General features: G+C 43.4%; 6 protein-coding genes and 2 long non-coding RNA genes across 22 annotated transcripts; 4 read left to right on the forward strand and 4 right to left on the reverse strand.

The window, feature by feature from the left end:
• The first annotated feature begins 1,135 nt into the window (after window positions 1–1,135).
• Window positions 1,136–15,947, forward strand: LOC116939508 (annexin A2-like). Of its 2 annotated transcripts, none has more exons than XM_032947967.2 (13): window positions 1,136–1,255; window positions 3,488–3,516; window positions 5,668–5,782; window positions 7,563–7,657; window positions 8,843–8,956; window positions 10,259–10,349; window positions 11,953–12,032; window positions 12,217–12,273; window positions 12,584–12,677; window positions 13,697–13,792; window positions 14,327–14,385; window positions 15,093–15,215; window positions 15,493–15,947. In XM_032947967.2, exons 2-13 carry the CDS (start codon window positions 3,505–3,507, stop codon window positions 15,553–15,555), a joined length of 999 nt encoding a protein of 332 aa, XP_032803858.1. In that variant the 5' UTR covers window positions 1,136–1,255; window positions 3,488–3,504; the 3' UTR covers window positions 15,556–15,947. The 2 variants fall into 2 exon arrangements, with proteins under 2 accessions (XP_032803858.1, XP_032803869.1); XM_032947978.2 differs by having other exon boundaries at window positions 1,155–1,259.
• Window positions 15,948–77,887: 61,940 nt separating this feature from the next.
• On the forward strand, window positions 77,888–266,466 carry LOC116939517 (nuclear receptor ROR-beta-like). 3 transcript variants are annotated; one of them, XM_032947999.2, is made up of 11 exons: window positions 77,888–79,010; window positions 248,540–248,625; window positions 250,902–251,043; window positions 251,223–251,357; window positions 251,933–252,205; window positions 252,842–252,963; window positions 253,330–253,462; window positions 253,875–253,982; window positions 255,126–255,236; window positions 256,152–256,264; window positions 256,953–266,466. In XM_032947999.2, the coding sequence occupies exons 1-11, from the start codon at window positions 78,788–78,790 to the stop codon at window positions 257,127–257,129; spliced, it is 1,623 nt and encodes a 540-aa protein (XP_032803890.1). In that variant the 5' UTR covers window positions 77,888–78,787; the 3' UTR covers window positions 257,130–266,466. The 3 variants fall into 3 exon arrangements, with proteins under 3 accessions (XP_032803890.1, XP_032803880.1, XP_032803900.1); XM_032947989.2 differs by having other exon boundaries at window positions 77,890–79,010; window positions 251,933–252,412; XM_032948009.2 differs by lacking the exon at window positions 77,888–79,010 and adding an exon at window positions 231,197–231,371 and having other exon boundaries at window positions 251,933–252,412.
• Window positions 134,444–203,029, reverse strand: LOC142924374 (uncharacterized). The gene is made up of 3 exons (XR_012941603.1): window positions 202,485–203,029; window positions 199,770–199,831; window positions 134,444–136,471 (listed from the first exon to the last, which is right to left on the reverse strand). It is a non-coding gene; the product is annotated as an uncharacterized LOC142924374 (long non-coding RNA).
• A 23,871-nt stretch (window positions 266,467–290,337) lies between the features above and the next one.
• Window positions 290,338–413,033, reverse strand: LOC116939525 (A disintegrin and metalloproteinase with thrombospondin motifs 17). Of its 2 annotated transcripts, none has more exons than XM_076066707.1 (26): window positions 410,377–413,033; window positions 374,284–374,403; window positions 372,591–373,318; window positions 368,698–368,835; window positions 366,338–366,446; window positions 360,293–360,468; window positions 357,347–357,430; window positions 349,883–350,010; window positions 345,282–345,325; window positions 340,533–340,638; window positions 339,771–339,932; window positions 333,146–333,230; window positions 328,296–328,499; window positions 327,270–327,472; window positions 324,942–325,114; window positions 320,828–320,955; window positions 312,708–312,828; window positions 310,869–310,940; window positions 309,713–309,793; window positions 307,364–307,521; window positions 305,132–305,282; window positions 302,618–302,753; window positions 299,944–300,148; window positions 298,929–299,081; window positions 297,397–297,574; window positions 290,338–295,507 (listed from the first exon to the last, which is right to left on the reverse strand). In XM_076066707.1, exons 2-26 carry the CDS (start codon window positions 374,387–374,389, stop codon window positions 295,308–295,310), a joined length of 4,029 nt encoding a protein of 1,342 aa, XP_075922822.1. In that variant the 5' UTR covers window positions 374,390–374,403; window positions 410,377–413,033; the 3' UTR covers window positions 290,338–295,307. The 2 variants fall into 2 exon arrangements, with proteins under 2 accessions (XP_075922822.1, XP_032803917.2); XM_032948026.2 differs by lacking the exon at window positions 410,377–413,033 and adding an exon at window positions 375,925–378,373.
• A 13,921-nt stretch (window positions 413,034–426,954) lies between these two features.
• On the forward strand, window positions 426,955–451,104 carry LOC116939529 (uncharacterized). The gene is made up of 4 exons (XM_032948045.2): window positions 426,955–429,152; window positions 432,962–433,444; window positions 435,229–435,486; window positions 449,616–451,104. The coding sequence occupies exons 1-4, from the start codon at window positions 427,209–427,211 to the stop codon at window positions 449,811–449,813; spliced, it is 2,883 nt and encodes a 960-aa protein (XP_032803936.2). The 5' UTR covers window positions 426,955–427,208; the 3' UTR covers window positions 449,814–451,104.
• Window positions 451,105–507,036: 55,932 nt separating this feature from the next.
• SETDB1 (SET domain bifurcated histone lysine methyltransferase 1) lies at window positions 507,037–531,194 on the reverse strand. 6 transcript variants are annotated; one of them, XM_032948076.2, is made up of 27 exons: window positions 531,093–531,194; window positions 529,246–529,761; window positions 528,513–528,700; window positions 528,149–528,210; window positions 527,663–527,792; window positions 526,261–526,503; window positions 525,924–526,125; window positions 525,061–525,134; window positions 524,674–524,864; window positions 523,900–524,014; window positions 523,393–523,768; window positions 523,097–523,243; window positions 522,385–522,526; window positions 521,119–521,310; window positions 520,577–520,929; window positions 518,711–518,827; window positions 518,348–518,517; window positions 517,909–518,014; window positions 516,755–516,885; window positions 512,556–512,770; window positions 511,484–511,591; window positions 511,240–511,271; window positions 510,054–510,081; window positions 509,512–509,707; window positions 508,532–508,827; window positions 508,318–508,406; window positions 507,037–508,159 (listed from the first exon to the last, which is right to left on the reverse strand). In XM_032948076.2, exons 2-27 carry the CDS (start codon window positions 529,740–529,742, stop codon window positions 508,042–508,044), a joined length of 4,518 nt encoding a protein of 1,505 aa, XP_032803967.1. In that variant the 5' UTR covers window positions 529,743–529,761; window positions 531,093–531,194; the 3' UTR covers window positions 507,037–508,041. The 6 variants fall into 6 exon arrangements, with proteins under 6 accessions (XP_032803967.1, XP_032803994.1, XP_032803986.1 ...); XM_032948103.2 differs by having other exon boundaries at window positions 531,083–531,164; XM_032948095.2 differs by having other exon boundaries at window positions 530,872–531,159.
• Window positions 531,195–542,194: 11,000 nt separating this feature from the next.
• On the forward strand, window positions 542,195–554,798 carry LOC116939567 (uncharacterized). Of its 3 annotated transcripts, none has more exons than XR_004402431.2 (6): window positions 542,195–542,392; window positions 544,415–544,487; window positions 547,943–548,003; window positions 548,121–548,196; window positions 549,866–550,021; window positions 551,547–554,798. It is a non-coding gene; the product is annotated as an uncharacterized LOC116939567 (long non-coding RNA). The 3 variants fall into 3 exon arrangements; XR_004402432.2 differs by lacking the exon at window positions 542,195–542,392 and adding an exon at window positions 543,907–543,924; XR_012941610.1 differs by lacking the exon at window positions 542,195–542,392 and having other exon boundaries at window positions 543,998–544,487.
• Window positions 554,799–558,397: 3,599 nt separating this feature from the next.
• LOC116939582 (interferon-stimulated gene 20 kDa protein-like) lies at window positions 558,398–574,507 on the reverse strand. 4 transcript variants are annotated; one of them, XM_032948168.2, is made up of 5 exons: window positions 573,930–574,507; window positions 569,243–569,296; window positions 567,871–568,154; window positions 563,053–563,253; window positions 558,398–561,469 (listed from the first exon to the last, which is right to left on the reverse strand). In XM_032948168.2, the coding sequence occupies exons 3-5, from the start codon at window positions 568,099–568,101 to the stop codon at window positions 561,254–561,256; spliced, it is 648 nt and encodes a 215-aa protein (XP_032804059.2). In that variant the 5' UTR covers window positions 568,102–568,154; window positions 569,243–569,296; window positions 573,930–574,507; the 3' UTR covers window positions 558,398–561,253. The 4 variants fall into 4 exon arrangements, with proteins under 4 accessions (XP_032804059.2, XP_032804066.2, XP_032804076.2 ...); XM_032948175.2 differs by having other exon boundaries at window positions 569,243–569,422; XM_032948185.2 differs by lacking the exons at window positions 569,243–569,296; window positions 573,930–574,507 and adding an exon at window positions 568,463–568,979.
• Window positions 574,508–576,716: the final 2,209 nt, after the last annotated feature.

The following is a 576,716-nucleotide window of genomic DNA, read 5'->3' on the forward strand; positions in this document are numbered from 1 at the left end:
CAGGCGAGGTAGTAAACATCTCGTCACTGTGGCGGCCTGGCAGTGCTGGTCAGTGCGGGGGATGAAGAAGGCGTGGCCCAGGACTGGTCCAGGTACCACTCTCCACTGGTGTTCGCCACGGCTGAGAATTGAACTCAGGTTTCCGGGTTCATAGCACAGTTTGCTCACCACTGCGACAGTGCATGTGCACATATCTTAAGTTTATAAGACCGTTTATCCATTCACAAATGTGTTAATACTTTATACATTCGTCCGTGCCTGCCCAATTAAGTTGGAAGCAAATAGTATCACACTGCGTTACTCACCTAGAGTTTAATAATGTATGCTCAATGAGAGAGTAACTTTTGTAGTAATGTATATGTTATTAATATTAAAACCCTTGTTGTATACTTAAACCAGGATAAGTGTATGCGTTTGCATGGATAGTGTAATAAATATAAATGCCAAAATTATCAACTGCTAAGAAAGTTTCATTTGTATGCTTCATCCAAATGGTTCCTAGTCCTCTGGACTGGTTTCTTTGTCTCTTGTATTATTGTGTCACTATGTAGCCCTATATTTTACCCACATGTTAGCTTGCATTTTCCAGTTTGTCTACTATTTCGTACGTGGTTTTACTTGGCTTAACAGATACAGTATATATACACACAATAGTTTTCCACATGTACTGTAAGTTTTAATGTTTTTTCAGATGTATTTAATACATATAGAAAATGTTGGGTTAAGCTAAATACCATTGCATAGAACCATGTAATTTAACATTGCAGCATGCACATTTTAAATATATTACAGTTACATAAAATTAGTATGACATAGTTGTGATAATCAGTTTAACACTTGAGACTTTCGCGACCAATATCTATTATATTTACGCGATCTAATAAAAAAACCCTGTATTATAGTTGTAATAAATGTGTGTGGTTTTTTCTGTTCTTTTTTTCTCCCCAGGAAAGGTATATTTATGATGACGTGAGACCATTTTGTTTAAAAAAAAAAATCTTGTCTGCAAGGCCACACCTAGAAAAAAATTGCAACATAGCAGTCGAGAAAAGAAAGTTGACAGGTGAGTCAAATGTGGACACCTTGCAGCTTTCCATTGGCTGTCACCATGGCAGCCCCCTGATCAGCTGATGTTCAGGCATGCCGCAGGCTCCACATGACCTGATACCAAATAAAAACAGGGCTTACGTGGCTGCATCTGTCAGTCGAACGAACCCTCAACTTGTCCGTCCACTCTTCGGCTGAGCTAACCTCGGTGAGTAAGTACAAAGCTTTGGACTTTTGTGGGTGCAACAAATTGGCGCCCGGATCTCTGTTACACATAAACACATTTCCATGGCAGATGTTTTGCTAAATTCTTCAAGATATTTGCGTATACCTTAAAGCAACGCCTCAACCAGTGTTTATGTGCTTCATTGTTAAGTGAAGTAGACATTTTACATAAAGCTGTAAAAATGCAATGTTTAACAAAAATAAACTGTGTACAGGAAGATACGACATGCTTAATTTTTTTACCCTAAAATTAAAAAAATATAAGTATATTTTTTTAAATAACAGGATATATTTTTAAAACTCTGAATGTGTCCTTATGCAGAAACATTACTATTTGTAAATGTGTATCGTTTCATCTAGATGTTACATTTTTGTTTTACTTCATACAGTTTCACCCCTCACACACATTAGAAAATTGTGAGATGCATGCTTATTCAAAATGTGTTAAAGTTTAGCAACTAATTCGATGAGTGTATAAATGCATTACATTTTTGCTGTGGTAACTTTTACAAATTGTCACAAGTGATGTAAGCTGGAGTTAGAATGCACATGCTGACATGATAATTAATGCGTTTCTCCATATGCCAATCAGATTCTTTTAATGTCGAAACGTGATTTGGCATATGGAACATTAAGATGAAATGTTGCCTCTTGAGTTTGTATTAAAAAAAACTGCATTAGCACATTAGTGATTGTTAAGAATGTTCAAAAGACCAACAATGAAATTGTAAGAAACTATTGGTATCACTCCACAAGCCCTGCAAATCTGAAAGTGATATAACATTTCCAGACATCTCACAGTACCAGTACAAAGGCACGCCATGCACTTAGATGCATTCAAATCCACATACGTATTTGTGAATGTTTGATTGATAGGAGGGTCTGTGTGCGGAGAAATTAAAAAAAACACTGGTGCAGACCAGTCTTGTTGGAATGATCCATTCGTTCGCACTACAGTGCATTGGTAAAGGTGGGGCTTCTTAAATCTCAACTGCTGAGCAAAATGTGATTCATCTCCAACCCACGCAAAGGGCTCTGGTTAGTTTTCACCAAACCAGTAATGATAAGGCATCGGCTAACACAACACGGTGACAGCCAATCACCTGACGAGGCTGCGCCGCACCCATTGGGCCCCACCCGAATGAATAGAGACTCTTGCCGTTTTTAAAATAAATTTATGCAAACCAACACACCTGATGATGACCGTTTGAGTTATGGTCGAAACGTCGTGAGAATGTTTTATATATATTTTGTTATTTTGTTGTTTCTCTTCAACGTGACTTTACCGAAAAAACTAAGAGTATAACATCGGGGCTGTTGATCTTCTCAATGATTGGGCTGCAGCTCTTTCGACTGTTGGAATCATGAACGATTACATGTGAATACAATGCGCGGGGAGATATCAGGGAAGAGACTGTGAAAATAGTCAGAAAGTAGGTGGAATATGCGAGTACAGCTATGGATGATTGAATCTATCTGTGCAGAACTTTGAGTCATATTCGTTCACGTGAATCGGATTTCTATGGGTGTTCCCATCTACTGCAATGTGCCACACACTCTTTAATAAATAAAAAAAATCAGCCAAATATTGCAATGCAGGAACCTCCTGAATAAATATCTTAAGACTTAGTGAGGCTTTCCTGAGTAAAAGGCATGGTAAAATAAATAATAATACAGGTTTAATTTAATTTGTAAAAAAAATGAAAATCTGCTAAATAATATTTAAGCCTTATGCTCAGTTGAACTTCAGGTGCCATGGCATAGTTTTCAGATAGCTCCCCATCTTGTATACATTTGTTTTTTTGTTGTTGCTCTGAGTAATGAGTCTGTTAACCTGTGGGTGGGTGTGAATGGATTACGAGACATTGTGGTGAAAGTGATTTCATTTTTGTTTTGAAAGTAATGGGAGCTCAAGTGGCAGCTACTCGTCATTAATTTAAGGAATGCGTTGTTCATGCATTCACCACAGCCCAACCCTGTGGGCATCCGTAATGAGCTACATTAAACATTTAAAAACAGTTGCAACCGGTATAAGTATCCAGTCCCACCTTAAACTATTAATGGTTGGTAATTGAAAAAAAAAAGAACCTTGTTAAAAATTGTTCGAACACCAGACAATAAAAGAGCAATCATTGAAATAATGGACAGGTAAAACATTATTTGTTTGTGTAATTTATGTAACATGATCTCAACGCCGTTTTCTCCTCCCTCTCAGATTACTCAACAGTCAAGATGAGTCAGCAGGCAAGTTTCACAATGAGTCAATGGAATGGAGACATGTACATAATTGGATGGTGTGAGTTGGTGGTGGCAGTCGGTGTGCGTGGTACGATGGAAGTAGAGAGGATGGTGTGGAGGACTGCGGAGAGGGGTTGGTGCGGTAGGAGTCGGAGAGGGTGGGGTGTGAGTGGAGGTTTTAGCGGTGGCAGTGGAGGGTGAGGAGCACTACATTTGTGTGGGTGCGGTTGAGGGAGCAAGGTATTGGGGTCGAGATGGGCAGTCATAAATGCGGCACCTGCTCCTCCCTGAGCAACAAATGAGTTGAGCCTGGAGGGGTTTTTTTGAGCTACTAAAACTATAAACAGTTTTAAAGCTGTCGCCTTTAACCTCTCCTTTCTATAGAACTGGTTTATATTGGCTCCCAAAGTTGAAGAGTAAGGCGACACCGTGCATATGGTTCAAACGATATTGACGGATTATTGGGTACATCAAGACCCACCCAAAATTACTGCGATAAGCTTAAAAATTATAATAGATTAATACTGATTCTTAAGCTAGCTATTAATGAATGCATCTACTCGCGTATGTGAAAACCGATTTCACGTGCGTGAACCCTGCAGCCACTAGTGGCCGCGAAATTTCCCAACCTGCACGAGGCAGCATGAAATTCGGTCACACAACAAACACGCCCCGTAACTGACATGGCAAGGAGAGGCTGTCACATGGCAATGGAATGACAATGGTCTGATTAAATTTTTTTTTTACTTACGAGCAGCTCAAATGTATTGGGCCAAATTATGAATTCCGTAAGTGTTTAGTATATGCACCTTGGTATATACATACATAGCTTGCAGAAGTGTGAACCAGAGCTCACTTTGAAATCAGGCAGTCATGCACCAGTAAGCATTACCAAACCAAAACTATTTCCAATATATACGTTGTTCAGTGATTGTGCACAAATAGTATTCCCATTGGAAAAACTTAAATGTGCAATTGGTCCACGTGATCCCTGCAGCCACTAGAGGCACTGCATTCGTCACAATGTTCCCCTCCTTTGCAAAGCCAAATTCACGTCAATTACTAGACTGGCAAAGTGCCCGAAGCTGCATTATGCAGACTGAAACTAGGTGCTCTAGTGCCCTCTCGTGTCTGGATGTATAAACCCAGTAATCATGCAAACCTTGGACCAACGTTAATCCAACAGCGTTGCATGTTTACTGGAAGAACACACAACAACAAAAACAAATACACCCACATGCAATACTAAACTTCATTCCTGCTCACACAGTATTTTATGACGTATTCAACACATTATTTGGTTCTTTGGGTAAAGTTACATAGATAGAAAAAAATATTAATAAAAATCAAGTGAATAAATATAAAAAATAATAACTTTCTATCTACGTGACTTTACCGAAAGAACCAAAGAATATGAATTCCTGCAGTCACGAAAGTTTTAAGTCGTATTCAACACCTTTAAAGGTAACGTGAAAATTGTACTTACTAATTACTCGTTTGCTAAAGATTTAGATTTCATTACCGATGGTAGCAACAGTACGAATGTAATCCAATCTAGTATCAGTGCTTGATTATCCCAGTAGCGTAAGTAGCTACACATGCTACGGGCCCCGCGCTTTCAAGTGCCCCGCGCTAATCAATTCCGGTTCAGTGATTCTGCACTTGCTCTATTACCATAGTACTATACTGCCTTCAATGTTTATGAACGACTGGGTGTTTAAGGTTAGCGATTTGGCGTGTTATCTGGCTGTATAGCAAATTAAAAAATACAATTACTTTTCTATGCAAGTAAAAAAATTGTGTTTTAATATTTATGTTTTTTTATTTATTTAGGGCTCCTTCATAACATATGCTACAGGCCCTGCACTAGCTTAATCCGGCACTGTCTAGTATACAGCCTAATAACTCATTTATCATCATCTGCCATTATGTGTATCCACTACTGGATGATGGCCTGCCAACGCTGTTGCCATTCCTCACAATCCTGTGATGCCACAATCCACAATTTATATAAACAAAGTACATCACTATATTACAGTATGCTATTTATATTACGATGTATATGGCGGCACTGTATTCGCTTCACTCCAATGGGATGTTTGTGTATATGTACTCCAATCTTTGGGTGTTTTAACGCTGATTGTGTCCCCAATGCAGCAGTGCTCTGGATCCTGTTACCTGCCCTATGTATATGGGCCAACGGTGAAGCCCTACCCCAACTTCAATGCCAACAATGATGCAGCTGCTCTGCAAAAAGCCATCACCACCAAAGGTGACTCCTCTCTTTAGATCTGTAGAGGCTCCACGTGTTGTCTATGTCAGGGGTGCTCTCAACCGCGGGTACGCAAGACCCCTGGGGGGGGGGGGGGGGGTACGTGGCATTGTGAAGTGATTTTTTTTTAAATATATGTATGAAATGATATAAAACGCGAGAGTCGTCTGGTGAATAATCACGTATGAATCTGCCAACATAAAATGACTACGATAACATTCAAAGCCACACGGTAACCTGGAATGATGTCAAGGACCTTTTCTAAACTCACTGATCGTCAACAATGTTGGGTTTCCAAGAGTAACCAAACGAGTGCGAACAAATGACGTCACGCATGCAAGAGCGCCCGTTGATTTTTTTGTATTCGCTTACAATTACTAGCGAGTTAGGATACCTCACAAAATGGACAATTGGTTAAAATATTTATATTCTTGGTTCTTTCGGAAAAAGTCACGTAGAAGGGAAACAATAAAATAATAAAAATATAAAACAATAAAATTCTCACGATGATTGCTTGTGTTGCAGTCGAAACGTCGTGAGAATTTTATTGTTTTATATTTTTATTATTTTATTGTTTCCCTTCTACGTGACTTTACCGAAAGAACCAAGAATATGAATCCCTGCAGTCACGACAGCTTTAAATCAAAATTCGAAATATTGATGTTAACTTTTCATACATTTATTTCTCAGAACCATGTTGTTGTCAGGCAAGTGGGTACTCGGTTGAAACAAAATTCAACGGTGCCAAGTCGCCCAAAAAGATTGAAAACCACTGGTCTGTGTCATTATCATCATCATCAGTGATGATCTATATCAGAATCAGAATATTTACTTATACTGGAGAAATCCGATGAGCTATAAATATTTTTTTTTACAGATGTCCAGTCAGGGAGGGTAAGGACGTTACAACAACAAACAGTACAAAAACACGATAGTAGTGCAAAGTACAAGAAAGGTCAACAAATCACCCACACAAACAAATACAACACGAAACCATCCACATCCTACCAGGCAAAGCCCACTGAGGTATACATTTATTTTTCAGAAGCAACCTGGCCACAAATGATGGCTCAACAAAGTCGCCCAACACTTGGACATTTATAGTACCTTAATACTGTAAATAATCTCAATGCATGTTGATTTTAAATGTGGGGGGGGGGGGGGACTGGAGGACTCAGAGAAAAAAATCACGCGACCACGGGGAGAGAGAGAGACGTAAGCTTTAAATATACTGGCGTCAGGGTCGGGATTGACCCCCCCGACCTCCTGCATACCAGGCGAGGAAGATAACATCTCGCCACCGTGGTGCCCCTTTAATAAATACATATATCACCCAGTAAACGTGGAACGCCGGGGGTCAACGTTAAGCCCAACGGTTCCAACCCTACACGTGAACGCTGCGCATTTACTGGGCGCCAAGTTAAAGGTCTCCCCATACCATCGCCACCCGTCCCTCATTATCCTGTGAGACCACAAACCATCTCACTCCTGCACATGGGCTTGATGTCATTGGTTCATCCCCACAATGGTCATCCCCTCGGGGCATATACCTCTCCCTTGGCTGCGGTTCTATCGCACCAATCTCCTGCCCAAGCCCATTTTCGCTCCGTTGCCGTCAATAATACGTTGCATTACATTCACCGATGCTCTTGCATATAAAACATTGTCATTATTAAAATGAATCCTACATAACTGTGACTGGAATTAAAACAACACATTTGTACGTAATTTATTATTCCGATTGGCTGTGGTGATGTAAAGTGATGTTATGGTGTTGCAGGTGTGGATGAAAAGACCATTATCAGCATCCTGACCAACCGCACAAATACCCAGCGCCAAGAAATCATCAAGTCTTACAAGAACGCCACCTCCAAGGTGCTGAAAAGGTTTAGCAGTGCTTAATTTCAGACAGAGTTGTCTGGGGCTGAGCTCTGAAAAAAAAAATCCCCTATCCCCTTATGTGAGGGGGGGGGGGGTGGTGAGTGGGGTCCCAGGAGTTGTGGGTTGAGTGGCCCCCAGAAAATATTCCATAAGAAATTAAGCCCTGGGGTTTACCGTTATAGTAAAGACAAGGCTTGGGAATATAACATTTGAGGGTTTACATCTGCATTTGCATTGTAATATATTCTTGCCATACTACTGCGTATACAGTACGTCGTCGGCATTTTTAAAGGTGGGACTTTTTGTTATCAATCGTCGTAATAATGAACAACAAATCGACAACATAACATTTAATTATAAGGACAATGGCAGTGAACGAGTGGTAAGACACCAGAGGGGATCTCATTTATTTGATTGCAGAACATTTTTTCTTCCAATGTTTGGCAACACAATAGTAAATCACCAATATTGCTTTTGCCAATTTGGAGATTGTATGTTGAAAATCTGTAATATTCCTCTTTTGAAAATTAATCGAATTATGTCCATTGTACTTGACATTTTTTTTGCATGACAATTTTGTCATATTATAAATGAGAAGAACATGCAACCACACTTTAGTTTGTTGAAGTAGCGACCATGGTGTAATGGTTAGCAGATTTTTACCTGCAATCCAGAGGTCACCAGTTTGATTTGACCTCCTGGCACGGCACTCGAAACAATGGTGCAAGTTTCTTAAACCCCCCCCCCCACCACCTCATCTCTGTCAAGCCAGCAGTATAAATGGGTGCACACCGGTTGGTCGATCAGCAGGTCGCGTGCGGTGAAGTGTGGTTACTCCCACCTCTTCCAAGACGCCTCGCCAGTGTCGAAGAGTAGGCCACATACCATGTTGAGTACTTTAGCGGACGTCCTTCTGCCTACAATGGCGCGAGCAAGCAATTGCAGGGCTGCACTTTTACCTTTACCCACCGTATAAACCCATTCCACTAACTTTGCGAGACATTCATTTAAGCAAATGGCAGCGCACAGACATGACCATTAACTTATATAACAGCTAACCCTAAGTGTGCAGTCTTCACGTCTACATAGGATTGCAGACCTTTCACTTTTACATTCACCTTTCACGCTGACATAGAGCGGGGCCCCCGACTGCCACTTCATTCCATTGTTTTCCTGCAGGACCTTGCGACAGACCTGAAGGGTGCCCTCTCCGGACACCTGGAGACAGTCATCCTTGGACTGCTCATGACTCCAGCCATCTATGATGCACACATCATCCGGCAGACCCTGCAGGTGGAGACCGAGGGCCCCACTCACTGCACATGCACACATGCTGCAATGGCTTCTGGTTGCCGAACGAATTCATCTTTAAGGTCGCACTCATTACACACAAACCGCTTGCCACAAATGAACCACAACACCTTGCTGATCTTGTCAAGGAGGTTAAACCATCACGCAAACCCCGGTCATCCTCGCAGTGGCTTTTGGCTAACCATCGAACAAAGACGGTCACTGCATCGCGCATTTTCAGATGCAATTATGCGGCCATCTGGAACACTCTTCTGATATTAGGAAGCCACTACAGCTATACAATTTTAAATCTGGATTGAAAACTCATTCTTTAGAACTGCTTTTTGTGTTTAGTGTGTTGTCCTTCCCCCACACCTTCGATTAGCACAGATGGCTATGTACGGTGCGAAAGAAGTTCAACATACATACATATCGGCCCCACTTGTTCTGCAGAGCGATCACCAACACTTCAAAATGAACTAATAATGTCATCCGAGTGCGGGTGAATACAAATTTATTTTAAAAAGGCCACTCAGTTCGTTCAAACTCGTTACGCCATGTGTCAAAAGCTGGAAAGATGTGGTTCTCATTACCCATTGCACTTGTGAATGAGCCTTAAACTAATGTTTGAATAATTTGCATTTCAAGTAGACCCTCAATTTACTATCACTTCGCGTAGCCCTAATAACGAGTCTTGTTGAATATATAAAATGAAAGGATGCTGTTATACTAATATCGGCCATTTGAAACATCTTAGATGCTATATGAAGATGTAAATATTGCATTGTGTCTTGGCACCTAGTTATTTATACAAAAAAATTGCTCAAAACAACAGAGCCAGACACTGGCATATAGAGACCAAAAATTGCTTGTGTTTAGAAATAATTGTTCTGTAAACGTATAAATAACAATAACCTACGGCCTCATATATGAAATCAAGCGCAACTCTGGAAGACAATGATTTTTAATGATTGCTATACCGTAGTTTTTTTTACATAAGCATTTATTAAAATACCTTTTATTGTTGTGTTTGTGGCACTGCCGCTGTGCAGTCCTGGCCACACAAGTTGCCCTCTTGCAAAGGGGTGGCCAAAACAGGTGCTTGCTAACAGCACTTGCCCCAATAGTCTGTGCACGCCGTGCGAGGCTCTTTGTCTTTGTGTAATTTCCAGAAAGTGAAGAGTATTTAAAAAAAAAACACAATCATAAATCACATTACCGCGATTTGAAATCCTTATCGTCATTAGGAACGTTGGTCATACGCCAAAAGAGTGAGTGATGGCTTGATATTGTTGAACGTTGCAGGGGCTGGGAACGGACGAAGAATGTCTGATCGAGATGCTCGTCACCCGCGATAACCTCCGGCTGAGAAGCATGGCGGTTGCCTACAAGTCCGGTGAGTGAAGTGAGCGGTGCGGAACCTATTAAATATGTACGGACGTCGCTCATCCCGCAGTACCTTGGACATTGTCAGAGGCGAATTAAACATTGAAGCTTAGCCGATTATATATATAAAAATGTATAATAATATATTTATTTAGAACTTCATAGAAACTTATAAAGGACATGGACATAAAACTACTTCATTTTTTTGGTTGATTAGACCGATGCATATGAATACTGTGCTGTGTTTAGCAATACATTGTGTGTTTAGCAATACATTATGTTGCTGCTTCGGTGAGATTTATAACACGTACAGTATATTCAAGAGAAAATCGTACATGTTACTTGGTAGTGTTTCTGAAAAGGTAATAGCCAGTCTGGAGCATGGGAGACCCAGGTGCATTTTTCGCTCTCGTGGTGGCTCATCAGCAATCCATAGTTTCCGCTATGCACTCCCATGAGGGCGACCGGTACACAGGTAGACTGTGGGTTTTCTGAACAAGGCCGAGCAATATTTATTCACATGCACAGCCCTTTTTGTAAGCCCACTTCTGGATTTGGGTCTCCCCCCTCCTCCCCCTGCGATGAAGATTTGCAGGGTGTTATTTGACTATACTCCACCACACCGGTCAGTGCATGCTAGGGAAGATGGGGAACTATGCTGTGGAGGCATATAATCACAGAATAACAATGAATTGCCTTGCCCTCTGTGCAGCAACATACACAATAAAAATGGTATGGAATTCACCCCCTTAACTCCCAACTCCCACCCCCTCGGGTGTTTTGATGAATTGTCATGATTCAGGATCTCGATCGATTCAATTCGAGGATCAAATCCATGACGATGTGGTGAAAGTCACGCCTCTAGTGGCTGCAGGCTTCACGTGCATCCGTTACATCCAACATGCACTCGTCGAAACACGTTGATTCTTAACAAGCGCGATTTCATTGATTGTATCTTGAGATTAACAATTAATATTGCGCATCGTTCGACTGTTTGTAAACAATTGTATTCATTCAGTGGCCTCCTGAAGGTTTCTCCAAACAGTTTTTGTTGCTTCACCAATTAAAATCGGGCATTTGTTTGAGAGGTCAGTACAGCACGACGGTGAGGAGATGGTACGCTATCTTCCAAAAAAAAATCATCTAAGACTCTTCGTCTCAACATAAAGCTCCCCTGACGTTATATTTGGGAACAGAACCAGCCCAGTGCATCTGCGTTTGCTGCTGCTGCTGCTGCTCAAAGTCAGTGGTAAACATGCCGTAATGCTCCTCGCTGGAGTTGGGATAATGTGTGCTGAGGTAAGTGGGCAAATTAATCAAGGGCATTAAGTGATATAGTCAGAGGGGGTGCTCCCACGCACAACAAACCATTTATGAGGACCACAGTGCACCAGGGCAATAAACAAACATGGGTCGAGGGTGGAGAGGGGGAATAATGTTGCCTGTGTTTACTATGATGTGGATGTGCATCGTTTTCCACCAGCAAGATGACTGCAGCCTGTGCCAGGCATTCGTCACAAATTCAAATGTGTGCATTGGAAAGCAAATAAGCAGATATGTTTTGCAAGTACTTTTTTAGGGTTATTTCACGGTCTGTTTTATGTTTCCTGCAGAGTTTAAATCGGACATGATGCAAGACATCGCTAAGGACACTTCCGGGGATTTCCAAAAACTTGTACTGGCCCTGGCGAAAGTGAGTTAGCTTGTTAATCAATCAATGGAAGAGTTGAATGTCCTCAATGCTTTATTGTACCGTGTTACACATTCTACTTTCACTCTAGAAGTGTGTAATTCAACGAAATCAAACCAAAGATGCTGATTTGCAATGTAAAAGCATGACTAAATGTGGAATTGGTTCTCCATTACCTCTGCTGCAGGGTGCCAGGATTGAAGACTCAACAAAGGACCATGACTTGGTTGACGAGGATGCCAGGGTAAAGTGTCAATGCCTGTTGAAGCAGCGTTGTGTATTTCCCCATTGCAGTCTTCTCGTTATGCAGCACTCTAATGTGTTTTTTCTCGTGCGTGGACAAATTAAAAACGTTTCCGTATACACGGCGAGACAGTGGGCGCTAACATCTCCGGGTCTGCTTGATCTTCGGATCTCATCCTAGTACTTTTGAAAATTACACAGAGCGGTAAACGAGAGAATTGATGCAAGGGACGCGCGAGTATTTAATCAAGACGACGGAGACGCACGCACGCGCACGCTGTTTACATGTTGACATCTGAATGTGTGTGCAGGAGCTGTTTGAAGCGGGCGTTAAAAGAAAGGGAACGGATGTGGGAAAATTCATCACCATCATGTCCCAACGGAGCTTCTCTCATCTGAAGAAAGGTGCTTTCATTGGACACAATGTTAATTAAATGAATGCTTAGGGCTTCGTCAGTAGCGGGCTTGTGTATTGAGACCTAGTCAGCACAGGGTAGGCTGGGGTTGGTGGATCACGCTGAAATCATCGTTTGTGCAGGTGTATGCGGTTGTGTAGCAGTTAGCGCGCTGCACTATGAACCCGGCGCCCCGAGTTCGATTCCCACTCACGGCCAACACCAGTGACAATTATCTGAACCAGTAGTGGGCCTCCCCTAGGTCGACTTGGCCTCAAATGAGTACCTGGTGCGGTGTGTAAACATTGCCACGAGGGAGACAAAGGTGGTCGGGCGTGGTGCTGGCCCCCCACCCGCTCGTGTGCCGTGCTGGCCTTCATAGGTGCTCGCTAACAGCACTTGCCCCAACAGTCTGTTAGAGGCTATCTGGGGGATCTTTGTCCTTGTATGACATCCAACACACACAGTTGCTAGGTGACCACTCGATGATAGAAGGGCAAGTGGGATGTCAATCTATCGGTATTGATTTTCAAGTGTTGTCACCTACGCGTGTAACAATTTGCCCCCCCTCCGCACCACATCGCCACATGGCCCCCCGTGATTTAATGTGATTCTTTTAGTTTCCTTTTTACTGTCACTCACCTGCCTCTTATATTTTCAGTTATTCTGGCTCATTCATCCTATCAACCTATAGGCACGTTAACAATACAAATAGGCATATAATTTCATAAATAATCAATTTTATTTGCACAAGTTAATGATGGTATTTTGGGCTCAAGAATGTTGATCAACTAATTGGCTAAGCATCTCAAAGTATGACCCCTCCTGCTCAGGAAATCTCGAGACTCAGTTGTGGCTTTCAAGGGAAAAGTAAAGTATATAAAGAATAAAGATAAAATAAAATGTCCGTTCGTAAAATGTGATAATTCATTAATATTTTTAGAATGCAGCACACGCGAAAGCAACCAGGGGATTTGAAGTTGCAAACGTAGCATGTTGCCATTGTCATGTTTTCCCACCTCGTTTCAGTGTTTGAGGCTTACAAGTCATACTACCCTGCCGGCATTGTGGACAGCTTCGAAAAGGAGGTGGGAGGTGACCTGCGCAACGCCTTTGTGTCCCTTGGTAAGGATCTCTCTCTGTAACGTCTGTAAATGAAGATGTTGGAACCAATAGAGCCAGAGCGGTGTTTATTTGCTCTGCTGCGATGTTCTGAAAAGTTCCGTAGGTAGAATGAATGGGATGCTGCCGTGGTAAATTATTTATCAAACAGGACTTTGAATCCAAGAGGTCGCTCATTGCATCTCCTGGCGCAGCGGTTAAAACGAGGGGCGAGTTCCTTGAGTACCCACACCTCTGTCCACCCAGCACTGTTAATGGGAACACCACAGTTAGTCGATAAGGAAGTCGTGTTTGGTGGGGTAAAGTGTGGGTGCTCCAAACGCTCCGAAACATCTGCCCAGTGTGGATGAGAAGGCCAAATACACACCCTGGACTCTAGAGATTGTAGTATCGAGAGGAGTGCCTCCTAGAGGTACATCTAGTGGAGGCTCTTCCGCCAGCAGTGGCGTTAGCAGGAAATTGCAACGTTGCCCCTTTAGTATTAACCATGCCATGCATGTCAAGAAAACATGTGATATTTTCCTTTCTGTTTTATAGCCAAAGCCATCAATTACACGCCTGGGTTCTTTGCTGAAAAACTGCATGATTCCATGAAGGTAAAACACTGCACTTGTATGAAATATACAGATTATTCACGTGTACACATTTCCAATAAGTTGTGTTTACTGGCATTCGTGTTTACATGTTGACATCCACCGTGTAACAAATGCATAGTATGGTGTTGAAATATCAAGGTAAGTTGGCCACTCATTGTTGAATTGTTCAATGCCACTCGTAATTTTAAATTCGTTGCATTCCATCGTTATTCGTGATATGTTGACAGCTCCTAATATGCTTGTAGAATATTAGATTATTGTAATTAGTTTAAACTAAATTATGAAGTGAATATTGATCTCATCTGCCATTTTTAAGCGATGGACACAAGATAAGAAACGTTATCCTTAAACGATGAGAAAAAATAGTATTTATTGTTGATTCTAGCATTCTCATCAATATTTTCTAAAAGGCCATTATTTATATTTTATGCATACACACATTAACATGCGCACAAAATAAATAAATAAAACCCATAACATTGTGTACATAAAATGGTACCAAGCGTACTCTCTCGAATCTATTCCACATTTAACACATGACCTGCAACACAAAAAAAAAGAAATTGTTCTATCCACAGCAACGTGCAACTCTCAACGCACAAAGACTTGCTCTCATAGCGAGCCTGGTGTAGCTCGTCCAAGTGAGCGTGCTTGCGTGCGCGTTCACCTTCGCAGAGTTTATATGCTTTTGCCCTCTTACTCATCAGGGTCTGGGGACCAAGGACCACATGCTGATTCACATTATGGTGTCTCGCTGTGAGCTTGACCTGCTGCACATTCGCACCGAGTTCAAGAAGAAATACAAGAAGTCTCTCTACTCCGCCATTGCGGTGAGCTGTCTGCGCCTCGCGTGCCTGTCGGAATGCCCAGCCGCGCATACTTTATTTTAATTAAAAGCTCATTTTAGTAATGTGTCAGTATTGATTTCCATTTTGAGTTGTCAGTCGTGACCTTTTTGTGGCCAGACTGTATTGTTTTGCATCAGTGATTGCAGTGTATGGCCTATGGCTGTATTTACTGTGGTGGATTCATGTAAGATAGCATTTTAAAAGCATAAAATTTGTTTTTTTTTGTGGTGTATTAATTGTGGGTTTTTTTTCGTTGCAGAGTGACACCAACGGGGACTACGAGGTTGCCCTGTGTAACCTGTGTGGTCAGGATGACGTGTAATCATTTTATTGGACACCGTAAATGATTCCTCCTCGCCATTTGTGTAAAATCAGCTCGCATTGCTGTTTGAATTCCCATTTGAATGGGCGGAAACCCCAACGAAATGACAGAATGAACATTACATTAGGTTTCGGCTTTCTCATTTACAATCTGCTTCATTGTAGTGTTGGAATTTAATGATATCTTAGAGTGTAGTTTTAGTGGCCTAATCGCAGTTCAAGCAAAAGACTTTGTTGCCTCGGTGTAGCTTGCAAATTTTATCTATAGGCGCAGCGTGTTTTGGGTTTAGTGGAACGAGGTGTATTTTTTGCCGCTGTTTTTAGGCATCTTCAATGCATATTATTTGGGTCTTTCGGTTAAAGTCACGTAGATAGGTTAACAAAAATAACTACGACGTTTCGATCGTCACACAAGCGGTCGTCATCCTGATGACCTATCTACGTGATTTTACCGAAAGGCCCAAAGAGTATGAATTCCTGCAGTCACGAAAGCTTTAAGTCAAGATCTGCAATGCATTTACGCAGACTACTTTTAGAATGTTAATTTAGTTACAGGGTTTTATCTGAAAAGTCGTTGTAGAATAATGACAATTCTCTGCGCATTAGAAACGGTTAATGCAGGTGTTGAGGGGGGGTCACATTAGGACATACGTGGGTGAGGACGTTTCGTGCCAATATAATTTTTACTTTACCATTTATACCTTAAAAAAGTGTGTTGGTTTTCATTTTCTTTCAAGGCTGAAAATAAAACACAGTTGCAAATGAAACATTGGATTCCACTTGTTTACATTCTTGTATAATTATTAGGAATTTGTTCAAGAATATATTTTTTAATGTTGTTGGGGGGGGGGGCGATGGCGTGGTGAATCACGCGCAACGCTACGAACCGGCTCTCTTGAATTTGTTTCGAGTGCGATCTGAGCCACTCCTGTCCCCCTGCCCCCAAACAAAGCCGCACTGCCCAGCTGTGGTGAAGTATGGTCAAACAACCTCAACGACTGACACGGTGTGGGAACGCCCTTCATTCACCAGTGGATTGGCAAATGATTTTTATATTTACACGCTTTTATTTATCACGAGGTCCCATCATTCGTAAATGATATAAATGATCAGCAGAGGGAGCCACTGCACACTTGGCAGACAGCGAAGCTGTGTTTCTTAGCGTAACTTTCCTTTTCACCTTGAAGCTAAAGAATGTTGATGACTTTCAAGCGTTTAGTTTTTTTTGGCAAAGCAAACACAGCAACACGTTCACACACACTGCCATTTTTTCCTGGGGTATTTTTCTGCCAGTGTCCAGCAACAACTGTGGGAGGATTTTATCTGCAACTCCACAGAATCGTCATTCATAACAGAGGTTTTTTTGGGTTAGATCACGTAAACATATAAATGTGTCGTTAAAACCCGCCACCACCCGACACAGCCAACTAGTAAGGGTTGTCACGTACACAGAACATGCCAATTCGTCATTTGCACAACATCGCACAGAACACGCATCACATGAGCTGCTGCAGGAAGAGGTGTTATACTCGTTTTGACAGTCAATTTCTTGAAGCATACATTTTTACAGGACCAGTGCTCTTTTCCTATAACAATTGTACATATTCTAAGTAGAAATAACCGATGGGGTGGTGACACAATTAACAAGCGACATAAGAGGCTGGTGCCAGAAAGATATGGCACTACTTGAGCATATTAGTACAAGACAGAGGAAAGTGGAAACAAATAACAAAATGTGTAGGTGGACACCTAAGGGATATTTGCCAATGGATCATGATCACGTGTCCCTCCACATAAAAATTGAAAGTATTTGTGTATCCTTTCCGTCAACCACATGGCCTCCAGGGAGTGCATAATTTCAGCAGTAATGGTTCAAAACAAGCAACCTCTGAACTGGTTTCAACATACAGCGCCTCATCAAGAGAGTCAGGATTGCGTTAATAAATTCTGGTGAACTGCCGGACGGTATAGGCAAGGACCCTATGTTTAAGATGTGGGTCCAACTTTAACGTTTGGGTCCCATGGGGTGGTGTTGTTTTCTGCGGTTTTCTCTTTGTGACCTTTAGCCCAGCGGTAAATATTCAGTATTTCTGTGGCAGTAACGTATAAAAAGAAACATTGTAATTTAATAACGGTTGTAGCATTTGGATGCAGTGGTTAGCGAACTTCACTATGAACCTGGCGAACCGAGTTATGTTCCTCGCTAGGGCGGACGTCAGTGACCACTTGCGTCAGAGTCGGTTTTGTGTCCACCTCTCCCCGCTTCACCAACTTGCATTGACCGGCCCCGTGACTGCAATGGCATGGAGAAGCCTACATCCAGCAGTGGATTGACAAAGGGCAATTACAACAATATACATTAACTTTTTTATAATTTAATTCGGCAAGGAACATTTTGGGAGGTATACAACACATTTTGCTCCACCCGCCGCCCCCCCCCCCCAGGTCCAGGTTCTGTTCGGCTTGACCTGAAAAAAACATCGTGGAGGTGTCCTGAAGGCTGATTGGTGGTTTCAAAGGCTCCCAGCATAAACATATCCTTTCGGAGCCCCCTGCCTGTGCGCCTGACAGTTACAAATTACTTTCCGTTGCCTTGTTTGTTCCCCTACCTGTGAGGTGACAAAGAAGCTCGGTGAGGGTGGGGGTGGTAGGGGGGAATGGATGGTCTTGAACACGGCGCGGTTGATTAATTATGCAGCAGCCTTAACCCACCATGCCCGGGAGACTATGAAAACAAGACATTAGTGAGCCTTCCTTCAAACTCCCAAAGTGACAAATAAAGTGCGAACTGAACTTTCCCTCCTCGGTTCACATTGCTGTTTTATTCAAAGCTCAATTGGAAGGCATTTTAGGTGCTTATAATTCTAGTAAAAAAATATTGCTGTTCCGGTTGTGTTTGTAAATGTATCTATTTTGGAGTGGTTATTTTTTTCTCCATCTTTGTGTGACTCAATTAACTCCATCCGCAGTGGAGTGCAGTCGTTAAAAAAAAAGATCTGGATGAGGGCGGAGTGGATCATGGGAAATATTGGACCGTACTTCACGATGATGATGATGTGTTGCGGAACGTGGGCACCGCAGACGTGGAAGCACAGAATCACAGTGACGACAATGGATGGTGCTGCACTGTCCTCTGGCTGCCCAACATTTAGCACCGTTGCACCTCTTTCGCACCGTACGTAGCCAACCTTGCATTGGCAAAGTGGCGTGCATGCTGGCCCACGCACTATCCAGGCTCAAACACCGCTTAGCTTCCGAGATCTAACAATAGCGGGCACATTCGTGGTGATTTTGCCGTAGGAATGTTGTGGATATATATACACACACGTAGACCTTTTGTTACATTTGCATTGACTGTGAGAGACTGCTGACGCTGTCCTTTTTATAACTTTGACATTGATGTCAATATCGGGAACCAACTGTGCAGCACAATACGTGGCATATAAAGCAGCAGATATAAAAAAATATATAACGTATGACACGTGGAAATTGATCATTTAGACTGACAGATACCATTATAATAAATCATTCATGCTTAATGCAATCACAATTAATAACACCAATAAAAAATATTTACAGTCCTTCGTCCATTCACTGTTTGGCGAAGACCTGCCCATACCATGGGTGTTTTTTTACCATTATGCGAGTCGTTTGGTCATACTTCACCATACTCCTTGGTTCTTTCGGCAAAGTCACGTAGGTAGAAAAATCAAACAAAATAAAAATATAATATATTTCTTCTACCTTTACCGAAAGAACCAAAGAGCATGGATTCCTGCAGTCACGAAAGCTTCAAATCAAGATCATACTTGACTACTTTGGCGAGGGCGGGTTGGCGAATACGAAGCAGTTGCCCAGGAACGGTTCCTGGGCAACAATTAGCACTGATGTTAGCCGTGGTTAGGCTAGGAATCAGCCTTAGGTTGCAGGGCTCATACCACAGTGCGATAACCACTGCACCACCACTCCACCCAGATACCACAATGATATGTGTAACTATAAACCTTTTTTATTTCTCATGATCCCTTCATTAATCCACTCACTGCTGGATGAAGGCCTCCCTTATGCCCTGTCGTTCATCGGACTGTTTGGTCCGAAACTTCACCAGGCCCGCGAGCGTGGTTTGCCAGATCCTCTTTTAGATTTCCTGATTTTTTTTTCCTCGTGGCAAAGCGCAGACATATTCTGTCAAACGGCATCCACTTTGCATCACACAGAAAGGTTATTTCGTCCTCAGTGGCATCCCAAGGGGTTCTCTGACCACCGTCCCCAACACCCCCCCCCAATCCCAATTAGGGTGTGCAGGTGGCTCCAGCATTCCATAACTCATCCTGGCAGGCTACCGTAGGGTTCTTTTTTTCCATGTCGCCAAAGAGAAAGTTTGAAATCGCGTCACCACCACTAAATCGTAGTGATTAATGACGACGCACCGGAGTTAAAGTCAAAAGTTTTTTTGGGGGGGGGGTGGGGGGGGTGGGAGTGGGGAGAGAAAAGTTTTCTTTTTTCTTCTGTTGTTGTTTGTTGTTTTACCTGAAAGAGAAAGTGTCATCCGCAGAGTTACAATTAAGTTTATTTTATATAATTTTTGCCACCCCCCCACCCCCCCACCCCCTGCTGACTATCTGGCTGACGAAGAGGCAATTCATTAAGCAAATGCACTCGCAGGGTGCCTGGCACAGAGCGAGAGGCTGGGGAGTGTGGCCAGATGGCGATAATTCATTTTGCACCTCTTCGCGGTGGCAATTACGTACGGCGGCGGCGGCGGCGACTCCACACACACACACGGTCGCTGTGCCACACTGCTGGGCAAGGCGGGGGTTGACCAACAAACACAGACCTTGTTTGTTTTGTTTAAATGACGTAACCTCGGAAATAATTTTGGCGAAACAACACGTCTTTAATCGGTGGCACAAATCGCTTTTGTCTCATTCCGATTGGCCACCTCCATTATCGATAAACGCACGCGCCCGATCGAACGTCCAATCGCGGGTCTAGCACGTGCTTTTTGGCACGGGGGCTACGCGGCGCCGCGGTCCTTTTGCGAAGATCGAGGCGCGCGATGTATTTGTTGCGCGTCGGGAGCGAAGCCAAGCAAGCCGCGACGCCTCGTCTGCGGCTGCGACGTAGCAAAGTTGACAGAGCGCTTGCGTTTTAGCATCCTCGGCGGAGCAGCCGTCCGCAACAGTGTGGCGTCACGTCTCGCCGAGGGGGGGGGGGGTGCTGGGTAGGAGACAGCGCCATCCATCACTGTCGACGGCAGCCGGAACGTCACGGTAAGCAGGCTTCGCGACTCTCCCAAACGCACGCCGCGTCGCGGTGGTGTGTGTTGGCGCACGATTTGTGTTCGTTTTATCGACCTCACCAACTGCCCCCCCCCCGCCCGCCCCCCCGCCCCGGTTTGTGTTGTTGTTGATGTGGTGGTGATTTTTGTATTCGCTTTTGGGGGGGGGGGGGGTTGCAGCAGCTGTGCAACGTGGCGGTGGGCACGTGGCGGTTGGGCACGTGGGACGTTCGCTGTTGTAAATACGCAGATGTGATATAAAAAAACACACACAATGACTTGATGTGTCGGTTTTATGAGAAAATAAATGAATTCAACGCACCCCTGAGTTGTACAACGCAATATTAGTTCGTGTGAGATGCTGTCAAGAGTATGCCGGTTGAGAAATGTACTCTCTACATCTTGATTGGAAGCTTTCGTGACCCACCTGAAGACGGTTGCTTGTGTGGCGATCGAAACGTCGTGATCTATTATTTTTTCTACCTACCACGTGACTTTACCGAACGAACCAAATAATACTCTCTAAATGCCTGAAAATGTCAGAATCTGGTTATGAGCTGAGAGCAACCGTTCATATTCTATATTAGTGGTATAGCAAAGGATAGTTATTTTTTAACGTTTGTAAACATTTATCATCATCAGCATCATCATCAATGATCAATCCACTGCTGTGAAGCCCTCCCCGTTCCATCACCATCTCCCCTGGACACGAAATACGTACCGTAATCCATCTCACTCGCGCGCTAGAAGCTAATCTCATCACTCCATCTACGTCGTGAACGCCCTCTTGGGTGAGTTCCCTCTATTGGCTGCTATTCCATAACCCATATTGGCCATCGCACCATCTCGCCGTGACGAGGCGTGCCCCAGCTCACTTCACCGTAAATACGTCTTCTTGATTTGCATTTGTTCGCGTACCTCCTCTTTCACTCGGTGCAATTCCGAGCAAGAATCACTGGACGCTTCTTCGTACGCAATTCATATTTGTTCCGTTAATTTACGCCATTGTCCACGTTTCTGGTCCAGGTAATATGCACTGATTCAAGAATTTCGCATCGTGCACACCGGTGTGTTGCAGTTCATGGTCTCATTCAACTTTCCTAAAGTGCCCCATCCAGTTCTTGCACACCTGTTTATTTCATCACTCCAATCCCAGTGCACCTTCAATAATTGCGCTTGATGTAATAATAATTCCAATTATAAAGCGCCTTACAGGACGAGGCAGCAGCAGCAGACAGCATGAAAATAATTATATTATAAATACATTTTAAGAATCCATTTACTAAATTGACTAAAAGTGTATAAGCGGGAGCATATACATCGGTTTTAACACGCCGTCTCTGTTGCGTTTTTCAGGATAGTCTCCAACAATTGTTTTGTGTTCATCAAAATTGTTGTATACGTTTTAAAATCGTTTTTCTGTAGTGCATTGGTTTTTATGATTGTCATTGGCAAATCTGAGATGATGTTTACCATTTTAATTCTTCATATTTAGGTAATGTGTTCTTATTTTCTCCAAGCTGTCAGCAAGCAATGTCTACATGAACATCAATTCCATTTCTCAATATTCCATTCTTGAAAATGGCTATATTTTCAGGAGCTGTAAGCCAATGTTGAGGTCTGCTAGCCACAAGAGGGCTTCAGGAGAGGACTTGTGTCGTTTTGCTTATCTGTTGAAGGAACGCAGACTGCAGTGGTTTACTATATTGTTTATACTTTAGGTTGTCTGCCCACAATCGCACAGGGGTTTGTCTTTAATTTCCCACTCATGAAGGAGATGTTCGCATTGGCCTGTTGATGTTCTAATGCGGTTGATGGTCACGCCAGTGTCTTCGATGAATGTCAAAGCCAGCTGGTCCGATCTTTGGGTCTCGAATTTGTCGGTGTGTATTCTGGACATTCACGCTGTTCCCACCCTGTTTGCCAACGTTCTTCCAGAATTGGGCGAGATAATAGGATGGTCACAGCGCAATCCCGGAAGGGGGATCGGGATTTAAGTGAACGGTGAGGTACATTGTTGAAGTCTTGGTTGATGGGTAAGTTGTCGTTGGCAAAAAAACCGTGTAAACTCCTTTGCAGTTTGCGTATCTCTGTCGATATTCGGCCGTAGATTGTTCACCAGAATAGGAAACTAGGAGACTGGCGTCAGTTTCAGTGGTCAGGGTATGCTGTGCGTCACGTTATTCAATTGTGCATCTAGCAGTTTTGTGTACACGCTCACAGACCAGGCTGGAGTGCAGTACACTGAGTAGATATAGTGGCAGTTTGCAAAAGATCGTCCGAGGTTCGCAAAGACGTTCCTGTAAGTTTTGTAATGTTCTGTAGCAGGCCGATTCTTGATTTGGTATTTTCGTAGATATGTTTTATGTGGGGCTTGAAGGTCATGCTTCTATCTTTGATAACGCCTACATATCTTGAAGTAGTGTCATAGTGCACTCGGCTACCGACATCGGAACACATCGAGGTGGCATCTGCTGCATGATTGTTCAGGTGAAAAGCACTTGCGGTGGACTTGGAGGGATTTGGTTGGAGTCTCCGGCGATGGAAATATCAAACCGCTACACGGAGACTTCATGTAGAATGTAAGGAAATGCAAGTTAGAAGAGGAGCCTGGGAAGGTGATGCTCACGCCAAGGTTATTCACAAAAACAACGGATGACATTTTCTGAAACACTCTTCAGAGGGGATAAAAGCGTAAATGTGAAAACCGAGACATGTATTCACCATTTCATATTTAGAAACATTGTCGATATGTATTTTTACATTTCGATCTCACCAAATTACAATACGTACTTTAGAATTGCAATATAATGAATGTGCATTTCTTCAAATTGTCAAAAAATATATATTCTGATCTTCAATTAATTTCGGCAGCACGTCAGAGCACAAAACAAAAAAGTTTTTTAATGCATTAGCTTCCGTGTCACCCATCCACTAATGAAGAAGCGCCTCGAGATATCTGTCTGTTATTGTCTCGCTCTCTCTCACACCCACAGAGAGAGAGAGAGGCACAGACAAAGATCACCCGTATAGCCTTAACAGACCGTAGGGGCAAGTGCCGTTAGCGAGCAGCCACCTAATAAGGCCGCCACGGCACACGAGGTGGGTGGTGTGCCAGTACCACGCCCGGCCGCCTTTGTCTCCCCGGTGGCGATTTTTTTTTTTTACACCGCACCAGGTACTCATTTCAGGCTGAGTCGACCTCGGGTAGGAGGCCAAGGACCGGTTCAGATAACCGTCATTGGTTCTGGCCGTGAGCGGGAATCGAACCCGGGTCGCTAGGTTCGTGGCGCAGCGCGCTAACCGCTACACTACCGCTCCCCGCTGCTGTTACAACACACGAACGTGGACACACACACACAAACGTAGACGCGCACCTACAAAGTCCGTTCTTTTTCTCGCCCACAACGCACCCTTTCAAACTCCCGCGGAGAGGGCACGGAGAGGTAAGGGTGGTTGCTTTGCGGTGGTGGTGGTGGTGGTAGTGGTGGTGTGGGTTGGGGGTGGGGCAGCGCTGTGCCGTGATTGATTCGGGCGCCCACTTAGTCGCGGTGATGATGGAGCTGGATATACAGCCGTGTTTCCTCATTAAGGGCCCATCGGCAGCAAGATAAATGAGCACGGCATTCGCCGGGCGCTCCGTCGGGATTCTCAGGCAGAGCTTTCCGGGCTCCCTTGGCGGAGCCGAGGCCGCGAGGCCAGCGCCCAGCCCCGGAGCAAAGCGCAGCGCGCACGCGCGCACGGCCACTTTGACTTTCACAAAGTTCTTCACCAGAGCACAAACTTACGACGACTACTACTACTTCTGTCTCGCAACGAAAAAAATAAATCGTTCGTGAACTTGCTGTCCTTCCTCTCTCTCTCTCTCTGCTGCAGCTGCTGCTTTCCTCTGTTTTTATTACCGACTCTATCCCAGCTATATTTCCTTTCCATGTGTCGTGATTCTTTTTGCAGATTTTTTTTCTGTATTTCTCTCCACCACCCCCCCCCACCCCATTTCATTTTAATAGTTCCAGCCAAGTGTGCCCTAGTGTTGTTTAACTGAACGAATTATTGTTTTGTTCTTTCCTCCTGTTAGGGGTATTTCAGTTTTAAAATATGTTTTGTGAATTAGCATAGTCCAAATGGACGGAAACGTCAAACGGCCAGAAAACCAAAGCTTAGAATTACGCCATTAAAAAAAGAACAGGTCGCTCACAGCACACTGCTACTCTCTGAAATCCTGCCCATTACTCTTTCCATTTCAGTTAAAAGCGGTCTGCAATGAGTCACTCGCTGAAAAGACTCCGCCAGTTATCCCTCAAAAAAGGAGCAACCACTCACTGACACGGGGTTTCAGAGAAGCCCCAGAAAACCCCCTCTTATAACTGCTCTGGGAATTGTTGCGCCGAGGTTAGGTTGTTACTGTTTGCACAGTAACGAACGGTACTCCGTGTGGGAGCAATCCCCAAGCAATCCATCCTCACTGCGGCGGGAAGATAGAGGCTTTCCAATTTCCTCGTGGCTAACGCCTTTTAAAATTGCAGGCATCTCTGTATCACCCCCTACAAATAAACTCAACACCCAGAAGTGATTAACACGGGGGGAATAATGCGCATGATATATGCATGCAAAGAAAACACAGCCAAGGTCTAACAACAAAACTATTCCAAACAGTTGTCGAGTGCTGTCAAATGTGACGCTTTAATGGGCAAATATAATATTACATTATTTAACTGTTGCTGTTACAACCTTTCCATGCTCTGTATCTGCCTGTTTCTGTATATCCAAGGTCAGGAGTGAGTGGTATTGTTACGAGTAATATTTGCTTTTTTGAAAAATCTGTTTCTGAGTAGACAATAGACGTTTAAAAACAGCCACATTCTGGTTCCTCAGGAGTATAACGAGCAGCTCACAATCGGAGGTTGCGAGTTTAAATCCCGGTTGGGTTGTTCACTCAGCCCATCATCCTTCCGGGATAAATAAAGCACGAACCAATTTTTCTTGAAGGCAACCGTGATTGCCGTATAGATGGACTCACAACCCCACGATAGAAACATTGAATTTCCAAACAGGCTCAGGGCTGTAAGCAGGAGATTAGCAAGTAGCGTCCCAACGCTCACCGAGGAGGACATCGCTTTGACTTTTTTCTTTTTTTTTCTGTCAGGAAATGTTTCTTTTTTTTTTGTGGCTACAGATTAATTTGGTGGTTATGATAGAACACAACGTGCTGCTTACCCTTGCAAGTGTCTCCTGCAGAAACACGCAGAGCATGAAGCTGAATGTCTCATTCAGATAATAGCGAGTGTGTCTTTTGACCGCCTTCCAAATGACACAAAATACAACTAACACTGGATTATATGAACGAGACTAGTTTGAAGTCAAGCAAGAATAAAACCCCCGATAGGTATCAGCTAGATATAAGCACTCCCTATAGGATTTGAACGAAGCTAAAAAAAAATGTGTTACCAGGTAAGGCCCACTGATCTACACAGCTCTTATCAGTAGCGACCTGATAACAAATGATACCTCCACGAAGTGGCTCGTCACGTGAAAATTTATAACGGCCAAATACTCTAAACGCACGTTGATTATAAATGTGGATGTAAAACCCGGAGCATCCGGAGTAAAATCCACTCAACCACGATCAGAACAAGCACAATCCAAATACACAGGAGTCAGGGTCCGGATCGGACCGACGACCTCTTGTATACCAGGCAAGGTAGTTAATATCTTGCCACCATGGCGCCCCTTCTTATATATATGCACAGTTTTCATATAAACAAACATCCTTGCATTACACTGGCAATGGGGAAGGCAGAGGGCAACTTCTCATACAGATGTAGTGACATCGCGGATGTCACTGTAATGCCGGCCCGTGAGAGGCACGGCGTGCGACGTATTGCCATGGCGGGCACCACTCACACGTGGGTGCAGTACTGGCCCTAGAGGGGCTCGGTGAGCACTGACAGCGTTGGATGGTATGACGCTCTGTGTGCAGTGACGATCCCTACAGGATGGGGTGTCAGGGTGCCGGCCATGGAAATGGGGTTCCCAAGGGCCATGGCACTCTGGTTGACCTTAGAGGACGTGTGACCGGTAAAGTCTACACAGGGGCTCCAGGTGGGGGCTAGGGGTGGTCACGTGTCAGGGTCGAGATCCCGCGAGAGGATTCTAGAAGGTGGTCGTGGCCAAGGGCGGAGCCAGCACCGCCACAGAGAATATAAGCCGGGTCCCCGAGAGGGACCGGCTGCTGTTGTTCATTTTGAAAAATCTATGTTCCCCGTTCTACGTCCTACAAGAGTCACCAACACATGGACCTAGACCCATGCTGGGGTCCGGTCCATCGTAGCTAGTTCCAGTGTAATTAGTGTAGTTAGCCTGGTGGTCCACCACCAGAGGTTGTTATCTTGTTAAGGGGTAGTACCCCGTGTGTTGGTTTTAATTAATGTGTTGCCTTCAAAAAGTGCGTCTGCGACTCAGTTGAACTCACTACAACTGGTGTCAGAAGTGGGGTACTGTCTCCGGCCGAACAACGGTACTGTGTCACACGCTGGGAACTGTTAGCTATGGTGTTCTTCGTGCAACAGCATCGCCCCTATTTGTATGGTGGACGCTTTGAAGTACGCTCTGACCTTGCAGCGCTAAAGTACGCGTTGCGTATTGAACAGCCCTCTCGCCAACTTTCACGTTGGTTGGAAGTCCTCCAGGACTATTCCTTTCATGTTACTTATCGCAAAGGCTCCAGACACACACGAACGCGGATGCCCTGTCGCGATTACCAACAGGCGACGGGTGCGCGTGTTTTTCGGGCTCTGGGCGCTGTAAGCCGCCCGCCGAGCACTCGCCCCCTCCCCTTGCGGCGTCGGCCGAGGTTGGCACCTCTGAGGTGGCCGAGGGTCCGGTGGCGAGCGACGCCGCCATTGGGCTGGGCCACGCAGAATGGGGGCGCCTCCAGGTTGAGGACGCTTCCCTGATTAAATTGCGACGCCGTGTCAGGGAGGCTGATGGGGGTGGGGATCGACGGGGTGTTGCCTCCGTCATTCTCAGAGGCGGCTTACTTATGCATTGGGACGGAGGTTTGCGCCGTTATATCCTTTCTTGTGCCCACTGCCCTGCGGGGTAAGGTAATTTGGGCGGTACACGAGCGACTGATGAACCTGGGGGTGCATAAGACGTTGGCCACACTTAAATTGCGCTTCTTCTGGCCTGGCATGGCAGAAGATGTCGCTAACTTGTTGAAAGGGTGTGTACAGTGCGCGTGATGGAAGCCACCGCAGAAACCCTGTTGTCCACCATTGCAATCGATTCAGGTCTCCCGCATAAATGAATTGGTTGCTCTGGACATCCTTGGTCCATTTCCCACTACCCCTCGTGGGAAAGAGTATTTGCTAGTGGGAGTCGAGTATTTCTCACGATGGCCGGTGGCCTGGCTGCTCCCAAATCAGTCGGCGCGATGATCACTGAGGCATTCCTCAATGGCTATGTGATTGACAAGGGTGCTCCTGAACGTCTTTTGACCGATCCGGGTAAAAAATGTCTTCGAAATTGTAGCACGAAGTCTGCGATTAGTTGGGAACAAAGAAAGTATGTACGTCACCATACAAACCACAGACGGATGGCATGGTCGAGTGGCTGCACAGGACTCTGACCTCCATGTTGAGCCATCAGGTCAGCGAGTCCCAACTTGACTGGGATTTGCATATTGCCGGAGTCCTGGCTGCATATAGAATGGCTCCTCACACATCAACCGGCTACTCACCCTTTTTTATGTACGGGAGAGAACACGACCCCCCGATTAATGTCCAGTTACAAGCCATGCCAAACAAGGTTAAATCGAAAATTTCTGACTCCATGCGCTTTACCTTTCAGAACCTTTCCGAAGCACGGGAGGCTTCCATGGAAAATTCCAATTCGCGCTAATTGGCAAATGAGCGACTGAGCGGTTCGTGTACTTCCTCACATGAGTGGGTGCCCGGGGACAGAGCCTGGTTGCTCTGTCCACAGGTACCGGGGCGAACCTCACCCAAATTGTTTAAACCCTGGAAGGGGCCGGTTGATGTGATTTGGGTCGTTCGACCACAGTGTGTTCAGATTAGCTTGGGTCGGCGGAGTTGGTATGTACATCCCTCACGCCTCAAGCATTTCATCGCTCTGCGTGAGTCCGTTCCATCTCCACACTGCAGGGGCCGAGTGTCAGATGTGTCCAGCGAGCTGAGGTGCTTACCTGCTGAAGTTGGTCCTCAGCGGAGTCATGTGATCCCGTCCTCAGGTGCCGCGCGTCTAACGTCCCCGGAGCCGCCGCCTGTGCCATCTCCACTGGATTCGGGAGCGGAGAGCCCGTCCACCCGGCCTACTGCTCTTCTTGAGGAGCCTGGTTCGACGGGACATTTGCATATTCCCCCTGGGACCTCCAGGGAGAGCGAGCCCACCTCCCCTGGGAGGCCGGCGACACGGACTCGATCAAAGACTCTCGGTTTTCGTGATCCCCATACACACACGCTCCCACACCGTTAGTTGGTTATCGCACTCGGCAAGCCGTATCGGTTATTGGCTGAACCTAGCCTTTATGGTGCTTGTGGGTGTTGTTACACGGTGAGGGTGGGAGACGTTGGTGATGGCGGGGGTTCCGAGCATCGCGTTTTATTGCATTTTGGTTTTCCCTCTCATGGTTGTTGTTCTGTACTTTCACTCGTTTCCCCGTCCGTTACTGTACAATTGTAGATAGTGTATCCACTGGTGAAGCCAGTGGGGGGGGGGGTGGGGGGGTGGGGTGGTATGTGCCCCCCCCAATGATCCGATCGAAATCCCTGATTTTGATCGGATCATTGGGGTTTATTAGTCATAAATCGGCATTTTGCGACCGCCACTGTCACTGTGTAGCATATTATTAAGTGCCAGGGACTCTATGAGATGATAGGACAATAGTCTGGGTCCATAATTGGCAATAAATAACGGAAAAGCAGTTATTAGTGACTCACAGAATTGTGCGCAGTTGCGTATATAGTACACGACTTCCCTGAAGGCATTCACCTTCAGCGAACGCGATGCCGATCATCGCCGCACACGCTTCGAATAAAAAGCAAGGGACATTTTTCATTGCTGGAGCGGTTGGCCCCCCCACCTGAAAATCCTGGCTCCGCCATTGAGTGTATATATTGTGTTGGTGGGCTGGGGTATTTAATTGTGAATTGTTATTGTTGAGGCACACATTGGGGTTTTTATTCACTTTATTGATGTTGTTCGTTTTAAAATGGGAGTTGACAACCGGCACGGCTGAGTGCTACGAAGGTTGGGGGGGGGGGTGATGTAGTGACATCGCGGATGTCGCTGTGTAATGCCGGCCCGTGAGAGGCACGGCGTGCGACGTATTGATATCGCGGGCACCACTCACACGTGGGTGCCGTACCGGCCCTAGAGGGGCTCGGTGAGCGCTGACAGCGCTGGATGGCACCACGCTCTGCGTGCAGTGCCGACCCCTACAGGATGGGGTGTCAGGCTGCCGGCCACGGGAATGGGGTTCCCAAGGGCCATGGCGCTCTGGTTGACCCTAGAGGACGCGTGTCCGGTAAAGTCTACACAGGGCCCCCAGGTGGGGGCTAGGGGTGGTCACGTGTCAGGGTCGAGATCCTGTTCGTGGGTTCTCGAAGGTGGTCGTGGCTAAGGGCGGAGCCAGCCACACTACAGAGAATATAAGCCGGGTCCCCGAGAGGGACCGGCTGCTGTTGTCATCCTGAAGAATTCTACGTCCTACGTCCTACAGAGTCTCCAACACGTGGACCTGGACCCAAGTTGGGGCTCCGGTCCATCGTAGCTAGTTCCAGTGTAATTAGTGTAGTTAGCCTGGTGGTCCACCACCAGAAGTTGTTATCTTGTTAAGGGGTAGTAAGTACCCCGTGTGTTGGTTTTAATAAATGTGTTGCCTCCAAGAAGTGTCTGCGACTCAGTTGAACTCACGACACAAGCATGTGACTGTGGATATGAGCACAGCTCGCCTTGTTCCAAAGGGGGTGTGCTTATACCCAGCATCTACTGTAATACAAAATAACTTTAATCAGAAATGTATAACGCTCATTTAGGAAAATATATATAATTTATAGCTCTTTGTCAATCCACTGATGGATGGCCTCCCTCTGCCACGTCGGTCATGGGAGATGTTTGACCATCCTGGTTAGTGTGTGTCGGTGAAGGGGCGGGAGCGGGGACGGGGTTGTGGGGGGTGCTGGACTGGTTCACGTACACGCCTCTGAATTCGTCCATGGCAGGAAATTAAACGCAGGTCGTTGGGTTCATAAACGCAGTGCGTTTATTTTTTGTATACACACGTAATGCTCTGGCTCGTGCGACCGGGGAAGATGAGTTCTGACAAAGATGAGTACTTGTTTGGGCACGGAGGCACCCTGACTTTTCACTTTGCAGGTTTAAGGGAAAGATATGGTAAAGGTGCAGCCCTGAAATTGCTCGCTCACGCCACTGCTGGCGGAAAGGCCTCCACTAGAGGGAACTCTAAAGAGCCCTTCTGGAGGATATTTGGCCTACTCTTCCACGCTGGCTAGACATGTTTTATCCCACCACACCTGACCTGCCGATTGACTAATGTTGTGGTGTACCCGTTTATACTGCTGAGTATGTGTGTGTGTTGAACTTCTTTCACACTGTACGTAGCCAACCGTGCTAATCGTAGGTGCAGGGGAAGGACGTACATCCAAACACCAAAAGCAGTGATACAGAAATGGGTTTTCAATCTAGATGATTTCAAAGTGCATGGCTCCAGTGTATTCCTAATATCAGAAGGAAGAGCGCTCCAGAGAGCCACAGAAGATGACGTTGGGGGGGGATTGAAGAATTGAAGCCATTGTTTCAACTACAGTGCCGGGAGATTGAAGCAACGACCTCTGGATTGCAAAGTCCGTGTGCTAATCGTCACGCGACGGAGGCTTCCCTGAAGTTTAGGTATAAATAAAAATGAAATGCTGCCCCCTGAGCAAAAACACAAAAAAATTGAGCAAAGCAAAGAAAATCACATTGACATTGTGCGAGCTCATTTGGGAATGCCTCCACAACGATTCGATGTCGCCCCATTAGTTTAAAAGTTTTGGTTTGTGCCAAAATCACCGCATCGCGCTAAATATAGCTCCCATCAATGTCTGACAAAACTCTCCCTTAAGTTCTCCCAATAAACCTCACAACCACCGCTCTCTCTCTCCCTCCCTCCCAGACCCCTCCATCGCCCGCCGTCCACCCCTCCACAGGTCTTTCCTCTCGTTCTTTCTCCTTTCACTATTTCGCTCCCTCTCAAGGTCACAATAAACTTCAAGGGAGGATTCTTGCACAAATTGGCCGAGTAATTTGTCCGCAGGCTGCAGAATTTGCCCAAGAGTTGCACTCACCACGGTATAAAAATAGAAGGGGGATTTGAATGTTCAAAATAACTGTCATCATTTGGATTTCACATGAACGCTCCGTGTAGTAAAGTTTGCATGATGCCTTGGGGCGGATGGCTGGCCCACAAACCTGGTCACCAGTGACAAAATATCGATGATCTGAGGTGAAAGTGTCAAGAAACAAGAGGGTTCCTGTGGAAATTGAACTTCAATTGTAGGGGATTTTAGGTTGAGTATCCAATTCTGCCTAATCTAAATCCATATGTAGCTGGAATTGCACATTCATTAACATTTGCACCCCATTTGTCCGTTTAGAGGAGAAATGTGTGTTGTTAACGTAGGTATTAACATTTTGGAAATGTCAGAAACAGGGGAGATGTTTCAGTGGCTGTGGCAATCTTGTTTAGTTTGTGTAACCTTTACGTTTGGCGAGGCAAGTCGTTATTCTCAGTGGGAACATGAAAATAACGAGCCTGTATTATCATGTCTGACCGTCTGCTCCGCGGTTTGCATAACAACCGTTTTCGTTGCCGCCAGCCCGCGAAAGAACGAACAGGTTAATTTAAACCGGATGGAGCGGCCCTTGCTGTTGTTGTTTTTATGGATTCCAGAAATTCAGCTGTAGCAGCTCATTATCAGCGACGCACTCCCAGGCTGCGCGTGTTGTCCAAAATTGGCGCTCGCTCGGACGGCCCCCTCCGAGTGGTGTGCGACAAAGGGGTTAATGCGGAGCACCGGGACGCCTGCAGGTAAAATGTACGGGGTCCGTAAATGGCACTCCTATTACGGCGTGATAAATGACTTCCAAAGTGAGCACCCCCCGCTATCTTTAGCTGCGGAGAGAGTGTGTTGGGACAACCCTCTGGGAAAGGCACCTGCCAGGGAGCACGTGTGCACGTGCCCTTTTTGCGCTGCCAGCGAGTGCTTGCGCGAGCTCGCCAGCGCCCGCCCATGTGGCCGCCGACCACGCCGGGAACTTGAATTTTGCAAACTTTTTTTCTTTAAAGTCGCCGTGAAGTTCACGCTGTCCACTCGCTTTGCGTTGCTCGGGGGGCGCTGTCGCTGATGCCGTCGGAGTGGGATTTTTGCGTTGAAAACAAAGCGAAATGTGAGCCACTTGCCCGTGTCCGGAAAACAATACAAGGAAAGCTAAAACTGAAACACTTGCAAGCGACTATGCAATTTATATTCGTGGTTATTTACGTGTTCGGTAACAAAAAAAGATGCGGTTAGATGCGGTGGACATTAGAAGAAGAGCCACATTCCGGATTTGATCTCTGCCAAGGGGTGCCGGTAATGCAGTTAACAGCACCAGCGTGGTTCGGTGTGCAAGGTTGGACAATTGGTGCAATCGGAGAAGCTGGAGTAAACTCAATATAATCGATACCACTGAAAGAAATTGCATTGCAGTGTGACAGGTGCACGGTGCAGTCAATTTGCCTGCCATTGGGGGTGGAGCACGTCGCGTCTTTCACTGGGATATTGTGGTTTAAGGCACGATTTCACCTCCAAATGACCCCATGTGGAATTTTCGCACCGACCACCCTGCGAGATCGAGATGTGCAGTTAACAGGACTACCGGTGATTCTACCGTGTCCAGTATTTACGGTAATTGACAAAATCCCAACCATGCCACTTCACCCGTCTGCAGGCAAGCCAGCGCAGGTTGCACACAAGCAGTAATAACACGGGAGTGGTAAGTCTTACCTGGGGTATGGACTACAAAACGGCATCATCACTGTAATCATAAGCCCTCTTATACGAAATTACAGTGGAATGACATCACACAGAACACCTCTGTCTCCGCATCTCAGGCTAACGGAACTTTTCCGGCGTGTCAAGTGCCGCAAAATGGGTGGAGTTTCCTATTAAACTGCAATTTTCGGCACAGCGTGGTTAGTCGTGACATTTTAAACAGGTATACTTTACAACCACAAGTGCATTACCATATTATGTGGGACATTGCTGAAGATGCATGGTTTTAACACATCCACCGAAAAAAAGCGGGGGAGCTCGTCGCAGCTGCGATTGAGTAAGAAATGTCCTACATTTGGTAATCGTGACTTTTAAGAGCGCCTGCTAGCGTTTTGGATCCTCTTTGAGACATACATATAAACCACATGCAGAATTAAGATATTTTGGACGTGTGCTTTTAGTAGTCTCCAAAAAATTGATGCGCTTAAGACAAAAAAGGTTTGTTTCGCGTGCATAAATAAAATAACGCAACTCTGAAGGAAGAAGGAAATGAGTGTGTAGATTATGTTTTCTCCCCGTGGTTAATTGGTGCTTTGTTGATAAATGGTGCTCATTAACAGATTTGTGTTTTGTTGAGATGGAAGCATTGCCGATGGAGCAACCCATACATTCATGGAGACAATGCCTAATTACTTCAGGAGCATTTCTGTTTTCATAATTTTATTTTGCTTGAGCTCTTTTATCTGGAACAGCTATAACACCCATGCTCTGCCAAATAACTCACTGATGTAAAACAGGCTATTCATTGTACTAAATGTACGGCGCAGATATCTCAGTTGAACCGTGAGCTCATAATGGCAAGGGCATGAGTTCGACGTTGACTCATATCATGATTGATTTAATTTACTGCCCTTAATCAAGCCAAGCAGGTTGGTCGTGGGAGCAGATTTAAACATACTTCACCACACTGGTCAGTAATCTTTACGAGGGGGTCACATTCACATATTGGTGCCGCACAATATTAATGGGTGAATGCGACATGGTGGGAAGTCACCAGTGGCAGTCCCGTGAAGAACTCTTCCTTGCCATATAAGTAATACCTACCACAGATCTAGGACATTGAATAGGGATAATAATATACCATTAGTTACTCTATCAAGTACAGAATATATCTGCCATTTTTTTAACTGCCTGGTTGCTTGTTTGTTTAATTATGAATATCGGAAGCCTTTCAGGATATTTTCTGACATAATTGATGATTGATGGCTACTCATATACTCGTGAAATGGAACACACATCCTAAAGGACATCCATCGAGGAGATGGAGCAGTTTGTGTGCAGGTGCTGTGTGCATTACTACACCGTAGAATTGGCAGTGGAAGCTTGGTGGGAATGCCTTCATCCAGCAGTTGATTAACATGGTTGACGGTGGTGATGATGATGATGATGATCTACTCATTGACGTGTGAATTCCTTAAGTCAAATATTTTTTTCTGAGTAGTGAAGCGTGGAAGTTAAATGTTTGCATCTGATGGAGCCCTTTGGGTATAATAGAGATAATATGATAATCTAATTTGTAAACTTTTTTCTTCTTTTAATGTGTTAATAGCTTGTATGTTTACCTTTTACGGAGGCTTTCAAGTCGCCATTGCTTAAATCATTTTTGTTTCACGACGAAACAACATTACTTTATTACACACTGTATCGATGGTAGTTTAAAAAAAATGTAATTAAATTAGTGTAAGTAATTATGTTTCAGCACACCTAATTATTTCATCATAAACTTCTACAAAGTCGTTGCTTTTTGTTATAATGTTTATCAGTATCTCCAGTCAACTGTAATTGGCTACTATGCTGCTGCTGACGCTGCTCCTGCTGCTGATGATCCTTTTGGCCTGGTGTATTTGAAAACAAGTCTCCATTATATGTACCCTATAATTGGATTGAAATGCATTAGAAGGGCACCGGGGTTTTTTTAATCGTACAAATTCCAGCTGAGAAGTCAATAACGAACTGGTGTTAATGTTGTTGAAGTGCAGTTCAGAGAACGATAAAGCACCTTTCATTCGCTGTGGCGAACCATCCCTGATATCGGCCGTGGCATTTCCTTCATGCGTGATGTTCATTGCACTTTTGATTGCCCTAAAAATGAGTTGGACCGTACCATCTCCATGTAATTAGGGGTGTAACGATTTCATCGATTTATTGATTCATATCAGTCCCTAAGCGTACACTACCTACATAGTGTTGTCACCTATTCTGGTTTCCCAGGATCATCCGTCTATTTTGAGGTAACCATCCTGGGAAATCCATAAGCCTTCTCGGGGACATTAAACGACCCAATCTTTGTCAGTTGTATAATAACAATGCACCACTGAAGACAATGCAATTACGCGATGTTCTCCCCTCGTCCAGTATTGTGAGATATTTTGTATTCCCATGATGTGCCCTGGTTTCTATTGTATACCAATGGTTTGCCATTCTATACATACACCGAAAAATTGATTTATATATTCGTGCATGCTGTTCACGTGACCACTGCAGTCACGTGGGCAGAGCGTACATTTGCTTGAAAGTGTTACGACTTACTGCAATGTAAAAATAAAAAGTCAATTCTCGAATCTAATTGCCACCCTGAATCTCGACAATGCATTGCATTGTCACACTTTATAATATCTCTGGGCTCTGACCGTTTATTTTTTATTCATAACAATCCCACAAAGTTTCATACTCTTCTTGCAAGAAGGATATAATTTTAGCTGTAGCAAAAAGGAAATGTAGTTGCCAAATTAAACACTGGCAAAACTCCCCGAAGTGAGACCTGTTATTTTGGCTATAGTGCTACAATTTGTATATTTTCTTACCAAATACACGGCAGGGAAATGCTTGCGAGTGCAAGCATTAGCGGACTGGAAGTGTAATAAAAAAAAGAGTTGGTGCCAGTGCTGTGTCCATCACACTCTCCTCTCACTGTTAAACCAGGTACAGTGTTGGGCACATGTTTAATTGGTTTAATCGTCATCAGTGGCCTCAATACATTTTTTTTAGAAATTATCTAAACCATTTATTGAGATGGAACAGCTGTGCTGAGATTGCATGAAGGTTACAAAGTACAAATCGAAAGAGAAGTCATACAGAGAGCTACCCTCGTACCAATGCTATTCAAAACAACTTTAAAAGATGGTTTCCAAAAAATTGGATTTCAGAAAGATGTACGGTATAATATGAACGGAGACAGGATTGTTAGCCATCACAATTTCGCTGATGACATTGTTCTAAAAAACCTATGGGCATTTAATGGAAGAAAGCGTGGGTGCCGTAAAGTTGGGCTTAAGATAAATATATGTACAAAACAAGTCAGGTACTGTAAGTTCACCCAACAAAAGGAAGTTATTGTTTGAGGGACTCAATTGGAAAGCACAGAAGGATATGTATACAGAGACCCATCAGAGAAGGTGGATCAACATCAATATGATGAAATGAAGAGGTGAATAAGAGTAGGTTGCAGTGTGTTTAAAACTGCCGTTTAGAATGGAAAGCAACACACCGATGTGCAGAAGAATAAAATGGTTCAATCAATGCCCATCACTCACTGCGCCATATGGATCGGAATCGCAAAACGCTGACAGAGAAAAGGAACAAAAACTGAAAATGATGCAAAAGAAACATTAAACGATAGATGAGACTGGTGACGGAAGAGCATCTAAAGCAGGGAACGCGGTCTGAGAGACCGATTACAACGGAGATGGAGCAATGAGATCGGCTGCCCGGCAGGAGTTCGATTCATTGTGCCTTCATGGATTCCTGTGGGATGGTGCCTGCCTGCATAGGGAGGTCTGCATCCAGCAGTGGATTCAACACGGTTGACGATTAATCATCAGCAATGACCAAAATAAGTCGATGCATCTATTTTCCTCTCGGCTCAATTTGTTTTCTGCCAGAAGCAGAGAACACGCCTTAGCTGTGGAGCAATGAATTCGGTTAATATGTATTGTCCCATCGTAGGATCATGTGACATGACGGCGGCTTGGGGAGGGCCTTCACCGAGAAGTGGATTGACCACGGCTGATGATGATGATGGTAATCATCAGAATCACTATTACTTTTCACAATTTGCCTCACAATTGTCTTTATATTTTTTTCCCAGCCCTTATCACCACACTCGAGAAAGGCATATTCGTTTCGCGTACTACATACGGCAGGTGCCGGAACGGTGCAGGGACATTTTACTTGGTACTCGTGACGGTTTTATTTGGGATCTTCACTGACCGGAGGAGCACACGTGGCAATTCCATGGAACCTTTAATACACGTTGCCATTTATATTAACATCAGACGTGAATAAACATGAGAGTAAAATGATATCGACTTAACGCTAGGTGGCACTATCAAGCAGCTCTGACAATTATGCTCACGCATTGTTGAGCTCTTGTTCTGGAAAAAAAAACCTAGTACATAACATAACGTACTATAATATTTCACAAACATACCCAGCATATAACATTAGTTGATGGTGGCACAAATGGCAAGCAACCTAATTATAGTCACCAAAAATAAAAGAAACTGCAATCATTCCAATGTTAGATAAAAAAATATATATATACCCCAGCTCATAGAGTTGTCAGTTGACTTTTGGCCAAATTCGCACCACTTTTGAACAATGACACACTTTACGTGGCTTTTTGTGTGGGTAATACTCAAAAATGTGCCACGATGGAAGGGCCTCGTGCAACCATTGCTTGTGGAAGCTCAGCGGGAGCTGTGGGGACTCTTTTTGGAAGAGAAACAAATGTAACTCATTAGTGGCTGCAGCGAGCTGACCAAACATCATCATAATAGATAATCCATCAAGCGGAATGGTGGGGTTGGGTAATGGCGCTAGAGCATTTTTGGCCCCAAACACAAACAATGTTATTTATTATGTCATTAATTAGGATGACTTTATGTTTTTGTTCAGGATTAAACATAGGCTTGGTGTGTACGCGTGAGTATACTTACGTGTGTGAACTTTCAGCGTAATTACCAGTTACATGTATAATTTAGCGTTTACTGTACATAATGGAATTATGTGCTGATTCTTCAGTGACTGTACGTGGGGTAATTTTTAATATTCTCATCCGAAATCAATTTTCTCCTGCGTGTGAAATTATAAAATTAAAATGTTGTTCACAGGCTTTTAGATAATTCTTTTCGTTTTTTTCTGGTAACACAGACAGTATATGTGTGAAATACATTTTCAAAGAATGAATAATTATTTCATAATAATAATTTTGTGGCCATACTTATACGATAAGTAGCATAATCGTGACCTAAGTTTTTAATACTAACCAAACCTGTTTAAAATCGCAATGCCAGTATCAAAATTTGCAAGCCACCTTTTTAACAATGGAAAAAAAAACTGACAAAGTTCGGAATAAGTGGCAATATTTCAATCATCACTCAAATTACACAACGGTTAAAACTGCCCTCTATTAGCAATACCTTTAAATTATTTCTAAGCTTCGTTCCTTTTGAAAGCTCAGAAATTTGACTGCACGTGGGCAGAGAGTCTGCACTCGCTTGGAAAGAAACTACGCCGTAAATTGTGAGGCCCCATTTGCAAAGCGCGGCTGTAGTCACCACGGCAAGCGGTGGCGGCGGGGGGGGTAAATCAGAGAATTAAAGCTCCTTTTGTTCTGTCTATTTTAAGCATCGTTGATGACTGTCTGCGCTGAAAGCGGACTTAGCAGCTTTCCCCTCGACCGTTTTGCATTTCGCTGGATTTTGCTCCATCTGTGCTGCCTCCAGTGAATGTGTGGGTATATTTGTTGGTTTTCTTGTTGTCCACCTCCGAAAGCATTCATCCCCCCAGCCCTGCTGTCTATCTTCGCCCTGTCTCTTCCCCCAAGTTGTCTCCTTTCTTTCCGCGTGACTGGCTGGCTGATGATTCCATGCACCGACTGGGTCAGCATCCTTGGCCCTGGCTGTCAATAATGGCTCATCACACACGCACACACCACTCGCTCGCTCTCTCTCCCCTCTCTCTCTCTCTCTGTGTGCTCAATAACACTCGCTCTGCACATTTAAGAGCCCTGCGTTTACCATAGTATTTGTGTTCTTTTGTGATTCTTCATGAATCCACTTCTACCCAACAGGAGCTAACAGATACATTTTTCTCCGTCAAATCTAGCGGGCGCACGTGCAGCAATTGACGACGCAGTTCAGATTTGTGAATATTTATGCGTGCTATGTCGCCGTTTGTGTATTTTAACACATTTATCGCATATAGTTCGCAGGGCAGGCAATTAAGCGGGCGCAAAACGACGTGCTTTATATACTGTACAGTGTTGCGGATTTGACAGTGGCAGGATTATCATTTTGAGTGTACACGTGTACAATTCTTCATGCTCTGTTCTGCCATCCGTCTCACTTAAAGACGGCAACGGGAGACGAGGAAAGGCGATGCTCTTTTAGGACCGAGTAAAGCTGATGGACAGTGTTAGAGCACTGCTGCTGGTGGTGGTGGTACCTCGAATGCTGCTGGGCACACCAATCCGCAGGCAGTGGAGGGGGCAGAGTCTTGTGTGGCCACGTTTTTTGTCCATTATAAAATGGAAGTGCAGACTCCCCGTTCGCCGTGAAGATGACGCCAGAGTAGATTGTTGAAGCTCTGGCAGCAGGGGGGGAGGAGGAGGAGGAGGAAGAAACAGTGTTCAAAAAAAAAAGAGCCAGCAGCAAGTGCTGACTAAATCTGTGCTCAGCCACCCCGCTTCTCGCGCATGCTGTCAGGTTCAATCCGACATAATGTACGTCTGCGACGATGCAAGGCTTCACCCGGGATGTCCAACGAGTCATTAATTTGCTCACCAGCGGTGCGCATCCCCAGGCATGAAAATTTACGGGATTAATAAGCTTCCGGTGCAACAAAAAAAATATCGTAATCTCTTGCTCACACGAGCATAAAATTGTGCCACAGCCGAGCCCCATTGGTTTTCTAAATCCCAGCAGGTGGTCTTTGATGTGTACAGTGCAACATGATTACTGCCTCCAGAGCAGTGCATACGTAATGTACGTCGCTGCTTAATTGAATGCATTCGGGGGTCGGCAAATGAAGGGGAATTAAGGCAGCGCGTGCGTAAGTCGGATCATGGCAGTTTCTCCGAGCGGAATGTACGTCTGTTGCTGAGAATTGTGCACGTGATTATAAGCACAAAACAGGGCAAAAGTTTGCAGTGGATGTGCCTGTGGTCTGATTGCCCGTAAATTGTTTTTTTGTTGTTGTTGTTGTCGCCAATGGGTACTCGCTTGCTTGCTTGCTGGGTTCAAAGGGCTGGCGCTGTTTCTTTTTATGTTCTGATGCCACTTTGTTGCCGCCTTTGTGACGAAGCCACTGATGGTGACGTCGACGGCGTTGGGGAGTGACCCACAAGTTGACAGCACCGTGCAATAATACCATTGTTTTTTTATTGCATGATTATGTCAACGTGAGTGGATTTAATTATTGAAATTTCGACCATGGTACATATAAGGGGCCGTCCATAAATGGCGTCACGCGGTTTTGGACGATTTTTGACTCCCCCCCCCCTCCCCCCCCCCATCGTCACACGGCGTCACAAAAAGTCAGACCCCCTCAAATATGACGTCACAAAGCTCTGCCCCGCCCCCTCCCCCCCAAAAAACTAAAACATGCTTAAAATCGCTTTAAACTATTGTCATTGTAGTGCGTATTTAAGGTGCCGCTGCACTCTGATGTTGTAGGAGAAAACATTTATTAAAAAGTCTATTTATTGAAGTAGAACGTGTTGTCTATATTTGAATAATTTGGCGGGACCTCGGGGTCCCGCAAAAATCAGGCCAATAATTATTATTATTCTTCTTTAGTCCGCCCACTCGTGACCACGACAGCAACGCGCCGCCCGCCCAGACTCGCGCCAACAAGCGCCAGCAGTAGCAGCAGGCGGCGATCGACACGATGGGCGCCACCCCACCGGGCAATCGCAAGCCCCGGGGGGCGTCCGCCGCAGTCGCGTGCGGTGACGCCGCCCTCCGGTCAGCCGTCGACCCTCAGCTTCTTTGCCAAGGCGAGCCCCACTGCCGCCCCCCAGGGTAGTGAATTTAACGTGTTTATATAATTTTTCAACTTTTTACGAAACTTAGTGCCCCGAGTAGCTCTCGACGAGGCCAATCGATTGACCACTAGTTGTGTTGTTGTCGGTAAGGCGAGACTCATGTCGTTACGCGGTTTTGCCCACCCCGGGGCAGTGATGGGACCCCGGGGTCCCGCCAATTGCTTCATTTATTTAAAGTTGCGCATTTTGATGTGACGTCACATTTCTCACCCCCCCCCTCGTCACACATCATCGCAAATGTCTAACCCCCCCCCCCGTGCATGACGTCATTTATGGACGGCCCCTAAGTGTTAGAATTTGCCAATTACAAATCCATCACGAACTTTATTTCTTCAAGCATTGATTCTTAACCTGGGGTGCGAGATGCCCTTTCTGGGAGACCGAGACATTCCACATTTGTTTAGAGGGTAAATAATCGAAAAACAAATTGAGCACGTGCACGTGAGTACAACACTTTCTCTCATCAAACCCCTCTGTGCATTTATCAACACAACGTTTTTAATGATTGACAACCAAAAGGGGTGCAATGCTGCAGTCAATGTGAAGCACCACTGGCTTGAAGGGTGCTGTTAACCACAAGGACAGAACACACCTGCGCATGCGATGGCAGTTCATCTTGAAATGAACATTGGCGAGTTTTGTTTTGAATAGGTAATTAGGTGCAAAGGTGTGGAGCCATGCTATTGCTTGCTCACACCACTGCTGGTGGAAGGGCCTCGAAGAGAGCATTTATTTAGCCTCTTCTTGGCTTACTCTTTCACACTGATCAGACGCCTTGGGGTAGGTGGGAAAACCCACACTTTATACCACCACATACAACATGCCGATCACATAATTGTGGTCTATCCATTTTGACTTCTGGATGGACAGAGGCTGGAGGAGGGGGTGGGAGGGGGGGTAAGAAACGTGCCAATTGTTTTATGGAGATCGAATCGAAACAGTGACCTCCGGATTGCAAGTCCAGCGCCCAAACTGTCGCAGCGTCCTCAGTATTTACACGACCGCAATAATGCCCGTGAGGGCACGGACACCTTTTTGAGAACCATTTTGTTCGTAGAATGTTACGTGGGAAATGTGATCACGAGAACGCTTCATCTGGTGCCTTGCTACGTGGGAGGGCGCTGCGGTGGCGAGATGTTAACGACTTCGCCTGCGGGAGGTCGTGGGTTCGATCCCGACCGTGACCCCTGCTGTATATTTGGAGTTTGTATGTTCTCCCCGTGGTCGCGTGGGATTTTTTCCCCCGGGTCCTCCGGTGTTCCCCTCCACATTTAGAATCAACATGCTTTTAGAGTATTTGGATGCTGCAAATGTCCATGTGATACGTCACTTCGTTGAGCTATCATTTGTGGCCAGGTCGCTTCTGAAAAAGAGCTACATAGCTCAGTGGGCCTTACCTGGTAAAATACAATATTTTTTTAAATAACATGTGTTTATTTTCTCATGAAAATGTATAACTCGGGGGGAGGCGGTAAGGTTCAGGCTTTATTTTTGTTGTTATCTGCCAACCAAATATACTGGTATATCCATAAAACACAACGTAAGCTTTAATCATCCACTCTCTGACACTGTACTTGTTTTACATGTAAATGTCTCTAATAAAACATTTCCTGGCTCATTTGATCCGGTTTACAGGTTTTATTATTGTCCAATTAGCTTACAATTTAACAAGACATGCTGGAGGTGTAAATAATGGAGTCGCGCCGCATACGCCGTATATCTTACAAAAGAGACTTGTGATCGATTGGGGTCTCACTTGGTTATAAAGGTCAAGTAAGTGTATATAATCCTTGTAGTGTAATTATTATAATGATTACTATTGTTATATAAATCACCTCTTGTGTATATTTGCATTGATTTGAAGGTTTCGTGACTGCAGGAAACCATACTCTTTGGTTCTTTAGGTAAAGTCATGAAGGAACCAAAGAGTATACTGTACTTGCTTTGATTGAAACATTGCACTCGCTTAAACCACATGAATTCTTGTACATATTGTATAAAAACAAAAGATCAAACGCGTAAATTCTTTATTCATGACACTGTACGGTGACATGGCCGAGCAGTAGCGTATTTCCTGCTTGTCGCAGAGGTTCGTGGTTCGAATCTCGCGGTCGCCCTGATTAATACTTTGTGGCATATGAAAATGGGCACTGCATCATGGTAGAGTTGGCCACGTGTGCCGGCGTCACGGTTCAAAGTAACGCAATGTTTTTTTAAATGACAGATTATTAAACTTGTTTAAACTACATGAAAACATTGCCTCCCCCCCCCGCTTACCAGCAATCTGTACTCGTCAGTGTAAGGTAGCCTCTTCATTGATAGCCTTTGTGCTTTAAGAACGGCACAGACGGGAAAATTACAAAACTATTGTTAGAGTATTAATTTGAGCAAAAATAGGATTAGTTGTATGAAATTAATGTAATTTGCATCGCGCTTCTGCGGCCGTCTGGAACACTCTTCCTTCCAATATTAGGAAGCCACTGGAGCGATGCACTTTTAAATCTAGATTGAAAACTAATTTCTTTTTACAGTGAGGGAAAAAAGTATTTGATCCCCTGATGATTTTGTACGTTTGCCCACTGACAAAGAAATGATCAGTCTATAATTTTAATGGTAGGTTTATTTGAACAGTGAGAGACAGAATAACAACAAAAACATCCAGAAAAACGCATGTCAAAAATGTTATAAATTGATTTGCATTTTAATGAGGGAAATAAGTATTTGACCCCTCTGGAAAACATTACTTAGTACTTGGTGGCAAAACCCTTGTTGGCAATCACAGAGGTCAGACGTTTCTTGTAGTTGACCACCAGGTTTGCATACATCTCAGGAGGGATTTTGTCCCACTCCTCTTTGCAAATCTTCTCCAAGTCATTAAGGTTTCGAGGCTGACGTTTGGCAACTCGAACCTCCCTCCACAGATTTTCTATGGGATTAAGGTCTGGAGACTGGCTAGGCCACTCCAGGACCTTAATGTGCTTCTTCTTGAGCCACTCCTTTGTTGCCTTGGCCGTGTGTTTTGGGTCATTGTCATGCTGGAATACCCATCCACGACCCATTTTCAATGCCCTGGCTGAGGGAAGGAGGTTCTCACCCAAGATTTGACGGTACATGGCCCCGTCCATCGTCCCTTTGATGCGGTAAAGTTGTCCTGTCCCCTTAGCAGAAAAACACCCACAAAGCATAATGTTTCCACCTCCATGTTTGACGGTGGGGATGGTGTTCTTGGGGTCAAAGGCAGCATTCCTCCTCCTCCAAACACGGTGAGTTGAGTTGATGCCAAAGAGCTCCATTTTGGTCTCATCTGACCACAACACTTTCACCCAGTTGTCCTCTGGATCATTCAGATGTTCACTGGCAAACTTCAGACGGGCGTGTATATGTAATTTCTTGAGCAGGGGGACCTTGCGGGCGCTGCAGGATTTCAGTCCTTCACGGCGTAGTGTGTTACCAATTGTTTTCTTGGTGACTATGGTCCCAGCTGCCTTGAGATCATTGACAAGATCCTCCCGTGTAGTTCTGGGCTGATTTCTCACCGTTCTCATGATCATTGCAACTCCACGAGGTGAGATCTTGCATAGAGCCCCAGGCCGAGGGAGATTGACAGTTCTTTTGTGTTTCTTCCATTTGCGAATAATCGCACCAACTGTTGTCACCTTCTCACCAAGCTGCTTGGCAATGGTCTTGTAGCCCATTCCAGCCTTGTGTAGGTCTACAATCTTGTCCCTGACATCCTTGGAGAGCTCTTTGGTCTTGGCCATGGTGGAGAGTTTGGAATCTGATTGATTCATTGCTTCCGTGGACAGGTGTCTTTTATACAGGTAACAAGCTGAGATTAGGAGCACTCCCTTTAAGAGTGTGCTCCTAATCGCAGCTCGTTACCTGTATAAAAGACACCTGGGAGCCATAAATCTTTCTGATTGAGAGGGGGTCAAATACTTATTTCCCTCATTAAATGCAAATCAATTTATAACATTTTTGACGTGCGTTTTTCTGGATGTTGTTGTTGTTATTCTGTATCTCACTGTTCAAATAAACCTACCATTAAAATTATAGACTGATCATTTCTTTGTCAGTGGGCAAACGTACAAAATTAGCAGGGGATCAATGCTTTTTTCCCTCACTGTAACTGCTTTTTTGTTTATTTTGTTTGCCTTCCCCCGCACCTCTGACTTCTGATTAGCACGGTTGGCTATGTATAGTGTGAAATAAATTATCCTTACATATGTAGTTTTGAAGATCAAATTGAAAACCATGAACACTTACCCGTAAGTTGTGCTTCTCAGGGCACAACGATGAAGTTGCACGGTGGCTTTGATGCTGTTCTCATCAGTGTCACGACATTTGCTTTGTCACTCACGCGACCCAAAGCACATGCTCGTCATGTTTAGCTCGACGTAAGATGGCTCACGAGGAGACAACCCATTCTACTAATTTCCTAGCTGTTCCGAGTGTTTTCAAATTGTACAGCGTGTTCTTTGGCATGATGTCGAGCAACCGGCTATATACTTTTCTGAAGAAAGTTTCCCGGCCTGTGGAGTGAGAACGTCAGACATCATGATGAACATGTGGTGCAACCCAAAAATCACATCACGGAGAGCTGTGCAACAGAACCGTGAATACATACCCTGCAGTAGTAAAATTTTTGCCTTTATTTTTAAGTAACAATAATACGTTTGGGGCCTTTGTTATATCGCTGCTGCATGAAGACCTCTTTGTGTCATGCTTGTTAGAGGGACATGTTTGACCATACACCACCATACTGTTCAGTGCAGGTTGATGTTGAATGAGGAGCCCAGGACTGGTTCAGATATCAATCACCACTATCGTTGCTGGCCGTGGCCGGTAATCAAACTCAAGATTGCTGGTTGCATAGCACCCAGATATCTGAGCGAAAGGAAGAGCAATAGATGGGCTCGAGAACACAACACAAATCAAGCAAAATCTAATTGACTGTTAAGAAAGGTAATTGGGCTTGGGCAGGACTCATCACGGGGGGGAATGATGCCCGTGGTTGAAACTAACGATGAAGCGGCAGCCAAGGAGGGCATTTACCTGAAAGGGACATCAACTGAGGAGATGGAAGCCATGAGATAAGATTATGTGCAGGATGGATTGTTGTGAGAGATGGCGATGGTTTTGGGGAGGCCTTCATCCAGCTGTGGATTAGATCATGGCTGATGATGGTGAATGTACATTTTTAGGACTGTAGATAATTGTATCCCCCATAAAGAATCTTTTACAACGGAAGCGTTGCCTTCTTGTGCACATTTACTTTTTGTTTGGTTCGAGGGGGGGGGGGGGAGGGTAATGTCTATAAAAGAAAACGCTTCCTCTCAACAAGGAATGTTTTATATAAAATCAAGGATCTCTCTGTTATGCCCCTGCCCTCAATCCATTTGGAGGTTGTGTGAGTTGACGTCTCTGTGGCCGTGACATCATCATGGCAGTTGTAGTTACATAAAGAGTATCTACAGTCGCATTACACACCGTTTGGCCTGCATTCATACTGTGAAAAAATGGTAAGCAGAAAAAAATTCAACGGCCAGTAAACGTAATAAGAAATAGTTGTTCATTGTTATGAAATGTTATAAATTTGGCGGCACATTTTTTTTGTACACCGCTCACAAAGAAAACCACACACGTTGGACAGAACGTTCGTCTTCCTGCTCAATCTTGTACTATACATGACCACCGTATGCTGCTCTGGGGAAAAAAAACGGGGTATGAAATTCTATCTGAATGATAGAAGCTCGATCTCCCTTCAGGTCGGCGCAAAATAAAACTTTCCATGTTTTTTTTTTTAAAGCTCAGCCTTAATTCTCTGAACCTCATTTTAATAGTGTGTTGTCAGCATTATAAGGTAATTTGCGTTCGTCGTTATACACGTGTTTTCACTGAAAAATTTGAGCATACAACAATTTTGATGAATACAGGAGTACATTAAACACTGAACTCATTAAAATCAAAAGATTATGTTCATAGCTGTCTTTTCTTTAATTATTATTTCTTTCTTTTATTTTTTTTCCCTTTACAAAAATAGAATGTTGACTCATTTTACAATGTATTTTTTGTATCCAATTTTAATTGTCGCAAGTGCTATGCTGCCAAGCACCATACTGAGCAGATATTCTCAATTGGAAAAAATCATCTCTCGCAAGGTGCAATGTCACCACATTAGTCAGGTGACAAAATCCAGCATCCGCCTGAGCAATGGTCGAAAAATCAAACTTAGGTGCAGCTCTTAGATTTAAGTAAAAACTAAACTATTTTTTTCGTATGTATGCGTTGGCAGTGGTGACACAATCACACACCTTATTATATTTTTCTTTCGAATTGCATTTGAAAGGCAACAGTATGCTTCGATAAAGGAGGTTTTTGGGTTATCTCGTGCACATATGATTGTGTCGTTAAACCCGCCACCACCCGACACAGCCAATTAGTAAGGTTTGTCACGAAGTATGCTTCGTTTGGCAATCTATTCGACAGCATCAGGAGTTGCCTCACGTATAGCGTCCGTACCTCCTGTTTAAAGCGATCCGGTTCACGTGATTAACAGATTTCGCGTCTCACCTCATTCACAATAGGGCGACTCTTGAATGTTTCCACTTTGTGAAAGGAAATAGCCCCGGGAACCTGCCGTGTGTTGTTTAAAGGCGACTATTAACCCGAGCCCATCGTCCTCGACGCGGGGCTTGGAGTCGGGGCCACTCCTGCGTCGGATGGTCCCTTGTTCCGGACGTTGCAGACCGTCCGTCCGTCCAGCTTTTATCGCGCGGCTGATCGTTGACGACCTTCCTGGCCATCGGGGAGTGCGCGCCCAAGCACAAGCGACAAAAACGCTAAACCCGACACATGCGCCAACAACGCTGTGGCGCTCAAGGGTGGGGTGCGGGGGTGACAATAGGCAACGTTTTGAGAGATCATTTCTGCGTTGACTTCAAGCTTTCATGACTGCAGGAATTCATATTCTTTGCGTCTTTCGGTAAAGTATTTCGGTAAAGTCACGCAGATAGGTTCAAAGAAAATAACACAAATAGCAAAAAACTGCGACGTTTCGAGAAGGGGGAAAGCTGCTTTCCCCATTTTTTTACTCCTGATGACGATCGCTTGTGTGGTGATCGAAACGTCGTAGTTTTTTTGCTATTTTCTTTGAACCTATCTACGTGACTTTACCGAAAACCCCAAAGAATATAATTTCTGTGCCCTTATTTTTGGAGTTAACTCAGTTCCAGCATGAGGTTCATCATCATGAAAATCATTTATTGTTCATATTGCGGCGCCTTCCATGCAGTACACATCAAGATGCCAGAACACAGGGTGTACTTGAGTGCAAGGGAGTGATTTCGGCCTGAATGCAATGTTTTAAGAGAGCATCGACGATTAACTGTGTGCACTGCCCCAGATTGCAGTATATTTTTTAAACAAATGTCTGCATATGTATTCTGCAGCAACAGCTTAGGGTCATAATTAGCAATGATTGGCCAGCTTGCACGGCCGGATGAAGGCCCTCCCGAAGTCGTGTCACCATCCCTCCACGATCTCGCGATGTTAATAATCCACCCCACGTGTAAAGGGACTAACATCAGGGGGGGGGGGGGAAATGCACAACTTTGCAAGGTGCTCCTTTTTGCAGGTTCATTGACAAGCCTGTAGCTTTGAACAGTCACACAGCCGTTGTTGTTGTTGTGGCGTTGGGCCACCCTGGGCTGGTGTGGTTGGCCGAGGTTGTCACGCGTTTATCTGTGCTGGGCAGGTGCATGCGTTGGGAATAGGATGGCGGCATGACTGTTGGGTTTTTTTTTCCTTTTCCCATTGCTCGGGGGCAAATTTTGTCCATGAAAATATGCATTACCCCCAGGTAATGTAACAAAAAAAACAAGCCAAAGTAAAACAACAGCACTATGCAGAAAATGTGTTTGGCAGTCTGTCTCTTTCCCTCTCGTTAATACGTAGAGGACGTGATTTTATTAATTTATTATCATGTCGAGAGCGGGTTTATTTTATTCAGTGTATTTACTTGTGAGATTACTTCAGTTTCTCGTGAAAATAATGCTCACGTTATTGATATCAGAATATTTTTTTATACTACAGGAGAAATCCGATAAGCTATGAAGCTCTATTTCACGGATGTCCATGAAGGGGCACGGAGTCAGAAAGTTAACAACATGACAGGAGTGCAAAGTATGGGAAAGGTAAACAAATCACCAAAAAAATATACATTTTTTTTTACCAGGCATAGCCCACTGAGCTATTAGTTTATTTTTCAGAGGCGACCTGGTCATAAATGATAGCTTAACGATGCAGTTTAATTGATGTAGACGATGCACATTATTTTTACTATATGCTTTAAATAGATATAATAGTCATAAAAGTGTACAGATCTGTGTCAACCATTGTACAATGAAGGACTTTCCATGGGATGGGGGTTGTTTTGCCATACTTCACCACACTGGTCAGTGTGGGTTAGTGAAAGTTCAGATATCACTCGCCACTGATATTGGTCATGGCTGGGAATCTAACTCAGGTCTGTTGGTTTAATTGCATGGTGCGATAATCAGAATCAGAATCAGAAAGGGTTTTATTCGCCATGAAAGTTCGCACAGACAAGGAATTTACTTTGGCAGGAAGGTGCATACATTCAACATATAGGAATCTTAAATAAGTGGTATACAAGTCTAATTATACTAAAGGTACAAAGTCTAACTAACACTAAGGGGCTAAAGCATGTAAACTTTTGAATAAATATCTAATATAAAGTAGCTTTAAGATACAATCTAAAAATACAAAAATACAAATAGGGTAACATAGTGTAAATATGGCAAGGTGTCATTTTGTAGATAAAATGTTAAAGTCAGTGTAAGCCCTTGGCCTTGTTGAAGAGGCCAGCAGCGGATGGGAAGAAACTGTTTTTGTGGCGTGAGGTTTTGGTCCTGAAGGACCGCAGCCTTCTGCCGGAGGGGAGTAGCTGGAACAGAGAGTGTCCAGGGTGGGAGGAATCGGCCACAATCTTCCTCGCTCGCCTCATGGTCCTCGAGGTGTGCAGGTCCTCGAGGGTTGGTAGATTGCAGGCAATCACCTTCTCAGCAGTGTGGATGATGCGCTGCAGTCTGCTCTTGTCCTTGGCAGTGGCACCAGCGCACCAGACGGTTATAGAGGTGAGGATGGATTCAATGATTGCTGTATAGAAGTGCACCATCATTGTCTTTGGCAGGTTGAATTTCTTCAGCTGCCGTAGGAAGTACATCCTCTGTTGAGCTCTCTTGGTGAGGGAACTGATGTTCAGTTCCCACTTGAGGTCCCGGGAGAGAATAGTACCCAGGAAGCGGAAGGACTCCACAGTTTTGACTGGGGAGTCGCACAGGGTGATGGGGTGAGTGGGGCTGTATTCTTCCTGAAATCCACAACCATCTCAACTGTCTTTAGAGTATTTAGCTCTAAGTTGTTCTGGCTACACCAGGTCACCAGGTTGTCAGCTTCCCACCTATAGTCAGACTCATCCCCACCAGAGATCAGCCCAATGAGGGTGGTGTCGTCCGCAAACTTCAAGAGTTTGACGGACAGATGATTGGAGGTGCAGTTGTTGGTGTACAGGGAGAAGAGCAGAGGGGAAAGGACGCAGCCCTGAGGAGTTCCGGTGCTGATGGACCTGGAGTCAGAGACTTGTGTTCCCAGCTTAACGCACTGCTTCCTGTCAAACAGGAAGTCTGTGATCCACCTACAGGTGGAGTCGGGCATGTTCAGCTGGAAGAGCTTGTCCTGAAGCAGGGCAGGAATTATGGTGTTGAAGGCAGAGCTGAAGTCCACAAACAGGATCCTGGCGTAGGATGCTGGGGAGTCCAGATGCTGTAGGGTGAAGTGGAGGGCCATGTTAACTGCGTCGTCCACAGACCTGTTGGCTCTGTAGGCAAACTGAAGGGGGTCCAGGAGAGGGTCTGTGATAGCTTTGGGGTGTGCCCGGACTAGGCGCTCAAAAGACTTCATTACCACAGAGGTAAGGGCGACCGGTCTATAATCATTTAGTTCTGTTGGCCTTGGGATGATGGTGGAGGACTTGAGACAGGCTGGTACATGGCATGTCTCCAGGGAGGTGTTAAAGATGTTGGTGAACACCGGAGACAGCTGGTCAGCGCAGTGCCTGAGGGTGGCTGGAGAGACAGAGTCCGGCCCAGCTGCTTTGCGTGGGTTCTGTCTCTTGAAAAGTCTATTAACTTCTCCCTTCTGAAAGGAGAAAGTTGTCTCTGTAGTAGGGGTGGGGGATGGGGCCTCTTGGATGGGAGGGGGTACTTCAGAGCAGTCCAATTGTCTTTCAAATCTGCAGTAGAACTCGTTCAGGTCGTTGGCCAGGCGGGAGTCGTTAGTGGTGTGGGGGGCTCTAGGCTTGTAGTTGGTGATCTGCCTGAGCCCTCTACAGGCAGAAGCAGAGTCGTTAGTAAAGAACTGGTGTTTTATCCTCCACAGCATCACTGGTCCACTGTTTAGATGTCCTCACAGCAGGTTTACAGAGCTTTAGTTTCTGCCTGTATGCAGGAATCAGGTGGACCATGGCATGGTCAGAGTGTCCCAGTGCTGCTCGGGGGATGGCGTGGTAGGCTCTACTGACTGTAGTGTAGCAGTGATCCAGAGTGTTCCCTTCTCTGGTAGGGCATTTAATGAATTGTATGTATTTGGGGAGTTCGTGGCTGAGATTACGTTTGTTAAGTCACCAAGTACGATAACCAGCAAATCTGGATTTGCTCGCTCCACGCTCAGAATCTGGTCGGCGAGCATGTGTTGGGCCTCTTTAACCTGAGAACCCGGCAGCAAGTAAACTCCGACCAAAATGAGCGACGCGAACTCGCGAGGTGAGTAGAACGGTTTACAGTTTTATAAAAAATGATTCAAGGAGCGGAGAACAATGTTGCAGAATCACTGTGACATCTACACACCAGCCACTGTTAATGTAAAAACAAATACCACCGCCTTTCGTCTTGCCGGAGAGTGCTATGTCACGATCCGATCTTACAAGATGGAATCCTGCCAGTTGTAGCGCAGTGTCCGGAATCAAATCACACAGCCATGTCTCCGTGAAGCACAAAACAGAAGATGAAAGAAAGTCTCTGTTTTTCACCATCAGTAGCTGAAATTCGTCCATTTTGTTGCACAGTGAACGTACGTTGGAGAGGAAAAAGCTCGGAAGCACTGTTCGGATCCCGCGTCTGCGTAGCCGTACTAGAGCCCCCGACCGTTTACCCCTTGGGCGGCGTTTCGCTGCTTGAGCAAAGCCTAGCGCGGCTTTGACTATAATGCCCACTAATTCTGCCATTGGAAGCAGAAAAGTGGGAAATAAATCCACAGGAGTTGTTTCCCTGATGTTGTTAGGGAACTCCGAAAATCTTGGCAAAACACTGAATTAACAGACAAAATAAGACAAAACAGGGCGCACCGACTGGCTGAGGCTACCATCATCGGCGCCATCTTCTCACCAGCACGGGTGTGCTGAACAGCAGGCCTCTCTCACCAGCACGGGTGTGCTGAACAGCAGGCCCCTCTCACAGGCACAGGTGTGCTGAACAGCAGGCCTCTCTCACCAGCACTGGTGTGATGGACAGTAGGGCCCTCTCACCAGCACAGGTGTGCTGAACAGCAGGCCCCTCTCACCAACACGGGTGTGCTGAACAGCAGGCCCCTCTCACCAACACGTTTGTGCTGAACAGCAGGCCCCTCTCACCAGCACGGGTGTGCTGAACAGCAGTCCCCTCTCACCAGCACGGGTGTGCTGAACAGCAGGCCTCTCTCACCAGCACGGGTGATCAAGCAAAACAAGACAACACCGGACAAAACAGGGCGCACCAACCGGCCGAGGCTGCCATCATCGGCGCCCGTGCCATCTCTCGACCCTTGTAGAGAATAAGCTTTTCCATTTGAAGAACTCCTGCTATTACCTGCCCTCGCTTGACACCTACTCGTGGAAGGCCCACGCTCACTCGAGCCTAGAGGACGAGTGACTCAGCTTCGATTTTTTTTTATGGTGGCAAATAGCAAAAGGTACTAATAGTGGATGCATTTATATTGAGGTGCACCCATTGCGTTAGATAACAATTCTATTCATGCAAGGTCTCTGAGGTGCGTCGGTTCATGGGGAGGTTGTTGAACCAAACTACAGCCAAAGAACAGAATGCATCTGGAACGCGTGGAGAGGACGACGAGACGGAGTGATTAAATCAGCTCATTGTGGAGGTGCTAGGTGGGTGTTTGCATCGCAGGATCGTGAAAGTTAGAGACAGTTTGGAGAGGCCTTCATCCAGCAGTGGATTGACCATAGATGATGATGATGATGGTAATGGTCTTTTTAGATGTTAGACTAATAGGTATGGTCTCGACCTAACATAAACTGGCACATATAAATGGCATGAAATTTAATTAGTTGCTTATATTCTTGGTTTTGCTTGGACCCAAACGCCTCCTTGCTGTAAAAACTGAAATTCTCCTTGTCCAATCCGGGGAAAGTAAGACACGGGGGCAGAACACTCGCAGTCGGTCATTGTAAAAACCCATGGGAGTGTCAATGCCACCTTTAACGGATGCCCACATTTCATATGAATTGTGGGCAGATGAGATGCTGTGGAACAGCAGCGAGCGAAATATGACTTGTGCATTTGTGTAGGTTTATCTAAAACATTTCAGATACGTATCTCAAGGAAAATGTTTGTATCCATGTGAACACGAATGTGAGCATTTTGGGGGAGAATGCATGTGACGTGGCCGTGAAATTTCGTCAAAAAAGGTAATTCATTTTCCCAAAGCATCAATAAGCAACATATTTCACTAAAACCTACATAAAATGTGAAAGGGTGGAAAAGCATCGTGCTTTATTCTTTGGTGAGTTATAAAAGAAAAAAAAATGCACCTTTGCATTTGCTGACAATGCTGAATATCATCAATTCTCTCCTGACAGTGCTTTGTAAATTGTTTAGCAGATAACACATTCGCCGAGTTCATGCCACTTTCTTACATCGGTTATAATGACAAAATTAGAATCCGCACGTGGGACTGTGAAGACCATTGTGATGTTACATCCTTGTGCCTAGAACTTAACTTCATAACCGCACTGCATCATGAAGTTGACAGACTTGAGGAGTGGCTCTTGTTGAATAAATGTTGTATACACATATATATTTTTAAATGCTCTACGTAAACTTATGTGAGGACATCTGTTTTCATCATCAGCCATGATCAATCCACTGCTAGATGAAGGCCTCGCCGAGCCACCAACGCCCCTCGCAAGATCATGCAGAATCTAAATAATGATTTATCCTGAAGAAATCCGATGAGCTATGAACCTCTTTTTCACAGATGTCCAGCAGGGGTGGGTCAGAAAGTTACAACAACAAACAATACGAAAACGATCCGGAGTGCAGAGTATAGGAAAGGTAAACAAATCACGAAAATAAACGTAACATATATAAAGTATATAAGTACAAATTGCGCAATCCACCTCGCACATCCACACACAAATTGATCGCATCGCTTCCATCTCCTCGGCACACGTCCTCTCAAATGCATGAGGACGTCCATTGAGGTGGAGTGATGATGCGTCTTTATTTTACAACATTCATGCACGCAATATTTAATGCACAATGTACAGCCATTTGTTCCGCCACTACTACTGGTTGAAGGCCTCTCTATGCCACGTCCGCCATGGGGGGTTGTTTGACCATACTTCACCACGCTGGTCAGTGTGGGTTGGTGGAAGGTGACGAGGCAGAGGGCTAGGAAGAGTTCAAACTCCACGGAGTACATCCACGGCCCGGAACGGAACCGAGCTGAGCAGGTTCATGGCGCTGTGCCCTCACCACCGCCACGCCGCTCCACCCCCCCCCCCTCACGTCCCCCACAAATTAAATAAATAAATGCATAGATATATAAATAAATTCATCAACTACTCTATATTCAAAACCCAATTAGCAAAAAATGGTCGCATCATTAATAAATCACACCCATGTTAGAATTCGAGTGCATTTGCACTCAACTATTGCCTTGCCCGAAATAATGACGCAACTTAAAGGGATATTGAAATGGCAACTATTTTGGGTGATATCTTCCTGCCACCCTTTTTTTCTTCAATTCATTTCTCCTCTTTCCGTCTTTTCTCCTTCTCCGCCTTTTTTTTTGTTTTTAGACTCTTCTGCCTTATTTTGTCTGCTTCCTAGAAGTGCCGCTCGGGATCACCGCGGTCGTGCGCGCGCCCGTCAGTCGTTTGGAGGATATGCCCTTTGAATTGTTGCTGAAAAATACGTTTTCAAATACAAACAAAAAATAAGTAGTAGAAAAATGGAACAATTGCGAAAATAACGCTGTGGGGTTGTGACACGGTGCCGCGTGTCGACTATGAGCAGGGACGTCCATGTTTTTCGAGGCACGGATACATATTGTTACCCACCGAGAGTGTTTTGTCACCTGCCACGGACAATTAAATTAAAATTGATTCCAACTCGATTCTCCCGTTCATGTTTGGAATGACGGGCAAATCACAAATCGGACTTTTTAAAACATTTGAAATACACCGCTCGGTAGAAATGACAGTAAATTTTCAAAGACCAACTGACGATTGCCTTTAGCATATGGATAAAGGAGTAAAAGCTCTGAATGAAAAGACAAAGTAACGTTCTAGAATCTGTAAAAAAAAACGGAAGTCACCCGTTCAAGAGCAAATACTCGCTATCACTTATTTTGCAGTCGAATCATTCACAGCCCGTAGTGCGTTATGCTTTATCTTCTGGCTTTTGTTTAAGATGCAACTCCTGAGGGTGCCAAAGCCGACAGTGGGGACCGGGATGTGTCACTTGCACATTGTCCACCCGGTGGCTTTTTCATGCGCATTGTGGTCCGTGCACTGTGGGATTCACAATAATAGCCAACAGCAGTCGCTGATTATAAACCATGGTGCAAAAACCCGCGTGATAGTGATAACATTAAGTTTCGTGCAGACACGAGACGGGGCATTGATTATTTTTTTTTGGCGTGTGAAAATAAAAATAAAAGCCAAGACTCGCAGGGACAGTTGTGTGAATGGATTATCGTAATGTTCTCTGCGACTGCTCAATATAACTGTGACTGCTCACTATAAATACGGTATAACAAATCTCGGCAAGCTGGATTCTCTTATGATTTTCATGCTTTGTTTTAGCAATGTTTTATTTTAGTTAGGAGACTATTTTCATGAATGTATGGAGAGGTTGTATACGTTTTTATATTTCTATGAACGAATTTTTTTTTTATTTTAAGATGCGCAAATCTTTTCTAATTATATATTTCTGTTGGCATGCCATCCTAGGTTACCGCACGTGAAAATATGCGTTTTTACCAAATTCATATTTACAAATGAGATATTGCATCTGAGATCTGCATCCTCGGGAATCAATATTCAAAGCGGAACAAATTGATGCAGAAAAAGAGATGATGAAATACAAAATAATAGACTTAACCCTTTCTGCCAATAACCACACGTGGTTAATGCAGACTTGATGCCTTGAAATAGGTGTATTTTTAGTGTTTGAACATCTTAACGCCTGTGTTATTGCCAGGAAGGGTAAAGCCGATTTGTATAACTTCATCATTTTGCTACTGGTAAAAAGACCTCATAGATACATATATTGATGCATACTGATTCTGAATATATAGGAGTGCATGCAAGCGAAAATCTGAAAGAGAAAGAATTAGACATTTCACAAGGTAGTTTTTGCAGCAGTCACATTTGTGCCAAAATAGAATTGGAATGAATCCCCACACTCGGCAACACAGCAATACCGTATGCTACTGTGGTCAATCGCTTTTATTCCCCAATAAAGCATACGCTATGTCATTCACGTTTTCGAGACGTTTCATGGTTTGGAAAAAATTTGGGGTTTTATTTTTTGTAGTGTTGTGAATCTGTATAAAATGTAGGTCCCTAGTAGGACCTTCCTTAAAACTAGTCGAAAAACTGTTAGGTATTCCTTGAAAATACCAAATATATCTCAACATTCATAGCATCCCTGTTTTACTCAATGGACACCTCTTGTTTATTTCAAATTTTAAATAAAAATAATCCTTTAATTCAGAATGACAAAAATAAGCTTATAAATCAGGACAAGCTTTTTTTTTTTACCCGTTCATAAAAGGCCTTTCCTGCAGCTGTAACGCTACTCGCTAACTTGAAGTCAAACTCCTAGAGTTTTTCAAATTGATATTCACATTTTTTTTTAAAATAAACTAATGCAACGTAAAAATCAGTCAACGACAGCACATTTATTGGCAAAGCAAAAGGCTGCAGGCAATTTTACCGCTTCCCCATGTTTTGCTTCACCACGTGTTTTATGAAAATACTTTACATCATCTCAAACAAATTTCTCTTGAAAAAGAATTCAGGGTTGGCATTGAAAAATCATATACTATGGAAAACATTTTAAAATGAAAACATTAATTCTAATTTCTTGTTAGAGTAATCGAGCATGAAATTTGAGCACTTTTGTGTGTAATTACTTGATGTGACTTAGAACTTTTAAGCCATTATAACTCTTAAAGAAAATACCAATCTGGATGTGCTGGCAATGAAAAAGGAAAGTAAAAACTGTCATAAAATGTGTTCGAATTGTGGAATTACACGCTTGGACCTAGTACAATTGAATATCACGATTTACTTATCTTTTTTGTATGTTTATTAACTTGAATAAAGAATGACAATTTCTACCCCTTCACTGCAAAAAAAAAGATTGGAAGGTGCCCATCGTAAATGCTCAAGTGAATATTAATTAATCTAAAGCGTTGTGGAATGCTATTAGCACGAATGACGCTAAATACAATGAAAGTAGTATTATTATTGTAATATATGGTGTAAGGACACGATAACCAACAAGGAGGTTCATTAACAGACAATATCAGTAACTAACTTAATCGGTCATCAAGAAAGTTGTTTGAACTCGGCTGGGCCACCTGAACCGCACGGTATCAGAGAGAAGACCTTGTATCTGGGGTGGGGGGGGGGGGGTCGTAGGAAATGGTCAAACGAAGATGAGGTCGACCACTTCTTTGAGCCGGAACCAAACAATCCAGAAGGATGTCACATTTACAGGTACCACGTGGGAAGAGCTCCGAGTGATGACGCGAGACTGTGACAAGTGAGGGCACTTGGGTTTCCCGATATGTCAGTGACACGAGCCGGAATGAATCTGAATTCTGAGGTGGGGGCTCTGACATAACCACAACCAGGCCTGATAATAATGCGGTCCAATAATATTATTATAATAACAATTGATCCCAAAATGCCTGGTTGTATGTAAATTATATTTTCAGGAGGATATTGTTTGGGATGTTTAGTCAATATCTTTGTTGAGAATTTTGATGCAAGACCAGCAGATTAGGTAAAAGTCCATGAGTAAAATGGGATGATACTGAGAAATCCATGCAAATAGGTTAATAATCCTTTGTGAATTTTGATTTAAAGCTTTCGTGACTGCAGGGATTCACATTCTTGGTTCTTTCGGTAAAGTCACGTAGAAGGGAGACAATAAAATAATAAAAAAAATATTGTTGTGGTTTTCACACCTGATGATGATTGCTTGTGTTGCAGTCGAAACGTCGTGATAATTTTATTGTTTTATATTTTTATTATTTTGTTGTTTCCCTTCTACGTGACTTTACCGAAAGAACCAAGAATATAAATATTTTTTTACTTAAAACTTTCGTGACTGCAGGAATCCATATTCCTTGTTTTTTTCGGTAAAATCACGTAGATAGCAAAATAATAATAAAAATAAGCATTATAAAAAATAAAAATAATACTGTAGCCTCGTTCTTGATCGGAGTGAGTGTACTGGCAGTCTATAATGTAGACTGTAGCAATGGTTATTAAGCTGGGTGAGTGTACTGGCAGTCTATAATGTAGACAAGCTCGGTGAGCGTACTAGCAGTCTATAATGTAGACTGTAGCCTGGCTCTTAACCTCGGTGTGTGTACTGGCAGTCTATAATGTAGACTGTAGAGTGAAAAAACTAAACAAAAATAAAACAAACAAAAAGCCACTACGTTTCGATCGCAACACAAGTGGTCGTCATCAGGAAAAGGGGGGTTAGCCTCTAAAGGCAAACTGTTTATAAAGGTGTGGAGATGGGTGCCGCCCAAGTGTGTCAGCAGCACCAGCAGCATGGGCGGGACAGCTAATGGCAATGGAGGAGAAAACAATGACATCGACAGTGGGTCTACACCAATCACAGGGCCGCCAGGCAATCACTGCACCCCACTCCAAACACCACACTGCTGACGGTAGAGGTTGATTGACAAGAAAACACAAGTCATGACCCAAAGTGGTTAATGACATCTTTCCAATGATTGCTGAGTTTATAACCATCCTTTCGGTTGAAATTGTGTCTGTATATATGGATGGCTTAATGAACGAATCTTTGTTGATGGCTAGTTGGCTTGCAAAGTACCATCGTCTTAGAGAAATCAATGTCGCGTGAGCCAGCCGGATTAAAATAATGATCAGCCACGGCAGAAGTATTGGTCCTACCATGTTTCACATCTGTCTTATGCTCTCGAACATGGTCTGAGACATGTTGCTTAGTTTCCCCAATGTAACTGCTGCCGCAGATACAGCTTAGTTTGTAGATAACAGGATATTGCATGTCAGGAATCTTGTCCTTCACAGATGGGATCAGATCACGGATTTTGAGCTCTGAACCAATTCCTCAACCACATCAATTCCATTCACCCCGCCATTAAATTCACCATGGAGGTAGAAAAGGATGGCGTGCTACCCTTTTTGGATGTCCTAATCAAAAAGAGACCAGATTGCTCAATGAGCCATTCTGTCTACAGGAAAGTAACCCATACTGACGCCTACCTAAAACCTGATTCCCACCACCATCCATCCCAGAAGAATTCCCTCATCAAAACGCTACACCATAGAACTAAATGTATCTCCGACCATGAACACCTAACCAGTGAACTCAAACACGTACACTAAGCTCTCAAGGCGAATGGATATTCTGACTACACAATCCGCAAAGCCATCACCCCAACCGTGAGGAAGAAGCCATCTGATGATCCAATCAAAACCATCACCTTTCCATACATAGCAGGGGTAACCAAAAAGATTTCCAAAATCATGAACAAACACAAGATCCAGGTCCGATTTAACACAGTGCATAAAATTCGTGATCTGATCCCATCTGTGAAGGACAAGATTCTTGACATACAATATCCCGTCATCTACAAACTAAGCTGTATCTGTGGCAGTAGTTACATTGGGGAAGTTAAGCAACATGTCTCGAACCGTGTTCGTGAGCATAAGGCAGATTTGAAACATGGTAGGACCAATAACTCGGCCGTGGCTGATCATTATTTTAATCGTGCTGGCTCACACGACATTGATTTCTCTAAGACGATGATACTTTGCAAGCCTACTGGCTATAAACAAATATTCGTTCATGAAGCCATCCATATATACAGACACAATTTCAACCGAGAGGATGTTTATAAACTCAGCAATCATTGGAGAGATGTCATTAACCACTTTGGGTCATGACTTGTGTTTTCTTGTCAATCAACCTCTACCATCAGCAGTGTGGTGTTTGGAGTGGGGTGCAGTGATTGCCTGGCGGCCCTGTGATTGGTGTAGGCCCACTGCCGGTGTCGTTGCTCTCTCCCACATTAACATTAGCTGCCCCGCCCATGCTGCTGACACACTTGGGCTACGCCCATCTCTAAACTTTTATAAACAGTTTGCCTTTAGAGGCTAACCCCCCTTTTCCTGACGACGACCACTCGTGTTGCGATCGAAACGTCGTGGGTTTTTTTTATTTTTCAGGCTACAATCTACATTATAGACTGCCAGTACACACACCGAGGTTAGTAACCAGGCTACAGTCTACATTATAGACTGCTAGTACACTCACTCCGATTAATAACAAGGCTACAGTATTATTTTTTTATATTTTTATTCACTTTCTTTTATTATTATTTTTCTTCTGTCTACGTGACTTTACCGAAAGAACCAAAGAATAATAATAGGGGTTTTCCCCTTTTTTCTGGCAAAAAAACTGAAACCCTTTTACAAGGATTCATGTCTGCATTAACCACAACACCTGCAGGCAAAATGCAAAAAAAAACATACTATGATAATATATGCATTGTCCTTGAAACTGATTGGTCCACACCAATATTATCATAGTATGTTTTTTGTTTGCATTTTGACTGCAGGTTTTGTGGTTAATGCAGACATGAATCCTTGTAAAAAGGTTTCAGTTTTGTTGCCAGAAAAAAGGGGAAAAACCCTATTATTACATTTTGGTACTGGCAAAGGAGGTCTAATGATGTAGAGAACCAAAGAATAGGTTAATAATTTTTTTGGTTTGCTGCCATCTGCTGGCCACTCTTTACCCTGTGATTACAAAGTATAAAATGTGGACATTCTATGCACACGATGGATGCGTCTGATTTCCCAACCCCACCTGCAACGCACACCGGCTTGAAGGCATCCACCACTACGCCTCACTTAAGAACCTGGCTTGATCATAATTAGTGTTGGCTCACTGCTCTTAACTGCATACCACCTCTTAACTGGGAATTTTTTTTACGTGTTTATTTACAACAGAGTAATTCAAGCGTTATGTTGTTTCTGTAATCAAATGCTCTGTCTCACCAACACAGGCGCAAAAAAAATCATCTCCTCAATCACGCGCGCAGATGCTGTGGAATGGCACGTTCAAATCCGTGCTCGATTAAAATTCAAATATGGCAGTGCGTTGCGTTGATGCGTCAATCTACCACTCTCATGCAAAACCGCATCGCCGTACTTCTAATTGGAATGGGGGGGGGGAAATGGCACAACACAGCCTTCTGTTGCCTGTAAACAGCGGTGTTTTATACAAAGCGCACAAGCTGCATAGTCTGCGTGTGCCAGGAATATTTTGTTGTTGTTGTTCCTGTTCCATTTGTGATGCATCTGTTGGGAAAAAAACTAGGCGTGCTGTAAATTGTTTTATTAAATTAAAGGGCGGGGGGGGGATTACGTTCTTCGCAAAAAAATGCAAACAAATCATTCGTACATCTTTCCAATTAATGAGTTTCCCCACTCCATCGGTAATAAGTGTTTTTTTTGTGTCCATTTTTGACATGTTCTAATGTATAAATAATGCCAGATTGTCATCCCCCCCCTCCCCTATTTACAATAACAGTTTCACATTGTTTTTTTTTGTAAAATTGAGATTTAGATTGTATATATATTTAAGTTTCTCAACTAACCACAGTCTTTTTAATTTCAGTTGGGATGTGTTGGTTTTAAGCTCAGAGGCTTATGAATTTCAATGTAATCCCTAGACTCTTAGGCCATGGGCAGGCACAGCCTAAAACCAACACTGGGTACAGCTTGATTTAGTCGAGATTTCTTTTCCACATTTGCCATGCATGAGTGCCATGTGTTGTTCAATAACCTATGCGGTAAAAAAAATGCAGAGCCGTCTTTCAGTCATCATACACTGACTTGCCATACACACGTGGAGTATTTGCACATGCAGTTGACACGTAACATTCTGTCCCAAATGTATACGCGTAATGTTGATTGTCCAGTCACAATCCTAACATATACACGAATGTGTACCCAGGTGCACGCACAAACATTAAATTGACAGAAAGAAAACTGATCTAAGAAGCATTATGTCCATTCGAGAGTACAAAGGGTTGAATACATAGCTATTCATGCCGTAGAACATCATTGTTAAAATTAAACAAAAGAATGTGTTTTTTTTGCGCACCTTGAATAAGCTTTTACAATTTAAAAGGCTGAAACAGATGAAAAACAGAACCTTGTTCCACTATTTTACTGTGTGTGTTACGGTATATCTATAGTCTGTCCTAACCTTGAGATTCCAAGCTTGCAAGCGGCAGTGAGCTGCAAAAGCAAGCTATAATTAATTAACCTATGATATATCCTATGTAAAAAGACAGCAGTCGAATAAGCATGGTGGGTTGCAATGCAGCAGAATGTCGTTTTGGAATAGCTGTTACCAAAAGGGGAATTTTTTTCTCTCAAAAATAAGAAAATAAACAATCCATAGGTAAACAACATACCTTCTGCACAACCGTATTAATCCATATCTGATGGATGTCTGCGGATATCTCTATCGGTTAATGAAAATGGCAAATCCTGGGAGGCAAACGTTACCCCGTCACGCACGAATTTAGCATTGTTTAGCGTTTTAGTAACGTTCAACTTTTGTTGTTGTCTGTGACTAATTAGTTAGAGCATTCAATAAAGACTCCACAGCGGTGAGGTTCGGTATATTTGCTGCACTGTCCGCTAAATTGCATGTAGACCGTTCTTGGCAGAAAGACGGATGGATGAGCGGTACCATACGGCCGCCAAAGCCACAATTTGAAAGCCGTCTTATAAGCACTTTCGTGACAAGTCTCGCCAACAGATTACCCGCCAGAGCTGACAACCGAGAGGAAGTCAGCGCGAAAGCACGAGTCTCAACAAGTCATGTGTATATCACACGGAGGAGAATGTCTTTCTTTTTTGCAGCGCAACTTCATACAACAAAAGCGCGTAAGGAGCGCCACAGCCACGTGCGCATTATGCAAACCACCATCAGCAGCAGCAGCAGCTCCTGGACAAGTGCATTGTGGTCCTTCCGTCTTAGGTCACCGTCAAAAATAAAATTGACCAAATGTGACTTGACCTGACAGGCACCAGCGCACCTGATATTCGACTTCTTTATGTCGCACATTTGTACAGCTAAACAATTTGCAGTGTTTATGTGGATCGATGTGGAGATTGCTATGCAGATTAATAATAAATACAGGCGCGTCTTGCTTAGCGAGCGTGATACGTGCCGCGAAAATTTGCTTGTTCAGCGGATATTCGTAAAGCGATCGTCCCTTTTCTCATTGACTCCCACCTTACGTTTCAGCACCCAAAATGTTCCACTCTTACTTGATTTGGAGCTTTGAAACTTAATTTGGAGCTTTCGTGACTGCAGGAATTACTCTTTGGTTCTTTCGTTGTTCAAGAGTGTTCCACTCAAGTGTGTTCCACTCTTGAACAATTTTTTTTTTTACCGTGAGAATTACAAATTACTATTTTAAAATCAAGTAATAAAACATGAAACGTTACACTCGCCACACACGAAGAACCGCAGTGCTTGTGGGTGCCTGTCCTCGGCGTCTGCAATTAATTAGCTTCGCTTCCCCACCCCACAAATCCCAGCCTTCCCAACGCGCACCCACCGCTACCCCACCAACCCATTCCAGTGCCACCCCGATACGGCGAATCACGTGCGCGCGCGTGCGCGCGCGCGCGCACGCACGCGGCACAGCACCGCTGATGAACGAACAGTTACGGGCCTTTGGTGTGGCTCCCATCAACCCCCACCGGAACGCATTGCCATCGATCAGGTCCTCCGCTCGCGAACATTTTGCTCGTTTTGCGAACAAATTGGTCTAAATTCAAATTGCTCGTCGAGAGCGCATTCTCGTAGAAAGAAGGCTCGTTAAAGCGTAGACACGCCTGTACAGTTTCAGTTGTTTTTTTCTTCTTCCAGTTTCAGTCACGCTACTTACAGCCACGTGTAAAGCCACTGCTGTATCAATGCCTTTCCGTGCCATGTCGATCTTGTGCATACTTCACCAAGCTGGTCGCTGTGAGTTGATGAATTGGGGGATTGGCTGCCCAGGGCCACTTCACATATCACTCACCACCGAGTTAAGCCGTGGCAAGGATTAAAACTCTTATTTCCAGGTTCATATCACAGTGCTTTAACCACTGTGCCACTGCTCCACCCAACGATACGTTAAATATGTGTATAAACTATATATTTTATTAATCTAATATCAAACAATGTTTAACTTGAAGAGGGAGGATTTCCAGGGGTCACACTTGAAGAAGTAAACACTGCTCTTCACGTTATGAAAAATGGATATCTCCCTGGACCAGATGGAATACCTGTGGATATCATCAAAGAAACGGAACCAAACGTTGGAACAAAATGAGTGGACCTCTTTACTAAATGTTTATACAGAAATTAAATATCTTAATCATGAGCATTTTCCCTCTGCCATTCATCTCTAACAATTGAGCAATACAACTAACTTGAAGAATTACAGACCCTGTAGGCTCACATCACATGTAAATTGTTTACGAACATCATCAGGAACAGAATATTTAGAAATATACCATCCACACGAGCAAGCCGAGTTTCCAGAAGTTTTCTCGACAATCAACCACATGCATGCTATTGGTCAGATTGTGGAAAGCACTAATGACGAGCTATCAAATACCATTATTCCTAGCCTTAGTAGACTGAAAAGGCTATTGATTGAGCCATCTAAGCTCTCAAAAACCAAGGTCGAAATAAAACATTTGGAATAAAACCCAATTACAAAAATGGAATAGCTACTCTAAGATCAGAGGTGGTGCTGTCGTGTAATTGTTAGCGCACGGGACTTGCAATCCAGAGGTTGCCGGTTCGATCTCCAGGGGTGACAGTCGAGTCATGGAAATGTTTTCCTGCCCCTTTCAAGACGTCTGGCCGGCATGGAAGAGGAGGTCAAAATATGTTCCAGAGAGGTACTTCTGTCATCAGTGGCATGAGAAAGTAACTGCAGGGTTGCAACTTAACTATAATTGTTCACTCTAAGATTGCATGAAGGAAATAATTGAGATACAGAGTGAAATTTTGTTTCAAAGTATGTGGGCTTACGCTGCATTTTCCTACTTTATAATAAAACATACTTTTACCTGAAATGACAAGAAATTACAAGAAATGGAAAATACAGCACAAAAATAACAAAATAAAGCATGCAGATTGTAAATAAACTACAATATGCACAACTCATAAAAATGAAGAGGGCCTCAAGGTTCAGGCAACGGCGCTGTTCTTGGACAAACATTTTAATACACTGCATATTTGTATGTAAAAAAATAACAGGATCATGCTTACCATCTGTCAATACTTTAACACCGAAGATACGTCACAGTTCGATATATTTTCATGTGTTTACATTTATCTAAGACGGAATAAATATATTAGGAGCAAAACAAACCAGTTCACACAGTCCTGTCCTAGCCGATCGTGGTGAAGCTACTGGCTCCATCAGCTGCATGACCATGCTGGTACCAAGGTGGCATATACACGTTGGAGTGCTCAGTATAAATAACTATCAGAAGTTTGAAAATTACATGAATTTGAAATGCACGCTGTTATGAAATGCTTTATATTTTTTATTGGTAACGCTATTTGTCTAGTAGTAATCTGCTGGGGATTTTTTTATTTTTACAAAATATGTTTTATTCAGAAAATTATGTTACTGTGATGACGATATAATGAGGTTTCGATCAATCAATCGAACTTTATTTAATATATCGCCCTTCACAACAGAATTGTCATGGAGCGCTTCACCAGTGAACATAACATTACATCAATGCAGTCTAAGTTTACGTGAAACGCATTCGTTTCAAATATATAAAAAGAGATTTTCTTAAAATACATCTTCAGCCTGATTTAAAAAAGAAAACTGCAGCACCTCCCTTTTGCAGATGGCATTCATGGTGCGATCCACGTAGAAAGGCACGCTGCGCCTTAAACCATCGTACAGGCTGCGCCTTAAACCATCGTACACACTGCACCTTAAACCATCGTACACGCTGCACCTTAAACCATCGTACAGGCTGCGCCTTAAACCATCATACACGCTGCGGCTTAAACCATCGTACAGGCTGCGCCTTAAACCATCGTACACGCTGCACCTTAAACCATCGTACAGGCTGCGCCTTAAACCATCGTACAGGCTGCGCCTTAAACCATCGTACACGCTGCACCTTAAACCATCGTACAGGCTGCGCCTTAAACCATCATACACGCTGCGGCTTAAACCATCGTACAGGCTGCGCCTTAAACCATCGTACACGCTGCACCTTAAACCATCGTACACCCTGCACCTTAAACCATCGTACAGGCTGTGCCTTAAACCATCGTACACGCTGCACCTTAAACCATCGTACACGCTGCACCTTAAACCATCGTACACGCTGCGCATTAAACCATCGTACACGCTGCGACTTAAACCATCGTACACGCTGCACATTAAACCATCGTACACGCTGCACCTTAAACCATCGTACACGCTGCGCATTAAACCATCGTACACGCTGCGACTTAAACCATCGTACACGCTGCACATTAAACCATCGTACACGCTGCACCTTAAACCATCGTACATGCTGCGCCTTAAACCATCGTACACGCTGCACATTAAACCATCGTACACGCTGCACCTTAAACCATCGTACACGCTGCACCTTAAACCATCGTACACGCTGCACATTAAACCATCGTACACGCTGCAACTTAAACCATCGTATACACTGAGCCTTAAACCATCGTACACACTGCGGTTTAAACCATCGTACACGCTGCACCTTAAACCATCGTACACGCTGAGCCTTAAACCATCATACACGCTGCACCTTAAACCATCGTACACGCTGCACATTAAACCATCGTACACGCAGAAACGGAGCCAGACAAGACGAGACGTTTTGTCAAAGTTTTTAAAATTTTATTTTACCAGCTAAGGCCTATTGAGCCTATAGATAGCTCTTATTCAAAAGCGACCTGGCCACAAATGATAGCTCAACGAAGTGGCTTATCATCGCGTATAAATGTATAGCAGCCAAATACGCTAAACGCATGTTGATTATAAATGTGGAGGGAAAAGCCGAAGGACCCAGATAAAAATCCACACGACCACGGGGAGAGGGACATGCAAACTCCAAATATACAGGCGTCAGGGTCGGGGTCGAGCCCACGACCTCCTGCATACCAGGCGAGAGAGTTAACATCTCCTAGCCACCCGCCGCCGCTCTTTAGTTATTCACAGCAACATCAGAAGATGGTTTGAGGAAATTAAGGCACAAGTATAAACGGCAAGAAATATTAACCATTGCAGCTCTGATAAAGGCGCTATTTATTCGACCAATGGAAAGGAACGCAATAAAATCATAGATAGAGCTTAAATAAAGAAGGTTGCGAAATGAGGCTCATGTTACATTTGAGAAAAATAACAGCCATGAAACTGGTTTACTAAATAACCGAAGACAGCTGTTGGTGGGACACAACTGTAAAACACAACAGTGTGTGTGCCAAGGGCAGTTATTGTAGGCAAACTGGGATATGATTGATGGAATAAAGAGGTGGATGAGGAATCCTTTTGCCAAACTGAACTTGATAATGAAAACTAACATCCCAATGCCCTAAAGAAGAACATTTCTCATCAGTGTATGTCACCTAATGTGATCCGTGTTTTTTGTCTTCACAGTTATCATTTTAGAAACATTTGCTATTTAACATTGGCAGCAAGTCTTTACGATTGAATGTACGGTGCGAACGTGCCAACTTCTCCTGGGCAAAAAACACTCACGGAACTCCACCACCAGAAAATAAGGACGTTTCTAACGCTGATTTAAAGCTTTCGTGACTGCAGGGATTCATATGCTTGGTTCTTTCGGTAAAGTCACCACGTAGAAGGGAAACAATAAAATAATGAAAATATAAAACAATCTTTTTTTCAAATTTTCTTGCTGCGGTTTTCACACCTGATGATGGTCGCTTGTGTTGCAGTCGAAACGTCGTGAGAATTGTATTGTTTCATATATATATTTTATTGTTTCCCTTCTACGTGACTTCACCGAAAGAACCAAGAATATGTTTCTAACGCTGTTTCGTGGAAGCAACTGCAATGAGCGATGTGAATGAAACGCGTTTAAACAAGAAGGCGAATGCACCCGACAGGAACAATAGTTGCCACGTCCTGAGTCATAATTCTTCCAGCAAACCCGGTAAAGCCCTGAAGCTCTGTGACGCTGTGGGATCACGGTAACAATTCTCTGAACACTAAGTAATTAAATGTGAATGCTCAGGTGTTGTGTTTGTGTTGTCACTTGCCTTTTCGCATGTTACGAGCAAAATTAAGCAGGTTGCAGTTATTATTATTGATATTACTTAATTAAATCTATTTTTTTCCATTCTTTCAGATGCAGTATTACGATATTTCCGACTTGGAAACGCACAAAGACACGCGTATGGGGTGATTTGAAAATGGGACAAAACTCAAATAAAAAGGTCGTGCCAAAATATCAACCTTACTCTAAACGCCAACTTCATTTGTAATAATTACATCTACTAGATTCGCCTGGCCATACAGGGATGTGATAATGTTAATGCTTGAAATATATATTTAACTGTGTTTGTTTTCTCAATTGAAAGGATGGTTGATGGGAACAGACTGGTGACAGAATGACAGCCAAGGGAAATAATACAGATCACGACCATCACAGAGATGGAGCAATGAGATGAGTTCATGTGCAGAACTGAAATGGATCGTGGAATTGCATGACTATGAGGGATGGCGATGGTATGGGGACGCTTTATCCAGCCGTGGATAGACCATGGCATATGCTGATGACATGACAGTAACCCAGGTTGCTATTTTAAAAGCAATAGATGGGTCTATTGTACATTTCTACTTGAGAGGCAATATCTGGACATTCCAATAATTAATTTTCTTTTGCTAGTTTGGCCATTTTTATACAAAGAATCGACAGAAAAGTGTATTTTGCCAATGTAGATATCCTACACACTGTTTCTGAATAGACTCTCACACAGTTAAAACAAGAACATTGACGTATTGATTGATATGTACAACCTCATGTATATCCACTTTTAGTTGTTCAACTGTTGTATTGATTGATTTTACATTTGCTTTATTTACAACATTGTATTTACTCTGACTTGTATTACTGAACTGTATTGTGTTCCAGCATCATCTCCAAACTAACTTTGGCCTTGTCTGTATGATTCAGATGACTAGCACGGTTGGCTACGTACGATGCGAAAGAAGTTCAACATTCAATACGTGCATGCATGGCAGGGTTTATTTGTTGGCTGGTAGTTTGTTTGTTTTGTCGATAAAGGAGGCACCATAGAGACAAGTTTGAAACTAGTGCGATAGTCGTCAGAATATACAGTGGATTAAACATTTGTTTAAGAAAAAACATTTAAAGCGTGCATATATATACCTCCTGTGTTCCATTGCATGAAAAGAAGGCGGCGCTGTCGTGGAGTAATGGTCAGTACGCTGGACTCGCACTTCCGGGGGTCACCACGGGGTCAGTCTCCCGGTGCGACAGTTGAAACAAATAATGGGGCAATTTGTTTTTAATCGCCTTGCCCCCGCCTGCCTCTGACCACCAAACAGTATGAACGGGCACACCGCGGTGAGTTGATTGTCAGAACGCGTATGGTGGGTTAGTGTGGGTGTCCCCCACCTCGTCCAAGATGGCATGGCCAAATACCCTCCTCCTGAGAGGCTCTCCAGAGCTCCGTCGACAGGAGGCATCTTTTTTTGCCAGCGGGGGGGGGGGGATGAACGAGATATTGCAGGGCTGTACCTTTACAATGTTATCGTGGGCCGAGGTGAATAAAGGACTGTATTCCCAATCTCCCTGCCTCTCTGTGCAGCCAGCTGTCACCATATTAGCTCGTTATCAACGGTGGATGTACACCGCCCGCTATCCACCCTCTAACAACGCTTCTCAGCTACTTGAACGTGTGCGTGTGTGTGTGAATGAGCAAACAGCATTTGGGTGACCTTAAATTCATCCCGTTCATCTTGATTCTAGCGTGGTGCAGTGACGCGATTGTTGTGGGGAAAAAATACAATCGAACGGGAATATCACCACGTTTTATTACTTTAGTCTCATACGCTGCTTTCGCACAAGACGCAAATGAAGTTAATAGAGGATATAAAACCATACCCAAATGGATATTTCATTAAAATGCACCTTGACAAGCTTGGTACTCATCTCGGCATAAAAAAATATATATAATTGGACACAACTGCTCGCTTGCCTAATTTTTTGGTATTATACAAAGAAATATAATTTTACTCTGGCAAGGCCATTTAATTTTGCACAAAAAAAACAAACTTGCAAGCGTTTTCCCTAAACTCCACTTAGCGATAATAAAACATGTTTGAGCTGATGAAACTTCAATGATAATTCAAGAGCAGGTATTATTTTGAGCGGACGCGTTAATTTTGGCGCTGCCAGATGTTGGTGTTGAGGAGTGCGTGTTGAGGTTTAGAGAGATGGGAATTGGCTGCGCTTTGTGCAAGTCTGCTATGGGAGAGAGAATAATAGTGCGGTGGGTGGGAGGGGGAGACTATTCAGAGATTGTACAAATTCCCTACAGTGTATAGATCCCAAGCATCTTCCCAATTTCACTGTTCGAAGAAGCATATGCCTCGCCTTTTTGTTAAGTTGAATCAATGCGATTTTGCCTCACGGTATGGAAATGCCGCTTTATTTTCTCGTTTCGCCTCCTCAAAGGCGCTGCGTGATGATGACACAGATGCCCTCCCGTACAACCTTAACAGACTGTTGGGGCAAGTGCTGTTAGGGAGCACCTTTGAAGGCCAGCAAGGCACAAGAGGGGGTGGGTGGCCAGCACCACGCCCGGCCGCCTTTCTCTCCACAGTGGCCATGTTTACACGTCGCACCAGGTACTCATTTAAGGCTGAGTCGACCTAGGGGAGGCCCAGGACAGTTTCAGATAATCGTCACTGGTGTTGGCCCTGAGCGGGAATCGAACTCGGCTCACCGGGTTCGTAGCGCAGCGTAGCGCTAAACGCTACTCCATCGCTCCCCACTGTTAGAGGCACACACACACACCCCCACACACACACAAAAACCACCCCTTTAACCTAATCAATCATAAGCTCCCCAAGAAAATGCTGAGCTGTAAGTAGATGGCACTCTCGCACACCCCCATTAGTCCTGCGTTTAATTGAGAGGGCTCGGTCCTAGCAAGGCATGTTGGGGCGGTCGGGGGTGTTTGGGGGGGGGGGGGGGTGGTGGGGGGCAGAATCATTCGCGAGTTGTGAACTTGTATTATGGTAAATTCGGTAGGCACGCTGCAGCCCATGTGCAGGGTGGAGAGGAGGAGGAGGAGGGAATAGCGGGCGAGCTGTCACGTGTCGAGCGGTGTGCTGTCCCGCACTTATGTAAGCTGCCCTGAGCCGAGTTTACCGTTCCCACTGGCTGGGACCGCAGACCGGAGGGGAGAGAGAGCGAGCGAGCGATCGAGCGCACGTTTTCTGGCAAGGGTTGAGGATGACAGGCCACGCAAGGGAACAACGAACGCGTCTATTAACTATCCGTCTCCGTCGCTTAAATTATTCAATCTCTTTATTCACTTACACGTTTGAGCATCGGTGTTAAATTGCATTTTTAGGGGGTGGTGGTGGTTGGGGGGGGGGGGATTGACAACTTTATTTATAATGAACTGAGATATACGCTGGTGGGTTTTTTTCTTTGCTTCTGTTTAATTGTTTCAGCCGTGTATTTATTTACTGAAACGCGCCGAATGAAATGGAAAATCGATAGGTTTCTCTGAAGCTAAATCAATTTCATTTTTTTAATGTATTGGGTATGTCGATGTAATTAGCTTGAGGTGGGTGGAGGGGTGAAAAAGTCCACTAGTCTCATATCGCAAGCACAGTGTTCTTCATTTGCAAGGCCCGCGGGCCACTGAAAACACCCCCCCCCCCCCCCCCCCATCATCGTGATGTCAAACCGCAATGGTTTCAAATGTGTGGCGGCCCTCAACACGCCGATGTCTTGTCGGCGAAAGTGGCCCCTCTCCGAAAATGAGTGAAGAACGCTGCTCAAGCACATCAGCTGCCGCGCACAATTACACCGGCGCCGATGGCAAGCGAAGGCAAAGTGCGGAGAGGCACGCGCACGAGATGAGCTCCCCCGTGCGTGTGTGACACTTGGCGCAGGTGGTGGGCACATTCACGCGTCCAGGCCGCTGACGATAACAATGTTTATCGCAAAGCGTACGTCGTGAGACGTTGTATCTCGGGCAATGTTGTGGACAGAATGTATGGCACGCTTTTTTTTTTCCTTCCTTCCTTTTTATTTCTTTTACAAATGTCGGTACAATCATTGAAATCCACTATCCACCACTTTTACCATCATCATCAGCCATAATCTGATGATGATGATGATGATGGATGAAAACCTCCCCAAGCAAGCCGTGATAATCATCTGTCACGTTCTCGCGATGCAACAATCCGTTTAGCTTCCGCATCTGAGTTGATCGCATCGCTCAATTTCCATGGTTTTTAGGTGTTTCAGTCAGTGTCCGAGTTGCGTCCAGGTTGCTTCTTTAATTATTTTTGAACGTTGTGAATCCACATTTTGCATTCTTCACTTTTTTGAGCCATCACATTATTTTATTGTTGTTAAAGACAAAAAAACGAACACTTGAGTGACATAATAGAACGAGTAAACACTTTCTCTGGTAAGATATGACAATGCAATAGTGCTCGGTGTGCCATGTGCTTTTTTTTTGTTTGGAAAAACCTAATAGAATGATTTGCAACATTTCAGGAGATACAATTAATCCACACTCGAAGCCACAAAATGTGCAAGGGCAAGACACGCTGCTAATAAAATGTAGTTAGCTGCTGATGCTCCGCAGATTGCATTTGACTGTTAATATCTGCAACTCCCTTGACTTTCATCTTTTGTGCTCCACATCCAGGAGCAAGGACACCCCTAAATAGCTTTTGCAATTTGTAATATTTCATCAAGTGGATCATCCACGTGCATATTGCTCACAACGCAACGTGAGCGCCGTGCAGAATTATTTGCACGGCTACTTCGGCAATGCTGATCAGATCGGTTAGAAGCGTTTGAGTACCCACAATTTATCCCACCATACGTTATCTGCTACTTCACTTACTGCCATGCATACACTGACTAAGAACGTTCTCAGTCAGTGTATATTCCCTGCTGTGACACGTGGATTAGAAACACAGACAGTGTAAAAAAGGGAATGAAACAGAGCTGACAAGTAAACAAAGAATCGTTGGAGAGGTGCATGCTTGGAATTGCACCGAGAGGAAGCAGAGTACACGGATGAGAGAAGACGCACAAGGTAAATACGTAATTTTGAGATTGGGGAGGAGTACACGTCACGAGAGACGGGATTATGGCTGGTGGTCGAGACTAATGATGGAGTGGCGCCAAAGGAGAAAAACCGAGAGCACGTTTAAAGGTCGCGCTCATTACACGCAAATTGCTTGCCACAAAGTGCTTGCCATAAATGAACTACACTACCTCGCTGATCTCGTCAATGAGCATAGACCATGACGCGAACCCCGGTCATCCTCGCAGCGGATTTTGGCTCGCCATCGAGCAAAGACGGCCACCGCATAGCGCGCTTTCAGATGCGCTTCTGCGGCCGTCTGGAACGCTCTCCCTTTCCGATATTAGGAAGCCACTGGAGCTGCGCACTTTTAAATATACATTGAAAACTAATTTCTTTAGAACTGTTTTTTTGTGTTTAGCTTGTTGTCATTCCCCCGCACATCCGATTAGCACGGTTGATTATGTAAGGTGCGAAAGAAGTTCAACATACATTCATATATATGTCCACCATGGAAATAGAATTAATTATGAAATCAACTCAGGTGCAGAAGCTTACTGGATTGTTGCATCGTGGGGAGACTTTCATCCAGCAGTGGATTTACTATATCTGATGACAAGGATGATAGCAAGACAGGTGAGGAATTAGCTTTAAAATGATGACAGGGAAGTTCTGGGTACTTGGGTTTGATTGCAAAGTATGGGGGAAAAACTGCAGTGTGGCAATTAAAATTTAAATCCATTTTGATGACATTCAGACGATAAGGACAGCAGTGGAAAATGAGCAATCCTCCATCAAGCAAAGGCTGATGCACAGGTCGAAGGGAGAAATATTTTCTGCAGTAGGCCGTGTACGGGAATGGGTAATAAAGAGGTCAGAGAGGTAGGAAGAGGAGAGGCCTAGGGGGATCTTTCAAAAAACAACAGCCATCGTGTAGACTGTAGAGTATCTATGGGTATCTTGGGAAGCAGCAGTGGAGGGTTCTGGGAATTGAGATGACGTGGTCTTCAGTGCGAGCTGTGAATGATGAAAAGGAAGAAATCGCAGCCGTAGAGCCAGATGGTTATGAATGAATGAATGAGGGCTGCTGTAGCTAGAGGATCCAGAGAATTCATAAATGTAGAATGTGTTCCTTAGATGAAGGTAGGAGGTCTTACAGAGTTTAGAAAACACGAAGGTCTCCCTGGGGTTGAGGATAGCGGTCTAAAGATTAAAGGAGATCAAAAGTTAGGTGCCGTCAGCATAAAGATGCTGATCAATGTTGGAGCCAAACATACTTTTGCAAGAGGCAAGAGAGGAGAGAGATAAAGAACAAATATCCAGCCTTGAGGGATATCGAGCCAAGGGAGTCAGTGGACGATTGACCTTGCCGAGAAACAGGAGCAAATGGGTGAGTGGAACCAGGATGAGGGTGTGCTAAGAGACTCGGATTCGGCGTTGGACAATACGGAGGATAACTGTTGATCGATGGTGTCAAAGGTAAAAACCGACAATAAGTAGAATAAGTGGAGAGATGGAATCATGGTGAGAAAATAAGGAGAGGTCACTGACCGCTCGCAGCAGGGAAGTATACTCTGAGTACCTGGCATGCGATGGCTGCATAGACTAAGTGGTCAGTATGTTGGTCATTGTGCCAATTTGCATGAATGTTATTATTATTATTGTTTCTTCCCAGTGCTTTATAATCACCATGTGAAAGAATCACAAATTATTCACTCTGGCATAATTTATCTTCTAACAAATTCATAATATGCAGTCCTTTGTCCAGCCACTGCTGGATGGAAGGCTTCTTCTATGCCATGACACTCGAGGCGGAATTGTTTGACGCTGCTTCCCCTTGCTGGTAAGTGCTTGTTGATGAAGGCTGAGAGAGGATATAATTCGCCGATGATGTTAGCCGTAGCCGGGAATTTTATTCAGGGTGGCGGGTTAATGACTCCTTGGTACGCTCACCGCTTTGCGAACGCTACTTCTTCTTAAATGCTCCATCTGTGAAGAAAACACAATAATCTTGTGCAATTACCTTTACTCGGCATCCCTTGCAAATGACAATTAAACATCAGCGGGCTCGCGCACTTAGTTAATTACGTATTTGTATATCAAAACTGGAAACCGTGAACTTGGATTGTGAAGGGCAAAAAGGTCTTATAAAAAGCAGTATACTGATACGCCTGACAAAAGCTACGATGCATCTTAACGGGCTCTCGCCTGCTGTAAAAAAAACTCATATTAGTTTTGTGAATTTTGAGACTGAAGGACTTATAAAATACCCACACACACACACTAGTTCTCCCGCACAAAGCTGAAAATGAATCCCAGCGAACTGCTTGCTCCTCAAATGACACCGCATTATACTGTAGTCTATTACATATTTTTTTGTGTGCCCAAGAGCGCTTGAAACACACTTGAATTTTAAAACTTAGCAGATCAAGGTGGAGGGACGGACATAGAAGGAGGGGACGGAAGGTGTGGAGAGGTGGGGTGGATGTGAGGTTGAGTTCGACTCGCGAGAGGAAGAGAGAGAGGAGAGAGCGGTGGGAGGGGGAGGGGAGAGAGAACCAGCTCGTGCATAGTGGGAGAGAGAGGAGGAGGAGGAGAGTGGAGTGGGAGGGAGGGATTGTGAGAGCGAGTGCTACCCCTCTGTGTGAGCCGGGCACACCGCATGTGACGCACGGATTCGGGCTCCCGTGAAGCTGCCGAGCCGCAGTTCGCACGGCGCACACCGGGACCGGTCTCCTGCGCGCCAGCCCACTTCAGAGACGGCGGTGCGCGCATCCTCCTCCTACATTGTGTGTGTGTGGTGTACACGCGCGTGCGCGTGTGTGTGTGTGGTGTACACGCGCGTGCGCGTGTGTGTGTGTGTGTGGTGTACACGCGCGTGCGCGTGTGTGTGTGGTGTACACGCGCGTGCGTGCCTGTGTTTGTGTGTGTTTGTGCCGTGTGTCTACGATATCGCGCGCGTGTGTGTATATATAAACGGATACAAGAGACACTTCGCGCGCTTTGCGTAATTCGGTTAAAGGTCTCGCGTAGCCTTTTGCCGAACAAAAGAGAACAAACGAGTCAAACGACGCACAAATTGACTGCAAACGCGCACGGCGAAAAAAAAAACTAATTTGGATTTACGCAACGTGCTACAGTCGAATACAACGCTTGTACTCTATTCTCAATAACCACTCAACGATTACCGTTAGAGCAGATGTACAATAGAGCGAGAGCAGAGAGAGAGAGAGAGAAAAGTATCAGGCAATAAAATAAGTAACCGGTTAAATAAACCCCCCGCATCGACAGCGGAGCGTGGAAGTTGAACGCGCGCGCGTCGGGAAGAGGGGGGTGGGGGGGGGTCTGCGCTTTGCATTCGTCCGCTGCGCTCTCGGGGGATCGAATGCACGAGCGCCTCTGTGCGTCGTTGTATTCATAGACAGCGGCGACGGCGAGGAGCGCACACGACGCTCGAAACACACAACAGACACACAGACGCACACTGAAACACACACACACGCGCACGCGCGCGCTCTCGCTATCTACACACGCGCAACGCACGCGCGCGCGCGCGCCGCCTTCACGATCGGCGCGCTACCAGCCACGTCTCGCCCCGGCGAGCGCAAAAAAGGAACTTCCATCTTTATCGTTTGAGAAAACAACAACAACAACAAAACACCGGCGGTGGTGAAAGCAAACAAGCAGCATCAGCAGCAGCTGCTTTACCGCAACCACCTCGATCAGAAGCAGCAGTATCAATACCAGCAGCAGCAGCACCATCTATCATCATCATGATGGAGAGCGCGCATCAATCGCTCCTGCTGTCCACGGCCAACGCCAACCACACCACGGCGCCGCAGGCTCCAGCGCCGTCCCCGCTGCCCTCTCTACCACCGCAGATGCCCGCGCACCCTCCCGTCGCAGCCGCGGCTGCCCCGGCGGTCGAGAGCGGCGAGCGACCTCCTCTGCCCTCGCAGCCAGCCCGCCGACCCAGGTGCCCAAGCAGCAGTCGAGGTACAAGCCCAGGGATGGTTGGGGGGGGGGGGGAGAGCAGGCTGCTTGCCTGGCTTGGCTGGGATGGTATTCGTGTTGGGGTTCGATTTGTGGACGTCGTCGTGGGTTGAGGAAGAGGAGGGGACCATGGGGTTGGTGGGGCAGCCCGCCCGCCGGTCGGTCGGCACTCCCAGGTGTCCAGGTAGCAGTGGAGATAGATCCCGGGACGTTGTGGTGGTGGTGATGGAGCACTGTGGGGGAGGCTGGCAGGGTATGAATGTTGGAGTTAGGGTAAGGGACGGGGTGGGGGTTGGAGGTGGAGGAAGGACGCCATGAGGTTGGTCGTACAATAGGGTAGTTAAGGTCAGCAGAACGATGGTTAGTTAGGTCGTATGGCATGTAGAAGTCGAGGAGATGGAATGATTCCCTTCATGTTTGCGGACGGCCTCCTGTGGAGTTGCGCGTGTGTGTGAATGGCTGGAGTTGTTGTTGAGCCCATATTAATTATGATGGCTCAAATTTTTGTATTTTTTAAAATTATGTAACGGCGATGCCCAACTTAGCGAAAATCTCTTCTAAACTCTGCGCATCTGTGTATTTGAGACATCGCTCGGGGTAATACGTGAAATCAAGAATGTGTGCCTGTTGTAATTAAACTGTTACATTTAAAAGAAAAGCAGCTCAAATGAGCTTGGCAATTTGCTCATACAGTGAGCGTATGTTTAAGTGCCTTATACAGTATAATTTGTGTACGCATTAATATGTATTCGTGCTTTAATATTTAAGAATACATGTTGTAAATATGTGTTTATATGCACTTAGAAAAAGTGTGTGTTTAATGGCCGCAGACTTAAATCTACACGTGTGTCCTGTACATACACGCTAATAAGCACGTGGAAGAGTGTATGCCCGTGTACACGACATATACTATATACATTATGCTCTTTGGTTCTTTTGGTAAAGTCACAATTCTTGCATTTCCCTTTGCTATTTGCTTCCAGATCTATCTTGGTTTAAACGAGTCATCTTAATGTTTCTGTCGGCTACTTATAGTGAGAAAATAGACTTTACCGAGCAGTGTATGTGTGTGTCTACGAATGTGTGCCACTGTGCATTACCATCACCATAGGATACAGTGCACAGCTTCAATCAGTCGGGGTGGACACGCCAGGATGTATAAGGTCCATCATTAGGGTCGTCTCATCTCAGCTGTGATAATCTCCACGGTCTCTGCAAACCACATTTGTGTCGTGCACAATGTAATGTGACTGCACTATCCACTCTGTTCGATGAAGACATCTCCAATCTCTCTCGGTCGTGAGTGTTGCTGGACCACACTTCGCCACGCTGGTCAGTGTGATGTCAAAACAACAGACGGAAATATGTAAAAAAGAATACAGCCTCTGTGCATATGCAACCAAAGAAAAAGCCATAATTTCCTAAAGACGTGCACTGTGATTCTCTTAGCTTAGATCAGCATTGAAATACACTTGAGCAAACGTGACCGGCTGACAATGGCAGTGATGGACAAATGTGGACCGGTTTAATCTTCATTTGGGACTCATTATCACAGCAGAGTCACCAAAGCTCACGGCTGCAAAGCCTGCCTCTGGGAGCTATGGACTGTATATAGAGTTTTCAACATCCACACTACGGGACCGATTAGCTTGGATAATGCCAACAATAATCACATCTGTAAATGAAGATAAAACGGCGTTAATTGTGCAGGCTGGAAATTTACAAGTTTCAAACACCGTACAGAAATGTGTAAATGGGCACATTTTGACGATGTTCGAAGACAACAGCACCACATTTCACTTCTTCAGGAAATGATGATTGTTTTTGCAACAACAATTGCACAGAAGCTGTGCACTATATATTTTTTTAGCTTTACACATTCTAGTGTGCTCCTTGAAACCGATGATTTTCCAGCCTGCACTATTCTGTAACTGATGGGTTTTCTCTCGTCGTGAACAGATTTGATTGTCAGCGTGGGTTGGTGAAAAGTCTGGGGAGATGGGGGGGGGGTGTGACGAGGGGGGAGGAGGGGGGTTTGGCGATAGAGGCCAGGTACAGATATCACTCCGCCACTGATGTTAAGCCACCCGTCGGGAATCGAACTCAGTCTCAGAGCGCAGGGTGTGCACGTGCAAATCGAGCAGGCCACGCACATCAAAGACTCAACATTGGCTGTAAAGCATACGACCGGCAATAACCCCCCAAAGAGCAGCGCAACAGAAGCAGCAGCAGCAGCAACAGCAAGGAAAAGAGCGATGCTTTTGCAAGCTGCACCCCACAGGCCAACGGTGACTGCAAATCCCAGCCTTTCCAAAATAACTCAACTGTATATGTTACATAACATTACTGTCCTGTTTGGGGAATAGCGCTTTGGTCCACATGCATGGAAACTGAACTTCCTGCAGTCTCTGTTAAGGCAGACACACCCCGACTTGATGGCTGCATAACCCCCCCCCCTTGCCTCTATGTGTCTGTGGCTATGCTGTTTGTGTGTGTCTGTACAAAGCGTGTGAGTGCGAGTGTATTTTTATGGGGAGCGTGGTGTAACGGTTAGCGCGCTGCGCTACAAACCCAGGTGACCCGAGGTTCCATTCCCGCTCACAGCCAACACCAGTGACAATGATCTGAAACCGGTCCTGGGCCTCCCCTCAAATGAGTAGCTAGCGAGATATGTTTAAAAAAACGTTGCCACTAGGGAGACAAAGGCGGTCGGGCGTAGTGCTGGCGTACCCACCCCCTCGAGTACCGTGCCGGCCTTCATAGGTGCTCGCTAACAGCACTTTCCCCAACGGTCTGTTAAGGCTGTGTGTATGTGTTAAAGCGCTCTCTGCAAACACATATCCGTCCAGAATTACCCAAAGTGCTGCTTTGAACACAAGCAGAGAAACTGAATATCAACTACACACATGAGATCCTTGCCGATAGTTAGGGGTTCGTGTTGGGGGACTTAAAGCAACTAATGGATAGGGATATATGCACCCCGACTGCTATACATGTCGTCTTAGATAGACTGTGCATGTACCTGGCTCTAAGGCTTTGATACTTCACACGGTGCATTCAAAGAGGTGTATGCACATTTAACGCACGAATCCTGAATACTTTAAAAAAAACCCATTCTACGTTCAGCCAGCACGCCACCAAACCTTCCAAATCTCTTCTCGGAGGCAAGTACATGCAAGAATTCTCAGATAATGTGGAAATCCGCAGACTGAATATAGCGTATTCATTACAGTGACGTCACCGTCATTATTATGTAAAGGAGAGGGCGATGCAAGTTGGAGCTGGTGTGAGTGTTATCATCCTGCGTGTGAGTAGGGCGCCCCGTAGCGAGGTGCCTCTGGTTTGCCAGATGAAGCCCAATACAAAGGTTTGGTTGGGGGCAGTGGTGGGGGGAGGGGGATGGTAGCGCTATATAAATAATACAAAGATTTAACCGGCCATATAAGCAACATGCAGTGTAACAATAATAATAATAATAATTTCCATAAACAGATGCGCGGCTGCCAACGGGTGCTGTAATCACTGCTCAGCACGGAATTTGGTGCCACAGTTCGAATGGGCCGAGCCAAACGGCCCCTGCGCTAAAGAAATAATTATCAGGTCGGTGCCAAGGCTTGCTTTAAAAAAAAAAAATTCTTATTTAATTTATGAAATACCGAGCGAGCGAGCGAGAGCGTTGCACCGCTCTCTCTCTCCGCGGCAATTGGCCGGGATGCGCTCTGGCCGGCCCGTGTGCCCAGAGCTGTTCTGCCTGCTTAAGTTTCAAATCACATTTCAGGGGCTGAGTTGACAGTTACATAGGAGCAGAGGCTGAGAAGGCTGTCCTTCTTTTGTAAATAATATCACCGGTTTATAAAACGAGAGAGGGAGAAGAAGAGAAAATAAGTATATATATATATCTCCGGCAATACACGATCCTTCTTCGGAGACGAGAAACAGGCCGGGATGCCTCCTTATTCGAGATATTTGTGCACATATGAAACCAGCTGTCGAGGGGCAGATTTAATTTAACCGCTGCTGCATTTTCAAGTTTTTGCCATTCTTGTGCTGGCTCTGTCTCTTCCGATGTCAATGTGCCCAGATGGTAGCGCAACATGGGTAGAACATGACCTACTGATCCATAAGCAGTCCATCATTCCTGTTTAGCCTGAGCCATGATGGACCCAGAGCCCGCTTTGTAGAGGCTTGCCATTCACCCATGACGTCCTTTGCTGTGACATGCGGTTATTATTGGTACGTTTCCAAATATGAAATCATTGTCCCTGAAGACATGCTTGCAAAAGCTAAAACTCGTGGTGCAGAGTAAAAAATAAATAAAAAAATCACGAGACCGTTGATACTAATGTTTGTACGTTTACATAGACTCTAAAATTGCATTATTGCCATGCATAGATCAAACTAACGGAAGAAAAAAATACTGTCACACGCGTGATTTTTTCATCTTCTTCAATTTGTATGATTTAATCAGGAAAGTCTTGTGGAATATCATGATTTTTTTTCGGTAGGACCCCTGCTCAAGACGTTTCGCAATTCCCCTCTCGGGAATGTTTTTTTGCGCGTGTGGGAGGAAACCAGAGTGCCTGGAGAAAACCACGATGTTTGACTCGGACGAGCGAGCCGAGTTGGAAAGCACACACAATCCTTTCCCACGCACACGCACATTGATCGTGTTGCAAGGGATGGAGACGCCGTCAAAGGGAGAAAATGAGCAGAGCCCTTGCTTTGCAGTACAACCTCCAGCGAAACTTTTTTTTTTTTACGAGCAACGGCGAAGCGGTGCGCATGTGTGCAATACTCCAGTTGTTTTTCATGTTTGTATCCACACACACAGATAGAGTGTAGTAATATCGTGAACAAGCTCACTGTGCGCCTGCAGTATATCAGTTATTGCAGGAGTGCAACAGCCAGTCTGGCACATTTGCCCAAAGTAGTGCTCATTCCTTAGACTCATTATCTAAGTAAATGCATTATTAAACACACAATTACATGGACACAATTGATTAATTTACCATCTTGACCTGCTATCACACTTTTGATAGAATTCTCTGCCGTTTTTTTGATTCTGTGTTTTGCAAGCAGTGTAACTTTGCATGGTGGAACTTGGCTTATTCAAAATCTTCAGTTGTCATTTTATAAACAACTTTATCCCATTATTATATAACGAGCAGGAACCCGCGGAATTTCCGCGAGGAATTTAGCAGTCCCCAATTTACGAAGGGGGTCTGTTCCGAAGACATACACACATACACACACACTGACTTTCACACGGGCACACAAAGATTGCCCGTATAGCCTTAACAGACTGTTGGGGCAAGTGCTGTTAGCGAGCACCTATGAAGGCCGGTACAGCACACAAGTGGGTGGGTGGCCAGCACCACGCCCGACCGCCTTTGTCTCCCCAGTGGCGATGCTTACACACCGCACCAGGTACTCATTTTGAGGCTCAATCGAGCTAGAGGAGGCCCGGCACCGGTTCAGAAAATCGTCACTGGTGTTGGCCGTGAGCGGGAATCTAACTCCGGGTGCCAGGTTCGTAGTGCAGCGTAGCGCTAACTGCTACACCACCACTCCCCACACACGCAAAACATACACGCGCGTGCGCACACACACAAACTCTAAACAAACACACTCAATAATATCAACACGCACACACTCTCAAGACACACACAATCTCAACACACACACACTCTCTCTACACACAATCAACACACACAATCTCAACACACACTCTCTCAACACACACACAATCTAAACACACACTCTTTCAACACACACACTCAACACACACACAATCTAAACACACACACTCAACACACACACACAGTCTCAACACGCACAATCTAAACACACACAGTCTCAACACACACACAGTCTCAACACACACACACAATCTCAATACACACACTCTCTCAACACACACACAATCTCAACACACACACAATCTCAATACACACACTTAACACAAAAAGTCTCAACACACACAATCTCAACAATCTCAACACACACAGTCACAAAACACACACAGTCCCAACACACACACAATCTCAACACGAACACAATCTCAATACAAACACTGTCTCAAAACACACACGATCTCAACACACACACTCAAGACACACACAATCTCAACACACACACTCTCTCAACATACACAATCTCAACACACACACTCAACACACACAATTTCAACACACACACTCTCTCAACACACACACTCTCAACACACACACTCAACACACACACAATCTCAACACACACACTCTCAACACACACAATCTCAACACACAGTCTCAACACACACACATAATCTCAACACACACTCTCTCAACACACACACACACAATCTCAACACAAAAACACACACACTCTCTACACACAGTCAACACACACAATCTCAACACACACACACTCTCTCAACACACAAACAATCTAAGCACACACTCTCTCAACACATACATAATCTCAACACACAAACACACACACTCTCACCACACAGTCAACACACACAATCTCAACACACACACTCAACATACACACACACACAGTCTCAACACGCACAATCTCAACACACTCTCTCAACACACACACTCAACACACAATCTCAACACACACAATCTCAACACACACTCTCAACACACACTCAATCTCAACACCCACACACACAATCTCAACACACACACTCTCTCAACACACACACAATCTCAACACAAACACAATCTCAATACACACACTCTCTCAAAACACACACGATCTCAACACACACACTCAACACACACACAATCTCAACACACACACACTCAACACACACAATCTCAACACAAACACTCAACACACACACAATCTCAACACACACACTCTCTCAACACACACACTCTCAACACACACAATCTCAATACAAAGTCTCAACACACACACAGTCTCAACACACACACAATCTCAACACATTCTCTCAACACACACACAATCTCAATACAAACACTCTCAACACACACAATCTCCACACAAACACTCAACACACACAATCTCAACACACACACAGTCTCAACACACACAATCTCAACACACACAATCTCAACACACAAACACACACACTCTCAACACACAAGCACACTCTCAACACACACACACAATCTCAACACACGCACTCTCTCAACACACAGACAATCTCAATACACACACTATCAACACACACACTCAACACACAATCTCAACCCACACAGTCTCAACACACACACAGTCTCAACACACACTCAATCTCAATACCCACACACACAATCTCAACACACACTCTCTCAACACACACACAATCTCAACATAAACACAATCTCAGTACACACTCTCTCAAAACACACACGATCTCAACACACACACTCAACACACACACAATCTCAACACACACACACACTCTCAACACACACAATCTCAACACACACACTCAACACACATACAATCTCAACAAACGCACTCTCTCAACACACAAACTCTAAACACACACAATCTCAACACACAGTCTCAACACACACACAGTCTCAACACACACACAATCTCAACACACACTCTCTCAACACACACACACAATCTAAACACACAAATACAAACAATCTCAACACATAGACTCTCTCAACACACACACAATCTCAACACACAAACACACAATCTCAACACACACTCTCTCAACACACACACGATCTCAATACACACTCTCAAAACACACACTCAACACAGAAAGTCTCAACACACAATCTCCACACAAACACTCAACACACACACACAGTCTTAACGCGCACAATCTCAACACACACAGTCTCAACAAACACACAGTCTCAACACACACACAATCTCAATACACACACTCTCTCAACACACACACAATCTCAACACACACACAATCTCAATACACACACTCAACACAAAAAGTCTCAACAGACACAACCTCAACACACACACTCAACACACACTCTTTCAACACACACACTCAACACACACAGTCAAGACACACATTTTCTCAACACACACACACAGTCTCAACACACACAATCTCAACACACACACTCAACACACACACATTCTCAACACACACACTCAACACAAACACACAGTCTCAACATACACACTCAACACACACACAGTCTCAACACACACACTCTCAACACACACACAATCTCAATACATACACACTCTCAACACACACAATCTCAACACAAACACTCAACACACAAACACACAATCTCAACACACACTCTCTCAACACACACACTCTCAACAGACACAATCTCAACACACACACTCAACACACATACAGTCTCAACAAACTCACTCTCAACACACACACAATCTCAACACACACACAGTCTTAACACACACACTCAACACAGACACAATCTCAACACACACACAATCTCAACACACACACTCAACACACACACAATCTCAATCTCAACACACGCAATCTCAACACACACACACACTCAACACACACACTCAACACACACACTCAACATACACGCACAATCTCAACACACACAATCGCAACACACAAACACTCAAAACACACACAGTCTCAACACACACAGTCTCACAACACACACACAATCTCAACACAAACACAATCTTAAAACACACACACAGTCTCAACACACACAGTCTCACAACACACACACAATCTCAACACAAACACAATCTTAAAACACACACAATCTCAACACACACAATGTCATCACACACACAATCTCAACACACACACAAACTCAACACACACAATCTCAACACACACACACAATCTCAACAGACAAAGTCTTAACACACACACTCAACACACACATTTTCTCAACACACACACACAGTCTCAACACACACAATCTCAACACACACTCAACACAAACACAGTCTCAACACACACACACACTCAACACAAACACACAGTCTCAACACACACACACTCAACACACACACAGTCTCAACACACACACACTCAACACAAACGCACTCAACACACACATTATCAACACACACACACTTAACACACACAGTCTCAACACACACACACTCTACACACACACACAATCTAAACACACACACTTAAAACACAAACATACATTCTCAACACACACTCAACACACGCACACTTTCAACACACACACACACACTTTCAACACACACACAATCTAACACACGCACACAATCTCAATATCAACAAACACAATCTCAACACACACACAATCTCAACACAAACAATTTCAACACACACACAATCTGAACACACACACTCTTAACACACACACTCAACACACACACTCTCTCAAGACACAAACGTAGTCTCAACACACACACTCAACACACACACATTCTCAACACACACACACTCAACACAAAAACAGTCTCAACATACACACACTAAACAAACACACACACACAGTCTCAACACACACACCCTCAACACAAACACACTCAACACACACTCAACACACACATAACACACACACAATCTAAACACATACACACTTAACACACTCACAATCTCAACACACACTCTCTCAACACACACACTCTCAAGACACACAATCTCAACACACACACTAAACACACATACAGTCTCAAAAAAATCACTCTCAACACACACACAATCTCAACACACACACAGTCTTTACACACACACTCAACACACACACAATCTCAACACACACACACAATCTCAACACACACACTCAACACACACAATCTCAACACACACACAATCTCAATCTCATCATACACAATCTCAACACACACACTCAACACACACACTCAACATACACGCACAATCTCAACACACACAATCTCAACACACAAACACTCAACACACACACAGTCTCAACACACACAGTCTCACCACACACACACAATCTCAACACACACACAATCTTAAAACACACACACTCTCAACACACACGCACACTCTCAACACACACACAATCTCAACACACACAATCTCATCACACACACAATCTCAACACACACACAAACTCAACACACACAATCTCAACACACACACAATCTCAACAGACACAGTCTTAACACACACACTCAACACACACAATCTCAACACACACTCAACACAAACACAGTCTCAACACACACACACACTCAACACAAACACACAGTCTCAACACACACACACACTCAACACACACACACAGTCTCAACACACACACACACTCAACACAAACGCACTCAACACACACATTATCAATACACACACACACTTATCACACACAGTCTCAACACACACACTCTACACACACACAATCTAAACACACACACTTAAAACACACACACTCTCAACACACACACACACAATTTCAACACACACACAATCTATCACACGCACACAATCTCAATCTCAACACACACAATCTCAACACACACACAATCTCAACACAAATAATTTCAACACACACACAATCTGAACACACACACTCTTAACACACACACTCAACACACACACTCTCTCAAGACACAAACGTAATCTCAACACACACACTCAACACACACACAGTCTCAACACACACACACTCAACACAAAAACACAGTCTCAACATACACACACTAAATAAAAACACACACACAGTCTCAACACACACACCCTCAACACAAACACACTCAACACACACTCAACACACACATAACACACACACAATCTAAACACATACACACTTAACACACTCACAGTCTCAACACACACACACACACTCAACACACATGCACACTCAACACACACAATCTAAACACACACACACACTTAACACACACACACACAGTCTCAACACAAACAATCTCAACACACGCACAATCTCAACAAACACACACTCTCAACACACACACAATCTCAACACACACACACACAATCTCAACACACGCACAATCTCATTCTCAACACACACAATCTCAACACACACGCAATCTCAACACACACAATCTCAACACACACAAGCTCAACACACACACAGTCTAAACACACACACTCAACACACACACTCTCTCAAGACACACACACAGTCTCAACACAAACACAATCTCAACACACACTCAACACACACACAGTCTCAACACACACACACACACTCAACACAAACACACAGTCTCAACATACACACAATCTCAACACACACTCAACACACACACACACACACAATCTCAACACACAAACACACACACACTCAACACACAAGCACACTCTCAACACAAACACAATCTCAACACACAAACACACAATCTCAACACACACTCTCTCTCAACGCACATACAATCTCAATACACACACTCTCAACATACACACTCAACACACAATCTCAACCCACACAGTCTCAACACACACACATAGTCTCAACACACACTCAATCTCAACACCAACACACACAATCTCAACACACACACTCTCTCAACACACACACAATCTCAACACAAACACAATCTCAATACACACACTCTCTCAAAACACACACGATCTCAACACACACACTCAACACATACACAATCTCAACACACACACACTCTCAACACACACAATCTCAACACACACACACTCAACACACACACAATCTCAACACACACACTCTCTCAACACACACACTCTCAACACACAATCTCAACACACAGTCTCAACACACACACAGTCTCAACACACACACACAATCTCAACACACACTCTCTCAAGACACACACACAATAGCAACATACAAATACAAAAAATCTCAACACATTCACTCTCTCAACACACACACAATGTTAACACATACACAATCTCAATACACACTCTCAAAATACACACTCAACACAGAAAGTCTTAACACACACAATCTCAACACAAACACTCAACACACACAATCTCAACACACACACAGTCTCAACACACACACAATCTGAACACACACTCTCTCAACACACACACACACAATCTCAACTCACAAACACACACACACATTCAACACACAAGCACACTCTCAAAACACACACAATTTCAACACACACAATCTCAACACACACACTCTTAACACACACACTCAACACACACACTCTCTCAAGACACAAACGTAGTCTCAACACACACACTCAACACACACACAGTCTCAACACACACACACTCAACACAAAAACACAGTATCAACATACACACACTAAATAAACACACACACAGTCTCAACACACACACCCTCAACACAAACACACTCAACACACACTCAACACACACATAACACACACACACACAATCTAAACACATACACACTTAACACACTCACAGTCTCAACACACACACACACACACACTCAACACACACGCACACTCAACACACACACAATCTAAACACACACACTTAACACACACACACACACAGTCTCAACACACACAATCTCAACACACGCACAATCTCAACAAACACACACTCTCAGCATCCACACACAATCTCAACACACACACACACAATCTCAACACACGCACAATCTCATTCTCAACACACACAATCTCAACACACACGCAATCTCAACACACACAATCTCAACACACACAAGCTCAACACACACACAGTCTAAACACACACACTCAACACACACGCTCTCTCAAGACACACACACAGTCTCAACACAAACACAATCTCAACACACACTCAACACACACACAGTCTCAACACACACACACACACTCAACACAAACACACAGTCTCAACATACACACAATCTCAACACACACTCAACACACACACACAATCTCAACATGCAAACACACACACACTCAACACACAAGCACACTCTCAACACAAACACAATCTCAACACACAAACACACAATCTCAACACACACTCTCTCTCAACGCACATACAATCTCAATACACACACTCTCAACACACACACTCAACAAACAATCTCAACCCACACAGTCTCAACACACACACATAGTCTCAACACACACTCAATCTCAACACCAACACACACAATCTCAACACACACACTCTCTCAACACACACACAATCTCAACACAAACACAATCTCAATACACACACTCTCTCAAAACACACACGATCTCAACACACACACTCAACACACACACAATCTCAACACACACACACTCTCAACACACACAATCTCAACACACACACACTCAACACACACACACAATCTCAACACACACACTCTCTCAACACACACACTCTCAACACACAATCTCAACACACAGTCTCAACACACACACAGTCTCAACACACACACAATCTGAACACACACTCTCTCAACACACACACACACAATCTCAACTCACAAACACACACACACACTCAACACACAAGCACACTCTCAAAACACACACAATTTCAACACACACAATCTCAACACACACACAATCTCAATACACACACTCTCAACGCACACACTTAACACAGACAGTCTCAACACACACACACACTCGAAACACACACTCTCTCAACACACACACTCAACACACACACACTCTCAACACACACACACACAATCTCAACACACACACTCTCAACACACAATATCTCAACACACACACTCTCTCAACACACACACACACAATCTCAATACACACACACTCTCAACGCACACACTGAACACAAACACAATCTCAACACACACACTCTTTCAACACACACACTCTCAAAACACACAATCTCAACACACACACAGTCTCAACACACTCTCTCTCAACACATACACAGTCTCAACACACACACTCAACACATACACAATCTCAACACACACACATTCTCAACACACACACACACTCTAACCACACACACACACTCAACACACACAAACACACACAATCTCAACACAATGTCAACATACACACAGCCTCAACACACACACGCTCTCAACACACACATTCTCAACACACACACACGATCTCAACACACACACAATCTCCTTCTCAACACACACAATCTCAACACACACGCAATCTCAACACACACCAGCTCAACACACACAGTCTAAACACACACACTCAACACACACACAGTCTCAACACACACACTCAACACAAACACACAGTCTCAACATACACACAATCTCAACACACACTCAACACACACACACACAATCTCAACACGCAAACACACACACTCAACACACAAGCACACTCTCAACAAACACACAATCTCAACACCAACACACACAATCTCAACACACACACACACACACTCTCTCAACACACACACAATTTCAATACAAACACAATCTCAATACACACACTCTCTCAAAACACACACGATCTCAACACACACACTCAACACACACACAATCTCAACACACACACTCTCAACACACACAATCTTAACACACACACTCAACACACACACACTCTCAACACACAATCTCAACACACAGTCTCAACACACACACAGTCTCAACACAGACACAATCTCAACACACACTCTCTCAAAACACACACACAATATCAACATACAAATAGAAAAAATCTCAACACATACACTTTCTCAACACACACACAATCTCAACACATACACAATCTCAATACACCCTCTCAAAATACACACTCAACACACAGACAATCTCAACACACACACACTCTCAACACACACAATCTCAACACACACACTCAACACACACACAATCTCAACACACACACTCTCTCAACACACACAATCTCAACACACACACAGTCTCAACACACACACAATCTCAACACACACTCTCTCAACACACACACACACACAATCTCAACACGCAAACACACACACTCAACACACAAGCACACTCTCAACAAACACACAATCTCAACACACAAACACACACAATCTCAACACACACTCTCTCTCAACACACACACAATCTCAAAACACACACTCTCAACACACACACATAGTCTCAACACACACTCAATCTCAACACCAACACACACAATCTCAACACACACACACACACTCTCTCAACACACACACAATCTCAATACAAACACAATCTCAATACACACACTCTCTCAAAACACACACGATCTCAACACACACACTCAACACACACACAATCTCAACACACACACTCTCAACACACACAATCTTAACACACACACACAACACACACACACTCTCAACACACATTCTCAACACACAGTCTCAACACACACACAGTCTCAACACAGACACAATCTCAACACACACTCTCTCAAAACACACACACAATATCAACATACAAATAGAAAAAATCTCAACACATACACTTTCTCAACACACACACAATCTCAACACATACACAATCTCAATACACACTCTCAAAATACACACTCAACACACACACAATCTCAACACACACACACTCTCAACACACACAATCTCAACACACACACTCAACACACACACAATCTCAACACACACACTCTCTCAACACACACAATCTCAACACACACACAGTCTCAACACACACACAATCTCAACACACACTCTCTCAACACACACACACACACACAATCTCAACTCACAAACACACACACTCTCAACACACAAGCACACTCTCAAAAAACACACACAATTTCAACACACACAATCTCAACACACACACAATCTCAACACACACACTCTTTCAACACACACGCTCTCAAAACACACAATCTCAACACACACACAGTCTCAACACACTCTCTCTCAACACACGCACAGTCTCAACACACACACTCAACACATACACAACCTCAACACACACACAGTCTCAACACACACACACATTCTAACCACACACACACACTCAACACACACACAATCTCAACACACACTATCTCAACACACACACTCTCTCAACACACACACAATCTCAATACACACACACTCTCAACGCACACACTGAACACAAACACAATCTCAACACACACACTCTTTCAACACACACACTCTCTCAACACACACACAATCTCAATACACACACACTCTCAACGCAAACACTGAACACAAACACAATCTCAACACACACACTCTTTCAACACACACACTCTCAAAACACACAATCTCAACACACACACAGTCTCAACACACACAATCTCAAGACACACACAATCTCAACACACACACACACAATCTCAACACACACAATCTCAACACACACAATCTCAACACACACTCAATCTCAACACACACACAATCTCAACACACACACACTCTCAACACACACAATCTCAACACAAACACTCAACACACACACAATCTCAACACACACACTCTCAACACACACAATCTCAACACACACACACTCAACACACACACAGTCTCAACACACTCTCTCAACACACACACAATCTCAACACACACACTCAACACACACACAGTCTCAACACACACACTCAACAGAAACACACAGTCTCAACATACACACAATCAACACACACACACACAGTCTCAACACACGCACACTCAACACACACACAGTCTCAACACACACACACTCAACACAAACACACTCAACACACACACACTCAACACAAACACACTCAACACACACACACTCAACACACACACACACACTTAACACACACAAACACACACAGTCTCAACACACACAGTCTCAACACACACAATCTCAACACACACACTCTCAACACACACACAATCTCAATACACACACACTCTCAACAACCACAATCTCAACACAAACAATCAATACACACACACAATCTCAACACACACACACAGTCTTAACACACACACTCAACACACACACTCTCTCAACACACACACAATCTCAACACACACACAATCTCAGCAATCACAGTCAACACACACACAATCTCAACACACACACAATCTCAACACACACAATCTCAACACACACAATCTCAACAAACACACAATCTCAACACACACACTCAACACACACACACACACTCAACACACACACACAGTCAACACACACACTTTCTCAACACACACACACAGGCTCAACACACAATCTCAACACACACTCAACACACACACAGTCTCAACACACACACAGTCTTAACACACACACTCAACACACACACACTCTCAAGACACACACACAATCTTAACACACACACTCAACACACACACACACTCAACACACAATCTCAACACACAGTCTCAACACACACACAGTCTCAACACAGACACAATCTCAACACACACTCTCTCAAAACACACACACAATATCAACATACAAATAGAAAAAAATCTCAACACACACACTCTCTCAACACACACACACAATCTCAACACACACACAATCTCAACACACACTCAACACACAAACAATCTCAACACACACAATCTCAACACACACAATCTCAACAAACACACAATCCCAACACACACACACAATCTCAACACACACTCAACACACACACTCAACAAACACACAAACTCAACCCACACACTCAACACACGCACACTCAACAAACACACACATTAAACATATACGCACAATCTCAACACACACAATCTTAACACACACACACAGTCTCAACACACACGGTCTCAACACACACAATCTCAACACACACACAATCTCAACACACACACACTCAACACACACACACTCAACACACACACACACACTTAACACACACAAACACACACAGTCTCAACACACACAGTCTCAACACACACAATCTCAACACACACACACTCTCAACACACACACAATCTCAATACACACACACTCTCAACAACCACAATCTCAACACAAACAATCAATACACACACACAATCTCAACACACACACACAGTCTTAACACACACACTCAACACACACACTCTCTCAACACACACACAATCTCAACACACACACAATCTCAGCAATCACAGTCAACACACACACAATCTCAACACACACACAATCTCAACACACACAATCTCAACACACACAATCTCAACAAACACACAATCTCAACACACACACACAATCTCAACACACACACACTCAACACACACACTCAACACACACACACACACTCAACACACACACACAGTCAACACACACACTTTCTCAACACACACACACAGTCTCAACACACAATCTCAACACACACTCAACACACACACAGTCTCAACACACACACAGTCTTAACACACACACTCAACACACACACACTCTCAAGACACACACACAATCTTAACACACACACTCAACACACACACACACTCAACACACAATCTCAACACACAGTCTCAACACACACACAGTCTCAACACAGACACAATCTCAACACACACTCTCTCAAAACACACACACAATATCAACATACAAATAGAAAAAAATCTCAACACACACACTCTCTCAACACACACACACAATCTCAACACACACACAATCTCAACACACACTCAACACACAAACAATGTCAACACACACAATCTCAACACACACAATCTCAACAAACACACAATCCCAACACACACACACAATCTCAACACACACTCAACACACACACTCAACAAACACACAAACTCAACCCACACACTCAACACACGCACACTCAACAAACACACACATTAAACATATACGCACAATCTCAACACACACAATCTTAACACACACACACAGTCTCAACACACACGGTCTCAACACACACAATCTCAACACACACACAATCTCAACACACACACTCTCAACACACACAATCTCAACACACACACAATCTCAACACACACAATCTCAATCTCAACACACACAATCTCAACACACACAATCTCAACACACACAATCTCAACACACACACAATCTCAACACACACACTCTCAACACACACAATCTCAACACACACAATCTCAACACACACAATCTCAATCTCAACACACACAATCTCAACACACACAATCTCAACACACACAATCTCAACACCCCCACAATCTCAACACACACACACTATTTCAACACACACAATCTCAAGACACACACAATCTCAACACACACACACACAATCTCAACACACACAATCTCAACACACACAATCTCAACACACACTCAATCTCAACACACACACAATCTCAACACACACACACTCTCAACACACACAATCTCAACACAAACACTCAACACACACACAATCTCAACACACACACTCTCAACACACACAATCTCTACACACACACACTCAACACACACACAGTCTCAACACACTCTCTCAACACACACACAATCTCAACACACACACTCAACACACACACAGTCTCAACACACACACTCAACAGAAACACAAAGTCTCAACATACACACACTCAACACACACACACAGTCTCAACACACGCACACTCAACACACACACAGTCTCAACACACACACACACTCAACACAAACACACTCAACACACACACACTCAACACAAACACACTCAACACACACACACTCAACACACACACACTTAACACACACAAACACACACAGTCTCAACACACACAGTCTCAACACACACAATCTCAACACACACACTCTCAACACACACACAATCTCAATACACACACACTCTCAACAACCACAATCTCAACACAAACAATCAATACACACACACAATCTCAACACACAAACACAGTCTTAACACACACACTCAATACACACACTCTCTCAACACACACACAATCTCAACACACACACAATCTCAGCAATCACAGTCAACACACACACAATCTCAACACACACACAATCTCAACACACACAATCTCAACACACACAATCTCAACAAACACACAATCTCAACACACACACACAATCTCAACACACACTCACACTCAACACACACACTCAACACATACACACAGTCAACACACACACTTTCTCCACACACACACACAGTCTCAACACACAATCTCAACACACACTCAACACACACACAGTCTCAACACACGCAACACAAACACACAGTCTCAACACACACACACACTCAACACACACACAGTCTCAACACACACACTCTCAACACACACACAATCTCAACACAAACACTCAACACACACACACAATCTCAACACACACACTCTCAACACATACAATCCAAACACACACACTCAACACACACACAGTCTCAACACACTCTCTCAACACACACACAGTCTTAACACACACACAGTCTTAACACACACACTCAACACACACACACTCTCAAGACACACACACAATCTTAACACACACACTCAACACACACACACTCTCAACACACAATCTCAACACACAGTCTCAACACACACAGTCTCAACACAGACACAATCTCAACACACACTCTCTCAAAACACTCACACAATATCAACATACAAATAGAAAAAATCTCAACACATACACTCTCTCAACACACACACAATCTCAACACATACACAATCTCAATACACACTCTCAAAATACACACTCAACACACACACAATCTCAACACACACACACTCTCAACACACACAATCTCAACACACACACTCAACACACACACAATCTCAACACACACACTCTCTCAACACACACAATCTCAACACACACACAGTCTCAACACACACACAATCTCAACACACACTCTCTCAACACACACACACACACTCAATCTCAACTCACAAACACACACTCTCAACACACAAGCACACTCTCAAAACACACACAATTTCAACACACACAATCTCAACACACACACAATCTCAACACACACACTCTTTCAACACACACACTCTCAAAACACACAATTTCAACACACACACAGTCTCAACACACTCTCTCTCAACACACGCACAGTCTCAACACACACACTCAACACATACACAACCTCAACACACACACAGTCTCAACACACACACACACATTCTAACCACACACACACACTCAACACACACACAATCTCAACACACACTATCTCAACACACACACTCTCTCAACACACACACAATCTCAATACACACACACTCTCAACGCACACACTGAACACAAACACAATCTCAACACACACACTCTTTCAACACACACACTCTCTCAACACACACACAATCTCAATACACACACACTCTCAACGCACACACTGAATACAAACACAATCTCAACACACACACTCTTTCAACACACACACTCTCAAAACACACAATCTCAACACACACACAGTCTCAACACACACAATCTCAAGACACACACAATCTCAACACACACACACACAATCTCAACACACACAATCTCAACACACACAATCTCAACACACACTCAATCTCAACACACACACAATCTCAACACACACACACTCTCAACACACACAATCTCAACACAAACACTCAACACACACACAATCTCAACACACACACTCTCAACACACACAATCTCAACACACACACACTCAACACACACACAGTCTCAACACACTCTCTCAACACACACACAATCTCAACACACACACTCAACACACACACAGTCTCAACACACACACTCAACAGAAACACACAGTCTCAACATACACACACTCAACACACACACACACAGTCTCAACACACGCACACTCAACACACACACAGTCTCAACACACACACACTCAACACAAACACACTCAACACACACACACTCAACACAAACACACTCAACACACACACACTCAACACACACACACACACTTAACACACACAAACACACACAGTCTCAACACACACAGTCTCAACACACACAATCTCAACAAACACACTCTCAACACACACACAATCTCAATACACACACACTCTCAACAACCACAATCTCAACACAAACAATCAATACACACACAGTCTTAACACACACACTCAACACACACACTCTCTCAACACACACACAATCTCAACACACACACAATCTCAGCAATCACAGTCAACACACACACAATCTCAACACACACACAATCTCAACACACACAATCTCAACACACACAATCTCAACAAACACACAATCTCAACACACACACACAATCTCAACACACACACACTCAACACACACACTCAACACACACACACACACTCAACACACACACACAGTCAACACACACACTTTCTCAACACACACACACAGTCTCAACACACAATCTCAACACACACTCAACACACACACAGTCTCAACACACACACGCAACACAAACACACAGTCTCAACACACACTCAACACACACACAGTCTCAACACACACACTCTCAACACACACAATCTCAACACACACACACTCAACACACACACAGTCTCAACACACACACAGTCTCAACACACGCAACACAAACACACAGTCTCAACACACACACTCAACAGAAACACACAGTCTCAACATACACACACTCAACACACACACACACAGTCTCAACACACGCACACTCAACACACACACAGTCTCAACACACACACACTCAATACAAACACACTCAACACACACACACTCAACACAAACACACTCAACAAACACACACTCAACACACACACACACTTAACACACACAAACACACACAGTCTCAACACACACAGTCTCAACACACACAATCTCAACACAAACACTCTCAACACACACACAATCTCAATACACACACACTCTCAACAACCACAATCTCAACACAAACAATCAATACACACACAGTCTTAACACACACACTCAACACACACACTCTCTCAACACACACACAATCTCAACACACACACAATCTCAGCAATCACAGTCAACACACACACAATCTCAACACACACACAATCTCAACACACACAATCTCAACACACACAATCTCAACAAACACACAATCTCAACACACACACACAATCTCAACACACACACACTCAACACACACACTCAACACACACACTCAACACACACACACAGTCAACACACACACTTTCTCAACACACACACACAGTCTCAACACACAATCTCAACACACACTCAACACACACACAGTCTCAACACACACACGCAACACAAACACACAGTCTCAACACACACTCAACACACACACAGTCTCAACACACACACTCTCAACACACACAATCTCAACACACACACACTCAACACACACACAGTCTCAACACACTCTCTCAACACACACACAATCTCAACACACACACTCAACACACACACAGTCTCAACACACACACTCAACAGAAACACACAGTCTCAACATACACACACTCAACACACACACACGCAGTCTCAACACACGCACACTCAACACACACACAGTCTCAACACACACACACTCAACACAAACACACTCAACACACACACACTCAACACAAACACACTCAACACACACACACTCAACACACACACACACTTAACACACACAAACACACACAGTCTCAACACACACAGTCTCAACACACACAATCTCAACACACACACACTCTCAACACACACACAATCTCAATACACACACAGTCTCAACAACCACAATCTCAACACAAACAATCAATACACACACAGTCTTAACACACACACTCAACACACACACTCTCTCAACACACACACAATCTCAACACACACACAATCTCAGCAATCACAGTCAACACACACACAATCTCAACACACACACAATCTCAACACACACAATCTCAACACACACAATCTCAACAAACACACAATCTCAACACACACACACAATCTCAACACACACACACTCAACACACACACTCAACACACACACACACACTCAACACACACACACAGTCAACACACACACTTTCTCAACACACACACACAGTCTCAACACACAATCTCAACACACACTCAACACACACAGTCTCAACACACACACGCAACACAAACACACAGTCTCAACACACACTCAACACACACACAGTCTCAACACACACACTCTCAACACACACAATCTCAACACACACACACTCAACACACACACAGTCTCAACACACTCTCTCAACACACACACAATCTCAACACACACACTCAACACACACACAGTCTCAACACACACACTCAACAGAAACACACAGTCTCAACATACACACACTCAACACACACACACACAGTCTCAACACACGCACACTCAACACACACACAGTCTCAACACACACACACTCAACACAAACACACTCAACACACACACACTCAACACAAACACACTCAACACACACACACTCAACACACACACACACTTAACACACACAAACACACACAGTCTCAACACACACAGTCTCAACACACAAACAATCTCAACACACACACTCAACACACACACAATCTCAACACACACAATCTCAACACACACAATCTCAACAAACACACAATCCCAACACACACACACAATCTCAACACACACTCAACACACACACTCAACAAACACACAAACTCAACCCACACACTCAACACACGCACACTCAACAAACACACACATTAAACATATATGCACAATCTCAACACACGCAATCTTAACACACACACACAGTCTCAACACACACGGTCTCAACACACACAATCTCAACACAGACACAATCTCAACACACACACTCTCAACACACAATCTCAACACACACACAATCTCAACACACACAATCTCAATCTCAACACACACAATCTCAACACACACAATCTCAACACACACAATCTCAACACACACACAATCTCAACACACACACTCTCAACACACACAATCTCAACACACACAATCTCAACACACACACAATCTCAATCTCAACACACACAATCTCAACACACACAATCTCAACACACACAATCTCAACACCCCCACAATCTCAACACACACACACTATTTCAACACACACAATCTCAAGACACACACAATCTCAACACACACACACACAATCTCAACACACACAATCTCAACACACACAATCTCAACACACACTCAATCTCAACACACACACAATCTCAACACACACACACTCTCAACACACACAATCTCAACACAAACACTCAACACACACACAATCTCAACACACACACTCTCAACACACACAATCTCAACACACACACACTCAACACACACACAGTCTCAACACACTCTCTCAACACACACACAATCTCAACACACACACTCAACACACACACAGTCTCAACACACACACTCAACAGAAACACACAGTCTCAACATACACACACACACACACTCAACACAAACACACTCAACACACACACACTCAACACAAACACACTCAACACACACACACTCAACACACACACACTTAACACACACAAACACACACAGTCTCAACACACACAGTCTCAACACACACAATCTCAACATACACACTCTCAACACACACACAATCTCAATACACACACACTCTCAACAACCACAATCTCAACACAAACAATCAATACACACACACACAATCTCAACACACAAACACAGTCTTAACACACACACTCAACACACACACACTCTCTCAACACACACACAATCTCAACACACACACAATCTCAGCAATCACAGTCAACACACACACAATCTCAACACACACACAATCTCAACACACACAATCTCAACACACACAATCTCAACAAACACACAATCTCAACACACACACACAATCTCAACACACACACACACACTCAACACACACACTCAACACACACACACACACTCAACACACACAGTCAACACACACACTTTCTCAACACACACACACAGTCTCAACACACAATCTCAACACACACTCAACACACACACAGTCTCAACACACGCAACACAAACACACAGTCTCAACACACACTCAACACACACACAGTCTCAACACACACACTCTCAACACACACACAATCTCAACACAAACACTCAACACACACACACAATCTCAACACACACACTCTCAACACATACAATCCAAACACACACACTCAACACACACACAGTCTCAACACACTCTCTCAACACACACACAGTCTTAACACACACACAGTCTTAACACACACACTCAACACACACACACTCTCAAGACACACACACAATCTTAACACACACACTCAACACACACACACTCTCAACACACAATCTCAACAAACAGTCTCAACACACACACAGTCTCAACACAGACACAATCTCAACACACACTCTCTCAAAACACACACACAATATCAACATACAAATAGAAAAAATCTCAACACATACACTCTCTCAACACACACACAATCTCAACACATACACAATCTCAATACACACTCTCAAAATACACACTCAACACACACACAATCTCAACACACACACACTCTCAACACACACAATCTCAACACACACACTCAACACACACACAATCTCAACACACACACTCTCTCAACACACACAATCTCAACACACACAGTCTCAACACACACACAATCTCAACACACACTCTCTCAACACACACACACACACACAATCTCAACTCACAAACACACACACTCTCAACACACAAGCACACTCTCAAAACACACACAATTTCAACACACACAATCTCAACACACACACAATCTCAACACACACACTCTTTCAACACACACACTCTCAAAACACACAACCTCAACACACACACAGTCTCAACACACACACACACACACATTCTAACCACACACACACACTCAACACACACACAATCTCAACACACACTATCTCAACACAAACACTCTCTCAACACACACACAATCTCAATACACACACACTCTCAACGCACACACTGAACACAAACACAATCTCAACACACACACTCTTTCAACACACACACTCTCTCAACACACACACAATCTCAATACACACACGCTCTCAACGCACACACTGAACACAAACACAATCTCAACACACACACTCTTTCAACACACACACTCTCAAAACACACAATCTCAACACACACACAGTCTCAACACACTCTCTCTCAACACACGCACAGGCTCAACACACACACTCAACACATACACAACCTCAACACACACACAGTCTCAACACACACACAGACACTCTAACCACACACACACACTCAACACACACACAATCTCAACACACACTATCTCAACACACACACTCTCTCAACACACACACAATCTCAATACACACACACTCTCAACGCACATACTGAACACAAACACAATCTCAACACACACACTCTTTCAACACACACACTCTCTCAACACACACACAATCTCAATACACACACACTCTCAACGCACACACTGAACACAAACACAATCTCAACACACGCACTCTTTCAACACACACTCTCAAAACACACAATCTCAACACACACACAGTCTCAACACACTCTCTCTCAACACACACACAGTCTCAACACACACACTCAACACATACACAATCTCAACACACACACAGTCTCAACAAACACACACACTCACTCTAACCAGACACACACACTCAACACACACAAACCCACAATCTCAACACAATCTCAACATACACACAGTCTCAACACACACACGCTCTCAACACACACATTCTCAACACACACACAATCTCAACACACACACAATCTCAACAAACACACACTCTCAACACACACACTCTCAACACACACACATTCTCAACACACACACTCTCAACACACTCTCAACACACACACATTCTCAACACACACACAATCTCAACAAACACACACTCTCAACACACACACTCTCAACACACACACACACAAATTCAAGACACACACTCTCTCAACACACACACACACTCTCATCACACACACTCTCAACACACACACACCCTCTCAAAACGCACAAACTCTCAACACGCACACTCTCAACACACACTCAAAACACACACAATCTCAATACTGACTCTCTCTCAACACACACTCTTAACACATACGCAATATCCACTAACACACACTGTCAAAACACACACTCTCAATACACACACGATCTCAAAACACACACTCTCAACGCACTCACACACTTTCTCAACACACACACACACTCTCAACACAGACGCAATCTCAAACCACACACAATCTCAACACACACACAATCTCCACACACACACATGCTCAACACACACACTCTCAACAAACACGCAATCTCAATACAAACACAATCTCAACACACCCACTCTCTCAACACACACACACAATCTCAACACACACACACTCTTCACACACACACAATCTCAATTCACACACAGTCTCAACACACACAATCTCAACACAAACACTCAACACACACAAAATCTAACAACACACACTCTCTCAACACACACACTCTCAACACACACAATCTCAACACACACAAACTCAACACACACACAGTCTTAACACACACACTCAACACACATACTCTCTCAACACACACACGATGTCAACACACACACAATCTCAACACACACACTCAACACACACAATCTCAAGACACACACAATCTCAATGTCAACACACACAATCGCAACACACACAATCTCAACAAACACACAACCTCAACACACACAATCTCAACACACACACACTCAACACACACACCCAACACACACACACTCAATACACACACACACTCAACATACGCGCACAATCTCAAGACACACAATCTCAACACACACACTCAACACACACACACAGTCTCACCACACACACACAATCTCAACAAACACACTCTCAACACACACGCACACTCTCAACACACACACAATCTCAACACACACAGACTCAACACACACTCACAATCAACACACACACAATCTCAACACACACAATCTCAACACACACACACAATCTCAACACACACACAATCTCAACACACACATAATCTCAACACACACGAACAATCTCAACACACACACAATCTCAACACAGACACAATCTCACCACACACACACAATCTCAACACACCCACAATCTCAACACGCACACACAATCTCAACACACACAATCTCAACACACACATTCTCAACACAAACACAATCTCAACACACACACAATCTCAACACACACAATCTCAACACGCACACACAATCTCAACACAAACACAATCTCAATTTCAACACATAAAATCTCAACACACACACAATCTCAACACAAACACAATCTCAACAAACACACAATCTCAACACACACACAAACTCAACACAAACACAGTCTTAACACACACACTCAACAAACACACTCTCTTAACACACACACAGTCTCAACACACACACAATCTCAAGACACACACTCAACACACACAAAGTCTCAACACACACACAATCTCAACATACACACTCAACACACACACAGTCTCAACACACACACACTCAACACAAACACACAGTCACAACACACAGACACTCAACACACACACACACACTCAACACACACACACTTAATGCACACACAGTCTCAACACACACACACACTTAACACGCACACAGTCTCAACACACACAATCTCAACAAACACAAAATCTCAACAAACACACACATGCTCAACACACACTCTCAATACACACGCAATCTCAACACAGGCACAATCTCAACACACACACACTCTCAACATACACACAATCTCAATACACACTCTCAACACACACAATCTCAACACAAACACTCAACACACACACACAATCTCAACACACACACTCTCTCAACACACACACTCTCAACACACACAATCTCAACACACACACTCAACACACACACAGTCTCAACACACTAACTCAAAACACACACACAATCTCAACACACACACAGTCTTAACACACACACTCAACACACACACTCTCTAAACACACACACACAATCTCAACACACACACAATCTCAACACACACAATCTCAACACACACACAATCTCAACACGCACACACAATCTCAACACAAACACAATCTCAATTTCAACACATAAAATCTCAACACACACACAATCTCAACACAAACACAATCTCAACAAACACACAATCTCAACACACACACAAACTCAACACACACACAGTCTTAACACACACACACTCAACAAACACACTCTCTTAACACACACACAGTCTCAACACACACACACACAATCTCAACACACACACTCAACACACACACAGTCTCAACACACACACAATCTCAACATACACACTCAACACACACACAGTCTCAACACACACACACACTCAACACAAACACACAGTCTCAACACACAGACACTCAACACACACACACTCAACACACACACACACACTTAACACACACACAGTCTCAACACACACACACTTAACACACACACAGTCTCAACACACACAATCTCAATACACACTCTACCTCAACACACACACACTTTCAACACGTACGTAATATCAACTAACACACACTCTCAACACACACCCTCAATACACACACACACAATCTGAAAACACACACTCTCAACGCACACACACACTCTCTCTCGCAACGCACACACACACACACTCTCAACACACACGCAATCTCAACCCACACACAATCTCAACACACACAAAATCTCAACAAACACACACATGCTCAACACACACTCTCAACACACACGCAATCTCAACACACGCACAATCTCAACACACACACACTCTCAACATACACACAATCTCAATACACACTCTCAACACACACAATCTCAACACAAACACTCAACACACACACACAATCTCAACACACACACTCTCTCAACACACACACTCTCAACACACACAATCTCAACACACACACTCAACACACACACAGTCTCAACACACTAACTCAAAACACACACATAATCTCAACACACACACACAGTCTTAACAGATACACTCAACACACACACTCTCTCAACACACACACACAATCTCAACACACACACAATCTCAACACACACACTCAACACACAAACAATCTCAACACACACAAAATCTCAACACACACACTCAACACACACACAATCTCAACACACACACACTCTCAACATACACACAATCTCAATACACAGTCTCAACACACACACAATCTCAACATACACACTCAACACACACACAGAATCAACACACACACACTCAACACAAACACACAGTCTCAACACACAGACACTCAACACACACACTCAACACACACACTTAACACACACACAGTCTCAACACACACACACTTAACACACACAGTCTCAACACACACAATCTCAACACACACACAATCTCAACACACACACTCTCAGCACACACTCAAAACACACACAATCTCAATACACACTCTCCCTCAACACACACACACTCTCAACACGTTCGTAATATCAACTAACACACACTCTCAACACACACCCTCAATACACACACACACACAATCTGAAAACACATACTCTCAACGCACACACACACTCTCTCTCTCAACGCACACACACACACACTCTCAACATACACACAATCTCAATACACACTCTCAACACACACAATCTCAACACAAGCACTCAACACACACACACAATCTCAACACACACACTCTCTCAACACAAACACTCTCAACACACACAATCTCAACACACACACTGTCTCAACACACTAACTCAAAAAAACACACACACAATCTCAACACACACACAGTCTTAACACACACACTCAACACACACACTCTCTCAACACACACACAATCTCAACACACACACAATCTCAACACACACACTCAACACACAAACAATCTCAACACACACACTCAACACACACACAATCTCAACACACACAATCTCAACACACACAATCTCAACAAACACACAATCCCAACACACACACACAATCTCAACACACACTCAACACACACACTCAACAAACACACACATTAAACATATACGCACAATCTCAACACACGCAATCTTAACACACACACACACTCTCAACACACACAATCTCAACACAAGCACTCAACACACACACACAATCTCAACACACACACTCTCTCAACACAAACACTCTCAACACACACAATCTCAACACACACACTCAACACACACACAGTCTCAACACACTAACTCAAAAAACACACACACAATCTCAACACACACACAGTCTTAACACACACACTCAACACACAAACAATCTCAACACACACACTCAACACACACACAATCTCAACACACACAATCTCAACACACACAATCTCAACAAACACACAATCCCAACACACACACACAATCTCAACACACACTCAACACACACACTCAACAAACACACAAACTCAACCCACACACTCAACACACGCACACTCAACAAACACACACATTAAACATATACGCACAATCTCAACACACGCAATCTTAACACACACACACAGTCTCAACACACACGGTCTCAACACACACAATCTCAACACACACACAATCTCAACACACACACTCTCAACACACACAATCTCAACACACACACAATCTCAACACACACAATCTCAATCTCAACACACACAATCTCAACACACACAATCTCAACACACACAATCTCAACACACACACAATCTCAACACACACACTCTCAACACACACAATCTCAACACACACACAATCTCAACACACACAATCTCAATCTCAACACACACAATCTCAACACACACAATCTCAACACACACAATCTCAACACCCCCACAATCTCAACACACACACACTATTTCAACACACACAATCTCAAGACACACACAATCTCAACACACACACACAATCTCAACACACACAATCTCAACACACACAATCTCAACACACACTCAATCTCAACACACACACAATCTCAACACACACACACACTCTCAACACACACAATCTCAACACAAACACTCAACACACACACAATCTCAACACACACACTCTGAACACACACAATCTCAACACACATACACTCAACACACACACAGTCTCAACACACTCTCTCAACACACACACAATCTCAACACACACACACTCAACACACACACAGTCTCAACACACACACTCAACAGAAACACACAGTCTCAACATACACACACTCAACACACACACACACACAGTCTCAACACACGCACACTCAACACACACACAGTCTCAACACACACACACTCAACACAAACACACTCAACACACACACACACTCAACACAAACACACTCAACACACACACTCAACACACACACACACTTACCACACACAAACACACACAGTCTCAACACACACAGTCTCAACACACATAATCTCAACACACACACTCTCAACACACACAATCTCAATACACACACACTCTCAACAACCACAATCTCAACACAAACAATCAATACACACACACACAATCTCAACACACACACACAGTCTTAACACACACACTCAACACACACACTCTCTCAACACACACACACAATCTCAACACACACACAATCTCAACACACACACTCAACACACAAACAATCTCAACACACACAAAATCTCAACACACACACTCAACACACACACAATCTCAACACACACACACTCTCAACATACACACAATCTCAATACACAGTCTCAACACACACACAATCTCAACATACACACTCAACACACACACAGAATCAACACACACACACTCAACACAAACACACAGTCTCAACACACAGACACTCAACACACACACTCAACACACACACTTAACACACACACAGTCTCAACACACACACACTTAACACACACAGTCTCAACACACACAATCTCAACACACACACAATCTCAACACACACACTCTCAGCACACACTCAAAACACACACAATCTCAATACACACTCTCCCTCAACACACACACACTCTCAACACGTTCGTAATATCAACTAACACACACTCTCAACACACACCCTCAATACACACACACACACAATCTGAAAACACATACTCTCAACGCACACACACACTCTCTCTCTCAACGCACACACACACACACTCTCAACATACACACAATCTCAATACACACTCTCAACACACACAATCTCAACACAAGCACTCAACACACACACACAATCTCAACACACACACTCTCTCAACACAAACACTCTCAACACACACAATCTCAACACACACACTGTCTCAACACACTAACTCAAAAAAACACACACACAATCTCAACACACACACAGTCTTAACACACACACTCAACACACACACTCTCTCAACACACACACAATCTCAACACACACACAATCTCAACACACACACAATCTCAACACACACAATCTCAACAAACACACAATCCCAACACACACACACAATCTCAACACACACTCAACACACACACTCAACAAACACACAAACTCAACCCACACACTCAACACACGCACACTCAACAAACACACACATTAAACATATACGCACAATCTCAACACACGCAATCTTAACACACACACACACTCTCAACACACACAATCTCAACACAAGCACTCAACACACACACACAATCTCAACACACACACTCTCTCAACACAAACACTCTCAACACACACAATCTCAACACACACACTCAACACACACACAGTCTCAACACACTAACTCAAAAAACACACACACAATCTCAACACACACACAGTCTTAACACACACACTCAACACACAAACAATCTCAACACACACACTCAACACACACACAATCTCAACACACACAATCTCAACACACACAATCTCAACAAACACACAATCCCAACACACACACACAATCTCAACACACACTCAACACACACACTCAACAAACACACAAACTCAACCCACACACTCAACACACGCACACTCAACAAACACACACATTAAACATATACGCACAATCTCAACACACGCAATCTTAACACACACACACAGTCTCAACACACACGGTCTCAACACACACAATCTCAACACACACACAATCTCAACACACACACTCTCAACACACACAATCTCAACACACACACAATCTCAACACACACAATCTCAATCTCAACACACACAATCTCAACACACACAATTTCAACACACACAATCTCAACACACACACAATCTCAACACACACACTCTCAACACACACAATCTCAACACACACACAATCTCAACACACACAATCTCAATCTCAACACACACAATCTCAACACACACAATCTCAACACACACAATCTCAACACCCCCACAATCTCAACACACACACACTATTTCAACACACACAATCTCAAGACACACACAATCTCAACACACACACACAATCTCAACACACACAATCTCAACACACACAATCTCAACACACACTCAATCTCAACACACACACAATCTCAACACACACACACACTCTCAACACACACAATCTCAACACAAACACTCAACACACACACAATCTCAACACACACACTCTGAACACACACAATCTCAACACACATACACTCAACACACACACAGTCTCAACACACTCTCTCAACACACACACAATCTCAACACACACACACTCAACACACACACAGTCTCAACACACACACTCAACAGAAACACACAGTCTCAACATACACACACTCAACACACACACACACAGTCTCAACACACGCACACTCAACACACACACAGTCTCAACACACACACACTCAACACAAACACACTCAACACACACACACTCAACACAAACACACTCAACACACACACTCAACACACACACACACTTACCACACACAAACACACACAGTCTCAACACACACAGTCTCAACACACATAATCTCAACACACACACTCTCAACACACACAATCTCAATACACACACACTCTCAACAACCACAATCTCAACACAAACAATCAATACACACACACACAATCTCAACACACACACACAGTCTTAACACACACACTCAACACACACACTCTCTCAACACACACACAATCTCAACACACACACAATCTCAGCAATCACACTCAACACACACACAATCTCAACACACACACAATCTCAACACACACAATCTCAACACACACAATCTCAACAAACACACAATCTCAACACACACACACACAATCTCAACACACACACACACACATTCAACACACACACTCAACACACACACACACACTCAACACACACACACAGTCAACACACAATCTCAACACACACTCAACACACACACAGTCTCAACACACACACGCAACACAAACACACAGTCTCAACACACACACACACTCAACACACACACAGTCTCAACACACACACTCTCAACACACACACAATCTCAAAACAAACACTCAACACACACACACAATCTCAACACACACACTCTCAACACATACAATCTCAACACACACACTCAACACACACACAGTCTCAACACACTCTCTCAACACACACACACAGTCTTAACACACACACAGTCTTAACACACACACTCAACACACACACACTCTCAAGACACACACACAGTCTCAACACACACACAATCTCAACACACACACTCAACACACACACATTCTCAACACACACACTCAACACAAACACACAGTCTCAACATACACACTCAACACACACACAGTCTCAACACACACACTCAACACACACACAGTCTCAACACACACACACTCTCAACACACACACAATCTCAATACACACACACTCTCAACACACACAATCTCAACACAAACACTCAACACACACACACAATCTCAACACACACTCTCTCAACACACACACTCTCAACACACACAATCTCAACACACACACTCAACACACACACAGTCTCAACACACTCTCTCAACACACACACAATCTCAACACACACACAGTCTTAACACACACACTCAACACACACAATCTCAACACACACACAATCTCAACACACACAATCTCATCACATACACAATCTCAACACACACACAAACTCAACACACACAATCTCAACACACACACACAATCTCAACAGACACAGTCTTAACACACACACTCAACACACACATTTTCTCAACACACACACACAGTCTCAACACACACAATCTCAACACACACTTAACACACACACAGTCTCAACACAGACACACACACTCAACACAAACACACAGTCTCAACACACACACACACTCAACACACACACACAGTCTCAACACACACACTCAACACAAACGCACTCAACAGGCACATTATCAACACAAACACACTTAACACACACACACATTCTCAACACACACACACTCTACACACACACAATCTAAACACACACACTTAAAACACACACAGTCTCAACACACACAATTTCAACAGACACACAGTCTCAATACACACACACTCAACACACACACACATAACACACACACAATCTCAACACACACTCAACACACACGCACAATCTCAACACACACACAATCTAACACACACAATCTCAATCTCAAAACACACAATCTCAACACACAAACAATCTCAACACACACAAAATCTCAACACACACACACTCTTAACACACATACTCAACACACACACTCTCTCAAGACACAAACGCAGTCTCAACACACACACTCAACACACACAGAGTCTCAACACACACACACTCAACACAAAAACACAGTCTCAACATACACACACTAAACAAACACACACAGTCTCAACACACACACCCTCAACACAAACACACTCAACACACACTCAACACACACACACACACATAATACACACACAATCTAAACACATACACACTTAACACACTCACAGTCTCAACACACACACACACTCAACACACACGCACACTCAACACACACACAATTTAAACACACACACACACTTAACACACACACAGTCTCAACACACACAATCTCAACACACGCACAATCTCAACACACACACACTTTCAACACACACACACAATCTCAACACACACACAATCTCAACACACGCACAATCTCAATCTCAACACACACAATCTCAACACACACACAGTCTAAACACACACAATCTCAACACACACTCTCTCAAGACACACACACAGTCTCAACACAAACACAATCTCAACACACACTCAACACACATACAGTCTCAACACACACACACTCAACACAAATACACAGTCTCAACATACACACACTCAACACACACACAGTCCCAACACACACACCCTCAACACAAACACACTAAACACACACTCAACAGACACACACTCAACACACACACACACACCCAACACACACACTCATTCAACACACAAACAATCTAAACACATACACACTTAACACACTCACAGTCTCAACACACACACACTCAACACACACGCACAATCGACACACACACAATCTAAACACACACACACTTAACACACACACAGTCTCAACACACATAGTCTCAACACACACACAATCTCAACACACACAATCTCAAGACACACACACAATCTCAACACACAATCTCAACACACGCAATCTCAACACACACACAATCTCAACACACACACAGTCTTAACACACACACTCAACACACACACTCTCTCAAGACACACACACAGTCTCAACACAAACACAATCTCAACACATACTCAACACACACACAGTCTCAACAGACGCACACTCAACACAAACACACAGTCTCAACATACACACACTTAACACACACACACAGTCTCAACACACACCCTCAACACAAACACACTCAACACACACTCAACACACACACACCCAACACACACACACACACTCAACACACACAAATGTAACACACGCACAGTCTCAACACACACAGTCTCAACACACACAATGTCAACATACACAGTCTCAACACACGCACATTCTCAACACACACACACTCTCAACACACTTTATAAAATCTCAACACACAAACACAAAATCTCAGCACACACACAATCGCAACACACACACATAATCTCAAAACACACTCAATCTCAACACACAGACACAATCTCTACACACACACAGTCTCAACACACACACAAAATCTCAACACACACACAATCTAAACACACACACACACACTTAACACACACACGCACAGTCTCAACGCACACAGTCTCAACACACACAATCTCAACACACATACAATCTCAACACACACACATTCTCAACACACACACTCAACACACACACACACTTAACATACACACACAGTCTCAACACAAACAATCAACACACATACAATCTAAACACACACACTTAACAAACACACACAGTCTCAACACACACAATCTCAACACACACAATCTCAACATACACACAGTCTCAACACACACAGACTCAACACACACCTAACACACACACAGTCTCAACACACACACTCAACACACACGCACACTCAACACACACACAATCTAAACACACACACACTTAACACACACAAAGTCTCAACACACACAGTCTCAACACACACAATCTCAATACTCACACAATCTCAACACACACACACTTTCAACACACACACAATCTCAATACACACAATCTCAACACACACACAATCTCAACACACACAATCTCAACACACACAATCTCAACACACACAATCTCAACACACACACAATCTAAACACACACACAGTCTTAACACACAGACTCAACACACACACTCTCTCAAGACACACAAACAGTCTGAACACACACACAATCTCAACACACACACTCAACACACACACAGTCTCAACACACACACACACACTCAACAACATAAACACACAGTCTAAACATACACATACTCAACACACAAACAGTCTCAACACACACACCCTCAAAACAAACACACTCAACACACACTCAACACACACACACTCAATACAACACACACTCAACACACACACAACACACACACACTCAACACACACACACAATCTAAACACACACACACTTAACACACTCACAGTCTCAACACACACACAATCTCAAACACACACTCAACACACACACAGTCTCAACACACACACTCAACACAAACACACAGTCTCAACATACACACACTCAACACACGCACACAGTCTCAACACACACACCTCAACACAAACACACTCAACACACACTCAACACACACACACACTCAGCACACACACAACACACACACAGACACTCAACACACACACTTAACACACTCACAGTCTCAACACACACAGTCTCAACACACACAATCTCAACACACACAGTCTCAACACACACACACCTCAACACAAACACACTCAACACACTCTCAACACACACACACTCTCAACACACACACAAAATCTCAACACATACACAAAATCTCAACACACACACAATCTCAACACACACACAATCTCAACACACACACAATCTCAACACACCCACTCAACGCACACACAGTCTCAACACACACATAGTTTCAACACACACACTCTCAAAACACACACAGTCTCAAGACACACACTCTCAACACACACACAATCTCAACACACACACATAATCTCAACACACACGCTCAACACACACAATCTCAACATACACACACAATGTCAACACACACAATCTCAACACACACACACTCTCAACACACACAATGTCAACACACACACAATCTCAACACACACTCAACACACACACAGTCTGAACACACGCACTCAACACACACACACAATCTCAACACACACAATCTCAACACACACATAATCTCAATACACACACAATCTCAACACACACACACACTCAACACACACACAGTCTCAACACACGCACTCAATACACACACACAATCTCAACACACACAATCAACACACACACACAGTCTCAACACACGCACTCAACACACACACACGCACTCAACACACACACACAATCTCAACACACACACAATCTCAACACAAACACAATCTCAACACACACAGTCTCAACACACACACAGTCTCAACACACACAGTCTCAACACAGACACACAGTCTCAACACACACAATCTCAACACACACACAATCTCAACACACACACTCTCAACACACACACACATTCTCAACACACGCTCAGCACACACACACAATCTCAACACACACGCAATCTCAACACACACACACACAATCTCAACACACACACACTCTCCACACACACACATAGTCTCAACACACACACACTCTCAACACACACACAGTCTCAACACACACACTCTCAACACACAGACACTCTCAACACACACACTCAATACACACACACACTTTCAACACACACAGACAGTCTCAACACACACACACTCTCAACACACACACTCTCAACACAGACACACTCTCAACACACACAGTCTCAACACACACACACACACTCTCAACACACACACACAATCTCAACACACACACTCTCAACACACACACACTCTCAGCACACACACACAATCTCAACACACACACAATCTCAACACACACACACAATCTCAACACACACACACTCTCAACACACACACACTCTCAACACACACACAGTCTCAACACACACACACTCTCAACACACACACACAGTCTCAACACACACACACTCTCAACACACAGACAGTCTCAACACACACACACACTCAACACACACACACACACACACTTTCAACACACACACACACAGTCTCAACACACACACACTCTCAACACACACACCCTCAACACACACACACACACTCTCAACACACACACACAATCTCAACACACACACTCTCAACACACACACTCTCAACACACACACATTCTCAACACACACACTCTCAACACACACACACAATCTCAACACACACAATCTCAACACACACACACCATCTCAACACACACACACTCTCAACACACACACTCTCAACACACACAGTCTCAACACACACACAATCTCAACACACACACAATCTCAACACACACACAATCTCAACACACACACTCTCAACACACACACAATATCCACACACACACAATCTCAACACACACAATCTTAACACACACACACACTCTCCACACACACACAGACAGTCTCAACACACACACCCAATCTCAACACAGACACAATCTCAACACACACACTCTCAACACACACAATCTCAACACACACACAGTCTCAACACACACACAGTCTCAACACACACACACAATCTCAACACACACACAATCTCAACACACACACAATCTCAACACACACACACACACTCTCAACACACACACAATCTCAACACACACAATCGCAACACACACACAATCTCAACACACACACACACTCTCTCTCAACACACACATACAGTCTCAACACACACACAATCTCAACACATACACAATCTCAACACACACACACTCAACACACACACACACAATCTCAACACACACACAATCTCAACACACACACTCTCAACACACACACATTCTCAACACACACACTCTCAACACACACACAATCTCAACACACACAATCTCAACACACACACACCATCTCAACACACACACACTCTCAACACACACACTCTCAACACACACAGTCTCAACACACACACAATCTCAACACACACACAATCTCAACACACACACTCTCAACACACACACTCTCAACACACACACAATATCCACACACACACAATCTCAACACACACAATCTTAACACACACACACACTCTCCACACACACACAGACAGTCTCAACACACACACCCAATCTCAACACAGACACAATCTCAACACACACACTCTCAACACACACACACAATCTCAACACACACACAGTCTCAACACACACACAGTCTCAACACACACACACAATCTCAACACACACACACAATCTCAACACACACACAATCTCAACACACACACACACACACACTCTTAACACACACACAATCTCAACACACACAATCGCAACACACACACAATCTCAACACACACACACTCTCTCTCAACACACACATACAGTCTCAACACACACACAATCTCAACACATACACAATCTCAACACACACACTCAACACACACACACAATCTCAACACACACACAATCTCAACACACACAATATCAACACACACACAATCTCAACACACACAGTCTCAACACACACAGTCTCAACACACACACTCTCAACACACACACACAGTCTCAACACACACACAGTCTCAACACACACACAGTCTCAACACACACCCACACTCAACACATACACACTCAACACACAAACACACACAATCTCAACACACACACTCTCAACACACACACAATCTCAAAACACGCAATCTCAACACACACATACACAATCTCAACACACACACACACACAATCTCAACACACACACTCTCATCACACACACAATCTCAACACACACACAATCTCAACACACACTCACACACTCTCAACACAGACACAGTCTCAACACACACACAGTTTGTTTCAACACACACACACACAATCTCAACACACACACACACAATCTCAACACACCCACACAATCTCAACACACACACAGTCTCAACACACACACACTCTCAACACACACACAGTCTCAACACACACACTCTCAACACACAGACACTCTCAACACACACACACTCAATACACACACACACTTTCAACACACACAGACAGTCTCAACACACACACACTCTCAACACACACACTCTCAACACAGACACACTCTCAACACACACAGTCTCAACACACACACACACACACACTCTCAACACACACACACAATCTCAACACACACACTCTCAACACACACACACTCTCAGCACACACACACAATCTCAACACACACACAATCTCAACACACACACACACAATCTCAACACACACACACTCTCAACACACACACACTCTCAACACACACACAGTCTCAACACACACACACTCTCAACACACACACACAGTCTCAACACACACACACTCTCAACACACAGACAGTCTCAACACACACACACACTCAACACACACACACACACACACTTTCAACACACACACACACAGTCTCAACACACACACACTCTCAACACACACACCCTCAACACACACACACACACTCTCAACACACACACACAATCTCAACACACACACTCTCAACACACACACTCTCAACACACACACATTCTCAACACACACACTCTCAACACACACACACAATCTCAACACACACAATCTCAACACACACACACCATCTCAACACACACACACTCTCAACACACACACTCTCAACACACACAGTCTCAACACACACACAATCTCAACACACACACAATCTCAACACACACACAATCTCAACACACACAATCGCAACACACACACAATCTCAACACACACACACACTCTCTCTCAACACACACATACAGTCTCAACACACACACAATCTCAACACATACACAATCTCAACACACACACTCAACACACACACACACAATCTCAACACACACACAATCTCAACACACACACTCTCAACACACACACATTCTCAACACACACACTCTCAACACACACACAATCTCAACACACACAATCTCAACACACACACACCATCTCAACACACACACACTCTCAACACACACACTCTCAACACACACAGTCTCAACACACACACAATCTCAACACACACACAATCTCAACACACACACTCTCAACACACACACTCTCAACACACACACAATATCCACACACACACAATCTCAACACACACAATCTTAACACACACACACACTCTCCACACACACACAGACAGTCTCAACACACACACCCAATCTCAACACAGACACAATCTCAACACACACACTCTCAACACACACACACAATCTCAACACACACACAGTCTCAACACACACACAGTCTCAACACACACACACAATCTCAACACACACACACAATCTCAACACACACACAATCTCAACACACACAAACACACACACTCTCAACACACACACAATCTCAACACACACAATCGCAACACACACACAATCTCAACACACACACACTCTCTCTCAACACACACATACAGTCTCAACACACACACAATCTCAACACATACACAATCTCAACACACACACTCAACACACACACACAATCTCAACACACACACAATCTCAACACACACAATATCAACACACACACAATCTCAACACACACAGTCTCAACACACACAGTCTCAACACACACACTCTCAACACACACACACAGTCTCAACACACACACAGTCTCAACACACACACAGTCTCAACACACACCCACACTCAACACATACACACTCAACACACAAACACACACAATTTCAACACACACACTCTCAACACACACACAATCTCAAAACACGCAATCTCAACACACACATACACAATCTCAACACACACACACACACAATCTCAACACACACACTCTCATCACACACACAATCTCAACACACACACAATCTCAACACACACTCACACACTCTCAACACAGACACAGTCTCAACACACACACAGTTTGTTTCAACACACACACACAATCTCAACACACACACACACAATCTCAACACACCCACACAATCTCAACACACACACAGTCTCAACACACACACACTCTCAACACACACACAGTCTCAACACACACACTCTCAACACACAGACACTCTCAACACACACACACTCAATACACACACACACTTTCAACACACACAGACAGTCTCAACACACACACACTCTCAACACACACACTCTCAACACAGACACACTCTCAACACACACAGTCTCAACACACACACACACACTCTCAACACACACACACAATCTCAACACACACACTCTCAACACACACACACTCTCAGCACACACACACAATCTCAACACACACACAATCTCAACACACACACACAATCTCAACACACACACTCTCAACACACACACACTCTCAACACACACACAGTCTCAACACACACACACTCTCAACACACACACACAGTCTCAACACACACACACACTCTCAACACACAGACAGTCTCAACACACACACACACTCAACACACACACACACACACTTTCAACACACACACACACAGTCTCAACACACACACACTCTCAACACACACACCCTCAACACACACACACACACTCTCAACACACACACACAATCTCAACACACACACTCTCAACACACACACTCTCAACACACACACACATTCTCAACACACACACTCTCAACACACACACACAATCTCAACACACACAATCTCAACACACACACACCATCTCAACACACACACACTCTCAACACACACACTCTCAACACACACAGTCTCAACACACACACAATCTCAACACACACACAATCTCAACACACACACAATCTCAACACACACACTCTCAACACACACACAATATCCACACACACACAATCTCAACACACACAATCTTAACACACACACACACTCTCCACACACACACAGACAGTCTCAACACACACACCCAATCTCAACACAGACACAATCTCAACACACACACTCTCAACACACACACACAATCTCAACACACACACAGTCTCAACACACACACAGTCTCAACACACACACACAATCTCAACACACACACAATCTCAACACACACACAATCTCAACACACACACACACACACTCTCAACACACACACAATCTCAACACACACAATCGCAACACACACACAATCTCAACACACACACACACTCTCTCTCAACACACACATACAGTCTCAACACACACACAATCTCAACACATACACAATCTCAACACACACACACTCAACACACACACACACAATCTCAACACACACACAATCTCAACACACACACTCTCAACACACACACATTCTCAACACACACACTCTCAACACACACACAATCTCAACACACACAATCTCAACACACACACACCATCTCAACACACACACACTCTCAACACACACACTCTCAACACACACAGTCTCAACACACACACAATCTCAACACACACACAATCTCAACACACACACTCTCAACACACACACTCTCAACACACACACAATATCCACACACACACAATCTCAACACACACAATCTTAACACACACACACACTCTCCACACACACACAGACAGTCTCAACACACACACCCAATCTCAACACAGACACAATCTCAACACACACACTCTCAACACACACACACAATCTCAACACACACACAGTCTCAACACACACACAGTCTCAACACACACACACAATCTCAACACACACACACAATCTCAACACACACACAATCTCAACACACACACACACACACACTCTCAACACACACACAATCTCAACACACACAATCGCAACACACACACAATCTCAACACACACACACTCTCTCTCAACACACACATACAGTCTCAACACACACACAATCTCAACACATACACAATCTCAACACACACACTCAACACACACACACAATCTCAACACACACACAATCTCAACACACACAATATCAACACACACACAATCTCAACACACACAGTCTCAACACACACAGTCTCAACACACACACTCTCAACACACACACACAGTCTCAACACACACACAGTCTCAACACACACACAGTCTCAACACACACCCACACTCAACACATACACACTCAACACACAAACACACACAATCTCAACACACACACTCTCAACACACACACAATCTCAAAACACGCAATCTCAACACACACATACACAATCTCAACACACACACACACACAATCTCAACACACACACTCTCATCACACACACAATCTCAACACACACACAATCTCAACACACACTCACACACTCTCAACACAGACACAGTCTCAACACACACACAGTTTGTTTCAACACACACACACACAATCTCAACACACACACACACAATCTCAACACACCCACACAATCTCAACACACACACAGTCTCAACACACACACAGTCTCAACACACACACACACAATCTCAACACACACACACTCTCAACACACACAATCTCAACACACACACACTCTCAACACACACACACTCTCAACACACACACAGTCTCAACACACTCACTCAATACACACACAATCTCAATACACACACAATCAACACACACACACAGTCTCAACACACGCACTCAACACACACACACGCACTCAACACACACACACAATCTCAACACACACACAATCTCAACACAAACACAATCTCAACACACACAGTCTCAACACACACAGTCTCAACACACACAGTCTCAACACAGACACACAGTCTCAACACACACAATCTCAACACACACACAATCTCAACACACACACTCTCAACACACACACACATTCTCAACACACACACGCTCAGCACACACACACAATCTCAACACACACACAATCTCAACACACACACACACACAATCTCAACACACACACACTCTCAACACACACACACTCTCAACACACACACACACAGTCTCAACACACACACACTCTCAACACACACACAGTCTCAACACACACACTCTCAACACACAGACACTCTCAACACACACACACTCAACACACACTTTCAACACACACAGACAGTCTCAACACACACACACACTCTCAACACACACACTCTCAACACAGACACAGTCTCAACACACACACAGTCTCAACACACACACACACACTCTCAACACACTCACACTCTCAACACACACACACACAATCTCAACACACACACTCTCAACACACACACACTCTCAGCACACACACACAATCTCAACACACACACAATCTCAACAAACACACACAATCTCAACACACACACACTCTCAACACACACACACTCTCAACACACACACAGTCTCAACACACACACACTCTCAACACACACACAGTCTCAACACACACACACTCTCAACACACAGACAGTCTCAACACACACACACACACTCAACACACACACACACTTTCAACACACACACAGTGTCAACACACACACACTCTCAACACACACACACCCTCAAGACACACACTCTCAACACACACACACAATCTCAACACACACACTCTCAACACACACACTCTCAACACACACATTCTCAACACACACACTCTCAACACACACACACAATCTCAACACACACAATCTCAACACACACACCATCTCAACACACACACACTCTCAACACACACACTCTCAACACACAGTCTCAACACACACACAATCTCAACACACACACAATCTCAACACACACACAATCTCAACACACACACTCTCAACACACACACAATATCAACACACACACAATCTCAACACACACAATCTTAACACACACACACACTCTCAACACACACACAGACAGTCTCAACACACACACCCAATCTCAACACAGACACAATCTCAACACACACACTCTCAACACTCACACACACAATCTCAACACACACACAGTCTCAACACACACACAGTCTCAACACACACACACAATCTCAACACACACACAATCTCAACACACACACAATCTCAACACACACACACACACTCTCAACACACACACAATCTCAACACACACAATCGCAACACACACACAATCTCAACACACACACACTCTCTCTCAACACACACATACAGTCTCAACACACACACAATCTCAACACATACACAATCTCAACACACACACACTCAACACACACACACACACTCTCAACACTCACACACACAATCTCAACACACACACACACACAGTCTCAACACACACACAATCTCAACACACACACAATCTCAACACACACACAATCTCAACACACACACACACACACTCTCAACACACACACAATCTCAACACACACAATCGCAACACACACACAATCTCAACACACACACACTCTCTCTCAACACACACATACAGTCTCAACACACACACAATCTCAACACATACACAATCTCAACACACACACACTCAACACACACACACACAATCTCAACACACACACAATCTCAACACACACAATCTCAACACACACACAATCTCAACACACACAGTCTCAACACACACACAGTCTCAACACACACACTCTCAACACACACACACAGTCTCAACACACACACAGTCTCAACACACACACACAGTCTCAACACACACCCACACTCAACACATACACACTCAACACACAAACACACACAATCTCAACACACACACTCTCAACACACACACAATCTCAACACACGCAATCTCAACACACACACACACACAATCTCAACACACACACACAATCTCAACACACACACTCTCATCACACACACAATCTCAACACACACACAATCTCAACACACACTCACACACTCTCAACACAGACACAGTCTCAACACACACACAGTTTCAACACACACACACAATCTCATCACACACACAATCTCAACACACACACACAATCTCAACACACACACAGTCTCAACACACACACAGTCTCAACACACACACACAATCTCAACACACACACACTCTCAACACACACACACAATCTCAACACACACACACTCTCAACACACACACAGTCTCAACACACACACACTCTCAACACACACACAGTCTCAACACACACACACACACACTCAACACACACACACTCTCAACACACACACACACAGTCTCAACACACACACACACACACACACTCTCAACACACACACACTCAACACACACACTCTCAACACAAACACACACACAGTCTCAACACACACACAGTCTCAACACACACACAGTCTCAACACACACAATCTAAACACACACACAATCTCAATACACACACTCTCTCAACACACACACTCAACACAAACACAATCTCAACACACACACTCTTTCAACACACACACACTCTCAACACACACAGTCTCAACACACTCTCTCTCAACACACACACAGTCTTAACACACACACACTCAACACACACACAATCTCAACACACACACAGTCTCAACACACACACACAATCTCAACACACACACACAATCTCAACACACACACACAATCTCAACACACACACAGTCTCAACACACACACACAATCTCAACACACACACAATCTCAACACACACACAGTCTCAACATACACACACACAGTCTCAACACACACACACAGTCTCAACACACACACACAATCTTAACACACACACAGTCTCAACACACACACACAGTCTCAACACACACAATCTCAACACACACAGTCTCAACACACACACACAGTCTCAACACACACAATCTCAACACACATACACACAATCTCAACACACACACAGTCTCAACATACACACACACAGTCTCAACACACACACACAGTCTCAACACACACAATCTCAACACACACACACAATCTTAACACACACACAGTCTCAACACACACACAGTCTCAACACACACAATCTCAACACACACAGTCTCAACACACACACACAGTCTCAACACACACAATCTCAACACACACACACACAGTCTCAACACACACAGTCTCAACACACACACACAGTCTCAACACACACACACACAATCTCAACACACACACAGTCTCAACACACACACACACACAATCTCAACACACACGCACTCTCAACACACACACACACACTCTCAACACAGACGCCCTCCCAGCGGTGATCCGAGGACTCATTTACAGCTGGCGGAGGACCGCTCGCTCCGCCCAAGCAAATCGTTGCGTGCTTCGTTTAGCCAGTACGAGTCGGCGTTTGCAAGAAGCACTTTGTGTTAATGTTTTATTTCTTATTATTTCCCTTCTACGTGACTTCACCGAAACAACCAAGAAGAAGACGCAGTTTGTTTGCACGGAATTGTTCACCTCCGTGTTTTCGCAACGAGTGTCTTCGACTTACGATCACTTTGCCCCAATGAACGGGCCTCGAAAAGAGAACCCGTTCGTAAGGCGGCGCGGTGAGTTGCAAATAACGTTGCATTTTGCAGCACAGGACGATTAATGATTGCACGGATAGGGCGACTCGCCTTTATTTTAACATCGGAAGTTTTTTTGTTGTTGCTGTTGTTCTGCCATCGCGTTGACGGAACGTGTGTAGCAAGCAGCCAGCCACGCCGCGAGACGCATAAATTATGTTAAATTATGTTAATGATGGTCCCGTCGCGCACGCCGATTGGTTGCAGTGCGTGACGTCACCGCGACCGAGCAGCCAACCAGAGGAGGCACAATGTTACGGGTGTTGGGGAAGGGGAGTCTAAGCGTATTCTGTATATGTAGGAAGATCAGATTTGAGTTGCAACAAAGTTCACAAATATGTCGAATGTAACCTTCCAACCATTTTACTGCAAGCATTATATTAATACGTAAAGGTACCTGATTTAATATATATATTTGCGTTTATATTATTGCTTAAATTATTTACATTTTTCCCACAATGAAGAAAATCCAGATGAAACAACAATCTGAGAATGTTTAAAGAGTAAAACAATGAGCGTGCTATTGTCTACGGTGTAACAGAGCATCTATTAAACAATACATCTCAATTGCCAGGGCTCACAATGCATGCATGGCATCGCGTATATAGGTACTGATGTTTTTTTTAAATTTAAAGCTTTCGTGACTGCAGTGATTCATATTCTTGGTTCTTTCGGTAAAGTCACGTTGAAGGGAAACAATAAAATAATAAAATATATATAAAACAATAAAATTCTCACGACGTTTCGACTGCAACACAAGCAGTCATCATCAGGTGTGAAAACCAACGGAAAGAGCCGTTGGTTTTCATGGCAAGGGCCGTTGGTTTTCACACCTGATGATGACTGAGAATTTTATTGTTTTATATATATTTTATTATTTTATTGTTTCCCTTCAACGTGACTTTACCGAAAGAACCAAGAATATAGGTACTTATGCGTTTAAATTCATACAAATTCGTAATGGGAATCATTGCGACAGAGTTGGTCACTCGCTCTCGAAGAGAGACAACGTCTCCCCCAAGCTCTGCGGTCCTCTATATGAAGGTGTTATCGGTCAATTAATTAGTTCACACGTGGGAGGAAAGTGAAGCAACACGCAACACTCTATACAGTACCGGATTAAGTTAGTGGGGGGCCTGTAGCAAATGTTATAAAGGGTCCCTAAATAAATAAAAACGTAAGTATTCAAACACATTTTTTACTTGCATAGTAAAGTAATTGTATTTTTTCATTTCCCATACAGCCAAATAATACGACAAATCGCTAACCTTAAACACCCAGTCGTTCATAAAAGTCGAAGGCGGTATAGTACTATAGTGATAGAGCAAGTGCAGGATCACTGAACCGGAATTGATTAGCGCGGGGCACTTGAAAGTGCGGGTCCCGTAGCATGTGTAGCTACTTTTGCTGCGAGCACAATCCGGCACTGGCTATATCCCATACAAACACGGGAAGGGACAGATTCTACTTCGTCCACGCTTTATCTGGAGCACATTCTCCAGGAGGGAAAGTGGGCCCAACGTTTGTGTGAGCCACCAACCCCCTCTGCCTTCACGGGTGCTGCTGGACCACAGGTTTCCGGCATCGCGATGCAAAAACGATCGGCTCGTAATGTCACCATTTACGCGATACGGGATGAACAGAACTGCGCAACAACTACTAAAACTGATGACATTTTTTTAACCGAAACACTGCAAGCGAGATGGTCAAAAGGATAATGCAAATATTCAATTCCTGAATTAAATAGTGGCCCCGAATCATAATTTGTTTTTGAACTCAAATAACCCATGGGGGGTATGGCTGGTGAGTTAAGCCGTCGTGCACCGTTCTAAATCATGGGTATAGAAAACTGTAATTTTTTTTCTCTTCGCTGATGCTGAAGTAACTTGTGCGTCCCCCCCCCCCGCCAAGTTACAAAATGGCCTTTCAAACGTGCATATTTGCAATGTAAAAATATCAGAAAGCCATCAAAGGTATTTAAAATAGCCCCTATTGTTGACTGTAAAGGATCTTGAAAGACTCATTTCGTGAGACAGCGCTAGGTGAGTGGCAAAGTCCGGTGGTTTGAAAAATGATTTCCTCAGAAACCCTTTGCACAGCAGGACGAATCAAATATTCACTGCATCATTAAGGAAGTAGGAGAAAGTTGCTTGACAGTTCCTGCACATTTTGCAGATATGTTGCACGTTTCTCTGACCCATTATAGAATGCCTGATTTGCAAGTAAAATTATCCAATGTTTTATCATGGTTATATGTGTGTGTGTGTGTACGCTTATATGAACACTTTATTCAAACAAATCAAGTTTTCACTGGCATACTTTACCCGAGGCACCTACGATCGTAAATTGTTACGTGTCGTTTCATGTCTCCAGTGCAGCCAATTAAGTTGAAGCATTTAACTTAATCCTAATTTTGGTTATTTATGCGGGCACATCCTTGTAATACCAGCAGCTTAGCAACAGCACATCACGCTATTGAGAAACCCACCTGCAGAGATATGAATTCCCCGGAGTAAACATTTAGGTAAACGGATTTCTGACCTCGCTCTCCCACGTGTTTTCGAGTTGCATCGCGTGACTGTTCGGCAACGATGTCCAACGGTTTCACTCTGCCTGCTGGGAGCTTCTTCGGGAGCTGAACTGAGCGGCTAACTTTCTCTGAAGAAGCTCCCAGCACGTGGAGCAAAACGTCGGACGTTGTGCTGAGCAACACGCGGCACAATCTGGCTCTCCATCCGAGCAATCCCAGTCTAACCGTATACACAATAATATCCATTAAGGAAATTGACTGAACCTCGCAGGTGCAAGTCAGGTCCTAGGTTGGCTTTTGGGACTCAGTGAGACTTTACTGAGTAAATATATACATCAATTGGGCTTTTAAAATATGGGTTATGGACGCGTATTTAAATATGCCCCGTGATCTGTAGCATGCATAGTGTAGTATATATGCGAGACATAAATTTGACATGAATTCAATCTTGTGCAGTACCGCTATACATTTTATGTAGCATGCGCAGATGTTAATTACGACATATATCCACTGCAGTCTTACCATAATTACTGTGTTCTATAACATTATGCGTGCATAATTGCATAATGTAACAATTTGCATGGACCACTTACGAAGATAAATACAAGTTCGTGATTTATTGCTCAAATGACCATCAAGGCAGTGCTCGCCTCTTGTTTACAGCCCTGAGCTAGTGGTAGTAGTCCACATACCTTTGGCGGGGTCTATCTATTGGACAACCGCTGCTAACATCACCATGAGGCGATACTCATTTTATTAACCCCCATTCACCCCGGAATGATGATGGGCTTAGTCAACAACCCAACCAGGTTCTTTGGTTCTTTCGGTAAGGTCACGTAGAATGAGAATAAAATAATAAAATAAAATTATTTTATTCTCATTCTACGTGACCTTACCGAAAGACGATGAATCCTTGCAGTCACGAACGCTTTAAATCGAAACCCAACCAGGATTTGAACTTGAAATCTTCCGTTTGCGAGCCACTCGCTCACTCTTCCTGCTGCGCCACTTGGTTCGTTTCAGCATGTATGTATTTTTTTGTGGTGACACGTGCGCTGTGTAGAGAGCACGGCCGCGTTTTGAACGCCAAGTGTTGTTCCGGAAAAATCGCTGGCTACCACTCGAAAATATTTATTTCATTCATAATGAACAATGGAAATCATCCCAATGACATTGCACCCATTAAAGGTGCTATCGCTGTGCCCTTGGATTGGCGTGCTACTCTCATAGCGGCGATTTTTACTTCATGCAAGATAACTCATTGCTTTTTCGACAATCATCGCTGTGTCAAAAAAAAAAACACACGCACACACAACTCACGCTCCTAGTTTTATTCGTTAGTGTTCTTTTGCCCTTGAAAGGGAACGATGCCATTGTGACTCTTCACCAACTTCACATTGAAACCCACGACAAATATCCCCTTACAGATTTGGATTCTTATCAGTTTGCGTAATTTTTTTGGTTTGTTTGTTCCCTCCACGAAGGTGATCGTTTTTTTTTTTATCCCTCCCGAGCTGCGCATTTGTTGAGAACCGTGCGGTCGGGGCGTCGTCATGCAAACGGGGGGGGGGGGAGTGTTTTTAGTGAGTGGACTCGAAGTGCACGTGGTTTAGACCGAGTGTTTCAGCTCATTCCCTAATGGCGTATTTGATTACAATCCCATCCACAGCAACGTGCCGCTGTGCGCCCGATGCAACGTTAACTTAACGGCACAATTGCACTCCAGAGGGTAATTCTCAGCTCATATATGCAAACGGCGGTGCTTATGGTATCCTGCATGTGTCGCTTTGATAATGAGTGACAATTTAAATTCTGACGATTTTTTTGAATGTGTTTTTTTTTGTTGAAGCAAGCAGTCATTCATGTGCTTGCTGTAGTTTTGGCTGAAAGCAATTCCCAGCAACTCATTACAAGGACATCTGGACCCAACAAGCATTTAATGACTGGCAAAGTAATTGTATACATTGTGTGTATATAACACACACGGCATTTATCATATATAGTGTCCCAAGTTCGACAATCCATTCGTAATACATTGCACAGAATGAAATAAAGATTGTGTTGCTGTTATGAGTTTGGAAATATGCTAGTCTATAATAATTTACAGACATTTGTAAATTCACTACTGGATGGACCTTTTAGTTATGCGGGTTGTTTGACCATACTTCACCACGCTGGTCAGTGTGGATTGGTGACAGGGGGCTTAGGAACATTATAAAAATACACCTTTACGCAGTATATATAATATATAGTATGACGCAATTTTATATTGCGTAATACATTGGGTAGGCTTGTTTTGCTCTCATACGCCTACACATTGGAAAATTACGGTAATACAAATGGGTGATGTCGAGGCCATAGATTAATAATCTGATCCTAATTGTGCCTCAGTTATGTAGTGTGAGATCTGGTCAAATAATATATTCACGTAAAAATCAATTGAACCCAAGCATTAAACACTCCCTTACACGAAATTAATCTAAATGTAAATTGTAGCCTTCGTTAATATCCCTGGGGACAATTTAGCTGTTGTAAAACGTTGACCTGTGATCATTTTGTTTACTGCTGTCATGATAAAAAAATGTCTCTAAATGTATATTTGTATGCTAGTGTGTGTGTGCGTGGAACAGTGGCGCAGTGGTTAGCACACTGGGCTATTAACTCGGCTAGCTGAGTTCCAATTCAGAGCCGACGGATTTACAAACCCACACTCACCAACGTGGCGTAGTATAATTAAACAACCCCCACAACTGACACTGTAGGGAAGCCTTCAGCCAACAGATTGACTCAGGGCTGAACAGTATTATAACATTTTATTATTGTACATGTGTGATAAAATCACATTTTTTTTAAAAAATTGCCTCCACCAATCAATCCTTGCTTACAAATATCGCTGTATTTTTTTTTACAGTGTACTTATGATCAAGGATTGTGACAAGCTCGTTATATTAAAATAAGTTCTAAATTGTGTGGTGGCCGGGTGCCTCAGTGCTGAGCTGGCACTGCTGAGAACCTGTGATCAAACCAGCCTCTCTAGGTGCGAGAATTAATGGTCTCAGGCCAATCACCAGGGACTGAAAAGCAAAATTGTGTTCAAATTGCTTCCCCACTGAACGTGGCTAAATTCCAGCTGTCATTTGGGTAATATTTCTCCTCTCTGCAAGATGATGGGTGGTGAAGTGATGCCCGCTACTGTGGACTGAGTCACTTGACGAGATCTTGACGAGGTAACCCAGTGTTATCCGCTTCCACGGGCTGTTCTCCGACACGAAGAAAGGGCTGCACCGCTCTGCGAGAGGCCCCGACAGATTCTTCGTCTCGCGTTGACGTGACACCGACAGCCCCGCTGAGATGAGACTGGGTGGAAATGACAAAACATTCTTTTTGCGAAAAAGATCCGTGATGCACAGCAGAAACATGTTGTGTTCAACTTAATTTTACATTTCCAACATCCAATTTTACAAGTTGCCTACCATAGTGCAATGTACTATTGCCAACGGAGCTGTTTGGGAACTAAAAGAGCGCTCCTTTATTTAAATGTAATTTATATTCACACATTAAATATTTGTACATATAATGTTTCAGTGTATAGTCAAGTAGAATGAAGCGAATTTTTCATTCTGCGCTGCTGTAAACATAGCATTTAAACATACACACAATATAAAAGCAGCAACAGCTTTAAAAATAGATTTGCAGTATAGAATCTCCTTAATCCTACATTTCGAATTTTAGAAATGTCTTTGCATTTGTTGGCAATGTAAATTGACATTTTAGGGGGCGTTTTTTATCATTTTAAACTTTATCCAACAGTAAAACAGTCTGCCTCAGCAGCAGGCCATGCTTTCCCACCTGATGTTGGACGCTTGTGTTGCGCCCGAAACGTCGTGATTTATTTTATTTTATACCTACGTGACTTTACCGAAAGTACCAAAGAGTAAGTAAAAAGGAAGTTGGTGAGACAGCGGCGTAATAATCTGATGAACACATAGGCTTTCGCGAAACATCAGATTATTATTTATTGTGAATAATAATATTTATACGTAATTATCTGATGTTCAGAACGTCAGGATGGCATTGAGGAAGGGGTGAGGCATACTCTGTTAGGCTGCCTGAGAGCGTTGGTGAGTCAGCGACTCATTTGACTCAAGAATACCATACATTGGGCCGCATTCACATTGTTGACCAAACGACCAAGATGCCTCACGTTGACAATTTTCCCACCTTGTTGGGGATGGAGACATTGACACCTTTTGGACATAAATCCAATGAAAAGGAATTTTCGCCAACACATGAATTCGGCCCTAATGTTGTTTTTGCCAGCGACAGTCGTGTGTAGGTCCAACAACAAAACATTAATTGTAGTGTTGCTGTAAATGCAACGCATCGACGACTTCATTATTTGCCTTTGTGGCGACCACAGGATCACAGCGATAAGCATTGCTAACAGGACATGGTGTTGTCAGGGAGACGTCAATGTAGCTAGTCTTGAGCGTAGTAACAAGGTCCTGTCCTTGGTAGTCTTGGCAGAGCGAAGCCTGCTGGGGGTGCCCAAGAAACTTTTGTCCTGACAGTTGATGCCAAGCCACTGACCCTTGACCTCCACGGAATTGAGACTATGTCTGCGGCCATGCTGGCAGGGCACACGTTTATTTAATTCCCATGTGTCTCGACCTGATTGCATAAGCCCAGCTGTTATCCTGGTATTCTCCCTGTCAAGTGTCTTAATTATTCCACTATGCGTTTAAACGAGATAATGCGTGTATGGCGATTATGTGCTTTTAGAGTAGGCCTTAGAGAGTAGAATGGAACAGTGTTGCACGATAGAGAAACATTTATAAACATAAAGCAGGGGATTTAACGCGGATATCTATAGCAGCAGCAGCAACAACCAGAAGCCCACCACATACCCCAGCAAGAGAAGCATTCACATGAAGAGGACGAGGCTCCAAGACGTTACACCTGAAGCGGTAATCCCTCACCTCCACATTTTTTTTTTAAAGAGGATAAGCTCCAGGACCAGATGGAATAACGGTGGACATCGTCAAATACGGAGGACCAGCTGCTGAAATAAAATAAGTAAACATTTGCGAAGTACAATATTTACAAAATGTTTACGCTTATAATGTAAACGCCACAACAGTGGAGCAATGCCCTAACCGTTCATATGTACATCGCTTGAAGGGATGATGGCTGATGGCAGCAAAGGAGGGATCATGCCTGGAGATTGAGTCAGGGGATCAGCTCATCTATAGGAGTGAGTGATGTGGATTGAAGCATCGCAAGACGGATGATGATGATGACAATATGGACTTATGCTCGTAGAAATTTCCCCGTGGAACTGACCGCTTGATGAGCGAATGTACACTATTAGGATTCCATCCACGGAGCTAAAAGCACAGAACCACGGAGAGAAAGGTGAAGGAGCAGCAGGACTCTAATGAGAAGTACACATTTAAACGTGTCAGTTTTCCTGTAGAATTGTCTATAACGGGTTATTTGACATTGGGGATTTTCGGTCTGACTCAGGGGAAGGCATGTGAGATTGAAGGTCATGTGTCCTGAGCACCGCAACTGCACCGGGCCATCTTCCGCAAGCTCCAACAAGATCTCGGGAGTGGGAAAGCTGCTGTCGCGTGAAACCTCCACGCGAAATTGACGTAACCGAGGAATGGGCACATGAAAATGTGGGAGAACGGTTGTCAATCTGCTTTTAGTCCCACACAGTGGCCCTTCACTCTCCTCCATTGGCCTTGGCGACGCAGGACATTTTCAAATCTTGTCGCGCATCATGGTGCGGCTCGTTTCTGCGTTCAGGTTACACAATCGCTGCTACTGCCCGTCCCATCTGTTCGCTTGCAGACATAAAATATCACGCCACGCTCCACCCGAGTAGACCACCGCGCGCCAAAAGAGTCTCGATCAGCTGCTGCTTTATATGTCCTCGTGCAGTGTGCTTATCAACGTCCTTCCCTCCTGCATTACTCTGGCTTCTTGTATAAGTATACCATCACTTTCACAAATACGATGAGTGAGCTCTAATAAGATATACATTGTGAAAAAGTTAGTGGGGGGAGGGGGGGGGGAATAGCGGCACAGTGTGGTAGTTTATTGCACTAAGAACACGATGACCAATTTTTTTCGATTTCCAGCTACGGCCAACATCAGCAGCATGCGATATCTGAACCGGCCCTGGGCTGCCATGACATGAGGAGGCCTTCATCCCACAGTGGATTTACAGAGGGCTGTAAATTATTTACATAAAGGTTTTTTAATCTGTTGTTGTGTGAAAACTCTCAGGCTTTTGTTTAGTCACCTTTTCTGCCACTTCGAATACTCTACGGTAAAATAGTGGTAGTGCTTCTCTTGAGGCCGACGTATAAAATTTTATTATAAGTAATTTCAGTTACAGAGTAGATGTACAATGCAAGTCTACACATTAGAACGTGTTTAATTATTCCGCGTAATGATATACTGTCACGTAAATAAGTCAGGCGTAAATAGGAGGTCTGGTTTAAAGTACTGTAATATAAACTGCAAACAGGTTAGCTGCGTTTTGATGATGTAATTTAGAAGTTCCAGTATATTTGCCCAGTTGCGTAGTGCTTGTATATGGGAATGTATAAAGTAATGTGTACATGTAGATGACATCTAAAAAAAATAATTCAGTGACAAATACAATGTTTACAGTTTATTTCCTTACCGTCATCAGCAGCAGCAGCTATAATAACACGTAAGCTTTGGCGATTAATATTATTTTCATTATAAAGATTTGTGAAGGACTTTATGTGAAGGAATGACACAAATGCACATGTTTTCTCATTGAAAATAGGTACATTTCAAAATATCACTGTCCTGGTCACTAAAGCAAAGTTTGTGGGAATAATAGCCATTTTCTGTACTTTTGAGGTATAAGCAATTAGAAAATAACACTACCCATCTCCCCCCTCCTCTTTTCAAAATATAGATGGACTAGTCCTGGGTAAACTGCCAAATCGCTGCGCGTGACGCTAACGTCTTTTTATATATATAAATAAATAAATGCGCCGTTTAAAAATAAATTTATGCAAACCAACACACCTGAAGATGACCGTTTGAGTTATGGTCGAAACGTCGTGAGAATTTTTTTTATTGTTTTATATATATTTTATTATTTTGTTGTTTCTCTTCAACGTGACTTTACCGAAAAAACTAAGAATATAAATTGTTCCACAGTTATTTATTTTTTGCGGTTTTATATAACATGCTCGGTTCACTTAAAAAAAATCTGCCTTCCACTTTCAGCACACCGTTACATCGCTAGTTATTTAATTATATAACGTGATGACGTCTATTGAATCATTGTCATTCTCTCAGGAATGAAAACAGTTACCGCACTTATGATTCGTCAAAAATTATCCTCCATCGCGACCTGTGTTTGATATTAGCCGTCACGTGTTTGTGTGTAATGAACGTTGTCCTCTCTTTGTGTAACTCTTACCAGCCTCTGATTCGCTACGGGCAGAGACATATCTAACAATTTCCAGTTTTTTTTTTATTTAAAGCTTTCGTGACTGCAATAATTCATATTCTTAGCTCTTTCGGTAAAGTCACGTTGAAGGGAAACAATAAAATAATAATAAAATATATATAAAACAATAAAAATTCTCACGACGTTTCGACCATAACGACGACCGTTTGTGTTATGGTCGAAACGTCGTGAGAATTTTTATTGTTATATATATTTTATTATTTTATTGTTTCCCTTCAACGTGACTTTACCAAAAGAGCTAAGAATATAACTTCCAGTTTTATTTATTAAGAATTTCTCCATGTGGGCTCCTCTGTGTCCATAGCTACAAATATAAGGTCATTGAAACTACAGAAGTGCAATGTAGACCACAAGTGTTGCACAGCTCAGTGTCCTCAAGTAAGCGTTCAAATATTTCCAGCTTCCCTGGAGAAAAGGCCTGCAAGTTATCTGTGTGCAGCTGTAAAGCGCCGCACGTCACAGATATACAGTGAGGGATAAAAAAGTATTTGATCCCCCGCTGATTTTGTACGTTTGCCCACTGACAAAGAAATGATCGGTATATAATTTTAATGGTAGGTTTATTTGAACAGTGAGAGACAGAATAACAACAACAAAATCCAGAAAAACGCATATCAAAAATGTTATGAATTGATTTGCATTTTAATGAGGGAAATAAGTATTTGACCCCTCTGCAAAACATGACTTAGTACTTGGTGGCAAAACCCTCGTTGGCAATCACAGAGGTCAGACGTTTCTTGTAGTTGGCCACCAGGTTTGCACACATCTCAGGAGGGATTTTGTCCCACTCCTCTTTGCAGATCTTCTCCAAGTCATTAAGGTTTCGAGGCTGACGTTTGGCAACTCGAACCTTCAGCTCCCTCCACAGATTTTCTATGGAATTAAGGTCTGGAGACTGGCTAGGCCACTCCAGGACCTTAATGTGCTTCTTCTTGAGCCACTCCTTTGTTGCCTTGGCCGTGTGTTTTGGGTCGTTGTCATGCTGGAATACCCATCCACGACCCATTTTCAATGCCCTGGCTGGGGGAAGGAGGTTCTCATCCAATATTTGACGGTACATGGCCCCGTCCATCGTCCCTTTGATGCGGTGAATTTGTCCTGTTCCCTTAGCAGAAAACACCCCCAAAGCATAATGTTTCCACCTCCATGTTTGATGGTGGGATGGTGATCTTGGGGTCATAGGCAGCATTAATCCTCCAAAAACGGCGAGTTGAGTTGATGCCAAAGAGCTCCACGTTGGTATCATCTGACCACAACATTCACCCAGTTGTCCTCTGAATCATTCAGATGTTCATTGGCAAACTTCAGACGGGCATGTATATGCGCTTTCTTTAGCAGGGGGACCTTGCGGGTGCTGCAGGATTTCAGTCCTTCACGGCATAGTGTGTTACCAATTGTTTTCTTGGTGACTATGGTTCCAGCTGCCTTGAGATCACTGACAAGATCCTCCCGTGTAGTTCTGGGCTGATTCCTCACCGTTCTCATGATCATTGCAACTCCACGAGGTGAGATCTTGCATTGAGCCCCAGGCCGAGGGAGATTGACAGTTCTTTTGTGTTTCTTCCATTTGCGAATAATCGCACCAACTGTTGTCACCTTTTCACCAAGCTGCTTGGCAATGGTCTTGTAGCCCATTCCAGCCTTGTGTAGGTCTACAATCTTGTCCCTGACATCCTTGGAGAGCTCTTTGGTCTTGGCCATGGTGGAGAGTTTGGAATCTGATTGATTGCTTCTGTGGACAGGTGTCTTTTATACAGGTAACAAGCTGAGATTAGGAGCACTCCCTTTAACAGTGTGCTCCTAATCTCAGCTTGTTACCTGTATAAAAGACACCTGGGAGCCAGAAATCTTTCTGATTGAGAGGGGGTCAAATACTTATTTCCCTCATTAAAATGCAAATCAATTTATAACATTTTTGACATGCGTTTTTCTGGATTTTGTTGTTGTTATTCTGTCTCTCACTGTTCAAATAAACCTACCATTAAAATTATAGACTGATCATTTCTTCGTCAGTGGGCAAACGTACAAAATCAGCAGGGGATCAAATACTTTTTTCCCTCACTGTATTTGTTGTCGCTGTAGGTGCGGGATGTTTCCAACGCGATTGATTTCATGCTGTGCAATGTAATTCCACCTTCTCAAACGCGTACAAGCAATACTTCAAGTTGTGCTGCGTAGCTCTCCGATGTATTTTCAGGTTGTACCGCGTGTGATAATGGTATGATGTCCGTTTGTTCGCTTCGCGTGCTGGGAGCTTCGTTAATTCGCAAACTGCCGAGCAAACACGTGGTACAGTCCGAAAACATCACAAATCTCGACAAGCAATGGCTCATGATAACGTGACTGCAGTGGAATTGTTGTGCTTTTTCTTCTGTCCCATGCTTTGGATTGGAGCAGTTTTAGTGCAGCGCACATATTTACGCAATAGCTGGTGTTAAACGGGTGTTTTACAATTTCATTGAGGAATGAAAAAATAATGGAGAGGGCTGTGACAGCTTTGTCATAGCCGTTCTTAAACCCACACCGGTGGCCTTCTTCTAAAACTGTGTTTTACTTGCGTGTAGTTTTTATTTTTTGCCTATAACACTCTTCTGAAAATTCAGTCACCTGTGTGTCTTTTATCTTGGCATATTATAGTATTATTCTTTTTCACTGGTGGATTATTTTCTAAATTGCTTTCAGATGTGTTATGTGTTCCCCCACGTGTTTCTGTGTTAAAATTGTTTTCTCATTAGCAATGTCTTGGTGTGTGTTTTTAAAATGCAAGATTTCATTACATAATGACGAATGTGTGGGTTAGTTAGGCTCGTAGATTAGCTTGTTTCCCCCCCAGCTATCTTGTTCGGTGGCCAGTCATTGGTGTGGATCTGTATTGTATTTTATTTGCACGCTCCTAAAAGGAAATATGTGAATTTTGACTTAAAACTTTCGTGACTGCAGGAATTCATATTCTTCGTTCTTTCGGTAAAGTCACGTAGATATAAAATAAAAATAAAATAAAAAAATACATTAAAAAATAGAAGCAAAAACCCCACGACGTTTCAATCGCAACACAAGCGGTCTTCATCAGGCGTGAGGACCGCTTGTGTTGCAATCGAAACGTCGCGGGGTTTTCGCTTTTATTTATTTATTTGTAATTTTGATTTATTTTTTTATTTTCTATCTACGTGACTTTACCGAAAGAACCAAGAATATGAATAAGAAATCTGTGTCAAAATAAACCAATTATTCTTATAACAAACGCAGCCCTTAACAATACAACTGTAGAAAACATTGTGTTCTAGGATCATTATAAAGGAGGTTTAAGGTGCAAAAAAATGAAAGCAGAATGAAAAAAGGTGCATGCAAGGAAAACACTACATAATGGGTCTTTTGCAAGCACTTTAATTGGCAAAACGGCAGCTACAGATGAGAGTCTTTTAAGCCTAAGTAACGAAGAAGAAGCACCAATTATGAATGACCTGTATCCATTTATACGAACTGTTGTTCCTGAATGGGGGGGTTTTAATGCAAGATATTCTTTAATGGAAAGGAAAATTCTCGTGCAGGCTCAAAGCTTTGCACATCATATGTGCGTGTATGCTCAGAGATTTTGTGCTATGTAGTGTTAAAATTATTTGAAGCTTTCGTGACTGCAGGAATGCATACTCTTTGGTTCTTTTGTGTTGCGCCCGAAACGTCGTGATTTATTTTATTTTATACCTACTTGACTTTACCGAAAGAACCAAAGAGTATAGTGTTAAAATGCAATTGTGTTTCTACATCATGGGACCTCCTTTGCCAGTACCAAAATATGAGAATAGGTTTTCCCCTTTTTTCTGGCAACAAAACAGGTGTTAAGATTTTGATTTAAAGCTTTCGTGACTGCAGGGATTCATATTCTTGGTTATTTTCGGTAAAGTCACATCGAAGGGAAACACTAAAATAATAAAAATATAAAAATAAAATTCTCACGACGTTTCGACTGCAACACAAGCAATCATCATCAGGTGTGAAAACCACAGCAAGAAAATTTGAAAAAAATGGCGTTTTTTTTTAAACCGAGAAGATGGATTCTGGCTTAGCAATCATTGGAAGGATTTGATAAACCATTTCGGGTCTTAATTGATTGTTCACGCTTACGGTGGCTTTCAGACCGCATCCATTATTTTCGTCTCCTCCCTCCCGCCAAATCGCTCTCCGTGGTGCAAACGTTAAAAAAACCAGCCACTTTTTTCAAATTTTCTTGCTGTGGTTTTCACACCTAATGATGATTGCTTGTGTTGCAGTCGAAACGTCGTGAGAATTTGATTGTTTTATATTTTTATTATTTTATTGTTTCCTTTCTACGTGACTTTACCGAAAGAACCAAGAAAACAGGTGTTAAGATGTTTAAACACCAAACTGAAACTTTTTACAAGGAATCATGTCTGCATCAACCACAATGTGGTCAGATTGCAAACAAAAAACATACTCTGATATTATATGCATTGTCTTTGAAACTGATTGGTCCACACAGGAGGCAGCTTTCTTTTGAGCCTCGTCTCAAAACGGTGTTAGGCCAGAGGGCACCAACAATAAAATAATAAAATTGTATTGTTTCCCTTCAACGTGACTTTATCGAAAGAACCAAGAATATGAATTTACCGCAAGAACCAAGAATATGAATCACTGCAGTCACGAAAGCTTTAAATCAAAATATTAACACCTGTTTTGTTGCTAGAAAAAAGGGGAAAACTTAATCTCATGTATTTCTACACTCTGTTGGGTCACAATTTTGTATATTTATATTCAATTTGTAATTATGTTAAACACATGTATGAGATTGTACGTGTCTTTAAATGCGTCAAAAACAATGGTCCCCCGTGTGCGTTTGGGGAGCATGTGGGGAATCCATGCGCTGCCAACTTAGTAAGCTGGGTTCAATTCCTGACCACGGCTAACGTCAGTTGCTCAGTGATATCTGAACTGGTATTGAGCTTCCCATAGGTCGAGTCAGTGTTAAATGAGTACCTAGTGGTCTGGTGTAGTGCTGGCCAATAAAACCCCCTCGTCCACCGTGCCACCCTGCATAGGGCCTGCATGAGTGCAGCAGGTTTTAAGTCAATTGAGGTGCTGAGTAAAAATGCACTCATGATGACCGTGATTGCATTGAAAAAAGGGCAAAGCCTAAAATAAATATTTTGAGTTAGTTATACAGCTGTGATATCTCGGCAAAATGAGTCATGTTTTAGACAAAATAACATATTAATCTCTTGCGGCACAGAGGTCGTCTGATTGAAATACAGAGAAATAACATTAATTGGAAAGACAGTGATTTTGCACTGGGTGTATTTATTATCTTCCAAGTGACAAAATATCGTGGGTGGCAGAAGCTGTGAACATTGGGAATTAACCATTCTTACAATAGATGTGTAGATGAGTTTCATGGTGGTATTACAAAGTGACAAAACATCTTGTGCTTTGTTTAAAAATGTCCCGCTTTGAAATGCCATTATTTTTCATTAACTGGTATTAGATTTTTTTTTTGTCTAAGTCACATACCCAATTCTCTAATCCTCTTTGACCTTTTCCACACAACAAATATCCCACAACATACATTTACATGTTCTAAATGTAACATCTAGATGACATTAGAGTCTTTAGTTTAAAAACGTATAATACTACCCAGTTTAATAAGAAAAAAAAACAAATACACGTTATTAAACAAAGATTGGAAACCGTACTGTATTTATCATCGCTTTTCCGTATGTAAACATTGTGCAATGAGGGTGAATACTTGTATGTAATGTTAGTAAACAGCTTTAACTGTATGGAGCTGTTTCAAAACTTTACAGGAGCGGTCCATTCCAAACATTACTCGCTTGGTAAGTGCACAACCAAGATTATAACAAAACGTAATTATAATTTCCATTTCCTCAAGAAAGATAGTCCATCAATTGGTGCCTCCATATTATTTCTCTCATTCCGCCCACCATTGTCAGACGTTGGCTTTCCTCAATAGGCGAGACACATTCGGTGCCTCATTGTACGCATTAATACGTGTACATTACTTTCAATACGTCCCCCCCCCCCCCAAATCACTGGAGGCGAGCAATAAAGTAGGGGCCATCACTTCAAACTTTATTCTACGAAGAGTTGTCTTACTTTAATTAAAAACATCTTTCCGATTTTTTTTTGGGGGGGGGGGGGGGTGGGGTGGTGGCTGGGTTTTCAGCGCTTCGTTTTGTGTATCGAGTCATTCGTGAGCAAAACAAACCAAAACATGTCGGAAACCAGTCGTATGATTGGATTTGAATTTCATGGGACGCCTAAATTCACACATCTTTGCTGTGTATTCATTTCCCAGCTTTTTCCGCCTTGGAGGTATGACCTCACAGGCTGGTCTCTGCTTGCTACCAGTCTCTAAACACTGTAATTGTCATCTCGCTGGATGTACGTTCCAGGCCGTGTCCATGCTTGTGCCGGTGAAAACTACCAACGCCGCCTAAGAGCCTTTGATGACACCTCCCATGCCACGCTTTTGTGCTCCAGCATGTTTTTTGTTTGTTTGCTGCTGTGCGGTATTGTGTTTTAAAACAAACGGTGTGTGTAACATTATTGAAGGACCTGTGAAGCAGAGTTGCACTTGAGATGAGTGGTTTTTAACCTATTGGGGCCATCCATTTAGTACGTACGCAGGTTGGGGGGGGGGGGGTGTAAAAAGTCCGCGTGCGTACAGGGAGGGGGGGAGGGGTCAAGTTTTGACAGATTTTTGCGTACGTACTAAATGTATGGCCCCGTATTATTTCGAGGTAATGATATTACATAAGATACGTCTATCCCTGTTGTTCGCTCTAGTCAACTCTGTATGATGGCTATTGAAAAAGAAAGATCCCATTCTTGCACATTTGTATAAGGATTAGATTGGTTATTGAAATACATATACACATATGAATAATGAGTGTTTTATTTGGATTACTCCATACGATGTCAATCTGAAAAGAATAATTACTGTAGTTACTTTATATAGACGACTTAAAAAAATGATCATGACAGTAAGCCAATCCACATGCATGGAACCATAATATACCTCCAAGATTACTTGAGCCGGCATTGGATGACACACCAAAGAGGTTTGCTCAAATCGCCTGCACAAAATAAAATGTCCCATCGTTTGCCAACAACAATGACATAACCACTGACTGCTGAATTTATTATGCCTGTCGAAATGCCCTAGACTTAAAAAAAATATATCATTAAAAAAAGGCTTCATTTGGGAATCATGCTTTCTTGTCAAAACAAGCTTTATTTTATTTAATTCATTCATTCAAGGGCCTGCAATGATATGCAAAGTTACATATTAAAAAACATGTATGAGATTATTTCTAATAGTAACCGCCATTGGATAATAATTACGTAATATTATTCTTCACATATGTATTTATGTATCTCTGCCATACAATGAGTTATGTTACACGTGCTGGGGCTAAAGGGGAGGGGTCACCTGGGCCAGCAGAAGCCAGTTGGAGGCAAAGATGAGGAACAGGGGAAACATTCGACGGCATGGAGTACCTCGATGGAAAAAAGTGACTTCCCAATTCACAAAGCAAATAATCGACCACTGAACTGAAACGCACTTTGCAGGCCAATGCTGAGTTACCTTCTGCCACACAGACATGGCTGCCACTGTGGGTCCCTTTTTGAATGGTTTAGATTAGCAGTGATGTAAGACACTTTTGAAATGCAGAGGCAATTAAATGCCCTATAAATACAAACATTATTATTAGTAGTAAGCTTCAGGTGATGGAATCTTGCATCACCTCGGTCTAATCACACGGGGTGCGTAAGGTTTCCTGCCTGTTCATCCACCTCCCCCACACTGCTCAGCAGGGTCCCTGCCTTAGGACGTTCCACCACTCTCTCAGCTTAAGATTGGTAGCAGGATGGCGCAGCGCTAGCACACACACACACACAAGTGTAATAAAAGGAAACGTTTCGCAAGGAATCCTGTCTGCATTAACCACACCGTACTGGTGGTGAACATGCAAACAAAAAGCATGCTCTGATGATATGTGCATTGTCTTTGAAACGAATTAGTCCACACCAGAGACAGCTTTCTTTAGAGCCTAGCCTCAAAGTGTTAGACCAGCGGACGCCAAAAGGCGAACAGCACAAAGACAATGCCACTATCTGGGCATTTATATCTCGGGGTGAGCAGCTACAATATGGGACTTTTCTTGCCAGTAGAGTAGGGAAAAACGGATTCTTATATTTTGATGCTGGCCAAAAAGGTCCCAAAAGGTCACCTGTTATATAGGTGGAATGCCTCGGTCAATAAAGATAATAAAGATGTAAGGATCGATAAAGGTATGGCATGGTGTGATAGGCGTCGATGTCTGAATCGGTGTGAATTAGCTAGGGCGTCAGATCCCATTAGTATTAAAATTAGGGCCACCCTGACACAGGGGCCTGTAAACTTCAGAAACCTGTAGCACGACTTCGACTCTCCAAGACCCATGAAACCAATACTAGGTGGATACAAAAGTCTGTCAACTCATTACCTTGATCCAAGAGCTCTATGAGGACACGACAAATTAAGACTCAAACAGAAATCCAAGAAACCATTCGAGAAACATGGGAACTTAATACTTAGATGGCAGAAACTAAAACGGGACTCGAAAATTGAGTCTGAAATCCAAGAAGCCGAGGGAAGCTAACCCCAACAACTTTCAGCTCGTGTCAATGTAGCCACGGTAGTATAAATGCCTCACCCGGAGTGAGCACCATAATGCACCACAGTGAGTCAAACGCACTTTTAGGATCTGGCATATCCGACAGAACAGGACCTCTGGGTGTCCTGGCAGCAAACACAATTAAAAATGCGACCCTTGCGCTCCTCTCCAGTGAAACTGAAGAGAGAAAAAAAAAACCCCTTCAGAATATGAGCATTTGTTTGAATTCCCCATTGTAGGCTACACCCTCCATATATGCCCCTGGAGGATATAGAAAATTGTAGTCACTTGACATAGAAGATGGCGACGTGACAACGCAGTGTTTTTTTATATGATGTTGCCCCATTTAATGGTGCACCGGCATCGAACACAGGAAATAGCAGGGCACGCTGGGAAAGCATAAAGGGAGGGGCAATAAAACCCCTGCCAAGTCACAATAATTTCCACCTTGTATTGAGAGACTTGTTAAAAAGTACAGGTGGCACATTTCGCGGCACTGACCAATTATCCAGGGGTAGGGGCATGCCAATGTGTGTGTGTGCATCGTTGTGTGCACGTGTGCTTCGCCATTGCAGCTTGGTATTTCAGTCTTCTCCACCCCACCGGCTTGTTCCCTTATTCTAGCTTCAGTCCACCTCTGCTGACCTTGGCACGGGCATGGGTAATGGTCCCAGGCTTTCGGGTCAGTTTGATTGTCTCTGTTGATGTCAGGGGCGAAAGACCTGGGAGCCGTGGCACTACATTGCCCCTGCACGTGTGAGTCTCATGTCTGAGTGATGTTTCACACTTTTAATATTGATGTGTATAGATGCGTCACACTTTGGTTAGGTTGAATAGCTGAGCGATCCAACTTAACCAGATTGAGGCTCGGCATTCTCCCACTGGTGGAGTGTTGTCAGGGATCTTGGTGTGATTCTGGGTTGCATCCTGGGTCATCCTTCCTTGAATCGCCTGCTCAAGGTGGCTGTCATGGCCACTGCCATAATCTCACATCCTCCCGCTCCAGACCTCTCCTCATGTACATGAGTGGTTGCGGTGGTGGGATTTCGAATAACAAGTCAGCTGAGAAGCGAGATTTGTTGGCATGAATTACTATGGATAGCACATGCTGGATTGAGGCATCCACTGTGGTCCTATAAGAGAAGAAGTTGACGAACAATCCCAATTCCACTTATTGGCTTGCAGAACATGGGTCGCTTGGTTGTGATGATCTGTTTGGAGCACTCCATTGAAGCACTCCATCAACCTGTTGCTCACATACTATACACAGTCACCCAATGCCTTATGTAGGCCATCTCCAATTGGCTCAGGAAGCATTTTTTGGCGTTCAACCTGAGGCTTTAGCTTAAGGTAGGCAGCATGCAAATATTCAAATGTAGTACATAACCGGATCAGATGCTTGGGCAGAGTGTTTATAAATAAATTATGACATCAAATTCAATTAAAAACTGTCCCCAGCTCCATCGGTTTGTGAAGCATCATGGGGGAGTTGGTTCTGTCAAAGGGTTTAACGTGAAACTTAGAAGAGGCCCTAAGGTGTTGCAAAAGATAGGAGTCCCTCGTGCTTGACCAGGGCCCACTTCGACCTGCCAGTAGCCAGGTGTCAGGTCTGGAGTAGAGACATTGAGTCCCTATGAGGCCATCGATAGTCATATTAAGAAGAGGGAAAATGAATTAATTACCAGATGTGATGGAGGTAATCAACACAGAACCGCGTGGACATATCCTTCAAGTTGATGGGCACTGACCATTGGCTCAAGGAAGGGGCAATGATGCCATCCATCAGCGTCTTGTCCAGGCCACCGATATAGCAGGCCTACATTTTCTAGCCCTCAATGATCCATGCTGGTGCTGCCCCAGTGTCAATAGTTTGCTTTACCAGGTTGGTGCAGCCCAGATCAGCGTTGTGACAGAAAAATGTATTGTGGAAGTCTGTAAGGAGTCTCGTCTCGTCTCATTATAAGAGAAGCTTCCGGGGCTGTGGCATTCCTTACCGCACCTCCGATTAGCACGGTTGGCTACGTACGATGCGAAAGAAGTTCAGCATACAAACATATTATTGAAATAATGGCAAGCATGTGTGCTTGTTTGCCTGGTAGTACAAAAATGCAGTCGCTCGCTATACCCAGGGCTTAATTTCTCAATCGATAACCCGGTTTTGAAGTAAAGGATTATCGGCATAAGGCACTACCACTATAGCACATGGTATGGCTCTCCACTATAATCCTGTATCATTGTACCCTATATTCCATTATTTTTATTATTACAATGCAACTCACTACAACTAGGCCTCAATGTCCGAGGAAGGGAGACTTACAGATTTCCCAGGAGAGTTATCCCTAAAAGAGGATGATGCTTTCAGACCAGGGCAGGTAGCAACCCTACAGGGTGAAGCTTAATATCTCATGAAATATATTTTGAGGGTCTCTCAACTCCCAACACTCGGACCCCCCCCCTCCCCACCCCTCATTGGGGGGTAGGGGCATGGAAATATTTTCTTTAGCTCAGTCCCAGACAGCTCCAGCTGAAATGGCTGAATGTAAGTTGAGATATGATTTAAGTTAAGATCATTTTTTAAAAATTTTGATTTAAAGCTTTCGTGACTGCAGTAATTCATATTCTTAGTTCTTTCGGTAAAGTCACGTTGAAGGGAAACAACAAAATAAAAAAATATATATATAAAACAATAACAATTCTCACGACGTTTCGACCATAACACAAACGGTCGTCTTCAGGTGTGTCGGTTTGCATAAATGTATTTATTTTTAAACGGTGTATTTATTTATTTATAAAAAAAAACGTCTCGGACCGCATTCGTGAACACAAAGCAGACCTTAAACACGGTAGGACCAACACCTCGGCCGTGGCAGATCATTGTTATAATTCAGTAGGCTCACATGACATTGACTTTTCCAAGACAGAGGTTCTTTGTAAGCCATTTGGCTACCATGAGAGATTCGTTCATGCGGCTATCCACATATACAAGCACAGAGACAATTTCAACCGAGAAGATGGATTCTGGCTTAGCAATCATTGGAAAGATTTGATAAACCATTTCAGGTCTTAATTGATTGTTCACGCTTACAGTGGCTTTCAGACAGCATACATTAAAAAAAAAAATTTGTCTCCCCCCTCCTCTTTTCAGAACATAGATGGACTAGTCCGTCTAAATAAACTGCCAAATCGCTGCGCGTGGCGCTGACGTTTTTCTCATTTTTTTTTACATTCCTTTGCGTGGAACATAAACAGATTATTGTGGTTGGAAGGGTAATGTGAACCCGTTACAAACGGCAAATACAAATTGAAAACTACTTATTGTTTTTTTCGGTAAAGTCACGTATGTAGAAATACAATAAAATTATATTAAAACAAAAAACAATCACGACGTTTTGATCACAACGCAAGCGATCTTTATCAGGTGTCAAGAACAAATCACGGAGGTAAATACAACAAAAAGATGAGAGACGAGAATTCAACAAACCTGAAAAAACATTATGTGAAGCACATCCAGTCAGGCCAACAACACAGTTAGACACTTCCTGGCGGACCACGAATTTCAGAAGAGTGTTAAATTTCGTGTTCAACCTTTGGATTGCACATACCAGCATAGATAGAATGAAAAATACGAGGTACACGGTCAGTAGAAATACATATACAAGTCCACCAAGAGGTAAGGAGGGAGGAAAGACAGACAGGGAGGCAGAGAGAGGGGGGGATGAACAGAAGCTTAAATAGGAAATACAGTTGGAGGGGGGGAGGGGCCAGAGCGAGAGCGGCAGCTCAAACACGCACATCTTACACATACAAAACGGCAGCTCAAAAAAGGACCACCTCTTGTAAATACAAAACGGCAGCTCAAAAATGACCACCTCTTGTAAATACAAAACGGCAGCTCAAAAAAGGACACATCTTACCCATAATTACAACGGTAACTTCCCCGTAGAAGTGTGATGATAAAATACTAAAGCTTTCGTGACTGCATAAAATTACTCATTGGTTTTTTCGGTAAAGTCACGTATGCGTTGTGATCGAAACGTCGTGATTGTTTTTTGTTTTAATATAATTTTATTGTATTTCTACATACGTGACTTTACCGAAAAAAACAATGAGTAATTTTATGCAGTCACGAAAGCTTTAATACTTTATTACAAATTGAAAACATTGATTAGTAAACACCTGATTACAATGCTTGCATTGTAAGCTAAGAAAAAAATCTATATTAAATCATGAATTGATATACTGTACCTCTACACCACTAATTTACACGCTAATTAAGAAGACGTGAAAGACGATTGAGCTACTTTTTGTAAAAGTATCTCTCAGTCTGCAAGAAAGTATCACATAAACAAGATGAGTGTTTTTTGTTACAAATGATTAATACAGTTTATAGAATATGTATCATGTTGATTTTCTATGCAAAATGTAAATATATTGTACAGTGTGACAGTGAAGAAAAATGCGTGTTTAAAAAAATACTTTTGCAGTACAGTAAGCTAAAAACAAAACGATGTATATATGTTTAGCAGGTAAGGCCCACTCTGCTATATAGCTCTTTTGCGGAAGCGACCTGGCCACAAATTATAGCTCAACGAAGTGGCTTATCACGTGGAAATTTATAGCAGCGAAATACTCTAAATGAACGTTGATTCTGAATGTGGACGGAAAGCCCCCAGGGACCCAGAGAAAAATCCACATTAGCACGGGGAGAGACACTTGAACTCCAAATATACAGCAGCAGTCGTCAGGGTTGGGGTCAAACCCACGACCTCCTGTACACCAGGCGAGGTGGTTAACATTTATCCACTGTGGCGAGACGTTATTTGCACCAACCCATAAACAACACAATGTAAAGTTAAACAATACGGACACAGATTACTGCGTTTTCATCATTTTAGTTCAATTTAAATTCCCGCGTGAGATTGCGATTGAGTAAATGGGCTTGTTCATGAATGTTATTGGCATTGCCGAGTACTTTTGAGAATGCAAACTGCATGAGTGATTTGGGCAACCGTTATTCAATTCTGCAACAAAGTTGTTGAGGGGTAAATTGCTGGCAGTTGAAACAGAGATATGGATGAAGGGAGCCTGGTTGTATAAATTTTTAAGTTGACTGGTTCAGAAATGGTATCCTGAAATAATAGAAAATACTATGGGACAATCAACTGCCTTATGTTATTTTTATGTACAGTACTCAGTTTAATTTTCCCTTAAGTAACAGCAACTCCATTCACACATTATATGTTTTACATGGTCCCTATATTCTATCTGATTGCCAGACAGGGCTAGCATCGTTGGTTTCAGCGACCTGCAATGACCAGCATTGTGAATTATGGTTGACTCCAATGATCAACATTGCACGTTACTTGACAAAAAGGGCTCATAATTCTCTCAAAAAATTACATCTATTTGGTAACAATATTTTTTCCTCCTCCTGTCACTCCCTGCCACATGTATTTCATCAGGCTTAATTTTCATCGAATACTCACTATTAATAAACGATCGTGAATTGTTCAGTGGAAAGAGTTCACGGAAATATATTGCCCAGACACCATGATGAATAAAATCAATATTATTTGGTGATACTGCATTGGCAGTGGTGCACAAGCACAAATAGCTCAATAAAAGCTGATGACCTTAAAAAGTATAAAATGGCCCTTATTCACAGTTAAATATCGAGGACAGATGGCCACCTCTCTAGCCTTTCTCTGTGCTGTACAGAAGGGCCATTCCCCAAAACTTTGCCTACGATGCACTTTTTTTAAGGTAGTGTTATGGACGAATGTGCCGAGTTTTTTTCAATTTTTTTTTAACTATTCAGTGATTGATTGAGAAGCTGCATGCCTCTTCGTAATACCTTGAACTAATTCTAAACGCTTCATTTCAGTACACCGTGTGTGACTTAACAGTGTAGTGCCACGAGGCGTGATTGCCGAGTCTGTGCATGACACAGCATGCCTTGATAAAATTAAAATTGTAAAGCCTATAATGAAAGCACATTGTTACATATTGGTCTTGGTCTGTTGCTTTGAAAACAGTGATACTTGTATACGCGGTGTAAGTGATTTTCATTTCCCAATGCTTCTCGACTAATAGAGCACTGTTTATTGTGTAATTAAATAAGATGGCCATTGATTAATTGCTTATTAGCATGTAATCAGTTTAAGTATTTACTTAAGCAATTGTATGCAATTAAGATAATTATTTGGCTTTTACCACAGCACACCAGGATGTCTTAAAAGTACCGTATTTATCGTGATAAAGGGACAAATGCAATATCAGGTCTTTTTTTATTTAGAAAGCTAATGGCATTAACTCAGCAGAGTGATATTTGGGATGCGTTATCATGCGCAAAAGGGCGGAGCAGTGGTGGCGTAAATGTGCACACTGCTTTATGAAGCTAAGTTTGATTCCCAGCCATTGTTACAAACATCAGTGGCCTTCATCTAAAGTCTAAACCGATGCCAGGTCCTACCAGCTTACACTGACCAGCGTGGTGAAGTATGGTCAAACAACCCCCACAACTGGCAATGGCATGGTGACCTTCATTGAATAATGAATTTACAAAGGGCCGCGAATTTGTATGATTTAAATTATGATTTAATTATTATCATAAATTTTGCATGGCTCTTTTAAAGAGCACATTATCTCATTTAAAATTGTCATCTGGAGTACACATTTTTCACGACCCTTACCCCCTATGCCCTTCATTATGCATCAGTTTAACCCACCTCTGTCAGCTGTACCATAATTAGGCACAAACCCAATATTTAAAGTGTCACTGGTCAAAATAAACTTTTGATCTGATGAAAGATTTTAATCCATTATTATTTAATACCTATAGCTTATTCATTTATTAAAATATTCGTGTTTACAGCATATGCATGTCCACAGTGCAGTGCGGGGAACAGTGAGGTAGCGGTTGGCGCACTGCGCTACAAACCCGGTGACCTGAGTTCGATTTCCCAGCCGTGGTTCATATCAGTGATGAGTGATATCAGAATTGGTGCTGTGCCTCCCCTTAAATGAGTAACCTGGGGCAGTGTCTAAGCACCGTCACTGGAGAGACTATAGCAACCGGGTGTGTTGCTGCAGGCTAAATCACCCCCCTATCATGCACTGGGCAGTCCCTGATAGGTGCTCACTGGCAGCACTTTCTCCACCAGGATACATGGCTATCTTTGCATGATACAGTGCTCTGTACCTGTGTACTGTGCATCGTATCATGCACAGATAATCAATGCTGCTGCTGAGCATTGTCAGAAGGTAGATGTATCTCTGTCAGACATTAAAACATCCGCATGTATTAATAACAGCACTGTAGAGGAGGAAACTGGTGTATATTTAATGTTGGCGCCAGGCTATAAGGCACCCACATCCCCATCATTATTAACACCACCTTAAAACAGAAACATACATGGTAAACTCATTTTTTCCCAGCAGTGGTTCTTCCTCTGAGTCTTTCATCTGAAGTGCATTGCCCAAAAAATGTTGCCTGTTATGCGTTTTTTATCTGTCTTAAGACAGTATTAATGATGCTCACCTTTGACCCAATCACCTTGGAATGCTCCCCATCTCACCAGATTTTGGAAGCTAAGCGGGGTTGAGCCCGAATGGTCAAATAACCTGCTCGGTGTGAGTGAGGAGGCCTTCATCCAGCAGTGGACTGTCAAAGGGCCATTACATTTATCATTGTATTATAAAAAATTTTTAAATATACGATGGGGTCAATCTGAACGTTGACACAAGTTTGTTTAACTGCTGAAATGTCCAAGCAACCACACTATCATAGTATCACGTGAGCATTATACAATAACGCTGTATGTAACAAGTAGGATTTCACGACCAATATTATGCAGAAGTTTTTGTGGTTAGATCGCGTAAATATAAATGTGTCGTTAAAGACGCCACCACCCGACAGCCAATTAGTAAGCTTTGTCACGTAAAACAATGTCAGTTCGTTCCTAGTGCAGCACACCAGTGTGTTGGAAATACACCAGGGTGCTGTACTAGTGTAGTGTCGTACGTCTCTCCGTCCTTCTTGCTCGAGGCTCGTGTGTGCGTGTGCGGGTGGCGTGCGTCGCACACACACTCAGTCGAAGACGAGGTCGTCGCAGGAGGCGCCGTCCTCCCCTTTTATTGTTGCCGAGTTCACGCCACCAACTCGGGCCGCCCTCTCTCTCACGACCACGCTGCCGCACGACCCGTTCCAGACGCGACCCTGTCCGCGTTGCACCGACGGCGTCGACCGGGACAGCCAACCGCCGTCCGGCCACGCAATGATCGGACGAAGGCGGCGATGACGACAGCGACGACGGGACGAGTCCACTCCCAGAACGGCAATCCGGAGCTTTCGCTCTCCGCTGCTTATATTTCCCTTGGTTGCGGCTTGGCTCCGCCCTAGCCGCGCCTCCCTTCTGGAACCCACCAGAGGGTTCCAGCGGCTTCCCCACGAGGTCTGCCGTGACCCTTGCCCCAGTTCCTCCGCCCTGCCGGCATACACACACACACACCGTGCATGTGCTCAACGGCGTGTGCGCTGAGTGCCCACCTGCAGTTGCAGCTGCTGTACAACAATCAGCACTATGTCACTACACTAGTAAACCCACAACATTTACTCGAATTGTAAATGTTGCGGGTTTTTCCCTCCAACACACCGGTGTGCTGTACTAGTAACAAATTGGCATGTTTGTTTATGTAGCAAACCTTACTAATCAGCTGTGTCGGGTGGTGGCGGGATTTAACGGAATATATTTACGCGATGTAACCCAAAAACCTCTGTTATGGATGGCGCTGTATTTGTTCGCCTGATAATATCACACTTGACCTCAGGACCATTTTGAAACAGTCCGTCTCAGAATATGATTGCGTGGGGTTTTTTTTGCGCGTTTGTGCTCTACAGTACTGTTGTAAGGATATCATCCTTGGACATGATTAGATCTCGGGATCAGGGAGAGAAAGATGGGAGTCTATCAACATCAGAGGGTGGGTCCCCAACCCCGGGGAGGTGCCAGAGGAAATACTGAGCTAGGATTGGTCAGCTTGGTTCAAAAGCAAAAGAGCGGGAAAGTGGAATAGCGGGAGAAGACAGCGGGGAGTCGGTTGAGGGGCGGAGAGATGGGATTGGTGGGGAAAGAGGGGGTGGGGGCGAGAGGGAGGGGGTGGGGATAAAAGGAGAGGGTCGAGAAGGGGGCGAGAGATGGCTGGGAGGAATGGTGGCTGGAGGCTTGTGATTAGGAGTGCTACAATAAAGGTCCTCATATCCGACGTCAGTGTCCTGAGTCCTTCTACACTGCTATAGCTCTGCAATGTGTTTTTGGGTTGTACCGAATGCTGTTCTGTTTTATGTCCCAAGTCTGTATGTATGTTGAACATCTTTTGGACCGTATGTTGCCAACCGTGCTATTCAGAGGTGCGGGAAAATGACATACTAAACACAAAAAGCAGTTCTAAAGAAGTTAGTCTTCAATCTGGATATAAAAGTGCATAGTTCCAGTGGCTTCTTAATATCGGAAGGAAGGGCTTTCCAGACGGCCCCAGAAGCGCATCTGAAAGCGAGCGATGCGATGACCGTTTTTTTTCGATGGCCAGCCAGAAGCTGCTGCGAGGGATGACCGGAGTTTGCGCGATAGTGTATGCTCCTTGACGAGATCAGCAAGGCATTGTGGTTCATTTGTGACTAGCACTTTTTTTTGTGTGATAAGTGCGACCTCGTAATAATGTATTCCGTTCGTCAAGCAGAAGCAAAGCTCCCAAAGGAGCTCCCAGCTCGTTGAGCAAAACGACGGACCACGCGGTGCCACCCGAGGACACAACGGAGAGTTTGGAACGTTTGGTCATTTTGTTGTGGAGTATATTTGTCAGTGGGATGATGAAACTGAGTGCGTAGAGAACATCCAGACAAAGGAGGGAAGAACATTGGCAGTCCGCATAGACATTGGCTTAGGGGATTGATCATCACAGCATGGGGTCGGTAGGGTTGCCACCTTCGAGGTAAACATAAATAAATTGGGACATAATGGGAAACAGAATATTCCAATGCTGGAAGAGGGGAGCACTACATGTAGAATATCAACCAAAATGTTGATAATAAAGGTTTTTGGGTGAGATCGCGTCAATATATAAATGTGTCGTTAAAACCCGTCACCACCCGACACAGCCAACTAGTAAGGGTTGTCACGTAAACAGAACGTGGCCAATTCGTCACTAGTACAGCCACACCGGTGTGTTGGAGAGCCAAGCCACAACATTTATGATCTGAGTACGACGTTTCGCCAGTAATTACAGCTAGCTTCATCAGGCGACAGCCAGATTAGTGGAGAAGTCTACCTGTTTCGTTCCTTATATAGAGCCGTAGATGTGTTGACCACACTTATGCACTCTTGCACAAAGTGGGGGGGGGGGGGGGGGGAGGATTACTGAGGCAACGTACATCATGCATGTGCATTATGCGAACCCTTTGAACTTGTCCTTCCTGTCTGTTGTGTTGATTAAACTAGCCCTACCAACGGTAATCCCTATTGAAATACGCTGCCCTTTGTAGGCACGTATTTAAATAATGTATTATTTGATGATTCGCTTCGACGCAGCACTAAGGTGGTAGCTATCCGAACGGTAAAAGTTATTTTGATTTCTTTCCATTTCGATATAGTCTCTAATTAGTCTTTACCAGTAGTCGCTAGTTTTGCACAAAACTTCAACATTATCAAAATTAAATGAGTGTCTTTGTTGGCACGCGTGTTCTGCTACTGCTGACAGTAAGACTTCTCCACAAATCTGGCTGTCGCCTGATGAAGCTAGTTGTAATTACTGGCAAAACGTCGTACTCAGATTGTAAATGTTGTTGGCTTGGCTCTCCAACACACCGGTGTGGCTGTACTAGTGACGAATTTGGCCACGCTCTGTTTACGTGACAAACCTTACTAGTTGGCTGTGTCGGGTGGTGGAGGGGTTTTAACGACATATTGATATATTTACGCGATCTAACCCAAAAACCTCTATTATGGATGATATTAGTCGCGAAAGCCTACGTGTTAAACTAAACAAAAATGTACCTGTTTTGGCCAAAACATCCCTAATGATTGGAAAATACCTATAAATTACTCATTTGGGATTACATACGTCAGCAACATCGATCCCTACTTTGGACACTCGCTACGACCCTCCTAAAAAAAAACAGTCCTGAAACTGAGTGAGGCTTTAAATAAATGCATTATCTTGAGTGGTGTATTATTACGCAACTGAGGAAACTTTCGAAACCGCAGGAACACTTACAGGTTTTCCAGGATAGCTACCCCCAACAAAAGAGATGGCACCCTGGAAACAAAAAACAGGATAGGTAGCAACTCTGGGAGTAGGTACCACTGGGTGCTTTGTAACCACACAAAATAATTGATTACATTTTTTAAAAAAACTAAATTTGGTCTATCCAAGCATTGAAGAGCTTGCTGAACATATTGGCACAAAGAGAACCACTCACTTTATCCATCTCTGCACAAGCTGAAAAGCACAGCCGATGCTAGGTGTAAAGGCAGTAACTATTGAATGACGCGAGTGTTATAAAGGCTTGTCGGACACTTGGCTTATTCCCTCATGTGTGACACTGTGGCTCTGTTGTCGCCAAAAATTCCAGAAAGGGAAAACGCTTTGCCCCGTGCCATTGGGTGGTAATTAGTGATAAAAAATATATATAATAATGTAAAAATAAATATATAAAACTTTAACGTGTTGCCAGGAAAACACTTCATGCCACTACTTGCCTTTACGGAAGAAACGCGGACTGCTACTGTGCTTGCACCGCACTGCGTGCGTGCGTTTAAAAGGTTTGAGGGCGATCAACGGTAATCATAGCTTAATTTAAGAGTCCATGTTTACCAGTCTGATGCAATAATGCACACTTAGAGATAATGTGTGGTCATCGTAATCAGCCACGTTCTATCCACTGCTAAACGAGGCCTCCTCACGCCATTCCCTCCCCTCCACATGGTCCCGTTATGCCACAGGCCATCTCGCCCTTGCACGCGAGCTCGTATAGTTTCTGCATCTTCAGGGTGCTCCTCCCACTTGGTTGCGTTTTCCCCTCTAGGTTTCCACCCCGTCATCAGCCTAATCCATCGGCCATCATTCCTTCTAACCAATGTGTCATGCCCGAGCCCATCCACTTTAAGTAACAATCACAATGTTTATTTCTTCAGAATTGTGTTTGTCCTCTTATCCATGTATTTATCGTTCTGTCTTTCAATGTAATTCCCAGAATGCATCTCTGCGCATGCTTCTTTGTGTGCTGTCACCTTTTGTTACATTTTTCTTTGTCGGTTGTTCATAATTCTGAACCATGTCATAGCAGGCAATATACATTGATTGAAAACATTCTGTTGCTTTTCATCATCCAATGAAACATTTCCAAAAAGCACCACAGCTGCTCTTGCTCACCTCCTTATTTAATCGTTTGTATTCCAGTCTATAAGTAACGATTACCCCCGTGCTGTGTTGTATAAATCACTCTGTTGTGTTTTCCAGTTGTGACGCTCCTCAACGTAATTTGGTTTGCTCAAAAAATGTTTTGTAAATTTTTTTTTTATTCTGTGTGTGATTATCTCCAGCCGAACTTTGCAGCATTCTCTGCTAAGTTTCTCAGTGATCGATCATCATTGTCAAAATTGGCTGTCATAAACAAATCTCAAATGGTAAATTTAACACGTAGGCCTTCGCGACCAATATGTATCAAATAAGAGGGTTTATTGGGTGAGATCGTGTAAATATCTATGCGATCTAACCCAAAAAACCCCTCTATCATGCATAAAATTGTCAAACATTGTCTCTTCATTTAAGTTCATGCCTTAATTGTTGTAATCCCTTTTTTGATATCTTCTAATTATGTTGACAATAGCCTTGGTGAGAGCATACATATCTTATTTTCTTGATTAACCCTTCTGATTTATTTTAGTTACTCTTTTTATGCAGTATCAGTGGAGCCGTTCCATCGTTATAAATGGATTCTGTAATTATTATATATTTGTTAATAAGGCCTCGGTTTGTGGGGGCTTGGATGGCTGCAACAGTTTCCACTGAATCAAATGCATTTTTTTATAGTCTACAGAGCCAGGCATAGTGGCATTGGATATTTCAAAATATTTGTACTTTTTTCAACATCACTATTATCTTTTGTATAAAACTATGATATGAAACTAAATCACTGCCATAATCCCTAAGTCTGTGCATAATGTTAATAGTCTTCTCAAATTCATATGAAAACGATTGCACGCAACAATGACTGCTTTTAGAATGACTGTAAAATGTTGGAGAAAATGGGTTATTTTTGGCATACATATGTTTGCACTTATTTGTGAATGTTTTCCACGATTAATTGCCAGAGCACTCTCTTGGCAATGCATGTCAGCCTTTTAGAATTTTAGCTTAAACTATGTTAATTCTATATAATAAACGTAAGTCTGCAGTGAGCTATGCATTTCACAGAAACGCACACACACTCACAAAGCTTTCCCAAAATCACATCAAAAGCTCGATTATAAGAAACTTATTCAAAGGCTTTTCTTTTGACTCCAGTTGCATAACATATTTGAGCTGATCACACCCAAAGTCACATTTTCTATGATCAACCCTAAAGAAAAAAAGATGATTTCTTCAAGAAAATGGAACGCGTACCATTAATATTTCCAAATATCAGCATGGCCCTGCGCAGAAGTTGAGAAAATAACGGATGGAAAAAGCACAACACGCACAGGAAATGGCCAGCATAGCTTCAGCAAGGGTTTGCAAATGTTGGCCTTTTGGGGGGGGGGGGGGGGGGTTCTCCAGTTTTTTTCATTTGCCAGAAGTTTAAACAGCAGCCTCCGCTCTCCCGCACCACGTGAGCGTAGGGTAAATGGCCTCGTCAGAGTTTCCGTTTGTCACTGCAAAGCAGAATGCAGTGATTTCTGTGGTGCAAAATACAACTCCATCCTGCGGGTGTGGCATACGTAATACATTGTCGAGTTTTATTTTTTCCAATAGAATTTAAAACAAATCCTTTTTTTTCTCCCTCCTTTTCTTGCATCGATGTAACTCAAAATGTTGCAGAAAAATGTGTGCACGAATTGCCGTCTCTCGGCGAGGCTTTGCAAGCGGACCATACTGCTTGTGTGGGAGAGCGTGAGCTCCGCGCATTGACAAAATCAATTAACAACTTGTTTTTATTAGGCGAGGCTGTTTTCAAAGTGACACAACTCCTCATTAAAGAGAACACAACAAAGGCTACATAAAACATCTAGGAGCGGTTATCAATTCACGCTGCAGTGTAAAAAAAAATGCAGCTCATGCAACCAAGTGGGTTTCAAGGGTAGCTTTAGATGGTTTTCAATGAGCGTATTAGTCGGCGTCGCTTTCATTACCCTCCTACTCAGAAAGTAGCTGTGTTAAATGGCCATTTTTCTGTCCCGCTTTTATAGCAATAAACGACCTCTAGACAGTTTAATAATGCGTTACAATGGGGGGGGGGAGGGAGAATTGTATATTGTTATACGGTTCAATTTACAATTACGAGCCCATTTATATTAGTCATGATTTAGTCTCATGCCTTGTAAACTTTTCTAAATGTTGTTTTGCGAGTTGTAAATGTCACATTGGGTCCATTGTAAAAGTGGTTTAAAGGGTGGTGTAATACAAAAGCAATGTGCACGCATTTTGTTCGCCTAATCATCCCATTATATATTATTCATGGCAGGTGAAAATCTGCTCTTTTAGAATTATATTTTAAGTTTATCTTACAATTTGTCTACCGTCCAGAATGCAGTGTGACACTCTTGAGCATTTTGATTTAAAGCTTTCATGACTGCAGTGATTCATATTCTTGGTTCTTCGACGTTCAATGTCAAGTAAACATGCTCAAGAGTATTCTTGGTTCTTTCGGTAAAGTCACGTGACTTTAGTCACTTTAGTCACGTGACTTTACCGAAAGAACCAAGAATACTCTTGGGCATGTTTACTTGACATTGAGTGAACGTCGAAGAGACGTGAGAGAGATGGTGACAGATTCGGGAGGACTTCATCTACAAGTGGATTGATTCTAGATTTGAAGCTTTCGTGACTGCAAGGATCCATACTCTTGGGTTCTATTCGGTAAAGTCACGTAGGTAAAAATAAAATAACAAAAAATCACGACGTTTCGGCCACAACACAAGCGGCCTTCATCAGGTGAAGGGACTGGCCTGTCCAGAGGACAGCGTTGGGGTGAAGACAGCAGGCCCAGGTCGCGTCCTTTAAGCAGCTTAAATAAAGGACGCGACCTGGGCTTGCTGTCTTCACTCCAACGCTGTCCTCTGGACAGTCCAGTCCCTTCACCTGATGAAGGCCACTTGTGTTGTGGCCGAAACGTCGTGATTTTTTGTTATTTTATTTTTACCTACGTGACTTTACCGAATAGAACCAAAGAGTAAGTGGATAGATCTAGGCTGATGATCATGATGACGTGACATTGAAAACCCCCCTCACTATGCCGTGATGTAGACAGGGTGTATGTGAATACATGTGCATTCAAAAGCACCCTGTGTGACCTGGGATTATTTTTGGGTCAAGCAGTTATCAACGTCCTATAGCATTGATTCTAGCACACGTCAGCATTGCTTCATTCCTCCCCCTCTGCTAGATCCTGAAGTTGTATCAGGTCGACACTCGGACCTTAAGAATTTGCTCTTACAGTATCTACCAACTGGCTTTAGTTCTTCCTCTTGATAACTGAACTTTGGATGCCACTCCAGTTTCTGTCTGGGCAACCTGCCTTCCTCCATCCTGCACACATACCCCAACCCATCACAACCATATTTTTCTCATTTCATCTTTAAACAGTTTCTTGCCATGTTCTATTCCAAACTCCCAAGTCGCTTGCCCCATCTTTCTATAATCCTCTGCATACACACCTATATTCAAAGGCTAATATCTTATTTTCTATTTGCTTTGTTAAAATCCAGATCCGTGACCCACAATGTAATGCAGAGATTAATGCTTCTTCCTGAACACAACTTTTAACGCAAATGTTGACAGCTGTAGTCTTAATAGTTGCTGTAATCCATTAAAAAAACCTGCCCTGCTAACCTGGTACCTCTCTAAATCCCCTTCTCACAACCCCCTGTATTTACGCAAATTCACCACCTAAATATGCAAAGTCCTCTATTCATCTTCACATTCTCATTTCCTACTGCTAACACCTGTGACAATCGGGCACAGGACGTGCATCTCTAACCACTGACATCAACTTCACTTCACTCTGGTACCACGGTGGCTAGATGTTAACTAGTTTGACTGGTATGCAGGAGGTCGTGGGTTCGATCCCGATCCTGACCCTGACGCCTGTATATTGGAGACTGTATGTCATCTCTCCCTGTCGTTCCGTGGCTTGTTCTCCAAGTCCTCCGGTTTTCCCCTCCACATTTGGAAACATGTTTTAGAGTATTTGGCCACGAGAAATGTCCACGTGATAAAAACCACTTCGCTGAGCTATCATTTGTAGCCAGGTCGCCTCTAAAAATAATAGCTATATACCACAGTGAGTCTTACCTAGTAAAGTAAAACATAGCTGAATAGTTTTAGTTGTGTCAAGACACCAATGTTCAGCCTCAGAACCTACGCCTGTCAAAAAGCTACAATGCCCCCAGGAAAGGTCTGAGCTAACAAACCTCCATCGTTCTTATATTTCAAGTTGCCGAATGACCCAATGTGATCCCTGGGTGTGTGTATGTCTCTACCCTATCCATGGTTTTAGTGAACACACATAGTCAAGCAGAGAAATGAGCAAAGTGAGTGTCAATGTAGCTTGTGCCAAAACAAAATCTGCCCTCAACTCAAACCGCTTTGATGTAACTGTTTCTTATTGCACAAAAACCTGTGTTCCATCGCACAAGTTATTAAAGCAGTCAGATTATATTCTTGGGTCTTTCGGTAAAATCACGTAGATAGGATCAAAGAAAATAACCCAAAACAACGACGTTTCGATCACAACACAAGCAATCGTCATCAAGAGAATAAGTAACTCTGACGATGGCTTGTCAGAGTTCGCCGTAGTTTTTTGTTATTTTGCTATTTTCTTTGAACCTATCGACGTGACTTTACCAAAAGAACCAATAATATGAATTCCTGCCGTTACGAAAGCTTTAAATCAAGAGTCAGATTATAATTATCGTACCTGGAATACCAAAGGAAGCGTTGTCATATCCCTTCTATTCAAAGTCCCCCTTGTAGACCTGTGCAGATTCTTCCCTATATGTGTACTGATAACTTCAAATGCCATTGTATTGTTTTAATCGCTTTGTAAATCTTTTGTTGTCTCAATGGGTTCCCACCTGGTTAAATACTTACGGAAATATATTCTACACTTCGTGTGTAGCATTCCTCTTTCATAGCCCAGATAATAATGTACGGCCCTTTGTCAAACCACTGATGAATGAAGGCCTCCCCATGTCATTCAGTCATCGTTGTTGTTGACTCTACTTTGCCACGCTGGGCAGTACAGGTGCGGTCAGGGGGCCTCAGTACCGGTTCAGATATCACTCACCACTGATGTTAGCCATGGCCAGAAATCGACCTCGGGTCGTTGGGTTAATCGTGCAGGGCACTAACCACTGCGCCCCACTCCATATCGTTTATATCTGAGTTTTTTGTTAATGTATTTTAATATTCTTTATATTTCATGTTGATTTGTTTGCTATCATTATCATGAAACTAGGAAGTTGAGCCTGAGGACACACGCGCACATGTGCGCACACATGACAATTTGAGTAAGTTTCATCGGCTATGGGGGTACATTTTGAAAGTACATATTGTGTATGCTGCGTAGTTCTAACAAGTGCAGCTCCTGAGTGCAGTTACGAGAATAAGGGACCATGTGAAATGAGGACTGAGTGCAAGAGTGCTTGCTAGCTCTTGGGCAGAGTGATATTTCTGGGCCAAATACGTCAAAAAGATCACATTGAGATGCCGCCACATCCTTGTTCACGCACGTGCTATTTTTTTTTGCAATGGAGACCAATGCAAAATTGAAATATTCCTGTCCATTATTGAGGATTTTAGAAAAATATCTCAACCTTTTAGTCCACTTGCAGACTAAACAAAAACTCACTGCCATGGAGATACATTTCATTTTGCATGCAGAACTTTTGATTTCCCATGCCTGTTTGTAATCGTCCTTAAACCAGATTAAACAAAGTAATTGAGACGTATGACACGTTTTCTCTTTTGCAATGGGAACTTTAATCACGTGAAACTAAAACAGTTTCATTTGGGGGGGGCTGTTTACACTTAAAAAAAGCCACATACTTTAACATTAATGATTTGCATATTATAATTTACTTTCTAAAATTAGAATTGTTTTATTATCTTTATTGACTTTATTTTATTTTTAGCTCCATTTCAAGTCACAGTGTTGATTAACCATCCTATGGAGTGAATCTTCCCACTGGGTCTTGCCGTTATCGTTGCGCTGTAGTCAAGCTCTCGCCACAAGCAGAATGGGGAACATTTCCAATGCCCGAATCGCTTCCTTTGGGGGAATTCTTTAATGATTTCAGAATGTTTTTTTAATTCTATTAACTGAGTGAATTCAGTCTTCCGGGAACGCCGTTTGCGCCTGTGATATTCAGAATTTGAGGAAACACAAGACTCATTTCACTTTGAAATACGGTACTGGAAAGGGAGCCGAATACCTGCTGCCCGGATGTGGTCTTTTACCTGCAACGGTTTCATTCCAGTGATTCCCTGTTAATTTATCGTTCACGTTATCTCGCGCGCGATTTGCCATAAATCGTACGTTGAAGACGTAACTGATAAAAAAAAATATTGGTATACTTTTGTGCAAGCGACTTCACCCAAATGCCACTTATTGAATGTTTTAATTAAATGCTTATTGTTTCTGCATCCATACACAAACTCTCTCCGTCTCCGTCTCGATGCACAGTGCAACTTCTCGCAAGATAAATTATGAATCCCGTTGGGCTCCTTTCTCGTGAAATAATGTTAACGATCGATGGTCTATTCATATGTAGTTTAAGTATTTTTTGTTGAAACGCAACGAACATAATATGCTGCACCTCCGGCATAACTGCCATCATCAATATGCCTATTTTAAGCATCATTTTTTTGTGTGAACAGTGCACAAAGCTCAAAATTGCGCCTCGAAAAAACTCTAAAGCAATTGCCATTGTAAGACTACGGTGGTTTTCTGGATGTAGGGAATTTGCATGACACATATGCACCTGGTTGGTGGTTGTGCACAAGCTGGGCATGAAAAGGCAGCTGATCATGTATGGTCTTTGGAGAACCAATTTGGCTCGAAATATGGCGGTGCATGGCTGCAACATAAAAGCCTTCTGCGTCACGCCTAGAGGGATTGAAGGTTTCAGACATTTCGAAGAGCGCTTAGAAATTGATTAGATGTGGAGACTTTTTTTCCCGATGCTTTTTTTTTCTCCTCTTTTATGTTGCGTAGGAGATTTATGCAATATAGTTTTTCCTGTTGTTTTGGCATCTTCAAAGTAATCCCACGCAATTATTTCCTTCATCTAAGGTTTAGTCAGATAAGCTTATTTGATGCCCCAAGGAGAAACCCAAGGAGCAAAAACCTGCCTTGGTAGTTTTGACTTTTTCAATTGATATGGTTTGTAACAAAAATAGCATCACTGATAACATGTTTGGGCGGTGATATGTGCAACATTTCCTCGGTGCATCTTTAAACTTTTTCGGATCTTGAAATTCTGCTGTATCCTGTGGTACTTTGAATTTTTTTTAGCCGTAAGGCAAAGATGCAGCAAATTAAGGTGAGGCACACGAAGGGAAATGGTCTTGATGTATATGAGATTATATTTTTGCTTCGAGTTTAACCAGAAATCTCACATGTCTCTCCAAGGATTTAAACTTCAAATTACCGGTAACATTGCCTTATTTCTACTGCCCTTAGGAGAAGGCCGTCTGGCGCGTCACAATCATAGGCAGCGGGACATGGGAATGATATTAGCACATTGCGTACCTACAGCCATTTCTGATCGTCCGGCTACGTTTGGTAACTTTCTCCAATGTCAGCATCAGCAGCGTCACCGCAGATTCAAGGGCAAGCGGCGGCGGGGAGTCATAATGATGCTGGGTGCATCACAGCGCTGCCGTTTGAAATGCGCAAGATTAGAAGGGTATAACAAAAAAACTCCCAGAAACGAGTCCTGGTGGGATATGCACCGTAGCTCCACCGACTTCAAACGCTCGCAGTAAGGGGTTCGATTTTAACTCTTACGATGAATGCCGATTGCAACGTGACAGTCAGAGATTTATGCTTACAGATGCATTCCCCCAAAATGGGAGAATAGAGATTACCAGCCAAGGATGCTTTGTGTTTCTGAGGTCGGGGAACTTTCTATTTTTGCATCATGAGGGGTTAATGCATACTGTTAAAAGTAGAAGCAACAGTAAACTGCCATGATATATGAATATTTAAACAGCTCTCGAACGTTTGCTCAAGAGATTTAAACAGAATCAGAATATGTACTTATACTGGAGAAATCTGATAAGCTACAAAGCTCTTTTCCACAGATTTCCAGTAGGGGCGGGTCAGAATGTTACAACAACAAACAATACAAAAACACGATATGAGTACAAAGTATAGGAAAGGTAAACAAATCACTTAAAAATATATACACACAAAACAAAACTATTTTTTTCTTTTACCAGGTGAAGGCCACTGTGGTATTAACATATCTTTCATAAGCAGCCTGGCCACAAATGACAGCTCAACAAAGTGGCTCATCATGTGGAAATGTATAGCAGCAAAATTATCTAAATAATCTAAATGCATGTTTCTGCATTCGAAATTAACGAAGTGTACTCATATTCTTGGTTCTTTCGGTAAAGTCACGTAGAAGGGAAACAATAAAATATTAATAAAAATATATATACAACAATAAAATTATCACGACGTTTCGACTGCAACACAAGCAATCATCATCAGGTGTGAAAGCCACAGCAAGAACGTGGGGGGGGGGGGTCAATATGAATCCCTGCAGTCATGAAAACTTTAAATCAGAAGTGTACTCAATTCATGGAGGGCATTTATCTCCCCTCCCCCGCCCCCCCCCCCCCCCATATGTGTCACGTATTGATTTTGAAATTGTTGTTTCATACTACAGTACAGGCAGTCCCCGGGTTACGGAAGGGTTAGGTTCCCGATAACGGTCCGTAACCCGAATTTTCCGTATGTCGGAAACTAAACGATTTTCCATCAAAATCATGATAAAATCCTATAGAGTCGGAAATCACTGTGCCTCCTCTACCGTTTTCTCTCAGTACTGTATCGCTACCTGTATCGTATCGCTCTACAAACGCTCTGCACTTCCTACGATTCTTTCATTTCATCGAATATCTACCCTAACATTACCCATGAATAAATTAATGGAACATATACTGTATCCAATTATTTATAAATACCACGAAACATGTTTATGTAATTGTTAACAGAAAGCAGTCACTTCCGAATGTTCGTACGTTTACCGTGCATTAGGCTATGCCTAGACTTCACAAAGACACATACACACATACACGTAAAGTGTCGAAGGCCACGTGAAGTGTCGAAGGCTCGCTGATAGGTCTCGGGACAGACCATGGTGCCATGGGTAGGCTGACTGAGGTGACTGGTAGATGCACCAGCTGTACCCCCGACTGTGCTAACTTGCTGAATTTTAGCCATCTGGCACTCCGTTAGTTGTTGTGAGCGTCGCTCCTCTGCCCTCTATTGTTGATGGAGGGCGACTGCCTCCAATTGCCCAGTAGCGTCCTTCACGAGCCTCCTCCACAGAGGCCGATCTTGACACCGCTGGTACCGGTCTTCGGCAAGTCCACTCAGCTCCACATCCTCCCGTACTGCAGCAGTCCATCTCTTCTCCAGCCCATGTCGTGCCTGTTTAGCCCCCTCTATGCGGCCAAATAGACGCTGCTTGGGCATGCGATGGCTGGGCATGCGGGCTACATGATCCAGCCAACGCAGCCTTGCCTGCCGGAGGAGCTCACTGATGGGAATGTGTCCAGATCTTTCAAGGATTTGTGAGTTCCTCACACAATCCAGCCTGGTTAAACCCAGGATGCATCATAGGCATGCCAGCCTGAATGTTTCTAACCGGCGCAGATGTTCCATTAGAGGGTTCCACGTTTCACAAGCATAGAGAAGGGAGCGCATGACCGTGGCCGAGAAGACCCGAAGCTTCGTGTGGAGCGATAGACCAGGTGGCTTCCACACAGCATTACGCAGCCAATGAAAAGATAATGCCGCCCGACTGAATAGGAGTGAGACCTCTGCTGTCAAACTGGAGCTGGTCATAAACACACTGCCCAGGTATGGGAAACTCCTCTCTCTCCACAACTGCTCCATCACCAATGGGGAGCTGAGGGGGTGGAGTGTTTAGTGGCACAAAATACCCAGGCAAGTGCTTAGTTTTGGTGGGGCTGATTGTAAGACCCCACCTCTTAGTGGCACACTCCAGGTTCAGCAACAGCGCCTCGATCACCTCCTCTGAGTGAACAGCAATCAGCAGATTATCAGCATACATAACATAGTTGACCAAAATAGGGAGCTTTCTCTCGCCCACACCCGGGCATCGATCAGCCTCCCATTATATCTGTGTCGTCTACACACAAAGACAAAGATCCCCCATATAGCCTGAGCAGACTCTTGGGACAAGTGCTGTTACACAAGCACACACACAGTACATACAGTAAATAACTGATTAAATAAACTTTAAATTAAGTAAACTAGCAATAGAAACATGGGGGTAAAATATAGTTCTAAGCATATAAAACAAAGACTTACGTAATGCTACAAAAGGGAAATAATTACGTAATGCTACAAAAATCCATACACCTTAATCCTAGGGAAGCTTGGGCTCATTTTACGCCTCGCGGTATCCATCCACAACCTCACCGCGCTAAACTATTCCGCGCTTACATAACTAACGCAAACATTTCCGCATACTGACGTTTTTTTAAAACATGATTTATGGGAGAATATCCGTAAGTCGGGTCTTCCGTAACCCGAGGACTGCCGGTATGTTGGAAAAAAGTTTTGCTGCCTGGCTACCTGGCTGGCTAGCACGCTGGCGGGCAAGTGAATGGTGGGGACGTCACCGACAAAATCATCGTTGAATACTGTTTAAAAATAGTTTGTGAGGAATACTTTCACTTCGTTAAGTTGTTTTGCCCCTGTTAGAATTATGGGCCATTAAATCCTGGAAAAACAAGAGACAAGGACATGAGAGGTGCCACATCGCTTGTGTAATATTAATAACACTATGTAACAAAAACGTGTTTTTCCTGGGTAGTAAGTGTCATTTCCAAATTGCTTATGCCTCAAAAGTATAGAAAATGCCAATTATTCCCCACAAGCTTTGCTTTTGTAACCATTTTCAATGAGAAAACGTGGTGTGCATTTGTGTAATTCCTTCACATAAAGTCCTGGTCACAAAAGCAACGTTCGTGGGGAATGATAGCCATGTCCTGTACTTTTGAGGCATAAGCAATTAGAAAATAACACTTACTACCCAGGAACAAAAATCGTGTTACATAGTGTAACGTATAGGTTGTCCGTATGTACGAAGAGAGTTTGGCTGTCACATTTAACAGTGGCATGTCATTATCCTGTTCTTTTCAGAATATCATCTCGGGCCGCAAGGGGTGGTAATTACTAAACTTTCCATCATAATTGGTGTTTATGCTGTGAATTATGCGTTCCCATCCTCAAGTACATTAACATATGAACATTATGATTCCCATTACAGCACAGTTTGCAATCACATTTCATAAATTGCGATGAGTTATCTAATAAACAGCACAAATATTTTTAAAAATACAAATTCTAAAGGTCGATGTTTTGTCCAATAAATAAATACTCCGCCAAATTAGAATAAACTTTTGTTCGCGTAATTCCAACTAAATTGCTTGTCATTCTGCACAGTTTTAGAAAATGACTTTCATGATTAGCGGATCCAGATTTCAATCTATATTAAAATGTGAATAATTATGTGCGGATACATTTAACAGTTTGTGTTTCGTTTGTGAGGGAAAACAGTGAAACAGTGAAGAGAAACGCACTTTTGAAACCCGCCGCAATTGGATAGTCTCGAGAAAGGCTCCCCCCCCCCCCACACTTAAAAAAAACAACTTCAAAGAGAGCTAATGATCATTGTCCGTTTGCCAAGTTTATTTTAATATCGCCATCTGATGCAGCATCCAACAAGCACACCGCAGGCTTCGGTGCAACTTCCTTGAAGAAATGGCAAAAGTCGAGGGAGACCGTCAAAGTAAAAAAAACAAATCTGTGAGAAGGGCGGGCGGGGAGGAGGGTTGGTTGGTGCTTGGTTTAGTTGGTTATGGTTGGTTTAGTTGGTTGGTGGTTGGTTTAGTTGGTTGGTGGTTGGTTTAGGTGGTTGTGGTTGGTTTAGTTGGTTGGTGGTTGGTTTAGTTGGTTGGTGGTTGGTTTAGTTGGTTGGTGGTTGGTTTAGTTGGTTGTGGTAGATATTTAATTTTTAAATACATTTTTTGAGTGGAGAAGACCGTCTCCAAAAATTGCTGCTTGCAGTTTTGCCGCATGGAGACATTTCGGTGGTAAAGGGGGGGGGGGTGGTGGAGGTGCGCATTTTTTTTAAAGGTGGCAGCAGCAGCAGCAGCCGCGGCAGGAGGAGGAGGAAGCAGTTGTTGCTTCCTCCTCCTCCTGCTGCTGCTGCTGCGGTGAGAAGAGAAGAAGAAGGGTTCGCGGGGTGGGAAGGGCGGTTATGTAAGCTTTGTTGGCGGCCTAGACTTGGATCGGATGTTAGACATTCCAGCGAGGTTCCGTCAACGCTCTCCACACGACAGCTGCTCGCTGCTCGCGAGAGATCCCTCAGGGTCCTCACCGAAAATTGAAATAAGACGAATAAGGGACGGGCGGATGGGTAGGTAGTGTTAAGAGTACAGTGCCTCGGCAATGTTTCCCTGGAAGAACACAAACGCCGACAAATATGTCACTGGTCCCACCACACACTCTTCCGTTTTTTGTGTGTGTGCGTGTGCATAAGTTGGCTCGGTGCAAAGTCTGCAGGCGAACGCATAAACACCAGTCGATGTCTATTTTCATGGCTTTGCAATTGACATTATCGGTGGGGCAACAACAAGAGGGTTTTTTTGGGGGGGGGGGGGGATGGGGTAAAGATTTAAAGTTCATTGCACAGTGCTTATTTGCATTGCAAAATATATATTTATCAATCGTAAAGTAACGTGTTTCAGACAACCCTTGCTCATACAGTAGATACATTATGCATGACGACAGTTTGATTTTAGTTGCAATGCGTTTTCTGAGTCCATCCCGAGGCTCCGTGAAATATGTTCATTTTCATCAGCATACATTGCAGATTTATGGGGAGGGGGGGGGGAATTGCACGAACACAGGATAGTTTCCATGAGATTGTCCGTAAATATTTAACACTGCGTGAGATTTGATGGCTCTCAGGGTACTACTGTGTGTGTGTGTGTGCCAAATCTGTCTTTGTTTATCATTGGCATAATTATCCATAATCCTTGCCTTATGGAAACGGGCAAGGTCCACTTTACGGCAATGGACAGACAGAGTGGTCATTGTGTATGTTTACTGCATCAGCTATCTTATGTTAACCCTTTCATTCCTGCTAATCCTAACACTTAGCCTAAGCTTAAATCTAATTCCAATCGTAAATCCTAAATGTAACCTTCAATGTCCGTATGAGAAATCAATTTTTCAATGTTATCATTTTATAATGCAGAATTTTATTTCATGCTGTTGTGGCACGATTTAAGATTGCAACCGTTTTAATATGCATCGAAAGACGAGAATATGAACTAAACGTAATGTAAGAATATGCATTTCGCGTTCGCATTGTGGCATTTGCATTTGACAATCATGGGATCAGCGCCAGTGCTCGACGCATACAATCTGCCCCATCAAATGCAGTATTTTATTTTGATTTCATTGTGACACAATGTAAAGTGTCCCTTTTTCAAGTGCCTAAGACGACGACGCATCAGGAATTCCATACAAACACGCAGTGTTGAGTTAAATGAAACGTGGTGGATTGCATTTTTTTCTTCTTCCCAAACGAATATAACAAACAAAAATCCCTTTTCAAAAATAAACAAAAAGCAAAGCACGTTCTGCTGCTAACGCAACAACGTACGTCCTCATGCTCAGTGGCAAGCAACGTATAATTGTTATGGTCAAGTCACACCAAATCAGCAAAAAGCAAATCAGACTGAAAAATAAATTCAGCTTTTGTGTAATATCGACCTTTTTTAAAAAAAAACCCGAAGCTCGCACACTCGCAGGAAGAGAGAGAGAGAGGGGGGAGAGGACCGCATCTGTGCTTTCTGGCATGCACGCACGTAGTGCGCATACGGGTACAGACGACTGCATCCGACCACTCCCGTCCCGTGCGCACGCGTGAGAGAGCATTGGCGCGTAGCGCTACAGCTGCGCCTGTCGGAATGGATTAAGGTGACGGCTTAAAAGCCTCCTAACCCAGCGACCGACTGAGTGGCGTACATACAGTGCAGCTTTTCTGCCGAAGGGCCATGCCTGACCTACTGTATGTGTTGGATGTAGTCACGGTGGCGAGTGCGGCAAACGCCGGAACATCGAAATGTTTTGTTTGAAAAAGCCAACCCAAAATAAAGCTTCGTTTTCCCAGAAAAATACATGTTTTTAATTGTTAGTTGCATTTTTAATCAGTGTTTTTTTTGTGGCTTCTGAAATGTGTTTTAATAATTATCATCATCTATACTTATGCCACTCTAATATTAACACCAGCAAACTTACATCGGAAAAAAAAACAACATCCACTGCACTTCAATATGGCCGAAGATGTATTGTTCATATGCTCAATGCAATGTTATTATATGTAACGAAACATTGCAGGTTCGATTAATAAATCACCTTCCCACTATTCAACAGTCAATACAAGCACCAAACGGGTTACATCCAACTCGCTGTGTTTCTCTGTGCCTAGATCATGCTGTTGTTAATTCATGTTTTTTTTTACAGTTAGAAACACATTTCCCATGTTGAAGATTTTAAAGTCATTTATTTTGTAAGTATGGAGTGATTCGCCCCTCATTATGGTTCGTTTGTTAAGATTTGGAAGGGGAGGGGGGTCGCAATTTAAATTGTGAGTCGATTAATTGTATTTTTATATCATTGTGGTTCATGTGCCAACATCTAACAGCTGCAGGGGTCAATTACATACAACGTATGTGAGTTAAAATAAATTGTCCTTACACTCTTTGCTCCAAGTACTTTGACCCTAAGAATATATTTTAGTCGATGCATCGATACACACCCAAACATATGATGTGGCAGTAACACATTAATTAAATGTATACATAATTTTGCTTGTGAGAAATTTACATTAACTCATTTAGAAAAAAAAAAATTCGACATCAGTGGAATATACATATGCAGGTTACGAACAACGGGATTGCATTGAGAGACAGAAAGGGGAACACGTGGCTTATAGAAAATATGGGCCGTAATAAGCATTGTCCAAACTGTTCAGAAAAGTAAGTGGGCTTGGGCAGGATATGCCGCAAAAAGGGATGGTTGACGATGAGTCAAGAATATAATAACGGAGTGGCAGCCAAGGAATGGAACGCGTCAGAGAGGAGGCCCCACCTCGGAGATGGAAGGTGCTGGACGGACTATAGGATATTGGGAGGCGACGGTGGCTTGGGGAGATTTTCATCCAACAGTGATTTCATCATGGCTGATGATAATGGTCTAGACTCTAGAGCATGTGAGAAAAAAAAACTGCCAAGCATGGTTGTTCTTAAGTGTCCCACCAATAACAGGAACTTGTGATGTCAAAACTGAAAATTTTCCTTCTGCAATTGCGCAAAAGTCTGAATAATTTTCAACCGCAGCTTTGCAGTTGCGGGTTGGGAAAAAAAACCGTTCAAGTTCCAAAATTTCAACGTTAAACATTTATTCGCACCTCATAAACATATGCATGCGCAGATACTTGTAAGAAGCATGCTCAACTGGAAAAAGCCAGTGATAAGCCTTCATCATGCGACAATAATGAAGAAAGAGTACAATAACATTTAGTTTCAAAACAATTGCGCAATATGTAAGTTCTATTTTATAGTCGTGTAAAAAAAGAGCTAAACTAAAAATGGTGGAGTGATGATTGAATAACCCTTTACAATGTACAGAGAAATGTGACTGTAGAACTGTATTATTCCTCAATAGAAATTCAGTGAACAACACCATCCAATCTTTGTACAGTGAGGGAAAAAAGTATTTGATCCCCTGCTGATTTTGTACGTTTGCCTACTGACAAAGAAATGATCAGTCTATAATTTTAATGGTAGGTTTATTTGAACAGTGAGAGACAGAACAAAAAAATAAAAAAACGCATGTCAAAAATGTTATAAATTGATTTGCATTTTAATGAGGGAAATAAGTATTTGACCCCCTCTCAATCAGAAAGATTTCTGGCTCCCAGGTGTCTTTTATATAGGTAACGAGCTGAGATTAGGAGCACACTCTTAAAGGGAGTGCCCCTAATCTCAGCTTGTTACCTGTATAAAAGACACCTGTCCACATAAGCAATCAATCAGATTCCAAACTCTCCACCATGACCAAGAACAAAGAGCTCTCCAAGGATGTCAGGGACAAGATTGGAGACCTACACAAGGCTGGAATGGGCTACAAGACCATTGCCAAGCAGCTTGGTGAGAAGGTGACAACAGTTGGTGCGATTATTCGCAAATGGAAGAAACACAAAAGAACTGTCAATCTCCCTCGGCCTGGGGCTCCATGCAAGATCTCACCTCGCGGAGTTGCAATGATCATGAGAACGGTGAGGAATCAGCCCAGAACTACACGGGAGGATCTTGTCAATAATCTCAAGGCAGCTGGGACCATAGTCACCAAGAAAACAATTGGTAACACACTACGCCGTGAAGGACTGAAATCCTGCAGCGCCCGCAAGGTCCCCCTGCTCAAAAAAGCACATATACATGCCCGTCTGAAGTTTGCCAATGAACATCTGAATTAGTCAGAGGACAACTGGGTGAAAGTGTTGTGGTCAGATGAGACCAAAATGGAGCTCTTTGGCATCAACTCAACTCGCCGTGTTTGGAGGAGGAGGAATGCTGCCTATGACCCCAAGAACACCATCCCCACCGTCAAACATGGAGGTGGAAACATTATGCTTTGGGGGTGTTTTTCTGCTAAGGGGACAGGACAACTCACTGCATCAAAGGGACGATGGACGGGGCCATGTACCGTCAAATCTTGGGTGAGAACCTCCTTCCTTCAGCCAGGGCATTGAAAATGGGTCGTGGATGGGTATTCCAGCATGACAATGACCCAAAACACACGGCCAAGGCAACAAAGGAGTGGCTCAAGAAGAAGCACATTAAGGTCCTGGAGTGGCCTAGCCAGGCTCCACACCTTAATCCCATAGAAAATCTGCGGAGGGAGCTGAAGGTTCGAGTTGCCAAACGTCAGCCTCGAAACCTTAATGGCTTGGAGAAGATCTGCAAAGAGGAGTGGGACAAAATCCCTCCTGAGATGTGTGCAAACCTGGTGGCCAACTACAAGAAACGTCTGACCTCTGTGATTGCCAACAAGGGTTTTGCCACCAAGTACTAAGTCATGTTTTGCAGAGGGGTCAAATACTTATTTCCCTCATTAAAATGCAAATCAATTTATAACATTTTTGACAAGCGTTTTTCTGGATTTTTTTTGTTGTTATTCTGTCTCTCACTGTTCAAATAAACCTACCATTAAAATTATAGACTGATCATTTATTTGTCAGTGGGCAAACGTACAAAATCAGCAGGGGATCAAATACTTTTTTCCCTCACTGTATTGGCAGTGTTAAGGTGCAACATTTTAATTGAGGAGTCTTTTTTTTTATCCAAACCTTCTCTCAAACGTGTATTACAGCCTGCATATATGTTTACATCTGCCAATCAGCATGTTGTTACCATTAGACACGTGTTTGGCTGACCAATTAAAATAAAATAAAAACTTCTACTTGTGGCTATTTAGCAGGTGTTCTTACCACCACACACATTTACCAAATCGACAGCAGGGCTTGATGTACATTGATTTTGTGTATCGTGGGCGATGTGCATGGTGTTCATTACGTTGCTGATATATGTTTGTGGGCAGAGTAGCTAGATCCCACGAAAGTGTCCCCAAAGTCCCGTTGCTTCATGCTTCACTTGGCCGCAATGGCCACCGGCGAGCTCAGGGTTTCAACGGCATCGCACAAACGTATTGGCAGACGATCCTGCAACAACAAAACAATGCGAAACCCGATGGTGGCGTCTCTGGTTTATCACGTCAAGCATCCCACAATGGCCTTTTACTTAGAGGTATGTTGCAACGCATAAAAGATGTGTTTGCAAGGGGGGCGTACTGTGCCACGCTTTGTAAGGGGATGGCGGATCCCGTGGATTCACTGCTGACCCGTAGCTTGGGGCCCAATTTACCAATGTTCACATCAGGTTGGTGACTTGCCATCAGCTGTCAGGGACATATTTCTCCGCTATAACGTTCATCAGAAAGGATGTTGCCCCTCTCTGCATACGCAAAGTGTACTGTAATGTGATGGCCCCATTTGGCAAAGGCGTCTGCAGTCATGGCCACAAACCTCAATTCGAGCTACCTCCCCCATCATTCTCTACAGTAACGCAGAGTATGTTGCTGTACATTATTGCTTTTTGTGCTGAACAGAGCCCCCCCCCGCCCCCCCCCCCATATGTAGCGCTCTTACTCATAACATCTGTTAATCCAGCAGTATTTGTTTACCAAGCCTGGCTCTGTTGATAAGACCCAGAAGATTGAAACTGGCCCAGCGTTTTATTGCTTCAACAAATGTTGCCGGACAAAATTGTTCCGGTGAGACAAAAGGCTGAGGGACTATATATAATTTTACCTCTTCTACAAGTCAAGTTAGGACCATAGCCTAGATTGTGAGCCTACATCTAGCATATGATAATTTATTAAACTATTTTAAAAGAGTGAAATATATTTCTAACACATGTACTAAGAATTAACAATGTAAAACAATGGAAAATGCCAAGTTGTTTTGCACAATAATGAAAAATAATGTCAAAATGCAATCCTGAGACTAAAAGTTTCAGTGTAAATGTACAAGTATTGAAACAGGGGATTTCAATAATAGAGGGGCAAATGAAATAGTAAAAAAAGTGCAAAAGCATAATACTTTTAATGAAGTGGAATTTAATAGTAAGTTGAATTTGGGTTAAATAAGAGAAGATACCGTGGTCTTAAAGGGACAATATGGTCGAAAAAAATCCCCAATAACGGTGCCAATTTAATTTGGAAACTAGTGTATTCTTTCATTTTATATCAAAAATTACTTGTGATTTCTATTCTACAAAATTGTGACGATAATTGACTTGTTACATCTTTACTGGAGAGTCATTTTCTGGAACAAACACATTATTGCTGCTGAATTGAAATTTGCTATTTCGGCCGCAGACATTTCACTGGTTTGGCTAATTTATTTTTTACTTTCAAAAAACATGTCATCTACCTATTATAGCAAGTAACCTATTGATGATTAAGCATTTACATAAGTCCTTGGTATGAACAAAAATAAATAATGTGTTTTTTTATCACAAAAAACACTATAGAATGCTTGATGATTATCAGGGGAAAATTGGAAACATATAACTTGCATCCAATTTGTTATTGTGCTGGAGTGAAAAATTATGGGAAAATAACTGGTTGTGTTCAATTGTAAAAAATACCTATTATATGTTGGGACCGGTAATTTGTGTTTTTTTATTCTTCCAAATAATACAATAAATGAGAGCTGCCTATAGAAAATTAGCAAGCTCCAAGCACTTTACCTTCCAAATAACACCTAGATTAGAAAACGAAGTACAATACATTTAATAACATACACACACATATGCATACACACACCCACGCACGCAAGCACACGCACACATACTCTACACGTATGCCTAAAACAGAATACGACGCTCGTTTTGGGCAAATAAATGCATGGGATTGGTAAATATTCCGTTAATGCAACAATACGGGTGTGTTTCACGGGCAGCATGAGTCTTTGAAACAACGTGAGTTGGTGCACTGATATTCTGAAGGAATGACCTCCAATGTGACCGGATTGCAACGCTGTGATTAAAACATCACGGTTGTTATCATTGAGCGTGCCTTCCAATCCATCACCATGTTCATCTTTAAAAGTTCCCAAGACATAAAAATGTACAAGCGTCCCGTCTGTGAAGATAAGGAAACAGGAGAGCCTGCTGCTGCTGCCGCTACTACTGCTTGCACGTGCGTTCAGTAAATAAGGAGCGTCTCACCAAAGACGAGGAGTGTCGTGTGTCCTACGTGCAGCGTGTTTTCGTATAATCTCGACATTTTACTGGGAACTATCCGACCGCACGATTGGATAAATACCCACTCTCAATCTATATTTTGCATGTTTGATGGTGATGATGTCGATGATGATGATCATGACCTCCAAGAGGTCAATACGGTAGTGACATTTTTTTATTTAACAAAATGAAATAATTTGGTACGACTTGCGAGCGCCTCCCGTTCATTTTATCTCATGTATATTTTGTTATCTCTCGAGCTCTTCCTCTCTTATTTTTTTTATCTTCTTCATGCATTTCATTGTATCTTTTCTCACGCTTTTTTTCATTAACGGTATCTTTTTATCCCCTTTTCACTCTGTCGTTCGGTATCTCAGACTCCGTCTGTCTGTCTTTTTCCCTTGATGGCACCCTTTCTGTCCACCACACTCCTCTCATCTAATGCTTTCCCATCCCACACCCCAAGCCTCTCCTCTCCTATCCGCACTTCCCCTCTTCTCTCCAACCCACTCCTTGCCTCAATTTTTTTTTAAATTTCCTTGCCACAAAAAAACGCATTGCCTTGTCAGTGCGCTGAAAAGACGAGTGGAAATGTAGAGGCAGATACTTCCCATCAAGGCCACGCTGACATTATTATTGCAGAAAGGTATTCTGCCATATTTTTTACAAATAAAATTAGTTGGTAATTCTCAAATATATATTAGATGAACGAACCCTTTTAATTTTTTAATTTTACTTTAAAGTATCATTCATTTTAATAATGGAACAAATAAGTCATGAGCCAACATTCATCGCTCCATTAACTCACCAATCCCTGTATAACATACATGAAAAGGAATACAATATTATGATTTAGACCCAAAAGGGGTTGCTATGGTGATAGTGTAAAGGTATACATATCAGGAAGGATGTTGTGAAATAGTAAGCAATGTTTTTCATTTAAATTGCCATCTTTGTTTCCCTCCCATTCGTGAGCACTATGATGAAATGCTAACTTTTATTTGTGATTTGGCCATTTTTTTACCCAATCTTTTTTACTGCTTTCCAAAAAGAGTTTCAAAGCATTGATACGCGAGCTCTGTCCGTTCGTTTGCTTGTCTGAAGCGATGGATCACAATAATTCCCATGAAAAATGGATCAGTCAAAATGTAATTTAATTGTCGAGTTCTGTTGCTAAGTTGACCGAAGGGTTGCCCAAAAACTCTGATAAAAGAAACCAGCCCTGAATAGACAATACTTTTCTGACGTCACTTCGTTCGCTGCGTGTGATGACATTTCGTTGTGCCACTCGGAACGTAAAGTTATTCATCGTCGTCATCAGCCATGATCTAGCCGCTGCTGGATGAAGGCCTCATCATGCCACCGCCATCTCCCGCGGTCCTGCGATGTAACACGCCACCCAGTACCTGCACGAGAGTTGATTTCATTTCTCCATATTATGCTTTGGTTGACCTCTCAGAATTGGTCTCTCCTTTCAGCTGCCAACTTCATCTGCAATTTTGACCCTCACCCTTGGTGCCTTCTACCGGTGTATCCTGCCTAAGCCCACTTTTCTTCACGGTCAAGATGATGTTTCTTACTTGCTTATGGTCTGATTCATGTACTTCTTTCTCAGTGTAACTCCAAACATGCACCTGTCCACAATTATGCGCGCACTTTTAAACTTTTTGTTCCATTTTCTTCGTCAATGTGCGTGTTTCTGGTTCACGTCCTACCTAGAAGTTCGCATCTACGAGTAGCACGATTGGCTACATACGGTGCGAAAGAAGTTCAACATTCAAACAATTCAACTCTACGCATGATTTATTTTTCCCTTGTGTAGTTGAGCACTTGGGCTGCACATAAACTAAGCTTTCTAATTGTGTATTTTGTTAAAGAAAGTCAATTAAAAAACACTAGTAGAAAGCGAAAGGTACCCTTTACATGTATCTCCCAACAGACCTCTACAATAATTTACTCGTTCATATTGAAAAAGGTGCGTACCATTTGCTTATGCAAGATTACAGACTTGCTAGCTATTGCAGTCGCATGCTCTTTGTGTGGCTCTTACACATATTGCTCATACTGTTACGTTAACTCAAAAGGCAAAACACTCTGTTCTGCCCGACGCTGATGTGCTGGCTACTGTCACTTCAAATGTGGATGGGAGGAAAGAAAGCATCACTAACGGTTTCCAAATGCTCTCCCCCCTCCACCCCCCCCCCCCCCCCCCCCCGAATAATCTCTCAGAGGGAATCTGCGGCTAATACTGATGCCAGTGTGTATCTCTCACACTGAGCATGAGACTTCCTCGTGCTTTTAGCGTAGTCCCAGGTTATCAACCTCCTGCTACTTACAGGACTGGCAACGCTCATGGATGTGTGCATTTACCCTCGGGAACTGCGGCGAGACCCGTGCAGTAGCAAGATTTACATTTCAGTCAATTTGAAATTAACTTGTTGTTTTTTTATTGGCGAAATATGTTGTGTAAAAATGTATTAATATATAAAACTGCGTGCAATAATAATGTGGCAATGTTGAAAAGTCTACATGTGATTACATTTGTAGTCGTACCAAATGTTTCGTCAATTTCATGTCAGAAGGTTTTGTGCAATGTTAGACACATAATCTATTGGTTTGATTGAGCACACAAAACGTAATATGAAAATGACAATTATAAGTCCATAATCACGATTCATTTTAATGGCATGCCTTAATAGCAATACTAATTACGTAGAAAATGTCTATTAAATGCATTATTCAAATTAGCATAATTGCGTAATGTATTACGTAATTTAAAAAAAATAGTGAAATGTTCTACTTTAAAAAACGAATTAACATTAATTACAAAGGAAGCCCACAGAGCTTTCTACGAATAATAATAACAATCCTAACATTTGAATTGTGTTGCATATGCATGAACACAAACACAGCATTAGGCCATGTGAACAAACTCCTTGGTCGTACTGGTTCCATTATTACCATTATCATCAGCCATGATCTATCTACTGCTGGATGAAGGCCTCCCCAAGCCGTTGCCAACTTTCGCGGGCCTTCAAAGCAAATGCAACTCGCACCTGCATACACTCAGCGTATTTAATCGCCATAAAAAGCCACACATTTACGGACACGTTACAGTGGAATGCTAGCATTTTGTGATTGGAATAGTCTACATGTTGCTGTTTTTTGTCCCAACAGGGAATAAACGACTCAGTGTTTCTTAATACCTTTGCAATGTTGCTCCATTCTGGGAGGCAATTCCTGATTTCCATTAACATATTTGTAATCCTGCGCGGATTATTCCCCGGATATCGGCTTAGCCCCACCGGAGCGAGGGAATTAGGGGTAAATTCCACGTCAGAGCTTGTCATGTGCCTCATATTGCTTAATTTGTACTGCAAGATTATACACACGGGAAAATTACTTTATTATAAAGAATTTTAAATGCACACATTGCTCCTTGGATTTAAAACACGCTAATGCACGATGGTCTTTTAACATTCAGGTTAGCAGTACGTTACACGATGAAACTGTGTACTCACAAAAGCGTGTTTATTCAGAGAACTATCTTTACCCTGCTGTGTCCAATTTAGCGATTGTGCTTTTTCGGGTGTTACCGCTCGTTGTGCGGCACGGTGTCCGACGTTTCGCACCGTGTGCAGGGAGCTTCTTCAGGAACTGCTCCCAGCATGTGTAGGGAGCCGTTGGACATCATGCCGAACAACACGTGGTGCAGCCCGAAAACACATCGGGGAGCTTTATCTTAAAATAGATGTTGCAAAGTACTGTACCAAATGAACGGGATACTTTCGTTGCCCGAGTGAAGAAGAGCTTACTAATGGGAGATATCCAACCCTCCCATGGTCCCTCTTACTGACACTGTGGCTCTTTGTTCCCGCGCGTACCTCTGTGCCTGTCTTCCACAACCTGTGTCTCTCCGGTCTCTCTTGTAACCTTATTAATGCCCGCTCAGGGGATTTGCTGTAACTTTAAATGCAACGTAGCAAACTCTCCTACACGTCGGTGCCAAAGGTTTTCAGCAGCTCACTGCAACCAGAACAAAGTTATGTAACCAAATAATGGGCTAGGTGGCTGGATCTTGGTTTCATAATTGCAAAACCTCTTCGCTGTGTAGATGTCCTTTGTGTAATGCTTTGAACGGTGGCAGGTTTTTTTTTCTTCTATGTCATTCCCATTGGCCAGATTGAGGAGCAAACGGGAGGGAGATAGAGGAGCAGTGATGATGGAGATAGAGAGTTTGCTATTTTAACATTAAATGAATTGGCCCACCCTGCACGCTCCTCTTGTGTATATCAAGTGCGCGGTGTGCATATGCATTGGCATGTGATCACTGTTATGGCTGGATGAAGGAAGTAGCATACGATTCGAAGGCTGCACGGTCAGTGGAGCCCATCAATCTTCCCAGGGTTGATAAAATAGATACCATTTTGTGGGAGGTCAGCAGTGGTCAGCCTTTAGATGGACCGGTTCTCAGCATGGGATTGTGGAATTTCCAACTCTTGATCAGGATTACACATGGGGATGAGATGAGCGCCGTCCAATGTTCATTTGGCATGCGAAGGTACTTAACATGGAATAAAATAAGTGATTTATTTATAGATCTGCCACTAAAGTAATCAGAAGTTATAGTAAAAATAACATTTACTTCAAAGTCTTAACATGTATCCGGCCAATTTTAATGCACTGATTCAATCTTTTAATACCGTACTCTCCTCTCTAATATATTGGTCCATCGCTTGCACGATAGTCTTATCACCTGTTGAGAAGAAAGTAAGAGGGACATTATAAAAAAAAGTGGGCACCTATAAAAGGATCAAGCTGTACATATCCATTTTTTCAGCGGGGGTTTTTTTTTCTACTGATATTTCTGCGAAATACAACTTTCTTTACAATAGCTGCCACACAGGATGACAAGCGTTTGGCTGAGACACAAACATCCCACGATGGCGGGACTGTAATTGCAAACTTTGCCAGAATTGCGGTTTTACATCGCACTGGCCAGCGATTACGTAATGAGGTCAGCTAGTGCCAGCGCTGGATGATGAGTGGCAACGTTGTCCCTCGGCAGTGTTTTCGCTCAGTTTTCCCATGGCGCTCACGCAGTGCAGGGGCGGGCAACCCAAAGTGTGGTTGTCATAAAGCTGTAATGTTTGGTTAAAACACGTGCCGTAACCAAACTCGTGTTTCTTCCGTTTGCTAGTTAAACAATAGGTAGTTGCCACACAGCGGCATTGCACTATCGCAGGTCAGTGGGCTAATGTGGTCACTTTCCGTATTCTAAATATGCCCACATCGCATCGGCCACTTCTTTTGCCAATCAATTGAACTGCGTCTTTGCTCCTCTTGTCCTGCCGTCAGAAATTTTTCTACATTCACTGACTGTTTGGAACTTGAAATTTAAACAACCAGGAACCCAGGATAGCCACTGCCCTGTGAGTGAATATTCACATCACTACTGTATAGGTTTTCACGTTTGCGCTGATGCGTTTTCGGCTTGTACCTTGTATTGTATGTATGTTGAACTTCTTTCGCACCGTACATATCCAACCGTGCTAATCGGAGGTGTGGGGGAAGGACAACAAACTAAAAACAAGAAACACATCATGTCCGATGTGCTGGGGGCACGTGTAGCGAAACGTCGGACATCGTGTCGAACAACCAGAAAACACATCCGCGTGCGAATGCCCACATCATTCGGGTAGAACAGTGACCACTGTGGATGAGGTTTGTGTGATGCCCATAGTTTTCACAAGGTTAGCCGATTCCCTGTGTGGACCACAATCGTGGTGTCTTACTACATTAAGCCGGAGCACCAATCTGCTTTCAGATGTGAAGGTCCTAGAGCACTGTGTGGTGAGACCCTCTTCCAGGTCCTTGTTCACATCAAGGTTATCTGGCTGCTAAGCAAGAAGCTTTTCAAATTTAAATTGGTACTTATTCGAGAAAACATCGTACAAGCATGGCCCTTGAATTGCAGCTTTTCAAGGGTTTCATATAATTTTGGTTGCATTGCAAATGCATTTTTTTTACTCAAATGAACCCTGAGTCCAATCTTTGCATAGTGCACTGACACACAGCATCATTTTTATCACATATGATAACCAAAAGGTGGGCTGTTTAATGTTGTATCAATTAATATGTAAAATATGCAATTTCCTAGCATTCTAACGAGAGTAGGCCCATTGAGTGTACATGCATAAAATATTTTATATCTATACCATAATGGTGCATTTTAAGCAAGAGCTACTGTGGTCAATTTATTGCATTATGCACACCACTCAGGTTAATGTTTTATAGGCACAATTTGTGAGATTATTTTTCATAATGCATCAGTGTTTGTTATCAAATATCATAGTGTCTGGATAAAGTTCACAAGCTGAATGCTAAAATCTTCTGAGCGATTCCATTGATGATCCTGCTCTAATGTTACTCGCTTGTGATGGCACAATACCACGTATGATTTTATCGGAGTTTAGCAGCTATTAATGATAATTACAAACTCTTCCAATAATATCAACAAAATGCTATAATTTTGAGCCCTTTGTTGAGCCACTACTGATGTCACCACACACTTATTGGTAAAGGGGTGGATCAGATATCACTTGCCACTGATGTGACCAGTGGCCCGGAACTAAACTCAGGGTGGCCAGGTTCATCGTGCAGAGTGCTACCCACTGCACCACTGCTTTACCCCTCAGATATTTATACAGTAGTATTATTGTTGGCATACTACACAATATAAATGGATCACCTACAATTTCAGATATGCTCTTTGTTTTATTTTAATAGTGAGCTAAAAGTGACTAAAACAGTTATTTGTCATTTCACTCTCTGCTCTACTTCAGTCATGGGGGTAGTCTAGTTATATTTTAGCATCCTGCTCAGTACGAGCTGGACTGGTGCAGATATCAGCTCATATTTGCCAAATTCATAGCGATGTGTGCTAATCACTGTGCCACCTCTGCCACCCCCAACTGAAAGTGTAAGCAAACTTTCATACACAAATGGAAACTTAGTAACATGGTCCAACCCATCATTCAAGGCTTGGATTTATTTTGGTTAAAATTTTGGCCGACATGCAAATCTTTTGGTTTCGGAGTATGAGCCTTTTGTAAAGAAAGTGTATTGGATAATCCGAAAGTGAGCACAAAATAATTGTTATAATCAGTGATGTGGTTTGGATTTCTGTGGATTAGTAGCAGACTTCTGGATATCTGATGCGAGTTTATACCCATGTGTAATACCCTATTATAGAATGGCTTTGCCAAAACTGTGAAACTACAAAGGTGGGGCAATCCTCTTCAAGACATAATTATTAGTAGTCACGCGTTTATCATCCACTTTATTGGGTCACTGGCACATGTTTTTACGTCTGAAGTGTGACACAGTGCCAGAGAGGGATACCAATTGTAAAATGACTGTAATTTAAAAAAAACACAAGAATTAGATTTACGATTTTAGCACAATTTGTGTTTTTAATTAAACTGTGTTGATATATATGCTTATATTTCACCCAACCAATGTACACTTGTATGCAGCACCATATTTTCATTCGCGTTGACAAAGCTTTTAGCTGCAAGATATTGCTCACATGTGTCTTGTATAGAGAGCTTTGATCTCCTAGAAAGTAAGTGGGGAAAAGATGAGGTGGGAATTAAGGTGGTTAAAGTGAACACTTCCCGACTTTAAAAAGTAGATACAATGTATGAAGTTATATTAAATAGATGGCGTGTTCAAAATAGTCTCGGCAAGGATGTGATTTGTAGTGAATAATATGGCCACTGGATTGAAAACTCATTTTTAAGAATTTAAATTTGCAAATCAGAGTTTGACCCTTGGTGTCAAAATTGTCCAATGTCTCTCCATGTTTTGCCTAATCAAGATGTGAAAGAAAAATGACACTTATGTGGTCTGTATCATGTATCCTGGCATTTTGTGTTTTAAACCATATGGTCATCATGGTCTTCAAAGCAATGAAGATGCCATAATAGACTTAAACTGCCCAATTTTAAGTTAAGAAAATTGCTTCTCAGAAGTATTTCTGAACTTCAGAACTATAATAAAAAAAATTGTAAGCATTTTAAACAACAACAAATATAAAATATGGCAATCATGGCAAAGTTCCAAGATGAAAGGCTTACTCAATTTGAGCATTGCCATCCATGTTTCACAAACTGAACTAAAAATGACACATTAAGGACATAAATGCTGGAAATATTTCGGGAGTTCGCGTTCACAAATATTTCCCCTCTGCAAGTTCCTGAGTTGCACACTTGCATTTGATGCAGACTAATGTTTGTTTCCTCTGGGACAATTATAGAGGGAAGTGAGGAAATGATGTATTGAGCACCCTGGGGTTCACTGAAATCTCTCTTCCAGGTGATGCATTAGTGTGGGAAGTCTGTGGTTGTCTAATGAGCTGCTGCAGTCATTTTTCTTTATTGCTCTATCTGCTGGGAAAACAGACTCCAGAGAAAGAAGAACTAAACTTTTGAACATGAAAGATGACTTGTTAACTACTCATCACTGCACTAATGAAGAGACTTTTTTTTTATTCCTGAAAGAAATGTGTTTCTAAATCTTTTTTTTCACTTCTATTCTTCCGGTATTGATAGTTTTCCAAAAATATGTTCTGGATTTAACCATAATTTGAAAAAAGTAACAAGACAGAGCAAATACACACAAACTGACAGTGGGTTTTAAAATATATATTATTTAGAGCCAACACATAACAAAACAATATTTGCGATAACATTTTCCCATGTCGTTTTCGTGTCTGATATCAAATGTATGTATATATGATGTTGCACTACTTTCGCACCATACGTAGCCATTTGGAACCCATACTTTTGTAGCTACAGACAATTCTTGTGGCTGAATCAAGAAATACTGAATTGATGTCTTCACTGACCGGCATGGCAAAGTATAATCAAATACTGTAGCCACCGTGACCTGCAGGGATTGAGAAGACCTGCATCCAGCATTAGACTTTCAAAGGTGTTGCACATATATATACTTACCTCCATATCTCAGGACAATATATCAGACATTATGGACATCTTCAGCAGCCGTGTCACTAAATTCTTGCCAAAACAACAAATCTGGTTATGCTACGATCCTGCGATTTGTCGATTTGATTTTGCGTATATATTGCATGTAATTGGTTCCATGCATCTCGCATTCACCAGAATGCAACGTTCATCACAATGGTAAAACATCCTCGGTTGACGCAAATGTTGACCCCGAAATACGGGGTCAATTCACAAAATTGTGAGGAGGGCAAATTGTTGAATGATATATTAAACTATCTATTTTATATATCGTAAAATAATGCAACAATTAATATATACATATGTATGTCCAGCACTGTACTGTATATAATGTATGGAGAGCGGTAGTGTAGTGGTTAGCGCTACGCTACGAACCTGGCACCACGGGTTCGATTCCCGCTCACGGCCAACGCCAGTGAGAGTTATCTGAACCGGTTCTGGGCCTCCCCTAGGTCGACTCAGCCTCAAATGAGTACCTGGTGCAGTGTGTAAATTAGGGAGGCAGTGGCGGCCGGGCGTGGTGCTGGCCACCCACGCCCTTGTGTACCGTTCCGGCCTTCGTAGGTGCTCACCAACAGCACTTGCCCCAACAGTCTGCTAAGGCTATACGGGGGATCTTTACTTTTGTATATTATGTATCCAGTTGGGTGGTTCTGTGGCAGAATGTCCTACTCCTAATACAGTATTGTATACAAGTTTAAGTCCCAATCTGAGGTCAACTCAGCCCGTTTCTCCTTCGAGGTCAATAAAATTAGGAGTCTGCATATTAAGCTAGCAGTTGTCCAGTGATGAGACTGACCTCCTCCATGGCAACGTGGAATTTCCACCAGCACTACCTATGGCTATAACCGCCAAGCATTGCTCATTTGAGCATGGGCAGCAAAGGACACAAACTTTGAATGTTTTTTTAATTACTTTATAGAGTGTGGAAAGTGATGTTTTTCCTTTTAAACTCAGGCAAGGGCAGGGAACCTTTTTTCTGCCAAGGGCCATTTGGATATTTATAACATCATTCGCGGGCCATACAAATTTATAAACTTAAAAATTTGCCTGTTATATTTGGTCAAACATTTAATTAACTCACCACTAATGTGATGGCTGGAACTGCTTCTCTTTGGTGAGGCGTGTGATGATGTTAGCCGGTATTGACGATGTTGTTGCTACTTGCAACTGCTTTTCCAGGTTTGCTCCTAGATTTATTGAATTTCGAGTCCCGCCTGCGGTTGCCTTGGCAGGGCCAGACCAAATGATTTCGTGGGGCTTATACGGCCCGCGGGCCGGATGTTCCCCACCCTTGTTCTAAAGTAACGCATCTGTCCATGCGCTCACAATGTATCGAATCGTGTATCTGCCAATCACCTATTTTTGATTAATATACGTGGCACGTAGTTAGTCCGTGCGAGCCTCCGCGGCCCCTGAACGGCTCTAACAATACACCCAACAGTGTTAACAGCAACAAAACGAGAGGACCAGACATGGAACCAGGACTCTTAATCGTGACAATTGATCAACTCGCGAGTCGGCGGGGTAGATTGGTTGGGGAGCGGAGAGGCTTTTTGGTGGCTAGTGAAATCGTTGCTGGCCAAACACACGAACATATGCCACGTGTGCCGTACAGTGCATTTGTTTTGTAACATGTGCCGCGTGTGTAAATAGCGTGCCATCCCCGGCATCAGATTAGCTTTTGAAGCTCCATGTATAACAGCCTGCATTATTGTACATCAGCTTTTGATCAATCCGTGGCTGGACGAGAGCCTAGAACTCCATCCCCCACCACGTCACCGCCGTCCCTCACTTGGCGTTTGCGATGCCAAACATCCACGTTCGCTCCCTACACCCGTGGAGCTCATCTAGTTGGTCAACTCGACGGTGGTCGGTCGTTCTCTTCGGTTCTTTTGCTCCACCTCCAGTCGCCCCTTGCCCAACGACACCGGTGGCCGGCCCTTCCTCCAGACCACCGTGTCCTGTCCCCAAGCACGAATGCTTTTTTCTTCTTCTTCTTCTGATTCTTCTTACGCCTCTGCATTTGCACGTGGTGCAATACCTGTCGGTTGCACGTTATTTATTGGTGCATTCACCGGCGCGTTAATTCAAACGTGCGTGCATTTAAAACAACAACAACAACAACATATTCGATCGGCGGCTTCTCTCTGAATGTGGTTTCTCGAGCCTTGCATCAGACCACTGTATCTTGGCACCTCTGGGGGCTGTAATCAAAGCTGTCCCTGGCAGCTGTTTGTGCTCCCTTTGCTCTCCGATAAAACAGCGAGCGGATCGCTTCTCCCCTTTCTTTTGGATGTTACACGTCACCGCCAAAGTCTCGTTGACTGTACCGTGCAATAAAAGCGTCGCACATCCACCCTGGCCAATTTAAACCACGCACACCCAGGGGGTGGGGGGGGGGTTATTTGTGCACGGCTCAAGAGAAAGCTGTCTCTGGTGTGGACCAATCAGTTTCAAGGACAATGCATATATTATCAGCATGTTTTTTTGTTTGCATTCTGACCACAAGTATTGTGGTTACTTCAGACATGATTCCTTGTAAAAGGTTTCAGTTTGGTGTTTTAACATCTTAACATCTTGATTTAAAGCTTTCGTGACTGCAGTAATTCATATTCTTAGCTCTTTCGGTAAAGTCACGTTGAAGGGAAACAATAAAATAATAAAATATATATAAAACAATAAAAAAATTATCACGACGTTTCGACCATAACACAGACGACCGTTTGTGTTATGGTCGAAACGTCGTGAGAAATTTTTTATTGTTTTATATATATTTTATTATTTTATTGTTTCCCTTCAACGTGACTTTACCGAAAGAGCTAAGAATATCTTAACATCTGTTTTGTTGCCAGAAAAAAGGGGAAACCCTATTCTCATGTCTATAGATATTCACAAATCCGACTTTTTTCGCGCACAGCAATGGATTCTTAATCTCGTTTGCATTTGCCGACTTCTAATTCACGGTGCAGTAAACAACTGCCCCGCGTTTAAAGTAGTTCGTGCTTTATTTTTGTCCGGTAACCTATTTGTGCACGATCTAACCCATAATTTTCTGTCGTTTTCTATACCTCAGTGTCGTTCACCCGCACCTCCGATTAACACGGTTGGCTACGTACGGTGCGAAATAAGTTCAAAATGCTTACGTACGTCCAGCAAGGAGGATATGTGCTGCTGTGCCGCACTCGCTGCTATACGTTGCTCTTTAACCGTGTCATCTGTTGAGTGAACATTGTGAGTGTGGCGACACCAAGAATCTGGGTGTAGCTGCATTGACTTGACAGTGTGAGAACGATGCTTGCTGCCTTGGCCTGTCTGAGGTTAATTGAATAAAAAAAGATGCACAGCCGTCTGACCGCATGAAACTTAAAATGTTCTTTTCAGTCCAGAGCAGTCAGCTTAATAGAATGTGTTACCCAAAATGTTCAAAAACGGTGTAAAGTGATGGAGCAGTGGTTAGCGCACCGCATTGCAAAGCTGGCCAACTGGGTTTAACTCTCGGCCGTAACCAATATCAGTGTCAGGTGACATCTGAATTTACCCAGGGCCCTTTTCATCAACCCGCACTGGACACCGTGGCGAACAGTATGGTAAGTATCTGAACTGGCCCTGGGTTTTTCTTCATCTACCCGAACTCACCACCGGCGTGGTGCAGTACGGTCAAACAACCCACATGGTTGACATTTGATGATGAAACCTTCATCGAGTAAGTGGATCGAGAATGGGCTGTAAGTTATCAATAATTATAATGCTCCACAGGAGTACAAAATAATGTTTGGGCCTGTATGAGCTTTAGACACGCAGTAATAATTATTTGGTATCAATTGCAAACAAATTAACGTAAAATGACAACTACATGCAAGGTATATTACTCGTACTTATTTACTCTGTAGTTTATTTGCTTTGTTTGGCATGGGTTCTTGGCACTCTGGTTAAAGCACGTGACTCAACATAGGAAGGTTGCGAGTTCAGTTGTGGTTATGTACCTGTTACAGCCCTTTGTCAATTCACTTCTCGGTGTGGGTCCTGGCAGCTATTTGACCATACTTCATCACACTGCTGCACTACAGTGCGAGTTGAAGGTGGAGAGCTTTGGTGTGGGAGCACAGAAGCACAGTATAGCAATGGAGTTTGCTGCGTCGTTTTTGCCCACAATGCAGCACCGCAGGCTGTAAACACTTGCATGTGCACGCTGGTCACCGACCCCGAGCACTATTCAAGATCAAGCCCGATTCGTTTCTACGATCTGACGACATCGAGAGCTTTCCAGATAATTTGGTTACAGGCCCGTTGTGGACCACCACTGATTAAAAGTGATCAGTGGTGGTCCGATGGTGACACTCATCCCCCACCGTGCAAGTGTAGAATGTATTTACAAAATTGTCTCAGGACCACCAAAAGAGATCAGCAATGCCCCATTGTTCACTGGGAACCCTTGTGGAGCGACTCCTCAACTTACGAACACGAACTTTCAGAGATACGTATGTCCAGTTGCCTTTTTGGACGGACAAATTCAACCGCCGCGCAATAGATGTCGGTGGCGGCATCTGCATCTGCAGAACATAAAGAACCAGTGGCATCTACATCTCCAGGAGATTATACAACTTTTAAAGCAATTCCCTGTGTTTAGTATACATGCCGTACAAGATGTTTGGAATCGACAGAAGTCAAGTTCAATTCGACTCACGAACAGACCTCCGGAACCGAGCTCGTTCGTAAGTAGAGGAGTCCATGCATCCTCATTTTATGTCATGCATAATAGATGCAGTCTTGCAATTACTTGCTGAAGCCACTGCTGGCAGAAGGGCGCACTACTCGAGTGAGCTATAGAGAGCCCCTTCCAGAAAGGGGGTTCTCTGTGCCTTACGCTTCCATTGCTGGCCATATGTCTTGGAAGAGGTGGATGTACCCACACCTTACCCCTAGCATATGCTACCTGCCGATCAACTATGTGTTGTGGTGTAACTCATTAATGCATCTGGGTGGACAGAGGAGGGGGGATTAAAAAAAGTTAATTAAATATAGTGCACGTGCCAATATCCGTATTCAAGATTTTATGGAAACTACATATAACGCGGATCACAATTTAATTGAATTCCTCACCCAAGAAAAAAGAACAGAATTGGAATGTAACTTTAATTGAAAATGACAATGTGTAGTTTTACCTTTTTATTATTATTAAGTTTTAAGCATGTGAAGCAGCGTGTCTGAGCCACCAAACATGAAAACAGAAGCCGTGTCACTGTTCTACTGATGTATAAGAACCACATTGCACATTGTGTGATGCAATGTGGTTCTTATAGGGGGGAGACGACCCTATGTCGACAAGACCCATGCTTACGTAAGGCTTAATCCGAGTCTGCCACCACAGAAGAATATACATAAAAGGATGATCTGGCTTTAAATAGGGAATGATTGTCTTTCAAGCTTAATGTGACACATTCGCCCTTTCTACGTCTCTTGCACACTTATACAAAACAAGATGTTCTCTAAGGCGTCATATAAAGCATTTTGCATGTTGCTGTTGTTGTTAACAAACTTATTTTCTGATGGGCATCGGTGCCAAAATCAGGCAATTTAAATAATCGTTCGCGGAGGGCAAGTCGGTCCAGAATATGCAGACTTATTTTTCTTCTTCAATTTTACACAAGTGTTAAAATTGAGAACATTTAATTTCAGTATTGTATTACAGAATACGTCGCCACGATGCATAAATTAATTTGGTTGTGGGATTTGAAAATAATTAGCGCGATAACCGCTGCCAGAAATATTAAAAAGCCCATCTTGCTCTTGTTACGCAGGGACAGATTGGCCGTTTTCATTTTATCTCTTAACAAATCCACTTACAATGCGAAGTGTTAAGTGTGAGTCATAGTCAGCCTTTGGTACAAGTGTCGAAGAACAAAAAACAACAACAACAAAATTCCCCTTAACGCAAGCCGTACCTGCGTAAAGTTGCAAGATTTCGTGACAGCGGTTTTTTGAATGCGAACAATGCCCTCGCCCCCCCCCTACTCCCCCCCCATATCTCTCTCGCTCACGTTACGAGTTCTGCTCGCTCTTAAAACGAATCGTGGAGGGGGTCGTGGCGGGGGGGGGGGGTGCCCAGGGGCGAACGGGGGCCTAGAGACGGGGGGGTAGAGGAGGAGGAGGAGGGGGCCTTGCTTCACGGACTATGAAAATGACCCTCGGTCGATGGCTCGTCGCATACGCCACTAATTCTGTCCCCTAGACGGATGGACGGTTGTGTTGCATTACAACGTTGCTTTCAGACAGCGAGGCAAGGTCACAACAGTGCCGCGTTTCCATGGCGATCTGCTGGTGATGACACAGTTACACACACGCACACACAGATGCCCCTCAACGCAGTGTGATGATGATGTTGGTGGTGGTGGTGGTATCGCGGGTACCATATTTAAAATGTATCATTCATAAGTTGATTTCGCTACTTTGTGATGTTGGCGGCTGTTACTTTATTTTAAGTTTCCCGACGAAGTGAGGATTTTATCTGACAAATCGCATTTTACATTGACCGGTTCACACGCTTGTTATTAGGCTACTCGCCTTTTGCCCGTCCAAGGACAACGTGTGTATTGCGGTAAATGTGAAACTTGCAAGCGAAAAGCAGACCGCGACGTGATATTATTCATTGCATTAATGCGTGTGCGTGCAATTTGTAAGGGCGCGGTGACACAGACTTATTTCGTTTTAAGGTTACAATCCCTTGTTCATCAAGACGTCCTTTTTACTTTGATGTCTCAACAGCGTTACGTCGATCACGTGACGTAGTGAGGGTTGTCAGTTGACGCTGAGGAGGGGGAGGAGGCGCCTCGCCCCCCCCCCATGCGAAGTGACGTCACCCCCTAATTAATATTAATGGCGGGGGGGGGGTCCATTTGGAGGACGTCACCTTATAATGATTATTAATGAGGGGGGCTGGTCGACGTGGAGTGACGTCACCTGCTCATGATTATTAATGAGGGGGGAGGGTGCTCCATGCGTAGTGACGTCACCCGCTCATTATTATTAATGATGGGGGGGTCCATTACGAGGACGTCACCTTATAATGATTATTAATGAGGGGGGCTGGTCGACGTGGAGTGACGTCACCTGCTCATGATTATTAATGGATGGGGGGTCCATTTGGAGGACGTCACCTGTTCATGATAATTAATTAGGGGGGCTGGTCGACGTGGAGTGACGTCACGCGCAGGACACAGACATTCCTGGCTCATTATAGTCCCTAAATCGATGCACTTTTTCACGTTGTGCAGTATTATAGTGGGGGTGGGGGGGGCGTGCAGCAATGGTGCAGTGGTTCACACAGTGCGCTATGGGGCACCAGAGCTCGATTCCCAGACGTGGCTAACAATCGGCGGCGACTTATATCTGAAACTGAGCCTTGTGCACTCCTCCACAACGAAGCCAAGCGATGGCAGTGAACAACCCACCCCGAGGACGCCTTCATCCAACACGTTAAAATGTTCATTTGTTCGCTACGCCCGCAACAGTGCGATGTTCGAGGGCACTCACTTGATAAGCTTCGTGCCACTGTAGAGACACAGAGTTCTTATTTAGTACTGTACGTCAGAAGATAAACTCATCAAAATGGATATTAGAACAGCTTGGAATAGGGTTATACCTATTGTAAGGTTAAAAGGGATTTGCAGCACCATGCAGAGGGCATTTTAAATATCACAACACCTCCAGCTGTAAGAATTCAATTCATTGCCGTTGTCAGCAAATAATTGATCAATCTTCAACGCATGGTGCTTCGTGTGAAATGTCAAATGCTTGTATAGTGGCATCATTTTAAGGACTTGCATTTTCCACTGCCTTCGAACACATGAGCCATGTGGAGCACGAGTCGCACACGTCCAGAGCAAAATATGATTGACGTGTATCATCATCCTCAGCCATTCCTCAATCCACTGCTGATTTGAATTGCCTCCCAAAGCCTCCAACATCTCTCACAAATCCTGTGATGTATATATAAAAAACATGTACACTGTATGAAAAGAGGGTGACATTTTTAATATGAGAGTTCAGAGGAGGGGTTTTAGACCTTTTTTACGGCCCAAGGATTGATGCTGGTCGAGGGTCAACATTAGCGACAAAGCGGCGGTCAAGGAATTGAAATCACCTGGGGACGATGTCCACTGTGGAGATGGAGCGATGAAATCGGCTCGCGTGCAGATGCTGAGTGGATTGTTACATCGTGACAAATATGTCGACGGCTCGTGGAGGCCTTGATCAATCAGTCGATTGATCATAACTGATGATGAACGTACGGAGACTGAAATTTGGTTCTGGTAAGAAAGTCCAAACAAGCGTGGTAATATTCACGTATAAAAATCTAATTATTTGCATCTGCCGGCATACGTATACATTACACAAATACAATGTTAATAAAGTGAATGTACACCTACCACACGACCAGCAATGTCTAGGGTATCATTTATTAAGGACACTATACGCTTTGTTACTTAAAACACAAAATAATTGCATTGCCTTTTTTACAATGCTTAACCATTGATGTATCTCTTTGTTAGAACATTAAATGCCTGCACGTGGACGAGCCAAAACCACCTTGCGAAATTTGAATTCCCAAGGCAGGTGATACTCATAAAAGATTCATTTACGGCACCATTTGCCATTCCAGACTTAACTTTTGTGGTCAAGTGAAACACGGTGACATTGTGCATCACACGAGGTTGCACTTCGTAAATGCAGCCAAGTCTTAATCCCCCCCAAAATCACCGAAGGGTTTTAGTTGTTTACATTACTTTGTCATGTCAAAACTCATGAAAATGGCACGCATACATTTACTGTGTGGTTTTAATAAACATTATTATGGGAATTCTGGGTGGGGGGGGGGTGGTGACCCGCATGGAGCAGTTCGCACACTGTGCACTGCAAACAGTGGCACCATGGATAACCTGAACCGAAGTGACGAGTGCTATCCAATTCGGGCTCACCAGCATGGTGAAGTATGGTCAAAGAATCCCCCAGACCTTTACAGCCGTCATCCAGCAGTGAACTGAAAGAGAGGTGACAATTATATTTTTTATTGGTGCTTCATGGGACCTCCCTTGCCAGTATATCAAAATATAAGAATAGGTTTTACCCTTTCTGGAAATAAAACAGGTGTTAAGATGTTAAAACACCAAACTTAAACCTTTTGCAAGGAATCATGTCTGCATTAACCACATATACTTGTGGTGAACATGCAAACAAAAAAACATGCTCTGGCAGTATATTATCTTTGAAACTGATTGATCCACACCAGAGACAGGTTTCTTTAGAGCCTCGTCTCAAACAGTGTTAGACCAGAAACTGTAAATGAGTACATTACCCCAAAATGGTCATTGGAGGACAGAGGCAGTATTTACTTAGTGTTATTAGACTCTACTGTGACTCAGGGAAGCTGTTAAATCATCGTTCTAAATACGGGTTTGAGCTCATCCTTAGTCTTTACTCGGGCTTACTGTTACCCTCGTGATGATTAGGGCACTTTGTGCGCCAGTGTAGACAGAGAGGCCACGGTGCATTCACCACCTACTTGCAGTGAAAAAAACCACACAGCATTTTTTTGCAACGAGTTGAATAGATGAGGTAGGAATGCCCAATCCGTCAGGATGACCTTGTTCAACGGGAGGGCAGCACAAAACAGCGAGTCTCGAAACAAATGATAAACGATCAACAGAATAAGCAAGGGCATGATTTGCTATCGTCTGCTCTAGCTATGTATATGAGGAACTACTACTATACCTTTATTGCCCACCTGTATAACAACGCATAAGGGGGTGCTGAGCTTTCAGCAGAGGAGGCCATAACCCCCCCCCCGCCCCATAATGTTATCTCGAAATTCTGCAAAAGCAATTCCACCTGTAATTCTCGTGCCAGTCCATGGCCCAATTTGCCACACGGAATGGGTGAAGTCCCATTCAGCAGGAAATCTCGCAGCCAGTCAGTAGCTGGTGGAGTGCCGAGGGCACCTGGGGCCACGCGTGCTGATGCCAACAAGCTCGCTCTGCCGACCGACAGAACTGGCCAATCAGGCTCTGTCTGTCACAAAGACTAAGATCTCCCGTATAGGGTTAATAGGCTTTTGGGGAAAGTGCTGTTAGCGAGCACCTATGAAGGCCGGCACGACACGCGAGGGCGTGGGTGGCCAGCACCAAGGCCGGCCGCCTTTGTCTCCCGAGTGGCGATGTTTACACACTGCACCAGGTACTCATTTCAGGCTGATTCAACATAGGGGTGGCCCAGGACCAGTTCACATAATTGTCACTAATGGCCATTAGAGGGAATTGCTACACTATCACTCCCACACACACACACGCATGCAATAATGTGTGTGAGCTGCTTTGCCATCCTTCTTAATAACCATTAAGATTATGCTAAAAATTACATTGAAAATGATAAATATAATAGTAGCGACGATGGATGATGACAACGATGATGACGCTTCTGCAACTCATGAGCATCCACCAATACCCACCACCCATGAGCTACCTCCCTGCAAGCCTCGTTGTCTGGCAATCGAACAACCCTTGCCTCCAAAGTGCTGGATTGCAAGTGTGCGGTAATTGCAATGCACACTCTGCACCAGGCTCCCGTTTAAGACTGATTCTACTTCGTGGAACAAATTATTTGCTGCGTTGGCCGTGGTGATGTGTGTCAGTGATGTGCGTCATGGGTAGGATTCGAGTTCAAGCGGACAGGTTAATATCAGACTGGTGGTGAAGCAGGCCAGAAGCAATGCACATTCACAACAACACATTGTAAACATTAGTTTTTATTACATTTTAACATAATTTGTGAATTAAACTGGGTCTACACTTTTTTTTTACAAAAAAGCGTGATTTAAAATGGTCCCGAGTTCACATATAAGTCATGAAAAGTGTACAAATTACGACGTGAAATGTTGTTTTCAGCTTACAGTCACCACTTCGTATTAATCTTCAGCTCACTTTCCTTTGTGTAATAAACTACCTCTGAAGCTGAGCAGAGTTGAGCTTGAACGGTGTTTTGATTGGCAACGACCACACATAAATAAGGTGTTTTGGGCTGCTGTGGCGCTTACATTGTTGGCAGCAGAAGCAACGCAAATCAACGTAATGTTGTAATGTACTATGCTCCCATGTGTATGGTGCCTGCCTTCAGCAAACCCACACTGGCCGGTGTGATGAAGTATGGTCAAATAACCCCCGCGACCCGCACAGCATGGGGAGGCCCTCATTAGGGTTGCCACCTGTCCTGATTTTCCCAGAATCCTATTTTTGGAGTAGCTATCCTGGGAAATCTGTCGTCCCGGTTTTTGTCAGTTGCGTAATACAGTGATACACCACTCAAGATAATACATTAGCAGGTAGTTCTTGACTCTTCCGGCCGTATGAGATACACAATTATTCTTCCTGTGATATGTTCTGCTTATTTTATACCTGAAAACTAATGTATTGGGAACTGCTTTTTGTGTTTAGTTTATTGTCTATCCCCCCCACCTCCGATTAGCATAGTTGGCCACATACGGTGCGAAAGAAGTTCAACGTACATACAACCGTCAATGAACTGCCAAAAGGGCGTTTACCTGTTCGTGTTCAATAATGTTACCTCGCCAAGAGTAGCTGAATTAGTTAAATATTTTACATACCCTCAGAGTAGTTGTGCTGTGCTTTTTCATTACTCACCACGAATGTGTCCATCACCACTTGCTTGAATCGCTGGAACACACAACAGAGACGACCTTTTCAGTTACGCAACGAGATGGTGATGTCCAGGGTCGATGCTAATTAGGTGACCCGCTGCATATAAAGGCAAATTGCTTTGCTCGAGAACAAACACGGCAGCGCGCTCTTCTCTTGTATGACAATAAACACTGGCCAGCCCGTCGCTGAAGCGCAAGAGTCATTGTCAAGAGGTCAGCCGGCGTAGCTATTGAGCTTGCCAACGGTGTAAATAGACTGCAGCCTACGGGACACGGTGACCCAGGCGCTGGGCTACGGAGAGAGAGGGGATGGGGTAGGTGAGGATGGGGGGGGGGGGAGACTGGACAGAGGGTCCCATTTCATTCCCTGCACCAGGGCCAAAGCCAACCACGCTTATCGACTCCGCAAAAAAAACACAAAGGGTTCTTGCTTGGGATGTTTGACCGGTTTATTTCCGAGCGCTATTTGCCTCCAGAATGAGATAAAAAAATATACTTGGAGAAAACGCGCACGACACGTCGTATGATGGATGGGCTCGGAATCTCCACACGGATAGGTCAGCAACCTAATTGCTGTGCTTCAACCTAAATGCACCTCATAGCCCCTGCGGGGCGGGTCTCTCGCACACATGCTTCTTAACGTGATCCACCAACCCTACCTGCTTGTTGTTGGATTACTGTCCGATAAGGACGGAACAATTCACCCCCCCCCCCCACCCCCAAGTTTTTCGATTAATTTCTGCAATTCACGGTCGCAATTCGATGCAATTAATCCCTTGCAGTGATTGGTAGTGCATCTCGTGGCTAAGCGGGCCACGTGATCTCATTACAATGTGTACCAAATATAATGGTATTTTCAAACATTCGACAATCCATTGCTGAATGAAGGCCTCCCCATGCTCTGTCGACCATGTGGGTTTTTGGACCATACTTCACCACGATGGTTAATGTGGGTTGGAGATGGAGTGGGTGGGACTGGTTGCGATGTCACCTGACAATCAGTTCCGACCCATGGCTTGAGACCAAATTCAATTCCCTGGGCATATATATCAAAGTGCGCTAACCACTCTGCCACCATTCCACTTTATGCAACATACGAATAAAACATATATGATTACGCGCAGAATTCAACGAAAGTACCATGTGCTTAGTAACATATGTTTTAAGTATTGGGCTGCTATAAAATGTCCATATGATAAGCCACTTCATTGGGCTATCTTTTGTCACTTCTGAAAAAGAGCTATACTATACTATATAGCTTAGTGGGTCTTACCTGGTGAAATAAAAATAGTTTAACGGTTTTTTTCGTTTAAGAATCTCTACTAATCGATGAGTCAATGCGTCATTCCACTCCTCGTGTGTAGACGTGTCCACCATAGCTGATAGCTCAGAAAGAGTTGCTTTGCCAAGTTGCAAGCACTAAGTGTTGCTGGATTGTACAGATTATGGAATGGCTCCGGTCAAGTGCTTGCCACAATTTACAAGCTGAAATTGTGTAATCAGGAATGCAAGTTTAGACATGGCAGAACGTTAAAACAACGGTTTCAGCCTTCACGGCTCTGGCCAGCAAACATGTTACATAACCCAGCCCTGGAGAAACCTCTCCAATGCCACCATAGCCCATGACAATAATGGAAAAAAGCGTTCTGTCTGGAAAATCTTTCCTCGATAATTTATTTGATACAGTATTTTTTACAGTTTGAATTCCTGCAGTGTATTTCAGTGTTATAGGGCAAGAAAAATGTGCAGAACTGAATCAAGTGTGCTTAGTTGCAGCATTGCAGTGACACATTCAATATTCTTTATACTTGCCAAAATTCATATAGCTACTGTATGTTGTGCCAGTGTATTATAACTGTACTGAAATGTCAATTTACACAGAAGTATATTTTTTTATTATGTAAATGCATAAGATGCTTTAGTAAAACCTGTAAGTATTATTTAAAAGATATATATGACGTTAGAACTTACCACTTGCCCCGGGTTATCAATATTTCATGAATAGTTTAGGGCGTTTGAATGGCAGAAAATTACACTGCGCTTAAAATTATACATTTTAAAAGCAGAATACACTGGGTGATGTTGGAATGCGTCCAGACCTAAATAAAGAGTGAGCATTTCATCTGCCAGCCTGATAAAGGATGGCTTCCTACTTGCTTGACAGCCACAACACGTTTGCTGTTGTAACTGTCTAACCTATGTTACTTCCAAATTTACTTTTGCCAGCAATGCATGGCCTTGCTGCAACTTCTGGTGAATTGCATTCCAGCGAAATGTACACAGGATTTAAAATTGCCAGGATAAATGACCAATGAACGCACGTACTCGGTTAAGTTTATTTCAGTACAGTACGTACTACTTTTCAAAAATACGGCCCTGAATAGCCTTGAACTGTGCACTATACCGTAATTATTAATTGAGTTGCAGCATTATCTCGTAAGTAAGTTGTGATATATTGTTTACGAGCATATGTACAAATATTCTACCTATGCAAATGATCATTCTTCCAAATAACTTTTAATTGAAAGGGAAAACAATATACTTCTGGCTGATGGGAATGAGCCATTAAAGTTGTGGGATTTCTTTAAGCAAAAAACGTTTCAAAATTTTTCTGAATAAATTCAAGTACAGTAGTTATATGTGTTTCACTATTTATTAGATACATTTAAAATGCATTCAACAAAATCAAGGCCTTCTTACGCCTTGTCGGTTGCGGTAACGTTTGACCATACTTTACCACGATGGCCAGTGCCGGCGAGTGAAGAGGAAGCCAGGACCGGTTCACCGATCACTCTAAGCTCCTGTTAGCCGAGGCCAGGAATCAAACTCAGGTTTGCCAAGTTCAGAGTACACTAACCGCTGCACCAATGCGCCATCCCATTGGTATGTTGTATATATGTCTACATACAGAGTATTTTGTAATGTTTACATTTTTACTTCCTATTTGTATATTGGTATAACATTATGTTATGGTTACAGACTTTTCCACAAACCATTTGATCTGTGTTTGACTTAAGCTTTGTCTATTCCCCCAATGGATAATTAGTCGACACACTTCATGCACAGTTACATTTTCTTACCAAACTGAATTTATTATGTTTAACACGTAGGCTTTCGCGACCAATATTATTCATAATAAAGGTTTTTGGGTTAGATCGCGTTATTTATAAATGTGTCGTAACCCACTCATTGTTTTTTTCGGTAAAGTCAAGTATGTAGAAATACAATAAAATTATATTAAAACAAAAAACAATCACGACGTTTCGATCACAACGCAAGCGATCTTCATCAGGTGTCAAGAACAAATCACGGAGGTAAATACAACAAAAAGATGAGAGACGAGAATTCAACAAACCTGAAAAAACATTATGTGAAGCACATCCAGTCAGGCCAACAACACAGTTAGACACTTCCTGGCGGACAAATTCAACAGGAGTGAATTGTTATATTTCGGAATCGCTAAAACAGTTACACTTAGATATAAGCAATTGTGTATCCATGCATTATTGGAATATAATCGATACCATAACACAACAATCGGCTGATAATGTGTTTAATCTAACAAAAACTAACCAAATGAATACATTTTCTAGACATAATAAACAAATCCCTACTAAAAACGAACAATTTAAAAACAAAACCGTGACTAGTGACATGATCTCTGTCCTTTCTAAAGGCCTTAACTTTGCCGTTACCCCACACACGATAATTGCTGAGGTAGAATCATCAGTAAGACTCCTTCCACATAATGAGGCAGAGATGACTAGACACGAGGTTGCCAAAATAATTGAGACTAGCAAAGTTCCAAAAGTAAATATTAGCTCCAACGAAGCAAAAACCTTAGGAGAGCTCCGTGTAAATAAAGATATCCAAATCCTGGCAGCTGATAAAGGCCGCACTACTGTAGCGATGTCACGAGCCGATTATGATAATAAAATTAGAAATTTACTAGAGGAAAGTACCTACATTAAAATTAAACGAGACCCAACTAACACTTTAGAACGTAAGACTACTGCAATAATTGCAAATTCATTAATCCCTAAGAATGAGCAACACCAAATTAAGCCAAGGGCCTCAAAACCACCTAGACTGTAAGGGCTACCAAAGATTCATAAAATCGGCATCCCATTACGACCCATAGTCAGTACAATTGGCTCTGCCACTTATAAATTGGCAAAATATATAACTAAACAAATACAACCCTACATCGGTAGGACATCTTCATTCATAAGAAATTCAGAACATCTTGTGAATGTGATTAAAGATATCAAACTTAATCCTAATAATATTCTGGTAAGTTTTGATGTGATGTCTTTATTCACTAAGGTTCCAGTGAACGAATCGCTTAAATTACTTGATACACTAGTAAAGAATACAGGTTTACCAAAAGATATTTCGAAACTTGCTGACCATTGTTTAAATAACACTTACTTCTTATGGAGAGGGGATTTCTTTAAACAAAAAGAAGGAGCAGCAATGGGCTCTCCTTTATCTCCTGCTATAGCAAATCTGTACATGGAAAACTTTGAAATAAGAGCACTTGCCTCGAGCACATTAAAACCATCTGTTTGGTTTAGATATGTGAATGACACTTTGGTTGTCTGGCCACATGGTAAAGATACACTTAATGATTTTCTAAATCATCTCAATACACAAAACCCGGCCATCCAGTTCACCATGGAAATGGAGGTGAATAACACACTCCCGTTCCTAGATATTTTGCTTGAACATGGCATAAACGGTAAAATAACACACAGCTTTTACAGAAAGCAAACGCATACTAATGCCTATCTGAATACAGATTCGCATCATCATCATCATCATCATCATCCAGCTCTGAAGTCCTCTCTTATCAAGACGCTCATACATCGGGCTAAAACAGTGTCAGATGGTGAAAGTCTAGTGAGAGAGATCAAACACGTTAAAGAAGCATTACGACAGAATGGCTACAATAATACTCAAAATTAACAGAGCACTAAATGCCAAATCACGATCGCAAAGCAACACTGCTGAAAGCGATCAGATTATTAAAACAAATACAATTCCATATCTCAGGAGTAACTGACAAATTATCCCGTGTTTTGCAAAAGCAAAACATTACAGTAAGATTTGGTACAGTACACAAAATTCAAAAACTAGTATCTTGCACTAAAGACGAATTACCTAAATTATCAACAGAAGGTGTATATCGGATTAATTGTTTGTGGCAGATACTATATTGGACAGACGGGACGTAACATCAGCATAAGACTAAAAGAACACCAAAGAAATATTTAATTATCTCAAACACAACTGTCGGCAGTGGCAGAACATGCTTGTCAACAAGGGCACTCAATTGATTTTGATAACGTTGAAGTGTTGTGTAAAACTAATTATTACTGGCAAAGGCTAATTAGAGAATACATTGAAATTCAGAGAAACAGAAATAACTTTAATCGTTCTGATAGCTATAGGCTTAGTGCGTTTTGGAAGCGTATTATTAAATAATACATATTACAATTCGTTATAGGGGAAACGCATATTAATTAACGGATTACTAATGTAGCATATAATCACAATAACACACATTACAACTAATTACTAATCTACAACTCATTACTAATTATAACCATTGACTGATTACCAATCGATTATATAATTACAATACCCCCCTCCGCCTCAAATCACTGCACCTGAAATGAGTTAAATGATGACGTCACCATGCTGCTCTATTTAAGACCGAGAGCAAGTGAGGGCTTTACCATTCTGGCGAATTGCCCGATGATGCTGGATGTAATTACCAGCGAAACGTCGTATTCAAACAGTAAATGTTGTGGATTCACTCTTCAACACACCGGTGGGCTAAAGTAGTGAACTAATTGTCTTTTGTCAACGTGAAACTTTTTTGCTGATTGGCCGTGTCGGGTGGTGGAGTGTTACGACACATTTATAAATAACGCGATCTAACCCAAAAACCTTTATTATGACTTTATTATATTGATCTATTTTGAATATTTCAAAAAGGTATTAATGAGATTCTTAAGCATTTGTCTACAAATAAAAATTACTCGCACATTTAAATGCTAATTTTAATTGCATATTGTAAAGTAATCAAACAGGAATAGTCGGGAAAATACTTCATAAGGTAAACTGAGCTTCGATTCATTGGGACTTACACAAACTAATAAGGTCAGCTAGCAATGCATATCCACAGCACTTGACATTTCTCAACAAATATATATTTATTTTTCGGGAGAAAAATAAATGATTTACGAGAGAGGCAACGGTGGCGTCAGAAATGCCTGTAATTCTGGCACATGGAGATTGTCTAAAAGAAAGAAGATACGGTACAAAGAAACCTTTTGTGTGATGCTTTTCAATTGCAAGCAGATAAATAATCAGCCGTCAAATCTGGGGGCTCTAAAAACCAGACATTACTTTGCAATGCACTTGCATGCTTTGGAGAATACACCTCGGTAGCTGGAATTGTGAGTAAAGTTTTAAAAACAGCGCTTGGCCTGAACTTACCCTAGGCATTGTAATACAGGGGACATTTTTTTGGCACGGACGATAGCAAGCTTGCTGGCAATTACACAGTCATGCTTCAGTGCTCCTTAAAAAAAGGTGGGATAGAGTTCAGTTGTAAAACACAAAAGATATCTACTGTACTGTATATAAAGTTGACACACATATATACACAATCTGTTTATTAATGCACTGTATGGACGAAGTCAAATCTCTATTTAGAATAATATAAAGTACTGCAGGGAGAGAGGAGGTAATAATGGTGCATCAATTCATCACGTTAATTCACTTCTCATGGGTTATAAATACACGCAGTGAATTATTGTGCGCGTAAGAATCGATTATTATTTGTAGATCCTCGATGTACATCACTGGGTTCACGTGACCTCTTCTGCCACTTGATACTTCTACATTCACCACAATAAAAACAATAATAGATAATTGTTTCTTCAACGAAATAACAAACCCACAATTGTAACAATTACTCAAATCTCTGGAGGTCAACTATAACTGTAATGCCATACAAATCCAGATAATGGCTTTTAGATTGGTTAGGGGGGCACACTTTTACTTTCATACCATACTATATAGGCCCAATCTCCATCTAAAATGATGAACACTAACGTTTCTTGCCAGGGTGAGAGCAATTTGTTTCCCTCAATACGGAAGGTGCAATAACAGCACTTGTCTTTTTTCGTTCGTGTACGTGGTTTGCTGTGCTCACAAGCTTCGCTCTCACTATTTACACTGGCATACCCGGTGTCAAGTGCTGTAAAATAATTCAAGTGAGTCAAGGGGTTTGCTTTTTGTTTGAAGAGGTGCAATTAAGTTGCTCACTGTGTACTTTTTACATGACCTGTGTCTCCCTTCCAAGCATATCCTTCATTCCGTCAGAGATCAGGCCGTGCGTATGTGTTATTCATCCTGGTCTTTTGTCTAGTGTGTACGATCTGTTCAAACGTTATCAGTCTCGTATTGTGACCTCTCAGGTACGTATATCAATATGTCCAGGGGTACGCGCCATACATACATTCAGCCTACGTGGGCACAATGGGTTTACTGAGTGAGCACAATGCTTCGCTCCACGAAATCACTGGGCAGAAACAACAGCAAGTTACCACACGTGTTGCCTATGACCGAATCACACTGCATGCGCCCGATCTGGTCAGATCTCAGGAGCTAGGCAGGTTTGAGCCTGGTAAGCACGTGGATGGAAGACTGCATGGGAAGTGCTGCAAGGCTTTGGCTGAGAGGTGGCTAAGAGATGACAGAAGAGATATATATGACTTAATCTATCTGTACAGAACTTTGAGTGTTGTCCCCCCCCCCCCCCCCCCTTGTACGCGTGGGCTTTATTCATGCACTCTGGTTTCTTTTCACATGCCAAACACTCATCAATAGAATTGGTCAAACATCATAATGCAGAGCGCCTGGAAAAACACATCTTGAGACTCAGGCTTTTGCTTGGTAAACAAAAGGCATTTTTAAAAATTATTATTGTTGTTTTTTTAAAAGCGCCCAAGTGTCTTCAAAGGCATCTCTTTCCATTAAGCTATAGAAATAACATCTTCCAAGTTTAGTCTGCCCAGCTAAATTTATAATCATTAAAACATGTGTTTAGTATTTACCCTTAAAAAAAAACACATCCTTGAGCAATGAAGATGGATATTGCTTGCTGCTTGTTTGCTTCTGATTTGGTCTGCGGCTTGTGATTTGTAACGTGTATTATTTTGTACAGCCGTTCACCTGCCTACAGTTTTCTAAATTAAAAAGGAAACAACTTCGGGCATTGAAATTCTACGTGACCTTACGTTTAATGATACCGTGCTGCCCACACTTGTGTTTAAGCACAGTGTAAATGGATGCGTCACTGCTAACAGCATCCTTTCACACCTACATAAACCATTACATAGAGTGGAGCGCGGTGGTGTAGTTAGTGAATTGTGCTACGAACCCACCGACCCCGAGTTATATTCCCGGCAACGGCTAACATCTGTGGCAAGCGATGTGTAAACGGGTACTAGGCTCTAATTTCACCAAACTGCAATAGCTAGTGTGGTAAACTATGGTCAGACAATCTCTATGACCAGGGCAGCATGGGAAGACCTTAATCTAGCAGTGGATTGGCAAGGGGCTGTACAGACCGTCGCGCCTATATTATGTTTGCGCCATTCATCTGCTTAATTCGTACAATGCAACAATTTCCCCATTGGTTTTTTTTTCAGCAGGGGTTTTGTACGTCGGCAATAGGAGTGGAAGAACTGACCAAATTGGCGAGTTTTTATTTATATTCCAGTACAGCACTGCCAACACATTCCCTAATTTTTATATTTCCATTAAAATAACATGTCAGCTAAATTTTGATTTAAAGCTTTCGTGACTGCAGGGATTCATTCTTGGTTCTTTCGGTAAAGTCACGTAGAAGGGAAACAATAAAATAATAAAAATATAAAACAATGCCACTGTCATCATGGATAAAATGGAATATAACAACAAAATTCAAGAATTACTCAACGATGGCAGCTATACAAAAATAAAAAGGGATCCCACCAACAGCCTCGTCATACAAACCAACAAAATCATTTCTGATTCAACCGCATTAATTGATCAAACCAAACAGTTCTCGTTGAAACTTTCTGCTGCCAGGCAACCAAGAATATACGGCTTACCAAAAATACATAAAGTAGATACACCCCTTCGTCCCATCGTCTCTACTATCAACTCCCCCACCTACAAACTGGCTCGTTTTCTGTCTGAAATCCTGCGGCCTTTCACCGGAAAAACCACCTCTGCGGTCCAAAATTCTACTCACCTGGTATGGACAGGTCGTCCCCAGATGACCCGCTTGTCAGTTTTGATGTAGTTTCCTTATTCACCGAAGTTCCTGTACCTGACACCATCGCAATCATAGAAAGACTAAACACTGAGGTCCCCCCCCTGGTGAGACACTGCTTAACCAATACATACTTCACTTGGAATGGAACTTTCTACAAACAAATTGAGGGCACCCCAATGGGCTCCCCCCTATCTCCGGTTGTAGCCAACATTTTCATGGAGAAATTTTAGACTGACACCATCCAGACTGCCACTCTGCGCCCAACCTTATGGAAGAGGTACGTGGATGACACTTTTGTCATCTGGCCACATGGCCGGCCTGCTCTAGACCAATTCCTTGACCACATGAATTCCATACACCCAGCCATCAGATTTACCATGGAAGTCGAAAAAGATGGCAAGCTACCTTTTTTGGATGTCCTAATAAAAAAGAGACATGATGGTTCAATGAGCCACTCTGTCTACAGGAAAGCTACCCATACGGATGCTTACCTGAAACCGGATTCCCACCACCATCCATCCCAGAAGAATTCCCTCATCAAGACTCTGCACCAGAGAGCCCAATGCATATCCGACCAGGAACACATAGCCAGTGAACTCAAGCACGTGCACCAAGCTCGTAATGCTAATGGTTACTCCGACTACACAATCCGCAAAGCTATCACTCCAACCATGAAGAAGGACCCTCTTGAGGAGCCTTTCAAAACCATCACTTTACCCTACATTGTGGGGATCACAAAAAACATCTCCAAAATCTTGAATAAACACAAGATCCAGGTCCGATTCAACACATTACATAAAATCCGTGATCTGGTTCCGTCTGTAAAAGATGTGATTCCGGACATACAGTACCCTGGCGTCTACAAAATAAGTTGCCTCTGTGGTAGTAGTTACATTGGAGAAACCAAACGACATGTCTCGGACCACATTCGTGAACACAAAGCAGACCTTAAACACGGTAGGAGCAACACCTCGGCCGTGGCAGATCACTGTTATAATTCAGTAAGCTCACATGACGTTGACTTCTCCAAAACTGTGGTTCTTTGCAAGCCATCTGGCTACCATGAGAGATTCGTTCATGCGGCTATCCACATATACAAACAGAGACAATTTCAACCAAGAAGATGGATTCTGGCTTAGCAATCATTGGAAGGATTTGATAAACCATTTCGGGTCTTAATTGATTGTTCACGCTTACGGTGGCTTTCAGACTCCATCCATTATTTTCGTCTCCCCCCTCCTCTTTTCCGAACATAGATGGACTCGTCCATCTGAATAACTGCCAAATCGCTTTCCGTGGTGCTAACGTTAAAAAACCGCCACTTTTTTCAAAATTTCTTGCTGTGGTTTTCACACCTGATGATGATTGCTTGTGTTGCAGTCGAATCGTCGTGAGAATTTTATTGTTTTATATTTTTATTATTTGATTGTTTCCCTTCTACGTGACTTTACCGAAAGAACCAAGAATATAAGTGTCAGCTAGCTGTCATAAAACATTTTGTTCAGAACACCTCAATCCAGTCTCATAAAAAGCGGATTCTATAATGCAGTGCGAGTTTCATTTTGCACCATTCCTCCCCTTCTATACAGAAGCACCAGCATGTATTTGAATACATTCGCACACAGATAAATGAACCTTATGGCAGTACCCCAGGGTACCATAGTATCGCGGCTCTCGCATAATGTCCGTGACGCAGTCATTTTTAGTCTGTTGATGGTCGGCGATGCGGCAATCGACTCATCTCGACGAGCTGTACACGATGTACTACGGTGCGTACTGCGAGCGTTCAGGGTTTCAGCGCAACCGTCCTCGCTGCGTTTCGACATAGCGGAGTAGCACTGATTTCGGATTGATTGGTACCCCCAGTCGCGGAGTTAAGTACACCCCTGGAAAAAATAGTGTCCCAGAAATAAAATATTTAATTGCCTCGGCCAGTTTGTATTATTTGGTACCCCTGGGTACCGCCATAAGGATCATATATCACCTACGCAGAACTCTGCTTGTCCGCAATTATGTGGGCGTGAACATCATGGATTCTATTATCTGCAACGTTATTGATTAATTTCACTTAATTTGCAATTTCGTTGCAGATAACGGACGAATGGGGCTGTGGATAATAGGAGTTTTTTTGCGGATCCTGCAGCTCCCGCTGGTCATACGAGTCACATGTCATACAGTTCGTGGATGAAAGAGAAGTTCTTCTGTATTGTATAAGCAAACACCAATTATTCTGTAATAGGCACGGTTGACTACGTACGGTGTGAAAAAGTTCAACATACATATGGATATTTTGCAATGTAGCACTAATATCGGCTCAATATTATCTTGTCTCGGCTCGATGGCCATGGGAAAGGTTGGCATGTGGTCATTCAAGGTTTGGGTATTGTCTCCCATGCTGCTTTGGTTGCATGTTGCATTTTTTCGTGTGAGTTGATAGTCTACAGGAATACCAGTTCACTCGGGGTGATTCATTACTCTTTTCCCCCTGCCCCGGTGATTTGATGTATTCAGGGTAAGTGATTCAAATAAAGAAAGCGGGGTGGGTTTTTTCTTCGCATTGTGGTGAATTGTAGCATCTCTATTAGCTGCGAGCGTGTAATGAACCCATTACATACAACAGATACGAATGCAAACCCAGTATGTCTGACACACAAAATGTTATGCGTTTCTTATAGGTTTCAGGAATCAATTTCAATCAATGAATCGATGCATCGTTGCACCCGCAATTGGCAGCCATCCAAAGTAAGCATGCATATGTCTGCCTCCAATGCCCTGCTGCTTGGAGACAGCCTCCGTACATGCAAGAGCAGAGCTTGACCCTACTTAGTTGTGGGGCTTAAACGAGATCAGGCTCATTAGCGTTGGGCATGATATTCTAAAAATACAACTGTAAACATCAGCCAAGAACATGATACTGAAATTGAGTTTATCACTACCATGAACTTTAAAAAGTTTTGATTTTGTGCCATGACCTAGATATGATACTAGTTCCACATATCATAGAAACATCCAGCCCTTTCTTAATCCACTGTTGTATGAAGATGTCCACTGCTGCACGCCAATTTTGTCATACGAGTTGTTCGACCGTACTTCACTGCGCTGGTCAGTGTGTGTGACTCACCGCTGACGTTTGCTGTGGTCGGAAAACAAACCGAGGTTTCCGGGTTCATAGTGCAGTGCGTTAACCACTGCACCACCATACAATATAATGTTGTACTTTCAAACAACAACACGCAACGCGTGTAAAAGGCACAATTTCTAAAAAAATCATCAGCATTTCCTGCATGTATGTGTGTAGAACTTCTTTCGCACCATACACAGCCCAGCGTGCTCATCGTAGGTGCGGGGAAGGACAAGCAACTAAACGAAAAAAGCAGTTCTAAAGAAATTCGTTTTCAATAGAAGTTTAAAAGTGCATAGCTCCAGTGGCTTCCGAATATCAGAAGGAAGAGCGTTTCAGACGGCCGCAGAAGCGCACCTGAAGGTGTGCGATGCATGCGACCGTCTCTGATCGATGGCTAGCCAAAAAAATCCGCTGCGAGGATGACCGGGAGTTGGTGCCACATGGTTTATGCTCGTTGACGAGATCAGCAGAAGTTCACTGTGGTCCTCTTTCCTTAGCTCACTATCCAAATGAATTTGAGCAAATGTTGACTCATGGACTTCTAGCGGTGATACAGTAATGGACAACTGTGGACTGGTTTTATCCTTAGAAGGACTCATAAGCACGCCATCGTTACCACCGGTGCAGTAAATCACAAGTTTGAACTCAGACAAGAGGGCCACAATGCAACTTTTAATGAAATGCTGATAGTTTTTTCGTATGCACAAAGGCTGTGTGCTTTTGACACTTTTCCGTGTGTTTAAAACGTATGGTTTTCTGGCCTGCACTATTATGCTTTTTTTCTCTTAATTTGCAGATTTGGTAATATTGTACTGTTTATATATTTAATAGACTGTACAGTCCTCGAAACATGCTGAGGTACGCTGTACAGTTTTCGGAATACATCATAGTATTAAACTTCGTAAATATGATTACTGCAATGCCGGATATTTGCCAGGGATTTCATTAAAGCATACACAACATTAGACCACAAGAGGGGATTGTCATGTGAGTAATGTGACGATTACCATGTGACTCGATATTAATAAGCGTATGTCAATATTACATAGGAACTATTTTAACTCAATAGTTTGATGTACTGCATTGAAAAGTTTCAATGTTAGATAAATTATATATTGATTTTTAAAGAGGATTTCTATACAAAACAATAATAACCAAGGAGAGAGACTCCACGTGTGACAGTTACACCACCAGTAACTACAGTACTACACAATGTCATTTTGGTTTATACAACATCTTAATATGATCATATCTCGAAACAACACAACATAAGAACTCCACTAAGCCGTTACCCTGTTACCCACGAGCTATAGAGGCAACGGAAACTCCTATTATCTGCATTCCTATTCATTCAGTTCACACCTATTGTTCCGGAGATCATGCGTGGAATAGATTTGTGGATTCGCGGATAATAGGATGCCTAATGTTCACCCCCTCGCATTACCGTGGGAAAGGGGAGCTCTGTGATAGTGGGATGTGAATTACAGTGTGGTTTTCAATATCTCCCCCAAAAAAACGATAAAATAAAACGCAAACATTTATCCTGTCTTGTTTTTTTTCCGTCAGTCTTTGTTTGCATTCATTTTTTTCTGGGATATCGATAAATGTAAATATTTAATGACATTTTTAAGGCTCACTATATCAAATGGTCTCGGCAGTGATAAATGGCGTCACCATTGGTAATGGTAACTTTCAGATTGAAGAGCCATTACATTGTATTGTATTGCGCTATGTGAAATTGTTAAATTACCAAAAAAATAAATTTGGGTTCATTGAAACTCATCCTAATTCAAAACACAGTACTTGTATTATCAGTTATTTGTTAATTGCAACAAATCCGTAGTTTTTAAAAAAAATCTATTTAAGCCAATTTGCATGTTTCACAGACACACCGATGTAACTGTGGTAACATAAAAGGACAATGTGTCCAAGCAATGCAATGGAGGGGTACACAACTGAGAAAATTGGGGGCAGAGTTAGAGTGACTGGCTGTGTCAAGGTTAATGCGAACAGTGTCTGCTGCGTCGGAAAACATTCCACGTTGGCGCATTGTGGGCTCTTAATGACTCTCGTCAGCTTAACGAGGCATGATGGCTCTCAGGAGAGAGAGAGAGAGACCGGGGGAGGGGTGCAAGGGAGAGCGAGAGAGTTGGGAGTGAATGCAACATACCGTGCTAATCCCCATCCATATCTGGTGGAACTCAAAATTAAATGCATCAAAAGCGACTGGGCTTCATCGGATCATCAATTATTCATAGACTGCATGCTATGAAAGATACAAAGAAAAAGACGTGTGTCTCAAAGCAGGTTGATGCCGAACAACCAAAGGATGAGCTGTAGACAATGTAAGGATAGTAAGGCACGCTCTTAAAACTAAGTAGACATTTTTTGTGCGTTATTATTTTCAAGCCATTGCACGAGCCAGCGGACACAATAAATAAATGATGTCATTATGCATGAATTTCATTGCCTATGCAATACTGTACGTCGTAAACATCTTATCTGTTATCTATGTTGTAATGATTACCGTGGGCTTAAGTGCAAGATTTAAACTGGATAGTAGGAAAAGGTATGGAGGAGAAAGCTTAAGATGTCGATGTGGGTTACATCAGGCAAGCTTGGGTCCTCTCTAATCCAATGTTCTGCTCTTCGTGCTGCGACTATTCTTAGCTTTAAAATCCCGGCATGAGCTATTGAGAATGTTTACGCGTGTCCATCTACAGTGCACCGTTATACAAGCGTAAGAAAGCTTCACCCAAACATGTGTAAGTAACTAAGAGTGCATTAGATCTCAAATTTAACCCCAATTTGAGATGGGGAAACACACACACACACAAAACACAGACCTGCAAAATACTGCGCGGGCTGAATCTCTCAAACAGGAACTGTCATCTTGTAAAAAAAAAATAGTCCCCAGAGCATAGCACCCCCCCCCCCCTTTCCTCATCTCCCTCCCCCCATTAAAATCAAAGGGTGTTGGGAGGAGAGGGAAAAAAACTCGCAAGTTATAAAGGTTGTCACGTGGCGTCTTTGATGTGTTCATATCTGCTGATAATGCTTGCCTGAACACGTCGGGCATTTGATGGGGGAGCCGCGGGGAGGCGGGGGGTTGGAGATCAGCAGGATGGCTTTGTCTCGACTGTGAAAAATACCGCTAACTTTTGAGACACACTGTCAATATCTTCTCCAACAATTATTACGATTATTACGATGGAACTATTTGGGGGTTGGGAAATGAATGATTAGTACACGCGGCGGCTAAGCACGCCTATTCAAAGACTAAAATTCCTCCGCTATGTTCAATGTGTTTTTTTTAATAGATACTGTTAGTTAAAATTAAGGGTTCAAATGGAACGCATATGTAAATGACAGGATAATTAAAAATAACAGTTATTTTTTTTTACTCTCACCAAAAGGAATGGAAGCTATTTTATACTAGTTATGTTCTTTTTTAAAGTGCCTTAAAATGTATAGCAAAGCATATGTGTGTACTGTATATATATAATTATGGATGAGTTTCGTATTCAATCTTTTCGGATATCGTCTTTTCATGTTTATAGATTTTATTTCGTGTTTAGATTCGTTGGGATTTTTTATGTGTTAAAAGTTGACACCTTTAATTGTTTTTCCACTAAACATAATGGGTTTTAATAAACACTGAATTTGTTCATTTAATCATGCACTACTTCTTTGTAAAAAAAATCATTTTCATTCTTTAATTAAAGTGGTGCCATGTGTCATCCTGTAACATCGAATGGAAAGCACTTTTACCAGGAAAAGCACAAATGTAATCTCTTGGACATCACTTCATGTGATACTACATTTTCAGATCAATCTGAAACAAAAAATTTTGAATCATCCAAAATTCCATATCTAGGCCCCATTTCTGAGTGTATATTCAGGATGAAGTTCCCTATTATATCACTACTGCGTATACTTTTCTTTAAAGTGAAACTGCAATTGAAGATACCTCATAAAGCAGAAAGAGTCACTGGTAGAGAGAGAAAATCTTAGAATTGAACAAAGGTAGGGAGTTGGCAGCACGGAGGGCGAGTGGAAAGGAATTCCAGGCAATGGGGACAGCAGTCGAGGAGTGACATCCCATTGAGATTGAGCAGAGGTTTGGCTGGGGGAGAAGGCCATAGTTGCGGAGTAAAGGGGAGTGGATTGAGAGGAGGGAGTTAGGCAGGGGTGAGTCTGTGGGGATCTTGGTGACAGTTTCAAAGTGTAACAAGTCAAACGGGGAGATGGAGATGGTTCTAACACAGCAGTAGGACTCGCTCAAATAGAAGACACGTACACACAGAGTACGTACGTTGATTGATGAAGTCCAGACAGGTATATATCCTGTCTGTGATATTAGCATATTAACGGTATGTGAGGCGAATGGAGAATGGTCAGCAGCAAGTCCATTGATTAAATCTTTCCAATATTGGCAGAGCCAATCACATGCTAATAATGTTTTGGGGGCCGTCCATAAATGACGTCACGCACCTGGGGGGGGGAGGGGTCAGACATTTGTAACGATGTGTCACGAGGGGGGGGGGTGAGAAATGTGACGTCACATCAAAATGCGCAACTTTAAATAAATATAGAAAACACGTTCTACTTAATTAAATAGACTTTTTAATAAATGTTTTCTCCTACAACATCAGAGTACAGCACCACATTAAATACGCACTACAATGACAATAGTTTAAAGCGATTTGAAGCATGTTTTATTTTTTGGGGGGGGGGGGGGGGCAGAGCTTTGTGACGTCATATTTGAGGGGGGGGGGTCTGACTTTTTGTGACGCCGTGTGACCAAGGGGGGGGTGGGGGGGGGTCAAAATCGTCCAAAATTGCGTGACGTCATTTATGGACGGCCCCTTGGTATATAAAAACAGTAATCAGTAACGATTCCGATTTGAAGGTGAGTAAATCTCATAAGCGGAGGCAACAAACGGGTGGCATGTCTTGCTTAATTGAAAACAGGACGTGTTTCGCATAATTACAATCGTGCGCGCAAACAATGTCCAATGAAGTTGCTGGTAGCAAGGGGATTACTAATGATGTGAAAGAGGGGACATAACACTACAGTCCTGTTGCAACAGTTACAGGCGCCGCTGCCTCTTAGTCAGTGCCTGTGCATGTTGTCAGAGGCAGCTCCGAATTCTCCAAAATTGAGGAGGAACTTTTCGATTTAAAGCTTTCGTGACTGCAAGGATTCATCTTCTTTGGTTCTTTCGGTAAAGTCACCACGTAGAATGAGAATAAATAATAAATTGATAAAATAAAATAACACAATAAAATTCTCACGACGTTTCGGCCACAACGCAAGTGGCCTTCTTCAGGTGAAGGGACGAGACTGTCTGGAGGACTGTCTGGAGGACAGTCTCGTCCCTTCACCTGATGAAGGCCGCTTGTGTTGTGGCCGAAACGTCGTGAGAATTTTATTGTGTTATTTTATTTTATCAATTTATTATTTTATTCTCATTCTACGTGACTTTACCGAAAGAACCAAAGAAGATGAGGAGGAACTGTAACACTATGTAACAATTTTTGTTCCTGGGTAATGTTATTTTTTTTATTGCTTATGCCTAAAAAGTATAGAAATGGCTATTATTCCCCACAAACTTTGCTAAATGCCCCAGCAGCGAAATACATCATGGGTATCTGTAAATAACTACGGAATACCACTTGACTGTTTTAAGATGGGGACTCGTCTATTATCCGCGGGTTTATCGGTGAATTTACTCCACTTATCCGTGGGAAGGGAAAATAAATAACGGATAATTGCAGATAATAGGAAAAATGTGGCACTCGATTCCACTTATCCGCGACAATTTTGCGAGTAATTGGATGCAATTATGTATCAAATTATGCACGGTAACAGGAGATAATGTGAATGAATAGGGCTGCGGGTAATAGGAGTTTTCGCGGACCATACAGCTCAAGCAAATGATAGTCGTCCAGGGTAATAGGATAACGAATAAGAGGTGTCCTCTAATTTGCAACAATATTTTTTTAAACAAACAGTGAAAAATCGAGTTCTGACGAGTGCATTTATTGTAACTGTAAACTAGAGTGTTTGCGCGGTGCAAAAACTCTCTTTTGAAATCTCAACAATAACAAATATTACCTAATACTGTAGATTTACTGCAATGTATATATTACGAATTATATATGACTAATTATTCAGTGTATACTGTACATATTAAGTTGCCATATACTGGACAATATATATTGTGGTACAGTACAGATATACGGTAAAATGTACAAACACATGTTCTAAAGTGTTTTGTTTTCGCATACTTAGCATACCTAAGTTTGTTTCCAGTTACGACTAACATCAGCGGCGTGTGATATTTAAACCAGTTAATGGCCTGGCCCACACTGAACATCATGGTACATATTCTTCATAACCGACACACCTGATGATGACCGTTTGAGTTATGGTCGAAACGTCGTGAGAATTTTTTATTGTTTTATATATATTGTTATTTTGTTGTTTCTCTTCAACGTGACTTTACCGAAAAAACTAAGAATATGAATTACTGCAGTCACGAAAGCTTTAAATCAAAAATCATGGTACATTTTGGTGAAACAAACCCCTACAACTGACAAAGCACGCGGATTACTTCATCCGGACAAAGAGCTATACGTTTATATGAAGGATGAGTAAATGCATGTATTTCATGCAAGTGCGTTTCCATACATCAGAATCAGAAAGGGTTTTATTCGCCATGTAAGTTCACACCGACACGTGTGTGAATTACAAGCAGATACTGTGACCGTACATGGGGGGGGGCTACATTTGCTTGAGCCTCGGAAATTATTTGCACAAGGTAGACGATACGTCGAATGAACTTGACAAAACAGATTTTGGAGAAATGTGGCTGGATCATTATAGCATCTGCTTGTGTCTTCATTACACGCCATACCAGTAACCGGATGGTGCATTTTTTTTAAATCACGTGCCAAGCACGTATATTTATATATTAATACAATTATGTATACTATGATCGACACTTGATAATATAATCATTGTCTGTAAAACATTATCCAGTTGTCGGTGGCTGTTGGCTAAATGTTAACCTTTTGAGATGTGTAGTCGGCATGCTACACGCTGTGTGAAGAGATAAAATAATTTGAGGGGTGTGCATTGGCGTCAGCTGTAAAGTGTCACTCGTAATAATTGTAAGCACTTCATTTTTATAGACATTTTGAAAATCAGTGATACTGCTTGTACAACTGCTATGTGCATTCACACTTAATATATCTCACGCGGTATTCATTTATGAGAAATAAAGCGGCCAGGTGAATCGATGCCTGCCTGGCCATAACGCTGGTTGTAAAACGTCGTTACTCTCCTCCAAGGCTAAAAAGACACAAAAAGCGCCTTGCAGTGTGCATACACATAAAACATTTGCCTTACAGAAATATACATACAGTATGGGGCCCTAATTATTTAGCAATTTGGGCCATCTTTCTGCCCCGATTTGGTCGAATGGAGGCTGATTTTGCTTAAAATCAGTTCAATTCTGCCATTGCAATTGAACGGGGGGGGGGGGGGGGGGGTTCCTACCATTATGGGACTATATAATGCTACGCCTCGATCTGTTTGGTGAAATTCCACAATGGGTTGGGCTAGAGCGCAGCCATAAGAATGGCCCCAAAAGTAGCTGTGGAACTTGGCATGAGACATTGTGCCCCGTTGACTCTGCCACAATGTGGCAGGAATTCTACAACTAAAAGGCACCTGCCACACCCAACTAGAAATGAGTTTTATCCACCGGGGGATCTGTTGCATCACGTATAGATCTGTTGCATTCCTGACAGTTCTTGCTCATCACTGGCAGATCAATCTCGTTGGCAGATTAAAACTAAATATAAATACAGATATAGCATGCACAAACAACAACAACAACAGCTGCAAGGTCTTGGGACAAACACAGGTTTTAAAGGCTAACTGATTGATATAACTGGAATATGTACCATCTGTTCTCCTCACTAGCTACCCAGTACTCTGCTCGTTGTTTTGAGTATGGCTTCTCATGGAATTTTTTTTTTTGCCTGCGGATAACAAGATGCAATATTTCATGCACACACACGTACACACATCGACATACACTTTTTTACATTACACTGTTAGCCAGCACCTATGAAGCCCGACACGGCACTACGAGGCAGTGGGTGGCCAGCACCACACCCGGCCGCTTTTGTTTTTTAGGCACTCATATAGGCACACTTGAACACAGCCACATGAGTGGTTATGACTGAGTTTCATCATGATCATCAACACCATCAATATCACCATGACCTTCATCATTCCTCATGTGCTGTTAACAGCAGTCACACAAAGGCAGAAGACAGCCATCACCGTATAGCAACGGTCTTGTACCTGTGCCACCTCGTTGATGGCTATTTGGCGTTTTGTCACATCTGCTGTCCATTGTATGGCGTAGTGTACCTCTTGGACAGATCATTTTCCTCTTCTGTTTACCAATAAAGGGTCTGCGTTCGTGGATTTGTGTTGGTCATGTGTAGTACGTAACCAAGGTATTTCACCTTCTCCTTTGAATAATATGATACTTGAATGGGATCAGTTTGACAGTTGTTCTTATATATAAAATCAGATATGAGCTCTGCCACAGTAATATGGAATTTCCAATGCTGGCTCCGCATCAATAATGGAGATGGGACAGCTCCTTACTTAGTAGACCTGTCCTACTTAGTGTGCACACTTTCAGATGGATCAGAGATTAATTTAGTTGGCTATTTCCATGGACAGAGATTTATCCATGACATTATAATGTGATGGAATTCTAACTCGCAGCTCACAAGGTTTTGGAGTTCAACAAATCTATGTGATCCATCATTCCACGCTTCCAAATTACTGGTTCACAGGTGTATACCAATGTGTGCACCTGCAGCTGTTGCTGCTGTTGATGATACTTCTGCAAATGCTGCTCCCGCTGCTACTGCTGATGATAATGATGAAGGATAATATGATGAAGGTGTTTACTGTCAGAACTGCCCCTGCTGTGTTCTGCCACATCCAAGCAGGCCCACTGTGTTCTGTTGTGTTCGACTGCTACCAATGTGTTCCACTGTGTCGGCATTGCTCCCACTGTGTTACGATGTGTCGAATGGCTATCACTGTGTTTTGCCACGTCAGGACTGCTCCTGCTGTGGTACATCCTGTTGGCACAACTCCCACTCTTAGCATCTGGGCCTAGACATTCATATTTGGTGAATGTTTTCAAAGGCCTGAAACCACCTGATGACGGACGCTTGTGTTGCGCCCAAAACGTCGTGATTTGTTTTCTTTTATTATTATTTTATTTCTAACCACGTGACTTTACCGAAATAACCAAAGAGTGGATTCCTGCAGTCACGAAAGCTTCAAATCAATATTGAATCATAATCTACTTTAAGATTAATCGCATTCCTGGTCTGTTTGTGTTTTTCTACAGGTGCCAGAATCCCACCAAATCATTCCTTTTGTAAAATAGAGGGTCTGTTCTTTTTTAAAGCTACTAGATCGTGTTTGAGACATATCAGAGTCGAGTCCTCCAAAGACTCCTTTTGCCCCACCAAAGACAAATATTTCCAGTATAGCCTGAACAGACTGTTGGGGCAAGTGCTGTTAGCGAGCACCTATGACGGATGGCACAGCACACGAGGGGGTTGGTGGCCAGCACCACGCCCGGCCGCCTTTGTCTCCCTAAGTGGCAATGTTTACACACTGCACCAAGGACTAATTTGAGGCTGAGTAGACCTAGGTGAGGCCCAGGACCAATTCAGATAATGTCACTGGTGTTGGCCGTGAGCAGGAATCGAACTCAGGTCGCCGGGTTCGTAACGCAGCGTGCTAATCACTCCACTGTCTTTGTTTTGCCCCACCTCTCCTGCTTTCACCAGCGTCCATGCCCCAATGCCTCATTCACTCATCCTCCCTCGCATCCTTTACCCATTTGATTCCTCCCCATTATAACGACAACATTAATAACAGAGTCAATACATCTTTATAGAAATTACCTGTTAAATTTAACACTGGCCACTTTCCCAAAAACCTGCACATGACACCGATGTGTGGAAACAAATGGCCCTACAACTTGCCCCATGCCCTACCCTCCAACCAAGTTGTCCAAGCCTTGAGAAAGCACCCAAATCAAGCAGGGGATCTTGGCACAGTAAGCAATTGTTGAAGACAACTTGATCATATTTTGATTTTGAGTCGAAACTTAACGTGAGGAAATGCATCAAAAGTATCATCTACATCATGGGACCTCCTTTGCCAGTACCAAAATATGAGAATAGGTTTTTCCCCTTTTATCTGGCAACAAAACTGCTGTGTTAAGTTGTTAAAACACCTAACTTAAACTTTTTACAAAGAATCATGTCTGCATTAACCACAATACTTGTGGCCAAAATGCAAACAAAAACCATACTCTGATAATATATGCATTGTCTTTTAAAGTGATTGGTCCACACCCGAGACGGCTTTCTTTTGAACCTCGTCTCAAACGGTGTTAGACCAGAGGACGCTTTTGTGCAGTTCTGTAGAACTTATTTTTCTACCTACGTGACTTTACCGAAAGAACCAAAGAGTATGAATTCCTGCAGTCACGAAAGCTTCAAATCACGGGGAGGACTTCCACACAACTCAGACTTGACATCAACCAAGAAGGCGGATGCTCAATTTAGCAATCTTTGGAAGGACGTTGATCAACCAGGTAAAGTGTCAACTGTTGTGTTGGCCGACTCTCTGAGTTACATTACATTTCTAAGTTTGCTAAGTTTGTTCTTTAATCTTTTTTTCTCTCTCTATAACCTTTTTTCCCTCTGTGAATTTCACCCCCACCCTCTCGCCCGTTACGGCAGCCCCTCTCCTCCCTCCCCCCCCCTCAGATTAGCCGAGGTATTCCTCGCTCTGCGATCTTACATTTACTTGCAAATTGCATCTCTAGCCCCGCCCACTTACCCTTGGGTTGTACCTACCTCAAAACGTATTTAACCTTTGGTTGCAGTAGCTCTCTCGCTACATTCCTTCCTGCCTCAGCAGTCCGCCTGCTGTATTGTTTCACCTGAAGACGATTGCTTGTGTTGCGATCGAAACGTCGTGATTTATTAGTTATTTTTCTATCTACGTGACTTTACCGAAAGAACCAAAGAGCATTATTCCGTGTAGGTACAATTTGTTAACAATGCTTGCTCGTATCATGCTTTGCAGAACTTTATTATAATTAAGCATTACACATCTCTGATGTTTTATTTCCTGCCGGCATATGCACTATTGGTGTTATCACACCCAGAAGCTTTGGCATTTTGCCATCTCGCAATGACCACACCAATATAAATAATGTACTCCCCTGCCTGTCGAAAATAACGCCATTTCACACATTTTAAAATTGTCTCAACCCTTCTATGTTGAACATAGCTTCTGTGTGAGCCATGACCAAATGGGTTTACAGTACGTTATTTTATTCTGCAACTAAACCCATTTAACTCAACAAATTTGACTTGAAGCTTTCAACAACAAATGCACATTATAGTCCGATGGACAGATCTATAGATTGGTAGACAGGGACGAAATAGTAAAACCTTGGATTGCGAGAATAATTCGTTCCGGAAACGTGTTTGTAATCCAAAGCAGTCGTATATCAGTTGTGATCACGTGACGCTCGGCAGACAAAGCGTATACGTGCTACTCGTATTGCAAGACCTCGCTCGTTTATCAAATTAATATTTATTTAAAAAATTTTGCTCGTCTTGCAAAACACTCGCAAACAAAGTCACTCGCAATCCAAGGTTTTACTGTATATGGATAGATCTTTCAAATTGTGAAGCTGGGCACTGTGAAGATTTGATCAAACCTGTATTTCCCAGGGAACTATTATATTCATGATATAGTCTAGGCCATTGACAGGCTAGCCTTTTCCTTGTATTTTTTTTCGGTGATGCCATCAAACAGATGACTGACGCTTGGCAACTAATTTTAAAATATTTACATACATTGCAAGATCCCAGAAAATAACTGGTATTTACGTTGCTTAGTTATATTAAATGCAAAGTTATATTTTATGCAACATCCTTATAGTCTCAATGCAAACAAGTTTGTGTTTCTGTAAGACATATAATGTCTTACAGAACATCTATTTACTTTAATGGTAAGATTAACTAATTCATATTCCATTCTTGGGTTAAGTATTGTGTTGCTGCTTGCGTGCTATGTAATATTCTGTACATCACTGGTGATGACTGGCAGTTGGCATTCAAACACGCTCTCACTTATTAATTAGATGCTTTTAAGATGTTCAACATTAATTCTGTATTGCATTAAAGTAAATCACAATTAACGTGCATATTCTACACGTAATTTCCTATCGGCAAAAATTAATTACAGTAGCTGTCAACGTGTGCTTGTTGTAAACAAAGCAGTGTGAAGAGCTGGGGAGCGGATAAATGCAGTCTGAAGCCTCTACATTGTTTGTATTTCCCAAATTCATCACTGTCCTGTCTAACCTTTGGAAAATGAGTTGTGTATTATTAAATCAAACATCTTTATAAATTCTTATATTTGCACTGCGTAGGTTGTACTTTGTAGCTCGCCCGATATTTTAATCCACATGCTGGGTGCTGCTTCTTCTGCAACTAAGTTCAGTTCCTGCACTTGAAGCGAAACATCGGACATGATGCCGAGCGACGCACGGTACAACTCGAACAACACACATCTGGCAGAGTTCATATTTACGTTTGAAGACCAGGGACAATCAGAGATCGTTTTTGCATTGCAGGAGGTGGGATCATGCAAAGTGTGGGTGTTGAAGGAAATGGGCCATTCAGAAGCTGGCTGCATGACTGTATCCCAGTATTATAAATAGAAGCAGCTGGCTGATGTAGTCAGCAGAATTTCCCAGGCTACATAAAATGTAAATGTTGGCTGAATGTGATTAGAAAGCTATAGTTTGGTAGCCAAAGTCGTAATTTATTTTGTAAGTTGTTGTACACATGTTGGCAGTGTGTGCAGGCACACAATTATATAAATACATTGCTGCATTACATGTTTTAATTGACACAATATTTTACTGAGCTTGCATTATTCAGAACGCTCGTGTACATTTTAATAAAGTAAATATTTATGAATCAATACACCTAAATTAGTTCTGTACTTTTTAAGAACATGAGACTAATCATTGCCATGGGAAATGGGTAACAACAACAGCAGGGAAAATTCAAACTTAAGCTTTACCCTATTCAAAGTGTGAGAGTGTGTAGGTGGCACACAGGGGAGCCAGATAATTTGGAGAGGAGGAACCAAAGACAATAGACAGATGAACCTGTGAGCACCTGGTTCAATATGTACGATAATTTATATTTAAATACATACTTAACGTCGTTCGTTATTACTATTATCATCATACTCTCTGGTTCTTTCGGTAAAGTCACGTAATAGAAAAAATGATAAAAGAAAACACGGCGGTCGCAACACAAGCGTACATCTTCAGGTGAGACAATTATCTGCTGTTGTGGCTTTATATAGGCACGGGAGGGGGGGGGGGAGTTTGTCGAGTCGTGGCTATAGGAGTTCACGGGGGAGAGGGGGGGGGTTATAATCATATTCAACTTATTGAATGCCATAGACACTATTTTTACGTTAAATTATGCAATGTTAAGCATACATTACTCCGAGTGGTAAACACACTTCATATGGCATTGCTTCAGTTGCAATAGATTTAGCTTGTAGGGTAATTGACGTGTAGAATAGTACCTGGTCTTCATGGATTTTCATGAGTCTCCAGCACAGACTCAAAATGCAAAGGGTATCCTATACAGCACAGTCAGTGCTCCGAGTGTTTTAGTGTATGGGGCAAGGAATCATTCAACGCTACCTCACTACCTAACCCAATCCAACCATTTCTCTCCACGACTTTTTTCATATGTAGTTAATAGGAAGCAGAATTCGACTCATCCATTTAGAATTATTAACTTAGAATGTCCATTTTGTACAGTTTTGTCATTCAGATAATGGTCATATGATGTACATGCAAGAAATGCTTTGCATATAAGATGCGTGGGCAAAGTCTCAAAGTTGGACTTGGAATAAGTGGGGGGGAAAAACGAAAGTTATTTTGAACCACATTCTCTTAATGGATAATCTCTGTTGGGGTTGGGGAATAAACACCGGAGCATAAACAGCCGATGAAGTGCATGTTTGTGCACAAAGGAATGGCAAAAGTGGATACCTGGCTATGAAATCAAAGCATGTGCACTTCATAGAGTATAAAGTCAAAGTTGTTTGAATGTTTAAAATAAGCACGTACTGAATGAGTCAACTGCATGAAAATGTAATGAATTGTCATTGATTCAGGGCCACCATTTAATTTAAGAATGGATAATTCCTGTAAAGTTTTACCATTTATTCCCCCTCCCCCCCCCATTGTTAACTCCCTGGCCTGGGCTATAAACGTGGCACCAACAGAAGCGAATAATGTCAATGTATGACTGCTAGAATGTCAGATATCTCACTTACAATCAACATGATTTATTTTCTACCCACTGCTGGATAAATGCTGCTTTACACAATCGCCACCCCCTCGCATTCTTGCATTTACACGATTCATTTAAGATTTTGTTCCGTTCTGACTGAGAAAAATGCTGCTGTGATTTCTAGAAAAAGCGATTTTAAAATTCTCCATATGAAATGTATTGCAAAAGCGGGAGACAATTTGTGAATGATTAAGAACTGCACTCGTGAAACCATCATGTGCATTGCATGTGCTAAAATCCAAGTATGAGAATTCCAATGAATGCACATGGCTTATTCTTTTGTTCGTGACATTACCGTATCTGAAACGTTCACAGTGCAGCAGACGGTGCATAGCATTTTGTAAATATTAACCAGGGTTTGCCACTGGGCTGGAACCGCAAAGTACCGGACGTGGCAAATGTGCTTCCACTTTTGTTAATGCCACAGGTCACAGCAGAGACCATAGTATAAACATTTCGCCACTTTTGCAATGGATTTAGTTAGCAAAGAACCCACGAGGAGAGAGTATTTGCTACCTACAGTCGTATCTCGAAGTCGGAGTAGCGGGAGAAATGACCCAAGTGCAGGCTTCCCAAATTGCTTGTAAAGTACTATACTGTATTGTATTATCATGATTTTTTGTAAGATGATAACCCAAGATTCTTTTGCGTTCGCCTGGTGTTAGAAATGTCAGTAGTGTACGTTTTTATTTTATGCAGCTTTACAGTATTGATAATCTAAAAGTAGATACTTTAAAAACAATGTTTCAAGTTTCCTCTGAAACAGTTGCAGTGTAATCTGGAATTTTTTTTCGAGTTTAAGCTCTGAAGTGTACAGTATTTGCCTTTTACAAGTTTGTATTCCCAACTCATCAGACTGTAATTTCTTTAGCACTTTACAGTTACTGCATTCAAATGCTTTTTTTTATAACAATAACACCGTAATACGGGAATCATTATAATAGCAACAACGCCCCTGCAACACACAAAAAAAACTAAATCCCCTCTTATTTCCCTTGAACGTGGCAAATAAAAAAAACCTCCCTCTCTCATTGGACAACACTGCGAGTGGTGGAGCTGCGGAGGAGCAGTGGGTGGGGGGGATGTTGAGGGGCGGGGATGCAACCAGTGGGGGGGCGGGGGGTTCATGAACGGAGGGGTGAGAAGAGGAGAGGTGGGAGGGGGGGGGTCCTTGCTATGATTGGCTGCGAATGAGTGAGGGGCGGGTGCGGCTTGGGGGGATTTGTGGGAGGGGAGGGGGAATGCTGTGGTGGGCGAGGGGCGGGGCGGAGTAGCGAGGGGGTGGATGGGGGAGGGGTCTAGAGATTGGAGGAGCGCTCTTCAGTGCGCATGCGTGGCAAGAGGGGGGGCGGGGCAATGTGGAGGATAGGACGGGCTGTGAGGGAGAAGTTGGAGGGGGGGGGGAGCCAAGGGGAAGGGGGTGGGGCCAGTGCGGGGGGCGGGGGGGGTGGAAATAGCGGGAACTTCACGCGGCCGCGCGCGCGCGTGACGAGCCAGGCTGGTGCGGGGGGGGTTGGGGGGCGCGAGACCGCGGGCGCGAGACGCGACTCGGGAGGAGAGGGGGGAGGAGAGGGGGGTGCGCGCGCGCGCTTTCCCCCTACCTACTACCCCCCACCCACCCACCCCAGCTACAACCCCCCCACTTCCCAATCCACCACCCCTCTTGCCCCCCCCTTTCCCCCCCCCCCACCATTCGGCCCCGCCCCTCAGCGGCCCCCACGTGTCCCCGGCTCGCGTCGATCGTCTTTATGCGCCGCCGCTGCTGCTGCTGCCGCCGCCGTCACTGCCGCCGCCGCGTCTTTATTTTTTTATATTTATCATAAATGGTGCGGACGCGAGGCGGACGGAGAGGCACGACTGAGCCATGAGGGGTGAGTTGTTGTTAATGTACCTCGTGTGCATGCGTTTGTGCGCGTGTATTGCGAGCGCTCCGTGCGTGCATCCGTCAGAAAATCGGACGTGCGCCTGCGAGTCCGAGTGTTGTTGGTAGCGGTGGGGGGGTTTTTTTATTTTTTTTGGTGTCAAAAGAAAATGTGAAATAACGCTACGCGGTGGCGGGCCCTGCTCGCTCCCGCTGCTGTGGCTTGTGTGTGTGTGTGTACAGTAATGGTGGCTCGGGAGTGGATTGTTGGGGGGCCGTGAACGTTGCTCGCAATCCTCCTGCTGCTGCTGCTGCTCCTGCTTTTGCTGTGTTTTTGTTTCGGTGGTGCAATCGTCTCTAGTCATGCGGCGGCGATAGCGGGAGGATTATTTTTAGTTTTGCGCTGCTGCCGTCGATGCTTAGTGTGGCGTGCGTGTGCGTGCGTGTGTGTGTTTTCAAGGGCTTTATTTCAACGTTGACATTGTTTGTCGCCTGTGTGTGTGTGTTGTAGCCGGTTCGCTCTTTCGGCCTTGCTGATATCGGCCTCCCCACCCGTCCGTGGCACGCGTGCATTCGGGACGGAGATGGCATCGTGTTTGCAAATTTGCATTTTTGAGAGTCGCAGAGAGTGGAACGCGCCAACTATAGAAACATGCGCAGGTGAATGGCATCCTTCAAACTGTGAACAAAAGTGCGTGGCGTGAGGGCTCGGATTGGAACACGTCGAAAAAAATAGGATGATGATGACGACGACGATGGCTCACGGTCGAGGGTAATAACGGAATGTAAGCCAAGGGGATGGAACGCGTTCGAGAGCACGACCGCCAAAGGGGAGCGGTGGATCAGGTGCTACGTGGACTATAAACCTCGCAGGATCTTGAAAGGCGTCCAGCAGTGGATTGACTGGCTCCATCCCTCCTCCATCCCCATTCCGCAACGCAAAATTCTCCGAGGGCTTGTGGAGATGTTTAATAATACAACTAATTATCGCCATTCTCGCAATTTGGCAAGGATAAACTTACCATCTTTAACCCAACGGGTGACTCATTGAGTTGTTGCATTCGCTCCTTTCTTTTTTTTGCATTTGGGAATTTGCTCGGGGTGTTGAGTCGGTGGCACTCTTGTTGGCGTTGGCAATAGACGACGACCAGAATGAAACCTGGAGAAAACCCACCGCGTCTGGACAGGAGAAAGTGCCAAACTCTGCCAAACAGTTGTCACTGTGGTGCTGGTTGCGCTGCACTCTTGAGAGGGTGGGATGTTGTACCAGTGCGTGTCGTCAAAAGGGGGGGGGGACTTTCGTAAAGGAAAGATTGTGGCAATGCCAATACTTTACAAACACCGTTGGAGAGACGAGGCTCAAAAGAAAGCTGTCTCTGGTGTGGACCAATCAGTTTCAAGGACAGTGCATATGTTATCAGAGTTATGTTTTTGTTGTTGTTTGCATTCTGACCACAGGCATTGTGGTTAATGCAGACATGATTCCTCGTTAAAAGGTTTCAGTTTGGTGTTTTAACATCTTAACACGGCTGTTTTGTTGCCAGAAAAAAGGGGAAAACCCTATTATAATATTTTGCTACTGGCACAGGAGGTCCCATGATGCGATACTTTGTTTCTCGTTTCTTTTTGTTGCATCCATTTGAGGTTTTGCATCAATCTGTTCGTTACGCATTATGGTACAATTCTGCGTGCGGCGGGTTATGGTGGCTCGTGCACTGTCATGCTGCTGGCTGTTCACGCTGCCAAACTCGTATTTTTAGTTTCGTCTTTGCTGTTTATATTTACTCGGTTGCCTCTTGCAGTGTCTTGTCATGCCTTTAATAGTATTTGGACGCTATACAAAATCATTGATTGCGTCCCTATGGTCTTACTGATATTTAGGGTGAGTACAAATCTTGTGCCAATAATTATATTTATAAACATACAGTGTCTGAAAACTCATCAGTTGGTGAAAATCACGTGGTTAGATGCAGCCAAGAGCTTGCCTGATATGGCCACCACTGTTGTTTTTACCAACAAAATTGTTCGACTTACCAGATTGTGCGAATTATACTAATAACTCCAGAAGGAAATTGCGTCGAGTCTGACCGTTGTTGGGATTTGAACTCGTGCTCTCAAGTGGGAGCCTGGTGCTCTTCTCATTGAGCCACTGTCTGTTCTGTAATGATTGGAAGGGTGTTATTTATGATAGTGTGACACGTTAAAAAGGGGCATATAACAACACCTCGGATATATATGTACTGTGCTATCACACCATAGCAACTGTTAACACCGAGGCCACGTCCTTGGTTGTCTTGTCTCAATATGGTTGCAAGTTTTTTGTTGAGAAACCTTTTCCAGGTCTCCTTAAAAAATAAATCTAATTCAACCCTAGGCTTTGATTGATTTGAATGTATGGTTTGATTGATTTCCATGCCATTGTTCCCATTAATTGCACTGTATACAAAACATGTGCTGCAAGGACTGTTGGTTTGCTTACCCCTGTGTAGTATACTTTGTTTCTGTATTTGGACATATGCATCATAACAAGTCAATATATTTGGAAATGTTATAACTTTTAAGAGGTTTCTCATGAGCTTTGCACCACCGTAATTTATTTTGAGTTAATACTTGCGCTTAAGGGGTACATTGCCATTATATGACGACTACTTTCAAATGTTCACCTTAACATAATTTGTGCATTAATGGTGAGAATCATAAGTGCTATTTGTACTGTAGGGATGTCGAAATTGCATTCCCGACTTGATAGTAAGCCTTACACACTTCTGCACGAATTGCACACGTACCATTTCTTCAGTGGTTTTACCTTTCCATTCATTTGGTGTCTGATTTATTGCAGTTGATATGAACTGTGTGGCATCCTATGTATACTTAGTATGTCTGTTTGCAGACAGAATTGTCCCGTAAAATACCATCTAACTTCCCATCCTTTTCGAAGCTAAAAAAGTAAACATTGTTGAGTGTTTAATAAAGTAATAAGTTAGAAATTATAAGGAAGTTATGACGAGTGACTGGTGTGTGTGCGCGCGCGCGTGCGCGTGTATGCGACCTGATACTCTACTGACCCAGATGTGTCAGTGATGGGGGTGGGTGCGGAAAAGGGCTCATGTGTCAAATCATGTGCTCACCACGCTGCATCTGCTGCATTGCCATTGTGGTGACCACTATACTGTACAATATTTATCATGTTGAATCCAGCAAATGGATCTTATTTGACAAGGTGAGGGCTCGTTTGAGAAAAAGCACGGTTTTTTCCAAGGTAGACTTGGAAAGAGCACAATTTGAAAATAACATGCACAAGCAAAACGAGACTGAGAGAGTACGAAGATAAAAAATGGGTTAAAATCAATAAACAATGAAATAGCCCAATACTGTTATAATACATGTATTGTTTAAACTAGAACACTGGCTCCAGTTTTGAGCAGGCCTCCATGTTTGTTCGGGCTGCTAAAGTTGAGAGCTCGGGATGCGGTGGGAGGAGAATGAGGCCCAATAGAAGGACATTTTTTAAAAGGTTTGTATTTTTGATTCATCATGAGGGTTGGATTCCAGCCTCCCAAGCCAAAATTTACAGCTATTCCAGTTGGCTTGTACTCATGGCAAGGGCATTTCCCAGGTGTACACCGCTAGAAATGAGTACCTGGTGTTGCATTCGCTGGAGCTAAAGGAAATCAAAATCCAGCCAGGCATCGTGCTCTTGATTTGGCCCTACATTCCTTGAGGACTTGAATATGGTTTCTTTATCATTTTTTATATGGTATTACAGAGTGGTTTTGTGTGTGCCAACTCCATATCATTGCACTGTCCGTGTCTCTTCGGAGTCCATAGTTCAAATGCAGCCCAGACAGCAACTATTAGCTCATTTTATGCTGGTGGGTATGCTTTAGACTGCTCGTGCCCGATGGTGTTTGCTTTTGATTAAGGTTTGCCATTTACAGCCACCACCTCGCCGCCATTAAAAATGTGTTGACATATAAATCACAGTGCTTGTTTGTAGATCTGACAACACGTTACGGGCACACGTTACTTTCACATTCATAAACTCTAAAAATATACTACCTGCACAGGATAATTAAACAATTGCAGGACATCGTGTTGCCAGCAACTGACAAGAAAAGCTAAAACAACCGCATTGCTTAGTAAACTGTGTCTTTAAGGCTATTGAATGTAACTGTGCTATGTCCCTTTACTTACATGGATAATATAATACAGTAACATCCTTCCATCAGTAGTATTGGAAATGGTACATTTCCAGCCATCATTGTTTGGTATTCCGGTTAAGATAATGATTGTTTCGTGGCCATCTGAAGCACATTAAGTTAAACAGATGGAAATATAATACGAAGTAGAATTGGAAGCCTTAATTTCAAAGTTGAACATCCATGAGTTTTTTTTACATTTTTCTGCGAATATTCTTTTTGTTAATTTATTTACATACGTATATTGAAAGTTAGGATTTGAACAAACATACAGGAATGCAATGATCGTGTAATACCAAAATATTAAAGGCCACTTTACAGAAAAATGCGCTTTGGTGATTCCTTGCAATAATCACTGGGTGACTGCAGAGGTAAGTTTTTTCGACTCTGCACACCAACTCAGTGTGATGTGCCAACAAATATTCATATTAACCAGCAGTTAATTTCCACTATGTCATCATCACATACTTATAAACAGATTAAGGTTCTGGGTCTGTAAATATGTAATTTCCTATTTAATCTGTGTGGGCATTATAATTTGAAAGCATTACTTATTTTGGTCCCAAAAACATGTTATGATTTTAATGCTCAAATGTAACTATTGTTGCAATATTAATAATCGCTTGGTAATTGATGGCAAACTAACAAGTGATGCAGCTTTGTTATGCTGAGGTCATTAATAAATGTGACACTCCAATTCGTATGCATATTGAGCAAACATGATTTTGACAGAGGAGCATTTACAATTTTTTTTAACTATCACAATGGGGAGCTCTTACATGAATATTCCACATTTTTTTATGAACTGAATATAAATATATTTGTGCAGAGCATGTGGTTACAGCTGTGGAAGAACAGGGAAGTTGTACGAGTACTGTATTTTAATCTTATGTCTTGCACAGCTGTAACCACAATTTTGGAGATTCGTAAGTGGTGTGGACTCCAAAGCTCCAGGGATGGAAACAGTCACTCTGTTCCATCACTTGTTAATTGGCAATGATTGGAGATTTCCAGAATCGGAAATCAATTTACAATAATTTTTTGTAATTGGTACTGTCAAACCTTTAAATGTACACATACGTTGCCAAATATGAGTTTAATTAACTATGATGTAACAACTGAATTAAGGGATAACACTTTTGTTGGAATCCTTTTTTTTAAACAAGTACATATTTGTTTTTATTGTACTTAAATACCACCATGCTTTTATTAATATCGTTATCCCGGGGTTATTTGTCCAATTAATGTGACCAAAAGTCAAATAATTACAACATTAAAAGTATTTAAATGTATATTTAAATAATTGCAAGTAAATGAAAGTCATTTTGAAACGAAGTCGATGGATAGATCACATGAACCCTTTCCCAATGCTTTTTGTAACATTGCTTTCCCTTTGGTAAAAAAAGATTATACAGTATGTAGATTTAATGAAAGATTGAAAAGGTTTATCCTTTCATTCTAATCCCTAGCCAATGGACAAAGTAGTGCTTTGGGCAGTGATGTGAGCTTATTTTGATGTATACAGTACGCAGTGTGTACAGTGCTGTATGATTAAGCTTTTACCTTATGAAAGTATTCATGTTTGGTACCATCTTGTTATGTACTGTATTTTCATAATCCCAATGCAGACGACATACAGTAATTGCCTTTTTGCATACTCTTGGGTTCTTTCGGTAAAGTCACGTAGGTAGAAAAACTAAATAAAACAAAAAAATATTTGTATTTGATTTTATTTGACTTTACCGAAAGAACCAAAGAGTATGGATTCCTGCAGTCACGAAAGCTTCAAATCAGGATTGGTCTTTTTGCACTTTTATGTTATTCGATTGTCACTGTATACTCTGCAGCTTTTGCTCGTAAGGCTCTTAATCATGCTGACAGATATTCTTTGAAGTTTAACCATACATCTTTGTTTAGTTTCTAACCTTGACAGTGAGTTTAATTCAACTGGTTTGTTTTATTTGGAACTTTCTGAAAGGAAAGAGATTATTAATTGTTGTCCATTTCAAGCTTGAAATGTTTAGGTTTGCCATACTATGAGCACAGTATGCAAATAACTCGGCCAACATAAAATAATCAATAGTTCGCATTCATGGTGTTCATTTACATGTTACTATGCTGCCTGTGAAATCCTTTCCTTTGGGATTTTTTTAACATGAAATTGATATTAAATCTGTAAACTTGTAAAGGGATATGTTGTATATTGTACAAATAAACAATTAATTTATGGCAACAGTTGAGGTCATTTCAACAAAACCTTGGACCTTCTGTTTCTTATTGACTGTCAGATGAACTGTGCAGTCCATGTAATGATAATCCAGGAATAATTGGCAAAATTCCAAGACACCCCCAGCACATAATCTGAGATTAGTGAGTAACAAATATTGCAGGGCTGTGGTAAAAAGTTCCACACTCCATTATCAGTGGACTTTTCTAACCTAGTTTTTTGTGATAATCCTAAAGTGTGGGCCGTTAAATAGATAGGTTACAAAGATTTGTTTAAGATGAACCCATCTCACAGAAGGATGAGACAGAGGCTTAAATGTAATGGTAGTGCAAATGTTTAACAAATTTTGCTCCTACAGAATTATTTTTATAATCACTTTAATGTATTGCTGATATGACTGATCTCTCATTGATCACTGGTGTCATGTCAATTATACAAGTGGTGTTGGGGATGTGTAATTAGTTACATGTGTTTTTTTATATTACTGTTATAGTTCTGTGATTGAAAAACAATTAGTATAAATGGGCAATTAAAAATCTCATGTTTAAGCTTATAACCAACTGCACTTATAATATATAACATTTTTCAGTAATTTGTTTTATCTTGTTTGGATCGCACACTCACACACTACATATAAACAATCTCCGATTGTTTATATATATGCTCATTTGGATAATTATCAAACCTGTGCATTTTTTGTTCTGAAAAACTGCAATGCAAAACATTAAGATTCTGGGCCTCTTGTCCAGTGTATCTCTGATGACATCTGCTGGCCACAGTTTAAAAAGTCTTGCACAAGCTATAAGTATAGAATTGTTCCTTGACCACTTTTGGCTTTCAATTTGATTTCCCAACAGGATTCATTATTAAAAAAATATTTTTCTAAAAGTGAAACAACATATGGTCTCAAACGGTATGCTGCCTTTCAGTTAAATTCAGAAGGATGCCAGACTAGGCTTTACTGTACCCACCAGATTTCGGCAAGTGGCAACATGTGTATCAAAGTTTAGACAGACTTTTAAGCTGTTGTAATGGACTTAATTATAGTCCGGGCATCAATTTAATTGCTTGTTTTTACCCTTCCTCAGAACCCGACTGTTTTATAAGGAACATTTTAATTATCTCGCAGCTATTGCGTAAGACCGTTCTTTGATGAAAGTAAAATGGTACATTTTAGTACTGGTACGAAATTCGAAAATGTGTGGCATTCATAATTTTGGTGCTGACCTCCATAATTGGTAGCAGATTCACTAACGGGCACACAAACCTGTTGATGCCTGATATCTTCGCAGATATAAGTAAGGAAATGAAAGTAATATAAAATAGTCAATTGGTTGGATAATGATGGTAATTTTACCTGCATATAAAAAACACTGTTGGTAGTACATAAATGTTAATTGTTTTGTTTATTAATAACAACATTGCTGGACTGTGGGAGATGGTGACAGCTTGGCAAGGCCTTCAGTCAGCAGTGGATTGATCATGTTTGACGATGATGTAGTCAGAAGTTCTGTCACACTGCATTCAGTGCGAGAGTGAAGGAGGAGTAGGATAGAATCTGTGCGCGTGGTTGTGGTCCTATAACCCACGTATCCTTCCACCTGTCCCCACGTTCCAGTACAGAACCTTTTCGGCACTTTATAAATTCAACATATTTTGGTTCACTTAGTCAACAGTTATCCTTGGATTACACTGACAAAGCATTTTATATTTGGATGTAATTCATTGTTTATTGTCACTGCACACAAGTGTGTTTTAAAAAGGATATCATTAGTTAACATTAAACTGACACTTATCGAGTTAAAAGGATAAAAGTAGGTGCATGCATATCGCAGTTTGTTTGTGGTTGTATAGCTTTAATGGTCTTTTGTAAGACAACATTTCAGCATCTATGATTCAGGAATTCTGAAATCTAAAAGTGTGTTTTTTATGAGCCTCGTAATTGCTTACAAGAAATTGAATAATATTTTGCACATTATTTTGCGGTAGATATACAGTACCCCCAACTGAACCCCTCAGTGTAAGCAAACATTTTGGCTGTACACTATTCCTATATTTACAAATGCACAGGACATGTGGACATCTGTGTATAACATATGTATTGCACTCGAAGGAGCTTGTTAGCGAATCGATATTTCTCGAAGCTTTATTTTTATCTGTGACGTTCATTAACAAAATAGAACAAAATCAGAAAATCTCACAAATGCAGGAAAAGGTGGAATGGATCAGGGAGCAAACACAAATCAGTGGCTTCATACTCACTTAAATGTGCTTGGGCAGGACACAATACACATTAATGAAGGGTAGCATCAGATGATGACCTGTGTACAAGATTTCTAACGACTGCCAATTGATGGGTCAAGTTGAAAGGAGATTGATGAAGCAAGGAGATCAGAACACTTGTCGATATAAGTTGTGGCAACAGCACCAACATGTATGGTGTTGTGTGAAGTCTTCAGCAGTTGCTTGATATTGGCGGCTGTTGATGCTGAATTTACTTGTAGAATGTCTATGTTGTGTTATCATACGTTTTTTCTACCCTTCATACATGCACCAGTAGCCTAACAAAGTGTCATTATTTTAATGTAATCAGATGTTTACTTCTGTTTGACACAATAGTCTGTCATACATTGGAGATGTAGAACTGAAGCACTGAGCGTTAACAAATTGGCTGCATATCCAAATTATCGAGGCGCTGCTTATATACAATTGTGACTGTTCATCTTTGAGAGCAAATACAGTTTGAATAATGTTTTGACAACGCGTGTTAAATGAATCTTGACTTCACCACACATTGTAAGTTGTTTAGCTCTTGGGAGGAAGTCTGATGAAGACAAGGCAGGGACACCAATGTATTATCTAAAGGGATCAGTAACATTAGGAGACAACCTCGCAGAGCTTTTGTTCACAGTCTCATCAACGCTCCAATGCATTATTGAGTGAGCTGTGACTCGGTTGTGTTGCGCGGCATCAACTCGTCACACACCTGTCAGAAATGTTGTGGCTAGTGTTACTCTAGGGCTTTCGAAGTATTGATTGATTTTCTTTTTTTTACATTTTTGCATGACGTTTGAAGGAGTAAGTAAATGGTGGGATTTTTGTATTGCGCATTTTTTAAACATTTTTATTTTACCAGGTAAGGTACACTGAGCTATATAGCTCTTTTGAGAAGCGACCTAGACACAGATGATAGCTCAACGAAGTGGCTTATCGTGTGGAAATTTATAGCAGCCAAATACTCTAAACGCATGTTTCTAAATATGGAGGGAAAAACGGGAGAACCGGGAGAAAAATCTACGCGATCACGGGGAGAACATGCAAGCTCCAAATATACAGGTGTCAGGGATGGGATCGAACCCACGACTTCCTTTTATACCAAGCGAGGTAGTTAACATCTTGTAGCCACCGTGGAAACACGTCAGAGAATGGAGGTTCGTCGTGGAGATGGAGCGATAACATTGGATTGTTTGCTGGAGCTAGATGGATTGTTGCAGAATGAGACTGAGAAATCGTGATGTCTTGACTCTTGAGACATTCATCTAACAGTGGATTGATCATTGCTGATGATGATGGATATTGCAATATTGGATGACATTGTCTCTACATAAACGTTTATGTAAGTGGTTCGTTAAAGTTTTTAGATGCACCGTAAAATCTCTTGTGGCGTGGGAAATTAATATCTCCATTGCTGATTATTCAAAGTCCTCATCTGACCATATGGCCTTTAACTATATATCTTTATAGCTTAGTATATATGATTTGGCATCCAATATAGTTCCATACGTAGTAAAATGTTAAGGTTCTCACCAGCCGTTTTTGTTAAAGATGGTGAGTAAATATGTTCACCACAAACATTAAGTATTCTAAGACAATTTTAGGGAATGTTTGTGCTATACTGTTATTACGGACATGGTCCACAAGAACAATAAATGTTACTTATTTTTTATAAACTTTTGTTTTGTACTATATACATATTGGTACATCTTAAGAGTGGATTTAATTCATTTCCCCTGTCTAGACAGCGCTGTCTGCAAAGACTCGTACAGTGCTCTAATCACACTCGTTTCACGACTTGATTACATTGTATTTTTACTCTTCTTATGGCCGCTTTGTATATCTAGTGTCTGCTTGGTTTATGTTTGTAAAACCCTGAAGTCTACATTTAGCTAGAAAAAATGCTCAAGGGCAAATCTTGTTGGCAGCTGCCTGATATATGGTTGTATGAATTTGGTTTGATTCTCAGCGAGTTCAGCAATGGGTCACGCAGATTTATTAATGTTTGTCTTGCAATGGCAGCTATTTTTCCATGCATTATGTCATTTTGCACATGTGATATGTTTTTCTGTTGCGCATAAGACCAAAGTCCTGCCGGATGAAATCTATGTAAATTTAAAGAGGAGGCATTTGGAGTATATTGTGATTTGTAATAACTTATGGCACTTAATGTATACAAAATGTGCACAATTAGAGTGTTCACTGCTTGTATATACCAGTAACTTTACATAACATGGGTAACAAAATCCCTTCATTTTAATGTTTAACTCTAGACAGTTGCTGACGGAAGTTTTATTTATGTCTATATTCTCACATTTGCGTTGATCATGACATGATTCGATCGGCCACCTTTCTTGATGAAAGCAGTTTTGCATTATCCTGTTATCATGCTATCTCTATAGTTATTCAATGCCAAACAAACTCATTGTGTACATGTGTAGTGGCTGCACTGGAATGTTGCGTTCAAGCCAATAATGCATTCCGTAAAAAAAAGTCTTATTATTTATGCATGGCAATAAAGAAGAGTGAATCTGTCAGCTGGGCAAAGTCTGATACTCTATTGCTGTTTATATAATATATATCCTTCAGGCAAAATTGAGACAATTATAATGCTGAAATAGCTTGTCTCTTCTGCACGAAGTATCGTGACAAAATAGCTTCCGACACGTTCATGTTTCCAGTGCAATTGATACCCACAAAATTGTTTGTGGCTTTTTTATGTAATGCTTAATTGAAACACGGAGTTTTGTGGCTCCGGGCACGTTATTTCGTCTCCAAATTTAAAGGCCACAATGAGTTGTGACAGGAACCTATGGTGATTAATTGTGCACAGAAGTTAAGGCAAAAATAAGGGGCCCAACTATAGAGTTACATTTCTTGAGGGTAGGATTTTGAATGTGCATCCGTTTTGTCTGTCTGATATCTGTTAGGAAAGTCATCTGTTCGTATATTCATGCAAGTGTGAACCTCTCCTGCTACTGCAGTGTTTTATCTCATAGACACGCTTTAATATCGTTCATGACACCACGCTTAATTGAATTTCTACTCCAGTTTATTTAAGTAAAGTTATTTTTTTTACGATGCGTAGATCGGTTTCATGATAACAACTAAACGCAACGGTTTTGCCAAATTTCTCACCTATACCAGAGGTAAAATCCATTAATGCTATGTGTTTCATCACGGATTGTTCATATTAATAATGCCACCTTTTTAGATTTAATTAAAAAAATCAAATTGGATAATTCGCAGTTCTTTTAATAGTCTCATGGCCCATTAGTTACAGAAATGTTATGTCAATTTTGGTATTTCATTTTACAGCTCTTTGGCAATCCACTGCTGGATGAAGGCCTCACAAGGCCATATTCGTCATGCAGGTTATTTGACCATACTTCACCATGATGGTCAGCCTGTTGGTGAAGATAAATTGTAACTAGTAGTTCAATGGCAGGCGCTTAGACCTAAAACTGTGTGAAGATCACAAAATGGTTTTATTTTTCCGATAGACATCTCGACTTCTAATTTAAATGGATTAATTTAAGATTTGTATAGGTACATTTGTAACAAGGAGTATTTCAAGTACACAACAATTCATGAACATCAACCTTTATGCAAGTTAAATAATGTAGCCATGCATTTTATATTATTTCTTAAATACTCTATATAGTCTGTTCTGCTGCCCTGAAGTTATTTGATTGCAGTAACGCATTAAAACATTGTCACTAGTTCTGCTTAGGTTTAACATGGATTGGGATGACTGCTTTGAGAGGAATGCTATGCAAGGAATTAGTAGGGTGTTGTTTAGTCATGTCATATTGAAACATGTATTCTACCCCCATGTCCTTAATTGGCCTTTGGATACAGTCCAATTTATATTCCTCTTGGTTAGTGTCTGTCGTGCATCTGAAATTAGATATTTATATAATCCTCTCTTGACCACAACTCTGCTTCTGTCCCCTCTCTCGCTTGAGTCTTGCTTGGTTGGTACATTTAATTCTGGTTCTATTTTTATCGAACAGTACAAAGTAACAACATTTATATTGGCATTGTTACATGTCTATTATGAATTCAAAAAAACTAATCGTGGGATTGAGTGGATTTGTTTAACGATGGCAAAAATGCACAAATTTTGCTCCTTAGATTCTTCTGGATGATTCTTTGCAATTGATTGTTGAAAGATGCACCTCCACCTATTCCGAATGATGGCATGTTCACAAGTTTAATGCTTGCCAAGTGGCGCGTAGGCCAAGGGTGATGTCATATTGCTTGTTTGTGTAGTGTCCATGCCAGGGTTTTGCCTCTTTAAGTTATATCACTGTCTTGTCATGTTCTATCATCCTGGTGCTTTGGTTTTAAAGGATGCCTGGGGCAAATTCCAAAGAGTCGAGTGCTATCACTTGATTCCATCTATCACTCGGCCTTAAGATTTGCATTGAACTGCCCATATAGGACTTACCACTGTGATCTCTACATTTGGGTCAAACTTAACATATCTTAATGTTCGACGGCTTGTGCACCAGATCTTATTTATTCACGATGTACTTACAAAAAAATCCGCAGACTACCTGCTGGATCTCCTCTCTGTTTCAAAGAACAAATTTGACCTCAGGTCTTCACTCATTTACCAGCTTCACATTCCCTATTGCCGTACAAAAACTGGAGGAAGGGCCTTTGCTATTGATGCCCCCAGGGTCTGCAAAGCTATTGCCAATAAACTGCAACTTGAATCACTACCTATGAGATATTCACTCAAAACTACTATAGAGGAGTTGTACACCCCTAGCTGCCACTGCTTTTCAGTGGCCTAAAAAAAAATGTTTCGCTCCGGATAAGCGCTGCAAAGTGTTATCTGTATTTTGATTTGGTGTGCTGATCTTAAAGGTGCATTGAAAAATGTGATACTCCGACTAATGCTCCTGTTGTTGAGTGACTCATGCAGCCAGCAATGGCTCTAGGGTTTGGTGTTACATGTTGTTTGTCGTTTATTATGAAAATTCGGTCACAGTTCCTATGATCACTGTTACATTGCTTTTATGGCTTTATTTTGATGATGTCGAAAACGTTTTTTGGTTTGGCCATGTTTGTTTGTTGTAGTACGGAGTTAGACTGATGGCCTTAATCTAAGTTGTCTTGTGGTTGTTGTTTGACTTGCATCCCACTGGGATTTTCCACACAGCGTTGGTGTATGGTGCTTTTTCAGGAATATTTTGCTGTTTTTCCTGGATTTTCTGTTTGCACAGTCACATAGTCACTTTAAGATGTTTTATTGTTCATGTTTTTTGTTTGTTGCGGTTGCACCCGATTCAAGGGCCGAATGGCTCACAGGGCTATACCAAATAAAGGAAACTGAAATCAAATGAGTGCCATTTGACTAAGCCTGAAGGTAGGACGAAAATACATGATACGTGTATGATGTTATATTTAAATCTGTTTTCATATTTAAAACATTGACAAAGATACATGATTTTAAGTTGTCATAAACCCATCTTATGTCTACAGCAGTCAATATGAGTACTACAAGTTACATATTTCACATAATCGTGTATTTTACAAACCACATTGCTTGGTCACATGACAAACATCAATGCATCGCATATGGTATTTCACGTGCTCTTTGCCTTCTGGGTGTGGAGCAACAGCGCATCGGTTAACACGTAACATCAGTGGGGAGTGATATCTGAATCGGTTCTGGGCCTCTCATCAGCCTGCAGTGATGAAGCATGCCTAAAGTATCGTGAAACAATCCCCACAGCATGGGGATGCCTTCAACCAGCAGTGGATTGACGAAAGGCTGTAAGATATGACGTGTATACTTAAAACGGTAAATGAAGGTGAAACGTATTGAGCATAATATACATTATTTAACTAATATGGTCTGTTATTCATTGCTAAGGTTTCATCAACATTATCAGCAAACATGATAAATCCACTGTTGGATGAATGCCTTCGAAGATGTGGCCATCCAACTTCATTCTTACGATGGAACAATCCATGTAGCACCAGCAACATACGCTGCTTTATTCTGCTCCACAGTGGACATCTTCTTGATAGTGTTCATTTTGGTTAGGACCTCCCATTATTCTCTACCACCAACCGTCATCGCTTGTAGTGAACGAAGTGATGAAAAGTCTACCGTCTTTTCATATCGCCCACCGTCTTTTCATATCGCCCACCGTCTTTTCATATCGCCCATTATGCCTGTAACTTGTGTATGTTCTCGAATCTACGTCTTCCTCTTTCTGTCTGTAATTACACTGATAATGTACACTTGGAATAAAAACAGAGCACATCGCTTCAAAGGCACCCTGTTGCATTGTGAAAGTACAGCTGAAAAATAAGTCACATGGGGAAATAAATAAATGTTGAGATAATGTATAAAGTCAGACCTGGCGTGAGCAAGCCTGTAATTGTGTGCATGAGTGATGAACGTCTTTCGCACCATCGTATGTAGCCAACTGTGTTAATCGGACATAGAGTATATAACATAAGAATGTATCTCGTTAAAAGTTCTGAAAGTCCAAAACATTTGTGTGGGTGTAAGTAATTAGGTTGTATCATTAATGGTGAACGCAATCAATTAACGAAATAAGGTGGCCTTATTCTTGGTTCTTTTGTTTCCCTTCTACGTGACTTTACCGAAAGAACCAAGAATATGAATCCCTGCAGTCACGAAAGCTTTAAATCTAAATTTAAGGTGGCCTTAATTAAAAAATTCCAATTATTGGTTGTTCTGATGCACATTTCTTAAGGTCTTAATGTTTAAACGAAATCTATAGGATTAAAAAAAACATCCTGTTAACTAGAACAAAGGAAGAGACAATACTCCTGCATATTCCTGCGGCCTTTGGCACAAAGTCAACCACACCCTTCAGAGATAAGTGGCTTCGGATTAAGATTAACTGTACCCTGGCGTACCAAAATTATGTGAGTGCATTTGAATCTGAATATAACATTATATATCACGTTGTTAATAAATGTCACGGCGCTTCGTTAAACTTGATGTTGACAATGGCTTTTAAATATCAGCAGTTAAAACACATTTAAAAGGGAGCAAAACATACCTTCTTGCAACATTTCTGTATTATAATTTTACCAATATTGTATTGAAGTATTAGCAGAATAGTTACGTAACAAAGTGCGCACACATTTTTACACCGGTGTGCATGTCCATCTGTGTGTGTTATTAATGTGCTAAAGGTAAATGGTTAAACTTGACATTACTATATAAATAAAGCAACGTACCCAGCTTAAGTAGATATAAAAGCCAAACAATTACATTGGTAACATTTCACGGAATTTAGCGTCCAGATTGTTAATTTTAGGGAAACGCAAGGCAAGAGCGAGGATGTCCCAGTTGTTTTAAGAGAAGGCTCACTTACCCAACTGGCTTGTCCAGTTCATTAAATGACATCGTTTAGCAGCAGGCATATACTTAGAGCTATGTAGGTCAAATACACCTGGGCGGTGGCCCTCTATATATTTTAATTATTATTTTTACATGTAATTCCACATGAAGGACCACCTATGTGGGAGCAGAAATTAAACTAAAATTATGGCAAGCTGAAAAAAAGTTAAATTTTGTGCTGTGCACATGCAGGTTTAGGCCATGTAAGCTTGCAGTCAGGTATAGGACATACTACCCGCTGGTGTTTGGGACGTCCTGACCAGAATTACGGCAGAATTGGTACTTATTTAATTACGCGATATGGCACCCACTGTGCCTTTTCGCAATGTCACATCGATCAGAGACGTTTACTTTACATTTTGAGTTTTTTTTGTTGCAAGCCTGTGTAAGTCCTGATTCTTTTTTTTGTACAGAATTTTGCCATGTTGTGATGCTTCTAGTTAGCGGATTCGTTTTCGACGTCGAGTGTAATTGAAAATGTTAAGTCAGCATTGGTGATAAACGGTTTTGCTGTAATATCGCCATCTAGTGGTGCATGTAAATTATATCGCAGAAGAGGCGCTTGATGAATGAATATTCCACTACGTAAAATATGAAAGATGTATTTTAGTGTTATGCTCTCAAGTCAGTTTTCACGTGACTGATTATACAGCCTGACATGAAGAATAGGTGAATACCTACATAATTTTTTTCAAGAGTGAATTAGTTGGGATCATGAGCTTTGACTTTGAGCAAATTATCTAGAATGCACGCAATTACATTTTAATTTCAGAAGGTAAGCAATGTCGAGCCTGCATAGTGTGTGGATCGGTAACCGCTATGCCCAACCACTTTTATTGGTTGTGGGGCTCTGTGGTGTAGCAGAGGGCAGTGTAGTGAAATCTATTATTGTACTGTACTTTTATGCCCCCATGTCTGCTCCCACTATCTTCACCAACCAGCACTGACGAGAGTTACGCAGTTCAATCAGATAACCCCCATGCGTGGCATGGCGTGTGCGGGCCCTCATCCAACAATGGATTGACAAAAAGGCTGTACTTGTACGTCATGTGAATACGCGGGCCTCTGTGTTTCAGCACAAATTGAGGTGATCCCGTGCAAGATCTGTGGCGACAAGTCATCAGGGATTCATTATGGAGTCATCACGTGTGAGGGCTGCAAGGTATGACCTCCGCCTTCTCCTGTCCACTCTTGTTTTCCCTAAAGCAAAACCCATTTTAAACGCATAGTAGGGTAAACAGTAGTATGAGACCCCTCATTCTTGCAAATTGCTCAGACTATATAAGTGAAGGTTTGCATATTATTTGATGTTTGTTTATAGTACACCCAATAAATTATATTTTTTCCTTTTGCGATTTTTAAAAATATATATAAAATGTGTTGTAAAAAAAAGTTATTAACGAAAAATTCATGACTAAAATTGTGTTTGACCTACCTGGAACATATTCACTTGTGCACATTTTTTTTACAAGGTGAAAATAGAGAGATTTGTCTTGAAGAACATTTCCCATTATAATAATGTTTGAACCACTTATTGCATTTATGTTAGGAGTACCACTGGCCTTAGTTATCAGTATTTAAGGTTAAAATAAAACAACAGTTGTGGTTATCCAATATCAAAATTATTGCTTCTCATGTACAACTTCATCAGTAGAGCTCACCTTGAAGGAGATGTGCACTGTTCCAGCAGAGTGAATGAATCTGCATTAACACATGTCGATGCACCCAATAGTCTGCCCAGACCAATTGTGTTTGGGATATACATCTTCAAATTGTGTTGCATTAAGTGCTGTTTTCTGTCACCTTACTGGTATGTTTTATAAATATGGCACTCAAGTGAGTACACCTATAAGTTATAAATAACATCAAGGGGTTGAATTTTGATTTAAAGCTTTCGTGACTGCAGTAATTCATATTCTTAGCTCATTCGGTAAAGGCACGTTGAAGGGAAACAATAAAATAATGATAAAATATATATAAAACAATAAAAAATTCTCACGACGTTTCGACCATAACACAAACGGTCGTCATCAGGTGTGTCGGTTTGCATAAATGATGACGACCGTTTGTGTTATGGTCGAAACGTCGTGAGAATTTTTTATTGTTTTATATATATTTTATTATTATTTTATTGTTTCCCTTCAACGTGACTTTACCGAAAGAGCTAAGAATATCAAGGGGTTGCTTTGCCAGTGGTGTGAGAGTACAACACAAAATCACCTTGTTCACATTGAACACTGCTGTGTAACATAAACATACATGACTGGCTAAGGTTTTGGGCAGTGGCCATTCACATGAATGTTGTGAGGTTTAATTCCACTCTGTTACAAACGTGTGGATGAATACAGTTAGCCACTCCTCAGTGTTTTTCTCATACGTGGTACTTTGCTATAAAAAGAAATGAAAAAAATCCTAAAAGGTATATTTATTTATACCTGCATGCTTGCTTACTCGCTGAGAAATAATACACATTGACAGCTTCACGTAGCAGAATGAGACTTTTACCCCATTAATCTTTTTTGTTTGCACATTTATTGTTTTTTATATAATCCTTTTTTTTATTTTAACCTGTTTTGTTTCCAAAAAGTATCTTTTCTAAATGAAAGAGAAATGTAATCACAGGATTAATGCTTCATTCCCTGCATGAAGAGAAAAGCTGACTGTTAAGTTATTAATTAGACCAGCAGGATGGCTTCCTGGGAGAGACGACTCGTGTGTTTTCAAACACCAATGAACGGATTGGAGGCTGGGTGTTGCATGCATTCATCCTGCACGGTTCAGTGGAAAAGGATGCTAATTAGAACCCACAAAAGGGACATCGCGTCACTTTGATGTATTACTCCTACTTTTATATGTGATAATAGAATTCAGATCAAAAGTTAGAAAATGCTGCCTATTTTGAACAGTTCACACATTTTTGTAGTAAATTGGATATATTCCGAGTCGGCATATGAAGATAAAAGTATTGTACATATGGAGCTGCAAATTGCATTACTGTTCTGAAATTTGACAACTGCCTGGTACTGTTACCATGGGCTTTTCAGTTTGAATTTTCATCACAGTTATTTTTGATAATTAATGTTTAAAATAATATTGACATTCTCTAACACTAAAATGTATTTCTTCTAATACAGAGGCACATCGCATGCCGCCTGAAAGTGATACCAATTAAAGTAAAAAAATAACACATTTCTGACTGCCTTGACCACCTCGCTGGTCAATGTGGGTTGTTGGGAATACATGTATCTTGTCTCTTGCTGATTATCGCATGAGTATGGGTATTCCCCGATACAGCATTTTTTTTGTAAAACAATGGGTTTAACTGCCTTGGCAATTTATTTCTTTACCATATAAATATACCTTGTGTAGTTACGAATTCACCTTTCTTATACCGTATTCTCTCACCACTCTTTCCTCCCATTGCACCGTGCTCAAAAGGGATTTTTCCGGCGGAGTCAGCAAAACAATGCATCTTATTCCTGCCCGCGGCAGCGCAATTGCTTGATCGACCGCACGAACCGGAACCGCTGCCAACACTGTCGCCTGCAGAAATGCTTGGCCCTCGGCATGTCGCGAGATGGTAAAGACACATTCATCGCCACCTCGCCGAGTCATCCTTCCTCCTGTTACTGAAATCATTTTTGCTTTTTCGAAAGTCGTCGTATCGCACATTAATTAAACCACTTAATAGTTCTGCTTTTAATAACGCGTCAAGGTTTGCGTTGTGAAAAACAAAATGTATTGTTCACGCATGTGCAGCGGTAAAGTTTGGCCGGATGTCAAAGAAGCAACGGGACAGCCTGTACGCGGAGGTGCAGAAGCACCAGCGGCTGCAGCAACACCAGCAGCACCAACAACACGGGGAAGCCGAGCCCCTCACGCCATACTCGAATGGTGCGTTTGCACGTAGGTTGCAAAGATGTCATCGAGTACCCCTTTTAAAAATAGCACAATGCGCCACTCTGCATTAACGTGAATGTTTTACTTGAATTTTTTTTTTAAAATTATCAACGTTAATGTTGTGATGTCAGCCGTTAAATTAATAATGTTAAATAAAATTCTAGGCATCGGGACGTAAGACTTTTGTCTACCCTGGAAACTACCTTCCATCTGTTAGCAATGTGTATCCCCTATATGCTGCTTAGAAGGTCACAGTGTGGTGTTGTATTTGGGTTGGTATGAATCAATTTTTATTGCTTTTCTTCTGCCAGAACCTTTTGTGACGGTACAGTTGCTCGTGAATTACAAGTTCATTCATTTCATCTACTTGTAACATGTAGCATTCAGACTACGATCGATGTAGTTTTGGTAACCACAGTATTATTTATTAAACCACACTTTATAAGATAAGGCAATGGGAGGCATACTATCTAGTGATAACAAATCCACAATTTGGCAAACATGCGTCATAACAAAGTCAACGTCAACACGGCAAGCCTTAAGTGTGATCTTGTTGGTTTGCTTGTTAGGCAATGGCTTGGGCAGCGGAAGTGGCATCTCTCACGACCCGGACCACGAGCTGAGCGACCTCAACGACGTGTTTGGGCCAGAGCTGGCAGAGATGGCCTCTCAGGCGGGGAGCGCGGGTGACATGATGATGAGCTGCTATTTCCCATCAGCCTCCGGTGACACAAGCACTCCGCCCAGCTCCAACTCGTCCGCCTCCTCTGTGGGCTCCGTGTCGCGGTCCGGTTCGGCGTCAGGCCAGCCATCTCCGGACCAGTCCGGTTTGGACATAGATGGTAACCGGCCCCGGAGTTTGGTGATCAAGCAGGAGCCTGGCTCAGGCGTGGCCACAGCACCGTGCGTGGTGTCTGCCACTGCCAACAACGGTGCTGTTGGCATGACATATGACCTTAATGGTGACCTTACGTGCGACCTGGAATTCTTGGCCAGTGCTTTTTGCAATGGCCACTACGGCAGTGGGAAAACACCAACCAGTGAAATTGGTATGTTACAATTGTATTTGATAACACATGTTAAAGATAATCGGATAAATTAACTTAATGTGTTCTTTTGGTCTCAAAAGTTGGAACTGTCATTGCGGCCCTGTTATATTGTTGTTTTCGTAAGTACTGGTTAAATTCTTAACTCCAAGTCTGCCATTTGCACGAGATTATATATTTAAATTGTTCAATGAGGGTCGGCTGTCTGATAAAATGTTAATTTAACAGGCGCAATTATAGCTGCATCACGATGATACCAACACCTTTTTCACCAAAACCTTTCCATTAACTTCACCATGAAATACATTGTCTCTGGTGGTAATTTTGCCTTTGTGTCTACTTGGGACTATTAACATTGGTTGGGTTATTTTATTCATCTGGCGGTCATTGTGCACATATTTAAACATGTTTCTGTGCTGTCGGGCCTTGCAGAACACCTTGCCCAGAACATTGTACGGTCGCACAATGAGACGTGTCAGTACTCAACAGCGGAGTTGCAGAGGCTGGCATGGCAAACATACTCCTATGAGGAAGTCAAGGTTTGCCAGAGTCAGGTGAGAAATGTGTTTTGTAGAAGTTGCAATTAGTCTGGAGGACAATGAGGCTTATTGGAATTTTGACTGAATGTTTATGCTACACTATTGTTTGTAAAATTCTGAATGTAAACCGAATTGGACATGGTTTATCTGTTGTGGAAGTTATGTCTGTATGCTGCAATGTTTTTCCCCATCTATGAAATTAATGCCAGAATGCTTGTTTAAGGCAAATGCATGTAATTTGGTTGGCAATATGGGTATGACAGTTATGTTTGCCTTATACTTGTTATTATGTGGTTGGACATTTAATAATTTTAAATGTGTAATGTTTACATAAAAAATGTTTGAAATGTATTGACATTGTCATTCTGTTTGTACGTACAGCCTCTGGAGGTGATGTGGCAGCAGTGTGCCATTCAGGTCACCAACGCCATCCAGTATGTGGTGGAGTTTGCAAAGCGCATTGATGGCTTCATGGACCTCTGCCAGAATGACCAGATTATCCTGCTCAAAGCTGGTACAAAGCTATATATATCTATCAGACATTGCAGTGCAAACAAGGGTTTGTTTAGACAGTGTCGGTAAATAGTGAATTCCTACAAAAAGGATCTTCATACGCCACAAGCAATGCTCTTGCTATATGTGATATTTGTGCACAGCTTTGAGAAGTCGATCCCAAAATAGGAAAGCACTTTATTTCTATATTGATATTTAATTAATAATAGTTTGCCATTTATATTTTACATGAATGCAGTAACTGTATGGATAAAAAAACCTCCCAAATGTTTTCTTTGTGGAAATTAAAACATTTTTGCTGTGCATTATTAAATAAAAATTGCCCATGCTTTTTTTTTCCCCCGAATGAAATCACATGCCTTGTTATTGCACTGTCCGTGATGAAATTTATTTTATTGTGTTGTGTATTGCAGGGTGCTTGGAGGTGGTGTTGATAAGGATGTGCCGAGTGTTTAATCCACACAATAACACAGTGCTCTTTGATGGAAAATATGGTGGCATTCAGCTTTTCAAATCGTTAGGTAAGTGCAATTTACTCCTATGGATGTCCCTGTAATATGTGTTCAGGTCAAAGTGGTCTTTGTGCAGAGTAGTATATATATATAAAATGCACCTGATGTTTTTTGTATAATAAATTATAACAATTAACAAACAAAAAAACTCAACACATTTGTGAATAACACTGCCTAACATAGAAATAGGTGAATAAGAAAAGTATGCAATCGGTGACAATTCAGGCAGTGGCCCTTCTTCACAGTGCTGTGAATTAGGGCCACTGATGTGCTGTCACTCCCTGAAAAGTTAGCTCTCACGTACAATTTATTTTTAAGGCAGTTTTGTTATCGAATGTGTTGTGTTTTTACGAAGTGTATATAAACGTGCATTGTTGTTCCTACACTTGATTACCAAGTAAAGCCTCGCCGAGTCTCAAGACTTTAGCACGAGGGTCCGGCTAACTTTTGGCATTAGCGGGTGATGTTGCTAAACGTGATCACAATTGAGTCATTTGCAAGTATATTTGGGCATTTTAATGTCTTTTCAACATAGCATTGTACGGGATTTTTTCAAGCAATGGGAGGGAACCGGAGAAACCAGAGAAAACCCATGCAGAAACAGGAGGAGAACATACGAACAGTATACTGAAAAGCACCCGGGTCGGGAATAGAACACAGGCCGTCTTCGTTGTGAGGCACAAATGTCACAACTGTGCCACCCTGCCACCCTAAATAATTATCATAACGTACAGCCGTTTGTCAAGCCACTGCTGAGTAAAGGCCTCCCTCACGCTGTGTCTGTTGTGAAGGTTGTTTTGACCATACTTCACTTTGCTGGTCAGTGTGGATTGGGAAAGGGTGGGTAGCCCGGACCGGTTTTACATATTACTTGCTACAGATAGCATACGTGGCTGAGAAGTGCATTTGGTTAATAGTGTCATATACTAACCAGCCCTTTAAATAATGTGTATTAAATTATTAGTCACTGCATAATGCCCTAAATTAAAAAAAGTGCCACAGGCACCTCACAAAGGATCAAGGCACATGCAGAGGTTCGCAAGGCAAGGGCTTATGTTGCTATCGCAGAGGAGGTTTATTTTTGACTTGCATTGATCTTCCACCGTGAGATTTCAAAGTGATACGCGCACGTGGCTGCGTTGTTACATGCAGGCTGCGATGACCTGATTACTGCCATGTTCGACTTGGCCAAGAGCCTCTGCGCGATGCAACTCAAGGAGGAGGACATTGCTCTCTTCTCGGCCTCTGTGCTCGTCTCATCCGGTGAGGAGTCATTTTCACCTCCACTGTCTTCTTTTGTGGCTCTGCGGACGGTGATCTTTGTCGCTTTGTGTTTGAACACCTTTTACATTTCAGTGCGTTATTGAATGTTAACTAGGTGCTCACAAAAGAAGGCAAGGATTTTTGGTAACCTTTGCAGCATGCCTTCAGTAAAATGTGCTTATTTAGTTTAGGATAATTTTTTTTTCAAGTTTAAGTGTTCCTTTGTGTAAAATTATACATTAATGCTGTAGGTTTTGTCTTCATATTTTGGTTTGCTACATGTACCACAGAGATGGCCATGACACGTAGGACTAATGGGTTTAGGTATTTGCAATTTTGTCCATTTTTATATATCTTTAATTTCCCTGGGTTTAAAGGTTGTTTCGTCTTAGTTTTTCCCCAGTCTGTTATGTTTAAAAATATTGCAGCATAACCACATGAACATTGACTGTAAAATTAAGTTTGATTCCATGGGGGTTTATCTTCGAGTGTTCAACCTTTCTTGAAATGTAATCTGCCTAATGTAGTGTTGTGGTGCAAAGCACCCAATGATACTTATGTTACACACCTTTACATAAATTGTCACTTGGGCTTAAAGATGAAGGGGTTAATCCTTTTCATTAGCAAGTACATAAGGTGACAGAGGGAGTAATAAATAGATACTGTAATTGAAAGCAAGTACTGTCCAATGCCACATGCTTAAAACAGCCATCATCAACACTGTTTTGTAGCTGAAAATATACGTGATGTGCAAAGGTTTGAGCAATGCCCTTGTGCTTTTGAGAAGGGCCGTTGCTTGAAATATATATTTTCGGCTCTTGCAATGCCAGTGACAGCAGAGTACTATAGCGTTTTTAAGCCTGTGCTTATACGCCACTGATAGCAGTTCATGACATTTTATATTCTGTCCATCAGACCGGCAATGGCTGCAGGATTCAATAAAGGTGGAGAAGCTGGCAGAGAAAATTAACCTTGCCTTCCGGCATGTGGTTTGCAAGCATCGTATGAATGACAACATGCTCAACAAGGTTGGTCTGCATTCCAATTTATGTTACTGCTTTGTAGAGAATGTGTTCAAATCCTGTGGGCAATGTGATCCAGTATCGTTTTTTTTAATTTCACGATTAAGCAATTAAAATAAAATCGACGCAGTTAAAACTGCGCGGTTGATACACAGGAAGCATTCTAATGCTGAATTTTAAGGGTGCATCTTTTTTTGTTGGTGTAACTTTACGCATTACTCATTTAATGCGCAACATCCAATGTTTAACAAAGCAAATTTGTTGCCCATTATTTTAATGCTTGAATTGTTTATTTAAATCAATAAAGTGCTTGCATTCGTTTTTAGTCATCTGTTTTGAATGAGGTTGTGTGCTGCAGAGCCTCGTGCAAGTTTTTTCCCCACAGTGTTGCAGCAATGTTAAACAGGGAAACACTGAAATCAACATTTGCTTTAGAAAATAGTTTTAATTCACAGAAGTAGTACACAGTCTCCTGAATTATGATTCAATGTGTACCAAATTGAATCGCTTTGTAAAATTATTCCAAATTCACAATTTTAAATCACAGCAGTTGAAATATTAGCATTTTACGATGGCCCTATGTCAAGCAAATGTTTGCACGTACACATCGCTGCTCGATTTACAATCGCGTGAACATAATGCCATGCAAAATTCAGGTCAACATTTGATGTTGGTTTTGTTGTTGCGTGTACAGTTGCTGCCCAAGGTGGGAGTCCTGCGACAGGTGTGTGCGCTGCACATGGAGAAGTTTCAGGAGTTCCGAGAGGGTCATCAGGAGATAGTGCACTCCCACTTCCCGCCTCTTTACAAGGAGCTCTTCAGCTCTGACATCCAGCAGTTGCAGCCTGGCTCAGCAGCCAACGGGAACTGATGCCACTGTCATTTGCTGCCGCTGCTGCTAGTGCTGCTAGTGCTGCTTGTCTGCACGTGACATTGGTTGAGGAGGGCTGTCCGGGGGGGTTTTATGAACACCGTTCAGCATGCGGCACATGAGTTTTGAGTCGAGGCTCACAAGCTACCTGAAGCAATAGCACATGGGATCCAACACCGGCTGCTTGTGTATTTCACAGCCCATTCTTGATCTCCCTCGTCCCTCCTTGTACCCACCTTCAATCCTAGCCATTCCTCTCGCTATGTCCAAGTGGTGTCAGCCAGGCGTTAATATTGATGGAAGCCACTCGCACCCCCCCCCCGTCCCATCTTCACACTGCAAGTCAACTTTTTTCAAGTGGTCTTCAGTGCTTAGCGGACAATTGAGTGGCTGTCACAACGCAAACACAAATGCAATCAACGGATGATAGATGCACACCAGAGCATTATGTTTGAAGGTAGGATTGCAAAGGCACTTCTGCTGTGAAGTTTAGCATGATAGAAACTATCGGCAGCTGGCTCAAGCTGATGTTACCTCGCATTTTCGCAACCAAACCATCAGGAATATTTCGACACAACAGGGTCCGTTCCTCAGTGCTGCAGGTGAGTTTCGAGGGAGCTCAGGAAACTATTTAGAGCTGCCCCATCTTAAATTATTTTGAGCCAACAATCCACTGCATTTATGGCAGATTTAATGGATATGCCACCAATGTTATGTTAATCCATGGCTCTAAAGCATTTAGGGTGGATGCACTCCTCCAATGAAGTAGGAGTTTCAGATCTAATGATGGATTATTTAAAGGCTGGCGCGTTTCAGTTCACTCAACCATCTGAACGAAGCACAACAAGATTAGTATCTACACTGGTTTCATGGTGTGCACCATTCTTTTTAGAAGGGGTAAAACTTAATTTTCATCATCAGGATCTCCACAAAACTGAAATGAACACTCGTTTTTTTTGCTAATTCCGGTGTGCAACATGAACCAACGTATAATCGCTAATCAATATTTTTTTGTGAAATATCTTGTGAGGCCAGCTTCCCATTGGTCCCATTTTTTTCCATTCTAAACGGATGAGAACCAGAGCCAATGACGAGGAATCTTACTGCCGGTTTGCTAAAAGAAAATATTTAGTAACAAGATGCACAGCGACAACATGCTGTGTTGTAGCAAGAAACAGTGCTTGACTTCACTATATTTCACCTGTGTCCCACTTTCTACGAAAACTTGAACTTTAGTGATAAGCGTCGCTTCACACAAAGCCTCGGCTTGCTGACGTTATACAAAGTGTGATGCTCAACAACTGATCAGCAGTGTGTGGTAAATGTAAAACGACAACAACAACAAACTAAGCATCAACATGAAAATATTTTCTACAAGCAGTAAAGCCTCTACTGATGAGCATTCTCCACCCGGATTGGTGGTGTGCACTTAGCAATAAATTTCCAGCAGAAACCAATAACAACATTCTAACACAAATTCCTGCCATTTTAGTTTGACTTTATCTGGGAATACCCAGGTATATGGTATGTTTTTGACAAGTCGTACGCGTTTTATGCGAAACGTTATTTTGAAAAATGTAAACTCTGTGATTTGACCTATTTTATCGCAGCACACTAAACACAAGTATAGTATAAATTGCACATTAATTCCAAGCTGCATGAGTGTATTTTGTTTTCTTTCAACCAGTGGAGGCTTCTGGAAGATTGGCCTGAATCTCATGCAGTGTATGCATGCTAAATTGTTTTCTCAAACTTTTAACAAACTACTGATAGTTTAAAGCGATAGTATTTTACACCTGATGTGTTTTAGGCACTACAAACACTATATTTTGTATAATTTTAGAGTGAAAATAAAAACAAATGTCGTTTCCCTTTAATTGCTTAAAGCATTATAACCTTAACATTAACAAAATAAGCACTTAACTCCGTCCCTGTCATGAAGAGCCAAAGGATTTGGCTCCGATCACAGTCACGTCATAAAAAAGTAATGTGTAAACTGGGCTGTATATATTCATTTTAGCACTCACCAGGCATCAGTGGTATGACAATTTTAGATTTTAAAAGACTTGAAATGTATATTTTATTGGTTTCAAGAAATTTCTCTTGGGGGGGGAAAAAAACAAGACGCTATAACTGTTGGATTCAGGGTAAATGAAGCGAAGAGATGAATGTATCTTTGCAAGAGTGGAAGTCTTTAAGAAAGGCTACAGTGTTGACAATCAATTGTTGTGTTTTTTTTCTTTCCGTGGTTGAATGTCCTTTTTATTTACAAAGTCCTGTATTTGTGATATTCCGTTCATACATTTGTCCTAATTATTTGAGGCTGTACATTTTAATGGAGAAGTGTAACACTCTCTTTCGTATGGATATGAATTGAGTACCAACTATAAATTGACGTCTAAGTTGGACATCCACCTGATGGCCTCAGTGGACGTGTACCACTTGTGCTCCTGGCAAACGCTGCAAATGGACATTTGTTCATAATGTGTCCTCACCGTTGGTGACGGCAAGCAAGTCGCTTAACACTCAAATGTCCGTGGCACGTTTCTCAATTTTCAAATGACGTTTTTCTAAATCTGAAGTTACAATATTCTTTCCTTGCAAAGTATGTACAGTGAGGGAAAAAAGTATTTGATCCCCTGCTGATTTTGTACGTTTGCCCACTGACAAAGAAATGATCAGTCTATAATTTTAATGGTAGGTTGATTTGAACAGTGAGAGACAGAATAACAACAAAAAAATCCAGAAAAACGCATGTCAGAAATGTTATGAATTGATTTACATTTTAATGAGGGAAATAAGTATTTGACCCCTCTGCAAAACATGACTTAGTACTTGGTGGCAAATCCCTTGTTGGCAATCACAGAGGTCAGACGTTTCTTGTAGTTGGCCACCAGGTTTGCACACATCTCAGGAGGGATTTTGTCCCACTCCTCTTTGCAGATCTTCTCCAAGTCATTAAGGTTTCGAGGCTGACGTTTGGCAACTCGAACCTTCAGCTCCCTCCACAGATTTTCTATGGGATTAAGGTCTGGAGACTGGCTAGGCCACTCCAGGACCTTAATGTGCTTCTTCTTGAGCCACTCCTTTGTTGCCTTGGCTGTGTGTTTTGGGTCATTGTCATGCTGGAATACCCATCCACGACCCATTTTCAATGCCCTGGCTGAGGGAAGGAGGTTCTCACCCAATATTTAACGGGACATGGCCCCGTCCATCGTTCCTTTGATGCGGTGAAGTTGTCCTGTCCCCTTAGCAGAAAAACGCCCCCAAAGCATAATGTTTCCACCTCCATGTTTGACGGTGGGGATGGTGTTTTTGGGGGTCATAGGAAGCATTCCTCCTCCAAACACGGCGAGTTGAGTTGATGCCAAAGAGCTCCATTTTGGTCTCATCTGACCACAACACTTTTACCCAGTTGTCCTCTGATTCATTCAGATGTTCATTGGCAAACTTCAGACGGGCATGTATATGTGCTTTCTTGAGCAGGGGGACCTTGCGGGCGCTGCAGGATTTCAGCCCTTCACGGCGTAGTGTGTTACCAATTGTTTTATTGGTGACTATGGTCCCAGCTGCCTTGAGATTATTGACAAGATCCTCCCCTGTAGTTCTGGGCTGATTCCTCACCGTTCCCATGATCATTGCAACTCCACGAGGTGAGATCTTGCATGGAGCCCCAGGCCGAGGGAGATTGACAGTTCTTTTGTGTTTCTTCCATTTGCGAATAATCCCACCAACTGTTGTTACCTTCTCACCAAGCTGCTTGGCAATGGTCTTGTAGCCCATTCCAGCCTTGTGTAGGTCTACAATCTTGTCCCTGCCATTCTTGGAGAGCTGTTTGCTCTTGGCCATGGTGGAGAGTTTGGAATCTGATTTATTGCTTCTGTGGACAGGTGTCTTTTATACAGGTAACAAGCTGAGATTAGGAGCACTCCCTTTAAGAGTGTGCTCCTAATCTCAGCTCGTTACCTGTACAAAAGACACCTGGGAGCCAGAAATCTTTCTGATTGAGAGGGGGTCAAATACTTATTTCCCTCATTAAAATGCAAATCAATTTATAACATTTTTGACATGCGTTTTTTTGGGGTTTTTTGTTCTGTCTCTCACTGTTCAAATAAACCTACCATTAAAATTATAGACTGATCATTTCTTTGTCAGTGGGCAAACGTACAAAATCAGCAGGGGATCAAATACTTTTTTCCCTCACTGTAGAACATGCGTTACTAAAATTAATACAAACAGGATAATATATTTCAAAGTGGTACATTTTAATCCATGTATATAGACGGGTGCCAGTACTTTTAGGCCCATGATATTTTATTGCACATTGTGAAACCAATTTTACAAATCTTGAAAATGTTTCCATTAATATTCTCACGAATTTGAACGGTGATGATCGTTGATTATAATTATATACGTGTGTATATGAAACTCAAACTGAAAAACATGCAGTCAGTTCATAACTGAAAAAAATTACATCAACAAAAGAGCGCGTCTATTTTCTGTAAAGTTATGTATTTTCTTATATGTAATTGTTTTAGTATGTAACTAAAACAAACGTTTTATTAGCATGGGCATTAGATTATTAAGAAAACAAAACACTTTATTCTGATTTGTATCCTGGAAATTGCTGTGTTACACTTCATCATTGTCTCTTTGTGACACCCGCACTAAGAGTTAAAATGGTTTATGGATTCTTATTTAATTTGTAACATGGAAATTATAGTATTACACTTGATCCTCGTCTTTGTGGCATCCGCACTAAAAGTTCCAATGGTTATGAAGAGCAGAGACATGTCAAAAAGCCTTGTCTGGATACAATCGTGCTGATGAGATTTACGCATTTTTGAAAAGTGTGTATTTTTTTTAAGACACCTTATATTTGGGGTAAAACGTTGTAAGATGTATTGTGCATTCAAATTTTTAAGAGTATATTTTTGTGCGTAAATGTACCAAATACTGTACTAAACTTTCACAAACGCCAATGTGTTTTCTCCCACCATCTGCATACCTAACTGCTTATTATTTTGGTCTTTGTGAGCAATTTTTGATGACTGGTGACTTAAGAGTAAGATAACAATACCATTTTATTGCATGCATTATTCACGTTCAACTTTCCAAAAAAGGGACTATGAGTTGACGGACAATACAATTGTATTTGTGTGTATAATTGTACACACAATTGTAAGAACTGATCATTCTTATGCCCTATATAACCCAATCCGGCCCAGGTTTATAAGTGCATCTATACATTTTTGAGTACACATTACATTTGGTATTGTGGCTTCACTACTTTGGTAGGTCAATTGGATATGCGCCTTTTAAAAATATACAATAATGAAAATAACGATGTAAAAAGTGACATTGCACATGCTTCTGCAAAAGTGTCTGGTGGTGGCTAATTGGTGGTGCTCTGCAAACATTCCAGCATGAGAAAAGGAAGTGGTGGCTTGGTGGCAGTGTGGAATTGTTTACGTGTTGAAGACAGCGTTCCAATTTATATATATCGATTAACTATTTGATGCCGCATATGTAGAGTAACCTTCATGATTCGCTACTTGTTATTTTTTTCCCTTTAAAAACATTTTTGCACACATTTGCTCCTTGCTCCCTAGTGCAATAGTATTGTTTGTCTAGATATACATTTGGTGACTATACAGATGTAGAGTTGCATTTATGTTTGTGTTTGAGCACCTTTTTTAATTTGGATGGGTAGAAAAACGAATGAATGAATGGGAGTGTTCAAGTCCCTATTTGTTGGCATGTTCCCTTTAATGTCATCTCTGTACTTTGACACTTATTTTTCTGAGACTCCTTTGTATACGTACCAGTAGTATATAATCACAATCACTGTTTTTTTCTAAAATAACGTGATGGTTCACATTCGTTTGTAATTTCAAATCCCATTATGTACATAGTTACGCGTACTTACATGGTATGCGTTCATTAATTTGTGCCTGGGTTGATTACTTTTGTGTGTATTGTACAATTATTAAGTGTTTATACTTCTGTATGCATATGTATACAGAATTGTGTTATTTAGACTTAATGAATGGTGTGTGTATGTGTTAACTGGGTCAGTCTCAGGGAGAGTGACAATACATTTAATGGTAAAGGAATTCATCGAGCAAAATTGTGATATTTTCACTGTCTCACTAGACATTAAATTCCCCACGGTAGCAATAACCCATTGAAGGAAAGCTTATACAATTGCTGGCTTTTTAAATACAATTTTTCAGTAGTGTTTTTTTATCCTATGTCTTTTGGTTCCTCGAATAAAGCCAAACACGTTTTAACGTGTAGTCATTTTGCATTATATTTTTTTGCGTATAGTACTTTTTTAAGCCTCCAGCACAACTGTGTAGCATTTTAGTGTTTTTTTGGAAAATGGGAAAAGTAAGAATGGTATTATTAACGTGTCTTGCTTGATACCTGAATTGAAGTATCTCTTCTCTACCTTTGAATTAAAGAAGTAAATAATTTGGGTTTGTGGAAAAATGACAAGAATTCACTGTTTTAAGAGCATTATTTTTATTGTAATATGTATTGGTGTTCAACCCTTCGTTTCTTCGTTGGTTCTCGGCTGAGAGATTAGTGATGTTGATGGTTAAGTTAGTGTGGGTTTGTAGCGATGTAAGGTGACAGAATCCCATTGTATTGTTTTGTGCAAGCAACACCAATAATATATTGAAGGAAAATGGTTTTGTTTTCATGTGTCCTGTTATAGATCTTTGTGATGTTGGTTTGTAGTGGTGACATTTCGAAGGTTCCTTTTAACAGATCTCGTAACCTCTAGCCTTTCTCAGGGATAGTCCTTTTTGATTGAAGTAGGGATGTATATGACCATTTCATTGCTTCACCCTTATATGCTGCTTGTGTTTCTAACGCTAAAATGTCCAAGGCATTAGACTAAAGCCCTATATTCATGGTTTTCCCATTTACTGCACAATTCATACTCTTGCGTGTCATGTTGTCTAAATGGCTCATAATTTATATCTTGTTACTTTTCTTTTATATAAGAAATTAAATACATTTTTAAAAATGCCAAAATCTTTTATTTTTTTGGATCTGACGATTCAGCCGTTCTAATGTCCAACATCGTGCAGAGGACAGTAACTTTGGAGTGTGAAATAACTTTAAATGAAATATTCCAGCGTATTAAAGTTTCGTATGTAAATAACATACTTTTAATCTAGACAATCAAGTATGCTCTTGGGTAGGTTTGGTGCCAAAAGCACCCACTTTTTCTCATTTGACTTGCCCTTAATATGGTCTTTGCACTTTCCTTTTAAAGCTTGAGTTTTTTTTTAACCTGTAACGTGTATTTTTGTTCTTATTTTAATTACTGACATTCAGTATTACTAAGCACTCAAAGTTCATATTACAAAAAAATTGCAGTCCCTTAATGCCCTTTGCAAAATACCCAACTTTCCTCCACAAGTCCACCATAGTATTGGGACTTTCAAAATGTATTAATCCACATTTATACTCAGTATTGTGATGGAAACTATAATTTCAGTTAGTCCTGATATGTAAAATATTGGCTTTTTTTAAAATGCATGTAACAACATTTTGTTCTAGCACAACAGTGAAAATGTCAACCCCTTTTACAATTCTTTTATGTATCTTTTTCATCATACAACGCTTAACTTTTATAGCACTTGCACCAATAATTTCATACATGGTTATGTGTTTAGATCGTAAACCAATTAGACCGTGTGATCACCCATCTCCCGCGTCTCAGGGATGCCCTCTTGTGTTTCCCAAGAATGTACATGCATCTGTTCGGTCCAACAAGTGGTTCGCATATGGAAATGTGGAAGGCAATAAGATGACAAAAAATACACTTTTTAAAGTCCGAAAATTAATATGCTGCATGCTAATTTTAAATTTTACACAGTCACTACCAGACAAGGCTTTTCAAAAGTATAACTTGTCATGCTCGCTTTTGCAGCACTTGGCAATTAGAAGTATAAATCATGGGAAGGAAACCCTCCAGATTATTGCAGGGTTACGACAAGGGATGATAATATTTATAAAAGGTTTATATAGTGTATGTTTAAATCTATATTTGGAGAATTTGAGTAGGTGCAGTTTCTGATGGATGAAAGCCGTAAAGACATTGCATTTTCAGTGTCCAAAAAGTATGACACCTTGTATGGCTCAAACTTGGAGGGAGACGTATTGTCTTTTTTTTCTCTCTCCTTTATTTCAACTCTGTTTATTCGCCATGAAAGAATGCTATGCGTTAAGATGTCTGTACATTGTAAGATGAATCATAGTTGTCGTCAATGCTAAAATGCACAGGTGTTGCTTTAAGTAGACAGTATTGTTAACATGAGTATAGGGTTGGTAACAGTCAGCAATTTTGGTGAACAAGGGCAGTTCCAGTGCTGCTTGCATGTTGCAATTCTTTTTTTAACACATGCTATATAATGTTATTACAATTTACAGATGTGTCGTTTTAAACTTGTCTAACCAAGTGAAATACCAGTGGGCCAAATAGTAATGCTTCTCTTTAAGGTGAAATCTAAAATGCTGTTACAATGTTAATGCTTTTCAGTAAATACAGTGTAACTTTAGCCAAATGCTGGAACGGCCCTTTTTTTCTAAAAAAAAGTTCTACCATTTCAATGGCAACCCTAAACCAATGTTCTATTTTACACACTAAGTGTTTCCACTTAAAGAAAGTGTTATGAATGCACAATTAAATGCAGTCAATTGTTCAATTGTTTCTGCAATAACTTTATGGTTTTCATCTCCTATATGTCCCCATCACTCAGTAGAGTATTTCCCTATCCTTACTGGTTTCCGGTAATGATCTTCTTGTAATATATATTTGAATGTAACACATTTATAGTTGTTCCCTATTTGTAAAGCAATAAAACGAAGTTGAGAAAAAAAAACACATTTTGAAAGACAACATTTATTGTACGAGTACGTGGTTTAGTTTAAGCCATGTTATTATTGAAGCTTGTGTAATGTTTTTAACGTGCATTTTGCACACCTTTCATTACTAAGGATTAATCCTTAGGTTACCTGTATAGCTTTACTTATATATTAGGAAATATATATAAATATCTTCACTAACGCCCTGTTTATCTGACAGCATTGTTATAGCTATTTTTTCGTAAATGCATTAATTTATGTTTCTCAAATTCTTACGCGTACGGAAGGTTTAGCCTCGTCATTGCGAGTTGCGCTGCACGGGATGGATGTCGCGTGTTTGGAGCAGAAAGGACTCACACCTTCACGGTTTCACTGATTCCGACATAAGCTCCGTATTTACAGATTTTATGTATTCACTTTGAAAATAAAATAAAAACAAATCTTTAATTTACAGCGGCTATGTGAATATTTGTTTTTTTTCTTTGGTACATTTTGGGAACTAATGTTTCTTGCAAGAATGATTTATGAGATGTATAATCACAAACTTGAAAATGTAAAATGTATGCGATGGTGATATCTTTTACAAATAACGCGTTGTGGTCAGATTGTGAAGGTCAGCAATAACCTTCGAATTTTTGTACGTGTTTTTTGGTGTCACTTAATGTATAACTTAGAGCTTTTCATTCATGGTGACATTCCAAGGTGTTGCCTTTCAATACTAGAAAAACATCTGAACAAAAAAAATGCGTTATGATAACAACAAAGCACCCAATGTTGAAAATGTCCGGTGATTATTAGGTTATTAATTTCCATTTGTACGGCAGTGTTAGCAACAATTTGTTGAACAGTTTTCAGACAGGTGCAGACAGATGCACGCGTAGAATGTCATGAAATGATTAGGTTTGTCATGTTATATAAGCGGAGGTTACCCACTATAATTATGTTAGCATTAGTAGACTTTGTGGGGTTGGGGGCCGTGGTGAAGCAATGGGTTCGTTCGCACGTTGTGCTATGGACCTCTTGCTCGGGCTGACGTCATGTCCAAGCCCCCCCCCCCCCCCCCCTGTATATTTCATTCCAGAAATTGTCGGGCGTTCCCACTCAATGGTGTGCATTCAAAGTAACCAGCAGTGTCACCTGTGAGCAAATCTGAGTCTCCTGCACATTTCGCCCAGTGACGCGTGCACTATGTTCTACTCAAATAAGTCATCTCAAGGATGATTTCATTAACTACACGTGTAAATCTACAATTAGTGTTCTATGTGTGTTCAAACTCTAGTCGATGTATGTTTATTGCAAGAAATATTGCAAATGCAATGCTGCATAAAGGGCAATGAGTTTCACTTCTCAAATATAGTCTGGTCAACTGCATTTGTTGAACTTCTTTCGCACCGTACGTACCCATCCGTGCTAATCAGAGGTGCTAACTGAAACCTAAGAACAACGATGTAAAGTTTGTCTGGGTGGTTTCGCAACGAGTCTGATATCTTTGTTAATGCATTCTCTCTAATTAAATGATTTACATGTTAAAATAATTTCAAGAGGTAATGGGAATATGGTGTTTTCTACTGATCGCACCAAACAGCTGCCATTCGCTACTAAATGGAGGTGACATCACCACAACACTTTTCCAGAGTAGGTGAACATGCATACTTTCATTTTATATCGCATCATTTATGCGAATAGCATCCCATACCGCTGTACATGAATTATAATACAATGACGAAATCATATGTACAGCCACGACTAAGCAAATGAAAACCCCACCATCGAAAAAAAACCTTTAAGAATTGGCATAAAAAAGCACAAACAACAAAAATGGTCACAACAAAGAACAAAGAAGGCCAAGTAAATGTATTTTTTTTCTGGTAAAATGTCGAGGGACAGACCCAGGTGTTATGGGTTGACTGGCAGATATGCAAGCTAAACTCCTCACTGCCAACTACATTATGTCACTCCTCTGCCTTCCAACTGCCCAGTAGCAATCCTTCGTGAGCCTCCTCTAGTTTCCGACGACTGGTTCCAACAGCGTCCGTCGTTGGCAAATCCATGCAGCCAATGAATAGATAATGGTGCTCGATTGACGTGGTGTGATACAGTTGCTGCCAAGCCGAAGCTAGCCATCGGCGGCACGCTGCTTTAAGTATGGGAACTCCACCCTCTCCAGAACCACCCTGCTACTCATGAAGGGTTAAGGCAGTTTAGTTTTAGTAATGACACAGAACCCAGACAGGTAGCTTATTGTGGTGGGGCTGATGTTAAGGCCCAACCGCTTTGTGGTAACCTTTAGCTCGAGGAACAGTCTCCAGCTCCTCAGAGCGATCAGAAATTACCAGGTCATCAGGATACCCAACAGCGTTGACCAGGAGGTAAGCCATCCCTTGACCACACCCAGGCGTAAATAAGATTAGTGTACGAAATCTTCACTAGATGGAAATTCCACCGGTACAGCCACAAAAGGCTCATTTAACTATTTGATGAACAAAACAAATATGTTAAGCAAGTGTAGGAGCGAAAGGACATCCCCTGTTACATCCCACGGTAAAAAGGGAATGGTTCAGACTATTGGCCACAAGGCTACACCTGGCCTTGCCTACAGGGCAATCTGTCTGGGTGGTAGGGTGTATTGGGGGTGGGGAACGGTCGTGTAGCGGTTAGTGCGCTGCGCTACGAACCCAGCGAACCGGTTTCTATTCTTACTCATGGCCACCAACACCAGCGACGAATATCTGAACCGGTCCAGGTCCTCCCCTCGGTCTGCTCAGCCTTAAATGAGGACCTGGTGTGGTGCGTAAACATTGCCACTGGAGGGACAAAGGCGATCGGGCGTCGTGCTGGCCACCCACCCCCATGCGTACCGTTAGGGTTTGCTAACAGCACTTTCCCCAACACTGTTCAGGCTGAGGGGGGTTGGTGGGGGTCTTTGGCTACTGGGGTGCGCACTGAATGAACAGGTGTCCCTCTGGCCCACCTAAGTTCACTCTCCTTAAAGGTGGCCCACCCAATGGCTCTACTGAGATGATCTGGAGTTGTAGGTATGTTGAACGTCTTCCGATTAGCACGTTTGGCTACGGAACATGCGGTACCGTAGCCAAACGTGCTAATCGGAGGTACAGGAGTTGGACTGAAAACGTGAAGAATAACCCAGTGCCCTTGGCCGTCACCAGAAGCCATATTGTATCCACTGCTCCGTTGTTACATGAACAAGAATACGTCAATGCAAGTGTCTGGCCAGTGAGCGCTAGATGGAGCTAAATGGCAGCGGAAACACTGCTGCTTGTGGTATGCCCTATCCTCGGAGGGAATATGCAATTACGTTTAATGCACGCCAATAAGGACAGCTGTAAGGCAGACAAAACGGCCACCAGGGTCGAATCTCCCTCTTGGTCTTCTCAAAACAGCAACAGCTTATATGGGCCTGGCTTCAGCTTGCAACCTCTTGGCAACCTCTTGGCTGCATTGCTGCTGCTGTAAATGACAGCGTGTGGTGGGTGTAGGACCTCATACATTACTTGGGTCTGTTAAGCATGCAAAAATATATTACATTTTAAATTACAACTCTGGAACACATTCCACAGTATATTGTGCAAGCACAAGCTGTGCTTTGAATCTGCCACACCGCATATGGCTATTGTTCGTTCAGTTTAATACAAAGGATGTTTTTGTTTTTAAATGCCTTACTCATTATGGGAGGAAAACTACTCAAAACAGACGGTGGGCATTTAATTAAAATCACATGATTATTCAGGTTTTGAACTTTTGTCACAAAATGATTTCACATATTGTAATTGTTTGGAGGAGGGAAGTATATCGTCAATTCTGAATATCGATCATGACATATGGGTCGGAAATATGGTCACGAATAACAGGAATGTTATGACAGCTTTAAGCGTCACCAAATAAGCATGGACAACTGTTTGCATGGACTAACCCGGTGCAAGGTGACCGGGGTGTTGAGAATAGAAACACGGATATCAGGCAAACAGAGTCCGACACACATTGCAATGAGAATTTAAACAGAGCGTGGGATTTGTCGAGGATATGTTGCAAGATTTGACAACTGATGAACAGAACTACGAATAGAAGGGTAAATCAAGAATTACATAGACTAGAATTTATGAAATATTCAGAGGGGATTGAGAAATTACATTTGGGAATGTGGAGATGTTCCTATACAAAGTATGGGGTGATTCAAGTTAACAATAATAATGTAATTCATGATAAGATTGTCCATGTCCTTTCCATCAGTACCTAGTTATGTAAGCCTGAAAACTCATCTAATATTTAACAAAACTATTGAACAATTGTTTTTATTTTACCAGGTAAGGTTCTACTGAGCTATATAGTTATTTTTCAGAAGTGACTTGGTCCACAACTGACAGCTCAACGAAGCGGCTTATCACGTGGACATTTATAGCAGCCAAATACTCTCAACGCATGTTTCTAAATGTGGAGGGAAAAACCGGAGGACTCGGGAAAAAAAATCTACGCGACCACGGGGAGAACATTCAAACTCCAAATCTACAGGCGTCAGGGTCGAGATCGAATCCACGACCTCCTGTATGCCAGGCGAGGTAGTTAACATCTCATCACCATAGCAGCCCGTTGTGTGTTTTTTTTTCTTTTAGGAACACGGCGTTATCGACCAAGGTGTTGAGGAGTTGTGTTATTGTGCATCACCGTCAATGCAGTTTCACCAAATGTTTTTGTTTATTACCTAAGCTATATTTTTTTAAAACACTTAAAGTTATCTGTTCGTTATTTGTTCTATAAAACAATGGCTGTGAGGAGCTGCGAGTTTGCAATCCAAATTTTTTAAAAAGTGAAATTACTTATTGGTGCTTCTTTTCTAGACGATGAAATGAGAAGTTCGCGGTGGTTGTCCTAAAACATGCTGCCCCCTACCATATGAACGTGGAGTTTACACCACTGACTCAGGGCTCACAATAGCACTGAGCACCACGTTTCCACTGAAAAGACAAATTGATTCTCTTTGGTTCTTTCGATAAAGTCACGTAGTTAGAAATAAAATAAAATGAAACAAATCACGACGTTTCGATTGCAACACAAGCAATCATCATCAGGTGGGAAAACCACAGCAAGCAACAATTGTTGAAGTGGGAGAGAGAGCTGCCGTGGCAAGAGGTTATACTGGTAGGAACCTCCTGGTTACACCACCAGCCCACAGGGGATTATTGTGGCCGTCCGTCGTGCATCCAACAATGGGAGAGGTGGGACTGGGTGGAGAGGGGAGGGTGGGGAGGGGCTGGGTGGAGAGGGGAGGGTGGGGAGGAGCTGAGTGGGGAGGGAGGGGCTGGGTGGGGAGGGGAGGGTGGGGAGGGGCTGGGTGGTGAGGGAGGGGCTGGGTGGGGAGGGGAGGGTGGGGAGGGGCTGGGTGGGGCTGGGTGGGGAGGGGAGGGTGGGGAGGGGCTGGGTGGGGAGGGTGGGGCTGGGTGGTTTTCCCACCTGATGATGATTGCTTGTGTTGCAATAGAAACGTCGTGATTTGTTTAATTTGATTTTATTTCTACGTGACTTTACCGAAAGAACCAAAGAGTATGGATTCCTGCAGTCACGAAAACTTCAAATCAAGACAATTCATTATTTGTATAAGTATTCGTATTTACACAGCATGTGAATGGGCCCACATCTAAATGAGCTCTACATAAACTTTGGGCATATTTGTGTTCTACAGATGTTAGTTATAGATAGAGGTAAGAGGTCTTGCGCTTGGACTTGAAGAGATTTAGGGAGTTGACGTTTGGGGCAAGGGAGTTACAGACTATGGGGGCAGCAGATGAAAAATAGCAATTCGGTCCTGTAAAATATTAGTTACTCATCTGCAGACAATTTACATAAATCCAAATACACCGATCCTTACACACGCAATTAGATGCATGAATCGTGAGCCTAAACATGTTTTTCTTGATTAATCAATCTATCATCACGCCTCGACTATTCATGACATTCCCCTGCAGGTTAGGAATTCTACTTGGGGAGACTTTTATCCAGCAGTTGATAGATCATAGCTGCAGCTGCTGCTGCTTTGCTGAACATGTGTGATTTAGTCGCCTGTGTGGGCCCTCCTCAAAGTTCACCCGCATCATTCCTAATTTGCATCACACACAACTGTGGCTTGGCTAGATAGTAGAGGGCATGTGTCAGTTGCTGGTTATATTAAAAACAACTTTTTTTTTTACTTTCAACCAGACTGCATTTCCTTGAAATTCTTTGGCAAAACCGCATCCCAGTTGCGGTCAAATCAGTCGCACATCTGGACCACAACGCAGACCCATTAATGCAGTTCCCGTTTTTTCCCTGCTACATTTGACCCTTTTTTGCTCATTTAATTTTCCATCGTGACAAATTGACCTACGTTGATATTTTAAACCGTCTGCCGTTATGCCACAAGTGTTTCGGCGATTAGATTGTCTGGTGCACAACAACATGAGTGTATTGTACCATACCAATGCATTGATGCAGTCACTTTTCACACATTGGCAGCACTTGCGAAATCCCCATAGCGGTGTCGCCGCTCTGGATTTCAATGCACCGCAGTCACGCATCTACTGGACAAACAGCTCCCTCTGCTGTTGTGAATGTGCGATGTCACTCGGCGTTTTGGGGGAGCGGCAGCGTAGGGGTTAGCGCGCTGTGCTACGAACACGACGACCCGAGTTCGATTTGAGCTCGCGGCCAACACCTGTAACGATTACCTGAACCGGTCCTGGGCCTCGCTTATGTCAACTCAGCCTCAAATGAATACAGTACCTGATGCAGTGTGTAAACATCGCCGTTGGGGAGAGACCACGTGCGTTTTGTGTATGTAATACAGCTCTGTATATTTATCACGAAAGACAAAGATCTACCGTACAACCTTAACATATTGTTGGGGCAAGTGCTGTTAGCGAGCACCTAAGAAGGCCAGAACGGCACACGAGGGGGTGGGTGGCCAGCACCACGCCCGACCGCCTTTGTCTCCCCTAGTGACGATGTCTACTACACACACCGCACCAGGTACTCATTTGAGGCGGAGTCGACCTCGGGGAGGCCCAGGAACGGTTTAAATAACCGTCACTGGGTGTCGCACGTGAGCCGAAATCGAATTCGGTACGCCGGGTTCATAGCTGCCGTTCATGCACACACACACGTGACCCTGCCATGCACAGGTAAGGACACCCCAAGACCAGCCAGGTGAGTTCTATCAACACAGGTGCAGGGCCTTTCCACGCTGGATCCATAAGCGCTGGTGGGGGGTGGGGGGTCTCTGTTCGATTCTAGGCAGGGATGAGAGGTGACTGAGATTCAGGGGAGTTGCCCGGACCACAGAAGTGTGCGCGCACCCGGTTAGACGTTGGGCTGTGGCGTCTCTGGAACGTGTTGCAGGTCAACCCGACGTAGGCACGTGACTTATAGAACAGTCACTGCAGTGATGTGTGGCCCCTGGCTCTCTCTACAATGCGTTATATCCCACCCCCTAGCGCAAGGAATGGAATTGAGCCCCCACACACACACACCTGTCCAATTTCCCATTCCACCTCTTCGTATAGTCCACCACCTGTGCACTTTCCATCCCGCGAGGGAACCATTTTGCAACGTCTGCACGCTCGATGAGCTATCGGAATTAGAACATGTCGTTTCTACCGGAGGAATCCGATGAGCTATTAAGCCATTTTTTCACAGATGCCCAGTAGGGGCCGGGTCAGAACGCTATGCCACGGACTTACAAAGAGATACACAGACTTACACAGGCGCAGTGTCTTGGCGACGGATGACTTTCATGGGGCCCTGATGCAACGAATGAAATGGGGCCTCTTGTGCAATTTATCCTCCTGAAATACAATTAAGACACGCAGCCAGGGCCACACATCTCCGTGCGCACTTAAAGCTGGGAGGCTCTGCACGTGGAGCTGGATGAACCCTGCACGTGGAGCCGGGTGAACCCTGCACCTGGTGCCGGGAGGCCCTGCACCTGGAGCCGAGAGGTCCTGCACGTGGAGCCGGGAGGCCCTGCACGTGGAGCCAGGAGGCCCTGCACGTGGAGCCAGGAGGCCCTGCACGTGGAGCCGGGAGGCCCTGTACATAGAGCCGGGAGGCCCTGCACGTGGAGCCGGGAGGCCCTGCACGTGGAGCCGGGAGGCCCTGCACGTGGAGCCGGGAGGCCCTGCACGTGGAGCCGGGAGGCCCTGTACATAGAGCCGGGAGGCCCTGCACCTGGAGCCGGAAGGCCCTGCACATCGAGCCGTCTCAAGCGCGAGTTTCCGCATCCCTGGGGTTGATGGCTTGTGTTTTATCTTCATTGAGTGACGCTTTTTCTTCCGAGATTTGAATGAATGGGAGAGTAGGGATAGGTGGTGTGCTGCTCGACCAAGGGTCGGAAACCAAAATGACAAGAAGAGCCATTTTTTTCGAATTTGGTAAAAATAATAATCTATATTTCAAGAGCCGCAATACAAGACGGCGGTATAATGACGCAACCTATCACACCTGTTATGCATGGCCGTCACCCACCAAAGCACGACGCAGACTCAACCCCCGCTTAGCTTTTGAGATCTGATGAGATAAGCTAATTAGATCATGTGTTACTGTAACTATATATATACCTGTATAATTACACCACAGCGCCCGTCTATTTTTGGATTCTGTTTGGATGTGTCCAGTGCCGAGCTCCCAGGCCCTTTACTGTTGGTGCATGGACAGTCCACGCTGCCCCACGCCTTGGTGATGAACTCAACCGCACGGATGTGTGGCGCCTGGAGCGACTGAATATTTTAATCAACCACCAGGCGAGAGCAGGGAACGGACTCAAGTGATCCGGGTGACCACAGTCAAGGGTTTATTTCCAGTCAGGCGACACAGAGCTGCCGAGGCTTGACAGGCGCAAGGCGAATGCCCCAATATAAGCGCCACGTTAAGGGAACCAAACCATCCACTCTCAACTCAGGGGCTTGCGTCTCCCGTGCTGCTAAAGAGCGGCGCTTGCAGTGACTTCCTCGGCACAGCACATTGTGGATTTATGAAGCGTCTTAGTGAGACTGGATCGCTCTAGGCAGCGTACAAACACAATACGGCATGATTTAGGGGCACAGGGAGGGCTTCTTCAGTTATTTGGACAGGATGAGGAGAGGGACAGGAGGATGCAGGACGGGGAGGGAATGACGGCACTGCGTAGTCAAAAGCAGAGGAGCCAGATGGCTTGAGCGTGGACTCGTAGGGGGTTAAAGACGAAGGGGGCAGCAGAGGAAGAGTAACCTCCAAACTGAGCGGAGCTTGGCTTGACCAGGGCGTCTCGGCGGCTGGTGGGGGACAGCCACGGGGAGGGGAGTGCGATGAGAGGGGAGAGATGGGCGAGATCGCGTTTTTCATGTTTGCCCAAGTGCTTTGCTCACCAGACTGTATTTCACTTGCTAAACGTAGGTGTTGCGTTTTAGACGTCATATTGTTGATGGATGCTGTTTGAGTCGTGTTTTGCTGTTAAAATAAAGATAATTACCAGTCATTTGTCATGGGTTTTAAATATTTACACAACTGGATATCGTTTAGTTTGGTAATATCTCACTGCATTGGACCCCTTTCACTCGTTGCCTTTTATACAAAATCCACTGCTGGATGAAGACCTTCCTAATCTTTTGCGGGTTAAGGGAGGGGGGTGTTATTTGACCATATTTCACAACTGGTTAGTGTTTTATAGGATTTAAACATCCACATTTAGTTGGTCTGGTAATACATTCACGGTATTGTTTTTGATAAATCAAGTTTTTGGTGTTATTTTGTTGTGAAACTAATGTTTTGTTGGGAAAACAGCAGTTTTTACGACAATTTCCATTTAACCGTTTACATGTTTTTTTATGTGTATGCCCAGTGGTACATTTCACTGTGATTCTGTGTCGAACAATGGCTCACAGCCCGAATTTGTTTAAAACCCAGCGTAAATGTGATTATTTGCGTTCAAGTGCCAAAATTTTGTATTGCCGTAGGAAAAAAATAAGTTATGATGCCCTCCTTTTATCACCCTCGTTCAGGTCTCCCACCACCTCCTCGACGTCCTCCATCACTCCTCCACACCAGGTCCAAGATCCCACGGCTATCAGCCCACACGTGTTGCCAATTGAACCACCGAGCGATGCCGAGTTGAGGGTCCTCCACCCTATATTTCTCTCTGGGCCTCTCCATGTGTGCGCTACTAAAGAAGGGCCAATTGGCTGAAATGTGACTTGTGTATATTTGTGTTTATTTTAATGCAGCGTCGTTGACGAATGTGTTGAGTTTCGTTGTCGTTCACCGTTGCTTGCATGCCACTGCCAATGCAGCAGCATCGCCAGATAATTTGTTTAAAGGTGAGTAATGACGTCATCATATTACATACATAAAAAAATTCTACTTGATACAAATAAAGCGTGGGATTTGAACTCAGGACAACCACTTCCAAGGCAATCCCCTTTTGGTCCATTACACCACAATGGATTGGCAGAGGCACGACATGTTCTCGTTATGACATCATTGTCGTTTATAATTTGTTGGATTCAAAAATATAGAGTACAGGTTCCCCTCGCTTTATGTGGTAGTAGATGCATTCCATGCAAAGCGCGCACAAAGCGACACCGCACGAGACAACTGCTTGCCGAGTAGCACACAGAGTACACACACAATGGTGTCTGTCACACGTCCGACCGCACAGCCGCATATGACTCAATTCAAACCGCATACAGCGAATTTTGGGAAGAAATAGGCACAAAATCGCACAAAAGCGAACACGTATAAAGCGAGGGAAACTTATTCATACTCTTAGCTCTTTCGGTAAAGTCACGTTGAAGGGAAACAATAAAATAATAATAAAAAAATTGTATTTTTTATTGTTTTATATATATTTATATATATTTTGTTATTTTATTGTTTCCCTTCAACGTGACTTTACCGAAAGAGCTAAGAATATGAATTACTGCAGTCACGAAAGCTTTAAATCGAGGGAAACTTGTTTTCTGAAAAATGCACCCCTGAGCTTTTAATGCACTGTGCATGCAATATTGCGTTTGATCTGTCAATCATCATCAAAACACGTGGCTTTGAACCCCAAACCCCATGACTCACAAGCACCACACTCGCAGCTCAGCCACCAACGCAGTTCTGCTCCTTGCGTTCAGTTTGTTGTCCTTCCCCCGCACCTACGATTAGCACCGTTATCTACGTCCTGCGCGAAAGAAGTTCAACATACCATTCATCATACAGCCGGTGCCCTTGTTGCATCTAACATCATCGGTGTAGCATTATGCTACTTTGCACACGTGAGCCACGCTGAGTCTCAAAGTTATTTTCAGGAGGATCCTGTCAAGTTTTCACAGCGGGGTGGGGGAGGATGCTGCTCAGTGTAATGACAATTCTGTATTCTGCCGGTAATTTTAAGCATTGGGATGTTTTTGTCAATTGCCTTAAAAAAGCTGACAGAAACCCCACGCAGAACAGGGAGAGAACATGCAAACTCCACACGCAGAGAGGCGTCCGAGTTCTGAACCTCACCCAGAGGTCGGTAACAAAAATGACAAGACGAACCATTTTTCTTCGATTTCGGTAAAAAAAAAACCTCAATAATTCCAGAGCCGCAAATGCAATGTGAATACGCGACGGTGGTCCTGAATAAATAAGGTCACGAATCAGTCCTTAATGAGCCGCATGCGGTTCCAGAGCCGCAGGTTTCCGACTCTTGCCCATAGCAAACTGGACTCCCATGGTAAACTGGACTGCCATGGTGAACTGGACTTTCATGGTGAACTGGACTCCCATGGTAAACTGGACTCCCATGGTAAACTGGACTCCCATGGTAAACTGGACTCTCATGGTAAACTGGACTTTTCATGGTGAACTGGACTCCCATCGTAAACTGGACTTCCATGGTAAACTGGACTCCCATGGTAAACTGGACTCCCATGGTGAACTGGACTCCCATGGTAAACTGGACTTTTCATGGTGAACTGGACTCCCATCGTAAACTGGACTTCCATGGTAAACTGGACTCCCATGGTAAACTGGACTCCCATGGTGAACTGGACTCCCATGGTAAACTGGACTTTCATGGTGAACTGGACTCCCATGGTAAACTGGACTTCCATGGTAAACTGGACTTCCATGGTAAACTGGACTCCCATGGTGAACTGGACTCCCATGGTAAACTGGACTTTCATGGTGAACTGGACTCCCATGGTAAACTGGACTTTCATGGTGAACTGGACTCCCATAGTAAACTGGACTCCCATGGTAAACTGGACTCCCATGGTAAACTGGACTTTTATGGTGAACTGGACTTCTATGGTCAGGGGTCAGCAACCAAAATAACAATACGAGCCATTTGTTGGCGAATTCGGTAAAAAAAAGAACTAAAAATAACCCCTAAATATCTCAAGAGCCGCAATGTGTAAGTCCTTGAAGATCCGCACGCGGCTCTGGAGCCGCACATTTTTCCGACCCCTGCTCTAACTCCACGTGCTTCTTGCTGTGTGGCCGCGTGTTTAATACCACTGCACCGTGAAGAGAGAGAAGCATCACAACGTGAACATTCGCGAACAGCTGGAAGCCGCGATGGCTCGTCCCATATGGCCGCGCTTTATGAAGTGCATTTAATAATGGGTATATTTATGGCACGTGGCTATGCTCACAGTTTCATTGCCATGCTCACGTCAGCGATGGCGATGATTTGTGTTAGTATGGATGTAACAGATTTCAATGGAGAGAGAGAGAAACCATATTCACACATGGATGCACGTGTTGAGCATGACACGTTAACCCTTCACTTACCATAGAAGAAGATTCAGCAACGTACAGAAGAAACGAGGAACAATTACAACTCAACACACGTGGTTGACACGCATCGGGCTAAGCGCCCAGAGACCTGGGTTTGATTCCTGACCACCGCCAACCCCCACTGAGCAGAGGTGGTAAAGTATGGTAGAACAATCTTGATTTGAAGCTTTCGTGACTGCAGGAATCCATACTCTTTGGTTCTTTCGGTAAAGTCACGTTGGTAGAAAAATAAAATAAAACTAAAAATAATACATCACGACGTTTCGATCGCTACACAAGCGGCCGTCCTCAGGCGGAAAAATAATCTAGCAGTGAAGCTTCTGAACCAGCGAGAGAGCTGCTTGCCCATCGCCACATAAATAACCTCTTGTTGCAAGCAGCTCTCTCGCTGGTTCAGCAGTTCCACTGCTGGATGATGTTTTTCCGCCTGACGACGACCGCTTGGTGTTGCGATCGAAACGTCGTGATATATTATTTTTTATTTGGTTTTATTTTTCTACCTACGTGACTTTACCGAAAGAACCAAAGAGTATGGTAGAACAACTCGGCATGAGGACGCCTTGATCCAGCAGTGGATTTACAGAGGGCGCTGTAAACAGCTATCACTGCATGAACGACCGCACGCACGAGCCCCTTATACAAGGAAATTGTTTCTTTGTAATTATTATTTACAGTCCTATGGTAATCGATTGATCGGCCTCCCAACGCCATGTCCATTTCGATGGGGGGGGGGGGGGAGTGTTTGTCCATACTTCACCTCGGTGGCCGGTATTGAGGTTGAAGAGATTTGGTGAGGAGTGAGGGGGAGGGTGGCAGGACCGTTCATAAACGCGATCTAACCCAAAAACCTTTATTATGAGGACCGTTCATATTAATTATTCACTCGCCACTGATGTTCGCGGTAGTCCTGGCCGGTAATCGAACAGAGGTCAACTTTGGTACACGTGCAGTACTGTATGCGGAGCCATCCTCCTTGCAAAAAAAATGTTGAGTTTAACAAAAAGATTGACTTACATATAAAAGGGTTTCAGATAAAGTGCAATGACTAAAAATGAGTCGCAATTCTTGGCATGATGCGTGCACAAATGAGGAGCAATTATAATCTATTACAACATCTATATTTAGCCACTCTGTACATACAGTGAGGGAAAAAAGTATTTGATCCCCTGCTGATTTTGTACGTTTGCCCACTGACGAAGAAATGATCAGTCTATAATTTTAATGGTAGGTTTATTTGAACAGTGAGAGACATAACAACAACAAAAAAATCCAAAAAAACGCATGTCAAAAATGTTATGAATTGATTTGCATTTTAATGAGGGAAATAAGTATTTGACCCCTCTGCAAAACATGACTTCGTACTTGGTGGCAAAACCCTTGTTGGCAATCACAGAGGTCAGACGTTTCTTGTAGTTGGCCACCAGGTTTGCACACATCTCAGCAGGGATTTTATCCCACTCCTCTTTGCAGATCTTCTCCAAGTCATTAAGGTTTCGAGGCTGATGTTTGGCAACTCGAACCTTCAGCTCCCTCCACAGATTTTCTATGGGATTAAGGTCTGGAGACTGGCTAGGCCACTCCAGAACTTTAATGTGCTTCTTCTTGAGCCACTCCTTTGTTGCCTTGGCCGTGTGTTTTGGGTCATTGTCATGCTGGAATACCCATCCACGACCGATTTTCAATGCCCTGGCTGTGGGAAGGAGGTTCTCATCCAAGATTTGACGGTACATGGCCCCGTCCATCGTCCCTTTGATGCGGTGAAGTTGTCCTGTCCCCTTAGCAGAAAAACACCCCAAAGCATAATGTTTCCACCTCCATGTTTGACGGTGGGTATGGTGTTCTTGGGGTCATAGGCAGCATTCCTCCTCCTCCAAACACGGTGAGTTGAGTTGATGCCAAAGAGCTCCATTTTGGTCTCATCTGACTACAACACTTTCACCCAGTTGTCCTCTGAATCATTCAGATGTTCATTGGCAAACTTCAGACGGGCATGTATATGTGCTTTCTTGAGCAGGGGGGCCTTACGGGCACTGCATGATTTCAGTCCTTCACGGCGTAGTGTGTTACCAATCGTTTTCTTGGTGACTATGGTCCCAGTTGCCTTGAGATCATTGACAAGATCCTCCCGTGTAGTTCTGGGCTGATTCCTCACCATTCTCATGATCATTGCAACTCCACGAGGTGAGATCTTGCATGGAGCCCCAGGCCGAGGGAGATTGACAGTTCTTTTGTGTTTCTTCCATTTGCGAATAATCACACCAACTGTTGTCACCTTCTTCACCAAGCTGCTTGGCAATGGTCTTGTAGCTCATTCCAGCCTTGTGTAGGTCTACAATCTTGTCCCTGACATCCTTGGAGAGCTCATTGGTCTTGGCCATGGTGGAGAGTTTGGAATCTGATTGATTGATTGCTTCTGTGGACAGGTGTCTTTTATACAGGTAACGAGCTGAGATTAGGAGCACACTCTTAAAGGGAGTGCTCCTAATCTCAGCTTGTTACCTGTATAAAAGACACCTGGGAGCCAGAAATCTTTCTGATTGAGAGGGGGTCAAATACTTATTTCCCTCATTAAAATGCAAATCAATTTATAACATTTTTGACATGCGTTTTTCTGGATTTTTTTGTTGTTATTCTGTCTCTCACTGTTCAAATAAACCTACCATTAAAATTATAGACTGATAATTTCTTTGTCACTGGGCAAACGTACAAAATCAGCAGGGGATCAAATACTTTTTTCCCTCACTGTATACTATCAATCAGATGCTAGAACGAGCCAAATGCCATTATTATGCCTGGCTTTTGTCGATTGGGAGACTCCGAAGAAAATGAATGCAAATCATCCAAGCTCTCACAAGCGAAGGCCTTAATAAAACGTATACTCTGCAGAAAATGTTTTTTTTTACTAAGACAGAATATCGACTGAGTTTTCACAAAGTAACAACGATACAAAGCAGCAGAGGCGTGACAAAGAATATAATCTTACAAATTGTGGAATATACTGCACTTTGCATGTGAAAAAAAATACATTTAGAGATATAAAGGCATGGATATTAAACAGCTAAAAGGATTCAGTGTCTGTCTTGTTAGATTTGATGACGTAGCTGCTGTGACACAACCATTATGTAATTAACTACAGGATGTTATTATAAACTAAACTTAAGGCTGAAAATGTGGGCTCAAGACATAAATGACCTAAAACAAAAGTCACGTGCAACGAATTTTCGAGCCAAAAGGGACATAATTAACGGCGGGACACAGCTGGACAGACACAGCCGGCAGAATCTCTAGACCTCGGGCAAAATTATTGATGGCAGTCATAGTACAGGTTTTTGGGTTAAATCGCAGCAATGTGTCATTCAACCTGTATTAGGGATGATATTGGTCGCGAAAGCCTCCGTGTTATATTGAAGGCAGATTGGGATGGAAAAAGGACGATACAAACGCGAGCAGGATGTATGGAGCGTTTTGACGCGACCACGTGCTCGTTCAATCCGTGCACATCATCATCCGCCTTGGCTGAGCTGTGCATCAGAAAACATGGACCATGACAAAAGGAAAACAATGGCAGAGACGCGTGGCGAAATGCGCGCTCGGAAATTAAAAGGAGAAGACAGGCAACGGCAAAAAATAAGGGAACAAAAAAGACGAAATGAGAGAGAGAGAGAGACATGGTCTTGACTTAATGAAAAGTGGGCTTGCGCAAGGACACACGGATTACGGTCCAGTGTAGCCAATGGACGAGAAATATCAGCCACGATGTCGAGCTGCCCGAGAGGATGATCGACTGTGCAGGATGGAGCGGTGAGATCGGTTCGTCTTCGGGAGTGAGATGGATCGCGGCGTCACGGGGAACCTAAATGTGGAACGGTTTGTGTGGACCCCTTCATCCAGCAGTGGGTTGACGATGGAATGTCCACGGCACAAGCGATTCACACTGCAGTGTTGTCCATAGTAACGGTGTTTTTGAGGGGTTAGACCGCGTAAATGGAGTAGAACCCCCCTCTTAACGGCGGTAATTGGTTCCACAGAACCGGTCGTTAAGTGATTTGGTCATTAAGCGAGTATAGGAAACACTTTAAAGGCTTCATTCGTTCCGATAGCATCGAAAGTTACCCACTTTCACCCAAGAAAATGTACTTTCATCATATTTAAACGAGGGATATCAATTCATAAAGAATCTAACATTATAAATAAGTAATATGAAAAGAAACATAATCAATGCATTAATTAATATTTACTGCACCTACAACAGCGCGTCGTTAACAGGGGAATGGTCGGTAAGTGAACACGTTGGACTCTATGGAGGCACTACACTACACTGTACACTACACTACTATACACTACACTATAGACTACACATTGGACTCTATGGAGGCTCTACACTACTATACACTACACTATACACTACGCTACTATACACTACACTACTATACACTACACTACTATACACTACGCTACCATACACTACACTATAGACTACACTACCATACACTACACAACTCTATACACTACACTGCTATACACTACTATACACTACACTATAGACTACACTACTATACACTACCCTACTATACACTACACTATACATTACATTACTATACACTACACTATAGACTACACTACTATACACTACTCTATACATTACATTATTATACACTACACTATACACTACACTATACACTACACTACTATACACTACACTATAGACTACACGACTATACACTACACAATTATACACTACACTATACACTACACTACTATACACTACACTACTATACACTACACTTTACACTACGCTACTATACACTACGCTACTATACACTACAATACTATACACTACACTATACACTACACTACTATACACTACACTACTATACACTACACTTTACACTACGCTACTATACACTACGCTACTATACACTACAATACTATACACTACACTATACACTACATTACTATACACTACACTACTATACACTTCACGTTGGACTCTATGGAGGCCCGTCATTAAGCGATTAGTCGTTAACTGGCGTTAAACCCACCACCAACACAGCCAATTAGTAATGCTTGCCACGTAAACATAACATGCCAATTCGTTACGAGTTCAGCACACGTAACATGCCAATTCGTTACGAGTTCAACACACGTACCATGCCAATTCGTTACGAGTTCAGCACACGTAACATGCCAATTCGTTACGAGTTCAGCACACGTAACATGCCAATTCGTTACGAGTTCAGCACACGTAACATGCCAATTCGTTACGAGTTCAGCACACGTAACATGCCAATTCGTTACGAGTTCAGCACACCGTTGTGTTGGAGAGCAATGTCACAACATTTACCATTCGAGTACGACGTTTCGCTGGTGATTTACAACCAGCTTCATCAGGCGACAGCCTAAGAATTGTGAAGAAATCTTCCCGTTTCGGTCTTAAGTCGAGGAGTAAAGGTGATGGCATCACTGCACTGTTATTCACGTTTCGTAACATTACATAAAAGCGGCATTTAAAAAAATTATTCCCCCAAATTTCCACAAGGTGGCGACGCGTCTCCATCCGTTACTTTGGCTTCAAATGTACTCTATTGTAAATGTGCATATTGTAATTGCTTGTGATTACATCATTGTAATTCTAATTACATCATCATTGTAATCATCATTCTAAATACATTATAATTTTAATTACATCATCAATGATCGTAATTCCTCTATTATAATTAAGTATCTTGTAATACAGTGAATTACTTATTTAAATTTCCACGAAATCCCACAAAGCGGCGGAGCTTTTCATTACTCATCATTGTAATAATTACATCATGATTGTAATTATCATCATTGTAATAATCACATCATCATTGTAATTATCATCATTGTAATAATTACATCATCATTGTAATTATCATCATTGTAATAATTACATGATCATTGTAATTATCATCATTTTAATAATTACATCATCATTGTAATTATCATCATTATAATCACCATTGTAATAATTACATCATCATTGTAATTCTCATCATTATAATCATCATTGTACTAATTACATCATCATTTTCCTAGCTCTTTCGGTAAAGTCACGTTGAAGGGAAACAATAAAATAAGAAAATATGTATAAAACAATAAAAATTCTCACGACGATTCGACCATACCACAAACGGTCGTCATCAGGTGTGAAAAGCAACGGCAAGAAACATTTGAAAGAAGTGTCGGTTTCCATTAATTTATTTAAAAAAGGCATTTTTAAACGGAGTATTTATTTATTTATAAAAAATCAGTGCCACGCGCAGCGATTTGTCAGTTTATTTAGAAGGACTAGTCCATCTATGTTCTGAAAAGAGGAGGGGGGAGACGAAAAATTAATGTATGCTGTCTGAAAGCCACCGTAAGCGTGAACAATCAATTAAGACCTGAAATGGTTTATCAAATCCTTCCAATGACTGCTAAGCCAGAATCCATCTTCTCGGTTGAAATTGTCTCTGTGCTTGTATATGTGGATAGCCTCATGAACGAAACTCTCATGGTAGCCAGATGGCTTACAAAGAACCTCTGTCTTGGAAAAGTCAATGTCATGTGAGCCTACTGAATTATAACAATGATCTGCCACGGCCGAGGTGTTGGTCCTACCGTGTTTAAGGTCTGCTTTGTGTTCACGAATGCGGTCCGAGACATGGCGTTTGGTTTCTCCAATGTAACTACTACCACAGAGGCAACTTAGTTTGTAGACACCAGGGTACTGTATGTCCGGAATCACATCTTTTACAGACGGAACCAGATCACGGATTTTATGTAATGTATTAAAACGGACCTGGATCTTGTGTTTATTCAAGATTTTGGAGATCTTTTTTGAAAATTTTTGTAATTAATTGTTCACGCTTACGGTGGCTTTCAGACAGCATACATTAATTTTTTGTCTCCCCCCTCCTCTTTTCAGAACATAGATGGACTAGTCCTTCTAAATAAACTGCCAAATCGCTGCGCGTGACGCTGACGTTTTTATAAATAAATAAATACACCGTTTAAAAATTAAAAATAAATTAAAAATAAATAAATTCATGCAAACCAACACTTCTTTCAAATGTTTCTTGCCGTTGCTTTTCACACCTGATGACGACCGTTTGTGGTATGGTCGAAACGTCGTGAGAATTTTTATTGTTTTATATATATTATTATTTTAGTGTTTCCCTTCAACGTGACTTTACCGAAAGAGCTAAGAATATGAATTACTGCAGTCACGAAAGCTTTAAATCAAAATTTACATCATCATTGTAATCGTTATTGTAATTACATCATCATTATAATTATCATTATAATCATTATCGTAATTACATCATTGTTGTTATCATCATTGTAATCGTCATTGCAATTACATCATCATTGTAATTACATAATCATTTATTGTGATCACTCTTGTATTTTGACTTAAAACTTTCGTGACTGCAGGAATTCATATTCTAAAGGTTCTTTCGGTAAAGTCACGTGGATATAAAAATATCAAATGAAATAATAAAAATAAAGTTAATAATAAAAAACCCCCACGACGTTTCGCAACACAAGCGGCCGTCATGATGATGACGTCATGATGACGAGCGCTTGTGCTGCGATCGAAACGTCGGGATATTTGTATTATTTTCTATTCACTTTTTTACGTTTGTATTTGTATTATTTTATTGTTATTATTTTCTATCTACGTGACGTTACCGAAAGTTACCATAGAATATCACTCTTGTAATTTTACTCGATTGTAATACATTGCTCGATTTACATTTCCCCGAAATCCCACAAGGTTACGGAGGGCCTCCACGCATTTGCTTGACGACAAATGTACTCGATTGGAAGTGTGCATATTGTCTCGCAAGACTGATCTTTCTTCATCCTGCCCCCCAAATACAGTTCTGTACAACAATTCTCAAGAAGTATACAGTATATAAGTATATATACTCAAGTATACATTCAAGTATATATTTATAAATATACATCTAAATAGCTGAGACCCCGTTGGTCAGCGACGCAAAATAAGGCACAGCTGTAATTTTCTTCTCCCAGTCTAACACGTTGGCTCCCGCGACCAAATATCATCCACAATAGCGATTTTTGTTGAGGGGTTTTATATCGCGTAAATATGAACGTCTCGTTAAACCCCGTCACCGCCCGACAACAAGCAATTAGCAAGGTCCGTCACGTAAACAAAACGTGCCAGTTCGTTACTTGTTCAGCTGACCAGTGTGTTGGAGAGTAAACCCACATCATATACAATTCGAGTAGCCGCAACGTTTCGCCGGTTATAATCTTCTGACAATAAAAGTCATCCGATTTTTGGACGTAATACAATGCCAAGGCAGTCTTTAACTGAATCGTGTCAGTCTTCCGTATTCGTTACGTCCACCTTTTTTTTTGGCCGCGATTTCAACACAATGCTCATCGCAGGAAAATCCCGTTACGCCAGTTACCCAGCTGGTTGTTTAGGTATAAATCCTCTGCAGCAATCATCTCGACCACTGGAGTAACCAAAAATGCTAGCAGAAAACTAACGTGATGCGTGAGATGTCATTCTTCTCATCGATATTAACACTAAGATGTTTTATTTGGGAGAGAGGTGGGAAAAGCCACCCTCTTAGACTGAACAGAGCTTATTGTTTTCCCGCCAAAATGCTACAAAGTGGCAGCTAAAATGAAGACTTAAAATTACATTGCTGATGTGGATAATTGGTTACCGCCATAACGTTATGTTCAAGAGAGAGGGGAAAAACAGATTTATTTATTTTATATATCCTGCATCTCCGCACACTCTGGCTTTCATTGAGACCTTAGGAGATTGACTTGTTTTTTTATGGCCGTGCTGTAAATCTGGAGGCTATTTTATCAATGGTCCCAGGATAATTTAAAAGCCATGGGTTTACATTGGGTATGGAACATGCAGTTGTGGAACACGGCCAGAGAAAGGGCTTGAGCTCGCACAAGAAAACATTGTCTCCAGCCGGTACAAACATGTAGAATGCATTAAGCTCTGCGGATATCGCTGTACATATTTAACGTAATGATTAAACAAACGATATAGATGTTTTATTAGGATTACTGTTATTTTTAAGAATGGTGCACATAGTAAAACATATTATGATTTAATGCTTTACAGTAAAACGTCTACATTATTCGTAAAAATGTATGGTTATTCAGTTGCAAAGTTATATATATATACTCACAGCAAACAATGATGGATGGTTGGATAACTCCGCTACAATTTCCTCCAGTTTTTGAGCAAGTTTGAAAAAAAAATGGTGATTCAATTTACGACCCTTTATAAATCCACTGCTGGTTGAAGGCCTCCGCATGCCGTGTTGGTTGAGATTGTTTGTCCATACTTTACCATACTTTACCATCCTGGTCAGTGCAAGTTGGTGAAGAGGTGTGGCCCTACCACCGGTTCCGATATAACGCATTCGATGTAACCCACCACTGAACCACCGTTCCCTCTTTGGTCGTTCAGTAATTATCGGTATCTCATTCGCGTTATGAAGTGATTGTCACAATCTGACATTCACCGCTCCCGGTCGTCATTCCTTCCTCTAAAGCGGCTGCTAAATTAAGGCCTCAGTGCGCACAATGTGTTCTCAGCACGCAGAAAATGTGCTAACAACCTGCCGCATTTAGAATTTTTTTGCAAGAACGTGCTTATCATACGCCATTGTTAGATTGTAAGGGCACCTTCGCGTCAATATGTTATGCCTGTCGCACGTTGGCATAATGTTAACGGGTGTCGGGAATGCATGGTGCGTTTAATGGATGAGGAGGGCATTTAATTTTATTTCAGTTGTCTTCTTAGGCCACAGTGGGCCACGGCCGTTTCCTCCACCGATGTCTCCTCGCGGTGATCTCTCCACTTTCTCTATGTCCATCGCTGCACCTTTCAATCGAGATTCCTCCCGTCTCGTCCATCGTTTGCTGCTTGGCATCCACTCATACCGTGGTCTTTCCTCTCCTCCAAACACCTTCCCGTTGTTCCCTACATCGCCGCCCTTTACAGCTGATCACCATTCATTCCGGTCACATGTCTGAATTTTTGCAGTTTCTTAAACTTGGCCTGACTTTGTAGCCCGGATTCTTTGTCGATATTTTCCAGGGGTGCGTCGTTCAGTCGTTTAGTTTATAAAACAAAGCTCTACTCAGATCCAGTCTTGTATGGTACACAATGGTATCAATGTATATTCACTTATGAGCATTATTGGCACCTTCATCTGAGCTCTCTGCACTCTGGACTATTCTTCAATGCTCTCGCTTCTTCCATGATATCCCTTTTCAAATATGATAATCAATAACGTATAATAGAGCACTACAATAACATCAGACTGTATAACAAAGTTGATCGTTTACATAGATCCATATCAAACTAAATATGCACCATTCAAATGTAATTCGGTCAGATTTACAAAACGTACCCATGTGCCACGCGTTTTTTTTTCTCTCTGCAAGGAGTTTGGCCATTGGAAACGATCTCAGGCATTTTAAGGCTGTAGTATGCACTGTGCTAGTGTATATGTGAAATGGCAATATAATCATCAACAGCTGTGGTCAATCCATTGCTGGATGAAGGCCTCTCCAAGCCAACTCCACCTCTCACTATCCTGAGACGCAATAATCCATCGAGCACCTATCGCCGCATCTCTTTGGTTGAGCGTTCAATATCATTATCTTAAAATATATTTCCAAACTCTGAATGAGAGTACATGTTATTTTAAAGGTCCAGATGCTTTCTATATGTGTAACAGAATATGGCTCCAATTCTCATTTTTTTCCCCCATTTCATTTCAAATCCGCAAATTTGTCTTCTGCTCAGCTTGCACGCGGTCACGCATTTGGGAAAGATTCTTCAGTGTATCGCTATCGCACGCATTGCATCGTTACACAACGCCTCGTGCGTGCACGGTTGTGTTTTTTTTTGTTCATCATAAAATACCATTTGGTTAAAACATTTGACCCGTTGAGAATCATTACAAAAACGGACAGCTGGAATGGTTGCAGAAGCAAACATCTGCACGTGGATATTAATGTCACGTATTGATTGCGCTTGCCCGACTTTCTGCAAAATTCTCCAATTGACCAAAAAAATACCCCGTTTGTTTTCACGGCACAATTTCTGCAGGTTTTTTTTTTGGGGGGGGGGTTAGAAATCTGTTCAGTGTGCCGCTCATAGCATAACTTTCGATAAATTAATGCCAAGGCTAGAAAATATATGCTTAAATTCATAATCATTAGATTACTTTTGAAGCCAAAGACATCCACACACAAAACCAATTTGACATCGAGTTTGCATGTTGCAACAGCTGTCGGCAATGTATAACGCGCGTGATTTCTAATGGAAAACAAAACACTGCTTGGCGATTTTCATAATCCGGCTATGCAAAAAAATGTAAATAGTACTTTCTATACCAACTAAGTATTGGCTGTATTCTTTGTTGTACTCTAATGTAAAGTGCCCTACAGCTGCAAACCAACACACAAAGCACCACATTGAAATCCAATAACTACAAGTGTGTACGCTAATGTGAATAGAATTCGGTTTTAATGTGATTCTGCAGGTTGGCTTCTTGTGGTGGCATTGGAAATGAGACTCGAATCCCAATTATATATATAAAAAATGCATTCCAGTACAGTTATGTATTTAAATTCCTGAAGCAGCTCCAAGCACGTGGATCAAAACGTCGGACATAATGCCAAAACAACACAGCGGACAGGTACAATGCATTATTTAAGTATATATATATAAACTTAGCACGGTATGGCTACGTACAGTGCGAAATAAGTTCTACATACATACAAGTGTACTACTTATAGATGGATTAGTATCAGGTCACCTGGTCTCCGTTAAGGAGAACAGCGTATACTGCAACCAAGCCACATTAATGCTCTTCGTATCAAATTGTTGCGACAACTAGAAAATCGCCAGTAATTTTGGCGTCACAACCTAAGAAGCATTTCCAAAATTGCACGTAAAGTACCATGGTTATTACTTTAGCAATATAGATAGCTGCTGTAGCATTGCACGCTAAGTGAGATGTGTTCATTGGAAATATTTGACATTCAAACAAATGGCTTCTGTTTGCCTTTAGATGCATTCATAAATGCCCCTTTTTTTTCTTAAAACAAAAACCGTGGCCAAAAGGCAACACTTTTTTTTGTAATATGCTTAAACAACAGGCAATTAGAGTTTGATTTGAGGCCGGGGTTGTGCTCGAGTTAAAGCTCTGCATTCGCAAAATGCAATCTGACAGGCGCGCTTGCACGCATAGCTGGCTGCGTTAACAATCGGAGTCGAGGAACAACATTTCAGGATGTGTTCAGCCATAAGAGGCAGTCTTTGCAAAATCATTGACTACTGAAGCCTCCAGGCTTTCTCTGTGGTCCAATCATCCCATCACGAGACTTTGGTATTGAGACTGATATAAAGTCCGGACTTGACCGCCCTTTATTAAATATAACTGATGTAGCTTACTATGTACGTGTGCTGTATCTTCTTGCCCTTATGGTCTCTGTGTGCATTTAATGGGCCAATCGTTAAGGTATTTGTCGACAAACCCTAGGGAAGCAAATGCGTCCTCCTTATCTAACGTTTAATTGTCCTTTATTAAAATACTTCCCTGTTTGAGACTTTTGTTTGCAATGAATATAGCCGATAAGGTGTTTTGATTCCCTTTGGCCAACAAGCTATTTAAATATGTATCAGTACACAGTGGTGTATCACTACTGCCGATGTTGTCGCGGTTTTACCGTACAGCTCTGTGCTGTGTTGTCGAGTTTGTTCCGTGTGTTGTTGAGCATATGATGTCTTGACCTTTCGGTCCACGTGCTGAGAGCTCCTTAACGAACTCCATTCAGTGGCTGAACAAAAGCAAATTGGTCACGAAGAAGCTCCCAAGACACCGGAGCAAAACGTTGGACATCATGCCTGAGCGGCACACGGCACAACTAGAAAGCGCATCAGAGAGCTAAACAGCGCAGCTGGTGAACACCGATGCAGCAGTTGGGAATTGCTGTTAGATCAGAGGCTGCAGTACACCCCCGGCAGGTGCACCTTGTCGAGTATTGAAATTCCAATTCCAACCCGACAAAGCCTCTTCTCTTCCGCCTCGAGTGGTGGTTCCACACCCCGGAGTATTGGTTACCTTTCCCAACAAGTATCTCACCAATCTGTCCTCTCCGAGCACCTCCCACGGAGCAGTCGGCGTCACACATCCTCGTGTAAGTTGGAGTCATTTTTATTTAATCTTCTAGTCAATTGGATGGATGCAGGGCTTAATTGCTTAATTGCCCTCTGGTGCCCATAACGTAGTCCTGCAGCCTCTAACAATTTGTTCGTGTTTGGTGGTCACCCAGCAAAGCATTATCCAAGCTCAATCCTATTTAGTTTCCAAGATGTGATGAGATCGGTCGCATTCCTGTTGATTTGGTCATAGGGTGAGGGTTTCATTTCAACCCGAGTCTGGCTCAGCGACCTTTAGTATAATCCTCGCTATGGCTGTGGCTTCTAGTCACGTGCCACCTACGCAAGTCTACCAGCAACCCGGACAATATTCAGTGAAAAATGTAAGTCCCTGCTTGCGCGACACACACATAGCTTGCAAAACAATCACCGCAAGCGGCTAACACATTGCATGTTTCTACATTATCCATGGGGCTATTGTGATGGATTCATTTCCATAAGGAAGATTACTCATAAACGTCCCATGAAAGACATTTCGATAAAATATGTACTTTCCTCACGAGGCTTGTAATTACATTTTGCAGCAACGCAGTTTTCATACCCAACTTTCGTCGACCCAACAACAAAAATAGTTTCGACGAAACAGTATTTTTCATCTTGGAAATAACATGTACAGCAAACAATATACAACAGCGATTTAATTGTTTATGGTAATTATATATAGCGTACGTCTGTTGCATTATGAACTCAATGTGTGTGCGTTGGTGGATAACGTTTGGAACAGATGCAAGTCTTTAAGTGGATTCTAATAAATTATATTTTTTTACTAGAATCAGTAGCAAAAATTAACACAGGCTCGTAGACGGAATTGCAGCAGATCTGATCATGGGAATCTCAAACGTCGTCTCTACATAGATTATTCAAGGTTCAGAAGGTTTCTGTGAATGAGTAAAAAATTAGGATGATTGAAATTCCAATAACAATGATGATCACCGTGGTAAAGACCCTTACAAAAAAATCAATTTATATATGTTTACATCGCCTATTTAATGCGATAACACATTTCATATTTTAAATATAACCATGTGCATATTTTATTTAAATATATATAATAGAAGCTTATATTGATATTTGAAAAAATAATGCTGGCAGAACGAGGCGACTTATTTGGTAAACCAAAATCTAAATACAAATCAGAAAACTCAGCAAAGCGATGAGATGTGTTAATTTGTACTTGTACACCACCACCGGCAATTTCCTTTATTTTATTTACATTATAAAATACACGTGTTTTTCTTTTTAAGCTGTCAATGTTTTCATTTAAAACACCCAATGCAATGTCATTTAAAAAAAGCTGCTTCTATAATTCAGTGCAAGTTTAATTTAGCACCATTCCTCCCCAACGAAAGAGCAGCATGTGCTTGGACACGTCTGTATGCCTTTATAAACGTGAATACATTACACCTATAAGAGCAAGCACCAGTTCACTTCATTGCGTTTATGGAAAATGGGCAGATATGTGCCGTACACAACGTAGCACTAATATTATCCCGTCTTGGCTTCACCACGATGGGAAAGGTTGGTGTGCAGCCGATTCAAGGTTTGGATGTTGTCACCTCCATGTCCTGATTTGGCTGCGTGTTCTCTTTGCGTTTGTTGAGCGAATCGTCGACGTAAAACGAAGTGTCCCATTTCGGGATTGTGGTCCGATTAAGAACCAATCTTTTTTTTATTTTTACATTGTGAATGGTCGCACCGCCTAGTGGCTGCAGGGGTGATGTTGGACGCTTTGCATACACCATATACAAATTGAAAAACAGACTCATGCACGTGATTGAACGTGTTACCATGAGGTTAGGTATCAATGACATTAATCGAAATTTTATCAATGACATTAATCGATGAATAAATGGATCGTTCCACCCCACTTCGCACAGAGGAAAAGAAGAGATGGGTGCCGAGAGAGAGGGTAAGAAGAACAACAATTTACAATCGCGTAAAATGCGGTGTCCTCAACACAGAAGAAAACTTAAGAAAGTGGGGAGACTGGAATAGAGATGCATTACCATCTGCCCGTTCCAAGAGAGAGCACAATTTACTGACGTAGGCACACATGCACTGGGCCTCGATCTCACGAGCGTGAAAGGGTTCAACCCCAGAGAGTTGAGCGAAACGTTAATGGGTCTGTGATGCCGTACGTCTCTCTGTCCATAAAGCATCGTCGAAACGCATAAGACACAGCACAAACTAATTTCGATGAAGAGATCGCTTGTCTAGCCGAATCACTTGTGGGACGTTATTTGCATCATAGCGAGACTCAAGCCACGAAGTAATGAGACGAGGCGAGGCATTGACACATTACAAGTCGTTGCCTTTGTGGTCAAAAGTTACCGTTGTCAAGAACACACTTTAAGTACACAATTGTTATTCGTTATATATATATAAAACTATTATATTCAGCAACCACGAAAATATATTCAGCAACCATACTCTACAACATATTTCCATCTGAGTTTGTTGTAAAGTATTTGGACTCAAACAGGAAATGCAGCAACAGATGTTGACTCACTTTCCCACACGGTCAATGATGAAGGTTCATTCAAGTGTTTAAGCAGCAATAACTTCCTATTTGAACAGGAATTTTGATGATTTAAAAAAAAAACAATCATAACCAGCGTTTCCCCATTGTCATATTAGCTGAGTTTAACAGAGTGAATTTGTAAACCGGAGTTTACATTTGATTTTTTTATATATATAAAAAACGAACGTTGACAATGCCTCAGGCAAACAGACTATGAGGTGTACTGTTAAGAGGTAGTTGCTACTCGGATTTGGCTGCTTGGCTGCTTGGAGGTGACAAGTGTTTGACGCCAACACGTCCGCTTTGAGCACCAGTAAATAACGAGCCGTTGGTAACTTATCACCATCGCACCCTGCAGAGTCACAATAAAAAAAAATTCCGTTTACACAAAACTCATTGTCGCAGCTCTTAGAATAACAAACTCAAGTGTGCTCTTATTCTTCCTGATGATGACGACAGCAGCAGCAGCAACAACAACAAGAACAACAACAACAACAATCACAAGTCCTCCTCTGAACCCAGAGCGGATCTCGGCACGTAGAACCGAACAAAAATCTGAACGCTTGACCCTCCGCCGACTATTGGGGTGCGAGGGCCACGAAGGCACCGGCGTTGTGAGTGGAGTCGGGTCGGTGAAGTTCGGTGTGGGGGGGGGGGGGGGGTGGTGGATGGTGGGGGGGGTGGGGGGGGAAGGTCGCCCAATGGTGGCCGCCCCCGGCGCTTGTTAGCTGCCCGACGGCCGAGCGGCGGGGAAGAGCAAGGGCTGTCCGGGCGGTGCCGAGGCAAGCAGCGCCGCCGCGTAGAAGTCCCTGCAGGTCTCGCAGCACCGCTGGTACCAGCGCAGGTCGCGGCACAGCTGGCGCTCCCGCACCAGGCGGCAGTACACGGACCACTGGTCCCCCAGGCACTTGTACGTCAGCGCAACTGGCGGGTGTGCGGGTAAGAGAGAACCCCGGTGGGGAGATGTTAACTCCCCCGCTTGGTATGCAAGGAGGTCGCAGGTTCGATCCAAACCCTGACGCCTGCTGTGTATTTGGGGTTTGCGCGGAGTTTTCTCCGGGTCCTCCCGTTTTCCCATCCAAGTTTAGTATCAACGCGCGTTTAATGTATTTAGGCTGATTTCAGTTTCTACGTGATCGGGCCACATTGTTAAGCTATTCACTGTAGCCACGTTGCTTCTGAGAATTAGCTCTTGTAGCTCAGTCGGTCTTACCTGGGAAAATAAAAATAGTTTAGTTTGAAGAGTTTTTTTTTGTTTAAAATTGTCTAGAAGAAAATTATTTAACGACGAGCAACATCGTGTCAAAAATGGAACAACAACTAAATAGTGTGCGAAGAAGCGTGGAGAGTTGCGTGCTTGTAATTTTATTGAGAGACAGAAAAAGGAACAGGTGGATGATGGTTAAGAATTGAGACGAGCCTCGGGATGGCACGAATCCGAGAAGACTTCTACCAAGCAAATGGAGCAATGTAAAGAGTTGTTGTGCAGTTGCTTGGTGGATTACTACATCACGGGATCGTGAGAGACGTTAACGACTTGTGGAGGCCTTCGGTCAGCAGCAGACTGATGATGATGATGATGAAACGCACTGTATACTGAACTTTGACTTAAAGGACAGTGTTCGGTTGTCTCCTTGCTCTAACAAGAGCGGGGTGGTACTCTCCCTTTCATGATCCAGGGGTGGAAATTCCATGTTGATATGACAGGGGCCAAGTCTCTCCATAGGAAGAACCACTGTTGACATCTCCCAGTGGTTGACCCACCAAGTGGCATTATATATACTCAAGTTTATACAATTTTAATACACGCATTCATCTCTCTTTGCATCTGCGTGCAAGCCCGACGCACAGGAATGACCAAATACAGACAAACGTGGCCTCGTTAGAGCCAAAAACACCGCGGGCTTCCTTACATTTGAATACTCAGCAGCTGCCTCGGGCAGGAAACAAGATGGGATAGTTAATGGGTTGCACAGATTCCATCGAGAGCCGTTTTCTCATTGCCAAAAGCACGGATGTAAAGACTGCCTCACTGAAGGTTTTGGTCTTTCTTAGGGGCAGCAAAAAAAATCACTTAAGTCCCGTGTTTAAAGTGTTTCTCAAAAGATACTGGTACGTAAGTAAAAAAAAAATGCTATGTAAAATGTTTGAGCGCATTTGATTGACTTTACTACGTATACTTCACGTCTCCCGAGATGTATGGCCAGCGTGTAAGAGTACGCCAAAAATACCCCATACAAGGACTAGCATTCCCTTGAAGTGCAGGCCCTTCCGCCAGATGGTTGCGTAAGCAAGTAATTGCTGAGTGGCGCCTTTTATATGTTCCTGACTTCATAACGGCATTCGAGTGCAATTAAAACATATACAGTATTAAACACGGTGCTCACATTACCAATCTCTCGGCTTTCCGCATTAAATTTTGAGTGGTGTCACGTACAGGTTTTAATTCTTTACTTTCCCTCCTCTACAAACTCTGTGCTCCTGGGTTGCTTTCAGGATTATATTCCTAAGAATCTTTATTTAGACCGGAGTCCGATGAGCATTGGAGCTCTTTCTCACAGATGTCCAGCAGGGGCGGTTAGGAATGCTACACTGACAAACAATACAAGAACACAATAGGAGTGTAAAGTATCAGAGAGGTAAGCAAGTCACTGAAAATAAATACTTTCAACATTAAGCGCAAAACACGTCCGCCGTCGCAGCGGGAGCCTCAACCACGGTTGGCTACGTACGGGGCCTCGCCTCCCCGCGCCTCCGATCAGCCCCGGGTCGGCTACGTACGGTGGCGAAAGAAGTTCAACACACGTGCGTACCGAGGCGCGGGGAGGTGATGGTGTTGGCGTCGAAGGTCCTGTCGCACTCGCCGACGCCGCACTCCCGGTACGTGACGGGCTTGCCGTCGGCCTCGCAGCCGCTGCCGTGGCGGCCCGACACACGGTGCATGCAGTGCACCACGCGCGACTGCAGCCCCCGGCCGCAGCTCGTCGAGCACTAGCACGACGCGCCGACGTCGTGCGGAGGGGTGGAGAAACGACACCACGAGGACGACGAGTCGGTGAGTTCGCCGAGCGTCTCCCCGAGAAGGACCGCGCGTCTCGAGCGCGCGCGATGCACGGGGCCGCTTGAACGAGCGTAGGGTGTGCGTGTGATTTTTTTGTTTGTTAGTGAAGCTTGTACATTTCCTATGAACTCCTCCGATTTGGTCACTGGATGGCAGATGTGTAATGCAATAGATGGGGACACCCTTACACAACCGCACATCAGAAAAGCAGCGAGATGGCTTTTTGTTTTCGTCCGTTTGGGGGTGTAAAGAAACGTATCCATATTTGGAAACATTTACTCGTTAGTGGAATGTGTAATCACGTGTATCAAACATCCGGCTGCAGGACTATGATACGGAGAGCGGGTGGTAGTATAGCAAGCAGGCTGCTAATCTTGGATGTGAAATGTTTCTCGAGTTCCTCGATTTCTAAAATAATTCGGTTAAGCCTGATATTCCCCCACATAGTGCGTTCTGCTCCGCATGGGTCAAGTTACTCAATTTCCACATCGCTCCGTGGTGCAGTGGTTAAAGCGCGCAGAGCCTATGAACTCGATCAACTCACCACTGGCTAGTGACATCTGAACCAGTTCTAGGTGACAATACACCAACCCACATTGACCAGCACGGTGAAGTATGGTCAAACTACCCCAACGACTGACAAAGTATGGGGAGAGCAGGCGCCCTGTGGTTGGCACGGGTCCTGGTGTGACAATTGAAATGGGTCCCTCTGTAAATTTTACTACCCTCTTCATAGCCCAGAGTCTGGGCCCCTACAACCCGTAGAACCCTGTGTATACATCATCATTATTCTTATTCACACCATTAAGGTGTTTGTAAGCAGCAGGCCCTGTGTGGATACTCCTTACCACGCCCCACTCTCTGCATATGACAATGGTGGTGGTGCTCCAGGTCAGGTGGCTGAAACGCAGCAAGTCGGCTCAGTAGAGGGGGCACAGGCGGTGCATCTGCCAGTCATCTCAGTCAGTCAACTCATGGCACCTGACCTTCTGTCAGCGGGCGTTCCGACACTTCACGTGGCCTTAAAGTGCACATAGCCTGGCACAAGCGCCGTGGAGATGTCACCGCCACATTGTGGCGAATGGCGGTTGTTGTTGTTGCTGTGGGTCGGACTCAGCCTTAATCGAGTGCCTGGCGCGGTGTGTAAACATCACCACTGGGGAGACAAAGCCGGCCTGGCGTGGTGCCGGCCAACCAACCCCCTTTCATGTGCCGTGCCCCATGCTATTGCACGAGGGGATTTTGTTGTTGTTGTTGTTGTTGTCTGTCAGTGCCGTGGCACACCTTTGACCAGTCGCCGGTCTTCCACTCGTAGCACTGGGAGTAGTCCTCGCAGCCGTCCTGTTCGCGGGGGCGGCTGGTGGCGAGGCAGCGCCCGTGCGGGCTCGTGCACTGCGCGGTCCGCACGCGCGTGCCCTTCCCGCAACGTGACGAGCACTGCGTGACAAGAAAGAGCCCCGACCACGAATCACCGCGCGCTCAGCGCTCGTGTGTATGGGCGCCACGGTGGCGAGATGTTAACTCTCCGAGCCTCGTAGGCAGGAGGTCGTGAGTTCGATCCCGACACTGACGATGCCTGTACATTTTGGAATTTTGTATGTTCTCCCCGTGGTCGTGTGAATTTCCCCCCGGGTCCTCCGGTTTATCCCTCGACACTTAGAAACATGCATTTAAATAATATGTTGGCTGCTATAAATTGCCACATTATAAGCCACTTCGTTGGGCTATCATTTGTGGCCAGGTCACTTCTGAAAAGGAGCTATATAGCTCAGTGAGAGTTACCTGGTAAAAAAATTGTAGTTTTATAGTTTTAGTTCGAATACGTTGCCAGCGACTCACAATTGCGAGCCTTGCGCGGTAGTTGGACCAATACGTCACGTGAGAAGAGGTAAACGTGCGGGCCCTGCAATTGCTTGCTCGTGCCACTGTTGGTGGAAAGGCCTCCATTTGAGGGAGCTAAAAAGAGCCCCCTTTAGAAGGTATTCGGTCTACTCTTCAACTCTGGTACGATGTTTTGGAAGAGATGGGAATAACCGCACTTTAGTCCACCAAAAGCGACCTGTCAATCGGCCGTGGCGCACCAATATACTGCTGAGTGTGCAGAGGGGGTGGGGGAGGGGCGTGATTTAATACACTCTGCCCATCACTTAAACTGCCCCACCAGGGTGACTCGATTCAACCGGTGACCTCTAAAAAGACCCTTCGTGCGAACCATTACACGGCAGCAGGATGCGTGATATGTTCGAGTAAATACATGTGTGTGGAGAGAGAGGTCGAGGTAGGCCAGACGACAGCTCACCTGGGACCAACTGGTGGCCTGCCACACCCCTAGACAGTCGTGCCCCTGGCAGCCCTGGGACGAGGGCGGCCGCGGCTTGGGACAGCGGCCGTCACGCGTGCGCACCGAGCCACCGCTGGGCAGGTGCAAGTGGCACGAGACGGAGCGCGTCTGGAGGCCCTTCCCGCAGGTGCGCGAGCAGGGCGACCACTCGGACACCTTCCACCTGACGGACCGTCGTCGGCAAAGCACCCGTCGTCAGTGCTCCTGCGTGGAAGTGCTCGAGCAGCGGTTCTCGACCTCCGTGCCCCACCAAATATTCAAACTAAATTCAAAACTAAACTATTTTTTAGTTGTCATCAGGTGTGAAAACCAACGGCAAGAACATTTCAAATGTTCTTGCCGTTGGTTTTCATTTTCATTTCAAATGTTCTTGCCGTTGGTTTTCACACATGATGATGACTGCTTGTGTTGCAGTCGAAACGTCGTGAGAATTTTATTGTTTTATATATATTTTATTATTTTATTGTCTCCCTTCAACGTGACTTTACCGAAAGAACCAAGAATATGAATCACTGCAGTCACGAAAGCTTTAAATCAAAATTTATTTTTTAGTTCATCAGGCAAGGCCCCACTGAGATTCATGATGACCAGCATTCTTGGGGTAGGCCTTTATCCAGCAGTGGATTGACCAACACTGATGATGTTTAATGAATTGCAAATATTAGGGTGTAGTCTAGAGTTAGCGGTTGTTGCTATAATTCCAAGGAATGTTTTTCATGTGGCTGTAGTAGCGTTTACTTTTTCACGCTGTATCATTTTTCAGCATCACATTGACTTTCAGTCATTTGATCGCACCACTGCATATCCGTCTGCGCTATGGCAGCATTCGCGCGAGTCTCACGCCTCGCGTGAAACTTTTATCCCTAATCCTTCTTGGTCTCGTGATCGAGGATCAGTCCCGCGTTCATATTTCCACTAAATCCTAAAGTATTGTAATGTAAACGAATCATATTTTTTAAAAAACACCGTTGGTTTTCCCAATAAGATTTTGTTTCGATTCGTTTTCCTTTCACCAGATTTTAACCAGAATAATAAGATGAATCGCCAACATGCGTGTGTGTGTAAACTTATTCTGTCCAGGAAAACAGAGAACAGAGAGGTGCTGCAGATGAGAGTAACATTACACTCCTTCTCGTGTAAGCTTCGATTGCCAAACTATCTGTCTACTTTACAACTGGATGAGCCTCCATGGGTAGCATTTGGAATACTAACACCCATGCAACGTTGGAATAAGAATTTGGTGGTGGGGCGGAAGGGGGGCATGGGGGAGATTAAATTACATTTCACATTGGACAATGTGTATTGAATATTTTGCTCGAGTAAAGTATTTATAACACACACACGGGCATGCACTAACTCACAAATACCCGCCGTACGTCCGTATTGTTTTTACGTTGTGCTGGGATTACACGCACATTGAACGCTATGAGTGGCTTTTTATGCTAAGCTTAACCCAAAGTTGTATTAGATCCAACTTCTGATGGCATTACGCAAACTTTGGCAGGCATTACCATTAAGAAAGTTTAACAAGATTTAGCACACATCTGCAGGTTTTATTTTCGCAGGCCATGCCAGGGTGGGTTTTGGGTAAAAAAAAAAAAAATTCAAGCACCGATTTGCCTGGCACTCGACCGCAGCTCGTCGAGGTGCTTGCCGACTCTCACTCGTGCCTTCTCACCCAGGCCCCGTAAATGCACCCCTCCTGTGCCTTCTCACTCACTCGCTCACCTCCCCCCCCGCCCCCAAAACAAAATCAAGCACTCCTCTTCCAAAAGCATCCCGCGCCAAGGCAGCTTTCGTACGGCGCTGCCGCTGCGGTGATCGCCCAGAATTGCAGTCGCGCGTCGTCATTTTCTCAATTGGCTCCATTAAAGCCGCACCTGGCGAAGGGCGCGCTGAAAAACGCAGCGGCTAAATCAGTTTCCGTTTCATTTGCGAGGAAGGAGATGGTGGTGGGGGTGGTGGGAGGTGATTCGCTACTAGCCACACTGCGCACTACAGAGTTGCCACCTCTGTGCTACAAAAAACTGGGACGTAGCGTGAGACCACGAAAATTTCACAATTACTTACAATAGCGGAAGAGTGAAAAACTTCTTCTCCTACTCTTTGGCCTTCTCCCTGGTCACCGACACCTGGGCTGCCTGATCCATTACGTCTCTAAGTGAACCGCCCTCTTGCATCCTCCACGCATGTGTGTCCCACTCGTCATCACAAGCCTCCTTTTCAGACAAACAACTAGTCTCGACAGTCAAGCCACCGTTCTACAAACGTCAAGCTACCAGCGCAACCACTGTGGGAGAGGCTGCAACCAACTCGTCATTCTTAACAGCCGCAGCCGCACGCGCACGGCGCGATGTCTGTACGGTGAACTTCTTTCGCACCGCGCGCAGCCGTCCGTGCTCATCGGAGGTGTTTCAGAGAAATTATTGTTTTTACCGTCATCTTTTGACGCGAGGGGCCAACATCTACACAAACCTTGAGCGTTGCGCTCCATCACGCGCATCCCAGTCGCTTACCCCCTGTCCTTCCATGCAAATCCGCAGCATCCTCCGTAGAGTAGACCTGACCGCTTTATACGTGTGCGACGGTGCGACAGCGTCCACTGGCCGCCACTGGCCGCCACTGGCCGCACCTGTTTGGGCAGGGGTGACTGTTGCAGTGGCGGTTCTGCAGCGGGGGCCGGCTCACGTTCCGGCAGTCCTCGTCCGGCACGCAGCTCTGGGACCTGTTGACGATCTTGGTGCAGCCCAAAATGCTCCGCACCTCGCCTGTCAATCACACGCGCAACCAACCGGTTGGCACGGTTGGCGGCGTAGGGTGGCGAAAGAAGCTCAACGTACGTTACATTTGCGGAGTGTTGGGATTAGACTCTTATTTTCAGTGGTTTTATTTTATTTGCAACATTTTAGTGCCACCCCCGTTAAATGGTAATTGAAAAGGACTTGCACACCGCAGCTGGCACGCACTGCTGAAATGCTACTCTTATTTCCAAGACTTTGACACTTACATCACATAGTTTCCGCTAAACTTGACAATATCCATGCGAGAAGTGCGCTACGCCATTGTCGGCATTCTGCAAAATTAACCAGGGTGGTCCTTCATTCGAATCGGACCACTGTCGACATCAGTCTTTATCCAATTTTGAAACGTCTCTCAATACTGGAAAAGGACCACACTGTGTCAGAGACGAAGCCACAAATAATCACAGACCAACGCAGCCCGCTAGCGTCAAGGTGGGGATAGAAGGGGGTGACCTCTCCCTCGCCCACCCCACTCCCCGCTGAAAGCTCAGCCCCCACCCCCACTTCCCATCTCTAAATTCTTATAAATAAGTAACAAAAATATTGGTGCAATATTTAACACCGGTAGCAATGAGGTCCAGTGGCAACTGAGCATCGCAGCCTTTTCCTCAGGTGCACAGTGGGCGGGAGCTGGAACGGAATAATTAACGGCACAACACCATGCAGAGTCTCGTTCCGTTTAGCGTTTCACATTTGTTTGAAGTTTGTTTACCCCCTGAGTTTTGTGTATGCCCCCCCCCGCCCCCCCGTTGAAGCACACTACGGGGGGTTGGTGCAACCCGCTGCGGTTATTCTTCGAGTGGTAAGCTCGGCGAGGCTTGAAGAAAATAAAATAATATATAATGCTTAACGAGATGCCCATATTTGCACGAGCTTGTGTCTCGAGGCTTTACAAGACAGGCCTTGCATAACGTACATCCTCCCAAAGGGCGGGCAGCGTTGTAGGAAATGAACAAAGCATTGCAGATTATTTATACGCCAGCTTCATGTCCGCAAGGATTGTCCATTGGCCACTATACGTTGATATTTTTACTTCATAACATTGCTTTACCGAGTAACGTTTCCGCAAAAAATTTCATGAGAATTAATAAAATGGTACAAAAGCGGTTTTCTTCTTTTTGTAGAATCGCAGCAGGTTCCTGTAAATTATATTTCACAGCTTTCTATGTTAACTCTCCTTGACAAACATTTCCCCCACAATTACCTGTGCAAATATGAAGTGGAATGCATTGACGTGGACTGTATATCAATATCACTTGCCGTTGTAACTTGCTGACCCGCCCCTACTGGACATCTGTAAAAAAAGAGCTTCATGCTCATCGGATTCCTCCAGTCTAAATAAAGATAAAAGCTTCTGAATATGACGCACGATTCCAAGCTAAGCCAAGCATACGTGTCAACCACGAAGGCAAGACTTTGCTGCATTCAGTTAAATCAAGCGAGGCTGCCGAGTAGCATGCGCTTGTGCGTGCACGTGTACATGTACAATTAATATGTGGGAATGTGTGCGAATGGACAGTATAGCAAGGTGTATATGCAGAGGTATGTTTGTGTAAAGTGCCATCACCAGGTCGTATCCACTCGACCTCTGACCTGTCTATATACATGTTATGAAGAAGGTCCATCGCCCGCAACGTCGCCTCATATATATATTTTTTTCCCTTGTAGGGCGGTGTTTTATTGACGAATGTGTAGTTTATTTGTATTGTTGTTATTTGTGCTTGTGCACCACTGCCAATGCAATATCACCAAATAATGGATGTATACGTGCGCATATATGAGTGGGTGAATATGCGAGTGTCTGTGTCACAAGCAGCTGGCACAGAGCTCACGGCACAGTACAGCATTAGTAGCTGTGCACACGACAACCGAGGATCTGACCCCAGTGGCGGTGCTCGTCCGTCATTGGGGGCCCTAAGCTGAAATAATTTTTGCAACCCCCCCGCCCCACCCCCCCCCCTTTTCAGTCAATAAAATCCGAGTGAGAATACAGAAGAGAATCCAGACAATAGATGGAGGCGTAGTGAGATGAGATCAACTAGAGATGATCACATTTAAGGGGCTTTTTTTTACGTTCATGAGCTTGTTACGTGCATTACGATTTGAATTTGAACTGTTATTTCAGGGCACCATTATTTCTCGTGAATCAGGGGCCCCGTAAGCTCATTGGGTCTCTAAGCCTTTGCTTGGTTTGGTTGTGCCGAGTAAACCCACCACCGTGTGACCCAACCGCAATGTCCTCCCCCCACCCCCCCCCCGCCACCACAGGCGGTCTACGGGTTCCAAACCAAGGATGCTTTCCAAGGACAGGGTCGGCGACGCGCAGTGAGTTGTTGTGCCCGCACCTCCTCCGCACTGCACGCTGCAGTTCTCCCAGCCGACGTGCGTCCACATGTAGAGGGGCGTCCGCGGCCGCTCGCCGTGCCGCGCGCTCCTGTTCACCGGCACCGTGAACTCGTAGTGGATTCCAACGTTGTGGTCATGGAAGAGCAGCACCTTGAATGAAAAACGAACGGGGATTTAAAAGTCAAGATTCGGGTTGTGTGTATATCGGGTTGCTCAATGTGGAGGCATCGGTCAAATACGCTTTAGAAAGGGCGGCCTCCCCAGTGCTCCGTCTAGCGGAGGCCAGCAGTGGCGTGAGCAACAATCGGAGGCCTGCACCTTTCCCTTGCTGCGGTAAATACATTCAGTATGCATTGCGTGAGTGTTTTAAAAAATTACAGCAAACCAAAAAGGGCATTTCTGTGTTATTCAGAGAGAGGAAACATTGAATGTGAATGCTAGCAGATTATATGTTGAAACCGGTCCTAGGTACCACCTCCTTGACCAATCCACACTGACCAGCGTGATAAAGAACGGTCACCAACACGGCAGTGGATTGACAAAAAATGTGAAATTATTCACAATGATCTCTAGTGGCCAAGAATTAAGACTATCTTTCAGAACTGGATTCATGCTACTCTCCTACATTTCTACATCTGCAAAAATATAGCCACAGAGAATATAGCATCCATTGAGACATCATTGTATCTTGTGCACTGGTACTGAAACTTCTCACGGAGACAACTTTTGGCATGATTTTGGCTGAACCCATCTGATGAGGTCTCACGGAAAGAAACAGATATTAAAAAAAAACATGAAATCCCACCTTTTTTTCTTTCTTTCAGAAAAAAAAGAATGTATTTAGAAAATTACATCTGTTTTTAGACCAAACATTAATTTGCCACTTCCTTCTGCCAATATGTCCTCCCACATGGCGGTACGTCATGGATTATTACTGCGGCGCTGGCACGAAGCCGGCTTGGCTTGGCCACCCCTCGAAACCCTTCGACGTCTGCTTTGCGAGATTGTCAGTGAACCACCGATGTTGGGGAGGGGAGCATTTAAGTGAGCACGATAATTCTCCTGGGATTGGATTTTATTTACCAAACCGCCCGGATAATTCGGGTGCAATCAAAATGTACGGCGACGTAATTAAAAAAAAAAATTTCCGTCGCCGAGACGAGCCTTGTGTTTTGTTGTTGTTGTTGCTCGATCTCTGATTATATTTGACCGTGATTAATGCAGTCATTACAGTGTCTAGTCTTTACCATGGGGCTTTTGGGCACGCAATGAATCTTCGGAACACGTGGAGAGTATTAACTGAGGACAGCCCCATGCAATGTATTGTGCGACGTGGATTTACTTTCACCTTATTGTTCGAATGAGTTTAGCCGGCGCTTGGCTGGTTCACCGTTCACTTGAGATAGCATTGAGGCAATCCTGCGGCCTTGCGGTGTGTAGCCATGCAACTCATAAACTTATTTTTTTATAGATTCATGGATTTCACGTAAATGTATTACATTGCCGCAGTTTTACCTTCTCACATTCGTAATGCATCAGCACAGAGCAATTTTCGGCTCAATAATAAAACGGGGGGCGGGGGGCATTGTGTTGCTTTCAAGGCCACGCTTTGCTTGCTGGGCTGGTTGCAGAAGAGGCGGAGCAATGCAATTCATGGGAACTCACGAGAGATAGGCCACAGGCGTTGAATGGCAGGAACCTGCGTAGGATTTCATCAATTGCCAGGTACAGTGAGAGGGCTTGGTTGTGACGGTGGCGGTGGTTGGTGGTGCCAGCTGATGAGGGGCCCCAAAGGGAAACAATAATTTTGGGAGCCTCCCTGTAACGTTTTTTTTTTAATGCTCGTGAGTATACAGAAAATATATAGACAAGAGATATAGATGTAGTCATTAGATACGTGAGAAATATAGACAAGACAGAAATGCGGCGAGATGAGAGAAGAGAGATGCGGACAAAATAGAGATGAGGCAGATTAACTGCCTTCATGTTTTAAGTTCGATGAGAGACAAAAATATGCATACATTATAGCGATGAGATAGAGATGAGAGAGTGTGATCGTGTTTATACATTATTTATCGTGTTATGTTTATTCCGATTTGAATTTGAGGTGATATTTGATGAATCTGGGACCCCTTAGAGCCCATTTGGGGCCCTAAGTTTGTTCTGCTTGGTTTGCTTATGCCTAGTGCCGCCGCTGGCAGCAAGTAGGGGTTACGCTCAAGCTCTCGTACCATGACGTTGAGGGGCTGCTTCAAGGGGCCCTTGACGGTCATCTTTTCCCAGATGCCTCGGCGCACGTAGCGGACCGTGCTCCCTGCGACGCTGTAATCTCCGGGCCTCTCCACTTTCCACTCGCTGTTAATGGAGTTCTGGCTTGAGTCGTTCACAGCTGTCGTCAAGGCACAGTCATCATTCACAGTTAAGGGCCACGTTTAATAGCTTCTGCTGATCGCGTCCAAAGCATCGTGCATGTCTCTAAAAAGACGTTAACAATGCATGTTGGTACGTGTGTTATTATTATTATTATTATTCTCATTAGCCACATGTGGATACATACTTCGTCCATCCGATGATTTCCCCTTCAGGGCGGTCATCGTCGACTCAACATGACAGCCAAGAATATTAAAGTAAAACTTCTTGCTGCAGATGCCCGAGACTGCTTTTTACAGGTGTGACTCTTCACACAAGGCATGGTTGATACTCAGTGATGGAGTAAAGTATGGCTCTGAGGCTGGCTGGACATGTCTATAATTCCCTGATGAAGGTCTAAAGGTTTGGCACTGGCCAGACTTGGACCAGAACCGGTCAGGTTTGTGACGATGTCATTCCCGTGCACTATTTGCGGCCATCACTTCCGTTTCCAGAGCACTCGCAAGCATTAATGATTGAGTGTTGAAGTCACCGTTGAATACTTTTTTTTACGAAAAAATGTACCGTGTATTGCGTGGAGTGGTGGTGCAGTGGTTAGCGCAATGTGCTATGAACCCGCCAACCTGAGTTTTATTCCTGCCCATGGCTAACAAGAGCGGCGAGCGATATCGGAGCTAGGCTTGGGCCTCTGCTAAGGCGACTCACCCTCGAATACGTACCTAGTACAGTGTGTAAACATCGGCAGTGGAGAGACAAAGGTGCTCATGTGTGTGATGCTGGCCACCACTCCCCCGTGAGCAGTGCTGCCCTTAACAGGTGCTTGCCAACAATAATGGAACAACCATCAATAAGGCCCCATGTTTGTCATGTTAGAAGTGTTTTCTTTCTAGGAAGCGTGCAGAGTTGAAGACATCTGGCACGTTATCAAATGCTGGTAGACTTTTATAACTGAAACTATAATATTAACAAAGAATACTGGTAGGAAACACATTTCAATTCGAGTGATTAATAGGTGGGAAAATGTTATCGTTTGGAAATTTTCTTTAAATAATCATAACCTTGCTATCTAAAAATGCCCGTAAGTGCAGTAAAATTATGACCTTAAGAATTATGCTTTTATAGTTTGTAATCGTTTTATTTTTATTTTATTTCGCAGCACTTTGCAAGCATTAAAAATAAAATCCTCTCTGTGAAGGAAAGAAAATGGAAAATGAGTCAACAAATTGATGATACATTACTCGCCACATAGGAGATGAAGGCCAGCTGGAATAAACCTCACCAATAGTCTCAATGTCTTTTAGCCGTAGAGATTACAGGGGAAATGCTTTATGCAGTGCACACCAACAGCGTAAGCAAAGTTCGCCTTGCGGTTTTAAGGAGTCGCCATGGTGGTGCAATGTTAACTCCCTCGCCTGGTATGCAGGAGGTCAGGGGTTCAATCGCGACCCTGACGCCTGCTGCATATTTGGAGTTTGTGTGTTCTCCCCGTGGTCGCGTGGATTTTTTTCCTCCGGGTCCTCTGGTTTTTCCCTCCACATTTAGAAACGTGCATTTTTATTTATATTAACTTAAAGCTTTCGTGACTGCAGGAATTCATACTCTTTGGATCTTTCGTAAAAGTCACGTAGATAGAAAAATAATGAAATAAAATAAAAAAATCACATTATTATTTTTCTATCTACGTGACTTTACCAAAAAACCCAAAGAGTATTTACTTATATTCTTTGGGTATTTTGGTAAAGTCACGTAGATAGGTTCAAAGAAAATAACAAAATAACAAAAAACATTTTCCTTGAACCTATCTACGTGACTTTACCGAAAGACCCAAAGAATATGAATTCCTGCAGTCACGAAAGCTTTAAGTCAAGATTTTAATTTTGATTATTTTCCTGTTCTAAATTTACAACTTCATTGAGCTATCATTTGTGACCAAGTGGCTTCTAAAACATAAGCCAATTGCTAAGTGGGGTTTACCTGGTAATAAGCAAATAGTTTAGTAGTATTTGTATATATTTTAAAGTGCTTTGTTTACCTTTCCTATACGTTGCACCATCGTGTTTTTGTCATGTTTGTTGTAACGATCTGACCTACCCCTACCGGACATCTGTGAAAAAGAGCTTCATAGGTCATCGGATTCCTTCAGTACAGATACATATTCTGATTCTGTTCTGGAAGTGCATTGTTTCATTAAATCATGCTTCTCGCATTACCCAGGTAGCTGTGCGCTGGCTTGTGTTCAACCACACGGATCCGGCGAGCACCGGCAGGAATCGTCAGCGCCTTCACGTAACCTGCCGGAGGACATCATCAGCAGCATCATCATCAGCATCTCTTGGCTAACCATCGAACAAAGACAGTCACCGCATCGCGTGCTTTCAGACGCACTTCTGCGGCCATCTGGAATGCTCTTCCTGTACGATTAGCTTGGTTGGCTATGTTTGGTTTGAAAGAAGTTAATTATTACATGATGTCCTTTACCATCATTCAGTCAATTCACCATCTACATGTAAAGTTAAGATTGTTTTTTAAACAAAACCCACTTAGGGTGAGTTTTAAATCGTGGGAAAAGTAATAGTCACCTCCAGTGCCAAGATAAGTTAATTCCACAGTTTGGAAGCCACCAGTTTGGAACATCCATAAACCTGGGCAATTATCTAGTCCAACACAGCAAGAGGGCTTCCCATTTGCTGAGTGCATGTTCATCTCTTGTGCGTGGCAATGTAAAACTTATGTTATATAAACACGGTAAACCTTGTAAGTCATTACCATCAGCTTAAGTTAATTATTGGTTTCAATGGTAACCAGTGAAGACATGAACATCAATCTTGCTGGTTACTGGCACCAAAAGCAGCCATCTGCTGTGTGTTGCGTTATACTGCAGGGACCTTTAAAGACATTTGCTTGCATGCAGCAGTCCTGTTTATTAAAAATAGTTATAATCATTTACAGCCCGATGTTAATCCACTGCTGGATGAAGGCCACCCCTTCCTGTATTGGTTGAGGGGCTTGTTTGACTCTACTTCACCAGTCCGGCTTGTTGAAAAGGTGGGATATCCCACTCTGCTCACACCCGGTTCAGATAGCATTCACTACTGCTCTTGGCACCGCTGGAAATTGAGCTTAGACCACTGAGTCCAGAGTGTAGTGTTTGGAATCATACGCGACATGTCGTGTTATAATCTGGGATTATATCACGTAAAGAGGCAATTCCCCCCCCCCTCCCCCCCATGCAGCATAAACACTTCGTGTTGTCAACTGATGTTAGCCGTGGCCAGGAATCGAACTCAGGTTTCCTTGTGAAGAACACAGGAGCGCAGTGTTATCAGGCAGACGTGAGAGCGAGCGTGCGTGCGGGAAGGAACTCACAAAAGTAACACTTGGTGGGGAGCTTGGCCTTGGACAGGCTGCAGATGGAAACTTTCTTGCAATGGCTGCTGGCTAGCGGCAAAACACACGCAGGGCGAGAGTTGATTTAAAAAGAACTGCGCGTGAGGCGTTGTTTCTCTGTGTGCCTATGTGTGTGTGTCTCTCTCTCTCTCTGTGTCTCTGTGTTTTCTCTCTCTGCTTATGTGTCTGTCTGTGTGTCTCCGTGTCTGTGTTTTGTCTCTCTCTCAAACTTAGCACTCTTTGGAAGAACGTAATCAACCAGGTGGGCTGTTGACTGTTGTGTTAGCCGACTCTCTGTGTTGTATTGCATTGTATTTCTAAGTTTCCTAGGTTTGTTTTCTCTTTCAGCCGTACCTGATGACGGTTGCTTGTGTTGCAATCGAAACGTCGTGTGCTATTATTAAATTTATTTTTCTTTCTACGTGACTTTACCGAAAGAACCAAAGAGTAATTCCTGCAGTCACGAAAGCTCCAAAACAAGCTTGAGCCCTTAGTTTGTCATGTTTTAATTTATTTTCGGTATAAATCTCTCCCCAATTTAAATGACCCTCATGAATTTGCTACGACGTTTCATATTAACTTGCGTGTTATCATATATGGTCCGTCATCATACAGTTTCATCAACGATGGTTTATTTATAAATGATACTGCTGTCAATTGTAATGAAGCAGGTGAAGAAAATGCTTCAAATGGAAACATTTTTTTGCTCTAAATATTCTGAAGTGATGCTCTTGATGAATGTGATGAGGATGATGATAATTGACTATGAAAACTGAAGACATTGATCATTCTGTGTACTGTATTCTTCGGAAAGACAGCATAAAACTTGCTCCCTGTGTCAATGAAGTCAGAAAAAGACAGATTTCCAGGATAGCTTAAACAGACTGTTGGGGCAAATACCAGGTACTCATTTGAGGCTGGATCGACCTAGGGGAGGCCCAGGACCGGTTCAGACGATCGTCGCTGGTGTTGGCCATGAGCGGTAATTGATCTCGGGTCCCAGTGTTCATATCGCAGGCGTGTTAACTACTGCGCTACCAATCCCCATATTACACTACTGTATTAAAAAACTGGTCACTCACACACCAACGTTTTGCTTTAAATTAGAGACAATGAGAGTGCGTCTTATATTGCAGAGAATATGGTATTGCAAATTGTGTGTATTTTTTGTATCCAATTTTTTTTTGTTAATCGTCATTAAAGAACCCAGAACAACAATGGGAATTTCAAAAGCAGGGAGGAACATCCAAAAACGTAAACAAGCCAAGCGTAATGCGCCCTCAAAATTAGGGAAAGAACGAGGGCATCCGGGCTCGCTGCCCTACCGCGGTAGGGGTAACGACCGTGAGCAGTGTAGTTAACATGTTGCCACGCTGGCGAGATGATAACTACCTTGCTTGGTATACAGGAGGTCATGGGTTCAATCCCGACCCTAAAGCCTGTATATTTGGAGTTTGCGTGTTCTCGCCGTGGTCGCGTGGATTTTTCTCCGGGTCCTCCGGTTTTTTCCCCTCCACATTTAGAATCAACATCACGCGTATTAGGCTGCTACAAATTTTCACGTCAAAAGCCACTTCGTTGAGCTGTCATTTGTGGCCAGGTCGCTTCTGAAAAAGAGCCATATATCTTGGTGGGCCTTACCTGGTAGAAACAAGTTTAGTTTTAGTTTAATATAAGTTGGGGTAGGGGCGGTGGAGGAAGAATATGGTGAAAAAAGGGAGCAGGGGGGTATTTCAATAGTTAATGGGGGGGTTGTGAATGAATATAAACGACATGGGAGTTCCTCCACCACCGACAAGCATCTCCAAGCACAAGCACCTGTGCCCCGCGTGTGGTTGAAGTCCCCCTTGACCACCTTGCAGGACTTCCCGTCGCCATCGCACATGCCGCAGCGATCCTCCCTGACCGGCGATCCCACGATGCCATCGCATCCCACCTTCTGCTCGAGAGGATGGAGAACCAACATAACACACGGTGAGCAACAATGAACTCGTTGGGAGAGCGGGTGGGGTGGTGGGTGGGGGTAACATCACCGTTGCTGAACAAGTGCTGTTTATTTTCAAGGGTCTATCTTTCAGCATGCGACTGCATATAGCCCCGATGTTATTTGGAGCGGCGGTTTTACTCTGGATTTATAAATACGTGAAAGTATTCCCTCGAGCTTCACGAAGTGCCTGCAACCGAGAGTTGTGGATGAACAAATATAGAGAGATGAACAAATTTAGAGAGTAAAAGACAGGCAAAAATGTGCTGTTCCTCGTAAGTGATGGTGTAATGTTGCCTCGTGAGATTATGCTGGCTGGCTGAGTAAGCCAACTCTGCAGGGAGGATGCAGAGAGGCCATTCCCCTGTACGGATTGAATCCTGCATCTGGAGCTCGCTAACTCAATTTTAAGCGCTCAGCAATATTCCAAGCATTGAAACAAGAGCTTTGAGGCATCAGCCCCTTCGATCTTCCATAGTTGTATACCCGAGTAAATCTACAGCTTCTACAACTTTTTTTGCCCGGCCTATCTGCCCTTTCGCTGTAACCAATAGGAATAGTTTGCTCACATATCTATTTACTGATTCACATTTTCCACGGCAGTAGAGAATGCCAAGGTGGTGCACCAGGAGGAGGAGATGTTTCCAGGCCACTGCCGCACAGCGAGCAACGATGGTCCATTTACATGGCAGACTTTGATGTGGTCGCGTGAAAGCAAAACGAATACCACGCATACACTCACAAATATAAATAAAATCTAAGTGAAATAGAAAGCTGATAATAGCAATATCAGTGACGGCTCTCGAAATTCCAATGAAATTAATAACTATGATAAAAGCAAATACAGTGGTACCTCGGAGATCGAACGCCCCAGAACTCGAACAATTCGGTGATCGAACAACATTTTCGACCATTTTTTGCCCCGGACATCGAACAAAAATTCGGAGGTCGAACAACTGGAAAAACCTGTTCGGGCAGAGACGCGTAACCAGGGCGATCGAGACAAAGGCGAATGACCCAGTTTACGCGTGGCTCTCATCCTTTATCACTGTGAAGTTCCTGCCCCCCAATACGACTCCTCTCATCCAGCACATGGACCAACAGGTAATTTCCTACTTTAAAAAAAAACTCTACACGAAAGCCCTTTTTCAAAGGTGGCAAAATGGGCTGAGTTACACAATTTTGTAGATAAATATCATCCAGATAAGGCAGTAGCCAGCAGAGCAGGCGATTTTTTAATAATAATGCATGAGTAATTTCAGAAACATCTTAAAACGGAGGCAGAAACAATCCTCTCTTGATCAGTTTTTAGTAAAAAGGCCCTCAAGTGAATCACAGTTAGTGCTAGAAAAAAGGTAAAGAAAAGAAAGAACCCCAGACGGGCAGTTACCCAGCGTTTTTATGGAGGGGGACTCCCCTTCCAAGCAACACTGACACCTCCTCCTCCCCTCCTCACCACCTTCCACTCAAGCCATCCACTCTCCTTACTACAGGTAAAGTGAAGTTCAATGTTCATTTATTCTTGGTTCTTTCGGTAAAGTCACATAGAAGGGAAACAATAAATAATAAAAATATATATTGTTTCCCTTCTATGTGACTTTACCGAAAGAACCAAGAATAAGAATCCCTGCAGTCACGAAAGCTTTAAATAAAAATTCATTTATTCTATTCATTATAACTGTGTGTTTTTTTGTTTTTGTATGCTTTTATGTACTGTACTGTATGTTAATATTGTAAATTTTGTGTAAAAATGGCCCATAATAGGAGCATCCTTGGGTGGGGAACCAATTGATGCTATTTCCATTCATTCTTATGGGGAAAATTGATTCGGTGTTCAAACAATTCGGTGTTCGAACACGGTTTTGGAACGAATTAAGTTCGATCTCCGAGGTACCACTGTACTAATAATTGCAGAGTAATCCTATCAGACAAAAGAATAGATTTTTCAATCTTAAGTTGCAGGAAAAGCCGTAAACAGGTGAGTTGTTAGATGTGAATTAAAATGTGATTCGGAATTCCTAACGGACCGAGGAAGGGGATTCCAAATTCGCAGAGCCTGGCTGGAGAAGGCTCTCGGCCTCCCATAGGCCATCACCACAAGCTTGACTTTGGAATGATGAGTAGACCAGGATCAGCTGATCTAAGTTTTTTCACAGTGATATATAAAACTTGACGGTCGTCACCTTTCCCATCCGCAAGCAGGCGCGGACAGCTGGACTTAACATCCCTTAAAAAAGAAAATCGTGCGCATGAACAGATCTGGGAATTTTCTATAAACGTACAGACCCGGTGACTTGAGAGGTGAGAGTGGATAAAGAGGCCATAGGGCAAGCATGCAGGACGCTGGGGCGAATATTTACAGTGGAGGAGCTTGCAACCGGCTGCCTCCGCGTTTAATGGAAGTCACAGATCCACGCGGCCGTGAGGTTCACAGGGCGTCATACATCACCTGGAAGCAATTTGGTGTGTTTTCAAGGTGAAATTGTCATCATTTTCATCACAGCCACTTAGCCATTGCCTTGCTTGTGCAGAGGCACGATGGATTTTGCCTCCTAATGGTTTAAATGTGGCGGGCGAACCGTGCCTCTTCAATGCTGCAACTGCATTCTACATGTCACCCGCGATCTGGTATGAAGCAAATGACTGCCCTCCCATGGAATATCCAGTGTCAATCCGCAGAACATGTTGCACGTGTCCATGCTGGCAATGCAAAATGCTCAGATTTATGTTGAACTTGAGCTGCCAAATTATCGCAGACAATAATTAATATGAACGCGGGTGATTAAACATTTGTAAATGCGGCAATTTATATCTCGGTTTATTTTTGTAGTTTGCATCCTGAAAGTTAATTAATGTAATTAATACTTTGAGTTGTGCAGGCTGCCTCATTTGGAACCAAAGTTGCTTTTAATCTATCGCAATACTTTGCTTAAGGCGTTTGGTTTTTATTATCTGAGGATAGAGGAGCGGATATGAGTAGTGGGGTCTGTGTTGTATGGAAGAATGAAAGAGGGGTGAAAAGGAAGTGTAGGATGGGAATGTGAGTGGGGATTCTGGGAAGGGGTGGGTGACAGGGGTGAATCTTTAGGGAAAAAAAATAATGAGGAACAGATTCCTCACAGTTGAACAAATTTATATACAAAGACAAAGTTCCCCGTATCGCTGTACCACCTGAACAGACTGTTGGGGCAAGTGCTGTTAGTGAGCACCTATGAAGGTCCGTACAGGTGGGTGGCAAATACCATGCCCGGCCGCCTTTGTCTCCCCAGTGGTGATGTTTACACGCCACACCAGGTACTCAATTGAGGTGGAGTCGACCTAGGAGAGGCCTATGACCGGTTCAGATAATATAATCGTCGCTGGTATTGGCCTTGAGCGGGATTCGAACTGATGTTGTTGGGTTTGTAGCATAGCGCACTAACCGCTGCAATACCGCCCCCCACACCCCCCCCCACACACACACGCGCTGTACGTTTGGTAAAGTGGTTAGTGGTGACCCAGGTTGGATTTTAGGGCCGTGGCTAACATCAGCAGAAAGTGATATCAGAACGCCATTCCTGCCCTCTCCCCACTTATCAAACCCGCACTGACCAGGGTGGTGAAATATGATTAAACAAACCCACGATCAACATCTTGTGGGGAGGCCTTAGTCTATTAGGGGAGTGAGAATGACTGGATTTATTGTATTTATAATTTGATGCTGTATATTTACCACCAACCCCCCCCCCCCCCCCAAATAATGCCACGCCACACAAAATAGTTGCATAATCCTTTCTCTTCGGCAAAAGCTGACAACTACAGCTGCTTAAAAATGTCATGCCGCTCATTGCAAGTGTACAGCCATATTTCTGGCCAACTGCTGATATGATTGTGACTATGGGAATAACGGGGCATTACCGCATTGCAAATGTACACTCGTAGCACATGGCTAGAAATACATGCCAGCCAATCTCTTTCCCTCAAGGGAAAATAAACATATGGCAAAGTAAACAAAGACAGAGATCCCCGTACAGGCTACACTTAGAATGTTGGGGCAAGTGCTCGAAGCGAGTGCTCAATGAGGCAGGCGCGGTGCACCTTTGCTTCCCCCACTGCTAAAGTGTACACACCACACGGGGTACTCATATTAGGCCGAGTTGACCGAGGAGAGGCCCCGGTACAGGTATAGCTATCACATGCCATCGACGTAAGCATTGGGAATCGAGCTCACGTCTCCAGGTTTGAGGTGCTCACAGTACTACCTACACTAACCACTGCACCGCTGGTTCTCATTAAATACACGCTATATAGGATGTGAGCTACACTTGGGCGGGAACCCTCCAATTCACCTGTAATTCCGTTAATATATAGGCGCATGAAGAAAGAGTTGCCCTTAGGTGAACTGGAGAAACGCAAATGGCTGATGTGTGCACAAGAACACTGTGGAGGAGGCGGGCCCCAAATTAATTAGTAATAATAAATTGGGGTGTATCATAAATCATCTCAAATGAAGAAAATTTTAAGATTAAAAAAGCTCATAATTTTAACAAGAGTATTGGAAACAAAAAATGGTCATTGGATGCTACGTTACTTATTTCACACAATCGTTACATGCTTCAGTTGTGTAGCTTGTCCGGCATACTATGCTTATTAAGCCAGGTGGCGCACCCAAAAAATATTTCTGCTTAGAGCCCTCAAAATAGGCTGCATACACCACTGAATTAGATGCACCACGTGAGCAACTGGAATAACCTGGCACCGCTCTTAGCAGCTACAGGTGCATATTAACCATTTTCTTCCAGTGGACCTTAAAGTTCGTGTGATGGTATTTGAAAACGAGTAGGCCACGTGTGCCGGTGTCACAGTCCTTGTTTCTAAAACTGTCAATTGCTTATAAACTACTTGGTTGAAAATCACCACGTAGGAGCATCGCGCCTTCATGTAAAACTACTGCAGACAATACATTACTCCTCTATTACATGTGTAGTGACATCGCGGATGTCACTGTATGGTGCCGGCCCGGAAGGGTCGTGCTGTTCGATGTTCCGACATCGTGGACAGCACCGTGTGGGTGGCTGTGTGTGACACCAGCCCTAGCGTGGACAGCACCGTGTGGGTGGCTGTGTGTAACACCAGCCCTAGCGTGGACAGCACCATGTGGGTGGCTGTGTGTAGCACCAGCACTAGCGGGGACAGCACCGTGTGGGTGGCTGTGTGTAACACCAGCCCTAGCGGGGACGGCACCGTGTGGGTGGCTGTGTGTAACACCAGCCCTAGCGGGGACAGCACCGTGTGGGTGGCTGTGTGACACCAGCCCTAGAGGGGCTTGGCTAGCACTGGGGTGGGGGCTTCCCCGAGGGGGAGGGGGTGAGTGTCAGCCCAGGGGCAGGGTTGCCCCGGGCCATGGCACTTTGGTTGACCCTGTAAACACGTGATCCGGATTGTCCACACAGGGGGCCCCAGGTGGGGGCACTAGTGGGTGATCACTTGTCCGGAGAGAGGTTTTGAAAAGGATCAAGAGGGAACGAGAATGTTCAGGAAGGCGGGCGGAGCCGAGGGCGGAGCGGCCCCGATGGGAAAGGGATATAAGGCGGGTCCCTGGGTCGCTGCATTCTACAAGCGGGAAGCTCAACATCTACAAGCGGGAAGCTCAACATCTACAAGCTGGGAGCTCAACATCTACAAGCGGGAAGCTCAACATCTACAAGCTGGAAGCTCAACATTTACAAGCTGGGAGCTCAACATCAACAAGCTGGGAGCTCAACACCTACAAGCTGGGAGCTCAACATCAACAAGCTGGGAGCTCAACATCTACAAGCGGGAAGCTCAACATCTACAAGCTGGGAGCTCAACATCTACAAGCGGGAAGCTCAACATCTACAAGCTGGCAGCTCAACATCTACAAGCTGGAAGCTTAACATCTACAAGTTGGAAGCTCAACATCTACAAGCTGGGAGCTCAACATCTACAAGCGGGAAGCTCAACATCTACAAGCTGGGAGCTCAACATCTACAAGCGGGAAGCTCAACATCTACAAGCAGGAAGCTCAACATCTACAAGCGGGAAGCTCAACATCTATAAGCTGGAAGCTCAACATCTACAAGCTGGGAGCTCTACGTCTACAAGCTGGAAGCTCAACGTCTACAAGCTGGGAGCTCAACATCTACAAGCTGGAAGCTCAACATCTACAAGCTGGGAGCTCAACATCTACAAGCTGGGAGCTCAACATCTACAAGCTGGAAGCTCTACAAGCTGGAAGCTCAACGTCTACAAGCTGGAAGCTCAACATTTACAAGCGGGAAGCTCAACATCTACAAGCTGGGAGCTCAACATCTACAAGCTGGAAGCTCAACATCTACAAGCTGGGAGCTCAACATCAACAAGCTGGGAGCTCAACACCTACAAGCTGGGAGCTCAACATCAATAAGCTGAGAGCTCAACATCTACAAACGGGAAGCTCAACACCTACAAGCGGGAAGCTCAACATCTACAAGCTGGGAGCTCAACATCTACAAGCCGGGAGCTCAACATCTACAAGCAGGAAGCTCAACATCAACAAGCGGGAAGATCTACGTCTCAAGCTGAAGATCTCCGTCCTACAAGACAATCACGTTGTCGGAGACCCGAGTGAGGAATCGACCCTTCGTAGCAGTAACTCGCTGTAGTCTGGTAAAGGAACAATATCTGCGACTCAGTTGGACCCACTACAAATGTCTAACACCTCTGCAACATAACAATGATGTGAAGGGAAGATGGCCAGGTGGTTCAAAGGTCAGGGCTCCGATCTAGCAATACCGAGGGCGTGGGATTGAATCCAGGCAGTCCCCTGTGATTAAACTAGCCTCTCAAGTATAGCAAGGCGATGGTCACCAATGAATGCACAAAATCCCCATCACATTACATTTGGTTCTGCACTTAATTTCAATAGTTTCCAGCTCGTGCAACAAACCTCCCTCTCATCTTAAAAAATGCAATGGGAAGTACTACCCTCAACTATGTGTGGGCCAGAGGTCACTTGAAGACATCTAAATGGTTACTCTATGGTATCTGCTTCCGTGGGCCATTTTCCAATACTAAGAGTCGAACAGCGAGATAATCTTTGGTTCTTTCGGTAAAGTCACGTAGGTATAAAATAAAATAAATCACGACGTTTCAGGCGCAACACAAGCATCCATCATCAGGTGGGACAACCACAGCAAGAAACAATTGCTGAAGTTGGTGAAAGGGCTGCCGTGACAATAGGCTATAGAGGTAAGAGAGGGGGGAGGAGCAAGGGGGGGAGAGATGGGGGAGGGGGTGTGGAGTAGGGGGAGGGGAGCGCTGCGAGAGCGTTTAGGGGACGAGCAGACAAAATTCCGGGGGGGGGGGGGGAAGTGGGCGGGGCTGGGAGTGGGAGGCTGAATAAACTGGAGATGCGGATATGAAGGCAACAACCATAAAGCAGTTAAGGTTTTACCTGGTTAATAACATCCTTCCAATGATTGCTCAATTTGTATCCATCTTCTCGGTTGAAGTTATGTCTATGTTTATATATCTGGATGGCTTCATGAACAAACCTTTGATAGTAGCCCAAAGGTTTGCAGAGTACCTTGGTCTCGGAAAAACAATATCATGAAAGCCCACAGCGTTATAGCAATGGTCAGCCACGGCAGAGGTATTGGTTCTGCCGTGTTTCAGATCTGCCTTGTGTTCGCGAACACGGTCCGAGACATGTACCTACGTGACTTTACCGAAAGAACCAAAAAGTATGGATCCCTGCAGTCATGAAAACTTCAAATCGAGGTCTGCGAGAGATGCGGAAGGACACCGCGTCTCATTCGGAAAATATTTTCGCAGCAATGTTTGTTGTCTCACCTGTGCTGTCACGAGGGAGTATGACAATCGGGATGAAATTTTGGAAAATGAACTCCCTTACAATAAAAAAAGCCTCAATTAAAAGCAAAAGTCCCGATGATTTGACTGGACGAGCACTCACCTGGCACCTGCGGCCGAGGCACACGTCACGCTCGTAGGGTCCACACGGCGTGCCGTCCTGCACGGACTCGGCCGCCAGCGTGGCGCCCTCCTTGCGCCCGGCCGTGCACAACAGGGCACACGGCCGCTCTGTGGGCCCGGGGGGGGGGGGGGGGGGGGTAACGGAGTCATTGGAGCAGAGAGGGTAAAACGCCGGTTACCAAAATTTTGGAAGCCAAATCACAACAACGACCCAGACCATTTTAAACGTATGTTACCCGGCGCAGTGGTTCCATTTTTGGACCCAGAGAGGACACTGTCAGCCCTGTTGTTTACGTGACAAACCTTACCACTTGGCTCTATCAGGTGGTGGTGGAGTTAACGGCACATTTATATTTACGCGATCTAACAAAAAAAAAACTTCATGAATAATATTGGTCGCAAAAGCCTACGTGTTAAACAGACTGTCAGCCCTCACAATCTGCCGTGTACCAGTGGCATAGTTTTCAAAATAAATGTTTTTCTATAAAAGTTCTGTAAAATGTTAATTGACAAGTCATGAAGGCGATGACCTTACTTTATGTATAATTGTACTTTTTATATAGTAAAGTAAAAAGAAACATGGTGTTTTGTATCAGAAATAGTTCTGTGGAGCACTTCCCATGGCCGAGTGATCCACATACTACACATTGGGAACCCACTGGTCTAAGGGAAGCTGCCGTGCTGTCATTGTTAACATGCTGCCAATTTTATTTCCCGGCATGGCAATTTAAACACTGGGTACATGTCTTACATCCTCATGCCTTTGTCTACCCGGAAAAAAAAATTGTCATTCTGTAGTTCGTCGATCATGTGGTGGGTTAGAGTGTGGGTACATCCACCTCTTTCAAGACATCTTACCAGCATGGAAGAGTAGGTAAATTGCCCTCAAGAGAGGGCTCTCTAGAGCTCCTTCTAGTGGAGGCCCTTTGACCAACTTCCACAACCAAGGAGCCCTACCAACTAATGATTATTGAGATTTAGCTTGTCACAGCCCTGGATTTAAAAAAAGGTTTATTTTTCAGGTGCCTGGCCTTTGTACCGCCACCTGCTGTGATACCGAGTTATTAATTTTAATATTTCACACTGCTAATATAGCCATCGATTTTTTAATATACATACCAAGCCATAAACGCTAAAGTCACATTTTGTTCCCTCCAGGAATCTTTTCATGTTTTGTTACTGCCACTGCCAAAATTTCAAGGCTGTTCGCATGATTGCAAACGAGCTTGCGTTGCAACCCAAGTGGCAAAACCTGGCATTTCACAGCACTTTGCTGTCCACAATGTGCACTGTTGTTAGGGTGCACAAAGCCCTGCAGGTGATAAATGAGCAATCATTTTGAGGGCAAAAGCTATGACCCAAACTAGTAACTGTGTAGACCCCCCACAAATGTAACGTTACACACTCTGCACATCCATTTATTCATTCATCTGTGTGTCCTCTTTATAACTTTATTCCAATGCCAATTTTCTGTGGTGCCAGTTGTGGAAAAGACAATTTCATCGTTACAATTCGTCACGTTCAGCGGACCAATGCCCTCTGGCTGAGAAGATCTCGATGACATGACACCAACATGATTTTTCCCAGCAACCAGAGGAGCCCCCATCACATTCATATTACTGCACAAGCTTTCTGTCAGCATGTAAATCTGTGTAAAACTTTTGCCATGTCACATTGCCGGATCATGAGGGATGGTGGCAGCTTGCGGAGGCTTTCATCCAGCAGTGGATTAAACCACGGCTGCTGATTTTAATGATGGCGACTGAACACATTTACAGACAACCATTTTGCAACTCTATTTTGTCAAAGCATCAAAGCATTTGCCTTGCTGTCCTCAGGCTCAAATCTCTAGATCTAAGAGGTTTCTGGCTTCGGAGCTTGACACAGGCATTTACCGCAGTAAGCCTCAACTCCAGTAGACACAACGAATCCAAAGCCCCTTATTCTTATTCATATCAAGACCTCATATCTATGTATATAATCCTATGGTAAAGTGTATTTCAAATATCTCATATTGTAGAAGATAGTTCTGAGTAAAATTATAATATGTGGATCAGTCCTGCCACGCGACCTTGTTTAAAGGGAGGGAGCATACGCAATCTCAAGAGGGGCACGACACAGTCGATGTTAAACAAACTTGAAACAAATGTTAAACGCCAAACAGAATTAGTAACGACAAGATTTGATTTTGTATCTCGTGCATTTCTGCCCTAGCTCTCGCCTTTGGATGTTTGTAGGTAGCTTGACTGTGCGAATCAGAGGTGTGGGGTAAGGACAACCATGTATAAGAGAGAGGTTGAGACACCCATTGCTTATTTGCAATTGACATTAAATATTGTTCAAAATGTTTTGACCCGACTGTAAAAATGTTTGGGTGGGGGGGAGGAGAGGGGGGTGGTTGGTGGGGGGGGCGCAATGTGTGATCGACTGTTGAGAAAGACTGCCCCAAGCGATGCCCCTGTGTGTGACCAAAATCACACACGGGGGCAGCCAGGCAAGCCAGCATGTCCGCAAACGCAAGCATGTGTGTGTGTGCTCCGCTTCATGGAGTGTCACATCCGCAGCACGTGAGAGCAGACATGCGAGTTACACGCATGCCTTACTGCCCGCCCGTGCCTGCCCGCTCGCCTTCCTTCCCCCCCCCCCCCCCCCCAAGTCGCCCCGGGGGGATTGGAGCAATGGTTCTTTACACAAGGCCGAGATTAACGAGTGCACATGCACGCTAAAGCGGAGGCCGCAAACCGCCGCAACTTTCCAGAGGGAAAAGTCGGCAAAAGGGAAGTGTACAACAGCAACGTAAACTGCGCAAATTGGTGAAATTATTTTTTATACAAAAATAAAATGTGCCAGCAAATGCTTCTATTTTTTGCAAATAGTGAGGTTCGGGCAGCGTGAATTTCAAACAGAAGCTACAGGTGGATTCTAAACTCTATCATCAAGTACCAGTGTCATGCCGTCCCTGCAATTTACTCAACATGGAGCACTTCAAAACGTCTGCAGTCAGCCGTACATTCCAGCAGGCCATCCTGGTATGTCAGGTGTAACATATATATTTATATATTTTTTACCAATGTAACCTTGCCTCCATTGACATTACCTCTGTTTATTTATGACTTGCCAGGTCTCGTCAAACCACTAACAGCGCCGCCAGCGAAGAAGAAATTAGAGTTATTTGTCTTGTCTCGGACGAGGAAGAAGTGACAGTTTGGCACATTTTCACAAAGCGCCCTGATCTGAAGAAGTAACTGCAAGTGACGGAGGAAAAGAACGAACGTCAAACGAACGAGGCCAAATTCACGTGAATAAATGGTGCCTTGTTTCCGTGGCCAGTAGGAACTGGGCTGATTCCGTGCTAACTCTGGGCTGGCCCCACGAACCTGTGTTTACAACCTGTGTTTGTCCTGGCCGAAGCAACCCCCCGTGGAGCTCCAACCCTGGCCCCCCCGGGGCCCTGAACTGGCCTGTTGGCCCAAATAACACGTTCATACAGCTGGACTCATCCCATTCTCATGAATACAATCATGAAAATTGAACGATACATTTTTACACCAGTTCAGAGTTGCCTATACTAATGCATGATTAATTAATATATGACAATTAATTTAAATGGACAGAATAATACAATCAACAACCGCACTTTGTCCATGGCAGCCCTCCCCCCCACCCCTCCCACGTCTGAAACGCCATCATCCCGCTGCAAATTTTCAGCAGTGTTCAATCTGCACCGACTTTTAAGTGACCGGTAAAGGGCCCACCGCTTCCGCCCTGGCTTTCGAGCGACACACAGCTTGGCTCCGCGTCTCAAGAGTTACGGTCATTTGGGTCTGTGAAACAATTGCGAGCGTTACAAATCGCGTTATAGTCCTATCACTATGGACGGTTTGTTGCGTGAAGCTCACAAGCTCGCCCATTAGCAAGACGACAGCAGCGATACGAGACTTTCCTGTCACCCCTGATATGCAGTGTTCGTGAACCCGCTAAAGGGATCGCCCCTGACTCTGCACCGCAGGCTTCCCCGGTGTGGGTGGGTGGGTGGGGGGGCGACACCGGCCGTCGGGTAAAATAACAAAAACACCCAGGCCTGCGGGGCTCACCGGGGTCAGTGACGGAGGACCATCGGCGTGGCCGCGGCGCGGGAGGGCCGCCCCAGTGCAGGACCTGGCACTGGCGGTCGCGGGACGCGGGGGTCTCCTCGGCGCAGGAGATGAGCTGGCACACGCCGTGTTGCACGTCGCCGCCGCGGCACTCCGCTCCGCCGGGCCGAGGCCTGACGGGGGCGTGAAGGCAAAAAAAAATAAAGCGGCGGAGGGCACGCTCGCGACAGGGCTCGGTCGCATTCAGTCGCCGGCGTTCAACGTCGCCGTCAACGGCCGCGTGCCGTCATCGCACGAGGCTGCGCTCGACGGTGCGGTCACCGTGGTGCACCGGCGAGGAGCGATTGCACCGTGGTTTTAGCATGGTGCAGTAGGAAACCGGCAACCTGGATTACATTTCCAGCAACGGCTAACGTCAGCGGCCAGTGAGATCGGAACCGGTCCTGTGCCTTCCCCAGGACGACTCAGCCTTGTACGAATGTTTGACTTTTGCCGCACCGTACGTAGCCAACCGGGCTGAGCGGAGGTGCAGGGGGAAGGACAACAAACTAAACAGAAAAAAACACATACATTTACAACCCCCCCCCTGCCACCCCGAGGCTGTCCTTCGGCTATCAGACCTTACACGTCACAATACAAAGCCGTAGGTAAGGAGAGGAAGAGTGTAATTGTTTTGTGCGTTAGCAATGCCGTTTGTATATTATAGACATGTGCCTGCTGCGAAATAGACATGTGTGTACTATTGAAAAACATTGATCTTTAAGGCTATTGGAGGCAGACGTGTTGCAGTACGAGTATTGTTTTGCACAGCTTCTTTCAAATGCCACATTGCCTTGGTATGCGGTGGCATTTAGACAAATTAATGTCGTGGATTCACAACTTGGGCCCATATGGAATAAGTCAGGTGGCCAGTGGAAATGTTTTTTGTTTAAAAATGTAGAACAATGCATTGATTAATTATTCATCCTTAATTCAGATACATAGGTGTACATGTAATATACATACACAACACGTACACATGTATACATGTTGTATTTAATGAGTTCGTATTACCCCTGCACTAGCATTCGACCCAAAGTAAAAAAAAGATATTGTTTCTTGAATTTTTTCTGAGATGCCATTTACGCATTTGATTTAATTATATATTTGTAATTAAACATCGTAGTGCAGTTATAACTCAAAAGGAAAGCTCAATAAAGAAAGATAACGACGTGGTGCAGGACATAAAATAACAATTATTGTTTTTTAAGATGTCATTAGGATGCTGAAGGCAGGTCGGCTTTTTGTTGCACATATAACGACACCACACCAACGTACACATTAAACAAAGAACAAGACTGAAATCCGAAGCCAAAAATGTGTCGGTCAACCGTTCCGCCTCACTGCTGCTAAATGCGAACGAAACTCTCAAGCTTAATTTACCAAAAAATATATATATATTCTCAAGAACTGCACTGGCCCTTGCAGCGTTTCGGTTTTACATTCAGACAGAGAGCGCGTACTGGCCTGACGTGGGCACAACGCAAGTGACAGAAGCGTTGCAATTTTTTGGAAAGCCGGCCCATGTGGTAAAGGCTTGCCATTTCCCGGGGTGCTTTTATGAGTAAATAGGAAACCCCACTTAAAAGGGTAAATGAACCACATCGACCCGGACAGTGTAACTGCCATGGTCTGCAGGCCGGAGAGATGCATGCAGATAAGAAGGGGGGTGGGGGGGGGTTTGTCTCCCGATGGCTTTGGGCTCGGTGGAAAACTCGACGGGTTGGCAGTGGCCCGTGCTGCTTTTGCAACAAGCGTCGTGCCTCGCAATTTTTGTTTTATCCAAACACCAAACACGGGGGAAAGTGATAGCCTGGAATGGTGTTAACAGCCACGGCCATCGCAAGCCGAAATAACCACTGTAGTTCGCCCAGATCGACATTCAACAGAATTAACCAGTTGGTAAATAAATGTGTAAATACGTAATAAGCACTGAATTATGAATATGTACATCCCATGACACTCCATGTGGCCTTGCTCGATTGCATGCTGAGTGATGAAGGGATGCCCCTTTGTAGATCATAATAATTTTCGTGAATAACCGCAGGAAAGTGAGTTTTATTGGGTCGTTATGGTGCAAAGCATCGTGCAAAAAATACTCTGCCCTCTCTATTACTCGGCATCTACTTCTAGTGGCTAAAATGTCTCTTCATTACATTGTTTTTGTTGACGCTACAGCAATGCAATGCCACGGGTGGCGGTTGGGTGATCCCACTATCATGCGGACTGCTGGTGGCGGGGGAGTTGCGCTTTCAAATGCGCGGGGCTCGTTAAAAATAGACGTCTCACGGCGGGAGGTCGCAGCGCCGCTGCCGGTAACGCAGGCCGGGCCCGCAGGGCTGATTGCAGGCGCTCCAGCCTCCCCAGGGGCCCCACGCCCCGTCGCGGGGCTCGGCCCACGGTTCCACACTCCTCTGACCCCCGCACTCGCCCCGAGCATCCCTGGGCGGCTCCACGACACCACCTGCCACGTCTGCGCCCGAGCCCCGAGCCTGAGAACGACAGCCGTAGTGGGAGGAAGCGAGGCAAAGCGGATTTCGACATTGCACATCTGGGTTGTTTTTTTGTTCTTGTTGGGGTTTATTTCTTTTCTTTCCAGCCAATTTTCACACCGATTATAATTGGGCTGTGAAAAGGTGAAAAGTGAAATATTGTAACTAGAAAAATTCAAAGAGCAAATTCGTTAAAAATATATATATTTCTAACATTTCCAACACTTTGCCAATGCACTGCTCGATGAAGGGCCCCCAGACACAACGTCAGCACAGTTCATTGATCATACTTCACCACACTAGCCAATGTAGGTTGGTGTAAGAGGGAGGTGGTGGGGTGGCAGGCCAAGGAGCAGTTCAGATAGCACTGTTAGCCCTAGCTGGTAAGCAAACTCAGGCCGCTGGGTCCATAGCATGGCGTGCTAATCACTGCACAACTGCTCACTGCGGTGCCTCGCCTGGTATACAGGAGGTGGTCACGTGGATTTTTCTCCGGGTCCTCCAGTTTTTTCCCTCCATAATTAGAAAAGCGCATTTAGAGTATTTGCCTGCTGTACATTTCCACGTGAAAAGCTGCTTTGTTGAGTTATCATTTGTGGCCAGGTCGCTTCTAAAAAATAAATATATACTGTAGCTCTGTGGGCCTTACCTGATTCATTAAAAATAGTTCAGTTGTCAGTTGAGTTTAAATACAACTTTGGTACGTGACAACTCCTTGCTCTGTGTGTGTCGTCATCCTTTTATTATCATGATCGAGCATAAGCACAAGCAATGCGCTCCTGATATGCGCTTTATCCTGCTGTGCGTGACTGCATTGGCTCACTCCTGTTTGTAGGAGGCCATTGTCTGCCGGTTGCTCTGCCTTGGCCTGGTCTCTGGCTGCCGGGGGCTGCGGAGGAGTCTGGGATTTCTCCTCGGCTGGACCCGGCTGTCCCCGTGTAGCTTCCTCGGTCGGGGGAGAACGGGGCAGCTCCTTGGGTTTGTTCTCACCCTCGCTCTGGTTTAGGCACTTGCCCGCCGCACACGACTGCCAAGAACCACAGAAATAACACGCTCACGTAAACAAAAGGTAAGCGGTGGAAGATCAGCCCTACAATTACTTGCTCACGCCACTGCTCACTAGGGGCAGCCCCTCTCGAGGGGTATTTTGGCCTAATATTCCACGCAAGCCAAACTCTACCACACACGACCTGCTGATTGACTACCTTCGGTGCAACCACTTATATTTGTTAGTGGACAGGGCCGTTGGGGAGGGGGGTGGGGAATTAAGTAAATTTCCCACCGTTTGAACTTCAGTGCCGGGAGATCTCTAGAAGTCCAGCGGTGATAAACGTTGTTCCGCCATTGCAGAATTATTGCGGTATTCAATATATGGCAGCAGTTGCACCACTTCAATTAGATCGGTTTCCAGTGTTTATGGATGTGAGCCAGTGGCTCGCAAATTGCGATGAGAGATGAGAATGGCCAAATTCTCGTTCGCGTGTGGTGTGACTGCGACTGTGACTGTGAGTGCAGTATGCAATTGAACGTATTGACGGCACACCGGAGGTGTACGATATTTAAGCAAGGAGTTTTTTCGCAATACTTATACTTTTTTTCCACAATTCGCAAACCCAGGTCATAAGATATTGAATCTTGCGGCCAAAATCAGTTCTTGTGATGTCAACGCAGTTGGAAGACGAACGTTATGAGCTACACGGTGTACCACCAATACATACAAATGCTCCTCCTGTATCAGAGTCATGAGATCGGTGGCCTTGATTTAAAGCAGATAAGAGCTTCTGAGCTCCAGGCCTCTCTTTCAAGGGAGACCTGGAGGTTATTTATGGCGAAATAACATTGCATGCGGGTACATGGGTACACAATAACCACAAAATCGAATAACAAAAATGGCTGCAAATGTACAAAAAATATATACAGCCAAATTATATCGTACAGTCTGCAAGTACCGCATTAATAATGTATCCAAAAGATTAAAGAAAAAATAATTTTAAGTAAAATACATTTTTTACTTTATAATTAAAGAGATACAATGATAAACTGTTAACGAATGATACATAGTTTGTTTTTTGTTTTAGGTCAAGTCAACAAAACTTATGAAAAACAAAACACCTCAATAATGACACTGCGTAAAGGTTAAGCAACTTAGTCTACCTTTTGATAAATATTTTTTTCTTGCCAAAGTTATGAAAATGTTTTCATCGACCCCCTGAGCAAAACGATCGCTTCACGAGATGAAATAAAAGGGGGCTGTGCATCGGCAGGCTTGGGCACAGTGACCTGTCTCGGTTTGTCTTTACAAGCAATCTCATTAAACTTTGTTTCCCTTTTGTTTAACCAGGTTGCTCATAAATCATACTTTAAGCCGCCAATGGCATGCCAGTGGGTCTGCCACTTCTTCAAGCGGTGTCACTTTTGAAATGTGTATGAAATACGGTTCCATAAAAACAAAAAAACTAAAATCGCTGCCATGCACACTGAATGGCGGTATGTAAACTATGCGTGCACGTGAATACCACGTTGCAGCCACACACAATGTAAAAAAAAACCTGTGCTTTAGGCCGAGCTTTAAACTTGATTGTCTCGGATCACAACTCGTGTTTATACTGAAAATAGGGTTTAAACAAGCGACTTCAAAAAAACATCAAAACATCTCCATTTTCACGTCGTACGTTTTGTCCGCGATTGTGCGGTGTAACCCTCCGAAGTGTTTTCAGGTTGCACGCCGCATTGTTCTGAGATGGCGTCTGGTGTTACGCTCCACATGCTGGGAGCGTCTTCATTTAGCTTCTTCCTTCAATTCAGTTTCTCGAAGAAGAAGAAGAAGGACCCTCTTGAGGAGCATTTCAAAACCATCACTTTACCCTACATTGCGGGGATCACAAAAAAATATCTCCAAAATCTTAAATAAACACAAGATCCAGGTCCGATTCAACACATTACATAAAATCCGTGATCTGGTTCGGTCTGTAAAAGATGTGATTCCGGACATACAGTACCCTGGCGTCTACAAACTAAGTTGCCTCTGTGGTAGTAGTTACATTGGAGAAACCAAACGACATGTCTCGGACCGCATCCGTGAACACAAAGCAGACCTAAAATACGGTAGGACCAACGCCTCGGCCGTGGCAGATCACTGTTATAATTCAGTAGGCTCACATGACATTGACTTCTCCAAGACAGAGGTTATTTGCATGCCATCTGGCTACCATGAGAGATTCGTGCATGAGGCTATCCACATATACAAACACAGACAATTTTAACCGAGAAGATGGATTCTGGCTTAGCAATCATTGGAAGGATTTGATAAAACAATTGCGGGTCTTAATTGATTGTTCACGCTTATGGTGGCTATCAGACCACATCCATTATTTTCGTCTCCGCCCTCCTCTTTTCCGAACATAGATGGACTCGTTTATCTGAATAACTGCCAAATCGCTCTCCGTGGTGCTAACGTAAAAAAACGCCACTTTTTTCAAATTTTCTTGCTGTGGTTTTCACACCTGATGATGGTTGCTTGTGTTGCAGTCGAAACGTCGTGAGAATTTTATTATTTTATATTTTTATTATTTTATTGTTTCCCTTCTACGTGACTATATCAAAAGAAGCAAGAATACACAAATGTAGTTCCGGCAGAAGCCAAGTATATTTGTTTAGCCAGGCGAGAACTCATGGCACCCGGGTAGCTTCCTTTGCTGCAGTGACCCTGGTCTGCAAGAGTGAGAAGCTTCTTGCACGTGGACTGAAACGTCAAACATCTTGCCAAGCAACATGCCCGAAAACACATCGGAGAGCTCTACTCATTCCAGGCATGCAAATCCTTGCCTAGACACAACCTCTATACATTGTGCTGTCAACAGCATTGTTGTAAGGTGGTAGCATGCAACATTTATTTCTATGGCCAGTATATTTTTTTATGTACTGTGTATTGAATGGTGGCACAACCACAGGGCACTGTGGTTATGAAGACCACGCTGACTCGGTGTGGTCTGTGGGAGGACAGCCCAAGGCAATGACCTCTGTTAGGTCACGGGAAAGCCAACACCACACGTACAAATGTGATTTCAATATGGAGCGTCTCTTTTGATAGTTTTCCCCTGAGGAAAAACCGTAACAAATTCACAGAGCCTGTCTTTCTTTCCTCTCTCTCTCTCTTGCCTCGTTTTTGCTTGGAGGTGTTTTCCACCCTCTTCCAATCACCCCGTTTCCTTGAGAAAGGCAATGATCATCTGCCAAGGTGCACATTAAACAAAATCACTGGGTGGTTTTTGCCTTCGAGTTTTAAGATGCTATCTTCTGTCATTCAATTTACGGCGTAATTGGACGTTGATGATTTACAACCCACAGAGGAATTTCCCGCCAAAATCACCATCGTCCCATTGCACATCCGCCACAAACGACACTATTCAATGTTTGTTGCGTGAAATGTATCAAGACTCATCACGGTATAGGGCGTTCTCCGTGATCGCAAAAGATGTTGGCAATGTAAAAGTTTCACTTTGCATTTCAGATCAGTTGTACTTTCTTCTTCTGAAAAACTACCCGAATAACATTCCGCACCTTGCTCTGAATGACGCTGTGGCCATCAGCAACATAACCTTAACGTTCACCTTTCAGCACAGGTCTGGCAGCTGTCATTAATCTCAGTCCGAGCGTAGACCACAAGCCCTTTTAGTGCCGGCTGAAACACTCTACGCTACCATTTACCCAGTTCAATCCAGACAAGACCACCGGAGGGACCCGCTGACAGATAGGTCAATGTCTGCATTGCCATCTACTCAGAGGCAAAAATGTTGCATCGGACCTGTTAACTACTTGGTCTGATAACACTTTAGTTATTAAATTCCGCCACCGTCACGTTTCCATACACACGGCAGCTTTTTGCCTCAGCGCTCCTGGCTTGATTCTATCTGAAGATCCATACGATCTATTGGCCACGACCGTATTTTCTCTTACTCGGGTCATTGACAACACTAGAGTTCCCCGACCGTGGCAGATTGACACGTCTGTCAATGAGAATACAAGTTAAGGGCAGTGGTGTAAATTAATGGTGATGAAAGCTGTTCCGGTGCAAGGAGGCGTCAATCACAACATGGGTGGAGTGTTGTCAGCATCTGTACAAGACTCTTGCATCCCAGAGGATCCATCCAGCACAAATGAGATCAAAGCATCTCCCATGGACACTGTCGAATGCTCGGCAGAGCTCATCCTTCAAAGGCAGTCCCAGACCAGTTGTGGAAAAGCCACAGTTTCCGTGATGGGAAATGGTCTGATCTTAGGACAACCACTGTTGACTTCCCACTAAATGGTTCTCATGTCATTCACCTTGGTGGGTTGAGTCGACCCAAAACTGGCACTGTCCATTCGTGAGAAGGGAAATCTTCCACATTTACACCCGGTCCCAAGATAAATAAGGATTTATAAAGTCTCTTATCCCTTAGTGGGGAATCACAAGACGAATGGAAACTGGACACAAGCACACCCTTTCGAAGTAAAGCCAGGAGTGTAAATCAGACGTTTGTCTTTACCTTCCCCAGACCAGTGTAATGTAAGCATGTGTTGCTTATATCGGATATGTGCTTATAAAAGGTGTGCTGATATCCAGCATTACTTTAACCGTTTTCCCTAAGCTCATCCAACTTTCACCCGTTGTTGCTGGCATTGCCACCGAACCTGAATGCTTTGCGGACGGACGTGGGTGACGTCCGTCTGTCCCGGCTGCTGCTCCGTCTCACTCATGCAGGCACTGGCAGGAGATCTGAGAAGGGAAGAGACGGACCACAATCAGCAAGCGCCGGACAGCAGCGATGGCGACGCCCTCCACGATGTGCCCAGCAGCCTTTACCCTCTCCCGTCTTAACCCTCTCTCTCCGTTCCGATGACGTACGTACACGTGTACGTCATCGGAACGGAACCCGAAATAAAAGACGAACGAAAATAACTTGATGGGTACCGAGACTCCCACAAGGCCATGCGAGAGGGCGTGTGGCACAGTTTGGCGTCCGCTATCATGGAGTGCGGTCGTGTCGCTCCAGATCTCTGCGGTGAGTACAGGGTCTTTAAAAACAACGGCACTGTGCCTGTCTAATTAAAATTCGTGTTGAACCGCTTGCGCGTTCCGAGATTCAGCGGTGAACGGCACCCGCCCTGCAATTTTCAGTTGTCTCGTAATGGGAGAGATTCAGAGAAGGAGCAAACATTTATGCTGCGGTATAAAACTTGTGTAGAGTGTATGGAAGATCAGCGGCGGCTTGGGGAAGCCTGCATCTAACACTGGTTTGGCCCCGGTTGATTGATGATGATGTTGATTATATGTAACTTGAAAAATGTTGCCGAGGATAATGATTGCTCATCAACCCCTGGTAGGAATACATTTTGAATATTGTAATTAAATGTTTTCGATAAAATTGTAATATTAGATTTCTCCTAGTCTATGTCTGTGTACCTATGTGTCTGTGTACCTCTGTGTACCTCTGTGTACCTATGTGTCTGTGTACCTATGTGCCTGTGTACCTATGTGTCTGTGTACCTATGTGTCAGTGTACCTATGTGTCTGTGTACCTATGTGTCAGTGTACCTATGTGTCTGTGTACCTCTGTGTACCTATGTGTCTGTGTACCTATGTGTCTGTGTACCTCTGTGTACCTCTGTGTACCTATGTGTCAGTGTATCTATGTGTCTGTGTACCTATGTGTCTGAATTTGCCAGAATATTTTTTTCTGATATCTCCTCAAAAAGAAATCGGCTAAACATTCCAACACAGGACCCTACTGAATAGTGTCTTGCGACTCAATGAGGCTCTCGTCGACTTACGAAGGACAATAATGTCTTCATCACGAGTGGTGGTGTAAAAAAAGGCTATTCCGTCTTTAATTCAGTTGTAGAGGTCAAAGATAATCTCATTCGAATTATCCACATTGCACACAGCTGCACATTAGGTTGGCTCATACAGCAGAGGCCAATTCCACTGAATAGTAACGCCAGAAAAGCCTCAGGAAACGGATGATGAAAATAAGAATAATCCATATTCCTTTCACAATGACGAATCAATTGAGTATCGACCAAAGCTGTGACTGATTAAGCAACTACAGCAGTCATTATGTTCAAGTCACCCAAATAAATTATGAAACCACCAACATTATCGATGATGTGACAAGCTGACGAGGGCGACACTTTAAATAACGTTGAACACGCAATTAACTTGTTTCGGTAACTCAGGCCGCGCACACAACCCGTTGGACCGTGTTGTCCTTGCGAGCACCGCAAACCCTCCCCTGTCGTCCCAGTTGCTGTACTTTCCCACCAGAGGTGAAGACTTCCTTTCACAGGGGGGCAGAGGTCCCCCCCTCACCCCCCCTCCCTCATCCCCCCTCCCTCATCCCCCACATCACCCCCCCCTCCCTCATCCCCCCCCCTCCCTCCTCACCTCATCCCCCCCCCCATCCCTCCTCACCTCATCCCCCCCCCTCTTTCCTCCCCCCTCATCCCTCCCCCCCTCATCCCTACGCACCCCGCATCCCTCCCCCTCCTTACCCCCCCTCACCCCTCTCATCCCCCCCCTCATATCTCCCCACCCCTCATCCCTCCCCACACCTCATCCCCCCCTCACCCCCCTCATCCACCCCCCCTCATCCCTCCCCCCCTCATCCCTCCCCCCCTTAAACCCCCTCATCCCACCCCTCCCTCCACCTCACCCCCCCTCACCTCCCCCTCATCCCCCTCATCCCCCTCATCCCCCTCACCCCCTCCCCCCCTCCCCCCCTCACCTCCCCGCGACGAGCAATCTGTAATAGCCGCGCGGCCGTTCAAGGCTGCACCCGCTGTGTACACGGACCGCGCAGCCCTCGCGCCACCACAGCCCGAAGGGCCCCCACAGCTGTCGATTCAGATCGATCTGTGTGCTTTTAATGAGGTCCTGGCGTTCACCTTACGCGCAGCGAAAAGAACGTCGCCCCACCCCAGAGGGCTGACGCCGTGCGATTGTGCGCGTACATTCAATTGTGAGCTCGAATTAAAATACAGATAGCCATCGTAAATGAACACTTACGTTGTTCGACTGTGATGTTATATTAATAAGCACGCATCTGTCTCTCCACGTGAAAAATAAGCTTTAGTTTTTTTTTTTTAACAAATCCCATCAGCGACACGGCCTTCTGAGAGTTCATAATTTCAGCAGCATTGGTTCAACGCAAGCAAACTCTGGACTAGTTTTGATATGCAAGCAGTCTCATGAGCAAGAGTCAAGTTTTCTTGAACCAATACTGAGCTACCAGATACTCATAGGCAAGACCCTTCTCTGCTAGATATGGATCCTAGTTTGATGCAAAAATATATAATACATCACAGAAAATAATGATACTAATAATGTGCATTGTGGGGGAGATAATAAGTAACAAAATAAATCTGCAGACAATACTTTTTACACATCCCATCAGCTGCAAATGTAATATTAAGTCACACATTAATTATTCTGTTCGTGAAACAACTTTGATAAAGCCTACATATGCAACACAATGTGGGTATGTAAGCATACACGTATATGTACAAATAAATGGGTATCGGTGACCCTGTGGTTAAGACCACGTCATGTTTATGATTAGTAACGTGAATAAGTCATTTCTTGTGTTCAATTTATCTGTACAGAATTCTCCATATTAAAAAAAGTTAATAAAAGTCAGCTAATGTTTTGTATAACCTTAATCAAAGTTCATGTGGCACCACATCCAAACAACACTTTCGGTATCGCCAGCCGATAGTTAGGCCTAGCTAACTGATGAGCATCGTATAGAGCAAAGCTCACCCATGTCTCATGCTGTAGACTGTTCATTACACCTCTGGAAGTTCTTGCCAGCTGAAAATATTAACTATATTTGTCAGGCTTGGAATGATATCTGACTACTTCATAATCATCCATAACATTTGATGGGTTTTTTTTTTTAAAGGGGTTGGTGCAGTGGTTCGTGCACTGTTGCTATGAACATGGCAACCCGAGTTCAATTCCCAGCCATGGCTAACAATCAGTGGCGCATAAAATCTGAATTCGGGACCACCCCCGATTAGCACGGCTGACTTACGTACGGTGCGAAAGAAGTTCAACATACAGTACATACACCGCCCGCCTCAGTACCACTTCATTCCCTTCACCAAACCGTGCTCACCAGCACGGCAAAGCATCCTCTCAAACCTCGCATCACCGGCATGACAGTCAATCGACAAAGGCCTGAAAATAATTTTCACAGTACTTGTACAGCATTAAATATTGCCTGAAAGCTTTCGTGACTGCGGGAATTCATATTCTTTGGGTCTTTCGGTAAATTCACGTAGATAGGTTCAAATTAATAAATATTAAATAAACCAAAAACTGCGACGTTTCGATTGCAACACAAGCGGTCGTCATCAGGCGAAGAGAAAAGGGGTCGTAGTTTTTTGTTTATTTTTATTAATGTGAACCTATCTACATGAATTTACAGAAAGACCCAAAGAATATTATACAGCATTGCTGCTAATATGTAAGACATTGTCCTAAAGGCGTATGGAAATTAATTTAAAGACATTTTCACATCACGAGCGAGTAACCCCACCCACGCTGATCTTAAAACCAGGTGTTGTGCATTCCAATAGTAGCGCTTTGCCCCATAATTAGCGCGAGACATTTCAGACCCTTTTTTTCCACAAGGAAACAGAGGGGGAATTAGTATCTGAGTGACAAGTCGGTGGAAGGATTTGAACGAATAACTGTTGCTTTTGCTCTGCAGCTGTGTCCCCGGCCGGATTTGCCGTGTCGTGGATCTTTTGTCTGAAGTTCCACGGCCTGGGTTTACCACGAGGGCATAATGTTGTGCTCCGTTTTGAGGATAAGCCGAGATTATCCTTCAAACATTTCTGCGGTCTGGGGAAGAATGAAAGAGAAGCGATAAGCCCGAAAACTGTTGCTTTGTCAAGCGTCACCAAAAAGCGTCACCGAAAAAGCGTGTTCAACCGGGGGATGTACTGCACGCAGGGAGCGTGTTCAGTGTTGTGCAAGCATGCAACAATAAGACAAAGGTCCCCTGTATAGATATTAACAGGATGTTGGAGAAAGGGCTGTTAGCGAGCAGATGTTAATAGGTCGTCACGGCGCACAAGAAGGTGGCGTGTCGAGCTCTACGCCTGTCTTCCAAGTGTACTTTTCCACACACGGCACCAGGTAATTATTTAAGACTTAGCTGACCTCGAGGAGGCCCAGTAATGGTTTCAGATGTTTGCCACTAATATTAGCCGTGGACGGGAATTGGGTTTGGAGTGCAGCATGCTAGCTACTCTTTAAATGTGATACAGTGTTGTCGAATACTTGTTCCACCGCTGAGACATTGCATCCCACTCGTCGTGCTATAATCCGGGATTATATCGTGCAAAGAAGCTTAAGAGAATCCACCCCCCGTGTCGCGTAAACACATCGTGCCGACGTTCGTGAATCGCTATGCTCCCCCTTATCGCTTGCGCGCACACAGACAACATAAGGCGAACCAAAACACAAACAAGACTGCTAGGCGGGGTCATGAAGGTCGCAAAAACCACACGAGATGAAAGCCTTCATTTTCTTTGTCTCTAGGCTGAAAACAAATGCCATGGCAAGTTATAGATATAACAGACGTATAAACCTTTCCTGGCAAAACAGACCCCGGTATTCATAGCCTTTTAGAAAAGTGGCTTCACCAGCATGCAAAGAAACCCCGCCATAAAACCCACAGCAAAAAATAATAAAAAAATCCTGTAGGTATCATTATTAAATGTTGTCTTACATGCAGTGTGTTTTAAATCTTATTTAGCATCTATATTTTCATTTCCATTCAAGCACGAATGTATACACACGAATAGGATTTGTTTTAGTTGTGCTGGAAGATGTTATGTTGTATAAAAATCGCATGACAAATCTCATTCGTTTGTTAAGCTGCCAAGCATATATTCAGAAAAAGGGTACTTTTTTTTGCAATTGTCCATCTTTATAATTATAGGTTACTGTATTTTCAACATGTATATGAGATGAGCTACACACTCCAATTCATGTAGAACGATTCCAGTAACCTCTGCACGACGTGATGTATGTTCAACTCTGGTCTATGCCAGTGCGTTTGCAACACGACGTTCGCCCGATTATCAGCGGGAATGTTTCAGTGAGAAAAACAAGTTTCCAACAAAAAAAACACAGAAACAGGGCATTAACAACCCGCGACACGCTGGGACAATTTTAGGGCAATCGTTTCCGGCAATCTTCACAGGCAGCGGATTTTTTTTTCGGAGCAACGAAAGTCAACTTTTTGCGGCAATGACACGGAGTGACGGAGTCGTGTTTTGCCTGTTCAAATGGAGATTGTTTAAAAGTGTGTTTGAGGAGCAGTGGATTGGTCTTACAGAGCAGATACAACCTTGGGTAGTCATGTGTCCACTGTCAGTGACCTCATTGCAAGTTTCCATTTCTCTCTGTATGTATTGTATGTATCCATAATACATACGTGTTAACACGAAAGCCTAAGTATTATACTGTGTGACTGTTGAGCTTCTTTGGCACCGTACATAGCCAACCGTGCTAATCGGAGGTGCTGGTGAAGGACAAACGAAACACAAAAATCATTTCTACAGAAATTAGCTTTCAATCTATTATAATAATAACAAATCCCATCTACACCATGGCTCTCATTGTGAAACCGCTCCAAGGTCACCTGCCGCAGGGTTTGTCGAACCTCATTCCTCTCGACCCACTGCGTTCATCTTAGAGGGTTCTTTAATTTATCACCGTTCAAACACAAATTAAGCTGTTACGTGCTGTTGCACACTTTACATTTGCTGAACCCCGCATAATGTGAAGACCATTGATTAATAAAAAAAAAGTCATCATATCACCATCATACGTCCTTCCCACCAGCTCAACAGTGACAATCGAGTCGACTGAATTTCCTCTTCTGTCCCTGGCCAGTGTTGCTGCTTCGTCCATTGCCACTCCGTTTTTCCTGAGACTGAATCAGAATTATATTCTTGGTTCTTTCGGTAAAGTCACGTACAAGGGAAACAATGATTGCTTGTGTTGCAGTCGCAACGTCGTGAGAATTTTATTGTTTTATATTTTTCTTCTTTTATTGTTTCCCTTCTACGTGGTGACTTTACCGAAAGAACCAAGAACATGAATCCCTGCAGTCACGACAGCTTTAAATCAAAAACTGAATCAGAATTGTTAAATATTGATATTATTAACATGGCCTTAAATGGGGGTGGGGTGGCGGTGGTGGGGGGGGTGGTGGTGCTGGTGGGTCGCGGCACTGACCTGAGGAACTGCTGGAGCTCCAAGCGGCTGCAGGGCGACCAGCTGAGCTCGCTGCTGTTGCTCCCGCGCACCCACTCGCCTGCCATGATGCTGGGCCCCAGGCCGCACGCCGAGTTGCCGCCGCCGCCGCCGCCGTCGTCGTCGTCGTGCCCCATGCCCATGCTGGCGGCGTGGCCAGCGACCACGTGCGGCGCCACCGCAAGGGGGAGCGGGCGGTGACAGCGAGAGCCCGGAGTGAGCCCACGTGCAGAGCCGCACCGACGACGGAAGCAGCAGCGGCGGCGGCAGCGGCAAGCAACCGCCATTCACCACTAAGTGGCGGTGACATCACCTTGTGCCAGGCTATGCGCACCTTAAGGCCAAGGCAAGTGTCAAACGCCCGCTGGCAGGAGGTCAAGGGTCAGACCCAGGTGGCCATGGGTTGCTGTGTTTCAGCCGACCGGTGCAGAGCCGAACACGCGCGCGTGTGCGCGCACGCAAAAACACGGCGAGTGCAAAAGACTCGAAAGTATATCCTGATGAGCAGCAGAGCTCAGCTCCTTTGGCAGCTCCTCTTAGCATTGCAGACTCCCGAGAGATGGGCGAAATGATACTTACTGTAAAAGCTCCCGGGCACGTCGAGCGGAATTTTAGATATCGTGCAGAACAACACGCAGGGCAACCGCGAAAACGCAAGCAGCAGCGGAGGCAGCGGTAAATTCACCCCACGCCACGCAACAGACTCTGAACAGGCCGGCAATGCCGCGTGATGTCGCGACCCACTTGTGCCCGAGCTCGTGCGCGATGGTGAACGCCAGGCCCAGACCGTTCTCCTCGGCGATGACGCATTTCCTCAGGTCGCTGCACATCCCGCCGAGGAAGGCGATGCCTGCATCGCATCGCACATCGATTAGCACGGTTGGCTACGTACGGTGCGAAAGAAGTTAAACTACACGTACAGGCGCTTGAGGGTTGCAACTGTCCTGCTCTTGCCAGGATCGGTCCTCTCTTTGAAGTACCAGTCGTGGGGAATTTCTGTTTTTTGTAAGTTTATACTAAGTTGGTAAATAATACACCCGTTCAAGATTGTGCATTTGCATGCAGATTTCTCCTCTGCTGGAATTGTGAGGCGCAGAATTCTTATTCCCACGATGTGTCCCAGATTTTTTTGGTACCTCAAAGGTGGCAACGCCACACCCGACAGGTGCGACTGTCCAGCCTTACTGCCTGCAGCTGGTAAACAAGTTAGCTTCTTGTTAGTTTCACCTTCCAACTGGAACCCATGAGGCAATTTAGAAATGTGAACATTTTCGTCCACAATTAATTCCCGAATGTGCTCTTTGTGTCACGAGAAAATTATGACATTTACATCTGAAAGCAGAACATTACCCCATATCAGAGCACTGCTTCTGGATGATGACCTAAAGAGGTTCCTTCAATTGCCTCATACCTACACTAGGGGTTGCACCTACACAGCATGCCCTGATATTGATGAACTCACTGAACGATAGACGTGACCACCGATTACACCGGTGGAAGGTGAAAAGCAGCCCCCCTCCCTTGCATTGCAACTGTGGCTATCAGAGCCAAACCATGCAACAAGTCGTCCAAAAATTCCCCAAAGCCTCACTTATTCACTGGCAGTATCTCAGACATTTTCAACGTCGCTTCCCCTAATCGCCTTCAACTGGCTCACCATCCTCGACATCAACGAATAACGTTATAAATCACCGTGCCATAAAAACAAAGAAGATTGGATGGCAATCAAATCAGAAGTAATTTAATCATCTGAGCTGGAATCAAATGAAATGTGAAAAGTAAATTGAATAATATTGGGTTTTTTTGTATGTAGTCATTAGAGGCCTGGCTAAGATCATCGAACAATCTCCATTTGAAATCTTCATTTGAAAACTTCGTTTATTTCATGGGTGATTGCCCGGATTTTAACCAAAAATCTCCTGGGTGGCAGCTCAGTTCTCTGACACAGTGTTAACTCCCGAGTCACCTAGCCACCTCTGAGAAAAATCTACCACAAGTGTTTAAAATGAAACACCACATCATGCCGGAGAGGAGAAGGCAAATATATGCTCGTCATTTATGCACTGAACACAAGTCACTGTCACCGTTATAATGTACAATAAAAACGTTCTGCCCATTGTCAATCCAATGTGAGTTGAAGGTCACCCCCCCCCCCCCCCAAAAAAAAAATGTCTGTCATGCAGTTTATTTTGACCAGAATCAATTCAGATATCACTCGCGTTTGATGTAGCCCCATCCATGGCTGAGACTCGAACTGAGATAGGTGGAATTGTAGTTCAGTGCACTCATCACTATGCCACTGCTCCCCCCCCCCCCTTCCAACACTGCCTCGACTGTCACCGGTTACTCTTTACACATTCCTGGATGAGGCTATTTGAACACCGCGACCTCACATCCTATGACTTCACTGCTCCGTCACCCTTCTCTGCACATCCCTTCAACCATGTCAACCACACACCCTGCCACTGACCGACGTAGTGACGCAGACAATTTTTTTCTACAGCAAATCTGCCGGTGCAGCTGTAAAATTTAATGGACATTACTTGATAAGAAAACCCCCATTTTGGGCGATAAACGAAAAGCATTTCTGAATTTTACACGCAACCACACGGCTGTGGATAAACTCTGGAGGCACGCGAATTCGTCTTCACACAAGCACAACAATGGAATTGGCAAAACTGAGTTTGCACGGGCACATCTCGCTGATGGAATGAAGAAGCCAGTGGCTTCCAAAGTTTTTAAAACTTTCATTTGGGCCATTCAAAAGTTTAACAATAGAAACAACGTCCGAGTACATTACAGGCAGATTCTGATGGGTCTCCTTAAGAAGTCGCCACACCTTCAGTAAGAGATGTTTCAGCGCAGACCTCCGATGATGGCGAGCACAAGGCTGGACGTGACCGAAGCTGCCAAACACAACAGCCGAGGCGATGCCTGGGCTCGGACCTAATGAAAACACCACACTGCCAAGCAGCATTCCCCCCTCCCCTCTCTATAACGAGTGCAACCCTCTTCGAGAGAGCCAAGCAGTAAATGTGGGAAAACGGTTATGTCAGACTGTGGTGGGTCACATTCGTTTTGAAAAGTTTAACTTTTCCAATAACGGTTCTTCTGTACAAGAATGGAGAGGCAAAATGACAACAACATCCACCACCACCACCAACAACAACAAATCTACCTCTCCCCATTCCTTGTCCCTGTGCAACGAAAAAAAATACAAATGTGAGATGAAAATTTGAGTTCCACAGTTGTTCCACTGAGTGCTTTCAGCTTTACAGCTTTTGATCTCGACACCACAGCAAGGATTTTTTTAATTTGTACATATTCGTATTTTCTTGTACGGAATATTGCGTGCATCGTAAACCTATTTAAATAACTGAAACAAATTGTAAACAATGTGTGTGAGCTCCAGATTTGAAGTTTTCGTGACTGCAAGGATTCATACTCTTTGGTTTTTTCGATAAAGTCACGTAGGTAAAAATAAATAAATAAATTAAATCACGACGTTTCGGGCGCAACACAACCTTTCGCTAAGTTGTCTTCACCTGAAGAAGGACGCTTGTGTTGCGCCTGAAACCTCGTTATTTAATTTATTTTAAAAAAATTACCTATGTGACTTTACCGAAAAAAGACAAAGAGTATGAACGTGTGAGCTCAAATATGTTTAACCTCCATATTGTGAGCGTGTTTTAAAAAATATATAATAAAATATACCGTTTCGTTTATCTTGAAAGCACAGAGAGTACAATGTTAAGCTGATTTGGGATCTATAAGAATAATCCATCTCACAGACCGGAATTTAAAGCCAATCCTCGTTGCAGCTGGTTACAACATGCGCTCGTTTGTGCCGAGCGATTGTGCCCATCGCTTGTGAAGTGGCACGAGCCAGGATAAAGGAGTTCATTTTCGAGTCAATGTTTGGACAAATAAGTGGCTGTTTGCCAGGTGGCTTGGAAAGAATCTCTCTATCAAGAGCCAGCACACCAGCCAGGCAGCGTTCCTGCACACCAGCCAGACAGCACGCCAGCCAGCCAACCTACACACCAGCCAGCCAGCACACCAGCCAGCCAGCACGCCAGCACGCTGGCCAGCCAACCTACACGCCAGCCAGCACACCGCAAGCTCACCAGCCAAATGAGTCTCCACCTCCGTAGCCCAGCCTCCCTGCATGCCCCGATTACAAATGTTTTGGCTGCCAACTGTTGAATAACTTAAAGATGTGCAGGACCATGCTTCCTCCAGCATACAATAACCACACTGTTTCATTCAATCCAAATGACAGATGTAAAAAAAAAACATCGTCTCATTCTTTTAACATTCATAAACCGCTAGTTGCGATAAGCGCCTAACATCGAACATACGAATATGCGCACACACTGAATGGGATGATACAAAAATCCCAAGTTTTTCTTTACGACGAAAACTATTTAAAATCAACCATCCCAGCCAAGCACATGGTCAATGTTCGTCGCGCAACATTCCCAACGGAACGGAAATAATGACTGGCCACCCTACGCATACCTCCAATTGCTTAAATCCTTTGGTACCTTGGCTTGCGAGGGGGGACACGTCATGCACCTAAAGTACATTTCATTGTGACGCATCTTCTTTTTTCAGTCTCTATAATCGACAGGCTGGAATGTTTGTAATTGCTTGCATATGCTGGAAATAATTCAAAATTGAAATAGCAAGAGTAATCATTACAACGTAGTAACTCCCCCTCCCCACAGCCCTCACCCAAAAAAAAATAAACCCTCCAAAAATGTGTCCACGTAACCGGCCGAAATGGCTTTCGTAACCGCTGTACAGTTGGAAATCAGCTCGCTTAAGCGGGTTTAATTTCCAGCAGGGTGAGACGAAAGAAGTTCGATTTTTTTTTGTGACTACTCCACCGCATTGCCATGCTAAGGTAAATCGGACGTGTGTTGAGTTTTCGTTTTAGGCGGGCCCAGAACGCGCGGCCATTCGCGTGCGCCCGGTGATAATCTCGCGAAACAACTACCAGGACTATCCATGGGCACACGAGGGCTGTGACTCAATGCCAAAGGTACTCGGATAAGTCACGGCGCTCTCATCATCGACGAACTGCGCACGCTTGTGTTTTAGAGAGGGGGAGAAAAAATAGTAGGGTCTTGTTTGTCCCGAAACAGAATTCCCACCATCTGCAACTGATTTTCCTTTTCAAAGTGAAACTCTAATGCATTTCATGAAAAAAACAACGTTATAACGTAGTACAGTTCTTTAAGCGTCAGTGTTTTAACTTGATCCAATTAAGTTGGCACTGTAAAGAAAATTACATCCTGTGACAGATCTTGAGGGGAGCGTATGGAGCGTAGCTCGCTAATATGCCACAAAGTTAGATATTTTTTTGCATTCGTCGATACTTTCTTTTGTTTTTCATTTCCAATATTTTAAAAGGTAATCGGTCACGTCCTTGAGTAAAACATGCGAGGAATAAGTAGTGTGTGTGGGCATATATTAAGACTGACTTACCGACAGTGTCACAAGGTTCGTCCGTGTGCACACAGAAATCTGTCCTAGATACAACAAAAATAAAAACAAATTGTCAAAGATGAAAATTGGCACTTTGTTGTTTCACGTTATTCACCAACGGTACTTATTTTAAAGTGCAGTCAATACGGCACGCTTCACATTTGGGCCACGTTGGCTTTCATACTGAAACTGAACGGAGCACGTCAGCACGACCTAATTCGATTTGTGGGAACAGTAAAATTGTCTTCATTGAGAGAGCACTTTTTTTTAACTCGAGTCAAATTTTGAAATTTGAAAGCAATTTCGTTTTTAAATCACGTTTTAAAGAACAATGTACACATGTGCAGCACGCACGCACGCACGAACACACACACACACACGGCCTATTTTGTTTGTTGCGGTTGCACCCGACTTAAGAGCCGCATTGCTCACAGGGCTATATCTAATGAATGAAACTTGAAACTTGATTATTTTTACACTCGTCAAATAATGATTATCATGAAAACTAAGGGAAAGTAAATTGGTATGAATTGTTAACCTGGTGAAGTAAGAATGCAATGCCTCTGCCGCACACAAACTGACCACTGCAGACCGTGTCACCATTTAACCAAGAGCAAGAGGATGTATCCGCCAGATCAACTTGACAATCAGTGGCCACCCACCACCAGTGCAATGAAAAGGCTTTTATGAGGTAACATGCAATTGTCTCCAAGAGAAATCAGTGCTTTTAGGCCATACATTGATAACTATCATTATTAAAGGATTATAATTATCTTTGAACATTCTTCCCAATGTTTCCGTGCCCAAAACCTCTCATTCCACACGAGTGCACCTTGTAATTGAAAAGCACTTCATGCTAGCATGTCGACCCTTGTTGAAAATAAATGTTTAATACAATGACAGAAAGATGCATCTCCTTGTTTTTTTTATTGTCACTATTTAAAGAATATTCCTCATTGCAAACAACTAAACTGAAGATGACTTTAATTGTGTGAAACCAGAGTAATATGGGTTATGGCCGTAAGCACTGAGGCCAAAACGAATCACACGTACTCCCACTTTTATAACCTGTTATAAACGACCCAGAATCTTTTGCGGATTGCTTACACATCACCCTGTCCTACAAGTCTGTACCAAGATAAATATCTTCCTGCTTGGTCTCTATTTTCACATCTCTGACGACAAACTCTACCTTTCAATGTACAGTGTTTCTTCAACTTAAATGTAGATGAAAATAAATGTAGTCCTGTTTCTCCGAAATCGCTCAAAACTTTCAAAGGTAATAGATATTATATCCAACATGTGCTAAATCACGTGTCAATGCCAGAGAAGTACCACCCAGTTGTAAATGTGGCTGAAACGTTGTGTTCGCACGGCCTAATTTATTTTTAATGTCACAAGTTGGATGGTTCAACGATCACAAAAAAAAAACCGTTGCACAAGTCAATTAGGCACATGTGCGGTCATTTTGCAGCTCGTTGCTGGTGTCGTGAGAGCAGCCGAGCTACGTTCATAGCTCAACCATTTTTTTTCGGAGGTCAGCATTCTGCGCCGATTAGAATCTGCGGAGAAAGCCCACCGCTTCAAAAGGGCAGAACACAAAAGGGCGCGTGAGGCCAACATTGCCGGGATAAATGTGGGATTAGGCCCTCGCGCCGATTCAATCACGTGCGGGTTCAGCCCACAAAGTGCTTGCAGAGGCCCAACACAACGGCGTCTGCGGCTAAGTGATTGGCGACTCAACAAAAGGGGTGAAATCGAACCCAGCGAGACGTTCATTTGGCGACTCCGTTAATTAATCCGTCTGTCCACCCATTCAGTTGCCGTTGCACAGTGGAGCACGCACAACTCGACTGCAACTAATCGGCATGAAGCCTTGGGAATCCACGCTGGGATGCGTGAGTTTAAAGTTATTTAAGCGGTCCTAAAAACTGCTGGGCACTGACAAAACACGGACTGTTTGATGTGTCTCAATGGGGCCACAGGCCAAAAGCACATGGGTGCTGCACGTTTTAAAGTGAACTTGGCTCGAGGATGTGACAGATTTGTGTGTAATGTTGCAATTGTTAATTTCCGGGATGTAAGCCAGTAACAGCATAAGTCAAATTTTCCCTCTTGGCAGAATCTGATGCCTATCAAAATTAAAGTTTATAAAACGGCACAACTCCAATTGTTAAAAAAACCTTTGATTATTGATCTGAGATTCTGTGGCACCAATGGATAGTGATGTGTGATGTTCATCGTAAAAAAACAAAAACAAAGATGTGTTTCATAATAGAGAAAGATCAGACCATTGTCTGCGAGTCCACAGGGAAGCTAAAATTGTTGAACACAATAAAACGCCGCCTATACGCTGTCAATCCAAATGAGCAATGTAAAATCCAGGAAACTGCATTTCAGTTAATATTTCTCAAACTGTCATTGTATCACCAATCAGACAGTGTGAAACGCGTAAGAGAGACAACACTAATGTTTGTACAAGTGAAATCGGTGTCATGCTCACATTTTTCAATCTAAAGAGGCATGAAAACAGCAAATACGTTCATTAATATAAGATAGTGAAACCATCGGATTAGGGAAGTCTTCATCCAGCAGTAGATTGACCATGGCTGTTGATGATGAAACCACAGGTATTATTTTTATTTAAACGTGCGTTTAATACACATGATCAGTTTCAGTCAATCTCGAAACAAAATTTGGAATGCAGTCTTCAAAAAACAGCTGAGGGGTTGTACCTGGCATGCCCTCTCCTTCCTAACCCCCTTTAATCAAGGCTTGTAGCCACATGGGTGGGCAATTCCTGAATGTCGATTGATCGTAACACACTTCTCCTCTGCACCCACAGCCCCGAAACAATTCTCACAATTCTGGAAAGCATCGCTTTCCAACCATTTTTTACAAGTACACTTTAGCCAAACAAGTTGGGCGTGCTTTTCATACTGTAGATTATTACGTGTGTGGCCATGTCACAGTGCAGGCAACAGTTGTGCTGCTAAAGCGTACGTGAAAAATGACCAAATTTTGACAAGAGCGCTTTATTTAACATTAGAGGACAAAAAAAAATGGTTGGAAGATCTTGAAAAAAGAAAAACATCATACGACAAAGTATCATCCTCGATGAGGGAGCACGAGGTTGGTTCTCATCTCTGTTTTGGGGTTTTGGTCAAGTGGTGGAAATTCCACCTTCCTATGGTGGGGAGGGGCCTGTCTCTCATCGAATAACCACTGTTGATTCTAGATTTGAAGCTTTCGTGACTGCAAGGATCCATACTCTTTGGTTCTATTCGGTAAAGTCACATAGGTAAAAAATTAAAACAACAAAAATCACGACGTTTCGGCCACAACACAAGTGGCCTTCTTCAGGTGAAGGAACAGAACTGTCGGGACGACAGCACTTCAATGACCGCTGCTAAGAATCGCAGCGTCTTTTAAGCTCGGTGGGAGGAGCAGGGCGCCTTGACAAAGGAGTTTATATATCAAAAATAGCTGTGTTAAAGTGTTGAAGCAGCAGGGTGTTAAAGTCAGAAAATTAGCTGGGGGATCAGCATGTTTTTGTGTAGAGGGTGCAGAGGATGGGTCACTGTGTGTGTGCAATAGAAACGGAAAAAATTAAAGATCGGCAAGAATGTGCTGTCAGGGGAGAGTAAAAAAAAGGGTTTAATAGAAAGTTCGGAAGGAATATGCTTGGTATACCATTACTTGAAATTGCTGTTAGAAATTAGTTGACGTTTGGTATGATTTAAAACGTCTTTCCAATGGTTGCTTAATTTGAAACCATCCACTCGATTGAAGTTATGTCTGTGTTTGTTTATCTGAATGGCTTCGTGGACAAATCTCTGGTGATAACCTGTTGGTTTACATTTGACCTTGGTATCGGAGAAGACAATCTCATGATTACCCATAGCCTTGTATCAATGATCAGCCACAGCAGATGAATTCGTTCTGCCGTGTTTCAGATCTGATTTGTGCTCGCGAATTCGGTCAGAGATATGTCGTTTCGTCTCCCCGATATAGCAATCACCGCAGGTACAACTCAATTTGTAAACTCCGGGGTACTGTAAGTCAGGGATGACATCCTTCACGGATGGGATCAGGTCACGGATTTTGTGTACTGTATTGAACCGGACCAGGATCTTGTGTTTGTTTAGAATTTTGGAGATCTTTTCAGTAACGCCTGCTATATATGGTAGTGTGACTTTAACACCCTGCTGCTTAAACACTTTAACACAGCTATTTTTGAGATGTAAACTCCTTTGTCAAGGCGCCCTGCTCCTCCCACCGAGCTTAAAAGACGCTGCGATTCTTAGCAGCGGTCATTGAAGTGCTGTCGTCCCGACAGTTCTGTTCCTTCACCTGAAGAAGGCCACTTGTGTTGTGGCCGAAACGTCGTGATTTTTGTTGTTTTATTTTTTACCTACGTGACTTTACCGACTAGAACCAAAGAGTATGAACCACTGTTGACTTTCCACAATGCGGTACTCGACACTCGGGCCGGGTCTTCAGTTGAAAAGCGTCCAGCTTGGAATCAAAAGACCTCGAAGCACTTCAACTACGAAAGAGTGAAGTACATGCGTGCGTCAAAATTGTGTACGGTGACGTACCTAGTCACGAAGATCGCGGCGTCAAGGGGGGGAGCCTGGGACGATGCCCCGTGGCCCATCTCGCTGTTCTGCCAGCGGCAAAAGCTCTGCAGAGTCCTTTCTCCATGGTGGCCCACGTACAAACTATCCTGCAGACAAGGGGAAGGCAATAGGTAAAACGGTGCAGCCCTATTACTCATGCCACTGCCGGTAGAAGAGCTTCCAAGAGAGAGAGAGAGAGAGCTCACTCTAGAGAGCACCCTCCAGGGGGTACCCAGGCTTTATCCCACCACACCTGATCTCCCAATCGATGAACCGTGCTGTACCCATTTATACTCCTGGGTGGACAGACACATGGAGGGGGGGGGGGTTAAGAAGCTTGCACCATCCTTTCAACTGCCGCACCGGGAAGTTTGAGTCGAACAGACAGCCTCTGGATTGCAAGTCGAGTGTGCTCACCATCATTTCCATCATTACACCATGGCACCTGAAGGTGAAATTGCAGTTGTTGCTCTGGATCTACGTCAGTCTCACGAAAGAAGACCACCACGGCAGAACCCCGCTGCAGGCACGGGAATGGCAAATGTCATAAACAGGGGGCAATTAATCGGTATAATGAAACCCTCAAGTATCCAAACAGCGTGGCTGACTGACGAGTGCTTTGGAAAATCGAGAGTCTGAGTTAATAGAGTTGGAACGTGTTGGTTTTTTTTATTACGTGTAAGCCAAGTCTTGAAAAACACCATTTTTCAAAAAAACATGGCTTCGCTGCTCTGCTGACAAAAGTGAAGGCTGATTTATTTTCTTTTTCAACCGTTTTTTTGACAAATACTGCATTCAAGCACAACTCAATGTTTAAACTAATATTCGAAAATATGCGGAGAGAATCATGACGTGAAAATGTGAGAACGATGATGAAAAGGGAAAGATTCTGGAAGCATTCACTTTAATTCACTCTCAACACAAGGACTACCACGGTGTGGATCATATCCGGGTTCTAAACGTACCCACGATCATGCAACTTTGGCTTACGGCGCATGGCAGACTGCTTGCCGAAATACCGAGCAATTCGGACTGATATTGGTTGTGTAAACCCCCCCCCCCCCCCTTTAAGTTGCAGGAATACAAATTTTAAAAAAATATTTGCATTTGATTAGCTGCTTGATACCAACATCACAACCACTGCCATCATAACGTGTTAAATTATTACAATTAAAACTATATTTAATAACATATAGAGTATATGAGCATGTATGTTATATATATATGAATGTATTATATTACTGCATATTGCATGAAGCTGTCTCTTTAAACCAAGATTACACACGATGTGAGTTTGTTAGATCATGGCGAAATCACGTTGATCTCATGAGATCTCGTAAGCTAAGCAGGTTTGAGATTATATTCTTAGCTCTTTCGGTAAAGTCACGTTGAAGGGAAACAATAAAATATATATAAAACAATAAAAATTCTCACGACGTTTCGACCATAACACAAACGGTCGTCATCAGGTGTGAAAAAACCAACGGCAAGAAACATTTGAAAGAAGTGGCGGTCTGAATTTTTTCAATTTATTTATTTATTTTATTGTTTCCCTTCAACGTGACTTTACCGAAAGAGCTCAGAATATGAATTACTGCAGTCACTAAAGCTTTAAATCAAAGGTTTGAGATTAGTTATTATTTGGATGGGAATCCGGCTTTGGCTTATCAGGTGTTTTGTGTTTGGGCTGCGAGGTGGCAATGAAATGGCAGCAGAGCAACGGATTCTCTCAACCATGTGTGTAACAGCTCTGAGTTATATCCAATCATATTAATACACTTTCTCCGGGTACTTTGGCTCTCCTCTAACATGCCAACATTTTTTTTTAATTAAAATTAACGGAATTGGTCTAAATATCAGCCTGCAGGAGTGTGGACATTCGGTAGGACTTTCTTGGGTAAATAAAGGGCACTGTCTCTCATGACTCCACTGAATTCTAGATTTGAAGCTTTCGTAACTGCAAGGATTCATACTCTTTGTTTTTTTTCGGTAAAGTCACGAGGGTAAAATAAAATAAATGAAAACAACTCAATTAAATCACGACGTTTCGGAGGCAGCACGAGCTTCCGTCTTGTGTTGACTCCGTCTTGTGTTGCCTCCGAAACGTCGTGATTTAATTGAGTTGTTTTCATTTATTTTATTTTACCTACGTGACTTTACCGAAAAAAAACAAAGAGTATGACTCCACTGAAGTTGATGTGCTCTACCACTGAAGGTCACTAATTCATTTCTCCTGGTCTACCTTGGCCAACGCTCTTTGACTGAATTACTTTATTCTTAATAAATGTCACCACGTTAGTCACGTGGGTTGGTGACGCGTGGGTACGGGGTACCAGGGTCAGTTCAGGTATTGGCTTGCCAGTTATTGTTAGCGATAGCCAGTAATCGAAGTGCGGCTTCCCAAATTGCTATCCGATAAGTCCACACGAAACAATATATTTGAGTGACCTTACACTGGCCGGCCAGATCAATGGCGAGCCGGTGGATGGACTTGATTTGATTAGGGAGTGGGGGAGACAGACGTTCCACTTGTAACGGCCGATTAATTTTCTCTTACGTTGTTTTGGCTGTTATTTTTTTGGAATTACATCATAAACTACGTAATTGCAAGCGGACATTGACATGCACTGCAACGTACAAATACAAAGTATATCCTCAGTATACCTACTATAATCACCCAGGAATGTATGTCTTTAATGCTCATGACGTCACTCCACATCGACCAGCCCCCCACATTAATATTCAACGTGCTCCAAGTGGACACCCCCCACTCCTCCTTATTAATAATCATGAGCGGGTGACGTCACTCAATATGGAGTACTCCCGCCCCCCCCCCCTCACTAATAACCATGCGCAAGTGACGTCACTCCACATCAAACATTATTACTACCTACTATAACGAGCCAATAATGTCTGTGTGCAACGCTCGTGACGTCACTCCACGTCGACCAACCCCCCTCATTAATAATCATGAACAAGTTACGTCCTCCACATGGACCCCCCCCCACATTAATAATCATGAGCAGGTGACGTCACTCCACATGGAGCACCCTCCCCTCTCATTAATAATCATGAGCAGGTGACGTCACTCCACATCGAACAGCCCCCCTCATTAATAATAATTATAAGGTGACGTCCTCGAAATGGACACCCCCCTCATTCATAATAATTAGCGGCTGACGTCCCTCCACATGAGGGTGGGGAGGGGGGCGAGGCGCCTCCTCCCCCCTCCTCGGCGTCAACTTACAACCCTCACTGCAAAGGCAGAACCCTCACTATGTCACGTGATCTCCGTAACGCTACTGAGACATCGAAGTAAAAAGGACGTCATGATGAACAAGGGATTATAACCTTAAAATGAAATAGGTCTGTGTCACCGCGTCCTTACAAAAGGCTAGTTAAGGAACATTCGTCAAATGTACTTATACTTCTGATTGTAATTTTGCAGTTGAGAATGGAAAATTAAGAAATGAGAAAGTACGGAAGAAAAATCAGTACTCTTTGGTTCTTTCGGTAAAGTCATGTAGGTATAATTTATTTTTTGTTTCATACCTACTACGTGACTTTACCGAAAGAACCAAAGAGAATGGATCGCTGGAGACACGAAAACTTCTAATCTAGATTGAAAAATCAGTAATTAAAACAATTACATCCAAGATTATTAACGTTCATTAGCATGGAATGCTAAAGGTCCAAGATTATTCAAATGCAGCTGGCAGCCCAAATCAATTCAAGCTGTTTTACTTGGAATTTCTACAGAAAGATAATCAGCAAAAGACATCCATTATCATAACTTCTCTCGTCCAATACCGTACTAAACCGTAACGATCCCAGTATTGATATATACAGCTAGCCTTTTGCCCATCCAAGGACGGGTGTATTGCAGTAAATGTGAAACTTGCAAGTGAAAATCAGACCGCGACGTGATATTATTCATTGCATTAATGCGTGTGCAATTTGTAAGGGCGCGGTGACACAGACCTATTTCATTTTAAGTTTATTATAATCCCTTGTTCATCATGACGTCCTTTTTACTTCGATGTCTCAGTAGCGTTACGGAGATCACGTGACATAGTGAGGGTTCTGCCGTTGTAGTGAGGGTTGTCAGTTGACGCCGAGGAGGGGGGAGGAGGCGCCTCGCCCCCCATGTGGAGTGACGTCAGCCACTAATTATTATTAATGGGGGGGGGTGTCCATTTGGCGGACGTCACCTTATAATGATTATTAATGAGGTGGGGGTCCATGTGGAGGACGTCACCTGCTCATGATTATTAATGAGGGGGGGGGGGGCTGGTCGATGTGGAGTGACGTCACGAGCGTTAAGGACAGACATTCCTGGGTGATTATAGAAGGTATTCGCTTGTTACTTGAAGTGTTAACGGCCTCTTTCTCATACGTGGAGGTAAGGCCAGACTTTGCTAGACATTTTCAAAGATTTGCCACTCCAGCAAGTGCCAAGAGTGGCACAAGAAATGAGAAGCACACTCCAACCTAGATTATATTTTTCATCAGCAGTAGCCATGATCAATCCACTGTTGGACAAAGGCCTCTCACCATCTCTCATGATCCCACAATATAATAATCCACCGAGCACTCGCACAAGGGCTGATTTCAACACTCCATCTCCTTGGAGTACGTGGCCTCAAATGCATCCCATTCCTTGGCTGCCAATCTGTCACCGCCAAAACTGCTTCACTTAATTATGTTCAAATATATTCAGAGTTACATTTCTGGCCATGACTGATGTCAGTGGTGGGTGGCATCTGAACTGATTCTGGGCCCTCCCTTCACCAACCCACATTGACCAGCATGGTAAAGTATGCACAAAACAACCACCCATGACGAACATGACATCAGTAGGTCTTCATTCAGCAATAGCTGGACAAAGAGTTGAAAAACACTTAAATTACGATTTGAACTATTTGGTTCAGTATACTGGAACCTCTTGTCTTGGAGAAATCAATGTCATGTGAGCCTACTGAATTATAACAGTGATCTGCCACGGCCGAGGTGTTGGTCCTACCGTGTTTAATGTCTGCTTTGTGTTCACGAATGCGGTCCGAGACATGTCGTTTGGTTTGCCCTCGATTTGGAGCACCTGTCCACGTCCTTCATTTCGAGTGTGCAGCATTAAGCTGAGAATAGAGTAATTTGTACCCACTAAGGGGAGCCAAGGGACGCTACTGGAAAATATCATCAATGCCTTAGATGAACTGGGCCAGAGAATACTTCTCTATTTGAAGAGCCCTTCTCGGCTGGCAGAGAACTGGCCACCACAGCCAAAAGGGTGACCTAACGTATTTAATAAAAGCCTCAAACCATGAAGGCGTGATTATGCATCTATCTACAATGATGGAAACAAGTATTTGATCCCCGATTGATTTTGTACGTTTGCCCACTGACAAAGAAATGATCAGTCTATAATTTTAATGGTAGGTTTCTTTGAACAGTGAGAGACAGAATAACAACTAAAAAATCCAGAAAAACGCATGTCAAAAATGTTATACATTGATTTGCATTTTAATGAGGGAAATAAGTATTTGATCCCTCTGCAAAACATGACTTAGTACTTGGTGGCAAAACCCTTGTTGGCAATCACAGAGGTCAGACGTTTCTTGTAGTTGGCCACCAGGTTTGCACACATCTCAGGAGGGATTTTTTCCCACTCCTCTTTGCAGATCTTCTCCAAGTCATTAAGGTTTCGAAGCTGACGTTTGGCAACTCGAACCTTCAGCTCCCTTCACAGATTTAATATGGGATGAAGGTCTGGAGACTGGCTAGGCCACTCCAGGACCTTAATGTGCTTCTTCTTGAGCCACTCCTTTGTTGCCTTGGCCGTGTGTTTTGGGTCATTGTCATGCTGGAATACCCATTCACGACCCATTTTCAATGCCCTGGCTGAGGGAAGGAGGTTCTCACCCAAGATTTGACGGTACATGGCCCCGTCCATCGTCCCTTTGATGCGGTGAAGTTGTCCTGTCCCCTTAGCAGAAAAACGCCCCCAAAGCATAATGTTTCCACCTCCATGCTTGACGGTGGGGATGGTGTTTTTGGGGGTCATAGGAAGCATTCCTCCTCCTCCAAACACGGCGAGTTGAGTTGATGCCAAAGAGTTCCATTTTGGTCTCATCTGACCACAACACTTTGAATCATTCAGATGTTTATTGGCAAACTTCAGACGGGCATGTATATGTGCTTTCTTGAGCAGGATTTCAGTCCTTCACTACGTAGTGTGTTACCAATTGTTTTCTTGGTGACTATGGTCCCAGCTGCCTTGAGATCATTGACAAGATCCTCCCTTGTAGTTCTGGGCTGATTCCTCACCGTTCTCATGATCATTGCAACTCCACGAGGTGAGATCTTGCAGGCCGAGGGAGATTGACAGTTCTTTTGTGTTTCTTCCATTTGCGAATAATCGCACCAACTGCTGTTACCTTCTCACCAAGCTGCTTGGCAATGGTATTGTAGCCCATTCCAGCCTTGTGTAGGTCTACAATCTTGTCCCTGACATCCTTGGAGAGCTGTTTGGTCTTGGCCATGGTGGAGAGTTTGGAATCTGATTGATTGTTTCTGTGGACAGGTGTCTTTTATACAGGTAACAAGCTCAGATTAGGAGCACTCCCTTTAAGAGTGTGCTCCTAATCTCAGCTCGTTACCTGTATAAAAGACACCTGGGAGCCAGAAATCTTTTTGATTGAGAGGGGGTCAAGTACTTATTTCCCTCATTAAAATGGAAATCAATTTATAACATTTTTGGCATGCGTTTTTATGGATTTTATTGTTGTTATTATGTCTCTCACTGTTCAAATAAACCTACCATAAAAATTATAGACTGATCATTTCTTTGTCAGTGGGCAAACGTACAAAATCAGCAGGGGATCAAATACTTTTTTCCCTCACTGTATGTATTCCTTATTTCAAGTAATGGCAAAGCAACTGTTTGGTTTGGCTGGGATTCAGGGGATTAGCAAGACGTTCTCTCTGTGCATTTCATATTTTTAGCCCATAATACTCTTTCATGATTAGGCGTCCACGATCTGATGAGAGCCACACAGTCAGGCACAAATAGTGACAGGAAATTTAATACGTATGGATTGGCATCTTGAAGTTAGCCGAAAGCATTAGAGCTTGTTATAAAACATATTGCATTTCAAAACTGACTAATCCTATTGTTAATAGCGAATATAACTTTCTAAATACACAGTGCCAAAACACGCACAGCCTAAAGCTGCCACTCGTGGCAATTCAACAATATTACATAAGCTGTGGCACAGAGACAAAACGTCCATTTAGGAGGGAGCGTGAGATGGTGTCGTGAATGGTAGCAGTATCTCAATCAACTTTTATGTTGTACTGCGACAATGGCAATTTCGGTTTATTAAAGGGCGCTGGAGCCAGAGAATGCGAGACTTTCAGGATGAGTGGCTTGAATATCATCTTTACCGGGTGCTCATGAAGCAGGACCAGTCGGGCCAGGCGCACGTGGATAGGGATGGCCAGGCTGGAGTGCTGGAAGATGTTGTACACCTAAAAGAACACAACAACACAAGCACGAGCTGACCTATACATGTTGCAAAACACTCAATGCAATGAATGCGTACATTCACATATGTGCGCCGGTGAGGAGCAATTGCGCCGTGGTGAGCCCAATGCAATCAGAGCCCGGCACGCCTTGAGTTCAATTCCCAGCCACGGCTAACATCAGTGGCCAGTGAGATAGAAACAGTGCCTGGGCCTCCCCTAGGACGACTCAGCCTTGTATGTATGTTGAACTTCTTCCACACCATCCCGTGCTACTTGGAGGTGCGGGGGAAGGAAAACAAACTAAACACAAAAAGCAGTTTCTAAATAAATTAGTTTTATCGGCGGATGGATTTATACACTTCTGGTGTGGCGTGCAGACATCCGCATCGCAGAGGCAAATGAAGCGGCGAACGGCGCAGACCACGCCACACCACCTCTGTGCACCGCGCGGGCCCGGGTTCTCGCCAACAGCACTTTGCCCGGAAAATCTATGAAGCTATACAGGGGCACTTGTGTCCTCGTACATTTACAGGAAATCGTGAGCGCTAATCAAGGCTGGCAACGCACCTGCCTCTGGGTAACGTGGCCAGCATAACACCTGGCCACATTTGTCTCCTCCCCAGTGTGTGTGTGCTGACAGTGTTGCGCTGACATTGACACAGCGCACCAGACGAGATTCCACTTATGGAGTGGGGGGGGGGTGGAAGCCCAAGGCTGCTTCGGATTCCAATTTCCACTCGCGTGGTGAATCGTGAGCTTCGGATCGCAGCGTAATAGATGTTTCACGAAGCAACCCTGCAGCGTCACCTCGTTAATATGGTGGAGGGGCAAACACAAACTCTGATGAAGGGGGGAGGACAGTCACTGTTAAACAAACTTTAAACCGATGCTAAATGCTTAACAGAATCAGAAACAAAATCGTCTGCTTTGGACTATTGCGCATTCTGCCCTCACTCCCACCCCCTATGTATATCAGGATTAAAAAAAAAAACATCACTGGTGTTAAATATTGTACCAAGAGTTGTTGACTCGACTCTAAATAATTTTGAAGGGGAGCTGAACCTTCAGAATGGAGGGGGGGCTGACTCCACCCCCCCCCGCCCCCCTTCAGCCCTCCCGACGCTACGGGTCTATCGCTAACTATTCCTCCTTAAATGCGTTCATTTTTTCCAGGGACGCAGTGGGAAATCTCAGACAATCTGCTCATTCGTAATGACCAGGCATGCCATCAAAGTGTTTTCAGAAAATTCTGTCGGGTTTATCCATTCGGGAGATTCAGAGGGAGGCACGTGGGACGTAAACATTCGCAGTCCCTTTAGATCCTGCTCAAAAAAAAAAAAAACCGATCAAGATTGATATTTTCTTTTAAGCCAGATAAATCCTTACAATGTTTCTGCCAACAAAAATAAATTGCAATTTTATAAAAAAAATATAATTTTAGTTTTACAAGCCATTTCCAGAGTGTACACATGTACGCGCACGTGTACACACACACATCAGCGCAGATCAGACAGAGTTGGAGGGATCGTGCAATCTTTCACTTCATTTATGTATTTAAAAAAAGCCCCTAAAAGTTGGGAGTATCGATGGGTCCGCACCACAATTGGTCGATCAGCAGAGCACGTGTGCGGTGGGATAAGGTATGGGAACACCAAACTATTTCACGACATCTGACCGGTGTGGAAGAGTAGTCCAAAATGTATGTATCGTATGTAGCCAACCGTGCTAATCGGAGGTGCGGGGGAAGGACAACAAGCTAAAATAGCTTCTCCCTCTCTAAACGCTTTCTAGAACGCTCTCTAGCCAAGGCCCTTTCACCAGCAGTGGCGTAAACAAGCAATTTCAGGGCTGCACCTTTACCTCTACCTTGTGAATCATATCACAGCTGCCAAATGAACAACGTCCACACAGGGTTATGTGGCGCAAAAACAAAGACAACAAAGATTGCTCCACCTATCGCCTCAACAGACTTTTGGGGAGAACGCTGTTAGCGAGCACCTATGAAGGCTGGCACGGCACACGAGGGGGTGGGTGGCCAGCACCATGCCTGGCCGCCTTAGTATACTGAGCAGCAATATTTACACACCACACACAGGCACTCATTTTGAGGCTGGGTCGACCTAGGAGAGGCCCAGGACCGGTTTAAACAATCGTCACTTGGCGTTGACTGTGAGCGCGAAGCGCAGCGTGCAAACCGCTGCACGAATGCAAACCAAAAAAAATAGACAGAAATACCCCTTAGCCTTAATAGACTGTTGGGGCACGTGTTGTTAGTGAGCACCACAGACAACAACAACATCAACCGCCATTCGCCACTACGTGGCGGTGACGTCACCATGCCGCTTGTGCCAGGCTACGTGCACGTTGAGGACACGGGGTCAGACCCAGGTGCCACGGGTCGACTGAGATGACTGGCTGATGCACCACCTGTGGGGGCCCCTACTGTGCCACACAAAGACAAAGATCCCCCGTACAGCCTTAACAGACTGTAGGGGCAAGTACTGTTCGCGAGCACCTATGAAGGCTGGAATGGTACACGAGCGGGTGGGTGGCCAGCACCACGCCTGACCGCCTTTGTCTCCCCCAGTGGCGATTTTTACACACCGCACCACTCATTTGGGGCTGAGTCGACCTAGGGGAGGCCCATGACCGGTTCAGATAATCGTCACTGGTGTTGGCCGTGAGCGGGAATCGAACTCGGGTCGCCGGGTTCATAGCGCAGCGTAGCGCTGACCGCTACACTACGGCCACACACAGACACACACAGACACACACACACACAGGCACACACACACACAGGCACACACACACACACAGGCACACACACACAGACACACACACACACACCGCCGCCGCGAGACACACCATGCTCATGACGGTGAGCAGCAGCTTGGTGCTGCCCTCAGTGCCGTGCTCTTCCACCACGTCCCTCGCCGCCACCACCAGCGTCTCGACAGCGTACTCGCGGGCCGGGGCCCGGATGGCGTTCCGTCGGCCGCGCGGGCCCTCCTCCTGCCTGGCCCCCCTCTCCGCCTTCTCGCCTGCTCGATCGGCACCGCGAGGGAAGAAGGGAACGCAGCAACTGCGGTGGAGTGCGCGACGTCTGCAACCGTCGATGGTGCCGCCCTTGCACGCACTTGATGCGGAGAGCGGCGATAGTTTCACGGTGTGGAACGAGTTTAATTTTGTATTTGAATGGGGAGTAAATTGGTAAAACGTGGGACGATGTTGCGTGGTGGTGGCTTGCGAGGATTGGAGTTTGGGAAACCCTGATGTGACCTGTTGTATTTGTCCAGCATGAACAATTCAAGTTCATGCTCCCAAGGCCAAAAAAAATGCCTGCCCCCACTATTTTTCTAAGTCTTTACGAAATGTTTTGTGTCTTTATTTCACGGCGTGTGTATCTCAACAAAAAGTAAAGCCCTCTCTATATTGCCTCACGTAATGGCGTGACCCTAAGTGCTGGTAAGTGGAACCACTTCAAGCAGTAATGAGGCAAGCTCCATTGGGATCGCAATAATTACGGCAAAAAAATCCAGCCTATGCCGGAGGAGAGATAGGTACACTGCCCCCCTTTCTTGATCTAGGATTTCAGGAAGTGACTTCAGTTTGTTGTATTTATAATTAGTGCCAAATTTGTTTTTTTCCCCAAAGCATTGTTTAAGCTGAATATACAGTTTTTGTTAATGCAGGTGGTTTTGTTATTTTGCCCCGAAGTGAGAATTCAGGCTGACAGCCAAACCTAATCACCACCATGCACCCACCCACCCCAAAACACCTTCCAGAGAATGGAACTACTCTTCACTTACTTTAAAGTTGGTTTTGAAACGTAACTACTTTGGCAGCATAAGCGTGTATAATTTAAAATGCATTAACGCTGGATTAAACTAATCAACATGGGTTTGAGAGAAATGAAAGAAACATTTAAATATGAACAGAAATTCGGTGCACAAAGGAAACATAATATGCCTGTAACTATTGCTGATCAATCCAGCCTGCTCTTGTGGAATCGATTCAAGAATCAATGTAGCATATCCAGTGGCTGTAAGGGTCACGTGAACCTGGTAGACACAGTAACATTTTCACGAATTCAATATAGTCTGCATTATCCGTACGACGGATGTACCGTGAGCGTCAGAATACATTTTCATCGATGGATCACTTCACTCAGCGATGAATCGCTTCATGCCACAGTGGTTATTCTGTTAATTTGTTTCAATCACAGTGCCTCATTGTAAAGTTAAAGTACCGCAATCATGAAATTGGAGACGAAAAAACAATTCCACGTCGTACATCACAAAAGTCAGTTATTCTTGTACAATGCCTTTTAAACTGTCCAAAAAATAAAAACCCATAAATTGCCACAGCAAATTGTGCAAGATAGGCACCATATGCCAGATGCCCAACCCAGTTAAGTAATAGTGAGCAGCTCTTGCCAAAAAATCCCTGCCAAGTGTTGGTAGTCAACCCCAATTGTCCCATTCTGTTAGCATTTGTCCATCTCCCCCACCCCACCACCCTCCAAAAAATATGGTTATGCGGCAAGTATGACAATCACTAACTCTAACCGTTGACTCATTCACTTTAACCTCTCACTCCAACGCTCGCTCCTAATTATAAACGTGCCCCCCCCCCTGTTAAACTCTACGTGTACCCTCGAATCTAACCAATCCATGGGCTTGGAAAGAAAGAGGAAAACTCCCACCACAATGGGGTCAAGCTAATCACGATGGGGTGAAATTCCAGCTGAGCTCCGGCATGCACGTACAATCATCAAGAACCTGAAGAATCCTAATTGATTCATTACGACCTCCCCCAAACAAAAAAAATGCTCACAACATTTCTTACCCTGAGGGATTTGCCTTTTGCCTAATTCCCGAGTAAAGAAACATGATCCGTGTAATATATTTACGTAATAAAGTGCATCTTTAATATCAGATTGATAAAACTGATGCTCTAGGGGGGTATGTGACAAAAAAAAACAAATGTCATCTCTCCTTTGAGACGATGCCCTGGACGTGATAGAATTTACAGAATTGCATGCGTTGCGAGGAAGCAATGTGTGTTGCGTGGATGCGCTGTCCTTCCATAAAATAATCTCCAAAACATATTCCCGATGACTGGTCTCATAAATGTGTTGTGTCCTTGAAAATGAATTATTAGGCTCCCAAGTGTGTTGTGAATGGAAAAAAAAAAAGAACGCTAATAACGGAAATGTGTATTGCGGCCGTACATGGTGTTTGTCCAAAAGCTTGGCTAGCTAAGATTGCATGCATTGGAGGTGACTGGCTGACTTTGAAGGCCAGAGCACTGAGGTGACATCACTGAGATCTGGCGATGTTGAGTCCACATTGGCCGCCCGTGATTAAACTGGGATCTCAAGTAGAGTACGTGGTGTGCGTGAGCCTGGTAACCAATGACTGCACTCAAAAAACCCCATCATAACACTTTAGTTTTTTTCCCCTTATTGTGGCTAAATTCCAACTTGAGAGTATTAAAAATGATCAGTGCGTGATGAACATTTCTCTGCAGTGAGAACACATGTGAAAGGCGAACACCCCCGATTAGTTGGACGAAAAGGTCCCTTGAGATTTCAGAAGTAGTTCTGGGATATCTCCTTCCGTTGGGCATTCTCTGACACCGCAAAGTTCTGAATGGATTCTTCATTTCATGACATGCTCCTCTTAGCACATGAGATCAAGTATACATTCCGACCTCCCGCAGAGCAGTACAACGTTTCGTGTTAGAGAACGGCCCACATGAACGGGCATCACAGCACTACATTCGACATCTAGTCACGTGACCTCTGGTCAACACAATAAACAGCAGCGCTTTCCCACCCATTCTATATGTGAGAGTAATATTCCTCAAATGAGAGTCACAATTATATATATTTTTTCCCCCCTCAAAACTGGAATTTAAAAGACATTTAAGGGGCCGTCCATAAATGACGTCACGCGATTTTGGACGATTTTTAAAGCCCCCCCCCCTCGTCACACATCATTACAAATATCTGACCCCCCCCCCCCAGGTGCGTGACGTCATTTATGGACGACCCCTAAGTGCAAATCCAAATGATCACGTGGTTTTTTTTTGGTGCCATTACTGGTGACCAGGTCGCGACCAGACGCAAAACAAAACAAAACTTGTTCTATTTTAAAAAAAGAGTCACGTGTGTGCACGATGCCAAACAACTCAGCACATCACTTGCATTGGAAAACCGAAATAGGCTCTAAGCAAGCCCGATGGACTTGGCAGCGTGGGCTAAGTGGCTGGCAGGCAATCTGGAGCACCATTGCTCAGCCCCTCTCTTGGCCAAAACCAACACGGTGCACACATTCAATTGGAAAATGCTTTAACGATCTGGGCATCTAATATTTAGAGTCAACAATATATTTACGTCGGGTAAAGCTGGTGGCTCTGTTTCGAGAATTTGGCAGTGCTATAAATGCGCTACATCTCCAACACAACACGGGGTGAGGGTTTCATTTCCATGTGACTGCATGTTAGGCATGCGATAACTGAACTCGTCCTGGACACAATCCCACTTCACGAACCCACGGTGGCCAGCCTGTTAGAGTATGGTCAACCAACCCCCACAACTGAAAGCTGTGTGGTGGGGGTTGCGGATTTGGCCTTCATCCAGCAGTGGGTTGATAAAGAGCCGTACATTCTCGACATTAGGCATGTAATCATTTCCGCATCCCCAATCCCCCTTCCTTGAAAAAAATGTATCGTTACAGACGAAGATCACAATTTTATTCAATAATCAATTGATTTATAGCAGCGGCGAATTTAGCACCTCTAGCGGCTGCAGGGGTGACATTCATCCATTATATTTGTGTTACTATATCCAGCGGTGTAGGGAGAACACCCGTTCCCTTATAGGTGATCGAATGCTTCAAAATCCATGCAGACAGCTCAGCTTATCATTCACTGCACTACCGCCTTGTGGCGCATCAGTACCCCAAGCAACTGCTCAATTGAATATAGTATCTTTTTGCACATTTACTGCGGTGTAGGGTTTTCGATGTTTTGTTTTTTTACCGCTTGACAAAAAACCCACAATGTACTTATAACTTGCGTCTAGGCAAGGCTTCGCATTTGCGGGGACGGGTATAGCTCTCCGATGTTGTTCGGCACGATGTCTGATGTTTCGCCCCACGTGCCGAGAGATTCTTCATAACTGAGCGAAACGTCGCAAGTCTTGCCGAACAGCACGGTGGCACAACCCGAAAACACATGGGAGGGCTATCTCTGCACCTTTGTTTAACGTTTCTGACATACGAGGCGGTACGTATATGTAATGTATGTGCGTGCGTGGTTATGAACGCAAGCCACTTCGTTGAGCTATAATCTGTGGCCAGGTCACTTCTGAAAAAAGAAGCTCATGGCTCAGTGGGCTTTACCTGGTAAAATAAAAGTTGCCCAGTTTTTTTTCATGATTTGCTTAACCTTTCTATATTTTGCACTCCTATGGTGTTTTGGTGTTGTGTTGTTGTAACTTTCTGACCCGCCCCAACTGGGCATCTGTGAAAAAGAGCTTCATAGCTCGTCGGATTTCTCCGGCATAAATAAAGGTTTCTAATTCTGTTTCAATGAGGCTACTGCCAAGGAAGAACAGAGCAGCCCCCAATGCTTGCGCATGGCTTAAAGGGCTGTGCACGTGCAATAATTTGGAGCTCTTCGTCCGCCGCTGGATTTACTCAATGACACAACCTCCAGCGGGACAACGTATGCGGGCGGGAGGGAGGAGTGGGTGGGAAGGGTGGGAAGCCATCTGTAGACAGCTGCAAACCAAACTTGTTCAAACTTGAAAGAAAACGTTGGACAGACTGTTCACCCGCTGCAATTCTTAATATTTTGGCCCAATGTCAAAAGACGAGCGTAGTAAATATAATGTAATGAGGCCCAAACTTTTCAAATTGTTTGGGCCATGGGTGACTGGAAAGAGATACAGTATGTGTGTGTGTGTGTGGGGAGCGGTATTGCAGCGGTCAGTGCGCTGCACTACAAAACCAGTGACACAGATTTATTATTTGAACCGGTCCTGGACCTCCATTAGATCGACTCAGCCTGGTGCGATGTGCAAACATCACAACTCGGACGACAAGGGCGGCAGGGCGTGGTGCTGGTCACCCACCCTCCCGTGTGCCGTGCCGGCCTTCATTGGTGTTTGCTAACAGCACTTGCCCCAAAAATATGTTGAGGCTATACAGGGGATTTTTGTCCATGTCTTTATACATGTATATGACAGATACAAATATTTCCTATGTAATAGGGAGCGGTTGATTCGTGCATTACAATCACACTCGTTAAATTCTAAGCAACGCATGCCACTGTCAAATGGGTATTGGAAATTGGCTTAGACATCCTAGGTCAACCCTGCCTTAAATAAGTACCTGGTAGGTTGGTACACATTGATAACATCAATAAAGGAGGGGTGGGTGGCGGGGGACGAAGGCGTTTGCTGCCGGCTGTAACACCACCAAGCTTGAGGTTCCATTAAATTTTTCTGGGTGCTCGCTTACAGAGAGTTGGCTTCACGATGCATAATTCTCAATGGGGACCTTTGTCTTTGTAGGTGTGCGCGTGTGTGTGTGTGTGCGTGTTCACATGCTACGAACCCAGCGAGCCAAGTTCGATTCATGCTCACAGCCAACACCGGTGATGATTATCTGAACTGGTCCCGTGCCTCCCCTAGATCGACTCAGCCTCAAATGAGAACCTGGTGCGATGTGTAAACATCGTCACTTGGGAGATAAAGGCAGTCGGCGTGGTGCTGGCTACCCAGCCCCTGGTGTGCCCTTCCGGCTTGTATAGGTGCTTCGTGAACAGCACTTGCCCCAACAGTCTGTTAAGGCTATAATAAGGGGGGGGGGTCTTTGTGTGCGGCGTATGCTCACGTACTTGGGATGATCTTGCAGTATTTGCTGGAGGACAGGCGGCGAGGCCAGGATTGGAGCTTCATCGATCGTCGCGCTCGCCCAGAGCCAGCCCGCGCCTCCGGCGTGGCAGGCTGTGAGAGATGAGACACAGAGACGGATGAGGTGCAACTGATGTCTCACAACGACGAAGTGTCCTGGACAATGCGCGAGTGCGTTCACGTTTCACGTTTTCCAAATAAACTAAAATAATAACATCATCCGTGATGTCCACGTATTCTCCTTGGGGTAGTTCCTTGTCGAGGCAGAGAGACGCTTGAGAACGAGCCGTGCACACACCCGAATAGCTCTCGCACTGAAGAGGAGCACCCATCACCAGCCGGGTGCTCGGTGACGGGACAGCCAGAATGTCCTCCCCTTCACAAAACCCGCGTGGTCACGTTCGCACTTCTTGGGTGGAGCAGTGGCATAGCAGTAGCTCACGCACTGCGCTACAAACCCAGCGACCCGAGTTCCATTTACAGCCATGGCTACAAAATGAGCAGTGAGCGGTGTTAGAACTGGTACTGGGCCGCCCATTAACCAACGTGCACTGGCCCACGTGGCGAAGTATGGTGGCAAACAACCCCCATGACTCAGGCTGCACGGGGAGGGCCTTCATTCATTCGAAAATTGACAAAGGGCTGCAATTTGTTTTAAACGCTTTTATTAGTTTGCATAAGTGTAAGAGATATAAGATTGGTCTTATATCTCTACGTGAGCAATAAAAGAGCACGTATCATTGTGTTGTCACTTCAAAAAAGACACCGAAGAGCTGTCAGTATGCATCCAAAACCGGCGTTCACGTGTTCCGATGCTCAAGCGAGAGCATGGCGGCCAATGTCACTATCAGCAGTGGCGAGCGTGTGGTGGAATTTCCGTACTGCTATGCCCGAATAAGAAAGTTTTCAATCAGTGCATGCTGGCAGCCGTGAAAATATTGATCAGAAACAGACGAAGCTAATGGACACTGACAAAGGAAAAAACACACAAAAGTTGCGATGTGCACGAAGAAGCGCGGAGGAGACGCACTTACGAGACGACGATTCGAACACATGGATCAGCAAATAAACACAAATCAAAGACATCGCATTGACTTTCGACTTAAAACTTTCGTGACTGCAGGAAATCATATTCTTTGGTTCTTTCGGTAAAGTCACAAAATCCAGGACGTTTCGATCGCAACACCGCCTGTGTTGCGATCGAAACGTCGTGGTTTTTATTTGCATCATTCTTTTGTTCTACCTACGTGACTTTACCCAAAGGACCAAAGAATATCACATTGACTGTTGTGGCAAGTAATGCACTTCGACAGGACCCATCACCAGAAAGAGATGATAGCCGGCGGACAAGGCTGGTGTCAGAATTGTAGCCAGTGGAGGAAACACGATTGAGTTGATGACCACCGCGGAGAGCAGCAATGAGGTCGGCTCGCGTGCAGGAGAGACATGAATTGTGGCATTGTGGGCTGCGAGGATTGGCATTGGTGTGGGCAGGGTCTTTATCCACCAGTGGAGAGACAATGGATGGTGATGCTGATGATGATAGGTGGTAACCCCTTTAACCGAACCCAGAGCGACGATGGGCTGCGTGAACCCTAGAGGGATTTAACTTCGCTTGTGGTTTGGAAGCCCTGCTCCCGTACTGAATTATACTCTGGCCCAAAAATTATATGTAACAAGGACAATAAAAATGGCTAACAGGGCGATTGTTTGTTTTTACTGCCTCTGACAGACAAGGAAGATTCCACGCTTCAACGGAATTGCCTTCTTTAGGAGGTGAGCCAGCCAAAACATTTCAAAATCTTCCTTTCCTCTTAGTGACAATAACAAAAACACCTGTTGCAATTTAAATAACCTGTTACATGATGCATTATCAGATGGCAGTGCAGCAAAATCCATCGTTGTACTGTACTATGATTCAATGTCTATGCTCCCCATCTTCGTCAACCTGCCCTAAAGGCGTTGTAATGTGAACTAACCCCCCACGAGCAGCAAGGTGTGTGGAGGCCCTCATCCAGCAGTGGATTGACAAAATAGCTGTACAATATAATTAAATCCAACCAATACCACTTTCAAACAAAATACAGATGTTCATTCGGTCATGCATGGGATTCCCACGACAATTTAACGCCACTGGCAAAGGGAGAACAAGAGGCTATGTGGTTTTTGAACGACGCATTACAGAAATGAAGACCGGTGATGAAAGTTAGGTACACGGGCAGAATACAGATCGCTGGTTTCAAACTCATGATGGTGGAGGGGGGGGGGGGTCTCCTTCGAAGGATTGAGGGTTCTCTTTCCAAAGTAAAACATCGTTGTCCTCAGAGGTATTCGAATTGCTCACCTGTGGGTCGTGACTGGACTTGACGTGCAGGCCAGACCTCCTGCTCACCAGATGGGGGAGGCCCAGCGAAGCAGGGGCAGCTGCTCCAGCGAGGGGTTCAATAAACAGTTGCTCTTCTCCAAAACGGATGAATCCCAGCTGTCGGCAGTGAACAACAACAAACAAATACACCCTCGTTCAATCTCAAGGGGTGGGAATGGTCAGGGGGTGGATGCTTTATGTGTTTTCCTGAGCATTGTTTCGCGTTACTTGATTAGGAAGAATATAATGCGCGTGCAAAGCGCAACATCTTAAAACGTCGCTTCGTAATACGGCACGGGAATTCGAGCCATAAATGGCGAACCGTGTGTAATCTATCCTCTGGCGCGTTCCTATTTAACTGGTTAAATCACCCGCAGCTTAAGCCGTCACACTGCCCATCGTCTTACGAAAATAAAGCAGGTATTTATCTCCGAGACAGTTGCCTTAAGTCTATTTAATGTCACCTCTTCATCCCAAACACCTCGATTGACTTGCAGGAAAAAATTGCGTGGCGCACTATTTCCATCGTATTAAACGTAAGTGTATAAATCCATTCGCCAGGCAGCAGATAAAACTAATTTCTTGAGAACGAATGTTTGCGTTTAGTTTGTTGTTCTTCCTCCGGCACCTCCGATTAGCAAGGTTGGCGACGCACGGTGCGAAAGAAGTTCAACATCATGCACACCAATGCAAGCATCTGATTTTTGTTACCAATGATAATTTACGTCCATTTTGCCAATCCACTGCCGGATGAAGATCTCCCCCTATGCCGTTATCAGTCACGGCAGTTGTCAGCGCGTGTTGGAGAAACGCCACTTATGTGAGCCATATCCAGGCATCAAACTCAGATTTCCTGGGTTCACGGGACAGTGCACTCTCCACTTCGCCGCGCCCTGCCACTATTGCAATCACGGTAATTAAAATACCGCTCTTGAATCCTGGTGCAAGGATATAAGGACTTTCAATCGACATTCCTGTACCTTGGAAGTTAAAATTACAAGGGGAGCGAAATCCGTGCACTCATGGCAAGGTTGCGTTTAGACTAGGTAGGGCGCAGAGCCTTGATTTTCCAATCAAGATTTTTTTTTTATATCAAGCGGCTTCACCCAGTGAGGCATTAATTTGACCCCCAGGAGGGGGGGGGGGGGGCTCGGCAAAGGGGGAGCCAGTGGGAGACTTCAAACGTATTCCGTTTCCACTTGATTAAAAGCAACATAATCACAGCAGACCGCAGTGTGCTTGTTTGTTGGCGGTGGGGGGGGGGGAAAGTAGGCTTTACGAATTCATCTTTCTCCCCGCAGACACAATACAACCAGCAAGAGGTATTTATAGCAAAAAAGAGGCCAGGGCATGGGTGAAAACGTACTTCAACGATGTGGGCAATGAAATTTTGTGATCGCATTATGCGTGATTATGTCCCAGCTACTTTCTTAGTTAAAAGCGCACCCGCCTGCTTCTGCACATGGGACACGCGTACTCGCACGCACACACCCACGCACGCACACACACACACGCACAGACCCACGCACAGACCCACGCACACCCACGCACACACACACGCACGCACACACGCACGCACACACCCACGCACACACCCATGCACACCCACACCCACGCACACACACACCCACGCACACACGCACACACAAACCCACGCACACGCGCACAACATTTACCAGGCAGCAAAGGGCTTCTTGAAAAGGCTATTTCAGGCGTCTCCAACGTCATGGAGCCCTCACTCCACCTTTGATCTAGAAAACCTAGCAAACTAGCCCGACATGTTGAATAACCTACTTTTTGTTGTGGATCAGAGCAAAATGAGCGAGTGTGTGCCTGCTGAAGTATAATGCGCCGAGGCAGGATGATGATAACACGATGTAACACAATTTTTGTGCCTGGTTAGTAAGTGTTATTTCGTAATTGCTTATGCCTAAAAAGTATAGAAAATGGATATTATTATTCCCCATAAACTTTGCTTTTGTGACCAGGACAGTGATGGTTTTTTTTTAATTGACCTATTTTCAATGTGAAAACGGGTGAATTTGTGTCTTTTCATTCACATAAAGTCAGAAAAAGCAACATATTAATAAAAATGTACATGTATTTATACTAACGAAATACAAAAAATACTACAAAAGATTTAGAAGTGAGTAGTTTTTCGAGATTTACGATTATACTGTAAATCACTTTCATGAATCAGCCCCCAAATGTAGTCTCCCATCATGTTCTCGTTATACTGTCCTTGGTAGCGGCGTGCAAATTCCAGTATATCCTGGTTGAAGCGCTCGCTTTCCTCCTCCGAATAGGCTCCCATGTTCTCCATGAATTTATTAAGCTGAGCATCAAGGATATGGACTTTGAGGGACATCCTACATCCCATTGTGCCGTAGTTCTTCACCAGAGTCTGAACCAGCTCCACATAGTTCTCGACCTTGTGATTGCCCAGGAAGCCACGAACCACTGCGACAAAGCTGTTCCAAGCCGCTTTCTCCTTACTCGTGAGCTTCTTGGGGAATTCATTGCACTCCAGGATCTTCTTTATCTGTGGTCTGACGAAGACACCGGCTTTGACCTTTGCCTCAGACAGCTTAGGGAAGAAGTCTTGAAGGTACTTGAAGCCTGCCGACTCCTTATCTACAGCTCTGACAAATTGTTTCATAAGGCCCAATTTAATGTGCAGTAGTGGCATCAGCACCTTCTGGGGGTCCACCAGTGGCTCCCACTTGACATTGTTCCTCCCCACAGAGAACTCGGTCCACTGTGGCCAGCCCGCCTGTGGTAGTGCGCCTTGGTGTATAAATCTTTTTGTAGTGATTTTTGCATTACTTAAGTATAAATACATGTTCATTTTGATGACTTTATGTGAACGAAAAGACACAAATTCGCCAGTTTTCTCATTGAAAATAGATAAATTTCAAAATATCGTTGTCCTGGTCACAAAAGCAAAGTTTGTGGAGAATAATAGCCATTTTATACACTTTTAAGGCATAAGCAATTACGAAATAACACTTACTACGCAGGAACAAAAAAAAATTGTCACACAGTGTTATGTGATGATGACGATGCCATTAACGTAACGATGGCAATGTGATGATGTTCGTGACGATGATGACAATGTGATGATGACGTTGGTGATGATGACGTGATGATGATGAAACGATGTAACGATGAGGACGCTGTCGACGATGTGCGACTGATCTTAACGCGACCTCCGTGCTGTTAGCAAGCTGTTGGTGCCTCTAGGCACGTTGCGTTGTGATATCGCCGCTGCCTGTAGAAGTATAACGAGGCGAGGCCCGAGGGGCAACCCCCCCACCACCACCGCTTGCTGTCACGGTCTGGCACTCCCCACAAAGTTGGCGTGGCGCCAGGTCGGGTAGATTTGCTCTCTCTCTCTCTCTACTTAAACCTGTTGGCTGATATTATTAACACGTGCGGCAAATATTCCCTGACAATTACCTCTCTCTCTCGCCCACCCTCGACTCCCCCTCCCAACACAGCACATCATCCCTTTGACCCCTATTTTCCAACCTCCAAACAGGCACACCTACACCCCATCTACGTCCCCCTCCACTCGCAAAAATGGCCCTTATGCCTCCCCCCTCCACTGCATGCTTGCGAGGTGAATTAAACCCTTGCAGAAGGAGACATGTCACTTTAAAGGCCTTACTTATCTGGCAGAGGTGTCCACAATTCACCCTGCTCAAAACAAAGTTTCCATGGATACAAACACCCGTCGGCTCAAGATGTCGTAACGCCTCTCAATATAGTCTTACTTAGCCTCGGCAATTGCTACGTCAACTTAAGCAAACACTTTTTTTTCTCACCATTATCGTCATTTCGCGTGTCTGCTAATAATACGCTTCACTCACCAGGCCGTTACACATATTCAATGTCACGGCGGAGTTGCGCTGCCCATGCACGAACCCACTGTAAAAGCACAGCTTCTCCTCCTCCGTCAATGTGTTTTGGACATCTCCGACGCCCGAGTTGTTTTTGGCCACGGATCCGCCGTCCCTCGACGGCCCCTTCAAATCTCCGTCGCCGTGCGCGTTCTTCGCGGGAGCGCCGCGCCCCTCTTCCCCGGCGTCGGTCGGAGCCGGCGCTCCGGCAGCATCCCCGGCGCCATCCGAGCTCCGCGAAGTCCGGTGGCTCCCGGGCGGCGAGCCTCCGACGGAAGCGGGGTCACGGGCCTCGATCGAGAATCCCTTGGCGAGGAAGCGGGCATCCCGTCGCAGCATGAGCACCATGCTCCTCCCGAATGGGGAGAGCCGCACGCGCAGCCTCTCCCCCGGCGGCGACGGGGAGCCCCTGGCCCAACGGGCTGCACTTTGGAAGGAACTCGACGGGTCGGATCCGGGGCGGGCTGCTGGAGCCGAAGCCGAGTAATTTTCGTGCGCGGAGACTTTGGAGGAGGAGGTGGCTGCAGCATGGCCCTGGATGGTTTTCGCATCGGGGCGAATGCCCTTCTGCGGGCCAACACTGGCACCCGGTCGAGGAGGCTTTTCTCCAGTTGAACTGGGCTGAAAATGCACCAAGACAGGAGTGACCACGTCAGTCTGATGTCGTTCCAGCATTTTATTCTCCAGCCTCACCGATTCTGCAAAAATGCATACAACATATCACTTGTTATATTTTTTTGTATAATTCAAAGCTCTCTTTTTTAAGAGAAAAAAAAACCTGCCAACCCGCACACACGCACAGAGACACACACCGGCTCTACAGTACACTTATGGTTTTATTGGAACGAGAAGCACGCAAAGCAAGAATGACAAAATTGCAGGAAGAAATCCCCAGATGAGAATCCAGAGCGGTGAACCGTCAGAACCCAGGCAGCTCCACACGCTCTGCAGGGTCCTTGTGTTATTGTTATTGTAATAAAATCCTTTATAGCGGAACAGGTGCGGAGGACTCTTGGAACCAGGGTGGGCCGTTAGGGGCGTAAGACCAAAACCAGTATACCCGAGACTAATTTGACAATTTAGGTTTTGTTATTTAATAGGAAATAATCATGTGAATTGCTCATTTGCAACAACAAAAAAACTGGGAAAGGTGGATGGGGTTGGGGAAAGAGAAATTTGCGCTGATTTTTTTCCAGACTGCATACTTCATTTTATAGGACATTACATTGGACTGGAAACAAAAACAGAATTATTTTCTAAGAATGTTACCGTGCCTTAGTTTGGTTCTACGAGCCCCACATGCTTAAATTAACCTTTAAAATCCTCAACAACCGCAAATAAAACAATTCCCCATATAAACGTGCATACTGGATGACCGTTGATGCACACGTCTTCTAAATACATAAACAAATATCACAGGATATAACTAAATAATGTAGTCGCAAAATTGAACATTAAACCACGATTATTTACCAAACCCAACAACGAACGGGCACAATTGTAAAAGTGCCCATCCAGTCAAGTATAACTGTTCACATGTATATTTTGTCACTGTAACTGTAGGATAAACTTGCAAAGCATCTACAACCCACAGAGGCTGAACAGAAAAAAACAGAATACACAGAGAACACCACCATCATCATCATCGCCATCATTCTCATACCTCCAGTGCCTCCACAGCAGCATAAGAAGCAGCTGATCCACAGCGGCACGGCCACAGTCACCTGCAGCATGAGCAGCCGAGGGGAACTTCGGACTGGAACTTTCATTTTGCTGAGTCGGCCTTTAAAAAAATATATTAATAAAAGGAAGAAGAAAAAAACGCACAGCACAAAGTAAAAAAAAATTAAAGCAAAACAACCCCCCCCCCCAAAGCCGCAAGAGACTGCGGCAAGATGCTTCTGAGCCGTGCGCTTAAAACAAAATGCAAAGCAAAAAACGTTTTTTTGGAACAAAATTACATGGCACTGTTGGAGTTACCACCCTACCACAACCCACCCCTCTTCTTCACCCAGTCCCGCCGGCTCCCCCCCCCCCCAACTCAGCCACCCCTAAACCCTCCCCATTACACAGAGAGAGAGAGGCACGGCAAAATGCGCATTGAACACACGCACCAAAAAAACCAGGTGCCGCTCTGGAACCCGTGGCGGGCCAGTGTTACGTAAAGATTTCTCGTTTCACCACACGCACACACATCCCTCCCACCCATCCACCACCACCACCACCACATACACCTCTGTATTCTTATATATATATTCTCTCTCGCTCCCTCACTGATGGTTAGCTAGATAGTGTTGGCTGTGCCTTTGGTCGGTAACAAATACAAGTTGGAGCCCCTGCACCCTAACACTCGCTGGCGGAAGGCCCTCCGCTAAAGAAGAGAGTTTCTAGGAGAGAGTTTCTCGGAGAGAGAGAGAGACCCTCTCGAGGTTATTTCGGCCTCGTCTCTCTCTCTCTCTTCCACGCTGGCAAGACGTCTTTATTATAGCTAGCTAAATCGGGATTCCCCAGGAGTGGGACTGGGATAGAGCCGTGCATTGTGGTTTTCAAAGGAATGTTTTCAGCGTTGAATGAATGACAAAACAAAATATACGTTAAAGAAATATATTTTTAAAATCGTAAATTATCTATGATCGTTCACTCGCCTCGGTTGCAATGTATTCAATAGGCACGCCTCCAACCTATTCACCTGCTTCTTGTTTGAAAATGCGAATGTGTAGAATTCACGTTATAAAATATGTGAATATTCGAACGTATAACTACGTTTCAACATAATTAACTATATATACTGTACTATACACATAACTTGTACACTGGCTCTTTGTATCCTGTGCTGTGATTATACACTTGGGTGTACACTTTAAACAAACTCACAATGAACTAACAATTAGCCCTCTGGCAGACTCGTCTCTCGAGATTTGCCAGAGTTCTGACGGGCTGTCTGCTGCTCTTAAGCACCCACCGAGCGCTGGCTACGTTCGGTGCGAAAAAAAAGTCAACAAAAACACGAGCGTGAAAAATGATGTAGTCAATACGCTGACGATGACGGTGGCAATGTGAGGATGGCATTATAGTGTGACTATTATAGCAATGTGATGATATCGCTGATGGTGGTGACGATGATATTGACAATACGACGATGATGATGATAACAACGTGATGATAATGTGATGATGTTCGTGAAGATGACGTTGGTGATGAGAACAATGCGATGATGCCGATGATGACCACGCGACGACGATGACGTTGTCGATGCTGGTTGATGGTGGTGGTGGTGGTGATGTACTCCTGATGTGAACGCGACCTCCGTGCTGCAGCGAGCTGTTGGTGCCTCTCGGCACGAGTGCGCTCCGAATCGCACCCCCCCCAACCACCTCCCCAGCACGCAGAAGGGGGAGGGGGAGAGGCTTCCCCGCTGCAGGTGATTGGACGACGGCTCAAACATTCATCTCCTGCGCGCGCTCCCAACTCAGACAAAGACAAAGATCCCCCCGGTATGAGCTTAACAGACTGGCGGGGCAAGTGCCGTTCGCGAGCACGGCACACGAGGGGGTGGGTGGCCAACACCACGCCCGGCCGCCTTTGTCTCTCCCAGTGGCGATGTTTACACACCGCACCAGGTACTCATTTGAGGCTGAGTCGACCTAAGGGAGGCCCGGGGGACCGGTTCAAATAATCGCCACTGGTGTTGGCCGTGAGCGGGAATCGAACCCGGGTCGCCAGGTTGGCAGTGCAAGGCGCTAACCGCTACACTTCCGCTCCCCAGAACATGCACGTTCACACACGCACACGTGGATACACATGCACGCGCACTCCCAGACAGCCAAGTGCACGCACACGCACGCGTACACTCAAGTACACTGACAAAGACCCCCCCCCTCCCCCGTATAGCCTTTAACAAACTGTTGGGGCAAGTGCTGTTAGCGAGCGCTTATTTAGGTCGGGGATGAGTGGCTAACACCGCGCCCGGACGCCTTTGTCTCTCTAGTGACGATTTTACACATCGCACCAGGTACTAATTTGAGGCTGAGTTGACCTATGGGAGGCCCGTGCCAAATTTCAAATATTCGTCACGTATGTTGGCTGTGAGCGGGAGTCGAACTCGGGGCGCAGTGCGCTAACCACTGCGCCACCGCTCCCCACTGTGGCACCTACATCCATTGCACGTACATACATCTACACACTGTCAACCCACACCCCCCACGCTCCTTTCACACTGATAATCAAGCAACTGATTATGGGGGGAAAACTGTAAACTTTTACAAACATTAATTTCTCCATTGTACAGTGTGTAATATCTAGCCTTATAAAGTATTCTGAAAGAGGCCAGTCAGCCTAAACGTCCATATTCCTGTTATTTTCTCTTAATAACAGGAATAGAAAATGTATTACAGTATTTGCAACTCCACTTATATTTCATTTGATATCCTGCATTATTTTATAATATAGCTTAATAAAGTGCAATATTTAGTTTTGTTTTAACGACCAATTATGTCCACAAATGTGTAACAACGCACAATAGAGAGGTGATATTCATTCGGTTAATAATGCCAAAGATAAACTCTCAACTGGAAAAGTGACCTTCATGGCCGACAAACCTGCAAATGAAATATTTTACATTGACAATTGCGTTTTATGGTTTTGCGTTCTTAGTTCTCATCAGGCAGCCACTGTAGCAAGGGCTCTCTTGCCAGATTTGACATCAGAAGGGCAGGGGATGCCAAGCACCGGACAGCAGAGGGCACTGAAGCAAAAAAAACACCCCGTTGTTGGACTGCATATCTGTGCTATTTAAGTCACGCTCCTCCGCTTTCATCACCAACGTCATCGAGACATGCCCGGCTTGTGTGGTATCAAAGTCTTGTCACATTAACCCCCCCGCCCCACGATCCACACTTGGTGGGATGGATCTCATCCAGCAGTGCACGCACGTATTAAATAAACTCATTAAAACAATTTTAAACAACGGTTTAGTTAACAACTTCGTTTAACTCACGGCCGAGAAGTACGTGAATGGTGCGGCGCATGCTCCCACATGAACGCTTACTTGAATTAATAGATCACTTCTGTAACTCGTTCACAAGGAGCAGGAGTTTGACCTACACAAATATATAAATAATAAGGCGTCCATACTAAATGTAAATTGCTTTAAAATAGCGAATTAATTGATTGATTGATGCCGATTTTGACACAGGCATGCATTGTCACCGGATCTGAGTAGGTGTGCAAAATGTGGAATTGATTGGACAACGGGAAGTGGACTAACTTTTCGATTTAAAGCTTTCGTGACTGCAAGGATTCATCTTCTTTGGTTCTTTCGGTAAAGTCACCACGTAGAATGAGAATAAAATAATAAATTGATAAAATAAAATAATAATTCATATTCTTGGTTCTTTCGGTAAAGTTACGTAGAAGGTAAATAATAAAATAATGCAAATAAAACAATAAAATTCTCACGACGCTTCCATTGCAACACAAGCAATCATCATCAGGTGTGAAAACCACACCTGATGATGACTTTAGCGAAAGAACCAATAATAAATTTCGATTTAAAGCTTTCGTGACTGCAAGGATTCATCTTCTTTGGTTCTTTCGGTAAAGTCACGTAGAATGAGAATAAAATAATAAATTGATAAAATAAAATAACACAATAATATTCTCACGACGTTTCGGCCACAACACAAGCGGCCTTCATCAGGTGAAGGGACGAGACTGTCTGGTAGGACAGCGCTGGAGTGAAAGAGCCACGTTCAGATCACGCTGTTCTCCAGACAGTCTCGTCCCTTCACCTGATGAAGGCCGCTTGTGTTGTGGCCGAAACGTCGTGAGAATATTATTGTGTTATTTTATTTTATCAATTTATTATTTTATTCTCATTCTACGTGACTTTACCGAAAGAACCAAAGAAGAAGAACCAATAATACTTCACTGCATTTCACTGTAGCACTGTATATAACTGACCTTCAATTTGTTCAAATTCACTGCTCTGATACTTTATTCTCTTCTTCTTTCGGTCGCTGGGGTTGAAATAAAATGGAAATCGATACAATATCTGGAAAACCACCGCGAAATGTCTATTTTGCCATAATGTAGAAGCATAAATTAGACTTGCCTTTTGTCTCAAGTGCTGAAGAAATAAATAAAGACACCAAATCTACTTTGTTGCTGCGTTGAATTATTTATTAGATTCACTTTCAATAAAGAACCGTCAAACTTAAAGCGAATTTGCGAAAAAAATTATTTACGCTCGACCTTCTGCGTGAGTGTAAACATCCACCCGCTCATGAATATTCATGAGGAGGGGGGGTGAAGCATGTGGAGTGACGTCACGCACGTGGCACACAGACAGACATTATTGGCTCATTATTTTAGTAATGTGTTGACTACAAAAAAACATTGACGCTACCTTGGTGTATTGACTATCAGGCTGAAATTGCAATCTCGGAGGGCGTTGGATCGATCTCCCTGCACGAGCAGTCGAAACAATGGGGAAAGGTTCCTAAATCCCGTCCACCAAGAAGTATAAATGGGTATAAGTTACTGTGAATGGGTTGATCGGCAGGTCGCGAGTAGTGGGGCAATGCGCGGGTGCCTCCCACGTCTTTCAAGACGTCGTCAGGGGGCTCTACGGAACGCTGGCTGGTTGGAGGCCTTTCTACCAGCAGCAGCATGGGCAAAGCAATTGCAGGGCTGCACCGTTACCTTTCGCTTCCCTTAGCTCACATAGCGGCACTCACGGACTCCTCACCCGCTTCACCTCTCGTCTCCAAAGGGAGCCGCTCTTCACTCTCCCCACTCATCCACAAAGCATCTCTCCAAACCCGAGCGTTATGAATTGGCCAGATTCCACTTGTTGACAAACACACATAACCCACGCGATGTGGCCCATTGTTAATGAAGGTAATGGACTTTAATCTAATTCACATTCGCCAACACGTGAAATAGGCTTAATGGGGTTTTTTTTTGCCTTTTAGCCACAAGTAGGTACACACACGGCATGGGAATTGACATTGTGCTGAGTGGTGCTCTAGTGCAGCGGTTAGTGCGCTGCATTTCGAACCTTTCGACGCAAGTTGAATTCCTGAAATTGGCTAATACCAATGGCAAGTGATATCGGAACTAGTCCTGGGCCTCTCCATCTCTCACCAACCTACATTCAATCAGTGTGGAGAGGTATGGTCAAACAAGCCCATGACCGATATGGCACTGGTGGCCTTCATCCAGCAGTAGATTAATAAATGGCTGTAAATAAAGCTACATTACTACATTCTTATACATATTCTTAGCTCTTTCGGTAAAGTCACGTTGAAGGGAAACAATAAAGTAATAAAATATATATTAAACAATAATATATATTTTAAGAATATATCTAAGAATATGAATTACTGCAGTCACGAAAGCTTTAAATCAAAATTCTTATACATTGCAAGTGGTATATAAAACATCGTACGTTACCACAATCACCGTGGTATCTGGAGGCCTTCATCCAACAGTGGATTGACAAAGGGCTGATTATTCATGTTAATAAACATACAAGGGGCCTGTCTCACCACATTAAAATAAATGAACACTTTAGTCGAGTGGTTCTTAACCGTTACTGCAGCCTTACACCCCTTTGGTTGTCAAACGTAAATAGTTTTTATAATGTTAATAAATATCTCGGTTTGATGAAAAACATTAGTTGTACTTATGTGACCGTGCTTAATTTACAAGACGCTTTGATACATTAGCGGAAAGCGCCTTAGAAATTAATGTCAATTATTATTGTTAATAATTTGTTTCGATGATTTACCTTCTAAACGAATCTGGCATGTCTGGCACCCCCAGAAAGGGCATCTCACATCCCCAGGGGATGCCTGCACCACACTGCTTTAGTCAATCGGCCTAGTGAACTTGTGAACCAACATTTTTCCAGCAGCATTTGCTCAAGCAGGCGCCATTGTGTGAGAGGCCCTGCACTTCACCAACCCGTACTAACCAGCGTGGTGAAGTATGGTCAAACAACTCCCATGATTGGCATGGCCTGGGGAGGTCTTCAGCCAGGAGCAGATTGATAAAGGGCTGACAGATATTTTTGTTTAATTATAAGGAGCAGAATCTTATTTTCTTGCATTTTTTGGCCTGGCTGATGGTGTTATACACTGCCATTTCAAACGATTGAAATCGCGTGTCATGCAACTTTCATGAATTCCACTTGGAGTGCCCATGGTGAAAAGTTCACCTTAAACTATAGTTAAATCAAGAGCCTCGTACGGGAATATCGATTTAAACATCACATAATACTCGTATCATGTATGGATTAATAAGTAAATTAGTGTAAACTTTTATCAATGCGCATATAATAATTCCAATTTGTACTTGTAATCTATCGTTTGAAGTCACATGTTCTGGAACACAAAATGTGAATAATAGAGATCACCATGCATCGATGTGTTTGAAAATGTAGCGTGCAAACGTTCATTGGTGATGTGTGCAGCGGTGCAATGTAACAAGTCGTATGTGTGAGTTGTTACGCGAACCTGGACTTTAAGTCCATAGCGCTTGCAATCACTTTGATCTATGTTCTTGCCCATTACACATTACAGTTCGCATTGTTCCACTGGCGTTACATGTATGAATACTGTGATGCGTCGTTCACACGTTGCAAGCTCTCTCCCATCTCTCTCTCTCTCTCGATGTTATTCCAAGCGTGCATCTCTCCGCGCTTCTGTGCGCACTTGTCACGGTGTTCTACATCGATTTCCTACGTCTCTGATCCACACGTAGTAGCAAAGAGCACAGCGCAGGTACAATGACGTCATGTCGACCGCCAATAAACATTTGGCGGCCTTGTTGCGGGACGCGTCGCGAGAAGGGGGTCGAGAGTCAGGACGGCGGTGGTAGCCAAGGCAGGGGAAGTCACTCGGGAGCCCGCTCGAGGTGGCCACAGCTTGGATAAGCCCTTCGCCCAGCGCTGGATTGATCATAGCTGCCGCTTCATGACGAGGATGACAACATCGCGTGCAAGTGTCGCGTGCAGCCCTTGAAGTTGTGCCAAACAACAGAAAATCATTTACATCCCAAAGCCACCGTGCAGCGCACGCCATACGAGAAGATATACTCACCGTTCATTCACAGCACCGTCAGTTACCAAACCCATCCCATGGGCTTACTGGAATAAAGATACTGCGCACGGAGGCACGAAGTGCTGCAGATAATTAGTTTTTTTTTCTCTTATTCGAATTGCGCACCGCGTTGCATTTGGCCGGGAGCAAAGGCCAGCATGTGAGTGAGCCAGGCGTCGTGCGCGCGCTGAGAGCGCCTGTCAAAAGCTGCGCAGGCCAACACAGACAACTAACCCATGCAGCACATTCATGTACACGTTCACTCGCGGCTTCATTATGAACCCGTCAATTGGCAAAGCGTTGCGAGGAACTCTCGCAGGGAACAATTGGGGGCGTGCGTCGATATATTAGCGAGTGGCATTATAGAAACCCTAGATAATAGCTGGCCAACCCTTACGGACACGTTGAGTAATTAATGCACTTTGACTCTCCATTCTTCCCTTTATTTTTTTTTTTAATGTGTGTGGCTTTTTTTTATGGACGTAAATTTGCAAAACAATAAGGGTCATTAGAATTCAGCTACGAGCTCACTGGGGCCACACTGGCAACAGCGGACTTCACAGGACGCTCTCTCCAGACGACGGAGCTCTACAAGTGCCACTGTAGCCTCACACCTTGGCCGTGCGTCACACGCATCCCGGTGAAATTGCGGTAACACCGTGCTCGTAACGCGTGGGCAACTGCCGCACAAAACCGATCTGCCTGCCTCGACGACGTCTCCCCCCGCAACGCGCGCTGACGGATGCCCTTGAGTGGCCTATTGAACGGCGAGCGGCGGTGCAAAACAAAACAAAAAATCCCGTGCGAGTTTTTTTTTTTTTTTGCCGAAGGAGAATGCTCGCTTTGGTGCGGGCCACCCCCCCCTCGCTCGCTCGCTCGAGCCGACCGCGCCGATGGTTTATTCCGCAAAGGACGTGGGGCCACCTCCTAACGACTCGCGTCTGTGGAATTGCGAAAAGCCACACAAGTTGCGGCGGCCAGCTGTGCGCCTTTTGTTATCCCGGGAGGCCCCCCACCACCACCCCCCCCCCCCATTTTTTCCCAGCATTGCGTGGACAAAAGTCAGTGCCCTTTCCAGTCTGGTGAAAGAGGGATTTTTTTTTGTTTAAGATTTCCACAAAAGATCCTCACGTATTGAGTGCTCGGATACTGTGAGCTAAAAATAAAAAAAATGTGTCCCAGTTTGCATTCTTTCTGCTTATCCAGGCGTCAAAAAAGTTCCGAAACTTAATAAGGAGGGCAAGGAGACGCGTGAAGCGTTTTCAAATAATTTAAGTCCGCGCCTTTTGTAAGCGTAAGTATTGCTGCGTTCAGAAAAAAAAGAATTGCAAGTCATATCGGTGTTTTGAAATGTGTTTATTTTAGCGTGATCCTTACCTTCCTGCCGTGAACGTTTTTTTTTTTTAGGAATGCCACTCTTTCCGTTCTCCATTTGTTTTGCGTTGTCGCCGCCAACTTGAACGGCCAGTTGAATTATGCAGTTCGCTTGCCGCTCACCGGAGCTGTCGTGTAAAACGAAAACGCCAAACCGGGAGATTCGCGCGCGTATCGCCCTCCGCGATGCATTTTCTGCAACGTCGCTAAACCTTGCAGAGCACAGCGCAGCCACGAATGCGGTGCCGTTATCGCCGAAGCGTTACACACGCAACCAAGAGTCATAAGGGCGGTTTGTGCAGCACTGTTTTTGAAACGCGCATCAAACTTTCCTCCATTGGTTTGTTCCAAGCAGCGTCGAAGGTGAAGAGTCGCACTGAGATGACAGGCTGACGAAAGCGGGTAGAACAAGATGCGGTGCAGATTTGGTCACTTCAGTTCAATTCAAATCTATGTATATATTGTTTAATAACGTTAGTGTCCGTGGAAATGTTTGTATGAGAATTGGATTTTCTACAAAAATCCAATTCTCATAACATTTTTGAAGCAATATTTTGATGATCAAACTTTGGTTAAGATACCAATTGCCCCACTCTCTAAAACCTAATGCCTCAATTTAAATTCCCGACCTCAGCTCACGTCAGCTGCCAGGGGTAGCTGAACCGGTCCTGGATATTTGCTTCACCAATTTGCACTGACCAGCGTGGCGAAGTATGGTCAAGTAACCTCCTTGCCCAACAATTCATGGGGAAGTCTTCATCCCACAGTGGATTGGCAAAGGCCTGTAAATTATTATTATTATATTTTTAACATTCACTTTAAGCTATTTGGGCGTGTGCTCTAGTAATTGCTTGCAGACTTCGCTGGGCGATGAAAATCGATCTGTCGACTCCGTGCAAGCCAGCTTTGGTAGCAAGGGTGCCGACCACTGCACTGCTTAACCATGCACCGTAAATTCACTCCGGTGACTATGGTTAATTCAAGCGGGGATATATCTGGATACAGTGAGGGAAAAAAAGTATTTGATCCCCTGCTGATTTTGTACGTTTGCCCACTGACAAAGAAATGATCAGTCTATACTTTTTATGGTAGGTTTATTTGAACAGTGAGAGACAGAATAACAACAGCAAAATCAAGAAAAACGCATGTCAATTTTTTTTATAAATTGATTTCCATTTTAATGAGGGAAATAAGTATTTGACCCCCTCTCAATCAGAAAGATTTCTGGCTCCCAGGTGTATTTTATACAGGTAACGAGCTGAGATTAGGAGCACACTCTTAAAGGGAGTGCTCCTAATCTCAGCTCGTTACCTGTATAAATGACACCTGTCCACAGAAGCAATCAATCAATCAGATTCTAAACTCTCCACCATGGCCAAGAGCAAAGAGCTCTCCAAGGATGTCAGGGACAAGACCTACACAAGGCTGGAATGGGCTACAAGACCATTGCAAAGCAGCTTGGTGAGAAGGTGACAATAGTTGGTGCGATTATTCGCAGATGGAAGCAACACAAAGGAACTGTCAATCTCCCTCGGCCTGGGGCTCCATGCAAGATCTCACCTCGTGGAGTTGCAATGACCATGAGAACGGTGAGGAATCAGCCGAGAACTACACGGGAAGATTGTGTCAATGATCTCAAGGCAGCTGGGACCATAGTCACCAAGAAAACAATTGGTAACACACTACGCCGTGAAGGACTGAAATCCTGCAGCGCCTGCAAGGTCCCCCTGCTTAAGAAAGTACATATACATGCCCGTCTGAAGTTTGCCAATGAACATCTGAATGATTCAGAGGACAACTGGGTGAAAGTGTTGTGGTCAGATGAGACCAAAATGGAGCTATTTGGCATCAACTCAACTCGCCGTGTTTGGAGGAGGAGGAATGCTGCCTATGACCCCAAGAGCACCATCCCCACCGTCAAACATGTAGGTGGAAACATTATGCTTTGGGTGTTTTTTCTGCTAAGGGGACAGGACAACTTCACCGCATCAAAGGGACGATGGACGGGGCCATGTACCGTCAAATCTTGGGTGAGAACCTCCTTCCCTCAGCCAGGGCATTGAAAATGGGTCGTGGATGGGTATTCCAGCATGACAATGACCCAAAACACACGGCCAAGGCAACAAAGAAGTGGCTCAAGAAGAAGCACATTAAGGTCCTGGAGTGGCCTAGCCAGTCTCCAGACCTTAATCCCATAGAAAATCTGTGGAGGGAGCTGAAGGTTCGAGTTGCCAAACGTCAGCCTCGAAACCTTAATGACTTGGAGAAGATCTGCAAAGAGGAGTTGGACAAAATCCCTCCTGAGATGTGTGCAAACCTGGTGGCCAACTACAAGAAACGTCTGACCTCTGTGATTGCCAACAAGGGTTTTGCCACCAAGTACTAAGTCATGTTTTGCAGAGGGGTCAAATACTTATTTCCTTCATTAAAATGCAAATCAATTTTAAAAATTTTGACATACGTTTTTCTGGATATTTTTGTTGTTATTCTGTCTCTCACTGTTCAAATAAACCTACCATTAAAATTATAGACTGATCATTTCTTTGTCAGTGGGCAAACGTACAAAATCAGCAGGGGATCAAATACTTTTTTTCCCTCACTGTATGAGAGGACGTATACGAGAGATTGAGGGATTGTGGAGATGCAAGGCCAGCGAATGCCTCCCCCAGCGCCACCCCTCCTCCAAGCCCTGAATCACCCCCACCCCATCTCTCACCCCCCTCCACCCCACAGCTCCAATCCCATACACGTACGCAAGTACACGCCGTGTCACAGCAGGACTATTGCTGAGCTCTCAAGGGCACGTGTCAAAGGTGGAGCAGTGTTAGTGCAGGTATTGCAGTGTCCCACAGAGCAGCGTGTATCAGGCCCACAGCCGTTGCTTGTTTTAAGAATTAACAAAGAACAATTTTAATACAGCCACCAATGTTCCTTGTCCACAGGGGGTCTTCTCACTTGACCTAAGGAGTGCGTGCAGTGCTAATGCGCAGAAAAATGTTTTTGCCCATTTTCCTGGTGTGAATTGATGGATGTTTCTTTGCTTTCAAAAAAATGTGGCGAGAAGGAGGTGGGAGGGAAGAGCTAAGAAATGGCAAGCTAACGTCTTCTCCAGTTCTGCAGTTCCTCTCGACTTGACCACAATTTTATTTTTCCTGGTGATTGATTGCGCGTTGCCGCTAGCGCTAATTTGTACACACGTGCAATGCATCGATCTGGAGATAAACATTTCTAGGAAAAAAATTGTTTTAGAGTCATGCCGAAGTCTCATTTAAATAAGGCACGTTCTGAATGAGACACTGAACATGTTTTAGCTCTCGTATGTTTGAATGTTTATTTTGCACGTTTGATAAAACCTGTTACTGTTTCAATAACACCCACAAGATAAGCAATTGATTAATATATACAGAGTGCATATTAAAAAATAATACTATCTTAACTAAATTAGTATACAAATTTAGATCCTAAATTCAGTGCGCATAAAATGTATGTGTGTATGTAAGTTTGGAGCAGAGTGGTTATCACACCGCACTATGACCTGAGTTCGATTCCCATCTTTGGAGTACTGAGCCTCCCCTAGGTTTACTCAATCTTCATAATAAACATTAGAACTGGGGATACAAAAAAACGGACAGGAATCAATCTGGCCACACAATTCCCATTGTTGCAGCAATTGCTAATGGAAATTGCTCCCACAGTCTATCCGAGAAAGGGGATCTTTGTTTTCGTGTGTGTGGAAGACATTATTCATTTACTATCACAAATGTCAAAACAGTATTTCCCTTGAAATGAAATGAACTAAAGAAAGAACCTCCCTTGTGTTATGTCAGTAATCGGCCTGGAATTACTTGTCAAAAGATAAAGTAATCTCTCAGCCATGACAGGGGGGAGCAGGAGAACAATGCCTAAGTGATAGTCACAATGTTCATCGGAGACAAGGCAGGAAAAAGTTGAAACACGACTGGTTTTTACGGCATGGGAAAGTGGATTTAACCCTGTCAAGAACATTTCTATACTCACCTCAGCAGGGTGGCCCTGCTCAGTGAACTGTAACCTCTGCACAACATGGAAAGAAACAATCCAAGGTCCACACATGGATGGACAGCCAGCGGATGGAGCAGGAGGTGGTCTGGGCGGTGGGGTTACACGCCGACACATTCCGTCCTGGAATTTTTGTGCCCCTGCCCGAGCTGAGAATAGTCGGGTATCCGTCACCAGCTGAGCACTTTCGCGACACCTTCGAGGTAATGCGTGAGTGACAAATTAAAAATAAAAAAGCGTTTACGCGTGGCCAGGCAATTCGGTGCCGCGCGGGACTGGAGACAATGGCAGTGTCGCGCGATTTAGTGTCGTGTAGAGTGGTGCGATGCTAAAAATATATTATTCGGATTGATGTTACATTGTTTCATTTGGGCATTGTTTTGTCATCAAAGCTACGCTTTATCGAGCAGTGTTATTTTGCACAGATTGCCGGCTTTGGGATCAGGATGAATGTTACATCCTTTCTTTTAACGTTAACTTTGAGCGCACGTTCGAATTGTTAAATGGGTTCGCTTGTTTTAGTCTTGTCATTTTAAACACGTTTCTTTCCAGTGTCACCTGAGCACAAGGCTTCATTCTGCAAGCGAGAAGACATCATTTCAAAGGCGATGATGATGATGATGCAAATGATCGTGAAGATGATTATAATGCGCAGGCTATCAGAACCAGGTAGATTCCAGTGTAACGAAAATGTTCTACTCTCAGCAGTTTGGCTTTTCAAGCACTGTACCACCGAATAAATGTCAAACTTGAAATGCCAAGAGCAGTAATATACAAGGGCAATGAAGCCTCTTCCAGGCGTATAAGAACGTTCAATCACAAATGTAATATTGACTAAAATCGCATACTTGGCTCTCTATATATGCACCCAAAATGAATATCTAAAAATATCCACTCGATATAAATCACCCACAATGTTAATGCCACGTCTCATAACGCAAGCCGCGTTTTTTTGCTATCGTACACCAAAAAGGTGCGACGTGAAATGAAGGCCTTTCTGCTGGGTTGCCACGAGGGCCCAACAGGACACTTGGCGAAGCTGAGCCAAGGGTGGCGAGCGATGCGGGATGGCTTAGATGCCTGTCGGTCAGCGCACCGGGGACCACTTCAAAAAGCCCGCAAAAAGAATGTGAAGTAAGGCAAGAGGCCAGTATTGTTTTCTGTTATTACACGGATGTTGTGCCGTCACTACATTCGAGGGGCATTACGGAGATTAGTGCAGCTTCTCTGTACGGACGGGGTTGGGAGGTGCTGACTAGCACCGATAAATCACGAGCCCACCACCCTGTCATTGTCGCTGCCTTTCCCCAAGTTGCATTTTAGTGTTGAAAAATCGGCACGAAATTACGTGCGCGCAATTCTGTCCTTACATGCTTTATTTATGCTTGCTTGTTTATCTTGCGTGGCTTGCTTACCTTTTCTCTATTTTTTGCACTCCTATCGTTGCTTTTTGTACTGTTTTGTTGTTGTAACTTGCTGACCCAGCCCACATTTCTCCAGTTTTATTACCGACTGATTCTATTCTTATTGTAAACTCCGCATAAAGCCTTTCACCTCAAGCCATCTTCATCCTTAAAATGTGTTTTTGTTGTATTTTTGGATAATATACTGATACGGTGTAAGGGGAATACAATAAAGTAATTTCATGCTCAATTAAGCATGGGACAGTGGCTCATCTCCTGTCTGCAGCCCTGAGTCATTGGTAGAAATTCCACGTTCGTATTAGCAGATAGAGTTGTGCCATAGGATAACCACTTTTGCCATATATGCTACACGAATGAAAGTAGCTTATTCAAAAAGACAATTAAATATATATTTGCAATGATATAAATTGGAAACCAAGGAATTATGCACATTTGCACTTATATATTTAAGATATTTTTTAAAAAACATACGAACTATACATACGTACTACTGAGATTCTTCACGCTAATAATATCATATTTGCTATATATATGCATGTGCACAGCTATATCCATTTCAACTGTGTCCAACTGAGAAAATGTTTATAAATATGGAAATGTACCCTACACAACGCAAGCACTTCTTAAGGCTCTTCGTTGTAAAACACATCCATTTAAAGCTTTTGTGACTGCAAGGATTCATCTTCTTTGGTTCTTTCGGTAAAGTTACGTAGAATTAGAATAAAATAATAAAATAAAACAATAACATTCTACGTGACTTTACCGAAAGAACCAAAGAAGACACATTATCCAATTCCTGCATAGTTAGTACTGTAGTGGTAATTCACTGCTGGACGAAGGCCTCCTCATGCCCTGTCAATCACAGGTGGTCTTTGTACACACTTCACCATGCTGGGGAGTGTGAGTTGGTGAAGGGGGCGCCAGGATCAGTTGAGGTATCACCTGCCATTGATGTGTAGCCGTGGCCAGGAATCAAACTCACGTTAGACACATAGTTCATTGTGCAGTGCAGCTTGAATATAAGCAACACCTTGTTGATGCCATTCCTGTCTGCTCTGGAAAAAGGGCCATTGTCTGAAGCATTACCCTCCTCTATTTGTTCTGTTATAACTTGGAACGGTGTTAATCACAATCGTCAAATGTTTCAATCTACACTTGTGTAATGACTCCGTACTTGCGTAATCACTCCGTACTCGAACTTTAGAGGTTTCTTTAATTTCACGTAACCTAGCTTAGGACGCCGTCATCATGAGATAATGCCCACGTGGAGATCGTATGACCGAGCAGACAGCGATGACGTGAAGACAGTGATGACTTGAAGACAGTGATGACGTAGAGACAGTGATGACGTGAAGACAGCTACGACGTGAAGAGAGCGATGACGTTCATAGTTCATAGTTCCATTTATTTGGTATAGCCCTGTGAGCCATTCGGCTCTTGAATCGGGTGCAACCGCAACAAACAAAAAAACAAAAACATGAACAAGAAAAACATCTTAAAGTGACTATGTGACTGTGCAAACAGAAAATCCAGGAAAAAAAACATCAAAATATTCCTGAAATAGCACCGTACACCAATGCTGTGTGCAAAAATCCCAGTGGGATACAAGTCAAACAACAACAACAACAACCACAAGACAAGTAAGATTAAGGCCATCAGTCTAACTCCGTACTACAATAAACAAAAACATGGCCAAACCAAAAAACTTTTAGAAATCACCAAAATAAAGCCATAAAAGCAATGTAACAGTGATCATAGGAACTGTGACCGATTTTTTTTAACACTAAACTACATAAATAACATGTAACACCAAACCCTAGAGCCATTGCTGGCTGCATGAGTCACTCCACAACAACAGGAGCATCAGTCGGAGAATCACATTTTTCAATGCACCTTTAAGATCAGCACACTAAATCAAAATACAGTTAATACTTTGCAGCGGTCATCCGGAGCGAAACATTTTATTTTATTTTAGGCCACTGAATAGCAGTGGCAGCTAGGGGTGTACAACTCCTCTAGAGCAGTTTTGAGTGAAGATCTCATAGGTAGTGATTCAAGTTGCAGTTTATTGGCAATAGTATTCCAGACCCTGGGGGCATCAATAGCAAAGGCCCTTCCTCCGGTTTTTGTACGGCAATAGGGAATGTGAAGCTGGTAAATGAGCGAAGACCTGAGGTCAAATTTGTTCTTTGAAACAGAGAGGAGATCCAGCAGGTAGTCTGCGGATTTTTTTGTAAGTACATCGTGAATAAATAAGATCTGGTGCACAAGCCATCGAACATTAAGAGATGTTAAGTTTGACCCAATGTAGAGATCACAGTGGTGAATCCTATATGGGCAGTTCAATGCAAATCTTAAGGCCGAGTGATAGATGGAATCAAGCTTCTTCAGTACATTACTTGGGGCTGATTTATACACGATATCACAGTAAACAAGTAGAGGCAGTATGGTAGCTTTTATCAATTCCAAACGGAACATAGGGGGGAAGCAGTGCTTGTGTCGATACAGGAAATCAATTTTTATTTTTGTCTTTTTACCAATATAATCAATGTGATCTTCAAAATTCACTTTTGAATCCAGGATGACCCCCATATACTTATAGATCTTGACTTGCTCTATTTGATAATTATTTAAGGAATGTAATTGGGGAAAAATAACTTCCTGCTTTAGTCCCGGTGAGAAGCATAGCACCTTGGTTTTGGAGGTATTCAGGACTAGTTTAAGAGCAACTAGCTGATGTTGTAGTTTGTTGAAATCACCCTGGAGCTTAGCAATCACATTATCCGGAGAGCGGCCAGCAGTAATCAGTATCGTATAATCTGCAAAAAGATTTACCCTGGAATGATCCAGGTCAGTGCCCAAGTCATTGACATAAAGAGAGAACAAGAGGGGGCCGAGGATGGAACCTTGTGGAACCCCTTTTGTTATCTTAACACTGTTTGACCTCCAACTATCTGTGAATACAGTTTGGGTGCGAGAAAAGAGGTAATTTTTTAACCATTTTACTGTGTTTTCGGAAAAACCGAGGCAACTTAGTTTACTAAGCAGGGTGTTGTGGTCTACTATATAAAAAGATTTGGACAGGTCAAGAAAGAGACAGGCACAGTACTGCTTACTATCAAGGCTACTGTAAATTTCATTCAGAGAGTCTAATGCAGCAGATGTGGTGCTGTAATTTTTTCAGAACCCAGATTGTTTTAGATGTAGTAGATTGTTGGTGGACATGCAACTGCTAATTTGGTAGTTCAATAATTTTTCAAAAATTTTCATCAATGGGGACAAAATTGAGATAGGTCGGTAGTTATTGGGATCATCTTTAGGGCTCCCTTTGTGAAGTGGATGGACATAGGAATATTTCCATTGCAGAGGAACTGATGCTTCTTTGATGGACAGGTTGAAAATATGGGTTATAGGTTTGTATATTAGGTGACCAACAGTTAGTAGAGCAAAGACGGGAAAACTATCTGCTCCGGTAGAGGAGGACCCTTTGAACTAGGACAGTTGTTTCAGAACATTACTTTCGTGGATTGGCTGGAAACTAAATTCGTTTAATGTTTGGACAGGGGTGTAGGAAAGATTACCAGCTTCAGAAAAATGAAGGTTAAAATTGTCAACTCTTATTTTGGGATCTGAAAAATATTCCCCATTTTGGTTAAGCTCAACAGGGAGATTGTCTGTTTTGGATGCCTTTTCGATACATTTGATTGTTTTCCAAAAAATCCTGGCATTTCCATGTGATTCCAGGAGAGTGGAGGAAAAGTAGGCATTTTTTGCATGCCGTTTTTTTTACGCATCTATTCCTTAAAATCCTGTATTCTAGCCAGTCATTTACCAAATTACTTTTCTGAGCACATGCCCAAGCCTTGTCCCTAGTTTTCATGAACTTTGTAATCAAAGGATCATACCATGGTGGGCGGTTGCCTTTAGTTTTAAATATAACCAACGGAGCATGTTTGTTAAGAATTTGGAGAAACGTGTACCTGAAAGTCTCCCAAGCCGTAGTCAGGTTGGGGATATCACAGACCTTGTCAATATCCGAGTGAAGCACATCATTAGTAAATGCCTGAGTGCTGAAGTGCCTCAAAGAGTCCATACTCTTTGGTTCTTTTCGGTAAAGTCACGTAGGTAAAAAAATAAAACGACAAAAATCACGACGTTTCAGCCACAACACATGTGGCCTTCATCAGGTGAAGGGACCAGACTGTCTAGAGGACAGCGCTGGAGTGAACACAGCCAAGCTCAGACCGCGACCTTTAAGCTGTATGAGAGGAAACAGAGCGCCTTGACAAAGGAATTAGCATAAAAATTTGCATTACATTGGCGGACTTAGTATGATGAGCGGTGTAGACGGGGTGAACATGTGCAGGTCAGCGAAGGGGGGGAGGGGATGGGGGAGTTTACCTATTGATGGTGTGAAAAGGGAATTTAAGCAGCTGCGAAAGTTTGGGATACCACTACTTGAAAAAATATACTGTACCATTGAAAATTAGTTTAATGTTTGGTTTGATTCAGAACATCTTTCCAATGGTTGCTTAATTTGAAACCATCCTCTCGGTTGAAATTGGGTCTTGTGGGGACATTTATTAATTGAAACAGGTTAAATGCATCTGTAAAATTTGTGGCCACGGCCGGCGGGTTTAGCCAATTCCAATTTAGATCACCCACTAAAACGATTTCACCTATAGGGAGGCCCCCAAAAAGCTCTCTCAGTGCAGATGCAGCTTCAACATCCTTCGCACTAGGCGGTCTATAGCAGCACACTACCAATAATGATGACGTGAAGACAGTGGCGACGTGAAGACAGTGATGGCGTGAAGACAGTGACGACGTGAAGAGAATGATGACGTGAAGACAGTGACGACGTAAAAACAGTGATGACGTGAAGACAGCTACGACGTGAATACAGTGACGACATGAAGACAGTGATGACGTGAAGACAGTGACGACGTGAAGATAATGATGACGTGAAGGCATTGACGACGTGAAGACAGTGATGACGTGAAGACAGTGATGACGTGAAGACAGTGATGACGTGAAGACATTGACGACGCTAAGATAGCTACGACGTGAATACAGTGACGACGTGAAGACAGTGACGACGTGAAGACAGTGACGACGTGAAGACAGTGATGACGTGAAGACAGTGATGACGTGAAGACAGTGACGACGTGAAGACAATGACGACGTGAAGCCAATGATGACGTGAAGACAGTGATGACGTGAAGACAGTGACGACGTGAAGACAGCTACGACGTGAAGACAATGATGACGTGAAGACAGCTACGACGTGAAGACAATGATGACGTGAAGACAGTGATGACGTGAAGACAGTGATGACGTGAAGACAGTGATGACGTGAATACAGTGACGACGTGAAGACAGTGATGACGTGAAGACAGTGATGACGTGAAGACAGTGATGACGTGTAGACAGTGATGACGTGAAGACAATGATGACGTGAAGACAGTGATGACGTGAAGACAGCTACGACGTGAAGACAGTGACGACGTGAAGACAATGATGACGTGAAGACAGTGATGACGTGTAGACAGTGATGACGTGAAGACAGTGACGACGTGAAGACAGTGACGACGTGAAGACAATGACGACGTGAAGACAATGATGACGTGAAGACAGTGATGACGTGAAGACAGTGACGACGTGAAGACAGCTACGACGTGAAGACAATGATGACGTGAAGACAGCTACGACGTGAAGACAATGATGACGTGAAGACAGTGATGACGTGAAGACAGTGACGACGTGAAGACAGTGACGACGTGAAGACAGTGACGACGTGAAGACAGTGATGACACAAACCCCGAACTTCCCTTCTTGCCCTGCTTATGTCCTCGTGGATTCTTCGGGGGAATTTGCCCAGCTGTCTCTTTGGGGAATTTCCCAACCAAGGAACTCCAGACTTGCCGCCACCTCGTCTTTGCATCCAGCCTTGCTGACACCCCGTCTTCACCTCGAGACTTACTCACACAGTCTTTACACTTGTACATCACGGTCCACACAGTCACTCAGGTATCCTTGAAGCTGTGCTTTCAGGGAGGGATATCGTGAGGTAAGGTGGAGGATGGGATATTGTGGTGGGGAGGGGGGGGTGGAGGGGTTTGCGTTGAGAGGATCAAGATTTGTTTTCGGCAGGTTTTGGAGGGTTAAGGGTTGCAACATCTGAGCAAGCAGCATCAAGCAGGCATGCAGGCGGGCTCTGTGTAAAAACCAAAATCAGCCTGTTCTTCCAGCTGAGCAGCCACGAGGATTACACAAAACATCCCAGCCATCACTCATATCAGGGCAGCGGGCTCCTGAACAAGGTCTCGTGGCGAGAGACGACAAGGCCTGCAGACACAACAGCTCATGCCGTGCACTGGCTGGAATGCGAGAAGGGAGCGAGAGAAGGGGGGGGGGCTGGCTTCACGTTTTGGAAATGTGGACTGGGGGTGAGGAGGAGGGTGGGGGGCCAAGTCATTTGGTAGTCCGGGCAGAGTCTCTCTAACCATTACCACTCATTCGAGGCACGAACCAGAATTCTTCCAGAGTGAAAAAATCGCGCTATAACAAAAGAGAGAGAGAGAGAGAGAAAGTTACAGAGGTTGCAAGAAAAAGAAGCACGTCAAATATATGTTTTCCTTTATGAAAAATGAACGAACCAACTTCAATTTAGCGCTTTTCATTCATAGTGCATTTTTTACATTTTTATTCTGTTTTTAAAACAAGCATTTGTGGCATGAAGTCACCCTTAGTTTTTTTTTGTAAGTCAACACAAGGGCATGTGGATAAAATTACGGTACACTAGAACCTTGGGAGAGAGGAGGAAAAAAACACCTGAAAACCTTTATGTCCTTGAAAGGGGAAAAAAGTTATTTTACGTAACCGTGTATTTGGAAATTTTAAGTGTTAATTTGGAAATGGTGTGAAAACACACTAATCAAAACGCATTTTGATAGGATTGTAGAAATAATGTGAATTGCAGTTGCTCAAAATGGACGGCACGAAAAGCAGAATGCACGTTTTAAATTTCGATTTAAAGCTTTCGTGACTGCAAGGATTCATCTTCTTTGGTTCTTTCGGTAAAGCCACGTAGAATGAGAAGAAAATAATACATTGATAAAATAAAATAACACAATAAAAATTCTCACGACGTTTCGGCCACAACACAAGCGGCCTTCATCAGGTGAAGGGACGAGACGAATGCACGTGCTACATACATTCAAATAAATAAGACAAGGGCAATGTCCAACGGAACATATCCCACCATCACACATCCACCCTGACCAACTAACCGCCCATACCCAGTGCAGCGCATGTACATTGTGTACCTGTCATGTTATGTAATTGTGACCCTGTAAAACACCGCGATCTTTTCTTAATCTCGCTTACATTCGCTTACTGCCAGGGCACAGTGAAGCATTTCCCCACGTTTTAAAGAAGTTTCCGTTTCATTGTTTTCCAGGAACATTCATAACTAGTTCATGAAGGCTGTCTTCGCCAGGCCAAAGTTTCAATAAATATAATAATTACTCTTTGTTTTCTTTCGGTAAAGTCACGTAGAAAATAAAATCAAATAATAATCATAGAATACGACGTTTCGATCGCAAAACAAGCGACCATCATCAGGTAAGAATGAATGCGAAAAAACAAACATAGTAAACTTAGAAATATAATGCAATGCAACAGAGAGAGAGAGTCGACTCACACAACAGTCAACACCCCACCTGGTTGATTAACGTTCTTCCAAAAAATGACAAACAGAAAGACAGCGACATTGTGTTGAGGCCTTAAATAGAGAGAGGGGGGAGGGGTTTGGGTGGAGAGAGAGGGGGGGGGGGGGCAATGAAAGAGTTGTGTGGAATTCCGGACCATAGTGGCTGGAGGAGTTACAATGGACTATAAACAAACCGGCACGCCGATATTTCAAGCAAGAAAATCAGACGTTTGAGAAAGCACATGTAGTAATATTAATCCGATATGATTTTTACAATTTTTATCTACGATCAGACACGAATAACTACTCCAAACATTTGTATCCCCCCCCCCCCAACACAAAATTTGTTGACGATTTGATTCAACTTGTTATATTTAAAGACGTGCCTTCCGAAAACCGCTCATATTAAATATTCTGTTCCTATCTTGTACCGCTTTTGAATTATTCAGATTTGAACATCATAAAATGCGTATTTTTTTTCTTGAAAACTCGCTTGAATCCGAAATATCTAAAAAACAAAAGACGGAACAATGGTTCTCACTTTAATTTAATTTGCTGTTCAAGGCTCTATCAAGCGAAAAAACACAATCTTATATCTTGAACGGTTTCTGAATGACATGTACGAACATGTTCATGGGGCACTTAAAATCGTGATTTTTTTTTGGGGGGGGTGCCTTCAAATGAAAAATCTCTAATTTTCAGATTGTTTGCCTCTGTTGTTTGTGTCCTAAAAGCTACCTGTTTACCAAATTTCAGCTTTCTACCCTTGTCGAGAAGTGCCCTCGAGGCTTTTTGTGACATACAGTCTTTAATTATATAAATCATACAAACATATTAATACAACGCCTTTCATAAACTCTCAAGGCACTTGACATCAATGACCATGGCGCGCGGGAGGGGGGGGGGTAAGATAGAAAAAAACTCCACCTTAAAGGCAAACGTTTTTAGATCCCGACGGAAACGGACCCCCCCCCACATCCCCCACACCCCCATCGACAGCCTTTGGCAGAGAGGCCCGCAATCCGGCTACCACAGAAGCAAAGGCCCCCAAGATCCTCCATGGGCTTGAGCCTCGCTCTGGGGGATGCAGAGGAGATCCAAGTCTGCCGACCTCAGAGCTCCTATTGGGATGTAGGAGCGCAGCAACTCCCCTATATATGGAGGTGCGCAGTCCTCTTGGCGAGTCGGATACGCGTTGTTGCACCATACATCTGAAGAAGCATCGTCCTAGCGACAAATATGAATGACTCTTTTTCCGTGGGTGAATTGAATTTTACATCCGCACCCATTCAAGCGAATTCCCTGCACTCAAGATATACAAGCTTCTGTAAGTGTAAAATCCATACTCCGGTTTCAATACCGCTTGCCAGTGTCACACTCGATTATGCTTTCCAAATAAAGACGCAAACATTCAATGCTCCACTCTGTGAACTTTACTGGACAAAGTGGGACAACGCGCACACGCATCCATAAAGTCATCAACATGGTTCCATGGCTTTCACGCACCACCTCAAAAAACTTGCCAACGCCTCGTCAGAATCGTCGCTCGCAAAGAGACCTTCAAACGAATCCAGCTTTTTAACGAGCGTCCAGGTCGCACTCTAAAAAAAGAAAAGAGGCCCCCCCCCCCCCCCCGGTGACGTTTTTTGTTTAATCACACTAAGTCGCCGCTGCCTTTAACACCGTCTCATCACGTCGACAGACAGCTGGTCTCGGCCTTTGTCTCCTCCGGCTGTCAAATGTGGCAGGGCACGGCGAGCTGGAGAAAGAGGGCGACGAAACGTCCACTGTCGGACCGAGAATCCCGACGTTGGTCACGTCAATCCACGTCGACCCCATCCTCACCCAACACCTTACGATCGCCCTGCAAAAACAAGCGTGCGATCGCAAACTGCGCCGAACCAAAGCGTGCCTCAATGTACGGGGAGGTAAAGCGCAGCTTCCTCGTGAAATATTTCCGTAATATGTTTCATTGAACAGTTCCGTGAAGGACAGGCACAAGAATGCAAAATGATAAATTTGACGTGAAAAGGGATTCATGATAAAATACGCTTTTTGTCAAGTGGCCGCTACTGCAGAGCTGTGCTAAACCGGGGCACATCTGGGAACAGCTGGTTGTGACCAAACCTGCTGGAACGAGATTGATTACGGTCGAAATCGTGCTTTTCGCTGGCGCTTTACTCCTTGCGTGACACCAACGTCCGTGCCAAAGGACCGAAAGAATAGAAATCATTAAAATGAAGCAGCATGGCTATTTATTTTTCTTTTTGGTGGGTGGTGGGGAGGGGGAATCTGCAGTCATTCTAAAATAGAAGGGGGGGGGTTAAATCGCGCACGATTAATGAAAGAAAATAATTATTTCAATGCTTTTTAAAGTCTTCAACTCGTTACATCTAAACGTGATTTATGATTATATTAGTTTTGATTGATTTTTTTCATTGAGCATTCATCGTGGTACTTTTATGTCATGATACATGCTAATGACTTGTGCGGCACAAAGAAGAAGAAAAAATAAACATTTTGGAAAATGTGCTGCCGATCTCAAAGCAGGGGACAGATGTTGACCAAAGTGTTTAATGTTATACACGCAAACGTTCCTTTGTATGCACAGCAGATGCATGATTAAATCTGCTCACCGCACACCATGTCTTAGAAATATATATTTATAATAATAAAAAAAACCTTTGCAACCAATTATAGCAACCAGGGCCTGTCTTATACCGGAAGTTCAAGGTTACGTGATACAGATAATTCAGTTTAATGGGTCTAGTGGGATCCAATTTCTTTGGATTCTTTACCGCATAACATCTGGAATTGACATTAAACACTCCGTCCCTGTTGTTTGCAGCCTGGTATGCAATGTGGGCAATGCCAAACGGTCGTGCAGTCGTGTTAGGATTCCCTCTACCCTCCCAATTTAGATGCTTTGAAGCAACAGCCACCAATTGAGTTTCAGCACCTAGTTTAGCAATGCACAACACTGTCAGCGTCGATCAACTTCAAAGATAAACTTTATTAGGAATTGCATGAATAGCTGCATAGTGTGCAAGTAGCATTTTTTCTCTCTCTACAAGACTCGTCGGCTAAATCAATCAAAGCCCTCCGTCCTACTCTGCAAAGTGGAACTTGATATCTTTATTAAGAACCTTACAGAAGAAAGCTGTCTGCTAATGCCATGTCTTTTGCACAACGTCCACGCAGCAACGTTTTTCCTTGACGAGAAACCAATGAATTCCCGAAAGGTCCAATGCATGTGGCTCTAGTCACATTGGAAGGCATGCATATTAAATAAGCTGCAGAAGAAGAAGAAGAAATCTCTCTACAAATTTCACTTTAAACACAACCACATTTAGATAGTTTAGCAACCAACAAGAGCTGCCCCGTTTTGCACACGGCGCTGGCACGTGGAACAGTTATTGGCCAAGACCTACAAAAGAACGTCGCACAATGTTTCGCTGTCGGACGCTCTGATGCTACCCCGAATCTCGGCGCGCACGCAGCCAGGAGTAATTTCCAGTTTTGCCATTATCATCACGGCATCCGTTCCACAAGGCTTCATAAAAAAAAAAATCCCAGCTCCGTGCTCTGCAGCACGTGAGGTCGGAAATCAGTGATTAATCTGCTTTACAAGTGCTTAGAGACATCCTCAGGAGTGTAGGGCCTCGCAAACGGAGCACATCTGGAACGGTCATCCAACGCTTGGGTGAGTGAGGTAGTAAGTGCGTGTACTTCGCCTCGCCTTAAACGTGCCCAGGCCAGTTTACCTTAATTCCCCAACCAATTAGGTGGTTATGTAATGATTAAAAACACTTGCATGCTCACACCGCTCGGAGCTAATCTGCATGTGCTTTGACCTTAACGTTCTGTCGCAAAATGTAACGCGGCATCGTGACTGCTGCCCCGTGCACGTGGGAACGTCGAGTTAGACGGATACACCGCCTCGGTTCAGTTTCCCCAGCGAGCACTAATTTTTGTGATGGCCAAAGTGCCGTGCAGTCTCATAGCAGAGACGGTGTGTGTGTGTGATCACGCAGGCCCGGTGGGGATCGGCAGTGTAGCGTTTAGTGCACTGCACTACCAGCTCGATCCCCGCCCACGGCCAACACCGGTGACAATTATCTGGTGCGGTGTGTAAACATCACCAATGGTGAGACAAAGGCGGCCGGCCGGGCGTGGTGTTGACTATCCACTCCCTCGTGTGCCGTGCCAGCCTTCAGAGGTGCGCACTAACAGCCACTTACCCGAACAATCTGTTATAGGCAATACGGGGAGCTTTGTTTTGTCTTCGTTATGCAGTCCGAAAAGTCGTGGTGGCTGTTATTGAAGCTCTGTGCATTTATCAAAAGGAACACTTCTCAGTAAATGCCCAAGCAATACATTGTACCTGCACATTTGATCAAGGGTCATTTTAAGTGAAGTCGTCGTCATCATCATCATTATTACCATCATCAGAAGCCATGCTCTATCCACTGGTGGATGAAGACCTCCCCACGCCAACGTTATGTCTCACGGCATTGGAACATTCAATCCAGCTCTGGCACACGAGCTTATTTCCTCGCTCCATGCTTTATCCACTGCTGGATGAAGACCTCCCCAAGCCATGGTTATGTCTCACGGTCGAGCATTGGAACATTCAATCCAGCTCTGGCACACGAGCTGATTTCCACGCTCCATCTCCATGGTGGACACATCCTCTCGGGCATGCTTTCCTCCTCTGGCTGCTGCATCATCGTTCATTCTCAACCACAGGCCATCATTTTTCTCGCGACGTGTCCTACCCAAGCTCCACTACTAATGCAGCATCAAACCAAAATGTCCTAAAGCCAAAACTACATTGATGCATGCATAGTACTTGCAAGACTCCTAAGCTCTCCTGGCAGATGATAATATATGCATTTTCCTATTGTGAAATATATATGTATATCTTCTGCCTTTGAGCCTCTTAGGCTTAAAATTTAAGTGAGTACCAGTGACTGCAATCTTTGATCTTCAGCCCGTCCAGGCTTTCAAAGATATTCAGGCATGTCTTTGAAGATGTATTTGTGCTCTGGAGTAGAGAATTGAGTTTTCCAGTGCTGCAAGTTATTGCACAATGCTAAAAGCCAAAAATGGAGGAAGAAGAATAATAATAAGAAGAGGAGGATGAAGAAGAAGGAGGAAGAAGAAATAAAAACCTCACTCTTTAAATCAGCTGCAGAATCACTAAAATAATAAAAAAATACCACTTCAACCATGAATGGAAAGTAACGTTGGCGTGATGCAAATCACAACGCATATTGCCACGCTACAATTACTACGCAAAACATGGTGTCATAGTCAATAATGTCTCCTACCTCATATTTGCTCACTTTTTGGCACCGGACAATATTGATCATATGTCTTAAAGTAAATTATCCTTTCAAAATAATGAAGAGGGGTGGAGCAGTGGAATAGTGGCACAGTGGATAGCGTGCAGCACTCTTAATCTGGAAACCTGAGTTTTATCCCTGGCCACTGCTTACATCAGTTAGCGAGTGATATCTGAACCAGTCCTGGGCACTCCTATTCTTCGGACAAAGCTCGCCAAACTGTGGCTGAACAATCCCCGCGGCCGTCATCCAGTAACAAAAATGGCTCTGGATTTGTATTTTTTACAAAAACAAAAAGGAATCGAAATTCCAAGGTGAAGATACAACCTCTGCTGAGAAATAAGCCACGGTATGCATATGCTTCTGGGAAAAAGCACTAATGTTATTATGCCATTTATTTACCAATGAAAGCATAATTGAGAATATAACTCTCTTTCACCCTTTTGGCATAGGGATGTTTGGCCAATATCAGTATCAAGTGTTTGGCTTCGTGTAGGAGGAAACGAAATAAATCTAACAGTCGTGCGAGGGGGTGACTATCCGCAATGCCATCCCCTAGTCACCTGCCATCTCCACGCCGACAAACGCCGGCAAGGCTCGGCGGTCACCCTTTTTGCAATAACCGGGCCCCAAGCCCTGTGTAGCTTCTCAGATCTGACGGAATTATGCACATTCATAGTCATTAGCCTTGCAGGCAATGCGCTTTTATCGCCCGCTGGTCGATGTGCTTGATAAATACAGGAAACAAATATCCAGTCCACGGTAATTGTTGAAGGCCGCACATTTAAATAAAAAATAAAAGTTACTTGTTAACCACTGAACTCAAACATCAAACATTCCCGGTAGAACATGTGTTTGTAATTTATCATGACACCGTAATGATCACATTATGGCCATTGCAATTGCAATACCATTCGTAGTCTTATAATCTGTCGTTGCAATGTACACACAAGAGAGGACGCATGCAAATGCAACTGAACACAAACGCCAAACGGCACATTTGAACCTCACACTAACGATGTCCGCGCAGGTCAAACGTGCAAAAAAACCCCAGGCCCAAAATAAAACCAACAAAAAAGGGAAAACCATTAATCTTTGTTGAGCTGTGAACTTTGAAGCATAAAAACAACCTCTTGACGAGAGGCGATCTGATAACCCACTTCTAGTCAAACTGCACTTACGCTATCATCACTCATAATCACGTTTAAAGACCCCTTCCACTTCAGGCCTTGCGGCAGCAGCAGGCCGCTCATGAGGCACACATTGAGAGACAATGGCATCTTGCTGTCTGCGCTTTCGGTTTAAAACAAAAAAGATCTCAGCGATAGCAAACTTGATAGCAGACGGCCGCATACTTTGAAGTCAGTACCCACGCCTAAGTGTTCCCTTTTGCCAGTCACATCATTAAATGCTGTGCACAGTAGTACAATTCCGCATATTTCAGCCGTCAACATATCAAACCCTGACCGATTTAAACGCCCACATCCATGGCGGTATTTGCGAACGGTGTAACTGTCATTTTCAATAGACGTTCACAAACGCGACCCTGCCTCCTACCGCGGTGGCGAGATGTTAGCTCCCTCGCCAGGTATGCAGGAGGTCGTGGGTTTGATCCCAAGCCTGACACGTGCATATTTGTGAGGTTTTATGTCTCTCCCTCTCTCTCTCTCTAACCCGTGGAGTTTTTTACGGGTCCACCGGTTTCCCCTCCACATTTAGAAGAAAAAAAAACTGCGTTTAGAGTATTTGTTTGCTATACATTTACACGCGATAAGCCACTTTGTTGCGCTATCATATGTGGCCAGGTCGCTTCTGAAAAATAGCTATATATGCTCAGTGAGCTTTACCTGGTAAGATAAAAGAAAAAATGTTTAATAGGTTATTTATGTATTCTTGTACGTACTTTATTTGTACTTCGAAACGACATTAAAAGCATCGTCCCACATTTAAATCTGTTTGCGCTTAACTGTTATCCAGAATCATATTTGTGCGTGGATGTTACTGTTATTTCCTATGGATGTTCACATATCTGACTTTGTCACGTAGCCGCCCATACCTCAGTCCCCAGCGAGTCAGATATGCAACGTGCTATATTGCATATTGGGGATCGGTGGCGCAGAGGTTAGCGTGCTGTGTTATGAACCCACCTATCCGAGTTTGAATTACAACCACAGCTAACATCAGTGGCAAATCATAGCTGAAGAGGTCCTGAGTCTCCCACTTATTGACCCACACTGACCAGTGTGGTGAAGTATGGTCAAACAATCCCCAAGTCAGGCATGGCATGGGGAGGCGTGCATCTCGCTGTGGAATGCCAAAGAGCCTTACATTATTATTAAATAGTATATAGTCATCAAATGTGGCTAGTGGTTATTTTCATAGTTGAACGTTCCCCTATTATAGCAGTCGAATTTTTGCGATTTGGCTTAGGACTGTCAGTAGAAATTAACGCCACTCCAGTACTCATTTAACCATTTAGACACTGACTAGCTCTTTCATACTTACAGACTATCAACTAAACGCATTCACTTTGCACATCTGTGCATTCATCAGATACCGTCTACAGCATACGTGTGTGTATAATACATCCACATCCACACATATAAACGTCGTGTGTGTAATACACTCCACGTATTTATTCTAGCGTAATTCATTAATGCGTACCATTATACGGTGATTTTCCAACTTTCAAAAAAACATTAAAGAACAACATTTGAAACATGAAAATGAATGTAAATGAGCTGTTCCCGTAAGTGGTCCCGCAGAGACTCGGTTGAGCACACACGAGGACAAACGACAATTCATGAGCGCCACGGCAGACACGGGCAGCATGCAAATCGAGCACACAACCACGTGCTTCTGCTGCTGCTGCTGCCGCCACCACTGCTGCCGCTGCAGCAAATCAAACGCTGAACGTGCGCCTTTACCGGACTCGTACAAAAATACCAACAAAGGCTGTCCCCGCCGACTCACGCGTGACCACGGGGAAACACAATTTACGACGGGGTGGTGGTGGTGGTGGGGGTGGTGGTGGGCAGCCAGGTGATAAATGCGAAATGGATCGCTGGATTCAGCCCTTCAAAGCTGGCGGCTAAGTCTGCCTTTACTGAGGATCCGGTTGCCCGGGATGAAATGGCTTTAACATCTGAAGCGCTTAGCGCGAGGGTGATACAACGATGAGACGACGCACTTGTGAAGAAAGAACGGACCTCCCGATGTCGAATCCCTCCCCCCCCCATTGTGGACGCGTATGTGAACACAGCAGGGGCGGGCGTCCTGCTCGCCAGTGTCACAACTCAGTTTGTTGGTAGGGAAATAAACTCGACTGCAGTTGAATGTCTACAGGCGTCGCAAGCCGAAACAACTACGAGAAATCGAAGGACTTGCGATCGGGGTGCAGACACACTTTGGAAGTTGGGGAGTTTCCTGCCCTGTTGGTGCGTGGTTTTTTTTGTTAGATTAGAGAGAGCATCGGCGAAGTTCGCCCACATTTTGCGGATAAGAGGAGTTCTACTTTCTTGGGAATATATTAAATCTGCTCAACTACTGGCTACTTATTCGGTGCCGAGCCTACTGATCGTGCGTTAGTGCACTTGCATATTACATTATCGGAACAATCTCCATTTGTGTGCCAACTTGTTGAAGGGATGAAAATGCCATCCTGCACACATTGGAGGTGTCCAGACACTCACCAAACCCACAGCGGTCGCACATCCATATTGCAAAAAAACCAAACGTTGCCTGCATTCGATACGCTCCTCCTGTGATGGGAGAAACATTACAACCAGCAGCTAAACAAGAGCAACAACAACGACAAAGGCTTGCACAGAAATTGACGAAAGTGGAATATTTTACGAGTGCGCATTGCGTACGATCTTCCGAGCATGTTATTGCAGTGAGCAGTGACATGTTTATAAAGACTGATGGGAGGAAATGTTTTATGGATTTACGTGAAGTGTTTACTGCTGCATTTTGAGAAATCTTAAGATTTAACAAACAATATATTGGGTGCCGTCGAAAATTATATAAATACCCAGGGGTCCCAAGTCAAGATATTTTGAGAATGTCATTATTAACTACTGCAAGTTTTCAACACGTTAATCTTATTTTAAAACCATATTTTAAGAAGTAAACCCTACGCATTTATGGGGTTATGATGTTTAACGACTCCTTCCACTGTCGAGGCATCGCTGTTGTGCGTCATTTGTGTTGAAAGATAAAGAATCATTCATCCGTGTCCAAGTGTTAATGTATATTTTTACGTATGAAAAATAAAAAAATAAGTTTATTTCTTCTAATAAAGCAGATGTTAAAATGTGCAAACACCAAAGAGAAACCTTTTGCAATGATTCAAGTCTGCTTTAACCACACGTACTTGTGGTGAACATTCAACTAGATAACGTGAAAAAGGTATATATTTGGTGTTTAAACATCTTAACACCTGTTTTATTGCCAAAAAAAGGTAAAACCTATTATTTTTTTTCATACTTGTATGACTGGATAAAAGGTCCCATAGTATATATATATTTATACCTATTGTCAACCCACTGCTGGATGAAGGCCTCCCATGTGCTGCCCAAGTTATGGGGGCTTCTGTATTAACACAGCTTTTCTACACTGACCATTGCAATATCATTCGTCAATGATGTTACCTGCGGTCGGAAAAAATCAACATCAGGTATCCAGGTCCATAGCGCAGTGCACTAACAACTCCACCACCGCTGCTCCCGCCCCACACACAGTCTCCCATCTCATGCACGCATGTACACATGTGCCATGGGTTGGTAACGACGCCCAGCGAAAATAATGCTCAGAAATATAAAGGTGACCCCCGCGGAAGAATTTTGCTCCCTCGGGTTTACGACGATTTGCCACAAGACAGATGTGTGTTTGCAGCACACAAACCGCAGGCACATGTTTCAATGCCACCAGGGAGTTTGATACGAATGAACACTCGTGAGCGGTTTCCTTGGCCCCAGCCGAGAAATCTTGCAGGGGCTTGCAAATGCCCCGTAGCTGACTGCATAGTTCGCGGTAGGCAATTATTGTTCAACAAGAGAGAGAAATACTTTTCTTGGAACACATTGTGCATACCTTTGCAAAACATTTATTAAACCAACGGCAGTTATTTTTTAAATTTGATTTCTTTAAGTTGTGCGATACTAAGACCAGATATTCAGCATTTAAATTATGTCTTTATTAGGCATTGTTCAAGGTGCTCTGAAATGGTGTGTACTGGAATGGTTAGATGTGCACATGGCACTGATGAGAAACTATCGTTGAAAGAACGACTTGATATGATTCGTTTAACTTGAGCCACTTGTAAATTGCTCTTTATGTTTTCTCACAAGCGAGGAAAAAAAACTTTATCCTGCAAATAAGGACGACTGCTGTAGTTAACTTTTGCCATTGCCAGGCATTTTCTTTGCTTGCATTATTTTTTTGCATCGATCGAAGAGAGAAACTTTGCTTTAGCCTCTCATTTGGTCCCCATTATCCACATTGGCCCAAATCTTATAAATGTGGTATAAGTCAATTTGTTTTGGTTTTTATTAGCGTCATTTCAATGGCAAACAATGATTTTTGTCAATTAATTGCTCGTGCTTTTCTGCACCCGTCCCAGTCGGATCGCTTTCAGAATCAGAATCTTTATGGAGACCGGGAGGACCGATTAGCTATGAAGCTCCTTTTTTCACAGATGTCCAGTCAGGGGGGGGGGGGTCAAAAGGTTACAACAACAATACAAAAAACGATCGGAGTGCAAAGTATATGAAAGGTGAGCAAGTCACTAAAAATAAGGATATAAATACAAATTGCAAAAGTATATCAAATCCTGACAATTTTCAACTATAAATGCAAGCTTGGGCAAGGCAGAAAAACCACAACAACAACAGTCCCATGCCACAGCAAGACAACACACAGTCCCTCAATAAAAAATGAACTTTAAAATTGAACTATCGATAGACGGGTAAGGCAGGACGGCATCATCATAGGCACTCACAATGTCAGCACTCCATCCGCTGCCGCTCAAACATAATTGGTCTCTGTTGACATTCCGAGCCGGTATTTTTAAAAGTGTTTATAAACAAATATCTCACGCTGACAAAAGGACTGTCAGATTACAGTGGAAGTAAGAGCTTCAGAAATACGAAATCAGTGCAACAGCTCAACGCCAAAATGAGAGCCTGATTTTTTGTTGTTGTACAATATTTGACATCTGTTGCGTGACACAAGGATACTTTTTTTCGCTTAATTGAGTGCGGAATAGTGGCGTACAGACAACGTAATGAGAAATAGCAGATTTCGTCAATATGAATGGATAACAACATGTTCTAAACATGCATCCGGCCTGGGAAAATAATCATGAATGTTTTAGCAAATCCTCTGGAATTAATATTTGAGCAAATCCTGCGCACCCGCTTGCAGGAGCCATAGGTGGAAAACGTGGAAGGCAAAGTATCAAACGTGTTATAAAGCCAACATTGAAGATACATGAATACCCTGCAGTCATGATGCTCGTCCCATATGGCCGACCTTTATGAAGTGCATTTAATAATGGATATATTTATGGCACGTGGCACGCTCACAGTTTCATTGCCCTACTCACGCCAGTGATGGCGATGATTTGTGTTATCATGGATGTAACAGATTTCACTTGAGAGAGAGAGATAGAAACCAGATTCACACATGGATGCACGTGTTAAGCATTACAGTTTAACCCTTTGCTCACCATCGAAGAAGATTCAGCAATGGTCAAAAGAACAAGGAACAATTTACAACTCAACACAGAGTGGTTAACACACATCGGGCTGTAAACTCAACGACCTGGGTTTGATTCCTGGCCATCGCTAACATCAGTGGCGAGTGGTATCTGAATTGCTTCTGGGCCCCCTCCACTTGACAAATCTGAACTTAGCTTGGTGAAGTATCGTCAAACAACAATCATTGCCAGCAGCGTTTGGAGGCCCGAATCCAGCAGTGGCTTTGAAAAAGAGCTTTCAATTATTGATGTTGCATTATTGCATAGTTATCAGAGTGGTGCAATCAACAGTTCAACAAAATGTCAATATTTAGTTTTAGCTATGTTGTTGCTATTTGCATTGTAATGGTAATTTTTGCAGCACTACCAATGTGATGTGCGCATTATTTGGCATTTACCTTCTGGCTTTGCTCACCTTCAGGCAGAGCTTTATTAAAGCTTTGGAGCTTTTTTGTTCATTGCAGGCGGTAATGATCCATAAAGAAACCATGATTGTTTTCTTTCAAGTTTGATGACAAATTGATACTTCTATTGAGGATTTCAATTACCAAAAAAAAGCTCAGATAATTACATCCTAATATCTTGCCACTTTAAAGGTTCAGCTCAGCAGCAAATCGACAACATCCAATTATACCGTGGATACAAAATTATTAAGACGCAATTATATTTTTAAAAAAAAATGTGTCCACCTTCTATAAAATAGGTACATATTTATTATCTTGGAGTTTTTTTTAAATGTATTAATTAATAATAGTGGTTTATTTTTACAACCTTTTGTAAGTCCGCTGCAGGATGAATGCATCTTCATGACATGTGGGTCGATCGACTATACTTCTCCAAGCTGGTCAATGCAAGTCGCTGAAAGTCGGAGCCAGGACCAGTCCGAATATACAGCACCGCTCATCACTGATTTTAGCCATGGCCGGGAACTGAACTGACAGATTTAATAGCGCATTGGCACTAACCGCAGTGCCACCACTCCACCGTGATCTAATTCAGGCCATCATTAAGTAAAAATACCTATACAATATGTTTAAACCATGCGTCCGTGCGCCAAGATAAAACGGGATTCTGGCTCAGCACTGTTTTAATGTATATAACACACAATACTAAACATCTGACCAATATGTACACTGACTCACGTGTCTTTGTTTAGGTCTATTAGGACCAACACAGCACATAAGGGGGCTTTAGGGCCAGCGTCATGATTTCCTGGCCGCCTTTGTCTCCCGGTGTGCCGATGTTGACACAACACACCCGGTATTCATTTAAGGCTGGGTTAACCCAGATGAGAGGCAGAGTACAAATTCAGATACCAATTGCAAATGCATGACCAGCGGTTAAACCTTCGTGAATGGAATTATAAGCGCAGTGCCGTAACTTTCCACGTACGCACGAACACACATCAAATGCAATTACAGTGCAATTCCCTACAAGTATATACCAGGCTGGTCCATTTGTAGATAACCCACTGATGTCTAATTGCCCTCTTACTTTTCCTCTGAATTGAATCGGAGCAGTTCATTTGGACAAAGTGTATCGGACGAGTCTTAAAAGGCGTATTAATCGTATTGAGATTGGCTAGCAGGCATGTGGAGGGCTTTTGACGTTGAATGCTGTTCTCTGCAATTTCTCCCGAGTCGTTGGTGGGTTATCTATATATGGATCACCCTCTGTTGTGCATTACGATGTCGACTGCTTCACTCAAAGAGAAAATTGCTCACGAACACAGACGTAGCATGTTCCCTGTGTTTCACAAAATACCGTTGTTGTTTTTTTTCCGGATTATAAGTCACTACTGATAAAAAAATATATATATACAATATAAGGCTTCCCAATTAGTGTCCCACGTCAATACAGAAAATGTATACAAGTCTGATCACATCACAAACATCCCCCCCCCCCCCCCGTATAGCCTTAACAGACTGTTGGGGCAATTGCTCTTAGCGAGCGGTCACACACACACAGACGCGCGCGCAAACACGCCTACCTACCGGATTATAAGACGCACCCCCAAAAACCGTTTTGCTTGCACAACGACAGGCGGGCAACGCGCGCGCGCGCCCCGCTCATCTGAAACTCGAAGTGTGCGGCGAGCGATGCGAGGCGAGGAGCACGCAACGCACGGCTGCCATCTGCCGGTCAGCAACAACAAAAAAACCCCACCGAGGCATAGCGCTGCTCCTCTTTGCGCATTGTTGCGTGGGGCAGCCGATGGGCGACGTTTCGCGCTCGGCTCACGGAATTCAGGATCGGGATATTTATAATCGATTCACACTGGAGGAATCCGATGAGCACGGGGCAGCGAGCGTGTCTCAACTGAAGGTCGCCTTGAAGGTGGACGGGGGGTGGTGGGGGTGGGGGTGCAGGCTGCGGCATGGCTACCGTGCAGGAAAATTAATTCGAGCACAAACACACACCGAAAAAAACACAACGTGAAACAATGCCTTACAAACGCCGCTTTTACTTATAGGTGTGGACGTAATGTCCCTCGAGTATTTTGCCCTTAGTGGTGGGGGGTGGCGGGGGTGGGAGGGGTGAGAACCAGTGGTCTTGACCCTTGTTTGGGGGTCGCCATACAATAAGGGAAAGGGTGACCTTTTTCTGGATCCAAAAAAAGCCTCATCTTTCCACGCTTGCCTCTCATCGCCCGCCTCGCTCATCAATTGTGCATCGCAGTCGAGGGAAATGAACCCTCGAAAAGTGCACATGTTCGTCTCCGTGTCAAAGCCAGTCATTAAAATGTACTGTGAGCGCAGGCAGCGCGCTTTCATCCCCAAACATACAGAAAAATAACATTTGGCTCCTGTTTATTCAGATGCTTACACTCAACACTGGTCCAAAAACCGGGGAACTTGTCACGGCGAAACACATGTCAAAAAAATGTTCTCCTCCTACTCTCTGCTTTTCTTTTAATAGCAATTTTTTTTTAAAGTGCAATTTGCAACATACCAGGGTTTCATTTCAGCTGGCGTTGTTCGGGGCTGCGCTCCAGAAAATAAGAGCAAATGGAACGAGGAGACAGGAGGTGGGGGGGGAGTTGAGATCCGGGGAATTCGGGGAGGTGGGAGGTAGACCGCAGAAGATATTTAATGAGAAATAAAATCCCTGCATCAACAAAGACAAAGACCCCCCGTATAGCCTTAACAGACTGTAGGGGCAAGTGCTGTTAGCGAGCACCCATGAAGGCCGGAACGGCACACAAGGGGTGTGGGTGGCCAGCACCACGCCCGGCCGCCTTTGTCTCCCTCGTGGCGATGTTTTTGCACATTGCACCAGGTACTCAATTGAGGCTGGGTCGACCTTGGGGACACCCAGGACCGGTTTAGACAATCGTCTCTGCTGTTGGCCTTGAGCGGGAATCGAACCCGGGTTACCGAATTCGTAGCGCAGCGCCACCGCTCCCTACAACATACACACAGACACACGCACACAGTGGTTACTGACGAACGTGTCGAGTTTTTTTTCTTCATCTGAACATACACATCATGTGGCCAAAACAAAATAGCATTGCAAGCCCCCCCCCCACCCCATCATCAGAGGCTAACACGTTCGGTCACAAGGACTCGAAGAGTCGCGGAGCCCACCTAATGAAACAGATTGCCCAGTGTAACGGGAGCAGCTTACGGGACAAATGGGGAATACTCACAATGGCTGTGTCAGCATGAGATGTGTACAGTGCGTGAAGCAATGCAAAAAGCCAGCAGCGTCGTCGCGTGCTCTTCAGCAATAGTGGCCACGATGACCAGGCGTTGTTTTGTCGATTGCTGCAGAGGCAAACCTTCTACTGAATGTATAATAATAATAACAATAATAACACCTTTACGTGCATTACCGGTGGTGGGGTAGTCAATGCACTGCTGGATGAAGGCCTCCCCAAGCCGGGATTGCTGGGCCACACTGCGTCTGTATACCACAACACGTCGGTGTTTTAGGAAACAATTCAGCATCGTCTAATCGAAAATGTAGTGAGTCAATGTTATGCTCTACAGATGCTTTTACAGAGTCGTGCCAGGGTAATGCGTACTCACGTAATGATGAAGAAGCGGACATAAGCATGTGCCGCAGAATACAAATCAGATTTTTTTTTTTTAGAAATTGGCACGATCGGGAGGTAGGAGCCGTGAATGCTGCACATGTAATACAAATGCATAGCCACAGAATTGACACGTGTCAGAGTGGATGTCCACCGATGAGATATAGCGATGAAATTGTTTCGCGCAATAAATCGGTGGGTTATTGCATCTCAGGATTGTGAGTGGTGGTGGTGGTGGCGGTTTGGGGGAGGCCTGCATCCAGCATTGCATTGACCATAGCTGATGATGATGGTGATGAACAATTAACTCCACACATATGGGGCCATGGATGCAGCATAGCGTAGCCCCCCTCCCTTACAGACTCCGCTGCGGCACTGCACGGACTTTGTGGACGTCGTCGGCCGTGCGGGAGACTCGATGGGGATGGCCCCCAATGCAATGTTGCCTCATTACCTTTCAGCCCCCCAGATTTCTGCCCCCCTCCCCACCACCACCTACGAAACAGGCCTATCCCAACCACTCCTCTTTCAATCCCTCTTGTTTGACTGCATCAAAAACTACACCGCCACTTACGATAACCTAATTCTTCATTTCTAATTAATATCATGTTACGTAGAAGTGTATAATTGCTGTTAAGCTCCTCGGCAAAGGCGCTGTGTAAATCTCATTAAGGTAAGACACGACTGTTGGGGCTTGTGCTGTTAGCAAACCACCGACGCAGGCCGGAGCCATATTTGGACAAATTTTCCTCCCCCCACGCTGATATTGCCAAGCTGCGCCATTCTATGCTGAGTTGACCTAGACAAACGCAGGCTAGGGTCAGATATTGATATTCTCCCCCTGCTATTATTCACGGATAGGATTACAGCATATAAGTCAGAAATGACTGCAGTGCCACTCATCATATGCATACCACGTGCGACGTGAGTATAAATCATGTGCTTCCTTGCTTTGTGAATTCATATACTATGCCAATACCCCGCCAGTCGCCACTAAGTTGCGGTGACGTCACGACGGCGCGCGTGCCAGGCCAGGTGCACTTTGAGGCCACGTGAAGTGTCGAAGGCTCGCTGACAGGGGGTCACGGGACAGACCCAGGCGCCATAGGTTGGCTGACTAAGATGACTGATAGATGCACACCAGCTGTACCCCCTTACTGTGCCAACTTGCTGCATTTTATCCGCCCGGCGCTCCGCTCGTTGTTGTGAGCGTCGCTCCTCTGGAGGACGACTGCCTCCAACTGCTCAGTAGCGTCTTTCACGAGCTCATGATACATATGTCGGATCACATGTGTAAGAATCAATATTATTTGTATTCGCATATGATGAATGATGTGATTTAATGTGATCTTCCCACTAACTACAGTCCCTATATTCACAAACAGGTTTGACACAAAAAACAATTGCCATCCTGAATTGGGGAACATTCAATTAACCATGAACGTGGTGAATCGTTGCACTCCAAGCACGAAGTACCTCGCATCTTTGGTTGTATTGGGTAAAGTCACGTAGGTGAAAATAAAATAACAAAAAATCACGACGTTTCGGCCACAACACAAGCGGCCTTCATCAGGTGAAGGGACGAGACTGTCTGGAGGACAGCGCTGTAGTGGAAGAAGCCACGCTTAGATCACGACCTTTAAGCTGTGTGAGAAGAAAAAGGCCAAGTGCCTTGACAAAGGAATTAGCATATAATTTAGCATTGAAATGGCTCATTGAAATAGCTAAGTTAAAGTATACACATCTGCAGAGGTACCCCTTAACAAAGGAATTAGCATCGAATTTAGCATTGAAATAGCTGAGTGATTAGCTTGTAACTGGTCACAGAAATAGCTATGTTAAAGTTAGAGCATATACATTCACCGAGGCACCTAGTACTCATCAAACAGGAGAATTTAGCGAAACACAACCACGCTCAGACATCGGACCTGTCTGCGAGCAAACAAGGTGTTCTGACAAAGAAATTAGCATAAAAAATAGCATTTGATTGGCGGATTTTAGGAAAGAGGTGGTGTACGTGCCGGTGGACTTCCACTCCAGTGCTGTCCTCCAGACAGTCTCGTCCCTTCACCTGATGAAGGCCGCTTGTGTTGTGGCCGAAACGTCGTGATTTTTTGTTATTTTATTTTCACCTACGTGACTTTACCCAATAGAACCAAAGAGTATGGATCCTAGCAGTCACGAAAGCTTTAAATCTAGAATACCTCGGATCTCATTATTGGAGTACACACACACAATTGACCTACGCATTTGCTCGCAAAAAAACATAACTTATAGCAAACAATCATTTTCCCACAAAGCTGATTTATATTCTAATACATAAAAACAACTCGTGCACAGTTCATACATTATTTAATAACAGGTTTACATAAAACGAAACTGCACAAACTGTATTGCTCATAATTTACTTTCAAATTTCCTCTCTATGTGGGTAAGTTGATGCGGTTTGTGTATAAATCCCCATTGAAACTCTTATGAAAAAAATAATTACCGTATGCGAAACCAGAAGTCATTTTTAATTATTTTCTACAACCGCCACTAAAAAGGATTTATTTCATCCCAGTGGGATAAATAATCTGTTAACGCAAAAAAGAAACGGCACATGTCACGTAAAAAGAATGCATTTTCTCATCTTCCCAAGCCAGAACCACATTTATATATCTTTTTTTAAAGAGGTTACATCTATTGAAATTTTACGTGGTTTATTTGTGTTATATTAAGGCGACAGAATAATAAAAAATACTAATCTTTGTAGAGCAATGGTACAGTGATGAGCAAACCCGACCAAATGACTGAAATTCCCAACCACACCTCACCTCAGCGTTGAATGATATCTGAACCGGTCTTGGGTCCTCCCACCCTGCCACCCACCCTGCCACCCACCCTGCCACCCACCCTGCCACCCACCCTGCCACCCACCCTGCCACCCACCCACTCATTCATTTACCTTCACCAACATGCCACTGTCCCAGGGTAGTGAAGTGTGGTAAAACAAAACAAAAAATCTCCCGGCATTGACATGGAATGGGAAAGTTCACCATTCCGCGGTATTGACGAAAGGGTGGACATTATCAAGGATAATAACAACGTTCTATTATAAGTGCAACAAATAAACTCATCACACTTATTCAGAACCACCACCCATGCCATTCGTACTGTTGTGCATCTATCACCGTTGTCCTTCCCCCGCACCTCCGATTAGTATTGATGGCTACGTACGGTGCGAAAGAAGTTCACCAAACATGCACACTGTAATGGTGCAATCGCAACAAAAATAAAGAAAAAAGTATTGCATTCGTCCAAAATTCTGGCCAATAAAGGCACCAGTTGGCGGGCAGTGTTTTCTGCAGGGCAATAGGATCCCTGTTGAAATTAATGGATGAAACTGATCCGTGCTATTTGTCTTCATTAACGTGGGTGATTAATGGTCATGATCATATTTAGTGGCATGTACAAAAATTGTTTAGTTGTACTAAATTAAGCGCATGTACAGGAATAAACGTATTTATCCAGGAGAGCTACACCCAGTTGTTCGGACTTTTTTTCCAGGAGGGTCGTGCATTTTGTTTTTATCTTAAGATGTTTTCAGCATTTTAATGATGCGCGTTTATGCAAGTGGTAGAAAAGCCAGAGCGCACGGACAAAACCCGTACAAAATGGAAACAGATGGCGACGAGTCCATTTGCTGTACTGCCTTCATCCTCTTCGACGCCCCAAGCGAGTTTCACAGGCTTGATGTGGGGACCCACCAACCCTCGCCTACATCGTTTTGGATTGCAGGCATGAATAGGCACCACCGCCCAGCAATCAGAGTGACATATGAAGCAGCATGGTTATAACAATTCGCCTTCCCCGTGGTTCAATGAATCGTGGAGATTCAGGATCGCATTTTGATTCATGAATAGTGTTTTTCTATATACTATGATGAATATATGGGCCCTTGAGTGGCCGCATGGGCACATGGTCCTCTTACACACAATACGCGAATAAAAACATATTGATTCTCACACATGCAGTTTGACTTATATGTATCATAAGCCTATGAATTGATATCAATCGATGCATAATTCCATCATTACACATCTTATAAGCAGGTTCTAGATTTTCCAGTTCATAACCTGATGAAGCTCAAAGCATTTGGAGGAATTGTCGTATGTTGATGTTAAATTCAGTCGTGAAAAGTCTTAAACGACCAGAGCTTTTTTTTTATTTAAAGCTTTCGTGACTGCAGTGATTCATATTCTTGGTTCTTTCGGTAAAGTCACTTTACCGAAAGAACCAAGAATATGGACCAGAGCTTTATTGGTTAAAATGTGATCAATACATCGGCATGTATAAATAATATATTTGTCAAGATGACAATCTAGTTGGCCAGGTGGGGACTCTAGAACATGATCCCTCTTCATAAATGCATACACTCATTGTTTCTGTACAGCATCTATTGACCTGGTCGCATTTGATCGAAATACACATTATAACGCTCTTAGAAATGACACCCAACCAACCTAACTGCAGCAGATTATGAGGACGGTTTATAACAAGCACACATCTACCAAGTAAATAACAAGTAAACCAAGACCAGTAATCACAATCTAATACAAACGTAACTCATATCAGCGATAATTAGGTGTCATAACGTTTCAGAAGATAAACTCAGGGAATCAGAAAACAAAAATATATTTATGTCCATTACATGCCAATAAGTACCAATGTTCCACATTTATTATGGGCTGTGTCAGATTTTCATCTGAATACAGAATTAGCTTGAAAACGTTGTGTTAATTAATACCAATGTGAGCTTTTCCAAGACCTACATCCAGAGATCTGCCAAACAAACGATGCACATCGCAAATCACGAACGGATTTTAATGCTAACACCATCACATTTAAAGCACGAATGTGGAATATCATTGTCACGCGACACAGCTGGATTTCGAATATAACTTTCTTAAATCGTACAATTTCCTCCTGGAATAAACCACTTAAAGGTCGTGTTTTCGACTGAAAATACAAAAATAAATATCGATGCATATCTCGTAAGATGGGCAAGAATAACTACCGAGTGGCAGCGAAAGAAGGAAACGTGTCCAAGTGGACAACCACCGTGATGATGGATCAATGAGATCGGCTCTCCTTACGGTGCTGGGTGAATTGTTATATTGCGGTTCCATGAAGGAGAGCAACAACTTATGGAGGCCTTCATCCTGCAGTGCATCGATCATAGCTGACAATGATGATGGCAACCTCCAGAGAATAACGTTATCCTGTATGGATTTTAATCTTCCCGGAGAACTAAAACCATCACTATAAGCTAAAACTATAAGTCCCTCTGAGTTGAAGTGTCTGAAGTGCTTACACAACAGAGATCGTGAGATTGTAAAATTGGGAGCACAGATTATCGAGCCAAATAGGTCTGGTCAGCTCAGTTTGAGGATTGGTGCTGATACAGTAAGCAGTGGCGGGGAGTGCCTCTGACCTTGTTGATGGCTCTCCGAGGCAATCATGGACTGCCGCGCTTTGGTGGATTGCTATTGGCCACAAGGGCCATACCACTAACAGAAATTGCCTGCTGGATTTTGGCTCTAGGTCTATAGTTCCAGACCCTTATTTGCCAATTTATTCATATATTTTCGTGGATGGTGACCTCGGCGACAACAACGACAAAATTTAAGAAACGTATCTGGTTCCATGTATTTGTTGTCCAGGTATTGGCACTGTTGATACCATCCACATGGGATGCTGCCATGGTGTAACGGTTCGCACACTGCCGTTGCAGTCCAGAGGTCTTAAACGTCCCCTCGCCTCTGTCAAACCAGCTGTATAAAATGGGTGCACCATAGGTTAGTCAGCTTAACACGTAGGCTTTCGCGACCAATATTATCCGTAATAGAGGATGTTTTGTGGGTTAGATGACAAATATAAATGTGTCGTTAAAACCCGCCACCACCCCGACACAGATAATATAATTATTAGTAAACACGGTAGGACCAACACCTCGGCCGTGGCAGATCACTGTTATAATTCAGTAGGCTCACATGACATTGACTTCTCCAAGACAGAGGTTCTTTGCAAGCCATCGGGCTACCATGACAGATTCGTTCATGAGGCTATCCACATATACAAACACAGAAACAATTTCAACCGAGAAGATGGATTCTGGCTTAGCAATCATTGGAAGGATTTGATAAGCCATTTCGGGTCTTAATTGATTGTTCACGCTTACGGTGGCTTTCAGACAGCATGCATTAATTTTCGTCTCCCCACTCCTCTTTTCCGAACATAGATGGACTCGTCCTTCTAAACAAACTGTCAAATCGCTATCCGTGGCGCTAACGTTAAAAATAATTAAATAAACGCAAACACCTTTTTTAAATAAATAAATACAGACACCGTTTGAAAATAAATAAATACAAACCGCCACTTCTTTCAAATGCTTCTTGCCGTTGTTTTTTTCACACCTGATGATGACTGTTTGTGTTACAGTCGAAACGTCGTGAGAATTTTATTGTTTTATATATATTTTATTATTTTATTGTTTCCCTCCAACGTGACTTTACCGAAAGAACCAAGAATAAGGTTTGTCACGTTGACGAAAAATATCAATTAGTTACTATCTTGACTTAAAACTTTCGTGACTGCAGGAATAACAAAAAATAACAAACAAAAAACTACGACGTTTCGATCGCAACGCTAGCGGTCGTCATCAGGTGGAAAAAGGAGAGGAAAGCTGCTGAGGAGGACTGTTTTAAAGGTTTGAAGTGGGTGTAGCCCATTGGTCACAAACGAAGTGGGCGGGGCTATTGATTTTAACGTGAGAGAAATTAGCGTGTTAATTTTAAGATCGTTGGACGACCTTCACGACGAGCGCGCGGAGGTGGCTATGTTAATGTGAGAGAAATTAGCATATTAATGCGTGCTCGTCGTGGGGGTCGTCCTCGGATCTACCATTAACATGCTAATTTCTCTCATTAACATAGCCACCTCCGTGCACTCCTCGTGGAGGTCGTCCTCCGATCTGACATTAACATGCTAATTTATCTCACATTAACATCACTAGCCCCGCCCACTTCGTTTATGACCAATGGGCTACACCCATTTAAAACCTTTAAAAGAGCCTGCCTCAGCAGCTTTCCTCTCTTTTTTTCCTCCTGATGACGACCGTCTGCATTGCGATCGAAACGTCGTAGTTTTTTTGTTATTCTTTTGTTATTTTCTTTGAATCTATCTACGTGATTTTACCAAAAGACCCAAAGTATATGAATTAGTTACTATTTCAGCACACCGGTGTATTGAAGAGTAAATTGTAAATGTTGTGGGCCTAGTCTCCAAAACACCGGTGTTCTGTACTAGTGACGAATTGGCATGTTCTGTTTACGTAACAACCCTTACTAGTTGGCTGCGTAGGGTGGTGGCGAGTTTAACGACACATTTATATATGTTTACGCGATTTAACCCAAAAAAAACCTCTCGTATGGAATCAATTGCAGGTCTGCACAATTTACCGCTTTCAATATAATCTGCATTGTCTCGTTCAGCGATATGGATCCCTGTGTATCTTTGCACTGCTGGGGCATTTCCAGTAGTCCTGTGTACGGGAATAGATCTTACAGAGCCTACTTTATAACCATCGTCTCTCTTCACGCAGATGATTGTACACCATCAACTACGTGGGTTGCTGCCCCGTTTCACTCACCCCCTTCACTAACAAAGTGATATTTTTCTGTGAACATATATTAGCTTTATTTAGTTAATGCTATGGGATATTGCCTATCAACTGTTTGCATGATTAAAACGCGTTAAGGCGCACAACCAGGGTGCCCGTTATAGGAGACAGAAGTCAAATGTACTTTGATATCGTCGCCTCTTTGCGCAATGTCAAACATTTCCCAGTGAACCACGCGCAGACATTTGTACAAATGGTTTCGAGGCTGCCTGCCAAATGAACCGTGCTATTAAAGTACAACTGTACCTAATGTTGGGCCTTCCCATTGCCGCAGAACGTTACAAGACACATGCTTACAAAAATGCTCTCCGTTAATGCCGTGTGTCTGTTATTCACACGTCAGTGCTTTCCAAATATTATAAATGGTTTACACGTGTTTTTGATATACACAACAAGAGCTTGTATTCTTTCTGTTTCTTGAAACATTTCTTGTAAAGTAATGACAATAATTTTTCAGATAAACATTTTTTTTGTTTATTTTAACAATATAAAGGAGCAGCCCTGCAATATCTCGCTCATGCCATCGCTCGTGGAAGGGCTTCCACTATGGTAGCTCTAGAGGGCCCTTCTGGGGGGGTATTTTGGCCTACTCTTTCAGTATTAGCCAGATGACCTGGAAGAGATGTGGGAGAACCCAGATTTAACCCCACCACACGCGACCTGCCGACGAACTGAAGTGTAACCTATTTATACTGCTGGGTGGACAGAGGCGAAGGAATTAGAAAACGTGTCATCTTATTTCAGCTCCTGTGCCAGAGGATTGACTTGGTGGCCTCTGGATTCCAAGTCCATAGTACTATCACCATTGCACCAAGGCAGCATCCATATGTTTTTTAATAGACAGAAATATTATTGCAGCGTTGCATCTCTTCATATTTTGCATACGACCAGTTAAGCGCAAAACATATGAAAGTGAATATGTTACGAAATCATGATGCAAAGCGATGCTGTATATAAATAATCAGCATAACAATGTATATATACAAAATCTGTCTGCTGTATTGAACTATGATACTAGTTTTTTTAACGCAAGCTGCCAACCCTTATAAAATATTTTCATTATTACATACGAATTCTTCTTCCCAAGGCTAATGGAGCCCTGTAAATCCGTAATTACCTACTTGTGCCAAATCGCCAGGTTCGGCGACCAGAATTTCGATCTTGTCCAGGGAATTGCTTTTGAAACTAAGTCTCTTCAATGGCCACTTAGCCGAACATCACAGATTGCCAGAACAATTTTGTGTGGCAACAAAGTGGCATTTACAGAAGTTGGAAATGTTTCACAATGTACTCTTAGGCCACAAATAGGATGGTATTAATGTAACAAAAAATTGTGTGACTTTCCAGAGTGCTAATGCAGGCAATTATTCCTTAGCCTGGCTCCAAAAAGCACAATTTTAAATGCATGAACATGCGCCGCTCAAGATGTGCTGCATAGCATTGCACTCTTCGGAAATTTAATTTATCTGAATTCATTTTCCATAAACTATTCCTGTGCAGAATAAAAAATTAGGTAATTAATTTCGAAAAGGTCAACTGCCAATTCACAATGCATTTTTCTCCAGATTTAAGAACAATTAATTACATTGTGCATTTCATCGCACACCACTGAGTTTTAATTGGATTGCATTCCTAGAAAGGCCTTCATCCTGCAGTGGACTGACCATGGCTGATGATGATGATTTTCTAAACCTATAATAGATATCTTGTGCAATCATGCATCCATATATACGTTTATACATATGATGGCTGGTCCATCGATGTTGAAAAAGATAATGAAATAATTGCTTGATTGTTTTATATTAAGTCTAGTTTCTGTTAGAAACATGTAAAAAAGGGGTTTGTGCTGACAATGGCAATAATTTTGATCACGTGGGTGCTTTTAATACTGAACTCTATCTTTTTTTTAATCTCTCAAAGTTTTTACCGTGACATCTAATATAAACATGTCTTCTTTTGCTCCTTAATAACTAAAATGCTATGTTAAATTTGTATCAATTACAGTACTATAACAGTTACGGTGTATAAGTACACTGCACTGCAGAAACGTTGTGAATGTTTCGTTATTAAAACGAGTAATACAATCATACAAAAATCAATACGAAATACAGCTCATTAACTGTCTGTCATATATTTTTGGATTGTGAGTGAATGCAGGCTGTGGTGTTGTTAGGTTAACATAAATGTATAGTCACAAAGCCGCCAGCATCTGTATAGGTAGAGACAAAGGTGCAACCTAGCAATTACTTGCTTATGCCACTGCTGTAGAAAAGGCCAAAGAAAACGCATCTGAAGAGTATTTTGCCTACTCCTCTGCATTGGTTGTATGTTTTCCCTTCTTTGTGAGGTTTGGGGGAAAACTGGATTTTAATAACCGCAGAGATAGAATACAAAATGTGGAGAAAATAGCAAAAACCTCCATAACAACAACCGCCATTCGCCACTAAGTGGCGGTGACGTCACCACGACGCCTGTGCCAGGCCATGTGCACCTTGAGGCCACGTGAAGTGTCGAACGCCCGCTGGCAGGAGGTCACGGGGCAGACTCAAGTGCCACGGGTCGATTGACTGAGATGACTGGCTGGTGCACCACCTGTGCCCCCTACTGTGCCAACCTGCTGTGCTTTAGCCACACACACACACATCCTGAGTATTGATACTAATTTATTATGCTCATTCAATTACAATGCAACAGAGCATAGTCAATAGATTAAGTCGAGAAACTTTGCCAACACAAATGTAGAATGTCTGTTATTTGAATGATACTGGGGTCTCAAATAAGAACCAATTTCGTTGATAGGAAATGATTTTCAGTAACTTTTCACTGGCGATGTCCTGATGTGGCATGGTTAATGAAAATAAGTAATGGGACATTTGTCGCATTAACTGTTATCGCACACATCGTGAACATCATAATCAAATTGACAATTTTATTGTTTGGCTAAGCAACCAATAGCGGGCTATGTGCATTAGCGTGGCTAAGATACAGCTGGGTGTGATTTTTTTTGTAATCGTGATCGGCAGGAACAGTGGCAGTAGTGCTGTGGGTTATTTTTTGGCGTGAATTGGTATTGATTCTCGGTCTCTGAGAAAGCCTTCCACATCATTAATGTCATAAAATGTTTCCAGCAGTCACATCCAGATTTCAAAAAAGAATAATAAAGTAGCATTATCTGAAATCATAAGATCAATCACTGTATTCATAAATGCCACTCCAATTTTGCTGTGTATCTATTGACCCAATAGTTTGCAATATTGTTTTATATTAAATACTGCAGTGCCAAAATACAAAGGGGATATCCATACACTCCTGTTGCATAAAAAAACACTTAGGCCTCTTTGGTAGACTTATATATCCCCAACGTGAGCCTCACCACTTTGAAGCAAAATTCATTTTGATGGAGATGATGTTTCGATTTAAAGCTTTCGTGACGGCAAGGATTCATCTTCTTTGGTTCTTTCGGTAAAGTCACGTAGAATGAGAATAAAATAATAAAATAACAATAAAATTCTCACGACGTTTCGGCCACAACACAAGTGGCCTTCATCAGGTGAAGGGAAGGGACTGGACTGTCCCTTCACCTGATGAAGGCCACTTGTGTTGTGGCCGAAACGTCGTGAGAATGTTATTGTGTTATTGTGTTATTTTATTATTTTATTCTCATTCTACGTGACTTTACCGAAAGAACCAAAGAAGGAGATGATGTTTTTCATGCAGAACATCTTGACTAAAATTAAAAATTTGACTTTGAAAGTCCTGCCTTCGAATTAGCATATGTGGGATGTTCGTGGATAGTTAACTTTGAATCAGGTGGCCAAGAAACACCAGATGTTTTAATTGTGAGCAATTTACAATGTATTATGGTAATCAGCGTGCAGACAAATGAACCTTAATCTCATGTAATTAAGGCTTGGTATACAGGGCGAGTCACTACAACAATTGAAATTCTGTCTAAGCTGTGTTTCTGGTGTTTTGCACTATCCTTAAGATACTGAATGTTCATTTACAGTCGTTTGTCAATCCTCTTCTGGATTTTGCAAAATCATATTTTGACATATCTGCTGAGATGAGTTGTTGGTATTCAGATAACTCTTAGTTGGTGTACATACCAATTCAGCCATTTCAACTATGTATTCATTTTACATTCCACATTCTCGTAGTCTCTTCATAATTATCATCAGCCATGATCAATCCACTGCTGAATGAAGGCCTCCCCAAGCCATCGCAATCTCTCAAACTCCTGTAATGTAATAACCCACTTAGTGCCTAATACACAAGGAGATTTCATGCAGTCATTTGGCCTCGCTAAAAAATAAACAATTGCTCCTAATACCATGCACCATTCAATTCCGAATTTCACCACTGGGTTCTCACAAACATTTAAACTAAGTTCAAGACTCGTGCAGTGCAGAGGCAGATTGACTCACTGTCTCACATAACACTTTTCCATTGCAGTAGAAAGTCCAATCATCATCATAGTACCTTTAGAAGATATCCACAAAGTTGCTTTCTTGACAACTCTCCATCTCGGATATTGTTTTGGTACATTACGTCTACTTGCCTTATACGGGCAGTGCCGTTGCTGCCATTATTTCTAACTCACGTTACTTATGCCATCCAACTGTGCGTTTTATGATGGTATTGTTGGATCGCAATGCAGATGCACACGACTGTTGCATGGGACATGGCTGTGTGACTGCACGTATAGCCATTTAACAGGGAATATTTTCCAAAATGTTTCTGAGTGATTAAGTAGTAATGAAATGCAATACAATGTGGATGTGTATGGCATCTAGATGCGACTTCATTTATAATACACTGTACGGAGACAGTGAGCATAGTTATTTATTGTATAGATACAGAGGCAATCAGTCATACCAAGAGGGAAAAAATAAAGAACTTGAGCCTGGATTTGAAGAGGGCGGAATGGTGGGGAGCCAATAGCGCGGATGGTGGTGAAATTGAGTTCCAGACTTTGAGGGCAGTAAAGAAGAATGAGTGACTTCCCACTCATAGACTCTACAGATAAAATAAAATTACAGATAAGTACAAAAGGCACAGTTACACACACCAGCTTTGTGTTTTATTCCAGATGTATAGGTGAACAACAGCAAGTCACTCAAGCCCACCAACACAGATATATAATAAAATTATGTTAACTCTAGTTCAATCATTTTTTTTTCATTTATGCACACTCTATATCAAAATTGTGTCTGTCCGAGTTGCGTCATCAGGAAAATAAAAAAATGCCCTTTCTAAATGTAGTCTGACAGCCTAGAATTACAATACACATGCCAGGGAATGGTGCAACCGGATGACAACACAGATGACAAAACTTGTGGAGTCAATTGAAAAGGTCTTCCTTAGCTAAGACTAAATTATGCGTATGCATCCTCTGCAAAAATGGTATGTATATATATGATGTACCTTCAGAGCCAGATTTAATCAGAAAACAAATGTGTTTACGCAGCCGTTGGTAATCAGGCTTAGACCATGACTACCTGGACCAGACCCTAGGTTCTCATAAGCGTAGGTTGAGTGCTTTAATGCAGTCACGAGCTCTCCAAACTGCCTGGCCACCTTCACTACATTCGAGTCTATTTACAAATTGGCATGTAATTGTTGGAAATTCATCACACAAATTGGCAAACAATACCTGTTTACCATCCATATACCAGTGTAACTGCACATGCATTTATTGTATTCATCATCAGCCATGGTCAATTCACAGCCAGATGATTGCCCCCAACCCCCAAGCTGCCACAATCTCACAATCCTGCGATGTGATAATCGACCTAGCATCTGCACACAAACTGAATTGCTTAAATGGCAGTGCTGAGATTCATAGGATTCCAAAGATTCCCAGCAAAAAAATACCACGACCGTATAATACATATTTTGGAGCTAGTGTGAATAAGTGTGTACGTATGAAATAGTGAAAGGAGGCATATCATTAACGGTCCTGTACTTTGTGCCAAAATTAAAAATGAAACAATGAACTGCATTGCAAAAAAAAATAACGAGGTGTCTTATCATGGTGGAATTACAATCGATTAACGCTGATTGAGATATTCTCACTAAATTCCCACTGGTTGGCATTTTTAATTTGCTACAGGTCATTTGAGTTCTCATGAAGACTGCACTCTGCCTATGCCTGTTTCGTATATCACGAGAAGCTAGTGGAAATTAATGAATAAATTTGTTCGCCTTTTAGTGATCACGTTCACAATATTGTCAACCTCAAAAAATGAACGGCCACGCTCCACGCAATACAGTACTTGACTCAACCATTTAATTGCATCCACTCTAACATACAAAACCAAGTCGTGAATGGGCGAAATATTGATCGATTATGTTAATGTCCTGTTTTCATGAAAATTAATATTTCATGGTTTATTTTTAATAATAATCATCATTATAAGAATAAAATGCCACGATGATAATATAATCTATTAATTGCGCGGGAATAAACACACGAACACACACACCTACCTTTAACCGTCTATTTCAGCCAACCCCGGTGTACAAACAAAATGAATACATTTATGGCGAATAAGAACTATACAACAGTAAATCAGAAACGGTTACATTCAATCAGTCCTGATGCCATCAGGGGGAACGCGTCATTGCACATGCAACGCACACCGCACACCAAAACGATATCACGCTCGACCTTAAACAGCAGTTCGGTGTTATTAAATCTCTCATGAATATGCATCAAGGCACGGCTAGGGAGGAACGAAAACGAGTCGCGCAAGTGTGACTGCCACTCTATTGTGCCCGTGCAGCGCTCGGTCGATCTGTCATTGTGTTGCGGTCATAGCTGCCCCCCAACTCCTTCAGCCCAATCTCCCATCCCGACCGCACGTAACCCCACCCCGCGCTCCATCCCAGCAGCGCAGGGCCACTCCCAGAGCTCCTCTCGCTGCGATCCGCCCTCCGCAGGACCGTAATTGCCACCACTCCAAGCGAGCAATCCTCTCCTCCTCCTCGGGTCTCCTTTCGCTTCCCTCCTCCCGGCCCGGACGGCGGCTTCCGCGTAAACAAATGAAAGTGCCCACGACGCCATGAGCTACCAACTCCCGGGCGCTGCTGTTGACAAGGGGGGCTCCATGATGAGCGAAAGCCACCGACTCCACCACCACCAGCAACACCACCATCACCACCACCAGCAGCAACAACAGCAGCAACAGCAGCAGTTGCTGCAGCAGCCGCACCACCACAGCCACCACCACCACCACCACGCGGGCCAACGCGACGCGGCCATAGCAGCATGGAGCCGTTGCAACAGCAGCAGCAGCAGCAACAACAGTGGCGCAAAGGGTCCCGGACTGGCACCGACGTGCGAGGGAGACCCCACCGCCAACACCCTGCCGTCCCGACGTGGCGCCCAACGCGCCACCGCTTTCCGCTCGCACGGCCGAACGGACGCTCGAAGCCCACTGGCTCTGGCCAAAGTCGAGGCCCCAGCTCCTTACAGCGACTCTCACTGCAAGTCCTCGGCGCGACCCCCGGCAACCGCTGCAACCGCTGCAACCGCTGCAACCGGGCGATTGCGCGGCGGGGACGCAGCGGGCGGGCAGCGCGACCTGGCGCAGTATGTGCGCGGATACCTGGAGGCCGGCGGGCGCGACGTGGGCGCCGAGTGGGAGGAGAGGTACTACGCGACGTTCTCGCGCTCCGTGGAGTGCTGCTCGTCCGACAACAACTCGAGAGAGACGTCGCCCGTCAAGGCGAACGCGCGCTCGGCGTTCAGCACCGCGGACAGCTCCGTCCGCGGGGTTCAGCAGGGCACCAGCACCGCGGGCGGGTCCAACCGAGCGCTTCCTCAACAGGGGATCGGCGCCGCGGGCAGCTCCGGTCGAGGAGCTCCAAACGTCGTCGGGAGCTCGGGCCCCAGAAGCAAGGACGCCGGCTCTGCGACGGCTTGCACGCGAGGCTGCGAAGGGGACGGCGCATCGGAAGGCAGCGGCGGCAGTAAATCTGAGACGAGGCTGACGGCGAACGGCGCGCATGAGGGAATCCCACGGATAGATATCCACGAATGCTGTTACGACGACAATGCCGCTGCTGCTGCCGTGGATGAAAGCGGCACCCTTAAGGTACTGGGTGCAGCTATGGGCAACTCTGAGCAGAAAGGAGTGCAGGTCGGCAATTCGTTCAGCCGAAGCACAAAATCCAAACTGGGGGGCTCCGCTGCAGGGGATGGCAAAGAGCGCAGTGCGCTATCGGTCATGCACAGCATAGGCGTGCAAACAGAGGCTGCTTGCAAGCGAAACAACGGCGGAGGCAGCCCGTCCACCCCATCTGCCCCGTCCAGTAACGCCAGCAAGCACAGCAGTGATGGGCTGTCGGAATCCGTGGACGGCGCCTCCGGCACAGCCAGTGGCGGTGGCGAGAAGCGCTCCAACTCGGACGAAGAAGGCTCTGAAGGAATTCGAGATGACATCAGCGACATCTTTCGCTTTCTGGACGACGTGAGCGTCTGCGACTCGGGCACCGGCCCCATGCATTCGCGCAACGACAGCTGCAACTCGCTGGCTCGCAACCTGAAATCCGACTCCGACTGCACACCCAAGCGCACGCCGGGCAAGCACACGGAGCAGTCAACGCCACTCGGCAGCCTATCCCTCAGCGAGCAGGACCACCAGCTGCTCCAAGAGGTCCATCTTCTGCAGCAGGAATACAAGCAGCAGCAGCAAAGAGACCAGCAAAAGCATAAAGACAACAATAACCATCAGGGCAAACAGCAGGCCCAGCTGTCTCGTGTCTCTCGCCAGCGCGGCGCGAACGAGCCGGACGACGAGTTGAAGGTGAGCGTGTGCAAGCTGGTGCTCCGCATGGGCGAGATCGAGAGGAAGCTGGAGACGCTGACCGGCGTGCGCGCCGAGATTTCTGAAGTCCTGGCCAAGCTCAACAAGCTGGACGAGAAGCTCGTTCAGGAGGCCCTGCCGTGTCTGCAGTCTCCCACCGATGAGAAGCCAGGCGAAGAATACGACAACAGTGGGCAGGTAAGACTAATGGCCGCAGGGTGGTCATTGCAACTCGCTGATGATTACGAAGCTCACAGTGCCTATGTCCCCATCAAGCGCGCAATGTGGATGGGCGAGGCGACGCAGCCCTGCGGTAGCTAGCTCGTTCGTTCTTCGTTCTTCGTTCGTGCCGCTTGTTGCAGAGGTTCACGACTCGAATAGAGCGGCAGCACTGCTTTAATTCTGCGGGCGTGTTCACGTAAGAGTAGCATTGTGTGGTCCAACTTTGAACAATTACAGTAGCTAAAAAAATCCATACACTACAGTACTGATTTGGGATTACAATGCTATGTCGCAATCATCGCCCCCTACTGTGAAAACTTCGCGCGGCACTGCGCAAATAAAGAAATAGATTGTGGCTTTCCTTGGGAAACGAGCATAATAATAATAATGTCGACATCGAATTAGCACGGTGTTACTGATTGCCGTTAGTGAATGTGAATCGTCTTGTCAGAATATTCCTGATGGATGGAGACGATTCATCCCCCGAATGAACTGCATCTATTCATCCCCAAGGCTCGATTTACAAATATAATCATTCTTGTCTTGCTTTTACTGTCTCGTTTGTATTGTTTTTAACATATATTCCATCTCGTTGTTTAGAGTTCAATTAAAGCTATTCGACTAATACAATAAGATCATAGTTTGCAGATTATTCTCATAACGTGAATAAAATACTGTTAAATATGCAATTATAAGTAGGCATATATGATGAAACTTAAAGTATGTATTGATAAATCAAGCATCGCTACACGCCAAATATTCATTTGTCGATAACTCGTCGATATGCGGTATGGAGAAGGGCCTTTTCCCAAAACGTCACGCATATATTTATCCTTTTCAGATGGTGTTTATTGGACTTGTGTGTGTTGATGGTTTTTGTTGTTGTGTGTGTTGATGGTTTTGTTGTTGTGTGTGTTGATGTTTTTTGTTGTGTGTGTTGATGGTTTTTTGTTGTTGTGTGTGTTGATGTTTTTGTTGTTGTGTGTGTTGATGTTTTTTGTTGTTGTGTGTGTTGATGGTTTGGTTGTTGTGTGTGTTGATGTTTTTGTTGTTGTGTGTGTTGATAGTTTTTGTTGTGTGTGTTGTTGTTTTTGTTGTTGTGTGTGTTGATGATTTTTTGTTATGTGTTGATGGTTTTTTGTTATGTGTGTTGATGTTTTTGTTGTTGTGTGTGTTGATGGTTTGGTTGTTGTGTGTGTTGATGTTTTTTGTTGTGTGTGTTGATGGTTTTGTTGTTGTGTGTGTTGATGGTTGTTGTTGTGTGTGTTCATGGTTTTTGTTGTGTGTGTTGATGTTTTTTGTTGTGTGTGTTGATGGTTTTGTTGTTGTGTGTGTTGATGGTTTTTTTGTTGTGTGTGTTGATGGTTTTGTTGTTGTGTGTGTTGATGGTTTTGTTGTTGTGTGTGTTGATGGTTTTGTTGTTGTGTGTGTTGATGTTTTTGTTGTTGTGTGTGTTGATGTTTTTGTTGTGTGTGTTGATGTTTTTGTTGTTGTGTGTGTTGATGGTTTTGTTGTGTGTGTTCATGTTTTTGTTGTTGTGTGTGTTGATGTTTTGTTGTTGTGTGTGTTGATGGTTTTGTTGTTGTGTGTGTTGATGTTTTTGTTGTTGTTGTGTGTGTTGATGTTTTTGTTATTGTTGTGTGTTGATGGTTTTTGTTGTGTGTGTGTTGATGTTTTTGTTGTTGTTGTGTGTGTTGATGTTTTTGTTGTTGTTGTGTGTGTTGATGTTTTTTGTTGTTGTGTGTGTTGATGGTTTTGTTGTTGTGTGCGTTGATGGTTTTGTTGTTGTGTGTGTTGATGTTTTTTGTTGTGTGTGTTGATGTTTTTTGTTGTTGTGTGTGTTGATGGTTTTTTGTTGTTGTGTGTGTTGATGGTTTTTGTTGTGTGTGTTGATGTTTTTGTTGTTGTGTGTGTTGATGTTTTTGTTGTTGTTGTGTGTGTTGATGATTTTTTGTTGTGTGTGTTGATGTTTTTGTTGTTGTTGTTGTGTGTGTTTATGGTTTTTGTTGTTGTGTGTTGATGTTTTTTGTTGTTGTGTGTGTTAATGGTTTTTTGTTGTGTGTGCTTGTGCACCACGGCCAACATAGCATCACCGAATAATTAGTTAAACATTCACGAAAATAGTCTAGTATGTGTCAAAGTTATGGCCAAAATACTACATTTTAAAATTGACAACACCTTTTAGAACTAATATTTATCTCGTCTTATTTGCAATATATAAGAATGTCAATTATCTTCCAAATGAGAACTTAAATTATACTTGAATTCACCACTTAATGGATTATTTTTGACAGTTTAAGATATTACACCATTCCGAGTTACATTGCGCGTTTGCTATACACATTGGCCTGTGTTGAGACGTGGATGGATCAATGCGTGCCTTTGTCACACAATGTAAAGGCAGAATATGACCGCGCGTTTTATTTCATTCAGAGCCAACTGCAGATGCCGATACTGACGTCGGATCCCCACGCTGCCACCGGTCCAATGAATATTTTTCAGATTAAAAATGATGCGCTTAGAAAGTGGCAGTCACTTAAAACATTACATGTGAAATAAATTAACTGGAAATATTCGTCTTCACTTCGTCATAGAGACCGCTATATAAAAAAGGATCATTACCCAGTCCACTTTTGGCCCTATTCATTATAACAAATCAATGGTGGCTAACGGAACAAGGCGTGAGCTGCGGGGATTAAAGTGAAACACAAAATTGGTGAATTTAAAATGCAACAACTCCATTTATAAAAGGTCAGGAGACGGTTCATATTATGTACTCATTTTCCACACAAAAAACACCACCGGTGCAATGCATTACTAAAATTACTGACTAATTCTGGTGTCATATTCATATTGAAATGACTCGTTTTTTATTAGTTCCATCAACAATGCCTAACTTTCTGTTCAGAGTTTGACAATATGTAAGCTAAAACGGCCTCTCCCTGCATATCAATAAATATTTTAGAACAATTATTGAATGAAAATGTTCGCTTCTATGACAAATATTAGCATATTCATTTATAGTTTAAATGGTTACAGATCACATTTAAGGTACAGAATATATATTCTTTATCCAAAAAACCCATTTCCTCTTAACACAGACTAAAAACACGTCATGAGCATCATCGCTGCCCTTTAACAGAAAAACCCAAGGCAGGCCAAACCATATGACGGTAACTATCTCTCCCACACATTTATATTTTAAACAACCTGAAGACATTCAATGGAGGAACTCCATAATAGAGGTTTTTGTTGGGTTAGACCCCGTAAATAAATAAATGTGTCGTTAAACCCACCACTACCCGGCACAGCCAACTAGTAAGGGTTGTCACGTAAACAGAACGTGCCAATTCGTCACTAGTACAGCACGCCGGTGTATTTATTGTATATGTACTACATTACAACTAGCTTCATCAGGTGACAGCCAAATCTGGCTGTCGCCTGATGAAGCTAGTTGCATTTACTGGCGAAACGTCGTACTCAGATTGTAAATGTTGTGGCTTGTCTCTCCAACACACCGGTGTGCTGTACTAGTGACGAATTGGCCACGTTCTGTTTACGTGACAGCCCTGACGAGTTGGCTGTGTCGGGTGGTGGCGGGTTTAACGACACATTTATATATTTACGCAATCTAACTAAAAAAAAACCCCTCTATTATGGATGATATTGGTCACGAAAGCCTGCGTGTTAAACTGAGGAGGAACTGCCTGCACAGTCACCACCACGTTTGCTCCGTCGCGTTGCGCACATTCTCCGCCCCGTGCCCCGTGCCAACGGGCGAGCAGCAATGCAGCAGAGGCCACCGCGCGCACATGCCCAAGTCGGAGAGCGGGACCGAGTGGGGCTCGTCGGACGCGAGCTGCGGGGACAGCCTGCGCGTGCAGGCCCTGCGGCGCAGCCTGCTGGGACGCCGCTCGTCGCGCTCCCTCGCCGAGGAGAACAGTACCACCGAGTCCAAGCTGGTGAGCATGGCCAGCTCCCCGCACGGAGACTGGAAATCTGGTAGCAGCGGCGGCGGCGGCGGTGGCGGTGGAGCCGGTGGTGGTGGCGGCGTTGTCGGAGGAGGCTGCGGAATGGTTTCTGGGGCTGCCAATGGATCTGGTGCCGTGGAGAAAGTGGCTGGGTGCAGCAACATCAGCGGATGTCCTGGAATGGGAGGTGGAGGCAACAACAACAACCTGGTCACCAGCGGGCTGTACGTGTACGAGCCCGGGAGGGAGTACGAGCGGCGGGAGCGATACGGCGACGGTCAGTCGGGCCCCATTCAGGTATTGTGTCAGAGTTTCTCAATCGTGGTGTCGCGTTGAATGAGCAGTGGCGCAGTGGTGGAGTGACTTTGGGATCTGGTTGATCCGAGTTAAATTCATGGCCGCAGGAAACATCAACTCGTCCTGTGCGCCTCTTTCACCAACCCTCCTCACTGATCATTTTGGTGATGTATGGCTAACCACCTCCATGACTGAAATGGCATGGGCATGCCTTCATTCATAAATGGATTGACTAAGGGATTTATGTTTTTGTTAATGAATGGGTGAGCAAGATCGGGACAGTGCTGTATTCTATTTGGTATCCCTGAGCCAGTTGTTGAAATTCTACATTTCTATCACAGGACTCTTCTATCCATTGGACAACATTACGACAGAAATAATGCCTGGTGCCACGATTCAGGCATTGACTTTGAAATAGTGAAATCAGTTTCAGTGTGGATCAGCCTTAGGGGTGGGCTATCGTTTATGTACGTATGTATGTTTAACTTATTTTGTACCGTATGTAGCTAACCGTTGTGGCCACACAGGACACAAAGCTGTAAGGTAAATCAAAACGTTTGAGTACAGAATACGTTATGGTGGTTGCCAAATGTTACGTGTAACGCAAGGGGGACAGAAAAATAAACAATTACTGGGTTATTACCAGATGACTACTGTCAAGTCTCCAGTGTGCGACTGTGGTCATCCGGAACGGACCATATAACAAATCAAGGCAATGCCCGATCCACAAATCCGAAGGAGAGATCACAGCGATAAACTCCGCTGCTCCTGACGCGCTTAGCTGGGCTTGACCACGTGAATGTGAAATTGTAGCTGTCGCTCTGCATCTACATCAGCCATACGAAAGAAGAAGCCTGGCAAGGGCCTTTAGATTATTTGTTCACGCAGGGCACTGATTACTTAACGGGTTGGGTTTAGGACACTGCTTCTCACTGAATGTTTTCTGGGCCACTAGTAGACTGGGAGGTGGCGTGACAGGTGTGTTGCAGGGACGTGCGGTCAGGGGAGGCAGGAGGCAGAACCTCACCTGTCATACTCCAATGAAAATAGCTCTTACGAAAAGAATCAAATAAAATAAATATTCAGATTTTTCCATTGATCTGTGTTATAAATGTCATTTCTGTACCATTCCAATCATTTTTGTTGTCAAAATCGCCAAATTTGCGGAGCTCCGCTGCAAATACAGGAAGAGACGAGAGGTGAGGCGGCGACACACTCAGCCTCCCCTCTAATTGCACAACCCCTCAGTAACTGGATGGAGCGCGGGCAATAAGCGCGTGCCTGTTACTATCTCAGTATGTCACCAATGTAATGTTTGTAGACCCCTTCATGTCCTCGTCTTCCATACTCCAGGTAACTTATTTCACGGATGTGTATAAAGATATTTAGGCTCACTGGTTTCGTCATGAAACTGCAATGAAAAAGCACCAGGGGAGGCAGCTATCACATCTGCCTCACTGAGGGGGATGTGTCTAACACGCCCCCCTCAATGAGGACACGCCCCCCTCCGTGAGGCCACGCCCCCCTCAGTGTATGAATCTGGCTCTGACACTAGCCAGTGCTTCCCCAGCCATTGACCTCACCGCACGTCACTGGTGTGCTGGATGCAGTGTGCCGGGTGTGTGGATATAATATCTGGAGCTCAGAATTGGACCAGCTCCGGCTGAAATTAAGCCGTGGTTGATCAGGCCCGCTTCTTACCTTACCACGCCCTGATGACGCCCGTTTCATTCCATACCCCCAGCATTTCTCATAGCGCCATCATCTTTCTCTCTCTCTCGCAGATGGAGGTCGGCTATGCCTTCTCGGCGAAGCCGGACAACGTGCAAGCGGACGAGGCGCTCGTGCAGCAGGTGTACGGAGGCCGAATCTCCGCCTCCACCTTGCGGGCGCACATGAAGAGCAACCCCCTGTACCGGGAGGTCCCGGCGGGTCCGGGCGGGGAAGCGGACGGCCACCGCCGCGGTCAGCCGTCGTGGACCCTCGAGGAGTACACCCGTCACGCCAAGCAGCGCGGCAAGCTCTCGGCAATCGACTTGCAGGTCAGAGGCGGCCGACCCTTAGGGGCAGGATTGACCGCCGGGCTCGCAGAGTGCGGAAAGATAAATAAATAAAAAATAGGAACGAGCTGGTGCCGATAATTATTTATTTGGTCAATGAAATTTTCGGTGCCGCAGTTTCTTATGCACGGTCCCTTTTCCGTGCTGTTGGGCAGACCCCCAGACTGTCCCGAAAGCATGTTTTGCCATTTCCTCTATGACGAATGTAGACACAATGATGCAATACACTGCAGCTCTTTATGTAAATGTTTGCTCAGGATATGCCATTATTTGAAGTGCGTAGTTTGAGAATGTTTGATTGGCTTTTGGTAAATTGGATATACGCCGCATGCTTTTTTATCAATTGTGCCAAGTGGGCATTAGGATAAACTTTGACTCCAGGGAATGCAGTGCGGTGGTGCTTTTAAAAGCCACCCATTTATATTTGGAGTTTTACTTTCACATGTATTTCATCTACAATAAATAAACAGTCACCACACTTCACACTCTGTCTTGGGGCCATTATGACTCAAGCAAATGGCCTGACGGAGATGATTTACAACCAATAAGGCAACTATTTGTGATTGCACGGGTTTCACTAACAAACGCACAAAAACCCCTGCGAAGAGCAAAATGCCAACTGTACTATTTTGTGAATTTCAATTTACACAAAATGCGTACGTTCACATAAAGTGCGCGGGCGTCTTCTGCGCCGGCGCGCCGTTTTGCTGAAGCGACGCAAACTATAACCGTGAACACGCACGGACTTACTCCAGACACGGTATTTTTTTTTCTTCCGGAATTCCGCAGAAAAGGACAGAGTGATGCCCAACAAACAGGGAACAAATTCCCCGTACTTCCTCTCACGTCGAGTTCCGATTCCCCGGCCCCCCGAGATGCGCCCCACACATTTTTTTTGCTGCTCTTTCCGTTCCCCGCGTGAAGATGCATTCGTCACGTCGGCGGTGTGGGTTTTTTTTTTGTACGCGAGCGGCGATGGTGCAACCGGGTCAGCGACGCCGTCGCGTGTTAAACAAAACAAAAGAGACGCTGGGCTCCAACGCAGATGGCACGGGGGCCCCTTCAGGGGGATCAAAGTGACATGTCTGATTAAGGCCCGTGAAGGCCAAAACACGAACGCGTGTTGCTTTGTGTCGCTATCCGAGAGGCACCGCCCTGGGGCACAGCTGCTGCCACGCTTTGGTCCTCGCGAACGGCAAGCCAATTGCGTTTTCACCTTCCGCTGCGCGCAAGCTCTTCGTTGAAAAATGAATAATCTCCGTTCGTGCATTTACGAGGATTTCCACAAACGCACGGTGATTTACAGCTAAGGGGGGGGGGGGGGGTGGTGAGCAGCCTGGCCTGCCTCGTGGTTATGGATTAGTCTTTATTGGGATTCAGCGCACGCGAGTCGTATGTGCGTTGAGAACCTTTTAACCTTGCACGAAGCCACCGAAAGTCCAACGGCTAGCTGCTGGCAGATTGCAGGCGCGCAAGCCTCCAAAGGAAAACACGTAATGTGCACGGCAACGGTTAAATACCTTCGAGAACAAAGAACTGCTGGAATGTTATTACACATAATGGCGATTCAAGCAAGGACGAATTGCAACATTGAATTTTTTTTTTCCAAAATAGCTATTTTTGTCTTTCTTTAATTGTAGAGCATACTAGGGGAATTCAGGGTACAGGTTTCTCTGCCCTCGACAGGGGCTAAGCACTATGTTTAATAACACACTAAGAAAAACACGAAACCTCAGCTGGCAAGGAGCCACTTAACCTTACCTTAATTTCTACGTCATATGGCTCTCTGATTAAAATGCATCGCATAGCCGACACCATAACGCGCACGCCTCTGTTTTTTTGGCAAGGAAAAAAATATTTTCCTTAAACAGATGGCCATGTTGTGTTTTCAGAAGCTTTGAACGCTCCCTGTGAGATTGCTTGGGCATGCACGCCATTGATTCCGTATACACTGGGACCACGCTGCGTCGCTATTTAATGCTGTCAGCTGCAAAGGCACCACATCACTCGCAATTAGTGCTCCTGTGTACATAATAACGAGGGTCACTTTTGGGAACTTGAAAAGCGAAAGATGCAGTCCTCGGGCGTGGTCTGCCCAACTAGTTGTGACCCGGTGGCAATATTCAGCCTCATTGCCTACGTCAATCGAGAAGTCACACTCACAAGCGTCGCTTGGTTTATATAGAGCGCTGATTGGGGCTGGAGTGGTAGGGTCCTCACCGCGCTACGACTCCGATGTTCGATCACCGGCCGTGGCCGAGGTTAGCGGGGAGTGAAATGAGAGCTGGTGCTGGGCACTCGGATCTCTTCAGAAACCCACACTGGACAGGATGGTGAAGTTTGGTCAAACACCTCCCCTTGTGGTTGACACTGTGTGGGAAGGCATTCATCCAGCAGTAGGTTGGCATTGAGATGTGAAATGGTATTGAACAACAATAAAGAGCACAACGGCCACTTCGAATGTATCTACAGTGCAACGTAAGTTTGGAACTAAATGGCATAAGACAGATCACGGGTGAAACTCTAATGGATTACTTCTGAAATACCAAACAAAAAGTAATTCCCATTTTTGTGCTTGCGGCCTACACTTATCATCCTGTACATATGAGCAGTTCTACAAAATAAGGCAACAGTCACCATGTCAACATCATCCTAATGATACTTATGTGTGGTGTCCTTTGTAAAGGTTTTTAAATATGGCACCTTCATAGTTGCCAGTGTGGATGAGAGAGCCAGTCCGCCTGAGGACCTCTGACACTCTTGCTATTTTACGAGCATTTCTCTCCTATCAAGAAAAGCAAAAATATATTTTTTCATGTGAATTACAGTTCTAGGCGATTGACATACAGTACTATCCCCAGGCAAAAAATCCAATATATGATTACGCTCATGCTTGCCCACATCTTCAGTGTGTCAGAAATATCCGTCCAAAAATGCAGAACTGCCCGATATAAAGGAAAGTGGATATAGCGTGTACCTAATGGAATACATACGATCAGTGCCGTACTTATTTACCCCAGTCATACTCGCTGTATATGAAAACAATTAGGCTTGCATCAGTTCATCAATTAAAATCGATCTTCACACACATGATACATGCACCAAATCGTGCGTGTGACGAACGATCGTTTATGATTCATGGGAACTATATCCAAGTAATACCCATGGGGTAATGGAACAAATTAGGCAAACCAGATTTTGTACAAATGAGAGAGTAAAAAGGAAATCAACAAAAATACGATAAATTTGTATTTAAAGCTTTCGTGACTGCAGGGATTCATATTCTTGGTTCTTTCGGTAAAGTCACGTAAAAGGGAAACAATAAAATAATAAAAAATATAAAACAATAAAATTATCACGACGTTTAAACTGCAACACAAGCAATCATCATCAGGTGTGAAAACGTGACTTTACCGAAAGAACCAAGAATATAAAAATATGATACTTGAACCATGACTTCCTCCCCTGGATCGCGACCATCGAACCAACTGAGTGGCAAGGGGGGGGGGGGGGGTTTGCAATTGATACATGGATATTCACATCCCTTTACCTGAAATCATCAAAGAGTCTCAATGCTTTTTTCAGGAGCATCCGGCTTGGAAACGTTTGGCCAATTCTTCAGGAAATATGTCGGTGTGTGCTCAGAAGCCGGAGTAGCTGGCGAACAACCCCACTTGTTCTATTCGTGCGCATGGCGAATTGGTCAGGAGACAAATGCCAATGTCAAGGCCTGGTCGCCACGAGTAGGCTTCAAGAGGGAGTTTGTGTCGTTTTGGAATCCCTCCTCCATTGAAGGAGGACTACGGTTATTTAATTCATGGTCCGTAGCTTGGACCCCACTCATCCGCACAGGTGTCTGAACAAACTACTCGCTGTTCTTTCATTCACCGACTCCTCACTGCATTACAGGTGTAGCTGACATTTGCGAGGAAATGTTTACACTTGGCCATTTGTGATAATGTAAGGACATCAGGGGCACCGATAGAATTCTCAGATGCATCAATCTTTCAGAGCAATAGATAGCTGCTTTAGCAGCCCGAAGGCATCTGCTGTGTATCCTTGATTTAAGGCCAAAAGCCCCAAGGTAAGAATATGAAAAAGACACCAAGAATGCTCTTTGAACCCTTTTATGCAGCAATCAATCTGCGTTTTTGGCAGAACAATGTGTGCAGGCAATATCGGTGTCATTTCTTTTTATTTATATCATGCAGTCTCAATTAATCATTTTGTTGTTTTTATGTTATTGATTTTTTCCGACAAAATACTGTTTAGCTTTGTCGCTATGTCTTCGTGAGCTATTAGAATGTTCTCAAATGTAATTAGTGGAGGTAATTAAACAAAAAAAAACTATCTAACGAACTGTGGTGGCAGTGGTGCGAAAGCACAAATTACAAAACATATACCACATTCATCAGCAATTACTCATTCATCATTATCATCTTCTTCATCATCGATGACAAATCCACTGCTGGATGAAGGCCTCCACAAGCCATTGTCCTCTCCCATGATCCCGTCACGGAATAATCCACGTCGCACCTGCAGCCAAGATGACTTCATCGCTCCGTCTTCATGGCAGACCCCTCTTCTCGTGAGTGTTCGCTCCCACTGCATTAATCTTGACCACTGCCCATCTCTGCCCTTCTCGTGACGTGTCCTACTCGAGCGCACTTACTTTTCCGAACAGTAAAAAAAAAATTAAGAGGCAATGCTTTAACGCGTCTCCTGGGTTTATCTCATATAAAGGATACAAAAACAACAATGTATTTTATTCCCCACCTATGTTCTCTCATCCACGTGTTCATCTTTTGTTCGCAATGTAATTCCAATAATGGATCGCTCCATGCCTCTTCGTGCGCTCTTCAGTTTTTGATTCATTTGAACGTGAACGCCCATGTGTGTCCATAGCAGGTCATTCGCACTGATTAAAAACATATATTTAAGCACATTGGTACGTTAATTTTAATTATCAAGTGAAATGCCTTATAACAGAAAAGAAAACACATGATAGGCTGACATTTAAAGCAATGGAGGTTTCCTCAGGAAAGAGAAAAATGGAAATATTCACTGTTTATTGTTACCATATTCCACAGATTATAAGACGCTGTGGAAAGGATGCCGTACCCCAAACGTGTGCCCGATGTTGATAATAAAAGTGGTAAAATCTGGTCTCACACACACACACATACACTTCCCACTGGATTACAAGAAACACCCTCAAGGTGTATTTAAAGTACAGGGAGGCAAAAATGCGTCGTATTCCGGAGAGTACGGTAACAATTCTGCATGTGGATTTTCTCCTTCCTTTGAAGGCCGATGTGATTACACACCATTCAATCAGACCCGTCATGTGTCACGCATTGGGGCATGAGACTCACGTGTTCAGCATGCACCTTACTCTCTCACGGTGACGGGAACAACCGCCACGCCATTGCACGTGCATGAAAATCAGTGCCGTATCATATCGGGAACCAAGGGATGCCGTCCATAAATGACGTCACGCGATTTTGGACGATATTTTACCCCCCCCCCCCTCGTCACACGGGGTCACAAAAAGTCAGACCCCCCCCCCCTAAAATATGACGTCACAAAACCATATTTCCATTTTGAAAAATAAGACATGCTTCAAATCGCTTCAAACTATGGTCATTGTAGTGCGTATTTAATGTGGCGCTGCACTCTGATGTTGTAGGAGTGTTGCTATAACAATTAGTGTTGTTAGAACAATTCTATATGTATTTAAAGTTGCGCATTTTGATGTGACGTCACATTTCTCAAACCCCCCCCCCCCTCCTCGTCACACATCGTCACAAATGTCTGACCCCCCCCCCCCCCGCCGCCCTCTAGGTGCGTTACGTCATTTATTGACGTCCCCATAGCGGCCTTACCTCCCCAGATAATAAACAGCATTGACAGCAGCACTCACAATACACTCGGCCTTTCCCCACCAGCGACTGCCTATGGTCTGTCCTCACGTTGACTCGAGCAAGACTCACACTCCCCACCGAGCACTCGCGCATACGACGACCCCTCTCTCTCTCTCTCTCCCGCCCCCAAATTAAACGTCGCACTTCAGCCTTGTGGGAAAGGCGCCGCTCGGCAATTCCGTGGCTCGCGTCACTGCTGGCGGAACGGCCTCCACCCAACGGAGCCGACGGAGGAGGGTACTTTGGTCTACTCTTCCACGTTGACTGAACGTGTTGGGAAGAGATGGAAATACCCACACTCTACCCTGATCGTACGCCAGCTGCCCATAGACAATGGTGCGAAAGATGATGGAGGGGGAGTGATTTATATATGTCTAAAAAAGACTTTGCCAATTGTTTCAACCGATGCTGCCCGGGGTGCCAAGAATCGAATCGGCCACCTCTGGATTGCAGCTGCAGAGTTGCTAACCATTACACTATTGCACCACGGCACCGATTAGCACGGTTGGCTGCATACAGTATGAAATAACGTAGGTAAAAAAATAAATGACTTTACCGAATAGAACCAAAGAGTATGGATCCTTGCAGTCACGAAAGCTTCAAATCTAGAAAAGTATGAAATAAGTTCAACCATACATACATTCATTCCATCCCAAGCAGTGTGGATTTGTCCCTAAATGAGCAACACTTTAGCCAACGCTGTTGTGTTACCTCCACATTAACTGCTGTTTCTTTATATATACAATGTAGTAATGTAAGCACTGCGCAATTCACTGTTGTGCACCATCTGCTCTTTGGTAAAATTTCATCAGCAGAATTTTTTTTTTATTCACCGACTTGAGGATCATGAAGTAATTCAAGTATGGCTCGGAAGAGATATTTTTTTTATTCCACAAGCTTCTATGAGACCAAAAGTTCCATAACTTTTTTTCCCAATTGATAATGATTAGGCTCTTGCGAGACTTTAGCGTGCGGAGAAAGAAATTTTAACTCGACAAATAAAATAATCTATAAAAGGTTGAGAAGTGCAAAAAGAATAACAATTTGAACTTAAGCCAGCATGAAAGAGCAACAGGGATATCGGAATTGCCTTCCTGTTGAAACCTATTTACCAGGGCATTCGTGCTCTGGCCTGTACAACAGCAATGACAGTTAAAGATTGTGCAACTCAAGCAGACAATAGACAGTACATTTAGTTGCTGATATGAAACGAGGGGGTGGGGGAGTTTCAAATATCGTTTACAAGGCCACCTTTGCTTAGTTTTCACACTTTGCGAAAGATGGATATTTACCAGTATCAATTTTGTATAAAGGTTACTTGATTCATTATTGGTTTCTTTTCGGTTAGGTCATCGTGTAATAACGTCCGTCGTCGTTAGCCCTCCTTCGTCTGACGCAGCCGATGGATAAATGTGTTGCGTGAATCAAGCGTGGGCAGTTTTAAACTTGATTTGAAGCTTTCGTGACTGCAGGAATTACTCTTTGGTAGTCACGTAAAAAATAATTTAATAATAGAATACGCCGTTTCTATTGCAACACAAGCAGTCGTCATCAGGTAGAACTAAATTTGAGAGAGAGACAAAACACAGACACGGAGACACACAGACAGACACACAGAGAGAGACAACACAGAGACACACAGAGAGAGACACACAACATAGACACACAGAGAGAGACACAACATAGACACACACAGAGATACACAACATAGACACACAGAGAGAAACACACAACATAGACACACAGACAGACACACAAGCAGAGAGCGACACACAACATAGATACACAGACAGACACACAAGCGGAGAGAGACAACACAGAGACACACAGAGAGAGAGACACACAACATAGACACACAGAGAGAGACACACAACATAGACATACAGACAGACACACAAGCAGAGAGAGACACACAACATAGACACACAGACACACAAGCAGAGAGAGACAACACAGAGACACACAGAAAGAGACACACAACATAGACACACACGCTAAAGTATATATCTGTGTTGTCTCTGTGTTGTCTCTCTCTGCTTGTGTGTCTGTCTGTGTGTGTCTTAGTGGGGAGCGATAGTGTAGCGGTTAGCGCACTGCACTATGAACCTGGCGACCCGGGTTCGATTCCCGCTCACGGCCAACACCAGTGACAATTATCTGAACCGGTCCCGGGCCACCTCTAGGTCGACTCAGCCTCAAATGAGTACCTGGTGCAGTGTGTAAACATTGTCACTAGGGAAACAAAGGCGGTCGGGCGTGGTGCTGGCCACCCACCCCCTCGTGTACCGTTTTGGGCTTCATAAGTGCTCGCTAGCAGCACTTGCCCCTACAGTCTGTTAGAGGCTATACGGGGGATCTTTGTCTCCGTGTCTGTGTTTTGTCTCTCTCTCAAATTTAGTTCTACCTGATGACGACTGCTTGTGTTGCAATCGAAACGTCGTATTCTATTATTTACTTTATTTTCTTCCTACGCGACTTCACCGAAAGGACCAAAGAGTGGGCAGTGTTACCACTGCTGCAGCTGCACCCGTGCCCGGTGTCGTTGCTGGTGAGTAAACTCACAAACTTTGAAATGGGTACCGACATTTGGCTGGAGATTACATCCAGCAACATCAGCTTGTTAACAGGAGTTCAGATCTCGACTAAACGCGTTGACACGACGACTTAATCCAATGGAAACCAATTATGATTCAGAAAATTTGGCTGCTAAACATTTTCACTTCGTTGAGCTATAATTCGCGGCCAGGTCACTTCTGAAAAAGGGCTATATGGCTCAGTGGGCCTTACCTGGAAAAACAAAAATAATGCGGGATCATAGGTGTAGCAGGTTCATGATCTCATCCCAGCCACCAATGTCTGCATGCAAAATATATTTAAAAAAATTAATAATAAAGATTTTCGGGTTAGATCGTGTTATTATAAATGTGTCGCAACCCTCCACCACCCGACACGACCATATCCAGCAAGATGCTGGGTGTAAATACCAGCGAAACGTCGTACTCAAATTCTAAATGTTGTAGATTCACTCTTCAAACACACCGGTCGGCTGAAGAAGCAACTAATTGGCGTTTTGTTAACGTGACACATTTTTTACTGATTGGCCGTGTCGGGTGGTGGCGGGTTGTGACACATTTATAAATAACGCGATTTAACCCAAAAAGCCTTGATTATGAATAATACTGGTCGCGAAAGCCTATGTGTTAAACTATATAAAATATTGTTTTTTTTCCACTCCATTTGGCCTTCCTCGTCTCCGAGGATCAACGTTCGCAAGACGTAGACGACCAGCGCGTGGTGCGGGTTCTTCACAGAGCAAAGAGGAGGCCTCTCGAAGCGATTCCATTCGCGGCCCTGTGGGATCATCTTACGGGGTGGCCGTTCCCTGACACGGTGCCATTCTCTGCTGGCTGTGTGCACTCTGAGGGGATTTCATCTTCAATCACGGCAGCCACGTACAAGTCCACAGTCACAGAAAGCCAATAGGCCAGCAACACATCGCTCAGTTGAAGGCATAATAGATAACAGTTAATGAACAAGGTTTGTCGATTCCTCATTTAATGACGTCCCTGATAGCGCATCATAATTCGTCACCTATGATCAATCTACTGCTGGATGGAGGCTTCCCTCAAGCCGTCAGCATCTCTGATGATCCAATCCAACGTCGTCATAATCCACCTGGCACCTGCACGCACGCTGATCTCATCGGTCCATCTCCTCAGGTGACATCCTCTAGCAAGGGTTTGATTCATTAGCTGCCATTCTGTGATATGTGCTAAGTATAATAGCGATAAAATTTCTGAATAAAAAAACCCGAAAGCAATTTAAATTGATTTTAAAAATCAAAGTACAAAAAATGAGTTGCATTTAGTCCCAAATCTTCTCCAAAAAAATCCCATTTATTATCGCCATCTGTGATTGTTTTTGTTTCATCATCTCTACTTCCAACTCCTTCAAAGAAAGCAGCTTTTATATATTTGAAAAAACAAATTACCCTCATTTAACGTTAGACACGACCGTTCCTGAACATGCCAATGCTTTGCTGGAACTTGACATGGACAAACCTGTGCTCGGCAGACCCGGGCAGTGAGGAGTAGGAAGTTGTGCGGGGGTGGGGGAGAGAGGAGTGCATTGCGTGACAAAATTAGGCTGAGCTTCATTTACTTGCATATCACTTCCGATAGAGTGCGGCACTAACGCGTTGGCAATCTCCCGTGGCCAGCGAGCTGGCCCGGGACTACCGATTTACGCCTGCCGGGTCCGGCCTGGCCCCCTCCCTGCCCACCACCCCAGGGCGTCAACGGCGGAAAGGGGGAAGCAATCACTGATCATTAACTTCGCCTGTGCGCGTGTATCGATCACGGCGAGAACAACGAAGCAGCCTTCAAGCCACCGCGACACGTGCACATGCTGTATAATATTTGTTTTAAAAAGAAACTTGCGTGGAAAGGCATTCATCCAGCAGTGATTGCTAAAAACGCTCAACACGCGCAAAAACTATATCATCGGTGACGTTTCAGACAATGACGGCCCTTCCTCCCAACACGCAGAGGCGCCAGTGGAGTGACAAAGTGTTGAAAATAATCATTGACATAATCTTGATTTGAAGCTTTCGTGACTGCAGGAATCCATACTCTTTGGTTCTTTCGGTAAAGTCACGTAGGTAGAAAAAATAATGAAAGAAAACACGACGTTTCGGTCGCAACGGACGCTTGTGTTGCGACTGAAACGTCCTGTTTTCTTTTGTATTTTTTTCTATCTACGTGACTTTACCGAAAGAACCAGAGAGTAATCATTGACATGTAGGGCCCTTTTGTTCATCCACTGCTTGGATGTAGGCATTCCCGTGGCTGAGTGGGTCGTACAGGTCATTTGGCCAAACGTAATCATGCTGGTCACTGCGGGTTGGAGGAGGCAGGGAGAATATATGTACGTAGAAGTACAGTGCAACTACGTATTTTGTTGCGCTCAAAAAAACAGACAATTTGTTCGGATGTTCGGAGCGTTCAGCTTCATTGTACTGCTTGCGTTGTCTGCCTTTGAGCCAGTGGTGGAAAACTAAAATGTCTAAAGTACGACCACTGTTGCCTTCCCACAACGTGGTGCTCACTATATCCAACGGAGCATTTACTTCGTGGAGTACTGTACAACTGGAATCACAAATTCCTCATGTTCCCAGCTTTGTTTGCCTTGAGTTTGCCCTTTTCCTTTTACAGATTTTGTTCGTGTTGCTGACTTCTGCCGATGCTACTCCAATTGTGTCTGCGAATCCATTCATCGTCCTCTAAATCCCAATCATCATTAGAAACACGGCTGACCCACAAATAACGTTTGTGGGTCAGCCGATTTCATTTCAGCTCAATACAGCTCAATAAAGTCCCAATTTCCATTGTGTTTATCTAATGAGCATTTAGACCACATACACATCTCCTGCGGTTGTTAGCGACTCTGTGGTCGCCTGTAGATCGTTCACGCGATTTGGCTAGCAGATGCTATGCATCGGCTATGCATCGGGCTCGCGTACGAGCAATGCAATACTGCATTGCTGCTTGGACGTATGCACGTGATCTTCCAGAATAACGACGCAATGGCAGCCGAAGTAGAAGAACGCACACATCCGGGAGCATGTCCGCCGTCGAGATGGAGCGACGAGATAATGTGTGCGTGGTGGCGGATCGATAGATTGTTGCATCGTGACAGCACGAGTCGTGACATCATCCAGCAGATGGTTGATCATAGCTGAAGATGATGAAAAGTAGCGACATTCCAGTGGGTGGATACCTATATCGTTCGTAAAAAGGTTTTTTTTTTTTGGATGAGATCGCGTAAATATAAATTCGCCGTTAACCCACCACCACCACCACCTGACACCATCGATTAGTAAGGTTTGTCACGTAAACAAAACGTGCCAATTAGTTACTACTTCAGTACACCGGTGTGTTGGAGAGTAAACCCACGACAATTACAATTTGAGTACGACGTTTTGCTGGTGATTACAAACAGCTTTATCAGGCGATTTGCCAGAATTGTAAAGAAGTCTTCGTGTTTCTGGTCTTTAATAGAATAAGGTGATGTCATCAATCTGACTATCAAGTGCAAATATCAGAGGGGGGTTAATGTCATTTATCAATTACAATGGATTATGTTCATCTGAGAATATACAGAACCTATATGATCATCAGCAGCAGCTACTCTCACCGTGTGATGCAGACTTTTCCACGTTGTGGCCATATGTACAGTAGTATATATTATTTTTTAAACAAGGAGTTTTAAGATATCCAATCACCCTATCATCTTGCCAGTTTTGACTAACTGCGAGGTCCAATTCCACTCTACCCCTTATCCCCAAATCTATGTTCCTTCCTCAGTTGTACAGCACCTTCAGGTATATTTGCATTTAGATGCTATGTAAATTGAAATGGTATTGTATTTGACATATCTCCCCCCCCTTAATAATGTATTAATTTAAGATAATAAATATACGTTGACGCGTTTGTCATCAAGGATTTGCGGAGATTAGACGGCTGCATATTGAACGCGATTTGAGTTATTTCATTTGACATCGGTGCGTACGATAACTCTACCGTGACAGCAGCAGGGTGGAGGGGTTAGCGGGCGGCGCAGTGGTTAGCGAACTATGCACCGGGCCACCTGAGTTTGATTCCCATCCACATCTGACATCAGTGGCGAGTGATATCTGAACCGATTCTGGGCTCCCCACCCCAAAGACAAAATATTTACCGCATAGCCTGTAACAGACTGCTGGGGCAAGTGCTGTTAGCGAGCACCTATGAAGGCCGGCACGGCACACGAGGGAGTGGGTGCCAAGCACCACGCCCGGCCGCCTTTGTCTCCCTAGTCGACCTAAGGGAGGCCCAGGACCGGTTCACATAATCGTCACTGGTGTTAGCCGTGAGCGGAAATCGAATTCGGCTCGCCAGGTTCGTAGCGCAGCGCGCTAACCGCTACACTACCGCTCCCCTTCACCAACTCACACTGATCAGCGTGGTTGAGTACGGTTAAAAAACACCGATAACCGACACAGCAGGAGACCTACATCGAGCAGTGGATTGACAAAGGACTAAAGCAGCACGTTCCTCAGCTGTTGACATTTTAAAAAATGGCAACGCTTTGAAAAACATTTTTTTTTAATCCGCATTTTAGACGTACACAATCTGGGGTAAAGGGCTATTAGCGGGAGCCTTTGAAAAAATGACCAATGTGGCCAGCACGATGCCCAGCTGTACCTTTGCGTTCCTAACGTCACCGTTCGCACACACTGCGGCAACAGGTACTCATTCCAAGGGAAAGTCCTCGGGGAGTTTCATATTCCGTTTGCCACTGCAGTTGTGCACGAACATGACATAGTATCCATATTGAAGTTTTCAGTTCCGTTTATTTGGTATAGCCCTGTGAGCCATTCGGCTCTTGAATCGGGTGCAACCGCAACAAAAAAAAACAAAAAAATGAACAAGAAAGCATCTTAAAGTGACTATGTGAAGTGATTGTAGCACAGTTGCCCTGCCGTGCCACTACTCCCACTTTGAGAGTCGTGGCACGGCATACATAGGCGTGAACACCGTTTCGGGGGTGGTATTAAAATTAATTTCGCAAGCCGTGCCAGACACGTGGTAGGCGGTGATCACGAGCCCCCTCGTGAATACCACACAGGCGACATGTACCGCAGTCTGGCAGGTGAAGTTTCTCGAGAAAAATCCGCTTTTCTCTGTGCTCAGCAGGATCTTCTTAATAAGGATTTGCATATGTTGGGGACTTAATACCACGGTATCTCAAAGAGCCTTACGTGACAAAAAAACATTGAAAGAGGCTGGGTGACTCAAGAGGTCAGAGAGCTGAGCCGACAATGCTGAGATCTTGGGTTCAAATCCGGGCATCGTCACGTGATGAACAACCACATTAAGTTTCATCTGCGAGGATTGAACGTATCAGTTAGACTGCAATACGACAATGGTTACTCTCTATAACAGAGCGTATGGGGAAAGTGCTGTCCTCGGCATACGCTATACGTAGATAGGCATTCATTACATATTACCTGCGATGTAATATAACTCTGGTGCTCCATCTGACCTGCAGAGGACAAGGTCAGAGGGAGGTGTAACACGATGACTGTGACTTTTGAGAGCGAGCCGCAGTTTGCAATACCGGCGGCGTCCCTCCCTCGTCTACCAGACGCAGGAATCGCTGAACCCCAACAACCTCGAGTACTGGATGGAGGAGATCTACACGCCGGGCTACGACTCACTGCTCAAGCGCAAGGAGGCCGAGTTCCGCCGCGCGAAGCTGTGCAAGATCGCCGTGCTGGTGCTGGTGGCCGTGTGCACCGTCGTCTTGGTCATCGTCGTGCCCATCTGCACCGTGCGCACGTGAACGCAGCGCGAGCCGCGCGGCGCGACCCCAGCGGCCGACGCGCGCGAGCCACCACCACCACCACCACCTCCTCCTCCTCGTCCCAGCCCGTCACAGTTTTTTAAATGCCGCCTGCCCGCGCAAGCGACGCGCGCGCACACAAAGCGTGCACGCGCCCATTACCGGGGCTGCATTTCTCACTGGATCTTTATTTCCGCGGTGGGGGTGGGGGGAGGGGAGTTCGCTGGAAGACAAGATTTAGGTGGCACCGTGACAAGTTAGCCACCGCCGCAGCGGTCGCTATGATGGAGGTGATGGGGCCGTTTGCGTCAATGTGTCCCGGCTGAAGTGGAGCCCTCCGACTCGTTTCGCGTCGCAAATCCGTTCTGGCTCATAAGCTGCAGCAGCAGCAGCAGCAGCACAGACCACGAGCAGGGGCGTTGTGCGAGTTTACTTGCCGGGTGCTTTCCCCTCGGATGCACTTGCGGGCAATCCTCGTTAGAAACACAGCTGACCCACAAATAATGTATGTGGCAGCCGAATTCATTTCAGCTCGATACAGCTCAATAAAGTAACACCGCAATGGCTTTAGATATTAAAACATGTAATAAGTGGATATTTTGTGTCTGACAAAGTCCGTGGAGGGTATCAAATTTGTTTTTGTTTTGGTTATCTATTATGAAATAAATTATAGACGGCGTTTATGACTGGCAGCACAGAACATTATAATTGACTTCGCTCTGGGCTTTAAACATTTAAGCCCAGCCCATCAATATCGCTTGCACACAAATATAATCCTGCTGAAAAAGCATGGCGAATTTGCTATACTTTTCTGGCACGCGTCTTTATAGGCCACTACATATCTTGTGAAACTGAAACCTTCACGATGGCAGATTTGATACAATACTTGCAATGCAGTGTCCAACTGGTTCGATCTCCCAGTGTGGGTTTAAAGCAGTGGTTCTTAACTTGGGGTGGACACACCCCCTGGGGGTGTGAGATACCCTTGCTGAGGGTGTGAGACATACCAATTTTTTTTAGAAGGTAAATCATCGAAACACCTATTAAGCATGCGCGCGTAAGTACAACTACTTTGTTTCATCAAAGCTATTTATTAACATTATTAATGTTTTCAGGATTGAGAACGAAATGGGTACAAGCCTGCAGTAACGGTTGAGAATCACTGATTTGAACAATGGACAAGCCTCGTAAATCCCCCTCCCCCGCCTCTGCCCACCCAGCAATATGATTGGTTACTCAAGGGTTGGTCGGTCGGCAGCTCGCGTGTGGTGGGGTAGGTGTGGTGGGGTAGGTGTGGTGGGGTAGGTGTGGTGGGGTAGGTGTGGTGGGGTAGGTGTGGTGGGGTAGGTGTGGTGGGGTAGGTGTGGTGGGGTGGGGTAGGTGTGGTGGGGTAGGTGTGGTGGGGTAGGTGTGGTGGGGTAGGTGTGGTGGGGTAGGTGTGGTGGGGTAGGTGTGGTGGGGTAGGTGTGGTGGGGTAGGGGTGGTGGGGTAGGTGTGGTGGGGTAGGTGTGGTGGGGTAGGTGTGGTGGGGTAGGTGTGGTGGGGTAGGTGTGGTGGGGTAGGTGTGGTGGGGTAGGGGTGGTGGGGTAGGTGTGGTGGGGTAGGTGTGGTGGGGTAGGTGTGGTGGGGTAGGTGTGGTGGGGTAGGTGTGGTGGGGTAGGTGTGGTGGGGTAGGTGTGGTGGGGTAGGTGTGGCTTCTGCCACCGCTTCCTGGACGGTCTGGCTCGCGTGGAAGAGTTGGGCCAAAATGGTCTCTACAAGGTTCTCCCCCTACAGATCCCTTCGGAGGAAGCCCTTCCACCAGCAGTGGTGTGGGAAGCAATTTTCAGGGCTGCCCCTTTACCTTTTTTGGTGTCACATAAGTGGCACACCTCGGCCAGCGTGGGGACAACTGTGGTGCCTGTTTAGGAAGCTGCCACGGCCCAAGCAAAAGCACCCCGAGGGGGTAGAACAACCAAAATTGCACGCGTCGGATGCCCAACTAATTTTTTTATGTCACCAGACACATTTTGTATTACGCACTCGAAAAGCAACACATTTAAAAGTGTCAATTCAAGTAACGTATTTTTTTTTAAGTCAATTTAACGACATAGAATGCTTATGATGAGGAATTAATGTAATCCTAAATGTTAACAGTATTGTAAACTTAACAGTGCATGCGCTGTACTAAAACAAACAATCGAGCAACGAAGGAAATATTTTCTCAACAATTCAAAGAAATTATGATTTTATTCCTTTAAACGTGCCACGCATGGTCATTTGATCTTGAATGCAGCCTATGGCCATGGGACATTCGGAGGTGGGCAGTTCGGGACCTGAGGGTCGGCTGTCTCCGCAGCGGACGAAGCAAAGCAGGCAGCAAACCCCGCATTGCGATCAACCCAAAATACAACTTTTTTCCGGCCCCTGTGGTTGCAATCGTGAACGATGGTCGATCCACCGCTGGATGAAGACCTCCCATCACCTGGTGCGATCCAGCGATGAAGTAATCCACCTAGCACCTGCACACGAGTTGACTGCATTGCCCCATCGACTCAGTGGACGTCCCATCATTTAATTCCATGGCTGCCACTCTATAATTATTTCTGACCATCAGCCATCATCCCTTCTGGTGACATGTCCCGCCCAAGACTGCTTACTTGTCTTTCACTCGTGTGCGGCTCCATAATGTCACCGCAACGCCTCTGATCCGGCTCACTCTTACCTTATTAAAGAATTCAACATTGTTTAGGTATCCAAGCCGTCACTGTTGCTAGCCTCACAAGCCTCTGCAAAGCGGTAGCAAACTAATGAAAGTATAAATAACTGGACTCAGCCAGCGCAGCCAACCAAAGGTTATCCCGGCACATTGCCATAGTACATCCAGCAGCAACGTGCGCACAACAGCGGTGTTCATTGCTGACCTCAATGCGGGCTGGCTGACCCCCGGTGTCTGACGCCAAAATATTGGTGGTGGGGGAAGAAAAAAAACACACGGGAGAACACAGATTTCTGCCATCACGTAATGCTGCCTGCTTGCATCAAGTTAATTTCGCATTGGGGTTATCTGTGTGTTCCCGCTCACGTAGACTTTCGCCAGCTCTCACCGTCCGCGCGCGGGACTCCGGGCTCAGCCTAATTGTACCGTGGATTCACCATCACTCCTGGCCAACCTGGCACAGCAGTCGCAAGATGCCCTGCCAAGTATTATGTTGGGGTCCACGTGTGAACAACTCAGAGGAAGATATTAATTAGACTCTTCAAATGGAACGTGAATTAACAAATGTGCCTCGAGCTTATGGCAGAGACTTTATTTTTCGCTGTCGACACAACTGTGCTCCTCAGTGTCACGATTGCTTTAAAGTGTATAATGTCGGCGCCTTGCTCACCTGTGTGTATATCCAGGGGACCGGGCAGTGAACATTTCAAGTTCCTTCTCGACAGCAGCGATTGCTGAACTCCGAGCACCCCGAACTGCGAGCTGCCCCATCACGTTTGTGAATGTTGGTATCATATTTTGTATTGTGTTGTATTTCGCAGAGAATGACCGCTACAGTACAAGGTATTCGATCATCTTATTATGTATTTCATGTAGCACCTATAGCATCTAACTCCTATACATGCAGCTAATCTCTGAGCCTGACGCTTTCGCACGTGCCAGTTGAGTTGTGCTACGTTATGAAGTGGGAAAGGGGCCTCCTGCCAAAAAACAAACACCTGCAACCTTGTTTTTGTCAGCTGCAGAGAGGAACAACGAATGCACATGACCACTAGCGTCAAAGAAAGACACTTTGTAGAGTCATTAATAATACAGTTTTTGTTTTGGGTTAGATCGCATAAATATATAAATATGTCCTTAAACCCGCCACCACCCGACACAGCCAATTAGTAAGGTTTGTCACGTAAACAGAACGTGGCCAATTCGTTACTAGTACAGCACACCGGTGTGTTGGAGAGCCAAGCCACAACATTTACAATCTGAGTACGACGTTTCGCCAGTAATTACAACTAGCTTCATCAGGCAACAGCCAGATTTGTGGAGAAATCCTCCTGTTTCGTTCCTAAAATAGAGGGGTAGGTGTGATGACGTCACTAAACATGTTTGGCAAAAGCTTCCATGGTGTGTGTAGTGGTGGCGTAGCCATCGAGAGTTGCAGGAAATGCACCAGGGCTCACGGACCGGACGCGCCTCAGTGTTAGTCTACAAAGAGCGGTGGGTGGGGGGGAATTGGAGAGGGCGCCTCAATTTCATTCCTTGCATCAGGGCCCACGCCACCGATGTGTGTAGCGCTTTTCACCGCGGCACTTTGAGGTGAACCTTGACAAACTCCAGGCGTTGCTCCGCCTCTATTGGAGCGATGCGCCAACTTCAGGGGTGGAACGAGGAGGCTCCAGGGTAAATCTTGTAACATTCGTCCCCGCCGCCACCCCCCTCCCCAAACTCGAACCCTCCGCCCGCTCTCAAATACATCGACTCGCCGTCGAAATAATCGGAATGTGCCATGCATGTGGGAGTAGCCCGTTGGTGGTGGCCTCCCGTCTGTTTGCCCACGCGAGACCCTAACCTTCACGCCAAGTGGCAACATCGTGGGACCGCGAGCATCGTTCCGCTCTCCGAGCATCCCACGTGTTGTTTCGCGGGTATCATTTTGTTTTTTGCCAGCGTCGCTGCTTCACCGCACCGTTAGCGGTAAGCCACATTGTCATTTTGGCAGAGGCCCCCCCCCCTCCCCCATTTACAGATGCATTCCCCAAACGTTTATGACATCTTGTCACGATGCAATTTTGTTAAGCTAAGTTTCAGTTGACCGCTCCATTAGTGTGTCGTATTAATGCAACTTCAGCCTTTGGCTTGCCTTGGATTCGCACCACGCAATTACCAAATTGTGCGACCCGGCTTGCGACGGCGTGACATTTATGCTGTTGTCGAGCATTGGGCAGATTTAATATTCCTGTCACACAAGCAGACTCGGGCAATGCACGTCACGTGATTTTTAAAACATGAGGCGGTAAGAATGGCTAGTGAAAACCTTGAAACCTGGATTTGGCATGTGGTCCCAGACTCAATTATGACAACTGAATTATGTATACGTTTTCCATCCTCTATTTATTTTTTTAAAGAATAAATTGAACATATTTTAGCCACACCTGCTTTAATACTGAACAACCTCTTGGTTTAAACGATGCCAATATTTTCCCATTTGCTTGATTTATAAGGTTGTGCACTTTCATAATTGTACCATTTTAAATGCAATGTTTTCATGGAGCCTTAGTGTAAAAAAAAACTGTTGTTCATTTTTGCAGAATTATATTTTTGAGTAGAACCAGCATTGCCTAATATAATTGTTTACTTTTTAAACACTTTCCCACAATGCACTGCAATACCATTGTTAATACAATGGGGAGTCATTATAATGTTACATTGTATATGTCTCTATTTGAATTGTTTAACATTTTGCCTACAACGCCTGTTTGGGATCGTTCATTTGCCCTCCCCCCCCCCACCATGTCCTGATTGTAGTCTTGAATAATGCTTACATCATTTCAATGTGTGCGTTTTATTTAAATCAAAACACCAACTCTCTATTGCAGCCTGCCTAGGTCATTTACTTATATTGAGCAAAGATTAAGTGATGTGTTTTTAAAAACAAATTTGTTGCATAGAATATGACCATGTGAGAGATAACACCTCAGCAGAAGTATTACACGCAACTTTGCTGAATTTCCTTTCAACGATAATGTTGAGGAGAGACAATGACTTACATTTATGACACCTTAACATAAATACTTTTTCTCTTTCCAATTGAAAATTCCGAAGATATTTGACATGACCATTTATATGACTCTCTCTCTTATTGGGCGCTCGTATTCCCTACAAGGAAATGAATACAGATGCACTTGCTTTCAATAAAAAAAGACTTTCTGCACACCCCAGACAACTCTCTCAAAGTCAAAGCAAATGCCTGCTCATATGACCACTCAGCCGATGGAGGAAATTCTAATTTCCTTTGGGGAGGGCGAGTGGACCCAAGGACAACCACTGTCGGCTTCTCAACGCAGTGGTACTATGTTTTCGTTCCCGGAGGTGATGGTGGGCTGAGTCAACTGCACTCCCCCCCCGCCCCCCCCCCCCCGAAGAATTAAAACTCGCAACCTGCCGGCTGCGAGCCGCTCGCTCCACATCACTGCCACCAGGCCACAAGTTCTCGCACTTGCTAAGCTCAACTTCAAAGTTCATCGCATCCCTCCATGTGGGCGTTCATAATAAACAAAATTAGCCAACTGTACCTTTCTCCGTGTAATAGCAATGAATTATGGTCATTGGTTTACAAATGTTGTCTGGGTTGTGCAAGCGAGCCCTAAGCCCTTGGCTTTGGGCTTCATGTTGCGATGGCAGCAACATCTGTGAAGCCACGGGCAAAATTGTTCAACTGCTGCTCACAAACGCAGCCTCCTTGAGTCCTATACAAAGACAAAGATCTCCCGTATAGCCGTAAACTATAGGAGCAAGTGCTGTTAGCAAGCATTGATGAAGGCCAGCACGGCACGCTCGGGGTAGGTGGCCAGCACCACGCCCGGCCGCCTTTGTCTCCCGAGTGGCGATGTTTAACTCATAGCACCAGGTACTCATTTGAGGCTGAGTCGACCCAAAGGAAGCCCAGGACCGGTTCAGATCATTGTCAGTGGTGTTGGCCATAGTATACAGTATATATAATACACGCAGGGCATATAGTACAATTTACGCTGCTTGAACATACACTTATGATAGAAGAATATATTAATGCTGTATGCCCCTTGAGAGTGAGTAACTTAAAAAACAATACTATGCTCGTTTATGTCTTTTTTTTTCCCGTTTGCGTTAATCATTGCCAAAACGAAAGAGCGTAAACTACATGTTTAATACAATGTACGTAAAAAAAAAACAAAATTACCTTGTTTGCATTTGAATAGCACTCCTTTGAATGTTGTAGTGACTTGTGTAGGCTTGCGTAACAACCACAATAATGTAATATGTGTTATTTTTTAAATAAAGCCAAATAGAAAACACCTTCGTGAAACTTGCTTGGTGTCACGCTTGTTAAACATGTGACCTGTTCAACGAAGTCCACAATAGCGAGGATTTGTTGTTGCTGAATGTTGCGCCGTTTTGCTCCGGGGGCATGTCTCGGAGAACCTTACGTGCGATAAATGACTTACATTGCATCTCGTCTCAGACAATTGAAAAGGCATCCCAGCTTGGTAGCTGGCCCTGTGAGCGCAAAGTGGCTCAGAGGCCAGCGTGCAATCGGGCATAAGTCTGCCAGTAAAGGTGGCGATGTATTGCTGATTCGCGCAATCCCAACTGAGTAATTTGCGTGTCATTTTTTTCCAATTTGGCAAATTTGGAGCATGACCCCAGCATGCAATGGCCTACTCATTTCAAAAGACGTCAGGGGACCTCTAACGTCCACTGTGAAACAGACGGCACACACGTTATGGTAAATGCACCCACAGTGATAACCAGGGTGACCTGCCAAGTTTGAACCACGCAACTCTCCAACGAGCGGCAAATGCCCTACCGCCTGGCATATTTCACCGCCCCAGGATCCTTCTAGTAAATTAAAGGACTAGCTAATACGATGCATCGATTTGGTTACACTTGCCTCATCAGCAGAATAGAAATATCTGCATGCACTCAAAAGCACAATTGTACATTTACTGGATAACTTGCGGAAGGTTGACAGCAAGTAAAGCATTAGCCGCCCAATGTAATGTCCATGTCCATCCAATGTGTATTTTACGCTGATGAAATGGCTATGAAGGTGCGCAGGATTGTTGAACCCGCTCTGCGTAGAAAATCTCTGGTTTAAAAGGGGAAAATTCAATACAACTCCAATCGAAGTGTCCACTACCAAAAACACAGCTTCAGGCGGCTCCATCGACGGAGTTATCGCGGTCTCAGCGGAGGGTACCACACTTGTGTCCCGTTGACCCTATACCTACGGGAGGTCATTTTATGATAAAGGAGCACCCGCCGGCTCACCTTACCTCCCCCCCCCCAGTTGCACTGTTCATCACGTCCAGCCAATTTACCGAACGACTGCCGATGATTGCTGCCTCTCAAGAGGTTGCCAAGTCACGTTGCTGTGGGGCCACACAAACGCCCCTCGCGCTGTACGGGTGGGGGTGGGGTGGGGGGCAATCCGTTTCGATGCTGAATCTGTGTTTCTTATTTTTTCGTATGTATTTCTATTACATTTTTTTTTACAAAATATACAGAAAAAGAAACAAAACGAGACAACGCAGCATGGAGGCACCAAGGGTATACACATAAGAAACCGTATGAATGCATGTCGTGCATTTAAAATAGATTGAAAGTATTTGTACACGTGTCATTATGTGTTTGCTATGTGTGTGTTTGTCAATTGACATCCTGCACATCCTTGCGAATGGAAACGTTCCATTGCAAGGGATTATCCGGGGGGAGAAATAATAAAATTCATTAAAAAAAAACACAATAGGGTCTCCCCGAGCTGTGATCTAGGAGAACATAAAAGCAAGAGAAAGGGAGGACAGGTAGAGGACAGAATAATCAATCAATCAATCTTCATTTGGTGGAGCGCCCTTCACCAATAAATTGTCGCAAGCTGCTTCACGATTACAGCAAAACAGTAATAAATAAGCAATACAAATCAGTCAATAATTAAACAGCAAATAAACAACGAAAGCATTCAATAACGGGGACGAATTAAAATGCAACACAGGGTAAACACGGGAAAAAAAAATGTGAACGATATGAAGGGAGAGCTATCGGGAAAATAAAAAAAGAGAGAGAGCGATGGGGCAGCAGTTACATACGGTGATCGGATAAAATAATGCAACGGATCAACCATTGGAGAATGCCAGCGGCAGAATCGGCGGTGCATATATTGGTCGTAGATGGTTGCTTCCCTCGTCCCAGCATCCACAAACTATGACACCATGGAGGCTGCCACTGATTTTGCAATGGGACTGTGGACGGTTTCATAATCTGCACTGGAAAACAATTGCAGACGATGTATTAAAATAAAATAAATAAAAATAAAACTGATTTGCACTTACTTGAAGTTAAAAGTAATCTCTGCAACCATTTGTGGTCGCTCCATGCTAAGATTCTTCTAACACTGTATCAGAATATGATACTTGAGATTTAGATTTGTGATTTAAAGCTTTCGTGACTGCAGTAATTCATATTCTTAGCTCTTTCGGTAAAGTCACGTTGAAGGGAAACAATAAAATAATAAAATATATATAAAACAATAAAAATTCTCACGACGTTTCGACCATAACACAAACGGTCGTCATCACACCTGAAATAAAAAACAATAAAAATTCTCACGACGTTTCGACCATAACACAAACGTCGTGAGAATTTTTATTGTTTTATATATATTTTATTATTTTATTGTTTCCCTTCAACGTGACTTTACCGAAAGAGCTAAGAATATTTAGATTTGTGACTGTATTTTTTTTTTTGGGGGGGGGGGAGCTGTGGCACAGTGGTTGACGTACTGCCCTACAAACTAGACGAGCAGAGTTTGAGTCCTGGGCATGGCTAACAATTAGTGACGAGTATATCTCTCTCAACCGGTCCTGGGGGTCTCCCTTCACCAAACGTACACTGACCAACGTGGTGAAATATGGTCAAACGACGCATTGTAATCAACTTGGCCATTGAAAGGCCTTCATCCAGCAGTGGAAATTTCAAATACAAGTATTCACGACTAAATATAAACTATCACCAACTTTGGAAAAGCTATGCACTCTATTCCGCAGTAAATGCGCCAATATACATGAACCAATCGTGTGTGTAAACCCCCCAAAAAACATGTATAGAACACCATTTAAATTGGACATTGCGCATAGAGAATAAGACCAACGTTCATTTTCAGGGGTCGGCAAACCTTTGGCTAGAGAGGTTGCATGTGGCTCTTTCAGGGCTGCTTCATGACGCTATTTATTCAGGACCACCGTCTCGTATTCACATTGCATTGCGGCTCTGGAAATATTGAGGGGCTTTTTTGTTACCGATTTCGAAAAAAATGCTCTTTTTGTTATTTTGGTTGCCGACCCCTAGCATAGAGCATACAAGCTTGCACGCTGTGCACACATCAGTACACAGCTTCTGAACCGTACACAAATGCCACTTGCTATAGTTGTCATGGGTAGCAGCACACACACGGGCCTGCCCATGTAAGAGATTTGATAATGGCTATGTGTCCACTGCAAAGTGCTCATCCAGTAAGTTAATATTTGGACAAACAGAAACAGCTTGGCAAGCACAGTGTAATAAGTATAATTCCGTACATTTCACGGCCGTGCAATTTCTCTTAAATACACCGGACCTGAGCGCATTGTCAATATTTCGATTCGCCGCCTCACGCAAATCAATGTTTATGCGCATTACCCTTAATGGAAGCGGGGGTTTTCCGCATGCGAAAAGTAACCGCATAAATATTTTGTTGAGATTTTTAGATGCATTCGACAGCGCAGGAGCGAGATGGAGCGTGGCATTGCAAAGACTGTGACGGATGGCGTTGGCTTGGGAAGGCCTTCCTTCATTTAGCAGTGGAGACAATTCAGCAGTGGGGTGCCACGGTGGCGAGATGTTAACTACCTCGCCTGGTATACAGGAGCGCGTGGGTTCGCTCCCAACCATGACGCCTGCATATGTGGAGTTTGCATGTTCTCCCCATGGTCACGTGGACTTTTCTCCAGGTCCTCTGCATAGTTTTTGGCTGCTATACATGTCCACATGATAAGCCACTTAATTTGGCTATCATTTTCGGCCAGGTCGTTTATCGAAAAAGAGCTACAGTATATAGCGCAGTGGGCGTTACCTGGTCAAAGAAAAACATATTTATAGTTTTTACAATGGATGATGACCATGATTACCATGATAGAAGTTAAGTTGCATCGAAATTTCAATGGAAACGTAGGAAATGTTTTATAGAATACAATACAATTTTGATTGATTTTAATTTTCAGTAAAAACGCATGTTAAGACGCCCTACAAAAAACACATTTCAACATTCGCATTACATAGACAGTATGCTGCCAATATAATCAGACACGAACAATAATCATCAGTGTTTTTACATCGCGTCAACCATGCGAACTGCACTTCACCAACGCTGCATAATCCAGAATACACGAAGGCGCGCATATATATTCAGATGTCTTCAGTCAATGGAAAAAGGCTCTACGCACGTGGAGCACCCTGGTAAGCCAGCGTACGGTCACCTCGACGCCCATGGGAAGGGAGTTTCGCTCAATTGTGCGAACCATCAAACCCTCGCTGCTGCCTCCACGGTGCAGGCTCACAAGCATTCATAGCCACCACCGCCTGAATACATCCCTTTATAAAAGAAAAACATATCTGCCCAATATCCATTCTGGGGAGTGGGGGGGGGTGGGCACTAAAATGCTTGCTGGGTCCTCAGCAGGCACCAGGGTCACATGGCAGTCTGCTTAAATTGCTGCTGCCTCAGCAATAGCGCACAGACAAGTGAAGTAATAGTGAGCGAGCGAGAGAGAGCAATAGAAAAAAAAAGTGCTCATTAGTCACCCGGTTATCTCTTGTGACCACAGGAGCATCTTCTGTTTTTTTTTGTGCTGATGCATGAGACCTGCCCGGGATGTTACTGAACAGCAGCATACGAAGTGGGGCCACGTATCCTAACGCTCCTAACGGTCGGCACGCTTCACGTAATTCCAATAGCATCCAAACAACAACAACAATTGTCACGGGACGGTCAGTAAACCCAACGAGTCGCGAGGTAGAACAAAGGTGAAGAGAAAACAGGGCATTTGAAACCACTATCTTGACGGCTGCGGAATTATGTGATGTCAACGCAGAAAACAGATGGAAGGTATCCATCACGATTACGAGATATGACCGTTATAAATGGCGAGAAAAATCACGTCATGAAACGAATACATCACATCAGAAACCTCATTATGGATTTGGCTCGAACCATAAAAGCGGTCGTAAAAAAAACAGCAAAGTAAAACATTTATCATTTACCTTTGACAAGTGAAAACAATACCACGTGAAAGGGTTGTCATTGACGAGATATCAACATTTGTCTTTTCTTTCAATAGGGTTGCAAGTTTTAGTAGGAAGAGGGAATACCAGTCTTGTGGAAAACACTCGAGAAATATTGACTGTCTGCACAATTAATGTCGACTGAATATTAGCTAATTTTCTGACTTAAAAATGTGAGAGGACTTGATGAGGCAAAGCCTGTGAAGTGTACCTTCACGTTGTTATTCAAGCAGGCTGAGATCCTATTTGGATTTTCACATTTGCAATGGCAGCTGTGGTTATTTTCCCAACACATTTCTGGAATTTTGAGCAATGCATTTGGAGATAAACTTCAATTTGACGTTTGGCGTATTACTGCACAGGCAAACTGGCGGACTGCTCTCGGAAAACAGTTTCCAAACATCTTGAACATTAATTTTGCATCGAACGGCCTATTTTAATTTTCCCGAGTGTTTTCCGGCCTGCACTGCGTGCTGCAACCCGAAATGCACGTCGGAGAGCCCCGACAGGGCAATCGCGGCAACATGCGCCAGTGGCAACGCTGCCGCGTCGAGGAGGCTGAAGGTGGATGAGCCACTCCTGCTTACGGACGACTGCTTCCTCCAACATTTAACATTTGTTCAAAGTTGTATTTAACATTGACCTTTTGTACCCAGCCCCCCTGAGCTTTTGTATGGCCCTCCTTTTTAAAAAAAGGTCACGCTACAGGGCACTGCTCTGGTCCTGCTTAAGCAAGATTGGAATTGTTCACTCCATTCAAACTGTTTTGGTAGAATATGTAAATAATGTGCTCTCTGCAAGACTACCCAGAAGTCTCGCACGAAGCATGGGAGCCAAGCATCCTTAAATGGAAGAAGTGTGTGTGTGTGTGTGGATGTATATATGAAGAAAAACCTGCATGCAACATGTAAGCAGAGTTGTACAAACAATTTCTCAGGTCATACTCGATTCCAGCTTGGCCTTTTGTGTCGTAATGACGGCATGACACACGGGGAAACACCGAAACAGTGCCTGTGGCAGAAGCCACGTGGAGCTGTATTTGCTGTTGATTGGCAAAGCTATTCTTCATCCCATGAGTGTCCTAGCTTTGAATGTGATTACAACCAGACAACAATAACGAACATCTGTTAATAGACAAAATAAAAAAAATGGGCAGTGAATCGAAGAAAAATATGTGGTTTGTTTATTTAAAAAATCGCAGAATACAGTTGTCAGAGTTCAATAATCAGGCACTATGGTTGAATGTAAATGTTATTGCAGGTTAAAGTGCAGCCCTGAAATTCTATAATACATTTTACATCGGGGACAAAGCAAATTTTACTCCCCAGCTATCGTTTGTTGTTGAAACGTTCTGAGTCGTCCCGACTGGACATAAGTGTCTACATCATTAGACCTCCTTTGCCAGTACCAAAATGTAATAATAGGGTTTTTCCCCTTTTTTCTTGCAAAAAAACTGAAACCTTTTTACGATGATTCATGTCTGCATTAACCACATACCTGCAGTCAAAATGCAAACAAAAACATACTATGATAATATTTGCATTGTCCTTGAAACTGATTGGTCCACACCAAGGGACGGCTTTCTTTTGAGCCTCGACCCAATTGGTGCTCGACCAGATGAGGCTCAAAAGAAAGCCGTCCCTTGGTGTGGACCAATCAGTTTCAAGAACAATGCATATATTATCATAGTATGTTTTTTTTGTTTGCATTTTGACTGCAGATATTGTGGTTAATGCAAACATGAATCCTTGTAAAAAGGTTTTGTTGCCAGAAAAAAAGGGGGAAAAAACCCTATTATTATGGACATAAGTGAATAAGACCTTTTGCAGCTCATCGGATTCCTCCTCCAGCATAAATAAATATCCTGATTCTGATTAGAATAAATAGCATTGATAACAGCACTCACCAACACTGCCGAGCACTTTCCCACCCGTGTCCACCTAGTCTGGTCTCAGGATTGCTTTAGTCGACCCCACACTCTCCGCGGAGCACTCGTGCGTACGACCCCTCTCCCAAGGAGCGGAGGTCATATCCAGCGCCGGATGAAGCTAGTGCGGGGCCTGTAGCACAAGTTATAAAGGGGCCCTAAATTGAAAATATATATTAAAACACACATTTTTTTTTATCTTGATTTGAAGCTTTCGTGACCGCTGGGATACATACTCTTTTGTTCTTTCGGTGAAGTCACGTAGAAAGAAATTAATAGATCAGGACGTTTCGATCGCAACACAAGCAGCCGTCATCAGGTGAAACAAACACAGCAGGAGAACTGCTGACGTAGGAGAAAGAGCTGCTGCAACAAGAGGTGATTGAACCTTTTGGTGGGTCCAACCCAAGGGTAAGTGGGCAGAGCGAGAGAAATGTTTAACTTGCATAGTAAAGTAATTGTACTTTTTCATTTGCTATACAGCCAGGTAATACTACAAATCGCGAACCTTAAACACCCGGTCGTTCATAAAAGTTGAAGGCGGTATAGTACTATAGTAATAGAGCAAGTGCGGAATCACTGAACCGGAATTGATAGCTTGAAAGCGTTTTGCGCGGGGCCCTTGAAAGTGCGGGGCCCTTGAAAGTGCGGGGCCCCCTTTGCTACCTGGATAATCGGGCACTGGTCTTAACGTCAGGGAGCATGAACCATCACGCAAACTCCGCTCATCCTCGCAGCGACTTTTGGCTCGCCGTCGCACAAAGGCGGTCACTGATTTTTGCGTTTCGTTTGTTGCCCTTCCCCCCGCACCTCCGATTGCCATGGCTGGCTACGTATGGTGCGAAAGAAGTTCAACAAACATATCCTAGTAGCAAGAGTAGAATATGCTACCGGCCCCGCACTTTCAAGGACCCCGCGCTAAATGCTTTCAAGCTATCAATTCCGGTTCAGTGATTCTGCACTTGCTCTATTACTATAGTACTATACTGCCTTCATTTTTTATGAACGACTGGGTGTTTAAGGTTAGCGATTTGTCGTATTATCTGGCTGTATAGAAAATGAAAAAATACATTTACTTTACTATGCAAGTAAAAAAATTGTGTTTTAATATTTATGTTTTTTTATTTAGTGCCCTTTCATAACATACGCTACAGGCCCCACACTAGCTTAATCCGGCACTGCATATATTCAGCCGTATTTAAGCAGCGTGGTAAAGGTGCAGCCTTACAATGACGTGTCTCACGCCACTGCTGGTGGAAGGGTCACCACGAGAGGGAGATCTAGATAGTCCTTAAAAGGAAATCCCGGGCCTACTCTTTCATGCCGGTCAGACGCAATGGAAAAGGTGGTGAAGACCCACACTTTACTCCACCACATGCGACCTGACGATGGATTAACCCGGGTGCATCCATTTGTAGTGCTCGGTGGAGAGAGGCAGGGAGGATTTGAAAAAAACGAGCTCACTGCTTGCAATGCCGCGCTGGGAGATCAAACCAGCGACCTCTGGATCGCAAGTTCAGTGTGCGAACCGTTACGCTTCAGCAGCAATCGTTGAGAACGAAGAATGTGCTGCGGTGAAACATTGTGGATAATAAAAGTTAACAAATACTATATTTTATATTAATTTCACCACGTACAAATATGTGTATCTCTCTCTAAGGTTAGGGCATGGTTAGGTTAGGGTATGGTTAGGTTAGGGTTAGATAAGGGGTAGGGTTGGGTTAGGTAAGGGTTAGGCTTACATTAGGGTCAGGCTTAGAGTTAGGTTAGGGTTAAGGTTTGGGTTAGGTTAGCGTTAGGTTAGGGTTAGGTTCGGGGAAGGTTGGAGTTAGAGAAGTTAGGTTAAGATTAGGTAAGGGTTATGTTAGGATTAGGTTAGGCTTAGGGTTTGGTTAAGGTTAACGTTAGGTTTGGGTTAGGTTAGGGTTAGAGTTAGGGCTCGGTTAGGGTTATAGGTTAGGTTAGGTAACGTTAGGGTTAGGGTAGGGTTAGGTTAGGATTAGGGTTAGGTTACGGTTAGGATTAGGTTAGGGTTATGTTAGAGTTAAGCTTAGAGTTGGGTTAGGTTAAGATTAGGTTAGGTTAGGGATAGGCTAGGGTTAGATTAGTTAAGGGTTAGGTGGGGTTAGGGTTAGGTTAGGGATAGGTTAGGTTAAGGTTAGGGTTAAGTTAGTGTTAACCCTACCTAACCCTAACCTAACCCGACCTAACCCTAAACTAACCTTAACCTAAACCTAACTTTAACCCTAACCCAACCCTAACCTAACCCTAATCTAACCTAGCCCTAACCTAACCCGAACACTAACCTAACCCTAACCTAACCATAACCTAACCCTAACCTAACTCTAACCTAACCCGAACCGAACCCGAACCCTAACCTAACCATAACCTAACCCTAACCATAACCTAACCCTAACCTAACCCGAACCGAACCCGAACCCTAACCTAACCATAACTCTAACCAAACCCTAACCCTAGGGTTAGGGTTTGGTTAGGGTTATCATCATCATCATCATGTGCAATGATAAATTCACTTCTGAACAAATGCTTCCACAAGCCGCAACCACCAACCACCTCCTATTATCCTGACATGGTCTGCATACGACAATGACGTGTCCAATTAATATTGCTGTGTGCATAGGAAATGTTTTTATTCTTTCCTTTTTTATGTCCGGCGCCAAACGTATTTTCGCTTCTGTTTTGTGCGCTCAAAAGCCATATGAACCTTTCGGCGGTACCCCGGGGTACCAGAGTGTCATAGTACCCCGGGGTACCAGAGTGTCCTAGTACCCCGGGGTACCAGAGTGTCCTAGTACCCCAGGGTACCAGAGTGTCCTAGTACCCCGGGGTACCAGAGTGTTCTAGTACCCCAGGGTACCAGAGTGTCCTAGTAACCCCGGGGTACCAGAGTGTCCTAGTACCCCGGGGTACCAGAGTGTCCTAGTACCCCGGGGTACCAGAGTGTCCTAGTACCCCGGGGTACCAGAGTGTCCTAGTACCCCGGGGTACCAGAGTGTCCTAGTACCCCGGGGTACCAGAGTGTCCTAGTACCCCGGGGAACCAGAGTGTCATAGTACCCGGGGGTACCAGAGTGTCCTAGTACCCCGGGGTACCGCCATAAGGAGCATGTCTACTCCGAGGGAGGTCAACACGCTCGTCCTGCACTGAAAATACACACTGATATCAGGACTATTCTTTACATCGCTTCTCTCGCGTGGCGACCTGTTATGGAGGAAGGCAACTGCCAAGGATGCAGCCTCTGGTGCGAGCTAAAGCGGAGCTTTTGTGCCAAAGTACGCGGCACATCCAAGGCCCCCTATCGGACACTTAATCACCAATTAAGCAATCGCCTCCCCAAGTCGAATTGTCCACTTGGCAACTTTAACAAAGGCAATTTTGTACTACATTTTAATGTAACATGCATTGCCACCGCCGCCGCGACCATTATCAAACGCTGCATCATAACGAGCGCAACGTTTTCCCATGGAAAACGAAAACGTTCTAAGGCTCTCCAGCCTGTAGCCCCTCAGACCACCCTCCTCCCCCCCCCCATCTGTACCTCCTTTCTCGTCAGCGGCAGGGTGAGGGTAAAACATTTTCCAAAGCTTGACCACGGAAATTTCTGGCTCAAAATGTGCCCTGATTAACACTGAGAACAATTTGTACTCATGAGCATAAGCCGACTTTTGATTCTTTATTTAAATTCGTCTAATTGTGATGGGTATTCATATTCTTTGGCTCTTTCGGTAAAGCCACGTAAATAGAAAAATAAAATAAAAAATCACCTGATGACGATTGCTCGTGTTGCGATCGAAACGTCGTATTTTTTTCCATCTACGTGGCTTTACCGAAAGACCCAAAGAATATGAATTCCTGCAGTCACGAAAGCTTTAAGTCATTGTGATAGGTATTTCTGTATTAATTAAAGAATTCAACTTCCACATTATGTCGGGCTACACTTTATTAACTTGGATTCACGTGTCTATACTGAATAGTTCAGGGGTCAAAGCAATGAGTTTGAATCTCAGGTGCGGCTGCCCACGTTTAAAGCAGATCCTTGAGTATAGCGAGCAGATGGTCTCACTCCACTCAACAATGAATACACACACACAAAAATCAGGATTCTGTTGCATTACTTATTACATATTGTGTTGTTGTTTGTGAAGTAACGCTCTCTGATGCTTTGCTCCACATGCTGAGAGCTTCTTCAGGAACTGAATAAAGAAGGGTTCAGCACGCGGGGTGAAATGTCGGGCGAAATGTCGGGCGTTATGCCGAACAAAAGCACAGTACAACCCCGAACACAGGTCGGAGAGCTTCGCCTTTGCATTGTCAGCATCAAGTCTTAAGTGTCCGCACAACATAAGGAGCTCACACGCTGCGCTGGTACCCGCTGATCTGTGCAATTCACATTTAAAATGAGCGCGTCTGAATGCTTAAAACAAGCCACGTGTTTTAAATTACCAATTCATTTTCGTTTGTATATTAAGAAACAAAAAAAATCACAAATATGTACGCGTGCATCTTGCACGCATAGCAGAAATGCATGCCCTATTATTGACATACATCTTTCAATGCGTTGTCTCTAATCTATATTACCATACTTTGAAGTTTTGAAATGATCAACAGAGGTATTGAGAACCCCCGGAAACCTTTATTTTACTCCTTTATTAAAGCAACACAATAAACCAGACAATCCGAGTATCTCCCACCGAGTCACATTTCAGTTCAATGACCCGTGACGCTTTTTTTTTACATTGGCAAAAGCCACGTCTAAATGGGGAAAACAAAACAAAACATACGGGGGGCGGAGGAGGATGGGGAGGAAAGGGAATTGGGACATAACTCCTGAAGGCCAGTCCTGCACAACCATTTAGGTAAAAAGAATACGGAGAATCCCCAGTGGGCATGAGGAGCTATTCATAGGCGAGCGACTCCGGGGATAAGCGTGGGAAGTACTGAGGGGCAGAAATCATTTGAAGTTGCAGGGAAAAGCAGTCCTCGTGGAAATTAAGACAAGACTGAGGACGTGATTATCACGGCGCGATAGCGGCTTCTTCAGCATCACCCGCTGACATGGTTACGTTGACAATGCTGGAAACTGTCTCTAAGTCAGAACAGCCAATTTCGTCTGCCACACGGGATCCCTGACAAATGTTTTGAAATCACGTTAATTCTTGTTTTATTTGCTAGCAGAAGCCGCTGTTAGAAATACATATTAATTTAGATGTAAGTGATGGTGAAGTCTATCCTGCAAAACGACAAGTGAATTCCACCAAAGTTGATCTCGGGAACAGAATGAGAATTGTTATTTGTCCTGGAAGAATCTGTTGATCGATTAAGCTCTTTTTCACGTGTGTTGGGTATTGAATGCAGGGAATTGTTATTTATCTCATAAACAAGTGAAAAAAATGGAAGCTAAGCAGGGTTGAGCGGACATTATTCTGATTAGCGCTTGGATGGGTGACTTGCCCATGAATAGCCGTTCAGGCTTTCCATGTGAGGTCGGCAGGAAATGGCAGTTTGGCAATGGATTCTTGAATCCATCTGGGTGGAGCATTGAGCGTTTACACCCTTTAGTACATACGGGTTTTCTCCAGGTAATCTTTTTTTTTGCCACATGCTAATTGTTGGGGCAGATATTTAAATTGGCTTAATCTTCTTCTTTGGTTCTTTCGGTAAAGTCACGTAGAATGAGAATAAAATAATAAATTGATAAAATAAAATAACACAATAATATTCTCACGACGTTTCGGCCACAACACAAGCGGCCTTCATCAGGTGAAGGGAGCGAGACTGTCTGGTAGGACAGCGCTGGAGTGAGAGAGCCACGTTCAGATCACGGCTTTTAAGCTTAGAGTCGCGGCATCTCTTCAGAAAGCTTAAAAGCCGTGATCTGAACGTGGTGAGAGTCTCTCACCTTTCTGAAGAGATGCCGCGACTCTAAGCTTAAAAGCCGTGATCTGAACGTGGCTCTCTCACTCCAGCGCTGTCCTACCAGACAGTATCGCTCCCTTCACCTGATGAAGGCCGCTTGTGTTGTGGCCGAAACGTCGTGAGAATATTATTGTGTTATTTTATTTTATCAATTTATTATTTTATTCTCATTCTACGTGACTTTACCGAAAGAACCAAAGAAGATGAATCATTGCAGTCACGAAAGCTTTAAATCGAAATTTGGCTTAATCTTATAGTGATGTGTGAGTCTTAAGGTATGTTGGGAATCGCTATCTGAAAACAACCATTTGGTTGATTCCTACAGAGATTAAGAAACACACTTCTCTGTACTTTGTCTTCTTTTATCTCTATGATAAAACAAAGGTGTCACTCGTGAGAATTTTATTGTGTTATTTTATTATTTTATTCTCATTCTACGTGACTCTACCGAAATAACCAAAGAAAAAAGTTGTCACTATTTCACATGTGTTTGGTTATCTTCTCTTCTGCTCACCTCACAGAGAGAAGCAATATCCCAGTTTATCTCTGTCAAATCTGCTTGCAGTACAACAAGGTTTGCTTCACCAATTCGTGTACGCGTGTTGTACGTAGCGATGCTGGAGGCCGTGGGTTCGATCCTGACGCCTGTATTTTTTGGAGTTTGCATATCTCACCCAGCGGTCACGTCGATGTTTATCTGGGTCCTCCGCTTATTACCTCCACATTTAGAAACATGTGTTTAAAAAATGTAGCTGTTATACATTTTCACGTGATAAGCCACTTCGTTCAGCTATTATTTGTGACCAGACCGCTTCTGAAAAAGAGCTGTATAGCTCAGTGGGCCTTACCTGGTAAAATAAAAAAATAGGTTTTTTTTTAGATTTCATAAGACATCCTCTGTTCGTACGCGGTGACTATTTATCACCCCCTACTCCTTCACCGTGCCAACCGACACCACTGCTGGTGGATCCAGAGTTGTAGGGCACTCGGGGGTGGGGCATGGTTGAGGCATGTCATTCATAGGGATTGTTTGACTTTACCGCATCACGCTGGTCAGTGAGGGTTCGTTTCGTTTGTCTTGCCTCATATTATTGAGTGCCTGACCGGTATGGGTACCCCTATCCAGTGCACCTACTCGGGTCTTCAATGCCCTCATGTGTTTGTTTGGCACAGAACATGCTTGCTTTGGTCTTTGCGAGTGGCCCATGACACGGGGTGCTGCAACTGCCTTCGTCCCACACGCCAGTGAGGCTATTTCCTGTAGCGTGCTCAGAGTATGATGTGGAATAAAAATGTGATGGAGCATTCGATGCGTGGGAGGCTTTGATGTTTCGATGGCTACTTTTTGCATACACTGTAAGTACCCTCCAGTGATCAAAGCGAAAAGCAACTGAAGGGGCGACGCATCCATTTGTGTGAGGCATTGACTTGCACTGGTTCGATGTCGTGCACATGCGTAGGTCGTTTGTTTCAGGTACACAATCTATTTGTTCATTTCATATAAAGTGAATTAACTGGTACTATAATAGAACATAACTGGAGCGTAGGTATTGCCATAGTTACACTGAAGCCCAAATGGTATAAACTAAAACGAAACTATTTTTATTTTAGCAGGTAAGGCCCACTGAGATATATCGCAGCATTGGTATTGCCATAGTTACACTGAAGCCCAAATGGTATAAACTAAAACTAAACTATTTTTTTATTTTAGCAGGTAAGGCCCACTGAGATATATCGCTCTTTTTCAAAAGCGACCAAGCCACAAATGACGGTTCAGCGAAGTGGCTTATCACGTGGGAATGTATAGCAGGCAAACGCTCTAAACGCGCGTTTATTCTAAATGTGGAGGGAAAACCCGGAGGACCCGGAGAAAAATCCACGCGACCACGGGGAGAACAAATGTTGATCATTCCATCTTCCTAATTGGCAATGTTGGACAATGATTAAAATAGTCTATGAACTATGATGGAATCATATTATGCAAATGTACAGTTGCTCGAACAATCAGAATTTACTGCCCTTTATCAATCCACGAGTATATGAAGTCTCCCCACACCCCCCCCACATTGTCCCCCCTCCCCCCCACATTGCCCCCTATCCTCCTCCATGTCGGTGGGGATTATCGACCATACTTAACGAGATCGGTTAGTGTGGGTTGGTGAAGGGGGAGGGGCAGGACCAATCAGATAGCGCTCTTACACTAAATTAGCCTTGAATTCGCAAAAAAGAAAATTTAAAAAATGCCCCAGTGTGTGTATGAGGACCTTTTCAATAATGTAACGTGTATTTTAACATTAGCACTAAAAGCCTGAATGGAAAGAGTAATGTACATTAAAAATTAATATGAGCCATAACTTACGTTAAAAAAAATCACGTTATTAAATTAATGTTTGCAAAGTTTCATGCATTAACTATTATTGCTTGATTCACGATTCTTATGTTTTTTTTCCCTATGGCATTTAAAATAAATTAAATTGGCCACCCTTAATTTACACCACGGATTTCAAAATACTGCCTTTCTTGTTAAGGAATTGATAATTTTACAAAAAAAGGGTCATTGTAACCCATGACTCGCCCCTTCAAAGCTACATTCTGAAATGCGAAACATCGTTTAAGAATCTTTTAAGTATGATACCTCATTTACATGTCGTGATATTGAATTTCACGGTTCATCGTTTTTGTTTCTAGCAACGCATGGATGCATTGCTTAAAATAACTTCTTACGCATACAGTACATGCATCGAATCACGCACATCGGTTCTCGACTGACGACCATGGAGTCACGGTTTGTTTTTCAACCCCTCGAAGAGAAACTTCCTGGATTTCTCTCAATCCACTGAGGGAAAGTGGCGAAGTTTTACTGCCCATTGCCGAAACTAGTTCCCAGAAGCACGCTTTATTATCAGATATCTGATGACGCGTCTATGTACATGCAATTTCATACAAATTTAACGCGGATTACCTATCCTAATGTTCAGTTTAGACAAATAAAATGAACAGGATTGTGCAACATGAGACGTAAATAATAGGAGCGGTGCAAATCAGATGGTAAAATCAGATGGTAAAATCAGATGAAAAGCAATCACTCGTTGAATCTGCGACCCCAAGTCACGACGATTCATCAAAATTGTCAGGGGGGCAGGGCCATTTATGACACACCTAGTCTCTTCCGTGATTCTTTAATGCCACTTCATAGATTGGAACTTATTGGCAAACTTGAATGGTTTTAAAATGTTCAAACATAAATTTTGATTTAAAGCTTTCGTGACTGCAGTAATTCATATTCTTAGCTCTTTCGGTAAAGTCACGTTGAAGGGAAACAATAAAATAATAAAATATATATACAACAATACAAATTCTCATAACGCAAACGGTCATCATCACCTGATGATGACCGTTTGCGTTATGGTCGAAACGTCGTGAGAATTTTATATATTTTATTATTTTATTGTTTCCCTTCAACGTGACTTTACCGAAAGAGCTAAGAATATGTTCAAACATACTGAAATATTAAAATGTACGCATTGACCTTTGTAAATTATACTCACTTTATATCTTTGGTTTACGTTGGTTTTAGATGTTTATAGCACTGTATGCCACACTACAACAGAGTCCTGCACGTGAGATAATCTCATCCGATACGTCTCTGTGTGTCGGTCGCCCTCGAGGGCGTGTTCCCTTTCTTGGCTGCCACTCTTGTCACCAGTTTTTGGTTAATCGACCTTCGCCCATCTCGCAATGTTGTCATGCCCAAGCCCACGTGCTTATATCTCTAACTTGCGTTGTGTTCTTGATCCATGTTCCTCGTTGTCTCTCGGTGTAATTCCCAGCACTCACAAAATGCTTCTTTGTAAACTTTTCCGTTTTGTGTTGCAGCTTTGTTTCGTTATACGTGTACATATGTGATTTTTGCTTGCAAGCAAAGCACAACAACCGATCCAAGGTATTTAATTTGTTTTAGCAATGGTATGGCGCAACATTGCATCCAATGGGGCTCAGCAGCTGCTACAAGAATACATAGATCAAAGAACCCGTACAAAGAACTAACTTATTCAACATCAGCGTGGTTACACACAAAGAGGTTAAATTTAATGTCATTCGGATTCCATTTACTCGTTCCTCTTTTGAAACCACCCAGTCTGGCACAGCTGCACATGCCATTGTCTGAGCAAGACGAATGCTGGACTCAGCATGTCTGAGACAGCACTGGTTGAAATTGGTTGAAGGTGGCTGAGCTACAGTATATGAATTTTTCATGGTCTGGAAGAAAAGATGATATTGTAAGATTGTGGAGCGTTTGGTACACACCTAGCGCTTTGCTCTGTGAGATTACATAGAGTGATTTAAAACAATGGCATTGTTAAAATGAAATAATAAAAATGCATCTTCAAAATAATGCGAAGAAATTAATTACAGGCATTCTCAATCTACCAATAGATAACGGCCTTCCCGTGCCATGGCAGTCAAGGGGTTGTTACCATACTTCACCACGCTGGTCAGTGTGGGTTCGTGAAGGGGTCGGTTCACCAGTTTCAGAGTGCAGCGGGCTCACCACTCTACCGACGATTCACCCTCTTTAAAATAAGCATCAACGTTCGTTTTTAAAGTGTGCAAATATTTCGTGAAAGGAAGTGTCGTTGCATCAGCAATCACACGACAGTAATACGATTAAAACAGTGACAAAAATTGCTTTGGTTGACAAGTAAATGTTTTACATGTAACATTTCACATCACACTAAGAATGGAACTCAACGCGTAGGCTTTCGCGACCAATATCATCCATAATACTGCTATTTCAGTACCCGCAATCGACAGGAGGGTACAAGAACAATGGGCTTGCATAATGAGCATGCAAAATGTACGTTGATCACCATATACATAACCCAACCGGCAATGGATACCTATAGTCATTTATATCCATTCATTAATCCCCCCCCACCCTCTTCGCGCAAGAACAGCACGCAAGTGACGTCATCACATCAACGCCTATATTTAAGAAACGAAACAGGAGGACTTCTCCACAAATCTGGCTGTCGCCTAATGAAGCTAGTCGTAATTACTGGCGAAACGTCGTACTCAGATTGTAAATGTTGTGGCTTGGCTCCCCAACAACACCGCTGTGCTGTGCTAGTGACGAATTGGCCATGTTCTGTTTACGTGACAAACCTTACTAGTTGGCTGTGTCGGGTGGTGGCGGGTTTAACGACACATTTATATTGACGCGATCTAACCCAAAAAAACCTGTATTATGCATATAATCAATGTATTATTTTAATGATGCATTTACTTGGGTCATGCTTACTACATTTCCATGCAGCAGCGAAAAAGACGAAGACTCAGATAAAACAAAATTTGCAAATATAATATTCAAAACTACACACCGCATTTAAATTGTGATTTAAAGCTTTCGTGACTGCAGTGATTCATATTCTTGGTTCTTTCGGTAAAGTCACGTTGAAGGGAAACAATAAAATAATAAATTATATATAAAACAATAAAATTCTCACTACGTTTCGACCGCAACACAAACGGTCGTCATCAGGTGCGAAAACCAACGGTGTGAAAACCGTGATGATGACTGCTTGTGTTGCAGTCGAAACGTCGTGACAATTTTATTGTTTTATATATTTTTTATTATTTTTTTATTTCCCTTCAACGTGACTTTACCGAAAGAACCAAGAATATATACACACCGCATGTTAATTACTGCTAACTTTCAAACAACACGCAAATGAATAACCAAGAGGACCACAGTGTGCACTTCTTCAATAAACGCTGATGCTTTTTGCATACGCACAAGGCAGTGTGCTCTTTAAAGGTTGGTGTAAATCATCGATGCCTCTGGTAATACCATCCGAAACGTCAGGATGTTGCAATGTAAGATGTGAGGGTGGATGTGGAATAAAACATATTATTTTTTTTTAAAGTTGGTGTACATTGTTTGAACCGATTTTTGTTTTCCGGCCAGCAATTCTCCTCTGATGGGGTTTTCTCAAAATTTCCGTATTTCGTGATTACTTCTGCGAAATGGTGTCGACAAAAAAAGGTTCCTTTAACATTGTGACAACAGGCCATTTATGCCTGTAGGATGTCATGACCAAACAGAAATAAGTTCCCCACAAAATACTGATCACGAAACCATGACGAATGAGGCCGTCAAAAAGTGGCCAACATGTCAAGCAGTCAGCTCCTCCTCTGACAAAAAAATACCAACCTGACCAAGGCAACACTTACACTGAGCAATGCACAGACGCACGCACACACACACACTGCATTTTATTTTACCTTTGACTGCTTGATGAGGGCATCCCCATAACTGTACTCCAACACAACATATTCACGAATGTGTTTTTTTACTGTACTATTAAACGTTATTTTAAACGCTTTTTTATTTTACCAGGTAAGGCCCTACCGAGCTATGCAGCTATTTTTCAGAAGCGACTTGGCCACAAAGGATAGCTCAACGAAGTGGCTTGTCACGTGGAAATGTAGCAGCAAAATATTCTAAACGCACGTTTCTAAATGTGTCGGGAAAAACTGGAGGACCCGAAGAAAAATCCACGCGACCATGGGGAGCACATGCAAACTCCAAATATACGAGCGTCAGGGTCGGGATCGAACCCGCGACCCTCCTGTATACCAGACGAGGGAGTTAACATCTCGTCACCATTAACATCTCGCCATCATGCCGAAACATACCTTAATAAATATTTATTATCAGTTACTAATTTTTGATGGATTGATAGCGTATCTATATTATGCTAGATGTTTGATTAAAATGAATTGCTTTAGCAGTCGCACGGTATATCACAATTATATGAGCTAATAGCTAAAACGATTGTGTAACGTTCAAAACTAGTTTACTCATACAGTACAATAAAATACCGTATATTCGACTGGCTCCGGACTGAGGTATAGCCGGATAAGTGACAAGGTCGGATATGTGCACATCTATAGAAAATAAGTTACACCGTGCATCTACAAATACTGCACTGGCTGTGGGCAGTTAATTGGTCAGGATGGATGTGTCATGATAAAATATGTGACATTGTACTGTAAACTAAAATCACATCTTAAATTTCAAAATAAATGTACAACTACTGTACCAGCATATCATTATTATGTACAGTTGGCCAGTAGCTCTTTGAAAAACCTATGCACATGGCATTAACAAATACCTAACATAAATAGTACCATAGACATGGCAACAATCTGCATTTATGTATTACCCTGCAAGCCAATGTAATGTTTACAGTAACAGTGACCTCACTGCACGGAGTTTGGGTTCACAATTTGGCATTACAATTGCCTCCACGGTAGTAAATTTCGGGTGTTTCAAGAAACTCATCTTGACAATGCCATCGGAGAAGAAAATCAACACTATTCCCAAAGGCTTGTCATGATGGCCGAGGACATAAACCTGGCTTAAACAGCACATTTGTAAATTGTGTCCATTGGGGTCATAGGGGGTCACTCCGCTGGGTTCCTTGGGTATTGAACCGCAGAGGGCCTCATTCCAAACCTTAACAACCCAACGTGTCATTGATTCAGAGACTGATGGAATGAAAACCCATCGGCAGTAGGTGCTTTAGGCCTTCAGCGATAAACCGGCTTCGCTTTTTAATGTCTTCTCTGCTGGGATTACATAGCAAACCATATTTTGAAATGTTTCCATTTGTATCACGCGCATTAATTTCCTCCTGTGTGCACGTACAAATGTGTATCTGTTGTTAATCCATTTATACACCACAGTACACTTGCTCATTTTATATGGACACGTTAGGTATATTTCGATTAAAACAAATTTGCTATTATCAGTTTAACACGTAGGCTTTCACTTTTCTGGCAAATTCCCCGATGATGCTGGCGAAACGTCGTACTCAAAAATGTTAAATGTTGTGGATTCACTCTTCAACACACCGGTGGGCTAAAGTAGTGAACTATTTGTCTTTTGTCAACGTGACACATTTTTTACTGATTGGCCGTGTCGGGTGGTGGAGGGTTGCGACACATTTATAAATAACGCGATCTAACCCAAAAATCTCTATTATTAATAGATTATTATACTTACAATACATACATCAAGTAATTGCATGTGAGATTCTATGATGTATAATGTATGCAAATAATATCAATCACATGGAAGTGGAATGCGCAACATCTCGTCGGATCTCGGAAGCAAAACAGGCTCGAAGTTTGATAGTGCTTGGATGAGTGACCACAATGTATAAAACTGGTTCATAATTCATTTTTTGGGTGAGGTCTCCAGTGAGTAACCTGCCAATGTGTGTCATACACCCCCCTCCACCCGACACAGCCAAATTAAGTCACGTGAACAAAATGAATAATTTGGCGGGACCCCGGGGTCCCATAAAAATCAGGTCAATAATTATTATTCTTCTTCAGTCCGCCCACTCGTGATCCCGACAGCAACGCGCCGCCCGCCCAGACTCGCACCAACAAGCGCCAGCAGCAGGCGGCGATCGACACGATGGGCGCGACCCCACCGGGCAAACGCGAGCCCCGGGGGGCGTCCACCGCAGTCGCGTGCGGTGACGACGCCCTCCGGTCAGCCGTCGACCCTCAGCTTCTTTGCCAAGGCGAGCCCCACTGCCACCCCCAGGCAGTGAATTTAACGTGTTTATGTAATTTTTCAACTTTTTACGAAACTTAGTGCCCCGAGTAGCTCTCGACGAGGCCAATCGATTGACCACTAGTTGTGTTGTTGTCGGTAAGGCGAGACTCGTGTCGCTACGCGGTTTTTCCCACCCCGGGGCAGTGATGGGACCCCGGGGTCCCGCCAATTGCTTCAAATGCACCAAATTATGATCGTCCCAGCACACCGGTACGTTCGAGAGCGACTCCCAACATTTATACATTTCGTACACTTTACAATCTAACAACTTAGCACCAAATTGTTCAATGTTGTCGATTGCTCTCCACGGCGTCAGGAGGATCTCGTCCAGAAGGGGACTGACGAAGTGGATGCACGTACACGCATACTGTACCGTATTCGCATGACAAATGATCTGTCAGGTCTCCTTGGCCAAAAAATGCGAATGTTGAATCATGCGCTGACGTCCAGGCTAACGGAACAATCGTGGTCGTGTGTACAGCTGGCTCAGCCCATCTCGCATCGCGCCCCCTGTCAGCCACAGTACTGGAGGCGCAAGCTGACTGCACTTTCCACGCACGCTACGCGGGTTCTCAATCATTGATTTTTTTTGTACATTTTTTCATGTGTAATTACTTGCAGCATAAAACTTGCTTTAGCAGTCGTTTTAAGAAGTTGCACGCTGTTTTTTTTTCCCAACCAAGTATGAGCCCGATGAGATGCAGATTTATTTTGCGCAGGAGACTTTGGGGGAGGGGGGGGAGCAGAAGGGGGAAACGCACAAAGACATCTGCAAGAACACAAGGGTGTCTTTTGTATGCGAAATTTGATATCTTTGCTCCGATATGTGCCCTAATTATATTCATCAAAGCACAGAGCAAAAGCAATTTCCATTCCTGAGTCCTCAAACAAGCAGTCGTATGTCACTCCGGGCGAAATGCCAGAAGTCATCACGAACCCATGGCCAATAACCTTCAAAGATCTCCCTTACCAACTTTCTGTTGTGCAGATAAGTGGCTCTGACTGCACCTGTCTGCCACGTTTTGATAAAAAAAATGTAAGCACAGTTATCAAATGTATGTAACATGTACAGGCCTTTTGTCAATCCACTGCTGGTTTATGGCCTCCCCACGCCCATGCAGATCGTGAGGGTTATTTGACCTTTACCTTCACCGTGCTGTGGTCAGTGCAGGTTAGAGAAGATTGGGAGCATAGACGTGGAACCATAGAAGTACAATATAACAATGGATTTTGCTGCATGACCTCTTATGCCCATACAGTTTTTCTCCAACAATCCGTTTTTTCGTTAGGTAGTCACGCCATCCAAGCACCACTCAGGACCCATCCTGCTTAGTTTCCAGGATTTGACGAGGTAAGCCGCATTCCGGGTGATTTGTTCCTAGGTGATGATTGATGATGATTGATGATCGGGTATGTTTGCATAAATGTTATTTACTGGGCCGATAATAACCCCACTGTAGAAGGGAAAGGATTATTTTAAGTGGGTTGTACCCAGGGATAGTGCCGAGATTCTCAGAGCTGAATTAGTCCTGCAAGCCAACAAGCCACCTCCACAGACAGCGCTCCCACAACGAGGAGTGCGGCGTCGCAAAAAATACAACGCGATTAGAATTCCCCATCTGTGGCGTGCCCTACCACCCTGGGAGTTGGGAGGCCGACCGATAGCTTATCTGGTTTACTCAAAGGCCCTCATGCTGTTGCATTTACATTACACTGCCCCTTTTTCCAACTTGGCACAGTTACCAAAAATCCCATCGGTCCTCGGCACTCCTCAAACAATCCAGACGAGACTTCCAAAATAAATACATTAATAGAGCCTGCACATTCATCATTATTATCATCATCATCATCCTTCGTCATTTCATTACTGAAAGAAGATTTCGTCCAAGCCGCCGCCACCTCTCACCATCCTGCGATGGAACAATCCATCCAGCACCTACACACGAACCGACGTCATCAAGAGTTGTGTCCTTCCCCAGCACCTCCGATCATCACAGTTGGCTACGTACGGTGCGAAATAAGTTCAACATAAGCATGTTTAAAAAATACATTTCCTGTGCTGTATGTAAAAACCAGTAAGAAAAGTGTTTTGTTTTCGTAGAAATTGAGTAGCTGCAAGATGGGACCTTTTTGCCAGTATCAAAATATGAAAACTTATTTTTATTTTTTCATAGTGAAAATATAATTAACATATTGCAATTAACAGAGGAATTAAATACGTGCATTCCATATCGATCACTTGCAAGTTTAATTAAAAATTGCATCTGTCATTAAAATGCATTATTAATTCAAGCGCGCTCCAATTCCGTGAGTACATTTTATGGACTATGTTCAGACTGCAAAGCTGGAGCTAGTCATATAAAGAGTGAACATGAGTATTTATTATTTGAATCACAATGCAACTAAGTTGCTAGTAATACAAATCACACACACTGTAACCTTTTTTTTATTAACACTGCCTTAAAACAGCACTGAAAAGATATGCAGTTGGTCATCAGCCAGAATATCTACTGAACATTTTGGGGATAAATAATTGTTGTATTTGGTTGCCACATTGTGCAACCTTTAGATTGATTCCCGGCCACGATTAGCACGTGGCGAGTGGTAACTGAACCATCCAGGGACCCTTCCCTTCCAAAAACCCGAATTGTCCAGCGGGGTTGAAGTACAATCAAAGAACCGCCATGAGCGACGTAGTATGCGGATGCCTTTACACAGTCGTCGACTGACAAATGGCTGCAATTTATCTTCAGCCATTATCCATACACAGCTGGGTAAGGGCCTCCCAACATCATCGCCTTCCCTCATGGTGCCACGATGCCCCCTCCCATCTCTGCGGCGGTCATCCTCTCAGCCGTGTCACCCCTCCGGATTGCAGCCATTACATCACCAGCCACCATCCCTTCAAAGCAATGTGTCGCGTTTAATCCGACGAAGCATGCCTAAGTAAAACACGATACTTGTAATTGCATTTGTTCTTTAATCCCACGTGCCATTCTGTCTCTCTGTGTAATTCCCAGCATTCTTCTCTCCATTGCTTATTTGTGTACTTTTCAGGGTTTTATTTTATGTTCTTTGTTCCGAGTCCACGTTTCTGATCAATACGTGAAAATAGGTAATATGCTATGAGTCAAAACTCTCTTCTTAAGAGTATATTTTGCACATTGATTTTGTTATCACGCGACATTTAAAAGACTTCACTTCATTTTCCTCATGCTCGCACCTCCATTTCATCTCGATCTTGGACCGTGTAGATAAATGCCCAAAGTGTAGATGCTACGTTGCGTTGCAGCTGTGTCGCTCCAATAACCTTTACATTTTGTTTTACTTAGCTCTTTGTTGGCAAGACCTTGGGATGGCTGCATCAGTTTGCACTGAATTTCCATAAGAGCCAGGCGTAAGTGGAATTTCATATTAATGTCTCTTTCCGAGACTGTGAGTGGCAATATTTAAGTGGTAAATTATAAAAGCCCATTTTCTGAAGCCAGCTTTGTTTGTGTGGTTGGTTAGCCTTCCACATTGTCAATTATTCGGTTATGTTTGATCTTTGTGTATGTTATTCTTTAGCTCCACTTCTTCAGCCTTCTAATACAAATGTAACTATAACAAAATATTGCGATGAAAAGATTATGGTGAATCATTTAACAAAAAAATATGCATGTTTAAAGCCATGTTAATGACAAAGGTTGCAAATAAAAAATTAACGCTTGCACATCACCGCATAAACAGTCCATTATTTTTGTTTGTCTTCAAATAAATGCCATCATTATGGTTCCGATTATTATGATTACAGTTATTATTTTCCGTGGCACTTTCCATGCATAACAGCCATCAGATATGACACAACACAATGTTCCCATAAAGTGGCCACAATTTGAAATTCAATTGAATAAATCCATATTGTGTCAATTTAACAAATGGATGTCCTCCCTTTTATTACTTACAACTGCAAGACTGGACCATTATATCGATTCTTATCCTCTTGCCTGCATGCAAATTTACAGTCCCAATTTATTAACAAAACAGAATTTTGGTTAATTTTTTTAAATGACTAAAGCAACCATGTCAACATTTTAATTGGAATGGCCTTTAAAAATTAAATGAAGACAAATTGATGAAATAAAGTGTGCGATCTAGCTGCGCTTTGTAAATTCTAACGAGAGAGGATGGTCCTTCCCTCCATACAATTTCGCATTCAATAAATGTGACTTCGTTTTATTTAGCATGGCTTGCATCCCGAATGGAATTTAAAAGGTATCCACTAAGTTTTACATTAATCACGCATTACATAATTGAAGAAATTCGCTATGCCAATAGACCTCATTACGTGGGTAAAGTCTCACTGTCAGAGGTTCCAAAGGAAGTCTATTTATTGTCGTCACGTTTGGAAACGGCAACAACAAAAAGGATAATGCAGGTTAATTGCATGGAATAAGAATGTGACCTTTAGAGGCAGACAAACACCAGTAACATGAATGCTTCCACACGCCGTGATCGTGAAAAAAATAAGTGGATCACATTTCTTTGCACAAACCGCTTGCCAAGGTTAAAGTTGGGGTGAAAAATGTGACAAGAACTAGAACTGTGGTTACTCATAGGTTGGGGTTAGGGCTACAGTTATGGGTGGGGTAAAAAAGGGGTCAAGGCTCAGGCTAGGTTAGATTTCTACTTAGTTAGGTTTTAGATTCCCTTTGAGTTGGGGGTTAAGTTTTGGTAAAGGCTAGGGTTACTGCTAATAATTACGTTAAAACTAGTGTTAGGCGTTATAATTGTGCTTAAGACGAGTATTAGGGTCAGAACTCGATCAAGGGTTTAGGTTAATGGCTTAGACCAGTGGTTCTTAACCTCGGGTGCACACACCCCCTGGAAGTGCGAGATGCCCTTTCTGGGGGTGCAAGACATGCCAGATATTTTTTAGAAGGTAAATCATCGAAACACAAATTAAGCACGGGCATGTGCTTAATTAATACGTGTCATCAAACCTATGTGTTTATTAAGTTTAAACATTGTTTTACGATTGAGAACCAAATGGATGCGAGGCTGCAGTAAATGTTAAGAACCACTGGCTTCGACTGTGGTCAAACATTTGATTACATTTATAGTCCTATTTCAATTCACTGCTGAATTAAGTCCTCCCCGTGCTGCGTCGGACACTGGGGTTGTGAGAAAATACTTTTTAAATTGCAAGTCCAGTGCGCGACCCATGACACCGTGAGAGCATCCTCCAAGAGACGACTTTAAATCAAAGCTGTCAGGTTTTGCCATTCTCCCTACAGTGGTACAATTGAAGAAAAGCAGTGAGGCTCCACTGGTATCTCTGGCGGAATTATTTGACTGTGCCTAGGCATGATTAGCGAATGCAGCAGCGGTAGCTTCTACCAGGCAATTGCATTAGTCTAAGATGAAAATCTGGTCCTGTTGAAGGATTGTTCCACAATGACTTTATCCTTTAAGTTATGACCTGCTGCTTTTGCCTGCAATCTAATGCCATAAGAAATAGGATAATTTGTCATATTCTGTTTAATTTACAATATATAAAGGGTATACAGTGGCTAACCGACTGCACAGACAGTGAAGTATCAGCCTTGTATTTATCTTGTTCATGTTGCTTAAATTATATTTATTAGAAAAGCACGGGTTGAGGTGGGAAGCCAATAAACCATAAAACAGAAATACAAGCAGCACAGGAAAATTACGACCTCAAACTAGAAATTTAAAATAAATTAACACACATTTAAGCAACACATACTGTACTTCATTATCATTCCAAACAGTTAGAAAATACACAGGAAGATCCCGTATGATAGGACGAAAGCAGAAGTAGAATTTTTTGAAGCATTGGGGGGGGGGGGAGGGGGGGTTTGTACCACAATTCATTTTGGATTCTAGTCATTCCACCGATTTCGCGAGACGCATGACGGGAGGCGATTTCTCATACACTCGGCCCGAAGTACAAGAGCAAGCGATGGCGCTCGTTAATAACTAAGCAATCGTGACTATTTTTTCAAGGTCAAGATGTTGTCGTAGCTCGTGCCATTGTATTGCACCACACCATGTCCTTGCTCACGTACTTCCTTACTTCTCCTAGATCCCATCGATGTTGTAAAGACGATGGCCACCCTTCAGCGTCTGCTTTTTGGGGGTTTTTTTCCCCTTGGTCGCCAAACTCTGGGTGCGCAATCTGACACCTGTCTCAGTAAGATGCCCTTCTCCATCCAACACACACACACATATATATCCCATCCATCGTAACCTCCCTCTTCCCCGATTGCATCCCCCAACACTGCCAAGTAATTAGGAGTGAACAGCTTCCACGTCACTTGCCCTATATCCTTCTAGAACATTCTAGTGGCAGGCACATTCAACTTGTTTTTTTTTATTTCTCTGATTTGTTTTATGAACTACAAACCTTGCTTTTACCATTCAACAAGGATATTAAAAACAATGAGGAAACCGTGTTGATTGATTGATTACACGGAATTACGCAAAAATAAACAAAATGTAGCCATTGCTAAGTAAATGTCAGGGCTGACTAAAAGATAAGGGAACACGGTCTAGATCTTGACTTAAAACTTTCGTGACTGCAGGAATTCATATTTTGGGGTCTTTCCGTAAAGTCACGTAGATAGGATCAGAGAAAATAATAAAAAATAACAGAAAACTACGATGTTTCGATCGCAATGCAAGCGATCGCTTAAGTGTTCGCTTCTCTTGCCGAGGTGCACTGACCTTGCGTTGCGATCGAAACATCGTAGCTTACTGCTTTTTTTATTATCTTCTTTGAACCTATCTACGTGACTTTACCGAAAGGCCCAAGAATATGAACACGGTCGAGCATTGAGCATTGTACAATCGAGAGATGTTTATTCGAAACATATCGCAGGCACATCATCCAAGGCCAGAACTGCGTATTTGCATTGAATACATTGATTATAATTTCACTTTGCCAGCTGTACACGTTTGGGCTGGCTATAATCAGAGCACATCTTTTAATGATGCCTAATTAATGGTAATGAGGAAAACAAGTCCTTTGGCTTGCAAACAGGAGACAGGAGGGGTCAGTTCAAGTCCGTTATTTGTGTGTGCACATCAGCACACAGCCAAGGAGGCAAGGTCAGTGCACCTCGGCAAGAGAAGCAAACACATAATTGGATCTTTACCGCCGGAATAAATAACACGTAATGTAACAAAGAAGCATAATTGGGAAGCCTCGCCACAACAATACGTGGCATAATTGGGAAGCGTCGCTTGGCTCATAGTAACCCAATAAATGAAACTCAATATGGATACAGCATGTCAACAGTGCCATTATGCAGACAGTTAAGGCAGGCCAGGGCAAGACTTACTTCTGTCATAATTCCAGTTATAACTGTGAAGGGGATGTGTAAATTGTAAGACAAAGTCATAAATCTCACTGATACTTATGCTATGGGGTGGTGTCAAGGATGTGGCTGGAGGTTATTAAATGGGTTTAAAGTGTCATTTTAATCTAACCACGAAATACACAAAATAAATGAATGCACATTGCTGAGCTAAGATTATACACATCTGCAGATATGCTAATTACAATGTGTCCCGTGCGGAACAATAACTTTTTTAAACATATTGCATCTTGACAAATAAATGCCTATATTTTCAAAATGTTTACGTGCACAAGACCATTCAATCATTAGCTCTTACAGTAATATCATGTGATAAAGAAAATGGACTGACTGTAATCCACATGTACAATATGTACAAGTTGGCATAATTCACACGTTACAAATTATAATTTTTATCGGGAATACCCATGCCTAACGTAACACAGATCTCACAGATTCCATTACCAGCCAAGATTAATAAAGCCACATTCACTTTGTCAACAAACTTAGTTTTTAAAAAATGTTATATCAGCCAAGCAATATGCTGCAGAGGCTGTAATAAAGTGTTTTTGTACAATAATCAAATCAAATCTGCAGTTATTTTCTAGCTTAAATTCCCTTAACTGCTCCAATGGGCAATGCGCTGGTGTATGTCTCCATTGGTGGTTCTAATACCACTGGTGGAAATTCCGCATTCCCGTATATTGAAAGGACTGCTACACTTTCCACAAAATGGTACTGTGTTAAAATGTGAATTATTCACCCTAACTGTGCAGTTCAGTGTGTATAATTAAAGACTGTCTCGTTGTTACAAATTGCTTCCCTCTCCCTTTTGCTTATCAGCTTGTGAACAGATTTTTCAGGACGATTCCCCAGCCCAACACTAATCACCAACCAGGCAGTGGCACAGCTTAGCGCCATGGTGCACGTCCAGGACTTGTAAATAACAGTCATCCCATGTGGGCAACATACGCGCATCGCAGGCACAGTTTCAAACTTCTGCCTACACCAACGATCCTATATTCAGCAATTAATGGTATAAGCGGTACATAGTTATTTGTCTGGTGGGCTGGTCTGTCTTACAAATGAATGCAGATGGGAAGAAGCCCCTGCACCCTGCATTCTAATCTCAGATTCTCAATGCCACTTGGTTGACCTAAAAGCAAGCAAGCAAGTGATGCAATCTATCAACTTAAAGTCAGATTTTATTTTCAGCTCACTTCAGTTGAGCACTTTCTCTAAACGAATATTCTAAAATTCACAGCAAGCAATGAAGCATAAAAAGATAATTGCACTGTTTTATGTGGTAAAATATACTTTCAATATTCATTGCGGTTTCTTGACATCAATAGAGCAGGTTAAAATGTTTCACTAAATTTACATTCCAATTATATGCTGCTTCAAATATAAGGCCCCATATGGTATTGTACTTGAATTGAATTACATTTCTCAATCTTGACTTAAAGCTTTCGTGACTGCAGGGATTCATATTCTTTGGGTCTTTCAGTAAAGTCACATAGATAGGTTAAAAGAAAATAATAAAAAAAAACTACGACGTTTCGATCGCAACACAAGCGTTCGTCATCAGGAAAAGGGGGTTAGCTTCTAAAGACAACTGTTTATAAAGGTTTGAAATGGGCGTAGCCCAAATGTCAGCAGCCAATGATAATGTGAGTGGTGGGCAGCGACCGCGACGGTGCTGGGCTTTCCACCAAGCAAAAGGCTGCCAAGTAACAATTAGCATGTTAATGGAAGATGGTTGAGCAGCCTCTACGGCCAGCGCCTTGAGGTGGCTATGTTAATGTGAGAGATTAGCATGTTAATGGAAGATGGTTGAGCGGCCTCTACGGCCAGCGCCTTGAGGTGGCTATGTTAATGAGCGAGATTAGCATCTTAATGTAAGATCGTTGAGCAGCCTCTACGGCCAGCACCCTGAGGTGGCTATGATAATGTGAGAGATTAGCATGTTAATGTAAGATCGTTGAGCGGCCTCTACGGCCAGCGCCTTGAGGTGGCTATGTTAATGAGCGAGATTAGCATGTTAATGGAAGATGGTTGAGCGGCCTCCACGGCCAGCGCCTTGAGGTGGCTATGTTAATGTGAGAGATTAGCATGTTAATGTAAGATCGTTGAGCGGCCTCTACGGCCAGCGCCTTGAGGTGGCTATGTTAATGAGCGAGATTAGCATGTTAATGGAAGATGGTTGAGCGGCCTCCACGGCCAGCGCCTTGAGGTGGCTATGTTAATGTGAGAGATTAGCATGTTAATGGAAGATGGCTGAGCGGCCTCCACGGCCAGCGCCTTGAGGTGGCTATGTTAATGAGCGAGATTAGCATGTTAATGGAAGATGGTTGAGCGGCCTCCACGGCCAGCGCCTTGAGGTGGCTATGTTAATGTGAGAGATTAGCATGTTAATGGAAGATGGTTGAGCGGCCTCTACGGCCAGCGCCTTGAGGTGGCTATGTTAATGAGCGAGATTAGCATGTTAATGGCAGATGGTTGAGCGGCCTCTACGGCCAGCGCCTTGAGGTGGCTATGTTAATGTGAGAGATTAGCATGTTAATGGAAGATGGTTGAGCGGCCTCCACGGCCAGCGCCTTGAGGTGGCTATGTTAATGTGAGAGATTAGCATGTTAATGGAAGATGGTTGAGCGGCCTCTACGGCCAGCGCCTTGAGGTGGCTATGTTAATGTGAGAGATTAGCATGTTAATGGAAGATGGTTGAGCGGCCTCCACGGCCAGCGCCTTGAGGTGGCTATGTTAATGTGAGAGATTAGCATGTTAATGGAAGATGGTTGAGCAGCCTCTACGGCCAGCGCCCTGAGGTGGCTATGATAATGTGAGAGATGAGCATGTTAATGTAAGATCGTTGAGCGGCCTCTACGGCCAGCGCCTTGAGGTGGCTATGTTAATGTGAGAGATTAGCATGTTAATGGAAGATGGTTGAGCGGCCTCCACGGCCAGCGCCTTGAGGTGGCTATGCTAATGTGAGAGATTAGCATGTTAATGGAAGATGGTTGAGCGGCCTCTACGGCCAGCGCCTTGAGGTGGCTATGTTAATGTGAGATATTAGCATGTTAATGGAAGATGGTTGAGCGGCCTCCACGGCCAGCGCCTTGAGGTGGCTATGCTAATGTGAGAGATGAGCATGTTAATGTGAGATCGTTGAGCGGCCTCTACGGCCAGCGCCCTGAGGTGGCTATGTTAATGTGAGAGATTAGCATGTTAATGTGAAATCGTTGAGTGGCCTCCACGGCCAGCGCCTTGAGGTGGCTATGATAATGTGAGAGATTAGCATGTTAATGTGAGATCGTTGAGCAGCCTCTACGGCCAGCACCTTGAGGTGGCTATGTTAATGCGAGAGATTAACATGTTAATGTAAGATCGTTGAGTGGCCTCTACGGCCAGCGCCCTGAGGTGGCTATGTTAATGTGAAAGATGAGCATGTTAATGTAAAATCAGAGAGCCGAAAATAACAACTAACATCGGAAGGTGGTAGGATGGGAACATCACAGCCAGTTATGACTTAAACTGGTTGAAAACGTCCTTCTAATTATTGCTCAGTTTATTCCCATCTTCTGGATTGAAATTATGTCTGTGTCTGTATATATGGATGGCTTCATGAACGAATCCTTGTTGATAGCCAGTGGGTTTACAAAGTACCTTCATCTTAGAGAAATACATTTTACGTGTGCCCACCGCATTAAAACAATGAACAGCCACGGCCGAGGTATTGGTCCTACCATGTTTCAGATCTGCCTTATGTTCACGAACACGGTCCGAGACATGTTGCTACTGCGGCAGACACAGCTTAGTTTGTAGACGCCGGGGTATTGCATGTCAGGGATCACATCCTTCACAGATGGGATCAGATCACGAATTTTATGTACTGTGTTAAATCGAATCTGGATGTTGTGTTTGCTAATGATTTTGGAGATATTTTTGGTGACCCCTGCTACGTATGGCAAGATGATGGTTTTGATTCGGTCCTCAGATGGTTCTTTCCCAATGGTTGAGGTGATAGCTTTACGGATTGTGTAGTCTGAATATCCATTCGTCTTAAGAGCTTGGTGTACATGTTCCAGATCACTGGCTAGGTGATGATGGTCTGAAATACATCGAGCTCTATGGTGTAGAGTTTTGATGAGGGAATTCTTCTGAGAAGGATGGTGGTGAGAGTCAGGTTGTAGATATGCTTCCGTATGGGTTACTTTTCTGTAGACAGTGTCCCATTGAGCCATCTGTTCTTTCGATTAAAACATCCAAGAATGGTAGCTTGCCATCCTTTTCCTACGTCCATTTCAAACCTTTATAAACAGTTGCCTTTAGAAGCTAACCCCCTCTTTCTGATGACGAACGTTTGTGTTGCGATCGAAACGTCGTAGTTTTTTGTTATTTTCTTTGAACCTATTTCCGTGACTTTCCTAAAAGACCCAAAGGATATACATTTGAAAAAAAAGTTTATAAAGTAATACAAAACATCCTAACAGAAAGTTGATAACATATTAAATTTGCCGGTTTGTATTATGTCATATTTGCTGAGAAACAACAGTTTGGTGTTTTAACTTAACACCTTTTTTGTTGCCAGATAAAAGAGAAAAAACTTATTCGCATATTTTGGTTTAGGCAAAGGAGGTCCCATGATGTAACTTACTAGACTTGAGAACTTGGTGTCTGCCCGAGTTTGAACCCAGGATTTCACTGGTGCCGGTTCCGCGAATCACTGACCACCTCGAGCACCGTTTTATTTTGATGTGCCCAGTCCTGGCTGCAGACTGGACCAGTTGGCTGTAGTTCAGAATAAGAATATTTATTTTTACTCGAAGATTCCGATGAGCTATGAAGCTCTTTTTAACACGTCGGCTTTCGCGACCAATATCATCTATAATACACGTTTTTGGGGTTAGATCGCATAAATATAAATGTGTTGTTAAAGCCGCCACTACCCGCCAGCCAGTTAGTAAGGGTTGTCACGTAAACAGAACTTGCCAATTCGTTACTAGTACAGCACACCGGTGTGTTGGAGAGAAAATCCACAACATTTACAATCTGAGTACGACATTTTGCCAGTAATTACACATTGTCAGTACCTCCTGACTTAATGTGATAAGTTTAATGACACATTTATATATTTACACGATCTCACCCAAAAAACTGTATTATGGATGATATTCGTCACGAGAGCCTACGTGTTAAACTGAATAACCTCTATGGGGAGGATACTTTTCTTCAAACCAGAAAATTGGAGAAACTCCGAATTAAGCAGATGAAGCTGTTGTCTTCACTGGCGTTCTTCAAAAGATGCAGAGATTTAAAGGTAATACCACAAGCAGTTAAAGTTACTTATCACACTAAGTCAGGAGGTGCAAGATCAATGGGTTTGCATCATGTGCATGCATGTGCTTTGATTACCATATAAATAACCCAACCTGCAATGGATACCCATCGTCATTTATATGCATTCATTAATACCCGCTCCCCTCCCCCCACTTTGTGCAAGAGCGCATAAGTGTGGTCACCACATCTACGCCTCTATATTAGAAACGAAACAGGTGGACTTCTCCACAAATCTGGCTGTCGCCTGATGAAGCTAGTTGTAATTACTGGCGAAACGTCGTACTCAGATTGTAAATGGTGTGACTTGGTGCTCCAACACGCCGATGTGCTGTACATTTGACGAATTGGCACGTTCTGTTTACGTGACAACCCTTACTGAGTTGGCTGAATCGGGTGGTAGCGGTTTAACGACACATTTATATATTTACGTGAACTCACCCAAAACAAACCTGTATTATGTATGAAGATCTTTTTTCACAGATATCCAGTTAGGGGCGGGTAAGAACGTTACAACACCAAACAATACAAAAAAACATTATCTCCATATATATAAACGGCAAAGTTGTGAATATGTGTGTCTGTTCAAAATATTTAGCGTAATTCCCGACATGCAACAAACTGGAAATTTGCCATGTTGGTACTTTCCAGACTGTACACCATGCAAAAATTATAAAAATACACTTTTGTTTAGGGGGGGGGGGGGGGAGCTCAATAATGCATTTATTTTTATTGCACGGCAAGTGAGCTGTGACGTCAAATCTGTAACGTGACCCGCGCATGTGGAAGCGTAACGCACTGTAGTGTAGTGGTTAGCGCGCTGCGTATGTCTGTCTGTGTGTCTGTGTGTGTGTCTGTGTGTGGGGAGCGATAGTGTAGCGGTTAGCGCGCTGCGCTATGAACCTGGCGATCCGGGTTCGATTCCCGCTCACGGCCAACACCAGTGACGATTATCTGAACCGGTCCCGGGCTTCCCCTAGGTCGACTCAGCCTCAAATGAGTACCTGGTGCGGTGTGTAAACATTGCCACTAGGGAGACAAAGGCGGTCGGGCGTGGTGCTGGCCACCCACCCCCTCGTGTACCGTTCCGACCTTCATAGGTGCTCGCTAACAGCACTTGCCCCTACAGTCTGTTAAGGCTATATGGGGGCTCTTTGTGTCTGTGTGTGGAAGCGTGACGCATTGTAGTGTAGTGGTTAGCTGTACTACCCGGGCGATGCCGGGTAGTACAGCTAGTAGGATATAAAGCATGAGTGGAAGAAGCATTTCTTGGTGGCAAATTCACGATGCGCAGCACAAAGTCCTGCCAGGCCTGAACTGGGTGAACCATAGGCATTAAACAGGAATGTGTCTTCCCCTTCCTAAGTATGGCAGGGGAGTTAAGTTTATTTTATAACAATAAGTTTTACCCTTTCTGGCAATAAAACAGTTTGTGTTAAGATGTTCAAACACCAAACAGAAACCTTTGCAAGGAATCATGTCTGGATCAACCACATGTACTTGTGGTGAACATGCAAACAAAAACACATGCTCTGGTAGTATCTGATGCATTGTCTTTGAAACTGATTTGGGTGAGCAGCTACATCATGGGACCTTGCCAGAAAGGGTAAAACCTATTCTTATTTTCTTTGGTTCTTTCGGTAAAGTCACGTAGAATGAGAATAAAATAATAAATTGATAAAATAAAATAACACAATATTCTCACGACGTTTCGGCCACAACACAAGCGGCCTTCATCAGGTGAAGGGACGAGACTGTCTGGTCGGACAGCGCTGGATGAAGGCCGCTTGTGTTGTGGCCGAAACGTCGTGAGAATATTATTGTGTTATTTTATTTTATAAATTTATTATTTTATTCTCATTCTACATAACTTTACCGAAAGAACCAAAGAAGATGAATCCTTGCAGTCACGAAAGCTTTAAATCGAAACCTATTCCTATATTTTGATACTGGCAAGGGAGTTCCCATGATCAAGCTGATTTTGTTTAACCAGGTGAGACCAGGATAGTCTCATTTGCGAGATGTGACCTGGGCAACCAAAGTGACGAAAGCAAAAAGTACAGCAATGAAGTAAAGCAGAAAGAAGTGGAAGGTGTTTACATTATGAGACCTCCTTTGCCAGTAACAAGATATAGCAATAGGTTTTTACCCTTTTATCTGGCACAAAAACTGATACCTTTATACAAGGAATCATGTTTGCAATAACCACAACACAAGCAGTCAAAATGCAAACAAAAAAGACAACTCTGATAATGATATTGGCACTGTCCTTGAATTTGATTGGTCCACACCCGAGACGGCTTTTCTTAGAGCCTCGTCTCCACTGGTGTTGGACCAGATGACGCCTAAATTTCGATTTAAAGCTTTCGTGACTGCAAGGATTCATCTTCTTTGGTTCTTTCGGTAAAGTCACGTAGAATGAGAATAAAATAATAAATTGATCAAATAAAATAACACAATATTCTCATGACGTTTCGGCCACAACACAAGTGGCCTTCATCAGGTGAAGGGACGAGACTGTCTGGTAGGGACGAGACTGTCTGGTAGGACTCTCGTCCCTTCACCTGATGAAGGCCGCTTGTGTTGTGGCCGAAACGTCGTGAGAATATTATTGTGTTATTTTATTTTATCAATTTATTATTTTATTCTCATTCTACGTGACTTTACCGAAAGAACCAAAGAAGACAGATGACGGCTTTTGTCTATTTTGTTTGCATTTTGACTGCTTGTGTTGTGGTTATTGCAAACATGATTCCTCGTATAAAGGTATCAGTTTTTGTGCCAGATAAAAGGGTAAAAACCTATTACTATAAGTGGAAGGTGATCAGTAATTCTTATGTGGTTGAGCCGTTCGATGTTCTGTCCGTGAAAATTCAGTCGTGTAAGCAGCGCTTTCTCGTGCTGTTATGGGGTACAAGAAAACGGTTTGATGACCCAAAGGTCATGCAGACTGTGTTGGCTATATTTGTAAGCAAGGCTGGAAATGGGAAATTACTGTACTTGGGGAACTGAAACACCTCCACCCCACCAACACTCGATCTGGACCGTACCAACTCAGCCCGAGCGCAAAGGGGCGGCAGCGAATTCAAGCAATGACTAATATATTCACATGCTTTGCCTTTTTGAACACGTACATGTGAAATAAAGCAATGTTGGATATAAATGTAATGTATATTCGCAGACCTTTTGCACGATTGCATGCTCTCCTCCCTCGTATCGTTCAGGAGATCAAGAGCGTGATGGACGGACACTTACGAATTATATATATGGGAATACAGAGACTATCCACCGCTAATACATTTGAGCCTGGTTTCTTCCAGAATGCAGTAGGGTTCAAATTTTCAATCCCATCACCGCGTTCCAGGTCGTTCCGGCCCATTTCCACCTCTGTAAGCAATAGCATGTTTTACTTAAAGTACATTCACATCAATGTGTGTGCGAACATTTTTTTTATCTCAGCAAGGCCGTAGCCATGGAGTCAACATGGCGGGGGGGGGGGGGGGACCAAATATCTGTGTTGTATTGCATTATATTTCGTATGCTATTATTAATTATTTTTTTTTCTTTCTACGTGACTTTACCGAAAGAACCAAAGATCAATTCCTGCAGTCACGAAAGCTCCAAATCAACTCATTTCCTGCCTAAAATATTTCAATATTCGCTAACACATGGGATGGACTTTTTTCTTTACAATAACGTCTAATAGTGTATTGTATGACATTGCTCTGTTTTTACTTTTTTACCATTTCTTATTTTATTGTACAGTACGTAATGGCAGGAATTAGGGATTAATAAAGTACAACCATAACCACAATCATATAAACAGAAATCTATGCATTGTTATGTGAAGGCAAGTCCAGATAATGTGGCCAAGGTTAAGCAGATTGTTGTTTTTATTTACATATTTACAAATAAACTTGGGTGGGCAGCAGGGGCATTTACTCTGCTCTGCCCTCCTTTCTTCTCCTCTCCAGCCCTCTCTCCTCTGCTCATATATTCTCCTCTCTTCTCCACTCATCTCTTTTCCTCTCCCCTGCTCTGCAGTAATTTCTGCTCCTTTCCTCTGCTCTCCTTTCCTATCCTCTCATCTCTTCTCCAGGCAATGACAAGTGTTTCGACTTGCCATTCTTCAAGCAAAGGATCCAAAGGCCTTTTAACGCTTATCGTTGACACCGATAAAAGACTGGCATATTCCTTCAAGGTCCAGTACGTCCAGTTTCTCCTGGTGCACGTGACACATGGCCACATTATTCAGCCTTGTTTGATTCATCGAAGATCTAAGCCATGTCTTAAGCCTCCTCAGGGCACTAAAACACATCTCAGCCTCTACAGAGGCAGGGGCGACCAGAAGAAGCCTTACTAAAGCTTCCACCTGACTGAAGAGACCTCTCACCTCTTGCACAATTTCCCTAATAATGCTAGCAACATCTGATCTCGTTTGACATGTGTAATTAGTCCCAAACATGACCAGCTGCACCTGCAGTAGTCTTGAATTCAATTCAGGAGACTCGTCTACCACCTTGCCCATGTCTCCGCATAGCAGCACTTGTTCAAGCTGCTGCAGCTTGTGGAATCCAGCTTCATCAAACTTTGTTGCCATAGCAGTTTCTCTTGCGAACAAGACATAAAAGTGCCCCTCCGTTCGCTTGTTCTGGATACTTGTTTTGACATGGTCCACAGCCTCCAATATGCCTGAAACAGTCTGTTTCCTAAGCTGCAGGGAGGTGTTCAGGCACTCCAATTCCCCCATCAGGTCTTCAGCCATTACAAGGCCGAGCACAGTGTTCCCCTTTAGAAATGTTCCATGAAGACCACTGGCCTTAGTTGAAGTGTCAGATGAGTTGCATGATGCCATTTCTTCAAGGGCTGTCAGCACTGACTCATACTGGCTGAGAACTTAGTGGATGGCAGGGGTGTGAACAGTCCACTTGGTGGGACAGAGAGGTTTCAACGAGGTGAAACCATGCTCTGATTTTACGATTTCTTGGAAAATCACATTGAACTTGCCAGATTGATAAAATTCATGCACCAGACCCATAGATTATCTTACCAGTGGAGAGGCTACACAGGCAGCATGCGTAACTAAGTTCACGGAGTGTGGACCACAGTGACAATACATAGCCAGCGGTTGTTCTTTCCTTAAAATGGCTTGCACCCCCTGCAATCGTCCAGTCATATTTGCGGCACCGTCATAGCTTTGTCTTCGAAGTTGGGACAGAGGAAGGCCTAGACGCATCATCACATGCCATCTCGGCTATATTTTGCCCTGTCGTTGATGACACTCCGTAGAGTCCCAGAAATGATTCCTTTGTTTGTAGATCTGCATCTACAAAGCACAAACATATTGACTCCTGCTCAACTCCTGATATATCCTGGGTGCCATCAATGATAAGTGCGAACTGGACCACTGGCATTGATGTTATTTCCGACACAATTTCTTTAACGATTGTATTGCCCACCAGCTTCAAATTTCCTTTTGCATTTGAGGACTGGTGAAATAAAAGTGACCTTTCAGCCAGGTGGTCAGCTCTGCATCGCCCTCTGCCTTGTACTTTAGAAGCTGGCTGAAATTCCCACTCTCCTTATCAGCGCCTCGAAAAGCCAGACCTTGCCGTGCAAAATACTTCACACCCCCCAACAATCTTCATAAGATTTATCCTCGCTTGTTGCTGCTGTCTTCCAAGCTCACGTGAAAGTTGCACATTAACAGGTTTTGGCTCCTGAATCCGAGTCATCACAGCTAATTTGTGACACTGGCTGTCTTTATGCGCACTAAATTTCTGCAGTGCCTTCTTCCAATTTTGAAAGCCAGTCTTGACAAAAGCTGAATCTGCTTTTGCCGCAAGCTTAGACTTGTGTGTTGCAAAGTATTTATCACAATAGAAACAGAGGACCCCCTTTAAGGAGGGGCTGTAATGGAGCCAAGTATAATCTTTAAACAATTTCTGCTGAAAGTAGAGTGTCCTATTTGATAGAGTTTGACTAGGTATGACATTAACATTTGGCTGATTTGGGCGAAGTCCAAGCTCCTCTCCTCCCTCTCCCGCACCTTCATCTTCGCTTGCCTGTCTGCTGTCTGTCAGTCTCAAACTCACTCTCCCTGCTTGATTGTATTATCTGAAATACACATGAGAAGCCATACTTAGAGGGATATTTCAGCTTAAATTAACATTAGGATTAGACTGCTGTGATGTCATTATTCGGTCTTAACCATCAATATTTGCTCATTTTCTCACTCACCTCGATGTCACCTGGTCTCCCTGCCCTGTCGGCATCCTCATGCTCTCTCTCTCTCTCTTTACTCTGAGTGCACCAGAGTGAACATGAAAGAAATATGATCAGTAAACAAGTGGTGTTTCTTGCCATGATGTTCAGGAATGGATTATTAACCATTTCTGATCTGAATGGCCATTATTATTATATCGAGAAACATTAACTTCTCTTGTACTACTGTAAACTGCTATCACCTGACTGGTACTCATTTTCTCACTGCTCTCAATTTACTTTTTTTCTTTTCTGAGGCTGCCCAAAACACTTACAAATGTCACTGCCACCCTTCCTCTTGCTCATGATGACACTCACTTCTCAATGAAAGCTGACTGTAATATAACTGCTGGCACTTTAATCAAAGAAACACTAATAATGCTTATTCTTGCTTCTTTCGGTAAAGTCACGTAGCAGGGAAACAATAAAATAATAAAAATATGAAACAATAAAATTATCACGACGTTTCGACTGCAACACAAGCAACCATCATCAGGTGTGGAAACTACAGCAAGAAATTTCGAAAAAAGTGGCGGTTATTTTATTGTTTCCCTTCTACGTGACTTTACCGAAAAAATCAAGAGTATGAATCCCTGCAGTCACGAAAGCATTAAATCAAAAACTAATAATGCTATTTACCATAAGTACAGCTATACACTATACAAAACGAATATGCAATAAATGAAATCTACTACTGTCTACAAATATGACACATGCAGCGCAACATGAAAGATTGACACTTTACTCAGACTTCACGTGGGCTTTCTGACAAATATAACATAATAAAGACATTCACGTTAGTTGAACACGCCCGTGAGCGCCACTGTTGGTCGCTGGGGGACTGTGTGGCTAATTAACTTTCCAAGTAATTTACTTAGCTATGATAGATAACATTAGTGATGGTTGATAGATTAGCAATCGCAAATCGGCCCGTTTTCACCAAAATGTTTGTTTCCACTCGACAGTGATATAGCCTACGTAACACTCATATTACATTCTAGTTTTCCACTTTTTAATACATTTGAAAGTAATGAGATGGAGAGACGGGACAGTGTTTGACATTGATTGTACCTACCCCCTGCAGTCGAGCAACGGCTTATGCTGGGGTACGGCAACACAACTTTGACAAACCACATGCAGAACTGCGGTACACTGTAATACTAGAACCAGTAGTAATAATAATAGCAATTTGTTCAGTTTAGTTATGATTATGATTAAAATTTTGCTTCTTTCGGTTAAGTCACGTAGAAGGGAAACAATAAAATAATAAAAATATAAAAAATTATTGTTTCCCTTCTACAAGACTTTACCGAAAGAACCAAGAATATGAATCCCTGCAGTCACGAAAGCATTAAATCAAAATGATTACATTTGCTAATGATTATTTCGGACGGCGTGCGTGGTTGCCTGTCGTAGCATAGCAATTATTATTTTAAAATGTTTTATATCAATATATTGGGGGGGGGACATTTAGAGCATATTTGAATATTGGGGGGGGGGGGGGGATGTGTCCCTCCAATAAAAAAATAAAATTACGGCCTTGTATCTCAGTCATTGTATTTTTGACCTCTGTGACATACGGCCATAAATGTTGGTGTAGCACATTTTTAAGAATGTTGTTCTTGCAGAAATGTTGATACGTCACAGTTTCATCAGCCAGCATTCATAATTCACGATATTTAACAGCAATATCAGGGTAGAATCACACCTCCTATTACCACAGTTGGCTACGTAGCGTGCGATTTAAATGCAACATACATACAAATGATCCACCTTTGAAGTGAAAATTAAGCAACCCCAAGGCTTCCGTGATAATTAATTAAACGCGGCACAGAAATGAATCACAATGTCAAAGCAATTCCCCCCACACTGGTAGCTGAAGATAAAATACCAAGCAGGCATTCACTATTTTATTCTGAATAAAAATTATTTGATCATTTGGAGAAAAAAAAACACTTTTTGGAGGTGGGAATTACTGCCCCAAAATGTGTTCCTTTCCATCGTTTTAGAATGTTTGGTATTTCATCGTGTAAACATGAGAAAGATCGATGACGTAGCACAAGGTAATTTACAATATGGTTTCCCCTTTTTTTCTGGAAACAAAACAGGTGTTAAGATGTTAAAACACCAAAATGAAACCTTTTACAAGGAATTACGTCTTCATTAACCACAATACTCGTGGTCAGAATGCAAACAAAAACGTACTCTGATAATATATGCATTGTCTTTGAAACTGACTGGTTCACACCAGAGACGGCTTTCTATTGAGCCTCATCTCACCATTTTGGCGTCCTCTGGTCGAACACCGTTTTGAGACGAGGATCAAAAGAAAGCTATCTCTGGTGTGGCCGTTTCAAGGACGATGCATATATTACCAGAGTACGTTTTTTTATTTGCATTCTGACCACAAGTATTGTGGTTAATGCAGACATGATTCCTTGTAAAAGGTTTCAGTTTGGTATTTTAACATCTTAACACCTCTTTTGTTACCAGAAAAAAGGGGAAAACCTATTCTCATATTTTGGTATTGGCAAAGGAGGTCCCATGATGTAGAAGGTAATTTTACATTGCTCAAAATATTATTTGTACATAGGTTATGATTCAACAGCTTTGTTTAACAACAACAAAAAACTGTAGAACACTAAAATACAGCAAAAATTGTTCAGCTCTTACATCCGAGCCGAATTATTTTTGCACTTAAAAATAACTATGGCATTAAATGTCAGAATGTTTTTCTTCACGTATGTAACATACAATTAGATCAATATATTTCGATTTAAAGCTTTCGTGACTGCAATGATTCATCTTCTTTGGTTCTTTCGGTAAAGTCACGTAGAATGAGAATAAAATAATAAATTGATAAAATAAAATAACACAATAATATTCTCACGACGTTTCGGCCACAACACAAGCGGCCTTCATCAGGTGAAGGGGGCGAGACTGTCTGGTAGGACAGCGCTGGAGTGAGAGAGCCACGTTCAGATCACGGCTTTTAAGCTGTGTGAGAGGAACAAAGAGCCTTGACGACGGAATTAGCATAAAATTTAGCATTGAAATGGCTGAATGATTAGCTTGTGACTAGTCACAGAAATAGCTATGTTAAAAGTTAAAGCATACACATCCGCAGAGGCACCCATTGTTAAAATGAATTAGCATAGAATTTAGCATTGAAATAGCTAAGTTAAGGCATACACATCCGCAGAGGCACCCCTTGACAATGGGATTAGCATAGAATTTAGCATTGAAAAGGCTGAGTGATTCGCTTGTAACTGCTACAGAAATAGTTACGTTGAAGTCAGAGCATACACATTCACCGAGGCACTTAGTACAAATCAAACAGGAGAATTTAGCATTGAAATAACTAGGCGAATTTAGCATTGAAATAACTGGGTGATTTGCTGGTGACTGGTCACAGAATACTATATACTATATAGTGAACCAATAAAAACTAAAATATAAATTACCTTCATGTTATCAATAAACTCTATATTCTCCAATCAGCTAAGCTACCAACCATAAGTCGTTATATATCACAATGCTATATGGCGAAAAAATGGGTGGATTCTTACCCTCAAATTTCCGTACCACGGATAGCTACGGGCCCCGTTCAGACGGACGAGTTCGTCCATGGTCGGAACAGAGGAGGGGGAGAGAGACAGCTGCGAAGCCCTAGTATACTCCATGTTGTAAACCATATCTCGGACCGCATCCGCGAACAAAAAGCAGACTTGAAACACGGTAAGACGAACTCCTCTGCCGTGGCAGATCACTGTTACAATTCAGTGGGCTCACATGACATTGACTTCTCCAAGACGGAGGTTCTTTGCAAACCAACTGGCTACCATGAGAGATTCGTTCATGAGGCCATTCACATATACAAGCACAGAGACAATTTCAACCGAGAAGATGGATTCAGGCTTAGTAACCACTGGAAAGATGTGTTAAATCATTTCTGTTCTTAATTAATTGTAATTTTACGATGACCTTCAGACCGCAGCTCTTTCGCCAGCATTGCCTCTTAATACCTCTCACACCACGGTTAATGGTATGGTTTACAACATGGAGTATACTAGGGCTTCGCAGCTGTCTCTCTCCCCCTCCTCTGTTCCGACCATGGACGAACTCGTCCGTCTGAACGGGGCCCGTAGCTATCCGTGGTACGGAAATTTGAGGGTAAGAATCCACCCATTTTTTCGCCATATAGCATTGTGATATATAACGACTTATGGTTGGTAGCTTAGCTGATTGGAGAATATAGAGTTTATTGATAACATGAAGGTAATTTATATTTTAGTTTTTATTGGTTCACTATATAGTATATAGTATTCTGTGACCAGTCACCAGCAAATCACCCAGTTATTTCAATGCTAAATTCGCCTAGTTATTTCAATGCTAAATTCTACTAAGTGCCTCGGTGAATGTGTATGCTCTGACTTCAACGTAACTATTTCTGTAGCAGTTACAAGCGAATCACTCAGCCTTTTCAATGCTAAATTCTATGCTAATCCCATTGTCAAGGGGTGCCTCTGCGGATGTGTATGCCTTAACTTAGCTATTTCAATGCTAAATTCTATGCTAATTCCTTTTAACAATGGGTGCCTCTGCGGATGTGTATGCTTTAACTTTTAACATAGCTATTTCTGTGACTAGTCACAAGCTAATCATTCAGCCATTTCAATGCTAAATTTTATGCTAATTCCTTCGTCAAGGCTCTTTGTTCCTCTCACACAGCTTAAAAGCCGTGATCTGAACGTGGCTCTCTCACTCCAGCGCTGTCCTACCAGACAGTCTCGCCCCCTTCACCTGATGAAGGCCGCTTGTGTTGTGGCCGAAACGTCGTGAGAATATTATTGTGTTATTTTATTTGATCAATTTATTATTTTATTCTCATTCTACGTGACTTTACCGAAAGAACCAAAGAAGATAGATCAATATATACCTATTTAAAAGAGCCTAAATTTTTCCTCGGACAATGAACATCTTCAAGGACTTTTTTTTTTTTACAAATAATGTAAATTTCACCAGGATTTGTAACGAATGCATGGCAATGACAGCAATTTATTTTAGTTAGCAGAGCAGAAAGGCGCGTGCACATTATGCTGAATTGCATTGACCATCATTCATTTTTATGCACCCAGTCTTACACAACAGACTGCACAGCTGTACATCAGAGCGGTGGCATCACGCGCGTGTCCCTGTGATGACCGGCAGGCTCATTTCCTGTGCATCAGTGAAAAAAGAGCTTCATAGCTCATCGGATTCCTCCAGTTATAAAGATTCTGATTTAACTAACACGTTACAATACTGTGCACGTACCCGTATACAGTATTGTACACTACAGGAAGAGAATTATGCGGCTGAAACTCACTGGAGGTGAACTGGAGACAAGACGGCACCACGTGTTCTTCTCAGGAAGCATCACGGCGAGCAGCAGTTACGACGAATTAACCTTATGGCGGGACCCCGGGGGGTCCCCTACGTGTTAAAGTACATTAAATAGTACGCGTTTTCAATGCGCTGTTCATATTGTAACAAGCGTTTATACCAATGTTACTCTACAGAGTAGTGGGTCGCCGCTCCTCTTATCCGCATTGATACGAGCGGTATGTGGGGACTATGGCTTAACCACAAAAAAACCTATCTGCACAGATGCATACAGACAAGAGAAGCATGATCAAATAGGAGGAATTAACGGCGCAACGCATCTCATGTTAAATATCTGCAGGTAATAGAATTGTCATCGATCGATCCTGGCTGCAAAAATAATGATTAAGATAAGAGAGCAGTTTCATTGAATTACGCATACCGTTATGACAAATAGAAAACTTAAGTCGTGTAGGCAGTTTGAGCAGATTTGGAAAAGATTATGATCCTGCCCATACCCGAGCATGGAGTGCATTCGCTTGTTCAGCTCTTCTGCGCATTCGTTTTCGCTACGCTTGGACATGACATGACAACAGAATGATCCGCGCCAGGTGGGTCGCGACGTTTATGTGCGCGGTGAGACGAAGTCGCCAAAAATAAATAAATTACGATTTTGACTTCCGTATATTCGGGACCGCGGGGTCCCGCCATAAGTTTCTAGATTTAAGGCTTTCGTGACTGCTAGGATCCATACTCTCTGGTTCTATTGGGTAAAGTCACGTAGGTAAAAAATAAAATAACAAAAATCACGACGTTTCGGCCACAACACAAGCGGCCTTCATCAGGTGAAGGGACGAGACTGTCTGGAGGACATTTTTTACCTACGTGACTTTACCCAATAGAACCAGAGAGTCCCGCCATAAGGGTCATGTGACGATCAACGGCGAATGGTCGAGCCACACGGGCACGATTAGCAAACTGTGCCTTATTAAATTCGACGCGAAACCGCGATAACTAAACACGCGATAGGCAATGGTTTTCTGTATGTGTATTACGAGGCACAATCTCTGCAACTAATGGGAATTTGCATAAATTGTGGAAAATTTGAATTGCATACTAGTACGACCTTTTCAGCAATGATTTTATAAAATCTCTTGCAAGTTGCAATAAAACATGAATAGTATAAATACATTTTCTATTGCAGTGACTTGCAAAACAAACCAGCAAAATTCATCATGTGCCTCCAGAATGAGTTTTTTCCTAACCAGATGTTTGTCTATTGTATGTGGCTTTCAATGTGTTCGCAGCTGATTTTTTTGCACCATTTACCATTGCCTGATAGATAACACACCCAGCCATGTAACCATTATCAACATCCAGTTTTCCACATATTACCAACACTAATTTTTAACAATACACTTCTTAAATGTGTAAGTCTGTTCACCCTCGCAACCATGCGATTCAAGCACATTCATTTTAAATGGAATATTTGCTTGCCTATCATATATTATGAAATCCAACACGTTAAACATTTGGCAGATTTTTCCCCCCTCACATTTACATTGCGACAATCGTAAATTGGAAACGGCTTTAAAGGGAAATTCAATTGTGGCTGCAAATGCAGATGACAAAGTGTCAGGCAGACAAAAAAATGTGGCTACAACAAGGGCTGCACAGGACAGATAGGTGCTTGTGTTACACCACAGCAGGATTTTCTGTTCTTTCCGATCCAAATATTTGGCCAGCTCATGGCCAGAGAACCAATCTGGAGCAAAAACATGTTTAAATACTGTGTAGGTTGTTGCAGTTGTGCTGTAAAAACTATTTGTCTTCGGGTTGTACCACATGCTATATAGACCCAAATTAGTACATCTTGATAATACACAATGTCTTGCCTCCACCACAAAAAAATACAAGTATTAGGCAAGTAATTCAAATTCACTTACCACTGTACTGGAAAATAAAGCTCTGAATGAGAATCACATTGCATCATCCTTCTCTTCCCAAAATCATCACCCAACCTCCCGCATAGCAGCAAAAATTAGTTAAGTGTTGTACACAACAATTCCAATGTCGCCACCTGAAGTTTCTATTAACTTGGGTCACAAGTCGGCCAATGCTGAAAATTTATTTTACAATCTTTCGCCCAAAATGCCAATGCCACTCCGAGGTGGCAGATGTGAAATAGAAATCTTAACCCTGCAGCAGATGTATCCAAGAAAATAAACTGTGGTGAGAATATGCTGTGGGAATCCCAATGGTAGAAGAGCATTAATTACCACGCAAGCATGGCAAATCTCCATGGAGTTAGTCACTTTCCACTTGGAGGAAATCAGTACTTTTAATAAACTATTTGTAACAAGTTGGGAGAATCAGGCCATCGCCAGGATACCTCTAAACTTTTCAAAAAATCCATAAACATAACCTTACAATTAGAAAAGCTCGATTGAATGCTCACAATTTTCACTGCAAGGATACCATGAAAACGTAGTAATTTACATCCCAACACGAACTCATGAAATAAAGTATATATTAAATCAAATAAAATTCATGTACACACAACATCCTTCCAAGTTATTTACTGAAGATATAATTTACAGTATGTACATTATAACCACACACTCGACAATAGAGCATTGTTAGATATTACCACACCGGCTCGAGGAGCACCAAGTGAGTGGTTTGACCAATTCTATAACCCTTAAAAATTTACATTTCAAACAGAGTAAATGGGATTGAGATCAGATGGGGCAGAAAAGTAAAAACGAGCTACTCCTGGGATCCAGCAGTTGGAAAGAGAAGGAAAAAAATCCATACATCTCAGCTCTAACCCATCAGGGGCAATACCAATCATAACAACCTTTTATATTTCACTGCCGAGTATTTATCATCTTTTATCACCCACGTGGCACACGATCACTGGCCCAAGTCATAATTGCACAAATCCCCAATGCCACTTCATTTGGGACAAGTGCCAGGCTTTTTGCTTGTGTTTTAATGGCTTGCGCACAATGGCACTTGTATTTGAATAATCACGTGAACATGGATTAATAAAGCAATATAATTTAAAACGCTGGTGGGTTACACAATGTTAAGAGTACACAGTAGTGTTGTACGGTAAAAGTCTCAATTTAAATACTGGTCTCAGCATGTACATCTGTTCAGTATTTTTTTTACTGAACACAGCAGATTTTGGTTATTTAACAAACTATGGTTGTCTAAGTAATTTCTATGTTTTTTAAGCTTGCAAAAGCATATACGTTTACAGTACGCTTACATTACAAATCACATGAGAGCCCATTGAAGTCAATTGCCAACAAATCCAATTTATCCTGGAAACATCGAGTTTAACTTTTTTTTCACATTTGGATATTTTTTTTTAATCTGTACGATACAAAGTGACCTGTGCATAAATATAAAAATGAAACATATCAACGGGACAAAAAAATGTGCTGTAAATAAGAGGTACGTGATCAGTCTTTAAAAAAAGTACTGTTATTTAAATTAGTTTGTTACACAGGTCTTCCTCTACTTGCAAAAGTAGAGGTGATTGGCAACATTAAAATAAGTCAAGATGAATGAACCAGTGGACAGCTTATGAAGTGGCTTGTTGTAGGTCTGCAATGCCCCCGGCAAACGATATAAATGGGCACCGATTTACAAGATGCTCCAGTTTGATCAGTGTCCACGGTCACATTGTGTGCGTTCCCATCTTCCAGGGGTGTAAAAGATGACCGCATCTCTCATGCAATGTTCTGAAATGGTTCAATGGGGGACCATTGTTTCTGGGGTAAGGCCTGAAAGGTTTTTTTGGGGTCTTCAATCAGATGTTTTTTTGGAGGCATTGGTATTAGGTGGGACATTCGCATATCCCAGAACTATTTCAGTGCCGCAATATTGAGGGGGGGATGCTTTAGGACCATTAGCCCGATCCCCAAAAAGGCATGCGAGAGGAATGACTAAAAAATATCTTAAAGATGCCTTAGGCTTTACAACTGATGATAAACATTGAGGTTGAGCATTTTAACATTAGCAATCATATAGAGTATTCACCTGAACAGATAATGTAATCAATATCATAGCAATTTACGGATACATAACCGTGAATCTGATGTTGGTGTATTTCTAACACCAAAGAGCAATATTTTAAAAAAACTGTGCGTGACTTGTTATCATTGGCCGACTCATATTTCTGTGTTCCCGACGCATGTTTAATGGTAGCAATTTGTTTTGCACTTTGCAGCCTGCATTAGAAATGCACTGATGAATAAAGATCAGCTGCTAGGTTCATGAATAAGATTTTGCACATTTGTGAATGTAACATTGCAAGAAGGCAAACTGAAAATTCACCGATGTCAAATAGGAAATATATTTTTTTAATTACAGTAAAGGACTTGAGCTTAAACTTAATAAAAAAAACTCTAAAACAAATCCCCATTCTCATTTTAGTTTTTTTTTTTTTATACAATGCACAACACATCAATGAAAGCTCTGTACAGTTGGATTACCTTATAATACTTAAGTACAAATTTCCACAACATTCCAAGGCATAATAAAGAAAATAAAAAAATGAACACCCAAATGTAAAAAAACTACTGGACGTTAAACGTTTATTTCAAGCAACATTTCCGTACATCGTAACTACAAATTATAAAACCAAGTCACGTTTCAAGTGGAATAATTAATTTACCATAATATATGCAACAGCCGTGTCAATACCCAATTATATTTCATTGGCAATGCATAACAACTTCTTTTTTGTGGTTTATAGCTCATTACAAAAGAAATCATTTAAAAAAACACTCAATCCAATAGCCGCAAAAAACATTATACAGCATTTAAGATTTCCAAACAAGGTCAAAACACAACATTTACAGGAATTTAAATATTAATAAAAGATGTAAAATGTGTTCAAAGGTTTACTTCAGTTATGAAATGGCAACGGGTGTCCAAAGATTGAATGTGCTCAAAAGTAAAGTATGCAGATATGATGCATGTGTTTTGTATAAATAACCAAGGCATCAAAAATGGAAAACGGTTCATAAGCATTTCCTTTGTTGTATGTTCTTGCCGTTGGGTTTCACACCTGATGATGACTGCTTGTGTTGCAGTCGAAACGTCGTGATAATTTGTTTTATATATATATTTTATTATTTCATTGTCTCCCTTCAATGTGACTTTACCGAAAGAACCAAGAATATGTTTTGTAATAGTTTACAGTTATGTCAAGCAATCACAACCGTGGAGAAAGCGATATAAGAACGGTGGCACCGAGAGTCGAAGAAAATTAAACGGCATGGGCCCCCATACTTACGGGGGGCCATGTGGTTGTCTGGGAGACGAGCTTGGGTTTTCAAGTATTACAACAGCCTTCCTCTGCATTCAGTGGAGCCACAGTAGCAGAGCAGCTCTTTACCTGGCACGCTGCCCACTTCATAGCTGTAATCCCATGTCAGCTCTGTGCCTGCCCGAATGCGCCTGTATCATGGAGCACAATGGGGAAAAAAGGATGAAAAAAAATCTTTATTGTAACAGAAAAGCAGCAGGCCTGGCCATGATAAGGCATTTTACATCATTTAAGACAATCGGAGAATAAATGCTGCATTAAAGTGCTGCAGATGGTGACGTCTACTTACTTGCTGGCAAAGAAGGCAACCCAGGGGAAGCGCAAATCATGGGTGTCCACAAATACATTTTGTACAAAAAGGTTTGGACTGCAGCTATGCTGGAAGGCAAAAAAACACACTAATTAATACTGGAACACATCCCCAGTATGACCGAGCATAAAAAAACGTAACAAGACAACGCAAGGTTTCAACGAATGCAAAACGCAACAAAACGTGTGCTAACATTGAGGTATCGGCCGAGATTTCCAATGAGTTTCGCATCGATGATGTAGCACGAGTCCTCGCCATCAAAAAACTCGCGCGTGCTCTTCTTCTCCGGCTGGTTGCCGCCTTCGCCCGTGCCGGAGCCCCCGCCACCGGAAGGGCCGCCGCCCCTCTGCCCGGGCCCGGCCTGTGTCGACACCGGCCCCCGCCCCAGCTCACGTCGCATCCCCGTAGACTTGACGGCGACACCGCGTGCCGTCGTCTTGAATGCAAACCCTCGCTTCACGGCGACCTGCCGCTTCAGCGGACGATCTGCTGGCAAAGAGAATATTGAAATGAGACAATTAGTGAACAATAATTATGGATGATGTTACTCTCAAAGTCCAAGTCGGTGGTGCTTTGCTCGAACAAACATGGGGTGACGGGCAATTATATATATAATTATCTATGTTGGCAACCTCTGACTGGTGGTGGAAATTATATAAGGCAGGGGACATTTTCTATAAGAGAATAATTGTCGCCTTCCCACAAAGCATATTCAATTTTATCGAACCTAGTGCTCTGGGTACATATGTATGTTGAACTTCTTTCGCACCATACGTAGCCAACGGTGCTAATCGGAGGTGCACACACATTAGCCATGAAGTAGGTTAATAAATTAAATCCCTATTCGATACGAAAAAAATTGCATTGAAAAAAGGAACTGGCTAAACTCATGAAAGTATTGAAAATCACATCAAGGCGTTTTGAGAAAACAAATGTAATGTTACATTACCAAGATCTGCATATATTACAAATAAACAGATAAATGGAGAACAATATGCTCTCATGGCCAACAGTTCTCCTATGCACAATATATAATGGTAGATGAGTATCTACCATGAAAATAATATTTTAGTCCAACAGCCTATGCAGGTTCTGAAGACGGCAATAAGTATGCAGACCACACCAGCACAGAAACCATTAGACATACCCCCACCTCTCCCAACATCAACTCACCCAAGTCACTGTCTGTGCCAGATGAGATTGTCTGTACATCATCACTGTTTAAAGTTGGCACAGCATTGGTGGAGCCCTTCTGCAGGAGACCATTGGATGGTGGTGTAATACCGCCCCCTCCTGCCCGCTGAGTCCTGTTCACTCCAACGCTTCCTTGAAATTCACACTCAGAGCTGCTTGACAGAATCATAATCTCCTGCATCACGTCACATGGGCCAGAAATTGGAACTCTTAATTAACTTGCAGCATGTGAATTTCCAATGTGCGCACTCTGTGTGCATGCATTTTAAGAATGTAAGAGTTAATAAAATGTAAAAGAAGTTTAGTGGTGTGGTTCATAAAAAATGTGACAACATTCTAGCATACGTGATGAGACATTAATCTACAGCTGTGGTGACCTCTTGGCCTTGACAATAACTGTACAGTAGATTAATACATATGCAATGTCATGAAAGCTTTCATCCTCATCAGAGTTTAATCATGTAAACATAATTGAGTTTTTAAATCTGGGAAACAAAGACAATTAAAATACAATTTCTCACATCATCTTTGGGATCCACTGCTCTGTAGCTGAGAAATACAAAAATACGTATTATTAGTCAGCTTTACAAAACATTTGTTCAAAAATTATATTAAACAAAGTGAAAAAACAACAATTCATCACCATTCACCACCATCGTATCATCTGTTTATAATCCACTGGCGGGCAATTATATTTTCTATTGTATATTATAATTCCCATTAAGCACATCAAAATTATGACCTCATATATATTCCCACCTGCACTCTGGTCTTAAGATGCCATTTACTTATGATTTGTTACGCCCTTATGGAACCATCCCAATAAATAAACAAGCCAGCATAAGTCACTTCATCCTAAACAAACGTTTCAATGAGATGGCTATCAGTTACAAAGGCAAAGACAAAGCTCCCCCGTATGGACTTAACAGACTGAAGGGGCAAGTGCTGTTAAGCGAGAACCTATGAAGGCAGGCACGGCACACGAGGGGGTGAGTGGCCAACACCACGCCCGACCGCTTTTGTCTCCCCAGTGGTGATGTTTACACACCACACCAGGTGCTCATTTGAGGCTGCATAGACCTAGAATCTGCCTAGGACCTGTTCAATAATGGTATTCAAATGTGACCTTAAAAATTAACCATTTACAAAGAGCCTTATTCAATTATGTTTATATTTTACCGTTTCCTGATTAACATTAAAATGTACTGCATCTTTCAAACACGTGTATTTTTTATAGCACAACAAATCTAATAACATGAACACAGAATGTTACAATAGATTACATGACTTTAATATATTTTTCCCAGTGTTAATTATAATTATACAAATAATTTAATCAAAATGTTATTGTTATTATTATATCTAACAAGCCTAAATAATATCAGTAAGTGTTAAGGGGCCAGTGCAATTCGCTATAAACCTGGTAATCCGTTTAATTCCCAACCACAGCTAATATTAGTAACGTGCAATATCTGAACCAGTCCCGGCTCCTCTTCACCAACCCGCACTGACCAGAGTGGTGAAAAATGGTCAAACATCTACAATGGCTCAAAGGCATGGGTAGACCTTAATCCAGAAGTCGACTGACAAAGGTCTGTAATTATTATTGTATCTACATTATTAATGATGCAATGAATATACTTTCAGCAACGAGTTCGCAATGCACTGTTTGATTTTGAAATTAGATTTATAACACCAAATACTTACTGTGGAGCAGAAAGTTGTTTCGGTTCGGCAGTCTGCCATCAGAGATGAAAAGCAATGTAATTAAAGAACACAGACAAACTGTAATTACAACATTAACAATGGTTAAATGACCCTTAAGGATTTTTGTTTATAATGACTCAAGAGTAACTCATATTTTCAGCAAACCCATACTCTCCTATCATCACAAAATCACGAGATTTGATAAAAAATCTGTTAAAGAACTAAACACCCATAGGGCACTGACCTTGCTGGAATCCTTGGTTAAGTCTTCAACATTTTTGAAGGAAGAACGACTGTCAGAGTCTTGCACTGTCAGAGCATCGAGTTGGTTGGCGCTTAGCCACGACGCTACCTACAGAAGAGAACACAACATACTCGAAATACATATTTAAATCTCACAACTATAAACAAGAAAGAAAATTAACAAAATATATTCAACGCCCAATTGTCGGTATATATCTCCGCACACAAATTAATCAATACCAATAATATTTGGAAATTAGTAGAACAAATTAGGTTGTTGCCATATCAGACAAAAGTTGGCAAGTGTTCTCTCTTTGCAAGTGACTTATTTTACGTATGTAGAAAAATGAAATAAAAAAATAATATATCACGACATTTCGATTGCAACACAAGCGGTCGTCCTCAGGCGTGACTTTACCGAAAGAACCAAAGAGTATGGATTCCTGCAGTCACGAAAGCTTCAAATAAAGATTGACTTATTTTAGTTTGACGAAATCAACTGTTATACAACGTCTATGCATCTCACTTTCACCAACCCACCATTGACCAATGTGGTGAGGTATGGTTAAATAAACCCCATGATCCGGATGGAAGGGCCTCATCCAGCAGTGGGCTGACAAAACAGCTCAACATGGGCAGTGCAGCGTCAATCCACAGCATGCGTTCTCTTTAAGCAAAGGTGGTTATTGTAATATTTTACCCTGCCACCACTCGTCACATTGGCATGCCACTAAATGCAGCGCCGTGGTGGCGAGATGCTAACTCCCTCCCCTGGTATGCAGGATGTCGTGAGTTCGATCCTGACCCCGACACCTGTATATTTGGAGTTTACATTTTCTCCCCGCGGTGGCGTGGATTTTTCTCCGGGTCCTCCGGTTTTTTCCCTACACATTTAGAATCAACATGCGTTTAAGATTAAGTGCCCGCTATAAATGTCCACGTAACAAGTCGCTTTGTTAAGCTATCATTTGTGGCCAGGTTACTCCTGAAAAAAAGAGCGATATAGCTCAATGGGGGCCTTACCTGGTAATGTAAAAAAAAATTACTTGACACTGCACAATGTGGGCTCCCACCTTGTGCTTGGCCGTCTCCGAGTTCACAGGCGGCGTTGGAGGTGCGGGCGACGAGCTGCAAAATGGAGTTCCGTCCGAGCCGTCCGGCGGTGTGGTCGTGCTCTGCTTTTGCTTCTTCTGCAGCTTCCGCACAAATGCCATTGGGACGTTGCTGGAGCCACCGCTGCTGTTTCCACCAACCCGGTCGCGCTCACGGTCACGTTCTTTGTCACGGGCTGTTCGTATTGCCAAGACAATGGACAATTACATGTGTGTAGCCTCTTTATCAATACACTGCTGGGTGAGGGCCTTCTCATGCTGTGCAGCTCAAGGGGAACTGTTGGACAGTACTTCAGCACGCTGGTCATTGCGGATCAGTAAAGACAGGAGCAGCATAGATGCGGGGGCATATAAAGTATAGCACAATGGATTTTACTGCATTGCCCTCTGCTGTCTATCACGTGGCCTGGCAGCAGCCTACAGCCTGATGTGCACAATGGTCACAATCTATGCACTTTTCAGGCGAAACAGAAATTAGCTTCGAGATCTGACAGGATTGGGCACATTCCTAGTCATTTTTCATAGGCATTACAGAAAATTTAAATAACAAATATATGAATCCGAGATTTATATTTCACATTCAAGTTTTCACAATAACATTTTTTTTCATTACGATTGATGAGGTAGGCAGCTTGGGTAAATATTATTGAAGATATAAGGGTGAATCTTGATTTTAAGCTTTCGTGACTGCAGGAATCCACACTCTTTGGTTCTTTCGGTAAAGTCACGTAGATAGAAAAAACAATAGATCACGACGTTTCGATAGCCACATTAGCAATCGTCCTCAGGTGGGATAGAGAAACAGGCTGCTGAAACAAGTCCTTATATATATAGCCAAGAGGGGAGGAGGGGGGAGTGGCCGCATTGGGCAAGAGGGTGGGGGCTAGAGATTGTGCCTAAGCAAGTGGGTAATCCAAAGCAACAATATCATCACTAATTCGACTTCTCTAATCGAACCGACCAAGCAGCTCTCTCTAGACCACCCAGATTTCATGGCCTTCCAAAAATCCATAAAGATGGTACCCCACTCCGTCCTATCGTCTCCACCATTAACTCACCCACCTTAAAACTGGCCCGATTTCTATCTGAGACCCTGTTTCCTTTCACAGGCAAGACCACCTCAGCTGTACTTAACTCAGCTCACATGGCTTCTCTAATAAAGGACATCTCAATGTCTCCAGATGATTTGCTTCTCAGCTTCGATGTAGTCACCCTGTTCACCAAGGTACCTGTACCTGACACCATTGCAATCATTGAAAACTTAGTCCAACAGGGTCTGATTCCTGATGTACCAACTTTGGTGAAGCACTGCCTTACCAACACTTACTTTACCTGGAATGGTACATTCTACAAACAAAATGAGGGTACCCCAATGGGCTCTCCCTTATCGCCAGTGGTAGCAAATGTTTTCATGGAAAAATTTGAGACAGATGCCATCCAGACATCCACCCTACATCCCTCCTTGTGGAAGAGATACGTAGATGACACGTTCGTCATCTGGCCACAAGGCCTGTCAGCACTGAACCAATTTTTCAACCACATCAATTCCATACACCCATCTATCAAATTCACCATTGAAGTGGAAAATGATAGCAAGCTACGATTCCTGGATGTTTTGATCGAGAAGAGACCTGATGGCTCTTTGGGACACTGTCTACAGGAAAGCCACCCACATGGATTCCTATCTAAAGCCCGATTCACACCACCATCCAGCCCAGAAGAATTCCCTCATCAAAACACTACACCATAGGGCCCATTGCATCTCCGACCAGCCCCACCTACCCAGTGAACTGGAGCACATACGCCAAGCCCTCAAGATGAATGGATATTCGGCCCGCACAATCCGCAAAGCTGCATCCCCAACAATGGGTAGAGAACTATCTCTGAGGACCCAATCAAAACCATCACCTTGCCATACATAGCAGGGGTTACCAAAAGGATTTCCAAAATCTTGAACAAACACAAGATTCAGGTTCGATTCAACACAGTACACAAAATCCGTGACCTGATCCCATCTGTGAAAGATGTGATTCCTGACATGCAATACCCTAGTGTCTACAAACTAAGTGGGGAAACGAAACGACATGTCTCGGACCGTGTTCACGAACGCAAGGCAGATTTGAAACACGGCAGAACCAATACCTCTGCCGTAGCCGATCACTGCTTCAACGCTGTGGGCTCACACGACATTGTTTTTTTCCGAAACCAAGGTACTCTGCAAACCTTTGGGCTACCATCAAAGATTTGTTCATGCAACCATCCAGATATATAAACAGACATAACTTCAACCGAGAAGATGGGTACAAATTGAGCAATCACTGGATGGACGTTATTAACCAGGTAAAGCCTTAACTGGTTGTTGATGTTTCCATCCTACCTGCCATTTTCAGCAGTTATTTCCGACTCTGAGTTACATTACCAAGTTACATGTCTTTACATTAATGGGCTAAATGTCTCACTAACAAAGCCAATGTTGCCCCCTTTCCCTCGATGTGGTGGTGGCTCTCGTTTTTTAGCAGACTATAACTGGCTGTGATGTTGTTGTGTGTGTGCCTTTCTGTGTGTCTTTAGGTGTGTCTCTCGGTTTGTCTCTCTCTGTTTGTCTCCCTATATGTCTCTCTCTCGTGTCTCTATGTGTGTATGTGTTTCTCTCTCTCTGTGTGTCACTTTGTGTGTATGTCTCTCTCTCTTGGTATCTCTGTGTATCTGTGTGTCTCTCTCTCTCTCTGTGTGTGTCTCTCTCGGTCTGTATGTCTCTCTCTCTGTGCGTGGGTGTGCCTCTCGGTATGTGTGTCTCTCTCTCTCTCCTTCCCCTGATGTGGTGTCGTCTGTTTGTTCAACGAGCTGGATGTCTCACTAGCACAGCCACCGTTGCCGTTGGTTCGTTTACATTGACATGCTCATCTCTCACAATACAATGGCCACCTCCTCGGCCTTTCCTCCCCCCCCCATCTCGGTTCGCATATTTGAATTTCCCACTCGCTTAGGCACAATCTCTAGCCCCCACCCTCTTGCCCGATGCGGCAACTCCCACCTCATGATCCATTATTTTTTCTACCTACGTGACTTTACCGAAAGAACCAGAGAGTATATGAGGGTGAATACGATAAATAGGGAAAATATTCAGGGATGGAGAGAACGGAAAAACACAACTCCAAAACAAGAAAAGTTAACGTTTAAAATTAAAAGTCAGCTTACACTTATAAGATGAGCGGAGAGAAGTGTTTAATACGGGCATGAATAAAGACAATCAAATATCATCATTAACAGCAATGAGTTCCACATTTGCAGTGATCAGCACGTTTAAGTACGATCAAATAACCCCAACTTGACCGACTTAGTATGGGGAACTACTCATCCAAAGTAGATTGACAAAAAGATGTAAGGCTGTATAAGCAAACAGGTTAGTTGCAAATGCTGATATATGTAACTCAAATTATGTTGCCGTATGCAAATATTGCACACTATAAGGCGAAATAGTTATCAAACTACTAATGGAGAGGCACTCGACTAATTTGGCAGCACTGAGCCGGTGGTTGAAAATCTTCATCCCAATGGATTTATACAGCATCATGGGATGCAGCTGCATTCATGCGCGATGTAAATTCATATTATATTGTGTAAAAGCTGTTAATCTCTCCCCGTGGGGATGACCCCGAGTTAATGTCACACAAAGCAAGGAGAGTAACAAATGCCTCTAATTTCGCAAACTAGAAAAAAGGCTTAGAAAAATTATGCTAGTTTTAGAAATTCTCAAACCTGTTGACCTCAGGTAGCCAGAAAATGGCATTACATCAATGAACCGTACAGACCTTTAAGTGTTAACTCATTATGTGGCGGTTTTCTTTAGGGACTTCAGTGTCATTCCACATGCAAAAAACTCAGTGGTAATGGTCAAATATCCCAATATCGGACCCTCCTGAAAATAAGTACAGAGACGAAGTGACAACTTCCTAAATAAATAGCATTAAGATTGAGTAGCAGTGTTTGACCAACGCTCGAGAGATTATGAGCTCTTCAACAAAAAAATAGGGTGTAAATATGATGTGATACGTGCTTAACATGTTGAATAAAGATTTTAAAACGAGTATGCAGTCGAGCTTGATAGCGATAGCCACAAGTAAACATCAGGACTGGTGGCAATGTGCTATGCAACATACCCCTGGGACTCCTGTACTCTGGGTGGTCGTTACTGCAGAAGCTCTCGCTGTCGTCACTGCCCTCCTCATCGTCGCCCCCTTTCACATTGACGCCGCTGCTTTCACTGGATGCCAGCGCCTCACTCTCGTACCTGCACACGCGAAGATGTCACCTCTCTGTGCTTGGGGGTGTCCAAACCTTAAGGCCATGACTCGCTCTGGCATATTTTGGGCAATCGCTTCCAGCAATCATCACCGGCAGCAGCACATTTAGTATAAGCTGCTGTGAACCTGGTATGGCAATGGCACAGAGCGATGGGATTTCTATTCGGTCAATGAAAACTGTTTGTAAAGTTTGATGAGCAATGTATTTTCTCTGCAAAGCACACAACCTAGTGTGTAATCATGTGCTCTGTTGCAAGTGGAAGTTACCATCTCCGTTACTGACTCGAGGAATGTTTTGTAATATAAAATGGTGGCAGAAATAACTGCCAGTGACAATTGATAGCAACTATTGAGGTCAAATTGACCTCGCTTTAATCTGCATTACATACTTTTTTTCCCACAAACATTTTCTATCCAATACACAAGCTTTAAAATTAAGTGTCATTTTACATCTTGACATGTTTAAGCTTTGATCATATTTAAGATCACCGTCTTTATTGACAAGCACTGCCTTGTGAAACTAAACGCGTGTAATAAGCTTACATTAGGGAAATGACCACTCCTCAAACACCATTGCCACGATTCTTTAGTCACTGTACTTAACATTAGTTTTGTATATATTTTTTCAGTTTACAAGACAACATTATTTATAAGCAAGTAAAAATTTATGTAACCCCGCTATATGTCCCTAACATCTCAAATGGTATTTAATTACAAGACTGCACAACATATTTAAGTTACACTGTTTTCCTGCTTTAATTAAAGGCAGCTGTACTCAAAATAGACGTAAACATTTGGTTATGAAGTTTAACCTCTGAAATCAAATTCAGTAGGATTTAAAAAGGCACTAAAATACATTTGAGGCTAGGTATGAAATGTCTTTCCATGTCAAGATTCAAGACATGCAGTAATAAAAAGCAAACCTACATGTGTTGCAATATTTTGTAGACTATAGTGTGCTGATATCTCTCTGATACGTTATTAGTACCAAAAACCATAGCTATGCGTACCCATCCTTGTGTCGCTCCACACTCTCAATGTAGTCAAGGTTGGCAAAATACTCGTCACCCATCTCCAGCCCCTCTTTGTCGGCAGTGTCGTCTGTAAGGATCTTGCCTTCAAAGGACAATACAAAAATATTAATAACAATTCCTGGTTTTGCTCAGTTCATGCACCCAAATCCATTTCCAAGCAGTGAAATGTGACAATTTCACACCATACACTCTGATAAACAGCAAGGCAAAATAAAAAATCTCTAAATTTGCACTACGTTGATCCGATTGTGGTATACGATTCATGTATTAAAAGGAAATTAAGCGGTAACAACCAATTCTTATTAAAAAACAAAAACAACCGATTGTCTTTCACACAGCAAATGTAAATAAAAAAAAACACAAGCATATATTCTCATGACAGGAAAAGGACTCGAGGAAATTGACAAATATATACCTGCATAGATGCAAACGTAGGATCCTTTGCTGATGTCATCCAAGCAGCGGATGCCCCAGCCCTTGTTTTGAGTCTTAAAAAGCTGCAGCCGCACCTGCAGGCCATGCTGTACCAGGCGGTTCTGGCACATCCGCACGTTGCACTTGCACTGCTTGTTGCACTCATAAATCCTGACGCATAAAGGTACATAAGGGGGGGGGGGGGGGTGTAACATTAAAGTGCAACTGTGCAGAGGTCTGCTATGCATCTGTCAGGGGCGCAAGGTGTTGCACATACGTACAAATCACTTGTGTGATAACACCGCACCTGCAAGTAGGCATATAAAACATAACATTCCATGGCAGGGTGCTCATGCTTTATTACCCTGTTGGCAAGCACTCTTCAAGCCTCTTGTTGTGGTATCCAGCATCCGTGTTGGTCTGGCCTCCTGGGCTGCAGCCAGTTGCATCCACCGTGAGCTGCTGGCATGCACACTTGGACCTGATGCCAAAATAACAGGCGACAAGATCACCTGGCAAAGGGCACAGCTCTGATCTTGCCAAAAAATAACAGTGCAAGCAAATTAAATTATCTATTTAAACAAATATTTAACCAACAAGTTCAAGCAAGCAGACGCTTTGGATACAGCCAATATGATATTCCTAAAGCCAAACTAAACAATTTTCACATTAAATGTACTAGGCACTTGTGACAATGTACTCAATTAAAAGTCTGACCCTAAAAAAGGCATGAAGGTAACAACACTCAGGAACCACAAATGTATAAATAAAACCCTCCAAACCAGATTTTAATGAACAATTGGACTCAGTGCTTGGACAATCTAAATGTAAGTGCTTTTGAATAATTCCTCGTACCTCATTTATTATTTTAAATGACCATAGGTTAAGTTACATTTAAAACGTTCTACTGCTTATTTTCATTTCTTGATGTTATGTAAAAGTAAATAGTTTGTTTTGTATTTGTTAATGTTGCTGCTGTATACCCTTTTCGATCTTTAACCAAATGTACGAGAGGCAGACCTCACTTAGCGCTCAAGATGCGTTCCTGGCGAAGTGAGCGCTCATCGAATTAGCGGTGGGAGACGAAGTAGGAGCTGCTGCGCTCCCAATCCGGGGCACTCAGGGAAGGGTTCCAGGACTTCTGTGATCTTAGTGATGCCCTTAGTCTAAATTTCTGTCACGAGGTTTATTTTGGGTGGAGCCTGAGACTACTCTGGTCTCATGAATTTTCACGTGTATTGTAATTACGTTGAAAATCATTAGTTTTTTGTATGTAATCATGACTACGAATCGTGATAATCGTATCGCAGGGGGTGAGGTCTGGTTGGCTCTGAGCATACGTTACTCTCATTGGCTGAGCGAACGATGGGAATGGGTGCGTTTCCTCGGCCAGCACTGCTGCGTGCTCTCACTCATAAGCACTGAATAGATTTGCTTTAACATTTTGAAAAATGTTCACCAGGACAAAGAGCGCTATTACGAATCACGCATTCTACAGGGTTGCGCTAAGCGAGGTCTGCCTGCATATTGTTTCGTGACATAGGTCTCCCTTGATAGACTTCGTCTCAATGTCCTCTTGACTGGCTTTAAGTAAATGCAAAATGTGATTGAAAATGTAAATCAATTGATATCTTAAATAGACAAATAGAGACAGGGTAAGGCCTAGACAATGATGGTATATGAAACCGCCATGCAAAGCAGGTATTATAGGCTATGGGGCTAAGTGGTAGGCAGCAGAGGGAAGTGCTGCAAAATCCATTGTTATACTGGACTTGTATGCTCCTCGCCTTCACTAACCCGCAGTGACCAGCATGGTTAATGGTCCAACTAACCCCATGACAAGTATGGCATGCGCAGGCCCCCATCCAGCAAGCAGTAGGGCATCGGTCGTCATTTTTTGCAGAGGTTTTGTGGTTCAAAGCCAGCAACTTCCCTGGTTGATATGGTGGGTGTGTAAATAGCACCCTCCCCTCCTCTACTTCACTATGGATTTTAAAGAAGCCCATAACGTTATTAGAAAATTAGTAAGCTAAGTTTGCAGACGTCACAGTCCACATTTGCAAAATATGAAAATGACTTGTAAATTATCAATCGTGGACAAACCACACAGCAACACCACACTATGCACAAATAATGTGATTTGAAAGGGCTGTTCATGCATGCACATTTCAGTCACTAATTGTTTGCACAATGCAACAACAACAAGTGTGTAGTGTGGGGGGGTACTCACTTGTCTTGACAGCCGTCGGTGCAGCTGCAGCACACGAGGAACTCGGGGCTCGTGTTGATGAAGACTCCATGCTCGGGGATGCGCACTTTGCTGTACGCGGCGTCCGGCGGCGGCTCCGAATCGATCTCATTCACGCACGACACGGGCACATCCTCCACGCCGTTGGTGATGTCGCGAACGCAGTACAGCGGCTTCACGGTGCTGATGCGCCGCTCTGCCATCACGTACGGGTCGAAGCAAAACTGCTCCAGGAAAAGGAAGTTGGCGTACGTCTCGAACAGGTAGCGCTGTACCTCCATCATGCAGCGCAGGCTGCGGCCACATGGCGCCCTGTACATCATGTGGAACGGTGCCTGTGTAAAAAAATAAGGCAGACAGGTAGCTAACAAGTGCAGCTCTTTGCAATAACAGCGACGCAGTCTTACAAATACATGGATCATACTATTTAATATATATATACAATTGGCAGTAAATAAGCCAACAAGTAACTGTTAGTGGAGGAAATAACGGAGGATGAGTAACTGCAAAATTGCATTCCAAACCTTGCGGTTGATCTTCCGGCGAGCGCTGAGTCGCCTAAAGTCATAAAGGAGTGGAACTAGGAGTGGGTTCCTGCCCTTGTACTTGTCTAGGTTGGCTGGCCGTAAACTCCTCAAGCAGCTCTGGCTACATGCGTGTGGAACGTACAACAGCTTCTCTTTCGGTGCCTTGTATATTGGGTATGTTGCCAGAGACTGAAGGAGACATGAATAAAAGGAAACCACGACATCAGTGAAGCTGTACTTGTAACCCCTAATCCAGAATACAGTAAACCCTCAATATTTGCGGGCTGTCTAATCAGGGTTTGACACAAATTTATTTTCATGCTATTAGATTTTCTTCAGGGTTGTATATTAAATGTTCGCGGCCATAGCATGCTACTACCCCGGCAAGAAGTGGTGACGCATGGGAGCGATGGAGATCGCGAGAGCACAAAAGCTGCCCCACGCATCACTGCTCTCCCTTTCCATCTGCCTTTGTCTGCCGCAAATGCTCTTGATACTTGCATTGTATTTGTACTGTTTGCCTTTTGGCGTTCTCTGGTCTGATACTGGTGAGACAAGGCCATAAAAAAGGCTGTCTCTGGTGTAGGCCTATCAGTTATAAAAAAACAATACATATATTATCAGAGCATGTCTGTTTGCATGTTTTACCATAAGTACACATGGTTAATGCAGACCCGATTCCTTTCAAAAGGAATCTATTTGGTGTTTAACCATCTTAACACCTATTTTATTGAAAGAAAGAGTGAAACCTATTATTTTTTATACGAGATATTACTGTACAATATATGTATTCATTCAAATATAGTTTATATGTTGACGTTTAAACATAATGTTATACCCCCTAACGCCTTTTTTATTATTAGCTTTAAGTATTAATATTTATTTATTAAAAATTCCCACCGTTCTCCATTAACGTGTCCCCGCGAATACTGAAGCACATACACATTCATATACTTACGTAACACACACATTTCAGGTTTCAAGTAATATAAACATGTACAGTACAAGCCTTTTGTCAATCCAATGCGCGGCGAGGGCCTTGACGCACCATGTGAGTCGTGGGAGTTGTTAGACCATGCTTAATCTTAACTGCCCTCTGCTGCCCACAACGTAGCCCCACAGTAGCCTATGAAACCTGTTATGTACAGTAGTTACCAATCCAACACTATCCAAGCACACTTTGGTCCCAAGATCAGGTGCGCTACAGGGCATTTCAAGTAATATACATTTTAGCTTATAGTTAACGAAACAAAAAATACTCACTTCCATTTTGCTATTGGTGGGCATGTACATCTGCGACTCTCCCACATTATGTGAGATGTCTTCCTGCTCGTACTCGGAATGCCCGCGAACAACACGCTCCCCTACCGAGCTACGGGCAGGAGTTCCTGTTAAATCCACTGGGCTGCAAAATATGAGAACGGCCTTAGAACGATACATCTGAAGTCATTTGTTTTAACAGGCAGGCAGAGTGCAACATGAGCTCCCAAGTAACGATTTACTCCCCGCACCAACTCGCGATTATGAATCTTTACAAGTCTTGGTTGTGGGTAAATTCAAAAGTAGTGTTTTTTTTTAATTGTGGTGAATGTAGCACAAGTGGTTCCCAGGGTCATTTGACTTAAATACATAACATATATACATTAATTTATTAATAAACTGAATGACAGCCTCCCCGTGCCATGTCGGTTTGTAAAATACTTCCACAACATGCTGGTCAGTTATAGTTGGGCTTTAAGAACTGTTCAGATATCATTCACCACTGATGTTAGCTGTGGCCTAGAGTCAAAATCAGGTCACCATGTTCACAATCCATTGCATTAATCATTGTATCACTGCTCCTCCCACATACAATAGAAAAACATATATTCTTTACATGCATGTATCATAAAAGTAAAAACCGATTTAAAATCTGACTCAATATTTTGATAGCTATGGTCACAGATGCACAGATGCACAGATGCGAGTAACTCACCGTGGCATGTAGCTGTAGTTTGTGGCAGGCCAGGTGATATCGGAGTCAGTAATTCTGGTGGATGTGGTCACCTGGCGGAAGGTAGTGCTTTTCTTGGCCACCTGCTTACGGTTGGCCGAGTTCAAAGACGATTCAGAATGGCTGGAGCTATAAGAAAAATCAAACAGAGCAATCATGACAGGTATTTAACGATTGCATAATTACAATGTATTATGTTGCATAATTGCAATGTTATAATTAGATTCAGTTAAAAAAATTGTAACCGGTAGCAACCAATAAGAACTGTATTAGCGCACCTCTGCCTGCTCAAGGTAGGCTTTCCATACGGTTGGAAACCGCCACTCTGTGACATCTGGGCACCGGGTTGAAGCACTGCAGAGCTGCTGGGACTTGGGGGGAACTGGGCTGAAGGGCTGGGCATTGAAAAATTAAAATTCGTGGAAGATGGGAATAAAGGTCGTCCTAGTTTCTGTGGAGGACTTGTTTTGTCCATTGGAGGTATCCACGTTTGTGTATCCTGTATTGCGAACTGGGAGCTCAGCGACACCGTATGAGATATGAAAGGTGCCTGGATTGGGGAACCCAAAGCACTAGCTGGAGTTTGGGGTTTGGTGTGCTGCTGGGGCTCCTGCTGAGGGTACTGAACAACAGGACCACCCTTGTTTCGTCCAGCTGCAACAAAAAAAGCAATGCATTAATCATGTGCATAGTTACAAATCTAGCTCAACATTCAATGCTGTAATTACACCAACAGTCATTATTTTGGAATGGCTTTGGTGGCCAGTGAAATTTCTGGGACTGACCAGTAGTGGGTCTCATCCGTTGTCCGGGTTTCTTTTCAGTGTGGTAGTGTTTAAGGGTATGCATGGGCTCCAACCTTGTGGAGCCTCTGTAGATCCATTCGCAGCGCTCATCAATCTAGAAAGTAATGGCACGCACTTGAGAGTTTCTGTCAAGTATTTTCACGTTCAATCTTCATCGCACATAGACATTTAAGATATTTAAAAATAAAAAGGAAAGGCTGAACTGGACAATGTAAATATGAGAACATCAAAACTCCAAATATACAGGTTGGGATCGAATTCACGACCTCCTGCATACCAGGCGAGGGAGTTAACATCTCGACACCATGGCACCTCACGCCGCTTTCATGATCCACACCGCTGTCATGCATCCGTACAGTACAACTTGTCAGGTATTTACAGCCGTGAATAATTGAAACACAACCCCGCGAATTTCCAATAACTCCAATAAATTTGCCGTGAATACGCAAAACTGCAATTATAAAAACCCCACGAATATTGAGAGTCGACTGTACATGATAAAATATATATCACAATGCTAATCACTTAATATTAGCAAACAGAAGAGCAGTGGTGCAGTGGTTATAGCACTGCGCTATAAACCGGCCGAAGTTTGATTTCCCAGATACAGCTAATACAGTATAGATGACAAGTAAAACCACCTGAACCGTTCCTCGGCCCACCCCTCACCAGCAATCTCATTAACCAGTCAGGTAAAGTACGGTAAAACCATATCCATGGCATAAGCGAGGTCTTCAAGCTTGCAATTCTCACCAGGAATACGATTTTAACGAGGCTGCCATCAACCTCTTCAATACGAGACTTCCACCACGTGCCCTCCCACTCTGTCTTGATGTTCTGTCCAGGCTTCAGGAGAACCATGGGGCGGTTTGGGTATGACTTGATGTAATCCTCCATAAATTCCCTGCTCGCACGATCATCCACGTCTTCCCAACTGTTGGTTACTACATGTGAAATGCAAGATTCATTATCGCAACACCACAAAACAAGAAAAAACGTACAATCATCTCGGAAATCACCAGTCAACAATGCGATAGAGATGATACTTTTAAGTTGTAAGAATGACATGTGATAAAGGTTGATGCAGAGGCATATAGAAAGATAATGTTAGTGTTGATTGTCAAGCATGATAGAACTTACATTGTCTACATACTTCGTATAATTCTAAAAGTGTGACGTAGCTTGCATATCCATCATCGAAGAAAATGAGAAACCTGTGACAATGTGCGAATATAGAATCAAACTTCACATCCAGAAAATGCACAAACATTGCTAATTATTGATTGTATTGAAGATTTGCATTGTTTAGATTGGAGAGTTCTAAAATATTTACACATTAAACAGTCCAATTCACCATTAATTCCATTGATATCACATCAAGAGTTTATGTTTAACAATAAACAAAACTTGTGCTCATCCCCTTTTGCTTATTGATTCTGCTGACATTTATAAAACAATGTCACTGGACGCAAAATTTAAAAACTGAAATCTGGTGTTCCATCCACAAAAAACCTGCCTGTCGTGCTGTGCAGTCTAGTCAATTCCAAGTCTATGTGCACTGTCAATAATAGATCCAACCAATGCTGTGATTAGCTTGCAAAACAGAACGTCACTCGTTACTTTGCAAACGTTAAATGTATACTGTATTACGTTTCATAACAATATTATTACAATCACATCTCCCAGAGTAACGGGTAACAATTTGCCCCCTCACAATTCAATCAATTGTTGTAATTAAGGGAAGTTGTGAATGAACACTCACCACTTTTTTAACAGTGCTGAAAATAACTTCAAGTGGTTGGGAGGAATCACGCATTGTATACAATATACACAACTTGGAAAAAAAACATTTAGATTCTAAGACACGTGATTTGATGCATTCGTTGTACACTTACAAACTCTTTGAATAATAAATGCAATATTCCACCGCTTGCCAACAGCAGAGGTATTCCAGCATCACCATTGTTAACCATGAAAAACACAAGCCGATTGATTATAATTACCTGTACTTGTTGGTTCTGTGTGGCGTCTCGGCTACAATGCCCGCGTACAGCCACACCGAGCTGCCGTCTTTGTATTTTGCCACAACTCTACTGCCGACAACAAGGCTCTCGGATTCCGGATGACGATCGTATGCTATGTGGTTTCCTGACAGCAGGCTCTTCCCCTTGCTGTCAAATTTAACTTTGTACTTGAAGCCGCTGGCTTCTCGCATTGACATAAAGCAAACAAAAAAAGTGATTAACAATAAATCAAGCACAATTCATGCAAAACGAATGACACATTTTTAAGTGCTTTTTTCAGTTGCAGTTAATCAAACTGAAGTGTTGGGATAGATACCGGATGAGACGATGGCTACAAGAATGCCACGGTGCCATGTCTTTGTCCGCTTCTTGCCAAGGACGCGCATGCCCAGCAAAATCTCATCACCAACTGCCGTGGGCTGCCCAGACTCGAAGCGCTGCTCTGGTCGGACGCTGCCAGCTTCGTTATCTGCTCCGGGCTCCGTGGGCGATGAAGGCTGAGACTGGCTCCCCGTCAAGGAAGCGGCACTGTTTACCTCGAGTTGAGTGTCGGCATTAGCTGAAAACAAAACCAACAAAAACATCTGCCCTTTAAGAAATGGAATGACATCACAAGTGAAAAGATTGCAAGTGGACATTCGATTGAATTTACCATGTGAAGAATGACCAATCATCTGCCATGGTGTAGTACTGTTTAGTGCAATGGACTTGCAAAATAGTGGTCGTCAATTTAACACGTAGGCTTTCGTGACCAATTTCATCCATAATCAAGGATTTTTTGGGGTTAGATCACGTAAATATGTGTCGTTAAAACCCGCCACCACCCGACACAGCCAACTAGTAAGGGTTGTCACATAAACAGAACATGCCAATTCGTCACTAGTACAGCACACTGGTGTGTTGGAGAGCCAAGCCACAACAATCACAATCTGAGTACGACGTTTTGCCAGTAATTACAACGAGCTTCATCAGGCGACAGCCAGTTTCCTGGAGAAGTCCACCTGTTTCGTTCCTTATAGAAGCGTTGATGTGGTGATCACACTTCTGCGCTCTTGCGCAAAGTGGGGGGGGGGATTAATGAGCAAATGTACATTATATGCATGCACATTATACGAGCCCTTGGAACTTGTCATTCTTGTCCAGTGTGTATTAAAATAGCCGTACCAACGGTAATCCCTATTGAAGTATGGTGCCTTGTATAGGCAAGCATTTAAACAATGTATTATTTGAGGATTCGCTTCCACGCAGCACTAAGTCAGTAGCTATCCGAACGGGTGGTGGCGGGTTTCAACGACACATTTATATATATACGCGATCTAACCCAAAAAAAAACCTCTATTATAGTGGTCGTCAGTTCGATATCCCGGCATAGCAGTTGAAACACTGGGCAACTTAAAAAAAATCCCCCTTGCCTCTGTCCACCCAAGCAGTATGGATCCCCTTTGCCTCTATCCACCCAAGCAGTATGAATGGGTACACAATACATTGGCAAGTCAGGGAAACGTAGTCTGTATATCTCCAAGTGCGTCGATTTTGCTCAAGCAATAGCTTGAGCAAGTTATTGCTGGGCTGTTACTTAACCTTTCAACCAACATCAAAAATAATGGTATATTTAATATACTATGCAATGAAGAGTATGATGAAGTATGGTCAGACATGGTATGGAGAGGATTTCATCCAAAAGTTGATTGATGAAGAGCTCTAAAAAGCATATGTACCTTTTTTTTGCCTGGAATCTCGCCACATGGAAGAATGGGCACCTTCTTTGACATGCATTTCCTTTAGAGTGGAGAGGCAACATTGTACCTCCTTTAAAGAATCTGCAATTACCATTATAATGCCTTTCACCTGTGAAAATATTCCAAACGTTACAACTGTAGTTAAGAGCTCACAAATATCATTTTTTTTTCATAAATGTACAAAAAGATAATTGCATCAAGTAATGTAAATTAATATCATACAACTCACTGCAGAAAGCAACTGAATGTTGACTGTGGAACTGAAAAATGAGGTTACACGATTCCAATATATTTTAATTACACATTGGTTCATTTACGAAAAATACTAAATTACTATATACACGCTTTGTCACAAAACACGACTTTACTGATTAATGACTGAGCATTTTAATTGCCGACAAATACTGCACAATGTTTCACATGATATGCATTTATGGATATCTAAGGGAATAACAAAGTAAATACCTCCTCTTCATTCAGATCCTTGATAGTTTTGCTCCGATTGGAGTCTTTAACATTTGAGCCTCCTGTATACAAAACCGTACATAAAGAAAATACTATTAAGTCTGTACATTGCAGCATCTTTCACGTTCATGCCATTATTAGCACAACCTAAAAAAAAAATCTATTTGTTTAAACTGAAAGTTCCGTTTATCCAGTGACCCAGCTAGTCTGCAAGGCAGATCCGTGGTGCATCTGCACAGAACATTGAAGTGCGAGAGGAAAAGGCAAAATCACAACAAAACGCGTCAGAGGAACAGGCAAAAATAATGCGTAAAGATCATAAACTATAGATAGTAACAAAATAAACATGCATGCAGTGACCAACCTGTTTCACTGTTAGCCTCAGCATTCTCATCCTCATCATCCAGGATTTCAATGACGTCATTCGATGGCTCTTTGCCAGTCGTGGTAGCGATTTCAATGGCAGCATCAGCAAGGGATTCCACTTCGTCAAAATTAAGCCCTAGTTTTATATACAGCTCTCTCACTTGTCCTTGTATATGGTCCACAGTCCTAAAGATCAAATTATGTCATAGAAAGCAGTCGACATTAAGATGTAAGATGTAATATGTATATTAAAAGTATGTATATTGGTGCAATGGGGCTTCCTGTTGGATCACACTCATAAAACTGTCCAACAGTCAGCCAAGTTTGATGCCAGAAGTACTCATACCTACCTGTCAACCCATTATCAGTGGCTTCCTTATCACAGACCAATTCAGACCTTACTGGTCACCCCGTGCCCTTGTAAATCTCAACGTTCATCCTACAGTTTCATCACAACGGAGAACCACAAACCAAGACAAAAAAATGTGGCCGTATTGAAACGGCTGTACACCGTATGGACCTGAAAACTCAATTTCCCTGGACAAGAATACGGGTAAACCATATGGATTGACAGGTATGAGTACTCATCTGCCAACGCACTGTCCAACATACAATGGTGAGCATCCATTAAGCGTAGGCATGCAAAAGGCATGTGGCCTCCAAGTTCTGATCAAGCAAAGGGAGGGGAGCAGCCCTGGATGAAAGAACACAAAATTCAACGCTATTCTTACATTTTAAAGCCACTGTAGATGTGGTCAATGTTAGCCACCTTCTCCTCTCGCTGGGCCAGCAAAAGTTGCACCTCCTGGAACGTCGTGCATTGCTTGTGGAAATCTGCGTATTCCGCAAGGTGTTTCTCCACGAGTAACTCCATCTCCTCCACAGACACAACAAGGTCCTCCCCTAACCCGTTGTCGGGATCATCTTCCGTCTCTGCCCCCCTCTCGCCATTTTGAGTCCCTGCTGCGGCTTCTGCAGCTTCGTCGGCGTTATCATCCCCAATCCTCTCACATATGTCACTTTTTGCTGACATCGATTGTTCCTCCACTTGCATGGGACTGCCATGAGGAACGTCACCAATTTCAGGGGTGCAAGGGCTTGCGTTCATGTTCGGCTGCGAACTCTCAGCTTGAGGTTCAGCCAACGGCATCTCCGTATCCTCACCCTTGCCAGCCATTTTCAACGCTTCTTCCATGACATCCTTAGCAGTCTCGTCCTCCAAGGCCATGGTAAAGTTTACCAACAACCTGCTTCACAACATACAAATGAAGAGATCCCAACGGAACACACAAAACAAACGTGTGCACGTTGGTTCAACGTATACTCATGGCACCCTTAGAGCACACCATCTGCATAGACAAACGGCTTAACCCAATATTTTCACAATCACGTCTAAGAAATCATCGCCGAGGAACAAAACAATACGCCAACTTTCCCAGAGGACTTTCCTGGCGTAAGTCGAACTGTTGCCCTTTCTGGACAAGTCTCTCTTTGTTCCAAAACAAATGGTAACCAAAAACACATTTGTTTTGCTTTGGATCAGCGTCCAATGGCAAAACACTCGGTTTCCCTTCTACATAACGGAAATAAAACATATAACAGCAAATACATACGTGTAGTTACGTTTATACTGATGAAATTGGAATTGCAAACAGGAGTGCACGACAATGTAGTAGTTTATTGTCCTCTTGGCTATGTTGTCAGCGAGCTGAATGTCTCCTGAAACCATCATCGCAGGTAGCGCATTGTCCTGCAATGTTGCAGTTTCATCTCACGCCTACGTATGAACAGACTGCATCGGTACATTGGTAATTTAGCTATACGCATAGGCTCGACTATTAACGCCGAGTTCCAGCTTTATGTCCTTTCTGCGTAATTAGAATGCAGCCGCTCGGTCATGACACGTGTGTTAAATTAGACACATTAGGTACACGTGCACATACAGATTGGGCATTCTCTAAACAAACACGTGTACATCACATGAATAAATACCACGCGTACCTATCCCACAACGTAGATAAACCGCAATTCGCCACCAAGCGGTGAAGTCACCACAGCGCTTGTGCCAGGCTATGTGCACTTCAAGGCCACGTACAGACACATAGTCACACAGTACAATACTAAATATATAATCGTGCAAAATACATTCTATCCTCCTAGCTGGATTCACTGAATTGAACACCATCCCACGCAACGCCTGTCGATAATGGGACATCGGTCACAAATAACAACACGCATTTTTGCAACACTACAGCGCCGATCTGAGTGGCACAAATGATTTAATTTTCACGTTGCCGAGGGGGAGGAGGGGCGAGAAGGCCCGAGGTCACCGCGCGGGGCTTTCCTAGAATCCCTACCGAGAACGGAAGACCTGAAGAGGCCGGGTCGGGTCGGGCCGGGCCAACAAACCTTCTTTCGGGCTAAATCAAAGCCGGGGGGGGGGCGGTCGTTACGACGCTAAAGAACCGTCTCGTAACACATTCCCGCCCCCTCCTCCTCCCGCGCTAACCTTGCGTGCTACGATGATAAATAACAAAGAACACGAAACGAGAATTCCCGAGCGCGTACAACAGAATACCGCGGCCTGGGGTTTCCCGCCTTTGTTCGGCCCTTTCGCCGAACACGTTCACAAATCGTACAACGGATAGGAGAGACCCTCGCCGGGGTTGACGCGCGATTGGAAAGATGTAGCACGAGCCGAAACTCTGAACCAATCATGAGCGGCGCCAGAGGAATTCGCTGTCTATGCGCCGTATGGAATGCAAAGGTAGCTTGGACCCCGCCCCCTCTGTAGACCCCGCCTCCTCCGTAGACCCGCCCCTCGCATGGGACCGTAATCGGAAATGTAGAAATTGAGAAAATGTCGAGCGCTCGATAAAAAAAATCTTCCTTAATATTGTACTGCCAATTATCAACAAAATACTCATCATTAGCGTCGTGGTCGAGAATATAAATAACAAAATAGATACGTAGACAATTTGTCTCATTCACATACTTGTCTCTCCACGTATTTTTTTTATTTTTTAAACAAAACGAATCGTCAATACGGTCTTCTGGAAATGTATTTATTATACATACTATAATCACCCAGGAATGTCTGTCCTTAACGCTCGTGACGTCACTCCACATTGACCAGCCCCCCTAATTAATATTCATGAGCAGGTGACGTCCTCCAAATGGACCCCCCACCCCTCCTCATTAATAATTAGCGGGTGACGTCACTCAATATGGAGTACTTCCCCCTCACTAATAATCATGCGCAAGTGACGTCACTCCATATGGACCCCCCATTAATAATCATGAGCAGGTGACGTCCTCCAAATGGACACCCCCCTCATTATTATTACCAATATATGAGCCAAGAATGTCTGTGTGCAACGGTCGTGGCGTCACTCCACGTCGACCAGCCCCCCTCATTAATAATCATGAACAGTCACGTAGAAGGGAAACAATAAAATCATAAAAAAATATTAAACAATAACATTATCACGATGTTTCGACTGCAACACAAGCAATCATCATCAGGTGTGAAAACCACAGCAAGAAAATTTGAAAAAAGTGGCTGTTTTTTTAATGTTAGCACCACGGAAAGCGATTTGGCAGTTATTCAGATGGACGAGTCCATCTTTGTTCAGAAAAGGGGGGGGGGGGGGGAGACGAGAATAATGGATGCGGTTTGAAAGCCACCATAAGCGTGAACAATCAATTAAGACCCTAAATGGTTTATCAAATCCTTCAATGATTGCTAAGCCAGAATCCATCTTCTCAGTTGAAATTGTCTGTGTTTATATATGTGGATAGCCTCATGAACGAATCTCTCATGGTAGCCAGATGGCTTGCAAAGAACCTCTGTCTTGGAGAAGTCAATGTCATGTGAGCCTACTGAATTATAACAGTGATCTGCCACGGCCGAGGTGTTGGTCCTACCGTATTTTAGGTCTGCTTTGTGTTCACGAATGCGGTCCGAGATGTGACGTTTGGTTTCTCCAATGTAACTACTACCACAGAGGCAACTTAGTTTGTAGACGCCAGGGTACTATATGTCCGAAATCACATCTTTTACAGACAGAACCAGATCACGGATTTTATGTAATGTGTTGAATCGTACCTGGATCTTGTGTTTATTCAAGATTTTGGAGATCTTTTTGTGATCACTGCAAATGTAGGGTAAAGTGATGGTTTTGAAAGGCTCCTCAAGAGGGTCCTTCTTCATGGTTGGAGTGATAGCTTTGCGGATTGTGTAGTCGGAGTAACCATTAGCCTTAAGAGCTTGGTGTACGTGCTTGAGTTCACTGGCTATGTGTTCCTGGTCGGATATGCATTGGGCTCTATGGTGCAGAGTCTTGATGAGGGAATTCTTCTGGGATGGATGGTGGTGGGAATCCGGTTTCAGGTAAGCATCCGTATGGGTAGCTTTCCTGTAGACAGAGTGGCTCATTGAACCATCAGGTCTCTTTTTTATTAGGACATCCAAAAAAGGTAGCTTGCCATCTTTTTCGACTTCCATGGTAAATTTGGCCGCATGGCCGGCCTGCTCTAGACCAATTCCTCGACCACATCAATTCGATTTATTGAGACATAGAAGTCAAAAGGACGTCATGATGAAGAAGGGGTTATAACCTTTAAATTAAATTGGCCCTTACAAATTGCACACGCATTAATGCAATGAATATGACGTCGCGGTCTGCTTTTTGCTTGCAAGTTTCAGATTGGCTGCAATACACCCGTCCTTGGACGGGCAAAAGGCTAGTATGCTATATTATTTAATGTAATTTGTTTTGCTCTGCTGAACGTCAAAACTGACCCAGAGCTTGCTTGTACTGAAGCAATATTTACTGAAATTATGCAGGTTTAAGTTTATTTTTGTTAAACCATGTGCCAAAGTGACTTGGGTCACCAAAATGGCAAAAGAAAAGCTAATTTTATGAAATAGACACTGATTCTGGCAAAAAGACACAGTGTGTCGAAACCATTCTCCAATAGTTGAATCGATGCTGCTTAAATCGGCCATTGGGCCGATGTGTTGTGTAAACAATATATTTGTTTATGTGCAGTCAGATATAATGGTGGAGACATTTTCTGTGTATATATCCTGACTATAAGACGCACTGTAGAATAAGATGCACCCCCAATTTGTGTTTCAAAACACCGGTATTAGGCTTGGAAGATATTAATAAATTAAATGTCAATGAAATTGATTACGCTGACGAAACCTGTGTATGTGTAGTGGAGTAAACGATACGCATAGGAATTGGCCACATACAGTACATACAAACATACAAGGAAAGTGGGTCACATGAGGTCGAACAGGTGGTCGAGTCACGGGTGGCGTAAACAGCCCGAAGTAATTAAGGGAGTCGTGGCACGAGGGCTGTGATTCGTCGAGAGGCTGTTAGCGTTAAGTGGCGGCGCCTCGAAGTCTGACCGTTGGACAGGTGCGGGCTGGCGGGAAAATGCCAGCGAGCCACGTGGCAATTAATTAAGGATAATTGGAAAGGGGATAAAACGCTAGGTGATTTGAACGGAGGGGGAGTTGTTGCTGGGCAGTTGTTGGCGAGAGGTGGAGAGATACGAAGAGGACAGCTGGCAATGTTAGGGAAGAATAGATTGAGAGCCGAACCCAAAAGACAGTAAATAGCGATAGGGAGAGTTAGCGTTAGCGGAGAGGTAGTTACGGAGGAGATAGGTACAGGGAGAGTTACAGATAGAGTCACTGTGTGTGCGGAGATAGATAGAGTCACTGTGTGTGCGGAGATAGATAGAGTCACTGTGTGTGAATAGATAGAGTCACTGTGTGTGAATAGACAGGCAAGTCACTGTGTGTGCGGAGATAGATAGAGTCACTGTGTGTGAATAGACAGGCAAGTCACTGTGTGTGCGGAGATAGATAGAGTCACTGTGTGTGAATAGACAGGCAAGTCACTGTGTGTGAATGGATAAATAGAGTCACTGTGTGTAAATAGACAGACAGGTCACTGTGTGTGCGGAGATAGAGGAAGTCACTGCGTGTGAAGAGATAGCGGCAACACTGTGTGTGAGGAGATAGAGGAAGAACCACTGTGTGTGGAAGAGGATGCGCGGACGATGCTGATGTGAATCGGAGTGTCCGAGTTGGCGGAGCGCGAAGAGGAGAATTACTGTGTGTACGGAACGATGGAATAAAAGAGAGGTGGAAGAAAGACGGTTGTCATCCGAGTGAATTCACGGCACTACATATGTGTAAGGGGCCGTCCATAAATGACGTCACGCACCTAGGGTGGGGGGGGGTCAGACATTTGTGACGATGTGTGAGGAGGGGCGGGGGGGTTGAGAAATCTGACATCACATCAAAATGCGCAACTTTAAATACATATAGACAACACGTTCTACTTAATTAAATATACTTTTTAATAAATGTTTTCTCCTACAACATCAGAGTGCAGCGCCACATTAAATATGCACTACAATGACAGTAGTTTAAAGCGATTTGAAGCATGTTTTATTTTGGGGGTTTGGGCAGAGCTTTGTGACGTCATATTTGAGGGGGGGTCTGACTTTTTGTGACGCTGTGTGACGGCAGGGGGGGGGTCAAAAATCGTCCAAAATCGCTTGACGTCATTTATGGACGGCCCCTAAGTAGTGCGTGTGTAGAGTAACGTTTACGCAGTGCGCGCAGTTGAGCGGGTGCAATCGAGGACGAGCAGGTGTGCGCGTTGGGGCAGGAGGTTGGCGCCGGAGAGACGGGAGATGGGGGCGATGATTAGGAATTAATGAGGGCGAGAGGCGCCGTGGAGGCGACAGCTCAAGTGGGGAGCACGTGAGGACTCGGAATGAGGAGGGGTTTTTAAGCGGGAGTCTGCGTGAGCAAAGTGGAGTAGTTCGGGGACCAAGAGAGAAGAAGACATCTCGCCACTGCCGCTCGAGCCGTCAACGGGACCTCGCCCCCTCACGCCGTCGCCGGGCGGGTGTTGGCTGAACCCCCGCGCCTGGGACAGATGGATGAGTGGGTACGGGGCAGCGTACGAGAGGGCAGCAGCGAGATAGGAGAGAGTAGGTGAGGTGCAGAATAGATGTGAGCGGGTAGTAGGAGAAGCAGAGTCTGTGTGGTGACAGTGGAAGGCAGTCATAGGAGTGCTGACAACGGGTACGAGAGTAGGATTAATAAAGTGTAAGCAGGTGACCTGTTACTCCATGTCAGTGTGAGTAATTTCAAGACACTACACGTGTATGAATCGATATTTTTGTTTACTGCGAATGTAATGTTGTTTTATTCTTTAAACGAATGGGGGTGGCAACCAAGATAAATTACTCCCCTGAGAGCCCGGCCACCGTGGAGATGGAGCGATGAAATGAGCTCATGTGCATCCACTACTTGTACAACCTCTATTTTAACGTTAGGGAGTAGGGGGGAGTGTGGAATATGGTAACCCGAGTTCGATTCCTGGCCATGTGAAACGTTAGTGCTGAGTGATATCTGAATCGATCCTGCACATCCTCTCTCCCCCTACACCCACAGGCCAAATCACCAAACCAAGACTGACAATTGTAGTGAAGTATAGTGAAATAAACCACAACTGACAACGCATAGGATGGACCAGATGCCTTCACGCAGGAGTGGATTGACAAAGGGCTGGAAATGATTGTTCAATATATTTAAAATGAAATTGACCGCGAGCATGACATGCATTTTATTCAAATGTATACTTCATACAATCGCAGTGCAGCTGTTTGAATTCGTAAATATTTCACGAAAATGGAGCAATGATATCCGCTCTTGTGCATCAACTATAGACATATTGTTGCATCGCGAGACCGTGAGAGACTGACAGCGACATCCTGGGGAGGCAGAGGTTCATGGCTGAAGATGGTGATGGAACAGTTTTGTCTATAACCATAGAAATGCACCATGACATATCAGCCAATACAATAAAAATAGGACGCATTTTTAGCAGCCAATCGATCGGTGATGCCGACACGCTGTTAATACAATCAGTAGCTAATAAAAAAAACTAAATATATATAAGAAAACCGAAAATCATGGCATTTATAATCCCCTGCATAGCACCTCATTAACTATAAGAAAACACGTCTGTTTCCTTTGGAAATTATTGCGAGAGCATAACTCGAATATGTTATGAGGGTTTCCTAAATTGCTAATACAACTGTAACGAGTCATCCAGTGAGTGTTAAATGATATCCAGACCAGTGACGTGCGGTGAGGTCAATGGCTGGGGAGGCACTGACTAGTGTCAGAGCCAGATTCACACAGAGGGGGGCGTGGCCTCACTGAGGGGGGGCGTGTTAGACAGGACCAGCTCCCTCCGCAGGAATGTGTTCTTTTTTAATTTTCGTAACAGCTACAGTGGTACCTCGGAGATCGAACTTAATTCGTTCCAAAACCGTGTTCGAACACCGAATTGTTCGAACACTGAATCAATTTCCGATTATGGGCCATTTTTACACAAAGTTTACAATATTAAAATACAGTACAGTACATAAAAGCACAAGAAACACAGTTATAATTAGTAAAATAAATGAACATTGAACTTCACTTTACCTGTAGTAAGGAGAGTGGATGGCTTGAGTGGAAGGTGGTGAGGAGGGGAGGAGGAGGTGTCAGTGTTGCTTGGAAGGGGAGTCCCCCTCCATAAACACGTTGGGTAACTGCCCGTCTGGGGTTCTTTCTTTTCTTTGCCTTTTTCTAGCACTAACTGTGATTCACTTGAGGACCTTTTTACTAAAAACTGATCAAGAGAGGATTGTTTCTGCCTCCGTTTTAAGATGTTTCTGAAATTACTCATGCATTATTATAAAAATCGCCTGCTCTACTGGCTACTGCCTTATCTGGATGATATTTTTCTACAAAATTGTGTAACTCAGCCCATTTTGCCACCTTTGAAAAAGGGCTTTCGTGTAGAGCTTTTTTTAAAGCTGAAAATTACCTGTTGGTCCATGTGCTGGATGAGAGGAGTCGTATTGGGGGTAGGAACTTTACAGTGGTATAGGACGAGAGCTACGCGTAAACTGGGTCATTCACCTTTGTCTCGGTCGCCCTGGCTACGCGTCACGGCCCAAATAGGTTTTTCCAGTTGTTCGACCTCCGAATTTTTGTTCGATGTCCGGGGCAAAAAATGGTCGAAAATGTTGTTGGCCACACGTCCCTGATCCAGACATGGAACCCTGCGGTCAGTTTTGGTTTCCATTCGTCTAATTTGAAAAGTGTAGACTGCTAAGTCCATGCTACTGGTTGTCCTGATGTTAATGACTTCAAATGTTCACCTTTACATAATGATTTTGCATATTGAAATTTGTTCACGTTACTTACAGGTGGAACACAAAAGATAATGACTTTCGCAATGCAAATCTGTATATTCATATGTACATTCTAAACAAGCGAGGAATGCATTTGGGCGCCTGTAAATCTCGTGGGCGTCCAGTGTAGCTGCGTCTTCTAAGCATTGCAGGATGTGTGCATACATCGTGTTAAACAAAGGCCTTCATTATTACATGCTTTTTTATTTAACTCACTGTCTGTTGTCATTGTCGTTGTATCCTCAAATCTTGTAACTCAATTTTAACCCACTTCCCAATGTGGTATCGACTGCAAACTTGGCATACTTATGTCATACTGATAATACTATATTCTATAATAAAATATATATTTTTAAACATTATTTTTTATATGTTATGTTTCGGCTTGGGTCTAATTGTCCACGGTCAACTGACGTTGGCTGTAATTGGCCACGGTCCCCTTACGTTGTGGCAAGCTTCGGGGCCACTTCCTGGAGTCGTGGAATTCTTCCATTACTAGCGTTTTAAAAATGAAATATTACTTTTTTTTACCTATAAATAAGATAGTTGATATTTCAGGTAATGAGTGACATGTACGCTTGGTCTAATATTTTAATTATACTGGCTAGAAAAAAGGGCACATTTTTTGGGATTGCTGATGCTATTTGACCAGTCTTATGACTTGCTATGAAGAAAAGGCATTTCCCTAAACGTCTATTATATTTTAAAAAATTTAAGGCAGTATTATTCAACCATGTGTTGAGTTGTTTTATGACAGTTCGTGTTCAGAACACTCAACAGGTGAAACTGATTAAAGTTATCATTGCTCACCATCGCTAATGAACAGGTTAAAGTTTTGGAGACGCAAAACCGAAAATCCTAACCGCACACTGATAAATTATAAAGTTTTGTATACACTCACGCTTCAATTACGTACATATATTTTCGTTTCATCTTTAATTAAAAAAAAACCTCAGTTTATGTTAAATTGTGTGGGGGGAAAAACTATTTGTGACCAATTTCTTTTTTCATGCAACAAACTTGAATTAAATGCATATGGGTCACAGTACCCACCGAAAAACCCCATGGTACATTTGTTTTGTGCTGACATTTCTAAAGATTGCGTCAATCTCTTAACTTCACGCACGAGGTTTTTTTGTTGGCTACTGATAAATAGCTGTTCACGAAATGCAACCACTATGATTTTAATTTCCAAAATAAGCTGTTGACGCAGCATTGAATATTCTGCATTTCTGCTGCAGTGATCAGTATCTCCATGAGATAACCACTGGTCACTTCTTGGAAAGTGGTACCTGTTTTAACAACTGAAGAGGGATGATGGGCAGGTGAAGTGGTGAGATAGTAGCTGGTGCACTGCGCTACAAACACGGTGACCTGAGTGATTCCCAACCATAGCTAACTAACACCAGTGGCTAGTGATATTCGAACCAGTTTTGGATTCCCCCCTTCACCCATCCGCACTGACCAGCAAGGTAAAGTATGGTCAAATAAACGCCATGATTGATACGGCATAAGGAAGCACTCATCCAGCAGTGAATGCCAACCAGGATTTTATCTTACAACTTTCAGTCAGTGAGTCAAGTGCACTTACAAAAGCTTAGCAAAATAACACTAACCTTGTAGCTGTTGCACATGTAAAATGGCTAAGTAGTTCTACTGAAAGTGTAACAATATGAATTTAGTTATTAGTATCGTGGCCATAATTGTTTTGGTCAGCCATGATGGGGTATCCACTCGCAGTTTAATGGCTCATCGATTAATCAACTACTGCAATATCCGATCTTGGACTCGTGATATGTGCATCAAATTTCATTCATAATAATTCTTTTTTTTCATCCGAATGTGTTTTATGGCGTGGGTTCACTTACCTCTTGCAGCAACTGCATGCTGCTACATTCACCAATTGTAAAACAATAGTTCTTGAATTTAATTATGATTCTGAATCACAAAAAGTCATTCAATCACAAGAGATAGGGGAATCGCATGGAATCATTACACTTTCAATATCAATTTGTTCTAAACTAAACTAAAACTGAACAAATTTTATTTTACCAGGTAAGGCACACTGAGCTATATAGCTCTTTTTTAGAAGCATTCTGGCCACAAATCATAGCTCAATGAAGTGGCTTATCACGTGGAAATTTATAGCAGCCAAATACACTAACGCATGTTTCTAAATGTGAAGAGAAAATCCGGATGACCCGGAGAAAAATCCACGTGACCACTGAGAGAACATGCAAACTCTAAATATACAGGTTCCAGGGTCGGGAATGAACCCGCAACCTCCTGTATACCAGGTGAGATAGTCAACATCTCGCCATGGGAACTCGGGTGAGGCGTGCACCTCATCTCTCCAGTAGGGTGCGGGAACCAATTTGGTGGAGAGACATTTCCTTAAAGTGCAACATGTTCGTCAATATCAATGGTTTAAAAGAACATGTCATGAAGAAGGGACATTGCCCAAAGCATCACCTACTTTTTTTTTTCTTTTAAGGCAGTATTATGAATGAACGTGTTGAGTATTTTTTGCCTATTTGCGCTTTTGAACCGCTGCCAACGCAATATCAACAAATGCTTGTTCAATCATACAGAAATCTGAAGAGTGGCTGCCCCCCCCCCCCTCCCACCTTCCCACATCCCTGTGTTGCCTTCGTTGTAATTAAAATCTCTTTGATGTCTTGCATCTGTACAAAGTAATCACTTGTACAAAGCGGCAAGGGGCCACACAAACAGGATACACGGTCCACAAAGACCTTCGCTATCTGCCAGAACAACAATCCCTGGGGCCACAGCGAAGCCTCTGCGGTCGCTAGTTGTGGTGGGACATTATCCCCTCAGGATCAACTGCTAACCGGACCACATTCCAGCAAGCTAGCGGACGTCACAGGTAACACGCAAAGGTAATATCCTCGCCTCCTTTAAACCACAAAGCATTCCTGTGTTTGCAACCCACGTGCATTTTTGCCATTGGTGCTGGCGAATTTGACCTTTGTTCTCATAACATTCTCTGATTTTCATTGTATGCAGTGTTTTCTCAACTTTGACTTGGCCCCATTAATGCGTTGGCATTAGAAGAAAGAATGTGTTACGTTGCATTGTACTTTCCTTTCTCCTTTTAATCCGAGTATTTGGACTAAGCGTTCATTATCTTTTAACGGTTTAGTAGCAATGTAGTTGTGATAGCGCTGATTCAAAATAGGTTGTTTTTAGTTAGATCATGTAGGTATCGTGTTGATGAGAAACACTGTATAAACTCTCCAACACTTGACGAAGCCAAACAAATCAAGTTCTCACGTGGGCAAATGTGCCAATTGTTTTTCAGATAATAAGTAATATTTAAAATACTTTTTTTAAACGCGCTTTAATGAAATGTACCCTACTAGTAATGTCAGAACTCCACGACTCCAGGAAGTGGCCCCGAAGCTTGCCACAACGTAAGGGGACCGTGGTCATTTACAGCCAACGTGAGTTGAGCGTGGACAATTAGACCCAAGCCGAAACATAAGATATAAAAAAATTGCTTAAAAATATATTTTTATTATAGAATATAGTATTGTCATCAGTATGACATACGTATACCAAGTTTGCAGTCGATACGACATGTCGAAGTGGATTAAAATTGAGTTACAAGATTTGAGGATACAACAGAGTTGAGGATACAACAGACAGTGAGTTAAATAAAAGCGTGTAATAATAAAAACCATTATGATAATTGTTTTTTTACCCTTGTATCTGGTAACAAAACTGACACCTTTTTTTACAAGGAGTCATGTTTACATTGACCACAATACCTGCGGTCGGAACGCAAACAACAGAGTTGTTGTTTTTTGTTTGCGTTCCGACCGCAGGTATTGTGGTCAATGTAAACATGACTCCTTGTAAAAAAAGGTGTCAGTTTTGTTGCCAGATAAAAAGGTAAAAAAAACAATTATCATATTTTGTTACTGGCAAATGAGGTTTCCAATGGTGTAAAAACCATTATGTTGAAAGCAAGCAAATTGTTAACAATTTTATATTGCACTGACTCTATACTTATAAGGTATTACATTAAAGAAACCAATTATGTGATAGCATTGTCTATTTGAAAATTAATATCTCACGAATTATAGGTAGATGCAGTTTTTTCAATATAAATATAATTTACTACAGTTTTGGAAAATACAGTACTGTATTTCCTTGGTTGACTTCAGGCATCATTGCACTTTCACTGAATTAGGCACAAAGGCTACGTAGTACCCTTTAATTTTCACTTTTAGGAAATTTTGCAGCTATTGCTGTGGGAGCTCTCAGTTATTAGCAATTGTGAAATCTCCCAAGAAACCGCAACATTCTTGACTTTTTTATTTCAACAAAGAAGAACGTGAATTTGACTGTCGTACTGCATGGGTCTTGAACCAGTGCCCTCCTTCTTACCCAAATCATGTTCAAACACTCAGATCTTCCTTCAAACGCCCACATCATCCGGTCATAAAGGCGTGCAGACGCTGGGTATAAAAAACAGGTGTCACTGCAACTTCTCAAAGTTTTTTGGTGACAACGTTCCACTAACTACAGGACAGCAGTATTCACAAGAGCAGACCGACCAAGGTGAGTTTACATGCACTACTTTACAGTGGTAATTACATGTATACCGTATTATATAATGATGGTGTTATTTTCGGAAGGATTTTTTAAATGACTATATGAAATGTAAAGGAAAATAGTATTATCGCACCACAATGCTGCAAACTCTTAAAAATGCACTTATTACATTGTGGTAAAAATGAGATTTAAAGGTAGCATTTAAAAAGCAGCATTTCTTTATTTACTTCTGTGACCTTTTTAGTATGAAAAATTATCAGAAGTCATAACTGGGTATAGCATTTGAGCACAAGAAATATAAAAATACCATACTGAATATTACGTGACAGTTATTTAAATTATGATGTCATAAATAAACTGCAGCAACAAAAATAATCTAATCAGCTTTTGTTGGGTTGCTGATTTCAATCAAATAACTAATTTTAATGCGATCTCACGTTCATAGCCAAATACCCAAAAGGTAAGTTCCACAAAATGTTGTACCAAGGGGATTTTTGTGTGGTTTTCACAAGTTATGTCAGTAAAAAAGTCAACGTAGCTTAGAATATTTTAAGCACCATAGGGGATGCATGTGGGAGGTTTTGAAGGCTGTGAGTCACTTTTAGGTGTACCCTTCCATCAGTGTCATCCATGGGTAGATGTATTCAGTTTTACAGGACCAGCGACCCAATTAACTGAGCAGTGGGAACAGGTCTCTGCAGGGTGGGCTGGTAGGACAAGTCTCTGCGCTGTCTATTGCTGATTTTACACCCAACAGCACGAGATTTCACTTCGTTAAAGTATTGAAAGGGGACGAACGGACGGACACATTAATCTATTGCAGGCTGGTACACTCAGTTTACAACTTCGTTCCTACCAGTATAAACATGTATTAACTGTTGGATGCAACATTTTGCAAGTCAACCCGCTTTATATATCAGCACTTTACTTGCAGACTCGAAGCAAGCAAAATTGGTGGAAGTTTCATAAAGTTGTGTAATTTAGCAACTCCCAGCTTAAGGTAAATTTGCATTAGCTTGTAGGTTTTAAAAAAAATTGATACAGTTTCATCCAACATTGTTAAACGGTGATGTCAGCATTTTCGAAATTTCGCAAATTTGCGTTCAAGAGTTAATTTCCCATACACCGCAAGAATGCCGATGTTGAATACCCTGCAACATTACTCTATCTGTAAAAGTAGGGCAGTGCATGAGAACGTCATTGCTATGTAATACCGTAATACAAATTTACTAATTACTTACAACAATTATATATATTTTAAAAATAATAACCATCTTTATATAACTAGGTCACGCGAAGAATCTCAATGGGCTCTCGTCTGTTTAAATGACACATTGAAATTACATTTACAATATAACAAGTAACAATAAGGCACATCCTTTTAGTAAATAAACTTCTGTGAATGAAGGGTTCTTCCCCACTCTGTGCCGGGTCATGCTGTTGAGGCTTGTTTGACCATACAACTCTCTTGCTAGAGCCTTCTTGTAAATACCCCTCGACCCCACACACCCATGCTTTTGGTCTGCAAAGGGAGAAAGGTGCGCGTTGCGGGCGTTTCTGATTTCACATCTCTCGGTGAACTAGTTGGGCGTGTGTGTGTGTGTGCCCCTCTCACCGAAGGCAGGTATTTATTGCGGTCATCACATTCCGTGACGACAGTGAGTTTGAGTTTTACAAGCTGGTAAAAGAACCCCACTGCGCCAACTGTTGTTTCGATTCGTATGGTGGCTTCTTTGCATTCGACAACGGCAGTGGGAGCGGGCGCGCTTTAACAATTGGCAGTGTCGGGGCTACACCTCCGCTCCGTCTAAACCTGTTCAGAAAGGTCCTTTGTACAGTCATTCTTTCAGCCCTTATCTCCTCTTACAATCCGCATACAGTGGAGAGTTTAGCCTGGGGTTGGTCGACAATGAGCCACGGTTGTTCATTAAACGACAAAGCGGAGGTTCGCTGGTTGGATCAGCGTGCCCGTGTCGTCGTTTGCTCGTAGCGGCTGGCTTCAAAGGTTGGATTCTGCGTCTCGTGCAGGGACCAGCCGGACTTGGGCTTACCCTGGACGCCAGCACTGAACAGCACTTTAGTGCATTCCAAAGTTCGACGGGTGAGTAGAGTCAACGTATGCGACTGGTCGGTGTATAGTGTGGAGAATGCCACTTTGACAAGAATTTGTGTGTTTTTTGTTGTTGTTGTTGCCGTAATGACTACCCTTGTTATGTGCGCGTGTACATATGGTGTTGCTGTTGCCGTTAGTGGTTTCTAGCTTAACAGTGAGTTCCCGATTCATAATATTTGTAGAAAAAACAGATTCCGTCGTTATTTGAACAGAAGAGGATATTTCTGCTAACGTGTATCATTTAGGTCGTTAGTCTTAGACTGCACTGCATATTCTAGATTTGAAGCTTTCGTGACTGCAAGGATCCATACTCTTTGGTTCTATTCGGTAAAGTCACGTAGGTAAAAATAAAATAACAAAAAATCACGACGTTTCGGCCACAACACAAGTGGCTTCAAGAGCCTTGACTGAGGACAGCTTGCCCCCCCTCCTGATGTGTGTCCTCAGCCATGGTATGTCGTCCGTACACGGGATACACAAGCGGACCAACCGAACTCCTGAAAAGCATTCCGTTGGCAATTTCTTCACTATTATTAATGGAGGAAGTGGGCATGTTTCCAACAAAAATGTGGGGAAAGGGCCATTCACCAATGTGTGTATCAGACCCTAAATCAGTTATTCTTAAGCTGGGGTGCACGCACCCCCCTGGGCGTGTGAGATGCCCTTTCTGGGGGTGCGAGGCATGGCCAGATGTTTTTTAGAAGGTAAATAATCGAAACACAAATTAAGCACGGGCTCGTAAGTACAGCTACTTTGTTTCATCAGACCCCTACGTGTTAACAAATATATTTTTTAACGAATGAGAACCAAATGGGTGCAAGGCTGCAGTGAAGGTTAAGAACCACTGTCCTAAATGCATATGAAACATCGGAAGATGCATTTACACTACCTGGACATTGTGTGCCAGTTTAAGTATGAATGAAATAGTCATCCTGCATCTATATATCTGTTTAATGTGTCTGTAGCTTTATAATGCTTTTATGGTACTTTGAGTATTGTTAATATAATCTTCCTAAGCTGCCTTACACTCCAGGGGAATTTATTCTTTAACATTGCTATATGATTTAACATCGATTTATATTCTTGCAATCTTTTCCATTTCTCATCTGGCACAGTTGTTTCATTTTGCTTTTGTTCGTTTGATGAACCAGTGTCACTCTTGCAAGTGACACTGCCCTGGTCTCTTGAATTCTCACCAGGATAACAATAATTACTATTGCTCATTCAATGATTACTCTACACTGGGTTTCCAGTATTTAGCAATAGTATTAAATTAGATTAAACAAAACAAGGTGTTTGAAAATAAGTTGAGTAAACGCGTTTATCCTGGTCGTGAGTAGGTTGTGTCTTTTTTGGATGGACTTATACTTTTTGTCCATACTATCAATATTCCAAATGGCATTGGTGCTTATTCGAAATAAAACGTGAATTGGAAACCTTGTACCTGAGATCACATGAAACGTTTGCCTCTGCTTTTTTCACCACAATATTTACGTTTGCACACGTTATATTTACATTATCATGAATATGCAATTGACGTTTAGTTCAGTCACAAGAAGAAGCTGTCGAAAAGATTATCTGATGAAGAAAGTGTTACTTTTGTTAGAACTCTAAGGTAAGTTCTTGTATGTTTTAACGAACACGCGGTCAGGTTTATGAGTTTAGGCATATGACAACATTATCTTGCTGCGTTCAGGTTGTGTAACGTTTCCGTTTCGTCACAATTATGCAAAGTGTATTGGATTTCCCTTTGTGGTTTATTTTTTTTAAAGCGCTTACAATACCCAAATTGTCCTCTTGCAATAAACCACGTGACAGTCATACATCTGAGAGCCCCTTACCGGCAGCAATGTGACATCCTATCCAGGTAGCACTCCCACACAAGTATAATCAATAAAATGGAACTACCGTAATTGTGGAGTTTTAAAAAAGAATCAATTACAAGCCTTTGACAACTTACTGCTGGGTGAAGGTCTCCACGTCCATTTTCAATGGTGGTAGTTGTGTTTACCAGACTTTGCCAGGCTTGGACAGCTTACGTAGGTGAAGAAGACTGGTTATCATGTCACTCATCAGTGTTAGCTGGGTTGATAGTCCAGTGTACGTACCACTGTGTTATCGCTCCACGCTTTTGGCGTCGATGCAGTCATTGTAATTTACGCAGAAACCAGACAGCAACTGTAGTAATGTTTAAAGGATTTCCATGTGACAATGGGCCTATTGAACCTTTTAGCACTGTGACCAAATAAGGTTTTATGTAATTAAATCACGTAGTAATAATAATAATGGCCTTTAGTCACCCAAGGAAATCCTCCCTAAGTTCTAGGTCTCTTTAATGATGATCCTACATTGGGATGTTTGTCAAATTCCATACACGAGTGTTTGGCATGTGCATGAATAAATTGAGGTACATGGAGAAGATTCACAAGTACAAGAGGGATAACACTCAACTCCACACAGATAGATTCAATCAACACTCAATGCAAGATTTATATATTTTTTTAAATCAATGATCACAATGGTTTTTTGGCAATCCAGATGAAATTGTGTATCAGGCCTGACTGTGCAGGTGAGACCGTGAAAGTTAAAATAAGCCCAAGTTTCCCTTTTACAAAAAATGCTACTGGAATACCTTCATCCGGTAATCAAAAAAACGATGAGCATTTTACATTAGAGATAAGGACTTCCTGTGTCTTTCATATTCCTACTACGTTAATAATTAAACTTTAAATGGGGTGTGTGTGTGTAAACTCATTGGTGACAGCAGTAAGGACACCACCTCTTACATACCTGCCTTATCTCAGGTGCTTCTATGAGGATTTAAGCCCCCAGCCCTGAGCCATCCAACCACCTCGATATTTAGTATTGTACTTGAATATCCAAGGCTTACATATAACAGACGTTTAACTCTTTCCCGCTCTGAGACGTCTGCAAGTTGCAGGATGGGTCCCATTCACCTGTGAATCTCGGAACGTGCAAGCGGTTAGTGTTCATTTTATTTAGAGGGGCATAGCGCCGTTGTTTTTAAAAACATTGTCATCACCGCAGAGAACTGTAGTGACAAGACCGCACTCTATGATAGCTGGCGCCAAACTGTGCCACATGCCCTAACACATGGCCTTGTGCGAGCCTCGGTACCCATAAAGTTATTTTATTTTACTTTTTTTTACGATTCCGTTCATGTACGTCATCGGAATGGAAAGGGTTATAAAAGTTTGCATTTTACAGCCCTTTGTCAATCCACTGCTATATGAAGACCTCCCCATACCATGCAGGCCAAGGGGATTGTTTCACCATACCTGCAGCTGGTCAGTGTGAGTTTGTGAAGGAGTGGAGCACAGATGTGGAAGCGAAGTTCAGAACAAGATAATTTTGCTGAACTGGCCTCTGCTGCCCGTAAATTATGAAACAGGTATTTTAATATTATACGTACTGTTTTTCAGTGGTGTACATCTCAAAACCTCAATAAGGACTATACATCCTGCTGCATCAGAGACATGGCATGTAAGTAAAGTACAGCCTACGTTAAAAAAAACAATTACATAAAAATGTCTTTCTGAATTCACGCACATTGTGTCATAAACAACTTTTAATTACATTTTGTTCATTTACCATTTTCAGACGACATAGACCGGTGTTCGTATTACTGCATACATGGGGAATGCTCCTATCTGTCGGCGACATTGATAAAATGCACGTAAGTGAAACACACACACACACATTCACAAAGATCCCCGGATTAGCCAAGTGCTCTTACAAAGCACCAATTAAGGCTGGCGTGACACACGAGTGGGTGCTGTGGTGCAGTGCCACACCTACAGTACCTGCCTTTGTCTCCCCACTGCTAATACTCTCACGCCACAACCAGGTACTCATTTAAAGCTCAGCCGAATTAGGGGTGACGCAGTGCAGTTTCCCGCACCTCCGTAGCCAACCGACTGACTAAACACAAAAAGCAGAAGAAATTAGTTTTCAATCTAGATTTAAAAGTGCACAGCTCCAGTGATTTACTAATATTTGGAAGGAATAGCGTTGCAGACAGCCACAGAAGCGCATCTGAATAGCGCGATGCAGAGACCCTTTGTTCGATGTTCCAGCCAGAAGGCGCTACGAGGATGACCAGAGTTCGCGTGATGCTTTATGCTCCTTGACGAGCAAGGTATTGTGGTACATCTGTGGCAAGCACTTTGTGTGTAATGAGTGCGACCTTACAATGTATTCGTTTGGCAAACGTACAAATACCACTTGCCCCTGCTGTTTTCCACGGCCAGGAATCAAACCCAAATTGAAAGGTTCTTAGAACAGTACGTGAGTCACAGTGCCACCTACTTCACACACGCACACACAAAGATTCCTTTAATAACCCAGATAAGAACGATGCCCTGTTGAGTCATGCATTGTTAGCAAGCATCTGTTAAGGTCATGTTAGCAAGCATCTGTTAAGGTCATCACAGTACACAACACAATGAAGTGTTGAAGCCGGCAATTTGTTAGCCCATATTTGTCTCTCTGGTGAGCATGCATCAACGTGCAAGTGCACCGACAACATCGACCGAACATCTTAAAACAACCTGTCAGTCAAAAAGGCAATGGCAACAATGCAAAAAGTCCTCCTCAGGGACAAACCAACCTTTTGGTCCATAACTGCGAATCATGCAGCTCAACGTGGAAGGATTATAGAGTGCCAAAGGCGGCTATCTCACCAAGATCGCGACGAAACTCACTTGGTGAGTGTGAAGGCTACAGTTCGAAGGATACTGCCACGTGACAGCAGTCATCAGCGGAAACGCGGACTGGTCACCTTGGTCAAACATGAGATGAGGCATGCCATCCATTCACCATCGCCATCCTCATTAGCGAACCTACTCTGTTAAGCGTGCAAAAAAGCCATCATCCGCATAATGGCCTTCGTCAGCGCGACCACCAAAAAAGCAACCCTACAATCCACGCAGGTGGTTTCAACTGCCACCACACTTCGTGGGGATACGAATTTTAAAAAAGTTTAGGTCAGCCCGATGGAAAAAGTGCTACACTCCGGACTGCTCCTTCATATCGCTGGGTATGGGACAGCCTCCCATTGCCATTCGAGGTAGCTTCCCAAACAGCCAGCATCACTCTGTCTGTGATCGACACGGACCTACAAATACTGGCAATTCAATTGGTACCAAAACCACGCTGGAACTTTCGGTCCGCTGTTTGGTCGGGTTACAGTTCATTACGCACTTTTATAATAGGCCACGTGAAGCTGGAATAGCAGGCAACGTGGCTGTGGACAACGAGCTCAATCTGCTGATCTTGGGATGAGCTCCTGTGCATTCAATAATTCATGACATACACACTGCACATACTCGTATCTCTTGACACAGGTGCGTTGAAGGCTATGAAGGAGACCGATGCCAGATGGTGGCACTGGACTCCATCAAGGAGGAAAGCTCTGCAAGAGCAGGGATTGCATTTGCGCTAACGTTGGCGTTGCTTCTCACCCTGCTTGCCCTCGGTGCCGTTACCTGGTGCATCTACAGGTACGAGCCCATCTTCTTACTCTGTGTGGTACGAGGGGACGCCCATATCCCCCCCCCCCCCCCAACCGCCCCATAGATTTGAAGTGTTGAATATTGTAGCGGTTCTCAAACAATGGGTCACGGCCCACCGGCGGGTCGCAAGAGGTATCAGGGTGGGTCGCAGCCCGTAAGGGGCCATCCATTTAGTAGGTACGCAAAAATCTGTCAAAACTTGACCCCTCCCCCCCTCCCTGTACGCACGCGGACTTTTTACACCCCCCCATCTGCGTACGTTCGCTTGAGGCACCCCCTTCCCTCCCATGAATCCTATAGAACGGCCGATATGTAATCCACGCAGAAACGATCAAGGATGAATAATATTAACGTGTTAAAGCAAACCGATAGTCCACCGCTGGCTGCATTATTATAATCGAGGCTTCACCCCCCCCCCCCCGTTTTCTATGCGTACGTACATTGTCAGTAGACCCCCCATACACAAGTGTACGCATTTGGGTTAGCCCCCTCTCCCCCCTCCATCCGTACGTACTGAATGGATGGCCCCCTTATTATGCTAAAAATAACGATCCTACATATATATTTTATCTCGGAAAGAAACAAAGAGAGCTCCCACTTGTTCTCAATGAACGTCACCTCGCTCGTGCGTGGTAGTTATGCTCATGGCTACGAGAGTGTCTCCATGTCTGTGTGTATCTTCGTATCTCGGTACCTCCGTGTCTCGCAAGTGCATTTGCGTCTCTGCGTGTCTTTTTCTCCGTGTGTTTCTGTCTGTGTATTTGTCGCCGTATCTGTTTGTATATGTGCGAGTTTATCCATGTCTGTCTCTGTGTGTGAGTTACACTATTTTAGGACGCGCCACGGTGGCGAGATGCTAACTACCTCGCCTGGTATACAGGAGGCCGTGGGGTCGATCCAGACCCTGATGCTTGCTGTATATTGGGAGTTTGCGTGTTCTTCCCGTGCCTGCGTGCATTTTCCTCAGGTTTTCCCTCGACATATAGAAACGTGCATTTAGAGTATTTGACTGCTATAAATTTCCACATGATAAACCAATTCGTTGAGCTATAGCTGAGTGGGCCTTACCTGGTCAAATAAAAACGAGTTTAAATAATTAAAATAATAGCATCACGCAGTGTAATAACACCATCATTGTAAAACCATCACCTAGTGAGCTGCACTCTAACATCTCCATGGCTTCTCTGATATTCACCTTTGTAGCTAACATGACTTCCACAATGTGTAAGATTTCTTGACAGAGGTTTGTACATCTGCCTCCTCTCCAATAGTAATCACCAGGCCGCCAATGTTTTTACTCACACTGTCGCACTGGGCATGGGTCCAAGAAATGTATCTGACTACCCACGTGGGTCGTGAGTTGGGAAACTTTGGGAACCCTTGGAATGAATGGTGCCATTGTAGTTTGTAACAATAGACATTCTCGTGCACTCACAACACAATCCTCCTATCCATGACTCATCCCACACTGGATAATGTCCCACAATAACCAATTCGTTTTTTTTATTACTAGGAGATTTAAAAGAAGAACGAAGAGCCCTCGCATCGTTATGCTGGAAGCTGAGGAATATGATTCAATCCATAACCTCTGACACGCAAGCAATGTGTCACCGTAAATGGGCACGCGTGGAAATGGCTGAACAAGTGCTGAAACACAGGACAGGGGAAATGAAGGATCCGTGCCCAAACGTCAACATTCACGATAGTTCCACTTGAAGCGCCACCTACAGAAACTGCAATCCAAACTCAGCTTTGCTATCCGTAAGCTGTACATTGTACCGCCTACGGCCGAAGTACATAGATTGGGCCCTATCGCATCAGATTTCCAGCAGGGTTGAGCCCTGGATGGTGTCTTGGATGGTGTCACCGTCTATAGATTATTCTACTGTACTGTGGCCATTAGGGGATGGGCAGCAGAGGACAGTGCGGCCCAATCCATTGTTGTACGGTACTTCAATTGGGCACGGTGCTTTGGCTCCCCGCCTTCACCTGTAAGGGCCTCACTTCAGCCAGGGTCTGCGACCAGGGAAATAATATTCCCTACACACTGCGCACCCAATACCTTGAAACTCTATACCAATCGCTATGGTCGTGGCCTCATGTCGGGTGCCTGCGATACACAAGCGTAAGTCACCCAGCGAATGTTAACGAGAAATGAATCCCTGAGCAAAACTTTAGAGTACTGCATATTTGTGCACAGCACAGGACTAATCTATTGTATGCACTGGTCTAAAGTAAGTTATCGACGCGTGGACCTACACACGTGGGCCCAAAGTTAAAATTTCCCAAGTTCAATACCGGTTACTCGGTGTTTTCTCCCGATGCAGTCGAGGAACACAAAGGGGGTCTGGCTTATTCGCGACACCCCCGATTGGCACGGTTGCCTACGTACGGTGCGAAAGAAGTTCAAGTTCAACAAAAATGCATACAAACGCACGCGTGTCAGCGTAAGGGGCCTAAACAGGCTGAGAGTGGGTTTCGGCAGATGCAACTTCTCTCATGAAATCACGGGGCTTCTGCGCAACCGAACAACGTGCTTGTCAGGAGAAACAAACCACGGGATCATCTCCTGAGATGCCCGGCAGCTTTCACAATGCGCTCGTCAAGATTCGGCAACGCCAGAAGCGGTGGCCTGTGCAGAATATTGGCAGGAGACTTTGTAGATTGGATAGGAGACGCCAAGACGAAGCATACGGAGGGCATCCGTTACGCTTACAGATGGCATGGACCGTCGAGAGATGGGCCGATCTTGCCGGAGCCATGGCTTTGCTGCGCGAAACGTCGTGGGTGGGAGGTCAGCGAAGGTGGGTGGTTGTGGCTGACACGCGTGAAGAATGAACTACGGGGATCGGCCTCTAGCCGCCAGCAGAGGGCAGCATCGTTTTCTTTCACCCCCACCCCCCCTCCATGCAACGGACAAGATGACGGCGTCATCATCAGCCACGATCAGTCCACTGCTGGATAAAGGGCTTCCCAAGGCGACCCCCCCATCTAGGACGTTCCTGCGATGTCACCACTCCACCTTGACACCTGCGCACGAGTTGATGTAATTCCACCCCCCCTTCTCTCTCCTGGCTACGGGACTATACAGTACACAAGCGTGTGCTGCTGTAACATTGGAACGATACAGAGATGACGAGATGTGGAGTGTGTTTTTGCACATAAGTCACAATTCGGTAAGATAGCACAGAGTACTCGAGAGTGAACGAAAAGCAAACGTGAGCGAATGACAACGGGCATTTGAAGGAGGCGATTATTGCTTTACAATAAGCAGTCTGGTTGTGTGGCTAAAATTACACGCACGCGCTTTGTTTAAAGAGGTCAAATGCGTCCAAAGGTGGAATGTGGTGCCCTCATAATGAACTAAAACTATAATCAATTGTTTTTATTTTAGCAGGTGAGGCCCACTGAGCTATATAGCTATTTTCCAGAAGCGACGTGGCCGTGAATGATGGCTCAACGATGTGGCTTATCATGTGGACATTAATAGCGGCCAAATACTCGAAACGCGTGTCTCTAAAATGTGGAGGGTGAAAAAAAATAGACCGGTGGACCGGGAGAAAAATCCACGCGACCACGGCGAGAGAGACATGCAAGCTCCAAATGTACAGGCGTCTGGGATCGGTATCGAACCCACGATCCCCTGTATACCGGGCGAGGCAATTCACATCTCGCCACCGTGGAGCACCCCTCAATGTCTTGCCCTCGCCCACTGCCGGACGGAATCGGTGTCCACTCGAGGGTGTTGTTGTTGGTCTACTCTTCCATTACCCCCACACCGTACTCCCAGCACGCGCGTGGCCCCTGGAGTGGAGGGTGCGCGTTTGGGGCCGTCCATAAATGACGTCACGCACCTAGGGGGGAGGTGGGGGTTAGACATTTGTGACGATGTGTGACGCGGGGGGGGGGGGGTTGAGAAATGTGACGTCACATCAAAATGCGCAACTTTAAATAAATCTAGAATTGTTATAACACTAATTGTTATAACAACACTCCTACAACATCAGAGTGCAGCACCACATTAAATACGCACTACAATGACAATAGTTTAAAGCGATTTGAAGCATGTTTTATTTTCAAAATGGAAATATGGCTTGGGAGGGGGTAGAGCTTTGTGACGTCATATTTGAGGGGGGGGGGGGTCTCTGACTTTTTGTGACGCCGTCTGACGAGTTGGGGAGGGTCAAAAATCGTCCAAATCGCGTGACGTCATTTATGGACGGCCCCTTTTAAGAAAGTGCGTGCCCATTGCTTTCCTCTGCGACACTGGGGAGATCGATTCGAACCTGCGAACCCATGGGATCGCAGGTCACGTGTGCTAACCATTGCACAACAAATTTTAAAAAAGAGCGAATTTACAATTAATGAAATGTGCTAGTTTGGGGTCCATTAGCCCAACGTTTTAACCGGAGGCCGATCTTGTCTTGCCTATATGTGTTGTACTCGAGTTAAAATTTCATTCGTTTACCTCGGTTGTATACAACAAGACATGGCGTGACCTTGGGGGGGGGGGGGTTTAATGTCACAAAAACGCGCGACAATCCCGGCAAGTAATTGCCTTATCGCGGCGAACATGTTTGGCCAAAACTATTGTGAAAGTAGAAGGCAATAACCGTTGGAAGTGAATATTGTTCGAGGTTTTTTGTTTGTATGCGCGTGAAAGGCAATCGACACAACTGTCGTGTTTATAACGCAGCTGTAACGGCGCAACAACACTTCGCTTTTACGCGGATGCGCGCGCTAGCGTGAAGCATGGTCAAATAACCCCCCCACCCCCCACCCCAGAACCGCACGGCATGGCAAGGCCCTTATCCATCAGTGAGTGGATGGACAAAGGGATGCACATGCACGTTGTATACAACATTGATGATGTGGTGCGACACGTCCGGTAACAATGTATACATTATGCAGACGACGGGCATGCCGCGACCCGCACGTGGTTCCTATAGGCTGCTAGTTTATTGCCGAACGCTCTGTGCCGTCACATTCGTTCATGCAAACTCGACCAGTTCCATTTGTAGGCTTGACTCCGACCGTTTGACTCTTTCGTAAGATTTGGTTGAAAACACCCCATTCAAAACAGAGTGTATATAGTCTGGCCTTGTTTTAAGTCGTCATTCTGTCTTTAGTTTCGATCGTCATGGCTGGCGTGTAAATAACATGACCAATCAATGTGTCAGCGAAACTTGGCGAAAGCCCGAATCCAATTGCCAACCTTCCGCACCTCCGATTAGCGCGGTTGGCGACGTAGGGTGCGAAAGAAGTTCAGCATACATTCATTCGGGTTTTTTGTATCTTTGTTTTTTTTTATTTGTGTGTTTGTATGCGCACATGCTGCAATTACTAAATAGTCGTCAACTGCTGCATTCATTAACGCAACCCGATCCACGTGGACAGTGTGAAAGAGTTATTGTGATACTTGTTATATGACATCACCATACTTCGTGTATAATGCACAATAGCCTTGTGCCAGACAAAGAGATCCAAAATTGCCCTTTGTCTATTTTATTTTGGTCTAAAGTAAGCATGTTGTGCGTTACACACGCAGTATGGTGGTGTCATTTGACATACGAGGCATTCTGGTAGAAAATAGCCTACGGTCACAGTAGCACCGTTCACTTTATAGAAATGTAGGTTCATGTAAATTATTCTGGCTCTCATTTTGTTTGCTGCCTGGGCGTACTTTTCTGCCCGATAAAACTCTCACAATTGACAAAGTGTTAAGAATTGGTTTTGCTGCATGGTTGAATGTAGTAGATGTGGGGAGTGTGTTGACGGTCGAGGGTAAATAGTGGGCGCGGGAAGAGGTGATGATTGCGCCTGTATATATAACCTGGATGATAAGAGAATGATGAACCTCTGTGTGTGCCTGCTTCGCGGGGTTTTGCAAAAGGCTTGTGGCAGGTGTGGCTAAAACGTCATGACAATTCGCATGCAATTTATGGAATTGCATTTCCTTTTCGTCACTTTCTTGTTGAAGGCCACGAACCCAGCTATTTTACACAAACGTAAGGATACAATATAAGTATGTCACTTAAATTATGAGCAGGAGAAAGCCCCACGACCACATCACCCGAATTGCGCCCAATATTGTCAGAACTGGTAAGCCAAGCAGGTTTTGAACCTGGATAATGCTTGTAATGTACAAACCAGGTGTAATAGGTGCAGAGGGGCAGTCCATAAATACCCATAATTATGCACACTCCCACCACTAAAATGCACTGATCAGTGTGATGATGTATGGTCAAGTAGCCCTCATGGTGTGGAGTTGCATTGTTCCAGCAGTAGACTAACAACAATGGCCTGTATGTGTGAGCCCATTGAGGAAAAGACTTTTACAAGTGAGACTGGCAAAGGAGCACTGTACCATAAAGTGTCAATTACTGGGGCGAAATTACTCGCTTCTGTTTTATTAACTTATGAGCATGCTATTTTAGACTTTGTTTTACATTCAAAGGCCACTTTGGCTTATTTTAGTAGCTTTTATTTATTACATTTGTGCACACACACGCCTTCCAATTCTCTCTCACAGTATGTCAAAGTGTAATGTTTGAAGTCAGAATTCGTATACGGCACTGTATTACCATTACTATCATTCACATTACTGTACAATATAATCAGAAATAGCCCGTTGGCAATTTAACTTTATTAATAAAAACTTTCATTAAATAAGTGTCTTTACGTGTGAACGTGTGCGTAACATGTAATTATCGATTCCCCCCCCCCGCCCCCCATGTGTCCACTTAGAATTGACAATGTATAGTTTTGCCTGTCACTGCGCACTGATGGTATTTTTTTCACGACTTATAAACTTTGATGGGCATGTCTAAACTATCCACAAAATAAACCACAAATATGGGAAGATTTGACAAGAGGAATTTCCTGATGCCATCCCTGAGGTGAATATATTGCATGCAAGTGAACACATGTATAAACATTTCATTGTAGGTCAGCACCGAGGGGTGTTTGTTTACAATTCTGAAGGCCTTTTAAACGCCTCGTAAGAGATGCACAAAAACAATTTCTAGATGGGCAAAATATCTTGAAATAATCGATTCACCACGCCTCGTTTAATTGAAGTACACATAAATTACTTTGAACTGCGTTATTTCGATGCCAATTGCCATTGTAATGAAATCACGTATTTAATGCACACGTAATTTAGATACTGCCCATCTATAAACTGTGATCACCGGGATATAGTTTGATTATAGTTGGCATTAAGGACATCCTTACGGCAACAAGGCTATCACCAAGGAAGGTGGTATGCTTCACAGACATAGTCTACGGGAGTTTCACAGTGGGGGGCGATGTTGCTGATATCCCAGTTGAGGAATTTGCGGGTCATTTTTCGGATTTGCCCAATTTTGACCGTGATACCGGCACAACAACGACCTACTGGTTTCGAATGACAAGTCACAGGAAGAAAATGTAACATGTACTGTGAAGACGACGCGTATATTATGGTTACAAACCGGCAATAATAACGAGGGCGACATTGTTTCCATTATAAATGCCCAGCGTTACAGGTAGTAACCAGGGAACGTATATATTATTGAGGACGAGTCTTGTGAGGGGGGAAAAAAACTGGCAACAAAACATTTCGCCAAACCGAATTGCCATGAGCGGTGGCGCCACCTGGCGGGCAAAGTGATATTGCAGCTAATGTAAAAAGAAAGGGACCTGCTAGTACATGGGCGAAGCTTAATTGGGTTTCAAGGTCCCTCCCTCACCCTGTGCGGTGTTTTTCTACCATCAAGTGTCAAATTCACCCCGTCCAAAGGACAGTCTCGAAACGGCTTGGTCACTCATGCAGCAGTACAAAAGGCGAATCCAATTTCGTAATTGGTAACCGTTCAGCACGCACAATCCGTGACCAACAGTCCCTCTGAATTTAGGGCCCGTCCATAAATGACGTCACGCGGTTTTTGAATGATTTTTGACCCCCCCCCCATCGTCACACGGCGTCACAGAAAGTCAGACCCCCACCCTCAAATATGACGTCACAAAGCTCTGCCCCCCCCCAAAAATATATATAAAACATGCTTCAAATCGCTTTAAACTATTGTCATTATAGTGGGTATTTAATGTGGCGCTGCACTCTGATGTTGTGGGAGAAAACATTTATTAAAAGGTATATTTAATTAACTAGAACGTGTTGTCTATATTAATTTAAAGTTGCGCATTTTGATGTGACGTCACATTTCTCAAACCCCCCCCCCTCGTCACATCGTCACAAATGTCTGCCCCCCCTCGGTGCGTGACGTCATTTATGGACGGCTCCTTGCTCTACATACAGCACAGAGCAGATGTAATTTGTACCACTCACTTGGTGCGAATTAAATATCCGACAGTCGCAGAAGCTTGATTTGAACCACATTTTTATTTAAATTTTGATTTAAAGCTTTCGTGACTTCAGGGATTCATATTCTTGGTTCTTTCGGTAAAGTCACGTAGAAGGGAAACAATAAAATAATAAAATATAAAACAATAAAAAATTATTGCTGTGGTTTCCACACCTGATGATTGCTATTGTTGCAGTCGAAACGTCGTGAGAATTTAATTGTTTTATATTTGTATTATTTGATTGTTTCCCTTCTACGTGACTTTACCGAAAGAACCAAGAATTTGAACCACATTGTTGAGACAGCGGAACACATGGGAGTTTACAAGATATTCAGGTTAATGACAACAATCATAGGTGGGCATTCGCGGGACACATCACTCGAAGGGACGACAGCCGGTGATGAAGAATATCAATAATCATGAGCAATGTATTCAGCAGCCACATTCACAGAAGAAACTGAGCAATTGAATCCGATTGTGTGCAGGTGCAAGGTGGCTTGTTACATTGTAGGGCCCATGAAGGGTATGGTGATGGCTTGGGCAGGACTTTAACCGAATTGGTACAACAAATATTTTTTCCGCCTCAGTCAAAATAGATTTCAACTCTGGCCCATCCATGGCCCACGTAGTTTTTTTTGTTTAGTGTACGTAAATTTGCATCAGCAACAGTGATAGTGCTGTCAATAAAGATGAGCTCAACGTGACAATGTGTCACCTGACCAGATACATAGAAAATGCTTTTACGAGAGCATGGACTTTGGACAAAAGTCTCACGTTTGGGTTCAGTCCCTCTACAATGGCATCAGGCATCTCTGCAATTGATCACATTTTTACCATTTGCTGTGGATTGTTATGCACCAATTTAGCGTCACTTTGGTACTGAATAAATACAAATTATACTACTGACTCCTGTTGTATTTGCATATGTACTTCAAGATGATATTCCAGTTTGTTGTTTGCGCTTTATTTAAAAAAAACACCGGTGATGAAAACATTGTCATGAATACCAACCACCCTTATTTAGCACGAGATAAATCGAATCAACTGATGAAAGCTTTCACATTTAATACAAGAGGTATGAACACCATGGGTGGTATGCACGATCGAGTCACCTTATCTATTGTGGGAAATTATAAAACATACACTAAACCTCTTAGTTTCAACATCCCACTCTTTAATCAATTAGCTGACTGAGGAAAGCACATGTTAGCAATTAGCAAATTACTAATTTGTCCAACTAGCCAAGCATGTATGAATGTAATAGCTATCAGCGGTGTAACGATTCATAAACATTTATAGGAATGTCCACGATAGATAAAATCGAAAGTTATGGCCAAGAATCATGCTTTTATTGGTTAATGTGATATTAACAACCGCTAGAGGCCGCTACACACCACTTATTAAAACTATTATTCCTGGGCCCACACCCTTCGCCGACCCTTGCTGGCTAGCATGCTCAAGTATGGTCAAACCCCCATGACCCCCACACCACGGAGATACTTTCATCCAGTGAATTCACTCAGGATGGTAAATTTTTCTATGGATTACCTAGTTATGTAGACATGATTGCTAATTATTCCAACAATGTTATAATTAAGACTTCTCCACATGCCACGGTTGCTCTTGCTTCTGTCAACATATTTACAGGCCCAATACCTCAGTGGCAAGATATATTTTGTTCTACACTGTAAGTAGGCATCGCAGTAATATATGCAGGTCTATATGCGTGCAAGCACGTGGCAACGGCGAGCTCCGACACCAGCGATTCGGATTCCATTCTTGGGCACATTTTGGCAGATGATTATCTGCAGGTGATGCAGCCCTTTGAGAATCCATGAAAGGCAAAAAGCATGTGCACCTTACCACAGCAGCTGGGAACATAAAGTGAGTGCCTTGCAACAGGTAATAATTGGGACAGCGTTTGGTGAAACAAGTACAATAATGTGATGTGAAATTGCAGTATTTGTTCTTGCTGATGAACTAATCAGTCAGAAGAAATAGGCGAAGTCTCTTTTGAGCTGGTGGCTGTTTGAAGCTGGTGTGCGGAATGTGCAAAGCACCCGGAGGGTTGCTTTTATTTTTCTGTTTGACAGCTTTTTCCGTAAAAATAATTAATGTCTTAAAAGCCATTTGTCCATACACTGCTGGTTGAAGGCCTTTCCACACAATTCGATCATGGGAGGGGCTGTTTTGCTGTGCTTCACCACGCTGGTTCGTACGGGTTGAAGGGGAGGACCCCGACTCATTCCGATATCACTCCCACATTTATGTTGCCTTGGACAGGATTCCAAAACTGAAATAAAACTATATATATATATTTTTTTTATTTTAGCAGATAAGGCCCACTGAGCTATTTTGATCTTTTTCAGAAGTGATGGTGGCCACCAATGATAGCTCAACGAGAAGTGGCTTTTCATGTGGAAATTTATATAAGCCAAATACTCGAAACACATGTTTCTAAATGTGTGGGGGGGGGGGGGGGGACGGAAGGACCTGGAGAACAATCTACACGACCACGGGGAGAACATGCAAAATTCAAAAAAATTCAGGCATCAGGGTCAGGATCGAAACCACGACCTCCTGTCCACTGATTGTGTGAGTGTACAAAACAGTGTACAAACAAATATACATAGCTCGATCTCGTTTAATATTCACTTTAAAAATATAGTACTATACATTTAATTATCTGGCACATTCCAGTAAATATGTTCAAGATTTGTACACATTTACAACATGACCAAAATCGGTTTCTCTTAAGGACTACAGTTTTAAAAGCAAGGTGTGATTAAAAAAAAAATTGCTAAATTTGAAAACGTGCTTCAAAATGTAAACCGTTGTTATGCGCAACGGCACCTTGTTAAATTAAGCGGATCATCAATCATAACCGTAATCATCACTATCACAACAGTCATTGTAGCTATTGCAGTCCTCAAAGTCTAAGTAACGGTTGAATCGTTGGTTCTGGTGACGCCGTGGGAGTGGGGCCTCGGGCCACGAGTGTGGGCCCCTCTCCCACTCTTTGTCCACCAGCCTGAAGAGGTCCATGACTGCCTTGGCATCCTCCACCGAACAGTGCCCATCTGAACTGTTCTGTTGCGCAACGGTAGAAGGGAGCACGGCACAGGGATGAGAAAGACCGCGAGGGAGGGATGGGCGGTGGCGGCAGCAGCTTGGACAGCCCTTCATCGAGCCGTGGATTGAGCGTGGCTGATGATGATGATGATGGGAATAGGGATGAGAATGAAACAGATGGATAGAATTATTACGTTTGCAGGATTTTAGTCAATCTACTGCTGATTGACCATGCCTCACCATGTTAGAATGGGCTGGTTGGTAAAGGCAGGGGGCGCATAGACACTGGGGCGTAGCGATTCACTGCAATGGGGAGGTGCTCATCCAGCAGTGTGTTGACAAAACGGGTTTTACCTGTACAATACATATACACAGACTCCAAAAACTACCGACAGTCAACGCAGCACAACACCTCGGTGTGGCATTTGCAGACATGGCCAAAACGCTGTTGAAGAGATGCACTCCTCCAATCATGGACTTACCACCTTATTTTCTAAATGCTATAAATTACCATCCATTTTTTTACATTAAACTATGAATAGTGATTTCATTATAAAATGAATTCTACCTGCAATTGCTTTGTTTTTTTCATTTGAAACCTTTAATAACGAAAAAAAACCTCCCATATCCCTTAACTGGATACTTTGGAATGGGCAGACAGATGACGGTAGAACCTGAGTTACAGTATTTTGACTCTTAATCACATGCCTATATGACTGTTTGCATAGACAGCATGCACAGACCTGCCTGTGTCTAGCAGACACGTGACAACTTATCCACTGCCCCCCACACCCCACCCACTCGCGGAACTTAAAAGAAATAATCACTATTTCGGATAACGATTAAATTCAAGAATAAAATTGTTCATTTCGTTTTGTACCATCTCATTTGCATTGTTTTAGATCTGTTTTTTGTTTGTTTTGTCAACTTTGTCGGTTTAAATATAACGTGAGCTTATCATTAGTATTTCTTTGTAAATACACCTCAGTTCCTCTCCGGCCACATGAAGGGGGTATTTGTATCTTGACATGGAATGGATACTCGCCGAGATTGACTCAGCCGAAAACCATTACCCAATGTGCAAAAAACGCTCACGTTCACGGAACCGGACTTTAATTTATTTTACATCACGGTTGCCGAGCACAGGCCCAAAGGACAAAAAAAATGCCAAGTGGCCAGCAACAAACAGAGCACATTTGAGAGTTTAATAGACAAGGTCATGACTAAGACCATGGGAAAATAGACACTGGAATGGCATTACAGAGTCGAGCAGAGCAAGGAAATAATCAGAAAGGGAAGTGTCTTTGACCATCAGTCTGGTGGTTAATAAGTGTCAATGAAATGGAAAGAAGACCGTCTACTAAACAGAGCACCCCACATAGACAGAGGAATTAATGAGCGAAGTCAATGAGAACAGTAAACCGTGGCAGTGGCAATAGAAGAGCAATACGGAGGCAACTGATCACCAGTGCGCTTACGACTACGCCGGACATGACGCCGGACAATTAGCGGTACAACCGGTGGGGAAGGAAAACAAATCACTTCAGATAGCGGTAGCGATCAACCGTGGAAAACCCTACGTCGTAGCAAAGCAGCCTTACCTGGATCTGGATTGAGAGCAGGATCTGTGCTAGGTTTTTGAGCGACGCTCTCCTGCCAACGGTGAGCTTTGCCTTTTTCAGCAGTGGCTCGCACAGTGACGTGTCACGCGTGTCGAACATATGGATGTTCAGGCCCAGGGTTGAGAAATCCCGCCGCATGTCGTGGCCGATGATTATTTTTCCCTCCAGGATTTTCTTGATCTGCGGGGCATGTGGTGCATACACATGAGCCAGGAACGCACTTAGCCCTGTCTCTTAATAATTATGTGGCGTTGTTTGACATTTTAACAAGACACTTTGTACAGTAAAACCTTGGATTGCGAGTAACTTGGTCTCCGAGTGTTTTGCAAGACGAGCTAAATTTTTTAACAAATATGAATTTGATAAACGAGCGAGGTCTTGCAATACGAGTAGTACGTATACGCTTTGTCTGCCGAGCGTCACGTGATCACAACTGATATACGAGTGCTTTGATATACAAACACGTTTCCGGAACGAATTATGCTCGCAATCCAAGGTTTTACTGTATATCAAAATCAGAATATATATTTATACTGGATGAATCCGACGAGCTATAAAGCTCTTGTTCACAGATGTCCAGTAAGGGCAGGTCAGAACGTTACAACAACAAACAATTAACAACAAACTAAACTAAACTAAATAATGTCGGGGTATCACAATGCAAACAAGTGGCAACCATTTTCTGAATTATATGCTTCAATGTTTATAATTTTGCTATTTTTTTAAATGTATGATAATAATGCCTTTTGTTTACTCAGAAAAGCCTCATTGAGTTTATTTCTCAAAAGGGCGCTGTGATGCGATATTTTGGCTAACTCCATTAATGAGAGTTTGGGCATGTGGGGGGAAACCAGAGTACATGGAGAAACCCCCGCATACAAGAGGGGATAACACTAAAAGCTCTAAACAAATCAATTCAAGACACCTCGCAGCCCAGAATGTTTGGGAATTTTACAAATATGTGTAATCCACCAACAATTGCCTCGGATGTTCCGGATCACAGGAATGGGCCCTCACACCGAGCTCAGTAATAAGTAATTGCCATGGCCTAGAACATTTGACTCCAGGGACTCCTATACTTACGAACAAGTTAGGTTCCACAGGTCTGTTCGTAAGTTTATTTGTTTATAAGTCCAACTTTACTCCTGTTGAATCCAAACATGTTGTACGACATGTACACTAAACACAGGGAATGGCTCTAAAAGTTGTATAATCTCCTGTAGATGCAGATGCCACTGGTTCTTCATGTTCTGCAGATGTAGATTACACCATCGCCATCTATTGAATTTATGACTCTCGGTCCGAGCAGGCAACTGAACATACGGACAGGTTTGTTCGTATCTCTGAAAGTTCGTAAGTCGAATGCTCGTAGGTAGGGGAGTACGTGCATTAAAGAATGCCATATGATCAGCATTGTTGATTAAATACATGGTGGATTAATTGAAAGACATTTAAATATTGTATTATATTAAGTCTCATAAACATTTGGGTTCAAATTTGTCAATATTCTCGAATGGTATATGTGTTGTTAGTCTGTATAATGTATCCAAGTAAATGTAATTATGTACAGGTAGTTAAAAATAATGGTATACATCTCTCTATACTAAATTATGCCTTCTGCTGTGTACAGCATCTTAAGATGCAGTTGCATTGAGATGCTATATAAATCATATTGTATTGCTGTAGACCCTTATGGTTATTCTAAGGCCCTATGTATGAAACAAAATCTGCCAATATAAGTTAATATCAAAATTAAGATACTTCTGCAACCACAATGTCATTGTTTTCAACACAATGAATAATGAATAACACGAAACTTTCACCCTATAGCTAACCCTAATATGCTAGGAATTGAAAATTGTAGCCTAAAAGTGTGATTCACTACTAATGTAAATGAAAGTGTCACTAAAATTAGGGATGGTGTGGCGTCATGCAGACCACAATTAAATCAAAGTAAGGGCAAGGGATTTCCCCAAATATAAAAAGTAGCACCATACTTGGAAGAGAGAGAAGAGAGAGAGATTCTAAAACTACAATTCATGTAAAAGGCACAAAGAGTTTCGACATAAACCTTTGAATAAAGTAAAACGGTCATTACAAAAATGTTGCTGGAATAAAGCAATAAGTAATTAAGATTATTTCGTAATTTCAAACGCTAAGCGGGGTTGAGCCTGGACACTGCTTGAATGGGTGACCATCATACGCAACAGGTTCTTATGGGCTTGCAGGGCTATGTGGCGGGGAGCAGAGGATAGTGCAGCAAATGCATTAAGATTGTTCTACTCGACGTACTCTGCTCATATGCTTTCGTGTCTACGCTCCCCCCGCCCTTCACCAACCCACGACCCACACGTCATGCGGTGGCCCTCGTCCAGCAGTGGATCGACAATGGCAGTAATCAGTATTTGATGAGCAAAAATACCTTTTGACTCGAAGCAATTCAGAGGAACTTGGGGGGAGGCTCCTGGTCGAGGAATTATTAATTGACTACTTCGCCTTGCCTCACAAAGGCAAAGATATCCCACGGTATAGCCTCGACAGGCTGTTGGATACAATTGCTGTTAGCGAGTAGCACCTATGAAGGCCGAAACGGCACACGAGGGGGTGGGTGGCCAGCACCATGCCCGAACGACTTTTGTCTCCGGAGTAACGATGTTTACACACCGCACCAGGTGCTCATTTGAGGTTGAGTCGACCTAGGGGGGAGGGCCCAGGACTGGTTGAGATCATCGTCACCAATGTTGGCCGTGAGATGGAATCGAATTCGGTTCGTAGCGGAGCGCAGCGCATCGACTGTTGAACCCTCCGCTACCCACAAACACTGGGGCACGCACACACCAGCCTCAATAAACACTCACACATAAGCGATACCGCTCGCCAGTTTAAACTGGTTGCTCACAGAGAAATGCCAAAGCCATAGAAAGGCATATGTCATCTTGAGTTTCGAGTAAATATTCACTTTACTAGCTGTGCTCCAGGTGCACCTTGTGCCGTAGAGCGTGTGTACGCTGTGCTTACAAATATTTGCTTGAGCCTTTGTGGTATTAGTTCCTACTAATCTTTGGTAATTATTTCTCTGCTTGGTAATTACGTTGCAATGGAACAGCTCACTGAAGTTAGGGGGGAATTTTAAAAAGAGGATTCATTAATTACTTTAGAACACTAAAAGCATGTGGAAGAAAACGAATAATATGAAAATGTATGATCATGCCAAATGAAAGGCGGTAAGAAAGACCATTGGACGTAATTTTGAAAAACAATTAGGCAACGAATGAGAAAAGACCATAAATAACACAACGTAATAACGATGATTAGTAAATCACGAATAGGAATCTATTACAGAGCAATGGTCAATTCATAACGTATGCCGGAGACGTAATTCTAAAACTAATGGAGGGATTATATGCAGATCCCTGCAGCAAACAAAAAAAGATCGTATACCCCAGCGAACAAATATTTTCTCAGATGAGGATTTAGATGCTCACGCTGTCACACTTGATGAAGAAGTGCCCTTTTGAAGTTTGCAAAATGGGCAATAACTAACCCAAATAAAACAACTGCTAACATCATCATGATTCAATCAATGACAAGGTGGCGTCTGTTCAACTCTAGGGAAACCCAAGGGAATGAGATATTAAACGTGCCCTTGTATATCCATTGTGCTACAATCTACCATAAACTTCAAGTCTGCTTGCCTCAGTACACAGATTATATCCTGTCTAAGTATCCACGTCACCCGATTCCGCTCAGCAGCTGGTTGATTCAAACACTTTTATTGAGTTTTACGCCTTAATTGATACCGCTTTCAATGAAAACCCCATGGGGGTAAATTACAACTTAAAGTTCGTATTTTATGCGCACAGAAACAGTTCAGACACTGCACCTGAATAAACAGAAGCTGCCGTGACATGAAGAACTGAAAACTCCATTTAATTCATGCCATTTGTGTCCGTATGAAGACTGTTATGCAACCTTGTTTCGCAGAGTCTGTTAAAATCCACATTACCATGGCAGCACCACAGCACGTATCATAACAACCAATTATTGAAACAACACAAACACGATAAGTTAGTCTAACATTCTTTGCGCAGTGTTGTACCATGTTAAAAGTAATACAACCCAGGGCTTAATTTTTTCACTTGAATATTTTCTGGGCCGCTGGTAGACTAGGTTAGCCTGGTGACAATTATCCAGATCCCATAGCGAAAGGTATGCTATATTAAATGTTGCGTGCCAGGTGCGAAATCTTTCCAGGTCTTCAGTTTGATTTGATAGTGATGGTGATGATGCAGGTGATAGGTGGATTATAATTACATGGTAGGCCCGTGACAGATGACAATAGCTTGGGGAATAATTCATCCAACAGTCGATTCATCAAGACCGACTGCGATAATTAAAATGTAGAAGCAACGTGAATTATTATTATTATCACATTGCTGGCCCATGACAGAGGACAACTACAGGCAGGGGGAAGCCTTCATCCAGCAGTGGATTCATCATGACTGATAGTGATGATGCTGCAGTCAGTAGGCGGATTATTATCAATACAGTACATCGCCAGCCCGCGACGGACGACGACGACAACAACAACAACATCAGCAGCAGCAGCAGGAATTCATCCAACGGTGTGGCTCCATCGACACCGATAATCACGATGACGAATTCATCAAGGAGCAGCGAGCGCTACTCGACAAACGAGTCTCCCACACACTCGGTGGCCCACCCTTCCCCGTTGCGCGCGCGGCTCTTTTATCGTGGGGGCCCCCTTTTACTCCTCGTCTACTACTTCCTCCGTACCTCCTTCCGCGCCTCCTCGTACGGCGTCGCGTTCACCAGGTGACGGGGAAGGATGCCGCTGAAGCGCGTGCGGTAGTCGGTGACGGGCTGCTCGGGCTTCACGTAGTCGTCGTAGAGGACGCGCTTGTTGTAGTCGACGATGCTGCAGCGAGCCAACGCGCTCTCCGTGCCACCGCGGCCGATTCCCACCATCTCGCAGTCCATCGCCACGTACTTGCCGGTGGCTTGCATGGCTGCGCGCGCGCGCACGCGCGTGCGCGTCTTTGTTGTTCACCTGTGCTCACCTGTACAGCCCGTGGCGCGCGTGTGTGAGTGTGTGTGAGTGTGTGTGAGTGTGTGTGCGCGTGTTGTATAGCGGCACGGGTGTATACGTAACCGGTGTTGTGGCTACTATTATAGTTCGCCCGCTTTGGCAGAAATGTCTACGTTACTTGAGTGGCAAGGGAAGAGGAGATGCGATGAAGTCTTTTGGCGTGGACAGCTCCCTCGCTCTGTGTGTGTGTTTATATACGGCGGTATAGGGACACCCCCTATCAGGGTGTGTGTGTAAGTGTGTACGTGTGTGCGTAGCCTTTCTGAATGAGTCACTCACCGCGCATCCTCCTTATACGCGTAACTTTCGGAAAGCCGCGTTACGTACACGACGATAAAGCCTGCCTTAAAATTTCCCAGTTTCTTGTCATGATGTGGACGACGTAACGAATACACTAATGCTGCACTGTGGACACTCCAACTGCGAGTCACTGCCAGTGTTATTGAAACAATACAATAAATGAAAACTTGAATTACACGTTGCCGTTGTTGTTGTGGTATTTAATTGAATATGGAAACGAAGTCGTCGTTCTTGATATTCAAGCGTGGTGGCTGTATTTAGGTATCACTGTACTGTGGCACTTTGAAAATGTAAAAGTATTATGCTGTATAGTACTCAGAAATAGTCCAAAAAAGTGTAATACAAATGTAACTTATAATAATAAACAACCGTACGCATGTTAAACTTCTTTCGCACCATACGCGCTGATCGGAGGTGCGGGATTAGAATCGCACTGTGTTAGTATTAGAATCGATGCATTGCGTCCGCACACTGTCGATCTTGGGCGCTGTTTGACCCATACTTATCAGTGCAGCTAGGTGTATTGGTTGGGAACAAACCCAGGAATTCATAAAATCGTATATTTAGCCTCAGAACGAGAGAAACTGTACAAGTGAGTCAGGGGTTCAAACAAAAAAAAACTACGGGGGAAACCACGCAGACGAGACGGAGACGATAACAACAATGAAAAAAGAAACATTGATTTTTAAAACCGTATCGTGGTCAGGAAAATGTCCTCCAACTAATCGAATCTACCGGATGAGATTCAACGCATCTCACCCCTTGCCGTGTGCTCGTGCCGTGAAGCCAGTTGCTGCTCGTTGTCATCGCCTTCTGCCGAGGTCATGGAAACAACACACGCGTCACGACTTAGGGCCACAGAAACACTCTTCACGACGCGGTTTCGGTTCACTTCTCTGATGACCTTGGGAACCCGTCAGGCTGTACAGAGATAGCAATCTGCGGTACAACGGAAAATAGACAAAAGAATTAGTGTAATTCATATTCTTGGTTCTTTCTGTAAAGTCACGTTGAAGGAAAACAATAAAATAATATATATAAAACAATGAAATTCTCACGACGTTTCGACTGCAACACAAAGAGTCATCATCAGGTGTGAAAACTGTTTGTGTTGAAGTCAAAACGTCGTGAGAATTTTATTGTTTTATATTTATTTTGTTATTTTATTGTTTCCCTTCAACGTGACTTTACCGAAAGAACCAAGAATATGAATCACTGCAGTGACGAAAGCTTTACATCAAGATATGTGTGATGTCAACACGTTGCAGAAATACAACAACAGTAATAATGCGGCGCGATCATGGATGGCAGAGTGGCCGTCAGCCATGATCTGTCCACTGAAAAAAATATCTCGGATAATTATAATAGTCTTTGCTTATGATTAGAAAACTAATTTGGCACGTTCCTAAACAAATATCATTCTAGTGGGGAAAAATGTTCATCTGTCTTTTTTTTAAAATCTAGGTCTGTGACGTACGGTATGAAAGACGTTCAACATACATAAATACAAACTGCAATTGGAATTATCAAGGGAGTGGAATCCTAATATGACAATTTTTTTCATCCAAAAACCAGAAATAATATTTTGTTAAGGTCCGATTTGGGAGTAAAATCGAAACCCTGTATGTTGCCAATGTTTCTGGGTATTTTGAGAAAGGGAATTGAGAGTGGGAAAAAACAGCTAACATTCACAAGTACAGTTTTATATATATAAAATCACGACTATTATTGTTTCAGAAGGTCTATAAAAGTGACAATTTGCACAAATGTAGTCAAGTCCATGCTTATAAGTAAACAAATCTAATCAAATTTGAGGTTTATTGATTTCTCTCATCGAGAAAATCGGCCAAAAGATCTGAAGTGTTTGACGTAAATGTTACTTGCTCACATCAACTGCCGTATCAGGGTCCGGTTTAGCAGGATCTCTCTTATGGGTGAGCATCCCAAAAAATAATACTGCACCCGGCACACCACATTCAATATACCTCTCAAAAGGGTTGCGTCTGCTAGTCACGTGCCGAATCGATGCTTATCAGCGGCTACGAAAATATTCGGTGAGAGATTCAACCCTGCGTATTATTATTTGAATAACAAAAATGATGAATGATTGCTGAACCTTGAAATTGTGTACAGGGCTGAGTTTTAACATTTCGTGAGTGAGGAGAGTAAACAGGGTCAGTTTGAAGAATGGCCAGACATGATCAGGGAGATTTTGGAAGGCATGTGACGCTTTGGGGTCAAACCGAAAGGTAAAATATAGCAAAACAGCCCCATATATATTTTTTAATGTGTAATGGTAATGATGGAGACTCAGTCTTCTCTGGAGGCAACACGTTTATTTATAACAACTATAACGGTAACACAAGGTCCCTGACACAAAGGGGTATCGGCCCCTTCCACCCGATTCCCTGGGGAGGTATAGCATCGGGGCTAGCGTGTCCTAATCACTGGGACCACTTTCTCTATATACATCAACCCTCCGGCTAGGGTCACCTAGGGGAGAAGAGCTGACCCCACCTAGCCAAGGTCCTCGGGTCCCGGCCACTGGCCCACTCAGCCCCGGCCCTTATAAGGAAGTCGGGTCCGGGGGTTTCCAGGGTCCTATGCTAGGCCGGCTCTTCGGGTCTTCAGCTTGACGACGACTGGCAAACCCGTTCAGGGTCTGCCTTATATACAGCTCCCAGGGTCACTCCGCCCCTGGCCACGCCTACTCTCTGGAACCTTCTGGAGGGACCTGAACTATTGCGTAATCCCCCAGCCCCCACTGGGGGCCTGGGGTGTATATCTGACAATGATGGCGAGCTAGTGGAGATTCTTTGACTTTTTGAGGCTTTTGAGATACATTTGGTATGTTACAGTGTATTATCCGTTCTTTTTCCATTAAAAACGATAGTCCCATTTAAGTGTTAACATTATTTTGAAGCACCTTGTAATTTTCATTTGTATACATCTTTCTTTTTCCCATTGTTGGATACATGATAATCTATTTCAAGGGAGCGGCTTCATTGTCTTGGTTAAATAGTAAAATGTCTTTTGACAAAAGCTCACGAACAGTAGTGGCTTTCTTAAATGATTAGGGTGTGTGTGTGTGTACTATACTCTTACTTTAGGATATTGTATAGTTCCAGAGGAATGTTCGTAAGTCGATTTGTTCGTAAGTCCAACTTTAATCTTGTCGATTCCAAAAATGTTGTATGGCATGTACACTAAACACGGGGAATGGCTTTTAAAAAATATATAATCTCCTGTAGATGTAGATGCCACAGGTTATTCATGTTCTGCTGATGTAGATGCCACTGGTTCTTCGTGTTCTGCAGATGTAGATGCCATTGGTTCTTCATGTTCTGCGAATGTAGATGCTAATTCCTTATGGTGCCCGTGGTTCCTCTCTACTCTCTTTAAAAACTCGGTCCGAACAGGCAACTGGACATACGGGCAGGTTTGTTCGTAAGTCGAGTGTTCGTAAGTAGAGGAGTTCCTGGACTAAAAAAGTGGTCATACGTGTATTTGCATGCGCCAGGTGGTTTGTAAAACTGCTTGACAAAACGTCACAATATTTCGGGGGTGGGTGTGACCACAATGTGCATGAGTAATTGATTATTTCGGTAAAGTCACGTGAAAGAACAAACGAATAATTGATTGGTTTCTAAATGTAGACGTGCCTTTAAAGAAACGTGTTTTGTCATTCAAATGAAAATGTCACCAGCTGGCTATTTTAAACACAAGAATGTATAACAAATGCGTCGGTTAAGACGCATCGTGGTTTTCAATAAAAGCAACAACAAGCACCTTGCAAATGAAAACATTCCTGAGCTCAGTGGCGTCAGTAATACACCTTTAAAGCCTTTTATGGTGCCCGATTATATACTACAGTACTGTAACGCCAGGTTACGCTCGACTATTATTGACCTGACATTTCACAGCAATGTTTTTGCACACAGTATGTTATAATATTGACCAATTTTCTCTGAGTAAGTTTTCAAGCAACCTTTTTCTGTGTCGATCCAGGTATATTATTCGTGTATGGGGGATGTACAGCAGCGACGCAATAGTTAGCACACTGCTCTTTGAACGCTGCAACCTGAGTTTTAGGATATTACCGGCGAAGGAAAACCTGAGCATAACGTGCACCGCTCCTGGCACCCCAACAACAACCGACATTCGCCACTAAGTGTCGGTGACGTCACCACGGCGCTTGTGCCAAGCTACGTGCACGGCATGGCCACGTGCAGTGTCGAACGCCCGCTGGCAGGAGGTCACGGGACAGACCCAGGTGCCATGGGTTGACTGACGGAGATGACTGGCCGATGCACCACTTGTGCCCCCTACTATGCCAATGTTTTTTTTAACCACGGGGAAACTATCCTGGCACACCCCCTCCACCCCCACACACAACCACCACACACAACCACCACACACAACCACCACACACAACCACCACACACAACCACCACACACACACTTCACTAACCCGCACTGACTAGCCTCCAGCGTGGTGAAGTATGGCGAAATAAACTCCAGGAGTTACACGATACGCGTGAATCCTTCTTCCAGCAGTGTGTTGCCAAAGGACTGTAAATTGCTTTCGTGATAATGATATCAATGTTGTTGTACCCACTGGAATTATTTATGGCAGCCAGACAAAACGAATTCAACTATCTAGTACTCGGATTAAACAGCCTGTGACAAAATAACCTGGAATGTGCCCGATCTCGTCATATCTCAAGACACGGGGCAGGGTTGGCATCGAATCCACTACCTTCTTCATACCTTCCCCCGCACCTCCGATTAGCAGGGTTGGCAACATACGGTACGAAAGAAATTCTACAAACATACATACAGGCGAGGTAGTTAACATCTCGCTACCATGGCGCCCAATAAGTATGTGTATCGGTTCCTCCGATGAACGTACTTATCGGGCTGGGAGGTTCAGCCCAATCACATAAAATGCTGCTTTCTGATCCGCTTTGCTTATTGGTGTCAATACATATGTGCGCCTAACCATCAAATATCCCAACTCTATCGGCAACATTGATTTTACTGAGATCGGTTTTCCCAAAGGGAATTTTCTATATACTTCTCAAGAGCACTCGTACATGCTAAAACTCCCTCGATTAGTCCTGATCAGACCCCTTGAGGCAAGTGATGTGAGCAAGGACCTATTGAAGTCAGCACAGGAGGGTGTGGGCTGTGGCCACCACCGTACCCGGGGGTCATTGTATCCGCAGTGTCATTTCAGGCCGAGTTCACCCAGGGTCGGTTGAGATAAATAACGAGCCACTTGTGTTAGCTGTGGTCGAGAATCGAACGCAGGTCACCAGGTTCAAAAGGCCGTGCGCTAACCACTAACGCGATACGCACAAGGTCAGCATCAACGCACCAATCCATTCAGTCTCGTCGGGTGTGTATGTGTAGGTGCATCCACTGATTTGCCGGAATAACTCACCCGTTCTTCAATCCACGTTCATTCCTTTGCTCATCCTCCCCACTGCCCACCAACCATTTCTTACGACCTTGGCCACATTCACGAAGCCCATGATAAATCTTACCGCAAAGCAAATAACGCCACTCGCACGCTCGCCTCCCGCATCTCCGGCAAATAGGGCGGTGCGAGTGATAACGCTGCTGCTGCTGCTGTTGTTGAGACGCTGTCTGTATCGGCGGACACGCGGCCTGTGCCAGGCATTGGGATGCGCTCACCTCCCGGGAATCTTGCCTGGCTGCACAATTCAGATAGCTGCGGCTCATTTCATTGAGCCGAACGGTTTGACAACGGCCGTGATTTGCACGTGGAGAATTTGCGGAGCCCGTTGCTTTGTTTCGTTGCAATCTTCAAGAGTGCGTTGGCAATCAATATTTTATGGGATTGTATTTACATCATCGCGTGAGTTAAGACTATCGTAAGGTTGAGTAGGCTATTATTAGCCTAATATATGCATAAGTTAACATAGCATCATTAACTCGATATATTCTGGGCACCCATACGCAGTGCATGCACCCTGAGCTAGAACGATATAAAAAAAAACACACACGCCCATTAAAACCACGATTATTTAGTAACTGCGTCATTGCTCACGAGTCACATATGTGCCTATCACTATGCAGTCAAAAACAAGGACAGATGACAGCATTCGGGTGGTAACCATCATCATTAACATCCGTGGGACGGCGGTAGGAATTCCACATTCCGATTGGGCAGCAAATCCTACCAGAAGAATTAAGCTCTTGACACAAAACAGTCACGTTCACTATGTGGACTCTGGAGGTATCAATTTTATCAACCCAGACCGGGATTTAAATTCCTCATCTGGCAATTGCGAGTTGAGGTCCTCTGCCATCACAATGACACCCCCCTGGAAATACGATTATATTCATTAAGTTGTCTGGAGGGAGCGGTGGCGCCGTGGTTAGAGCACTGCACTCTGAACCCGGGCAGTACAACTTTTTAAAACGCAATAGTGTATGATAATTTGTTTCCAACTTAGCAATACCCCACCACCATACGCATCCTGTGGTATGATTGCTAGATTATGAAGAGGCGTCCGCGTCTAATCCAGCACATTGTATGAGCGTTTAGTGTTTTTCTTGCAGAGATGGGGCCATCGTGCACGTAGTGGTCGCACGAGGGGAATTTAAATTCAACATTAATCAGTACAGCAAGTATGTTTCAGAGAGCTATATGAAGTGATGTATGTGAATTATCTCCCTTCCCCTGCAAGCATCTACAGTGTTCCGCAGCTCCAATTAGCACGGTTGGCTACGTACGGTGCAAAAGAAGTCCACCATACAGTACATACTCCCGTGAAAAACACAAAACAATAGACCCAGCAATGAGAAAATTGGCCAATGGTCCCAAGTAGGACCCCTCTTGGAAAGGTCTTGAGACTTACTGAGGTTGATTTTTTCGGTGTGAATAAAATAAAAAAAAATATGACATTCGTTTACGTATTGAAAGTTAATTCTCGTTTTTTTATGTAACTGATAGATATAATTATCTGCTTTAGAGCGAACTCACTGATTCTTCTCAAGTCTCTTTTTCAAGGATGATACGGGTCGACAAGCGATAACACAGGTCATCAGCTTTATAGCACGGTGCGCTAACCTTTGTACCACCGCTCCACCCTCTGACTTATGCACGTTTATTTTAGCAGCACTTGTCCGCTTAAGCCTTGTTATATACAGTGAGGGAAAAAAGTATTTGATCACCTGCTGATTTTGTACGTTTGCCCACTGACAAAGAAATGATCAGTCTATAATTTTAATGGTAGGTTTATTTGAACAGTGAGAGACAGAATAACAACAACAAAATCCAGAAAAACGCATGTCAAAAATGTTATAAATTGATTTGCATTTTAATGAGGGAAATAAGTATTTGACCCCTCTGCAAAACATGACTTAGTACTTGGTGGCAAAACCCTTGTTGGCAATCACAGAGGTCAGACGTTTCTTGTAGTTGGCCACCAGGTTTGCACACATCTCAGGAGGGATTTTGTCCCACTCCTCTTTGCAGATGTTCTCCAAGTCATTAAGGTTTCGAGGCTGACGTTTGGCAACTCGATACTTCAGCTCCCTCCACAGATTTTCTATGGGATTAAGGTCTGGAGACTGGCTAGGCCACTCCATGACCTTAATGTGCTTCTTCTTGAGCCACTCCTTTGTTGCCTTGGCCGTGTGTTTTGGGTCATTGTCATGCTGGAAAACCCATCCACGACCCATTTTCAATGCCCTGGCTGAGGGAAGGAGGTTCTCACCCAAGATTTGACGGTACATGGCCCCGTCCATCGTCCCTTTGATGCGGTGAAGTTGTCCTGTCCCCTTAGCAGAAAAACACCCCCAAAGCATGTTTCCACCTCCATGTTTGACGGTGGGGATGATGTTCTTGGGGTCATAGGCAGCATTCCTCCTCATCCAAACACGGCAAGTTGAGTTGATGCCAAAGAGCTCCATTTTGGTCTCATCTGACCACAACACGTTCACCCAGTTGTCCTCTGAATAATTCAGATGTTCATTAGCAAACCTCAGACGGGCATGTATATGTGCTTTCTTGAGCAGGGGGGCATTGCCGGCGCTGCAGGATTTCAGTCCTTCATGGCGTACTGTATTACCAATTGTTTTCTTGGTGACTATGGTCCCAGCTGCCTTGAGATCATTGACAAGATCCTCCCGTGTAGTTCTGGGCTGATTCCTCACCGTTCTCATGATCATTGCAACTCCACGAGGTGAGATCTTGCAT

The sequence above is a fragment of the Petromyzon marinus genome, chromosome 1 (assembly GCF_048934315.1).
Source record: "Petromyzon marinus isolate PM22_M1 ecotype Great Lakes invasive population chromosome 1, UKy_Petmar_22M1.pri1.0, whole genome shotgun sequence".
Classification (NCBI taxonomy): Eukaryota; Metazoa; Chordata; class Hyperoartia; order Petromyzontiformes; family Petromyzontidae; genus Petromyzon; species Petromyzon marinus.

Excerpts from the sequence above, each read along its gene's own strand:
- LOC116939508 (XM_032947967.2), top strand. Across the intron at positions 5,783-7,562 it reads AAAAGCCATCACCACCAAAG|GTGTGGATGAAAAGACCATT; the intron begins GTGACTCCTCTC and ends ATGGTGTTGCAG. Across the intron at positions 12,033-12,216 it reads TTGTACTGGCCCTGGCGAAA|GGTGCCAGGATTGAAGACTC; the intron begins GTGAGTTAGCTT and ends CCTCTGCTGCAG.
- LOC116939517 (XM_032947989.2), top strand. The coding sequence starts at position 78,788 with ATGATGGAGAGCGCGCATCAATCGCTCCTGCTGTCCACGGCCAACGCC. Across the intron at positions 251,044-251,222 it reads CCTCGGCATGTCGCGAGATG|CGGTAAAGTTTGGCCGGATG; the intron begins GTAAAGACACAT and ends ACGCATGTGCAG. Across the intron at positions 252,964-253,329 it reads TCAAGGTTTGCCAGAGTCAG|CCTCTGGAGGTGATGTGGCA; the intron begins GTGAGAAATGTG and ends TTGTACGTACAG.
- LOC116939525 (XM_076066707.1), bottom strand. The coding sequence starts at position 374,389 with ATGAAAGTTCCAGTCCGAAGTTCCCCTCGGCTGCTCATGCTGCAGGTG. Across the intron at positions 327,473-328,295 it reads ATGGCCTCCTACAAACAGGA|GCTCGGGGCTCGGGCGCAGA; the intron begins GTGAGCCAATGC and ends TGTCGTTCTCAG. Across the intron at positions 325,115-327,269 it reads CGGCGCTGCGACCTCCCGCC|GCCTCGGCCCGGCGGAGCGG; the intron begins GTGAGACGTCTA and ends CGCCCCCGTCAG.
- LOC116939529 (XM_032948045.2), top strand. The coding sequence starts at position 427,209 with ATGAGCTACCAACTCCCGGGCGCTGCTGTTGACAAGGGGGGCTCCATG. Across the intron at positions 429,153-432,961 it reads AATACGACAACAGTGGGCAG|CAATGCAGCAGAGGCCACCG; the intron begins GTAAGACTAATG and ends ACGGGCGAGCAG. Across the intron at positions 435,487-449,615 it reads TCTCGGCAATCGACTTGCAG|ACGCAGGAATCGCTGAACCC; the intron begins GTCAGAGGCGGC and ends CTCGTCTACCAG.
- SETDB1 (XM_032948076.2), bottom strand. The coding sequence starts at position 529,742 with ATGGCCTTGGAGGACGAGACTGCTAAGGATGTCATGGAAGAAGCGTTG. Across the intron at positions 528,701-529,245 it reads ATCTACAGTGGCTTTAAAAT|GACTGTGGACCATATACAAG; the intron begins GTAAGAATAGCG and ends TTTGATCTTTAG. Across the intron at positions 520,930-521,118 it reads GCCGGAAGATCAACCGCAAG|GCACCGTTCCACATGATGTA; the intron begins GTTTGGAATGCA and ends TTTTTTACACAG.
- LOC116939582 (XM_032948168.2), bottom strand. The coding sequence starts at position 568,101 with ATGCAAGCCACCGGCAAGTACGTGGCGATGGACTGCGAGATGGTGGGA. Across the intron at positions 563,254-567,870 it reads ACGAGGAGGCGCGGAAGGAG|ATCAAGAAAATCCTGGAGGG; the intron begins GTACGGAGGAAG and ends CATGCCCCGCAG. Across the intron at positions 561,470-563,052 it reads TGCTCTCAATCCAGATCCAG|AACAGTTCAGATGGGCACTG; the intron begins GTAAGGCTGCTT and ends GTTGCGCAACAG.